Raw genomic sequence first — 507,076 nt, forward strand, 5'->3', positions numbered from 1 at the left:
AGGGCATGCAGCCTGAGCCACTGCCCGTCAGCTGAGTAGATGGCTGAGCCACGTGGCTTTCTGGAGCACACGGAAGCCCCAGAGGAGGAAGAAGGACATTCCCAAGCCCAGCGCTAAGCTGCTGAGGCCAGAAATGGGTCACTCTGGAACCTGTGTGGGATGGACAAGTACCGTGCCTCACTGCTTTAAACATAGACTTGCTAGGGCGCCTGGGTGGCTCAGTTGGTTAAGCGTCTGACTCTTGATTTCAGTTCAGGTCACGATCTCACGGTTTGTGAGTTAACGCTGACAGCACAGAGCCTGCTTGGGATTTTCTCTTTCTCTCTCTGCCCCTCTCCCCAGCTCATGCTCTGTCTCTGTCAACATAAATAAATAAACTTTAATAAACATAGCCTTGCTGATAACCATGGCTCTTCTGTCCAAACTAGGTGATCAACCCACAGGTCTACTGTGAAAAAGTGAAATAAAATATGCATATGAGCTCTTAGCCCTGTATCTAGAAGATTCCGCCAGTTGGGAGCAGTGAACGGTGCTGCCGTTGAAAGTTCCAGGGTGGTGATGGGGGACCGTCAGTGGTGAGAGGTGTATTCCGCTCTCTCGGTCCCCTCCGACCTCATTCCCACTGTGATGGGAGTGACTCAGCCACACGTGCCCTGAAGCGAGCAGTCACGTAGGAGACGTATGACCCCTCAGCTCCAGGGCTGAGAATCACAAGGTCAAGAGGGAAAGAGAAGGAAGTCCAGCATGAGGGAGGGCTCAGGGGACACGTAAGAACGAGGAGTGCACAGAACAAGGTTTGGCGGACGGAACAGAAGAGGGGTCCGGTCTCACAGGTCGTGTGGGCTGTTAGGGGGAAAGGGAGAAGCAGGCCTGGGATCACCAGAGGAGGCTGGAACCTGAGAAGGTGGGGGGAGGAGGGCTGAGCATGGGAATTAAAAGTGCTTGAGGAGAAGCAAACAAGCAAACCAACAACGATCATCTCTAAGCTGTTAAAAGAAAACATTTTCAGGCATAGTATTTCATGCATTCCTAAGCATATCCCCGTTAATTTAACATACTGTTCTCTCTGGGTGATGAAAGGCTCAGAGAGGGTAGGAGAGTCCCTGAAGTCACACAGCTCACTGAGGGCAGAGCCGGCCCGGGAAGTCTCGCATTTAGCTCTGAAATGCTGTACAGTTCTGCCCAAAAGCACAGTGATGATCACCACCCCCCCCACCCCCCCCCCACCCCCCCCCCCCCCCCCCCCCCGCCATCCCAGCACCAGGGCAGGTGACTTTATAAACTGTAACTTGCCCCACCTGGCCTGCTTCCTTTAATATGTAGCCACGTGCTGGACTCTGGTCAGTGCAGCAAGGGCAGCGAGCCCCCGGGCCAGGGGGCAGCCCAATCTGTCACGCTTCAGTAAGAGCTGCTCAAGTGACCACTTGGCAATGGCATTTTAACTATGAGCTGCTTTTCGGGCTCGGCCTCAGTCTGGATCCCACATGACTCTGCAACAGCAAGTTGTAGGAGACTCAAAACTGTCCTGTAGGCTGCATCTCTGTGAGCACTGGTGGGCTCCCAGGAGCTAACGGCCAAACCACCACGGACGAGCCGGCCCGCCCAGCTGGTCACCTGCAACACAGGCATCAGGCACTGAGGCAGGCTCTGAGAATGCAGAGGCGTTTACTACACAGGCCTTGGCCTTGAGGAGCCCAAGGCAGAGACGCTCGCAAACACCATGTAGCCGGGGAAGCTCAGAGGCGGGAGGTTCAGCCTGCGGGTGGGGAACTTGGGTGGACTCTCCGGCCGGGGTGGCTTGGGGGGTGTCAGCAGGCACTTGCAGAGCTGAGGGTGGCGGTTTTGGTTGGAGAACCATCTGGGGGCTCAGAGGTGAAAGCAGACCCCCCTCTGTCCAGCCCATGGAGCATCCCCTGCACTAGAGAGGGGGCAGCAGTGAGAGAGGAGCCTGGCCAGCAGCATTGACCAGGAGCTGCTGAGTTAGGGTCTTATTCTGCAGAGACGGCATTAGTCAGGACGCTCTAAGTTGCGAACATCCCAAACCGCCTCCAATGAACAGAGCTTAGGGGGGCAGAGGTGGGGTTGGCCTTCAGGGTGTTGGGGTGAAGCCTGGGCGGGCCCCCGGAGGTCCCCTCATTGCAGGTCAGCTTCTCCCCACAGCAGGGCTGTGGCTGCTGCTGTGCACACGCACCTTCTAAGAGTTGGCCGGGAAGATGGCTTCTGTCCCCAGGCACAGTGGGGGACACTGTGCCCCTCTGGGCAGAAACTCCTTCACAGGTGGCTGGCGGAGCCTTGTGCCTCAGGGTGGCGTGGCGGCTGGCTCTAAAACGCAAGACAAGGAACTTCTCTAGTTGGATACGTTTGACCCCTGAAACAAAGTCCCACAGGGTGGGTGGCTTCAACCATAGAAGTTCGTTGCCTCACTTTTCTGGAGGCTGGAAGGAAGTCCACGAGCAAGGTGTCCACAGGGTTACTTTCTTTCTGAGGCCTCTCTTCTCGGCTGGCAGATGGCCACTCGTCACTGTGTCCTCACATGGTCTTCCTCTGAGTTGTCTGTGTCCTATTCTTTTCTTATAAGGACACCAGTCATACTGGATTACGACCAACCCACATGAGCTCATCTTACCTTAATTCCCTTTTAAAGATCCAACCTCCCAATACAGTTACATTCTAAGGTACAGGGGGTTAGGACTTCCACGTATGAATTTCGGGGGGGACAGGAATAACAGGGCATTCGAGGTGAATTGTGACTAGGAGGTAAGAATGCACGTGATATCAATTTCTAATGCTCATTGGGTTCTGTCTTTGTGCCAGACACTGTTGTAAGACCTTTTCATGAAGTAACTAATTTTATCCTTGTAACAATCAGTGAATTACGATTTCCCAATAAACTTCTGACATCCATTAAAAAACAAAAAGCAAGGGGCGCCTGGGTGGCCCAGTCGGTTGGGCATCCGACTTCGGCTCAGGTCATGATCTAACGGTTCGTGAGTTCGAGCTCCACGTTGGGCTCTGTGCTGACAGCTCAGAGCCTGGAGCCTGCTTTGGATTCTGTGTCTTCCTCTCTCTCTCTGCCCCTCCCCCACTCATGCTCTGTCTATGTCTCTCAAAAGTAAATAAACGTTAAAGAAAAATAAAAAACAAAAAGCAAAACCAAACAAAGGCTCGGATGTAGGCAATGGTCTTGGAAGAGAGCAGGAAAGGTGCAGGCAGACTGTTCATTTTAATGGTGCATATTCAGCACGTACATTGATTGCCCTCCTTAAAGCACACTGCAAAGTCATATTCCTTCTTGCCCAATTTTTTGGTTAAAATACCTGTTAATCACTTTCATCAACAGATATCTATGGAAGATTTACTCAGTACTGGGCACAGAGCAAGATAGTTAGAAAACTTGCAGGTATAAGACATAATCCTGTGGGCGAAATAGTTCCATGTTTGCTTGTATATGGATAAAGAAACTCTGGAATGCTATAAAAGAAACAAATAGCAATGGTTAGCTGAGGGTGGGATTGGGCCCATGGTAACAGAGGCCTGGAGGATTGTCACTGTATCCCTTTTTGTAGGTTTTGATATTTTTTGAACCATATATCTGGATGGCCTATTCACAAAAATTAGGTTAAAAAAAGTTAGATGTGAACTCTGCACCCCCCCGCCTCCCTCCCCATCCCACCAAGGCACCTATAATTTGTCACATTTAGATCAGGCTTTAACTGGAGTGGCTTAGTCGGTTAAATGTCCAACTTGGGTCCAGGTCATGATCTCACAGCTCGTGGGTTCGAGCCCTGTGTCGGGCTCTGCACTGACAGTTCAGAGCCTGGAGCCTGCTTCTGATTCTGTGTCTCCCTCTCTCTCTCTGCCCCTCCCCTGCTCGTGCTCTGTCTCTCTGTATCTCTCTCTCTTTCTTAAAAATAAACATTAAAATATTTTTAAAAAGTAATAATAATAAAAGATCAAGCTTTAACTTTAACAGTGAGGTAAATCTAAAATTATCCCACCTTCTTCACCCAGTAGCTTCAGAACATGTGTGACTGGAACCATTATCCTTGCTTTGCAGGTAAAAAGCTGAGCCCAAGAGAGAGTGTGTGCACTGATCACTCAACACGGGGGTAACTGAGCCTAAACTGGGGGCCTGATTCTCCGATTTCTAGCTTGGGCCCCTCCTCACCACATACATAGTTGGTCCTTAGAGAAAGGAGATAATGAAAGATACCATCATCATTCATTCAACAAGTACATTTTGAGTCTCTGGCAAACAAAATGTACACGGTCCCTGACCTTTGGGGGTTTATGTTCTAGGGGGAAAAACAGGCAGAGACTCAAGTGAGCATATCATTACATATTGTGGTAAGTTCTACAAAGAAGAAAAGAGATGCATTGAGGAGGAGAGATGATGGTGGAATGTAGGAGGATCCGAAGGTCACCTCAACCCACAGGCACATCTAGAAAACACGCACATCAGTGCAACAAACTCAGGAAATGACCTGAATCCTGACAGAACAGACTTTCTATGGTTACTCGCAGAGAGGAGGTGAGAAGGGTAGGAGGGGCAGAAACATGGTCAGGAAGCAAACTTCTGAAAGGACTAACCACAAACAGGAGGGACGCCCCAAGCATGGAGAAAGATGAGGAGCCAACCCCACACCCAGCATCCCAGACACAGGGGACCTGCTCTGGGAAGACAAGTCCCCGTAACATCTGGCTTTGAAAACTGGTGGGGCTTAGCTTTGCGAGATTGTACAATCAGTGGGGCTTAACTGAGGGTACTTTAAAAGTCAGAGGGCTTACCTCTAGAAGAGCTGGAGAGTGATAGGAAACTGAGTCCCTGCTCTTAAAGAAAAAGCATAACAAACAGCTCTACCACGATCCAGCATTAGAAGCAGTTTGAAAAGCACTTGCGGTATATGTGAACACTGATTTATACTAATCTCAGAATGTGTGCTGGAAGGAAAGGGATCTTTTGGAGACTTCTCCAAGAACAAAAGAGCTGGTGGAGGTCATTTCTCCCCCATCCAACCCCCGCGTGGATAGACTGACACTTCCAGAAACCAGTGTGAACACCCGCCACCCATCTTGCCAACACCACAGCCCTGCCCCAGTGTTCTCCTCTGTGTCTGCTCTATCCAACTCACCTCACTCAGCAGGTGTCCGCCGAAGTGGCTCCTGCTACAACACATCCTGAAAACAGCTCCGGTGGGGCTCAGTGCCACTCCAAAGCGACAGCTGCCCTGGGGACAGGGGAAGATGACCTCACACAACACTATGACTGCAGCCCCAGCAGACAGGTTAGGGGCAGGCCTCTGGTCTGACTGCTGACATCACCCGACTACAAGCCCACAACAGCCCCAAGCTGGCCCCTTAACAGCACAGGCTCCAAACCCTGCCCAGTGTGCCTACGAAAGGCAAAGTGGGCCATGGCAGGCGACTAGCCTGAAGGCAAATGTGGCTCAGTCGCAACAGCAGGGCGCACTCAACCCACACAGGAGACACCCCTGAGCACGTGGTTCTGGTGAACAGGGGACATTGTGCTACAGGGCACCCCAGGACCTCTTCTTCATAAGGCCACTACTTTCAAGATCAGGAGACACAGCTGATTTTCCTAACACATAGAAGCAAATACAGAAAGTTAGACAAAATGAGGAGACCAAGGAATGTGCCCCAAATGAAAGAACATGACAAAACCATAGCAAAAGAGCTAAAGAAACAAAGATAGGCAACATTCCTGATAAAGAATTCAAAGTAATGGTCATAAAAATAGTCACTGGGAAAAAACAAAAAAGGTAATCACTGGACTTGAGTGGAGTGGACGATCCCAGTGAAACAAAGAGAAAGAAAATATAAAAAAGAATCAATCAGAGATGAAAATTTCAGAGATGAAATTAAATACATTAGAGGGAATCAAACAGATTAGAGGAGGTGGAAGAATGCATCAGTGAGCTGGAAGACAGTAATGGAAAGCAACCATGAACAGCAAAAAGAAAAAAGAATAACAAAAAATGAGAATAGGTTAAGAGAACTCAGAATCATGCATAATAACGTTTGTATTATAGGGATCCCAGGAGAAGAGAGAGAAAAGGGGGCAAGAAATTTATTTGAAGAAATAATGCTGACAAATTCCCACATCTGAGCAAGGAAATGGATATCCAGATCCAGGAGGCACAGAGAGCCCCCAACAAAATCAACCCAAGGGGATCCACACCAAGATAAACAGTAGTGATAAAGAGAGAATTTTTATTTATTTATTTATTTATTTAATATATGAAATTTATTGTCAAATTGGTTTCCATACAACACCCAGTGCTCATCCCAAAAGGTGCCCTCTCCTCAATACCCATCACCCACCCTCCCCATCAACCCTCAGTTTGTTCTCAGTTTTTAACAGTCTCTTATGTTTTGGCTCTCTCCCACTCTAACAAGAGAGAATTTTTAAAGTATCAAGAGAAAAGAAAACAGTTATGTACAAGGAAAATCCCGTAAGGCTATTAGTGGATTTTTCAGCAGAAACTTTGAGGCTAGAAGGGAGTGGCATGATATAGTCAAAGCGCTGAAAGGAAAGAAACCTGCAACCAAGAATACCTAGTAAGGCTATCATTTAGAATAGAAGGAGAAATAAAGAGTTTCCCAGACAAATGAAAGTTAAAGGAGTTTATGACCACTATAGCAGCCGTACAAGAAATGTTAAAGGGAATTCTTTGCGTGGAAAGAAAAGGTCATAATCAGGAGTAAGAAAATTAGGAAAAGAAAAAATATCACAGGTGTAGTAGATTAATCACTTACAATACCACTATGAAGGTTAAAGCACAAAAGCAGTAAAATCAATGATGTCTGTAAGAATCAGCCAAGGAATTCACAAAAAAAGCAGAATGTAAAGTACAGTATCATATACATAAAACGTAAGATGGTGAGTAAAAATGTAGTGTTTTTAGGTGACCACCAATTTAATATAGACTGCTGTATGCATAAGATGTTATATATGAACCCGATGGTAACCACAAGTCAAACACTGTAATAGATGTACAAAAAATAAAGATCCAAGCATATCACTAAACAAAAGCCATCAAATCACAAAGGAAAAGAACAAGGAATAAAGAACTAAAAATCAACCATAGAGCATGTTACAAAATAGCTATAAGAACACACCAATCAACAATCACTTTGAATGTAAGTGGACTAAATGATCCAGTCAAAAGGCAGGGTGACTGGATAGATAAAAAAGCAAGACCCATCTATATGTTGCCTACAGGAGACTCACTTCAGACCTAAGGACACATGCAGCTTGAAAGTGAAGGGATGGGAAAACATTTATCATGCAAATGGAAGCAAAAAGAAAGGTGGGGTAGCAATATTTATATTGGACGAAATAGACCTTAAAACAAAGACTGTAACAAGAGACAAAGAAGGCCACTACCTAATGATAAAGGGAACAATCCAATAAGAAGATACAACAATTACAAAAATTCACGCACCCAACATGGAAACACCTAAATACATAAAGCAACTATTAACAGACATAAAGGAAGAAATTGACAGTAATATATAATAGTAAGGGACTTCAACACCCTACTTACATCAATGGATAGATCATCTAGACTGAAAATGAACAAGACAACAGTGGCTTTGGACACATTGGAACAGATGGACCTAACAGATATATTCAGAATATTCCATCTGAAAACGGTGGAATACACATTCTTTTCAAGTGCACATGGAACATTCTCCAGAACAGACCACACATTAGGCCATAAAACAAATCTCAGTGAATTCAAAAACACTGAATAAAGAATTCATCATGCAACTTTTCCAAATACAACAGTATGAAACCAGGTATCAATTACAAGAAAAAATCTGGACAACACACAAATACATCAAGGCTAACTAACATGCTGCTAAACAATTTCTTTCTATGAGGAAATAAAAAAAAAAAACATACATAGAGCCAAATGAAAAAGAAAACACATCAGTCCAAAACCTCTGGGATGCAGCAAAGCTGTTCTAAGAGGGGAGGTTATGGCAATACAAGCCTACCTTAAGAAGCAAGAAGAATTTGGGGGCGCCTGGGTGGCGCAGTTGGTTAAGCGTCCGACTTCAGCCAGGTCACGATCTCGCGGTCCGTGAGTTCGAGCCCCGCGTCAGGCTCTGGGCTGATGGCTCAGAGCCTGGAGCCTGTTTCCGATTCTGTGTCTCCCTCTCTCTCTCCGCCCCTCGCCCGTTCATGCTCTGTCTCTCTCTGTCCCAAATAAATAAATAAACGTTGAAAAAAAAATTTAAAAAAAAAAAATAAAAAAAAAAGAAGCAAGAAGAATTTCAAACAACCTAACCTTATACCTAATGGAGCTAGAAAAAGAACAAACAAATCCCAAAACCAGTAGATGGAAAGAGACAGTAAAGATTAGAGCAAAAATAAATGAAATCAGGATTAAAAAAACAACACAACAGATCAATAAAACCAGGAGCTGGTTCTTTGAAAAATTAAACAAAATTGATAAAACTTGGACTACACCCATCAAGAAAAAGAAAGGAGTAAATTAAATAAAATCAGAAATAAAGGAGGAGAAATAAAAACTGACAACACAGAGATACAAAGTGTTACAAGAGAATACTATGAAAAATTATATGCCAACAAATTAAAGAATCTAGAAGAAATGGATAAATTCCTAGAAATGTGTAACTTTCCAAAATTGAATCAAGAAGAAATAAAAAATTTTAACATACCAATTACTAGCAATGAAATCAAATCAGTAATCAAAAAACTCTCAACAAGCCAAAGTCCAGGACCAGATGCCTTCACAGGTGAATTCTACCAAACATTTAAGGAAGAGTTAATACCTATTTTTCTCAAACTATTCCAAAAACATAGAAGAGGAAGAAAAGCTTCCTAATTCATTCTATGAGCATTACTCTGACAACAAAGCCAGATAAAGAGACTATGAAAAAAGAACTACAACCCAGTATCTCTGATGAACATAGATAAAAAACCCTCAACAAAATATCAACAAGCCAAATTCAGCAATACATTGAAAAACTCATTCAACACAACCAAGTAGGATTTATTCTAGGGATGCAATAGTGGTTCAATATTCACAAGTCAATCAACCACATTAACAAGAGAAAGGATAAAAACAATACGATTTATATAAATAGATGTAGAAAAAGCATTTGACAAAGTACGACATCCACTTATGAAAAAACTTTCAACAAAGTAGTTTCAGAGAGACCACACCTCAACATAATAAATGCCATATATGAAAAATCCACAGCTAACATGATATTCAATGATGAAAAACTGAGAGCTTTTCTTCTAAGATTAGGAACAAGACAAAGTCATCCACTCTCACCATTTATTCATCATAATACTGGAAGTCCTAGCCACTGCAATCAGACAAGAAAAAGAAATAAAAGGCATCCAAATTGGATAGTAAGCAAAACTTTCACTATTTGCTGATGACATACTACTATACACAGAAAACCCTGAAGACTCCATCAAGAAACTACTAGAATTGATAAATAAATTCAGCAAAGTTACAGGATATAAAATTAATGTACAGAAACCTGTTGCATTTCTATATACACTAATAATAAAGTTGCAGATAGAGAAATTAAAAAAAAAAGTCCCATTTACAATTGTACCAAGAATAATAAAATACCTAGGAATAAACTTAACCAAGGAGGTGAAAGGCCTATATTCCGAAAACTACAAAACACTGATTTAAAAAAAACTGAAGACAACACAAATAAATGGAAAGATATTCCAGGCTCATAGATTAGAATAATTAACAATGTTTAAAAGTCCATATTACCCAAAGCAATCTACAGATTTAATGCAATCTCTATCAGAATACCAATAGTATAAGGGCATCTGGCTGGCTCAGTCAGAAGAGCATGTGACTCTTGATCTCTGGGTTGTGAGTTCAAGCCCCACATTGGGTGTAGAGATTACTTAAATAAATAAACATTTTTAAAAATGTTAAAAAATACTGAGCACATACACCACAAAACTAAAATGAATGATACTAAAATCTGTATGGAACCACAAAAGACTGAATAGCCAAAGCAATTTTGGAAAAGAATGAAGCTGGAGGTATGACAATCCCAGACTATAAGATATACTACAAATGTGTAGTAATCCAAACAGTATGGTACCGGCACAAAAATAGACACATAGATCAACAGAACTGAGAACTCAGAAATAAATCCACAATTATATGGTCAATTAATCTATGATAAAGAGGCAAGACTACGCAATGAAGAAAAGACAGTCTCTTCAGCAAATGGTCTTGGGAAAACTGGATAGCTACATACAAAAGAATGAATCTAGACCACTTTCTTACACCATACACAAAAATAAACTCAAAATGGATTAAAGACCTAATGTGAGACCTGGAAATATAAAGTTCCTAGAAGAAAACATAGGCAGTAATTTCTTGGACATCAGCTGTAGAAACATTTTTCTAGGTATGTCTCCTTTGGCAAGGGAAAGTAAAGCAAAATTAAACTATAGACACTGCACCAAAATGAAAAACTTCTGCATAGTGAAGGAAACCACCAACAAAAGTGCACCCTACTGAGAGAAGATATTTGCAAATGATATATCTGGTAAGAGGTTAATATGCAAAATATCTAAAGAATTTATACAACTCCACACCAAAAAAACCAACAACTACAACAACAACTAAGCAATCTGATTAAAAAATGGGCAGAGGATGTGAATAGGAGACATTTTCCCAAGAAGACATAAAGATGTCCAACAGACACATGAAAAGATGCTCAACATCATTAATCATTAGGGAAATGCAAATTAAAACCACAATGAAAATCACTTTTTTTCTCTAGTCAGAATGGCTAGAATAAAAAATATAAGGAATAACAAGGTTGGTGAGGATGTGAGAAAAAGGAACCCTCACGCACTATTGGTGGGAATGCAAATAGGTGTAGCCCCTGTGGAAAACAGTCTAGAAGTTCCTCAAAAAATTAAAAATAGAATTACCATATGATCCACTACTGGTTATTTACCCAAAGAAAATGAAAACATTAATTAGAAAAGATATATGCCCCCCTATATTTATTGCAGTGTTATTTACAATAGTCAAGATAGGGAAGCAATCCAAGTGTCCATCGGTACATGAATGGATAAAGAAGTGGTGTAATACATACAATGGAATACTACTCGGCCATAGAAGAGAATAAAATCTTGCCATTTGCAACAACATGGATGGACCTAGAATCTTCTAGGAGTCTAATTCTTTTTTTTTTCAACGTTTTTTGTTTTTTTTTTTTTTTTTTTTTATTTTTGGAACAGAGAGAGACAAAGCATGAACGGGGGAGGGGCAGAGAGAGAGGGAGACACAGAATCGGAAACAGGCTCCAGGCTCCGAGCCATCAGCCCAGAGCCCGATGCGGGGCTCGAACTCACGGACCGCGAGATCGTGACCTGGCTGAAGTCGGACGCTTAACCGACTGCGCCACCCAGGCGCCCCTAGGAGTCTAATTCTAATGCTAAGTGAAATAAATCAGTAAGAGAAAGACAAATACCATATAATTTCACTCATGTGGAATTTAAAGAGACAAAACAAACAAAAAAAGAGAAATGACAAAAACCGGACTCTTAAATATGCAGAACAAACTTGTGATTGCCAGAGAGGAGGTAGGAGGAGTTACGAGTAAAATAGATAAAGGGAATTAAGAGTACGTTTATCTTGATGAGCACTAAGAACTCTATGGAATTGTTGAATCATTATATTGTACACCTGAACTAATATAGCACTGTGTTAATTATACTTGAATAAGAACATAATTTATTATGTTGAGATGCCTTGAGAAAATAGCAAAGCAAATCTATGTCCAATGCAGTAATCTAGATGCAGGTCATGGTCACAGGTGAGCGAAGCAATGGGGCTGGCATCCTGATCTGTGACAACTGGTTTTAAGGAAGAGACTTTTAGCATGTCAACAGACAGTGACACTTAATAGGCCTAAACACATTTCTTGGGAGATTTTTTTTTCCAAGCAGAAAATTCAAAGGTTTTTTTTGTACTTATTAGCAATACTGCAGTGGACCCCAGCACTCTACAGTTGAAACCTATCAACACTAGAAAGGGAGGCTGTTGTTACAGCAGAGGCCATTCGGGACAACCAGGAGCTTATCAAGTAAATACACAAAGGAAAAAAAAAACAATCGGGACACACAGTAGGGGAAGAATTTTCTTCTACTCATCATAGATTTCAGGTGACATTGTATAATAAAAGCAAGATTAACAAGGCAAAAACGAATAAAACTCCCCAAACCCAAGTTTATTAACATGTATATCTCACATCTCATATGTACATGGGACAGAATAATTCAAAGATGTGGCTTAGAACTCTGGGTTCTATAACATAAACAAAGAACAACACATTTATAGAGAAATTAAAGACAGAGAGAGAGAGACAGAGGGAGACCATGAAAGGGAATAACCAGGGTAAAACTTGAAATTCAGTGGTCAGGGAAGACTCCGGTGGAATGACATTTTGGTTGACATCCGAAGAGCTGCAGGAGGGTCTGTGAAACACAAACAAGACTGTGGGAGAGAAAAAAGTTGAGGACACAAAGGGAAGGGTCATTCCATGAGTCAAAAATCTGTGGTCTTTGAACATGTCATTTGTGGGTTCTGTGTTGTCCCATTGACCATCAAATGTGCCCAGCTTGCTATCTAGTGATTTGGGATGAAAAACGAAGTAGGAGCCATGCTCCTTGGCCTCAGGAAACTTACCAGGTGGTAAGTAACCCATGAAACAATCAGAGTCAGAGAGAATCATGAGATTGGGGAGACAGAAGGAGGGATGTAAGTGGCTGTATTCGTTTGGTAGATGGTGAAATGCAGAAAACCTAACAGGCAGGGAAAGGAAGCAGGTGGATCAGGCTATCAGAGAGGCAGAGTATGGTCTTAGGGTCAGGAATGGTTTTGAACCCCCAGTTGTGTAATGTTGGGTGAGTTCTTTTTTCTCTCTGACCCTCAGTTTCCTAATCTGGCGATTAAATCTTGTATTTTCTACCCCTTTTGTGGTTGTGAATATTAAGTAAAGTAAGATACATGTAGGACTTTGGACAATGAAATGCCTGAACCCCATGGCCGTCTAGGACATGGAGGTGGACCATCTCCCCCAGGGCAGCACTTGGTGAATTTCCAGTGTTTGCTGCAACCACGAGCTCAGCCTCCTGGTTAATAACCAGCTTGGGGGGTACAGACAGCAGTCCAAATCTGTGCCCCCTAATTAACAGTCTTGACTAAATGATAGGTGGGTTTTGTGGAAACTGCTCACAACCACTAAGGAAGCCATCTGGGTTTGTAAGAGGTAATCTCTCTGTCTCTCTCTGTTTTTCTCTCTCCTTTCCCTCTCAGCAGTGGCGCTGGCCAGATCTCTCATTCAGTACAGCCATCTTTCAAAGAACTCTGAGCAGGTTCTATATCACACAGATGAATCAATTATGTCATTTATCCCAACTCATAACACGTGAAAATAGTTAAAACCAAGAGTGCAGTGAAAGTCCTTTCTTCCCAAGAAGCACCTCAAATAAATTGGGCATTTACATAAGCAACAGTAATCAAGACTTGGGTCATAGTCATGGGCGAGTGGAGATAAGTCTGTGACTAGGATTCAGCCATTCCTTTGATAGTTTGGAAAATGTGAATCAGTTTAGCCTTAAAAGTACTGAACAATCTTTAACTGCCAATATTTTCCTCTTTCTGAATGTCAGAGTTGAAAGATCTCTAAATATCCCTTTGGTGTACATATGAAGAAGGCTCCTGGGCATTATGAGGTCATGCAGCCAGTTAGTGGCCGATCTAGAAAAGAAGACTAGAGGACCCCAATGTAGCTCTCTTTCAGCTATAGCACTCTGCCTTTCTGTCTTGTGTGAGCTCATATGCAGCCACAAGCTCTTGTAGGCTGTGATCGGGGACAAGCAGACCCCCTAGTCTGGGGGAGGACAGAGTGACATCCTCTGCTGAAGCACACTGCTGGCTCTTGTTCCAGAACATACAGCAGGAGGTGGGAGAGGGGCTCCCACCAGATGCTGGTCTTCTTCACTGTTGTGGTGTGGCTTTATAATACCAGCTATAATAAAACTCTTCAATTGGGGCTGTCTGTAAAATGATTTCTGGTAATAAGTCTTTCTACCCTAGTCTGGGGTTGCAGCACTTACTCTGTTTCCTTATTTTCCTAGGACCGTGCAGGAACTGCATCCATTTCCTCTCGGCATCTTGTCCCTGGACCAGGTCGCTCAGTACTAAGAATATTTATAGTGGAAGGGCGGGACTTTTGAAGACCTGGCTTTCAGTCCTAGCTGTACCCTTAAATGATTTTGAGATCTCCATCAAGACATCAATCTATTTTCTGGAGCTGCTTACATTTATTAACTTTTTGTCCAACTATAAGGTGTCATACTAAACACTGAGATATAAGAGGGCAAGCAAGATCCCTGCCCTCCAGGAGATTGCCCTGTGGTGGGAGACAGCCACACAAGCAATCATAACCTACATTCTAGAGTAGAGGGACTCCATGTATGCTGATGATGTATAAGCAGCCTAGTTCTCCAACACTGGAACTACAAATGGTTCTATGCTGCAGACTTTAAAGGGGTGCTACTCATGGACAGCCAGGTTAGAAGGAGCATTCTATATCTAACTAAGGAGCTTAGGTTTTATCCTGTCAACTCACGTCACATTTGTAGACTTGAGACAGGATCTGATTTCCCTCTAAGAAATATCACACTGGTTGGCAGGGCAGGCCTAGAGGCAGGGAAACCAGACAGGTTGTTCTGGGAGTGGAGGTGAGTTCCTGAGACAGGATGAGGAGAAGTCAGAAGAAAGATCCAAGAGGTAAGAGGAAACCTAGGAGAGAGGGTGTTAAAGAAATTTCAGAAGGAGAAAATTTCCAGGAGGGATTAGAAAACAGATTTTCCAATCCTGCAGACCAGAAGTAAGCAGCCCAGGACATTCTGCCACCAGGACATGCTGACAGCCCTGTGATGGGACCAGTTCCAGGGCAGCTGTGGGCAGAAGCCAGACTGCAAGTGTTGAAAAGAAAATGGGAAAGGCAAGGAGAGAACAGCTAGAAAATCTCGGTTTCTTTACCTGACCATTAGGACAGGAATAAAATGTGTTATGTGACTATCCATTCAGAACCCTTTACGATCCCTTGGCTGTGGACGAAAATGTCCTGGGGGTGGATGGAGGAGACAGCTGCATAATAGTGTGAATGCACTTAATGCCACTGAAATGTACACTTTAAAAAATGGTGAAAATGGTAAATTTTATGTTCTATTTTGATCTTTAACAGGTTAAAAAAAAACCCAGCTTACAGAAAACTGAAGCATTCCGTACAATTTTGTTTACTTATGTAGAAGGCTTAGAAGCAGCATGCACCGGCCTTCGGCTGCAGATTTGGACATGTCCCGTAGGACATGCTGGCTGGGCAACCGGCATGGGGAGGCAGCATCTTTTCAGAGCCACACGGTTGTTTTCACCTGTTCAGACTTCCTTTGAGGTCAAGTGAGAAGCTATACACGAAAACACTGGATAACACAATGCGTGTCAAACGATCATGAGGTACGTTATTATTAGTGTTCCCCTGATCTTACTATTTTGTATTGCAGTAACTGATACAGTTTAAGCTCATTTTTATTTTCACTGAGTATCTGAAAATATAAAAAGCCACCAAATAAGATAAAAATTAACCATTGCTTCACAACCTGAAAATACTGAATTTTATAACATGACTTTTAATAACTTCTCTTACAGTTGATATATTTATATCCATTGTTGAAAATCTGGGAAATACAGGAAATTCAGATCTCCCATAATCCCACTGTCTAGAGATCATTTGGCATATTAATGATAGTTTGTCTTTTCAATGCTCTTTAAACTATTGGGGCCGCTGGTGGTTCAGTCAGTTAAGCATCCAACTTGGGCTCAGGTCATGATCTCGCAGTTCTCGCGCTCTGCTTCTCTCTCTCTCTCTCTCTCAAAAATAAACATTGAAAAATTTTAATTAAGCTATATTATTTTGTAAGCTGTTTATTTTACTAAATATAACATGTTTTCTCATATCATGAAATATTCTTTTAAAAATTTATTATTATTATTATTTTTAACGTTCATATTTTGAGGGAGACAGAGACAGAGTGTGAATGGGGGAAGGGCAGAGAGAGAGGGAGACACAGAATCCAAAGCAGGCTCCAGCTCTGAGCTGTCATCATAGAGCCCGACGAGGGGCTTGAACTCACTGAGCCATGAGATCATGACCTGAGCCGAAGTCAGCTGCTTAACTGAGCCACCTAAACATTTTAAATGACAATATATCCCACTGTTGTGTGTAAAATTCTACTTTTAGACATTTAATTTTTAATTTTCAGAAAAAAATGAATTATTTTTGTTTTTTAAAATTAATTATGATGGTTCTGTGCATAAAACATAGAAAAACAGAGACAGAGAAAAAGCCACCTGGAATCCTACCACCTAGATAGTCACTGTTAGCAGTTAAAATTTTTTTCAGTCTCTTCCTCTGTATGTGTGTGCATGCATGTGTGTGTATATTCACTCGCCAATAACAATTCTCTCTTGTCGAATATTTCAATCATCTATCATTTTTCAATATTATAAGTTATATCCCATAGGATACTATGTAATCATTAAAATAATTTTCTAAAATAATATTTCATAACTTGACAAAATGCACATTCTACATTATAAAATAGTGGACAAAAATAAGTTACAAAATGTTATCATAATGATGAGTTTATTCATGTGCCAGGATTTATCAAACCGTATGCTTTAAATATGTACAGTTTACTTCATGTCAATTATAGCCCAATAAAGCTATTTTATTTAAAAGAAAGATAAAGTACACTTCCTAAAAAAGTTTTATATTGACATGGAAAACATCTTAATGAACATATCTTTATCCTCAGAGCAGGTCCCCAGACTGAAATTCCTGCCTCCAAGTTTCTCGATATCTCCTGACAAATTGCAGGGAAGGATTAGCAATGTATATTCTGAAAGCTAACTCACTTTTTTCATGCACCAGATAGCTAGAGAAGAGGGCATGATGGTTTTTTTTCAGCAAGTACAAAAATATTTTAAAATATATTCGACTCCATGTTGGGTGATATTAAAAAGAGTGAGAGGGGCGCCTGGGTGGCTCAGTCGGTTGAGTGTCCGACTTCGGCTCCGGTCATGATCTCGCGATTTGTGAGTTCGAGCCCCACGTCGGGCTCTGTGCTGACAGCTCGGAGCCTGGAACCTGCTTCAGATCCTGTGTCTCCCTCTCCCTCTGCCCCTCCCCTGGTCACGTTCTCTCTATGTCTTTCAAAAAAAATTAAAAAAAAAAAAAAGAGGGAGAGAAGGCAGAACTAAGTGTAAACAGGACACAGGAGAGGAAGAACAGGAGCCGCCATGTTCCTCCACCTGTGCGAGCCTCTGCACCCACACCTGGTAATGGGATGCGGGTGCACCCTTTGCAGCCGGCGCTACAAGCGAAGAATGCTAGATTGCCAGCCACCACCAGAAGCTGGAAGAGGCAGGGAAGGATTGTCCCCTAGAGCCTTCAGAGGGAGCATGGCTGCGGACGCCTTGATTTCAGACTTCCAGCCTCCAGAGCTGGGAGAAAATACCTTTCTGTTGTATCAAGCCACCCAGTTTGTGGTACTTTGTTACCACAGCCCTGGCAAACTACACTGAGCACGTTGCTTCACTTCTAACTAGAGCACAGTTCTCCCCTGAAACACTGGCCACAGCTGTACTTTACATACTGTTTGTATCATTTAACTAACCTCAGTCATGGGACAGGTATCCTGTACCTGGCTACATGCCAAGGTGCATGTGACACAGGAAGTGACTTGGGAAGTCCGTGTGCTGCCATCCACCCATGGTCCTAGATGCTTGGCTGTGTCACTGCTTTGGTAACAGTGACACCACCGGGCACGCTTGATTCAGCCTTGGCCAGGTACCAGCTACTCTGCTAAGCATTTGGCCACTACTGTTTCACTTAATCCTCACAACAGCTCTACCGGGTTAGTCCCTGTGTGGTTCCCGCTTTACAGATGTAGAAATTGAGTCTTGGCGGAGGTGGCGCAGCTAGAGAATAGCAAAGCCAGAACTTGAGTTTAGATTTGCCCGGCCCCAAACCCTGGCATGAACATCAAGCACCTCCCAGAGTTCTTGCTTCATTCTGTTGACCGGGCAGGTCCTAACCTCTGGGGGTCACCCCCTTTGTTTAGACTTGAAATTTAAATTTACAAAAGAAACGTACAAGTGAGATCATACCCAGGCAGGGTCCCTCGTTCACCCTCCACTCTGTGTCCAGGGTGTGGGGCCATGTAAGTCAAATCCCTTCTTATCAATCACATGCTTAAAACCCCATAGCCGTTGGGGGGTAAAATCCCTTGGTTCTGTACCCTTCACTGACTTCTTTGCTTTCAGCCCATGTATCTGCCACAGCACATGGAGGCCCTGTTCTAGCCACCTGGAGACATCCGCGGTCCCCAAAGAGCCACCCTTGACACCTTCCTGCAGCAGCTCTCTGAGGTGGCCTTTCCCTCAGCTCCGTCACCCTCAGCAGACTCAGTAGGTTTCAAGAAGCTGTTCCTGGCCCAGTCTGAGCTGGATGCCCTTTCTTAGTGTTTTCACACTGGCCTTGAGCAACCTTATCACACTTGGTTACTTGCTTGTCTCCCACCAGATATCCAGGACATCTGTGTGCTTGGAACACTGAGGGTGTGGGGCAGGGAAAACCTCTGCGCTCTGGCACTACAAAGACCTGGGTTTGTATCCTGCCTCCTCCAGTTGCTCGCTGGGGCACCTTTAGGTAGCCATCTAGACTGAGTTTCATTTTCCTCACTTGTAAAATAAGCATTCTCTACTCGTCTTATACGGTTGTTGGGAGTTTTGATTTATACACAAAAATAGCTGCATATATTCATAATGCCAGGTATGTAGTAAAACTTCATTCCCTGTATCCAATTCCACAGAGGGGACACCTTTAATAAGATTAAATCCACTTGGAAGTCCCATTTTATATTCTTCTCCATCTGATAAACCTTGGCAATTCATATAGATACACCTCCAAACTGTGTTCTCCAATGTGTAGCCACTAACCACATGTGCCTAATGAACACTTAAAATGTCCGAATTGAGAGGCACTCTCAATGTGGAATGAACACTAGATTTCAAAGACTTGGTAGGAACAAGAGAATGTAAACTATCTTGATTATATATTTTTTTACTATTCATTTCATGTGACAATGATAATATTTAGGATATACTGGGTTAAATAAAGTGTATTACTAAAATTACTGTCACATCTCATTTTCCTTTTTTTTTTAACAAGGCTGCTAAAAAAAAACTTGAAATTACATATGCAGGTTTACCTTTGTGGTTTGCATACATAGTATAGAAATAGAAATGTTAATTTAATATATGTTAATTATATAGATTCATTACACATTATATATATTAAATATATATAATATCTATAATATAAACACCTACATATTCTCTATATAACATATATATAGAATATACAGAAATATATTTGTACTTGACACTGTTACCCTTGACTCTCAGAGAAAACCTGAAAGCTTACATCAATTCATTTACTCTGTGTGTGTGTGTGTGTGTGTGTGTGTGTGTGTGTGTTTTAAGTCTCATGAATGGCCACAGAAAAGGGAGCAAAGTGTAGTCATAGATGGCCTGAGCAGGGTAAGTGGGTGTGGGACATCAGTCAGAGAAGAGGCTTTAGTTAATAAAAAAAAAAGTCGAATTCAAATTCACTTGCTCTGACCCTGGCTGTGGCCCTTTGGGCTTCCCCCATGTACAGTCCAAGCTTCCCCATCTTGAGAGGCAGCTCTGATTCTTTAGCTTCCATCACAACCCCTGGCCCAGATCCATTCACTCAGATGCAATCTAAGGAGTCAAGTGTCTGTCAGTTGAGGCTGGAGGGGCTTCAGATTTTCCAAGATGTTTTCAGTAAGAAATAGTCATCAAGTGAGTAGAGAAAATATCCACTTAGCAGATGGAAACTGAGGCCCAGAAGGCAAAAACCTTTGTATTAATAATACAAGAACTCTTACTTGAGCCTACATTAGCTAAAGAAAAAAATATTCTGATTCCAGGAATGATGGCTTTGAGGAATTATGATTCATCCTTGGAAATTTCTGAGAAAGTTAGTTGGTAGAGACCAAAGGACAAATGTGAGAAGATATAATTAAAGAGGCTACTGATTAGGATAAAATGCTTATTTACCTCAGGAGTCTTTCAAAGACAAAAGTCAAAGAAACCAAGCAGCCACTTGAACATTATTAAAAAAAAAAAAAAAGAAAAAAGAAAGAAAGAAAGAAAGAAAGAAGAAGGAAAGAGAGAAAGAGAGAAAGAGAGAAAGAAAGAAAGAAAGAAAGAAAGAAAGAAAGAAAGAAAGAAAGAAAGAAAGAAAGAAAGAAAGTCAAAGAAAAACTACCATACTAGGGTAAGGAGAGACATCAAAAAGTCAGGAAGATAATTAAAGATGAGAATCTAATTACAAAGTGCATAGATTCAGACTAATAATCAAGAGCTCTGCAAACACATTTGGAAAGAGGGGAGAGAAAATGTCCAATTTAGAGAAGGAAGTCCAACTAGTTCAGTTCTCATCTCCCTGGACCTCAGTTTCCTCATCTGTAAAGATCTCTAAGACTCCTTTCAAATCTAAATTTAATATTTTATAGAACAAATAGCTAAATGAAAATTTTTTATGTTTTTCTTCATCTTTAACTCAAAAATTACATGGGTAATTTTTGTAGAAAAAGTAAAATCACATCTAAGCAAGGAAGAAAAATCAAAATCATCAATCTCACCACCTAGAGAAAGCTACTGTGAATATTTTAATGTATATTCTCTTGGGTTCATATATACATGTAGAGATAATTTGGTACAAATTTTGTTATTACGTATTTCCAGTCAATGAAATATTTCAAGGATATTTTCTTGGCTCAGTTTTGTTTCCATACCATTGTTCTTGATGGCTGCCATGTGTTGTAGTTTAAATGAGGGCATCAGAATACAATGAGTTGCAGGATGTGTCATACGGCAAACTTGAGTGTATCCAGACTGGGAGACACGAAGAAAGCGGAGGAAAAAAAATCATGTATGACACCTTCTAGTTTATAAAGGATTTTGTACAAAAGCCTTATAATCTACAAAGTATTTTTTTTTTTTAATTTTTTTTTTTTCAACGTTTATTTATTTTTGGGACAGAGAGAGACAGAGCATGAATGGGGGAGGGACAGAGAGAGAGGGAGACACAGAATCGGAAACAGGCTCCAGGCTCTGAGCCATCAGCCCAGAGCCTGACGCGGGGCTCGAACTCACGGACCGCGAGATCGTGACCTGGCTGAAGTCGGACGCTTAACCGACTGCGCCACCCAGGCGCCCCCAAAGTATTTTTATGTTTTATGACTGCCCAGGTAGCACAATGTCTGGCATATAGGAAAAATCAATAAACATTATTGAATAATTGAAAAAATAAATATTCATTATCTTCTGTATTTCTCATAAAACTGGGATGAGACCTGCATCATTTCACAAATTTTACAAGGTTACCCCTGTCACCTTGGTAATGAGCATAGGATTTTAGTCCCAAAGACAGATAGAAACTGAGGCTAGGGTCAGACGGTCAACAAGTGGGAGAGCTTGACCTTGAATGCAAACCCACAACACTCTCCATTGCTTCCCAGCCTTGGCATGTCCCGCTCCCCCTTTATTTAAGCAGTTTGTGCTGTGGGACAAATAATCTGTGTGCTGGTAAATGGTTAACATTCAGCTCTGGGTGAGGGGGAGCCATGATTTGCGGTGTTTACTGATTTCCCTGGTGTAAATACTCCCACCACCGCTGATATGAAGCTACTGACGCAGTATTACTGAACACAGATGTCCACACTTAGCACACAGGTGCCAGCTAGCTTTAACATACTCCTGGATGGAATAATCTTTCCTTCCCCCTAATTATTAATTCCTGGAGGCCAGGGACTGCATCTCTTTTCCGTTTTCATAATGCCACGTACCTAGATAGCAATTAACAGATGCTTAGGCTTGGTGTCAATGTTTAGTTAGCCTGGCTTTGCAATTTCTCACTCTCTCTGGTTTCCTCACCTGCACAGCCCTTTTCCCCAGACTTGAGGGAATGCATAGGGACAATCCTGTGACTTGGATGGTTTCCCTTTCTTTCATCTCCATTTGTGTCCTTGCCGTGGCCTGGGGCAGAGTCATGTGCCTGAAGACAGCAGTGGCAGCCACTGGGGCTCAGGATCTCCTGTCTTACATTTATAGTCTCTTACTCTCAAATTTAGAGCCTTCTTCTGCCCTGGGGTCCCAGTACCTCACTGTTAAGCAAAACATCTGACCTCCCTGAGGTCGGTGGGAGGCAGAGGTGGCCGATGGGGAGGGAGGCTGACCTTCACCTGCTGGTACATTTCTTCAAACCTAAATTGGCACAAAATCCATCAACAATCGGGAAACCTGGAAGTTCTTAGCTGTGTCAACCACGGCTACACCTCTTGAGGCTATTTTTCCCCCCTCAACATCTTCTGCTGTGGATCTCTTACTAGAGCTGGGCTGTGCTGATACAGAGACTTCATTTTCTTGAGAGTGAAATGTGCAGACTGAAACTCTAGAGTGAGGAAGGGGGTGGAGAAAAGGCAGACTTTGGCACCACCTTCTGGAAGCTCCTGTTTTTACATGCCATGTATGAATTTACTAAAGTTGATATGATAGATATTTTGTATTCTGTTCTCTGATACATGGCCAATTTTGAAAATCTATAAGAAAAAATATGGGAGGGGCACCTGGGCGGCTCAGTCAGTTAAGCATCAGACTTCAGCTCAGGTCATGATCTCGAGGTTTGTGGGTTCCAGCCCTGCATCGGGCTCTGTGCTGACAACTCAGAGCCTGGAGCTGCTTCAGATTCTGTGTCTCCCTCTCTCCCCCTCCCCTGCTCATGGTCTGTCTCTCTCTCAAAATTAAACATTAAAAATAAGAGACTCTTAAAAATTGAGAACGGAGGGTTGATGGGGGGTGAGAGGGAGGGGAGGGGTGGGTGATGGGCACTGAGGAGGGCACCTGTTGGGATGAGCACTGGGTGTTGTATGGAAACCAATTTGACAATAAATTTCATTAAAAAAAATAGAAAAAAATTAAACATTAAAATTTTTTTTTAAAAAAAGGAAAGATATGGGTAACAAATTTAATAAAACAGTAGTTAAATACTAACTTCTCCCCTACTAAAACATTTATCAAATCCACTGCCAGATGGAATTTTTTTTTTTAACGTTTATTTATTTTTGAGACAGAGAGAGACAGCGCATGAACGGGGGAGGGGCAGAGAGAGAGGGAGACACAGAATCGGAAGCAGGCTCCAGGCTCTGAGCCATCAGCCCAGAGCCCGACACGGGGCTCGAACTCACAGACCATGAGATCATGACCTGAGCTGAAGTCGGAGGCTTAACCTACTGAGCCACCCAGGGGCCCCGCCAGATGGAATTTTAACTCAACTTATGTTCCCCTCCAATCTACCCTCCCTTCAAATACTAACATCTAGTAGAATAGCCAAAGACTAGAGAAAGAAAAATGGGAAAAGGAAAGGCCACTGGTCTGGAGAAACTGAGAAGTGATTCTACATGCAAAGCCAGCATAACCTTCTCTCTCAGGAGAGAGAGAAATGTACTTCCAGCAACTTCTAACATGAGATAACCACAGCAAAAAAAAAAAAAAAAAAATGACAACAAGAAAAGATATTCTAGCTGCGTGTACCAACAAGCCACACGCCCAGCAGCAGCTTTGCTGGAAAGTTTCTCCCCACGATAGTCCGGGCCTCCTGGGTCAGGGACAGACCTTCACCATTGGTCTGGGCAAGTCACACCTGGGGAGCCTGATCTGTTAATGCTAAGTCCCTTGGCTTCATTTCCACACCAAGGAGCAGCTTCAGAAAGGCTCGGGATTCTTTTCTCTTCTTCCTCTTTTGAGTTTTACTTCATTCAATTCATTTTCAATGGCTTATTTGTAGGACACTGATAACTACATTTTTCTCTCCCCAAAAAGACCAGACCAAAATTATTTTCATCGTAATATTACTTGGTATTAGTGCATCACTTGATGCTTTTTATTTTTACATTTTTTATAACATTTATTTATTTTTGAGAGAGAGAGAGAGAGTGCACACAGGAGAGGGGCAGAGAGAGAAGGAGACACAGAATCCGAAGCAGGCTCCAGGCTCCCAGCTGTCAGCACAGAACCCAGCCTGGAGCTCAAACCCATGAACCATGAGATCATGACCTGAGCCGAAGTTAGACGCTTAACCGACTGACCCACCCAGATGCCCCTCGCTTAATGCTTTTTAAAAGCTGCCATTGGGGCGCCTGGGTGGCGCAGTCGGTTGAGCGTCCGACTTCAGCCAGGTCACGATCTCGCGGTCCGTGAGTTCGAGCCCCGCGTCGGGCTCTGGGCTGATGGCTCAGAGCCTGGAGCCTGCTTCCGATTCTGTGTCTCCCTCTCTCTCTGCCCCTCCCCCGTTCATGCTCTGTCTCTCTCTGTCCCAAAAATAAATAAATGTTGAAAAAAAAAATTAAAAAAAAAAAATAAAAAAAATAAAATAAAAGCTGCCATTGCTGTCACCTCCCAATACCCTGTGAGGAAGGTAGAAAGGGGCTGATCCTCTAGCCACCAAAGAGAAACTAAGGCTCCAGGAGGGCTGATATGTTGTCCAGACCCCACAGACCAGCACCTCTGGCTCCCAGGCTGGGCCTTCAGTCACCCGGTGCCCTGTAAGCCCCCGGGCCAGGTGGGGCTTCCGTTGTGTGGAGTGGTAAGGACGAAGCCTGGGCCAGCTGCTGTTCCCATCCCCATGCTAGGCTGCCTGAGCAGGTGCTCTCTGGAGTTGAAGGGATGGATGTAGGGAGAGAAAACTCTCCAAGTCTGTACTGAAGAACACTGGCAGCTGAGCATGGGATTGATTCAAATGTCATGACATACTCGTCAAATACCTACTATGTGCTGGGAGCCCTAAGCCAGACTGGATCTCGTACGGTCTTCAGGGGTCTTTCAGTCAGGTCAGGCAGAGAAGTTAAATGACCACAACGCATAGCAGGAAATGGTCGCTATCCCAGGACAAAGTGTGCTAGGAGACACAGAGGAGAGACGTCCCTTTGGTTGGCAGGGGAGGGACAGAGGAGTGCTCAGGTGGCCTTTAATAGGGCCTCTAAGTGGAAGTGCAGATGTGAGGGATGATTTGGGATCAGAAAGTTATACCCACACACACACTTACCCTCAGTCACACACAAACATACACACTCACAGAGGAAGACCCTCAGACCCTCTCCATCCCTCAGTTTTCCTGGGGCTGCCCCAGAGGCCCGCCTCCACCTGAGACCTGAGGAGCAAGTCACATTGCTACTGACGATGCTGAGATTCATGAAGGTTTTCTCCAAAACTGAGGATGACAAAGGACCGTCTCTTCCTACTTTTCCATACTCTAGCCTCGTTTGAGCTTTGCTAGGACCAAGCCTGGGGCTATCCGGTGTCACTGGCTTGGACCAGTGTGGCAGCTCTGCCTAGTTTCTGGAACCAAGGGGCCTGATGAATTATAGTCCTGGGAGTTATTTCTATGTTTCCTGGGGTTTCCCAACCTTCTTGGAGATGGGACAGTGCACACTGAAATTCCTCCATGGTGATGGCAGAAACTCCTGGCTTAATCTATTTATTTATTTATTTTTTTTAAGAGAGAGAGAGCACGAGTAGGGGAGGGGCAGAGAAAGACAGGGAAACACAGAATCAGAAGCAGGCTCCAAGCTCTGAGCTGTCAGCACAGAGCCCGACGTGGGGCTCAAACTCACGAACTGTGAGATCATGACCTGAGCCAAAGTCGGGAGCTTAACCGACTGAGCCACCCAGGTGCCCCTCAACTGGCTTAATCTAGAGGACACTCTGCTTGTGACCCACACTGTCATCCTCATGTACCCTTCTTTTTCTTCCTCTGACAATGACTGTTTATCCTGATAATGACCACATAATGACTCCGATAATGACCCACAAATACCAATGAGTAATTCCTTTTGGGTTTTTAGAACATGAGAACCAAGGCAGTAATTTCAGGGATTGGAAGTAAACTGCAGGTCCATTTTTTTCAAAGTTTACTTGTTTATTGTGAGAGACAGAGAACAAGTCGGGGAGGGGCAGAGAGGGAGGGAGAGAGAGAATCCCAAGCAGACTCCATGCTGAGCATGGAGCCCAATGCAGGGCTGAAATTCACGAACCATGAGATCATGACCTGCGCTGAAATCAGAAGTCAGACACTTAACCACTGAGCCACCCAGGGGCCCCATGCAGGTCCCATTTTTATGTTAAAGGCTTCACTGAGGTTGGTATGTTCTAGACACAGGAGAAAACAAAATCCTACCCTTCCATGGTTTATGAAAGTCCTATCCATTAGCATCATGATCACAATAATTTTATCTGGGCCTCAAGCCAGGGGCCCCTAAATGGATCATGTGGGTGGGGTCCATGCTGCAAGTGCTGGTTCTGGAAGTGTGCTTTGGGTTTTTGGAATCCTCTGAGGATGTTCATTGGAAAGCAAGACGTCAGGCTCTGGAGAGAGATTTTATCCTTACTCCTCACTTCTGTTTTTAATTCATAAGTTGGAACAGAAGTAGAATTCAGGTTCATTCATTCATTTGACAAACATTTACTTAACACTTGACCTGAGCACACCTTATATTAGGCATTGGAAATACATGTATGATTAGAACCTGGTCCCTGCCCTAAGAGATAAGGTACATAATAATGAAAGTGTACTAACGAGCTAAGAGCTCTTTAATGCATGGTTCCCGGTCTTACTAATTTTCTACCCCCTGTACTTAGCACTGAGATTTAAGTGAAGGAGCTCAGTGTGACTTTATTGAATGAATAAATGGCCAATGATTAAGAATCCACTTGTAACGATGGCAATGCGTCCTCTTTAGACGGGACATGGCAACGGTATGTTCTCTGCAAGGACTCTGTGGTAACATGCAAATAAAGGAGTTATTGCCGCAGCTTATTAAAGAAATAAAAGGAACATAGCACAGAGGAAAGAACATTTCATTGTGCCTCGAGGGCTGTGATGTTGAAAGGGAGGAACTCATTGTTTCTCCTCTATTTACCATTCTACTGTCAATAATTCTGGCATCAAACGTGGGGGGGGGGGGCGGTTTGCATACCAAGCAATTCTCCAACACCAGCTAGGTGTCCTACAACTCACTCAGTCCTGACACTATCTACCTGAAGATAATGTCAGATCCCACAGGTTAAGGGTTCAGTCCCATAGGACTGTCCTCACTTCAGATACCAATTGCAAGCCCCGGTTGTCACCTGTGCTTCTGACCAGCTATAAAATCCGAGGTTCCCACCTCCCCCGTCTCAAGTTTGATAGTCTTCTAGAATAGCTTGAAGAACAGGAAAACAGGCTGCTTAATATATATGTGTGTGTCATATACATATATATATATATATACATATACATATATATACATATACATATATATATATACATATACATATGTATATGTATATGACACACACAGCACCAGGTATGGAGGAAGGGACATGGTGCTCCCACACCCTTCCAACACCTCCCTATGTCCACCAACCCAGAAGCTCTCCAAATGCCTAGTGTAAGACATGTTCAGAGCAAGTGTTAAATGTTTATCAGATGAATGAATGAACTCTAAATTAGGAATTTTTATGGAGGCTTCATTATGTTGACATGATGGATTATATCACTGGCCATTGGTGATTGATCCAACCTCCAGTCCCACTGGAGTCCCCAGAGGTCTGGAGGTGGGACTGAAAGTTCCAAATCTAGTTATATTTGGCATCCAGCCCCCATCCTCAGGGTCTTTCAAAAAGTCACCTTATTAACATAAACCCAGTGTGGTTGAAAAGAGCTTGTTATGAATAACAAAGAGATCTTTATGACTCTTATCACTTAGGAAATTCCAAGGGTTTAAGGAGCTCTGTGCCAGAAAAAGGACAAAGACTAAATAATATATTTCTTATTATAAAGCACAACATCACAGATGTCTTTATAGGGAAGTTACCATTTGAGCTAAATTTTAAGAGACAAGTAGAATTCACAGATGTGTAGGTAAAAAGGTCAGTCCACAAAAAAGAACAAAGGGGGCAAAGTCCTTAAGAAATGAAAGATCATGACCCATCATGGAGTAGATGGAAATACAGGACATGTGTGGGCAAGCAGAGAGATGATGGCAAAAATCTGGGTGAAGAGCTCTGTTTTCCTTTTGCCACTCTTAGGAGGTCAGGCTGTTTCCTACAGGCAATGCCAAACCACTGAAAAGTTTTAAAACTCTGCATTAGCCATATGGAAGTGCAGGCTGGAAGCTGCAGACATTAATAGAAGGTGGCATTAGTTCACATGAGAAATGATGCAAGTATCAAAAAGGCCAGCCCAGGGCAGGGGTTGGAGAGAGAGATGCAGATGTGAGAAGGGTTTAGGACATGTGATCAAAGGTAGTGCACAGTGGCAATGGTGAACTCAAGTTTTAGAATTAAACAGATCCAAGTTTCAGTTCAGCTATCTATTCACTCTGTGACCTTGAGCAAGCAATCTGTGCCTCAGTTTCCTCACCTATAAAATGATGCTAAGAGTACCTACCTCATATAGTTAGTGTACTAAATTAAAATATTAGGGATTAGTATAATGTCTGACACATAGGATGTGCTCAATCAATACTAGCTACAATTATGACTACTGATTAGGCATGGGGAGTGGAGATGGAAAAGGAGAAATCGAAGAAGCCTTAGGTTTCTAGACAAAGCATCTTTCCCTACTCCCTTTAAGTAGGGAAAGATGGTGTCATGGACCCAGATGAAGAATCAGGTGGAAGAACACACTTGAGGGAAAGAATTTTAATTTCCAGTTTTGGAAATGTTGAATTTAAGATGTCTATGGGACAGCAATGGAAATGTCCACTGGGCACTCAGTAGAGAGATCGGGGCTGGAGAGGAAGATTTAGAGGATTCACAGCACAAACAAGGACATTTAAATCAGTAGATGTAAAATCAGTTGAAAAGGGGTATTAGAGTAGTAAGAGGAGGAAACTCCGAGAACACCAACATGCAGAGGGGGTACAAAGAAGAGCGCTGGACAAGGATCCTGGGGATTGTCGCAGATGGAAGAGGGAGACTGTCCACTCGCAGTGCTTCCAAGGGAGAAGACAGTTCACCCAGAACCCACTGTGTGCCTGCTTTCTGCTGAGCAGCTCATAAAGAGAAGTAAGACACCAGCCTGGCCCTCACAGAACTTACAAGAAAGCTCCAGGAGCTTCAAAAACCACATTGTAATGGACTGCAATTCTGTTTTAGTTGCCTCTTTTCCGTCTTCTCTCTTCTTTATGAATAAATAATTTTCACTTGCAATTTCTCTGCTCATCTCTGTCTTTGCTTATAGGGTAGCTACACACGGGCTCAGCCCTCGTGTAGACAGCAGGTCTCCTGAAAGCATTATGTGGTGGGGCCAGGCCAGACCAGATGTCCTGTGTTGCCTTCCGGTTCTGTAGAGCTTCCTCCCAGTCTACTGTGGCACACTGCCCCACACAGCCAGTGCTTTGAGAAGTGAGTCAAATACTCTGGCCAGGAAGGAAGTGTTGCAGGTCTGTGGGAATGTAATGTAGCTACTTTAACAACAATCTTGTGCATTGAAAAAGATACATGGATTTCAAATTAATTTTAAAGCATGTCTAGTTTTGCAACAATGTGCTATACATGTCTAGGGTATGCACAAAGCTGTATTCATGTAATTTAATCAAAGAGAGCCACATGTTCTGAGATTGAGTGGGAACTAATGGATGGGAACACTTAATACTTGGTCACTAACTCAGCAGGTTAGTGTACAGCCATAACTCTCCTGAACCTTTGTCAAATCCCCCCCACCCCCCCACACACACTGTAATGAAAGGGCATATTAGTGCAAATCTGCAAAAAATGCTCCCAATAGCTCCCTCTATGGATTAGACAACTTTGTCCCAGAATCAAAGGCTGGGGTAGCTGCCTTATGATAGCCCTTGTCCCCCATTTTCCTGAGGCTGCCTCCTCTGTATAATCCAGACAGTTATATTTGGTACTGGGCAAGGAAATCTCAGAGTGCCAATGAAATCAAGTTTAGTCAACTTATAGGTACACAGTAACAAGTGATGAGGATGATCATGAAAGAAGAATACCAAACACATCCTTAATGCTTAAAGGACCAGGCATTGTTTTAAGTACTCTGTATGGAATAACTTAATCCTTGCAAACACCATAGGAGGTAGGCGCTATTATTAGCCAATTTAACAAAAGAGGAAACTGAGATGGAGAAGTGGCTGGGTGGAAGACAGGGACTGACTGTAAAACAAAAACAAAAACAAAAACCACAAAGGATCTTTTTGGCGTGATGGAAATGTTCCATAGCATAATTGTGATGGTGGTTACATGACTGTATCTGTTTGTTAAAATTTGCCACACTGCATATTTAAGGTTACTGAACTGTACTGCATGTAAGTAATACATCAATAAAGCCAATTTAAGAGAAGAAAACATAAAGAAAGCTTCCCAAAAAAAGGTAGCAGAGAGGGGAGCAAGGCCTTACTAGGTAGGTGAAGTAGGCAAGCTACATAACAGCTCTGTGTCTCTATTTCCATATATATAATAATAATACCTAGTCCTCAATAAATGTCAGGTTTCTTCCTCTTGTCTTTTGTCCCTTTTCTGTACCATAAGACTGAGCCAGCTATAAATCAGGACTATCATTTACGGGTGGGGTGGGGGTTCTTACCACAGTCCCTCCAGACAAGGCTGTCAGATAGAAATGGTTGTCTCTCCAAAGGGGGACTTCTCTCCTCTATAGATAAGAAGACTATCATATGTTATTGGGAAAGCTCAAATTGACACAATTTCAGAGTAGAATTTTATAGTATGTGACAACATTTTAAGCCCATATACACTTCTACAAACCTATGTTAAAGAAGTGCCAGCAAAAAACCTGCAAAAAATATCTATGTAGAAGGATGCACATGGAAACTCCATAAGAGTAAGAATTGAAAACAGTCTTAATGCCCATCAATAAGGCTTGGTTCAGTGAGTTAAGAGACCCCTGTTCCCGGAATACAATGAACTGACAGGCAACATAAATATTTACATACTGACACAGGGAGACCTGCCCAACATATTGCTAAGAGAAAAATCTATGCGTAGAGCAATATGTGTGAAATGATACCATTAAAAAAAGAAAGCTTGTGGGGTAGAGCTTGCTAATTGTTTTTCGGTATCCCTGCTTTATTTCGTTTAGTAATAGAATTCTGGTCTCCTGCCAATCCTGTACGTTTTAAATGGGCATCTAAAGACTACATTAGCTTGGGTGGGTATAGAGATCCCAGGGGGCAATGTAGCCCAATCCTACATGTACATGGATGACCAAAGCCTCCTTCTTTAGCCAGGTTTGGCAGAGGGTCTAAATTCTGGCCAAAGGGACGTGAGCAGAAATGATGCATGCAAGTAAAGGTCACATCCTTCAAAAGGAAGCTGGTTGTCTTTCACTTCCTTTGTTTCTTCCTGCAGCTGGACCCAGAGATAACCTTTTGATGCAGACAAGGACCCCTTCGTGGAACAGAGGCAACTACCTGCTCACTCCTCCAAATGCTCCTAGAAAGAGGAAGAAGCCTCTATAGTGTTTGAGCCACCGTAGTTGGAGTCTCTGTTACAGCAGCTAATCCTGTATCCTAAGTAACACAGAACATGTTGACAGTATTACCATTACTGAGAACTGTAACTCACACATCTAGTGCTTATTGTGTGCCAAGCACTGTTCCAGGTGCTTCACATGTAATAACGAATTTAACCCTCACAACAACCCTATGAGTTGAGTTCCGTAACTGTCCCTGTTCTACAGATGAGAAAACTAAGACACAAGAAGGCCAAGGAACTTGCCAAAGGTCTTCCAATAAGAGTGGCAGAGTTGGGACACGCACTCCAGAGGCTATGTTACTAATACAAATCCCAAATTACCTCTGGATGTGGAATATATGGAGGGAAAAGGAAAAAGTCTCCTTTTTACATTACGCTTTTCTGAATGTTTGAATTTTTTTTATAACAGCCTTGCATTATTTTTGTAATTTATAAAAGTTTTTTCTAAATCTAGATATTTTGGCAAAAAATAACCACAATGTAGTGGTATCATTAATTTAAAATAAAACTTATAAAAAGAAGAAAAAATTCACTTTTCAGGCCTAATTGCTCAGGCTCAAAGACAGCAGGAAAGCTGATCTGTGCTGAGCCCTAATATCACAAGACAGTGGTAAAGGATGGCTCTGATGCAAAGACAGCAGAATAAGTCTGAAAATGCTCCACAGATGGGCCAAACCAGCCAGCTGATGCTGCTGCTGTCCAAACAAGCAGTTGGACACATTTCTCATTTTTCATCATTTGTTTTGCTATGATGTATCTTCAACGTAAACCTAGAAAGGGAAAAAAAAAAGACCCTCTCAGTCAACCACTCCTCCCTTGAGAGGGTCTCAGACATAAAGTCTCTCTTTGCATTTGTAAATATTTAGCCCTCTAGTTCCTGGAAGAAGATGAGTCTTGACTTTTGTAAACCCTCCTGTGCTGCATGACAACTCTGTGGGGGGTGTGCCGAGACAAAATGTCGCGCCATATATGAACTGAAAAGAGTGGCTTGCTGATTGTTTTAGTTTCAGATCTTCTAACTGGAATGAAGGATATTAAGTCGACACTGTTACTGGATTTGCAAGACTAACAGGACTTAGGAGTTTCTGTCCAGTTATTTATCTGCAGAGCTTCCTAGCTGACAGGAAATGCGTGTGCATTACACAGAAGCCCATGTAAGCCCTAAGCCAGCAGGTTTTAAGTAAAAACTACAGTTTGCATCTAGGTTAGACTACTTATAGAAAATAATATTTTCTTTTTAGGTTTTCACGTTAGGTTAAAAAACTCTACCCATAACACATTATGTCCTTTAAAGATGATGTTAGCAACAGTTTCATGATCGCTGTTTTACTCATTTGCTTTCCCCTCCCCCAACAATATGACAATCAGCTGTGTTTTATTTCTTAGCATTATCTATAGAATATCATCTTACCAAATGATTCTATTTTGTGGGCAACAATTTAAAATTATATATTTTTTAAATTTTTTTTAAAAGTTTATTTATTTTGAGAGAGAGAAAGATACAGAGCCAGAGAGGGGCAGAGAGAGAGAGAGAATCCCAAGCGGATGCGGGGCTCAAACCCCACAAACCATGAGATGATGACCTGAGCCAAAATCAAGAGTTGGAGTTGACCAACTGAGCTACCAAGGCACCCTAAAACTGTATTTGCTTTTAACCTGTATGGACACCTATCATTTTTTCTCAGGACCCTTCTGGATGGAGAATAGTTACTTGGTCTCTCATGTAGGATTTGATGTTAATACCCCAGGGAGGTGGTTTTGTTATCTAATGGACTCGTGTCTGAGTCATTCTCATTAAGGAAACTTTGCTTTGAACAGGATAATTTTTGCTCAAAATCAGTTCAGTTTGGTATGAATTTCATGAGCACCTACTATGCTCCTTCTGTGACAGGACCTAGAAATAAACCTGGAATGTTGAGTCTAGTCAGGGAAAAGGACTCTCTTTTTCTATCAACATGATAACAAAGATATAAAAATGATACTATTCTAGGGCATGAATGAAAAAAAAATCTTTTTTTCCTATCTTTTAATTAATTTACTCATATAATTTAACATACATGCTGACGGTTTTCAAACTACCTTTAAATTTAGGTTTATCTCAATATTTTTCAAAGAGTGATATAACATTTTAAAATGCCAACATTTATGATACTCTGAATGTTACATACTTTGCTAATGTTTAGATTTTTTTAACGTTTATTTATCTTGAGTGGGGGGGACACTCACGAGCAAGGCAGGGGCAGGGAGAGGGAGGGAGAGAGAGAATCCCAAGCAGTCTCTGGCAAGGTCAGCACGGAGCCCCATGCAAAGCTCCATCTCAGAAACCACGAGGTTGTGGCCTGAGCCGAAATCAAGTTAACTGACTGAGCCACCCAGGCACCCCACTGTTTAGACATATTACCAAAGTTTTATGTTTTGGGTATGTTTTGTTTTTTGTGGGTTTTTTTTTTTTTTTTTTTTTTTTACAGAAAAGGTAAACTTGTATGTATTCTGTGCAAAGAGGGGGATAGAAATCACCTTAATATAACATTGCTTTTCCTTTGTTGCAGTCACAGTCCCATCAACAGGCCAGGAAAGCCATCCCATTCCTGTAGTAAGCACTTGTGAATGGGGAAAGGGAACCCACATTGTGGTTGTAGCATCCAACGGCCGCTCTGATGTGGCAGGGCTGGCTCGCATCGCTGTAAGCCTCAACACCACACGGGCTTGAAGCACTCTTTTTTCTTTTCGTTTGCTTGGTTTTAGTGGAGTCTTACCCAGCACTCTCATTCCCTTGGGATCCTGATGCAGTTTTCCTTGAGTGCTGTGATCCAGATGATGGAGCTGTTGATGTAGGATGAGGTGTGTTCTCAGGAGACTCTGGGTAGGACTTCACGCAAGACCCCTCAGCAGTTGTGATACTGGATGAAGATTGCAGAAGTGGTGTGGCTACAGGGGTCTCCCGCCTTAGTTACCATGTCCTGCCTCACAAGAAGAGCCAGGTCCACTAACTGTGGTTTCCACTAACCTGGGTCCACTAACCCGGTTTCTTAAGCTAAATATACAAAACAATGTGCAATGAGGCGTGCAGTCTTGTGTAATTGTTTATAGAAAAATACCCAGGGGTTCCTGGGTGGCTCAATCAGTTGAGCGTCCAACTCTTCATTTCGGCTCTGGTCTTGATCTCATGATTGTGGGACAGAGCCCCATCATGGGATCGAGCCCCACATCAGGCTCCTTGGTGATTGTGGAGCCTGCTTGGGATTCTCTCTCTCTCTCTCTCTCTCTCTGCTTCTCTCCCACTTGCACATGCACTTGTGCATGCTCTCTTAAAATCAATAAACATTAAAAAAAAAAAAAGAAACATGGGGGTGCCTGCGTGGCTCAGTCAGTTAAGCGTCCCACCAGCTCAGGTCACCATCTTGTAGTCTGTGGGTTCACGCGCCTGTGTCTGTACTGACAGCTCAGAGCCTGGATCCTCCTTCAGATTCTGTGTTTCCTTCTCCCTCTGCCCCTCCCCAGCTTGTGCTCTGTCTCTCTCAAAAATAAATAAACATTAAAAAAAATTTTGGGGGGGACGCCTGGGTGGCTCAGTCAGTTAAGCGTCTGACTTCAGCTCAGGTCATGACCTCACGGTCCGCGAGTTCGAGCCCTGCGTCGGGCTCTATGCTGACAGCTCAGAGCCTGGAGCCTGTTTCGGATTCTGTGTCTCCCTCTCTCTGACCTTCCCCCATTCATGCTCTCTCTCTGTCTCAAAAATAAACAAACATTAAAAAAAATTTTTTTTAAATATGCATGCATACCATTACTTCTAGGTTGTGATATACAATAGGTTCCAAATATGCATTTTTTAGGCAAAGAAATGATACTTCCAAAAGTAGTCATGTTGCAGAAAAGCACTTTTTTCCTAACATATTGGAATAATGTAATACTCCTATAACAGTCTTTCTGTGGAGTTGCCAGGCTTTCTAATTAATGCTCTCTGTTCAGTACAAAAGCGGGAATACATAGCTATTTTCCAAACACCTTTTAATCAGTGCTATAAAAGATATATCCTTAGGCTGTTATACAGAAGAAATATTCACACTTTTAGAACCAGAAAACAGAAGGCCTTTGGGATCACACCTGAGTTGGGTCCAGGTTCTACCCTTTAAATAGGCTCCCACCCCTGGTTGAACCTCCAGGGACTCAGAAGTAGGACCCAAGGTAGGAGGGGATAGCCTTGCCTTGTCTTCAACGACTTCCCTCAGTTGATTTAAGGGCGTCAGGCTATTTTCCTTCTTCCTGTGTATAAAAGATGCCAGTGCCCACTTCACAGAGTTCACTGCTACACAACACGAGGTCAACGAGTGCTACTCAGGATTGCCAGTGGACTTGGACTCCTATGGTCCAGTCAAGCAAGCCGGTGCCAGAAAGTTAAACACGAGTAGATCCTACTAGAAGTGTTTGGCTTGCATCACCCCACCACAGTCGTTCTCCGGGGAAGGGGCAATTGGTGACAGCTGGCAAAATTGGGGGCATTTGTGGTTGCCCGGCATCTAGCGGGTGGTGACCATGTTTGCTGCTAACCATTCTAGACCGCGCGGGGCAGCCCCTCACAGAACCTTGCCTGACAGCAACAGCACGTTGGCTAAGAGACCCTGGGTCTCTGAAGGGAAGCTGGTCCAAAGGGCCCTCGCTTTCCAAGGTCTGGCAGGCACCCTGCCCTCTCTCTGCCTCCTGAGCTGGTGATTAGAACTACACCTTACCTTGCGACGCGGCCTCTGGCGCGCACAGCTGGCCAGGGCTCCTCACGCGCAAGTGTAAGCAGGACAAGTCCCCCGCCGCCGCGCGGGGCCCGCCGGGAGCACGCGGCCGCCGCGCGGGGCCCGCCGGGAGCACGCGGCCGCCGCGCGGGGCCCGCCGGGAGCACGCGGCCGCCGCGCGGGGCCCGCCGGGAGCACGCGGCCGCCGCGCGGGGCCCGCCGGGAGCACGCGGCCGCCGCGCGGGGCCCGCCGGGAGCACGCGGCCGCCGCGCGGGGCCCGCCGGGAGCACGCGGCCGCCGCGCGGGGCCCGCCGGGAGCACGCCGAGCACCTCTCCAATCAAGTCTGTTTTCTAAGAGGCAGAAACAAAGAAAACCCAATAAGGTAAATGAGCAGGGTTTGAGAGACGAGCAGGAGCTTACCCAAAGGCTGGGAGGAGAAAGGGTGAAGCTCAGGAATCTGGCAGGCCGGGGTGCAGAATAGCTGGTGCGTCTAGCGTGACGGGTGGGTCGTGAGGGCTGGGGGAGGGCCTCGTGGGCTGTCACGGAGCTCACGCGCGGCTTAGTGCTCACAGGCACTGTTCTGGGGCCGGCCTTGTTCGGGTTTTGGTTGTTGGATTCCGCAGGAAAGGTTTATGTGATATCCACGCTCAAGTAAAGACACCCAGAAAGAAGGTGGCAAGCACAAAGCAGTTTATTAAGGACAGTTACATTCTCAAGGTGGGAGAGCGGGCAGGCCCAGAGGTGGCGTCCGCACCGGGTTATGTGTTTGCACAGGTTATGGGTCATAGCTAGGTTGTTTCTAATCATCTCAGGGACGCCTCCCCACCAGTTGGGAGGGGGAGCTTTAGGCCCTACAAGGTCCTTGTCCAAAGTGTCATGGCTAACTTCCCCTTCTGGGGGTGGGGGAAGATCGAAACCCCAAGTAAATATAATGAAGCTATAGGTTACCCTGGGACAAAGGTTGAAGAGGAGGGTACATGTTCTGCACCTGTGGCTCCTGGTCTTTTAGCCCTGAGGTCTTGGAAGCCTCAAAGTCAGGATGTTGTGTCCCCAGGCTTCTAATGTGTAACTTATCACCATCCTAGCCTCTAGCTCATGTCTAACTGCCTACTCTATCAGTAAGATTGTCTAAAATTACATGCATTATCATTGCATATTATATGTGTACAATCACAATATATAGTTATCCATATAAATAGGTGAATTTTATGTAAGTAAAGCAAGTTTATATAAAGCCAGTGGGTGGTAGCCGGCCCACTGGGGATAACTTAGGATCAAGACCAGAGTTAAGGAGGGTCCCAATTCCCAAAGTCCATTTCTGTTTGTATTTCAGCGTAAGAGTGCACCCTCTTAAGCCTGAATTCTGGCAACCCAAGTCACAGCTGGCCTGGATATGCCTAAGGATGCCCTAAACCAGAGCCACCTGCATTCCCTTCCTCATGATGCACATTGATTGGGGGGTGGAGGGGAGGTCTTTCCTTTCCTAGGAAGTGGTTTATTTTCTCTCCTCCAGTAAAGATCCTGTAAACAACCACCCAAAACACCCAGTCCTTTCCGACGTGGTCCTTTCAAAGCCAGAACCTTTCAACTCTAACAGGAAATCCTTTATTTTTTCCCTTCATTTCAAATCTGAGAGGTTACCTGAATGTTCTAGTGGAGTTTTCAGTTCTCCCTTAGAACCGAGGCCCTGTTCAGCAGCTTGTACTCCCACTGCTGGCCCGGGTTCAGCCATGACAGAGAATCAGGTGGAATGACTCTGGACAGGGGCTGATATCAGATCCTTTCTGATTTAATTGGGAGGAGCAAACTGGGATCAGGCTCAGGATGTAAGACAGAGTTCAGGGACCAGGAGGTACTACTCCTGAACATCCCTTTTTCAACAACTGCTCCTCGGCTCACATCCCAAACACCACACAAGCACATGCACACATACAACACATGACTATACACACTGACCTCACCTACCACTCTCCTCTCTCATTCTTTCTCTGGCTCCTCTGGCCACTTCCCATACCAGGCATACTCTAACCTCGGGACCTTTGTACTGACTGTTTCTCTGCCTGGTATACTCTTCCTCTGCACAGCCTCATGGATCATTCCTTGACTTTCTTTTAGTCTTTGCTCAATTGACACTTTTTTCATTGAAGCTTTTCCTCACCACCTTATTTAAAATTCATAGTTCCCTCCTGTCACATTCCCAGTGTTCCCACTTTTCTCTATTTTCCCCATAGCACTAAGCATTTCTTATATATTATTTAATTTATTATATTTATTTCCTGTCTCCCTCAACCATAAGGTAAGTTCCATGACAGAAGTCGTGTTCATCTATCCCATTCAATGTTGTATCGCCAGTGTCTAAAACCAGGGGTCAGCAAACAATAGCCCAGGGTCAAATCCAGCCCAACCCTAGTATTTATGTAGCCAGCAAGCTAAGAATGGTTTTTACATTTTAAAATCTGAACAAAACAAAACAAAACAAAAAACACAAAAAAACCACACATACACACAAAAACAAAACCACTATTGGCTTTTTGGTGAGAGAAGCTGCTTCAGGAATTGAGGACATTACTGGGGCACCTGGCTGGCTCAGTAGAGAATGCAACTCTTGATCTTGGGGTTGTAGATCAGAACCCCCCCCCCCCACATCATGTTGGGTGGAGAGATTACTTAAAAATAAAAATCTTGAAAAAAAAAAGAGTTGAGGACATTGCTTCTTGGCCTGCAAAGCCTAAAACATTTACTCTCTGGCCCTTTACAGATAGATTTTATCTACCCCTGCCTGAAACCATGTCCAGCACATAGTAGATGCTGAAAGAACAAACGAATGAATGAGTGAATGACTGAATGACTACGATTTTACTTTCAGTTGAACTCAAACAGGAACTATGTGGCTGTGTTTAGGAGGAATTTGATTTTCAGAATTGCCTGGATCAAAGGGGAAGTACATGGGTATGTCTCTTGTTTATTAGAGAATGTGAGAGGAAAGAGAAGGTACATGTCAAACAAAGTAAAAGTAAAAAGTTAATAGTGTAAAGGGAAATATGTAGACGGAGAATTGAAAGAGGGCAAGGAAAAGTGAGAAGAGATTATGAAACCAAGGCATCATGGATGTGCGACAAAAGCATCACTATTCCTCATGGAGGCTGGGGTGAACAGCTTGAGCAAAGAAAAGTGCCTTACTCCATCCAGCCTAAAGACATTCGTGGACCACTTGATATGTGTGCAAGGCCCTGCACCAGAGGAGAATTCTAGAGGATAATTCAGAGGTGGCCATGTAAATGCCAGCTGATGAGTCTTATGGACTTACATAGTGGGTCTCGGGCTTTAGCCAGCATCGGAATGCCCTGGAGGGTTTGTTAAAACACAGATATGGGGCTCACTCCTAGGGTGTCTGATTCGTTAGGTCTAGGTTAGGACCCTGAGAATGTGCATTTTAACAAGTTCCCAAATGCTGCTGATGCTGCTGGTCCCACATTTCGAAAATCACTGGGCTAGTGTCCCCTCATTAGGGGTTCTTTCCTCAATGCCCCTATCCAGCTAGCATGGTCTTCCTCATGCCCCTATCCAACTAGCATGCCTTCTTACCCACACCTCCCTCTCTCTGGCTTCTCACCCTGCTCCATTATTCTTCACAGCCTGGGTCACCACTGGACACTGTAGGTTTTCATTTGTTTATTATCTGTCTTCCCATCTGTAGGAAGCATCATGAGAGGAGGGACTTCGTTTTGTTCCCTACTATTTCCTCAGATCCATGCTTACACATAGTAGCTACTCAGCAAACATTTGTGCAATGAAGAGAGCACAAAAACATAGAGAACTAAGTATGATACAAATCAGAGTAATCACACTATAAAAGACAGGTAGGACAAGGTAGGACTATTCATTGCTGGGTTGGGGGAGATCAAGACTCATGGGATTCAGAGCATAAGATCTAGACCTAGAATGAGCAAGATTCTGACAACAGGTGAAAGGCGGCTGGACAAGCAGTCCAAGTGGTTATTATCAGATGGATGCAGAATGGGATGTAAAGAGTAAATGGGTCAAAATGGGTCAAATAAGTTATGTAATCGGCAGGGCCTCCAACTGGGGTTTGTGTCGGGTATACCCTCCAAGGGCTACACAAACTTGGGTGGTTTCAAAGGAATCCATTCTAGATCTCCAGTTCCATTGCATTCCTTTTTAAAAATGATCTACCTATTTGTGAGTTTTAAGCAGTTTCAAAATAAGTTATTTTTAAAGCAGAAAAAAGAATACAACTATGTCACATTTTTAAAAATAGAAGATATAAAAATAATTTGTGTACGTATATACATCCTAATGCATACATCGTTAGCATGTGGCTGATTTCTTTCCAGTCTTTTTTGTCTTGGTATATGTTCTTACATAGTCATAATGCACAGACTTAAAAAGAAAGATGTGACTGAGAAAACTCAGAAAGTTGAGGTGTCACACTGTGTTTTAGTTTGCTAGCACACTTGGGAGCTTAAACAGCGGACATTTATTTCTGGAAATGTTGGAGGAAATGTTCAAGGCGTTAGCAAGGTTAGTTTCCCACGAGGGCTCTCTCTTTGGCTTAAAGATGGCTGCCATCGTGATGCCTTTCCACACGGTCTTTCCTCTGTGCACTCCTGGTATTTCCTTGGGTGTCCGAATTTCCTCTTATAAGGACATTAGTCATTATTAGGGTCCATCCTAATGGCCACATGTTAACTTAATTATTTCTTTAAAGGCCCTATCTCCAAATATAGTCATATCTGATATACTGGGGCTTAGGCCTTCAACGTATGAAGTTTGGGGGAGATACAGTTCAGCCCATACACACTAGTTTTCCTTTTCTAGCAATCTTTTCAAAACTACTGTCCTCTCACTTTACAAAAGGAAGGCATTCTCTTCACCTTTGCCAAAGCCTGCTTTGGTGTATCGACTTGGGAGTGTGAACACCTTCTGGGCTTCAAGTAAATACTTAAAATACTAGTATGGTATTAAGAAAGCCTGCAGCTTAAAAACAATTTTTTTAATGTTTATTTATTTTTGAGGTGGGGGTGGGGGAGGGTATGCAAAGCATGAGCAGGGGAGGGGCAGAGAGAGAGGGAGGCACAGAATCTGAAACAGGCCTCAGGCTCTGAGCTATCAGTACAGAGCCCAACGTGGGGCTCGAACTCACAAACCACAAGATCATGACCTGAGCCGAAGTTGGACACCTAACTGACTGAGCTACCCAGGCATCCCAAGAAGGCCTGCAGCTTTAACTGTAGGTAACAAATCCATTTGCCCATCAGATGGTTTCCAATTCTTTGGTAGAGGACCTGCTTAAGTTGTCACCTGACATCTATTTTCCATCCCCCTTCCATCACCAAAAATCATCCTTTTTCCCTCCCCACACCCTTAAGGATGGCTTATATTTATGAATTATTTTTTCTTCAAACCTGCCCTTGAATTTCATAGTAATCTGATTTAATCTGTAGTCAGACATTGAAAAGAGGGTTAGCAGGTTTGATCTGAGGAGCTTTACAATTAAAATTACAACAAATTTGAAAATTGAGAATGAGAATAATATAGATGGGAGTGGAAGATCAAGATAGGAGAAATGCTAAAGGAGCTAATACGTAGGGTCTGCAGTTATTAAAGGTGCACCTTATATTTTGCCCTCATAGTTCCTTGAGCAGATGGAACAAAAAAGAAAATAGTTAAATTTCTGGAAGAAAACCCATATTAGTACCTTAGGGAAGATGAAGATTTTCCTGGCATTTGGATTTAATGGCAATCTAAGGCTCTGGGTAATATTGTAAGCAATATCCTCAACAAGATACAGGTGATAAATGTGAGTTTCCTACAGGTGTCTCTTCCAGAATCCCCTTTTGTGAGCCAGAAACAACTATATCTAAGCCAAGTCACAACACAGTGTGAACAACCATGTATGGGTCCAAACAACCTGATCAAAGTGTATAGCTTTCTGATGTTCCAGAATGTTCCAAGGTTATCAGAAGAATGAGTAGGAAAACCCAGCCTTAAAACCACAACTTTCAACCAGGCTCTTGACTATTAACCAGCAAACCTCTCTCTTTGAGAGAGACTATAAGCAGACCTTTAGTGTTACCGACTGAGGGCATGGCCACATTATTTAAGGATCAGCATATGGACTGAAGGTCAGCATCCAGAACTTGTAAGAAGTTTTTGCCTACGAGTAAATGAAACCCCTACTCAAAATGGCTTGAGCCAAAAGGTAATTTATATTATCTCACATAACCAGAAAGCTGGAGGCAGGGCGGGTGGATTCATTGGCCCAACAATGTGTTTAGCTATGGGAGTCTAAGACCTTTAGTGAATTGTCTTTCACTCACTTCACTGCCTCCAACAAGCTGGTGAAAACTAACCAGTGGTGACCTTGTCTGATTACTTACATTTATTATAGCATTGTTCAGTATAAAAATGATCTAACATAGGATTATTCACTCTATCTTGATGAGACATTTCAATTAATATACATCACACACACACACACACACACACACACACACACACACACACACACACGGTATTCCTTTTGGGTATAGGTTAAAAGGTCCATGCTATCCAAAGTGTGGTCTACAGACTAGAATTAGTCTGTGGATTGTGACCAGTACTCAGCGAGACAAGTACACAACCTGAGAGCATCTGTGATTAGAAAGTTTTATAGCAATTTGATAGAGTAATTTTATATCTGTTCAATCTAGTAATTAAAAGTATGAGTTTTAGCACATAAAAATTTTTTCATTTTAGTTGTTTTTTATAAAAGTATCAGTCCACTACAGATCGGGCATTTAAAAACTAATCCTTGGGGCACCTGGGTGTCTTAGTTTGTTGAGCGTCTGGCTTAAGCTCAGGTCATGATCTCATGGTTCGTGGGTTTGAACCCCACGTTGGGGTCTGTGCTGACAGCTAAGAGCCTAGAGCCTCCTTCTGAGTCTCTCTCTCTCTCTCTCTCTCTCTCTCTCTCTCTCTGTCTTTCCTCTGCTGGCATTCTGTGTCTCTCTCTCTCTAAAAATAAATAAATATTTTTAAAAAATAAAAAGAAAATAAAATAAAAGCTAATCCTTCCCCATGCGCAGATTGAAAAGCTCTCCTCCAGGCAGGCACCTGCACTAATACGTTAGTGACCATGTAGGTGTTGTTTCCTCTCTACCATACCCTCTACCACACCCTCATTCCAGACCGGATCCTGTACAAGGCCTCCTATCAGGCCAAAGTCCAGATCCAACCTGCAAGCATTGGAAAAGATGAGAATCAGGATGTACCCTGCAGAGGAAGCTTGCACCATCAGCTATGAGGAGTTGGGGTACACTCTGCAAGAGACTCTCTGTGATTGATCCCCTTTGTTGGACTTGGCCCTTCACTCTGATTCTTTTCTCACATAAGAGAAGTCCAGGGGTCACCAGTGCAGGCAGTGGGGCAGTCCATGCAGTCCTTGGGGTCCTTGCAGCTTGCAGCACTCTCCCTCATGGTTTCATACCTCATGGTTTCAATCAACTGCTGAGCTCTAGCTAACACATCTGCATCCCAGGCAGCAGATGAAGGAAGGAAGAGGAACTTCCCAGCAGGCTTTCACTAGGTAGATATAGAGAATACTTTTAACAACCCATTGGTTTTCGTGTTCATTGGCATTCATGATTTCTAGGCCAGCCCTTTGCCCCCTGGGCCACTCAGCCATTAGTAGGACACATTTCTTCCCAGGATTATAACGAAGAGGGGTTGAAATGCCCTTCCTTGATCTGCTCCCATTGTATTGGTTCAAATGTTCTTTATTCTTACACCTGTGTGTGTGTGTGTGTGTGTGTGTGTGTGTGTAGGAATAGTTTCTAATCAGAATTAAATGGTCCATAAGCAGGAAATCCCATTGTGATGGGAATGTCCCGAATGGAACCAGGTGAGAAACGATGATCCCGTGGACATTTGGCAGATCTTAAGTTTTGATTGACGATGGTCCATCTAGGCTGCTTACCAGATTCTCTTTGTAAGCTGCACTTGTCTCCCCACCCCCTTCCCAGATCCTGGCACACCCCCAGGTTATCAGAATCTGTGGAAGGTGATTCTCTTACCCTCCTTTCTGCCTCCCACCTCTCAGTCCACCCTGCCAGGAATCACTGTTCTGAAGACAGCTGGATGTGCTTTCTTGTCCCTGGTGGAGTTTCGAAAAACTGAGAGGCTGCCCAACCTCTTGGAGAGGCTGCATGGAGAAGTCAGCATTATTTCAAAAGCCAAAATGAAAAGTTCACCATTAATATGAGTTGTCCTTTCATATCTCTGTAAAGGAAAGGACCCTGTGTTTAAAGACCTGGCATTGCCTCTGGCTCATTAGGTGTCCTTGGGAAGGACATTTAATCTGAGTCTCAGTTTCCTTATCTATAAAATGAGGGTAAAAACTGCAGAAGAAATGAGATTGTAGACATACTATGTAAACTAAAGGGTTCTCAGCCGAGATGAGGTGGCATTAAAATCATTGATAAATAGGATGTAGGAAAGAGAGAGATTAATTCTTCTGGGGGGATATGGGAAGGATTTTTGCAGAAGATCCATTTGAACTGGATCTGCAGAAAGGTTTAAAGACACGCATCTTATTTCCCCAGTGATGGTTGTGATTTTTGTCCCTGTCCTACCTCTCAACTCCCTTTGCCCTCACTCCTGACAGTGACATACCAAGGACCATGAAAATGTTCACATGCTTATTACAGGTTAGTGTCTATAAATCATATTTTAATAAAGTTGTTTTTTTAAAAAAAAATGTTCACATCTTTTGACCCAGTAATCCTGCTTTGGGGAAGAGGATTTTAGGAAATAATCCCCAGAGAGAAAGAGCAATATTTACTGCAGATGTGATTCAATAATAGCCAAAAAAAATAGAAACAAATGCTAACAGTAGGGCAATGGTCAGATCACTTATGCTCTAATAAATGCAGTGTGTATGAAATAACTATGAAAGGTATGTCCCAACATGGAAAATCAGTATACTATAGTGTTGATTGGAAAAAAGTGAATACGAAATAATGTATACACGCTTTAGCAGCAACACTACATGAAATTCGCATATTATCTCAGTTTGATACATGCTCAGTGGTTGAGAAATGCATACATACTGAAGCACCTATGGCACCTTTCCCTTGAGAAACACCTGAAACTTTCTGTAGAATTATTTGCACGGCTCCCAAGCCCATGGTCAGGGTGCTGGAGGAAGGGAACAAAAAAGAGAGAAAAATGAGAGAAATGAAGTCAAGTGAGAAAAAGAACAGAGAGGAAAAATACGAAGTAGGCTGGGTAGGAATTAAAGAGAAGATCACTGGGCCCAGGGGGACAGGACGACCTTTGCAAAAGGAGCTGCTTGCAAGTTAGCATAAGGAGTGGAAGGAGGAATATCTGAAATCAGACAGAAAGTTGTAACCCCAGATGGGACTGGGCGTGGCTCATTGTCCTGGCCCGAGCTGTGCTGGCGTGCATTTTGCACATTCCTGCATGGCTCAGTTCAAGTGGGTGCAGTTTTCTGTGGTCATCTGGTGTTTCTCCAAGACAAAATTTTGCATAAGCAAATGCAAAATCGCATTATGCTAAAAGTGTACCCTAATATATCATTCGTGTTGGAACAGATCTGCAGTTTTGAAACAAGCATTATAGCAGAACTGAGTGTACCTAAAGTTCAGTGAGAAGACAATAGAATTTTGCTCTTTGTACTAATACCTTTCCAATGATAATGTCTCATTTTGTCTCACGCTGGAATCATTTTCCTTCTTGGTTCTCTGGTACTAGATCTGTACCATTTTCAGAGGCAGCCGTTGAATTCAGTCTTGGAAGTATTCTGGTAATTTGGTTGATTGCTTCCAGTTTTGATATTGCCTGTTGAACTACTTTCAGGTGCTTACTAACTGTCAAAAGCCCTTGCTGTGGCTAAAAAGGCCAAAGGGTCTACTCCTGCTCACCCATCTGACCTTGCTGGTCTTTGAGCAGAGGGGCCCATTCTTGCTGAGGAACTTTACATCTGCGGTTCCCACATCTGCTCCAAATGGGGCCCCATCCAGACATCTGCCTACACTGCTCTTTTATCCTGTCCACATATGGCTCCCTCACTTCTTCAGGCCTCTGTTCCAAGGGGAATAAGCACTTGAAGAGGACTTCCCTGATCTTCCCAAATAAATTATTCTCACACCCACCCACATCACTCTACTCTCAAGTCTTTTCCTAATTTGTTTTCATTCATTAGCACTTTTACCCATCAACACTTCACACAGTATCTAATTACTTGTTCATTCCTTTGTTGTTCATCTCCCCCAACTGGAATATTTTGTTCTTAGGTGTTCATCAGTGTCAGGTACATAGTAAGTGTTCAATAAATAGTAATTGATGAATGCATGATCAGCATAGGTTTATTGAAGGTATAAATATAAATGCTAGGTAAAATTATTCGGGGTCAATTAACCCATCAAAAAAGTCTAGCACCAAATGTGTGCCTTGTCTTCAATACTTGAATGGCTATACCTGGCTGACCCTGGGGGAATGTGGAACAGGCCAATTGTGCCTTAAGCACCCAGTTTTCCCAGTCTGTTATTTTCCCATCCTCAATTGTGTCCTTATATCTAGTCTCCTGAAATTCTCTCTGCTTTATGAAAAGATGCTTTTACATAACTTCCAAACTTAGATGGCCTCTGATTTTAATTGGAAGGAAAACCTTAAGTTAGGCAAACAAAATTAAATTAATTAAAATTAAAGCCGGTGGGTAAATCAGGACTTGAAGAAATCTTTTGTATCCTCTAAAATAATCCCCTGAAGCCAGATGTCTAATCTATTTTATAGAAAGATAAAATATCCAGAGAACGCATTATAATGCAACCTTGCCCCAGGAGGTCTGGATTCTAATCGCAGCATCTAAGTAGCCTATACCATTGGCGTGGATTGTCTACAGAAGTTCTAGTTAAACATAGTCACTTACTTTACCCTGCTAAGCACACTTGATCTCATAAGGATCTTATAAGGAAATGTGTTACAATTTTTTAAAATTTTGGCAGATCTGATGCCTACCCACCTTGCTAAGTCGTTATTGACTCTCAGCATTAAACATAGAGCCAGAAGCCAAATGGTGACTATTGATCAATCCCATTCCAACAAGGAGATTTTTACAAATATAGTTTTGTAAGTACTTGTCCTCTAATTAGCTAAGACAAAGTAATAAGCCATCATGGTCTAACAACCTTCTTGCTGTATGACTGAGTGCAGTCATATAGTGAAGTACATTACAATCAGTCAGTCATCACAATTTATGCTGAATTTATTTATTTATGCAAATTTGAATTCTTGCAAAATTTATGCAAAATTTCAAGTTTGGTTACATTGTTTACCACATGGGAACAGGACTGTTTTTTAAGTTTGTTTGTTTGTTTGTTTGTTTATTTAGAGAGAGAGAACAGGAGCCAGAGAGGGCCAGAGAGAGAAGGAGAGAGAAAATCCCAAGTAGGCTCTGTGCTGTCAGAATGGAGTCCCATGCAGGGCTTGATCTCAGAAACCATGAGATCATGGCCTGAGCCGAAGTCAAGTCAGACACTTAACTGACTGAGCCACTCAGGCACTCTAGGAATAGGACTTTATGAAGATTTATTAACAAAATTAAGAAATAATACCTTTTTTTGCACTTGACTCAGATTGAATGTTATTTGACAATCTTAGGCAAAGATAATATGATCTATCACAAATCACTATTGCTTTTTAGTTATTTATTGAGTATAGTTGGCACACAATGTTACATTTATTTCAACTTAGTGATTTGACAAGTTTATACATTCTGCTCTGTTCACCACGAGTATAGCTACCGTATGTCCCATGAAATCATTATTATAATAGCATTGACTACATTCCTTATGTCATGCCTTTTATTCTGATGATTGTTCATTGCGTAACTAGAAGCCAGCATGTCCCTCTTCCCTTCACCCATTTTGCCCAACTGCCACCCCTCTTCTCTCTGGCAACCATCAGTTTGTTCTCTGTATTTATAGGTCTGAATCTGCTTTTTCTTTGTTTATCCATTTTTTTTATATTCCACTTATATCTGAAATCACATGGTACTTGTCTTTCTCAGTCAGACCTATTTGAGTTAGCATAATACCTTGTATGCCCACCCATGTTGTCTCAAATGACAAGATCTCATCCCTTTTCATGACTGCATAATATTCCACTGCACACATGCATATTACATTTTCCTTATCCATTTGTCTATTGATGGATGCTTAGGTTGCTTCCATATCTTGGCTATTATCAATAATGCTGCAATAAACATAGGGGTACATATATCTTTTTAAATTAGTGATTTTGTTTTCTTTGGGCAAATACCTAATAGTGGATTTACTGGATCATATGGTAATTCTATTTTTAATTTTTTTGAGGAATATCCACACTTTTTCCACAGTGGCTGCACCAATTTACATTTCCAACAATGCATGAGAGTTCCTTTTTCTCCATGTCCTTAGCAACACTTGCTATTTCTTGTCATTTTGATATTAGCCTTTCTAACTGGTGTAAGGTGATATCTCATTGTGGTTTTATTTGCATTTCCCTTATGATTAGTGATGTTGAGCATCTTTTCACGTGTCTGTTGGCCATCTGTATGTCTTTGGAAAAATGTCTATTCAGGTTCTCTGCCCATGTTTAATCAGATTATTTGTCTTTTTAGTGTTAAGTTGTATAAGTTCTGTGTGTATTGTGGATATTAACCCCTTATTGGATATGTCATTTGCAAATATCTTTTCTCATTCAATAGGTTGCCTTTTTGTTTTGATGGTGGTTTCTTTTGCTGTACAAAAGCTTTTTATTTTGGTGTAGTCCTGATAGCTTAATTTTGCTTTTGTTTCCCTTGCCTTAGGAGACAGATCTAGAAAAATGTTGCCATGGCTGAAGTCAGAAATTACTGCCTGTGTTCTCTTCCAGGATTTTTATAGTTTCAGTTCTCACATTTAGGTAATTAATTTTGAGTGTGTGTGTGTGTGTGTGTGTGTGTGTGTGTGTGTGTGTGGTGTTTAGAAAGTGGTCCTGTTTCATTCTTTTACATATAATTGTCCAGTTTTCCCAGCCCTATTTATTGAAGAAATTACCTTTGCCCCGTTGTGTATTCTTGCCTCCCTTGTCATAGTTTAATTGACCATATAATCATGGGGTTTATTTCTGGGCTTCCTATAGTGTCCCATTGATCTACGTGTCTGTTTTTGTGCCAGCACCAAACTGTTTTGATTACTACAGCTTTTAGCATATCTTGAAACCCAGTATTGTGATACCTCCAGCTTTGTTCTTTCCCAGATTTCTCTGGCTACTCAGGGTCTTCTGTGGTTCCATACAAGTTTAGGAGTTTTTGTTCTAGTTCTGTGAAAAATGCTGTTAGTATTTTGATAGGAATTGGCATTGAATCTGTAGATTGCTTTGAGTCATATGGATATTTTAACATTATTCATTCTTCCAATCCATGAGCATGGGGATATTTTTCCATTTGTTTGTGTCATCTTCAGCTTCTTTCATCAGCATTTTATAGTTTTCAGAGTATAGGTCTTTTACCCTGGGTACACTTATTCCTAGGTTTTTTATTCTTTTTGGTGCAGTTGTAAATGGTATTGTTTTTAAATTCCCTTTCTGGGGGCGCCTGGGTGGCGCAGTCGGTTAAGCGTCCGACTTCAGCCAGGTCACGATCTCGCGGTCCGTGAGTTCGAGCCCCGCATCAGGCTCTGGGCTGATGGCTCGGAGCCTGGAGCCTGTTTCCGATTCTGTGTCTCCCTCTCTCTCTGCCCCTCCCCCGTTCATGCTCTGTCTCTCTCTGTCCCAAAAATAAAAAAACGTTGAAAAAAAAATTTAAAAAAAAATAAATAAATAAATAAATTCCCTTTCTGCTACTCCTTTATTCATGTATAAAAATGCAACAGATTTCTGTATATTTATGTTATATTCTGTGACTTTACTGAATTTATTTATCAGATCTAATAGGTTTTTTTGTGGAATCTTTAGGATTTTCTATATAAAATATCATGTCACGTGCAAGTAGTGACAGTTTAACTTCTTTACCAGTACGGATGCCTCCTATTTGTTTTCTTGTGGGACTCCTGCAGCTAAATCAGTATTATTTTCTTTTTTTAAAAAATTTTTAAACGTTTTATTTATTTTTGAGACAGGGAGAGACAAAGCATGAACAGGGGAGGGTCAGAGAGAGGGAGACACAGAATCTGAAACAGGCTCCAGGCTCCAAGCTGTCAGCACAGAGCCTGACGCGGGGCTCGAACTCACAGACTGCGAGATCACGACCTGAGCTGAAGTCGGCCGCTTAACCGACTCAGCCACCCAGGCGCCCCTAAATCAGTATTATTTTCAATGAAACATTCATGTAGGCCATCTAAAATGAATATGGGTCACAATATTCTTTCGCAGGAGCAGAGTAGAATGGCAGTTGCCAGGGGCTGGAGAGTGGAGAAAATAGGGAAGTGTTGGTCAAAGGGTATAAACTTTCAGTTATGCGATAAATTCTGGGGATATAATGTACAGCATGGTGACTATATGTGAGATGATAGATATGTTAATTACCTTTATTATGGTAATCATTTCACATATTCTATGCATATCAAATCATTACATTGTACACCTTAAATGTTTACAATTTTTATTTGTCATTTATACCTCAATAAAGATTGGAAAAAAGTGATTAACATGTGAAAGCTCATTGTTAGAATAAGATAATTAAAAGTAGGACCTGAGAAGCCATAAAGTTTTTGGATTGATCTCCTAATAGTTTCCTATAATATTATCTTGGGATGAACATTGTTTTGGAACATGACATAGTTACAAAAATACTCTCACAAATAGTTATCATCCTTTGTTAGGGGATGGTTATTTAATTTATGTTATCTTTATCTGAGATAATAATTGAGGTTAAGTTGTTTAAAATAGTGATCATCTTATTCACAAATCAGGTGAATTCCCCTGGAATTGAGACACTAACACATTTATTTCTACATAACATCTAGTAAATAAAGGAATCTTCCATAACCATATGTGGTCAGTGGCCAAACCTCACAGGAGAGTGAGATTAGAACAGATGTCTTTTTCAGTGAAATAGCCAGTTAAGCTATTTCTCTGCTCATTTGCCTGGACTTTTGTCTGAATAAACCATATAGAAAGTTTAACTTGGTTTCTTATAGATACAGCCTGCTTCCTGAATTTTATCTTCCTTTTGTCTCATCCAGATGACAGCAGTCAGTGAAAAAGTATGAGTCTCTAAAGTGGCAGGTTTAAAAAAAGATAATAAAAAAAAACTGGTGTATTATGTCATTGTGGGTTCATATGCTACTGCAGATATCAAATAGTTCTTAAAAGTACTACTGAGTTTTCAAACTGTTAGCTTTTATTAATGTGCACACAGTATTAGTGAGGCTCTGTGGACTCTGGAAAAGAATAGAACACATCAGCCTTTCCCCAAAGAGCTTATATCGGGGGAAAAGACACTCAAGACAACTAGAGAAAAATACCTAATTATTATATACACTTAGGAAATGACCAGGGCACTACATAAAATTAAGTATTCTATGATGAAGATTATGCATCTACATGTATTTAAAACTAGAAATCCTAAAGGAGTGGCTGGCTGGCAGCCAGCCCACATTGTCCTAGTCAGCAGCACAGCGTAGATGCCACATTCCCCAGCACCAGGCAGTGTTCACTGAGTGCAGGGCTATAAATAGGAAACGACAGACAGTTTACAGTACATATGAGACTTTAGCAAGAACCTACTGATGAAATAAGTGAACAGAAGCATATGTAAATACAGCATGAACATTATGTATAAACAACAGAGCAGATACACCTTGTGGATGGAAATTGAGGGAGAAACCTCTCCATTTATAGAAAGGCGGGAGGGTGTGGCAGAATCTGAGCTTTCGTTTCAGAGACACTGAAATTTGAAAACATTCAAATCCTGGCTTTCCCACTCTGGAACCGGGTGCATTATCTAACTTCTGTAAATCTCATTTCTCCACATCTACTTGAAGCTACTAACTTAGGCAACTGTTGCTAGTATTAATTCTGCTAAAACTAGTTAACATCCCACCATGTTGCTGGTATGTCTGTCTTCCATAGACCGTGAGCTGTGCACAAAAGGGATTGTGTCTTAATGGTCTTGGTACTTGGAACCAGTAAACTGGAGAAGTGCTCTTGCTCCTCTATTAGCCGAGGAAAATTCCGTGAACCAATAGGAGGTTCAGAAGCTGCCTGAGCACCAAAAACGGAGAGAATTCGTGAGAGGGGTGAGAGCATTCCAGGCACAGGCAATAGCTTCAGCGTAGCTCTGAAGCGAAACAGGAGGTGGGGTGGGGGTTTGAAGGAGGAGAGAGTCTGAGGCACAGGCAGGAAAAAGCCAGCTGGGTGTTTTCAGGCTTCATGCTGTGTGCAGGTAAGCACAGAGGAAGAAGAGGAGCCTCCAGACGGAGTTCTTGGCAATTCGAATGGGCAGTGCTGGGGCCTGGAAGCCCAGAGGTGCAGCAGCTGAAGCTAGGGGGGTGGCATGGAGTAGTCAGGAAGTACTTTTGGGGCAGGGGAACAGAGACAGAGAGCACTGCAATTCCCGGAGGGAGTTGAAGGAAAAGCCACTGCATTGCCATGGATTGCAAGCAGCCTTAGTCACTTTAACAACAAGACACACACACACATACACACACAGTAATACAATACAGAAGCTATGTATTGGTTGAGGTTAATATAGTGGTTAAGGTTGTCCTGGAGCTGATCCTGGACCAGCTTGGGTCACCTGAAGCCTTCCAGCCATGTGACCTTAGCAGAATGATTTAAACCTCTCTGAATCTCTGTGCCCCTCTTGAGTAAAATGCGGATGGGTCTCTGTTCCTGAGGGTTACTGCGGTTGCAAAGCCAATTAGTACCTGTAGAAACTTAGTATTTTCTCTGATGGCTAATGAATTTAAAGGAAAAAGATGTCGAGAGTAGAGCAAAGATTTTATGTTCAGAGGGTGGACTTCATTTGCTTTTTATGTTTTCTACTGGTTCGGGACTCACGCTCCTTATATTATGCTGAATTTGCTGTTTATTGGGAGAATTATTTCAAGTTGGGTCCTAGGTCCTTAATTTTAGTTGGCAACAGGCAAGAAAAATGTCCTGTTGACACCTCCAGGTTTTAACAGGTCTGCCAGCAAATACATACCCAACACCTGCTGTCCTGGGTCCTCCCCCCTGACTTCAAAAGGCAGCCTCCGGGCTCAAAACCTTACACCCAATTTTAAGTCCTCTCCCCAACCCCCATATCAAATTCAAAATCAGGTCTCATTCCTTCTTTCATTGTAATGCCTCGTAGATTCAATTCTTCTCAATTTCCACCTTTTCCTTTCTCATCCTCCCCCCACTCCCTTTTCCCTTTCAACAGTCTTGAATCTCCCATCTCTGTTTTCAACCCAGTGCCAAATTAATGATCAACCCATTCGTCAGGATACCACTTAATCTCCCTTTGTCAAGAACTCTCAATGGTTGTCCTGGGAGTGTTAGAGTGAGTTCACATTCCTAGGTTTGGTATTAAGCCTTCCTCCCAAATTCTCAACTTCCCTTTTCCAAATTCTCAACTGGGGGATGGCGCCTTGAATCCACTCGCGGCTCCACGTTCCAGAACGTCCCTTCCCCAGCCTCCTGATGAAATTTCATCCCTTCCAGAAGACCTGGTTTGTTCCCACCCCCCAATCCCCCCAGGAAGCTCTCCTTGGGCAATTATTCCGGCCCTACTGCCCTTTATCACTTGGGGACCCCACCCACCCGACCACTGAATTATTTTATACACTCGTGAGTTTGTCTCGCGGGTAGGACCCCATGTTTGGCCGAACGTCCACATCACCAGGCAAAGGATCCCGCCCGCACTCAATAACGCTGAAAATCTGGATGGATGTGTTCAGGAACATGCTCCTGGTCCAGTCCCTGCTTGCTAATTCCCAGCACCTACCCCCTCCTCTAACTGGGGCGTGACCCGGTGAGTCCGACCTCCGGACGCCCCCGAGCAGCCCTGGGTTGGGCTGTGTTCCTGAATCCAGAGCGTTTCCACGTAGCCCGCCCTCCCACTTAGCCCTGACCCGGGGACAGTGGTGCAAAGTCCCAAGCTCTGCTCTTCGGAGGCAACCGGGCTGGTTTCAGGAACCTCGGGCCACCAGCGCCCAAGACCTCGCAGGGGTCGAGGGTGAAGCTGCCGGAACCGCCGGGGGGTTTCGGTGTCGCCCCTCGCCCACGCCCTCCCCCTCGCGGCCATTGGGCAGCCTCTGCGGCGCGCCCTGTGGACGGGGCGGGGCCCTCTCCCTCTCCCCTGTTCCCCTCCCCTATTTCCAGGGGTGGGATCGCCGGGAGGCAGGCGGGAGGCGTGGAGGGGCTGCGGAGGGGCGTCCGGTTACGTCGCCGCCTTCCTCGGCCGTGTCCGCCGAGCCGCTAGGTTTGCGGGACCGCAGTTCGGGAACATGCTGGCCGCGATCCGCCGGAGCGGGGCTGCGTGGACGCGGGCGCTGCTGCTGCAGCTGCTCCTGGCGGGGCCCGGGGGCTGCCTGAGCCGCCAGGAACTCTTTCCGTTCGGCCCGGGACACGGGGACCTGGAGCTGGAGGCTGGGGATGACCAAGTCTCCCCAGCCCTGGAGCTGAGGCGGGCGCTCCGCTTCTTCGACAAATCCGACATCAACTCGGTCTACGTGAGTGCGACCCGGGGCAGGCGGTGGGGGCCGTCGGGGAGGAGGGCGTGGGGGCCGAGCCGGGGTCGGAAGGAAGGCCGAGGCTGGCAGGGTCGCCCGCGGGGCCGGACGGACGTGGGCGTCGTGGGCGGGGACCGGGACCCGCTGGGCGCGGGGGCGCGGGCGCGCGGGGCGCGGCGCTGGGTCTCCTGGCCTCCCGCCCCCGCCGGGCCCGCCGACGTCTCTGCGCCGCCTGGCCACTGTCGCCAGAGGAGCACGCGGGACTGGGGGGCTCGTCCCGTCTGCGCGGCCCCGCGCGCGCCCTCCCGACCCCGGGACCCCGGGACCCCGGGCGGAGTTTCCTCTCCGGCGGCTGTGGGCGGCATCGCCGCCGGGAAGTCGGTCCGCGTCTCGCTATTGTCCTGTTCCCTTGGGGACGGGACCCGGTCCGATGGGACTCGGGCAAAGGCGAGAGCTGGGTCGCAGGCGGCGCGCGGGCCCTGGGACTTCCGTAGGTGCCGGGTCAGGAAAAGACCGCCAAACCCGGCCTCTGCCCCGGGAATTTAGCCGACAGCCTGCATGTGTGAGTGTGGACTCCGGATACGTCTTGGCAATGTTTCTGCTCTCCAGTTGAGCTCGTTTCAGTCCAGAGTTTAGCGCTGGGAAAGCAGGGCGACCCGATGATCCAGTTTCCTGTGGCAGAGCACTGTCACCATGGGGGGCCCCAAAGGGGGAGCGGGCCCAGGTGGCCTTTAGTTCTCTGGAGCCTTCTCAGAACTGGCCGGGCCCGGGGACGCTGTCAACTTGGTAAAGTCCTTCCGTGCCGCCGCCTTCCCCAGCCGCGCACCATGTGGATTTCATATAAAGCTGTGCGCATTCCACAAGTGGGGGGAACAGCGCAAACAGCGGCGGGAGCCTGTCCTGCCCTTGAAATGGCTGTGCTCGTCGCCTGGCCGGGGCAGACCGTGCCTTGGACAACACCCACGTGGAGCTTGTCTGCTTTGCCTAAAAAGAAGGAGTCTTTCAAGTCCACCCACAGAGAGTGCTGCCCTTGTTGGCTGACCTCCGTGGGCCGTCTGGTGAGGCCTGTCGGACCCCTTCTTAGAATAAGATTTTTTAATTACATAGAGTAACATCCGCAGGATTGCCAAGGAAATCAGTTGTGTTCAAATACAGATACAAATATTAGAAATTGTATGAAGTAACGTGTGTATTTTTAGCCATTTTAAATATAAGGTATAAGAGTGGCGGGGGGAGGAGGGTCAGGTAATTACTGAACTTTCAAGATCATGAGGACTGTGAACAGTGTTTGAAGACACCTACAGTGACTAAAACGTGAAATGGGAATATCAGTGACTCCTATTGGTGGCAAGGTCATTAAGAGTTCCTACTACCATTTGTTGCCTGCATTCATAATGGAAGGAAATGCTAAAATATCGCTTAGGAGTTATTGAAAATAAAAATAAAATTTCTCTTTTTCCCTTCTTAACAGACACACCGAATTCTCTTCATGAGCCCCAAGTTCAGAACCCCTGTGTTAAATTTGAGACCTCCTGCCCTCCTTTACTTGTGGCATCAGACTAACCACATTACATTCTAAAGACCTAGAAAATCTATTGCTGAAAAAACGATTCCTGTCAAGCCATACCCTCCAGGTCTATTTGGGTTTACTCTGCACTTCAGGGAGAAAGAATCCCGGAGCTCTCTTGGTTGTATCTGCACCCCCCCCCGCCCCTCCCCCAAGGGTTCCCAGGAAGCTGTGAAATGGAGATTAGCCAGCAGGTTATTTCTTGGGGGAGGGCTCCTCACTTCCACACTTATGGAGGCAGGGAGGTGAAGAACTGAGCAGAGGCTGAGCCGCCAGCAAAGGTCTCAGCCAGCTCCCTGGGAGCTCTGGAGGTGGGGTGTCTCGAGCTGTCTCCAGTGTGCCTGAGAGGGCTCGGTCTCTGTGCCCTTGCAGCCATCAGTCACGGGTAAGGGCTGCCTTGGAAGGAAGCGTGATCCTGGGCCAAGCAGTTTTTCAATGGAGGCAATCCTCAAAGAGGGCCCACGTTGGAGGGCTGCGTTCCCAGGACTCGAGGGGCATCTACTGTGTGATGGCCCTGAATAAAAGGTGGACGGACAGGGATGTGTGTCTGAGCTAGAGGGTCTGCACGGTCCTGGGCACTTGGCTAGGAATATGAACATTCACTGAGAAGGAAAAGTATTGGGTGAGTATAACCACATGTGTCAGAGGACCTGCTAGTTTTATGTTATTTAATCCTCAAAACAGCTCCTCCTTCTTTTCAGATGAAGAAATAATAATAAACACTGGTCCCAGAATTCCAAAATCCTACCACATGTTTCCACCCAAATGCCCATCTGTCACTTCAGATTCCACGTGGCAAAGTGAAAATCACTCACCTCCCTCCTCCCCTCGGATACTTTTACTACTTGCGTTTCCTTGTTCATAGTACCTTATGCGGGTTCTTCACTGTTTTGAGGCTGCCTTACCCCTTCCTTTTATTCATTTATTCCACAGATACCTTCCAAGTGCCTACTATGTACCAGGCACTATTTAGGGCACTCAAAATACAAGTGAACAAAACAATCCTATCTTCAGGGAGTTTACATTCTAGCAGGGGAGTGGGACCAAGAAAACAAACAGCAAACATAGTAAGTAAATTATATATCAGGAGGTGATTTACTACCTAATGTAAAGGGTCTGGGATGGAGTAGGTATATGAATCAGGAATTTAGAAGAGAAGCCTAGGCTTTAGGTATAAATTGGGAATCATTGGCACATAGATGGTATTTAAAACAGAACTAAAGTGACCCCTGCAGGGGAGTATATGCAAATAGAGAAGAGGTCCAAGGGAGCCTCCATTGGTCAGGGAAAAGAGGAGGAGTCAGCCGTGGAGACTGACAGGATGTGGCCAGTGAGTTGAGAGGAAATGAAAAGGAAGTGGAGTCCTGGAAGCCAAATGAGGAGTGTCTCAAGGAGGAGGGAGTGAACCACCAAGGTTAAATGGGCACAAAAGGTGAGGACTGAAGAGTTGCCCATTGGCTTGAGTAACCCGGTGATCAGTTCCCCATTTCATCTTCACAGAAGGCCCTTGCTTCTGTATCTTTCTTGTCCTGTTGCAGTGACGCTTTCCAACAGTGTTGTTTCTTTCTTTTCTTTTTCTTTTTTTTTTTTTTTTGAGAGAGAGAAGGGGCTTGGGAGCACTTGTGCACTCAAGCGAGGGAGGGGCAGAGAGAGAGAGGGAGAGAATCCCAAGCAGGCTTCATGCTGTCAGCCAGAGCCCTACGAGGAGCTCAACCTCACCAGTTGTGAGATCAGGACCTGAGCTAAAGTCAAGAGTCGGAAACTCAACCGAGTGAGTCACCCAGGTGCCCTGATGTTCAATTTCTTTAGTGCCCTCCCTCCATCCTGACTTCAGAGGACCCTGGACTCCTTGGCCTGGATTCAGGGCCTCATCCTACCATTCTAGCTTCATTTCCAGCTTTGCCTTAACACTTCTAAGACAGTAGAATATGTCTCACTTTGGCCCTTTACTCATTCTTTCATTCTTCCACTTTCTCCATCTCTTAACCTCTCAGATTCTCTCTCATTCTCTAGGCCCTTCCTCCTTCCTAACTGACCGGTACTTGTGGACTGCATGCACCCCTCAGTCCTTAGAACTCTTCTGTAACTCCAATATTGTCTGGTTTGGAGCTTAGCATATTGATAAATGTTTACATAACTTAATCTGTTCAACGGGAGTATCAGTAGGTAATGCGGAAAGAGGGGGGTCTCTGGAGCCCAATACGTGTGGGCTTGAATCTCTGTTCTACCACTTACTTATTGTGGACCCTGGGTAAGTTATCCAACCTCTGAAAGCCTTATTTTGTTCATCTGCAAAATGGAAACATCATTGCCTTTCTCATGGAGTTGTGAACAATTCACTGAATTAATGTATTTAGACAGCTTATCATGTAGTAATGTGCTCTAAAACTGCGGGCTTTCTTCTTCATTGAGAGCAGAGATTGTGTCTTTTTTGAAAAAGCCCCAAACCTTTATTCTACACTTGATTCTGTAGTACTTTGGTGCTATACAGTTGATGTAACTTTTGAGAAAAGATGTCTCATCTGTAACAAGCTGATGCTAGCTTTATCAAAGGCATCTACAAAAATATGCCCCTGTGCTTTTACACATAACCAATCATCAAATCTGTCAAGGTGAAAACTCCCTGGTATTTCTTAATGCGTTGGGAAATACAGCAAGGCAGGAGAAAGCATTCCATCCAAATAGTATTTAAGCTTTCTGGCCATACACAGCTTTCTTAGAGTAATTGAAGTGCAACTTATCTATATAAACACACAACACATTTCAGAAGCAAGTGAAATTAACAGAAGCACCTGTTCTTTAAATTACTCTTGATCAGGAGCCAGGCTGTGATAGCGCATCCTGTTCCCTGGGAAGCAACCTACCTATCTGCAGAACCTACCTGACCTTGTGGTGGTTGCATGTGGGCATTAAGGCCAGCTTCATGGGTCATGTCTTGCAGCCGCATATGGACTTGGTTTTGCAGTATTGTTAGGGTAGTGGTGCTACTCCTGTGCCTACCATTTGCTGCATAGAAACATCCAGCATTGCACATTGGTGTTGGCGTTGGTCCATCAGGGCGGAAATCTTGTCAAGGTTCATACCCCTCGGTTAGCATCCACTTAACCAGATGGCCACGGCCTCTGTTCTCTTGCCCATTGTTCCTGCAGTTTGAACGCTTGCACCCACCGCATTAACCTTAGCACTCCTGCTCGAGAAATTAATTGCTTGGTTCTTTTGGCGGATTTCATTTTCAGTGTGTGTTCTCAAAACATTTGTGCTGCTCTTCTGAATGGGTTTTTTTTTTTTTTTTTTTTTTTTTACTCTCAGCTTTTTTAGCCTTTCCTTTTTTTTTTTTTTTTAGTTTATTTTGAGAGAGAGAGAGAGAGAGAGAGAGAGCGCGAGCGTGCAGGCACACGCAGGGAGAGGAGAAGGGGGAGGGGCAGAGAGAGAGAATCCCAAGGAAGCTCCACACTGTCAGTGCAGAGCCCAACGTAGGGCTCGGCCTCATGAAACTGGAGATCATGACCTGAGCCAAAACCAAGAGTCAGGTGCTTAACTGACTGAGCCACCCAGGCATCCCTCAGCCTCTCCTTCTTAATCGTGTTTGACATTTCTTTCAAGCTCTTTCACAGAAAACTTCAAGTTAAATAGGTGTTTCTCCATGTTCAACATAGTCCCATGGCTTTCCTTGGAGGTGGCAGCCCAGAGCTGTGGCCCCAGTTTGCTAGGAGGGCATTCAGGGTCCCATCCTAGTCGAGAGGTGGCCCGCCCCGCTCCCAGAGATCAGGTCCTATTCCCGTTGCTGTTACCCATAGAAGGGACACGCTTACTGGCACATGGGAAGTTTATGAATCTGTTGGTTGAGCCCAGGGCCAGCGCCTAGGGTCTACAGGTTGTTTGCTGCACAAGGGCCATGACCAAGGGGGCAGTGAGAGCTGGAGCCCATCCCACAGGCAACTGACCAAGCCCTAAACCTCAGCCTGGGACTGGGGCCACTGAGGAAAGGACACCTGCATTTGATTTGCCCGAAGGTGCCCCATGGTCTAGCAGAGGCCCTGGTTGAATAATAGAATACTTAAAAGATTATTAATTTCCAGTTGGGACTAAAATGAATCTGAGTCATTATGGTGATCAACTTTTTTTTTTTTTTTTTTAAGATTTTATTTTTAAGTAATCTCTACACCCAATTTGGGGCTTGAACCCATGACCCCGAGATCAAGTGTCACATGCTCTACCGACTGAGCCAGCCAGGTACCCCTGTTGATCAACTTATAGCTGAGGTCAAATCACTTCATTTCTCACCCTCATGTTTTTTCTGGTCTTGTTTTTTCTAAAATGAAGAGATTTGACAAGATTATCTCTGAGCTCCGTTTTATCTTAGATTTTTAATATTTTTTTTTTAAATTTTTTTTTTTCAACGTTTTTTTTTTTTTTTTTTTTTTTTTTGAGACAGAGAGAGACGGAGCATGAATGGGGGAGGGGCAGAGAGAGAGGGAGACACAGAATCGGAAACAGGCTCCAGGCTCCGAGCCATCAGCCCAGAGCCTGACGCGGGGCTCGAACTCACGGACCGCGAGATCGTGACCTGGCTGAAGTCGGACGCTTAACCGACTGCGCCACCCAGGCGCCCCAGATTTTTAATATTTTTTGAGTGACCAGGGGTTGAATATGTGCATTTCTATTTCAAGACAGTGGATATTTTTTCTCATAAAATTCAGTGCAATGTGAAGATATGCCATCCATTCACTCAGCAAACAGTTTATTGCCTAATATGCCAGGCATGGTGCTAGGCTTCAGAGATACAGATTGAAACAAGATCAGTTTCTGTTCTCAGCTTATAGTCTGCTGAATAGTCTGCCATGTCTGGGGAAGGCAGACATTGAACCAATGATTATACCCATAATTGACCAGTTGCCCCTGTGACAAGTGCTATGAAAGAGAAGCCCGGATACCGTGATGGCACCTGAGCTAGATGGAGGGGTCAGGAGAACCTTCCCAACCCCGCTGGAGCTACAGGATGAGTAGAGGCGAGGCCTGTGAAAATGGCAGGTGGGCAGGACTGTGCACGTTACTGTGCATGAGACCATGAGTGTAGAGAAAAGGAGTGTGTAATGTCACAGGAATGAAAGGCACTGTGAGCTAGGGCAGTGGCCGCAGACCCTTGAGAGCTATATCAGACCTTGTCACCCCCCAGGTCAGAAACCCTCGAAAGGTTTCCCTCGCTCTCCACGACATCCAGACTTCCCATCACGCTCCCAAAGCCTCCTGTGGCCCTGTCCAGCAGGTGTCTCCGCCCCCATCCCTCACCCTGTTCTCACCGGCCAGGCTCCAGCCACACCAGCTTGCTTTCTCTCCCCACCACAGCCAGCTTGTCATGCTTGGTGCTTGGTTTCCCTCTGCCTGGGACACAAGGCCCCGCTGTTCTGTGGCTACGCCTTCCTGTTGTGCAGCCTCTGCCCACACGCAGACCCCCATTTGTGATTTTTTTTTTGGCATGCTGTCTTATTTACATCATGGCATGCATCACCACCTAAAACCAGGTTGTTGGTTTATTAGTTTACCTGTTTGTTGGCTCTCTTTTCCACTAGAGTCTGAGCCCTGTGAAGGCAGGGTCTGGTTTGCCATATTCACCGCATTTCCCCCATTCACTAGTGGCCTGTGGCACATAGTGGGTGCTCTGTTATGATTTATTGAATAAATGAATGAATGAACCCTAGGCGTTTATCATCAGCGGGATGCCGTTAGACATTTCTAAGCAGATGAGTTACATGATTTATTTCTAAAAGATTCCCACTTTCTTTAAGGAATAGACAGCATGGGAAAAGAAGAAGCGTGAGGGGGAGAAGCCTATAGATTAAAAGATTAGGTTTAAGAGACATGTGAACCAAATGCCAGGGGGAGCACCTTGTCGTGTCCCGATTGAAACAAAGTGGCCATAAAAGGACATCTTTGAGACATACTGCTCTTCTAGAAGAGATACATATGGAAATATTGACAGGTGAAATAATTTGATGTCTGAGATTTCATTTAAAAGATTTCAAAAAAAAATATGCTCATGCATGGGAGGAATTGGTAAAACGGAAAGTGGAGCATGTTGGTAATTGTGGGAGCTGATTGATGAGTATATGGATGTTCGTTACGCTGTTCTGTGTGTGTTGACGTTTTCCCTTGTAAGTAGTCTGGTTTTTAAAAGTTTTTAAGGGGCCCCTGGGTGGCGCAGTCGGTTAAGCGTCCGACTTCAGCCAGGTCACGATTTCGCGGTCCGTGAGTTCGAGCCCCGCATCAGGCTCTGGGCTGACGGCTCAGAGCCTGGAGCCTGTTTCCGATTCTGTGTCTCCCTCTCTCTCTGCCCCTCCCCCGTTCATGCTCTGTCTCTCTCTGTCCCAAAAATAAATAAATGTTGAAAAAAAAAAATTTAAAAGTTTTTAAAAAAATTACGCTGCCTTCCAGCCAGAGGATTTTGGGGGGCAAGGTGGAGGAGAGAGAGTGAATTTCAGAGCCAGAGAGGCCTGCTGCCAGGAGCCAGAGGAGAGGCGGTGTGTGGATGAGGGCGGTGGGTTCCAGACCCATTTGGAAGGTGGGAACAAGGAGGCCTGCTCCTGTGTTAGCTCACTTGAGACATGCTGCTTTGCAGGGTGGCTCAGGTGCATCATGGGATGAGCTTTGTATCGTAGGGGAGGAAACTGCCACGTGCAGCTAAGGGACTTGTCATGGTTCATTCAGTTCATAAGTATGAGCTGGAACTTGAACTTGGATCTTCCGACTCTGAGTTCTGCGGTCTTTATACTATGCTATGTAAGACAGCACGTTCTTCCTTTCCTTTCTGCATTTATTCATTTTGATGAGGAAGTATTATGTGAGCCGAGGGAAAAATACAGGCTGGCCCCCTCCCTCCCCACGTGGAATATGTGTGATATTCCCCGGAGACTCCTGGCTACCCAAGAACAAAGGAAAGGGGTTTAAGGGCTTGCATGGTGATGTGAGAAACTAAGGCAAATGAAAAATTAAATTCTCTTACAGCCTACAGCCCATAGACAAGTGCTTGAAACAGGCAGGGTGACCTCCCTCTCTAGGAGCTCAGCTGCCCTGATGATGACACTTTGCTGGGGCAAAAGGGGATCTTGGCTTAACATTATCCTGACCCCTCAGGATCCTGTGAGTCTGCTTTAACATATAACGATTCGTTTGGAAACTTCCTTTATCCCAAATCCCCCAAGATGTATGCTGGCAATCATACTCCAAGCTTATGGCCCCTGGTATCCATCTGAAGGGTCTCATGACTGAGGTTTTACTAAATGGCGATAAATGGCGTTTTCCCAACAGCACCTAGCGCCTCAAGTTCCTGGAAACGTCGCTTCCAAAATACCTCAGAGACTTACCTAACCCCCTCCCAACCTGAAGGTATATAATCAGTTACCTGTCAGCTTTTTCTGCCCGTGGGTCCTGTCCCCATGCTTTAATACAATCGCCTTTTTGCACCAAAGATGTCTTCAAGAATTCCTTCTTGGGTGTCAGCTGCGAACCCTACCTTCATCCCAAACCCCTTCAATTTGACAGTATCTTATCAGTCCCTGTTCTGTATAGACTTTTGGGCTGGGTTTATGGGGCAGCTGTGATGAGTGGCATCACACATGGTCTCTGCTCTCATGAAGCTCACTAGGGCATGACACTACCCACCCCTACGTGACCCCACTCACCACTTATCAGATTACCCGCCACTGCACTACCCACCCCTGCGTGACCCCACTCACCACTCATCAGATTACCCGCCACTGCACTACCCGCCCCTGCGTGACCCCACTCACCACTCATCAGATTACCTGCCATTGCACTGCACTACCCACCCCTGCGTGACCCCACTCACCACTAATCAGATTACCCACCACTGCACTGCACTACCCACCCCTGTGTGACCTCACTCACCACTGATCAGATTATCCGCCACTGCACTGCCCACCCTTGCGTGACCCCACTCACCACTGATTAGATTACCCGCCACTGCACTACCCACCCTTGCATGACCCCACTCACCACTGATCAGATTACCCACCACTGCACTGCACTACTCACCCCTGCGTGACCCCACTCACCACTGATTAGATTACCCACCACTGCACTACCCACCCCTGCGTGACCCCACTCACCACTGATCAGATTACCCGCCACTGCCTGCACTACTCGCCCATGTGACCCCACTCACACTGATCAGATTACCCGCCAGTGCACTGCACTACCCACCCCTGCGTGACCCCACTCACCACTGCATTACTTGTGAGAAAAGTTGGTTCTTAGCCCCTAGGGAGCAAGTCTCTAAACTGCTTTTGTCCTCAGGTAAATTTTTTTCTTTAATTTTTAATTATAATGTTTCAAACACACACGTAAAAGGGAGAAAATATCATGAGCACCCATAGGCACATTACCTAAATGTAACAGTTGTGAGCCGTTTTCCCTATTTATTTCGTTAATTTCCCTTTGCCAATGTATCCAAAGTAAATTACAGTCCTTGTGACTTACATCACTATTTTAGTGTCCATTCCTAAAATGAAAAGAGCATTTCCCTATATAGCCAGCCTACTATTATCATACATAACAAAATCAATAATAATTCCCTATTATCCGTTTGTATCCAGTCCATATCACAGCTGTCCAATGTTCCCAAAGCTTTCCTTTATAGCTAGACTTACTCAGATGGGTTTAAAGAAAGACAAGCATTACATTTGACTGCATCTCTGTAGTCTGTTTTAATCTTATCCTCCCCCTTTTGAGTCATCAGCCTATTCAAGAATCACTGCCTGTTGTCCCGTAGAATGCCCCACCTTCTGCATTTGACCATTTCTTTATAATGTAATGTAATGACCATTTCTATGTATGTTATTCCATCCCTGTATTTTCTGAAAACTGGCAATCTTGAAAATAATTCAGGTTAAACATTTTTTTTTCTTTAGAAAGCATGTAGAATTTTATTTTAAAATTAATTCTGGAAATAGGAAGACAATGCGAATGGTTAAAAGAAAATTGTAAAAACAGAGAACAGGGAAATCTTCCCACCCTGGCCTCCAGCCTCATACTGCCCTCCCTAGAGACAATCACTATTCATGAGTTGTTGTTTTTTTTATCTCCTTGCAGAGAGATTCACAAATTACAAACATACGTGTATATACAACTACCCCCTGATTTTATATACCTCCTTGATTTTTTTAAATACCAGCTTTATTGAGATATAATTCACATACCATAAAATTCACCCCTTTAAAGTATACGATTCAGTGATTTTTAGTATATTCAGGAAATGTGCGACCATCACCGCTGTCTAACTATGGAATATTTTGATTCCCCTCAAAACAAACCTCATATCTTTTAGCAGTCACATCCCATCTCCTCCCTGCTCCCCTACATCCCTGATCCTTAGCAACCACTAATCTACTGTCTGTCTCTATGGATTTACCTGTTGTGGACATTTCACACAAGTGGAACCATACTATATGTGATCTTTTGTTACTGGCTTTTTTCACTTGGCATAACATTTTCAGGGTTCCTCCATGTCTCAACATAGATTGGTACTTTATTCTTCCACGACTGAGTAATATTGTTGTTTATTTGTCCACTCATAAGTTAATGGACATCCAGATTGTTTCTCTTTTTTTTTTTTTGACTGTTTATGAATAATACTACTGTAAATGTTTGTGTACAAGTTTGTGTGTGGACATCTGCTTTCAGTTCTCCTGAATCTGTTGTGAGATCTGGAATTGCAAGTGAAGGGGTTCAAAAGAAGTCTCCATAAAGTATGCCACTTGAGCATGTGGGTTATTTTGCGCTGAAAGTGATCAAGACCTAGTGGGCTGAAAACATTTGCACCTCCCTTAACTACCTAATGGATGTCAGTTGGGGGTCTTTCCCAGGATGAGAGTTTTTATCAGAGATAAGTTTTACCTGAGTGACCCATCAATGTGGCAGGGCAAACCTCTGATTATGAAAAATCTGCTCTTATCACCCCGTGAATTGCCCTGCTCTTCCATCTCATTCCCTAGCTCAGGATAAACATATATGCCTCATTTTACCTTCCTGTCTTGGAATGCCCCCATGCATGTGGTGTTCCTGTACATTTGAAACTAAATGTGGTTTTCTCCTGTTAATCTGTTTCGTGTCAATTTAATTCTTAGACCAGCCAGAAGAACCTTTAAGGGTGGAGTAAAACTTCTCCTCCCAGCACTAGGTCACGTGGTAACTGTTTAACATTTTGGGGGAACTATCAAACTGTTTTCCAACGTGGCTGCACCATTTTACGTGCCCACTAGCAATGTATGGAGGGTTCCAGTGTCTCATCTTTTGTCAACACTTCTTATTATCTGACTTTGTGATTCTACCCAACTTAGTGGGTGTCAAGTGGTATCTCACTATGGTTTTGATACGCATTTCCCTAATGGCTAATGATGTGGAGCACCTTTTCATGTGCTCATTGGCCATTTATATATATTCTTTGGAGAAACATTTATCCAAGTCCTTTACTCATTTTTTTATTTGGGATATTTGTATTTTTATTATAGAGTAGGCTAAAGATTATTGTATTTTTATTATAGAGTAGGCTAAAGACTTAACAAGAGTCCTTCATGAATGAAGTTGTGGCATACTGTATAACATCAGGAGGCAAGTGATAATCTGGTTATTGCTGTACTATCTGCTACTGATAAGGAGATGGCAGCGAAATCATGTCTGTCAAGTCATGTTTTTTTCCCTTGTGAACAGCAGGCAAGCTATGGGGTGATACTTCAGTCTTATGGAGGGGACCCCTTTCCCACCAACCTTTCAACTAATGCTTAGCATCCATTGATGGTCATTGCCTGACTCAGGTATTAAATGAAGGGTTGCCAAGTCGTATTTTAGTTTGTTTTCTGGTTTGCTTGTTTCTTTCTATCATTCTTTCTATATTTTATTATTTATTTATTTATGAAAATTTTTTTTTGATGTTTATTCATTTTTGAGAGAGAGAGACAGAGAGACAGAGCATGATTGGGGGAGGGGCAGAGAGAGAGAGAGAGAGGGAGACACAGAATCTGAAGCAGGCTCCAGGCTCTGAGCTGTCAGCACAGAGCCCGACGCGGGGCTTGAACTCATGAACTGCGAGATCATGACCTGAGCCGAAGTCAAGACACTTAACCGACTGAGCCACCCAGGCTCCCCTTTATTTATTTACTTTGAGAGAGAGAGAGAGAGAGAGAGAGAGACCTTAAGCAAGCTCTGCATTCAGTGCAGGCACAGGGCTAGATCTCACAACTCTGAGATCATGACCTGAGCCAAAATCAAGAGTCGGATGCTCAGCTGGCTGAGCCACCCAGGCGCCCCTCTATAATTCTTTGTATACTTACTAGCCGGCATACTTCTTTGTAAAGAGTAGCTTTCCCTCATCAACTGGGGCTTTGGGGTGATATTGACATATGGTCCATTCTGGAAAGGCAGATGGATACTTAATTCTTTCTTTATCATTTCTAATGTTCAAATGAAGGGATTGGTGTTCAAATTAAAGGGCTGGTGTAATCCAAATTAGGGGAGTTTCTGAGGCTCCAGTTGCCACAGGGAAACTTCTGATATTGATCTCTAGGGTGTCAAAGAAGAGCATGCTTCTCCCCAGTGACCGAGAGTTTAGACCAGCCCTTCTCCCTTCCCTGACTGGCTCCTATTCTGGACTGCTGAGGCACATTTCTACCTCTTTTTTGATAGACACACTAGAAGTGAACATTTAAAGACCCTGACCATTTTTAAATGTTGGAAGGTAATCTCAGGTAGAAATTCCCTGCAGAAGAGATGGGTAACTGATCCAAAGTCTCTCATTAGACATTAACTGGATTAAATTGAAACCACTGGCAAATCTCTTACCTAGGGGTAACTATTACCCCTAGGTTGTCCCTTATTTTTATGTGTGAAGACTTTTATTTTTCTTTCTAATTCAAGCCAGAGCCATTTCTCTGGCTCAGTGGGGTTAATGGAAAAGGTCTGCAGTTTGGACTCAAGAGTTTTGTTCTGGCACTTCTAGTGTGTGATCTTAGGCAAGACCTATAAACTGAAACTCATTTTTTCTCACGTGAAGAATGAAGATGATATTAATGCCTGCTTTACTAGATTTAATCAGATAATTGGAATAAAAATGTTTTGTAAAGTACCACAGAAGGGGGTAAGGCCATAGATCCCATATTTGCCCTCGACTTAAAATCAGTCAACCTCCTCCTTGATTGTATTACGGGCTTGGCTTTTTCCTGGACTTCGTTATCAAGTTTTCCTTTCCTTAGGCCCTTTTAGTTTCTTAGTTTTTTTCTAGCTATCCAGTCTTTATCCATGAAGCTATCCCATGAAGCTTTGCAACTTCCACTGTGGCTCACAAGTCTTCCCAAGTAGCCAGCAAATACAAGAGAAAGAGCAGAGGTTATGGATGCCAGCAAATGTGAGTTCAAATCTTGGTTCCATCACTTACTGGCTGTATGACATTAAACTAAATTATGTCCCATTTGCTTGTCTTTTTTATGTATGTGAAAAGAAATATGGTCGTATTAAATTTTTAAAACTGCAGACAGCTGTAGTAAAGGACTCCTGAGTTGGCAGTCTGTTTGTTGCCTTTCCATTCTTTACCCCAAATAATTTTACCTTAAATTCCTACTTTCTCCCACCCATGGAGTTTGCTTTTGCAACTGCATGCAATTTCATTGTCTTCTCAGTACAACTGAGTACAACAATTTGCATTTGGAAAACGACTGCATTTGTTTCTTATTTGTGCCTACCCTCTAGTATTCTTAACCACATCTGTTTTGGAGAGGGCTTTCCCCAACAATCGTAGGCTGCCTTCTGCCCTGGGGATCACTACTAGGCTCATTTAAGCCTCAAGAGATGGTTGTTTCAGCTTCTTCCCTGTGCATTTGAATGTAAGGAATTTAACATATTATTTATTGGGTGTCTGCATTTAGACTTTCTCCACTGATTCATACTGTCTGTCTTCAAAGAGGAACAAACATGAAACAGGAAGTGCTTTTTTAAAGGGGGAATAATCTCCGTTATGGGTTAGTTGCTCTACCTCTTCATAATGTCAGCTGAGTTGAAACAATTGTACGTTAAGTGGCTCCAGCTGTTAGCCATGTGGTGCTGGGCATTTCACCCTGGGGTGTTTTGTGATGTAAGCGACTTGTTCTGCGCTGTGCAAATGGATGAAGAGCCTATTGTTTGGTGTGTTCCTTGGAGTGGGTGAATAGATACATTCTTTATTTTTTAGATTTTTATTTATTTGTTTGTTTTTTAAAATAAGCTCTACACCCAACATGGGGATTGAACTCACGATCCTGAGATCAAGAGTCACACACTCCACTGACAGAGCCAGCCTGGCGCCCCTAGATAGTTCCTTCCTTCCTTCCTCCCTACCTTCTTCCCTCCCTCCCTCCACACGCCCAGCATGGAGCCCCGTTTGGGGCTCAGGATCCTTGAACTCAGGATCCTGAAATCAAGACCTGAGCTGAGATCAAAATCAAGAGTCAGACGCTTAACCGACTGAGCCACCTAGGCATTAGATACATTCTTTAAAGGGGGCATTAAGTTGTGCTAGTAATACACTGAGCTGAAGTTTAACTTTGCTAAAGGAACTTCTTTTTCCCAGTGTGAACTATAAGTAAGATTTCAGGGCAATATTTACATCGGTCAATGTACTGGAAGTAGCTGGTTTCAATAAAGAAGTGGTATAGACAATAATATTACATTATTTATTACAGTTATTATTATTATTATTATTATTATTATTACTCTGTCAATAATTCAGTCAGCCTTTCTCAGGAATACATTCAGTCCATAAGAGTTTTGTGGTGTAATCTGTGGAGGCCACTTTTAGGCAAACAGGCTTGAGCAATGGAATGCAGAAAGGGACACACTGACCACATGGCTGACTACAGACAGGCCCTCGGCTCTGATCAAGGGGCTACTAACAATTAGGCACAGTTACCAAAAGAGGGAGAATTCCATCCATCACCATACCGCCTCGCCTTCCCTCCTTAAAAGCAGCCCCCTCCCACTGCCTCCTTACAGACCACCTCTCCTCTGCTGTCCTGCCCACCACTCCCTTGTGTTGGATTCAGTAAACTTCTGTCTCCTTCATTCTGCCTCAGGGGGATGTTTTCAGGTGGGCTTCTACCTGATCATCACCCCACACGTGGGGCCCCCCATCTGATCAAGAGACACCCCCTTTAGACACCACATAATCTACAGCAAGGAATGTGCTGGTGCCATTGGGAGTCAGGGCACCTGAGTTGGGGCTCCAAGGTAAGAACTGTGTTTGAAGGTAAACTGAGGCATATTAAAAACTTTAAGAGTTTACTTGAACAAAAATCAATTGGCATTGGACCGCATCCATACCTAGCAGGTGGAAATGAGCTCTGAGGAGCTGTACAAAATGGAAGACTTTCCTAGCCAGAAGGGAGCAGGAACAAGGAACTTATACTAGGCGGAAAATGGATTGGTTATGGCCCAGTCCGTTTCCTTTTATTGGATGGTAGGGGTCTGTCTGGAGGGCAGATGACCTAGCTAGTGCTGATCAGGCAATTCCTGATTGACTGGTTTCTGATTCCATTTTGGGGAGAGCTGAAACTGTAATTAAGTCAAGTCTTGGTTTGGTGACGTGGAGCTCAGCATAAGCGACTCCACTGGGGCTTGTTGCCTTGTGGGTTTTTTTGTTTTGTTTTGTTTTGTTCTTAACAATTCTCCCCCTTTTTAAAAAGTTTGTTCGTCTATTTTGAGAGAGCATGCAAGTTGGGGGAGGGGCAGAGAGAGAGAAAGAGAGAGAGAAGTCCAAGCAGACTCTGTGCTGTCAGCTCTGCGGTATTTGCAGGTCATGACTTTGGGCTCACATTGCTTAAGTCAGTTATTCTCTTTGTTTCTTTTCTGATGATTTAGTCTTAGGAAGATCATCTGCTTGGTGGCTAGTGGCCGTAAACATGCATTTAAAGCTTCTGAGAAAACACAGTGTTTCAGGGAGACTACTATGATTATTATAAGGAGGATAATTCCCAATGTCTAGAGTGCTCTTTGGAGCCATGGCATCCAAGAACCAAAGCAGTCAGAATCAAATAAAGTCAAAGAAAGACCCCATTGAAGGAGTCACTTTTTTTCTTTAATATTTATTTATTTTTGAGAGAGAGAGAGAGAGAGAGAGAGAGACAAAGCGTGAGAGGAGGATGGGCAGAGAGAGAGGGAGACCCAGAATCCGAAGCAGGCTCCAGGCTCTGAGCTGTCAGCACAGAGCCCGACACGGGCTTGAACCCACAGATTGCGAGATCATGACCTGAGCCGAAGTCGGACGCTTGACTGACTGAGCCACCCAGGGTGCTTCAATGGCACCCTGAAGGAGTCACTTTCTTAAGCTAAGTGCAGCAAGTGATGCTGGCCATAGCACACACACCTCCTTGCTCAGCTAAAAGATAATCAAGGGCTGTCCTATTATCGAGAGCAATTTTGGGGAGGAAGGATTTGTGTTGGGCAGTTACTGCTTTAGCAGTAGATTCAGAGGTAGGTGCCACGGTTAGGGAGCATTGTCCTTGCATGCATTCATAAACAGAAAAAGCAAGTAGTGAAAAGGAAAAAGGAATAAAATCTTCATAGTGGAGGTGAAGATCTTGATCTGTGACCGTGGGAGGGGCCATCCACCTCGAGATGCTGTCTGCTTCTGGGGAGGAGCCTCCCTTGACGATGTTAATTTTATAACTCCACCTGGTGTGCAGTTCCAAACGTCTCGAGGAACCCTTTTTATTTGGGAGATGTGGACTTGAGGTTCAAGTACCTGAAGGTTGACTGCTCTCTGAGTAGTGAGGAGGACCTGGTATAGTTCCTTACATGGAGGTTCAAGGGCAGTCTTTGTTCTTAGTGATTCCAAATGAGAAGGGTAGGAGAAAATTGGAAATGTCAGTCTGGAGAGTTGTAGCCAGACATTTGAGGAAACTCGAAGAATTGATTTGAGGAATGTTGAAGAATCTGGTCCAATTTAGAGGTATATCACAAAAGCTCAAACACAAATGATCGGGAGTAGAATCTGATATCCACAACGTTACAGGGTGCCAGGGTGGCTCAGTCGGTTAAGCGTCCAACTTTGGTTCAGGTCATGATCTCAACGGTTCGTGAGTTCGAGCCCTGCATCGAGCTCACTGCTGTCAGTACAGAGCCTGCTTCGGATCCTAGGTCTTCCTCTCTCTCTGCCCCTCCCCTGTTCTCTCCCTCTTTCTCTCTAAATAAAAATTAAAAAAAAAATTATGATATCCACAAGGTTGTGTTATCAGTTTCTACTGAAATAATCACCCTTATTTCTATCAAAGATAATGATAGTCAGACTAATCTGTTTGTAAAATAAATTGAAAAATTACATTTGACCAGACTATTTGCGTTAAGTGCAGCAAGAATAGTGATTGACTGTATAGGCTCTAAAAATCCACTTTGCTGGAACTTTTCATAAGGAATCTTAGATTGGACTTTTAAAAGCCTCTCCAGACTAAGAAGCCAAGCAGGCCAAAGACTCACCATCAGACTTCACCTGAAATCCCTATAGGTTTGGGTGAATTTCTCTCTTCAAGAGGTCCCCAAGATATCCTGAGATTCCTATGGCTGCTGGGAAGTGACTGTCCTTACCTGGTTAGGCTGCCAGGAACCCTATAAGCAAGACACCAGGCTGGTTTTTCCAAGGTGCTGTTTTTGGCTCTGCAAAGTCAGTTTTAGTTTCTCAAAGCTGTTTGGTCCCATCTGATTCTGTGCACATTCTCAAATCTGACATACCAGTCGAAGCCTTGGTCATATAACCAATGTTTCCCGTTGTGTCCAAGGGAGAACAGATGCTTACTGAATTATGCAAATATCAATACAGATATGAAAATAACAATGCTAAGTTTCCACATTCTGGAGGAACCAGGTAGGGAGAAAAAGTAAATATTTAATGTATACTTACAAAGGTACGGGCACCTGGGTGGTCCAGTTGGTTGAGCATCCAACTTCCGCTCAGATCATGATCTCACAGCTTGTGAGTTCTGAGTTCTGAGCCCCGTGTTGGGCTCCCTGCTGTCAGCGAAGGCTGCTTTGGATCCTCTGTCTCCCTCCCTCTGCCCCTCCCTCAATTGCATGCGCGCGCATGTGCGCGCGCTCTCTCTCTCTCTCTCTCTCTCTCTCTCCCTCCCATCTCTCAAAAATAAATTAACATTAAAAAATTATACTTACAAAGGCAAACTTTACAAAATTAAAAAGTAAAAATGCTTTCCTTGAAGCTGAAAAAAACCAAAACATTAAGGAACCAGCAATGTCTCAAAGACAAATTTGTAAAAAAAAAAAATAATCCTCATTAGTTCATTCAGTCCCATGGTATTAATTCTTGTTCTGCTTTAATCCAGTTTGTCCATGAGTTCTGAAAATTCGTACCTGGTGCAGTTTTATAATCTTCAAGTTCCCAGAAACGTGTACTCTCGAGTATTTGTTGAGTCCTTTCCCCCAGTCTTTCTGATGATGAGGCACTTTTGCGAAAGCGTCAGAGTAAAATAAACATCCATAAGTGACAAAAGACATAAAATGACCATGTTTCAACATCTGATGACAGTTATTATAACAGAATTGTAATTATAATAGAAAATTTGGTTATTTCTGTGACCTACAACATTTTAAGAGATAACTGGAAATGGGACTGATAACATTACACCAGGAGGACATACCAGATTTTTAGCAATTTCACACAATTTCTACAGCACGTATATTAGTAACATGCATTTGTGCAATATAACCTAATAAAGTTTAGCATCTTGGCCCCTGGGTGGCTCAGTTGATTGAGCTGAGTGTTCGGCTCAGGTCATGATCTCATGTTCCTGAGTTTGAGCCCTGCTGTGCTGACAGCTTAGAGCCTGGAGCCTGATTTGGATTCTGTGTCTTCCTCTCTCTCTACCCCTCCCCTGCTTGTGCGCTCTCTCTCTCTCAAAAATAAACATTTAAAAAATTTTTAAAAAATAAATAAAACTCTTATTATTTCTAGTAGTTTTAATTACATATGTTAATTAGAATTCTTAAGTATTAAAATCCTTAATTCCTGGTGAAAACCAAGAAGTAAGCAATTGTAGACTGACAAATTTATAAATACATTTTATAATTTCTAGAAGTATATTCTTCCTAATCGTAAATTTTCCAATGTGGCACAGAACATGTTTACTAATACACCCTAAAAATCTTGACTTCCTCTAGAAAAGGAAGCCAAAGGATGATAAATAAGTCTGTGTTCAGTAATTACTGTTTCAGTGTTTTATCTTATTTGGAAATGATCTAGATATTCAGTGAATATGCATCATTTAACTTATCTTAGTATAACTTTAAGGTTTCAAGTTACGAAAAAGATTTTGGAAACTAGTTTTATGTAGACCTATCGTAAAGCATCATTGTTGAAAAGTTCATTTATAAACTTTTATCTTACTTGCATGCATTTAACTCACTTGTTCTGAACAGTTATGTTTAGGTAAACCATGAAAATTTCACAAGACATGAAACAGGTTAACCATTATCTGAAGTTATTTTTTCTTATTGACAAATTTCTGTAATAGAGAGATCAGTAGTTATTTGACTTTTAGTAAACCTATGTAGAATAAAAGTATTATATATTTAACGTTGATAACTCTAAATGAAACTCTAAAGACAAGCCTGTTTTAATTAAACCAACAAACTTAAACTAGCTTCTATGTACCAAATATTATCCTAGATCACTTGAAAAACCGTTGGGTTAGTTTCATATTTCTGAGAGCATACTTGATTTATAGAATGTGTTTTTGTCTTTAAGCCAATGAAAGAGAGCCCTTTACAACTTCATCGTGGCATTACTATGTGGAAGTAGAAGAAAAATCACACATTTATAATATCCATACGTAAACACATAGACAGATGCCAACAGAGATCTTCTGGCTTTTATTTTAAAATCTTTGCCGTGAGACAGGCAAAACTGTTTATAGACGAACAGTTGGATCCAAATTTTCTTTCTGGCGGATGGAAAGTTTATCTGCTCAGATGGCAGGTGGCTGAAGCTTTTTAGTAATATTTGTGGAAGAGACTTGAGATTTGTATTTGTCCTTGGCAAGTAACCTTATGGAGGCTGTGGACTAGATTTGGGCCCAGAGAGCTTTTTTAACTGTTTATATTTTTAAAAGCTTCCTCCTCCCCTCTTTTTCCCTTCTGTCTCAGGTGACTGTGAGCCTTGTTTGACTTACCTCCTTGGGGTATTTACATTTCAAAGAAACGTGGTAACATTTACATCTTCAAGGGACCTTGGGAGAAAGCTAGTTTTCTTCTAGGAGTTTTAGGGTCTATTTGTCTATTATCAGAAGGCTAGGGTAATTACTACTTAAATTGTTCCTTCATTTTCTGAAAAGCAGGAAGGTTCTGATTCCAAGTTCTGATCTTTTACAACATCTGTAGCCATTCTGAGATGAATAGGGGGGTTTTGGGAGATGGTCGAGATAGGTAGACTTTGAATTGTTTCTAGAGCTGCATTTCTGGTTTTGCAAAGATTTGTAAGATAGGGACAGTTGCTCTTAATTCTGAAAACTGGTTTATAGTCTTAAAGGTATCCAGGGGCCGACCGCCCATCTAACTACACTGGCTTCAATTTGCTTCTTTTTATCAGGGAGAAGATCTTCAACCAAGATGGAAATCACAAGATTCTTGTGTTCTAGATTTAGAGCTGTTGGTCTTTGGAATATTTTAGTAAATCCTTCCAGGAAAGACTTGAGAATGTGTTTCTTTCCCTCTGGGTTACATGGTTTCATTTTAGTTCAGGTGAGAAGGCCTAAAAAGTGTTCCTCTCATCTCTGAAGACCGGCTTCCAGGCTGGCCCACTTCTGACCATAGAGCTACTTAACAAGATCCTTTCAAATATCTTGTCAGGTTTCAACAGGCACAAACGGTAAATATTCCTGGCAGTATTGAACAATCCCTTGAATACAAGAGGCATCCCCAAAGAGGGTGTGGAGGATACTGCCTGCCCAAGATAACCACCAGCTGCCCCCAAACATAACGGAAAGAATGAAAGACTTAGTTCTCCTGAGAGCTGGCAATGGTTGATAGGACCCTAGCCGCAAATGGAGTGCAACGCACATCTCTGGCCAAATTTGGGGGGGCCCCCAACCTGACACAAAGCAAGATAAATAAGAAGGCAGTAGCTGTCCCCGGGAGAGAAAGGATCAACAACCAATGGGTACCCAAAAGTAAATTCTCGAGAGTCACAATTCAAAGACCTCATTGTTACAAATGTCTTTTTGCCTGCCAATCTGAATTTGGAAAGGAAGGGACAGCATGAAATTTTACCTTCCTCTCTCAACCAGGCGCTACAGATAGAGATCTGGGACAGCTGACTTTGGCGAGAATTCTCACCGTTTGCTGGCTTTTGCTAGTTTTCCCAGGATCCCATCTGTAGGCTCTGGAGGGAGTGGGGTGTCCCAGCAGGTCATATCCTGGTCACCAGAAACCATAGAGCAGGAAAAATAATTTTCCCTCTACCTTTTATGGTGAGTGCTTGGCTGAGACCCCTTTTTCTGTAGGATACCCCATAAATGGATAAGCTTATCTAGGTTAAAAGTTCTCCACTGTGGGCCACTGTATTTCAAGATTATCTTTGGTAAGGTCAACCTGTTTGTTCCTCCTTAAAACAAAATTTTATTCCCCCAAGGCTAATGCTGGACTCAGGCCAGCTTAGATTGGACCCAGATCTGGCAGATATGTTTCTTAGGACTTCTTAAATCTACAGGTTCCCCTCACAGCCTTTTTTCTTGAAATGTATTTATTAAAGAAACTGGGTATTTGCCCTTCACAGTGTCCCATACTCTGGATTTTGCTGATCATGTCCCTACAGTATCATTGAACATGTTCTTCTGGACCCTGTATTTCCTGTAAACTGGTGGTTAGATCTGGAGACTTGTTATCAGTTTGTATTTATGCAGACTCTTCTTTTTTTAAACCTCACTCCTTCTTGTTTTTTTTTTTTTTTAAGCTTATTTATTTATTTTGAGGTGGGGGAAGGGTAGAGAGAGAGGGAGAGAGAGAGAATCCCAAGCAGGCTCCACACTGCCAGTGCAGAGCCTGACATAGGGCTCGAACCCACGAACCGTGAGAGCATGACCTGAGCCAAAATCAAATGCTAGACGCTTAGCCTACTGAACCACCCAAGGCATCCCAACAGACTCTGTTTTCTATTTTTATTTTTATTTTTTTATTTTTAAAAGTGAAAATTTTTAAAAATGTTTATTTTTGAGACACAGAGAAACAGAGCATGAGTGGGGGAGGGGCAGAGAGAGAGGGAGACACAGAATCCGAAGCAGGCTCCAGGCTCCGAGCTGTTAGCCCAGAGCCCGAGGTGGGGCTCAAACCCGTAGACTGTGAGATCATGACCTGAGCCGAAGTCGGACACTTAACCGACCAAGCCACCCAGGTGCCCCCAGACTCCTTGTTTTAATCATTGGTGTGACGGACCAATGACCAGTGGGAAGGACCTCCGTTAACACATCATGCCGTGATCCTTCATGCGCTCACAGATGGAACTCACACACCTTCGGGCACTATTTCTAGAACAACCTTGGTATTCAGGGCTTATTCTGTATAAATCTCCTCACCCTATTTTCTAGAGGAAGTCAGGAAGGGACGGGGCTAACACATACCAGGCATTGTCGAAGCTTTGCAGCTACAGTAGTGACCAAAGTGGACACTGTCCCGGCTTTCGAGGGGACACACTGCCTCACGGGGAAAGCAGCCAGAGCTAGCACATGAGTCAAGAAGGTCATTACACAGCGTGTTCTGCAGTTGGAAGGACACAAACAGGAAGCGGGGACAGAAATGGGGGGCCAGGGAGTGAGGGAAGAGAGGAAAGAAGAGGAGGAGACTATGCTGGCTACCTCTCTTAGAGGCTGTACCTCCCTGAGCTCTGGAGGACGGGAGTGAGCCAGTTATGTGACTGTATGGGGCTGGGGAGACAGTGCTGCTGGTGGCAGGGTTGGAGAGCATGCCAGGGACCTTGGAGGTGGGACACATGGGACATGGGCTGGGAAAGGGAAAAGAATCACGGCCGACTCTACAGTTTCCTGGCTTAAGCAATGGGGCGAATGGCATGGATCGCTCAGTAGTTCCCACTCTGTTCCCTTTGGAGGTTGTAGGGCCCACGTCTGTCCTCCTGGCCTCTTAAGAACCTTCTAGGCGGGCGCCTGGGTGGCTCAGTCGGTTGGGCGGCCGACTTCGGCTCAGGTCATGATCTCGCGGTCCGTGAGTTCGAGCCCCACGTCGGCCTCTGTGCTGACAGCTCAGAGCCTGGAGCCTGTTTCAGATTCTGTGTCTCCCTCTCTCTGACCCTCCCCCGTTCATGGTCTGTCTCTCTCTGTCTCAAAAACAAATAAACGTTAAAAAAAAAAAAATTAAAAAAAAAAAAGAACCTTCTAGGCCCTTCCCTTTGTGTTCCCTGTGCTTCTGTTGCTTGCTTGACTTTAAGAAGGAGAAAAGGAACCAGACAATGGGAGCATCACACCCTTGAGAGGTTTGTACAGTGAGACTGGCATCCAAATGTAAGAGAATATTATTGTTCAAGTCAGCCATTAATCGGTATGTCTCAAACAAACAAAGAAATATTTACTGGGGAGTTTTTTCTTTTTAAAGCATATTTCTGTTTATTTATTTATAGTGAGAGAGAGAGAGGGGGAGAGAGAGAAGGAGAGAGAGAGAATCCCAAGCAGGCAGCACACTGTCAGCACAGAGCTGCCTGCGGAGCTCGAACTCACAAACTGTGAGATCATGACCTGAGTGGAAAGGACAAGTCGGATGCTTCACTGACTGAGCCACCCAGGCGCCCCCAGGAAGAAGTGTAAAGCTAAGAGTCAGACGATACTTCTGGATGTTCTGTCTATGACATTTATATTCTGTTGTCATCTTTCTTCGTTATCACCAGCAATTAAGCCACATGTACCATTAAAAAATGGCTGAAAAGTAATTGTGCAGGACAGATCCTAATGAGGGTTATGTGGTCTGTGTCCAAAGCATTTGCAGTGTTCTTGATACTTGTCTAAACACTCGATTCCCAAAGCAGTCCTTGTGATAATAGAAACAGCCCCGTGCCCAGATTCTAAATAAGAAAAGACACCGGGAATGTTTTCAAAATTGTGGGACTGACTTAAATGCCACCAGAAACAGCTTTTTTTTCAACATTTATTTATTTTTGGGACAGAGAGAGACAGAGCATGAACGGGGGAGGGGCAGAGAGAGAGGGAGACACAGAATCGGAAGCAGGCTCCAGGCTCTGAGCCATCAGCCCAGAGCCTGACGCGGGGCTCGAACTCACGGACCGCGAGATGGTGACCTGAGCCGAAGTCGGACGCTTAACCGACTGAGCCACCCAGGCGCCCCCAGAAACCGCTTTTTAAAACTAAGTTGTGTGCATGTGGCCTCCGTGTGATCGCTTCCCACTAGCGGCTGGTAACTGCCAGCTTCTGGAGGCTTTGGGAGAGTGAGCTGTTTCCCACGCCCCCACACACAAGTCCCGCTGGGATGTCCGTGCGGGGAGATGTGTGGATGGGCTGGCGGGACGAGAGGGTGAGAAATGAGCTGGCAGCGCTCCTTCCCTGACTCCCTTCTCCGCAGCCTGCCAGCAGCACGCTCTGGAAGATCATCACTGTGCCAGATGGTGCTGGAAATTGTGTCCTCTAAACAGTTAACAGCCCGTGAAGACGGGTGTAAAGGGAGGGCTTTGCAAAGTCCACGCGTAACTCCCAGAACTCTTGTGGCTTTCTCTTCCCGGAGCCCAGATCTGCTCCACCCCTTTGAACCTTTTCACCCAGTTCTCGTCCTGTTGCAGGGTTTGGTCTTTAGTTCTCTTCTTAAGTGTCTACCCCGCCCCCTTCTCTAGTAGTGAGGTCTGTAGCGAGTGGAGGAGAAGGCTGGAGGAGGGAAGGGGTGGGGGGAAATAAGTGACTTGGAAAACCCAACCTCCCTCCCGCCGAAAGCCTTCTAATTGAGTCCTTAACAATAAAGAGTGCCTTGTTTGCATTCATGTTCTTCTGATCCACAGACTCTTAAAGAGCACACTAAGGTGCCATTTGCAAAATCTCTCCCATTTGATTAGGGCAGTTTTTTAAAAGTTGACTTATTTTTGAGAGAGAGAGAGAGAGAGAGAGCGCACACACACACACACACACACACACACACACATGCACGCACGCATAAGCGGGGGAGGGGCAGAGAGAGGGATGCAGAAAATCCCAAGCAGGCTCTCCACTGTCAGCACAGAGCCTGATGCAGAACTCAGACTACGAACTGCCAGATCATGACCTGAGCCAAAATCAAGGGTTGGACCCTTCACCGACTGAGCCACCCAGGTGTCCCTAGGGCATTCTTATTCACAAATTCTTGGAGTAAAAAGAGCAACCGGAGGGGTGTCCTGTGTCATCACAGGATTGTGCACTAACAAGAAAGAGCAAAGGGGTCAAAGCCTCATTCTTAGCATGGCTTTGCAGGAGACCCAAGCACTCCCACCAAGTGCCTTCCATCAAGGGGCTCTTTGTCCCCCTCCCTTTTTTCCCCAAGGAGTGTGGGGGTTAGCTGGATGAGAACACTGAGCTCTTTTTGTAGGGCGTTAAAAACTGATTTCAAGGAGGCTGTACACAGTGATTAAAGAGGTCCAACTTTGGAGTCTGGCTCCCTGGGTTCGAATCCCAGTGCTGACACTGGGTACCTTTGGACAAATTGATTTAACTTACCTCATTTTCTCCACCAGAAAAACGTGGAAAATAACAGTATCTAGTCTTATGGGGTTCTTCTAAGGATTAAATGTTAATAAGATGTCTGGAACATGGGGGCACCTGGGTGGCTCAGTTGGTTAAGCATCTGACTGTTGCTTTCAGCTCAGGTCATGATTCCATGGTCACATCTTGTGAGATCGAGCCCTGCGTCGGGCTCTGCACTGACAGTGAGGAGACTGCTTGGGATTCTCTGTCTCTCTCGCTTTCGGCCCCTGCCCCGCTCATGCTTCTCTGTCTCTCTCTTAATAAATAAATAAACTTAAAAAAAAAAAAAAAGATGCCTGGAACATGATAAACACTCAAAGTGTTAGCTATTATTTTGACAGATTAAACGAGACATAATAATTAATGATACCATAATGTCCCATTTACATGTACTTCTTTTTTTTTTTTTTTTTAAGTTTATTTATTTACTTGGAGAGAAAGCCAGCACAAGCAGGGGAGGAGCAGAGAGGAGGAGAGACAGAATCCCAAGCAAGCTCTGTGCCATCAGCACACAGCCCGATGTGGGGCTCGAACTCACCAACTGTGAGATCATGACCTGAGCTGAAACCACGGTCAGACGCTCAACCGACTGTGCCACCCAGGCGCCCCGACGTGTGCTTCTTCTTTTTTTCTTTTTTTAAGAGATACGCTTCCAATTTATTTTATTTATTTATTATTACCTTTTTTTAAGTAAGCTCGACAAGTGGGGCTTGAATGCACAACCCTGAGATCAAGAGTCCCATGTTCTACTGACTGAGCCAGCCAGGTGCCCCCAAATTGACTCGTTACTTATTGTATCGTCATCTGTTTGTGTCAATCCTTCCCCATATCCTTCTGGATCATGGGATCCTTGAAGGCAGAGCCTGGGTACTACCCACAGCACCTGACACAATCCTGGTATATAACGACTGCTCAGTTTGTTGGGGAACGTGATGAAGGCTTTCACAATGGCTTATGTGTGAGGGGTGCTTTGCGAGAGGCAAAGCACGCGTGCATGGAAAGCCCAAGATTTGAAGTTCAAGACACGTGTCCGAGGTTGGGTGACTGGTCTCTGCCAGAGTCAGGTCCTGTGATTCTCGCCCCTGGAACCTTCCACTGGGTCATCCTGCTGAGGAGGGCAGTCCCGAGTCTTACAGTTTGGGACCCTGCCCTTCTCCAGTTCCGTTGTATTTGCCGGACGGGGGGTGCCTGTGGCAGTGTTCCGTGAGTGGCAGTTCAGAGTCCCTGAGGAAGACGGTTTTTTTTCCCTGCATGCCTCGTAACTATGCTTGGTTTTGTACAGGTCACCACAAATGGCATTATTGCCATGAGTGAACCCCCGGCCAAAGAATCCTCCCCTGGGCTCTTCCCACCGACCTTCGGAGTAGTTGCACCTTTCCTGGCGGACTTGGACACGACAGATGGCTTTGGGAAGGTTTATTACCGGGAAGACTTATCCCCCTCTGTCACTCGGCTGGCAGCGGAGTGTGTCCAGAGAGGGTTCCCAGAAATCTCTTTCCAGCCCAGTAGCGCGGTGGTTGTCACTTGGGAATCCGTGGCCCCTTACCAAGGGCCCAGCAAGGACCCTGCCCAAGAAGGCAAGGTAAGCGCTCACCCAGGTACAAGTGCGAATACTCCACAGGTTAGCTTTGCACACTTCAGTCTTCCTTGAAGGAGGGAAAATACTTGAGTGAGTCGAGAAGCCATCTCTAGATCTGAAGTCACTGTTCAGGACATGCCTCTGTTTCTCCGTAGAAAAATAATTTCACTCCGCCATTATTTAATGTTTACAGTATTACAGAGGAGAGAGAACCTTGAAAGGTCCCAAACCACTCCCTTTAAACACAGGAGGTTCCAGGTTGGTGGTTCCCAAAGTGTGTACCATAAAACACCCAGTCCTGCACGAGAGTCCTTGAGAAAAAAGCCCCCCCTGGGCAAGTAAATTTGGAGATGCAAAACTTTCTCTCTCCTGGTGACTCACTCTGAAAAGTCCTATGATAAAGAAGACCGTGTAATTTTCTTTTTAAGTTTATTTGTTTATTTTGAATGAGAGAGAGCATACGAGCATGCAAGCAGGGGAGGGGCAGAGAGAGAGAGAGAGGGAGAGAGAGAGAGAATCCCAAGCAGGCTCTGCACTGTCAGCACAGAGCCTAGTGTAGGGCTCATTCTCACCAACCGTGAGATTGTGACCTGAGCAGAAACCCAAGAGTCAGGTGCTTAACTGACTGAGCCACCTGGGAGCCCCGAAACTGGCTTAATTTTTAAAAAAATTTAGGAGTCCCCAAACCTTTTGGCCAGATTCTTTTTTCCCCTCCCGAATAAGACCCGTTACATCCCACAGAACACACTTGGGGAAAGTCTGTCATGGGCCTGTGTGACACAGTTTGCTTTTTGTATCTGTGTGAGTGCCGTCCTTGGAAACTGCTTAAAACCTGCCATTTCTGAAGTGTCTGTCTGTCCCTGTCACTTGAGTGATAAATGCCCAACCCCTTGTGTAGAGCCCTTGCCTGCCTCTTGGGCCTAATCTCCCCTTACTTCTCCACACACCCTTTGCAGCACAATTTACACGAAATTATTAGCAATTCTCTGATCATCCTGCTCCCCGCCCCCCCCCAATATCTTGCACTTGCTTTCCTCTCTGCTTGTGACAGCCTGTCCCCGACTCCCACGGCTGGTGTCGAACTTGTACTTGAGCCTCCCAACTTGCACAGCCTTGTCTGCTCCCTCCCTCCCAGCATCGGGCACTTCTTTCTGTGGCTGCAATAGCACTTGGATACAACTCCCTTAAAGAATCTGCCCCCCATTGTTTTTTAAGAGTTTATTTTTAAGTAATCTCTACACCCAACATGGGGTTCGAACTCCCAACCCCAAGATCATGAGTCACATGCTCTACTGACTCAGCCAGCCAGGCACCCCTGTACCCTAGTTTTGCAATGTTTTCTTCACATGTCAGTCTTCCCATCTGGACCAGAAATTTTCAAGCACAGGGACCATGGATTTATAGGAAAGATAACCAGTATTTAAGGAATATCGTCTCTGTGACTGGCCCTTCATATTTCACACAGATCTCCTATCATTTCTGCGAAGTAAATGGTTTTCTCTCCATCTGGCAGATTCAGAAATCCAGGCTTAGAGAATTTAAGTAACAGGCCCAAAGTCACACAACCCATGATGAGTCAAGCAAGGATTTGCACCCACATCTGTTTTCTCCCAGAGCTCACGATTCTTCTTACATTGTGTTGCTTGGGCTCAACAGGTGTATGCTAAATGCTGTTGAGCATGATGTTTGAATAAGTTTCATAGTAATGGAAACAAATTCTGTGGATAAGAATTTGCTAACTTACGTAAGATTTAGGTCTAGAGGTAACATCTCTGTAATTTTTGGCTAACCTTCATGCAGAAAGTATTCGTTCATTAATTGGAAAATTTCATGTTGACAAAGGCTCAGAAATATTTAAGTGGAGCCATCCTGGAATACTTGGTTTTTGCTACAAAAATACTTTTACAATAAGGTGAGGATACTGCCATCTCTGGATGTTCTCTGTGTAGTCTGGGAAATAGAACAATTTAAGATCCATCGATATTTTCCTGAGTAACTCAACCTCAACTCATCTTCACAGAGAAACACATTCCAGGCTGTTCTGGCCTCCTCCGATTCCAGCTCCTACGCCATATTCCTTTATCCTGAAGACGGTCTGCAGTTCGACACGACATTTTCAAAGAAGGATGAGACCCAAGTTCCCGCTGTGGTTGCATTCAGTCAAGGTGTACAAGGATTTATATGGAAGAGCGATGGAGCTTATAACATATTTGCCAACGACAGAGAATCAATTGGAAATTTGGCCAAGTACGCTTTCTTTGTTCTTCAGTCGATTATCCCCTTCGTGATCATTTCATTATTAAGATGATCATTTTATTATTTTACTAAGGATGATATATGATATAATGGGCACTATGGAACATTACCTAAAAGTGTACCCACAGATGTAAATTTTGTATGTAGTTTTTTTATATTATGTAGTGTTTTTTTCCTGATTAATTAAAAGTAATACACTCTTAGGATGAGCAGGTTTCCTATTTTTTAGATCTCATGCTCATATGAAACTGTTTCTACCATCTCTTCTGCAAGTATAAAGTTAGAAATAAAAGCTATTCAAACCCTATCTCCTGCTATGAACCCAGGGCTGAGAAAAACTTTCTACCGCCACACGGACTAGGGGAGAAATTCTCACAACAGAAATAGTGCTCTCTTGGGCTATTTCGTAGAATTTGGCGGAAGCGGGGAAAGCTCAGACTACTTTTTCTGAAACTAAAATCTTTCCTCTCCCAGTATGCTTTAAAAAATGAAGAAAGAACACCCTCCCTCAACATCATATTATCAAATTGACTCTAAAACTCCCCTGCCCTTGACTTAATGGCCTGCTTAGCAACTGGCTTTATATGGGTGAGGAAAGCCCTCATTTATACTTCTTGCCTATTTCCATGGTGTAAATTCTCCTTTATTGGCCGCTTTCTGGCTACCCACTTCGTGTTGCTCAACCATGGAGCTCAGAACAGAACCATTCTCAGCACGCAGATGCGATAGATTTCAATAACTTCCAGAACATGTAGGCGATCGTAAAATAAATCAACGTGATGAGTTTCAAGTATTTGTTGCCTTTGTTTTTTTAATGTAATTTATTTAATTATAAGCTTACGTAATTTAATTGCTTACAATGGCTGTGTTTAATAACTGGCTTGCAAAATTGCTAACATTTAACAACTGGTTCTCATGAGCTGGTGCTAGCAAGGTCCTGTATACCCTTGCCTTTCCTGGAAGTCCCCGGGAGACAGATTGAATACACATCTTATTTCTGCAGGGCTTTCTGGATCCTCATCCCCCCGTCCCACCCCAGCATCTTGCTCAGTGTTCCCCACCGAGGAACGTCTGTCCCCTCCTTCCGCTGCAGAAGCTGGTCATTTTGCATAGTTTCTGATAGGAGCACTTCCGATCACAGACACATAAGAACAGTAAACATGGTGCCGAGAGGGAGAGATTAGGGTTATTCTGCTGTGTTTTTTAATTATAAAAGGCCTTTAGATTCTGAATCTCATTTGCATCTCACTGTACCTTTGGAACATAAAAAGGTAAACTGAGGCCTGTTGAAGATTCCATGGCTGATAGGCTTGGGATTTCTGATCATCCAAGTCTGTACTGTTTTCACTCACAACACTTCTGACACCAAATAGGTGGGATTCCCCCCCTCCCCAATACCAAGCAATACTCTAACTCTCTGGACATCCACTTGGTGTCCTACAATTCAGTTCAGTTCTGACACTAACAGCCCAGGGTGAGCACGGACCCCACTGGTTAAGGGCTCAGTCCCGCAAGACCGGCCCCACTGCAGATGCCAGCCACACTTTCCAGGTTGCCACTTGTACTTCTGATCAACCAGCTCTATAAATTGGGGGTTTCTGTGACCCCCCCCAACCCCACCCCGCTCAGGTTGGATAATTTGCTAGAATGGCTCAGACTCAGAGAAGCACTTTTCTTACTATCACCAGTTCATTTTATGTTCTTTTTTAACGTTTATTTATTTATTTCAAGAGCGAGAGGGAGTGAGAGTGTGGTAGGGGCAGAGAGAGGGGGGAGAGAGAGAGAGAGAGAGAGAGAGAGAGAGAGAGAGAGAGAGAGAATCCCAAGCAGGCTCCGCACTGTCAGAGCAGAGCCCAATGCAGGGCTCGAACTCACAAACCCTTGAGATCATGACATGAGCTGAAACCGAGTTGGACACATAACCGACTGAGGCACCCAGGCACCCCACCAGTTTATTTTAAGGGATACAAGTCGGGAACAGCCCGGATAGAAGAAATGTATAGGGCAAGGTGTGGGAGGGAGAGGAGGCTTGAACCCTCCATGCTATCCCTGGGCACACCACCCACCAACGCAAAAGCTCTCCCAACCTCATCGTTTAGGGTTTTTTTTTTTTTTTTACATAAGCATGATGGATAAACTCATCGGCCTTGATGATTAACCCAGTCTCCAACCCCCTCCCCTCTCTGGAAGTCAGGGCGTGGGGCTGAAAGTTCCAACCTTCCAACCTTGCCCTGGTCTTTCTACTGCCCCGCCCCCATCCTGAAGCTCCCCAGGGTTGCAGCCACCACTCGTTCATTGGCAGAGAAAAGCCCATCTCATCACTCCAGAGACTACAAGGATTTTAGGAGCACCGTGGCAGAACCAGAGGTTTCAGGCTGATGCCAGACCCCCAGGGCTCCTTCTGCTTGGTTAGTGAGGGCGGTTTGTGGTTGCTGGCCTGTTTTTAAGAAGCCCGTCCTTCTCCTCTAGGAGCAGTAACTCCGGGCAGCAGGGCGTCTGGGTGTTTGAGATTGGGAGCCCGGCCACGGCCAGTGGTGTAGTGCCCTCCGACGTGAGCCTCGGACTGGACGACGGAGCAGAATATGATGATGAAGATTACGACTCGGTGACACATCTGGGCCTAGAGGACGTGGGCACGACATCCTTCCCCTATGAGGCTCCGAGAAGCGGAGACCCCAGCATGCACAGCGTGCCCTGGGTCCTCTCCCCCCGCCGCCTGCCCACCGAGAGGCCCCCTGGACCTCCCGGACCTCCTACGGAGAGGACCAGATCTTTCCAGCTGCCGGGGGAGAGGTTTCACCAGCAGCACCCACAGGTCATAGACGTGGATGAAGTTGAGGAAACAGGAGTGGGTAAGGCCTTTGAGGTTGCAGCTGGTATGTTCCTGGACACTTGGGCTTCCAGACAGGAGTCCTGCTGGGGGGATGTCAGTTGCGTGTCTCACATGGTGGTTTGTGAGGACGTGAGCTGGGGAAGTAGAGGCAGACCCCGTTCTCAGCCGTAGAGCTTCGGTGGATGGGCCTGATGGCTTCAAAGACTCCAAGCCATCTTTTGGGATTAGGGCTGCGGTTACGGGGGACTGCTGAGCGGGCGTTCTGTCGAGTTTCCTCTTACTCGTTTCTGTCGTTTTAAAGAGAAAAGTGCTTTGGAATTATTTTGCAAGTCTGATTTTCTTATTGGTGACCTCTGGGATCAGAAATGTATTCACCCACCTGAAAAAACATTTTCGAAGTTTCTTTGGCTATTTACGCAGTTTATCTTTGACGTTTATTTCCTCTTGGTTTTGGAAGGAGAATGGTTGATTATTTTTCCTCCCCGGTCCTGTCAGCTTCAGAGTTGGTTTGTGAAGATTTAAAAATGCAACACAAACAGAGCCCTCTTTTAAAGATAGTTTTAAAATACAGTCTCTTCTAGTCAACCACGTTCTATCAGATTTTTGCTGCATTCTGAGGGAAAACCATTTGGGCTCCAGCGTGCTTTGATTTGTCGTATAAAAGATGTTCAAATTAAACTGTATTTACTACGTTTCACTCTTCAGGCTGACGCATAATCCATTAACATTCATATAAATGAGATGGTCCAAGCCTTTAAATGTTGTTTACTGCGACTCTTTCCTGCTTCTACTACGAAGTTTTAAGGTCCCCAGGAAAATCTACTCCGTTGCACATGATTCACTCTGTTTTATTTCTCCTTCTGATTTGTTTCATCCAGGTCCTTATACGTGTTTGTTCTTTTCGAATATCCCAAAGCATGGACAAGATCTGGTGGGCAGGGGAAGAGTGCTTACTTTTTAGGCACAGAAATGGGGAAATTACCCCTTACTGGCATGATGAGGACATGGGCTCATGTCTCAGGGCTCCCCTATACACGCTGCGCCCTGGATTTCTTGGGGTGATGCTAACAGCTAGCATATGGCACTCTGTGCTTACAGCTGGTTCCAGACTGATTTCCCCGAGACATGTAGGGTGTGTTTACTCGTAGAACTTGTTCCAGACTGATCCCCCCAGACATGTGGGGTGTATTTACTTGTAGGTGTTTAGTCTGGAATCTTATTCTGCTTTTCCCTGTCTAGGTGTCTCTGACATAACATTTGTGAAGCTTTCATCATACCTAGCACCAACAACTTATGGTGGTTTATTACTTGGTACTGGTAAAAGCCTAGACTTGAACCCCAAATATGTCTAGAACAGATGTTTCCTGTCCCTCCAATCCCACTGTTTTTATTAGAAAGGTCAGTCTCCTGTAGCCAGCAGTACATTCCCGGTGTTCTTTGAAAAGTCACCCACAGATACACAGGCCATAAGGGACCCACTGGGAGCTGGGCCCACAGCTAGAGCTGAAGTAATTAGCCACGTCTTGTGTGTTCAGCTCAGGGCCCGAATGTTCCCAGCTCCAAACGCCACCCTTATACACACTGGAAATTCCCTTCGGAGGGTGTAGACTAATCAAATCCACCACTAAAGGTTAAACTTTAATCTTCCCTCGTAACAGTCACTTATAAATTGGATCGTTATCCCCTCTGAAAGTCCATCCCTCTTGTGCTTTTGAAGTTCATTGCAAATTAATTTGCTCTGGATTATTAAATTTAATGAGCTAGTTCATAGTTCTAATGAAATGGACCTGGGAAGTAGGAATTTGAAATAGAAATTCTTTTTGTTTCTTGGGTCAAAGGCCTTTAGACCAAGGATGACTAAAGAATTACTTCGAATCAGCTTTTGAGTATAAGGGCTTCTGAGTTTTCCCCTGGGGAGAAGAAAGAGGCAACAAAGTTTTAAAATATTTTAGGTCATTAAAATGACACATTTTATGAGATAGATCTATATGTGTAATTTTCTTTTACCACAATAAATAACAGTAAAAAAAAAAATTTAGGGGCACCTGAGTGGCTCAGTCGGTTCATCATCTGACTCTTGGTTTCAGATCAGGTCATCATCTCGAGTGTTGTGAGTTCAAGCCCCACATCAGGCTCCTAACTGACGGTGCAGGACTTGCTTGGGATTCTCTCTCTCTCTCTCTCTCTCTCTCTGCCCCTCCCCCACTCACCCTCTGTCTCTCTCGAAAATGAATAAATAAACTTAAAAAAATTTACGGTCTCAGGGGCACCTGAGTGGCTCAGTTGGTTAAGCGTTGGACTTCAGCTCAGGTCATGATCTCACAGCTCATGGGTTCGAGCCCCGCATTGGGCTCCGTGCTGACAGCTCAGAGCCTGGAGCCTGCTTCGGTCGGATTCTGTCTCAGTTTCTCTCTGCCTCTCCCCACTCACGCTCTTGTCTCTCCCTCAAATATAAATAAAAATTAAAAAAAAAAAAAAAAGTACGATCTGCCCCAAAATGTCAAGCCCATGTGGCTACATTACCTGGATCCCATATTAAGATTGTATTTGGTGGTAGTAGCCTAATATCGATACAGTGATAATATTGATTGCATGACCCAGTACGTAGGATTATAGCATTTTATAATAATTTACCCTTGCGATGTCTCAAACCCCGTTTAGACCCATTTGCCTTCGTGGTTTGCGTACTGCAGCCACCATACTACGTAAGAAGCTATAGGTGTGAGCACTGTCCTGGAATCCCCCCAGCAGACGGGAAGGGCTTGGGGGCGCACAGTGTCATTAACCCAGCCTGGTCCACCGCCATGCAAACGCTAACCGGTATGCCGTGTTTTCCCTAAACAGTATTCAGCTACAACACGGATTCCCGCCAGACGTGTGCCAACAACAGACACCAGTGCTCTGTGCACGCGGAATGCAGGGACTTCGCCACGGGCTTCTGCTGCAGCTGCGTTGCTGGCTACACTGGGAACGGCCGACAGTGTGTCGCAGAAGGTACTCGGCTTTTGTGTGTTCCATTTGTGCGGGAGGAAGGAGGGAGTGGAGTTTCTGTTTTGGTGCTTGTTTTGAAAGGTTGGCTTTTACCCAGATCTCTAAAGGTGGGTAGTCTTTTTAGTAGGGCAATCATATTTAATCTCTCGTTCCCATTCTTTGTCATCCTCTCCTAAAGGGTTTTTCTCGGGGAATGCCCGGTTTTCTAGCACGGTGAGGTCTCTTTCTTTCCTGCGCTGTTTTTCCCTCCATCTTTGAAATGAGCCCATCTTCACAACTGCCCCTAGTGTTGGACAAAGGCTGAAGTTTTGAAATAATGCGGCCTGGACCTGGCATCGTTAATGCCTCTTGTTTCCCTCACTTTCTTTCCAACCTCCCGTGTGGCGCTGCTCGAAGACCTGACTGGCCTAATGGTTGTTAAGCCCCAGCTGGGCCAACGGGGGCGGCTGTAGACCAGAGTTTGTAGTGGGGAAAAGTCTAGTCCAGTCACCCTTCCCCTTGGGTTGTCCTTCCCCCATGCCTCTAAAATCACAGCACGATGATGGCAGAGCATAAGGGGCACGCCAATTAATTCCGGGCTCCAGACCCATGGGGGGGCTGACTGCAAAATGGATTCAGCTGTGGGCGGACCTCGGCTCTGAGCTCTGCACCCAAGAGGACCAGCCAGTCTTGATGTTCTCAGGTGAGAAGAATCCTCTCGGTGAAGGTCTAGGGGGTCAGACAGTGAGGCCTCCAGGAGGTTAGGGCCATAAAATTAAAACCAGCAAAACCCTACCATACTGAACATTTGTCCCCTTCAGACACCAAGTCACCTCACTTGTCACCGGCCATTTTCCTTGTGTTTCACCGGGAACCTCAACTGCTTTGCAAATTTGACTAAATAAAACTCAGTTGCAGAAATGGTTTCTGTTTTTCGCATCCCCAGCCATAGCTGTGGTAAAATCAGTTAATTTGCTAAAAACATTTCTTTTTCTTCTGGGTCACAATGAGATAAAGTGAGTTTTGTTAAATACTATCTGAAGCAATGAAAGAAAATTATGTGTACTTTTCATGTTAATTTAGGGGGATGTTTTGAACTTCTGTAAATGTAAATCCCACCCCACCCCCCAGGTATGGTGTGCCTTTGCTTCTTTGTTTTAGGCTTGGCTTTTATGCTTCTCACCCTGAGACAAGCTTCTAGAATCGACACTGAAAACTTTTCTTAAAGAGCAGCCTCCTTAGCTCTTTCTGTGCCAAATATCAGAGCTGGAAATGCTGAGCAGTTTGTGCTTGTTTTGCAAGCTCAGATATAACAAACTGTTCAGCTACATATTTTGATATTCTATACACGCCCCGTAATAGTTCTGTGGTTTAAATATTTGTTGGATTCTTGCTACTTTGGAAACATTTTTCTGGCTCAAGGTTTGGTGGAAAAAATTTGTTTGGTTTCCTTAACTTGGCTTTCCTGCCTGTTTCTGTAATTGTTTAGGGGATGCATTTTTTTCATATTAGTCGTCCCAATTTAATAGCATTCCCCAGTGCAGTGACACAATTTGTGTGCGTAGTTATTGTGTGTGTATGCTTTGGCTTGTCAGTGACCCTTGGGCATCCCGAACATAGTGAAAGGTCTTCTGAACATGGGCGATGACGGTCAGGTACAAGCCGCTCTGTCTAGTGTGACTCAACAGACTTCATTAAGAACTTAAATATGAGCAGAAAACTCTGCAGAGACCAAGTGAAGGAGCTGGGTGGGAAAGTCCTGTCCCTAGTACTCTAGGAAGAGAAACAAGATATGTGCCGTCAATAACTGATAGAATTTAATTCTTTCTTTTTAAAATGTTTATTTATTTTGAGATTGGAAGAGAGAGAGAGAAAGCAAGCCGAGGGACAGAGAGAGAGAGAGAGAGAGAGAGAGATGGAGGGAGAGAATCCCAAGCAGGACCCGTGCTGTCAGCACAGAGCCTGACACGGGGCTCGAACTCACAAACTGTGAGATCATGACCTGAGCCGAAATCAAGAGTCAGACGCTCAACTGACTGAGCCACCCAGGCGCCCCAAGATGTTGGAATATCTAACTTGCTTTATAGGTACAGGTCCCATCAGCCATGTTACTCTTTGTTAAAAGGCTGGCTTCTTTGTTTCTTGCTCAGGTTCCCCGCAGCGAGTTAACGGCAAGGTGAAAGGAAGGATTTTGGTGGGGAACAGCCCGGTGCCCATTGTCTTCGAGAACACCGACCTCCACTCTTACGTGGTGATGAACCACGGGCGCTCGTACACAGCCATCAGCACCATTCCCGAGACCGTCGGCTATTCTCTGCTTCCTCTGGCCCCTGTTGGAGGCATCATTGGATGGATGTTTGCGGTGGAACAGGATGGGTTCAAGAATGGGTTCAGCATCACAGGTAATTTATCTCAGACGTTGAAATTAATGGACCACACGATGGTGCCTGGGGCCCTGGGCGGGGAGGCGGGGGGGGGGGGGGGGGTGCTGGGGGGTGAATGCAAAGGGAACTTCCTGTCTGCAAAAACTTACTGATGAACATTTTGTGGCTCCAGAAAAAAGATTTTGAGGCAAAATCATCAATTTTTTCATTACTATGTACTAACTAAAGCTATCTAGAATTGCATTGTGATCAGGGAGTGATTTCATGTGGGGCGGGATTTAGAAGTCTCCAGCAGAGCAAGTGATGTCATTTTATACATGCTCACACCCCAAAGTGTGGGGCTCACAGTTTCCCTCATTCTGGTTATCAAGCCTGCCTCCAGATTCCCAACCAATCTGAACTGATAGTTGACGTTTCTTCAGTATCTGCTTGGAGAAAAGGAACCTGTCATTTCTAGCTGGTAAATTAAGCCTGATAAACATAATCCTCCTGCGTCTTAGAAAACCTGACTTTCCTTGAAGCTTCTTAGAGGCTGTGCCAGGGAAAGTTCAGTCTTTATTGGACACAGGGGCATATGGTTGGGAGGAAGGTTTCCGTAGAGTAGTCGTGGTCTCTGCTGAGGCCAGCAGCCCTGTGCGTGCTAGAGGCCCTTTTCTGGAACAGCTTGGGTGCAGGAGACTCTGTTCTTCTTCTCCGGCCACTTCCGGGACCTGAAGCCTGTTGTTCTGGGTCACAGGTACCTAGCCGCTGCCTCCGTTTTTTCCACCACTGCCTCCCCTCGCTGGAGCCTCAGCCGTGGCTTTGTTGTGGAAACACCCCAAAAGCAGGGTCTCTGGGCTTTACAAGGGTAACCCTCCAAAAGTGATGGAGTGTAAATACATGCTGAAATGTGGCCATTTTCAGAAAGGAGAGGATATGTATTTGGAAAAGAGTGGACCTACCCATAAGATATCTAACGTTTGGCCTAATATTTCTTCTCTCTGCCCCTCAGGCATATATATCCTGAGTATTATAACCTCGTTCATGTTCTCATGCAGACATGCTCTTTCCTTGGCAGACAGAGTTGAGCTTTGCAGTCAGACCCGCACTCCTACCCTGCACAGCATTTCATGCTGGTGTTGCTTTATATGGGGGGCTAATTAAAATGGTGATATTTTGAATTTTTTTTTAATGCTTATTTATTTTTGAGAGAGAGACTGATATGGGTGGGGGAGGGGCAGAGCGCGAGGGAGACATAGAATTTGAGGCAGACTCCAGGCTCTGAGCTGTCGGCGCAGAGCCCGATGAGGGGCTCGAACCCACGAACTGGAAGATCATGACCTGAGCCGACGTCGGACACTTAACCGACTGAGCCACTCAGGCGTCCCATCATTCTTTTGACTTTTAAAAAAAAAAAAAAAATTTAAAAATGTAAGGAGCGTTCTTGGCCCAAGGGCTGCCTGCCAGAGTTAGCCCTGGGGTCATTGTTTGCCAGCACCCCTGCTGTAATGGGAGTGTGCAAATGTGGAAAAGGGAAGAAGCCGGGAGAGGGGGCAGGTATTTTTGTTGCCTGTCTGGGGCTACTGCCCTGCACAGACCAAGGAGGTTTCCTGAGCCAACACCTGTAATAAGTGCTCCTCAGGTGGTTTCCGGTAGTGGCCAGGGTTTGCCCTAAGCCACTCCCCCTTCCTGACCACCATTTAGCTGTTAGGCTAATCATCATTGTAACTGGCATCTGGGAACGCTTGATGTTTGGCAAAGCACTTTTTAAAAAAATTTTTTTAAATGTTTGTTTATTTAGAGAGAGAGAGAGAGAGTGTGTGTATGTGTGTGTGTGTGTGTGTGTGTGTGACAGAGAGAGAGAAAGAGCGAGAATGGGGGAGGGAGAGAGGGAGGACAAGAATCCCAAACAGGCTCTGTGCTGTCAGCGTGGAGCCCTAGGTGCGGCTGGAGGTGTGGCTCGATCCCTCAAGTCGTGAGATCGTGACCTGAGCCGAAATCCAGAGTTGGACGCTTGATCGACCGAGCCACCCAGGTGCCCTTGGCAAAGCAGTTTGTAACATCCTTTACCTCTTCTGGTGTCCACAAGGCAGAATGGATCACTCCTTTATCACCAAGAAATGGAGGCTCAGCGGGGTTAGGGGACATGTGCTGGTTTACCCAGTCGGTACCTAGCACTGCTGGTCCTCCGTTCTTCAGCACCATTCCTGAGCCAGCCCATCTCAGATGCAGGGGTGGGGCTGGGAAGGAGTGTCTCTCCAATGCGCATCGCTCAGTGGGGCCGCATGGACATCCCCGCTCTGTCCTCCGCGTCGCCAGCTCCGTTTCTAGCAATGAGACTAAAGCACCTGTAGAGGAGGTTCTGGCCTCCTTCCCGCGCAGCACTGTGAGCCTAGGGCTGACAGGAGGGGGCTTCCCAGACGGCAAGGTGACAGACTGCCCTTGCTTTCCAGGAGGCGAGTTCACCCGCCAGGCCGAGGTGACTTTCGTGGGGCACCCGGGCAAGCTGGTCATCAAGCAGCGGTTCAGCGGCATCGACGAGCACGGACACCTGACCATCACCACGGAGCTGGAGGGCCGCGTGCCGCAGATCCCCTTCGGGTCCTCGGTGCACATCGAGCCCTACACAGAGCTCTACCACTACTCCCCCGGGGGTGAGCAGCCAGCGCCGTGGGGGAGGGGAGTGGGGCTAGGGGGGTGGGGGGCAGTCCCGGCCTCCCGCCCGCCCACCGCTGCAGCCCCAGCACTGTCTCCTGGGCTTCGGAGCAGGAAATAGATGGGTGCTAGCTTATTAAAATCACCTTTTCCCCTAATTACAGGTATAGTACACACTTGTAGAAAATTCGTGCAAAAAAGAGAATAAGCATAATGGTAAAACAATGCCATTATTATTAGATTTAAATGCATTTATTTCCTTTCAGCCTTTTCCCCATATGTGTGTGTGTGTATATATATATATATATATACATACGTATATATTTATATATAAAATACCCCAACATATATATGTAATATCTCAACATAGATCTCATAAGTCTCCGGGGATATAACGTACAGCATGGATATTATATCTGTATGTACTGTATGTATATATGTACATATGTATGTCTCTATATTTTAACCTGTTTTAAATAATTTCAAATGTACAAAAAAAGTTGAAAACAACACAGTTTACATTTGCCATTTATGCACCTTCACCAATTGTTAACATTTTGCTACCTTTACTTTACCATTCCATTGCGCATATGTGTGTGTGTATATATATATATGTATATATATATACGCATGTATATATATACATATATATGAGTATATATATGTATATATATACGCATGTATATACACGTATATATATATACGCATGTATATATATACGTATATATATATACGCGTGTATATATATACACACGTATATATATATATATATATATACGTGTGTATATATATCACAAATTATACATATTTTTTGAGAATAAGTTGTAGTTGTTGTGATCTTCCGTCCCCTAAATAAGTCACCTACTTTTCCTAAGAACAAGAACATTCTCTTATGTGGCTACAGTACAATGATCACACAGTCAGGAAATTTAACATTGATGCATTTCTATTACACATTCTACAGTTGGGTATATAGTTGTTATTTAAGTAAAATTGCAATTATATCACATTATCATATCTTCATTTTCAGTGGGCTTTGAAAACATTGCTTAGTGAGTCTGTACTATTATACGGCTATTACTTTAAACCATTCTATTTTCTTTTTTTTTTAATGTTTATGAATTTTGAGAGCGACCGTGTGTGCACACACACACTAGCACAATGGGGGAGGAGCAGAGAGAGAGGGAGTGAGAGAGAAGCCCAAGCAGGCTCCATGCCGTCAGTGCAGAGCTCAATGCTGGGCTTGATCTCATGAACCGTGAGATCATGACCTGAGCTGAAATCAAGAGCTGAACGCCACCCAGGCGCCCCTAAACAATTGTATTTTCTGAAGTTTAAGCTATTTCCAATTTTCCCATCTTGTAACGAGTTGAAATGACCATCTCCATCGGAAATCTTGACCAAATATCTGATTCTTTTCTAAGATTCAATTCCTAGAAATAGAACTGCTGAGCCAAACAACAGGAACTTTTAGAAGGCTCTTATAAAATTGCCATCCACAAAGGTTGTGCTAATGACCAAGGCTTTGTGGCTTGATTGGGCTCTCCCGGGGATGACAAGAGCTGGGGAACAGGACCCCAGTCTGCGGTCAGCCTGCAACCAGATGGTGTTTCTGGCAGCATAAGCACATGGGAGCTGGACAGGAGGCAGCTTAGACTGATCTTTTATTTATCTTCTGGCTTTTGTTATGAACTACATCAGAGCACACAAATATAAAGAGCCTTTTATTCTTTTTTTTTCTTAAATAGGAAGTTGAGAGTTTCATCATATGGGGGAAAAGGAGGCTCTTCTGAGTGGGGAGGGCTGTCTCTCTTCTCTGTTGAGGTTGGCTCACAGCACTTTAGTAATTTTTCAAAAACTGGTTATTGAAACCCATTTAGTGTCTCATTTTTTATATGGGAGAACTGCTTAATCTAGGGTCACACATAGCAGCCCCTATTTATTGAATCCTAAGTAAGATAACTTGCATGAAGCAGTTAGCGCTCTGCTGGTCACATGGTCAATGCTCCGTAGATGGTAGTTTATCTTAATAGTGGTGGCCCGCTTGAGACCAGAAATTTTACGTGCATTATGTCATTCGCGCCCCAACCCATGTTGTAGAAGAAACCGAGGCTAGAGTTGTAACCGGCCTGTGATCACACACCTTGTGAGTGGTAGTGCAAGGTGTAAGTTCAGATGTATCTGCTTCCCCGCGTGTGCTCTTTCCACCAGACCTTACTCTCTGGGGCGGTTCTGGGTGACTTCAGAACTTCTAAAGAGCACGTGATGAGAAAAAGGAATACATATTGCTGATGCAGACAATCCCAATAATAGTATGGGAATCTAGGTAGCAGAGCGAGTCCCAACACGGAAATACATGGCCTTCTGCAACCTGCTGCATCTGATCTCTCATCTGGGCAGGCAATCTTGCCAATGGTTTTAAAGTCCTTGACTAAGCCTCTTGCCTCCTTTGTCTCCCTGCCTTGTCTCCCTTCTACCCACCGCACCGCACCGCATCCCAGTGATCACATCCTCCTCCACCCGGGAGTACACCGTGATGGAGCCTGAGCAAGATGGCGCTGCCCCTTCCACCATCTACACTTACCAGTGGCGCCAGACCATCACCTTCCAGGAGTGCGCCCACGACACCTCCCGGCCGGCCCTGCCCAACACCCAGCAGCTCTCAGTGGACAGTGTGTTCGTCCTGTACAACCAGGAGGAGAGCATCTTGCGCTATGCGCTAAGCAACTCCATCGGTCCCGTGAAGGGTAGGAATGGCAGCTCAGATTGGGCATCGCGTGTCTGCCCGCACATCTATCTCCGCTCTCTTGTGCATTACTTTTCACGTTTTACTCTCAGTGAGAAGATGAAAATATGCTAAAATATGGCCTGACGAAATAATCTCATCACCTGTGATTCTTAGCTCAGGCGTTTCTGTTCTGCTAACCTAAAGCCTCTTCATTGTTCTGTTTGGGGTGAAGAATGCTAACCCGTTGAGTTACCCCACAGAGCGGACCATCCAAAAGGCTACAGCTGGCTTCAGCAGGGCATTTAGAGCACTCTCATGCTCAGCCTTGAATGGAATGTGTGCTCAGAGCCTGAGGAAATCTGAATAAAGTCTGATGAAAGTCAGGCACAGCGCCTACAATGCCCTTTGCCTGTGACAGCACATTGCTGGGGCTGAGGTCGGGTCTGTGCATGCTTCTGGCTGCGTGGAAGGAGCTGGCATTTGGAGAGCGAGCATGACATCTCGGCGTCAGACTTCACATTATCCGAATCTCCAAGCCCCAGGGGTTCCATATCTTTGGGGTTGGGTGTTAAGGTCTTTCTGTTTGTCGGTTATTTTTGGTGGGGTCCCCCCACACCCGGGTCACTTCTCCAGCTGACCACGTTTGTCCTTCCGTAGCCCCACAAAGGACAAGGAGGGCTGGTGTCTTTCTCCATCCTTTGACAACTGCAGCTCTGGGCATCGGGGTTGGTGCCTTTTTTCTTAAAAATGTGAATATTTTAGGCTTTGCCAGCTATGCGGCATCTGTCACAGGATCTCAGTTCTGTCATTCGAGCGCAAAAGCAGCCATTGACCATTCACAAGTGAATGGATGCAGCTGGTTTCCAATAAAACTTTATTTACAAAAGCAGGCATGGATCTGGAGGGATGTAGTTTGCCGATGCTGCCCCCTGGTGACACAGGAGTCTGGTTTCTTGTTCCAGGACCCACTGCTGTTCTGCTGGTCATCACCTGTGCCTTCCTTTCTGTGGAAGGAGGAAAACCTGCAGGCGTTTCTGAATACTCACTTGGCTTTAATGTCTCTCCTTCACAGACGGCTCCCCCGATGCCCTTCAGAATCCTTGCTACATCGGCACTCATGGGTGCGACACCAACGCGGCCTGTCGCCCCGGCCCCGGGGTTCAGTTCGCCTGCGAGTGTTCCATCGGCTTCCGAGGGGACGGGAGGACCTGCTCTGGTACAGCCGTCCATTCTGACTTGTGGGGGGGCTGGGAAGCGAGCTGGGAGGGGGTATCCAGATCCTGCAAACTGGAGGGCTGGGTGTGGCGAGGGAGCGTGGGTGCGGGAGACGCCGGTGGGCCTGCTGAGCCTGGTTAAGCCCCACACCCTGGGTTTCCCGTGGTCACGTTAGGGGTACCGCCCCTTTCTTCCATCTGGTCCAGTGCACAGACTCCGAGCAGCAGAGTAGAATTTAGAAAGCCGCACCGCACACAGGTTTAAAGGGAAGCTGAAGTCAGCGCTGTTTCTAACATTAATAATGTAACGGTCCCTGTAAGGAACCCAGGCACTGCTGGTGTCCTGTGCCCCGCAAACCCCATCTCATTTCTTCCAGCAGGTCTAGAGATCCATTCTTTCGCTTCTGCCTTTTAAATTTTAAAAAATACTTATTTATTTTTGAGAGAGAGAGAGCATGAGGGGGGAGGGGCCGAGAGAGGGAGACACAGAATCTGAAACGGGCTCCAGTCTCTGAGCTGTCAGCACAGAGCCCAGTGCGGGGCTCGAACTTACGGACTGTGAGATCACGACCTGAGCGCAAGTCGGACGCTCAACTGACTGAGCCACCCGGGCGCCCCTCATTATAATTTAATTTAAAAAAAAAAAAAATTTTTTTTTTTAACATTTATTTATTTTTGAGACAGAGAGAGACAGAGCATGAACTGGGGAGGGTCAGAGAAAGAGGGAGACACAGAATCTGAAACAGGCTCCAGGCTCTGAGCTGTCAGCCCAGAGCCCGACGCGGGGCTTGAACTCACGGACCGCGAGATCATGACCTGAGCTGAAGTCGGCCGCTTAACCGACTGAGCCACCCGGGCGCCCCTCATTATAATTTAATTTTTAATACATGCATGTAGACAGCTGGATCCTGATACGTTCGTGACGTATCAAGTCCAGTAGCAAGGGCCAGTTGGTGGATTCCTGACTCAGTGAAGAGTCCATACAGCAGAGGCAGCTAGTGCCAGGAAGTCAGGTGCTTCAACCAGAGCTCCCAACATCTGTGACACAGGGCTCACTGGTGACCGTAAGGAATGCTAGAAGTAGATTCCCCTAGTGCAGGAGCAGCATACACAAGTGTGTTTGGCCAGAAAGATGAGCAGCCCCCTTGAATGACTCGGGCGTAAGAATCTGGTGAGCCCAGAAGCCCTGAAATTTGGGAACGATGCCTTAGGTCTGGAATCCAACCCTCTGATGAATGGCATGCTTCATGTGCTGATTTAACAGAAAGGGTGACAGAGTGAACTCTATGTGAGGTCCTCGTGGGGGCATCTGAAATCATGGAGAGCAGGACCTGTGCTTAAAAGAACAGACTGTATAGTCGTTTAGCCAGCCTGCTGATAGCTTTGTACATGGGATAGAATTCAATCGGAGGCTCACCTTCCTTGGAACATACCACTGGGAAGGGATCTGATCGCCTCAGATCATCAGTTTTCCAATATGTCCCCAGATAGCCCAACAGTTTTGAATGGCTGAATTGGCTCAGGCGAATTTGAAAAAGCATGGTCCTGTGTGTGTGTGTGTGTGTGTGTGTGTGTGTGTGTGTGTAAGAGAGAGAGGGTGAGAGAGAGCACGAGTGAGCAGAGATCCCCCAGGGCTGTGAAGATGGTGATGGACACCATGCAGGGGGTCCCTCATTTCTTTGGGGGAAGCATATACCTCCTTAGTCTTTACATGGCCCTGTGTCTACTTCATATGCCAACAGAATGTTAATAAAACATGGAGATACCCCAACCCGCTGCTGCTGGGCCATGACATCTGGCTAATTCTTCCACTCTTGGTACCTGAGCTTATTGTAGAAGGAGCACTTAATTCAGTTCACAAGGCACAACCAGCCATACGTTGCGTAATCTATTGCTATCATAGAAAAGTCTCTGATGCAGTCACTCAGGAAGACAGGTGGTCATGTGGGGACTTGCTTTTGTTCTGGGGTTAGCCCTTGCTCTGGCAGATTAGCACCATGGAATGTGGGTAGAATCCCAGTCAGGCTGCTTTTTGTTCTGGGTCACTAGAACATGCCTCACAGTGTTAATGCATGGAGACATGAGGCCGTTGATAGGAAATTGCATTAAGCAAATCACTTCATGCATTATTTTGACCTGCAAAATGACTTAGAAGAGAACGATCCTTTGTAATTCAGTTTGGGTGATGTGGATATAATGATAGTTGGCATCCTGAACAAGCCCGGTGTTGGCGAGACACTGCAGAGTGACCCTCGAAGGTAGTTTGGAGAAGGTCTCCAGATGAAAACACAAGAGCTCGGGTGCCTGGCAGAATGGCTTCCGTGTGTTTCTCGATTGGGAGTCTGTAGAAATGGTTGTGGATAACCTGTCATCTCTTGAGCACACACAAGACACTTAAATCAAAGTGAACAAGTCCCCTCCTCAAAGAGCCTGGCCTTTATAAAAGGGACACATTTAGAGTTGTTGAAAAGACATGAAAAGTAGCCATTCTGAAAAAAACTAAAAAAGGAAGCAGTGATTACAGGAATAGTCCAGCATTTTCCTTTCGGGTTAGAGAATGAGCTGTGTGCGAGGAAATGTCTTCCCAAAGAAGAGTTTGACCAGATAATACAATAAGAAAAATAAACTTTGAACAGATACTGTGAGATTTTAGGAGGGACAGTTATCACCAATGCACTGTTTCCAATAAAGTAAGAATTAAAGTCCTAGCCTCAATTTACAGAAGGGTTTAAATTAGACATTAGGAAGAGTTTCCACACTCTAAGGACTGTGCACTTCTAGTGGGGAAACTGCTAGAGTCTTGCTCTAAAGAAAAAGTGTTACCCTGCTTGGATTATATGTGCAGACTTTTATGGAGGTGTGGATTGTGCCAGGGGACTGTCCCCTCCATCATCCCGTGAGCCCCGCCCCCATCCTGTTGGCCAGTAGCACCTAGGACATGAGGGATTGAGCTCCCTCCTAATCACTTACGTAGCTTTTTTGAAACTCACAGCTGCCCTGCCATAAACCTTCTGGGGGCGAATGGAACTTGGAAAACTTCCCCTAGCGATTTTGTTCTGTCCCTTTGATTGAAAAGCTTTGCTTCTGTGCCGTTGTGCTTTGGCAATCGCGTTGAAGCCGTGGAGTCCTTCAGTCTGTACAGGGCGTCCAGACATCTGTGCTGGGAGTGTCCTCTGAGGGTTACGCATGGAGACTGTGGAAGCCGGAATGATTTTTTTTTTCTCCTGTGTTGTTGGAGCAGCAGCTGGTGGATAGAGTTGTGGAGGCCACGCTTGCTCAATATCCCCGCGCCCGCACCCCAGTCTCATGGAAGAGGCTGCTGGGGGAGGGGGCTTTGTTCCGTGACCTTCCAGCTGTGCCTGGAGCCATCCTCTTGTGTGAGACCTTGTATCTTAATCGTGTCGCAGGAACGTTCATTGCAGTATATTTTCAAAAAGCTGTTACTGTTTGTTTTGGGGTTTTGCGTGGGTACGGGAATGGTGTGGCAAAGATGCTTATCTTGTGCCACGTCCACTAGGCCAGCGGGGCATTTGTTTTACCAGTGAAGAGACTGACTAGGTGGTGGATGCATGAGGCTTTGTCTCCCAAGTGTGAAAGATTCACCTTAAGGCATTGGGGGGGTGGGGGGGGAGAGTGGTGGGGGAGGGGGTGGAGGAGACTTGTCTGTTCTCAGCCATCATGAAATCTGTCTATGTGTCTGAGTTCTAGAAATGCTGGAAGTAACCGTGTACCCTCTGAGAATGAGGTTGGCATGGGAAAGACCTTGTGTGATTGTGTTTATTTCAACCCATCAGTGGACAGGTAACCAGGGTCCTGACAGGTTAGCTCGGTTTCTTGTCCGGGCCAACCAGGCTTCCTGTGGGATTAGCTCTAGATTGGACCCCGATGCCTAGAGGTCATGCGAGGGCCATGTTCCTAGAATTGGCCAAATCCATCCCCATGGCTGGTTGTATAAGTTGAATCCTTAAAAATTAGAATAATAGCTACATTTCTTGAGAATCCTAGGTGGTGCTGCTCCGCCTTATATCCATTTTGTGTCATCCTCAGAAGGACCCCTCAAGGTCAATAGTACTTTGCTTATTTACTAATGGGGAAGCTAAGGCTGACTAGTCAGCCACTTGCCCAAGAGCACACAAGCTGGTAACTGAAGGAGGCAGGATTTGAACCCCAGTATGTCCAGCTCCAAAGCATATGCTTTTTTGGTTCTACTTTACCCCATGTGATGGCTTTGGTATCATCATGCAAGAGGACATCACCCGGCTAGTTCATTTACAACCTTGTGAGTTAACAGCTTTCCTTTTAGAGCATTAAGCTCTAGGTAACATTCAAAAATTGACAGTCAGGCTTTACATTGTTCGACTTTGCTTTGTAACCGTAACTGGAGAAAGGTAATATTTTTGAGGAGCATATATTTACATATGTTCAGTAACCTAGGAGGCTTACTCATGGTCTGGATACTTGTCCGCACAGCTTTCTGACATGTGTGTACCGTTCTGGTGTTGGTGAACTCCAGGCTCAGCAGCTAATCCCAGGACAGGCACGGGAAGCCCACGTTTACAGCAGGAGGACCTTGAGATCTCTCTCGAAAGTTATGCCCAGGAAAAAAAACCACTATTTACTAACGCTACTTTTGGAATATAGAACAGTTTGTTTCAAAATTGATCCCTTCAAGGGCCAAAATGCTTTCTATTTTATTATACCTGGTGATATTTGAAGAAGTGGTTTTTAAAAGTCTGCCTGTTGAAAAAATTTGTTGTAGATATCGATGAATGTTCAGAACAGCCCTCGGTGTGTGGGAGCCACGCGATCTGCAATAACCACCCCGGAACCTTCCGCTGCGAGTGTGTGGAAGGCTATCAGTTTTCAGAGGAGGGGACGTGTGTGGGTAAGTTCTGTAGATAACTTTCCAAAACGTTTGTTCATACGGCGAAGGTGTTGCCCCAGGTAATTGTCCTGGCTGGGTTGGCGAGTGTTGGCTTCTGTTGTTGACGGAAGCAGTTTTCAAAGATGAATCAGACTTCATTCCCTACCCCCAACTACCCAGAGGGTCGTACGTATAATGAATAAGCAGTGTTATTGTCTCCTTTGATAAGCTTTTTTGCACTACTTTCCTTCTTATAAATTTCCTTTTAATTCTTTTCATTGTTTTAATACCTGTTAAAACAATTACACTTGTTTCTTCATTTGTTTTTTGTGTATTAAGTTTAGTTATTTTTGAGAGAGAGACAGAGAGGCAGAGAGAGAATCCCAAGCAGGCTCCATACTGACAAGTGCCCAGTGCAGGGCTTGAACTCATGAACTGTGAGATAATGATCTGAGCTGCAACCAAGAGTTGGACGCTGAACCAGCTGAGCCACCCAGGCATCCCATAATCAGTGGTCTTGAAATTCATATGGAGGGAGCACCTGACAGATGCTTTAGATTGAATTTTTCATGATTTACCTCTGAAATTCAGGGGCACCTGGGTGGCTCAGTCAGTTCAGCGTCTGACTTCAGCTCAGGTCATGTTCTCGCAGTTTGTGGATTCGAGCCCTGTGTCGGGCTCTGTGCTGACAGCTCAGAGCCTGGAGCCCGCTTCGGATTCTGTGTCTCCCTCTCTCTCTGCCCCTCCCCCACTCATGCTCTGTCTCCCCCTCTCTCTCTCAAAATAAATAAACGTTAAAAAAAATTAATAAAAATAAAATAAAATTCCATTTGGGACCATTCTGTGCATGGCTTTCGAATTTATAAGCCACAAGTAGTAGCCTCGTCAAAGCGAGTGACTTAAAGCTATTAATTGGGCTAATAATGCTTTAGGTTGGTGATGATTTTAGTCGTGATGGAGACAGGCCAACCACAAAGACCCAGATTATTTAGATTTCTTCACTTTTTTTTTCCTACTGCCGCACTTTGACCTGTTGGTTCCAAGAATTTTAAGTTCAAAGATTTGTGGCGATTTCCAGGGCTGGAGGGCAGCATGCTGAATGGACCATCTGAACTCAACATTTCTTCCCACCTTAAAACAGATTCTTCTTTTACGGCATCAGTGAACCGTCTCATCGCCCCTTCCTTGCTGTTCACTAAACCCTAACGTGCTTTCTGTTTGCTCTGTCTTGAAGCTCAGATGAGACTCCAAGGTCCCAGGGCGAGGTGATGTCTCGAGGGCAGGAGGGAACAGGCAGTTCTCAAATTTTGAATGTGACCCAAACATCTGTGGATTTAGAAAAGCCGGTCCCCTTCGCACAGAGTGAAGGTTTCAGCTCCGCTGCTAGGTTACTTCTTTTTCTTGTTCGATAGAGAACAACCATTTCTGTGTATTTGGCTTGACTTTCATGCTTTTTGAGATGAAGGCGATTCAAAGGTTTATTTTCTTTTTTAAAAAAATGTTTGTTTATGAGAGAGAGAGAGAGGGAGAGAGAGAGAGAGAGAGAGAGAGAGAGAGAGAGAGAGAATCCAAACCAGGCTTCACGCTGTCCATGCAGACAATGCAGGGCTCAAACCCATGAACTGTGAGATCGTGACCTGAGCCGAAATCCAGTCGGACAGTTAACCGACTGAGCCACCCAGGCGCCCCTCCAAGGTTTACTTCTCACGACAGCACCGTTTACATTACATTTGGGCTCAGACTTGGGTGGTGGAGTGTGCAGTCATGGGGCCAATGGCTGTGAGGCGTGATGTCGTGGGTTTCTGTGCCAGACCATTCCTGCCATGCACACTCACTGGAGGATAGGGCAGGGTGCAAGGCAGGTGGGGTGCAAATGTCTACTCCTAAGGCATCAGATTTTGAGGAAGACACTTAATGTCTCTGGGCGTCCACTCCTCAGACTGGATGCTGGGTTCACTGGAGCCCTTGGAGCCCTTGAAGAAGCCTCAGGAGCTGCCAGTGAGGACACAGGGAAGCCTGGGCAGATTTGGCTTCCACCCCAACCTCCAGCCTTTGATTTCTCTACATATCAGAATCTGGGCGAGATTTTGTTTGAATGGTGGATCCCATTGCTTGGAAACAAATGTGAAAACCACCTGAAGATCACTGTGCTCCACGGGTCCCAGCATTGTGAGGTTTCCTGACTCTCCCACTGCCTGGAGGCCCCACACGATTCCATCCCACTTGGCTCTTAACCCCTCTTACTCAGCTCCTTTGAGACTCACTGCATGGAGGGATGGCTCAGGGGGTAAAACCAGGTCTGCCTAAACGCACTCAAACAAATCACTCCGGCTCATCACTGCATAATTTCATGGCCATTTCACCTTTCCCAGAATTCCTCATGAAAACTGTGTCCTGGGTTGGAAGCCTGGGTTGGGAATAAGGAATAAGCAGTGTTTTCTCCTGGTCACAGGAAGAGTTTTCTCCTGGTCACAGCAAGGAAGGAAGAGAAAAGAATTTGGACAGGTTAGGAGGCTGGTCCTGTGCCCTGCCAGCTGTGAGGGGTTGGGGCCCATGCCCGGTGGATATGAGCTGGCGGGAGGAAATGAACTTTTCATGAGGACTGGCATCCATTATGGGAGGGGCAGCTTCGTGGACTTCCGTGTTTGGCATTTTCTGTAAACCTTTGACTTTCTCTCGTCCACGGCATGCAGACTTTTGCAGTGAATTAGAATACGGGGCGCCTGGGTGGCTCATTCGGTTCAGCGTCCGACTTCGGCTCAGGTCACGACGTTGCAGTGTGTGGGTTCGAGCCCCACGTCAGGCTCTGTGCTGACAGCTCAGAGCCTGGAGCCTGCTTCCGATTCTGTGTCTCCCTCTCTCTCTGCCCCTCCCCCACTCACACTCTCTCTGTCTCTCAAAAATAAACGTTTAAAAAATTAAAAAAGAGAAAAAGAATGTGCAGAGTATGTTCACACGAAAGAAACAGCCCATAAATCACCTTGACATGAAGACACAGATGCCCCCTCTGAGTGGCCACGGTTCTAGGATAGGTGGCTTTGCGTGTGGAACGTGGGGACACTTGAGGTTCTGTTGACCCCTTGCGTGGGTTTCTTTGCCCAGTGCATGGCCCCGTGCACCTGCCCCTCCTTCAGGGCAGGAAGAGGGCCAGGCTGAGGCTTAGGCTTAACCTTCCCTCACCCATCGTTCTCCCTTGCCTTTCCCCTCTCTTCCTTTGCCCATCTCCTCTCTCCTTGCCTGTCATATTGCTAGGAAAAGTTATTATAAATCCTTCATTTTTGTGACCTTATTTTCAGAACTGGAAGTAACTGGAGGCTGTGTGAAGCCACCCCACTTGGAGCTCTTTTATACCCTGCCCTTTGTTCTCCTTTGAACACATGACTTCTTTCCCTTAGTTGTCCTTCCCTCCCTTGCTGGCATCTTCTTCCTTCTCTCTCGTTGCCTCATTTCCAGCCTGAGCCAGCCTGCAGGTGTCTCCAGGGGGGAGCGGGGGGGGGGGGGGCGGGGGTTGGTGGCAGCAGCTCAGTCCCAGCCAGCCTACTCTGCTCATTCCAGGTCAGGGCCCCTTCCTTTCCCAGGGTTGTCTTCCCAAATGGAGGAGCTGGTAAAGTACAACCCCATCGTACCATCTACTTGTAGCTATAGTTCATTTTTAATTCCCATTTGGGCCCAATTTTTCTCTCCTTCCCAAACTTGCCCCACCATCCCACCCTGTAGCTGCCCATCAGTTGAATGGGCAGGATCAGAGTTCTAGAGAGGTTACCAGCTCTGCGAGGTCAAGGCCTTTGCAGAAAGCAGAGCCAGGCACCCTGGTGTCTTTTTTTAAAAGTGTGTCATTTTTTAAAGTGGTGTCATTATTTTAAAATGAAAAAAGTAGAATGAAACCGTTTGGAATCGTGAAAGGAGCTTTTAAAACCTCTTTAAGAAGAAAATTGCTTTGGCATGGAAACATGGTCTTCCATAAAGAAAAAAACATGACTTAAGAAATTCAATTTTCTTAAATTTCTAGATTTAAGAAATTAAGGGGCACCTGGGTGGCTCAGTTGGTTAAATGTCTGACTTTGGCTCAGGTCATGACCTCATGGTCTGTAAGTTCAAGCCCTGCATCGGGCTCTGTGCGGACAGCTGGGAGCCTGGAGCCTGATTCGGATTCTGTCTCCCTCTCTCTCTCTCTGCCCCTCCCCCATTCACGCTCTGTCTCTGTCTCTCAAAAATAAACATTAAAAAAAATTTTTTTTAAAAAGGAAATTCAGTTATAAATTGCCTTTTTCTAGAAATGATTTGAAGATTATAGAAACACATACATATGTGAAGATGATGGTTGGGAGAGAACACCAAAACCCATACGTGCTTGCACCAAGGTTCCCCTCTGTTGAGAAGGGTGCAGCAAAACAAGGCCCCGGGCAAATGTAATTTATAAAAGGATCGCTTAAAAACTATAAATGACATAAATATTTGTTGGAAGAGCGAAAAGAAAGCAGAGTGAGGCTGATTTCTTGGTTGTTCTGTCGGCCAGTATTTTCCCTACCTTTTGGGGATCCTAATTTGTTGAAAGCATCCCCTTTCACACCAGGAGCTGAAGGATTTGTTGGGGTGGGGGAGGGGACACTAGAGAAAAGAATAGAATAGAAGAATAGACAGCAGGAGGGTCCAAGGAAGCAGAACGTGGTAGGACTTGTTAGGTATCATCTAGGTCACTGTTTTCCAGACATATCTGAGGACCACTAGCAGTAATTTAAAATCCAGCAACCCTTTGGCCCATAAGACTCAGTTTGATGGTGCCTGTCCCATGGGAGTTGATTTAGTCTTGACTTCAGGAGTCTAAGCTGCCAAGTGCACAGGCTAGACCTCCTCCATCCGCCACTGCTTTGCTAACCTCTCGTTTCCCACAGACCTTTGCAGAGTATCCTCTCCTTTCTGTATCCCCTGACAGTGCTCAGAGTTCTCGCTCTCAAAGCACATGAGACCAGGAAAACTGGAATCAGTCTTGGGAAGACTCAGGAGAAAGAGGAGAAGCCCTCCTGTAGGATAATCCGGACACCGAGGGCCCCCTCGAGGGAAGGAGAGGTTCTGTTCCGCCATTTCGAGGGATAGGATTCTGTCCTGGGTCTTAGAGCTTTAAAACCAGAAGTTAACTGGTACCTTGGGAACCCCCAGAGAACCTGAACCAGCCACTGAAAATGTGCCCTAGACCTCAGCCCTTGACTTCCAACTTGAGGGAAGAGAACAAGGTGGGGTGTTATTGGCTAGCCTCTGTGTCACTCACCCACTTCCTGAGCCCTTGTTCTACGAGTTCTATCATCAGGACCCTTTAGAAAACAGGAGTTCCATCTACTGGGCCTCCTTGTGCTTGGCCTGCGGGAAGTAATTCCTACAGAGGAGGAACTTGAGGCTCTGAGAAATTATGTGATCTCCCCAAAGCCATGTGGCGGACACACATGCACCTGGTAGAAACCCAGGGACGCCTACCCTCCCCCCGCAAAGCCCACCGTCTTTCTATAACACCTGTCTCACTGCGCGGGGAAAATTGATCTCTCCTTCCTTCGTGGGAAATGGGTGACTTTGACTTCAGCCACGCTCAACTGTGTTCTTCCTGCCCGGTGGGCCAAGGGGAAAGACGCCGTGGGGAAGCCTCAGATCCTTCTTCTCACATGCTCTGACAGAATGGCCACGGGAGGTGTGTACATACACCTGCAGGTGTTCCAACTCGCTTCCAGGTGAAAGGGAAGTTGGGTTTGGGGGAACCTGGTATGGAGCGTGGCCTGAGACAGAGAGGGTGAGTACCAGGTTGGATGAGCAGCCATGGTGTCCGTGTGCAAAGGACCATCAGAGGCAGGATCCAGGTGGGAGACAACAGGAAGTCCATGGGTATCACCCAGTGGAGAGCGGAGGATGACGCCCGGCAAGATGCCTAGAGGTCTGGGGTTCTTGCACATTCCCCTCAGTGGACTAAACCACTGATGCAGAGGGAACTTAGAAGGTCACTGGGACCACTCAGAGGCCTCGCTCCAAACACCGTGTCCACATTTTGTTTGTAGCTGTCGTGGACCAGCGCCCCATCAACTACTGCACGACGGGCCTCCATGACTGTGACATTCCACAGCGGGCGCAGTGTATCTACATGGGAGGGTCCTCCTATACCTGCTCCTGTTTGCCGGGCTTCTCTGGGGACGGCCGAGCCTGCCAAGGTATGTGGTTCCTCTGATTTTTCTCCCTGTGTAACCCGAAAAGATTCCATGTGCTAATTACCAACTCATCCTGAAATTAAGAGAGCTGTTGTTTTTTGTTTTAAGTTTGCTTATTTGTTTTGAGAGAGAGTGAGTGCAGGGGAGGAGCAGAGAGAGGGGGAGAGAGACAGTTCCAAGCAGGCTCCGCCCTGTCAGCATGGAGCCCAGGGCATGGTTCAATCTCATGAACTGTGAGATCATGACCTGAGCCGAAATCAAGAGTTGGACGCTCAACCCACTGAGCTACCCAGGCGCCCTGAGAATTACCCTTTCAACTCTGTTGGGTAAACGGGCTGCATTTTATCTGTCTCTGGTAGTGTGAACCATGCATTTTCCTTTGGAAGCTGTTCTCACTGGAGAAGACGTTCAGCCTCCCCCTACTATTTTGTTCTGTGACTTGCTCGCTTAAGCAACAATTAGACCCCTGCTGTCTGGTAGAAACTGAGGAGATTGTCTTTTCCAAAAAGGCAGATAATCCTTGTATACATGGGGACTTGAGGTCCAGCTTTTTCTTTAGTAACATAGCTATAGCCATTCTCCTGGTCTGCTCTCACCTTCTGCTCCAGAAAAAGCCAAGTCCCCTTATTAAATAAATGACTGCAGAGTCTGGGAGAGTAAATGTCTCCACAGAATTCTTTCAGACGTGAGGTGAGTCCATTGTTGGCTGCCAAGATGCTTTTTAAAGATGATTTTAGGTAAGATAGCTGTAAAAAAAAAGTACCCCGATCCCCTGATTTGCAAAGTTACTTAATAATACACCATGTAGTATTTCTGAAAAGTTCAAGCTTTTCTAAGATTATAATTTCTGAGATACAGTACTTTTTTTTTTTTAAGTTTATTTATTTAAGAGAGAGAGACAGAGACAGAGACAGAGGAAGAGAGAATCCCAAGTAGGTTCCACCCTCAGCACAGAGCTCGACACAGGGCTTGAACTCAAGAATCGTGAGATCATTACCTGAGCTGAAATCAAGAGTTGGACACTTAACCGACTGAGTCACCCAGGCATACCTGGGATATTTACTTTTTGTTACTGAAAGAAAAGTAAATGTGAATTTTTTCTTGTCTCCAAGGTTTTTCTGTCAGTGGTTAATAATGTCTCCAAACTCTCAGACATTTTTGAAGCTCCCATTTGTGGTGAGAAGGATCATTTTATATAATATGCAAAAGAATCTTCTCTTTTTTTTCCTTTTGCATGCTTAATTTTCCATGAAAATGTTAATCATCAAAGTGAAACACATTTTACAAATACACAAGATAGAAATTGGGGAGTTAGTGGTTTTTTAAAAAATGTTTGTTTATTTTTGAGAGAGAGAGAGACAGAGCATGAGCAGGGGAGGGCAGAGAGAGGGAGACACAGAATCTGAAGCAGGCTCCAGGATCCAAGCTGTCGGCACAGAGCCTGATGTGCGGCTCGAACTCACAGACCTCGAGATCATGACCTGAGCCAAAGTCAGACACTCAACAGACTGAGCCACCCAGGCGCCCCCAGGAGATTGTGTTTTGATGAGTAATGTTTAGTGAACTTTAAATCACTGTTCCCAGATCAGAAACAGAGTCCTTTAGAGCTGACGAAGTGGTTTAAATTATTGTATAAACTATGAATTCCAGAACAAGTGTCATTGTCCCTGGGTTTGGTGGCTCTTTTGCAGATGTGGATGAATGCCAGCCAAGCCAATGTCACCCCGATGCCTTCTGCTACAACACTCCCGGCTCCTTCACATGTCAGTGCAAACCCGGCTATCGCGGAGACGGCTTCCATTGTGTGCCTGGAGGTAAGGTGTCAGAGATGTTTGGAGTTGGTAAGCCATTGCCACATTTGTGAATCCTGAGTCCCTGAACCTGGGAGAGGAGGTGAGGTGGGGAAGTTGCAGTCTCTATGGAGGGTCCTCAGAGTTGTTAAGGTGGGATATCAGAGCACAGCTGTAGTGGACGGGCATGCAGATTGTGCACTGCACAACTCCAGAGGATGCTACACAGACCGTAACTGTACTGGCAACCTGAAGTCTGTCATCCTTGTAACTTGAGCAAGCAGTTCAGGTAAGAACTGCTCTAGATTAGGGTTCCCCAGAGAAACAGAACTAATAGAGTGTGTGTGTGTGTGTGTGTGTGTGTGTGTGTGTGTGTGTGTCTGTCTGTCTGCCTGTCTGTGTTTGTTTATAAAGGAATGTATTATAAGGGAGGTTCTTATGATTATAAAGACTTGCAAGTCCCAAGATTTACAGTTAGCAAACTGGAGACCCAGGACAGCTAATGTTTCCATTTGACACTGAAGGCAGAGAAAAGCCAGTGTCCCAGTTCATAGTCATTAGGAAGGAAGGATTCTCTCTTACTCAGGGAAGGGCCAGCCTTTTTGTTCTATCCTAGCCTCCCACTGTTTGGCTGAGGCCGTCTGCTTTACTCAGTCTGTGAAGGTAAAATCTCATCCAAAACATCCTCACAGAAGCACCTAGAATGTTTGACCAAATATCTGGCACCCACGTATCTGGCATATCCCCACCCTGTGGCCCAGTCAAGTTCACACGTAAAAGTGACCCATCCCAGCTTCCTAGGAGTCATGGGGAATAGAGCTAGGGTGGAGGTGGGGAGCACGCGTGAAGGGCCACCACTGGGGAAAGGTGGAGGCCACGGACTGTACAGAATTGTCCGTATTACCACCTATACCTGGACTGTGCACCTGCTGAAGTTACCTGCTGACCCAAGGCTTGGGTGGCATCTCATTAGACCATAAGAATAATGATAGTCCTGGGTCCAGATCTGGACTCAATTCTGGGAACGTGGGAGGCACTCAACAGATGCTGTCGCGTGAATACGTGTAATTGGCTGCTGTTTGTTAGAACCTGCTCTGTGCTAGAAGCTTCCCCCGTACTCTTTCATGTAATGTTCACCATTGTCCTTTTGGAGCAAACACTATTACGATCCCCATTGGCAGAGAATGCCGATGCTTACCAAGATAAAGGCGTAATCAAGGTCCCACCAGTAGTAAGTGCTAGAACTGAGACTCAAACCCAGGTCTGTCTGATGGGCTTAAGCCTGGATTCAGTCCTCTAAACCACATGGTATTCCGTCATGAGATTAAGATTGTATTTGACACAGTAGACTGGAGTCACGTAGTTACTTATTTTTAATGACTGCTACTGTTTGTAGCCAGATATAGTCATGCCACTGTCAATATGTTATATATATAAATACACAAATATATAATGTTTCAACAAAATACCCATTTCACCACCTTTAAAAAATATATATATTTTTGAGAGCGGGAGTGGGGGAGGGGCAGAGAGAGAGGGAGAGAGAGAGTCCCAATTAAGCTCTGCGCTGCTCGAACCACAAGACCACGACCTGAGCTGAAATCAAGAGCCAGAAGCTCAATCTGCTGAGCCACCCGGAGCCCCCATTTCACCACCTTTTTAAGCAATTAATAGCGATTTCGATGTCTGTCTCCTTCACTAGCCTGTGAGTGTAGGATGCGTATGCCTTTTATTTTTATGTCCAGCGGTATCCTGTGGAGCATGTGGCCCATGATGGTGCTCACAGATTTGTAACTGTTGAAGAACCAAGTGAATGTACCAGTTTCCACTCCTATCAGCAGTATATAAAAGTATTTATTTATCCCCGCTCTCAACAGGACTAGGTGTTTTCCAGTTTTTAGGATAGTTGTCCAACTAAAAGGGGAAAAATCATAGATTAAGTTAAAATTTGGGTATATAGTACGTATTTCTGATCTACATTGTTCCCTTCTGATTAGAACAAGTATCGCCATACTGCTACTTACACGCCAAATCTGGCCCACCTCTTGTTTTTATAAATAAAGTTTTATTGGAACACAGCCATGCTTGTTAGTTTATGTATAGTCTGTGGCTTCTTTAATCTTACAAAGGCTGAGTTCAGTAGTTGTGACAGAGATTATAAAGCATGCAAAGCCTGAAATATTTACTACCTGGCCCTTGAGAGAAAATGTTTGCCAACCCCAGCCAGAATGAACCGAGGCAGGGCCAACTTTTTGTTCCTGAAATTGTGGGTAAAAACTCTTAGTGCTGCCCATAGATTCTGACAGGCAGATTACATAGAGAAGAGTTCATGATGATCTTAGTCAAGACTCTCCAGCAACTACTAAAAATCACTGACATCCTGTTATTTCCTTAAGCTTGCTTCATATCACCAGTTCAAAAAGAAGCAGATGTCTTCATCTCTTGGTTTTGTTTTTTGTTTTTAACCTCACTCCTTGCCCCCTCTTTAAGGCTCTGTTAAGTAAACAGAAACAAATTCATCCCTGCAGGCTGGGATATGAAGCTGGGACAAAGATAAAACCAGTGAGCACAGTCTGCTAGGATTGTTTATGTATTCAATCCTGTTCTCCTAAGAAATTCAACATCTAGTTAAATAGTCAAGAGAGAATGTGCACTAGAAATACATACCAATGTTCACCGAGTATTGCTTGTAACAGAAAAGAAATCTAAATGACTGTTGGTAGGAGGAATGGACCAATGGAGTTTTGGAACAATTCATACAATGAAATAATATGCAGCAATTAAAATGAGTAAAATGTTAAAAACATAAACAATGTAAGAATGTTAAAAAGTTTGGGGCGCCTGGGTGGCTCAGTCAGTTGAACATCCAACTCTTGGTTTTGTCTCAGGTCATGATCCCACTATTCGTGAGCTCGAGCCCCGCGTGGGGCTCTGTGCTGACAGTGCGGAGCCTGCTTCAGATTCTGTCTCTCCCTCTTTCTCTGCCCCTCCCCTGCTCACACTGTCTCTGTCTCTCTCAAAAATAAATAAATCAACTTAAAAAATATATAACGCTAGGGGCGCCTGGGTGGCGCAGTCGGTTAAGCGTCCGACTTCAGCCAGGTCACGATCTCGCGGTCTGCGAGTTCGAGCCCCGCGTCAGGCTCTGGGCTGATGGCTCAGAGCCTGGAGCCTGTTTCCGATTCTGTGTCTCCCTCTCTCTCTGCCCCTCCCCTGTTCATGCTCTGTCTCTCTCTGTCCCAAAAATAAATAAACGTTGAAAAAAAAAATTAAAAAATATATATATATAACGCCGTATGAAAATAAACCTATGTGTGTATACATATGTAGGAAATCTACAAAATGCATACAGAGGAATGAAAAACGAAAACTGAGAGCACGGGGTTACCTGCATGTAGGAGAGAGGCTGTTGGGATTGTGGAGGTTACACAAGAGCAGACTTTGTATTTTTCAGCTGGAATATGAACACTGAGGTTTTCATCGTATATTTCTAAATTATGGCTGACTAAAATACTTTCTGAAATATTAGCAGGGAGAAAACTAATGTCATCCGGACGCCTATTGCCAAACACAATGAAGTGCAGGGCGTCGGACAGTCCACACTTAATTTGGTACCTACTGTATACAGAAGGGACTAGCTGAAAAAATTAAACTGGCTTCGAGGGTAAGTCAGTTGAGGCAACAGCTTCTGCATTGTCAACTGGTGACAGGCAAGACCAGAAATTCTGATTTGTTTCCCCCAAGCTTCTGCACTCTTGCTCACAACCTGTGTATGTTCCATGGATCGCTAGCGCCATTTGCTTTTAAATGAAATGGAATCGAAAACAAGAATCAAGAAGATATCAGAGTATACAGAGTATATATAGTAGGAAAAAGTACTGTTTCATGAAATGATGCTTATATCTGCACGGATGAGTATGTGTGTGTGCGTATACATGTGTATATCGAGTTGCTGAGCAGAATGTATTCCTGTGGGTCATGGCCAGAAAGTTTGAAAGCCACCATGGTCCCGTTGACTCTTGAACAACACGGGTGTTAGGGGCACTGACTCTCCCACGCAGTTGAAAATCCACATATAACTTTTGACTGCCCAAAAACTTAACTACTAAGAGCCTACTGTTGACCGATAACATAAACAGTCAATTAACACATAGTCTGTATGTGGTATGTATTAAATACTGTATTCTAACAATGCAGTAAGAGAGAAGAAAGAAAATTTCATGAAGAAAGTCATAAGGAAGAGAAAATACATTTACAGTTCTGTTCGGTAAAAAAAAATTCACAGTTCAGACCCGTATTGTTGAAGAGTCCTTTGTAGTTATCTATTGTGATGTAACAAATGATCTTCAAGGTCGACAGCTTAAAGCATTACGTCTTTATTATCTCACAGTTTCTGTAGGTCAGGAATTCAGGAGCCGCTTAGCTGGGTGGTCTTGGTTCAGGGTCTCTCATGAGGTCGTTGTCTGGGGATTAGCTGAGGTTGTGGTCTTTGAAGGTCATCTGAGGCTGAAGGATCCCTGTGGTTGCTGACAGGCCTCTGTTCCTCATGCATTGTTGTACTGAGGACTTCACATCCTCACAGCCTGGGTCTCTTCATAGGGCGCCTCAGTGACTTCAACACCTAGCAGCTGGCTCCCTCCAGACCAAGTAATGAGAGAGAGAACACCCAAGCTGGAAGCCATGGTCTTCTGTAACCTCATCTTGGAAGGGACACACTGTCCCTTCTGGTGATACTGTTAGTCACAGGCCAGCCCCCTAACAGTGTTGAAAGGGAATTACCTAAATGTGAAACTACCAGGAGGTGGGAGATGGGGGCCATCTTGGAGGTGGGCTACCAGAGCCAATGACCTTGCCTGAGGACTGTCTGGAGGAATGTAATTGGCTAGATTTTTGGAAAGTAGGAGACCGGATTCTTAGCGGATCAAGAGATATATAATACAAAGTCCTGGGCTAGAGTTGCAAAGCTTGATCCTTAAGGGCAAATGCCAAGCCTATGGATGTTTGATCACATCTCTTCACCTATGGATGTTTGATCACATCTCTTCACGTGTGGCACCCGTCACACTTACCAGCATCTCGCACCTAGACACACATCACACAACTGTAGACACAAAGGCAATTCAAGAGTTCAGAAAGCAGGGCTGCAAGAGAAGATGAAAACATCGAGGAGATAATACAGTTTAAGAGAAAGAAAGCTGACGAACAACTTAATGTACACTTTTTATTTCTTATATGTCTTGTTGTTTGTGTTTCAGTGTGCACTTCACTTCAATCAAACCCTATGATAGAAAACTTGCATTTCCCAGTCAGAGCTAGAAGCAGCTCTAGAATTCTATAATTCATCTCCTTTGTTTTATAAACAAAGAACATGAGGACTGAGTAATTTCTTGGTTTACAAAAAAGTTCCTTGAACTTTTTATATAAAAGAATTTTCTATAGCAATTTTTTTCAAAATTGAGTAAAACCCTTTTTATTTATTTTTAACGTTTATTTATTTTTGAGACAGAGAGAGACAGAGCATGAACGGGGGAGGGACAGAGAGAGAGGGAGACAGAATCCGAAGCAGGTTCCAGGCTCTGAGCTGTCAGCACAGAGCCCAACGCAGGGCTCGAACTCACAGACCGCGAGATTGTGACCTGAGCTGAAGTCGGACGCTTAACCGACTGAGCCACCCAGGCGCCCCGAGTAAAACCCTTTTTAAAAGAAATTCTTTTTTTTAGGTTTATTTATTTAGTTAGAGAGAGAGAGAGAGAGTGAGCATGCAAGTGGGGGAGGGGCAGAGAGAGAGAGAGAGAGAGAGAGAGAGAGAGAGAAAGAGAGAATCCCAAGCAGGATCTGCACCATCCGCACAGAGTTCAATGCGGGGCTCGAACGTACAAACCGTGAGATCATGACCTGAGCCGAAATCAAGAGTCAGATGCTCAACCAACTGAGCTACCCAGGCGCCCCAAAAGAAAGACATTCTTAAAGTCTCTGGTGTTGGGTTAGATTATTTTTATTATAAATAAGTCTCCGTGTGTGGAAGAGCCCCCAGGAGCAGCCAGCCCCTCTTGGGGGCAGATGGGGCTGGAAGAGGCTAAAAAAATGGCGCCTCCCCAAATGAGTTGCTCAGCCCCATGGAGTATATCAGAGGCTGCAATAGTTATCTATGTGAATTAGCACAGAGAAAGAAATGTAATCAGGCGAGAGAATGAAATGTAAGTCAAGAAAGTTAAAAAGGTATTTTTTTCTTATTTCTCCTTCTCTTTCATTTTTCTCTCATTTTCTTTGTCCCCAACCTTGAGAAAGTCACCCCAGACTTCCTGCTTTTCCCTGGATAAATAGCAGGTCTTGACTGCTTCCTCCCCCGCGCAGATCAGACTAGATGAGTGAAAGGAATCTTGCCTGAGTGGTCATTTTATCAGCCAGAAACAGGCCCAGGAAATGTATCGTTATTACCCCGTCCTCACCCTGCCCACAGTGGAAAATTCTCCATGGGGGGCTGGGGCCCCTGGAGCAGCTCCCACTGCCTGGTGGCCAGGCTGAGAAGCCATCCCAAGAAACCCAGCGACATCACAGCTTTCCATAAACATACTTGAAATTCCATCTCCTGAGTCACAACTGGGGTTTTCCCCTCCTTTGTATGAGTTCAGGATACAGCACTTAAAAGTTCCACCGTAAAAGTTGCCGATCGCTTGAGATGTTGTACGTTGGTCAAACACCACGTCCGTGCAGAACCGTCAGCCTCGTAGAATGGAGCTGCCTCTGCTTCCTCAGATGTTTGCTTTGGTTGATTGCACGCAGAGCACCAGGTGTGGTTTAAAGTTGGAAGGGCAACATCAAACACAGATGGTGATGGAAGGAAGAGGAGTCTGTGGGCCACAGATGATTTCATGAGCGTATTAAGCTCACTTGTGTATGTCACTGTTGACGCAACCCACCCATTGTGTACGTGCACTGGCCTTGTGGGTACAGAGGGGCAGGGGGCTAGGCTAGGAATCCAAAGACCCACGGTGTAGCTTGAGCTGAGCTGCTTACTCGTGCTGTGATCGGGGAGCCCTTCACCTGTCTGAGCCTTGGGTCTCATTTAGTGGAAAAAAATACAGTTAGTTGCGTGTTGCATAGGATCCTAGTAGAGAGTTAAATGAAACACGTGTAAACGGAGACTCCTTGTACGGGAACTCTAAAACCCTGTGCGCACGGGAGGTATTGAGGAAGTGAATAAGTTCTATGTCCAAGAGTGAACAGGACCCAACATTTTATTCCCAACCGCATGGCTTAGTTGCATCTTTGTTTGGCTCTTCCTACATCATTTTTTTTTTTTTAGTATTAGCCCCTAGGGCTAAAAGGGAAAGCAATACCCACTTTTCCCTTGCCAGGTTTAACACACACTTTCCAGGCACCTTCACTGCTTCCGATCAAGGGAAGAACCACATGAGGCAGGCTAACATGAGACCTGGCAACATAGACAAAGGTACTTTAAACGTTTATTGGCAGGATGCGTGCTGAATGTCACCGCGAAGGCCATGTATAGACATGGTCACAAATGAACATTTGAGGGGCACCTGGGTGGCTCAGTCAGTTAAGCTTCTGACTCTTGATTTTGGCCCAGGTCATGAGCTCTCGGTTCCTGAGATTGAGCCCCAGTGCAGAGCCTGCTTGGGATTCTCTCTTCCTCTCTCTCTGACCCTCCTCGCTCATGCTCTCGCTCTCTCTCAAAAATAAATAAACATTAAAAAAAAAAACCCCAGCACTTTGGAGGCACCCGGGTGGCTCAGTCAGTTGAGTGTTTGACTTCGGCTCAAGTCACGATCTCACGGTTTGTGGGTTCGAGCCCTGCATCAGGCTCTGTGCAGACAGCTTACTCAGAGTGTGGAGCCTGCTTCGGATTCTGTGTCTTCCTCTCTGTCTGCCCCTCACCCGCTCATGCTCTGTCTCTGTCTCTCAAAAATAAATAAATGTAAAAAAATTAAAAATAAATAAATATACATTTTAAAAAAACAGCACTTTGGGGGCGCCTGGACTCTTGATTTCAGCTCAGGTCATGATCCCAGGGCTGTGGGATTGAGCCCCGCATCCAGCTCTGTGCTGAGTGTGGAGCCTGCTTAAGATTCTTTCTCTCTCTTGCTCTGCCTTTAGCTCTCATTCTCTCTCTCTCTCTCTTTAAAAACAAAAACAAACCAAAACAGCACCTTGGTACCCCTTTGCCCTTGAGACCCATGGAGGAGATGTCTTCTGTGGATCTGGCCTGTCCTGGGCTCTTCTGTCAGGACAGAGTGTAACAGTGTGTTTTCTTGTCCCCTCACCTCTGGACCGTGAGCCCCTTGAGCTCTTCCCTTGTCAGGTGCTTCCTGAGTGGAGGTGAGGGATGATGCAGTAGAATCCGCTTGGGGAGACAAACGAGGAACAGAGTCAGTGTCATTGTTAGTGTGACACAGCTCCAGGGCAGGTGAGCCCAGGCCCCCCCGGGAGCTATGGAGGCACACAGGACCCAGCCCTGGAGGGCCTGGCGAGGCTTCCTGGGGGAAGTAACTGGGAGGAAGGGAAAGCAGGGTCAAGGAGGAAGTGTCCCACCATGCACAGCACATGGAAAGGCCTGGAAAACAGAGGCAGCCGACATAGTTGGGTTTGGCCGGAGGGTGGCTGTCAGCAGTCAGCGTTGCTGGTGGCTGGGCATCGCTCGTGTGGTGGAGACTGTAGGGCTGAGGGCGGTGCTGGCCTGGCCCTTGTGGTGGCCGGACTCCAGCTGCTTCGGAACGAGCTAGAACTCTGTGTATTGGGAAGTTGTTGATTCCAGGCCATAGCTTCTTATCGGCGATTCCCAAAGATCTAGAAGTATTTCCCTACGTGGGGATCTGAGTTGCAGGGCTAAGAGGCCATGTTTCATGCCAAACACGAGCTCATCATTAAAATGAAACACAGTTGTTGGAAAATGTGCCCTGTGGTGTTTGGTCTCCCCACATCTTTGACCTCGACTCAACGTGGATAATCAAGCAGCTTGACATGATAAAAAGGGCAAGTTTCAGAGAAGCAAAGTTTCCCAAAGCAAATTTCAGCGATGTCCATCCGGTGATGAATGGACAAGCCAATGTGGCGTAACCACCCTGTGGAATAGTATTCAGCCATCGAAAAGGATGGCATACTGACGGATGCTACAGGGTGAATGAGCCCCGAAGACATTGTGCCGAGGGAGAGCAGCCAGACACAACAGGCCATGTGTGATATGATCCCAGTTATAGGACGTGTCCAGGAGAGGCCATCCATGGAGACAGAAGGCAGGTTGCTGGCTGCCGGGGGCGGGGAGGAGGGGGAAACAGAGAGCAGTGCTCTGCTTCTAGGTGTACGGTTTCCTATGGAGCTGAGGACAGTGGATCAGAATTCGGTAGAGGTGGCGGTTGCCTCTCACCGTGACTACACGAAATGCCACGGAATCGCTCACTTTGAAATAATTTTATGGCGTGTTCGTTCTGCCTCAGTTGTTACAAACTGAAACCAAAAAGTGCTTAGCAGACAAAAGAAAACGCAAACGTAATCTTGACTGTCAAATCCCTCAACCAGGATGATAGTTTACGTTTTAGAAAACGAACAAAACAAAACCCAGTGATGAGCGGGCAGCCTCCGGGGGCCCGAGTCCAGCATGGGTGTCCCGCAGCCACGGCTGGTGAGCACCGACCGATGACACAGCTGACCGTCTCCCTCCGTTTGTCTCTGTCGTAGAAATGGAGAAAACGCGGTGCCAGCTGGAGCGAGAACACATCCTCGGGGCGGCGGGGGCAGCGGACCCACCGCGGCCAGGTCTGTTCGTCCCCGAGTGTGACGAGCATGGGCACTACGTGCCCACCCAGTGCCACGGCAGCACCGGCTACTGCTGGTGTGTGGATCGCGACGGCCGTGAGCTGGAGGGCACCAGGACCAGGCCCGGGATGAGGCCCCCCTGTAAGTCCGAGGGCAGCGCCGTGCTGGGCTTGTGTCTGAGAAGGGCCTGGGGGACCGTGAGCGTCACCGGGGGCCTTGCCCAGGACGCAGGTGGCACTTTGTGTCTGCCCTCTGCACCCCTCTTCTCCGTCTCCCTCGCATGAACCCCGCTCCCTCCGTCTCTCCGTCCTTCCTCCCTCCCTCCTCACACCCCTTCTCCTTTCCTGTGCAGACCTGTTCTGTACAGATGCCAGCGGGACAGGCCGCAGTGATTCTCGGCAGCAGAGGGTGCGTGTGCTGTGGGTCCCCCGGGGCACAGTCCCTGCAGTGGTGGCCTGGCCTTCCAGTGTCTGTGGTGTTGGGACATTGAAGGCCTGGGAGAGGCCGACCGAAGCCCTTCCCTGGGAGGCGCTGGGCGGGGAGTAGGGGCCTGTGTGCGGCCCAGCGGGGCTGTGCGGCTCGGGACCCAAATGGCCTCAGTCTCGGCTTCCTCAGCCTCCACCCAGCAGAGGAGCGGAACAGTCTCTTGGACGGATCCCGGCTCTAAAATCCTGCCTCTGTCTCAAACGTAGGAAATGGTAGCTGTCACAAGTTACCAAAATCAGATGCAGTCAGTCCTTGAATCTCCATTGTCCATACAGCTAATAATCAGGGATTGACCCCCTACCAGATATTTTCCGGAAGCTGCTAAGAGGCTGCTAAGTGAGCAGGAAGTGGTCATTAATCCATCCGGCCAACGTTCACTGAGCTTCAGATGCTGGGGTCAGTGCTGGGGGTCCAGAAGGGGGAGTCACAGTGTGGCACCCAGAAGGTCAGAGGACAGGTGAACAGGTGCAGGGCAGGGAGAGGAGCTCTGTGAGAGAGGAGGAGGCCGGGAGACCCAGAGGAAGGTGTCCCTGGCTTCTGTGGGCATGGGGGGCTAGTTGGGGAAGGCTTTCCAGAGCAGATGGTGTGAACCAAGTTATTGGGGGGGGAGGGGCTGGGGTTGAAAGGCCGATTCCAGGCAGCAGGAGCAGGCTGCGAGCTCACAGACATTGCAGGGGTATCTGTCCTGTGGGAGGGGAGTCGAGGTGAGGATCTGAGATGCCCAGCAGAGGGGCCTGGGGTTGATCACGAGGGCAGCTGGAAGTCCAGGGAAGGTCTTGAGCAGGCATTGATGCCACCAGATGTAGGTTTTACACGGATTGCTGGTTGGACTGTGGAAGCCGAGAGAAGAGTGGGGGAGGGGAGGGGCCGTCCAGGTGCTGAAAACTAATCCAGGTGAGAAGCTGCAAGGGAACGGACCTCAGGGGCTGGCAGTGAGTTTGGAGAGGAGGGATGAACTCCAGAGAGAGTAAAGACGTCAGCCAGATGGGTTTATGTCACTGACTGGGCACAAGGAGCAAGACGTGGAAATGGCCCCAGTAACGACCGGGTCCAGCCCTCTCTCTTCAGAGAGCAGGAGACAAAGCCCAGGAAGAGCCATGACTCATCCACACAGCAAGGGAATGGAGGGCTGGGTCTGGGACCCAGGCTTCCTGACCCCCACTCTGTGCCCCTCACCCTTCTCGGGACACTCTGTTGTCAGGGGAGCCGGGGCGTCGTGCTGAGCACTGGGGTCAGTATTTAGGAGGCGAAGCGGAACCTGGGGGCGAATTAGTCTCTGATCCTCGTTCTGTCCCTGAAAGCCCAGAAGGGGCGTGTTCCCGCACGGCAGTGGGTGTGACCCTCGCCCACCACGGGGACAGGGTGCATGGGGCTGCTTCCCTGCTAGTCCCCCCAGCATTGGGAAGCTTAGTGCCTGCCACTGGGAAGTGAGCTCCCTGTGGGCAGGGGCTGTTTTGGTTCACTGCCGCGGCCCGTGCCCAAAGCAGGACGTGAATGGTCGCATTATTTCTATTTCTATTTCGGGGAAGTCCAGGCCATTTTTTTTCAAGTGACCTTTAATGGCAGACTCATGCCCCACCTCCTCTTCCTCACAAATGCCCTTTGACTGAGGTCTTTCTGCAACTTGTGCTTTTAGATACAAATGGGCATTGAGTAGCTGTGCGCCTGTGGTGCCATGAAGCTGGCGTGACCCCGTGTGTGTGTTTGTGTGCACTCCTCCTGCACATAGGCCTTGCTCATTGACATCTCCTGCCACCTAGGTCTGAGTACAGTGGCCCCCCCGATTCACCACGGACCCTCTGTCCCCACTGCTGTGATCCCTCTGCCACCTGGGACCCACTTACTCTTTGCTCAGACCGGGAAGATAGAGCGCCTCCCCCTGGAAGGAAGCACCATGCAGAAGTCAGAAGCCAAGACGCTGCTTCATGCCCCGGTGAGTGCTGGCTTAGTGCACTTGGCGACAGCTTCTGCTTCAGCGACCCGGAAAAACAAGCAGGGTGTAGTTAGACCAGTACGGGGGCTTGACCCCTGGACGCAGGAGCCTCTTGATTCCACGTGACCGCAGGTGTCCGTCTCTAGACGGGGCCACTGTGTTCCCGAGCCGCCTGTGTAGCTGGGAGGGCAGGAGCAGAATCGGGAAGGCCATGGAGAGGCCACTGTGGTGTCTGACCCCTTGGGTGGGGCATCACACGAGTTGGCAGATCTGGTCTGTGTGCGTCTCCCAGGTCTGACCTTGCCCTTCCTGCTCAGTACAGTGGCTCGTGTTTGGCAGACCATCACCTCAGGATCCTCAAATCTGCCCCGAGGTGGTAACAGCTTCGGCTTAGAGCTTTTCAAAGCATCAAAGATGCATTCTGCGAGTTGGGGAATTTTTGTCTGTTAGGGGTTGGACGCTTCTGAAAAGCTGTTCTGTTTCATCTGTGATCCTGACCCCCTCTCGCCAAGAAACCAGACCTGAGTGAGACCTGGGGGCTTCCGGCGGGATTGGGTCAGTGTTGCCAGAGCAGTGGGGCGGAAGGGGGGGCGGCCCTCAGGTTCCGTAAGGAGTGAAGACGCTTTTCAAATCCCCTTCTAATTAGCCTCAGTTGGATTCGTGTTCTTCTCCTGCACAAAACCCTCTGAAGGGCTCTTCCTTCACACAGAATGAATCCAGTTCTTCCTTTGTCCTCTGGCCACCTCCTCCATCCCATTTCCTGCCACTATCCCCTCACTCTCCAGCTTCAGCTCTCTGACCCTCTGGCTGGTCCTCAACACACCACACACATTCCCACCTCAGGACCTTTGCACCTGCCTGGAGTCCTGTCCCTCCCAGACCCTTCTGCAGTGCACTGCCTCGCCTCACTCAGATTTCTGTTGGCACATCACCTCTCTGAGAGGCCTGACCTGGCCACCCTGGCCACACTGCTCTCTGCCCCCTTATCCTGCTTTGTGTTCACCATAGCACTCAGTACTGCTCAATACATTATGTGTCAGTGTATATGTTCCATATCTGATGTATCTATTCCCACTAGGAACATAAGCATGCCAGACCAGAAACCATCCACCTGTTTCATGGAGGTATTTGTTTCACAGTGGTGTTAGAGCCAAAACAGTGCTTGGCACTCAGAACATACCTGCCGAACGAATAAGTGATCTTTGTATTGTCCTGTTCCCTCACTGACACACAAATCCCTTTGAGGGTGAGCATCCTTCTCATTTTGTGTCCTCTCAAGCACACGCTCACGTAGCGGGAGTGGGCTGGGTTCCCTGTGAAAGTCATTGTCGCCCACGATGAAGGGAAGAGGTTAAATGTCAAGGGAGGCTGTGAAAAGCAGAAAATGGTGGGGCCGGTGGAGGGGAGGGCACTGATACAATAGGAGAGATACTCACTGTTCTTTTATTTTGTGTCTTGTGTATTGTTCCCATTTTTAAATTTTTTAAAAAAATCTTTATTTACTTTTGAGAGAGAGAGATAGAGTGTGAGCAGAGGAGAGGCAGAGACAGAGGGAGAGAAGCAGGCTCCAGGCTCCGAGCTGTCAGCACAGAGCCCGACACGGGGCTCAAACTCACAAAGTGCGAGATCATGACATGAGCCGAAGTTGGGCGCTTAACCGACTGAGCTGCCCAGGCGCCCTGTTTTTACCATTTCTAACCACTTCTCAGTGATGGTGTGACTGTCACCACCATCCATCTCCAGAACTGTTTTCATCATCCCAAACAGAAACTCGGTCCCCGTTAGATAATAACTCCCTCCTTCCCCAGCTCCTGGCAACCTCTAGTCTGCTTCCTGTCTCTATGGATTTGACTCCTCTGGGTGCCTCATATATTTGGAACCATCTGGTATTTATCCTTGTGGAAGGGGCTTACTTGACTTAGCATCATGGCCTCAAGGTTCATCCATGCTGTAGCCGTGCCAGACTTTTCCTTCCTTCTTAGGCTGGATAATCTTTCGTTGTATAGATTTACCACATTTTGTTTACCTGTTCATCCTTCAATGGACATTTGGGAATATTGCTGCTGCGGGGATGTATGCACCAACGTCTGTTCACGTCCTTGCTTTCACTTTTTTTAAGGATGAACCAGACCTGGAATTTCCTAATCATATGGTAATTCTGTGTATGTTTTCTTTATATTTTGAGAAACTTGCCATGCTGTTTTCCTTAGCTGCACCATTTTACATTCCCGTGAGCATGGTACAAAGATCCCAATTTCTCTAAATCCTTGTTGATACTTATGATTTTTAATTATTAATGCTAGTCATCCTAATATGTATGAAGTGCTACCTCGTCGTGGTTTTGATTTGTGTTTCTCCAACAAGCGATATCTGCATCTTCTCACGCACTTATGGACCATCCGTGTATCTTCTTTGGAAAAATGTCTACTCATATCCTTTGCCTATTTTGTAACTGAGTCATTTGTTGTTACTGAGTTGTAGGAGTTCTTCATATATTTGCTTTGCCTCACTTTGCATTTCCATAGACATTTTAGAGTAAGCTTGCAAGATTCTACCAAAGGGAAAAATAAAGCCTACTGGGATTTTGATACAGATGGCATTGAATCTTTAACTCTATTTAGGGGAAATTGATATCTTAGCAATATTAAATGTTACAATCTATTCAACTAATTTATCTCTTCATTTATTTGGGTCTTCTTTAATTTCACTTTGTGATGTGTTATGGCGTTTAGTGTAGAATCGTGCACATGTAAAAATATTTGTTCTTAAATACTTTGTTTTGAATGTTATTTTAAACATTACTCTCTTAAATTTTTTATTTTGTGCTAGTATGTAGAAATAGCATTTTATATTGCCATTGTACCTGCAACCTGGCTGGATTTAACTGATAGTTATACTAGTTCTATAGATTCCCTGGGGTTTTCTACAGAAACAATCAAGTTGTCTTAGAGTGGTTTTACCTCTTCCTTTCCAATATTTGTCTTTTTAAAAAATGATCTTTAGGTAGGCAAAGGTTGCTTAGATGATGTAGAAAAAGTATAAGAGAAGCAATCATGAATTGAACTTAATAAATACTTAAAACTTGTGCTTTGTTAAAAACACCATTAAGAAAAAAAAGAAAAGAAAAAACCCAAAACAACAACAACAAAAAGAAACTGAAAAAAACTACATAATGAGTGGAAATACACACACACACACACACACACACACACACACACGACAGAAGTTTTTAGCTGAACTATATAAAGAACTTCTACAGCTCAGTAATAAACGTTTTTAAATGGACTAAAGACTTGAAGACCTTTCATAAAATAAAGGTGTCTGGATGCCAGGAAGCACGCGGAAGATTCCCACCATCACTGGTCACTCAAATGCTAGTGAGTGGGCCACTCTTATGGCTGGTCTGCACTTCCAGGATAAAGTCATCATTGGCCTGGCCTTCGACTGTGTGGACAAGATGGTTTACTGGACCGACATCAGTGAGCCTTCCATTGGGAGAGCCAGTCTGCATGGCGGAGAGCCAACCACCATCATTCGGCAAGGTGGGCAAGCAAATACCATTCTTCTTTCTTGGTTTGGCTTCTGGAAGCCCAAAGGGTTCCTGGGAGAGAGCAGAGGAGTGGGTGTATGATTGCATACAGGATATGGTGATTTGAGGCTGACTGGGTCCTTGGCCTCAATGCCACCCTTTCCAGCCTTCTCTGGAAAGTCCTCCAAGGACTTATTGTTAAATCGTGAACACCTTAGCTGGGACTTGTGGCTGGCCTAAGATGAATAAAGTTAAAACAGGTAAGTGCCCACGCCTTTCTCTAAAAGCTTATGTACCCAGTTTTAATGAACAGTAAGGGCCAAACTCCACCATCCACTTTGGATATGCATTTCTCCTCTGCCTGTTGAGCCTAGACTTGATTCTCAGAATGCCTGCCCCATGGTATGTTCCACTGGGATTTCCCCAAAAGCAACAGGCAGATGATCATAAAGTTGGGAGGGTTACAAGCATATTGGCAAATATTGTCCCTGATAGTTGTCTATTCCCAAGACAGTTTTCAAGTCAAAAGTTGTCACTTCAACCTGTGACATCGTGGTGGTGGTGGGGAGATGTCTTTTCTACCTTAGCTCCACTGGCACCTGTCCTGATTGCCTGTGTCAGAGGAGTGCAGCAAATCAGGCTGGGCTTCCATAGACATTCCTCAAATTTCAGTTGCATTACTGGTAATGAGGTGCACGACGCTTTGGCACAGCCTACCCCTCAGCATTTAACCTCAACTCCTTAACTTACAGAGGTTGATTAAGGTCAAGAACTCTATGTGTTATTATAATGCCTACATTCAACAAGTCATGACTATTTTATGTGGATATGTTTTCTCAAGATTAAAGACCATTACAGCCAAAATCCAAGGGTCTGTACAAATTCACCTTTACTGAAAAGGTCAAATATTACATGTTGCTAAGTCAGTAACTCAGCAGCTGACTTGCAGGTATTTTCAATCGAAAGACATCGTGGGGGCGCTTGGGTGACTCAGTCGGTTGAACATCCAACTCTTGATTTTGGCTCAGGTCATGTTCCCAGGGTGGGGTCATGGGATTAAGCCTGGCATCAGGCTCTGTGCTGATCGTGAAGCCTGCTCGGAATTCTCTCTTTCTCTCCCTCTGCCCCTCTCCCCTGCTTGCGTTCTCTATCCCTAAAATAAGAAAGAAAGGAAGGAAGGAAGGAAGGAAGGAAGGAAGGAAGGAAGGAAGGAAGGAAGAAAGAAAGAAAGAAAGAAAGAAAGAAAGAAAGAAAGAAAGAAAGAAAGAAAGAAAAAGAAAGACATTGTTATGCCAATGATAGTTGTATAAAATCATCTTGTTTCCTCTGCAAAACACTGAAATCAAAGATACGGTTTCAAAATGTATGAGCCTCATTCGGTATTTCTTTTTACTTGGGGCTGCATGTCACTTTTCCCACTTCCAATTTAATGTTTCTCTAATAATTGATGTTCCGGAAGGGTGCCTATGGGGCAGTTTTTTTCCTTTCTTGGCTCCTTCACAAAAGATGATCAACAGGAACCAGGCTGAGGTTGAGTTAAATATGTCTAGCTTTGGACATAGACCCTGACTCCTTTTCTGGAAGCTGACATGCTATTTAAATAATGTCTGGTAGTTTTCATGGTTTCGTTTAATGAGCAGAATTTTGAAAATGCCTTTTTGCATCGTGTGTGTGTGTGTGTGTGTGTGTGTGTGTGTTAAAAATGTTGTTGCTATTGTCTGTGATTTGACTTCAAAACCCAGTGGAAAAGGGGAATAGGTCATCATTGCTATTTCCTGTTGCTTCTGGAACTGATAATTATCCAAGAAAGCTTTAAGCACAGTAAGAAACATTCCAGGCCAAAAGTCCACTGTGAAAACACAGAATTAAACTAGAATGAGATCTTTGTAGAAGAAAGATCACTGGGAATAAATTTTCTTTTATTTACAAATAAAAATAGTTACTGAAAAATAATTTTTAAAATATTTAAATAAAGGAGAAAGAAACTTCCACTTAAATCTTCATTGTGGTACAGGTTGGTGCATCCCTAGTGAGTGGAAGAGGGGGTATGTATCTCCTCTCTAGTTCATGCAGCCTGAATCCTAAGCTTCTCTTTCTCTCCTTGAGTTAAACTCCTAACCAAACATCTTTAATCAGGATCATCATCTGTTTCCTTTTGACATCAGCAGTGTGGAATATATTGCCTTGCTGTCTTCCCTAATTGCCCTGACTGCACAGTAAAGGGGGAGGCTTTCCAGATCTTTCCTTTGGCATGATAGTTCATAAAGTAGTGTTTTCCTGGTTGGAGGAGGTTTGATTGCTCTTGGGTTTGAGGTCAGGATCAGAGCTGTTGATAAGGAACCAGAGAGACATAGAGTTTCTGGGTTCCTCTGGATATCTTGCAAAGTACTGTCACTGAACAGCCTTTTCTCCCCCACTCTTCTGTCTGTGTGTCTGAGTGACTGGTGTCCTGGTAGAGAATGTGCTCATTCCAGATACACCCCCAGAATGATTTATTCTACCTTTGTCTGAAAGTCGGAAGGGGTCTTTGGAGGTCAGGCTCGCTGTCCCTTCACCTCTAGGGACGTGGGAAACAGTTTCATACTTTACAAATCTCTACTTTGGTTTGAATAACAAAAATCTTGTTTGAGTGCTTTTTCTAATTCTTAATAAACTGCCTCTGGCTGGGGTCCTTTCCGGGGGACGGGGCTGTGGTGTTTCCAGCATCCAGGGTCATGGTCATATTAGGAGTCTAGTGGAGGCTGATACGAGAGAGCGGACGTTCTGAACCATTTCCACGCTGATGAAAGAATGCATGTGGGCATGATTTCCTCATATCCAGGATCCCTCGGGTAGGATGGCTTCATCCTTGGCCTCTTCTGCCTCCTGCTTACACTTCCAGCCATACTAAGTGACCTTCAGTTCTCTGATCAATAGAGAAGAGGGAATCCTAAGTGACACTACTAAAACCCTGGTGGGGTTCTGATGTTTCGTTTGCTTTTATTTATAGTCCGGAAACCATTAGTTCTGTGGCTCTGAAGGTTCCTGTTGCGGCTGGCTTACTCTGTGGCAGCCCTGGCTTGGAAATCAGTTACTTAAAACCTAGTGAGGACTTTCTGGGAGTGCTATATGCGATCACTGACACCCCTTCTTTGTACTCCTGATACCTGTGCAAAAGTAGTAACAGCTGTGATTTCTTGCAGTTACTCCTCTGAGATGACCCTATTCCCCCAATAACTAATGAACAAGGTGTATGGATTTGTTGCATTTTTCTATGCTCCCCCCCCCACCCACCATGCTTGCGGGTTAAGCTCGAAGCTCTTTAACACGGGCATCCTAACTTCATCTCTGGGCACTCTCCCGTCCTCATGGACTCCAGCCATACAAAATTATGCTGTATCCAATCTTCTCCCACTCCGTGGAAGCCCGCATCCAGGATCTTTGCCTGACAAACTCCTGTGGGTCCTGGGGGAGCCAGCTTTACAAGGTGTTGTCTCCCTCAGAAATCCCTCCCAGGTCTCCCCAGGCTAAGTCTAGTGTCTCCCTCCACATTCCCATAAAACCAAAACTCAGTCTGAATTGAGATTGGTTGCAAGTTCCTGGAAACCAGGGCCACCACTTAGGCGTCATTATGGGCTTGGTACATAACGAGATGTCCGCCGAGTGAATGAGTGACATTGTCACTTTGACTGTGGCTCATCTGATCAGCAACATGCATTTCATGTTCCCATTTGTTTTTCCAAAGTGCAAGGATTGAACACCGAGGGGAATAACACTGAGTAATCCACAAAACCTAATCTTAAGTTGCTTTAAAAACCCAGAAGTATGCTGTGTTTGATTCTAGATCTTGGAAGCCCAGAAGGCATTGCCCTCGACCATCTTGGCCGCAACATTTTCTGGACTGATTCTCACTTGGATCGAATAGAAGTTGCAAAGCTGGATGGGACCCAGCGCCGGGTGCTGTTTGAGACTGACTTGGTGAATCCCAGAGGCATCGTAACGGATTCCGTGAGAGGGTATCTTTGTGTAAATCTGTGTAAATCTATTCGACTTGGAACTGCTCTTTCAGATACTCTCAAATGTCAGGCTCTAATGCCAGCATCAGTCTCCTGAAGTGAATGAGTTCCAGGATGAACAGGTCTACAGCTGGTGCCTTACAGATATGCACTGTGAAATGCCAGAACATTTATTACAGTTCCCTGTGACCATGGACTTGATCAACCATGTTCTACTTGTAAATCTCTTAGGAAGGGACTTTCTAAGTTCACAGCTCAGAAATTGGGTATTTCCATTCGAGTTGAATGTGGATAAACACTTGCCTTGTACCAGCCCCAGAATGGTGTCCAAGTGGCATAAATGTACCCCTGGGGCTGAGACCCACACAGCATGGACACCTTGGAGACCCCTTCCTGGGGGTTTTGTCATCACATCAATGCTTTTTTTTCTTTTCCCTACAGTTAGTTTTAAATCTTACCTGCGAGACCTTTTGCACCTCACGCTGTGATTCCTTCCCCGTGAGACCACACCCCCAGTTCTGTGGCCACTTGGCCACCTCCCCCCCTATGGCAGACACCTCAGCCACCAACTCTATCAACATCTGCTTCTGTGCCCAAGCCCCTGGGTCCACTATGCACCCCTGTGTAGTGACAGCATGTAGGAATCCCCAGATGTTTATCTCGGGTGTGTGTTGTTTTGTGTTGTTCTTTTAGCTTTATGGAGATACGCTGTATCAGTTACGTTTAAGGAAAGTGAGGTCATTAGTACCAGAATAACCAAACTCAAACCAAGAACCAAACCCAAGTATCTCCTGCAAAGGAAAAGGTGTCTTATCACCTCCAGACCCCTTTTAGCCATCCTGGGTTTTAATGTGTTCATTGTGGGTTCTCTTAAAGTTTTTTTTTTTTTTTTTAAATAAAATTTTTCTTATCCATCTTTAACATCTTTGTTGTTCCTCTTTCCCTTCCTTTTCCTCCTGCAGGAACCTTTATTGGACAGACTGGAACAGAGAAAGCCCCAAAATCGAAACTTCCTATATGGACGGCACAAACCGGAGGATTCTGGTGCAGGATGATCTGGGCCTGCCCAACGGGCTTACATTCGATGCCTACTCGGCTCAGCTCTGCTGGGTGGACGCAGGTGACAAAGAGCCCTGCGCCTGGCTGCTGGGGTTGCAACAGTGCTTTTTCCTTTTAACCTAAACAGTTATTCTCACCCACTGTAGGCTGGGATCTGTTATGGGGAAGAGAGTATAAGATACCTGTTTTATTTTCCTACACAAAAATCAGCTGCCTGTCTTTGCTCTGAAATGCATGGTTTCTATAGGCTTGATGGTGTCCAGGGCAAGTGTTCCATCTTTAAATCAGGGGTCAGCCAATCCTAGCCCGTGAGCCACATCCAGCCAGCCGCCTGTTTTGGTATGAGTCAGGTGCTATAAATGGTTTTGATTTATTCATTGTTTTGAGAGAGAGCAACAGAGAAAGAGAGAGAGACAGAATCCCAAGCAGGCTCCATGCTGTCAGCACAGAGCCTGACGTGGGGCTCGAACTCATGAACCGTGAGATCATGACCTGAGCCGAGATCATGACCTGAGCCGAGATCAAGAGTCAGACGCTTAACTGACTAAGCCACCCAGGCACCCCTGGGTTTTACATTTTTAAATGTTACATTTTAAAAGGTTCCATAAATAAATGCCTCCATAGTGTCCTCGATTGTGCCTCTTGGCCCACAAAAGCTAAATTAATTACTGTCTGGCCCTTTGAGAACAAGTTCGCTGACCTTAGAGTTGTTCTCATCCTATTATTATCTCTGCATTATGCAATTTGTGACTTCCATCCTGTCACTTGCATCTGTTCCCCAAGGGCTCGGGCAAGACTTGTGGAGCCAGGGAAGAGAGGCATGGGGTCCTGATGTGAGCCCCTGGCCTGGGGTGTCCCTCAGGGGAGGGATGTGGGCTCAGTCGGGGAGCAAGGTCAGTCATCCCTCGAGTGCCTGTGGAGTACCTGCCCTGTTCCCAATACTGTCAGGTGCTAATGGCCGGGGCGGGGGGCGGTGCAGGGACTGTACCACAGGAGGGAAGCACGCATAATTAAATCAAAATGCAAGCCGTGAGTTGGCCCCAGTGTAGGCACTGATAGGAGGCTGTGCAGGGCTGCAGCCGAGGTGCAGGTTAGCAGTTGTTAAGAGCTCTGACTGCAGGGAGGGAGGGCCTGGGAGGCTTCGGGGGGGGTAGGGACTTGAGCGAGAGCTGGAAGACGTCCTTGTTCCCACCGGGTCCCCAGCTGCTCTGGGAATGGGCGGGACAAGGAATGGTCCTCTGCCCAGACCACATGGGAACCAGGTATGGGTTCCCCAGCGGAGGTGGGTGTTGACCAGTGAGAGGGGCAAGGCAGGATGAGGAGACCGCTTTCTGCTGTTGAAGAGCAAGTCATGTGTGTTCTCTGGGATCTGTCATCGTAAGGCTGACTTTCTGTCACCCTTGCCTCCATTCCTCATTTTGACACCAAGGGGCCATTTCTTCTATGAACGGCTTGTCTTTGCTCCACACAGGCACCAGTCGGGTGGAATGTCTGAAGCCCGGGCAGCCGAGCAGACGGAAGGTTCTCGAAGGGCTCCAGTATCCCTTCGCTGTTACGAGCTATGGGAAGCATCTGTATTACACAGACTGGAAGATGTATGTGAGCTATTGCAGCGTGGGGGGCAGGGGGGAGGGTGGGGGCGGGGTATGTTGTGGCGGGGGAGCAGGAGCCTGCCACCCTGTCTCGGGGAGGCCAGGCCCTTCCCATGTGGCCTCTCGGCTTGACCTTCCAGGGTACCCGCCCTCTGCCTCGCCCTTCCGCCCGTCAGGAGGGTAGGGCGTAGGAGGGTGAGGGTCGGGCTCCTTGGGGGCCAGGAGGGGCCGTTTACCATCCCAGGGCTCCCGGATGGGCAGCTTCAAGTCTGTGAACTTGGACTTCATGAGCCTGTCTGTTCTTCCCCCAGGAGCTGGCCCAGGCTCACTTGGCTGGCGGGCTCCCCGCCTACCCCGTGCCCCCACTTCATTCTATTTAAACTGCGACATTCCCACAGCCCCTTCTTGACCACCCCTTCCTGCAAAAAGGAGGAAGCAGCTGTGGCCACGGGCATCTGGAGAGAAAGCCGATTTCCCAGCCTGGAATTTAGAGCTGAGGGGCAGAGCTAGCTCAACTTTGTCCTTTTTTTTTTTTTTTTTTTTTTTAAAGAGACCAGAGAAATGCAGGCTTGTTCCCACCACAGGAGGAGGGGAGGATGGCTAGGAAGTGAGCCCAGCGTGTCCCTTCACGGCCTCCAGTTTATCCCCAAAACCCCAGAAGACGCTGCCCAGTAGACAGAAGGTTGGAGCCACCAGATGTGTCTTTATTTGCTGCCCTTTGGTGTTTTGTAGGAGTTCTGTGGTTGCTGTAGATCTTGCCATTTCCAAAGAGACGGATACCTTCCACCCCCACAAGCAGACCCGGCTGTACGGTGTCACCACGGCCCTGTCTCAGTGTCCCCAAGGTAACGCCCCCGTGCTCTTGCCGTTCAGGGGCCAGGGATGCTCTGTGGCTCCACGCCTCCACCCTGCCTGCTGCCCGTGGGGCCTCCACCTGCCCTGGTCACATGGCAGGCGAGACGCACTCCCTTCCATCGAGGGCCTGCATTGTTTAATAAGTGAGCCAAGTCAATACCTAGGAAACATTAGGCAATGAACTGGAAATGGTGGACAAGGGGGAGGAAGAGTATTGAATCTTGGGCTGGGTCTAGAAGTATGTGGTCTCTGGGTTCCAAATAGGAACATCCGTGTTACGGTCTCTGTGGCTTTAAGGGTCCCTTCATTTGGCCTAACAGCCACAATAGTAATTACCTCTAATAATAATCACAGACACGGACAAGGTGCTTACCGTGAGCTGGGTCCTTTACATATGTGAACGCGGTGTGCTAAGTGCCTTGTGTTCGCTAGTTCGCTTAATCCTCATGGCGACCGCATGAGGTAGGTACTATTTGTGTGCCCATTTTATGCATAAGGACATGGAAGCCACTAGCCCGAAGTCACAGGGCTCACAGTGGTGCAGCAGGAGAGTCAGCCAGGCAGCCTGGCTCCAGGACCTGCTGTGTTGCCTCTTGGGAGACCTCTCCCCTCCCTCACCCCCCTTGGCTCCCCACCTCCCCGAGGCCAGTGCAAAGCCGAGTGGACAAGCTAGACAGAGAGCCCTCTGTGCTTGAAAACTCCAGCTGCGTGTTACAACCAGAGCCGGAAGACCCTCCCTGAGACCATCGATAACGTTCATGGTAAATCCGCACAGTCCCCAACTCAGAAATCAGTGTTTTTGCCCTCTGGCAAATCCATCACCGTGAGGATTCCCTTTCTGGAAGCACCCACACGCTTGGTCTCCTGGAAACCGAGAAGGAGACTGATGGGCGGGCTCTTCTCTTAGATGGCTGTTGGACTGACCTCTGCCTTTCCCAGGTCACAACTACTGCTCGGTGAACAATGGTGGCTGCACCCACCTCTGCTTGGCCACCCCTGGAAGCAGGACCTGCCGTTGCCCTGACAACACCCTGGGAGTTGACTGCATCGAGCGGAAATGAAGACAAGAAGGCCTCATTCCCTCGGCAGGTACTCAGCGTCACCCTACTTGAAAGGGTCCAGACTGAAAACTGTCTGACCTGGTGGCGATCAGGCCCAGGTCCTACCCAGCCTGAGCCCCGACAGTATTCCCCTCACTGTTCCCCCAAAACATATGCCCCCGGCTTCTGGAATGGGAAAGCCCCTTCCCCCTCCACAAAGACAGAAAACCCCGACTCCGGATTATGTGCCCATCCCAGTGTTCTGGAAACTGTCCCCAGTTTATCCCCCTGGTGATGAGCAGGGCCCGCCCAGGCCTGAGCTGCCCCCTCCCCCTGTGGCCTTATAAGCTCAGCCTCACTCTGACACACCCACCATCCTGTTAACTCCCCGACGCACCAGCCAGGGCCACCTGGGCAAGGCCGTGAATGAAGGAGGGAGTTAACGCTCCCCCTCTTTTTTTCTCTTGGTGCTCTGATTTCCCTCTTCATGCTCCTTGCTTTTTACTCCCAAGTTCTATACCACCTGCATCCTGCCCAAGGCCCCCATCATAGTGAGCGAGCCCTGCCGTTTTGTTCAAAACCCACCTGGTCTTAGGGCCATGTGGATATGTATGGTCGATCATCAGCATTCCCTCCCAGATAGGTTACTGGCATTTCGGCAGCAGCCCTTGGTAGGCCAAGCCCTTCAATCAAAGGAGTGTCCAGTGGTAGGAATTTCAACACGTAGAGTCAGGTTTTGAGGACGAGGATTCTTGGATGTGCCTTAAATTACAGCATTGGATACCAAACGATCCCACTTTGCCCAAAGCACCTGGATCCGAGCATCTGGTCTCTTGAGCAGCATGGCCCCACTGGGGGCTGGTGCCAGTGGTGACGGGTCTATAGGCCTTCATCTCCCACCTCCACTGGTGAGAGCCAACCTACAGTCAGTCAGCATGAGCCCGTGTCTCGTTTGTTTCCCCCTCTGTTCATGGCTCTTGCTGGCTGTGTTCCCACCTACGAGGGCCAGAGTGAGTATTTATACTCCTGACCCAGACCCGTTATTGCTCATTGGTGTAATTAAAGGGACTGTCGCCACATTTCATGTTTATGTTTCTACAGTTTGTTTAGAAACATCTCCTGGCCATACGAGCAGCTAGTGTTATCTTTTTATCAGCTGCCGTCCCGAGGTGCAAAACAGTAGGAATTTTGGATTGAAAGTGGGGCATCAGGAGATGGAGTCTGTAAAGATTGGGGTAAGGGCGCAGAGAAGGCTCAGCAGAAAGTGTCACAAAGAGGTTGGTCAGGAGCAGGAGTGGAAAACCCAAGAGGAAAGGGGAGAAGAAGGTATTTAGCAACGGCAAGAAGAAAAACTCTCCAAAGAGAAAATGGCACATTTTGCCAAAGGACACCTTCGCTTGAGGACGTGGAAGAATTCGTCTGTTTTTCTCCTTGGGGAAGAGGTCCTTCCCTTATCTGCAAACCTCAGTACATTCATCACCCCTCCAGCCCATATCCCCTCCTCACTTTGTCCTCATGTGCTGTGGCATCACAATGGAGCCTGGACCGGGAACGAGCCTTGCCCTGAATGATTAGAGTTCCTTCTGAGAGCCAAATACATTCCCAAGAATCACGCAGTTTGGGGAACGTGTGGGTCTTTTATCCAGCCCAGCCCCATGAATTAGTTTCACCTTTTTATATTTATCATTCCATATCAAGCCCTCTATATCAAATGTTCGTCATGATTTTGTATAATTTTTATAACTATTTTATTCATTCTACTAGATTCATTCTAAAAGTTTTCAGATGGTAAATTCTTAAACTGTGGAAACCACTGAAGGTGCTTATTAACTGTTCCCCCCAGATTTTTACAAGTATTGGATGATTCCTTGAGTTTACAGTTGTATAAATATCAGTGCAGAAAATAAAATTTTTTTCATAAAAAAGAGTATGCTTTTTGAATAAAGAGATTTAATGTTGGGGGGTGATTCACAATGAGAAGATAGCCATTTAATAATCTGCAAAATCTTGGGGTGTCTGGGTGGCTCAGTGGGTTAAGTGTCCCACTCTTGATTTTGACTCAGGTCATGATCTCACAGTTTGTGAGTTCGAGCCCTGCATTGGGCTCTGCACTGACAGTGTGGAGCCTGCTTGGGATTCTCTCTCTCTCTCTCTCTCTCTCTCTCTCTCTCTCTCTCTCTCTCAAATAAATAAAACTCTTTTAAAAAATCTGCAAAATCTGTGGCACCCCCAGTGTTACAAGGGGTGGTTTGTTTCCCACAAAAGACTTAGGGGCTTATTGAATTAAAAAATCGTTCTACCAGGGACCCCAAACCACCCTTTTGGACATTGTTTTCATGTTCTAGAAAACTGTTCTTCAACCGCAAGCAATGGAGTTTCCTAACTCAGTTCTGAAGATGAGCCGTGTTTTTTTTCTTTTCCCTCTCCTCACCTCCAGAAGGAACAAAGGCACTTTCCTGGCACTGACCATGGCCTGAGATCCCTGGACTGTTCCATGCTGGCCCTTGGGTGGGATGGGAATGGGGCTTTGACTTGGGTAGAGCGAAGGGGGGCTCAGAAGTTGCAGGGGTGATGATGCTCAGAGCTGTGTTGTAGGCAGAAGGGAACTGGTACCCGAGGGCCTGCGTGGGACATGACAGCATCCGTGGGACCAGTGACAGCCTGCCAACATGAACTTCCTAAAGGGGACAGCTTCTGTTTGGGCTAAAACTTACAGTGTTTTAAGTTCATAAAACCTAGTTACCTAAAGGGTACATCAGATGGTAGAGTGGGGTGGTCCAGAGATACATCTCTACCAAGACAAGGACTGCACTGGCAGAAGCTGTCTGCATGAACTACTTTGGACCTCTAGATGTAGGAAAACACAGCTGCACCCCAGGGAGAGCTTGATGAAGAGGCTGCTGAATTTCGGTCAATTTCAGCTTTTCCTGAGTCGTGGTGGCCATCCGCCATCATGCAGCCCCACTGTGGGGCAGAGGGGACAGCAGCCCAAGCTCCTAGTGTGGCATTGCTGGGGCCACGGTGGGCCATAAGGACCTTGTTCTCCAAAAATCAGGGTTGTGTGTTCTGATTGCTGACTGCTGCTTTTAATTGTTGGGGGGACAGCACATGGAAAAAGTCTTGAGGACCTTAGATTTGACAATAGTTTCTTGTAGATGACATCAAAAGCCCAAACCTCAAAAGAAAAACAAATAGATCGGTCTTCAAAATTAAAAACTTCTGTGCACCAAAGGACACAACTAAGACAGCAAAAAGACAACCAACCCATGGAAGGGGAGAAAGTATTTGCAAATCCTGGTTAGTATCCAGAGTATATAAAGAACTACAACTCAGCAGTGACCATAACAAAAAACCCAATTCAAAAGTGGACAAAAGATTTGAATAAACATTTTTTTTTCAAAAGAAATCTACACATGGCCAATAAGTGGACAAAAAGATGCCCAACACCATTCGTCATTAGGGAAATGCAAGTCAGAAGCACAATTAGATGTCACTTCACATCAGTTAGGATGGCTATCAGAAAATGAAAACCAAAACCAAGCAGGCAAACAAAAAAGACCAGAAAATAATAAGTGTTGAGGAGGATTTGGAAAATGGAAGCCTTGTGCATAGCCAGTGGAAATGTAGACTGGTGTAGCAGGAAGGAAGGCAGCTTTGTGGTTCCTCAAAAAGTTGAATAGAAAATTACAGTACTTCTGGGGCGCCTGGGTGGTTCAGTTGCGTAAGTGACTTCAGCTCAGATCATGATCTCGCGATTCGTAAGTTTGAGCCCTGCATCTGGCTCTCTGCTGTCAGCATGGAGCCCACATTGGATCCTCTTTCTCTCTCTCAAAAATAAACTTTTAAAAAAAGAAGAAGAAAATTATCATAACTTCCAGGTAGACACCCAGAGGAATTGAAAGCTGGGGCTCAAATGGATACTTGTCCATCAGTGTTCATGGACAAGTATCACCTGTTCACCTTAACCAAAGATGGAAACAACCCGGGTGCCCATCAACAGATGAAAGGATAAATAAAATGTACTCATACAATGAAATATTCAGCTATAAAGAGGAAAAAGTTTCCAAGAACATCGATGAAACTTGAAGTTGTTATGCTAAGTGAAGTAAGCCAGACACAAAGGAACCAATATTGCATGATTCCACACATGTGAGGTACTTCGAATAGGCAAATTCACAGAGACGGAAAGTAGATGAGAGATTACCAGAGAGATTACCGGGGCGGGTAGCAGGGGGAATAGAGAGTTATCACTTAACGGTTTCAGAGTTTTTATTTAGGGTAATGAAAGAGTTGGGGACGTAGATGGTGGTGATGCCCTGACAACACTGTGAATGTACTTACAGCCCCTGAATCACACACTTAAAAATAGTTAAAATGGCAAATTTTATGTCATATATATATTCTATCACAACTTCTAAAAATTAATGTAATATACCAAGAGCCATAAAACGTGTACTTTAAATAAGTGAAGTATATGGCATGTGAATTATATATCAATAAAGCTTTTTTTTTTTTAATTAGAGCGAGGGAGTGAGTGGGGAGAGAGGCAGAGGGAGGGAGAGAATGGACATGGGGCTCGACCCCACAACCCTGGGATCTGACCAGAGCCGAAATCAAGAGTCAGACGTTCAACCGACTGAGCCACCCAGGTGCCCCAAAACTTCGTTTTCAAAAAAAAAAAAATCACTGTAATTAAAAAAAAAAAAAAAACTTGTTACCAAAGGTTGGCAAAATGCTGATCACTGTTGTAGTTGGCTACGTTGTATAGATTCCAGGATTCTAGACTAGGTACTTCTGCGAAAGGATTTTGCAAATAGAACTAGGGTTATTGGGGGCCAGGGTGGCTCAGTCGGTTAAGCATCGGGCTTCGGCTCAGGGCATGATCTCACAGTTTGTGAGTTCAAGCCCCACATTAGGCTCTAGGCTGACAGCTCAGAGCCTGGAGCCTGCTTCAGATTCTGTGTCTCCCTCGCTCTCTGCCCCTCCCCCACTCACACTCTGCCTGCCTCTCTCAAAAAATTAATAAAGTGTAAAAAAAAAAAAATTTTAAAGAACTAAGGTTATTAACTACCTTAAAACAGGGGATTCTTTATCCTGGACAATGCAGGTGGGCCCTTAGAGGAATGGGGGCACTTGGGTGGCCCAGTTGGTTGAGCATCTGACTTCGGCTCAGGTCATGATCTCACAGCTCGTGAGTTTGAGCCCCACATCGGGCTCTGTGCTCACAGCTCAGTGCCTGGAGGCTGCTTCGGATTCTGTGTCTCCCTCTCTGTCTGCCCCTAACCCACTCGCATTCTGTCTCTGTCTCTCTCAAAAAATAAATATTTTTTAAAAAATTAAAAAAAAAAAAAAAAACGAGGAATGCGGAAGAATCAACTAAGGCAAAAACAGAAAGCAGGCAAGATGATGCTGAAGGGTAGGAAGGACCCGCCTGGACATTGGTGTCTTTTTTTTTTTTTTTTAATTTTTTTTATTTTTCAACGTTTATTTTATTTTTGGGACAGAGAGAGACAGAGCATGAACGGGGGAGGGGCAGAGAGAGAGGGAGACACAGAATTGGAAACAGGCTCCAGGCTCTGAGCCATCAGCCCAGAGCCTGACGCGGGGCTCGAACTCACAGACCGTGAGATCGTGACCTGGCTGAAGTTGGACGCTTAACCGACTGCGCCACCCAGGCGCCCCGACATTGGTGTCTTAATGGAGGAAGGCAGTTATGAGCGAGAAGCAAGGTTACCTCCACAAGCTGAAAACAATTCCTGGCTGGAGATCAGCAAATTGGGACCTCGGTCCTACGACTACAAGCGACTGAGTCCTGCTATAACCTGAATGGGCCTGGAGGTGGGTTCTAACCCCAGAGCCTCCAGAAAGGGGTGGAGTCCTGCAGATGCCACAGTCACAGCCAGATGAGACCCTCAGCAGAGGACCCACCTGAGCCACGCTGTGCTAATCATCTCATCTACTCAGCTGTGAGACTTTCCACGGTGGTGTTTTGAGTCACAAAACGTGGGGCAATTTGTTACGGCAGCAACAGAAACCTAATACGCTGTTGCCGCTTGGGGTTATGCCAGATACTTTCCATTTGTCCGTCTGCTCTCCCCGTCCTGATCCGAACCCCAAGAGGCCAAACCACATGGATGACATAATGACTCCCTTGCCCCCTGGCCTCCTAGGAGGCAGAGGAGGGAAAGAAGAGAGCGAGAACAGATCTGTACCGCCCAGTCCCTCCCTGCTGGGTCTCCCTCCCAGGACCGGGTGTATCTCTTGACCAGAGGTCACAGCCCCTCTCCAGGTGTCCTCTCCCCACACCCCGCCAGTGGTCCCAAGAACCCCTTTCCTCCCCTAGTCAATCTGGGCATCAGGGAGGTAACAGTTCAGGCTGGTTCCCCACACCCCACCCGTAACGTGAAACCTCGCTCAAATTATCCTAATGCGAGCGCACCTGCCTATCGAGACCCTACCTGATACAGGAGTTCATAACACTGTGATCTCTACTTGTATGTTTGTAGTTTCGTTCCAAAGGGGGAAAAAAAAAGTTAAAATCTGTCTCCTGATCACCTCACATACACTTGTGTCCAACTGGGACACATGTTACAGTGTAGCTAGTGGGTATGAATCATACAGATGTACCCAAAAAATGTACCCGAAAAGTCCAGTTTCTTTCATAGCTCGTTGTGATTTTCAGACTTGGAGCCCTGCGATGGCAGACCGCTCACTCGGGGAGAATTCCGGTTCTGTTCAGTGATTTCTCCGTCACGCTGGGTCCTTCCTTAGGGGTCTTCCCCCACCCAGACCCCAGTCTAAAGTCTCTGTGGCTCGTGGACCTGCTGCTGAGGACGCCCCCAGCCCAGCCCCCTCAGTCTTAGGCTGGCCTGGCACCCCCAGCGGAGGGGCCTGCGCTTGGCAGCTTGGCTTCGCGGGGTCTCTCTCTGTGGCTCTTGGAGTCTGGTCCCGTGGTCCTCCCGGTCCCTCACTCTGCAGCCTCGTCACCCCGCCGCTTGGCCTGCTTGGGCTGCTGCGACTCCCTTAGCCCTCTCTGCCGCAGGGGTGAGGTGCGCTCCGGGAGGGACAGGGCAGTGAGTGGGCCGGCCCTGCAGGGCTCCATGCCCCCACTTACCGGCTCAGTTCTCCCACCAGAGTGAGTGGGCCTGCCCGGTGGGCCTTCTTCCTTTTACCCCACGCCTCCCCCCTGCTCGGAACTTAAAGAAAATTCAACAACAACAACAACCAGAGTTAAGAGATGGAAGGGCCAAACGTCTTCAAGAACAGGCTCTGTGGTTGGTTTCTTGTTTGCTTGAAGGGTAGCTGGGAATAGCCCGGCCTAGGTGGCAGCCTGAGTGAGAAGGAAGGTTCCCCACCTGGGCAGGTCTTCTCAAAGGCAGTTCCAGAAGAGACCATTAGAGGGCAGGAAAAGCCTCTCCGTGCCTGCTTGGCTGGTGGGGGTGGGGTGGAGGTTGAGGCTCGCAGGGCTGAAGGCCCAGATAACTTCCCCAAAAGATGGTGCTCAAGCTTTCCCATGTTGTTGCTCTAGAACTTTCCCAATATTGGTTAGTTGCCTCATCTGCTGCCAAAGGAAATCTAAATGTCACAGTTTCTCCGTGTGCACAAGCCTGTGCAATTTAAATGCAGATCTCCACCCCCCCACCCCCCCACCCCACCCCCCCACACGTAGCCCTGGGGGGTTCCTCCCAAAGCCTTATCTGCCTCAAACATTTACAGATGACTGTGGGACCCAGTCAGGGCCATGCACTCAGCGTTGTGAAGTAGAATTGTACTTGTGAAGTAGAATTTATCTACCTGTTGCGCAAGTCAGGAAACTGAGGTCCAAAGTGAGGTAACTTGGCAAAGGTCAGTCAGCCACCAAATATCACAGCAGAACCCACGTCCGGATCTAGTTTGCTCTATAGGCCACACTGTACACATCCTTCCCACCAGCCTTTTTACATAATACTTTAAACAAACTTATTTTTACTGTATCTTACTTTTATGTCTTTGTGTTCAACACATTTTACATTTAGAAAATTAGAAAGTCAAGGTAAGGCACAAGAAAAAGAAATCACCAGAAAGCTCACCATTTAGCAATCACCCCATTCTTACATTGATCTCTTATCCCAGAAATGAAAACTCACTCACACACACAAAACCGGGTTGTATGTATTTTGTAAAATGTATGTAATAAAAAATGAGACCCTGCTAAATATACTTTTTGGGATTTTTGTTTTCTATTTAAATAAATGTGCATATGAACATCACTTTTAATGTCCGCATAGTATTATATTCTGTGAAAGGACCATCAACTCTCACAAACCCTCTTATTGAAAAACATTTAGGATGTTTCATTGTTTTTTTTTTTTAATTTTTTTTTCAATGTTTATTTATTTTTGGGACAGAGAGAGACAGAGCATGAACAGGGGAGGGGCAGAGAGAGAGGGAGACACAGAATCGGAAACAGGCTCCAGGTTCCGAGTCATCAGCCCAGAGCCTGACGCGGGGCTCGAACTCACAGACCGCGAGATCGTGACCTGGCTGAAGTCGGACGCTTAACCGACTGCGCCACCCAGGCGCTCCTCATTGTTTTTTTCTTTCTTTCTTCCTTCCTTTCTTCCTTCCTTCCTCCCTTCCTCCCTTCCTTCCATCCTTCCTTCCTGTGGTAAATAACAACACTCTTGTACTTAAAGTGACCTTACTTGGGGCGCCTGGGTGGCGCAGTCGGTTAAGCGTCCGACTTCAGCCAGGTCACGATCTCGCGGTCCGTGAGTTCGAGCCCCGCGTCAGGCTCTGGGCTGATGGCTCGGAGCCTGGAGCCTGTTTCTGATTCTGTGTCTCCCTCTCTCTCTCTGCCCCTTCCCCGTTCATGCTCTGTCTCTCTCTGTCCCAAAAATAAATAAACGTTGAAAAAAAAAAAAAAAGTGACCTTACTTATTTCTCTAGAATAAGACTTGCTATTATTAAAATGTTAAGGTGCACCTGGGAGGCTCAGTCCATTAAGCGTCTAACTTCAGCTCGGGTCATGATCTCATGGTCTGTGGGTTTGAGCCCCATGTCAGGCTCTGTGCTGATAGCTCAGAGCCTGGAGCCTGCTTCGGATTCTGTGTCTCCCTCTCTCTCCACCCCTCCCCAACTCACACTCTGAGTCTCTATCAAAAATAAATAAACATTAAAAAAAAAATAAAGCTAACTAGCCTTTTGTCATATATATGACAAATACTGTTAAAAGAAGATTTTAATCTATATGTAGTCAATTCCTGCCTGTTCTACTGCACCATGTGCATGTGAACTAGAATAAAAGCACTGGCCTACAAGTCACGAGCCGAATGTGTGCAAACTCCGCCCTGTGGCAGATGGTGTTTTTCAAGACGGCTGTGACACTGTCTCCCATCCCACGTATTCTTACGATTTTGTGTTGATGTGATGTTGGCGTTCCTCCCGAGAAGTAGGGCCTATGCTCCCTCTATTCGAATCAAAGGAAGCCCGTGACTATGAGGGCCTGCCGTGTGAAATCTGACGGTAATCTAGCAAAGTAAAACAGCTTCTCCTGGTCCCGTTGGACTCTGTCTCTAGGAGCCCAGCATCCGTGATGTGAGGAAGGCCAGGCCATATGGGAAGGTCATGTATACGTGTCTGGCCTGGTAGCCCCTGCTGAGGCCCCAGCCTACAGCAAGCATCAGCCACCAGATATTCAGGTGAGGAGACCTCCCAGGCGACTCCAGCCCGAGCCATTGTCTAACAGCAACCCCATGGCAGAGCCCAGTGGTCCTAGTCAACCCTCTGTTCGCAGTGTCAGCCCCGTTTTAAGTCAGAGCCTCTGAGTCTGGGATCAGGCAACAGTATTCTCTCTCTCTCTTTTTTTTAATGTTTGTTTACTTTTGAGAGACAGAGAGAGATAGAGCATGAATGGGGAGGAGCAGAGAAAGAGGGAGACACAGAATCCGAAGCAAGCTCCAGGCTCCGAGCTGTCAGCACAGAGCCCGGTGCGGGGCCCAAACCCACAAACCATGAGATCATGACCTGAGCTGAAGTCGGATGCTTAACTGAACAAGCCACCCAGGCGCCTAGGCATCAGTGTTCTCTTATGGCTCTTCATAACTGATTCCGATGTGCAGCAAGGTGAGAATCATTGAAGGAGTTTCTGGGGGAGAAAAAGAACCTGAGGAAATTCTGATAAAGATCTAGTTGCATCCATAGGTCAATTTGGAGAGAACGACCATCTAAATAACATCGAAGCTTCCAGTCCAGCAACATGGATTGTCTCTCCATTTGTTTAAGAAGAGCTACAATTCTGGAGCAACTTTTACACCCTGGTCCTTAGACTAAATCATGTATATAATCTGTATTTTACTGATATGTCATCTGGGCCCAGAGAGGTTAAGACACCTATCAAGGCCACACAGCCAGCATGCCAGAATTCTGAGCTTGATATGTCTCAGGCTATTTCCACTTCAATCTGTTGCCTTTTCCCTCTACTAAAGAGGCTGACAGGCCCCAGCCAGTTCTGGTTTAGGGCATTTCATTGGTATAATCAGCTGCCTTTAAAAAGAGATGAAGTATTGATGAAAACAAAAGGGAGATCAGGTGATCTGTAGTATCGTGGAAATATGTTGAAAATGCAGAGATTAAGTGAATAAGGAAGTCACAGAACACTGTGTCTCCTACCTACAACCTATTCTTCCGCAGTCAAGGATGTGTATTTACACTTGGGCAAGGCCTGGAAGGAGACACAAATTTTTCACCGTTGTAGATTATCCTCTACTGTGTTAAAATTTTTCTTAATGTTTATTTATTTTTGAGAGAGAACACATGAGTGAGTGAGCAGGGGAGGGGCAGAGAGAGAGAGAGAATCCAAAGCAGGCTCCAGACTCTCAGCTGTCAGCACAGAGGCCGACGCGGGGCTCGAACTCACAAACCGTGAGATCTATGACCTGAGCTGCAGTCAGACGCTTAACCGACTGAGCCACTCAGGCGGCCCATGTCTCTACTGTCTCTAGAATGCTTTACTGTATGGGGCTCCTGGGTGGCGTATTCGGTTAAGCGTCCAGCTCTTGGTTTCGGCTCAGGTCATGATCTCATGGTTTGTGGGTTCGAGCCCTGCATTGGGCTCTGTGCCGACAGCGAGAATCCTGCTTGGGATCTCTATCTCCCTCTCTCTCTGCCCCTCCCCTGTGCCCTCTCTCTTTGTCTCTCTCTCTCTCATAAATAAATAAACATTTTCCAAAAAGTGCTTTATTGTAAGCAAGCATTGTCTTTACAAGGAAAAGAATTTCTAGCTGAGAGAGATGGGGAAAGATTTTCCCCATGTTGCCAATTGCAGAACCTTGAAAATGGGAAGCTCCTTGGTTCTGCTTCACAGCTTAGTGCCCGTGAGTCCATCCTCCTGGGGTCACTGGTACGTGCTGTGCCCGGCGGGGGTGGGGGTGGGGGTGGAGGTGGGGAAGGTGCACACCCCAGGGAATGGGCCGTACCCTTTAGTCTGCGGGTGGCCTCTGAGGCACACACGAGCCACGTCCCCGATCTCCGGAGCCACTTCACCCATGGCTGATGTGGGTCTTGCAATAGTTCCTGTCTACAGTCGAAGGTAGCACGTGAAAGTGACAAAGAGGAAGAGGCGGCTGTGACAGCGAGAGAAGGGGTCTGGGCAGGGCCACCTGCTCTGCCCTCAGGGTCCCTGCAGACCTGGGGTAGGTGAGCCCGGCACTCTGCCTCTCCCTCTCCCTTCGGTCATCGCCCCCAGCCAACAGCCTTCCCCACCGCCACTGTCCCCAACTTTCCTTCATCGGGGCATTTCTGACCAGGCACTGAAATGACCCATTTCTGTGTCCACTTCCAAGACTGGCCTGTGAGTTTTGTGAAGACAAGAACTCTGTCTCTCTCTCTTTTTTTTAAGTTTATTTATTTATTTTGAGAGACAGAGAAAGTGAGCAGGGAAGGGGCAGAGACAGAGGGAGAGAGAATCCCAAGCAGGCTCCGCGCTGTCAGTGTAGAGCCCGATGTGGGACTCAAACCCATGACCCATGAGATCATGACCTGAGCTGAAACCAAGAGTTGGGCGCTTAACCGACGGAGCCACCCAGGCGTCCCTAGGAGGCAGCTTTAATAAGCAAAGGGAACTTGCATACGAGGCTCATCTTGGGTGGCTGCAAGACAAATGGATTCCCCACCCTTGCCGCCACATCTTAAGTTTATGTATAGAGAGCCCGTAACTGGGTTAAGTATACCTTGCAGGTGTTCTCAACGACACATCATTATCTCAAGGCTGTATCCTTGGAGGAGACTGTAGAAGCAGGAAAGGCGAGCTAGACCCACATTCCAAGGACAGGAGAGGGCGAGAAGCCTCTGATGGCCTGGGGCCAGCTCTTGGGTCAACTGGCGGTCACATCTTTTTGATGACTTTCGCCAGCAGGCAGGCACCATGGCCCTAAGTATAAGCAGATGGGCGTGCTCGTGGGCAGATGAGACTTCCTGCCCAGAGGTAAGCTGACATGTTATTTTAGGACAAATGATTCTATTTAATGAATATAAATATTTTATACGTCACCTCTTTCCAAAAAGAAATGGAGACAGCTGCCCATTTCTTAAGGGAAATTGGGTTTTGTATGTTAGGGAGCTCTGTGTTCCGGAAGTTTTGTAACCATTTGCATATTAGGTTCCCTTGACCCTGGCCTGAAAGGGAAAGTGGGAAATGAAACAGAATAGCCTTAGGCGAAGCAGACTGTCTCAGGAAAGCCTGAGGTGCCTGAGGGTTGGGGAAGAAAGGGCTGCGATGGGCTCTCCTCGGACCACCCACCCCCGTCCTGGGGGAAGGTCAGATCACTGAACTGTCCCCTTCAGAGCCCAGAAGCCGGCCACCCTGTGGAGAGTCCATCTTCTATGGCCACATTTTCACCTGGGTTTTATGATCATCCCAGCTAGGAGCTTAATTACTCCTTTCCTATTTTTATTTCCTTACCTCTTCCTGCCATTGACATACCCTGGCGATATAATTGAGGAATAATTCCTCTATTTCAAAAAGTTAGAATTTGTTGGTCACCCATTTGCTTTTTATAGTATTTACTTGCACATCTGGAGTTCAAGCAAAGATAAAACCTCCTTTCCCTGGGGCAGTGTGTCATAAGCTCAGTTTTTAGAGGTCTATTTTATTTTTCTTAAGGTTTATTTATATATTTTGAGAGAGTGTGTGCAAGCTGGGGAGAGGCAGAGAGAGAAAGAGAGAGAATCCCAAGCAGGCTCCGTGCTGTCAGAGCAGAGCCTGATGCCGGGCTGGAACCCATGAAACTGTGAGATCATGACCTGAGCCTAAACCAAGAGTCAGATGCTGAACTGACTGAGCCACCCAGTTGCCTCTCATTAGCTCATTATTCACAAGTTCTTTGAATATATAGAAGAATCAGGAATTTTAGCCTGGGTTTAGTTAGTGATTAGATTCCTTTGGCTGTATTATTTTCATATTATTCGTTTACTAGTCAAAGATCCACTCTGTGCCTAGAGATGGCTGACAAAACTTCACGGCTATTTTTAAGAATTCTTTTTATTGAGGGGCACCTGGGTGGTTCAGTCGGTTAAGTGTTCAACTTTGGCTCAGGTCATGATCTCACGGTTCATGGGTTCAAGCCCTGTGTTGGGCTCAGTGCTGACAGCCTGGAGCCTGGAGTCCGCTTCAGATTCTCTGTCTCACGCTCTCGTGGCCCCTCCCCTGCTTGCACTCTGTCTCTCCCTCAAAAATAAACACTAAAAATTTTTTTCAAATAAAAATTTAAAATTGCTTTATATTGAGATATAATTGACATACAGCATCATATTAGTTACAGGTGTACAACATAATGATTTGATATCTGTATGTATTGCAAAATGATCACCACAATAAAGTCTAGAAAACATCCATCACCACATGTAGACCACATACAGTTACACACTTTTTCCCTTGTGATGAGAACTTTTGAGATCTATTCTCTTAGCAACTTTCAAACATGCAATACAGTATTGTTAACTATGCAGTCACATTGCTGTGCATTACAAGGCCCACACTTATTTATTTTATAAGTGGAAGTTTGTGCCTTTGACCCCCTTCATCGCTTCACAGTTATTTTTGTCTGTTTATTGCAGGGGAGGTAGGGGCAGAGAGAGAGGGAGAGAAGGAATCCTAAGCAGGCTTCCCACTGGCTGTGGAGCCCTACACGGGGCTCAATCCCGCAAACTGTGAGATCATGACCTGAGCCGAAATCAAGAGCTGGACGGACCCTTAACTGACTGAGCCACCTAGCTCCCCTCCCCCACCCCTGCCGCCTTCAGTTATTAATTCCTAATAAAATGACTTTTACAGGAACATCAGAAGGCATCACACGCCTGGCTGCGCTGAGCAGGAGGAACGTAAGGCCTACAACTTTCCTCCCCATAGGTGTCCCCGGTGCACGTAGTGGAGAGCCTCAGTTGACATCGAACACACCCCCTAAGCGGGAGAACAACTGAATAGAAAGGCTGTTCACGAAGCTGGATCATCCTGGTCACGAGGCTTCGCCAGGACTGAGTAAATCCATCACTGGGATAATTCCACTCCTCCCTGATTGACTTCTGGTGAGGCAGTTTGTCTAGCAACCATGTGTCTTCACTTACAACCGACGGCCCTTCCCACGGGAAGGCAGCTGGCAGGGCGCGCCCGCAACGAGTGCGAACTTAACCTCACACACCAGGTTATCGCTGCAAAGGAGCGGACACATCGCTGCTGTTTTCCGCCGCCTCCCTTGCCTGGAGTTTTGTTCACCACACCCCTCGGTTCCGGAGCTGATCTCTGTAACCACTGCCTGCGCCTAGAGGGCAGTAGCGACAGCCCAGTTCCAGAAGGAGCGGGGCCCAGAAGCACACCGCGGGCGGCGGCGTAGAAACCGAAGGTGAGCCACGCCCTTCTGCTGATGTCTGGGGCCCGGGTCGCGGAATTACCGGGAATGACCAGAGGACCCATTAAAAGGGAGGGGCCGTGCCCCGGGGAAGAGGAGGAGCTTTAGGTGGGAGGACTCAATTTTAACCTGGTCACAGACGGCTTGGAGTCTCCAGCGTGGTCACGCTGCCATGAAATCTGGCGCAGGGCACCCTGTGTACCGCATTATGCACAGTGCTTCCCCCAAAGGACAAGTGGTGCAGGAATTCTCTGCAGACAGAAAACAGAACTAAACCTAGCATCACTTAGGGTGAAAGTCCAGACCACAAAAACCCCCGTGGTGCACCTCTGCATGTTACCAAATTAGCCCTGCCCACGAGGCATCCCGCGAGCTGGTCTGAACTCAGACTGACCTGGAGGTTCACAGGCTGGCGACCATCCTTACCCACATCAGTGACCGTTGTGCACTCGGCAAAACAAATAATAATTTGTCTGTGAGCAGACCTCCTCCATAATCTGAAAAACATCCTTATCAGGTCTTGGGACTGATTTCCGGTTTATGATACTTTTCCTTCACCCTCAGCTTGGCTTCATTTTCAGTCCCAACTGTGCAAAGACCCGTTCTCGGCTCCCCCTCGGCCCCTTGTGCTTTGCTCTTGCCCCATCATCACCCTCCCTCTGTTAGGGCTCTCGTGTCCTACCTCCTTGCCCTAACTTGGCCTCTCCTCCACCGGCCCTGAGGCATGTGCATGCATGTGTGTGAAGCTCTCCCGTGAGGTAGAAACCGGTAGACGGGACAGCAGTCATTCGTTCAATCAACAGATATTGATTAGACACTTCTATGTGTGTGGACTAGGGCTACAGCAGGGAAAAGACAAAATCCCTGTCTTCCCGGTAGGGGATGCACCGCTAAGCAGGCACTACTGAGAAGAGCAGGATGTTTGTTGCTGGGAGAGAACCAGGTGGGGCGGGGTGAGCCTCTCTGAAATGGGAAAGAAGCAGAGTATGCCTCAGGGTGGTCCAGCCACCCCCAAATACCTGTACTGGGAGAGGGCTCACGTCCTGCTCAATGCCCACATGCCTCAGGCTTCGTCCATGGGAACGTTACGCAAGCATCGTTTTCCCCCACAGGTATTGGGGTTTTGTGAGGATCAGATCTTTGATGGTCTCAACAGCCACCCGCGGGAGGAGGTTCTCTTCGTAAGGAGAGATGGTGAGGAGAGAGGGTGCATTTTTCCAGGCCATCACGGTCCGGAACTTAGGACAGTGGCTTTCCTCCAGTAGCCAAGCTGACTCCGAGGGTTGTGGGATCCGGGGAGTGCTGGGGTGCCTCGGCACTCGCCACTGTGAAAACCAAAGGAAGGCGGAACTGGGGGAGGGGATGGAGGGGACCTGGAAGGCACTTCACGTAGGCAGTGGTAGACACTAGAAATGCTGGTCAAGGTGTGAAGGGCAGGTACCTGAGGGTCATAGGACCACCAGAAGATGACATTCCCTGAGTGCTGATAGGGGGTCAGGCCCTCGTCACTGTGGCAGGAGAGAGTGTGGTGGGGCAGCCCCAGTTCAAATCCTCCTCCTGCTCATCTCCAGCTGTGTGTCCCCTCGTGAGTTACTTAGCCTCTCTGCGCCTCGTGTCACTCATCCGGAAAACACTTTTTAAAAATCGTTTTTTAAAGTTTATTTATTTATTTATTTTGAGAGAGAGAGAGAAAGAGAGCAAGAATGAGCTGGGAGGGGCAGAGAGAGAGAGAGAGAGCAGGACGGAGGATCAGAAGCAGGCTCTGTGCTGACCGCCGAGCGCCTGACGCAGGGCTCGAATTCACGAACTGTGAGATCATGACCTGAGCCGAAGTTGGATGCCACCAGGCAACTCCGGAAAACACTGTTTCGTGACACCTACTTTAGGGGATTGTAGAGATGATGTTTGGAAGGGAATGGGTGCATTGAAGGCATTTCATAAATAACCCAATGCACACAGCAAGTCTGGGAGGTTTATTACCGAACAGAAATTTTAGAGATATTCCAGTTCAGTGATTCTCAAACTTTAGCCTGGATCAGAACTTCCCAAGGGACATGTTAAAACACAGATTTCTGGGCTCTACCCCCTCAGAGGTTCTGATTCAGTATATGTGGGTGGAGCCTGAGAATGTGCACGTCTTTTTTTTTTACTTTTTGAGAGAGAGAGAGAGAGAGTGTGTGTGTGTGTGCGTGAGTGGGGGGAGAGAGAGAGAGAATCTTAAGCAGGTGCCATGCTAAATGCAGAGCCCAACACGGGGTCCGATCCCATGACCCTGGGATCACGACCTGACCCGAAATCAAGAGTCCGACGCTCAACCAACGGAGCGATCCAGGTGCCCTGAGAATGTGCATTTCTAATGAGTCCCAGGTGACCTTGATGCTATTGGTCTGGGGACCCACTTTGAGAACCACTGTGCTAGTTTAGATTACTGATTTTAGGGATAAGAATCTTGAGACTCAGAGTGTGTGCGGCCTGCCTGCGGTCAATAGCATCTCAGCCATTCTGCTCCCGTCCGGGCCAAAGTTGGAGACAGAAAAGCAAAGTGCCAGGCACGCAGGGAGTGCCGGAATGCCAGAAGTCAGACTCCAGGCAGAAGGCCCCCGATGGTTCTAGCAAGAGGAATGAGGTTGAGAGAGACCAAAGGAAGGAAACTGGCCTCGGTGCAGGCCCGAGCCGCAACAGCCCAAGTCTTGGGGCTCAGGAAGTGTATGTGAGGGTGAAGTGTGGTGTGTGTGGGTGTGTGAGAGTGGGTGAGTGTGCGTTTGAGTGCGAGTCTGTGCAAGAACGGGTACGAGTGTTTGTGTTTGAGATAAGTGTGAGCATGTCTGCATGGGTGAGTATGTGAGAGTGTGATTTGTGTGTGCGTGTGTCTATGTGTGTGGGGGGGTGTATAAGGATATATGTGTGAGTGAGCGTGTTTGATGTGTGTCTGTGTAGATGGTGCATGAGTATATGAGTCTGTGTGTGTGTGTGCGAGGCTGAGTGTGTGAAAGTGTTCCTACGTGAGCGTGAGAGTGTGTGAATGTGTGGGAGTGGGTGCGTTAGTCTGCCTGAGCTTCCGCAAAGTACCGCAGACTGGGCAGCTTACACAATACGAGTTAATTTTCTCACGGATCTGGAGGCTACAGGTCAGAGACCAAGGTGTTGGCCATGTAGGGGAGGAAATAGTTTCCTTCTACCCTTCTAGGTTCTTAGTTCCGATAATTAAATTGACATAAGATAGATCGACAGGGGGAAAATCTATTTTAATTTTGTACGTGCAGGAACCCCATAAAAACATGGGACCCAAAGGCAGTCGGGCAACTGAGGCTTACGTGCCATCCTATGGGGCTTCAAAGGGGAGGGGGCGATTCACAGCACAGGACCATGAGAAAGAGCAGATGTTTGGCAGTCAGACGTTTGTCCTGCCACACAGGTAAGTCTTTCAGATAAGAAAGTTATCTCCGGCCGTTGTTCTTGTTCTAGCTCAGGCCCCTTTTTCACTTCTTCCAGGCAGTTCAGGGAGAGAGAAAATTTTTTCTCCGAATGTGCTAGGTCTTCATTGCCTTCAGCTCAACATAATCAAAAAGTGGCACATCTGGGGTGGCATATTCTGGTCCCCTTCGGCAAGTTTGGCGTCTCCCGAGGCCAATCTCCGTGGCTTAACGGTGGCTGTGTTCCCGCTGTGTCTCCACGTGGTTGTCCCACTGTGTGTCTGTGTCCCAACCTCCCTTTATCATAAGGACGCCAGTCATAGGGATTAATGCCCACTCTGATGACCTCATTGAACCTTAAGTACCTCTCGAAAGGCCCCGTGTCCAACCACAGTCACATGCTGAGCTCCCGGGAGTTAAGACTTCAACGTATGAATATCAGGGGGATAAAGTTCAGCCCGTGACAACGTGTGAGTGCACACACACACACACACACACACACACACGTGCGCCTTACGGAAAGTTCCAGCTGCCTGTCCGGCAAGAGCGCCGGCGTGTCCGAAATCTGACTTTCTTTCCTGCCTCATCCTCGTGAGTTTACGGGGAGGCTGAAGAGTGCTGAGCCACCACGGGTGAGCGCGGTTCTTGTCGGGATGTGGGACGAGCTCCCCCCCCAAGCTCACGTGGTGTTTCGCCTGCGTGGAGGTGATGCCATCGTCCAAGCGCCGTCCTGTGACGGCGTCGCCCTTCGCAAGCCCACCCTTGCTGGTGCTCCCTGCACGAAAGAAAAGCAGTGCGGGCAGCAGCGTGGCAGCTCGGCCCACGCCAGCCGCCCCTGGCTCGCCTCTCTTCGCAGGAGCTCCCCTCATGCACTGTCATCCTCTGCTTGTCTCTGCGGCCAGATCCCATGACTTTTAGAGCTAGAAAAGACGTTTTCAAGACTCTAGTTAGTCAAGCTTGTTCTTTCGTAGTGAAAGAACTGTTTGTGGGCCTGAAGGGGGATGTGGCAATCGTTAATTTCAGGCCTTACGAAAGGCGTCTTTTCCATTTGGAACGGATTGTTACCTAATAGACAGTCCTTTATAGGAACTGAACAAAGACTCGCTGACACAATCCCAACTGTTGGCTGTTCTCAGGACAGCTGGACAATTATTTTGCTTCTGGATGCAGCACAGACAAAAGAAGGAACTTGAGTACACGTGGACTTTTGGTTTAACTGGATAAGCGCTGCGCGGTGAGCCACCAATAAAGGGTCTCGAGGAGGCTCTGGGCAGGATGGTCACGAGGGTGGAGGCACAGGCTTGCAGGTCAGCAAAGCCACAGGGCAGGAAGCATGGAGACTGTAGCCCAGGACCCACTCTACAACCGGCACTCGCTAAATGTTTGTTGCCCGAATGGCTGGTTGAGTAATGAAAAATACAACACGAAGGGAGGAAAGTTGTGTTCCAGGCAGGAAAGAGAAGGCTGGAGGTACTGGAGAGATGTTATCACAGGCTTCCTTCTGGAAGGGTTGCTAGGGTGGTGACATCACCTTTCACAAAAGCTTTTGGTCAGGATACAGGCCAGTCTGCCTAAAATTACCTATTGAGCGCCCATTGTATGCAGAACACTGGAAGGCATCTAAAAGACATGTTCTCAAGAATTTTGATTTCCTGCTTATCTGCTCTACTTAAAAACCATAATTGCAACTATAGACATGAGGTAGGGTTCTCCAGAGAAAGAGAGCCAGTAGGAGATTTATGGGTACATAGAAAGAGATTGTTGTTTTTTTTTTTTTTTTTTACAGCTTTGCTGATAGACAGTTTGATGTGGAGAACAAAGGCAAAAGAAATATAGAAAAAGATTTCATTTCCTTTGCAGCCATTGACAAGTACTTGAGAGAGGCAGAGTGACCTTCCTCCAGGAGCTCAACTGCCTTGATGTGAATACTTTGCTAGAGGCAAAAGGCAACCATAGCTTGACATTAGCCTGACCTCTCCAGGATCCTGTAGGTCCTCTTTAACATATAAAAATCCCTTTGGAAACTTCCTTTATGTCTACTTCCCCCGAAGATAAATGTTAGCAGTCATCTTCCAAACACGTGGCTCCACTGATATACATCTAAAGGGTCTCATGACTAATGGTTTACTAGACGGTAGTAAATAGCTCCTAAGGTCCTAGAAGCCTTGCTTCCAAATGCCTTGGAGACTCCACTATCGCTAACCCCCTCCCGACTTGAAAGTATAGAATCAGCCACCCCTCACAACCCCAAGGCAGCTTGTTCTGCCCACACGTCCTATCCCCATGCTTTAATAAAACCATCCTTTTTTGCACCGAAGACGTCTCAAGAATCCTTTCTTGAACGTTCACTCCCCGACCCCAACATTTCACATCCCAAAGGACATATAACACTGTAAGTTTAAGGTGTACAGCATGTTGATTTCAGAAGGAGATTCATTATGAGGGACTGGCTCGGAATTGTGGAGGCTGAGAAGCCCTACAGTCTGCTGTCTGCAAGCTGGAGAGGTCCAGAAAAGCCCATGGTGCCATCCCAGTCCAAACCCAAAGGCCTGAGAAACAGGGGAGCCAATGGTGTAAGTACCGGTCCAAGTGTGAAGACCTAAGAACCAGGAGAACTGATGGCCAAGGTCAGGAAAAGATGAGCACCCCAGCTCGAGAGGAGAGAGACCATTCATCCGTCCTCTGCCTTTGTGCTCTACATCAAGACTGAATGATGCCCACATGCCTTGGTGAGGCAATCTTTACTCAGTCTTCTGATTTACATGCTAATCTCTTTTGGAAACACCCTCAGAGGCACCCCAAGAACGATGTTTCACCAGCCCTCTGTTCATCCCTTAGCCTATAAGGCTAACACAAAATTAACCATCACAAGACCTAAGGAAAAAGACTGGACTGGACATCAAAAAACAATAGTAATTGATCGTATTGAGGTCATGGGATCATCGCTAACTTTCTTTTTTCGTCCTGACTTCCTGTGTTATTTTACCATCAAAATAGGTTTTTAAAAATGTGTGAAAGTTCTGCTGTTGTGACCTCTGCAGTCACTCTGCAGCCCTAATCTCAGTCTTGGAGGGTGGAGTGCTCAGTAACAGAGGGGGATGACTGCAGGAGGGGCAAACCCCAACCTTTCTTGGGGCAGAGTTGGCCTCTCCATGGGGCCACATCTGCACAGTGTCCTCTCCTGATTTTGCCCCAGTGACCTGAAAATCTGGCTTCGTTTTTTATTCCTATCATACTTTTCCACTCCTTCATTCACTCCTTCATTCAGCAGATCTTTATTAAGAACACTCTATGGGTGCACCTGGGTGGCTCAGTCGGTTGAGCGTCCAACTTCGGCTCAGGTCATGATCTCACGGTTCATGGGTGAGAGCCCTGCGTCCGGCTCTGTGCTGGCAGCTCAGAGCCTGGAGCCTGCTCCAGATTCTGTGTCTCCCTCTCTTTCTGGCCCTTCCCTGCTCGTGCTCTGTCTCTCAAAAATAAATAAACATTAAAAAATTAAAAAAAAAAAAAAAAGAACACTCTATGAACAATAAGCTATAGCAAGCCCTGGGCGTAACAGAATGAGAATCAGGCCCTGGGTTCCCAGCTTACAGAAGAGGTAGATATTTAAACAAATATGGGAACAGGAACAACAATGTGATATCAGAGCTCAGGGCCAGGAACCTGAGCAGCAAGAAAGGGAGGCTCCATGGAGGAGGTGATGCATTCGAGGTGAGCCTCAATAGAAAAGTCAGGAGGCAAATAGTCATAGAGACTTTCTTGGATGAAGGAACTCTGCCAGAAAGTCATGGAAGATTCAGCTCTCATTACCGTCATGGAGAGTAATGCATGTTGTTTGTAGGAAGGGGCTATGAGGACATGAGCCTGGGTCCAAGGATGCAGGGGCTGGGTGGGGGGAGAGGGGAGAGAAAGTAGGTGTGGTCAGCCTTTGAAGGGCCTGGTCTGCCCTGCAAAGGAGAAAGGACTTATCCTACAGGCAGTGGGTTGGTTGGATCTAAAAGCAGAGCGAGGACATAGCAACATTGGCTCTTTAGCAAGAGAATTCTGGTGGCCGTGAGAAGGGTAGGGAAGCCAGATCAAGGGCTAGAAGAGCAAGGAGAAGGCCGGTGGGGGAGGGGTAATGAAGGTCTGATCTAAGGACCCAGCAGTGGGTGTTGGTAAGCAACTGCATCACCGTGATTCTCCCATCAGTCAGGCGGGAGGGGAAGGGGGGCAGCCGGTAGGTCCAGGCGATCGGGAGCGGCCATCTCTCCTAGTGTGACCATACCCCCCCTGCCAGGAGACCCCCTTAGGTCCTCACAGACCCCTCTGTTTCTGCTGCTGACACTGTCCCTGCAGGGGCCTGGGCTGCCCTCCTGCCCTTGTGTCTGGAATGCATCCTCCAGGCTCAGCGCTGGGCTCACCTCTGCAAAGCCCACCAGGGAGGTTCCTTGAAGAGGGTTCTCCCTCCTCTCATTGCTGTGACATTGATCTCCACACTCCCCCGCCCTGGTTTTGCACTGTCTTTCACATGTTTTGAATATGTGTCACGTCTCAAAGTACAGATCAACCTCTTTGTGGGAAAGATGGCATGAGTTGAAGCCTTTCTGCACCTTCCAGGCACCATCTGGCGGCCTGATAAGACATCAATAGCTGATTGATGAGTGATGGATGGTCAATCAGCCATCAGGAGGTTTATCAGCAGCACCTGTCACTCTGCCGTCCTCAGTGTTATATTGGGGGTGGGAAGCGGGTCAGTAGTGAGAACAGGCCCTGGGCGGGAAGCCAGAAGTCTCGGCCACTTACCGTAAACTCACAACCTTGGGCCACTTAACCTCTCTGGATTTATTTCCTCATCAGTGAAAAAGCAAAAACAGATCTGAGATTGTTAACTCCTTTCCCCCTTTTATTGACAAGGGAACCGCCTTTCACATGTGTGCCTGTGATAGATGGGGGATAGATGGAAGTGAGTCTGCTTTGCACCAAGCCCTCGTTGCCCCTCCTCCTCTCTCCTCCCCTCACTCCTTCTCTTGGATCCGCAGCAGACTCAGAAAAACAACTGCAAACCCCCAGACTGGGTGGTTCCTTCAAAGGCAAACTCGCAAGACTCCAAGGCGTCCAGGCTCCAGGACGGAACAGACGACTGGTGGGACGGCTCCGAGGTCTGTGCGTGGCTAGTGTCTATCATCCGATGGCTGGGTCTAGGCTGAAGGCCGTGGTCAAGCCCATGCTAACTAATTATAGAGAAGCAGTTACTGCAAAATTTCCCGAGGAAACCAAAGCTAGGGTTTGGTTTCCACTTACATTGAGCAACTTCCTTCCAGGGCACTCAGCCTCCTCAACAAAGCATTCTCTTTCAACATAGGCGAGTCCGGTAACACACAAGGGTTGTGATTGTACGTTTGACATAAATATATACATGCACTTTCACAAGGAAGCTGGGCCCATGGTTATTCTCTCTCTCTCTGGTGGGGATGTTTACCTAAGTTTGATTGCTCACCTTAAAAATCTTAAGAACGTGGGCTAGGTTGAGGTCATAGTTCATGGGCAACGTGGAGGCAAGGGACGGTGAAAGATACAATGTTGGTTTAAACTAACGGGTGTTACATCGAGCCCCAGAGGACATTTCACATTTCACTGCGGCCACCTACAAATAATTTAAACCCACACTAAAGCGGTCCGAGGCTTTCATTACCTATAGGCTTCTTCTCAAAGTTGTGTCTCCTTTGCGGGATACCTGAGCCCCTGGTACCCCCCAGCCCAGCCCATCCACTAGCCCCCCACCCTGCCCCCAGCACACTGGGCTCGGCACTCAACCAGCCTAGCCTGGCCCTGAGAAGAACAGGAAACACTTAACTACAGTGGTTGCCTCAAAAAGGCCCGTATTCCTGGGTTCGCTTTCTTCTGACCTGTTCCTAGCTCTGTTTGGACTGGTTTTCGTTGATGGGCTACACGAATGATTTTCAGGTTTTCCAAGTCTTTTCTCTTTCTGTGGATACTTTGGTCTAAATTTCCCAACCACAGCTACCTGTTGGTTATCATTTTTGCCAAACCTTGACCTCCAGGTTGCTAATTCATTCTCCGTCTCTCTCTCTGTCTCCCTGTCTTTGTCTCTCTCTATATATACAGTCTCCACAAATAACTTCTAACTTTAACTTTTTCTATCCCTAAAGGAACAACTGTAGTCAAAAATAGCCCATTGAACGTAGCCGTCTTTACTTAAAAATTTTTTTTGAATGTTTATTTATTTTTGAGAGAGAGAGAGAGACAGAGTGCAAGAGGGGGAGAGGCAGAGACACAGAATCTGACACAGGCTCCAGGCTCTGAGCTGTGAACACAGAGACCCGATATGGGGCTTGAACTCATGAACCATGAGATCATGACCTGAACCAAAGTCGAACGCTTAACCGACCAAGCCACCCAGGCGCCCCAAACCTATCTGTCTTTAAACAGCAGAGTTCTCTGGGGTGATTGTCGTGGGGACTCCTGGGACCCGTATCATCCCCAACAGAAATGCTCTGCAGAGTAGTGGCCGTCAGTGTGGTCAGGCTGAGTGTTGGGCTACTAGACATGAATCCATGGGGATTCCAACCAAAAGTACCCTGGGTGGTGTGATGGTGCGTGTCAGGGGAGAGAGACCGAGTCAAGAACTCTTACCAAGGGGCTTCTGTCAGTATAGACAGGACCCAAAAGTGAATGAGCTGTTTGTTTTATCGCGTAGACAAAATATTCTCTCCCTTTGGGAGTCCGTGTAGATGACGGTTCTGGCCATGGATATTTACTTGCACAATCCAGGAAGGACCTAGGAAGTGACAGCGTCGAAATTCCAACCTCCACAGTTGTCTGCAGTGGTTTTCTAGTCGTCCCGTGGAACATCCACCCTGCTAAATGTGAATTTTGCACATAACAACTTCCCTGACTCAAACCTGCCTTCACCTCTGTGGTCACTCCTTTCGTGTCTAATTACTCCCCGTCACCCATACACTTGGTGGGATTTAGGAGCCACCGCTCTACGGGCCCCAGGTTCCAGAAGGTTACGCGTAATGATACATTTATTATGCACCGAGCACTTTTTTTTTTTTTTAATTTTTTTTTCAACGTTTATTTATTTTTGGGACAGAGAGAGACAGAGCATGAACGGGGGAGGAGCAGAGAGAGAGGGAGACACAGAATCGGAAACAGGCTCCAGGCTCTGAGCCATCAGCCCAGAGCCTGACGTGGGGCTCGAACTCACAGACCGCGAGATTGTGACCTGGCTGAAGTTGGACGCTCAACCGACTGCGCCACCCAGGCGCCCCTCCGAGCACTTTTTTTTGAGCCCTTAACAATGCTCTACCTCAGGTAACGCCAGAACAACCCTATAAGGTAAGTGCTTTTATAGCCCTCATTTTTTAAAGGAAAACTCTACACCCAGTGTGGGGCTTAAACTCATGACTCCAAGATCAGGAGTTGCACACTCTACCAACTGAGCCAGCCAGGCACCCTATATAACCCTCATTTAAAAAAAAAATATTTTAGGCAACTGAGGCTAGTAGCTTATTCGTGGACCCCCAGTCAGGAACATGATGAATGTGGGATTTGAAAGCCAGGTAGTCTGATTGGCATCTCAACTTTTTTTTTTTTTCCATCACGTTAGTTCACATACAGTGTAGTCTTGGCTTCAGGAGTAGAACCCAGTGATTCATCACTTACATTTAACACCCAGTGCTCATCCCGAAAGGTGCCCCCCTTAATGCCTGTCACCCATTTAGCCCATCCCCCCACCCAATGCCTCTCCAGCAACCCTCAGCTTGTTCTCTGCATTTAAGAGTCTCTTATGGTTTGTCTCCCATCTTTGTTTTTATCTTATTTTTCCTTGTCTTCCCTTATGTTTGAAACTGTGGAGTTTCTCAAATTCCACATATGAGTGAAATCGTAAGATATGTTTGTCTCTGATCTCAGGTTTTTTTCATGTTTATTTTTTTTGAGGAGGGGAGGGGCAGAGAGAGAGAGAAAAAAAAGAAAGGGAGACAGAGAATGCCAAGCAGGCTCCTCATTGTCAGCGCAGAGCCTGACATGGGGCTTGAACTCACAAAACCATGAGATTGTGAATTGAGTTGAAACCAAGAGTCAGAGGCTTAACTGACTGAGCCACCCAGGTGCCCCCATACCTCGGCTTTAATTCCGACACAGCAGCAGTAAAGAGCACATTCTTGGAGCCAACCTTCCCAGGCTCAGAACCCAGCTCTTCAACATACTATCTGTGAGATCTTGAGTGAGTGTCCCCACCTGTAAAATGGGGCAGTAATAATAACACCTCCTGCAGGTGGTTGAGATGATTAGATCACTGAGAGGGAAAACGTGCCCGGCACATCGCAAGGATCGTACGGGCTCATCTCTATTTTTCTTACGCTACACCTGCCTCCATGTTTCAACCCCTGCCTTTAACACTAGGACAGCTTTTTAAACGTTTCATTTTTTAAAAATATCAACTGAACGAAAAAATAAAAAAATAAAAATAAAAAATATCACCTTTACCGAAAATTTGCAAGAAACGTACAATGAAATGTTCAGGTCCACTGATTACTAATAAACTACCATACAGGGAGCCTGGGTGGCTCAGTCGATCAAGTGTCCGACTCCTGATTTGGGCTCAGGTCACGATCCCAGGGTGGTGGGATCGAGTCCTGCGTCAGGCTCTGTGCTGCGTGTGGAGCCTGCTGAAGATTCTCTCTCCTTCTCTCTCTCTTTCTCTCCTTTTCCCCCTCTCCCCTGCTCACACACTCTCTCTCTCTCTCTCTCTCTCTCTCCACTTTAAAAAAAAGAAACACGAAAACCGCTACACAATTGTCATCTTCAGGAAGTTTAGCACTGATACAATATATGATCTAACATGCAGCCCGTATTCAAATTTCACCAATCGACCCAATAACGTCCTTTAGAGAAACTGCTTTTCCCTGTTCCGGGAACCAACCCAGAATCACATGTTGCTTTCAGTTACCATGGCGCACTCGCCTCCTTTAATCTGGGATGGCTCGCTCTTCAGCCTTGTTCTGTCGCTCATGTGGAACCACACAGTTTTTAGAATGCCTCTCGTTTGGGCCTGTCTGATTTGTTCCTTGTGATTAGGTTCAGATTATGAACTTTTGGCAGAAATGCTACAAAAATGTTATCTTCTTACTGTATCGTGCCAAGAGGCACATGATGTTACTTTTAATTTGTGGGGGAGATACCAGGAGACTATAAATATCCTGTTCCTCTCAAACTTGTACCCCGTGGTTTCTAGAACAGACCAGAAGGCCCCACACTCTATGACACAGGCACTCAGTCTGCACCTGGTCGCCCACGCCCTCCCTCATGCTATGTGTTCCTCCCCGCATGCCCCCCTTCTCCCCTACTTTGGGGATCTGCTCCTCATGCCCCTCCCTGCCTGTCACAGAGGGTTTGCACAGAGGAGGGATTCCATATATACTTGTCAAATCCAAATAAAAATTTTAAAATATGTGATCTGAGGTCCTGTGTGTCTGCTCAGGAATAGCACCTCAATCTTTTAGAAAGATTTCATTTATAGCTAATTGAAGTGAGACCTCCAAGAACACAACACAAATATCCTTCTTTTCCTCTGCCTCCGGGGGACTCAGACAAAGAACTTTGAGTAATATATATATATATATATATATATATATATATATATATATATGAAAAAGAAAGGAGAGAAGGAGAGACGGGGCGGGGGGAGAGGGCATGAATGAGGGGGGAAGGGAGGGTTCAACATGAATACACCTCCTAACCCAGTGACTCTCCTCCATTCCGTGTTTGTGGTAAAAAAGAGTGAGAGACCCGCTAGGTATTCCTCACTGGGGAGAAAAGAAATTGTGGTGGAGTTGCATTCATTCATTTACTCAACAAATATTAACTGAGAATCTGTCGTGCCTGGCACTGTTCTATTTGCTGAGGATGTAGCTGTGATTAAAACCAAGTCCCTGGGGCACCTGGGTGGCTCAGTCGGTTGGGCGTCCGACTTCAGCTCAGGTCATGATCTCACAGCTGGTGAGTTCGAGCCCCTCGTCGGGCTCTGGGCTGACAGCTCGGAGCCTGGAGCCTGTTTCAGATTCTGTGTCTCCCTCTCTCTCTCTGCCCTCCTCCGTTCATGCTCTGTCTCTCTCTGTCTCAAAAACAAATAAGCATTGAAAAAACCAAACAAACAAGTCCCTGCTCTCAATGCTAACAAACAACGGACAGCCGTTACCCACATGCACGCGCGCACACACGTGCACACACTCACACGCTCGCAAATGCATATCAGGGCTACAGGGAGAAGGGCAGGGAGAGAATACTTTGCATCACCGGAAGTAATGAACTAGGTTTACAAACGCTAATGTAAATAAAACTTAAAAACGTGGTCACTGGGAAGAAGACATAGAATGAAATCGATGGCACAGAGCCATCTGTAGGGTTTAAGGACGTATACGCAAAGTGATGCTGTATGTGCATATGCATGTACACATATACGTGTATATCTGTGTACACACTTGGGTATACGCCTATATCTAAGGATGTGGACGTAGATGTGTGCATTCAGGTGTCCATGTATAGCTAGAGACATGTATTTACACGGGTTAGCGTGTAACCCAGATGGCAGTGAGAATGGATGTTGGCGAGGGAATAAAGGGGGGACAATGTAAAATGAAGCAGATAAGCTTCGCCTGAATGGATGAGAGGAGGCCAGGAGCCAAGGTGTCTCAATTGAATGTACCTGAGGTCCAAAAAGAGAGGGGAAGGGGGACTTTGCTGCCGAGGACAAAGAAATGAATGACTTTCCTTCCTCCCTACGTTCTGGGACTAGGGCCGTCTGGACTCTCTCCACTTCTCCCCTCTGTACCTTCCCCCCACAGCCCCCAGAGCCAAGCGGCAGGGGCGAGCCGGTAACAGGAGGAAGGTGGGGGACTACGAGGCAGGGAGCTCTCCCAGGCTGTGACTACTGTCACTTTGTCACATAGGCCCGGTTCACGTTCCAGCTCCATCACTTACTGGACACGCGATCTTTGGGCAGATTGCTTAACTTTTCCCATCTGTGAACTGAGAATGATAATAATCCTTTCAGGGGATGGTGGTGAGGACTCCGTGGGCCAATGCCCTTAAATCCCTCACCGCCAGACCTGGACCACAGCGCATTCTTGGAAATTCTTAGTTTTTAGCACTCTTATCTTTTGCTGTCATAAGAAGATTGCCAAACTAGCTCCAGAACAGCTCTCGGAATGCTTGGAACACGGCTGATAGGCTCTGGGCAGGGTACTGGTGACTTTTGCCAAATGACGCCTGCGGCTTTCACTTTCTAAACATGGCAGACTGGACCCTCCTCCAGCATCAGGGGCTGAAGATCATTCCAGTACACACACTCGGCCTGGGCGTGTTCCCATGACTGAACCGGAGGAAAGCCTGCACTGCCCTGCTGATATTCTTTCCGGGAAGCTACTGAACTGCTCGTGTTTCGTTTTCAACACACGGTGCTCAGGACAGATTCTTCTTTCTGGACATTTGGGATGGGGTCACATGAGTGATTGGGTCCAAGCAGCGGGAAGGAGGCACGTGTGGGCACCCGGGACCGCGAGCAGGCGTGTGTCCCCTCCTTCTAGGTGGTGGCTGCGTTCCCACCTCTGATTTTCCTTTTAACGGCAGGGCACTCAACCCTCAGCCCAGGCCAGTGTAGATGCCTGACGTCGGCACGATAGCTTTGGCAGGAATTATGAGCCCTCTTTTGAAATCTGTACTTCTCAGAGGCAGCATGGCAATAATGACAGGAGGGCCCAGAGTTTCACCGGGACGAAAGTGAAGCAGCTCTTTGTGGGTGGGACTACAGAACCCTCAGATCTTCTCCACCCTCTGTGTGGTGGACAGGAGGACAGGAGGGCCCCCTGGGAGGAGTGGGGACATGCATCTGTGAGCCCCCACCAGATGCGTTTCTGCCCTCAAAAGCATAAGTCAACAATCCCAAGCGCGGCCCTTGGGATTGACTTCTCAGAGGTCTGCAGAAGGTGCTAGACTTTGCACTCCTTGTGGTCGGGGGCTGTGCCTAATTGATCTTGTTCTCCCAGAGGCTGGCACAGGGCCGGGCTCAAAGCAGCTGCTCTGTAAGTGTTTGCAAAATAGAACCAAGCGTTGAGGGAAATTGATTAAAGCTTAAAACCAAAAGTGGCTGTCACATCTTTTTGCCGTGCGGCCAGCTGAAATGAACGCCAACTCTTACGGACAGAAGGGCACACACCCACCACCTATTGGCTTCTGAGATTTTTTTTTCCCTTTAGAAATGCAAACTGCAGGGTCTCCCAGGATGCTGTTCGCAAGAACATTCTCGCCAGCGTGATAGTACATTCCTGTTTGCATTGCTGTAGTAGAGTTCATGCACCTGCAAAATGCCTCTGATTCATCCTTTCCCTCACTCTCCAAAGCAAGGTCACTGGGGCATCTCCAGTCTACACTGCAGGCTCCCGCTGGGAGCAAAGCTGTGGGGAGCAAGCACAGTCAGTGAAGGAGGAGAGAGAGGGATTGGTCTCTTTCCTGCCACCTGGGGTCCAGTCTTTCCTTAAACCTGCTGAGTCAGAACCCTTACACTTGAAGAAACAAGAAACAAAGGTTCCTTTTGCTCTTTGGTGTTCTGAATCTGGCCTTCCAAATCGTCTCAAAGTATTTTGTTCTTCCAAGTAGCTGCTGACAAGCTGCAATCCATTTCGGGCAGAGAGGAGTCGCATGAACACGGAGTGCTGAGCTCATGTCCCTGGCATACTCTGAGTTCGTTGCTGACTCCCTTACGCCGTTTACTGTGAACACCTTTTTTTTTAGAACGAGCTACCTGAATCACAGATTATTACGAATATATTATTACACATGGAAAATTTCCCTCAGAGATTCCCCAGCCTCCCTAGCCAGTGTAGAGCCAAAAGAAGTTCTCTCTCTCTCTCTCTAGATCAACTAAATCTATCAGGAAAGAAGTTCGTCTTCTTAGTCATTGCCTTATATACAATGGTAGCTGAGTTGATATTCTCCTTTTTCTCCTCCAGCAAATCCATCTCAGTTCTGAAAAGAACGAGCCGAAAAGCCACTTTTCCAACTCGGATCCAGAAGGTCAGTTTCATCACAAAGAGGACAGCTTTTCACTTTACCGCCAATCAAATTCTTCTTAGAGAAGGAGACAAAGACAGCCTCGATGCTGGGTATCAGAAGACATTGAGAGATCTAGTGGTTTTTTGACTAATGGACATTTTCTGGTGGCCCATGTCCCAGAACCAGAGCCTACGAGGAAGATCAGGTAAGGAACAGTGTAGGGAACACACAAGTTGAAGTAGGGTAAGTTTGGTCTGAAATGCCGCTCTGCCATTACCACCTGTGTTTCCTTGAGCAAGATCCAGAACTTCTCTGCTGCTTGTGGTGGAAGACAGTCTAGCTGAGCACCTGGGTTCAAATCCTGGCTCTGTGTTTTGTTTTTGAGCAACTTACTGAATATACCTCGGCCTCAACGATCTCAATTGTAAAATGAGAGTAATAATTGTACCTACTTATAGAGTTGTCCTGAGGATTAAATGATTTAATGTGTGTAAAGGTTATGGAAGATGGCCAGGGACTATGGCAATCACTCAGAAAAAGAAAGGAAATGTAGCTAGTAACATTTATAAAATGGGGTTAATAATGCCTACCTTATGGGAGAGTTTTAGAGAAGAATCGAAGAGCCAACATTTAAATATCAGGCATCCATTAGGTCCTTCAGCAATGCTTCCATCCCTCTCCTTCTGTCTTTTTTTTAAGTTTGTTGAGAGAGAGAGAGAGAGAGAGAGCACAAGCAGGGTAGGGGCAGAGAGAGAGTGAGAGAGAGAATCCCAAGCAGGCTCCATGCGGTCAGCTCAGAGCCCGACGCGGAGCTCGATCCCAGGAACAGTGAGATCATGACCTTAGTCGGATGCTTAACCAACTGAGCCACCCAGGTGCCCCACCCCCATCCCTCCCCTACTAACATTGGTACACCTAAAATATTTACATATCATGAGCACACGCAGAAGCTTTGAAAGGAGAAAAAGCAGGACGCAGATTCTGGGGTGAGGGTGTGTTAAAGCACATGGAAGGTGGGAGTGTTGTTACCCACAGCAGCCTAGGTCCCAGGACATCCCCCGTGCTCTCTGGCATTGCTGTGCCTCCGGCCTTGCAGCTCAGCAGAGCGGGACCCTCTGAGGTGCTGGACTGGATTCTCTCTCTCTTTGATGAACCTCTCTGCACGCTGACTTTATCAAGGCTCCAGGACGGTCTCCCCTCATCTGAAAGTCCTGTCCATCCTCCAGAGCAAGGGTTGGCAACCTTCTTCTTAAAGAGCCACATAAGAAATATTTTCTGCCTTGTAGACCATATGATCTACATCACAGCTATTAGATTCTGCCATTATAGTTCTAAAGCACCAGGGACTATACCTAAACGAATGGACATCTTCCAGTAAAAGTTTATTTGGGAAAACTGAAATTTCAATTTCATTTCATTTCCACCAGTCACGAAATGGTTTTCTTCTCTTGGTTTTTTCTCAACTATTTGTAAATATGCAGACCATTCTTAGTTCACAGACCGCACAAAAACAGGCACGGGGCTGAACTTGACAAGAGGGCCCTAGTTTGCCGATCTCTGTGAACCCCTTTTCTGGTTTAGAGTATTTCCTTTGGATAATGTCTAGTCACCGTTATTTATTTTTTTCTTCTAATGTGACACTAGCCTTATAGGCTTGCCACAATGTATGTGGGATATGTTCTTGGGTGGACGTGCCTTTTAAGAAAATTTTTTTATTTACTTATTTGAGACAGAAAGATAGAGCTTGAGTGGAGGAGGGGCAGAGAGAGAGGGAGAGAGAATCCCAAGCAGGCCCTGAGCCATCAGCACAGAGCCCCAGTTCAGGGCTTGAACTCACAAACCATGAGATCATGACCTGAGCAGAAGCCAAGAGTTGGATGCTTAACTGACTGGGCCACCCAGGTGCCCCTTGAGTGGACGTGCTTTTGAGTATAACATTTGGGTATCTATGAACTATGGTATGGGGCTCCTATGAAAATGGACTTGGGAAGCCTCGAGCTTTTTTTTATTAATTTTTTTTAACGTTTATTTATTTTTGAGACAGAGAGAGACAGAGCATGATTGGGGGAGGGGCAGAGAGAGAGGGAGACACAGAATCTGAAACAGGCTCCAGGCTCTGAGCTGTCAGCACAGAGCCCAACGCGGGGCTCGAACTCACGGACCGCGAGATCGTGACCTGAGCTGAAGTCAGACGCTTCACCGACTGAACCACCCAGGCGCCCCCTTTTTTTTTTTTATTAATTTCTTTTTTAAGCCTCGAGCTTTTTATTCTCCATTTCCATTTCTGAATCAGTGCCTGGTAGGCACCCATTAATTAATTGTTTTATTATGATAAAATACATGAAAGATAAAAACTACCATTGTAACCATCGTAAAGTACGCACCTCGGTGGCATGACAGATGTTCGCAGTGTCGGGCGATCACCACTCTCCCCAGTCCCCAAGCTTTCTCTTCATGCCACTGTTAATTCGTTCTTCCACCCTCTGAACATTACCTGTGTCGGATGCAAGCTTGGAGACGTCAGGGTCCATCTTGGCAAGCAACAGCCTGTACTTCAGAAACATGGGAACAGCCCTGCCTTTGTTGAGTTCAGAGTCAGAGAGGGAAATTAAAACAGCCAGTCTGATTTTCAGGAAAAAACCAGCAGTTGCGTTTAATGGATCTTAATATTTTGTCTTGCTTTCTCTCTTATTCTATTTTCATGTTAGACATGCAGTGATACTGACCATGATTTTGTAGGTGTTGGTTTTCGAGGCTTCTCCAAAACATGAGTTATTTTCTCCTAAAATGGCCAGAACTTCAGTCTCTCTTTCTTGCTGAAGAGCTGGTACCCCTAGATGATTCTCCAAAAAATGAGTTATTTTCTCCTAAAATGGCCAGAACTTCAGCCTCTCTTTCTTGCTAAAGAGTTGGTACTCCTAGACGACACAAGGACCAAACCCAATGATGGCCGGTTGACGTGAAGTAAAATAAATGGGCATACGGTTTCCTCATACTTTTTCAGGATGCATCTTTGACATGTTGTTAAAGTAAAATAGTAAACAGCCTGAGATACTACTGACTCTATATCTGTGTGAGGCCTTGGTGTGGCTATATGTCAGGCAACCCTCTATTTAACACAAGGAAAGACCTACAAGTGTCTTTCACGCTCTTGAGCTATTTGTCTCAATATCTGGTTCCTCTGAATCGGGCATCATCAGCCTCATGCAGAAAGTAGACAGAGAACGAGCCGGAAAGGGGCAGAGACAGAAGGAGACACAGAATCCGAAGCAGGCTCCAGGTGCTGAGCTGTCAGCACAGACCCAGATGCAGGGCTCGAACTTGCTGACCGTGAAATCATAGCTGAGCCGAAGTCAGATGCTTAACCCACAGAGCCACCCAGACGCCCGTCCCTGTTTCTTTGCATGAGGGAGAAATATGCTTTACGAACCTTGTGACTTGGCAAATATGCAGGGGGGGGAGACAGGGGAGGGAAAGGGAGGTTGAGGTCCGTACAGACGTGATTTAAGTCCCGCATCATAAGCAGACATGGAGGAAACCAGTTTTCCCCATACAAGGTGATGGTTTTCTCCGAACTGAGTTGATAGCCTCTCTAATACATTATTTCCCCCCCAAATAAATATTGACTGACTAAAGTTGCCTTCATAGTCACCATAACTCTTGTTAGTTTTATGGATACAATGTACCTAAATACGTGTACACATATGCGTATATATTTATATATACACACATATACATATATTGCACATACACATATACCTACACACATGCACACACACGTATACATACATGCACATGCATTCATACACCTTTTCATACATACATACATTCATACATACATGCACATATGCACTCAACATTTATATCATCTTTTTTCCCCCCTCCGGAAGGAGAAGGGACAACAAATTGCTCAGTGGAAGAATGTGTTTTCCCCGTGACCTGTTCTCAGGCAGCAGTTGTTACAACATCAGAGTGTGAATCCAATGACCGAGTTGCCACTCTTGTGCTCACCTGTCAGCATTGCTGCACGTGACAGAAAGGAAATAGACCCTTCGGAATAGTCAGGGGCCTGTGATCTCTGGCACCAAGAATGTTGGAAACGTGACAAAAGTAATGAATGTGGTGAGCAGCACCCTGCCCGCTCGGGACTATTTGCACAATTGCTACTGTACTTGTGTGTCTGTCTGAATTATAGCAGAATGGAAACCCGTGGGACTGGCTGCAGAATTTGACATGGGGGAAGGCCCTGTAATTGGATCATTGGACATGAGCCTTGAGGGTCCTTGGCTTTGTCTTTTAGGCTGACTTGTCTGGACCATGCTACACCATCTCCAAAATCCCAAGGTGCTTTTAGCCAATAAAACGAAAGACTCCGCATCAGACTGGCTTTAGCGGGCATCCTCTGAGCTGTTTTTCCCCCAATGTGGGCATCACCACTGAGGCCTCCGGCAGCTTCTGCTCTAACTCAGCACAGGAACCGCACTCAGAAGAATCTGTGCTGAGTTGAATGCTCTGGTGTTGCTGTCTTACAGTCCTCAATTTTTGAGCAAGGAGCCCCTGAATTTTCATTTTTGCCCTGGGCCTGACAAAGTATGTGTCTGGTTGTGCCAGCACACGTGAGCTCCCTGAACCCACGACCCACAGCAGCACGTTTGTTCGGCAATTATCTAGAACCTTCTCCCTGGCAGCCCATGACAGTCCCTTGGAGAGTGTGTTTTCCCACGCCCTCCGTGGCAGCACCTCAGGCCACTGAATCAGAGGCTCTGGGAGAGGCAACCTGGAATCTGTAGATTTCAACAACTCACCAGACTGAACCAACTTTGGAAACCGCTACCTAAAGGCAAGCCACCCTTTCCCACATATAAACCGTATAAATGGACCATAAATGGGCGTCTGGTCCATTACCACGCTCTGGGGTTGGTAGGTTTACTATTTATTATCCCCATTTTACAGGAGTAACTAAGGACCTGGGAGACTATGTGAGTTGTCCAAGAGCTAGAATGGGGCTTGGACTCAGTGTATTTGCCTTTTGGGGCTTCTCTTTCCGCTGTCCATGGTACTGTTCATGTGTGTATTAGTGTGTGTGTGTGTGTGTGTGTGTGTGTGTGTGTGTGTGTGCGTGTGCGCATGCGCACGGGTGTGCGTATCTGTGTGTGTCTTGAGATCTATGCTTGCTGTACTGTGTTTAGACCATGACCTTGGAACCAACTTGAGCACACAGGCCACGTCCAGGCACCCTGCTTGAAACCACCTCTAACCATTCCCAGCCACTCCCTACTCTGTGCTCTAATGATCTTTGCGTAGAACTGTGTGGAACAGTCAGGTGCTCATCTGCTCACATCTTTCCCCCATTACACTCTGGGCTCTTTGAAGTGGTCGCAGTGCAGTGACGGGTGCACTTTAATTAGGTGTGGACAGGCCCAGGTTTGCCTCTCAGTTCAGCCAGTGTAGGGCTGCCGTGCTAAGTCCCACACTGTGTGGCTTTAAACCACAGAAATGTACTGTGTCACAGCTCTGAGGCTCCGAAGTCTGAAATCGATTGTTGGCAGGGTGGTCCCTTAGGAGGGCTGGCGGGAGAGAGTCTGTTCTATGTCTCTCCCGTAGCTTCTTCTTGTTTGCCAGCCATCTTTGGCAATCCTTGGCTTGTAGAAGCATCTTCCCAGTTTCTGCCTCCGTCTTCGCATGGTGGTTTTCCCGTGTGCATGTCTGGATCCAAATTTCTCTTTTTTATAAGGACCACCGGTCATGTTAGATTAGGGTCCACCCTAATGATTTCATTTCAACTCGACTGCTTCTGGAAAAAGCCTGTCTCCAAATAAGGTCACACTGTGTGGTACTGGGGGGTTAGGACACCATTATAATCTTTTGAGGGGGACACAGTTCAACCCATAACAGCCAGTGAGGGACTAGATTCATGACTTTGAGCAAGTATCTGAGATTCACAGAATCTCAGTTTCTTTATCTGTGAAATCAGGATTTTAAAAATATCTACTACAGAGTCTTTAAAATATTTTTTGATGTTTTATTTATTTTTGAGATACAGACTGAGTGCAAGTTGGAGAGGGGCAGAGAGAGAGGGAGGCTCCAGGCTCCGAGTTGTCAGCACAGAGCCCAATGTGGGGCTTGAACTCATTAGCTGTGAGATCATGACCTGAACCGAAGTTGGGTGCTTACCCGACGGAGCCACCCAGGCACCCCTACGGGCTTTTTTTTTTCTTAATTTTCATCAGATTAGACACCACACTTAATTTTTTTTTTTCTTTTGGGGCACCTGGGTGGCTCCGTCGGGTAAGCGTCCGACTTTGGCTCAGATCATGATCTCACGGTTCGCGACTTCAATTACCGCGTCGGGCCCTGTGCTGACAGCTCAGAGCCTGGAGCCTGCTTCACATTCTGTGTCTTCCTCTCTCTCTGCCCCTCCCTCACTTTCACTCTGTCCCTCTCTCAAAAAATAAACAAGAAAAGAAATCTTTAAAGAAAATATTTTTTTCTTTTCTATTTATCTGTTTAGTATTTATTTATTTTTGAGAGAGACAACGTGCACATGGGGGAGGGGCAGAAGTAGTCTCCAGGTTCTGAGCTGTCAGCACAGAGCCCAACACGGGGCTTGAAGTTGTGAACTGTAAGATCATGACCTGAGCCAAAGTCAGACACTTGACCAACTGAGCCACCCAGGCACCCTCTTTTTTTTTTCCTTTTTACAAGCGAGGTGCAGAACAGTGAAGTTAGTTGCTATAATCTGGCTTAAAGGAGATGGGCAACTCGCCATCCATTCTGTGCGTGCGTGTGCGTGCACGCAGGTGTGCGTCCCACAGGCTGGGACTATCTAAATCATGGGACCATCAGAACCTAAGGCAGACTAACAGAAACCACATAGCATGCAAACATGATGACTTCACATTTTCACTCCAATGCAAGGGGATATCAGCAATGAAATCAAGAACTAGGCAACTTTGCTGCTGCTAAATCAGCTTTATCATTTTCTTCACAATGAGTGGCATCTTCCCCAAGTTTCCTGATCAGACCCACTAAAAGCACAGCCTCTGTCCCCCGATAGTCGGGTCTGGTTGGCCTGGCCAGGGGATCTGCATTTTACCAGCTCCCCAGGTGAGCCTTATAGGACGAGCCTGGGAACACAGACGTAGCGGGACCCGATTTCTCGCCTCGGCTTCCCCGATCCAGAGTGACCTTCGTTTCTTCAACTTTGACTTCGTGCCTGACTTGGAGTTGAGATCACAAAGTCCTTTCCAGCTCTAAAATGCCACCCCTTTTCGTGCTGCTCCAGGCTTGTCCACATCGCAGCATGCTCCTTGAATTGCACCTGACCTCTTTCCTCTTCCACGCGTCTTCCCACCAGCTGGGGAGGTACACGGTCCATGCTCAGTGGGGGGCTGGCCAAGCTGACCTGCTGATGGACCCGTTCGAATGGGGGCAAAGAGCAGCTGACCATGGTGGGGGGTGGAGGGTGCACAGGAGCAGAACAACTTTAGTAGAGCCTCTTCCCCTGAAGCGGCGGACAGACCAGCTTCTTCGGCCTTTGCGGGCAGCTTGTGGACCAGCTGGGTGTGTTTGTTTTAGGCTCACCTTTTACCAGAGCTGCTTTGTGAATCATTGTTAGGAAACGCACTTGGTTCTGGAGAGGCCCTTGGCAGCCGCCGTGCTTTAGGATGAGCAGATTGTTTTGCTGGTTTGGTTTTGTTCCACTGGATAAAAGGCGAGGGACCCTCCGACTGTACTGGTGGACGTGCCCAATGATGCAGCAGCTTTGGGAAACAGTTTTGCAATCGATTAAAATGCTAAACACAGAGTTACCATATGGCCCTAGAGCAATGCGAGCATACATCTACCCAGAAACGTGTGCATGAATGTTTGTAGCAGCATTAATCACAGTAGCCAAAAGGTGGAAACGACCCAAATGCCCATCAACGGATGACTGCCTGAGTTCTGCTACACCCACAAAGTGGAATACTCTTTGGTCATAAAGAATGAAGTACTGGGGCTGTCTGGATGGCTCAGTGGGCTAAGCGTCCGACTCTTGATTTCAGCTCAGCTCACGACCTCACGGTTGTGGGATCAAGCCCCGCGTCGGGCTCCACGCTGAGCACGGAGCCTGTTTGAGATTCTCTCTCTCCCTCTGTCTCTGCCCCTCCCCCTCTCAAAATAAATAAATATTTTTTAAAAAGAATGAAGTACTATTATTTGCTACAACTTGGATGATCTTCAAAAGCATAACATGAAGTGACAGATATGAGACACAAGAAGTTACATATTGCACGTTTCCGTTTATATGAAATGTCCAGAGGAGGCACATCCCCAGAGACAGAAAGCAGATGAGTGGTTCCTGCCATGCCTGGACAGGGAGGGGAAGCCACAGAGGCCACTTCATGCCTTCAGGGATGTTCTGGGGTGATGAAAAAGTTTTGAAACTAGACGGAGGTGATGGTTGCACAACACTGTGTGGCACGAAATGCCACTGAGTCATATGCTTTAAAAACGGTTCATTGTTTGTTCTATAAATTTCACATCAATAAAAATAGAGCAAAGAGTAGGGGAGGGTGCGGTGAAGGGCAGGAAGGAAGAATGGGACAGAACGCGAGGGAAGCAGTATTATTACGCCCCAAGTGCATTTTCTTCGTTTTAAGGATAATGTGACCATTGTGTCACTAAAATAGAACAGAGCATTCCACTGAGTGCCTCTGAGCCGTGGAAGCTCCAGCCCTTCCTTTCAGCGGGAGAAATCTTTGATACCGGAAGTCACAAGATGCGCTGGCCAACATCAAGTCTACGGGTTGAGGCTGAGGCCCCTCTGGCTTTCCTCGCACTCAATACCTCCAGCTCCGAGGACTCGGCCCTGAGACAGGCACACAAGGTTCTCCCAGCCCTGGGAGCTGATTGAGCACCTCGGGACTCGGGGGGTATGGGGTCTCAGGGGGAGAGCGAGCACTTCTGGGCTACAGGATCACCAAGCCCCCATGTAGGGACCCCCTTTTTGTCAGCTCTTGGCTGCATAAGTCCTATGTGTCCTAGTGCTCAGCAAGGTAAAGACTCAGATTAAACACCACCACCAAAAGCCTGGGGGGGGATTCGAGCTGAACGACGGAGAAGACGTGCTGGTTGACCAGTCCAGAGAGAGCACGTGGGAGAGCTTCCGGACAGTCCTTCACCGCTGGCTTTGCCACTCTTCTGTCCCTGTCCCTTCCAGACAGGTCTGGATGAAGGTCACAGGCAGGCCTGACCAGTTCAGCATGCAGACAGAGTTCTGCAGAATTCACTCACCAGTCAGGCCCACGCGGGCTGTCTGAATGGTGGATCTTGGCTGCTTACCCGGACTCGCTCCTCCAGGACCACTCTGCTAAGGGTTTGGTGTCTACCGTCAGGCTTCACCGCCACCGCCAACATCACCCTAAACCGGGTCTCTGATTAAATCTCTGTCCTGTCATGCGTGCTCCGCACTATGAACATTCCCGGATTCAGGGTCTAGATTGACAGTCGCTGCAGCATCTCCAACTGAGAAGCTATTTGAAAAGAGTCAGGTGTAACCCCTAAACACAGGTCTTGCCACAGTCAGAGGGAGGGGCTTGGGGCGCGTGCCCAGATGCTCCCGTGTGCACGTTTTTCCCCAGAGCTGGGCGGTTGGCTGCCCCCAGTATACCGGGACCCTGCGATCTCCAGAACAGCCAGGCAGCCCCTTCTAGCAGTTCAAGAAGTGCTTTGGGGTTCAAGGTCAACCCTCCATAGATGACCTTCTTTGCTTTACAGCTACCTGGTGGATCCCTGCTGGAATCCCCTCATCAAAGGGAGAGAAGGGGGTGGTCCTGGAAGGAAGGAGTCTATCAAGCCCTCTTTGGAAGTCCTCACTGCACTGAGTCTGTTCTGATGCAAAACTCACCGTTCCCTTAGATTCCTGTTATGGTTGCTATTTTCTCCTTATTTGAGTATTTTGACACATGCCTTCGTTGTTCTCCAGCCTAAGACTTTCAGTAACGCACACGGTTTTTTAATCAAATAATTAAAACTAAATGACAAATTTTAATTTCCATTAAAAATTTAGATTTCATTTAAAGTTCACTGAAAACCGAATTATATTTGCTTTAAAAAAAAAAGATGCAGCATAGCTGTGAGACTGGAGGCCTGAAAGGCCCCATCCCTCCCTCCCACATCACCTCACCCTTCCCCAGCCCCACAAATGTAATCCTGCCTGAATGCCATCCTCCTACCCCAAAGGCAGAAATCTGTGCCCGATCTTGTCTCCGGGGCTGGAGCGCACAGATCACATCACAGATCACATGGGGTGGCCACTCATGCTTCTTAATCAGAGCATCAGATGATTTAGTTGATGTGGCTGTGCTTTTGTTTTGATAAAGCTTCTCTCTGGCGAGGCGATCTCTGAGCTTATGGGCCTTTCCTTGGCTCAACTTCAATAGCTCAATTAACTTCCTGTGCTGAGGGCCCTTGAGCCAAGACCTCTTCTCATGTGAGTCACCGTCAGAGCCTGAACCTACTTCAGAGCGTAGGTTCAGGAGGGAGGGCCGATCCATAGGTGGCTTGGGTGCTGTGAAAAAAGAGCCCTGGAATGGGAGACCGAAGTCTGGCTTGAATTCTGGCTTTGCCCCTTAGTAGCTGTGTGACTTTGTACAAGTTAGTTAACGTCTCTGGGCTTCCATTTCTGCATCCGTCCAAGAGGGCTTACAAACAGGAAGTGAAGAGAGAAAGGAGGTCAGGTCAGGCTGGGACTTTCTTGTTTGGCGATCTTGACTGTCCTCTGTCCTCCCAGAGCCTCAGGGGTGAGCTCTGGTGAAGGGGAGAGACTCAGCCTGTCTCTGGGAGCTCCTGCAGAAATTAGGAGAGCAAATGTATGTACTGTGCCTGGCACGTGAAGAAATGTTTTCATTGACTATAAAACAAAGATAAAATATACCATCTGTATCTACCTGCACAGACTTCTGAAAGGATCCAATTAACAATATATGTGAAAATACACCATAGACTATAAAGCCCAGTAGGATCATCATCATCATGATTAGAATCTGTGTTTTCTCTCAGACCTTTCAAACCTTCAAAAAGTTGAAACAAAGCATTACAACAAACATCTGACCGTCCTTTCCCCGGATTCACCAATTATTTTTTTTTCAACGTGTTTTTTTTTTATATATATTTATTTTTGGGACAGAGAGAGACAGAGCATGAACGGGGGAGGGGCAGAGAGAGAGGGAGACACAAAATCGGAAACAGGCTCCAGGCTCTGAGCTGTCAGCCCAGAGCCCGATGCGGGGCTCGAACCCACGGACCGCGAGATCGTGACCTGGCTGAAGTCGGACGCTTAACCGACTGCGCCACCCAGGCGCCCCTCGGATTCACCAATTATTAACACTTGCTCACTCTCTGTATCTCTATCTGCTTGCTCTCTGTCTATTTACGGTCTGTGATTTGTCAAGCCATTTGAAAGTAAGTTACAGACATCAGACCTTACACCCAAGCAATTTAGCATATACCTCCTAAGCATGACACTATTCTCCTACACAACTGAGTATAGTTATTACTCAAGGACTTTAATGTATATATACTAATATTAAAAATACACAGTCTATACCACATGCAGTCTATAAATGGCCCCGGTTACCCCCACAATCTCCCTTAGAGCTATTTTTGTTGTTGTTCCAAAACAGGTTCCCACGTTTCATCTGGTTATTACATCTCTTTAATCCTCTGTAATCTAGAATTGAGCCATCCAATATGGAAGCCCCTGGCCATGTGGCTATTGAGTGCTTGACATGTGGCTTGAAATGTACATTGTACTGAAAACTCAACACACACACAAACTAACGCAAGCTATCTCACTGGTAATCCCGTATACTGATTGCATACTGAAGTGTTAATACATTGAATATATTGGACTAAAAATATAAAATTAAAATTATTTATTGAACTTATTAATTAATAATTACCATTTTAAATGACTAAGATTAATTTTACCTGTTTCTTTTATTTGTAATGTGGCAATGTAAATTTTTTAAATTGCATATATGGCTCTCGTATTTCTATTGGACGGTGGTGTTCCAGAATATTCTTTCCTGCCTTATTTTTTTCTTTTGTGACAGAGTTTTTTCAGAATCAAAGCCCATTGTCTTGTAGAATGGCCTATAATCTGAACTTGCGTAGATTGACTAGATTCTGGTTAAATCTTTCTGACAAGAATATGACCTAAGTGGGGTCGGTACTTTACAGCACATCACATCATGGGGTCCGTTGTCTCTGTTGGGATTACAAAGTCTCATCACTTGGTTAAGTAGCATCTGCCAGATCTCTTCAATATAGTGGTGACTTCCTCCATTGTAATCAATAAATAACCTCAAGGGAGATCCTTGGAGACCAAGTGACAACCTCCTCCTACAACCTTTTACCCAATGGTTTTAGCATCTAGTGATGATCTTTGACTCTATCAATTATGCATCAGTGGTTGCGAAAAACACACACATATTAACTTTTCATTGAAACTCAATGGCTTGACTAATTTCCTGTTCATGTCTTTTATGCTGAGACAGGATGTGAACAATTCACTGCTTTCTAAATCCCATCATGTTGCTGATTGCATAGTGTTTTGTTGCATAGACTCTGGAATACAACATAGTTTATATATAATCTTTCTTGATGATTATTTAGGTCGTTTCTTTCTTTTTTACTCTTAAAAATATTGATTGCATGAACATCCTTTTACCCTGCCCATACAGCCATTTCCTTCTTTGAGATATATTCCTAGAAGTGATATTACTATGTTTAGTTGGATTTTGACACATATAGTCAGATTGCCCTCCAGAAGTATTGCACACTTTTAAAAGTTCACACTTGTAGTGAGTCACCCAGGAGCTTTCAGCTGTGAAGGAACAACAATCCCAACACAGATTAGCTTAAATAATAAAGATATTTCTTTTTCTCGCATAAACCAGTACTCCAGATGAAAAGTATAATAATATTTTTACTCGATTTCATGTTTTGGAACGACACGGGCTATGACTGGCCAAACAAAGTTCATGTTATAGTGTGAAAACAGTGGCTTTACATACTCAGATTCCATTCTAGAGCTGGAGACGGGTGGCTACCTGAACACCTCTGACTCCTGCTTGGAAAGGAAGAATGGATACCCAACACTTTGTCTACACGGGGTAGCCGAGCACACTTTTCCCCAAGCCCTCCTCACCTTGGACATCGTTCAGCCTCCCAGTCTTTGCCAATCTAATAAGTGAATAAACTATCTCTCTTTCTAAAATTTCATCCATACAACAGTGATATTTCATGGGCAAGTAATATTTTATAGTGCAAGCTCTTGTCAGAAATTTGCTGGGTTCACTCTGGAACCCTCACTTATCTGCTGTGCAACACTGAGCAAGTTACTTAACCTCTCTGTTGAGGGGTCTCTGGCTCCTCATATCTAAAATGGGGATAATCATAGCTATAATATATAAAATCTCAGTGTTATACAAATAACAGGTAACACCAGTTATTGTAGGATAATGGTGACATTGAAATTTCCATTAACCCTAAAAAAAAAATACTTGGGGTTTGAGGGAGCCATTTCTTCAACCTTCCCCGTGGGAAGTAATCAAATCTAAGTCATCTGCACTCTGTGACTAATAACCTTTCCAAGGGCTGTTGCATTATGCTACTGTCGCTTCTGTAATGACTAAGCCATCAAGATAGATTTTTTTTTCCTAATGACATATACAGCATAGGGCCAGATTCTATTAAGGCAGCCTTTGAGTCTGGACCTGGAGGAGTGATTGTGTCTCTATCTTTCAAAATTGGGCTAAAGGGGGTGGTATCTATTTACATAATGGGGCCTGGGTTCCCTTCTTTGGGGACGCCTGACCCCTCCCTCTCATTCCCAACTCTTGCCAAATGAAGCTGCTTTGGGTTCATTGTGGAGAGCTCACCATAGCCTCATTTCCCTGAGAAGGGGGGTGTCAGGCCGGGCCGGGCCTACAGGCCTCCTCAATGTCCCCCTCTAGGCATTATGCCTCCGCCTCGGGGTTAGCCACAGAGGCCAGGCAGAGCTAAATTAAGGCAGTCACCCGGAAAAAAAAAAAGAAGGATCCACCATTCTGTCCACCCGTGCTTTTGTTTTCAAGCAGGTCCTTTCTGACCCTGACAGCCCATAATTATGACCCTAATAAACATTTATTTAGACAACAGCACATAAATCAGTTGATGACTACTTTTGTTACTTATGAACCACAAGGGTCAGAGGTAAAGAACCGAGTCCAATGAAACGTCTTGAAATTGAAATCATTGCTGAAACAGAACCACTGAAATTAATCTGAAATTCTTTGAGTTCTAATTATTGATGTACGGAGCCTCTTCCCAACTAAACTCCTGGCTCTTTTCTCAGCTTCTGAGAATAAAGAAAATCTGATGAGACGCTTCCCTGATCAGAAGCTCCCCTGCACCGCCAGGATAAACTCCAACCCTTTTATGATGGTGAAGACAGTTCTTCCTAGTCCACCCCCTGCTTACCCCTTATCTCTCAACACCCCTTACCTCTGCCCCCAGCGAAGCCTCAGCCCTACAGCAGCAGGGTCTGTCTGTGTCTCGGTGGGCCCAGGGGATCCCCTCACCGTGAAACACCCCCTCCCCACCCTGCCGCTTTACCCTCACCTGGCTGACTGAGTCTTCATGCTTCTGTCTCAACTAAGATGTCATTTCCTCCTAAGACGGTTCCCCCACCCCGCCAACCCCCACATGCACGGGTGACATCCTTCTGTACTCCCACCAAAGAGCTCAGTGGGGTTCACACTGTGTTCCAATGGCCATCGACTTACCCGTCTGTCTCTCTGATCTTAAATCCTTGAGAGCAAAGACTGTATTACTTACGTTCACCACATCCCCAACACCCAGCCATAGGATCTGGCACTTTAGAAAATGCTTGATAAATTGTGATTGAATGTTATTCATGCCCGTGTGACTTTTGGTATTTTTTGCTATTTAGCACGGAGTTACCCATTCTCTTTATATACTCTCTGCTGCTTACTGAGAACAAGCAGGTGACTCACATTTTCTCCCACCCTGAGCTGACGCGTTATCATGCCATCCGGAGGGCCGCCCTCTCCCCACCCCCTCACACCGTCTGAGCCAAGCCTCAACCCTACCGTGTAGGAACCTGAATGTTACTTTGAGGAATTGCCTTGTGTTGAGCAAGAAGCGTGAGTCAGTGGAAGTTTGTTTGGGACCAGTGAAGTGTGTAATTACAGCTAGGTGCCAAGATGAACATTTTCACAGGTCTGGGATGGGTTGGCAGTAAGAAAAACACGAGAGCAAGAAAGATTGGTTAGGGAATAATCAATGCAAATCAGGCTATTAGGGATAGATATGGAGAGGAAGGGCCAGATTTGAACTGAGGGGTGGGGCTTGGTGATTCATTAGATATAGGGGCAAAAGAGAAAAGAGGCTCAAAGTTGACCTCAGAATCTGGAGTCTAGAACATGGGAAGGCAGGTGATCACTAAGAGAAATAGGAATCATTAGAGGGGTTGTGCTGTTGTTGCAAAAATAGGAGAAGTGTGCTAATAGAGTATGCAAGTTAAAACGCTCAATCATTCGAATAAAAGTTACAGAGAACACAGATCACGTGATTACCATGTGCCAATCACTTTGCAAAACCAACTTCTTTAATGCTTTTTACAACACCATGAGGTGCATTCAATTCTCCCCATTGTATAGATAAGGAAGCTGAAGCTCAAGTCACTAGTCCACATTCACGCAGCTGTTCTGCAGGGCAGGGGTGGGATTCATCCTGGTGTGAATCCAGTACGTGGCAACTGAGGTCTGAGAGAGGGCTGTGACCTCTCTGAGACCTCAGGGCGCTACACATCAGGATGCTGATCATACACTGGGATGGGACGAGGTTATCCAGGGAGATGACCTTCAGAGGGAAGGGTTGAGAACCGAGAATGGACATGGGAGACTGAGAGTGGACAGGCAGGAAGAAGGAAGAAGGAAGAAGAGGGGCCAGAGGTAGAGACTAAGCAGGAGCCACTGAGGAGAGGACTGGATAGAAGAAAGCACCACAGAATCAGGTGGAAACATGTTCTAGAAGAGAATGACGATGGTGCCAAGTGCTGGATAGGGAGGTCAAGAAAGGAAAGGACTTTAAGGCCACGAGATGGTTTATTAATTGTTGGTTGGTCGGGTTAATAATCGGTATGTTTTCCTGAGTGTTTCAGGGCATCCACAGTGCAGAAAGCAGAGAAATGTCAAGGAACAGCATGCACAGAATTGTACGTAGGACCAGCCCAGAAAGGTAGAGGGAAATTCGTGCGGTGGCTTCCATGCTTCGAAGATGCAAAGCTGTGACATGGCAGGTATTATCATTAGGTTGCTTGAAACCCACAGGGTATCTCTCCAGCATAGATAAAGCCTCAGGATCACTCTGTGTCAGCAAATTGGTGTTTAGGTTGAACACATAATCTGAGACGGCCTTGACTCCAGTGTTCCTGGGGCCTCTAAGATCATTTGCCAAAGATCCAGATCTTATTTCAAGCTCTTCTTTCAGGCTCCGTCACTGGATGGCATGGAATACGGCCATTTCCAGAATTAGCTACAACTATTGTTCATCTGGAACTATTCAAGTAATACTTTATACACGTTGACAGAACTTACACACTAAGATCATTCCCTTCAACTTTGCTAGCTGCTAAGTAATCTTTCAGCTTGCTCTGCAGAGTTTTGAAACTCAGGGAATTTAAGACGATCTCTGCTAACACTGGCCCCTTTGGAAGAGGAGAAGTTTCTTTCCTTTTCCTTGGTTAAATAATAAATGAACTGACATCCAAGTTACTATGACTGAACTCCCATTAGGGGCTTAATGGCTTCAGGGCGTGTGTGCAGGAGACGATGGATAGGGCATATCGGTGGTCTTGAGGCATTGTAGGAATGTTAAGACTAAAGGAACATCAAAAACCATTCTGCTCAAGCCCTTGTTTTGCATATGTGGCCCAGAAATGTGAAAGGTTTGTTCAAGCCTTGGAGCTAGTGATTAAGGGTACCAAGACTGGAGATTTAGTCTCTTAGCTTTAAATCCAGCTATCTTTCCACCACGCTCCTCAAGAAACAACTCAGTGGCCCATGGATGATCTAGCATTCTAGCATGCTAGCATCTGATAACTTTTGCTGTCTCTAGAAGTGTACGTTGTGCCTTAGGCAAGAGAGCAGGGAAGGAGCCTGGTAGACTAGCTCCTCAAAACATGTTGAGCAAATAGCCAAGGAATTTCTTAAAAGGTGACATAAGCTTTCTGGAAGGACTGCCCATGCTTTGGAGTATTCACTCTTCGTTTTGGGGGGTTCCTACCCCCCCCCCAGTTTTATTGAGATATAATGGATACCACTCTCGGTTTTAAAAATGGCTTTATCCTATCTAGTTTGTGACATTGGGCAAATTTCCTATTGCTGCTGTAATAAATTGCCACAAACCTAGCGGCTTAAAATAACACAGATTTATTCTATTACAGTTTTAGAAAAGTCCATTTCTTTCTTTTCCTTCCTTCCTTCCTTCCTTCCTTCCTTCCTTCCTTCCTTCCTTCCTTCCTTCCTTCCTTCCTTCCTTCCTTCCTTCCTTTTGAAAGAGACAGCACAAGTAGCAGGGAGGGGCAGAAGGGGAGGGAGAAAGAGAATCCTAAGCAAGCTCCATGCCCAGCTTGGAGGCCAACGTGGGACTCCATCTCACAACTGTGAGATCATGACCTGAGCGGGAATCAAGAATCAGAAGCTCAACTCACAAGTCACCCAGGAGCCCCAAGAACAAGTCCAAAATGAGTCTTGCAGATTAAAAACAAGTGTTGGCAGGTGGTTCCTTCAGGCGACTCTGGAGGGGAACCCATTTTATTGTTTGTTTGGTTTTTTTCCAGCTTCTAGAAGCTGCCCACATTCCATGGCCCCTTCCTGCCACCGCTCCAACCTCCGGCTTCTACATCTCCCACTATTGGCTTTGACCTTCTTGCTTCCTCTCAGAGGGGATTACATGTGGTTTCATTGGGCCCACCCAGATAGCTCAAGATAATCTCCCCATCTCAAGATTTTTTGCTTAATCACATCAGCAAAGGCTCTTCTGCAATATAAGGTAACATATTCACAGGTTCTGGGGATTAGGATGTGGGCATCTTTGGGGGCCAGTATTCTGTCTTCCCTAAACTCTATTAGGCTAAAAGATAATTATGGAAATAATAATTTTTCTTTTTTTATATATAATTTTTTGTTTTCTGTTCTTTTTTTTCTTGAGAGTGAAAGAGAGAGAACAGAAGCCGGGGAGGGGCAGAGAGAGAGGGAGAAAGAATCCCAAGGAGCCCCATGTCATCAGCACAGAGCCCAACACTGGGCTCGGACCCATGAACATTGAGATCATGATTGAGCCAAAACCAAGAATAGGACACTCCACGACTGACTCCAGGCATCCCTGGAGATAATAATTTCCATCCAGGCATCCCTGGAGATAATAATTTCCATCCAGGCATCCCTGGAGATAATAATTTCCATCAAATAGTGCTTAGAAATCACTTCCTCCAAGAAGACATCCAACACTGCTTTAGGGTCTCCTCCTATGTGTTCCCAGAGCAACCTAGGCTCACCACTTTGCTCTTATAATACTGTATTATAATATTGATCTTGATTATATCTTCCACCCTAGACTATACAATTCTGGAGAGCCGGACTGGGCCCAATTTATTTTTTGTATCTTTTGTCTTCAACGCAGTGTCTGGCACATGGGGGTTGCTCAATAAATATTTGTTGTCATGAGGATTAAATGAGACCATACAAAAGACCCAGTGGTATCTGCTTCAAGTTGATGTTCAGATTATGATGGATGCTTTTGTTAACACCCGTTATACCCAAGAAAGTGGGAGAATTTCTATGGCTGACAAGTAAAATGTCTCCATTCCTAGTAGGAAAATATAAGATTGCATACCTTGTAGCTTAGAGAAAAAGACCCTCGGGGGCAATTAGAGCCAATGTCATGGTTCACCTTTTCTGTTTTTATTATAATTTTCTTTTGCCCAGAACCCACCACACATTTGCTGTAGAACGAGTGCTGGCTGACTTCCAGAGGCCAACTGGGACATGAGCAGGCAAAAAGGAAGAGCCCCATTAACTGTAGTTCTTCACCCCCAATGGAGAGAACAGAAATGCAACTGGGGCCTATCTCTTCCCCCCTCAATGGGCCACCGTTGTTTTCCTCTGCTAATGTTTATGCCTGGTACAGTGTAGGGGCAAGAAGGCGGACAGAGGGCCCAGTAGTTCTGGGCAGTCTCGTGGCACAGGATTCACTGTATTCTTGGAGTTGCTCCTCTGCCTTATGTAAGTCATTCCTCCGTCAATTTCTGTATCTGTAAAAACACATGACTCACCTCACAGAGGCCAAGAAACTCAAAGACTTTGTGTTCTTGTCATTAAAGGGGAAAAGTTAAATCAAAAAGGCTGCCATAGACATACCTATCAGACCATTATTAGACCAAAGCTAAAGTCAAGACCAAAGCAAGCTTTGATTTCATTTCAAAGCACGGAGCGGGGAACTAGTGCCAGAACTTTAAAGGTGCATGCTTTAAAGTGAGGCTGCCCACCTCTATGACTTGGATTCAGATTCAAACATGTCCTGCCATAGGGACCCTGACTCCCCTACAAGTACATACAGTAGGACTTGAACCTGCAACCTTGCCTCTCAATCCCCACGATTGAGCCAAGCGGTAGCATACACCGATCGTGCTGACAGCCAGAGTGGGATTGGTACACCGACCATTTTGCTGACAAAATGGGGTCACGTGGTCTGGAGAAGAAACTTTTTGATGATTTGCGAATGTATTTCCATGAAAAGGATAACAAAGTATAACAAAGCAAATATATATATTTTTTCAAGTTTATTTACTTATTTTGAGAGAGAGAGAGAGGGAGAGAAAGAGAGAGAGAGAAAGCGGGGGAGGGGCAGAGAGAGAGAGAGAGAGAGAGAGAGAGAAGGAGAGAGAGAATCCCAAGCAGGCTCAATGCTGTCAGTGAAGAGTCCCACGTGGGGCTGGAACTCATGAACCGTGACATCATGACCTAAGCTGAAATCAAGAGTCGGATGCTTAACCAACTGAGCCACCCAAAACAAATATTAAACAGAACAAATATTAAACCAAACTTAGTTTTGCATTCAACAAGACTCTCTTTAAGAACAAATAATCAGGCTGCCATGAGCTTCTTGAAGACTGCTGTGTTTCATTTATTTTTAAATCTCTGCCTTTAAAGTATCCTTAAAATAGTTTGGACTTGAATACATGTTGACTGATTAATTAAGTATTCAAAATTGAGTATTCAATCAAACACTAGTTCTATTGTCTTTGCAGGGATGAAAGAGGACTAGAAGACATAGTCTTTGCCATCCGTGGAGGCAAGAGAGCAAACAAATTAAAAAAGCAAAGGGACATTGTACGAGTGAAAACAAATTTGCATCCACATAAAACTTATGCACTCTGGTAACATGAATCATTCATTTACTCTCTCATTTTTATCTCCCGACAAACATTTTGTAAGTACCTTCCTTCTATGAGACAACAAGGGAGCAGGCCATGTTAGCCTGAATTATGTTCAGAGTTCTTGAGTCTTCTCGGGCTTATGAAGCAATAAATGGACAATGATGTGGACATTGGGTATGGCAAGTGTTGCTTTAGGGAAGCAAAGGAGACCACAGAGACTGAGGAGGACACTCACGCAGCCTGGGGGTGACAAAGGGTCAATTTCAACCACCAAAGAACACCTGCGTTTAGTCACAATAGTTTCAAATATGAAGAGCAGAGGAGGGGAGTGGGGCAGCACAGTATTCTGGAAAAGGAACTTGCCCGAGGCCTTGAGGACCTCGACAGTCACCAGGCAGGAAGTTTGATGGAAGGTTCAGATTCAGAGATTTAGGACAAAATTAATAATCATAACAAAGGCATTTTGTTACTCTGGAGAAAGGCAGTCTTGCTGTCATCAGTATCACCATAGCCTCTGCACAGAGGAATAGAATTCTTCTTCAGTGCCTCCTTTACTCTTGTGAATTCCTGAAACCGTAGCCAACCAGCTCCCTCCCAATTGCCCAAGCGCTCCCGTGTCGCCCCTTCTATCACAGGTAGGGTTCCCAAGAAGCAGGGGGCTTCTTGAGCAAGTGATTCATCGCGGAAGTATTCTTAGGAGAAGGGCAGTGGGGGGAGAAAGATAGGACAAGCGGAAACCCAACCAGGGATGGGTCTTGACTGGAGGCTAGCTTCAAGCTCACCCCTCCAGGCAGCTCTGGAAACTGGAACTGCACCATAGAGTGAGTCCCCCTTGGTGCGATGGGGCTGAACCTTTGCATCTCAGGCCAGACAGCATGGTGAGGGTGACAGAGCCCCGGGGAAGCCTGGGCAGGGCATGGCTAGCATCTACTATGGGGGACACTACTAACCGCTGAGTTGAATCTTCAACAGAAGTATGTGATTCTGGAGTCGTGGTTCTGGAAACCAGCCTGCACCAGATGTTTCTGGAAAGCTTGTTAAAAACAGATTGCTGGGCCCCACCTCCCAGAATTTCTGATTCAACCGGTGAGGTGTGAGGCCTGAAAATATGCATTTTTAACATGTTCCCAGATGATGTTGATGCCCCTGGTTGGGGCCTACACTATGAGAAGAACGGGTTTGGAGTCCCAGGAGTGGGTTGGGGCAGATGTAGAATTGGGGGCATTCTTTGGGTATGTCCTACAACATTTTTAAGAGGGATTTTTGGTATTTTAGTTTACTACTAATGGGTGAAATGTTTTCTCTCTCTCTCTCTCTCTCTCTCTCTTTTTTTTGCCTTATTGTGAGACTTATTTGGAAAGAGTATCTAAGTTTCCATAGCTCTCCATTACTGTCAAAAGAGAGTAAGAAATTTTGTGTTTATTTTTCTTGAGAATATATACTTGACATGTAATATTATATTAGTTTCAGGTGTAGAACACAATGGTGCAATATTTGAATATATTACAAAATGATCACCACAATAGGTGTAGTCAGCATCTATTCTCACACAGTTACAAATTCTGTTTTCTTGTGATGAGAACTCCTCAGATCTGTTCTCTTAGCAACTTTCAAATGTACAATATGGTCTTATTAACTATAGCTACCATGCGATACATTATATCCCCATGACTTATTTATTTCATAACTGGACATTTGTACCTTTATTTTTTTAATGTTTTTAATTTTGAGAGAGAGAGAGAGCATGCACGGGAGGGTGCGAGCAGAGGAGGGGCAGAGAGAAGGGGGACAGAGGATCCCAAGCAGGCTCCGTGCTGACAGCACAGAGGTGGGTGTGGGGCTCAAACTCATGAACTGTGAGATCATGACCTGAGCCAAAGTCCCTCACTTAACCAACTGAGCCACCCAGGCGCCCCTGGGAATTTGTACCTTTAGACCACCTTCACCCACTTTATCTGTTCCCCACCCCTGGCCTTTGGCAACCACCGATCTGTTTCTATATCACAGAATTTGTTTTTTGTTTTGTCAGGTTTTTTATTTTTCAGATTCTACATGTAAGTAAGATCATATTGAATTTGCCTTTCTCCATCTGACTTGTTTCACTTAGCATGATGCCCTCAAGGATCACATATGCAGGAAATAGCAGGATTTCCTTCTTTTTAACGGCTGAATAATACTTCATTGTGTGTAATATATGTAACAATATATATTCCATTATGATATATATGATATATGATATGATAGATAGACATGTAGGTTGTTTACATGTCTTAGTTATTGTAAATAATGCTGCAGTAAACATAAGGGTGCAAATGTTGTTTTTGAGTTGGTGGTTTCATTTTATTGAGATAAGTATCCAGAAGTGGGATTGCTGGATCATATGGTAATTCTATTTTTAATTTTTGAAGGAGCCTCCATATTGTTTGCCATAGTGGCTGCACCAATTTATCTCCCACCAACAGGGCACAGGGGTTTGCTTTCTCCACATCCTTGCCAACCCTTGTGATTTCTTGTCTTCTTGATCACAGACATTCTAACAGGTGTGAGGTGATGTCTCGTTGTGGTTTTGACTTGCATTTCCCTGAAAATTAAACCTATTGGCCATCTGTATGTCTTCTTTGGGAAACTGTCTACTCAGTTCTTCTGCCCATTTTTAATCAGATTTTTTAAATTGAATTGTATGAGTTCTTTATATATATGAGATATTTAACCCCTTATCAGATATACGATTTGCAGATATCTTCTCCCATTCTGTAGGTTATGTCTTCATTTTGTTGACGGTCCCTTTGCTGTGTGGTTAGTTTGATGTGGTCCCCCTTGTTTACGTTTGGTTTTTTTGCCTTTGCTTTCAAAGTCATATCCAAAAACTCATCTCCAAACTGATGTCACGGAACTTACTGCCTATGTTTTTTTTCTACAAGTGTTATGGTTTCCGATCTTACAGTTAAGTCTTTACTCCATTTTAAGTTAATTTTGTGTGTGGGAGTAAGACAGTGGTTCAGTTTCATTCTTTTGCACGTGGCTGTGCAGTTTTCCCAGCACAATGTATTGAAGAGACCGTCCTTTCCACAGTGTATAATCTTGCCTCCTGTGTCATAAATTAATTGATCATATATGTGTGGGTTTATGTGTTGGGTCTATTCCATTCCATTGATCTGTGGGTCTGTTTGTATGTGTAATATTACACTGTTTGGATTACTGTAGCTTTATAATATAGTTTGAACTCATGACTGTGACGGCTCCAGCTTGGTTCTTCTTTCTCAAGATTGCTTTGACTGTTTGGGGTCATTTGTGGTTTTATGGAAGTTTTTTTGTTCTATTTCTATGAAAAAAATGCTATTGGAATTGTGATAGGGCTTGCTTTGGGTAGTATGGACATTTTAACGATATAAATTCTTCCAATCCTTGAGCATGAAACACCTTTTCATTTATTTGCGTCTTCTTCAATTTCTTTTGTCAGTGACTTGGTTTTCAGGGTACAGGTCTTTCGCCTCCTTGGTTAAATTTATTCCTAGGTGTTTTATTCTTTTTGGTGCAATTGTAAATGGGATTGTTTTCTTAATTCCTCTTTCTGATGCTTCATTATTAGTGTAAGAAACACAACTTATTTTTGTATATTGATTTTGTATCCTGCAACTTTACTGAATTTGTTTTTAGTTCTAACAGGTGTTGGGGGTTTTTTTTGGTGGCATCTTTAGCGTTTTTTAAAAATATATAATATGATGTCATCTGCAAATAGAGACAGTTTCACTTCTTCCTCTCTGCTTCAGATGCCTTTTTTTGTTTTTCTTGCTTAATTGCTCTGGCTAAGACTTCCAATACTATGTTGAATTAAAGGGTCAAGAGTGGTCATCCTTGTCCCATGCCTGATCTTAGAGTAAAATTTCAGATAAGTTATATTTTCATGCAATATTTTCAAAAACTCGAATCGACAAACTATGGCCAATAGGCAGCCACCTGTTTGTTTGTTTGTTTGTTTGTTTGTACATAAAGTTTTAACTTCCAATTTTAAGTGGAATTCTTGGTTACACTCTTATAACAGCAAGCCTATAAAAGAGTTCTAGAATATTTCCATTACTTCACTGCTACACCAATAAGATGTTCATGTTCCTAGGATTATATATTTTTTCTTTGAATGCCCCATTCAGGTCATCATTATCCAGCTTTGGAAAGAAATTCAGAAAATGTGACATTATACCAGATTTACAGAAAAAGCCTTCCCTAAGATGACTAACGGATAAAGTGAATCTTGGATCTATTCTCTAAAGTTACATAAGGAAGCGACATAAAATAAAGCTATATAATAACATTCTTTTAGCAGAGAAGTGTTTTATAATATATTATTCACCTTAGGAATTGCAAAGGGAAGTAAGACCCTCACGGCTTTCCTTGTCCCATAGATGCTGGATTCAATCATGGAGTGTTTACAACACGTGGGAGTGCCACTGTTATTCGCATGATTTGCACTCTCCTCCCTACTATGCTTATTCTAAAATAAGAGATATTTATGGAAATTGTGTGCACATCAAAATGGTGGCACCCTGCCGTACTCAGCAACATTTATTCGGTTTTGAACGTTATTTAACGTATTTAACAGAAAAAACAAATTTTCTTAAAAAAATCTTTTTAATGTTTATTTATTTTTGAGAGAGAGAGAGAGAGAGAGAGAGAGAGCAAGCGGGGGAGGGGCAGAGAGAGAGACACACACACAGAATCCGAAACAGGCTCCAGGCTCCGAGCTGTCAGCACAGAGCCCAATGCGGGGCTCGAACCCATGAACTGTGAGATCATGACCTCAGCTGAAGTCGGACGCGTAACCCCTGAGCCACCCAGGCGCCCCAAAACAGATTTTCTTTATAAAGCTAACTGGAGGGGCGCCTGGGTGGCTCAGTCAGTGCTTTTGTGAGGAGTAAAGCTATCAATACAAGCAGAGCGCTTGGAATATACAAAGCACAGAGCAAGGGCTCAGTAAGTCACAGCTATTATTAGCTATTAGAGATTGGCCACCCAAGCCTGGGGGACGCAATGGGAATGAGATTAACAAGCATGAAAGAGTTTTACTCTAACTCTAACTAGCGGGGGCGGGGGGGGGGGTGTTAACTGCATTTATTTTTCTCTCATTCCAGCTGAGAGCCAATGTGGGGGTTTCCCTGGGATCCACATTGGGCCCCGTTGCCCACTGCATTCCACACAGCCTCGGGGGTGGGGGTGATAACTCCCAAACCTAGAGCTCCAGCCCTGATCTCTGGGCCCATGCCTCCTGGGTTCCCGCAAGCACCTCGGATTCAGCGTATCCCAGACCTCACGTGTCACCTCACTCCCTCCCCACTCGCCAAACCTGCTTCCCAGGTGTTCTCTTGGTTGATGGAATTCTGTCATAACCGCATCTGCCAAGCTATGGACTCTCCTCTTTTCTCAGCAACCTCCCGGCCAAACTGTCCCACATTTAATCAGTAACCAAGTCTTACTGGTTCTGCGTCTGAAAGGTTCTCGAAACTGTCCCCGACTCTCTTTCTCTCTCACTGTTACCTCTGCCCCTGGTCAGGTCCTTATTGTATTTTATCTGGTCTCCCCGCCTCCAAATGTGTCCTTCTCAAAAAATCTGCCACCTCCCCACCCCCCGCCCGCCCCCATTAAAACTCCCAGTGATCTCTTCTGACTTAAAAATCCAAGCTTCTTGGGGCGCCTGGGTGGCTTGGTTGGTTGAGCGTCTGACTTCGGCTCAGGTCATGATCTCACGGTCCGTGAGTTCGAGCCCTGCGTCGGGCTCTGTGCTGACAGCTCAGAGCCTGGAACCTGTTTCAGATTCTGTGTCTCCCTCTCTCTCTGCCCCTCCCCTGTTCATGCTCTGTCTCTCTCTGTCTCAAAAATAAATAAACGTTAAAAAAAAAAAAAATCCAAGCTTCCAATGCCCTCCTTGGTCAGCCTCTGCCCATCTCTCGGACATATTTTGTCAGCATCTTCTGACTTGCACTTTATTTTCTAAACTGCTGACTGTTTCCCTGCCCGCAAAATGTTGCTTTTCAGTTCCATATCTGGGCTCAGGCGGTTCCTGTGCTTATAATGTTTTCCTCCGCTTTATGTGGCTCAGATCAGATGACATGTCCTCCAGGAAACCCTCTTGGATCTTCCTTTCTCCCAGAGGAGGTTAGACATCCTGTCCCTATGATACTGTCTTTGTCTTGGAAACAAGTCACTGCATTTGCTACACAGTACGATTATGTGCTTCCCTCCCTAGACTATGAGCTCCTTGAAGTTAGGAAATGCTGTATCTTATGCATCTTTGTATCCTGAGTGCTTACCACAATGCTTGGCACTTAATAAATACATGCTGAATGAATGACTGTCTCATTCACCCAGTGTTTATTGAGTATCTACCAGTGAGGCCAGCCCTCAGAACACACAGCAATGGAATAAAAAGGCCTTGTCTCTGTTCTCGCTGAGCTTACCGAGGGGTGGAGAGACAGAAAATACCGAGGTGAACAAAGAAATCTATAATTACATACAGTAGTAAGAACTGCGGAGGAAGAAACAGGATGCCGTGAGAGAAAATAGCAAGGAGGGAGGGAAGGGCTCTCTAAGGATGTGGTTTTCGAGCTGAAGTCAGCAAAGACAGGAAGGAGCAGGAGCACACAGGCCCTGGGGACTGACCTGTACAAGGCGCCGAAAGAGAACAGAACAGCCTCGAAAAGGTGGGCGAGGGAAAGCGAGGCCTGACGACGTTTGCTGAGGAGGCAGGCGGACACAGAAGAGGTGCTCAGCTGGGATGGATGAAGGAGTTGAGACTGGGTTCCATGTACGGTGCTCAAGGAAAAGTTGGAAGACAGGGGGTAATGCAGTGGTGGAATGGGGTTTACATTCACAGGAGAACATCCAGACTGCTGGGTGGAGATGAGACCAGACAGGAGTTTGGGGAAAAGAAGGGAGAACAGTCAGAGGTTAAGCCATTTAACGGTTCTCTTTAGGAAATGTTATCATTAACCCCATTTCAGAACTTGGGAAGAGCTTGGAGCTGGAAGACAGACCCAAGTCTGTTCTATCCCAGAGTCAGAGCTTAGACCCCCTACTGTGGACCCTTGTGCTTGGTTACACCTAACTTCCTGACTGGTGAAGATTAAAAAGAGTGATAGCGTCTGCTTTTAGCAAAGCGTCGGAGAAAAGGGGAGTTCACACCCACTGCAGATGGGAATGGAAACTGGTGCCGTCTTTCTAGAAGAAGATCTGTGCCTTAAAGATGTGTGTGCTCCTAGGGTCCCCCATTTCGGTTTCAGGAATCCTTAAAAGACAAACCAGCTACCGAACGGAGATGTCTGAACAAGTCGCGTTTATCAGTATTTGTGACAGCAAAACAGGGCATTGATAAAACAAACTCCGGTATGATGCAGTTAATAACCGATAATTTACTGACTCAGAAAGACTACAATATATTGCCCACTGAGAAAACTGGGTCACCAAAGGATGATTCTGTTTTTTGTAGCATATGTTAGTATATAGAGAAAAAAATTCCGGAAGGATCTACATCCAAATATTAAAAGTGGGTACTGTCAGGGAGGAAAAGTTTTTCCTTCTACTCTTTTAGGTTCTGTGGCTCGTCTAACTATAAAAATGATACAAAGCAGATAACTAGAGAAAAACACGTTTAATTATGTATTTACGAGAACCCCACCGAGGCAATAAAAATCATGGGCAAGTCAGGCAATTGAGGCTTAAATAACATCCTGAGCCAAGGAATGGGGTAGCGGCCTGGAACGCTGGGAGTGGGGAGGGTAGCTCACAGGACAATAAAGATAGATGTTCGAGGGGCACCTGGGTGGCTCAGTCCGTTGAGCGTCTGACTATAGCTCAGGTCATGATCTCATGGTTCGTGAGCTCGAGCCCCTGCATCGGGCTCTGTGCTGACAGCTCAGAGCCTGGAGCCTGCTTCGGATTCTCCCTCTCTCTCTGCCCCTCCCCCACTCACACTCTGTCTCTCTCTCAAAAATAAACATTAAAAAAAATTTTTTTTAAAGATAGATGTTTGGTAATCAGATGTTTGCCTTGCTCTATAGACAGGTCTTTCAGATAAAAAGTTGTCACTGATAACAGCTCTCTTTCTGGGCCAGACCACCTATCTAAATTCCTTTGGGTAGTTTAGAGAGAGGTAAGAGTTTTTCTTGAGTCCACTGGCTCTTCATTGCCATCAGTTCGAAATAATCCACATGCCAACGTGGTACATCTTGAAGCATTTTTTTTTCTGAACCCCTTCACTAACTCTGGAAGATAGAGAATCCGAAGATTTTTGTTAGTTGCTTTTTTTTTTTTAACCTGCAGTATCTAATTTTTCTAAATCAGAACTTTTAACTCTTTATTAACGTAGAGCATATGTACAGAACAGGGCACACATCCTATGCTCACAATGTGATGCAAAATTTCACAAACTGAACACACGCATGTAAACAACACACAGAACAAGAGAAAAACAGTCTCAGCTTCCTGGAAGCTGCTCTGTAAAATCATATACAACCTACCTTATTGTGTCTGGCTTCTTTCACTCAACATGATTTTGTGCAATTCTTCCATGTGGTTGTGCGGAGTTGTAGCAAATTAATGATATTAATTGTTTAAAAAGTTAGAATGTTAACACCTTGTCTGTTATAAATTTGAATCTTTAGAATGATCATCATTCCTGTGTTTGTCAGCTTATAAAGCACTTTCCACGGACACCAGCTGTACACATTAGTATCATCCTCACTTGATGGGCAAAAGGTGAGGGGGGCAGAGGGTAATTCAGCCCTGCTCAAGTTCACACACAAAGCTAGTAGGTGGCCAAACCAAGGCAGCTTCAGATCTAAATCCATGCCCTTTTGGCCCTACCTCATGAGATTGAGAGCCAAGGTCCCAGGGAATTCAACGAAAGGCCTATCTTGCTCACCATTAGGCTCTTTAAACATCAGACGGTTACCAGGCAAAGCTGTTTAAACTCCTTTTCTGAAAACCATTTAGAATAGAAGACGCAGACCCTTCTCATTCAGAAGACGAACGTCCCATAAATATTCAACCAGTTTCAACATTGGTCATCTTTGGCAAGAACTTTCTTTGGCTAAAAATCTGTGATGGCCACACTTCTCGATACGTAATGTGCCTCTGTAAACTTGTCCTGTGGGTTTCATATTTGTGTATGTCCACTTTTCTCTCTGACATTATGAATAATATCGATTGCAGCCTCTCAGTGATCATAGATAAGAGTTTTACTTCTCATTCACAGATGAGAAAACTGAGGCCCACCGTCAAATAGCTGGTTTAGCAGGACTGGGGCGGGCCTCAGGACTCTGGCTTGCGGTTCACAGCAATCTTGCCCACACGACACTGCATAAGACGTGAAACTTTTTTTTTCCTACCGGGAAACATAAGCAGTCACGGTCATGGTTATTAATATAACTGTGGGTGTTGTTACTTTTTGCCCCCCAACAGAGTAGAACCACATGACTTAGCTTTATGTATCACAAAATCCTATTTCACTATAAGATCTAGGGTGATTCCCCCATTCAACACTGTGCTTCTAGGTGTCCGTATTACATAACACATTTCACAATCCAGTACACTGCCCAGAGAGTTCAAAAGAAATTAGGTGAATTAGCAGAGAAAACAAGAACACATCACCTCAAATATTGACTTACGCACTCACACAGGTGTCCTTGCTTTATAGGTTAGCGCTGTCAGCTATTAAGAGCTGAAATGCACTAAAAGAAAGATTCAGTTCCCATCCCTACTTCCCTTCCCGTGGATATCATGTTGTTTTTGTGTTAATTTGATTTAAAAAAAAAAAAAAAAGCAAACATTTCACATCTGCAGCCTTTCTACCTCTGAGTCGAGCATTGGATACAATGCACATGGAAGAATTTAGGACACTATTTCCTTAGGAAGTGAATTCTTCATTCCCCTGGATGCCTTTTGGGAATCTAAAATCTGCAGGGACTGTTTTTCCTGACACAAGACCAGTATCTGCAGGTCAAAGAACAATTGATAAGCCTATTTATCTTCCCAGAGACTTCCCAGAGACTTTGGCTGGTGCTTGCCTTCTTAAATTTTCCCAGTCAGCCTTACACAGCCTTGCCAACCCCTGTCCTCCCTGGCGGGTTTTCTCTGCCTCCTCTTTGAGAGCCTCTGTGAATCTCTACCTTCACAGTTACCATTTTGTAAATAGACATGGGGCAGTGGGGGTATCTTTAAATAAACAGATGAATAAGGTCCCGGAGCTGTCACCCCTTCTAATGACCTTTAGACGTGAGGGAAATACCTCAGCCTCAGAAGCCAAGAGGCGGGCCCTCAGAGATCTGGGGCGGTCCCCGTCTCAGTGCAGGGACTGTGGGGTAGGGTGGTGGACTAGGGGCACAGCTCAGGTGCTGAATAAATACAGAGACTTCCGGGCACGTGGCATGAATACTGAGTCTACTACAGAAAATGGTGGAGCCCCAGAACTCTTGCCTGCTGACCTAGACTGTGGTGGAAAGTGGCTACTCATTTATCCTCAAGCCCGGGGAAATTCAGTGCACAGTGTTCAAACAAGGGTTGAGCGAAAGGGGCTACAGGGAGGCAGTGGCGGTGACCTACAGGTGACCTCCTTGACAAGGCCAATAGTAGGACCAATAGTGGGCTGGGTGGCTGGTTAGGGAGAAAGGGGGTTCATTAAGGACAGGGGTTCCTGGGAGTGCTGGTACCTGAAGGAGGGGCAGTCTAGGAAGAACCTCACTCCTGGCATCCCGCTGGAGTCCAAAGGCTTTAGAATTCTTCCTCTTTTTTTTTTTTTTTTAAGGTGTTGCTCTTTATACAGAGTGCAGAAATAAACCCTGCTTTTATGGTGAATGAATCTATAACAAACGAGGTGAGACTATGCGACTGGGAAAAGACAGTCTCTTCAACAAATACTGTGGGAAAACAAGACAACTACATGCAAAAGAATGAAATTGGACCACTTTCTTACACCATACACAAAAATGAAGTCAAAATGGATTGAAGACCTAAATGTGAGACCTGACACCACAAATACCTTAGAAGAAAACATAGGCTGTAATTTCTTTGACATTGGCCATAGGAACATTTTTTCTAGCTATATCTCTTCTGGAAAGGGAAATAAAAGCAAACTTAACTACTGGGACTTACACCAAAATAAAAAGCTTTTGTTCAATGAAGGAAACCATTAACAAAACAAAAAGGCAGCCTCCTGAATGGGAGAAGATATTTGCAAATGATGTATCTGATAAGGGGCTAATATCCAAAATATATAAAGAACTTACATAACTTAACACCAAACCCCCCCAAATAACCCAATTAAAAAACAGGCAAAGGATCTGAACGAACATTTTTTCCAAAGAAGACATCCAGATGGCCAACAGACACATGAAAAGATGCTCAACATCGTTAATCATCAGGGAAATGCAAATTAAAACCACAAGGAGATACCACTTTACACCTGTCAGAATTACTAAAATCAAAAGGACAAGACATAACAAGTGTTGGCAAGGATGAAGAGAGAAAGGAACCCTTATGCACTGTTGGCGGGAATGCAAATTGGTACAGCCACTGTGGAAACCAGTATGGAGGTGCCTCAAAAAACTAAAAATAGAACTACTCTATGATCCAACTATTCCACTACTGGGTATTTACCCAAAGAAAATGAAAACATTAATTTGAAAAGATGCATGCACTCCTATGTTTGTCACGGCATCATTTACAATAGACAAGATATGGAAGCAACCCAAATGTCCATTGATAGACGAATAGATAAAGATGTGATGCGTGCGCACACACACACACACACACACACACACACTGGAATGTTACTCAACCATAAAAAAAAAAAGAATGAAATCTTGCCATTTGCAACAACATAGATGAACCTAGAGGGTATAATGCTAGGTGAGATCAGTCGGTCATAAAAAGATAAATACCATATGATTCCATTCATATGTGGAATTTAAGAAACAAAACAAATGAACAAATAAAGAAAAAAGAAGAGACAGACTCTTAGATGCAGGGAACAAACTGGTGGTTACCAAAGGGAGGTGTTTGGGGTATGGGTGAAATAGATGAAGGGAATTATCTTGATGAGCCCTGAGAAATGCACAGAATTGTTGAATCATTGTTTTGTCCACCTGAAACCAACATAAACTGTATGGTAATTACACTTAAATAAACTAAAGTTAAAATGTTACATGAAAAAAAAAAAAGGTGTTTCTTCTGGCCAACCCATTAGTTATACCAACAGTTGCGTTAGGCTGTTTGAATGATACACACCATACTCCAGATAATGATTACCTCTGTGGAGGGGCCACAGGAGAAAGGTGTCATTGAGATTTCATGTCCAAAATGTGGTGGTTGTTTTAGTAAATGTTTTGTTTTGGAGTAGTTTTGAACTCACAGAAAAATCACAAAGATAGTCCAGAGAGTTCCCATCCATGCTTCACCCAGTTTCTCTTGATGTCAGCATCATATCTAACCAGGGTACGTTTATCAAAACTGAGAAATTAACATTGGTACAACCAAGCATTATGGTTTATTCATTCAGATTTCATCAGTTTTCCATTAATGTCTTTGTTGTTAGGTCCGATCTGGGATACCACATTGCATTTAGCACAGTCGTACATTTTGTATCTTTTAGACGTCTGCAGAAACTACGGCAAATAATTTTTTTAAATTTTTTAATGTTTATATATTTTTGAGTGTGAGTCGGGGAGGGGCAGAGAGTGAAGGAGACACAGAATCCAAAGCAGTCTCATCTGGGCTGTCAGCACAGAGGCTGACGCAGGGCTCGCAGTGCCCCAAGGGTTCGCAGTGATGGGACAACACTGTGACAGTGTGGAGGATCCCAGCACAAGACAGAGGAGAATGAACGCGTGGATCAAGATGCAGAGAAAGGGCACTCCGTACAATTCATTCTGGGAGTACCTATAGTGTAGAGACCTGAAGAACTTTGCTTCCCCGGGGCTGAACTGGAAATTCCAGTACACTAACTAACTGGAACACAGCTTGGGCCACGTCTGTGGTCAGCTTTCATTCTCCGACATTGAGGCTTCCTTTCTTTCTTTTTTTAATTTACTCATTTAAGTGTACTCAGTACATTCACGATGTTGTATGGCCACCACCACCATCCAACTCCAGAACTTCCTCATCTTCCCCAACAGGAACTCTGTACCCATTCAATTATAATGCCCCCATTCTCCCCAACCCCAGCTCCTAGAAACCACCATTTTCCTTTCTATCTGTATGAAATTGTCTTTTCTGGTACCTCATATAAGTGGAATCATACAGTATTTGTCCCTTTGTGCCTGGCTTACAGAAAACTCTTTAGGGATAAATGGCTTATTCCTCCTGGAATCTAATGCCAATTAATTTAATGCCAGTTTAATATCATTTATATCAGATAAAAGATAAAAAGCCATTGTGGGTTTTTTTCTTTCCTCTCTCTCTTTTTTTTTTTTTTTTTTTTGGTCTGACCTATTATATCCGTCCTATTTCCCTTTTTGCATTGGTTACCAGGAATCTGGGCCAAATTCAGAGCCTAAATATCACAATCAGCTCATCTCAAGTAACTGGCTATAGTCACCCACTTACAGAGCCTCTATTGTAGTTTCAATCTTAAATTACCCTATATTTTATTATGTTTATGTTTGAAAACTATCCGGTGCCCTTTCAGAATTAGGCAGGATAGAAATTCTAAATACATGAAATTAATACCACACCTTCAGGAAGTTAACTCTTTCATGCTACCGGAGTCCCACCAAGTGCAGTATCGTCATAGAACAGTAGAACTGCACAGGCTTTTCAAGGTGGAAGCATCTCGGGGTAAATCTAGCTTCTGTGTGTGTTGACTTAACTGACCTGTTTATCTGGCAAAATCAGGACTTCTAAAACAGGATCGCTGCTACTGAAAATGTGAATCAGGCATTTTGGCCCCTGCATCAACTTTTCCAAGCCATTGATATGACTCTGTGCGTCAGAAGAACATTTAGCTAAATGGTGGCAGCCCATAAAGGTACTCTGTCTTCCAAAGAAATCATTTGCATCCTTAAGGGTCTCTAAGTTCGTAACAGGGCCCAGATATGTTTTTCTCCAGAAAGCTTTCAGGAGGAAAACACTAATTCATCCATCCAGTTGTGGGAGGTGATCACACAGTGGTAGAATTAAATAAGGCTGCGGACATCACGATAAACACAGGTCACAGTTGGAGAGGGATATCTTTAAAGTATCAGAATACTTTGGGACTTTTTTTGTGTTTCACAATGTGAAACAAGCTAACAAACCTTTCAAAGTTAAGAAGAATTTTCCTGGAGCCTTGATTATCTGTAGCATTCAGACGGCTTTCATGTTGGAACGATAAAGAACTCTCTTTCAGGCCCTTTGGCCCTTAGAGCTCCATTGGGTGTGTGTCCCGGAGTTACACTAGACCTGATGCAAGGATGGAAACTACAGGCATCTACACTCATTTCACTCTGAGTGGCTGGGAGAGTCACATGACCCAACAGTAATAGACATTACAGGGTGGAAATGCAATCACTCTTCATTGAAAAGATGTTTATCAAGGGCTTAACACATACATGGCACATAACATATCACATCTTCTATGATGCACATCTTCTATGATGACTATATAAACACACATATATTGCACGCACGCACACACACACACACACACACACACACCATCAGCAGTCTAGCCTGTAGTTAAAAGCATGGAATTGGAAGTAAGACAGGCCTGAATTCAAGTGCTGGTGTCACCATTTAAAAGCAGTGCTACCCCAGGATCTGGCTTAAATGCTCAATAAAAGGGAGTGATTTATCATCTTTATAGATACATACACATGAGTTTGGTAATAACAGTATTAACTCAGAAATCCATAATACATATGAGATTTAAAAGATGACAGCATTTAACAATATTTGTTCTTCCTATCCAGGAGCATGGAATCTTTTTCCATTTGTTTGTGTCTTCTTCAATGTCTTTCATGAGCTTTCTATAGTTTTCAGTGTATAGATTTTTCATCTCTTTGGTTAGATTTATTCCTAGGTATTTTATGGTTTTTTGGTGTAATTGTAAATGGGATCAACTCCTTGATCTCTCTTTCTGTTGTTTCATTGTTGGTGAATAGGAATGCAACCGATTTCTGTGCATTGATTTTATATCCTGAAACTTAGCAATCTACATATTCAATGCAATCCCTATCAAAATAACACCAGCATTTTTCACAGAGCTAGAACAAATAATCCTAAAATTTGTATGGAACCAGAAAAGACCCTGAATGAGCCAAAGCAATCTTGAAAAAGAAAACCAAAGCAGGAGGCATCACAATCCCAGACTTCAAGCTATACTACAAAGCTGTCATCATCAAGACAGTTTGGTACGGGCACAAGAACAGACACTCAGATCAATGGAACAGAACAGAGAACCCAGAAATGGACCCACAAATGTATGGCCAACTAATCTTTGACAAAGCAGGAAAGAATATCCAATGGAATAAAGACAGTCTCTTCAGCAAGTGGTGCTGGGAAAACTGGACAGCGACATGCAGAAGAATGAACCTGGACCACTTTCTTACACCATACACAAAAATTAACTCAAATGGATGGAAGACCTAAATGTAAGACAGGAAGCCATCAAAATCCTAGAAGAGAAAGCAGGCAAAACCCCCTTTGATCTTGGCCACAGTACCTTCTTACTCAACACGTCTCCGGAGGCAAGGGAAACAAAAGCAAAAATGAACTACTGGGACCTCATCAAAATAAGAATCTTCTTCACAGCGAAGGAAACAATCAGCAAAACTAAAAGGCAGCCAACAGAATGGGAGAAGATATTTGCAAACGACATATCAGATAAAGGGTTAGTATCCAAAATCTATCAAGAACTTATCAAACTCAACACCCAAAAAACAAATAATCCAGTGAAGAAATGGGTAAAAGACATGAATAGACACTTCTCCTAAGAAGACATCCAGATGGCCAACCGGCACATGAAAAAATACTCAACATCACTCATCATCGGGGAAATACAAATCAAAATTGCAATGAGATACCACCTTACACCTGTCAGAATGGCCAACATGAACAACTCAGGCAACAACGGATGTTGGCGAGGATGCGGAGAAAGGGGATCTCTTTTGCATTGTTGGTGGGAATGCAAGCTGGTGGAGCCACTCTGGAAAACAGTATGGAGGTTCCTCGAAAAACTAAAAATAGAACTACCCTATGACCCAGCAATTGCACTACTAGGTATTTATCCAAGGGATACAGGTGTGCTGTTTCAAAGGGACACAGGCATCCCCATGTTTGTAGCAGCACTATCAGCAATAGCCAAAGTATGGAAAGAGCCCAAATGTCCTCTGATGGATGAATGGATATAGATGTGGTGTATATATATATATATATATATATATATATATATATACACACAAAGGAGTATTACTCGGCAATCAAAAAGAATGAAATCTTGCCATTTGCAACTACGTGGACGGAACTAGAGGGTATTATGCTAAGTGAAATTAGTCAGAGAAAGACAACTATCATATGACTTCACTCATATGAGGACTTTAAGATACTAAACAGATGAATTTAAGGGAAGGGAAGCAAAAATCATATAAAAACAGGGAAGGGGACAAAACATAAGAGACCTAAACATGGAGAACAAACAGAAGGTTACTGGAGGGGTTGTGGGAGGGGGGATGGGCTAAATGGACAAGGGGCATTAAGGACTCTACTCCTGAAATCATTGTTGCACTATATGCTAACTAATTTGGATGTAGATTTAAAAAAATACAAAAATACGAAAATAAAAGATGACAGCATTTAAAAAATGTTTATTTATTTATTTTGAGAGAGAGAGAGAGAGTATGGGAGCATGAGTAGGGGAGGGGCAGAGGGAGAGGGAGGGAGAGAATCCCAAGCAAGCTCCAAGATGTCAGCACAGTGCCCCATACAGTTGATCATGAATCATGAGACTGTGACCTGAGCCAAAATCAATGCTTCACTGGCTGAGCCATCCAGGCACCCGAAATGACAGCAGTTTTTAATAAAAACTTTAAACAAGAAATGATAGCAGATTTAAAAAGGAGAGAGACAGATGTCAGCACAAAGGAAGGGCAGAAGTCTACACCACCAATTTGGTGAAAGTTTGCAACCAGAGGGTTAGTGGCAGTGGCCGGACGCAGGACTCTCATTCTCAGGTTGAGCTCCAAAGACTGCAGAATTCTCGAACCAAGAGTAACGACAATCCTCACGGGGACAAACTTAGGCCCTCCCCCTCTGCAGGACAATCAGGGCGCTGTGACTCATTGGAGTCACCACGAAATCACTAACTGGAAATCCTTGCTGCAGCTATACTGCAAAGGAATTGGACTTGATTTGCCAGATTCCCCATGTGATGCAAGGGTGGCCACCTGCCAAAGAGCCAGAGGGAGAGAGGGCCACTCGCTTTCCTGGCAACACAGAGATTGCCCAGCTCCATCACCCAAGGCAAGAGCGGCGTGGGGCAAACAGGCAGCCATTCCCAATGACGATTCGGCTTTGATCAGAGTAGCTATAGTGCCAGAGTGTTCGGTGCATTGCCTGTTTCGGCAGCTCATCCATTCTTCCGTGGGAAGGTTGTGTTCTGAGGTTCTTGTGGTACATGAAGTTATTGCCTTCACCATCTGCTCCTGTATCTTCCTCCCGGTGACATCAGACAGTGCGGCAGGGTTTGCCTTCGCCGTCTATCAGGCTGTTTGACTCAACTGTGTGCATTCTTATAATGCCAGGAGAATGATCCTCCCCTAAGTCAGCTGAACGGAAGCCAGAAGTTCACAGCAAACAAGCGACTCAGCTCGCCTAACAGCATGGAGGAGACCAGTTTCACTGCAGCTAACAGAGTAGATGGTTGCTAATTAGCCTGCAGTGTGACTACCAAAGGGAAGAGTTCCCTGCTCACCCGAAGAAGGGAATCACTGCGCAGGTAGGTTAACACGTTTCTGAGGCTTCCCAGGGCCAGCTAAGAGTGTGAGCTGCTTTGGTGGGCCGGCTGGGGACAGGCGGAGAACTCTAGAGCCACTGGGGAAGGTGATTAGCAGATGGCTGCTGGCAGTGCTTGTGCTCTCAGGAGCTGGTTCCTAGGGGCTGCTTGCTCAGAGAGGCTGGAGACTGTGCGGAAAGGAAGGCCAATGAAGATACTCCTCTGCTGCGGTGGGGTGAGCCAAAGACCCTCACTAGAAAGACTGCAGCTCTGATTCTTGGAGGCCAGGAAACTGAGATTGTTTGGGGCATGGAGTAGTTACAAAGACTCCTTTAAGAAACGGGTGCTGGTGGATTTTCAGGTGCGTCAAATGCAGCATTCCCTGAGTGCATTCATTCTCCCCCTCACTGCTGTCCAACCTTCAGCCTCTATCGTATTCCTAATCTATGCTAGGGAGGTTTCAAGTCCCTCCCTGCCCCCCCCCCCACCCCATCTTGGAGGCCAGAGACTGGTCTGTGAGGAAGAAGGAGTGCGCACAGAGCTGAGGATCGGAGTGGGGTATCATGAAGGGACAAGTAAGAAATCCCACGGCTGGAGTGTGGGGGGAGGGGAAGGCTGGATGGGACTCGAAGGAAAGCCAAGAGGAGCCCCAGCACCCACCCAACTGGGAGGGGGCTGAGGACAGTGTGGAAGTCCGGATTTTAGAGATTGGGAGGTAAGAACAAGCCCCGGTTACCATCACGATTGGCAGGGTCTTGAGCAACTGTTCTGGGCCAGGGGACCTGGAGTGCGTGTGGGTGGGTCAGCCTGACTGGGGGTATGGATGAAGCCATGCGTGGAGCCTGGGAGCTACCCTCCACTCCATAAGCCTCCTCTCTCCCCACCTCTCTGTGGTTCCCATGTCCTCTCCCAATGCCCCTCCCCGCCCCCCCCCCCCACATCCTCCCAGCTGGGCCCTCCTGATCTCTCCCTTGGGCTCTCGGAAGTTTCCCCACCAGAGTCCCTGCTTCTAATCTCTTCCCCCTCCAATCCATTCCTCACACTACTGCCAAACATTATCTTTCTACAATGTAAGCTCGGTCATGTCTCCAAGCTTAAACAGAGGAGTCCAGTGGTTTCCCACTGCCTGCAGAATAAAGCCCAAACATCTTGCAGGGCACGCAAGAGTGTTTAAGATTCTGCCCCCACACTCTGCCTTCGAGGCTTCATCTGCTGTAATTTACCTGCAAGTACCCAGCACCTGGATTATTTGCTGTTCCTTGAATATGACCTTGTAATGGCTTTATTACTTCCTGGTGTTATTCCCTCAGCCCGGAGTACATTTTTCTTCTGTCCTACCTAGCGCACCTCTCCTCGTCTTTCAAGACAAAGCCATGGGCTCTGAGAAGCCGTTTCCATCCCTCTCCCTCCAGATCAGGGTTAATTGTTCTGTCTCCCGGTATGTGCGCATGTGTGCGAGTGTGAGATAAACTACATATAACACAAAATTTACCATTTTTTTTTTCAACGTTTATTTATTTTTGGGACAGAGAGAGACAGAGCATGAACGGGGGAGGGGCAGAGAGAGAGGGAGACACAGAATCGGAAACAGGCTCCAGGCTCTGAGCAGTCAGCACAGAGCCCGACGCGGGGCTCGAACTCACGGACCGCGAGATCGTGACCTGGCTGAAGTCGGACGCTTAACCGACTGCGCCACCCAGGCGCCCCAAAATTTACCATTTTTACCATTTTAAGGGTAGAGTTCTGTGGCACTAAGTACATTCACATGGTTGTGCAGCCGTCATCCCATCCATCTCCCGAGATTTTTGTCATCCCCAACTAAAACTCTGTCCCCATGAAACACTGACTCTCCGTTGTCCCCTCAGCCTCTGGCAGGGGGAGCTCTGCTTTCCGTCTCTATGAACTTAACTATGCTAGGTGTCTCATAGAAGTGGAATCATACAAAATATTTCCCTTTATGACTGGCTTATTTCACTTGGCAAGATGTCCTCAAGGTTCATCCATGTCGTAGCCTGGGTCAGAACTTCCTTTTTAAGGCTGCATACTATTCCATTGTGTGGATACACTACATTTTGCTTATCCCTTCATTCATCCAGGATACTTGGGTTGCTCTGCTTATCAATTACTATGACTATTGCTGGTATGAACATCAGTGTAACAAATATCTATTCGAGTCCCTGCTTTCGGTTCTCGGAATATACACCTAGAGGTGGAATTGCTGGAACATATGATGATTCTAACACGTATTCCTTCTTCCTCAAAGGTAATTGTGCATGGCAGGTGTTCACCTTCAATATGGCCGTGTAGCCACATATACATTCCCTTGGAGTAATGTCAGCTGATTAAAGCACAGCAAAGGCACCGAAAAGAATATTTGACTCTGCCCTGCAGTAAAATGTTTCCCACGTAGAGAAGTTACAAACCCCTTGAAATGTGAAAGTGCTAATAACATGTGAACTCTAAAATTAGACTCTGGCGAGCTGCTTCTTGAAAGAAAATGCTTTCAAGAAATCCAGTTAGTATGTTTTGTCGTTATTACTTGGTTGTGACCTGCTTGGGAATTTAGAGGCCAGAATCCTGTGTTCCAGCCCTGCCCCGCCCCCTTCGGTGAGTGACTAGCTCTTTAGGCTCTAATTTTACCATCAGTAGAATAGCAAATGTCCCTGCCCATTCATGAGAAAAGAGCAATTCAAATGAAAGCGTGCTGGTAACCTCAAAACCAACCAACAAACCAACAAAGATCATCTGAATTATCATAGCCATTGGCACCCCATGCATCCTGGGGCATTTTTAGCAGGCCTAAATGGTCAGTTGGATTCATATTCATCTCTCAAAGGAAGCTACGTGGAATCCTTTAAAGGGTAGAGCACAGCGAGACGTGATCATTCCTACTCAGATTAAAAAAAGAATCTTTGAGTAGAAAGCAGAATTACAGGGACGTTTGAGGGGTGTCTGATAGGAAAGTGGCTGGCGGGATTTTAAAATGTGGCAGTTGAAGAGAAAATTTTTTGTGTCATTACAGAATAGGCACCGATAAAGAAAGCCCTGAGCCAAGATTATAAAAAATTCTTTAAAAAATACTCCCGGTAAAATTAGATGGGAAGGCCTATATAGCGTGTGTGCGTTCCATCGGGGCAGAATTGGCAGGAGTATTCATGAAAACCGGCAGGTAGAATACTTTACCCTACTTTACATAGCTATTTCTGGCCTGTAATAGCAGTTGCCAAAGACATGTTTAGAGCCACTGTTAAGATGCGGGTGCCAAATTATGACACGTCGACTGCGTCATAAATCAACACAGTTCTTGCCTTCAAAGAGCTGGCCACTGAAGTTACTTTCAGATCTTACCAACTATATTCCTCTCTTCCGTGTTTTCAGAAAGACTTCTCCAGAAGGGAAGGGACCATAAGGCAAGACTCCTGATTTTTTTTTCCCACGTAGACGGATAAATGAACATTGAGTGGGATGTAGTCTCCTTCCTCCGTTCCTCCTACTTCATTCCCTGGAATTGAAGCCGTGGCCAGTTCAAAGATTACCTGTTTGGAACGATTACAGGATTCGGGTGATGCAATCAATCACTTGTGTATACAAGATAGAAGGCACACTGCTGTGTGATTTAACTCATAGCAGTTAAATCAAAGGGGAAAAGCTGAGACGGTAGTTCTTCTGAAGCATTTCTGCTGACAATTAAGATCCCTTTTCAGGGCTTTTAGGGTCTGTATTTCTCTATTCTAGAGAGCTCAGAAAGGGCCTGGAAAATAGAAAGGAATTTAGTATGAAATAAGGGTCACATTTCTAATTAGAGGGGAAAAGACGAGGGCAATGCCTGGTGTTGAAACAAGAAATCATAGGGGCGCCTGGGTGGCGCAGTCGGTTAGGCGTCCGACTTCAGCCAGGTCACGATCTCGCGGTCCGTGAGTTCGAGCCCCGCGTCGGGCTCTGGGCTGATGGCTCAGAGCCTGGAGCCTGTTTCCGATTCTGTGTCTCCCTCTCTCTCTGCCCCTCCCCCGTTCATGCTCTGTCTCTCTCTGTCCCAAAAATAAATAAACGTTGGAAAAAAAAAATTTAAATGGCATCTTTTGCACTAATTCTCAGGCACCTGGTTAGGGAGCCAGTAACCAGAGGCCACGCACATAGGGTGACTTTCAGCGGCACCTGAGGTGAATATCGCTGGCACACAAGTATTTCCCACCCCCTTGGCGAAACCAGTCCCCGGGGGCCAAGGATTCTTCTTATTGTCAAAGACAGCTCTATTGTACCTGACTGGAATTTATCAGATTTCAGGAAATCCCCCACATACCCGCAAGGGCATTCTCCCCAGTGGCGAATGTTCTCTTTGTCTTTGTGGAGAGACAGCCGAGGTGGGTGGGATAGCTGCTCACCCGGTGGCTGCATCCGTGTGTGAGGAACTCAGGCCACTAGATTGGCTAAGCTGGGCATGATAGATGGCAGGTGCAGGGCTCAAAACCAGGTTTCCAACCATGAGCGGAGGTACACCTGCCAGTAAGGACGCTGTGGTCTGTATCCCATCAGGAAACCCTTGCTCTGCATTAGACCCAATTATCAGTCAGCAGCGGAGTTCCAGAAATGGTACTACAAGCTGGGCAGGAAACCAGTCAGGAGAGGTTATCCTAAGGGGTGAGCGACCCTAAGATGATGCTTTATGCTACACTTCCTGGTCATCTGTTATTCTGATTTGGTTGACCTTGCATCCTTGGCCGCTGCTTTTAATGTCGGGAGAAGAAACCCGTACTGCATGAACAACAATAACAGAAGCAGGGCTGTGATCCCGATTTTTATTATTGGTTCCTGGTGTCTGGTTCTTTGAGAGAGTGTGTCTGATGTTGGGGGAGGGGGGGTAAGATGGAAAGGGGGGAATCTTTCAGAAATCACAGAATCCAGGAGAATCTGAGTCAAGTAGCAGCTTGCACGGTGGCCACACTGGGGCAGAGTCACTTGCCATAAAGTCACTTACCCCTCGCCCGGGGAGGCAATGCGTTTTGGTGAGACCCTCTGCTGACTAGGAATCCTCATCTAGCCGAAGGCTGAGTTTTCCTGCTCCTGGGGTGTTGCCTCGGGGGTTTTCCGACTAAACTGTTCTACCATGCCAACACATGTGAAGTGATGCAATGATATTTTTTAAATTATGGATAAAAATCCAGAAGATTGGGTCATTCAATGGGCCCAGATATTTTTAAGTACTTGCTTATTTAAGGTCTTTTGCAGTTCACAAAGATGCTTTCACATGTCTTACCTGACAAACGGTTTTCTCAGATTCCTAGACTCTAGAAATACCTTGCCTGCATTTTCTATTTCAGGGCTTGATTTTCCAACATAATGTCTGCAGTTTTCCCCCCAGTGTTATTGTGTGTTTTGGACCCCTCTTCCGTATCAGATGTTATACTTCCAAACAGATCATTCATTTTCTTTTTTTAAAAATTTTTTTAAAAATGCTTATTTATTTTTGAGAGAGAGAGAGAGAGAGAGAGCGCGCGCAAATGGGGGGAGGGGAGAGCAGGGAGAGAGGGAGACACAGAATCCGAAAAAGGCTCCAGGCTCTGAGCTGTCAGCATAGAGCCCAACGTGGGGCTGGAACCCACCAACCGTGAGATCATGACCGGAGCCGAAGTCGGACGCTCAATAGACTGAGCCACCCGGGCGCCCCCCATACGTTTCCTTTTCAATAATATGGCACACGTGGGCTGCATCTATACTGCTGAGTGAAACCGCTTTCTCAGAACTTTGCTTTTGGAATAGTTGCGTTAAAAACACAAGACCTGACTACAAGTTAAGGGTTTCTGAAATGGATTCTACGTTCCCACAGGGCCCTACGGTCCCCGCATGGCTCTGATGTCAGCCCAAGCTGGTCAGGGAGAAGGGTTTTTGCTTCCCTTCAAGACTCCAGGCAAACGTTTGATGAAGTGGTCTCACTATGCCCCCGCTGACACACAAAGATGCTTTAATGTGTCTTACCTGACAAACGGTTTGCAGGCCCCGGCAGGCCCCACCGCATGACGCAAATATTCATGGGGCCACTCTGTTTTCTCTGATGCAACTATGTGGTTGCATGGATATGAAAATAGTGCTGCCCGGGACCAGGGATTCTACGCAAACAGGCTCTTCCAGTTTTTTGTTTTTTTTAATTTTTTTTAAATTTTTTTTTCAACGTTTTTATTTATTTTTGGGACAGAGAGAGACAGAGCATGAACGGGGGAGGGGCAGAGAGAGAGGGAGACACAGAATCGGAAACAGGCTCCAGGCTCCGAGCCATCAGCCCAGAGCCCGACGCGGGGCTCGAACTCACGGACCGCGAGATCGTGACCTGGCTGAAGTCGGACGCTTAACCGACTGCGCCACCCAGGCGCCCCAGGCTCTTCCAGTTTTAATCACAGGTGCCTTTAAAACATCTTTGAAATTTCAGGACTATAGAAATGTCGAGGATGCCGGTGGGGAACAAATTCGAATATCAGACACTATGCTGTACCTACCATCATCCCTTCCCTTCTGCAACCCAGGTTTTGTTATTAGAGGAGCTTGTGTGCCAACTCACCCAGAATACCCTTCCCTCACTCAAGCAAATCTATTCCTGGAGGGTCCCACCGGGACCCCCACATCTGCCACTGTCTGAATCCCGTAGGTAAACATAGCTTAGGCTTAAGGTGAGTCCACACTACATTGACATTCAGTTCTGATTCCAAATATGTGACAGTGCTACACCTCTCAGGTTGGTTTACATGATGAACGGGGGAAATTAGCATGTAACTTTTACAAATGTGATTTCTCTTTGTGTAAAACAGAGCTCTACTGACAAGAGTCCACGTCAGAATGCACACAGATATAAAATACTCTGAGATTCCAGGCACGAAAATCAGGATTTGAATTCAATCTCTATAAAAGAAAATCAGGATTTGGCACGAAATCAGGATTTGAATTCAATCTCTATAAAAGACACATAACTGGGGCACCTGGGTGACTCAGTCGCTTAGGAGTCTGACTTCAGCTCAGGCCATGATCTCCCGGTTTGTGGGTTTAAGCCCCTCGTCAGGTTCTGTGCTGACATCTCAGAGCCTGGAGCTTGCTTTGGATTCTATGTCTCCCTCTCTCCCTGCCTTTCTCACTCTCTCTCTCAAAAATAAATATTAAAAAAATTTAAAAAAAAAGACACATAACTTCTCACAACTGTTGACCATGTGACTTGAGTATAGGTCACAGAAAATTTTCCCAGCTACTTGTATCCTTCTGTATCTTTCCCTTATTTATTCAAAAATTTTATTGAGCAGCTTCTATCTGCTCACAGTGAACACAAAAGATAGAATGCAGTCATCACAAAGTAATGTAATTCAAAGTATATTTGAAAAGACAAACAGATAACAAAAATAACAATAGTTAAGGGGAGGTAGAGAAGTTAAGGAAAACTATCTGAGATTGGTCTGGCTTGTCTGTCACACTCTCTTGCATTACACTTCCCTTTTCAGCAGATAAAAGAGAAAAAATATATACTTTAATTTATATCTTAATTTATAATTACCAAGTGCCTCTTGTACATTCAACGCAGCCTTATGTTAGCATAGGACGAAGACTCATTTAGATACCAAAGCAGTCGGGTGGGGCATGGCTCCTTCCATCTGCATGATGTAGCAACACCCTGGCGTAGGGTAAGGCTTTCTCCTTTGGTGTCTGGTCCTCATTAAAGCAGACTCTTCACCAGCCACCATGGAGAGTCGGCACGACCTGTTATTATCGTTATGATAACATCCCACTAACTGCCACACATTAGGCCCAAGATATTTATTTGCCCCACAAGAGTTGAACCTATGTTTTGAGGTTCTGCAAGAAGTGATTGAGCATTGTAGGCAATAGGGAACATGGCTTAGTTTAAAATGACCAGGATGAGGGGCGCCTGGGTGACTCAGTCGGTTAAGTGCCTGACTTTGGCTCAGGTCTCACAGTTCGTGGGTTCGAGCCCCACGTTGGGCTCTGTGCTGACAGCTCAGAGCCTGGAACCTGCTTCAGATTCTGTGTCTCTCTCTTTCTCTCTGCACCCTCCCTCCCCACTCCCCCATTCATGCTCTGTTTCTCTCTGTCTCTGAAAAACAAACATTTTTAAAAAGTAAATTAAAAAAAAAATAAAATGACCAGGATGAAATATAGAGCAGTTATCTATCTGGCTATAGTTGGTGCAGAGGGAAAATATTAATCACCACCCACCCTCCTGCCTGCCCTGCTAACATCACCCTCACCCTCTGTGAAATATGGTCTTTACCCTTTCTACTTTGGAAAGGATCTTCCAGCCACCGTGATCTCTCCCACCAGTTTTTATATAATGCTTTTCCCTCTCCTAGAATGGTGCTTCTTAAGCTTTAACGTGTGTATAGATCATCTGAGGATCTTGCTGAAATGCCAAGTATGACTCAGTAAGTCTGGGGTTGTGGCCTGAGATTCCGGATCTCTCACAGGTAACGCTGATGCTGCTGGACTGAGAAGGAACATGGCCTTAGAGCACCCTACCTAGCCTCACCTGGCCTAGCTGTCAGTGGTTTCTGGACACATGGATTCTGTAGACTGCTACAATAATAATAATAACAACGGCAACCACATCAATGAAAAGAACAAAGCAACAAACCCTTTCAGGGACTAGTTTGCCAACTTTTTATTGCCAATCAATTTGTCAAGAAAGGACATTGAACATATGCGTGGCTAATATTGCCATATCCTAAAGGAAGGCTATTTAAATTCTACTCTGTCTTTGTCTCTCTCTCAGATATAAAATAAAACACACACACACAAATTTTTTTAAAAGGGGCGCTTGAGTGGTTCAGTTGGTTAAGTGTCCAACTTCAGCTCAGGTTGTGATCTCACTGCTTGTGAGATGGAGCCTCACGGCGGGCTCTGTGCTGACAGCTCAGAGCCTGGAGCCTGCTTTCCATTTTGTCTCCGTCTCTCTCTGCCCCTCCCCTGCTTGTGCTCTGTCTCTCTCTGTCTCTCTCTGTCCCTTTCAAATCTAAAATAAAACACACACAAAACATTTAAATTCTATAAAAAGGAGGAAGGCCATAGCTTCAGAATAGAAGACAGTCTTCAGAATTGAAGAAGTTTAACTTTATGAAAAACTCGCTACCCTAGTCTCATTTTTAAAATTTGGTCCTAGACTGGGGGCACTAAAGGCATATATAGGAAAAATTAGCCTGCCTGAAATCCAAAAGGCTTTTCTGATCCCAGACATGAGGTTGGATGTCCCTCCACAGTGCCCGAGAAATCCCAGTGCATGACGCTGTCCTAACCCTCATCACCCTCTACTGTTATTGCTTGTCTACCTGCCTGGAGTCCCCAACAGTCTAGGCCTTCCTCTACCTTTGTATCCCAAAACCTTGAACATTGCAAGTACATGGAAAATACCCAGTGACTGAATGAAAGCCTGAAATAATGGATCACTCTAACAATATTACTAGTGGATTCTGTTGTCTGGTTTTAGGTGGAGTAAGAGACATTTTTTGAAGTGGTCCAAAATTGTGGTGTACATGAAGTTACAGAGAAAGTGTACATATTAAGAATCTTTTTTTGAGTTTTTTTTTTTTTTTTTTTTTTGAGTAGGTAGTGAAACACATATATATCTTTACCTGTTCCTTACCTTGAATCTGACCAGCCCTTTCCAACTCTTGCTTTGAACTGGTCAAGTGATATTCTGCTCTGTGAACCTGTGGATAACTTGAACTATCTCTGTTTTTCTGGTCTTCTAAATGAGATGCTGTGAGATTTAGAGGGTTCTTGTGATTTTAAATTTGCTACGATCCCTTGGTTTTATAAACAAGAATGGATAGCAAATACGCATTTCTTATTAACGTTTCTTAATAGCCTATTGTGTAGGACAGACTGGGTTGACTCTTCCAAAAGAAACAGCTCATGCAGGTTACAACTCAATGTTCATCATAAACTTGTTGAGCACAGGTACATATTGGGAATTAAGACAGACAAATATCAACTATTAAAATAAGAAATGGCAAGTAAATCACTTGGATAAGAATTATGCTCAATAGTGGACTCAAATTCCTCATTTTTCAATGATGGTGACAACTTTATGGCTGTGTGTGTGTGTGTGTGTGTGTGTGTGTGTGTGTATCTGTGTGTATCTGTGGACAAATACATCACTTACTAGTGAGTATTTCTGGGAGGAGATCACAGAAGACTTTCATTTTCTATATTGTATATTTGTCCTAACATTTGAATTTATTACTATACAAATGTTTTCTGTTTTAAGCAGAAAGACAATTCAGAATTTAAAAAGAAAAAAATGCTTTTATGAGAATTAATGACACTGCTGCCCACAAATACCTACACATGAAAGTGGGACATTAAGAAACTCAGCATGAAGTTTCCACAACAGAGAAGAGAGATTTGGGTTGTTTTAACACTTTTAACTGGCTGAAAAGAGCACCTCTTAGGATATTTTTGATGTTTACAAATCTTGTAATGACATGTTTTTAAAGTAAAACACACATACTTTGAGGGTTTTAAAATGTTATCAGTGACTTAGAGAAAATTACATTAAGAATGTTATTAAAACTTAATTTGATAATTTTTGCAAAAAGAAAGAGTGAATATTGTTAAACAACTTAATAGAGACATAAGTTAAGAATTGACTTCTTTGGGGCCCTGGCTGGCTCGGTCAGTAGACTGTGCAACTCTTGATCTCGGGGTTGTGGGTTTGAGCCCCACGTTGGGTGTAGAGATTATTTAAAAATAAAATCTTAAAAAAATTGAGTTCTTCAATAATGTTTTAGGGTGCCTACTAAAAAGAGCATTTTTTTAAAGATTCAAATACATCCTAATAACATAAAGCACTCCAAAACTACATTTATATATAATTTTTTAATATAGCCATTGTTCCATCTGTAGTCAAATGTGGAAATCTGCATGATTTTGACCATGTTACTCTTACAGAAATTAAAGTCCCACAATTGCTTTACAACTTCTTCAGAAATCTAGTTCTGCTCCAGTACAGTGCAGGGGGCATTAAAGTTTCAAACTTCCGCTAAAATTATAATGAGCTATTTGGACATTTATTTGAATGTCTTCATTACATTGTTCATTCAATAATATTTGCTGAATGCTTACTATGTGCCAGGTAGTGTTCTGGCACTCCACGTACATCATAAACAGAACAAAGGGTGCTGCCTTCATGAAGTCTGTATGCGGGAGACAATAAAGATAAGCGTAATAGATGTGTAAGTTATGTAGTATGCTCTTATTGAAATTATTTTGGGGGGTGTAGTATTCTGCTAGGGCTGCCGTAACAAAATACTACAGACCTGGTGGCTTAAACAACAGAAATATTCTCTCACATTCTGGAGGCTGGAAGTCCAGGATCAAAGTGCCAGCAGGGTTGATCTCTTCCCCTGGTTTGCAGATAGCTGCCTTCTTATCATATCCTCACATGGCCTTTCCTGTGTGTGTGTGTGTGTGTGTGTGTGTGTGTGTGTGTGTGTTTGCATGCGCATGCACACAAAGCTCTGGCGTTTCTTCCCCTTATTATAAGGATACCAGTCCTATTGGATGAGGGCCCCACCCTTGTGACCTTATTTAACCTTAACTACCTCTTTAAAGGCTCTTCCTCTAAACATCTAAACAGAGTCACATTGTGGCTTATGACTTTAACGTATGCATTGGGGAGGGGCGGGGGTGAGCCCGAACAATTTCAAACACTCAAGTGAGGGACCCAGGACAGAGACTCCTCTTGTCAAGGTTTCAGGACAATGTTGAGATAGACTTCACTGAGAAGGTGAAATCTGAGCAAAGATATAGGAGGTAAGAGAGTTATATCTGTGGCTGTCGGGAGAAAAAAGCATTTCAGTTTGAGGGAACAGCCAGTGCACAGACCTTAAGGCAGGAATGTGTCTGGAAGGTTCCATAAACAGTAGGTCTTCAGGGACGGAAGAGCAGGAAGAGAAGAAAATGTACGGATCTGGGTGGTGTAGAGCTCTGTGGGCCACTGTAAGGGATTTGGGGTTCGCACGGGTGAAATGGGTTTTTAGCACAGGTGTGACATGGTCTGATTTGTAGATATCCATGAAGCTGTCAGTTAAGTGTTCAGCTCTTGATTTCGGCTCAGGTCATGATCTCAAGGTTCGTGGGATCAAGTCCCGCATCAGGCTCTGCACTGACAGCGTGGAGCCTGCTCGGATTCTCTATCTCCCTCACTTTCTGCCGCTCCCCTGCTTGTGCACGTGTGCACACATGAACGCTCTCTCTGTCAAAATAAACATGTTTTAAAAAGAATACAGTATGTAATAAATTTACAAAATATGTGTTCCTTAACTGTTTATATTTTCAGTAAGGCTTTCGGTCAACAGTAAGCTATTAATAGTTAAGTTTTGGGGAAGCCAAAAGTTGTATGTGGATTTTCGTCTACGCAGGGGTCAACACCCCCAACCCCTGCGTTGTTCAAGGGTCAACTGTACGTTAACTGCATCTTTTAAAACCTTGAGTTTACAATCTAATTTTAGAGTCAAATTATCTAGACTTCCCACTTACAAAGTTTTTCAACATGTGATACACATACATAAGTAAGGCTTCCTTCTATATATTTATTAATTTTTCTTTTATCTTTCTTCTATGAATGTACTTGATTACACATTTTTTGTGTTCATTTGAAATCTTTTGAACTAAGTTTATCTAATTATGTATGCTTAATATCTAGATTCTAAGATACTCTTTATTTTTAATTTTTTTAAGTTTATTTTTGAGAGAGACAGAGACAGCGTGAATAGGGGAGGGTCAGAGTCAGAGAGAAAGGAGACAGAGAATCCCAATAACCTGGGGTTTGAACTCACAAAACCATAATATCATGACCAGAACTGAAACCACGAGTCAGATGCTTAACCCACTGAGCCATCCAGGCATCCTTAGGTTCTTAGATATTTTTGAACAAAGTTAGTACACAGATACACAGAGAAAAGAGTAGACACAAATGACATTACCTTGTGCCTTTTACAAATAAATAATACTTTGAGGGCCAACTGGGTACCGTTGTAACACAAAGTGTTTCGTTCTGTTTGGCTTTAATAAAATCATGATCGCCTATTATCTTACATTCAAGAGAAACAGAAACTGGATTGTTACTTATTATTTCTATGACTTCTTTGTCCATTAAAAAAAAAAGAGGTGTTTTTAAGATGAGCGGGTAAAAGTAGATGTGAAAATAAGAGTGGGTTCACTGTTAGGTAAAACTGTGAAACAGGTCAAGTTTGGCTTCCTCTTCCTCTTTTAGTTCAGGAAAACTCAACAAAGTATCTCCAGCACCTAGCACGGTACCTAGCACATAGTAGGTGCTCATTATTTGTTAAATGAGTGGTGATTTCGCTAAGACATATCTTTCACTAATTTGTTAGTGACTTCGTATGTTGTCCATCCTTGGAGTATTTGCAGTCTAAAAGATTGCCAGAGGAAGTGGGCAACCTCTGCCCAAAGGTACGAACTGTTAAAGGTTGAACTTCAGTGGGGAGATCTTTTAAAGTGCAGAATTTTCCCCAAGAGCTACTTCCAACCACATCACTGACCAACTAGTTACTTCCCTAAGACATAACATCCTGAATATTTCCAGTTCTTGATTCCTGTGCAAAAATCACAGGAGTTGTTGATTCTAAAGCAATCACTGCCAATTTGTAGACTATTTGCTTGTAATTTGTATTAGGTAAGACTTGAACCCGGTTCACCATCTTCCCCAGTACCTCTAACATTCCGCACAAAGGCTGTCACGGTGACTGGGTGGTGAGCAGGGATGTCCTCTAAAACGCCAAACTGCTGGCGGCAGCAGCCTACCAGCCATGTGCTGGCCCAGGCACTCAGTGATACAGCCAAAACATGCTGTGTTAACCCTACAGCTCCCACCTGCTGGAGGCACTGCTATTTTAAGGTATAGAATGTAGACAGTACGCACACACTACACAAATGTGTTTGAAGAGAGCTAAATTGAAAAATACACATTTGTGCTGAATTACTTCAACAGTGGCTTCGTTTTTTGAAAGAAGCGTACCGTTACCTTTGCAAAATGGCTTTTTCCAGGCCTTAAAGGAAGGCTAGGCTTCTTCTCGGGTAACCTTTCCTCCCTCTCTCAACCCCTTCCCATATTTCTTCTTGCAGCCCCCATCCTCTGAACCCACACAAGGAGGACAGAACGAGTGTCTCTGTTGAATGGAGGAAGCGGACGCTGCGCAAGTGCTAGACGCTTTTCAAACGATGGTCGCTCTCCCCTGGGTCTGACAAAGCCAGCCTCGCGACGCACCAGCAGGGTGAGAACGGAGGCAAACCTCCCCAGCACTGGGAGAAACCCCAAGCCCCACCCCGCCGTTCCTCCCGCCCTGAGGCTCGGCCCGCCCTCCTCCCTTCCCTATTGGCTCGGTGGCTCTACGCGTCACGCCTGCGACGCCGACGGTGCCCTACAAGCGAGGGGCGGGGCTCGGGGCGCGCCAGGAGGGGCAAGCGCGCACGCGCAGGAGAGCGGGTCTGGGTCCGGACAGGGGAAGGGAGGGGGTGGTGTTCCCGGTTTCCTGGGTTACCTGAGGGGGCGGGGGTGGAGAGTTCGCGGCGGCGGCAGTGGCAGCGGCGGCAGCGGCAGCGGCAGCGACAGCGACGACGACTCGGGATTCTCCCGGTGAGTGGAAGGGCGCCGCGGCGGCGGCTGCAGCCAGAGAGCAGGTAAAGGCGGCCGCTGGGCGCCGACGACGCCGGCAGAGGGCTTGGGGTCCCGGACACCATCCGTGGCCTGGAGGGAAGGCGGTTTGGGGTGGCGGCGGTCGCGGGGGCCTGGGGGTCGCCGCCACCCGACTGAGGGCGCTGGGGACCCGGCCCCAAGCCCGTCCTCAGGCGTCCTCTCTGGCTCCGGGTCTCCGAGATGTCTCCCCCCGCCCCCCGCGCCCGGGCAGCCTCTGACAGCAGCTGAGCGGCGGGCGGGAGCTCCTCCCGGCCCCCCTGGACCCTTGCAAGCGGCCACCCGCCACCAACTTTATTTCCCGGAGCACGGAGGGGCGGAGGTCGAGTAGGCTGGCGGCGATTTGCTGCTAGCTTGATTGTATTTATTGTCCTGTGCGGTGGCACTGCCTCCACCCCGACCGGGCCCAGACTGGCAGGTCGGGGACGGGAGTTGACAGTTTCCGCGCCACCACCCTTGCAGTCGCTCCTTGAGCTCCTGTCCCGCGGTCCTCACCCATCTGTCATCTCCCCCCGTGTGCCTTGGTCTGCTGCTTTTCTTATGCCTGTGACACCCTTTGCGGGGCGAGAGACTCTCCAGAGGATCCTCTGAGACATCTGCTGTCCGTCTCCGGCATCATTGGAGCCTTGGCTGAGATGCCTCTTGGTCTCTGGCAGGATTAAACTGTTCGGGAAATAACCCAGGAAGACCCCGGCACCACAGCGTGGAGGTCAACGAGTTGTTTAGTAGTGGCGGGGATAAGGCCAGAGGCTTTAAGAACCGTCCCTGTAGCCTTAATTCTTATCGTGCGAAACAAAACAAAACAAAACAAAACATTCCCTAGATGCTCAACGGACCATACACACCCAGTGACAGCACTTGGCAGTTGATGAGGTTTGTTTTAAGCAGATAGAAAATTTTAAGGGAGTTGCATCTTGTGTTGAGTACGTGAGTGTTAATAGGGACCAACGTTTCCTTGAACATTGAATTCAACCCGCATTTTTCCTAGGGTTTGTTTAACAAATTGATAGGACAAACTGAATTGGGCTTTCCTTCCTGATGATTCTTGGCTGATCTGCTGTTACTTTAAACTTCCACACCCAGAAACCTTATGCTAATAAAGATGTTGACAATGAGCTTTCATTTTATAGATGTAGTTATTAATATGGGGTATCTGTTTTAAAGAGCTTTACAAGTAGTCAGCAACTTTTTTTTTTAATAACTCTTTGCTGTCCTTCATATTGTTACTGCCTAAAGATTGAGAATTTGGAGACAAGAATTAGGAGAAAATGAGTTACTATATAATTTAATTTACATGAAAGCAGTGTGTAAGCCATAAAATGATCTATAAATTTAGTATATATTTATTGAGCATGGACTGTGTGTCGGAGTTTTCTGAACACATAAATATCCCCTCCTTCATGGAGCTTACATTCTAGTGGGGGATCTCAGATAATAAAATATGTGCTATGTCATTCGGTGTCAAGGACTAGAGAGAAAAAGCAGGGAAGAGGGAGAGATCAGGAACTGGAAAAGGGTTTTAACTAGGGGTAGTCAGGGAAGACTGCCTAGAGAACATGGCGTCTGAGCCCAAGACCAGAAAGGAGACGGTAATCCGTACCCCTCTCTAGGGGAAGCGTGTTCAAGTAGACGGAAAGGCACTTGCAAAAGCTTTGAGGCAGGCGTGTACTGGGCATGTTTGTGGACAGCTCAAAGTCAGATTTGGCTCTGGTGGAGTGAGCAAAGTAAGAGATCATCTCTAGTAAGAGATGAAATCAGGTGAGTGGGAATAGGAAATCAGATTGGGTGAGGTCTTGTAGGCCTTTGCACGGGCTTGGTCTTACACTCTTGAGTGAGAAAAGGACCCATCCCTCTGAATAAAGAAGAGATATAATGAGACTTTTACAAGGGTCACTCTGGTGGTTGGATGAAGAATAGACTTTGGATGAAGGAGAGGGTAGAAGCAGAGATATCAGCTCAGGGACTCCTGCCATAATTCAGGCCATGGATGGTTATCATTTGGACCAGAGTAGAATCAGTGGAGTGGTTGATTTCTGGCTGAATTGAGGATAGACTCAACAGGAGACTTAAAGACAACTACAGTTTTTGTCCTAAGCGAGTGGAAAGATGCAGTAGACATGTACTGAGATGAGGTTTATGAGATGGGCAGTGGGTTAGGAGTTGGTTAGAAGACCACAAAATGAGACATCCAAGTAGAGATTATTGGTAGTAGATTCTGGTAACTTTGTGTTGAAGAGACTTTTCACATTATCTTGACTTTAACAGGGGTTTAGTATTTCACCCATGAACTGCCAACCTTTTTCAGACTCCTTTTCTTTTTAGCTCTTTTGGACCAACTTATTCATTCTTTTCACGAAATGTAGCTTTGCTTTTATTTGCTTGCACTCAGAGCATCTGTTTGTTAGTGTCATTTGTAGAGAAAGCCGTATAATCTAGAATTTCAGAGTGCCTTTTTAGTTTGTTGCTGTGTTTAACTTGAACACCTCAAATGACTAAGCTTTTCCCAAATTATGTTTAGATGCCTGGCTTAAGTTCAAGAATTTTTTTAAGTCCCAGAAATCTTGTTATCAAACGTGGCTTCACTTGGCCATTTGTGAAATTACAATGGAAATGACCTGTATTTTTAATACTTTATTAATAAGTCAGTAATATACAGGGATTATCCTAATTGTTTTGTTTCATTAAAGATGGCTTGAAATAAATGGGCCATCACATGTTAAACGGAGATCTTTTCATCAAATTATGCAGTATTTGGAGCCATAGAATTTGGCCTGTAAAACTTGTATCAAAAATATATCAGGATTCTAGAGTTTAAGGTCTATACCTTCCCTTAAGAACCAGGCTACAAGTACATGACTGTTCGGGTTACTTTCCCTTTTCTCTAAGTTGTACCAAGATATCTACTTCTTTTATTCGCATTGTTCCTTCGAATAAAGTAATTTGGTACCCCCTCCTCCGAAAAAAGAACCCAGGCTATAAACTAATATATTTAAATGGATTTTCAACCTAAATATATTCTGAAAGTACATAAAAAGACGTCATATTAATAACTAATTATAAACAGTCCATGGGAACACCATATGTTCTTTGATACTGCTTTCTTTTGCTATTATTTCTCACCGGTATTTGTCTTTCTTTCTCTTAATTCTTCCGGCCTTGATTTATAGTAAGTGAGAGAGACCTGATACATTTTGAAACTTTGAATGGTGGGGCGCCTGGGTGGCGCAGTCGGTTGAGCGTCCGACTTCAGCCAGGTCACGATCTCGCGGTCCATGAGTTCGAGCCCCGCGTCGGGCTCTGGCCTGATGGCTCAGAGCCTGGAGCCTGTTTCCGATTCTGTGTCTCCCTCTCTCTCTGCCCCTCCCCCGTTCATGCTCTGTCTCTCTCTGTCCCAAAAATAAATAAACGTTGAAAAAAAAAAAAAAAGAAACTTTGAATGGTTTTCGGGTCTAATTGTGGGGAAGAAAAAAAAAAAAAGAAAAAGCTCTTTTAACAATATGAAAAAGTAGTGCTTAAAGTATGATCATCTTAATTAATCAAGAAAGGAATCAAACGGTTTTCCTAAAGGCTCGTCATTGTTCCATTCAAATGTGATTCCTTGAAATTGAAACTCAAAATGTGTGAGGAAATAAGAGAACTTCTAGCCACTTTAAATGAGTGGAAGAAATGGATGAATGATAAGACTACTGTGCATACTTAGAAATGTTGATACAATTCATCTTTAAAAGGTAAAGAGGATAGAAGATTTTTGCCAGAAACCTGAAGAATCACATATTTCAAATTGAAAAATGAGGTAGGGGAAAGTGAAGCTTAGAAACTATACATTGAACATTTTGACACTAAATGATTCCTAGAAAAATTATAGACCAGATTGCCAAGCAGATGCTTTGTAATCTGTGATTAGAAAACACAGCACTGATTATTAAGACCCAGAGTTAGTTTTTTAAGAACAAGTCATATTAACCTCTTGCTCACTTTATCAAAGATATGATAGTATTAAATAATCTTTTTAAGCACCTCACATCTTACAAATTGCGTTCCCATTTATTATTTTATTTAACTCTCACAACATCCTTGTCAAGTAGTGTCAGATGGGGAGTCCTCAATGGTAGGAGCCCTGGGAAGACACAAAGGGGACAGATGTGGGAGATGTTAGAAAGGACTTGCCTAGATACGGAGTAAAAGAAAGGGAGGAATCAAAGTGGGCTTTGGGGGTTCTAGACTGTCTGACTGGGTGGATGGTAATGCTGGTAATTGATCTTAATTTTGAAAATATAGGTGGTGGAACAGATTTGGAGATGTGAAATTCATCAGTTCACATCAGTTTGGTGAGACTAGTTGTTTTCTTTGTTGGAACAGAGTCAGGTATAATTAGAATTTTCAAAATATATAGGTCTGGAGCTCAGAAGAAAAGTCTAACCCAAATAAAAAAGGCTTCATTCATTCAGTAGACATATCCTTTCAAATACTTTTGGTAAGGAAGGGAGGACAGTGGGGAAGCTTGAGCTGGGAGATGGCATTGGGGAAGGTTTATTTTTCTTTAAAGATGAAAGAGCCAAGGAACTCTAGTGGACTGATAGAAAGAGTCCATTGAAGAGGAAAGAAAAATGAAGTCACAAAAAAATTGAAGTCACAAGAGAAAGAAGATAATCAGACATAACCTCAGCAGAAATGGAGGGGTTGGGAACAAGAGCACAGGTGAAAGGGCTACCCTGTAGAAGAGCAGTGATGTATCTTCCTAGTATTTAAAAAAAAAAAAAAAGGAAATAGAGACTAGATACATAATATAATATAGCATCTCTTGTCTCTGTGGGAATCAGGTTATGTGCTGAAATTGAGGAGGAAGAGCATGGATTGGGGTATATTTCATGGGAAGAGTTACTGTTGTGATGGGAAAAGGGACTTGGCCAAGGACCACTAACCTAATTACTGAATAGTGATAAACACCCTTGAAATCACAAATGAGTAGAGCAGCCAATCAGAATGGTTAAGCAGTTTTCTCCAGCAGTTCTCCATAACAGTGCAGAAAATGTTTGGTTAGACTAAATCTGGATGGGGAGTGGAAGGGGGGTTGTGATGTAGAACCTGGAAGGGGGTGGTACAGAGTCAAGGAACTGAGGGTGCTAATGAAGTTGCTAATTGAAGAGCTGAACCATAGGTAGGTATCCTGCTTGATTGAAGAAGACAGCCAAGCCAAGATGGAGCTGATAAATGCGGAGAACAAAGAGGGTGAAGAATTTCAACGAGTAAGCGGTGGGATTAATGGAAGCAAAGGAGTACTAGAGATGGAAAAATAGGCATGTGATGTGAGGTCCTAACTTTAAGATTCTAGAGTCAGAACAGTTGCGAGTGATGATAAGGGTCAAAGTACGGCCAGTGATGATGGGTAGCCAAGATTAATAGTGCTTATGCAGCAATCATAATATTAATAAAACTACAATTTATCAAGTACTGCTGTATACTCGTCACTATACTAAGTGCTTTGCATAGTTTATCATACTTATTTTTCACAACTATCCCTTGAGGCACATATTAGGGACTCTATTTTACAAATGAAGAAATGGGTGCTCGGTGAAGTAAAGTAACTTTCCCAAAGGTACACAACTAGGAAGTACCTGATTCTTTCTAGCCCCAAAGCCCTTATGCCCACTTAATACACTATGCTGTTCTTCTCCAAAGTAGGGGTCATTGAAGAAGAGGAAATCAAAGAGCTCTAAATCCTAGTATGTTGGGATTATTTTTTCTTATGGATAATGAAGCCCTCGGAAACAACAGATCTTGTGTGGAGAGGAAGACAGGACTTTTGTAACAAAGTTCTCAATAAATGGAGATGAAAGACTCAACGTCAGTAGTTGACAACTATAAATATAGCTATAATTTAGCCTTAGGAGTAGATAAAATGGGTAATAATGATGCACAAGTCACTTTGAGAACCAGATGATAACCAGAATAATACCGACTTGTCTTCCTGGCCTGGGATCTGGGTGTATATAGTGATTTATTAAGAGGAGAAGATTAAATGCTCCTCTTGTGTAAAGGTAGAGGATACAGGGACATTTCTTCACAACAGAACTAGGGTTCCTAAAGCTAGGGAGTGAAGTGTCCAGGGAGGAAGAAGCACTCATCTAGTTGCGTATGAAAAATCAGAAAGGATAGGTGGGCAGGTAGGGTCATCATATAATTTATTGACCAAATACGCATTATTTTGAAAATGAAAAGAGTGTCATTAATAGTTACCCTGGGACAGCAGGCATAAACTAGGGCTGTCCTAGGCAAATCAAGATGTGTAGTCATATCTGTGATATGTAACAAGAGGAGCTATCATCTTGGAAAAGGGCTGTGGATGTTGAGAATGAACAGATTGAGCCCTAAGTTAGAGGGACATGAATGGGGCTTACTAGCCTGAGATTATTCTCTCCAGCCCTATAATACTGCCTGGACATGTTCTGGGTATGTCTTGTTCTAGAAGAGTCAGGAGATGTGAAGGAAGTTCTGGGTTCATCTCTCTATGAAGGGTTGGAATCCATTAGCGCATAGGTGGTACTAGAAACCTTAGAAGTGGATGAGATCATCAAAAGAGAACACAAAGAATGGGAAGTGAGGAAGAGGACAGGATCCAGAGGCTCCCCAACATGAAGGAGCTGGCAAAGAAGAATCTCCTTAGCTCTGGCAAAGAGCTAAGGAGACTGAGGAGGAGTGGTCAGAAGGGTAGAAGGAAAACCAGAAGAGATTTGTCATCTCACAAATCCAGAAAGAAGAGAGATTTAAGAGTGGATGATTAATAGTCTCATTTGCTTTATGTTCCTCAGAGGTCAAAGAAGATAAGGACTGGAATGTGTCCATTGGGTTGGATTTGGCAATTAGAAGGTTATTGTTGATCTTGGCCTGAGTAGTTTTGGTAGAGAAGTGTGAGCACAAGTCAGACTGCAGTGCACAGAGAGGTGAGCTGAGGCGAGGCAGGAGGACTGCTTCAAGTATAGATTACCCTTGAGGAATCTTGAAAGACAAGGGTATCAACAGGATATATCCGGATATTTATATTTATATTTGTATTTGTATTTGTATTTGTATTTGTACTTATATTTATTTATTTTAGACAGTGAAGAAGTCAGTGGAGACGAGGGGTTGAAAACTAGGAGAGAGCTGGATTTCCAACCAATGCCTCCTAGTAAGGTCAGTAATTTTGTTGTAATGAGAAGAGTGAAAGTAAGAGGAAGCTACATTGTAAATCAAGTAAGACAAACTTTGTAATAACTACAATTTATCAGAACCTGGAATAGGTAGGAAGAAGAGAGAGAATTCCTAATTTGGTGAAATAGTGAAAAGTGGCATCTAGGTTGTGGACTAACTCTAGGATTCTGTTTTTTCTCTACAGTTTTTGGGGGGAGCGGGAAGCATGCGCATAAAGTTTATTCGTTCAGGATTCCTGATCCCATAACACTAATGATTTTTATAATTTTCATCGATTAATTTTTATCAAGTTCTTGGACCAAAGTTTCTTTTGCCAGATACAACATTAACCCATCTCGCAAACACCGTCAATGCAACATTTTAGAGCTTGAAAAGTAACAAGAGATAATCTCATTCCACCTTCTCATTTTATACACGGGGAATCAAAGATCTAGGGATGCTGGCACACAGATGGAGGCACCGAGCCTCAGTCTGACTCTTAGTCCAGAACTGTATCTCCTACAACCTGCTAGATTTTTATTCAGGCTACTTTCTTGTTGCTGAGGCATCTTCTCCTTTCATTCTTTGACTTGACAGATTGTAGAAGACTAACTTTTTAAATAAGTAAAATAGAGGTCTTAATATATGGATTTATTGTGATAGATGAACAAAATGCTCTTCGCATCTTACTGGAAAATCACAACATGTTTTTTTTATTACTTTATTATTTTTATTAAATTATTCCAAGCCCTTCTTGGAAAGTTGAACTTTCTTTTAAGATATCTCTTTTGATGGGGCGCCTGGGTGGCGCAGTCAGTTAAGCGTCCGACTTCAGCCAGGTCACGATCTCGCGGTCCGTGAGTTCGAGCCCCGCGTCGGGCTCTGGGCTGATGGCTCAGAGCCTGGAGCCTGTTTCCGATTCTGTGTCTCCCTCTCTCTCTGCCCCTCCCCCGTTCATGCTCTGTCTCTCTCTGTCCCAAAAATAAATAAACGTTGAAAAAAAAATTAAAAAAAAAAAGATATCTCTTTTGCAAAGTCTCTTTTTAAGAAGTCTCTTCTCTTTAAGAAGCCAAAAAGAATATAGACTTCCAGACCATAAAAATGTGGTTTCTAGGAATAGCTTATCCAATTTCCTGGCTATCATTCTTGACTATCTCTGGATGTTTCAACTGTCTAAAATCATAACAGTAATATTTCTCTTTTATGGTACTTGAGAATATTAAGGTATATAAAATTATATTTAACATAATATTATATATGTATATATATCATTTACATATACTGTACGTTATATATATTTGGGACAATTTTTGAAGTCATTTGATAAATACTGAGAAATATCAATGTTCTTTCCTCTTCCTTTTTGGTTTTTGTTTGTCTTTCTCTCTTTCCTTATTTTTGAAATATAATTAACATAGTGTTATATTAGTTTCAGGCGTACAATAAAATGATTCAACAATTCTATATGTTACTCTAGTGTTAATCATGAGAAGTGCATGCGTAATCCTCATTACCTATTCACCCAACCCCCCACCCACCCACCCACGTCTGGTAACCATCAGTTTGTTCTCTATAGTTCAGTCTGTTTCTTGAGCCGCCTGAGTGGCTCAGTCAGTTAAGTGTCCGACTCTTGATTTCAGTTCAGGTCATGATTTCACAGTTCATGAGTTTGAGACACACTCTGGGCTCTGCAGTGACAGTGAGGAGACTGGTTGGTGTTCTTTGTCTGTCTGTCTCTCTCTCTCTGCCCCTCCCCCACTCATATTCTCATTCTCTCTCTCTCTCTCTCTCTCTCTCTCTCAAAAATAAATAAATAAACATTTTTAAAAAAAGAGTCTGTTTCTTGGTTTGTCTCTTTCTCTTTTTCCCCCATTGCTCATTTGTTTTGTTTCTTAAATTCCACATATGAGTGAAATCATATGGTATTTGTTTTTCTCTGAGTGTTTTCACTTAGCATTATACTCTAGCTCCATCCTGTTGTTGCAAATGGCAAGATTCCGTTCTTTTTTATGGTTGAATAATATTCCATTGTATATGCATATCACATCTTGTTTATCCATTCATCTAATGATGAACCCCTGGGTTGTTTCCACATCTTGCCTCTTGTAAATAATACAGCAGTAAACATAGGGGTGCCTGTATCTTTTTGATTAGTGTTTTCATTTTCTTTGGGTAAATACCTAGTAAAGGAATTACTGGATAATATGGTAGTTCTGTTTTTAATATGTTGAGGAACCTCCTTACTCTTTTCCATAGCAGCCATACAAGTTTACATTCTCACCAGCAGTGCACAAGGATTCCTTTCTCTCTACATCCTCACCAACACTTGTTATTCCTTGCTATTTTGATTCTAGTCATTCTGACAGTTGTAAGATGATATTGTATCGTGGTTTTTTGATTTGCATCTTTTTTTTATTTATTTATTTTGAGAGAGAGAGAGAGAGAGAGAGAGAGAGAGAGAGAGGGAGGTGGGGGCGGGGGGTGGGGAGAGTCAGAGAGAGGGAGACAGAGAATCCCAAGCAGGCTCTGCACTGCCAATGCAGAGCCCCATCGCAGGACTCGAACTCATGGAAACGCAAGATTGTGATCTGGGCAGAAGCCAAGAGCTGGACACTTAACTACCTGAGCCACACAGGTGCCCCAGATTCGCATTTTTCTGATGATTAACAATGTTGAGCATCTTTTCATGTGTCTGTTGGCTGTTTGTATGTCTTTGGAAAAATGTGTATTCAGGCCCTCTAGCCATTTTTAATCAGATTATTTCTTTTTTGGTGTTGATTCATATAAGTTCTTTATTTTAACTGTTAACCCCTTTTCAGATATATCATTGCAAGTATCTCTGCCATTTATTTGGTTGCTTTTTTGTTTTTTGGATGGTTTCCCTCACTGGGCAGAAACTTTTTTTTTGGTGTTTTAATTTTGCCTTTTTTTTTTTTTTCCCTTAGGAGATATATATAGAAAAATGTTTCTGTGACCGGTGTCAGAGACATTCCTGCCTGAGCTCTTTTCTTGGATTTTTATGGTTTTAGGTATTATGGTTTCATTTAGGTCTTTAATCCATTTTGAACTTATTTCCACATATAGTATAAGAAACTCGTCTGGTAGGACTGTCTTTTTCCCATTGTATTTTCTTGCCTCTTTTGTCATAGATTAATTGACTGTGTAGGCATGGGTTTATTCTGGGCTCTCTATTCTCTTCTACTGATGTGTCTCTTTTTGTGCCAGTGCCATACTGTTTTGATTACTATAGCTTTGTAGTATATGCTGAAATGTGAGATTGTGATACCTCCAGCTATGTTCTTTCTCAAGATTGCTTTGCCTAACTAATTTAAAGGGATTCATGTACCCCTTTGTTGTACCCCCTATATTGGAATTAAAATTTTTAAAAACACTAAAAAAATAGATTGCTTTGGCTTTTCAGGGTATTTTGTGGTTCTATATAAATTTTAGTATTATTTGTTTTAGTTTTGTGAAAAATGTTGTTGGTTATTTTTTCTCTACTTTTTTTAAATGTTTATTTTTTAATTTTTTAAGTTTATTTATTTTGAGAGAGAGAGTGCAAACAGGGTAGAGGCAGAGAGAGAGGGGGGAGAGAGGATCCCAAGCAGGTTCTGCACCAGAGCCCGATGGTGGGGCTCAAACTCACGAACCGCGAGAACATGACCCAAGCCAAAGGCGGATGCTTAACCAACTGAGCCACCCAGGTGCCCCTATTTATTTATTTTTGAGAGAGAGGAAGAGCACAAGCTGGAGAGAGGGCAGAGAGAGAGAGACACACACACACACAGAATCTGAAGCAGGCTCCAGGCTCTGAGCTGTCAGCCCAGAGTCCGACGCAGGGTTCAAACCCATGAACTGTGAGATCATGACCTAAGCCGAAGTCAGATGCTTTACCAACTAAGCCACCCAGGCGCCCCTATTTTTTCTCTACTTAAAAAAATTTTTCTTTAATGTTTATTTTTGAGAGAGAGAGATGGAGTTTAAGTGGGAGAGGGGCAGAGAGAGAGGGAGATACAGAATCTGAAGCAGGCTCCAGGCTCTGAGCTGCCAGCACAGAGCACGACACGGGGCTCTAACCCATGAAACAGCAAGATCATGACCTGAGCCAAAGTCAGACACTTAACCGACTGAGCCACCCAGGTGCTTCTGTTTTTTCTCTATTTTTACGCCTGCTTTTTTTGGCATGGTTTAACCATGTCCAATCCCCAAGATAGTTGTTGGGATGGATTTGCTATTTTTTTAGGAATTTGTTCTTATGTTTAACTGTTTCAAAGTTAACTGTGTCTTTGCTTAGTGGAAATATATTTTAGTTAAATATATTTAAATTATCTGTGGTAGCATTTGGGTTTTGGCTGAGTGTGTTGTTTTTAGTAATTTATTTATCATAAGTGAAATCAATTCTATATGCTCATTTGAGTATTATGAACTTTTAAAGAGCAATAATAGTATATTAATTTTTTCCTTTCTTCTTTCTCTTCGATCTTTAAGATTGCTCTGATCAAAATGTGATTTGGTACAATAGCATTTTAATTAGTTCTGTAGATTCATTTGTCTGAGTTCCTTAGATGGAATAATAATAATTGTAATTGCATACGTATTATTTCAACAGTGTAATTATTATACTGAGTTTGGATGGGTGTGAAATTAAAACAATGGTAAGAATGATTTCCTCTTTTATTATATTAATGTGGCTTATTTGAAAGGGCAACAAAACATTTATCTGTTCATAAAATCACTCATTGTTACTGCTTCTGGGTATTGATTCATTGAAGTATACAGTTCAGTGCATCCTGGTCGATGGTAAAGGGAGGTTTTACTGGTGTAACTTGCAGAACAGCTGTGTCTTTCTATCAGCTTGCGTTTATACTACTTTTTAATACTTACTTGTCTAGACTTTACTGGATCTTAAATGCATTGTAACTTAGATTTATTAAAAATTAAAATCCTTTACTGTCTTCTGGATTTCCTCTTTAATAATGCTTCCAAAGATGGTAACTGTTCTTTAAGTTTTTTCTGTTAGCCTTATTTAAATATTTTGGAGAAAATTTCTTTTTTTCTTTTTTAAGTTTATTTATTTATTTTGAGAGACAGAGAGAACTTGGGGAGGGGCAGAGAGAGAATCTCAAGCAGGTTCCGTGTTTTTAGCACAGAGCCCAATGCAGGGCTCGACCTCATGAACTGCCAGATCATGACCTGAGCTGAAATCAAGAGTCAGGTGCTTAACTGACTGAGCCACCCAAGCACCCCCGGAGAATATTTCTGAAGTCATATGTTCCATACAACTGAAACATATTCATTTTCTCTACACTTTATTTTTAAAAATAGAATCCCAGTAATGTAGTTTTGATAAAACTTGATTATGCACAATTTAAGGAAACATTTAGAATGTGTAATTTTGAATTTTAAATTAACTTTGATGCTTACTGTTACTATATTCCTATTACTATATTTCTGTTTTCTGCATACTATACTGTCGTGGAAGTTCACAGCCCAAAAGATAATTAGAAATCATCTGTTTTGTTTTTGTTTTTATTTATTTTATTTTTATTTATTTTGAGAGAGCATGTATGCTCATGTGTGTGCACATGAGCGGGGGAGGGGCCGAGAGAAAGGGAGAGAGAGAATCCCAAGCAGGCTCTGTGCTGTCATTGCAGAGCCTGATGTGAGGGCAGATCTCATGAACTGTGAGGTCATGATCTGAGCCAAGATCAAGAGACAGACACTTAACCAACTGAGCCACCCAGGTGCCCCTGTTTTTGTTTTAATATGTATGAGAAAAATGGGGATCACAAGGGTTAAACATTTGCCTAAGATTCTAAAGAGTGTTTGAGGCAAAACCAGAAAACCTAAAGTCTCTTGGTTTTTAGTGTAGTATTCTTTAGACTATACTGCCAACCCCTTGAACATTTTAGTGCACTTTATGAAAGTAATCTCCTAACCAAAAGATGTCTGATATACTATAAAAAGTGATAGCATTTGGTTTTCAGTATGTAATTCATTTATCACTTTAACCCCTCTTCTTTACATGTGTCTACATGTTTACCACAGTGGGAGAAACTAAATTGTGATGATACTCAATGTAGTAGAAAAAAATATTAAGCATAGTTTGAAGTTGAAATGCATTTGCTTAATATATACTCCTTTTTTATTTCTGTTCTCTATCACTCTCAGTACCTTCTCTCGTCCTATCTGTCTGTCCATCTTCATGGATGGTTAGAGAGTGGCAGAGTAAGCAGCTGGGTCTCAACTTGATCTCACTGCTAATCTTTCTTGATGTGCCACGTTTTATAACAGTGAACACATTTGTCTGTAATTGACTGCCTCAACCAAATTGTTTTTAGAAGGGACGCTAATTTTCACTGTGTCTATAAGAATTATGAAGGAATAAGAGGAAACTATTGCCATGCACACTTACGTGGTGTCTTTACAGCCTCTGTATATCTGTGTTCAGTATTTCTGAAACAATTTGCAGAATCTTTTACCTTATACAAGACAAATATTAAAAACTGATGATTATGGTGCTGCTATATAAAATATTTTTATTATTTTCATTTCACATTTAGGATAAGATCCCAATCTGGGTTTTTATTGTTTCTTTAGGAGATATGGAAAACCGTTATTTCTAAAATTGATTTTAAAGAACTTTTAAACTGTGTCCTCTGCATTATAATCTTTAAAATAGGAAGAATAAACATCCAAGATTTTATTGCTAAAGTTTTTTGTTTTTAATCTAAAAAAATTTTGGTAACGTTTTTTACGTGTTTCTGTAGCACTTTCCTCAGTACCATAAATGCCTGCTATCGAACAGAAAAAGGCTTTTGTAAATGTGGCTATTTATTTCTCAGAGTTTAAGTTGTGGGAAAATTTCCTAAAGGAATTTGAATGTTAAAATGTTTTCTATCAAAGCTAGTATCAAATGAATTGGTGTTTGTTTGTTGAGCTCTTACTATCTGTGGCACTGTATTAGGCAAAAAAATTTTTTTTCTAAACAAATGAGACCTGATTTTCCTTCTTAAGGGGAGTATAATCTTGTTTGGAAAGAAACAATACAATACCGTTAACACAAGGCGGTGAGTCTTAAGAGGCATGTTGAAAGTAATGAACTGGGAATGAATAGGAATTTCTGCAGCAGCAACAACATGACAAGAAACATTAGTGAAATAGTCTTGAGACAGTGAGCACCCTTAGGAGGAGTTATGGGGTGCTGGAACATGTTCTGAGATGTGCCGAGAGATTAGAAAGGTTAGATGGTGGAGGGAATGACATAGCACGATAATAAGGAGTTGGGAAATTATTCCCTAGGAATTGGAGTGTCATTTATTATTTTAGGAAACGTGAATGACATTTTTAGCAGTTGTAGAATTTGGATTGGATGGAAAGTAGACCAGGCAGAGTAACCAATTAAGAGGTTGTCAGTATTACAAGTGAGAGAGGGGATGAGGGCCGGTGGATGCTCCGGCATCCAGGCATTCAAGGTAATGATCATAATCACTAATAATTATTGATCTTCCTACAGTCTGCCCCTCCCCATGCAACGCATCTTATGTGAGTTATCCCATGTAATTTAAATATTCACAACAGGATACTCCTGAAACCAATACTACACTGTGTGTCAGCGACCTTGAATTTAAATTAATAAAAAATATTCACAGCAGGGGTGGCTGGGTGGCTCAGTTAGTTGAACATCTGACTCTTTATTTCAGCTCAGGTCATGATCTCACAGTTGTGAACTCAAGCCCCGCCTTGGGCTCTGCGCTGAGTGTGGGGTCTGCTTGGGATTCTCCCTCTCCTTCTCCTCTACCCCTCTCCCATTTGCATGCACAAGCTTGAATGAATGAATGAATGAATGAATGAATGAGTGAATGAATATTCGCAACAATTTTACATGCTCTTCGATAAGACTGAGACTTAGAGGAAGCCAAGTAAGCCAGGGTCATAGAGTTAGCAAGTAGCAGATGCAGAGGTAAACCAGCAAAGCTGTCAAATGGAAAAACTGACTGGGCCCCAGATGAAATGCTATTCTGGTTTCTCCCTGAGTAACTGGGTAGAGCCCATCAACTGAAATAGGAGTGAGGAAGGAAGAGCTGGTTTGTTGGAGGGAGGAGTTGATGTTTGCTTGGGAGAACAGAAATTTGTATGCAGAATCCAGAGAGTGCCTGAGTCTGTATCCTGCCTCTGACGCTTAGTAGCTGTGTGGCCTGAAGCAGTTGCTTAACCTCACAGTGCTTCAGTTTGTGACATGTGACAAGTGGGGAGAGAATTGTACTTAAAACATCCTTATGAGGAATAAACCAGCTACTATAGTAGTGTGCTTACAGTAGTGCCTCATGTCTCGTAGTTGTTTTAGATGTTAGCTGTATCATCACCATCATTCTCATTCTTCTATAAAAATCCAGAGATGTGATTTCAAGATGTATGAGCCATTTGGTGTAAAACTTCTAGCACATTCCTCCTAGGAGGGTGTGAAGCGGCAGGAGATGATTTACCCTGATGAGTCTTTGTAGTTCTTCTTATTGCCACCTCACTATAACTACAGTGTCTCAATCTCCATTCTTTTATGGTGCTCAGGATCAAACCCAGGTTCTTCTGAGATATCTGGTTCCCCATTTGTTTGTTGTAGGGAAAATGAACTGCTTGTGGAAGGGCTTAACTTCGGTACATTTTGGTGTGGCTTCCTCTCAATTTACTTCAAACTTCTGCCTTGCTGTGTTGTACCCAGGCCAGCTTTGTCGAATGAGGGGCCATGATGACTTCTCTCTGGGCCAGTTATAGGTGTCCAGGCAGCCACGAGGGAGAGTGTTAACCAAGACTTCATGGGCTTAGAGAGGGGGAGGGGAATAGGTGGGTGTTTGTCGACTCCTGAAATGTGAAAAAAAAAAAAAATAGTATGTTCATTTTTCTGGGGTCACTGCTTAGATTTCCACCTGTTGCCCCCACACCACTGCCATTTTCATTTTATTGAGTTTTTTAAATCAGGCTAAGCAATTGTACATAAATTAAAATTATTTCAGCACATTTTTGCATTCTATAATACAAATACATAAATGCATAATACAGAATAAAAGTAGGAACAGTACAACTGTTCTTCCCCCTCCCCCCCCCCCCACACATTTACCGGTTAAGGATTAGTGTAGTCCTATGTTTTTAATATGGAACATCTACATCAGAGCTGACTTCTGTGACTAATGCGTCTCGTACTTTGTAACTCCAGTTAGAGCTGAAGGTGTTACTTCTTGTTAAAATGTGAATACTTCTTTCTAGGACGAGCAGAGTTTTGTGGGGTTTTTTTTCTCCAGTTCATTTACTTCTTGATGTAAAAGAGAAATGTGGAAACATATGCAAAAAGATAACATGAAGCTATAGAATACCTTGAGAAGTTTGGGGTGGCAGGATATTTGACTGGTGGAAGGAAACAGCATAGGACACAGAGGCAGGATTACTGTCTAGTTGCATTTGCACTTAGTGCAACAAACAGAAGTTTGTAGAGAGGTTCTTGAAGCATGTTTCCAGGTGTGTAGATTGAAACCTAGCAGACTTGAGTAAAAGTTCCGGATAACATTCAGAGATAGTATTTAGTGTTAAGGAAACTTCTTTGCCCATTGTCTAATTTTTAATTGACCTGACAGAAGGAGAAAGGTCACGTCTTGGTTAATAAACTTGGTTATTTTCGTTCTACTTAATTAGCTCTAAACATATCATGTAACTCCCAAGACAACTGTCATGGGACCTAACCATGGGAAGGTGGACCTGTGAGCCTCAGTTTTTGTTAACTGTGGAATGTGGTTGGATAATATGGTGTCTAAACTTCTCTGCCATTGTGAAAATGTATGATTCTAACATATTCATATTCATACCTTTATTTATGTCACTTATGAAATAGTATAGTGTTATCAAATTTTTCTCCTAAGGGTTTTTAGATTTAGTGATTTGTTACAAAGAATATGTGAGATCTTTGAGAAAGTCACTGATCAGTCTCTAGTCAATATATATTGAACTCTGGAGAGATGGGATTTAGCATGATTAATAGTCCATAACAACCAGCCTTTATTTTCAAAAGTTTGCTTCAAATAGTGGCAAGTTCTGATTCAAAAGAATTCACTGAATATTTATTATTCTGTATAGTATTGTAGTCAATCCTTACAATAATCCTGTGATTGATAGCAGTCTCCTCCTTCTTGGTACATAATACATTTCTAAAAGTATTCTTTCTGGGGCGCCTGGGTGGCTCAGTTGGTTAAGCATCCGACTTCAGCTCAGGTCATGATCTCGTGGTTTGTGGGTTCGAGCCCCACATCGGGCTCTGTGCTGACAGTTCAGAACCTGGAGCCTGCTTCAGACTCTGTGTCTCCCTCTCTCTCTGACCTCCTGTGCTCCTACTCTGTCTCTGTCTCTCTCTCTGAAAAATAAATAAACATTTTAAAAGAAATGTTTTAAGATATTCTTTCCAATGGCAATTTCCCTAATACTATTATAATTAGGAAATTTAGGCAAGCACTTAATATTATTTTAAAAATGAATTTACCAGGGGCACCTGGGTGGCTCAGTCAGTTGAGCGTCTGACTTCGGCTCAGGTCATGATCTCATGGTTCGTGAGTTCGAGCCCCACGTCGGGCTCTGTGCTGACAGCTCAGAGCCTGGAGCCTGCTTCAGATTCTGTGTCCTCCTCTCTCTCCACCCCACCCCTGCTTGTGCTCTCTCTCTCTCTGTCTTTCAAAAATGAATAAACATAAAAAAATTTTTTTAATAATAAAAAAAATAAAGATGAATTTACCAGGATTTTGGCATTTGGTTAAAGTTAGGAATTGAGTCCTTCAAATGTTACCATTTCCCGAGGAAAATGTGTGATTTCTAATGAGGCTATAAGAATAAAGTTCATTATTATAAACTTTTTTCTTGTCTTTTTCCTCTTTTCCTTTTCTATAAAAGTCACAAGACAGGTACTCCCTACTTTTATTTTCAGTGCTTCCTTGGAAACTATATGCTCATAGAGCAGAACATCAGCATTTCCATACACAGTTCTGAGGACAGGTGGCGATGATCTTTTTCTTCCTGCAGATGGCACTCTCTGCTGTTCACCTAGCACTGAGCATTTAAAGAGCTGTAGCGTTTACCAAGAACGTTTCCTGATGTTATATAATCTTTGAAGATCCACACAGTAATTCTGTGGGACAGACATTTTATGGAAAAGGAAGCCAAACTTGACACAGCTCTGTGTTGCGGCTAGTACTTGCTAGATTCCCAATGTCCTGCCTTTATTTTCACCACTGTCACAATGCTGACTGTTTGACTATTCAGAACAGATTTAGAACTAGGGAAATATAACGAGTAAGCAGATTAGTAAGTATTTATTGAATAAGAAATAAATTTTGGTTGAATTTATGAATGAATGAATGAATGAATGAATTAGTGATAGGTTTGATGGTTCTTAGGGAGGCAACTTGGTGACCTAGAGAGCCTTTCTTGTCCTATTGTTGAGCGTGAGATTTTATTTTCAGTGGTAAATGTAATGTTATTGGTAGCACTGACTAAAACAGAAATGACAAGGTATTAAAAAATGCCTAAAACTGAAGAATATCTGTGGTAATGACTTGGTGTAGGGGGGAGGTGTAGTAGTTTTATACTGTTTGTCAAGGAAATGACTATGTCAGAATCCACAAGACTGACGGTGATGGCTTAATTCTGTGATCTTTTGGATAATAGGTTGTGGAAATTAATCACAGAACCAGAACAGAGCTGAGATATCGTAGTCGGCTGTCCAAATGTCTGTGGGAAGTCTCACTCAGTAAAAGCAGGGCTGCTATTGACTTACTTTATTGACCGTTTCATTTCCAGAAGGTTAAGGAAATAGTCAGGGGAGCTGATAACTCCGAGCCTAATTCTGACCCACAATGAGGGCTCCTTAGGTGAAAATAATGGGAATCCTGGGAGAAATCCATGATGTTCATTTAAGAAATTCAACAAAAGGTTGTGCCACATACTGTGCTAGATGCTGTCGATTTTGCAGTAAATGCAGCAGACAAAATCCCTGTCTCCAAGGAACTTTTATTTAAGAGCTAACCATGATCCAGCCTCATGGTTACTTAACTGCAGTGACCTTAACTTGCATTTCAGACACCTATGTGCAGGGTCACACTCTGGCTGATGTTATGATCTGGAACTGCTTGTTTCAGAAATCTAAAAATTCCAAAATTCCTATATCCTTAATTCCCTCATTTTTTATTCTTTAATCTCATAGACGTGGGTTGCCTGTATTTCAGCTTGTATGTCAGCACCTACCTGGCCTCTTTCTCTTTCCTACCCGGTCTACAGCCCAGTTTTGACTGTGTGGATTGTTCTCTCACTTGTACCCTTGATTCCCTTTCCCTTTCACTTCTGCCGCCTCACCCACCCAAACTCCCATCTCTATGTCAGCGACACAATCTGTGTTATCTACTGTTAGATCCAAGCAGCTAAGCCCTGCGGGAGAATCACAAACATCTGAGAAAAGTGACACTACCCAGCGTTCATGGTTTTCAACTTCTGCTGAGCTCTGAGCCCACCAGGAGGTCCTTTTATTCATCCTTGGTCACTGCTCTCTCCATCCTTGTTTTCCTGCTTCTCATTTTGTATTTTATTACCACACTTAACCATAATTCTCTCAGGGACTTGACTTGAGCTGCTCTTTCTGTCTGTAATGCCTTTCTGCCCCCCTTTTCTTTCTCCCTTTACATGCTCAACTTTTACTGAAAGATTGTGTCCATCATGAAGCTTCCCTGACTACTCAAATTGGGCTCAGGGTCCCCTCATCAGTATATAGTACCTGTGTATTGGTTCGCCTTTGCCACCATAATGGGACCTTCTTAGGCGCAGAGACGGAATTACTTTCACATTTTGCATTCTTAGTGCCTAGCACAGAGTGGGTGTTTTAGTAAATGGTAGCTAAATGGATCAGTAAAAAAAAAAAACAGGAAGAGGAATATGGGTCAAAGCTGGAATTTAGAGAATTAGAAATACATATCTTTTTTCAAAGAAAAGATAGATAAGATGCCATGGATATAGTCTCCAGAAGGGAAGGTGGTTGTAAGGTGGCCATAGGCAGAGTTTTTACTGAACCACTGGAGATAATGTGAAGAAAAGAGAGGTAAAGTGGCCAGATGAACTCATATTTTAAAATAATACGTGTAGAAGAGGGAAAGAAGGATACGAAACAAAAATATGTAGATGTAGGTACAGATCTCACATATAACAAGAGAATACAGGGATGCCGGGGTGGCTCAGTCCGTTAAGTGTCTGACTCTTGATTTCAGCTCAGGTCATGATCTCAGGGTTGTGAGATTGAGCCCTGCATTGGGCTTCTTACTGAGCATGGAGCCTGCTTAGGATTCTCTCTCTCTGCCCCCCTGCACCTCCCACCCCTTTCCCCCCCGATCATGGACACGTGCACGCTTTCTCTCTCTCTCTCAGAAAAAGGGGCGGCGGTGGATGGAGTACAACACTAAGAGAATAATGAGCTGAGGTTTTGAAAGAGGTTAAGGGTGACCTTTTACATTTTATATGTAGAAGATGAAAACAGCAAGCAAATAATAGATTTTTTTTCTTTTAAACAGACTGACCCCCAGAGAGTAGCTACACTTGTGGTGAGCACAGCATAAAGTGTAGAGATGTTGAATCACTATGTTGTATACCTGAAACTAATGTAATATTGTGTGTCAGCTATACACACAATGTTTTAAAAAGATTAAAAAAAATACACAAAAACCCTGACCCTATAATTGGATACAGAGAGTAAATGAAAATTCTCAGCTTCTGTTGTGTTTCTGACTTCTTTGATGATGAAGAATGTTCTATACATAGACTAGTAAGACTGGATGTAAGAATAATAATAGGAGAAAGTTTAAGCCCAGGATTAGAGAGGAGATTGTACCAGAACCGTTGGCTGCTCTAAATGAGTTCACATCTCAGGTTCAGATTCTGAGAAAATGTGTTAATGTCATTGACAAACTGGTAATCTTTGAGTCATTGTGGTGAATTTGAAAACTGTTAGAAGACTGTGGAGGACTAAAGTTCCAAAATTATGTATGTATGTATTTGTATATATATATGTGTGTACATATACATATATGTATATATGTGTATATACATGCATATATATGTATATGTACATACGTATATATATGAACATAAATACATGTGTATATATATATATGAACATAAATTTCGATGAGCTTGATGCTACTTCCGCAGAAGATTCTAGAGATCGTTTTAAAAGATTCTCCAATATTTACAAAAGGTAAAGATGAGCAGTCAGGGTTACAGGGATTTTGTAAGAATAATTCATTCCAGGTAGCCCAGTTTCCGCTTTTGGCAGGGATGCCACATGCACAGGTTAGGAGATGCTGATGCTGTGATATATCTAGGCTCCCAAACGGTATTTGACATCATCCATTCTATCATTCCGTGCATGGGAACGTGTTGGGGAATTGCACCATAATACAGGGCCAGGGATTGAACACCTGAACTCAGTCTTAGTTACTAATGGCAGCCTAGGGGGAAGTCTCTTAGGGGTTGCTGTTTTGACCCTGTTCCACTCATTGGTTAACACCTCCTCCTCCTTCTCACTCTCAGCCGGGAACCTTGCAGTTTGTTTCACCAAGGAAACAAAAGCGCCCAAATCTTGGTCTGTTCCCTGCCAGAGCTGCTAGTCTTCCTGCGTGTACTCACGTACTGTCCTCCTTTTTGTTCCATTACGTGAACCGTCCCTGTTCCTATCACTTGTGTGCTAGATAGTCTTCATATTGCTTACTCACTGCTGCAGCAATTACCTCCTCTCGTTCTAGCTTTTCTTTTATTTTCCTTCTCCTGTTGGAGAAACATGCTATGCAAACATGCTATAGTAGTATCTCAGCTTACAAACGTGCCATAATGTCATTCATTAAAAAACAAATAAAAAGCACCACCTCCCCACCCCACGTTCCCTTCAAGCTACCACCCATTTCCTTGCCACCCAATGGCAGAACTTCCCAAAACAGCTGTCTTAACCCCCTTGCCTCCGTTTCCTCACCACCCTCTGCCACTCCACTGACACTGCTCTTTGACAGGTTTCGGTAACTTCCACGTTGCTAAATCCTGTGGCCATTACCCAGTCTTCATCTTACTCAACCCGTGAGCAATATTTGACACAGTTGATCAATCTTTCCTGTTTTGAGCTTTCTTTACCTGGTTTCTGGGAGGCACCGCTCTCCTTATTTTTCTCCTGCCCTACCTGCTGCTCCTTCTCCGTGTCCTGTGCTGGATCCTGCTCCGCTTCCCGACTTGGGGATGCTAACCCATGGGCTGAGCCTTAGAATCTCTTCTCTGCTTCATTTATACTCACTTTCTGTTCCCCACTGATCAATAGTGTGGCCACTAGCCACAGTCCTGTCATTGCAGAAAGTTCTGTTGGACGGCACTGCTCTGGGTTATTTCATCCTTCTCGTCCTGTTAAAATCCTTCTGTATGCTGATAACTCCCAAATTGATTCACCAGTTCCAGCCTCCCCACCTGGAGTCCAGTTTGGTGTATCCAAATATCTACTTGGTTTTCAAGCCACCTGTCAGGTTTAGCATAGCGAAAATAGAACTTTATGTTCCCTCCCACCGTCCTGTCCTGTTTGTCTTGTCGATCACTAAACAGTGCCGCTCTTCACACAGCCTTAAAAAGTCTTGTGGACTTTTTGGGGTGGGGGGCAGGCGGGAAGGAGACTTCCATTCTTAAGGAGAAACAGTTCTAGGGGAACACTTCTCTTTCACCTTTCCACACCTACTTCAGTCCCTGGCAAGTGGGAATGAGTAGCTTTTCTCCCTCTTTGTGATAATTTTTAAATTCTTCTCTTGCACTCAGTATCCAGTGCATCAAACAGAAACTGGTCTCGGAGTCCTGGACTGCTTTCCCCAGATGCTCACACGACCCATCGTCTTCCTTCATTCAGGCTTCAGCTCAGATACTACCTCTTTAGCCTTATCGCCATGGAGTCTCCATGACAGCAGCATTCCCGTTGCTCTGTACTCTTACTCCTTTACTTTTTTGTAACAGCACTGCCTGACATTACGATATGTTTGTTTTCCATCTGTCTGTATCTCACTGGAATGCATGAGGGCAGGGACTTTGTTTTTGCACTGTTCCTAGTGCCAAAAATAGGAGCCAGCAGGTTGTAAATGTTCCATAAATATCTGTTGAAGTAAATGCCATATTAATGAAATTTCTGATGAAATAAAACTAAGAGGTTTTTGCTTTTTGATTCGGCCATTCGTGTTTTACACTTTACCAGTCACTGTATTAGAAAAAGTGAAACTTACGGGCGTCTAGGTGGCTCAGTTGGTTAAGAGTCCGACTTCGGCTCAAGTCATGTTCTCATGGCTCGTGAGTTCAAGCCCCACATCGGGCTGTCTGCTCTCAGCTCAGAGCCCACTTTGGATCCTCTGTCTCCCTCTCTCTATGCCCCTCCCTCTCCCTTCGCCTCAAAAATAAACATTAAAAAAAGAAAAAAAAAAAGAAAAGAAGAAGTGAAACATTATTTTCCTGAGGTCATTTGCATGATTACAGGTATTTTGCTATGCTTTTCATTTATTTTAAGAATATAAACGTTCTTATAATATTGTTAGGAGAAAGTTTTATTTATTTAGGCATTATAAGAATTGTTGCATTAGAAGTTGAATATGATAGGGTGCCTGGGTGGCTAAGTCAGGTGAGCATCCAACTCTTAATTTCAGCTCAGGTTATGATCTCATGGCTCATGAGTTCAAGCCCGACATCAGGCTCTGTGCTGACAGCATGGAGCCTGCTTGGAATTCTCTCTCTCCTCTCTCTCTCTGCCCCACCCCTGCTCACTCACTCACTTGCTCTCTGTCTCTCAAAATAAATAAATGAACTTAAAGTTAAAAAAAGGTTGAATATGATACTAATAACGATTTTTAAATTTGATGTTTTAGTTATAAAGTACAAAAAGTAGTAAGACAGGGTTCCTGGCCTTAAGGAACTCATGACCTAGTGGGTAAGACAGTCATAAGTAACTACAGGGTGTTTATGTAGTTTGGAAACAGAGGCAAATACATATAATGCCCTAAGGCATCAATCTAGTTTCCAAGGCTGTATTTGCAGACTTTATGGCCCTCCAGTATAATACAGGATGATAAAGGTCGGAGTGCAGCTGTGTGTGTGATCGTGGGGGCAGAGGAAGGTGGGGGGCACAGCTGACTCTGCCCGCTGATAGAGTGACAACCTTGGATAGAATGAAACTCCATGGATATCCAAGCTGGGCTGTGTAAAATATAGACAAAGAAGCCATCCCAGTTTCAAGTATTAGAGAAGTCCCTCAGCATGGCCTAGAAGTGTTCCCTGATAACAGGGAAAAACAGACGGATCCAGTTGTCTGTCAGCTTCCGCTGTTTTTTTTTTTTTGTTTTTTTTTTAATTTTTAATGCTTATTTATTTTTGAGAGAGAGGGAGACAGAGCATGAGCAGGGGAGGGGCAGAGAGAGAGAGGGAGACACAGAATCCAAAGCAGGCTTCAGGCTCCGAGCTGTCAGCACAGAGCCCGATGTGGGGCTCGAACCCACGAACTGTGAGATCATGACCTGAGCCGAAGTCGGACACTTAACCGACGAGGCCACCCAGGTGCCCCTGTCAACTTCCACTTCTAATGGCCATGCTGAGTTACCTGGAATCACCATAGCATCACGCATAACATCTCTGATGGCTCCACCTTGTAAGAGTCAAAGCAATTAATAAAATACCATATTTAGGCTCACAGTTTGATCAGTAACTTCCCCTTCTGTAATTTTAGAGTTCAAAATATCAAGATGAATTTTAGTAGTTCAGGATGCAGCAGGAGCAGGTACGGACGGTGTAGTGAGGCTTCATTCCAGGACTGTTTCAGTTGGTCCGGCAGTTGATGGACTGATGTCTGGTGCTCAGAGTGGAGGAGTGGCACCGAAATCTAGCCTGTACTTTGCTAGCTGTGGGGCTGCCGCAGTCTGGGAAAGGGTGTCTTTTCCTACGTCACATAAAGCCCTGTGTAGTCGAACAGCCAATCCCATTGCTGCAGACTTTATCCTCAGGTGCCTAGAACAATGTGGTACAAGCACTGTTTGCCAAGCTGAAGGGAATTTAAGAAAGTTCTCTAGCTTTGAGCATCTTGAAAGAGTTAAAGATCATTCTGATTTTAAAACTTGTGATTCAAAATAAATGGTCATGGTTGCCTTGTACCTGTGTTAAGGAAATATTTGTTATGCCTCTGTCTAGTCAAAACTATAGAGCGAAAACTGGTAACCAAACAGAAGCATCTTGCGGCTACACCAGGAGTAGAAATTTATCCGTTAGTATTCTAGAAATAGCCTTCATGGTATTGTACACAAAAGATTAATTCATTTTTAAAAATTCAACATGGATATGAGGTTTAGTGGTAGTTTATTCATTATTTGGTTTTAGCATTTTTCTGAGTTTTCATAGATCCTCAGATGAGAGTAGCGACTTGGCTCCTCATGGCATGCAGGTGGTATGCCACTGCCTCCCTGATTCCAATCGAGATCGACCCTGGCCTGATTCTCCTTCCTCTGTAGTTAACTGATGATTCCTCTGGAGGTTGGAAGGAGCTGGGAGCAGAGGAGGAGTAAGGAGCTGTGGTCAAGTCACCTTGTTCAGATCACGTGCTAACACTCCCTGTCTCAAGATTCCATTCTTGGAGCTGCAGAAACTTTTTAGTGTGTTCTTGAGGTTCAAAAAGTTTGTTGGCTTCCTTTACATCAAATATGAAGACTGGCCATTGATTTTTGTGTCAGAGCTTTATTAAAATTATTTGTGTCTTACTATTACCATTAATATGGATGTCTTTTTTTTTAATAGGTGAAACTTTATTCTAGGAATATTTGTTTCATCTAGTTCATGAGCTCAAATTATAAGGACTCTAAATGTTACAGAAGTGTTGAGAGATTGGTAAGTATTTAATGTAATAGATATTAACAGTCAAAATATTTGTTTCAGTCTAACCCTTTGAAACTACATAGTTATGTGACATTAACTAAACCCCAAAGTACAAACAACTAAACTTTCTTTTCCTGTAGGAGAGACGGATATACAAATTGTGGTGTATTCATACAATGGCATTATTGCACAATGGTTTAAAGGAACAAACGTAACGTTAAGAGGGAAATGCAAAGTTATAAAGGATACATATAGCATACTATTTATATACATTTTAAAAATAGCTAAAACAATATTGAATATTTTATGACTATAAAAACATGTATAGAAATGATGAACACCAACTGAAGAGAGGAAGAAGTTGGGTGGGGTGTGGCTTTCCTGTACTGTAAGGTTTGATTTCTTTGAGCATGCGCACGCGTGCGCACACACACACGCACACACACACAAACTGATCTGAACATAGCATAATGTTTAATACTTGCTAAGTCTGAGTATTGGCTATAACCTCATGTTATGTATCCTTTATACTTTACTGGGTATTCAAAGCATTTAAAAAAATCTTTTGAAAATACCATGCAATCATCTTTTCAGTTGGCATTCAGAGTGGCTGAAAGGCATTCAATGAAATTCAACATTCCTAGTAGATGAGTCGGAAGAAATGAATATTTCTTAATGTGCAGAGCAAAAGTGTCCCCTGTCACCCCTACCAATGTTGTTGTGTTAGTGCTAACTAAAGCTGTTAGATAGAAGAGTGGAAAGCATGTGAATGTTGGATAGAAAGATTCAGAATTTTTGTTATTTGTAAATGAGAAAGTTTTTTATCTGGAAATTTCTAAAAAAAAAAAGTAAGAAGTTTGGGTATATGATTACTATATCAAAATAAATCTACTTCCTATTTGCCTCCTATAAACCAGTTTTCTATCCTACTTAGAATGTATAATGGAAACAAAATCCCATTTAGAATAGCAGCAAAAACTGCAAAACATCTAGGAGCAGACTATAAAACCTAATACATGTTTCCGACAAGTTTTCACCACAAGGACATAGAGAATAAATGTGCAAGTAGTGCAAGGATGTTCATTGCAGCTCTGTTTATGATAGTAAAAATGAGAAATAACCTAAATCTTCAATAAGAGATTGCTGCATAGTTAATAGTACATCTGTATAATGAAACACAGGTAATGTGCACCTGCAGCAGGATGCCGGGCCGTAAAGAAGAGTGAGAGAGCTCGCAGGTGAACAGATGTCCAAAGTGAACCAAAACAGATAGTAGATCATTTATGTATAAGATCCTGTGTCTGTAACTGTGTGTTTATTTTATGTACATTTAAAAATAAGGAATAACCTACATTTCCGCATGGATTATAATGCTTTTGGCTGACCTGGCATCTTGCGCTTTTAGGAAGTGGGGTTGAAATTATTTCTTCACTACTAAATATTCGTGTTATCTTAATTTCTGGAAAATAGACCCTAATTATTACCACAATTTTTAGATCTTTCACATTTTTAATATTGCTCAAGTTGCAGCGTGCCTTGCACTTCGTGGTGTCTAGGGAGCCCTGTCGGCAGGCTGCCCTCGCGAAGGGGTTGTTCGTGCCTGCTCACGAGTGAACTTGGTCACAGCTGTTCATAATCAGTACTGCAGCTGAGTTACATGCACCATCGGTACGATATCTGATGAGTTTTAAATGTTTCCGGGTTGTTTTTGGACACTTTTTGATGATCCCATCTGGTAAGATCAAGAAAACACCTGCATCAGAATGACGTCAGCATCTTTGGAAGAAAATCCCAGGAGCAGTGGGAGATGGTGCGTCTCATAGGAGATGGTGCATCTCATAGGGTGGTTGGTCTAGATGGCCGAGAAGGGGATATTGTATGGAAAATTCTAAGTGATAAGAAGGCAGTGTGGTACGCTTTAACTGGCAGTCTTATTTCTGTTATAGTGGAACACTAAAATTATTTCTCTTATGTAAGTAATTATGTACCTTAAAATCAGTGACAGATTAGGTAAAATAAGTTAATAAAATTGGATAACTATGGACTGAATATGAACTAGTTTATATTATTATATACATATATATAATTAGTATGTGTTATTATAAATTATTATAAACTATTTGATGTATGGAATAATTTTACCTTATGAAAGCTTATAGAGAACCAGCATTTATGTAAGAGAAATTATTGCTGCAATTTTGGATAAAGAGTAATGTACATTTTTTTTTATACTTTTCTTTTTCCTAGTGATCAATAATATTAAAAGCAATGATCTTTGTTACACTAAAGAAAGGATTGCTCTGTAATAATACCTAGGATCCTGATAGGAATCCGGGAATTAAATCCATCAGGCCCAAGACTGAACAGGAACCAAAGTAGTATTAGGAATTTCTTTGGTTTCTCTCTTTTGTGTTTATCTGCTTCTCTTTGCACCATGGTGGTTCATTTTCACCCAGTTGGCTTCTTCTGAGCCTCAACCACCTGCTGATAACCACCAGGGGCCCATATTTATGTGACTTTTCAGCACATCAGCTATGCCCTTTAATTCAAATTCCCATGAGAAAGAAAGAAAGAAAGCCTGACTAGCTCAATGCCTCTTTGCAAGCTGCATTGAACAAGTCACATCTTGCAGCCAGATGTTCATCGGCTGCCCCATGGATCAGGTGTGCTTCGGTTGATTAGTGCTCAGATGCCAGCCTTGTCCCTTGGCAGTAGGCATGGTCATATGGTCCACTGCCTTCTCAGCAGGGGCTCTGAGGCAGGTTCCTGCCAACGCCCATGGGTGAAGGAAGACTCCACAATATGCATCTTATTTAATTTAACCTCTTCAGGTTAAAAAGTTTTTAAAGGTTACTGGCTGTTTCAAAAGTACCTTTAGCCCTAAGATGAAACTGTTCTGAAGTTCTTTGGAGATTTTATTGTTCATGATTTTTCCTTTCTAAACAGTTGCACATTTTGGGGCGCCTGGGTGGCTCAGTTGGTTAAGCGACTGACATCAGCTCAGGTCACGATCTCATGGTTTGTGTGTTTGAGACCCACGTCGGGCTCTGGGCCGACAGCTCAGAGCCTGGAGCCTGCTTCGGAATCTGTGTCTTTGTTTCTCTCTGTCCCTCCCCCACTTGCTCTTTCTCTCTCAAAAATAAATACAGATTTAAAAAAATATTTTAAATAGTTATATGTTTTTCTTTATATTGGTGTTTCTCCTCTCTTTTGTCTGCTTTACCTTATTTTCCTTCATCTTAAAATGTCACGTTGCCCTTTATTTGATTTAAATGTGTAGTAGGAAGCAAAGTGGCATAACTTAAGCTGCCAGAATTGTTCAATTTTTATTTACCTGGTGGTAAATCCTTTTTCTTTCCATTAACTGAACTCTGGTGTTTGCAGCGGGGGGCATCACTGATTGTCAGCTCCATCACATGAAAAATAGTTCATAGTTTTTAAAAGGTCCATTCATATTTTTAAACCATGTAAAGCAAGCATGTTTTATGAGTGTATTTTTATTCTACGATGCGGCTCTTGAAGAAGGTGGGGATCTACCTTAACTGCCACCAGTCACTAGTGCATCTTCCGTGGTGGTGCTTTCACTTCCTGTTCTTGGTTGTGCTCAGCCATTTCCATACCTGGGACTAATTTCTGCCATGCAAGAATATTTAAGGAGCCCTGGCTAGATAAGATCTGTGTCTGAAAATACTACAGGGTTAAGTACCAATGCCCAATAATTTCAAGTCAGGCTTTAGTTAAAAACAGCCTTAAAAACACCTGGTTTTAAACGTAAATTTTTATTTCTCTAATCTTCTTTTTTGCAATATTTATCTTATAGCTCGGTCATGAGCACCGACAGTAACTCACTGGCACGTGAATTTCTGACGGATGTCAACCGGCTTTGCAATGCAGTGGTCCAGAGGGTGGAGACCAGGGAGGAAGAGGAAGAGGAGACACACATGGCAACCCTTGGACATTACCTTGTCCACGGCCGAGGATTTCTGTTACTCACCAAGCTAAACTCTATCATCGACCAGGTAACATTTCGTATCAAATAATTTTTTTCCTCAGCATATCATAGTTAATTACAGATACATGATTTCTGAGTTACATAGTTTGTGAGAGTCTCTTGGAGATAAAGTCCTATCTCTCACATCACTCCCAACAAAGAAAAGCAGCCTCATTTATGAACATACTATTTATTTGGATACTTTCCAAAATGTCAGAAATGTCTTAGGTTATAAATGGCCTTAGGATTCTAAGATGGCCTCATCCATATTATGCTTTTTGTCCTAATACCAGTGTGAGATAACTATGATTATTACTAAGGATATAAGAGTACGATTCAGAAACATTATGAATTCGCACTTTCAATAAATTCAGATATATGTTTTGAAAAATTTAGTGTAAATTCTATTTAGGGAGCTTAGTAATTCTGGGGTAAAAGTAGAGAATGCTTTGTGTACGTCTAGTTTTTTGTACCTTATTGTGTTTGCTTAAAGTATGGTCTGAACATATAGCATTTTATTGTTTCCTTATTATAGAATTAGTGGAACTTTAAAGCTAGTTGGGAGATGGAGATGTCATCCAATCTTTTTTTTTTTTTTTTTTAAGGTTTATTCATTTTTCAGAGACAGAGACAGAGCGTGAGGGGGGAGGGGCAGGAGAGAGGGAGACACAGAATCGGAAGCAGGCTCCAGGCTCTGAGCTGTCAGCACAGAGCCGGACGCGGGGCTCAAACCCACAAATCATGAGATCATGACCTGAGCTGAAGTCAGACACTTAGCCGACTGAGCCACCCAGACACCCCAATCTTCTTTTATAGATGAAAAACTCAGGTGCAGAAACATTAAGTAACTCAGACAGGGTTAACTTGAAGCCCAAATGTGATTTATATCTTTGCTTTGTTTTAGTAGAAAATAAATATGTATTTTATGAAAGAAAAATCTCACTATCTGCTTTCAGGAGACTAATTTATGTGGTTAAATAATATTTCAGTTAACTTGAAAAGGCCCCTATAGCACCAATATGACAGACATTTTTATTTTTTTTAATTTTTTTTAACATTTATTTATTTTTGAGACAGAGAGCATGAACAGGGGAGGGTCAGAGAAAGAGGGAGACACAGAATCCGAAACAGGCTCCAGGCTCTGAGCTGTCAGCACAGAGCCCGACGCGGGGCTCGAACCCATGGACCCTGAGATCATGACCTGAGCCGAAGTCGGACGCTTAACTGACTGAGCCACCCAGGCGCCCCATGACAGACATTTTTAAACACTGATATATGTTACTGGTTTCAGATATAAACTTAACCATTGTTAAAATTTCTTTGCTATGAAGGCATTTTGCTAATACATATATTGGGTAAAGACAGAGACTAAAATTAATGCCTCTGTTCTCACAATAAGCTAAGGAGCCTAACATATATATCAGGAAGTATTTAAATGTTCACTGTGGTGTCCACCTGTCATGAAATTTTCCAGAGTATTTTCAGGTTTATATATTTTTATTCCTTTTCATGAATTTTATTTATTAATTATGTAACTACATATAATTTAATTTTCGTATTTTGTATGATTTTTTTCAAAAATAAAACTTAAAGTTAGAAAAAATTATTTGTTAGATCATGTGTAATGATTTTTATTTCAAAATTTTGGTGATATAATAAGCATATCATGCTCTGTTCATTTTCTTACCCCACATTAGAACAATTCAGTGCTTTCTCTTTTTTTTTTAAAGATACATAAATAGCATCAGAAATATCAAATACTCAGGAATAAACCTAATAAAATATGCACAGATTTCTACACAGAATTCTATAAAACATTATTGAGGGAAACTAAAGAAGACCCAAATAAATGTAGGACTGTGTAATTTTCACGTATTGGAAAAGTCAATAGTGTAAGGATACTTTTTATTTCCAAACTGATGTATAGATTCCACAATGTAATCCCAATCAAAATTTCAGAAGGTTTTTAATGAAAGCTGTATTAAGATATAATCCATATATCCTAGAATTCACTCATTTCATGTGTACAACTCTGGTTTTTAGCATAATCACAGATACATGCAACCGTCACCATAGTCAATTTTAGAACATTTCATCACCTCGAACAGGGACCTAGTTCCTTTTAGCTGTCACTCCCTTAGCCTTCCCATCCCCCTCAGCCCTAAGCAAACACTAATCTACTTTCTTTTCTATAGTTATATGCTTTCTCTTTTAAGTCATGAAATACCTTTTAATGTATTATTATTAAATGACTGAAATCATTCAAGTCATAATTTCAACAATATTTTTTCCTAGGGTAATATCTTATGTTCCCTTTTCCCCAGTCATTCACTTTTGGAATTATTTAGAGCAATGGAAGTAGGAACAGTAGAAGTAGAAGTAGGGAGCAAATAAATAGCCATTTAAAAAATAGGGCTTTTGGGGCGCCTGGGTGGCGCAGTCGGTTAAGCGTCCGACTTCAGCCAGGTCACGATCTCGCGGTCTGTGAGTTCGAGCCCCGCGTCGGGCTCTGGGCTGATGGCTCAGAGCCTGGAGCCTGTTTCTGATTCTGTGTCTCCCTCTCTCTCTGCCCCTCCCCCGTTCATGCTCTGTCTCTCTCTGTCCCAAAAAAAAATAAATAAAAGTTGAAAAAAAAAAAAAAAATTAAAAAAAAATAAAATAAAATAAAAAATAGGGCTTTTTAGGGCACCTGAGTGGCCCAGTCGGTTAAGCATCCAACTTCGGCTCAGGTCATGATCTCACAGTTGGTGGATTCAAACCCCAAGTCAGGCTCCGTGCTGACAGCTCAGAGCCTGGAGCCTGCTTTGGATTCTGTGTCTCCGTCACTCTCTGACCATCCCCCACTCACACTCTGTCTCTCTGTCTCGCAAAAACAAATAAACATTAAAAAAAAAAAAATAATTAAAAAGGGCATCTGGGTGGCTCAGTTGGTTAAGAATCTGACTTCAGCTCAGGTCATGATCTCACAGTCCATGAGTTCAAGCCCCATGTCAGGCTCTGTGCTGACAGCTTAGAGCCTGGAGCCTGTTTCAGATTCTGTGTCTCCCTCTCTCTCCCTGTCCCCCGCTTGCACTCTGTCTCTTTCTCTCGAAAATAAACATTGGGGCACCTAGGTGGCTCAGTCGGTTAAGTGTCTGACATCAGCTCAGGTCATGATCGCACAGTTCATGGGTTCTAGCTCCACATCGGGCTCTGTGCTGACAGCTTGGAGCCTGGAGCTTGCTTTGGATTCTATGTCTTCCTCTCTCTCTGCTCCTCCCCCGTTCATGGCTCTGTCTCTGTCTCTTCAACAAAAATAAATAAAAACATTTAAAAATAAATAAATAATAAATAAACATTAAAAATTTTTTTAAATTTAAAAATAAAGATAAATAAAAAATAGGGCTTATTAACAATTATTTAAACCAGGAAATGGAGAATGATCATTTGAATCTTTAAGGGGAATTTAATTGTACAAGTTTAATCATTTCACATGGAATCAAAACACTAGATTCAAAGCTGTGCATTTCAAGAGGAACTTCAGCTTTTCTGTGTGTGCTTCTCACGAAGGAGCACTTCCTGGGTGCTCTGGGGAGAGACAATTTAAGCCCTTACCTTCCACCTTTGTGCCAGGACTTTATTAATAGATATTTAGTATAAAGAATTAAACCGACTTTTTATTACCGTATAATTTACATGTCAAGAACATACAGATGTAAAGTGTATACAGTTGGGTGATACCTATGTAACCACGGCCTGGGTCAAAGTCTAGAACGTTTCCACCACTCTAGAAAAAGCTTTTCATGCCCTTTTCAGGCAGCCCTTCCCCTTCTCCCACTCCAATGTAACCACAGTTGTAGTTTCTAACATCTCAGTGTAGTTTTGCTGTTCTAGAATTTCACATAAATGGAATCATGCAGCATGTACTCTCACGTCTCGGATCTTCACCTGTTGTGCGTGAATCAGTAATCCACTGTTTTGTTTCTCATTGGTGTTCTGTTGTGTGGATATACCACCATTCGACCATCTGCCTGTTGTTTAACCATTTGGCTTTCGTTTCCATTTGGCTAATACAAATAAAGCCGCTATGAACATCCTTAAAAAAGCCCTTGTGTGAATATATTTTCATTTTTCCAGGGTAAATATCTAGGCATACAATTGCTGTGTCGAAGGGTAGGTGTTTAACGTCATAAGAAAGTGTCAGACTGTTTTTTCAAAGTGTTTGTACCACTTTTCATTCTCACCAGCAAGGTATGCGAATTCCAGTTCCGTATCTTCTCTGATATTTGGCATTGCCAATCTGTTTAATACTAGTCATCCTATGTGAACATGAACTAGTATCTCACTGTGATTTTAATTTGCATTTCTGTGAAAACTAATGATGCTGAGTGCTATTTTATGTGTTCACTGGCTGTTTGTATGACTTCCGTCAAATGTCTGTTTAAGTTTTGTGCCCATTTTAAAAGTCAGGTTATTTGTTTGGTATCCAGTTGCAGGGGGTTTTGTTTGTTTGTTTGTTTTTAATGTATTCTGGATACAAGTCTTTGTTGGATTACAAATATGTTCTTTGTGGCTTGCCTTTTCATTTCTTAACAATGCCTTTAGAACAGCAGGGGTTTTTGTGTGAATAGCATGTTTTGTATTCTAAGAAATCCTTATCTTGCATCCCAAAGTCACAAAGATACTGGTTTTTTTTTTTTCCCTAGAATCTTTTTAATTAGTATTTTTATTTTGAGGTCTGTGATCCACGTTGAGTTAATGTTAGTTACCCAGTTATTCCAGCAACATTTCTTCTTAAGAGTCTGCTCTTTCCCCCAGTGGCCTTGGTACCTATGTGAAAAATCAGTTAACCATTTATGTGGAGTTTATTTTAGACTCTTCTGTTCCATTTATCTGTCATCTGTTCTTTCACTGATACTGTACTGTTTGGGTTACTGTGGCCATTACAGTATGTCTAGAAATTAGGTTGTACAAGTTCTTCAATGTGGTCTTCATTTTCAAGAATGTTTGACTCTTCTAGGTCCTTTGCATTTCCATATACATTTTAGAAGCAGCTTATTCTGCAGAAATGCTTGGTAGGATTTCAGCTGTGATTGCATTGAATCGAGAAACCAGTTTGGAGAGAATCGACAATGTTGAGTTTCTCAGTCTATCAGCATGGTGTAAATATCTGTGTATTTGAGTCTTTCTAATTGCCCTGCAATATTTTTTGGTTTTTGGTATGGAAGTCTTGCATATTTTTTTGGTAAATATTTCTGAATATTATTTTTTGATGTTATTGTAGTTTGCGTTTAATTTTTTTTATTTTCTGTCATTTGTTGCTCATAGAAATGTAATTGATTTTTGTACATTGACCTTGTGCCCTGTGCCTTTGCTAAATTCACTTATTTATGTTCATTTTGAAAGTTTCCTGTAGAGTCCCTAGGGTTTTCTATGTGCACAATCATATCATCTGTAAATGATAGTAATTTCACTTATTTTCCAATTTGTATACCTTTTATTTCATTTTCTTGTCTCTTGCACTGGCTTCTAGTACAAAGGTAGGTGGCAGTGATGAGAGTGGACATCCTGCCTTATGTCTGACCTTAGAGAGAAAACATTCAGTATTTCCACTAAACATGATATTAGCTCTAGGTTTTTCTTAGATGCCTTTTATCAGAAAGAGGGAGTTCTCGTCTATTCCCAGTCTGTTAGAGCTTTTATCCTGAATGGATATTGGGTTTTGTCAATGCCTTTTCTGAATCTGTTGAGACCATCATATTATTTTCTTTTAATTCCGTTAATGTGGGTGAATTACACTGATGGTTTCTAAATGTTGAAACCATCATTTGCATTCCTGGGATAAACCCCATTTGGTCGTGATCTGTTATACACAGACACGTTAATCTGTTTATTCTTTGGGGGAAAGCATAGTCTGCATACGTAGCAAAAATATATTCTTCTCAATGGTTAAAGATGGCATAGTTGAAGTTTATATGCAGATATATATAAGTTTTTTGAAAGAAAATTTGTCCAGCCCAAAAAGGAAGGGTTATCATAGATTTTTAACCTTGGCACGAGTGTTAATGAGATGGGTGGCCTCTTGGGGCGCCTGGGTGGCGCAGTCGGTTAAGCGTCCGACTTCAGCCAGGTCACGATCTCGCGGTCCGTGAGTTCGAGCCCCGCGTCGGGCTCTGGGCTGATGGCTCAGCGCCTGGAGCCTGTTTCCGATTCTGTGTCTCCCTCTCTCTCTGCCCCTCCCCCGTTCATGCTCTGTCTCTCTCTGTCCCAAAAATAAATAAACGTTGAAAAAAAAAAAAAATTAAAAAAAAAAAAAAAAAAAAAGAGATGGGTGGCCTCTTCAGATCTCCATACCCTTATCAGTAACATAAATACTTCAAGTTGGGTGACTTAAAAGATCCCTTCCAACAAAATTGCTACATGTTTTCATATAACATTGATAATAATGGTTCCTGATTTCTTCTATACCCTGGTTATAAATATAAGTAGCTTAATTCTGATGTAATGAATAGAAAGTTACAATGACTTATTACCAACACAAGTGTATAAATACTACTTTTTAAAACTCCAATATATAAATACATAATTTCCATATATGTTCACACTTTATGAATGTTCTATAAAGTTTTTACTTATTTTGCTGAGTAAGATATGAAGTTTTATTGGAGGAGGTTATACATTTATGAATAAAGCACTGTTTAAAAATTATAATAGGTTTGGAGTGCCTGGGTGGCTCAGTCGGTTAAGCGTCTGACTTTTGGTTTGGGCTCAGGTCATGAGCTCACAGTTCAAGAGATCAAGCCCCATGTGGGGCTCTGCACTGATGGAGCAGAGCCTTCTTGGGATTCTCTCTATCTCCTTCTCTTTCTTTCTCTCCCTCTCTTTCTGCCTCTCTTCCACTTGCACGTGTGTACTCTCTTTCTCAAAATAAATAAACCTATAAAAGGGGTGCCTCGGTGGTTTAGTTGGTTAAGTGACTGAGGTCATGATCTCACCGTTCGTGAGTTCGAGGCCTGTGTCGGGCTCTGTGCAGACAGCACATATTTGAATAAATATTTTAAAAAATATTAAAAAAAATAAACCCAAAAAGAATTGTAATAGGTTTCTTTAATCTTCAGCTGTTTTCTTTGTAAGAGAGTACTTTATTCTTCCTAATTTTTTTGTAGTATTATCACTTTAATACATAGTACTACATACATGGTTTATCATTGGAATATATAAAATAAGTATTATAAAGACACATCAGACCTTTAGAAATATGGCTACATAATTTGTTCACTGGTTTATTCAGCAGACCATTAAGTACCTAGCAAATGCCAGCACCTCTGCTACATGTAGAGATAAAAGAAGAGAGATGGTCTGTACCAGCACCTCTTAGCTTTTTTTTTTTTTTTTAACTGAAGAGGATGTTTTATTTTATTTTAGTTTTTATTTTTTTTACATTTATTTATTTTTGATAGAGAGACATAGAGCACAAGCGAGGGAGGGGCAGAGAATCCGAAGCAGGCTCCGGGCTCTGAGCCATCAGCACAGAGCCCAACGCGGGGCTCAAACTCACTGCAAGGTCATGACCTGACCTGAAGTCAGACACCCAACCGGCTGAGCCACCCAGGTGCCCCACCAGGACCTCTTAGCCTTTGAAGAGATGGACAAGTTGAAAAAAAAGCAGTGATGACAAAACAGTGTGGAAATATTTGGGGAGTGCAGAGGAGCGGGTCGCGAGGAAATGCTTCTTAGAAATTGGTACCTCAAAGTAGGGGTTGGCCATTTAAAGAGGGAGGAAGCATGAGGCCAGAGAAACTGCACATGTAGACCCTGGTGGCTAGAGGAGAAAGAACAAATTCAGTGACCTAGCAGTCATTTAGAGGAGTTAGAACAAAGGCTGTGTGTGTGGTGTTGGCTACTGAAGACACTGGAAGGCAGGGGCCACGTGATGGCAAGCCTTGTGTACCACATCAAGGAGACTTCAGTTTATTCTGAAAATACTGGGGAGGTTTTTCAACAAGAAAATAGGCAATGAAAATTATTCTTCAAGGTTGACAAGTAAGTCTTTGGTAATATTTATTAGCAAGAGGTATTTCAGTAGGAAAATAAGGCGAACTTTTAAAGTTAGTAAAGGTGATAATAGTAAGTCAACTTCAGTTTGCTGCATCTAGGTCTACAGATTCTGTTTACACACATGTCAAGATTTATCCATGCATGATTAGTCCAGCATTAATGAGGGCATGGTGGGGTGCTGATATGCCTGCTTCTTGGAGTAGTGAAAGTATCAGCTTAGCCACCAGACAGTGGTGCTAGCCACAGAGAGTAGGTAATCCATTGAGTTATCTCCCTTTACACCCAGGCTAATACATAGGAGCAATGACTGTGTCAATTGATTGCTGTGTAACAAACCACATTCCAAAGACTTAGTGGCATAAAACACCATTGATTTGCTTGTGTTTCTGTGAGTTGGAAGTTCAGGTAGGCTCAACTGGGACCACCGCCTTGGCTTCTTGCGGTGTTGTCTGGGCTCATCTCTGAATGTGCGGTCTGTCGGCAGAAGACTAAGGGTTTTTGGATGGGGCTGCTGGCCCGGCTGCCTCAGTTCTCATCCACACGGCTTCTCACGTTTCAGTAGGAGAGACTCAGCTTCTTGACATGGTTGTGCCAGCATTCCAAGAGGGTGAGAAGAGAAGCTGTGGGACGTCACATAACATCGCTTCTGCCACGTTCTCTTGGTCGAAGCAAGTCCCAGGGCCGGCCCAGAATTAAGGGATGGGAACATAGACTCCATCATTTCAGAAGATTGTCTGTGGCCACACTTTACCTACCATAGCCCCTTCTCTGGCCACATTTGTTAGCATTCCTCCCACATTCCATCTCTCGCAGGACTCTCAAAGTTTCGTCCCATCATGGCATCAGGCTTGAAGTTCATGATCTCATGATACAGGTCAGTTCTGGATGCAGATGAGGCTTCCAGGTGCAGCACTTTAGTTACCTGTGAACATAAGAGCCACGCTCAGCCATCCACAATGATGATGAGGGACAAGTTAACCACACTAGATGCTTGCATTCGAAAAGGAGAGTGACCAGAGGCACGTAGCGGTCACTGCCCCCCTGAACTCCTGTCAGGCGTGTGTTGTCAATGCCCCCTATTCTTGGGACAGGGAATGGTTCTGCCCTACTCCATGATTCTCCAGGACCCTTGGCTCCCTCCTCTGGGGTTTCTTCTCTTTCTCGTAAGACATAGCTTATCATGTGCAGCTTTCTTACCCTGCTTCATGCATGGAGAAAAGTGGCTGTTGGTATTTTTCAATAATACAGCTTTCTTGAAAAATATAACGGGTCTCCTCTGAATTTTAATGGTGTTCACTACATTCCCCAAAAGCCACATCTATAACTGTTTTTGAGACAGACCTCTCTACTTTGGGCACATAAAGCTTATATGGAATAATCCTCACAAGATTCCGAGTAGGACTTTTGTCTAGCCGATGACATTTACGAGGTACCACCCAAAGTCTTTCTGGAGTCTTAGCAAAGAGTAATACAGCCATTTTATCACGATTCTTTGCTGTCAGGGAAAGAGGAGCGACACCAGGCACTGGCTAGGCAGACTGTGGCCTGCAGTCCAAAATCCTGGCACCAGTGATCTGTTTTTGGACAGCCCACAAGCTAAGAATAGTTGTGAATTTTTAAAGAGTTATTAAAGGAAACAGAAGAATATGCAATAGAGACCATTTAGGACTCAAAAAGCCTAAGATGTTTACCATCTGGTCCTTTAAAAAAAAAAAAGAGTGTGGCACCCATTATAATTCAAGAAAAACTACCACCATAATGTTTGACATCCATGAGAAAAAGCAGCGTGTTTAGCTTCCTGAGACATCAAAAGCATTTGGCAAAATTAATCCATTTTTCTTAACAAAAACTCAAAAAATAGATTCAGAGGGTGCCATATGCAAAGGGTAGAAAAACCAGTAATATTTTTAGGAAAAAGCTCCACAATAGAATCAGTAGAAGAATAATTCTTTATGGTTATTTCTGTTTGATATCATGTTTTAAAAACATGCCGTACTGGGGCGCCTGGGTGGCTCAGTCGGTTAAGCGTCCAACTTCAGCTCAGGTCATGATCTCACGGTTTGTGGGTTTGAGCCCCGCCCTGGGCTCTGTGCTGACAGCTCGGAGCCTGGAGCCTGCTTCGGATTCTGTGTCTCCCTCTCTCTCTGCCCCTCCCCCACTTGTGCTCTGTCTCTCTCTGTCTCTCAAAAATAAATAAATGTAAAAAAAAAAAATTAAAAAACATGCAATGGTGAAGTGGAATATGAAAGTAATGACAACTCAATGTGAGAAAGATGGAGTAACAAAAATGCCATTCTTAAAAGCGATACGTACAGAAAACTCCGGAAGATCACTGTTTCCTTTAGCTATAGCTATACAGCTAGAAAATAAAAGAAAAAAGATGCTGTTTACAGTACTAATAGAGTCATGTTCTTATATATGTATGTGTACACATATATATTAGAAATAATTATAACACTCTGGCAGAAGGAATAAAGGACTTAACATATATTTCTGCTTATATCTGGAATATTCAATTTAATTAGCATGTCGAAGTGCCGATTTAAAGTAATACCATTAATACCAATTAAAATGACTCCGGTAGTCTTCCGTCACATTCTGAATGCAATCCAAGCTCTAAGCTTAGCCTGTCATCCTGGGGTCCTCGAACCCCATGATCTGGTACCCACCTGCCTTTGCGACTTGCTGGACATCCGTCTGGCTTGCCATCTCAGCCCTTCCCCTGGCTCATTTGCCCTTTCTCTCCCATCCTGCCACCATTACTTCTAGATGACTAGGGTAGGCAATTAATATTCCAGTCTAAACCCTTGAATTGTAAAAGGAACAGCCTGACACCTGGTAGGCACTTAAAATATATTTCTTGAATTGAACTAAAAATGTACCACCCGCATGAGAGTGGTTTTCCTGTTTATTATTGGTATACACTTTAAAAAGACATGTTGCAGTCATTTTCCCTGCAGAAGGAGAAACATAAAAATGTAAGTATTAAATGAGAAGGGGTGTGATTTCTATAGATCGGACAGTCCAGGAATAGCCAGGCAATGGATCTGTTTATAGCATGTATTGCCTAAATTGCCTAATAGGCCATGTTGAGAACTCTCCACTTGGTTGACGTGAGGTAACACCCCGTTCTTCTGGACACTGTGACTAATTAGGACCTTGGGAGAGGAAACCAGAGCTTGGTTTGCCCTAGTTTGCCAGGATGCCTGCAAAATAAGAGAAAACGATTTTATGACTTGCAAAAGGATGGAATTAGATGTGTGGTTTCTTTGGAATTCGAAAGGACAAGTAAATCTGGAAATATGCAATACCTAGGAAAGTAAGAGGTCCAGAGGATTACCAAGAGCTTCCCCAGTGATGAATTGTGTTAGAAATTATTGTGATTGAATGAAGTCAAGAATTGTTCTGTCACTGTTCTGTTTATTGGGCCACGGAGAGGCGAGGGGTGTTCTCCTCAGAATGCACCTCCAGCAGAGATGGCAAAAACCAAAAACCTGCACTTGCCGCAACCCCATTCTTTTGAAGGGCCCATGGTTTCCAAGAACTAATCCACTTGGTGAAATGGGGATACAGGCATGCAGTCCAGAGGGGGAACAGTAAACTTGGGTTGGTGCGGAACAAAAAGCATCACAAAAGAGGTTTGGCTGGGGCTGGGCCTTGAAGGTAGTGAGGGACCCCTTAGCTAAGTGGGAGGGAGTGACAGAAGTTCCAGACAATGTGTCATACCGAGGTCGGGAGGCAGGAATGCCTGTTCACGTAGCGATGAGGATTTGCCAGTGTCCTGTGCTGTCCTGGAGCAAGGGCTGTGGCAATTCACACACTCCTAAGGTTTCTGCAAGCTCTATTAGAATGTTACTAGTTCATCTGCTAAAGAGAAAGACTCAGATTAGGAGGACTCTACTCTAATCTACAGATTAGGAGGAACGATGTGCCCAAAATTGGTTTACATTTTTTTAAAGACCATATTACACATAGATAACTCCAAACTCCTTCACATGGCCCACAGGCCACATTGGATCTGGCACTCTCCACCTTGCCAACCTGTGCCCTCCAGCCATCCTGGCCCGCTTGCTGTGCTATGAAATAGCCAAGCTCATTCCCTACCCTTTGTATACTTCCAAGAGCCCTTTTCCTCCAAATCGTTGCGTGGATTCCTTCTTCTGTTCATTTAAGTATCTACTCAAGTGGCCCGTCACTCTGTAATCCCTGTCCTGTTAATTTTCTTCATAGCACTGCGTTCTGTCTGGAGTTTTCTTATTTGTGCCCATTATTTTCCATCTCCTCTGCACGAGCATCAGCTTCGTGAGAAAGTGAATATTGTCTTCTTTGTTCACCACTCCGTCCAAAGCGTCTGGCCCATGGTAGGGGCTCGGTAAATATTTCCTGATTGAATAATAGAGACATTTAGACATGAACAGTTCAGCAAGTTGACTGCTGTATGAGAAGTAAATGAGGAACCTGACATGTAGCTTTCCTGGGGAGGGGATTAGAGAACGCTTTCCACAGAGGGACTAAAGACCTGCCTGAAGAATGAGTTAGCGTTTGGCCGATGGGAGGACGGTAGTGGACAGCTGCAAAAAAAGCAGTGCGTGTGAGGCAGGCGTATTGGGGAGTACAGACCAGTAGTGTTCAGGAAACCCTTCGTAGCTGGACATGTGGGGTTGGGTCAGGTGGGGTGGCAGGAGCTGACACTGGACAAGTCGGTAGGAATCATGTCACGAAGGGTCTTCTAAGCCTGGAAAGAAATTCGGATTTTCCCTTTGAAGTATTTCTGAGCCTTTCCATAACCAGGGCACTAGAAGGAACAGTCTGAATGCTGCGCCTCTGCTCTTCTCATTCCTTTCAACCCTCAGCCTGTGGCATCTAACTTGCACCCTCATCACTGCATTAATGCCGCCTTTGCTGAGGTCCCTGGTGACCCTCTACTTGATAAATGCTTTTCTGCCATCATTTTATACAACTAAAGAACAACAGCTCTTGACCTGGTTTCCTCTCTTCTCTCCTGAACTGCTCTCTTCCCTCGATTTCTCTCGTTCTACATTTCTTTGGGGGTGCTACTTCTCCGTCTCCTTTACAGACTTCTTTCTCTCCAGCACCTTCTTCATCCTTGAAACGGTGAGTGTTCCAAAGCCATCCGTCCACTCTTGTCATTCTTCATGCTCTCCTAAGGAAATCTCCTGTGCCCTTGACTTCTGCTGCAGGGACTCCCAAAAGACTTGGGAGTTGTGTACTTCACATCTTTTTCTGAAGCTCCAGTTATCTATCCAGTCACCTTGTTGCCTAAACCAGAATTCTCCAAGTTCTTTCACATTTTTCTTTTCTCCCCCCTTCCACCTCATAGATAATCAACTGTAAGTTATTTCAGTTCTTCTTTGCAATTTCTCAGTTCTGTCTCCTTTTCAGATTTACTGTTAGCACTTCTGTTTATCAGTATCTCTTATCCAGATTATTGTTTTCCTTCTAAACACTGATCAATCAATCCCTCTCCCTCCCGCCCCAATTCTGTCCTCTATACAGTGGCTAGAGTGGTCTTTCTAAGAAGCAAATCCGATTATATTACTGTGACTCCCTGCCCACTGACTAAAGTGAGGAATCTGAACTTCATTTGTCAATTCCTTTACTGCCCATGACGTCAGTGTCCAGACTGGCTCTCTGCTTCCAGTCCCACTTCCATACTTCTGGCAATGACCGCTCCTTTTTCTGATCTCCGACATCGAGTATCCGTACCACACCCAGGTACTTACTTATACCACATGCCTTGTATTGTCCTTTAACTGTTTGTGTGTATGTATTTTATGGACCAAATGAAGGGACCTTCTCCAGGGCTTGGACCATATCCTCCAGAAAGGGTAAGACAGTCAGTGCTGTGGACATAGTGTGCAGTTGATACATACTCATTAGATTACCTTCACTAATAAGTCTTTCTTTATAGATGTTCTTCATTAATCATGTCAGTTTCTCCTTTTAAAATTGTGTTCTCTGAGTTTTACATTTAACCGCATGAAGACTTTTTGTTTAGTAGCTTTATATTATTGGTTTGCTAATTAATAGGGCTGAACTTTTCATTTTCACCTAGCACATTTTTTTTTCATAGATGAGGAATTCTTGCAATGTGCATGGTGGTAATAACAGCTATTTGGGGAAAAATCAGCAAGAGTGTGCTAAATACCGTCCAGTACTCCTACATTCTTCTGTCATTGGAAAGGTTTATAAATTGAAAAGTATCACAACTTTAATGGGATTTGAGATCAGTTAATTTGATTCTTGGCTTCTCAAATGCAACCTTTTAAGAAAAAAGGAACTTATGGTTCAATTTAAGACAAAGCACTAGGAATTACGTGTCTCATGACCTCAGAACATGAAGGATTGTTTTGTTTCTAACACAGGCATTGACGTGTAGAGAAGAACTCCTCACTCTACTCCTGTCACTCCTTCCACTGGTATGGAAGATACCTGTTCAAGAAGAGAAGGCAGCAGGTATGTTTCTTTTATCATATCACTTGCGTCACCAAAATTCCACTGGGGAAAAAAAGTTCCGTTGAAAAGCTCCTTCTGCCTTGATAGTTGATACAGTTCAAATTCAGAACAGTGTCTATTAGTGTGAGACTTGACATGAGAAGTTCTTTACGCAACACATTTTTATTCCTGCTAATACAAAAACCATGGTGCTTCTTAGGGGATTACTCAAATGTAATGACGATTAGAAAACATATGAGGAAGGAGATCACTCAGCAGAAGGAGTAAATGTAGGTATGCAACCCTGTCTGAGAAATGGATAGTGAAACGTTCAAAAAAAGAAATGAAATTTCCTTTGCTTATTTTAAAGACTGCTTTCTATGACCCGTGCTCTACCAGTGACTTTTGCTGTTTAGTTTAGGGTTTGGTTTTGTTTTGTTTTAACATTTCTTTGAAAGGGTTAATTGGAAGGAATACTTTGTTTCAAGGCTGGGTAGAATTCTTTCACTAAGGTCAATATCTGTTGTTTCTGATTTTGAAAAAACTTACACACACACATATATATCATATTAAGTGTATGAAACTTCGTTTAAATGTTTCAGTAGAGGACTTACAGTTTTCCTCTTGACCATTACGTGATACGTGGGATATGTGAATTGTGAGATGTTTAGTGATCTCTCAGGATAAAAATAAATCTTTATATATTGTATTTTAATGCCACGTATGCATTTTAATTTCTGATATGAAGCTCTCTTCAGGGGATTAAGGTCTTGTAAGATTGCCATCCTGCTTATTAGTTGATTCACTAACTCTCTGCTCTTACTTACTTCTGATTTTGTAGAATTCACAAATTGTCTGGCGCTTAAGATATCTGGTATTCTTTTGGGAAAGCTGTCTTCCTTGCCTGCATCTTTTGCATCGGTAGAATTTGTCCAACTCCTTTTAATTTCTCCCCTTCCTCTCTTAATTAAGGCCGATATCTTTTATTTAGAGATTGTTATTTATTTGTTCTAAATTGCAACTGTATTTTTCACATAGATCTTTCTACATAGCAGTGCAAAGGGAAAGACCGATTTTCTGAACTTTTTAATTAGTAAGGAAGATTTATGCATTTCCCCCAGAGGGAGGTATTGTGCGTGGGCCATGTGCTGGGGCCCTCAGTTCGAGGCACTGAGGACAAAACGGGGATGACTGTTCCTAGCTCACTGTGAGGCACATTCAGTAATATTTTGAAGAACTCTTTTAACCTCAATCTTTGTGAATAATCTATTATATGCTTTTAAAATAATTTTGGGAAATCTTAAAGTTCTTAAGTTGTATCAATAATATAGACTAAGTACTATTTTTGAGACTATAATATGCCTTTGTTTCTTAATTAATGGGACTGTTGAAGGAGATTTGTAATATAGTATGAAGAGTAGTGCCAAATCCTAGATAATCTAGAGTCTCGTCTGTTGATGTCAGAGTGTAAAGTATGGTTTTTAAATTAGATTTTCTTCCCTAATTTTGTTCTCCTTTGTTGTGTTCCAAATCAATTTGTATCCCCTGAACCAGTGCTACCTGGGACTGAGCATGAGAAAAATAATTATGGGGGGAAAGTGATCTGGAGACATAACACATTGCTAAGGGAAATCAGCCCCAGTAAAAATTAACAGAGGAAAAGCTCCTGAAGTGGAAGATAAATAAGAGAATAATCACCTACACAAATTGAGTTTGAAAACATATTAAGGTATTCTAAATTTTCTTTCTTCATTTTATTAGATTTTAATCTACCGTTCTCAGCTGATATAATCCTGGCCAAAGAAAAGAACTCTAGTTCACAAAGATCTACTCAGGAAAAATTATATTTAGAAGGAAGTGCCCCATCCGGTCAGGTTTCTGCAAAAGTAAATGTTTTTCGAAAAAGCAGACGACAGCGTAAAATCACCCACCGCTATTCTGTAAGAGATGCAAGAAAGACACAGCTCTCCACCTCAGATTCAGAAGCCAATTCAGATGACAAGAGCATGGCAATGAATAAGCACAGAAGGCCCCGTCTGCTACAGCATTTCACAACACAGTCTCCTAAAGAAGACCACCTTACAGCTAAACTTGACCACTTAGCAACCAAAGAATGGACTCCTCCCGACACCATGGCTTTGGAAAATTCCAGGGAGATCCTTCCAAGACAGGAGTCAAACACCGACATTTTGAGTGAGCCAGCTGCCTTGTCGATTCTCAGTCACATGAACAATTCCCCATTTGACTTATGTCATGTTTTGTTATCTTTATTAGAGAAAGTTTGTAAGTTCGACATTACCTTGAATCATAATTCTGCTCTAGCAGCCACTGTAGTGCCCACGCTGACTGAATTCCTAGCGGGCTTTGGGGACTGCTGTAATCTAAGGGACAGTTTGGAGAGTCAGATGGTTTCTGCAGGCTGGACTGAGGAACCGGTGGCTTTGGTTCAACGGATGCTCTTCCGAACAGTGTTGCATCTTATGTCAGTGGATATTAGTGCTGCAGAGGTGATGCCAGAAAATCTTAGAAAAAACTTAACTGAATTGCTTAGAGCAGCTTTAAAAATTAGAACTTGCCTAGAAAAGCAGCCTGACCCTTTTGCACCAAGACAAAAGAGAACACTACAGGAGGTTCGAGAAGCCTTTGTGTTTTCAAAGTACCGTCACAGGGCCCTTCTCTTACCTGAGCTTCTGGAAGGAGTTCTGCAGATCCTGATCTGTTGTCTTCAAAGCGCAGCTTCTAATCCCTTCTTCTTCAGTCAAGCCATGGATTTGGTTCAAGAATTCATCCAGCACCATGGATTCAACTTGTTTGAAACCACAGTTCTTCAAATGGAATGGCTGGTTTTAAGAGAGGGAGCTCCTACGGAGGCCGCAGAGCATCTGAAGGCCCTAATAAACAGCGTGATGAAAATAATGAGCACTGTCAAGAAAGTGAAATCGGAGCAACTTCATCACTCAATGTGCACAAGAAAAAGGCACAGACGGTGCGAATACTCGCACTTCATGCACCACCACAGGGATCTCTCAGGTCTCCTGGTGTCGGCTTTTAAAAACCAGGTTTCCAAAAACCCATTTGAGGAGACCGCAGACGGAGATGTTTATTATCCCGAGCGGTGCTGCTGTATCGCGGTGTGCGCCCACCAGTGCCTGCGCTTGCTGCAGCAGGCTTCCCTGAGCAGCACTTGTGTCCAGGTTCTGTCCGGTGTGCACAACGTCGGAATATGCTGTTGCGTGGATCCCAAATCCGTAATCATTCCTTTGCTCCACGCGTTCAAATCACCGGCGCTGAAACATTTTCAGCCGCACATACTGAATATCCTTAACAAACTTATTCTGGATCAGTTAGGAGGAGCCGAGGTCCCACAGAAAATGAAAAAAGCAGCTTGCAACATTTGTACCGTTGACCCTGACCAGCTAGCCAAATTAGAGGAAGCACTGCAGGGAAGCCCATGGGAGGCTGAACCTTCCCCAAGCCCGTCCAGTCCCTCTCACAGATCTCAAGGGATCCTGCCCAGCAGTGGGTCCGAAGACTTGTTGTGGAGATGGGGCGCCTTAGAGGCTTATCAGAATTTTGTTTTTGAAGAAGACAGGTTCCGTAGTGTGCAGATTGCAAATCACATTTGCACTTTAATCCAGAAGGGCAATGCAATTGTTCGGTGGAAGCTGTATAATTGCATATTTAATCCCGTGCTCCAAAGAGGCGTCGAGTTAGCACGTCACTGTCAACACCTTAGCATTACTTCAGCTCAGGCCCATGTGTGCAGCCATCATAACCAGTGTTTGCCTCCAGAAGTGCTTCAGATTTACTTAAAAACTCTGCCTGCTCTGCTTAAATCAAGGTTTGTATGTGCGCGTGGGTGCAGATATTTTTTTCTTGTATGCTTTTGAATGTCTTGACCTTTTATTCTTTCCTAGGATTTAAGTTTAGTTTAACAACAAAGAATGAATGTTCCCATCTCAGGTCAGATTTTTTTGTTTTTTTTACCTTGATTGATTGATTGATCTATTTATTTCATTTTACTGGAGGGGTTATAGGGCAGAGCATAGAGCCATTGATTTTAATTTCTCAGTGGGGAAAAAAAGTGAAGTTTAAATATATCGCTGAGGGGAAAAAAATGGACACAACATAGATACCCAACAGCAGGGGCAAGGTTAAATTAATTAATTTATATTTACTTGGTAGAATATTTATTAGTCATTAAAAAGAATGTTTACAAAGAGCTTATAATGTTTTATAAAACATACAAAATTAAAAATATCACCCACTTATTTACAACTTTGTAAACTATGTACATACCTAAAATGCTAATTATTTGTCAGGACAGTAGATTTAAGGGAATTGTTATTTCTCAAATACCATAGCCACCTTTATTATGTATACAGTGCATACAGAAAAATATAGAAAATACAGATAAGCAAAAAGAAGAAAAATAAAATTACTTAGAATTCTACCAATGAGTGTTTTAGATTTTGTGATTGTCAAGTACTTAAAAAATAATTTTATGAATAAAGCTAGCTTCTGATAGTCTGGCCTTTCAAATTAATGCATATATCATTTTAAAAACATAATAAAATATAACCTATCATTATCTTTACAGTTTTTTTTTTTTTAAATTTCTGACATTCTGACATTGTTTAAAAAGAACTGACTTTATTCAAAAGTTTTGTAACTCTTTGGTATATTTGTGGGCACCCTGGATCTTTGCTGAGCTGATTTATATTAGTTATTACTAGGATTCCAGTGATCCAGTCCCGAGAATCTCACCTGAGACAGGGCTGAAAATCTTCAGCTCGGTAGTTTGGTTCCTTCCCTTTGTGAGGGGCAGGTGTAAAACAAAAAGTCTTGATAGACCATTGGGCAGACAAACAAATGGACACACAAATGCCTCCCTGCTTGCAGCATTCGTCCATCTGAAGTGTGGAGGTGGTTGTGGCATTTAGAACTTGTATAGAATCTGCCGTTTGGGGAAAAGTATTTTTCCCTGAATTGTTTCATTTAACTTGGGATGCATGTGATCCAGTCTTTCTAAATGATGCTTGAGTCATTGCAGTGTTTAAAGAAGGATGTGAAAGCAAGTAGAAAGTAATTGGAGATCCTCATCTAATGATGAATGTTGGCAAAATAATTGATGAATTGGATGATAGTATACCACGTGCAACAATGACATATTTAAATGGTATATTTGCCTCTGTATAAATGACGTTTTGTTTGTAAAATCTCGTGTATTTTTTTTCCCTCACAGGGTAATAAGAGATTTGTTTTTAAGTCGTAATGGAGTAAGTCAAATAATTGAATTAAATTACTTAGATGATGTTCGAAGTCATTCCCTAAAAGCATTTGAAACTCTGATAATCAGCCTAGGGGAACAACAAAAAGATTCTTCAATTCCAGGTATTGATGGGCTAGACGGCGAACAGAAGGAATTGTCATCTTTAAATGCAGGTACTTCCTTTCGTAACCAGCAAGCTTATTCAGATTCTCCTCAGAGTCTTAGCAAATTTTATGCCAGCCTCAAAGACACTTATCCAAGGAAACGGAAGTTTGTTCATCAGGATGTTCATATCAACATGATAAACCTGTTCCTCTGTGTGGCATTCTTATGTGTAAGTAAAGAAGCAGAATCTGATAGAGAGTCGGCCAACGATTCCGAAGATACTTCGGGCTATGACAGTACAGCGAGCGAGCCTTTCCATCATATGCCGCCATGTTTATCTCCTGAGAGCCTTGTCTTGCCTTCTCCCAAACACATGCACCAAGCGGCAGACATTTGGTCCATGTGTCGTTGGATCTACATGTTGAGTCCAGTTTTCCAGAAACAGTTTTATAGGCTTGGTGGTTTCCAAGCGTGCCATAAATTAATATTTATGATCATACAGAAACTGTTCAGAAGTCATGAAGAAGAGCAAGGAAGAAAGGAAGGAGACCTACATGTACATGAAAACCAAGATTTAAATAGAACTTCTCAATCTGAGATCACTGTGAAGGAAGATCTATCATCTTTGACTATAAAAAGAGACTCCATGCCATCAGGAATGGGTAGTCCAAAACAGAGTGCTGACAGTTTAGGTAAATTAGAGTCACAGCATATCTCTTCCAAAAATACGGGCCATGTTTCAGCTACTGAAGCTGCTCCTGAGGAAGCAAAGGTATTTATGAGTCAAGAAAGTGAGACCTCACTTCAGAGCATACGACTTCTGGAAGCCCTTTTGGCCATTTGTCTTCATAGTACCAGAGCTAGTCAGCAAAAGATGGAATTAGAGTTACCTAATCAGGTAATAACTTGGTCCTTTGTTCAGTTATTATGTAATATATATGTATGTGTATAGAAATTTTTTTTTCTTTTTTTTGTTTTTTCTTATTTTTTAATGTTTATTTATTTTTGAGAGAGAGACAGAGTGCGAATGGGGGAAGGACAGAGAGAGAGGGAGACACAGAATCCAAAGCAGCCTTCATCCAGGCTCCAAGCTGTCAGCACAGAGCCCGACATGGGGCGCGAACTCACCAACTGTGAGATCATGACCCGAGCCAAAGTCGGACACTTAACCGACTGAGCCACCCAGGTGCCCTGTTTTTGGGTTTTTTTTCCTTTTTTTTTAAAGTTCTTTGTTTTTAAGTTTCTTTGTTTTAAAGGTCATTTTGTTTTTCCAAAGATTGTGTTTTGAGAAGCTCCTGTATGGTTAACACAGTACCAGGAATTGGGGAGGACAGAGGAGTACATGACCCAGTTCTTGCCCTCAGGAAGCTTACAGTTTAGTTTGGCATGCAAAATCCGCGTATGTCAAAGTTACCAACCCTGAAAGGCATTAGATATGCATTAAATGTCATGAGTGATCGTGGACTTTGTGTTTCAAAGTTCAAACTTTGCAGTCTCGGTGTCATGCTGTCTGGTGCCCTGCTCAGATCCCCTTTACCCCGCTGATGCACCCGTCTGCCATCTGCTACAAGGGCTCACATCTGCACTCATCTCCCAAGGACTGCCCTTGGCTCATGGAAATGCTCCTTCTATAGATGCCTGGGAAGGGTGCCCATAGCCAGTGATGGATGGATGTAGCTGTGCAGAGTGGGGACAATCTTTGTGGTGTAGTTCAGCCTCCAGAGCTTCCGATGGAATTGGGCTGGGGCTCTGCAGTTATTCTGAAATGACCTCTTGGCGTGGATTTTCCCCGCAACATAGCCTGCCTCCCTCATGACCTTACAGATTTCTCCTGGGAGCACCTCTCAACTAAAAAAGGAATCCTCAGTTTCAGGCCCTGCTTCTAAGGAAACTTCAAATATGGCAGATCGCCTGTTCATAACTCATCCCTAACTGTTCTGTCAGCCAACAGTCTCTCCCTACTACAGTCCCTGTCTCCCTATTTCCTCCTGTCTAAAAACTCGCGATGTTTCCACATTGCTCACAGTTAAAACCCAAACTCCTTAGGATAGCACACAAAGCCCTTCAGTGTCTTGTTTCCACTTCCTTGCCTGGCTTCATTGCCTGCCATCCTTCATCATGCTGCCGTCAGCCGTATGGAGCTAGCCAATAGCTTCTCAAGATGCCACTCTTTAGTAGTACTTCTGTACTTCTGTGCCTACTTTTCTGCCTAGTATACTCTCTCCCTCTGTATGTGTGCTGCCCACCTCCGTTCTTTATGGTCCATCTCACACAACCCCTCCCCTGGGTGTCCCCTGGGACACTTTTGACAGGTCTCTCAGGCAGCTTCTCCCTTTTTGTCTCTCAGAGAACTTTGTTTATAGCTCTAGTATGGTCATCATGATATCTTGCCAATGTGTATCTGTTTCTTTCGCTGGACGGAGGCAATTCCTTAAGGGAGAAGTCAGTTTCGTTTCCATCTTTATGGCTTCATTGCCTAATATAGGTACATAGATAAGCAGCAAGAGTTTCCTTCAAAGACAGAAGGGAGGGAGTAAAGAAGGGAGAGGGAGGGAGGGATTAGAATATAAGTGCTTCTTTGACTGTTATGGAATCTCTAAGAATAAGGCATTTGTAAAATGTAGAGGTGGTTAATCAAAACTCTGAAGTTTCAACTATTTTTTTTGTATGTGATATAGTCAATTTATGATACATTGAAATTCAGAATGAAATAAGATGAGTAAAGCATTTGATAAATAAGTGTTATTAATTATAACAGGATATTTGTATAGGGCTGGGTATTTATAGTCATTTTACTTTCGTATCTGCTGCAAATAAATGTACTAATAACTTTGTACATCTTAAGTAAATATTTATTTTGTCATTATTTAATGTTTTAAGCACGTTATTAATATTCTTAGTATCCTTTATTTTACCTTAGAATTTGTCTGTGGAAAACATACTGTTTGAAATGAGGGACCATCTCTCCCAGTCAAAGGTGATTGAAACAGAATTAGCAAAGCCTTTATTTGATGCCCTGCTTCGAGTCGCACTGGGGAATCACTCGGTAGATTTTGACCACCATGATGCCATGACTGAGAAGGTATGGATAACATTCAGTTGTGTTTTTTAGGTATGACTAGCAGAGGCAGACGGGCATGGGATGGGACCAGCCACTGATGAATGTGGTTAGAACACGGGCCAGGATCTGGTCATATCTCCTTCTGTGAGTCATATCTCCATCACGTGGGATGGACAGTATTCACTCAGTGCCCCATTTCATGAAAAGCAGGAGAGCAATGTGACGTGCTTGTTTTCATCTAATCTGGCAGTTTACTGACAAATTGCTCTCAGTGAGACAGAAATGTATTATTTGATTTGCTAAGTCTCGCGTATAACCGATAGTTTATTAAATGATCATTCAGGCGTGGTGATGACTCAGCTCTCTTTTCTGATCCTATATTGGCACAGTTAATATTTCTAGAACTCTCTATTCACTTTAATTTTAAATCACTCAACATAAAAATGACTAGTACTTGCATAGAAATTAGCACAGTTTTTCAGTCATTCATGTTGGCATTTTTTTTCTAAAAGAACTATTTTAATATTTTTCCTGAAACCGTGATGCATATTTAGTTTACTTCCCTCTCCTTTCCTGTTTCTTTTACCTTCAATTGTCACCTGTCCTTTATGTAACTTCTCTCTTAATTTCTCAGTCTAGCCATGTATATGACATTTTATAATCTTCTGCCGTAATATTTTATGTTGCTGTTTGTCAGAACTTTAAAAACTTACTGAAGTAGCTACTAATGCCTTCATCATGCTCCTGGATCAGTTGGTTAACTGGAAAATGTTACAATACCTCCTTTAATCTACCTTCTATTAATGTTGCAGTGATAAAGCACTATGAGATTCTGTAAGTGAAAATGTTTTCTAAAGTGAATATCTTAGTAGCATTTTTATGAGAAAAGCAAGATTTCAGGCTGCACGATACTACACAGGAAGTTAATGCTGGATTCTTGATTTCTGAGAATCAAGAATATATGTAGATAGTCTCATTCTGAAATCTTAAAATTAATCCCTTTGAACAATTTTCCTGTCTACTCTGGTTATCTAATTTATGAAACATTTCATTTATAAAAATCCTATGGAAAAATCTTTTTCCATGAACAAATGTGGAAAAATGGTATTTATTTACTAGCATTAAGTTGTAAGAAGTATAATTCCACCTCATTGTGGTTTTTGGTCATTTGCTATTGTACAACTAGTGTGAAATTTCACAGACCTCTTTTTCAGTAAAACTGAAATGACCTATAGCTTACTCTGTTACAGACCCCCATTTTGGAGGTGTTAATAAAGTCAAGAGATTCTGGAAAATCTTGCTGCATGAAATTCATAATTTATAGTGCTTAATATTGATTCCTGAGATTTTTTTCATAAAGAAAACACTGAAGCTATCCTCAAAATCATTTTTGAGTAATAAATATTCTATTATTAAAAATGAGCAAATATTACTACTTTTGCCTTCTAACTGCACCAATCTTATAGAGTCATCAGTCTGAAGAAGGATTGTCATCCCAACCTGGTGATTTTTCGGAAGAAGCTGAGGATTCTCAGTGTTGTAGTCTTAAACTTTTGGCTGAAGAAGAAGGTTATGAAGCAGATAGTGAAAGCAACCCTGAGGACAGTGAAACCCGAGATGATGGTAAAATATCACTGAAGTACTTGTGGTTGGATTTGCAAGTCAGATTATTACTTAGAAAAATGGTTATAATAATACCACCTCGGAATTTTGTATTGCCTTGCAATTTAAAAGAGGCATTGCTCCGTTTTATTTGATCTCAACAGTAAATTCTGGCACTTGTATATGGGACTTAAAACAGATATATTTTGGTATGACAAACATTAACTGAATGCCTGAGAATACAGGGTATAGCAAGTCCCTGCTTTCATATATATTCCAGTAGAAAAAACAAGCAATAGGTGTCAGAAGTGAAGAGTATCAAGAAATAAAAGGGCTTGATAGGCGCATCGCATAGCAAGTATTCTTTCATTCATTTGTGTACCATAAAGAGAGTGAAAACAAGAAAAGCACAGCCACTAATTGAAAGAATATGCATATGTGTATATGTATATACACACACACATACTCATATAGCTTACTTGATTTATTAAACTCTTCTTGTTTGTTTCCAGTTTTATTAAGAAATAATTGACATACATCACTGTGTAAGTTTAAGTTACACAGCATGATGGTTTCATTTACATCTATTGTGAAATGATTACCACCATAGTATCAGTTAACATCCGTCATCTTATATAGGTACAATCAAAAGGAAAGAAGAAGAAATTTCTCCTTGTGATGAGAACTCTTAGGTTCTGTTCTGCTGACAACTTTCTTCTATATCATACAGCAGTGTAGGGGCGCCTGGGTGGCTCAGTCAGTTAAGTGTCTGACTTCAGCTCAGGTCATGATCTCATGGTTTGTGGGTTCGAGCCCCACGTTGTACTCTGTTCTGTTCTGACAGCTTGGAGCCTGGAGCCCGCTTCAGATTCTGTGTCTCCCTCTCTCTCTGCCTCTCCCCCACTCACGCCCTGTCTCTCAAAAATAAATAAACATTAACAAAAAATGTTTATATCATATAGCAGTGTTAACTATGGCTATCATGTTGTCCATTACATCCCTAGTACTTATTTATCGTATAACTTCAAATTTATACCTTTTCAATTTTTTTTCCATTTCCCCCTCCCCCCACCTTCTGAGGCAGTGCTTTCGAAAAAATATTGCTTGGGGCGCGTGGGTGGCTCAGTCGGTTAAGCGTCCGACTTCGGCTCAGGTCATGATCTCACAGCTCGTGGTTTCGAGCCCCGCGTCAGGCTCTGTGCTGATAGCTCAGAGACTGGAGCCTGCTTCGGATTCTGTGTCTCCCTCTCACTCTGACCCTCCCCTATTCATGCTCTGTCTCTCTCTGTCTCAAAAATAAATAAACGTCAAAAAAAAAAAAACTTTAAAAAAAAAAAGAAAAGAAAAAAATAATGCTTTAATGGGGTTGGCTTTACCAGAGTACTAACGTTTTATGGCAGACTTCCCCCTTTTTATAGGTTTGTCAACTAGCTCTTTTAAAATATTTGTTTTAATGTTTATATTTGTTTTTGAGACAGAGCATGAGTGGGGCAGGGGCAGAGAGAGGGGGAGAGATAAAGAATCCAAAGCAGGCTCCAGGCTCCAAGCTGTCAGCACAGAACCTGACGCAGGGCTCGAACTTGTCAACCAGGAGATCATGACCTGAGCCAAAGTCTGATACTCAACCGACTGAGCCACCCAGGCGCCCCTCAACTAGATCTTAATTTAAAGAACTCCAGTCCACATAGACATTTATACATTTCTTGACTACATGAGCATTTTTTTAAAAGATCCCAAGCAGTCACTTTTAAGAGCACATCGGTTAAATTTTCCAAAATGTAATATTTGGTGACAGTGTCTATCTTTCTTACTTATGAAGAAGTCAAAGTAAAGGATTCACCCAACCACTAGCCAAGCCTATTATTTTCACAGAGATATGGGCAGGCAAATGAACCCCCCTGTGATTTAGGTATTTTGGCAGCAGAAAGTTTGGGATAGTGGTTTTTTCCACTTGTGCCAGAGGAATGTGTTAAATCTGTATCACTTGTCTATAAAATTTACTGTTGATATTTGTAATTCTGTTGAAGACCAGAACTACTTTTAAGCCACTCACTTATCTTCAAATATCCACAAGCCTTGAGTATTCAGGATACTTACTGTAATCAAAAGGCACCTTGTAGGAAAGGGCATCGTGAGAATCTTCTTATAAATAGCACTTTGCCACAAGATCTCCTAAATGTTAAATGAGATTTGAAATATTTATTCCGTGTTTAGGGAATAAAAACAATCTTTTCTTTTCCCCTGTCAGGTGTAGACGTAAAGCCTGAAGTAGAAGTTTTCAGCGCATCAGGCAATCCGAAGGACTTACTTGAAAACCTCACAGATGGGGAAATAATATATCCTGAGATTTTTATGCTGGAATTAAATTTGCTTTCTGCTGGTAAAGCCAAACTTGATGTACTTGTCCATGTATTTGAGAGTTTTTTGAAAATCATCAGACAGAAAGAAAAGAATATATTTCTCCTCATGCAACAGGTAAAAGATGCATTTAGTTAAATGTGATCAGTATTTATCATATTCATGCCCCAGTTACTCATCTCTTTATTTTGAACCCAACTTGCCTGAAAATTATTTGAGATGACTACTTAATCTTTTATAATGCCTCAGGTATGTTTTTACCTATGAGTGGTAAAATCTGAAAATATTTTAACTCCATGGTCCTCTAAAGGAGCATAAAAAAAATTAATGTCATTGGCTAACTAATCCTAGTATATTTCTGAGAATGGGTGATAGTTTTAAAATTACATTGAATTTTAATATGGTCATTGTTTTTGAAAAATCAGAAAACAAAAACAGTATAAAAAAATGTATACACCACCTAAAAAAAAAGATAATGAAAAGTATGTAATTATATACATAGCATTCTTTCCAGTTATTTTAAAGTATTTATATATGTATATACAGTAAACTATCAATTTATTGTGACATTACCATTGCTTCATGCTTTCATGAGGTAAGAAATTTAATTTCTTATGTTTTGTTTTTTTAATCTTCAGGGAACTGTGAAAAATCTTTTAGGAGGGTTCTTGAGTATTTTAACACAGGCTGATTCTGATTTTCAAGGTGCGTTGAAACCGTTAGTTTTACACAATAGCTTTAAAATTATTTTGTTGTTATGTGAAATGAAGAGTTGATAATAATGGCTTTCGCTGGCATAGTGCTCTGTGGTTCCAAAAGTAGCTTTATATGCATCATCTCTCTTGTTCCCCAGAAACACCCAATAGAATAGACGTGTTATAAGCATCTTGATTTTATAGAGAGCAAGCTCTGGATTCCAAGGGACTGAGTGAGTTGTTCAGGGTCATGTACGTAGAAGTGGCATTACAGCAACTGTAGTCTAAACACTGTGTTGCTGCTTCATCAGATACTGAGTGCCACTCTCCACTCAGTACTTTCACAGACGTTTGAGGAATTCGTAATGAGTATATAAATTGGCTATATTATATATAATAGATAGAAACCTAGCTTTTAGTTGGAGAAATCTAGATTTTAGTTGGAGAAGCATAACACGCATGAAACGTTAATTCAGGTTTGTCAGATGTTTCCTCATGATTAAATTCAAGTTACACGTTTTTGGCAAATAGACCTCATAAGTTATGTGCCTTTTGCGTGTGTCGTATTGTGGTTTGTGTATCTGTATCTTATTACTGTGATGTTGACTTTGATCGCTTGGTTAAAGTGGTGTCTTGTTGAGTTTCTCCATTGTAAAGTTGCTGTTTACTGTGGTATTTGCCAAATAGCTATTTTCTATTCCCATTATTACTTCTGTATTTATTAATTGGGATTGTACTGTAAAGAAAAGTTTTTCCTCTTCTTCCATTTACTTGTTTAGTGTATGGGTATGTTTATATTTGTTGTGGTAGACACTTTATTGTGGATCCTTTTGAGCTGAAGACTTATTTCTAGCTTAGCTCTGAGAAATTCTATTATATTACCTTTTAATAACAGCTTTATTGAGATATAATTCATATACTATGCAGTTCACCCATTTAAAATATGCAGTTTAGTGTCTTTTAGTATATTCACAGTTAGGCAACCATCACCACTTTTTTCCTATTCTGAATAATGCCATGAGCACTCATGTACTAGTTTTCACATGGACATATGTTTTCATTTCTTTTGGGTCCAGGGGTAACTCTATGTATAACTAGATGAGGAACAGCCAGACTGTTTTCCAAAGTGGCTGACTTATTTTACATTCCCACCAGTAGAATATGAGGATTCTTGTCTCTTCACATCCTTGCCAACACTTGTCATTACCTATGTTTTTGGTTACATCCATCCTAGTGGGTGTGACATGATATCTCATTGTGGTTTTGATTTGCATGTTTCTGATGGCCAATGTTGTTAGTCCTATTTTCTTGTGTTTATTGGCCATCTGTGTATCTTCCTTGGATATCTTTGGAGAGATTTCTATTCAGTCCTTTACCCATTTTTATTTTGGATAATTTGTGGTTTTAATCATCGAATTGTAAGAGATTTCATGTATTCTAGGTAAAAACCCCTTATCAGAAGTGCGATTTGCACATATTTTCTCCCAGTCTTTGGCTTTATCTTTCATGTTCTTGATGGTATACTTTGAAACACAAATTTTTTATTTTGACGAAGTCCAATTTATCTATTTTTGCATTTGTCACAATGCTTTTGGTGTCATATCTAGAAAGGTCTAACAGTCACAGAAATTTAGTATTTTTTTTAATTTAAAAAATTTTTAAATTTTTATTTGAGAGAGAGAGACTGAGTGCACAAGATGGGGAGCGAGGCAGAGGTGGGGGAGAGAGAGAGAGACAGACAGACAGACAGACGTCTAAGCAGACCCCATGCTCAGCGCAGAGCCCAATGTGGGGCTCGATCCCACAACCCTGGGATCATGACCTGAGCCAAAATCCAGGCACCCTGAGACTTAGTATTTTTAAAAATAATTTTCTCTTCTCTGTGTTTTATGCTCTCTTCTTTTTTACATCCTAATTGTAATCTTAGGCCTTCTTGGATTGACCTTGCATTGTCTTAGCTTTCCTCTCACATTATCTACTTCTCTCTTTTTGTGCTGTGTTTTGGGAGATTTCTTCAATTCTATTCCAACCTTTTGTCCAATTTTTAATTTTGGCAATTATCTTTTAATATTTAAGAGCTTCTTTTCATTTGATTTTTTGGTTATTCCATTTTCACATAAGGATAAAATGTCTTCTTAAATATATCTGGATGTAGGGGCACCTGGATGGCTCAGTTGGTTGAACACCCACATATCTGGATATATATGTGGATCTAGTAATTAACATCTTAGAAAGATATCTTTCCTACCCTAAATTATTTATGTTCTCTCTGGGGTCAGTTTATCAATTTGTCTTTTATATCTTGTTTTTTCTCTTTTATGTTGCTGATTCTCAAATATTTTTTGAACCTTTTATTGCCCATTTCTATTTAAGAAAGCCGTTGGAGCTAATGATGTAAAAGTAAATTTGCTTTCCTATTTGGCATCTTCCCTGAATGGGCAATCTGTTGACAATCCCTGATGACTGAAGTTCCCCAAATACCATAATAAGGAAATCTTTACTTTGGGGGGCCATTAGGGCCACTATTACCCCATAAGACATTCTGTGTACATTAGAAAAGTATTTCCTCGACACATATGGCTTGTGAATAGTGTCTTCGTGCTAAGAAAAAGTCATCCCTTCATCCAGGCCACACAGCCCAATGCCAGGATGCGTGGCTTGGTGAATAGCATTCGGGTTTTATTTTAGTCCCTGTTTTCTCCCTTGGTTAAGCTGCTTGACTTGTCTGCAGACTGTACTTGTATAACTGGTAGCCCTGGTGCTAATGTTCCACTCTCCAGCTCAGCTTTTGCCCTGCAATCCGTTGAGTTTCTTTCAAGAGTTATCAAGGTGTGGGCATAGAAGTCAAAGCTGAGCTACCTGTGCCCTATATTCAGGATCAAGGAGAGAGGTAGGTGCTTCCAGACAAACCTTGTATTAATCCCTGCATTTGTAGCCTCATTCTTCCTCTCCAGAATGTAGACAGACAGATTGGCTCCTCCTCCTCCTCCTCTGAGCCCCTTTGTAATTCAGAGAGATTCTAGGCTGCAGCTTCTCTTATCTCTCTGCTCTTCCATCTTCAAGAAATGTTTTTAAGTCTGATGTGCTCCCAATGCCCACTGACTCCCCCCTTTTATTGCTGTTATGGATCTCTTTTCTTCTTGTAATTCTGTACTTTTAGTTCAGCAAGTTTTCAGTAGTAGACAAAGAAATATAAATATATATCTCTATCCCCTCATTTTGAACTGGTACCTATCTGTGTTGAACTTAAAAAAAAGTCTAAGCACCTATATATACTTTATTTTGATCATATTACTTCTCCCCTTCCACCCCCCATGATTATCTAACACTTTATTTGATAGTGTTTTTTAAAATCAGAATCCTAGTTAGGTTCATACGTTACAGTAAGTAGATATGTCTCAACTCTTTTATTCTGTGGATGTCTACTCTCAGTCCTTGAATTTTGTTGCTGTTGTTGTTAAAGAAGCCAGGTCTTTTGTCATGAGGCGTCTCCTGCATTCTGAGTTTTGGTGATTATGTCCCCGGGAGGTTGTTTAACATGATCCTTTCTCCCTTATATTTCCTTTCACTGGTAGTAAGACCTAGAAACCTAATCAGATTTAGGTTCCATTTTTTTTTTTTAACAAAGTGTTTTAATGTTTATTTATTTTTGAAGAGACAGAGACAGAACATGAGCAGGGGAGGGGCAGAGAGAGAGGGAGGCACAGATCCAAGGCAGGCTCCCGGCTCTGAGCTGTCAGCACATAGCCCAACGCGGGGCTCAAACTCACAAACTGTGAGATCATGACCTGAGCTGAAGTCGGTCACTTAACCAAGTGAGTCACCCAGGTGACCCTACTAGGTTCCATTTTTTGACCAGAATATTTTACAGGCAGGAGTCCGTGCCTCCAACCTGAGGCACATAATGTCTGGTCGTCTCTTTTGGGGAGGTGCTAGGAGCCATGGATGCTCATAGCCTAGGGACTGCAAAATGGTAACATGCTGTTATTTCATCTTCTTTGATAAACGGGAATACTTAAAGAAAACTTGCTGTCATCAACTATTTGGTTACCCTGAGATAGAGTTCATAAAGGAAAGGCAGGAGAAATACTTAATTATTTTCCTTTATTGACTAGTTTTCATAGTTCTTACTCTACAACCTTTCATGGGTTTGTGTTACAGGGTAAAGTCAGTGCTATTTTAGTCTTGTTGCGTCAGTTCACTGCTTCTACAAAACATGATGCTTACACGTGGCTTCTGTTCTCAGGTTGCACATCAAGATTATTTTTGGCATGTCTAAAATGGAGATAATATTTCATTTGTAGGAATTTTTTTGCTGAGGATTAGCTGAGATAATGCATGTAAATGTACTTTGAATGCTAAAATGCGTGCTACAAAAATTAATCACTTTATTCTAAAAAGTTCTGTGAATTTATGTACTACCAATTATATTTTATTCTAAACCCCACAATGGAATAAAGAAAGCGTTCAAAATAGTTTGTGATATTTAATTATCTTCATAATCTTTAATATGTACACTTTTATCTATGTCATCTAATTAGAAAGTAATACTTATAATTTAAAGTTTCAAGATGAGAAGGTAGCAGACTATTTTATGGTATTTAACAGTGTCAACTTACTTGACAGATATTGTATTAATTTATGCTTCTTTAAATAATACCTTTACTGGGAACTAACCAATCTTTAAGAAAAGTTGGGGTGGGGGGGTTGTCACTGGGTTGGTTGGTTTGCATTTAATCATATTGCTATTTTTTCAGCACATTTTTGGATTATTAGATTGTTTATAATCCACTGAAGATGTGAAACTAGTATTTGATCCCTTTCAGTGAAATTGTTTGTTCTGTGTCTTTAATTTTGTATTGGCTTTAATTTTTCCCCCCCTATCTTTCTTTAATTTAGCATGCCAAAGAATATTGGTGGATCTTTTGGTATCTTTGATGAGCTCAAGAACGTGTTCGGAAGAGCTAACCCTTCTTTTGAGAATATTTCTGGAGAAATCTCCTTGTACAGTAAATATGCTATAATTTAATTTTTTTCACAGATACCTAATAGGATATTTTAAAACCTATTTGGAAATCACTAAGCTCTCTCTTTTGTTGTGGTAATTATTATACAGTCAACTCCATGTTATTATGTGTGAGATTCTCAATCATTTTATTATTTGCCCACATTTTAACTGTTTCACTTCAGTTTTGGCTAACCAGCCTATCGTTGGGATCATAGTCCCATTACCTCATCCCACCCCCAGTTGTTGTGCTTAAGAAATGCCAAGTAATTTTAATTACTAAAGAGAACTTAATTATGAGTAGTTGTTACCATTTTAAGGATTATCCTTTTTTTTTTTAGAAAATTAGTATCTACTCTTGAGGTATCTTGTATCACTTCTTTCCATTGGTGTAACTTAGTGACTTTTAGACTGTTCTTTGCTGAGAAACTCATTTTTATAATGAGACCTTGACTGGAAGCATATGCAAATCAAACAGAAAACCTGGGAGCTACTTTCTGTGACGCAAGATTAAATGTCACTGAGCCCTGCCCATTTCCCCACCTTACTCCCGCTTGTGGACCCTGAGAGGACTCTATGGAGCACAAGGTTAAAAACCACTGATGTAGACATTTGGTGACTGTAGTTTGGAGTGTTTCTTTTTTAAAACATTTTTAAATGTTTATTCATTTTTGAGAGAGAGAGAGAGAGAGACAGAGAGGCAGAGCATGTAAGTAGGGGAGTGGCAGAGAGAGAGGGAGACACAGAATCCGAAGCAGGCTCCAGGCTCTGAGCTGTCAGCACAGAGCCTGACATGGGGCTCGAGCCCACAAACCTTGAGATCATGACCTGAATCAAAATCGGACACTTAACCCACTGAGCCACCCAGGCACCCCGAAATGTTTCTATTAGTTTCCCTGAGTGCATTTCTCATCATCGTCGTCGTCGTCGTCGTCGTCGTCATCATCATCATCACCATCATCATCATCATCATCATCAATGTTAGCTGTTATTTTATGCATAGGGCATATAATTGGTAGGGCATTGTACTAGGTTACTCTTTTCTACTTTTTTACTTGTCTCCTTAGTCGTTACTTTTCTCTTTAATTAGATGCTCGTTTCCTCTCTTGTCTCTTCTACAGTTCTACACTTCAGTTTAACAAAAAATTTGTAATTTATAAAGAAAACCTAAAAACACTTATTTTGTTTTACCAAAAGCAGATGAAAGAAAATTAATTTGATTAGGGAAAACTCATGTAAAGTAAGTTGGAAAGTAATTGAGCCACTCAATTTTATGAAGTCAGTCATGTTAGAAATATCATCCAGAAATCTGGAGAATTTGTCAGGTGTCTGGTTCTGTGCTTCACTTAAAAATAATTGAGAGACGGGCACCCAGGTGGCTCAGTCAGTTGAGTGTCTGACTTTTGCTTTTGGCTTGGGTCACGATCCAAGAAATCATGACGTCAAGCCCCACATCGGGCTCTACGCTGAATGTGGAGCCTGCTTGGGATTCTCTCTGGCTCTTCCTCTGCCCCTCTCCCCTACCCATGCTCTCTCTCTCTCTAAAAAAATAAATAAATAAAATAAAGTAAAATAAACAGTAAAATTGAGAGAAACAACTATAGTCTACTTAGAAATAAACATCTTTCTTTGGTAGAAATGATTCCAGATATAATTACTGTAGTTAATTTCTTTTGTTTTTATTAAAAAGTTTTTTTAGTTTATTTTTTGAGAGAGAGAGAGAGAGCAAGGAAGGAGCAGAGGGAGAGGGAGACAGAGAATCTGGCAGCACAGACTGTCCTTTATAACCAGAATTTCAAAATTGTTATGTACCTTATTAACATAATCCTGACGTTTTGTTTTGCTTTTTCTCTAGGAAGTTCTTCTTTTGGGTATTCTGAAAATTATCGAAAGCGACATTGCTATGAGCCCTTCACAGTATCTAACCTTCCCTTTACTGCATACGCCAAATTTCAGCAATGGCGTTTCGTCACAAAGGAGTCCTGGGATTCTGAACAGTAAGGCCCTGGGATTATTACGGAGAGCACAGAGTTCGCAGAGCAGGAAAGAGGCCGACAGTGAAAGTTTCCCCCAGCGGCTGCTCTCCTCCTGGCACGTAGCCCCAGTGCACTTGCCGTTGCTGGGGCAGAACTGCTGGCCACACCTGTCAGAAGGGTTCAGCGTCTCTCTGTGGTTTAGCGTGGAGCGCATCCACGAAGCGGAGAGTGCCACGGAGAAAGGAAAGAAGATAAAGAAAAGAAACAAGTCCTTAATGTCGCGGGACAGTAGTTTGGATGGCGCAGGTATGATGTTCCCGCTGTTATCTGTTGTCTGTTTCACTGAGCTTTTTCACGTGGGCATTTGGGTTGAGCTGTAAGGACGTGGGGATTTCTCACTGGCTCTGGACATGTGCTTCGTGCTAGGTGCCTTAGTGATGGCAGGCCCTGCCTCCCCAAAGCCTGGCTGGTGAGATGGCTTCAAAAACCCTACTTTCTTTTGTACTTTGGCCTTGGGGCTGGAGGTAGGGGCTGCGGCGGAGGGACCCGCACGTGTACAACTGCCGTGGGGATCACCAGCCCCATTTCCTGCCTCTTTCCTGCTCCCATCACTGGATTAGGGTGATTCCTGGTGTGAGAGAAGTAAAGGAAGAAGCCCGAGAGCCACTCTTCTGTCCTTCTGTCCCCTTCTCCCCAGGCCCCAGGAGCCCCCAGGAGCCCCCATCTCATCTCCTTTCTCTCTCTTAGCTCAGCTCTCCTCCTCGCGCCACATCGTTCCGCAGCGCCCCTCTCCTAGTTCCTGTCACATTGCGTTTGAGTGAGTCAGCCTTTCTCCACGGTTAGAATCATTTCCATTCCAGTACTTTCTATAACCGATCCGATCTCTGTTCTGCCGCCACGAAACTGGGTCTGGTTCCTCATATGACGAGGGCAGGAAGGACCTGTTCGTTAAAAAGCAGTTTATGGTGGTGAGAAGCCAAGCAGGTCGGCTAATTGTTAGGGTCCATGGGATGGATGAAATGACTGGATGAGACAGCTGGTTAGGGGTCACATGGAGGTCCTGGCCGCAGGGGCTCTTCCCGGGGCAAAGCTGACGCATCCCACTGGCTCCCTGCTTCGGAACACTAGGCCTTCGGGCAAGGTCCTGCACCACTGACACTGATAGAAAAGAAATCCTTAATGACGTTGTCAGGATGGGAGAGTGAGAAGCGTCACCTGACGTCCGCAGCTGGAACTCGGAATCCACTTCTTCAGACACATTTCCGTGTTGTTAGCATAGTGTACTTCTGCACTTTTGCGGGTTAGCCTAGGAAGCCAAACTTAAAACAAAACAAAACAAAACAAAAACAAATAGTTCTAGCATTTTCTTTTGTGAGTTGAACTTTGCCACTAAGGATTGATAGCTCTGCCGCTGCCCCGTGTACTTTGAGTGCTTCCTGTATGTGCATTACTTTGCCCCACTCTTTCTACTTACGTTTTCAATCTAATCTTCACAACAGTTCGGTAAGGTGAGTGCTCGCACTGTCCATATTCACAGATGATATGAAACAGCATGACCAGTTTATATAGCTGGTAAGTGATGGGGAGGGATTTAGACTCACCTATATTTAATTCAGAGCTTGAGCGCCACCCCTGTACTGTAAACTGTGCAGATCTCCTTCTCAGATTTAAGTGGGGGCAATCACAATGCAGACAGTCTCTGATCAAATGAAATAAGTATACACAATGACCTGAGAAAAAGTGGAGCAGTGGGCAATTAAAAACATTTTTTTATTGTAGCAATATATTAGAAGACACATATTTTGACATATGACAATTCTGCATCAACATTAAAAAAGAACATTTAAAAATAGTATATATACCAAAATTTTGAAGGGAGAGTTGAAGAAGATATTATAGTGATGACACATCCTTTGCCCTAAACCAACTTTGTGACCTTGAGCAAGTTACTTAATCTCTCAGCACCTCAATTCTGTCATCCTCTAAATGGGGACAATAAAATTTACCTCAGAAGATTGTTGTATTAACTATTTGTTATATTTCTACTTTACAGTAGCTGGGTACACACTGGTTTCTGTTCTGGTCTTTTATTTATGCAACGTCAGATTTGATATGGAAACATTAGTAGCACATCAGATATGAATTCTCTATACATCTCCTATCTTGGGCAATAGTCCTCAAAATAATGAATTTAGGGGGAATATTCTTAAAAATTGGTGGTGTTTATACTTGTTGGAAAATGGCAACAAATATATAAGCAGTCTAATAGCTGGTAGTGTTCATCTTTTCTGAAAGTCTGAGCCCTTGGACATGCATTTTGTATTTTGGTGCATCTTCATTAACATAGCTCTATGTGAAGTCAGGCAGTGTAGTAACAGTGTAGATGGCTTGAGGATTCAGTGTGGTGAGAAACCACTTGAAGTCAAGATGAATAACCAGATAGCCCAAAGCATATGGCATTACCTTAGCTCGCCTTAGAATAACATTTTAGAGTTTCAGAATCACTTAGCAATTATATGCAAAGATGATTCATCAGGGAGTCTAAACAAAGAATATATTCAAACAGCACGATTTTTCAAAAATCAAATTTTTTTTAAATCATGCTATTGTAATAATCATAGGATGATTTTTGGTCGTGCATGTGACAGTGGTGTGTGCTCTGTGGGCCAGGGTCTGTAATGTCAGAGTGACCGAATCCAATCAATAAGAGAAATGTGGCACGGTTTGTAATAGGTCACCACAGTGACATCACAATGATCTGTTCATTCCCACAATTAGCCCTTAATTATCGTATATTTTGAAGACTTTAATAACTTCCAGTGTACCCAGTTACTGTCTTCACTCCTGGTGCTTTTTTGGAATTAACATCTCAAGTTTGGGAATATTGTTTGGAACATCCAGGTAAATAATTTACTGCAAATGAACAACCATGCTTTGTATTCTTTTAAATTCACGTTTCCCCTCATTTTATCAACTGCTTTACTGATTATTCTAACGTCTTTTTATCATAGAGAACAACAGACTGGAAGGTGCCGAGTACATAAATCCTGGTGAAAAGCTCATAGAAGAAGGATGTATTCATATGATTTCCTTGGGATCCAAAGCTCTGATGATGCAAGTGTGGGCTGATGCCCGCAATGGCACTTTTATCTTCCGGTATCGATTATCCTCAACCCCCTGCGAATAGATCGCATATTTAAATAATTTAGATGAGACATTGATGTGAAAGCTAATAAAGATAATTACAGCAAATCAGAAAACTGTTTTTAAAAAGATACATTCTAACAAGTATTAATACCACCTCTGTAACAATATATTATTCTATCCAAAAATCTATAACTAAACTCTGAAAGTAGATTATGTTAATTCTCAATTAGATTTTAGACCCATGCTCACTGAAGTCTTATCTATGGAAATATTCTATCAGATTGCAATCGCCTTAAGATGTTATTATCAGACAGCTGGTTTCCATGCAGATTATATGTTTAATAGCCATTACCTGATAAACTTCAATTCTTCTTGCAGTCTTGTCTTTTTTTCTTACCTCTTTTGTTAACTGGTATACAAATCTTTTAGTTGGATTGAATGAGTATGATACAATTTTTATAAAACATTAAACAAAAATTGGTATTTAGAGGATATATGCTTTTTGTTTTAAAGGTTACTTGGTATTTTGTATGCATTATATCCTAATTCTCTCAGCAATCCCTCCAAGTAGGATAGACCCCCTAGTACATCTTGGCATTTAGACATTTATGTACAACATGTATTAATTTTTGTATGAACCAAAAATTACACTTAATTTCTAAAAGGGCAATGACTGTATAAATAGTAACAATTCAGGGGCACCTGGGTGGCTCAGTCAGTTAAGTGTCCCACTCTTGGTTTCGGCTCAGGTCATGATCTCACGGTTTGTGAGTTCGAGCCCCACATCAGGCTCCGTGCTGACAGTGCGGAGCCTGCTTGGGATTCTCTCTCTCTCCCTCTCTCTTTGCCCCTCTCCCGCTTGCTCTATCTCTCTCAAAAATAAATAAAGTAAAACATTTAATAAATAGTAACAATACATTTTTTTTTCAAATTGAATTTTGAAAATTAATGCCTAAATTATTCACACCAGCAAATGAGCTTCATCTATTTTAGTTCGTGAATTGAGGTAATAATATAATAAAATAACTAAGCAGATTTTATGGTGTAAAACAAAGACCTACTGACTTTTCAAATTAGTTTAAAAATAGAACCGGGGCACCTCGGTGGCCTAGTCAGTTAAGCCTCCAGCTTCAACTCAGGTCATGAGCTCATGGTTCGTGGGTTCGAACCTTGGCATTGGGCTCTGTGCTGACAGCCCAGAGCCTGGAGCCTGCTTGGGATTCTGTGCCTCCCTCTCTGTCCCTCCCTGGCTCGTGCTCAGTCTCTCTCTGTCTCTCAAAAATAAACATTAAAGGGGCGCCTGGGTGGCGCAGTCGGTTAAGCATCCGATTTCAGCCAGGTCACGATCTCGCGGTCCGTGAGTTCGAGCCCCGCGTCGGGCTCTGGGCTGATGGCTCAGAGCCTGGAGCCTGTTTCCGATTCTGTGTCTCCCTCTCTCTCTGCCCCTCCCCCGTTCATGCTCTGTCTCTCTCTGTCCCAAAAATAAATAAAAAACGTTGAAAAAAAAAAATTAAAAAAAAAAAATAAACATAAAAAAAAATAGAACTGATTTTTGGGGCACCTGGGTGGCTCAGTCAGATGAGTGTCTGACTCTTGATGTCAGCCCAGGTCATGATCTCATGGTTTGTGAGACTAAGCTCACATTGGGCTCTGCAATGACAGTGCAGAGCCTGCTTGGGATTCTCTCTCTCCCTCTTTCTCTGCCTCTCCCCTGCTGTGCGCGCTCTCTCTCTCTCTCTCTCTCAGTCAAAATAAATAAACTTTAGAAAAAATAGAACTGATTTTTAGTCTAATTCAAATACCTGGAATTATAGCTATTAGACATTTATTAAATATTGAGATCAGAAATTTCATGTTTTCAGCCTATACTTTTTCTCTTTTTTGTAGTATGTGCATGGATTCAAACGATGACATGAAAGCTATTTTACTGGCACAGGTTGAATCACAGGAGAATATTTTCGTCCCCAGCAAATGGCAACACTTGGTCCTCACCTACCTACAGCAGCCCCAAGGGAAGAAGAATAACCATGGGAAAATCTCCATATGGATCTCTGGGCAGAGGTAGGAAACGTTTTTAGTAAATACTTACTAACTTCCATTAAAATTTTAAGTTTAGTTTGTCATAGCTTCTGAAGCAGATCACAGGAAACTATAGATACGATGTGCTGTATGTTAATGCAGGAGTCTGTGTCAGAGTCGGATACTTTTTCCTGTGTATCACTTTAATACAAAATTAATCTCTCATGCAAGTTAATACTTGGGTTTGAGGGAACATGCAGAAAACTGACATTTAGATGTTTATATAGAATATATGATAGATCAAGGAACAGAACCTATAGTTTGGTCTTTCATGCCTACAGATTTATAAAATGAATCCACAAGGAATTACTTCAATTAAGTGGATAATAATGCTAAGACCTAAATTAAGTCAGGGTTTCAAAAGAAATTAGAATGACCGGAGCAAAATTTAAGCTAGTGTGTATCACGTAATAGATTAAAATGGGGTCCTAGGGGCGCCTGGGTGGCGCAGTCGGTTAAGCGTCCGACTTCAGCCAGGTCACGATCTCGCGGTCTGTGAGTTCGAGCCCCGCGTCGGGCTCTGGGCTGATGGCTCAGAGCCTGGAGCCTGTTTCCGATTCTGTGTCTCCCTCTCTCTCTGCCCCTCGCCCGTTCATGCTCTGTCTCTCTCTGTCCCAAAAATAAATAAACGTTGAAAAAAAAAATTAAAAAATAAAATAAAATAAAATAAAATGGGGTCCTAGAACATGCCATGTGATAGATTCAGGTATACTGTGTGATTTTTACCGACCAGGAGAATTGTGGGTCAAGTTAATAAGAGTTGTGTTCTGGAATATCTTAATGTAAAATAAGCCAGAGAGAACTATAAAGTATCTTGGATTTGTAAGAGTTGCGAAGTATTTTATGAATGAAGTAACCATGAAAGGGGATACAGAATTGGATAGTGGCGCGGCATGGGACAGGATCAAGCTGGCTGGAAGGAAGAGTCTGAGTTCAGTAATGAGAAGGAAAAGCAATGGGTGTGGTCATGCTACCTGATAGGCAAGTTATGCATGTCAAGATGAGGAGGCTAGATTTAATCGCATGGACTATAAAATATTTCATACCTGTTATGTTGCACACCTTTTGCTAGGTGCCTTACATGCCTTATCTCCCAATTCTCTTAAAAATCCCTCGAAGTAGATAAGACCACAGAAATAACATATGCCCTTAGCATAAATGAGCCGATTCTTATTCATTCATTTGTTCATCCATTAAATATTTATTGAGGAATTGCCGTGTGCCCAGCGTGCTTGTATCAGGCCTGAGGGCAATGGTAAACAAGACTTGGCACTGAGAATAAACTGAGGGTTGATGGGGCGGGGGGGAGTGGGAAGGAGGGGACAGTGGGTGATGGGCATGGAGGAGGGCACCTGCTGGGATGAGCACTGGGTGTTGTATGGAAACCAATTTGACAATAAATTTCATATAAAAAAAAAAAAAGACTTGGGTTCCATGCCTTCTTGGAACTCACAGTCTAATGGGGAAGCAGACAAGGAGCAAACACAATGAAATGATTATATCCAAATCATGACAGATACTGTGGAGGTAACAAACAGGTCCCCAGAGAGAAAATATCAGGTTTGCTACTTAAAAGGTAGATCAGGGAAGGCGTCTTTGGGAAAGGATTATTTAAGCTGAGACCTCGAGGGGAGACGGGACGTGCTCTGAGCAGGGGAGAGGCAGAGCCTTCCAGGCAGAGGGGAAGGCCCGTGGAAGCCAAGGGAAAGCTGTGTGCTGGCTCATTGCTGGAAGGGAGGCTGTCAAGTTGACTGCTTAGAGCTGTCCAGCCTCAATGCCAGAGGAAGGCAGAGGACAGGGGGCTTGTGAGTGGCTTTAGGGGAGTCCCTCCCCAGGGTCCACCACAGGAAAGAACAGGCTTTGGGAACAAAACCAAGGCTTCAGTTTTTGTTTATTCATTTCAAAAAATCCATGAAAATATGTCATTGAAGCTTCCATATTCTAAATAAAATATTTTCTGAGGAGTTCTCAGACTTCAACCAATTAGTAAAATTTTTTTTCAGAACCTTGAGTTAGGTCAGTTGGAGTTGGGGACAGGGCTGTGCCTAGCGAGCCTCTTTCTCATGGACCCTCTCCTCATTTCACGAGCTCTCAACATGTGGCAGGAACTGTCTGAAACACTTCACACGGATGACCTCATTTGGTCCTCCTGACAACACTAGGAAGAAAGTATATTGTTTTCTCTATGTTACATATGAGGCAATTGAGAGAGACCCAGAGCGGGTAAAGTCATGCCACAAGTATGGGGTACAGCTGAAACCTGAACCCAGATACAGCCCATGCCTTAGAACCCTGTGTTTTGCCACCCCAACAGCCTTTTTGTGAATCAGACCACCTGACAGGTATAGGAGTCATAAACTAACTAGACATGTTCAGAATGAGGGTTTAGATGTTCATTGTGGATGGTTGGTGAGCATAGCAATTCATATATTTCTACATTACTTTGAAGGAATTTTTTTTTTGCCATTGGTACAAAGTGATGATTTCATCTGTTGAGAGCAACGAGCAAGTGACCAAGGACGAATATATTATTCTGTTGATTTAAACTTGGTACTTTCTGAATTAATAGAATAATTTCTATAAATAATATATTTCAGGAGAACATTTTCAATAGCATGTAACACTGAAAACAAATTATTAATAGTTTATATTCTTATTTAATGAACAGCACACAAATGTGGTAGGAATATATGGCACATAGTAGGTACTTAACATTTGTTGAATTCATCTTGCAGAGTGTTCTTTACCCTTAAAAACTGTATTAAGTCATACTGCCAATAGGTGGCAATAGTGTTTCGGTCACGGCCATGTATTTGGTTCAAGAAAGATGCATGCAATCTGGAAATGATCTCACTGTATTGCTGTATGTCTGTTATACCTCAATAAAAAAAAGTTATCTCACATTTTTATCAGAAAATATTTCTATTAAAATAGTTACATTTTTATGTTAAATATAAAACAGAAAGCCTTAGGGAAAAGTTTTTAAATTTAAATAAATTGACATACCAACATAGAATTTCTTGGTAAATTCTATGAACATTAGCATATTCTAAGTCTTTATCTTATTCACAAACTTTGCCTTTATAAGTTACCTTCATTATCTTTATATGCAGCTTAAAATATTCCCCCAAAAGGGGTAGAACTTGGCACTCCGGACTTCCAACTGGATGATGAAATCCTCTCGTCGTGTGTGTCTCTCTTTGAGGAAGTGTCAGTTTACTTTTTCCTACTCTGTCTTTTGTAAGGATTCCTGTAAATACAACAGACTAACCCAAACTCTATGACTGAGCATTGAAAAAAATAGAAAATGCAGAAAAGCATTGCATTTCAGTGGCTAGTCAGAACCAAACCTTGAGAAATGATACTCCTTTTCTGAGTAGTCTTTGATGGCTTCATAGAAGGTGATGTTTTAGGAATGGTTTACCAAGGTGGGAGACTTCTTGGTAAAATTAGGGGGAGGTGGTTGGTTTGTATTTGTAAACCAGGAAGGCGCATGTGCAGAGGTCGAATGGCAAAGAAAACTTGCCTCAGGTGTCCGGTCCCTCCTGCCATGGCCTGCTGCGGGGCCATCAGGCATGTCTGTTTTACTCCCCTCTTTCTGGAATTTGTGTACTGCTAGCACTGGGGACCAGGAGACAGCAGAATCCACTCTCTTTCTCCCCATCACCAACTGTTTGATACTGAACCGAGAACATTGTTCAAGAACTTCCCATTATTAAACATTTCTACTTTTAAACTATTCAAGTCCTCACTGAAGTAATGGATTTAACTTTGTTTTTAACACAGGAAACCTGATGTTACTTTGGACTTTATGCTTCCGAGAAGAACAAGCTTGTCATCTGATAGCAATAAAACATTTTGCATGATTGGCCACTGTTCATCATCCCAAGAAGAGTTTTTGCGATTGGCTGGGAAATGGGACCTGGGAAATTTACTCCTCTTCAACGGTATACTTTTTTCCTTCAAAGCGTTTCCAGTTTCTTCTTTCAGTTAACAAGTATTAAACTAGTAAATTATCCTGGATAATAATCCAGGATATTAATCCCTATTCCTTCACTTGTACTTAGTAAGTATTACATTTCCTAGATACCAAGATGCACTTCTAAAATATTTCAACATTTTTATAATATAGATGTTTCTTAGAATTGATATATATGTTTAATGCAAGGGTGTACGTCATACCTCCCACCAGCCCCCCCCTAAAGGGAAGCGCATATCAAATCAATTTTGTTTTATAATCTAGGAAAATACAGTATTGACAAGTAAACTTAGAATGATTATCTCTCTTACTCATAATTTTAGTATATTCTTTTTTTTAATTTTCTTAATGTTTATTTTTGCGAGAGAGAGAGAGAGAGACAGAGTACAAGTGGGGGAGGGGCAGAGAGCAAAGGAGACACAGAATCCAAAGCAGGCTCCAGGCTCTGAGTAGTCAGCACAGAGCCCGATACAGGGCTCGAACCCATGGACCATGAGATCATGACCCGAGCCAAAGGCAGATGCTTAACCAACTGAGCCACCCAGGCAGCCCAATTTTAGTATATTCTGTAAGAATATCAAATTTTAGGGAAAAAAAGAAATATATGATTTAAAAATATATAAAAAACTTAAAAATAAAAATAAAAAATGTATATCACTAAACCTGGCACATAATAGCATTCAGGGAGCGTTTATTGAATAGATAGAAGAATGGAGGAATGAGATATCAATTCATATTTATTTCAAAAAAGAATTTACTGAAGTATGGTTTCCATTTATTTAAAAAAGGCAAAACAAAACCAAAGTAACTGTTTTCTATCTGAAGGAAAAAATAGAAATTTTATTATTTTATTTTATCACAAGCTTCACAGTTAACTTTATGTGTATTAATTCATTTCCCGTCCATACTTGGCATAGGTTATTTGCTCATGACACCAATTTGGAATGTGAGACTTTATCAATTTTATAGAGATAAAAGAATCTGACAAAAATAACTAACTCTTGATTTCTTGCTTTTTATGAAAAATTCTGGTTGGAGTATGATAAATAAATAACTTTATTTTCTTGTTCAGGAGCTAAGATTGATTCACAAGAGGCCTTTTATCTATATGCTTGTGGACCCAACCATACATCTATAATGCCATGTAAATATGGCAAGCCTGCGAATGACTTCTCCAAATATATTAATAAGGACATTTTGCGATGTGAAAAAATCAGAGAACTTTTTATGACCAAGAAGGAAGTGGACATTGGTCTCTTAATTGTAAGTTTTCATTTCATAAGTTTAAACTTTTTAGTAACTGATAATTCATGGTTATAAAATGTGTAATTAGCTATGAATTAGATTTCTAAAGTTTCTCTTCTTTCTTACTCAACATTTTCTTTCCTTAAGAACATGTTTCTTTCTTAAAAAAAAAAAAAAAAAAGCAACCTGAAATACTCAGAATTTGTTTTCGGGTTTCAAATGTTTATTCCCTTTTCCTTAGAACTATATTTCCATACGAAGCATTAGTTTAGTTTATACGTACTAATCATTCAAGAAAAATGTTTATGATATGGTGAAAATATAACATCTGTTAGCGTAAAAAAAATTGCTCATTACATTTCATTTCCATACTTATAAATAAGTAGTAATTTTTATTTATAGTATTATTTTTATTTATAAATATTCCGATTTTAAAATATTTATTCTTTGATATCAGTAACAACCAGGAATTTTGCTTGCAAAATATTGCTGACTCTGGTTATATGAGACTCTCATGTTGTTTTTTTATACACTATTGTAATTTTTTGTCCAAGTGTATAGTTCAGGAGTTTGTGGTAGATATTTTTCATTATAGCAACTAGAAAGCTGAGCCTTCGTAGTCTTAGAAGATCTACTAAAAACTGGTAGATCTGGCCATGAAACTGGGTTCCTTCTCTTGCTTCTTATGAGAGGTACAGTTATAGGTCAGAGATTTTACTTGAAGGAGACTACTAGTTTGGAATGTATTTTGTTGTTGTTGTTGTTGCTGCTGTTGTTAATGAGATGTGTATTGCGCAATCAAAATAAATTGTATTTTAAAGCTGTAACATTTGACTAAAGGAACGGAGAAGTTCTAGCATAGATATTTTGTAAAATACATGTTAAGTCTTAAGTGGTGTTAAATATGTAACTGTGGTAAAGCGGATAGAGAGTAGATACGTATGGAATTTGACTTATGATCTGATATTGTGTATACAATAGTTTTCTCCCTAAGGAGTATCCAAAAAGGGGGGTTGGGAGCATTTGGGCTGTCCATTATGATTGGGTGATGACCAGGGATGCTACATGTTCTGCAATGCAAGGGCAGTATTATATAGAGCACAGAATTATCCTACCCCAAATGTGTCACCATTAAGAAAACATGCTTTATGGGGCGCCTGGGTGGCGCAGTCGGTTAAGCGTCCGACTTCAGCCAGGTCACGATCTCGCGGTCCGTGAGTTCGAGCACCGCGTCAGGCTCTGGGCTGATGGCTCAGAGCCTGGAGCCTGTTTCCGATTCTGTGTCTCCCTCTCTCTCTGCCCCTCCCCCGTTCATGCTCTGTCTCTCTCTGTCCCAAAAAAAATAAATAAACGTTGAAAAAAAAAAAAAAAGAAAAAGAAAACATGCTTTAGGGAAATGTTTCTCAAACCTAAGCGTACAGCAGAGTCACCCAGAGGATTTATTAAAACACAAGTTGTTGGGCCAGACTTTTGGATTCAGGGGTCTGAAGTGTAGCCCAAGCAATTTGCATTTTTAACAAATCCCAGACAATGCTGTTGGCTGCTGCTTGCTGGTTCAGGACCACACGTTGAGAATCTATGCTTTAGGCAGACCAAGGAGTTACACAACCAGTGTTTGTTCAAATAATAATTTTAACTCTCTAGTTTTTGGTTAATCCATTTGTTTTCACACACACACACACACACACACACACACACACATTTCCTTAATCCTTTTATTTTGCTTGAAAAGAATATATTGAAGTCATAAGATTTAGCATAAATTATCACAAATGAAAATTCTAAGGATTTGATGCGACAACTGTTTTTAGAAAGCAAATTTTTTTTAATTTTTTTTTTTTTTAACACTTATTTATTTCTGAGACAGAGAGAGAGACAGAGCATGAACGGGGGAGGGGCAGAGAGAGAGGGAGACACAGAATCGGAAGCAGGCTCCAGGCTCTGAGCCATCAGACCAGAGCCCGACGCGGGGCTCGAACTCACGGAGTGCAAGATCGTGACCTGGCTGAAGTCGGACGCTTAACCGACTGCGCCACCCAGGCGCCCCTAGAAAGCAAATTTTTAAGCCTGATTTAGTAATTTGGGGATTATGAGTTCATGAGCGAAAAGTCTGGCAAGCCGCTGGTGCCAGGTGGGAGTTGTTTCACGTAGATGAACGTTCGTCAGCTTTCTGTTGAAAACTACTGCAGGTTTAAGATTTTGTTTTACCTAGCATATCATATACAGTAAGACCGTGTTGTCACTTTAGTTGGTATGCAAATATGCTAGTTGATGTCTGGATGAAATTGTGTTTAAGTTTAAATCGCCATGGTTGAAAATGATCACAGCCTAAGGCCCCCACGGCTTCTGGGAGAAAACACTGAACCAGGGTACATGATTTCCCTAAGCCTGAGTGCCCCACCGGAGTCAGAACCTGATCGAAACTGCCCTCTGCGTGGGAGAAATATTGAAAATTCTATTCAGTTTTAGTAGGAATGCTGATAGTCTGGAATTTTATTCTGGTAGGAAGATCTGACGTAGGGTCACTTGTAAATGAGTAGCCAGCTTGTGAACAAACACATTCCCCAAAGCAAAAAATTTGAATACATTGATGCAGAGTTCCCATCTCAAAAGGTTGTCAAGATTGGTTAATATTTGTAAGTGCAAAGAACAGTGCCTGGTATGTAATGAGTGTGGTGTGTAAGACTCAGCTGTTCTTAGTAGTAACAGTGTAATTTCGTGTTTATTCTAAAATGGTTAAACCTGGAATCTTCTCAGCCTTGACAAGGTTTATACAATTGTTCGCTGCTATTGAAACTGATCTTCTCCTTTGTGAGGAGCCATCTTGCTTCCCACATTCATCTTTGTTTCGTGTACCGTCTATCAAAGAGAACAATTTGTTGGGTAACTTTTCACTTTGAAATGCTTGTTTGCTGGTTGATAACTTACTTTTGTCAATTTTGTTTAGTTGCTAAAGGAATATATTTGTGTTTCAGGAAAGTCTTTCCGTTGTTTACACAACTAACTGTCCTGCTCAGTATACCATCTATGAGCCAGTTATTAGACTTAAAGGCCAGATGAAAACCCAACTTTCTCAAAGGCCCTTCAGCTCAAAAGAAGTTCAGAGCATCTTGTTAGAACCTCATTATCTAAAGAATCTCCGGCCTACGGAATGTAAAACTATTCAAGGCGTCCTGCACGAGATCGGTGGAACTGGTATATTTGTTTTTCTCTTTGCTAGGGTAAGAATCACTAATTATGGTTTTATCTGAAACCAAACTACTTCTTTAATACTGTTAAATTTCAGTGTTGTTTTTTTTTTTTTTTAAATTTTTTTTTTCAACGTTTATTTATTTTTGGGACAGAGAGAGACAGAGCATGAACGGGGGAGGGGCAGAGAGAGAGGGAGACACAGAATCGGAAACAGGCTCCAGGCTCTGAGCCATCAGCCCAGAGCCTGACGCGGGGCTCAAACTCCCGGACCGCGAGATCGTGACCTGGCTGAAGTCGGACGCTTAACCGACTGCGCCACCCAGGCGCCCCTCAGTGTTTTTTTTTTAATTACAGAAACAGTTATACATCAACTGTATTAAACTTTTAAGATAAAGAAATCATGTTGTTTATGATGTCATCAAGCTTTCTGCCACACGTGGTGTGAAAATTTCTCTTAACTTATGGAGATTTTAGAAGTTTTCTATTATCCAGAAATGTAATTAAGACAATTAAATGTGATATATACAAGATTTAATGGGGCATCTGGTTGGCTCCGTCGGTAGAGCAGGCGACTCTTGATCTCTGTCGGGGTCATGAGTTCAAGCCCCACATCAGGCATAGAGATTACATTAATAAAACAAGTAAATAAATACATAAGATTTAAATTGTCAATGAGAGGAGGAATACATATTATAGTAACAAAAAGAAGAAAGATGTTCTTTGGACAAGATTGGGTGCATTCAAGGTGGCATGGCCGTAGACAAGGAATGTATTCTTTAAAATAAGGTTTGTGAAGCCTGTTTTTCCCAAGCTTCCAGCTGCTTGGGGAAAAAAAAAAAAAACCCAAGGGTCAGCAAGTAACTCCCCAAAAAATAATTTGAGTTTGTTCAGCTTTCTTAAAGACAAGGAGAAATATAAAAAGTTTGACTTGTGTCATGAGTACTATATTAGAATAAATTGTTTAAATTATCTGTTCTACTTAGTCGTCTCAGGGTGGGGACAATATCTTTCCTGACATAGAGTAGATAATCAATAAATATAGACTGACTATTTACAGGGATCGCTGAAATCCAAAATCAGGAGTACAAATGGTACTAATCATCTCCTTCCTCAAGGCCCATATCCTTGTTTAAATAAAGCAGGCTTGGGGCGCCTGGGTGGCGCAGTCGGTTAAGCGTCCGACTTCAGCCAGGTCATGATCTCGCAGTCCGTGAGTTCGAGCCCCGTGTCAGGCTCTGGGCTGATGGCTCAGAGCCTGGAGCCTGTTTCCGATTCTGTGTCTCCCTCTCTCTCTGCCCCTCCCCTGTTCATGCTCTGTCTCTCTCTGTCCCAAAAATAAATAAACGTTGAAAAAAAAAAAATTTAAGTAAAGCACGCTTGATCTTCTTTCCTCAGAATTTGACTCCTAAGTGTAACTTCTGCAACATTTGCAAATTTCCACAGCCTCCCCAACTGGATTTTTTTCCTTCAGTGGGACCACCTTTGATTAATTTTGCAATAATGGGCATATCAGTGTGTGTTATTATCATTACCATTCTTATAAATATTTTGTCAGCATTGACTCACCATACTCTAACCTGTTTTTTCTTCTTCCTTTTTCAAACTCTTTTTTTCATCCAGTATCTAGTTGAGTAGATTTTCCCTTCGTGTTTTAAAATGAAAAGCTCTTTAACTCATCAACATTCTGTGATCAAATTTTATAACTTATAGTTTCAAAATGTATATCCTTGGTTTTTGTTCTTTCATCAAGTTATTACACATAATTTTGTTATGATTACTCTCACACAATGACTAGATCCTAGAGAAAATGGCTCATCTTTTACACACATTCAGGATCTTGCCAATAAGACTTCTAAAGTACATTGTAACACTTAAAACTTAGAAACTTTCTTTAGTATTTTTCCTTCTCTGCTACAAAAAGAAAATTCAGTCTCCTTAAAAACCTTACATGTGTTGGGGCGCCTGGGTGGCTCAGCCAGTTAAGTGTCTGACTTCAGCTCAAGTCATGATCTCACACTTTGTGAGTTCTAGGCTCCCTGCTGTCAGCACAGAGCCTGCTTGGGATCCTCTGGCCCCGTCTCTCGCTGCCCCTCCCTCTCTCTTTCTCAAAAATAAATAAACATTAAAAAAAAAACCCAAAAAACAAAAAAACCTTCCATGCATAGCCTACCTTTTGAAACAGATCTCTGCCATCCAACCAAATAAGCAAACTGCAGCCTCCAAGCTGTACCAGGAACTTCGAGTTTTAGACCCTCACCTGTCTCTTGTCTCTCGCTCCCAGTCACCTGCTGTTCCTACTTTCTAGGATTTTACTGTCTTTCCAGGCCATCTTCTCTCCATTTAGACTTCCCTAACCCAAGCAGAGTAGAGTTAGGAGTAGTTTCTGTGCCCTTGTGACATTCATACTGTCTCATTCTTCTTTGCCTTTAATCGTGATAGTAAGATGTGTCTTTCTTATACATAGTAGTTGTAGAAATCACTGGTTTAATTGAAGTACAAGGCAAATCTCTGGTTTTCATACATACATCTTGTCTTTTGACTAGATAGTAGGCCCCACTGGGGGCACGTATCATGCCTTTACTTCTTTGTTATCTCCCACAGCATATAACGCACAGCCTATCTGTCGATTCACTGAAATGACATTTGCTGACATTTCAAATCACTAATAAAATGCTACTGACTTATACAGTTGTGTTATTTTAGTTCATTTATACTATATTCAAGAGACTAAAATTGTAGGATTTATGTCTTTCAGTTTTGTTTATAATTCTTAAATGATGACAAAGTGTGAGCAAAAAAAAAATAGCTTTCAAATGAAACTGATGGTTTGATGTTATATAATAATATATAATCCCACATGTTAAATTTTTCTCTCAATAAATTATTTTTTAGGTTGTGGAACTCAGCAACTGTGAAGAAACTCAAGCATTAGCACTGAGAGTTATACTCTCATTAATTAAATACAACCAACAGAGAATACATGAATTAGAAAATTGTAATGGACTTTCCATGATTCATCAGGTGTTGATTAAACAAAAATGCATTGTTGGTTTTCATGTTTTGAAGGTATGTCCTCATAAAATTTATTCTCATAGTTTCATATGCAATGAGACTTCTCTTCATTATAGTCTTCCGACAATAGAGTTTCATGTTTCGGTTATTCCTGAAGAAAATGAAGGAAACTCAACAGAGTATATTTAACCAAACTAAGATGCTCTTCTGGCTTTCTTCATCATTAACATAATTACATTTTTGTCTTCTTTCAAACATTTGAGAAGAGTGAGAGAAAAAAATTAACTCCTAGAATTTGAGATCTGGATGAAGTGTTGCTATCCCTTAGGGGCTGGCCCCTGCTTCTGTAGAACGCTGAAATTAAGACCCACAGAGACACTGTTGTTTGCTTCAGCTCCCAGTTACGGAAGAGAACCTAGTTCTCTGGACAACTAGTACTGTGCCATTTCCAGTAGGCAGTGCTGATAGTTAGTTTTCTAAGGTTATATTAGTTTTTATTTTGATCCAGCTATCATCAGATACTTAAATACCTTTCTAGCTAAAAGCACTTGGTAACATTGTGAAAATAGTTGTCTGAGGGTACTAGTACTAAGGCAAAAGACTGCTTTCACCCATGCCCTCAAGATCCATACATTTATGGCATGAATCCTTAGTACTTTTTGGAAAAGGTTTCAAAGCCTAACAGATTCATTGAATTTAAAAAAGAAAAATAGAAAAATAAATAAATAAAATGGAATGTTTGTTTTACCCATGTTTGAAACTGAATAATCATTTATAAATATTTCAAAGTTTGTGTTTTTCTAATTATTTGAACTGTTTTGCAAAACAAATTAAAGACACTCTGTGAAGGTTGAATTCTTCACTAGTCTTCCTGTGAATTTAATGTTATGACTGCAAAGATGGAAAGAATAATGTTTCTGTTGAATTTTTAGATTAATCAGTTATTAATGCATCTTGTATTAACGCTGATTTTCCACAGACTCTTTTTGAAGGTTGCTGTGGTGAAGATATCATTCATGTCAACGAGAGTGGAGAGTTTAAGTTGGATGTAGAGTCTAATGCTATAATCCAAGATGTTAAACTGCTAGAGGAGCTCCTGCTTGACTGGAAGATATGGAATAAAGCCAAGGCATGTGCTTTTATTTTTAATGGTAAAAAACATATGACATGAATTTACCCTCGTCACAATTTGTAAGCATACCATATGGTATTAACTACATACACTGTGTCGAACAGCAGGTATCTAAGACTTTTCCGTCTTGCTTGGCTGCAACTGCCCCCGTCGCACACCCCCCATCTCTCCTGCCCTCTGCCCCTCTCCCTGGCAGCCACCATACCGCTTTCTGTTTCTAAGGGCTTGATTACTTTAGATATGTCGTAGAAGCGGAACCATTCAGTATTTGTCTTTTTGTGATTGGCTGTTTCACTTAGGATATGTCTTTAAGGTTCATCTGTGCTGTAGCACGTGACCAGATTCCTTTCTTTTGTAAGACTGAATAATATCCCATTGTATGTATATGCCACATTTCCTTTATCCATTCTTTCTATTAATAGACATTTAGGTTGCTTCCATATAGTGGATTTTGTGAATGATGTTGCAATGGACTTGGGTGTGTGAATGTTTCTTTGAGATCCTATTTTCAATTCTTTTGGATATATACCCAGAAGTGGGATTGCTGAATCATATATTAATTCTATTTTTAATTTTTTTTTTTTAAAGAGAGAGAGAGAGAGGGAGGGAGAGAGCCCCAAGCAGGCTCTGTGCTGACGGCTCGATCAGGGCTTGATACAGGGCTCGATCCCACAAACTGTGAGATCATGACCTGAACCAAGATCAAGAGTCCCGTGCTTAACCAACTGAGCCACCCAGGTGCTCCTCTGTTTTTAATTTTTTAAGGATCCCCTGCACTGTTTTCCATAAGACCTGCACCATTTTACAATCCCATCACCAAGGTACAAGGATTGCAATTTCTCCACATCTTTGCCAACAATTGTTATCTTCTGGTTTTTTTGATAGTGCCAATCCTATTGGGTATGAGACGATGTTTTATTGTGGTTTTGGTTTGCATTTCCCTGATATTTAGTGACAAGCATCTTTTCATATGCTTGTTGGCCATTTGTATATTTTCTTTGGAGAAATGTCTTTTCAAGTTCTTTGCCCATTTTTCAAATAGACTATTTGATTTTTTGTTATTGAGTTTTAAGAGTCCTCTATGTACTCTAGATATTAATCCTTCATCTGATACATGGTTTGCAAATATTTTCGCCCATTCTGTAGGGTTTTTTTTCACTTTATTGATTGTTTCCTTTGTGCACAGAGAGATGTGTACTTTTTAAAAACTGTTTATTTATTTTGAGGGAGAGAGAGCATGCACACACAAGTGGGAGAGGGGCAGAGAGAGGGAGAGAGAATACCAAGCAGGCTCCACACTGTCAGCAAAGAGGCCGACAGAAAGCTCAATCCCATGACTCTGGGATCATGATCTGAGCTGAAATCAAGAGGCAGATACATAACCAACTGAGCCACCCAGGCACCCCTAGATGAATATTTAAAAGTACATGTCTCTTGGGGTATCTGGGTGGCTCAGTTGGTTAAGCGTCCAACTCTTGGTTTTGGCTCAGGTCACAATCCCAGGGTCATGGGATCAAGCCCCACATTGGGTTCCATGCTGAGTGGGGGGCCTGCTTGGGATTCTTTCTCTCCCTCTGCTCCTCTCCCACTCATGTGTACCCTCTCTCTAAAAAAAATAAATAAATAAAATTAAATACTCATCTAAATTAAATTAAATATTCATCTAATCATTCTTCTAAAGAACAGAACAGACTTACTACTTCAGTGTAATGTTAATTAATGGAAGTGTGGCGATTATTTCCTGTGCAAGGTTTTGAGCAGCCATGGGTAATGCTGAGCTGGAAGGTCAGCATGAGAGCTTGAGCTAACTGGGATTAGCTAAGAGCAGTATGCAGGCTGGAAAACATGGAGCTCATTTGAATCAACTGGGAACTTACATCTATCATAAACTCTGAAAGGGAATCATGCTAAGAGTCTAGAGAGTCAGGTCAAGGTGAGGGAAATGGACACGCTTCTAAGTAGGGGAGCCAAGTTGCCCAGGAGTCATAAAGCTGAATCAGAATATATAGGGAAAGGCTATAAAGTCTTGACTTCATTATAGGCATAAGTTAAGGAACATGGTGTGATCTTAGGTCTAGGCACAGCATCTCAACCACTGGATGATCTTCACAAGGATCCAGCCAGGGAATGAATATAGGACTATTTCCTTTCTGCCCTAGTTTTTAACGATCTTTTTGGTATAAGCTCTTATAAGCTCCTTAGTTGTAGTGTAGACTATAGATTTTCTAGAGTTATTTAGAGCATAACAACATTACCGTCAAACATGATTAAAGACCAATTTATTATACAGGTATTCAGCATACACCTTTAGATTTTTTTTAAAAATCAGGTATTCCTAAATTTGGCAGTAGTCTGCCCAAATTTATTCATTATCAGTAATCTGTTGGAAAGCTGAAAGAAACCTTTGTAATCTATTATTAATAAAGATAAATTTTGATCAAGCATCCTAGAGGACAGAATTATTTTTCTAAATATTCCTATAGAAAATTATATTACAAAAGTATTCTCATATGAAGATATAATCTTCCACTTATAAAATAAATAAGACATGGGGATGCCTATATACAATATAAGGATATAATATGATATATATATTGTGGGCCAAGCCATATCAATAATATGATAACAACTTTGTATAGTGACAGATGGTAACTGTATTTCTCATGGTAACCATTTCATAACATATATAAATATTGATTCACTGTGTTATATACCAGAAATGAATATGATATTGTATGTCAATTATTCTTCAAAAGAAAAAAAAAAAGACATCAAAGAATAGGCAGCCATACATGGGGAAATCTCATAGTGTTGTGTTAAGCAGCTAATTGAACCATTGCTTTTTCTAGATTTTATGGTACTTACAATTTTTAAAACTTTGTAATTTGTCGTGATTTCTTTTCTCATTCTGAATAAATTCTCACTTTCAGACTAAATAATAACCATATATATATATATATATATATATGCATGCATAAAAATATGTGTAACGTTGCATGGGGAAAAAGCAAATGTACAGTGATAGCAGATATAAACAAAGGCAGCATAAATACGAACGTATAGGAAAGAATCAGCTCAGTTGTAGACGGAAGATGGAACCTAACTAAATGGTAGACAGTTGTTTTGGTTAGTATTTCAAAAGAGGATGCTAATTTGAGGTTGTTGATCAAAACACAAAACATTTCTTATTGAATTCAAAAGTGATACAAATACTTCTGTGAATTTGAAATAAGATTTTCTGGGGCTCCTGGGTGGCACAGTCAGTTAAGCGTCCGACTTCGGCTCAGGTCATGATCTTGCGATTTGTGAGTTCTAGCCCCGTGTCGGGCTCCGTGCTGACAGCTCAGAGCCTGGAGCCTACTTCGGATTCTGTGTCTCCCTCTCTCTCTGCCCCTCCCCCGTTCATGCTCTGTCTCTCTCTGTCCCAAAAATAAATAAACGTTGAAATAAGATTTTCTGTCTAATTAATAATTTTTAACTGAGTTTGTCTTTTGTTTTTGGTTGGTTGTTTACTTTGCCACCATTCTGTTTGGTACTGTTTTTTCAGACCGGAGGCAAGTTTTCATACCTGGCCTGCCTTGTGTTCCAAGTTCTCATATGCCTTTTTCTTTTAGGGCCTCGTGGCCCTATCTTATGAGGAGAGAGGCCTGGGTTATAATAATATGATTAAGTCGTTCAATTCCTTGGCCTTTTCATTGTTTGTTACTATCAAATAACAGCAGGAGAAATAGCAAGACCTGTGGCCCAAGCCAGTTAATTTTGTCTTTTGTTAGCGGCTTTGTTAAAAGGTCATTTGGAATAACAAAATGAGGTGAAGATTATCTTTCAATATTGGTTGTCTGTATAAGATTCCTCTTTCTACATTATTGAGTGTAATTTAAGATTGATTCCACATGGGAGAATGATTTTTAAGGGACTTTACAAGGATGTTTGAAGATATACAGTAATTATGCAGAGAATTCTGTTATTTGGACTTAAATCAGCCTAAAATGCAGAATTTTCACATTATCGGTGAGTTTTCTCAACTTAGTACAATTTGTTCTAAAATTATTTACTTAAATGCTGTATACACAAAGAAGCATTGAAGTTTATGCATTTGCAATAATGCTCTTTGAGAACGCATTATTAGTAAACAATTATATTGATCATGTGTGTGTTTTCTCCGTATCGAATAAATCCCTCAAGATAATTCATCTTTTGAAAATACTATGTATTATATATCACAGAAAGGTTAATGTAGTGAAGCATCTAATGCCACATGGAATTCAACGTATTTAGAAATGACCTCCTGACAAAAAATAGTAACAATAATAATAGCCTGGAGTAAATGTTAAGATGTGCTTTTTCAGACACATTTAATCCTTGACCCTGAGTATGTACGCAACGGGTAGACTGAGCTGTTACATGTCTTCTTCTAAAACGCGTGTGGCACGGCTTTCAGTAATCACATGCTGACTGGTGTGTGTTTATTTTCTCAGCGCGGAGCCTGGGAAGCCCTGCTGGCGGCTCTGGAGGTCCTCATCAGAGCAGATCACCAGCAGCACGTCTTCAATATAAAGCAGTTACTGAAGGCTCGCGTGGTCCATCACTTTCTACTGACTTGTCAGGTTTTGCAGGTACTTTCGTAACTCTACTTCGGGGAGATTTTCTGTAATCACTTATTTACTCGCTCAAGGTTATGAACTCAAATTTTTGTGGGATTTCAGTGGAATTTCTTTCTCTTCTCCGCCTTCCCTGATCTCCTGGATCCCTTCTTTCAGCAAACGGCAGAGGACTTTCTCAACCCCCGGCCTCCTACTGCTCAGTCTTCACACTGTCGTCATTCCTAACTCAATCTCAGAAGAACAGCTCTATTTCTGCCTTGTTTCTTTATGCTGGGGCATTTGAGTATCAACCATAGCAAAATGGTTACTTGTCGCAAGCTTGGCACTGTGGCGGTCCGGTAGCCAGTGAGGCCCGTCTGAAGCTTGATTATTGCTGACTGAAACTTACTCCACGCTCCTTAAATAACAAGTGCAAGTGTGTTTTGTTTGACTAAGTGTGAGCTTGCCGAAGATCTCTAGAATTCGCATATTGAAAATGTATCCAAAATATTAAGTGAAAAAGTGGCACCGACCTCACCAGTAGTGTCTGTGCTGTGGCCTGGCTTCTGATTTGATGTTTTGGCTCTGCTTTCACAGCTGCTGTCCTTTTATCAGTTTGGTTGATGTATGAGAATATTTTTCAAGTTCATTTGTTTCTCCAGTGAGGCCTCGAGTAGAACTTGATCAGGTCAGATAAGTACAGATGTTCCCTGGGAGCAGTAATACTATGTTTTTAATGCCTTTGTTTTGGTGACACCAGTGGCTTTCCGTTGCACTTGGGATAAAATCCGGAACCTATGGCAATATTTAAAGAAAGCATGTATGCTCCAGCGACCACTCCAGCCTCATCTCATGCCAGGGCAGCCCCCCTGGTTTTTTTTTTCTCTTCCTTAAAACCTTCCTTAAAAGGTTCCTGAACCTTTTTCGCTCTCAGGGCACATAGTTTTTCTGGTTGAGAAGTTTTTGATCCCATTCTTTCCATCTGGCTGCCCAGCTAATCCTTCATGCCTCCACTTTAAATTTACTTCCTGAGAACCTGAGAAGGAGACGGTGGGTGATGGGTATTGAGGAGGGTACCTTTTGGGATGAGCACTGGGTGTTGTATGGAAACCAATTTGACAATAAATTTCATATATTAAAAATAAATAAATAAATAAATAAATAAATAAATAAATAAATAAATAAATTTACTTCCTGAGAGAAGCCCTCCCTTCTCTTTCCATCTAGTGTAACCCTTTCCCCTCCCTCCACTCGCTCTCTCTCTCTCCACACACATGCATTTGTTAGTGTCACATCGTCATTTATGAAACTATGGTTTATTTCCCTCTGTAAACCTGCTGAGGGCAGGGATAATGTTTTTTCTTGATCTCATTGTAACCCCAGTGCTTGGCACATAATAGGCATCCAATAAATATTCATTGAATGAATCAATTCTAAAAAACAAAAACATTTTATTGCCTTTCTTGGGCCCTGTGGTAAATTATTGTCTTCAGGAATATAATACAGTGATCTCTGAGGCCCCTTGCTTGCTGAATATTTTATGTAACACTTACACAGCAGTTTTTCTCTAAATCAGTTTCTTTGTATATCCACTTTGAAACTTGCTGACTAATTTTCAAAGAACACACAAGACAGTGTGAAGATCTTATTCAGTCTTTCCATGTCAGAAAAGTAACACTTGTAAACTTGGAGATTTCTATATATATATTCTCATTTTCATATATTTATAAAAATGCTAGAAAAATCTAGGTACCCGTTCCATTTCCTGAAAAATATACTTCTTCACCCTTCTTCATTCAGAGAGCCCATTATCCAATTAACAGTTACTAATTAAGAATAGTTTTATATTAGGTATTGTGGGAAGTATGTAAAGAAATGAACTTAATTGTTGCCTTTAATACATCTCAGAGTATTTAAGGAAGATAGGTAAATTGGTAGTTTATTGGATGTGGGGCGATTTCATTAGTTCATGAGTACAGTGCAAAGAACTTGAACTCAGGTGATGAAAACAGGAGTGTAAAAGTAGGGGGCAAATATGAAAGAGATTGTAAAGAGAACTAAGAGGGCTTGATTCTGTCTAAATAGCTGCAGGAGAAGTGAAATATATAATGCACAATTTCAAGCTGGGAATCTGGAAGGATGATAGCATCATCAAAGAAGGAATTGAACACACAAGTTGTGCAGCTTACGCATTCTGCATTTGAGATTATGGTCGGACGTTCGGTGGTCGTGACCACTGGGCACGTAGATGTGCAAGATTCGAACTGGGGAGGGGGATGAGGAGGACAGATGGGGAATTGTGCGCATGGATGTCACAGTGAAGCAATGGAGATGGACAGATGAGCTCTATAAGATAAACAGTGTAGTAAAAGGATCATAGAAAGGCCTGTGGCGGTCACCTCCAGAAATATCCATTTCCAGGTATGAAACAGGAAAAAGGAGCTGTCGAAAGATGTAGAAAGAGTAGTTGAAGAGCTCAGAGAAGAACCAGGAAACAACAAAGTGAAAGCCAAGGGTGGGCAGAGGGGGGAAGGAAAAGGTGGTCTCTCGAGCCAAATAATGTGGAAGGCTCAAAGAAAATGTGGACAGATAAAGGGCCACTGATAGAAATTCTTAATGACCAGGTTTCAGAGACTTTCAGCAGCATGTGTGGTAGACTCATTGGAGACAGTGAGAATAAATTATGATTAAAAAGTTCAGCAGGGAAAGAAAAGAGAAACAGAAAGTTAACAAAAGTTTCCCAAAGTTCAAGTTATGGGATTTTTTTTTTTTTTTTTTTTTAATGATGTAAGATAGCAGTGACTATTTGTAAGGAGTCAGTGGAGAGGACAAGATTGAAGAAACATGGGCCGGGATAGACTTGGGAACGAAGGGCTGAGGTGGTGACCAGGAGGTGGAAGGCACAAGGCAAATGCCACACTATTTGGCTGTGGCAGAGGTAGCCCTGAGTTGGAAGGCAAGAGACCTGTGTGCTTGGCTTGCCTTGGCTAGGCCACTTGGCACTTGTGAGATCTTGGCAGAGGAGTTTGGGCTTTCTTCTGTAGACTCCATGTTCTCTTCTCAAATCTGAGGTTTCAGAGTGAACATCTAGGTTTTAAGTTTTCTGATTCAGGAATACATAAGAGCAAATGAAGAAGAGTGAGTGTGGAGATGTTTCATATATTCGGATGTATCACATGTATAGGGAGAGGGAAGATGGGGAAGTTTAACTCCCTCGGCCTTGATCTAGAGGCCAACTGCTCCCTCCTGGTGGGGTTGGAGGATATAAGTTATTTATTTATGCCCGTCTTTATGTTTAGTAATTACTTGGCACCCTAGCAGGTCTCCCTCTACCAGGCAATCGATGACGCAGTAGAGACGGCTCAGAGGTCTGGGTGTGAGTTGTAGTGGCATTACTTACATGTTTTCTGTGTGGTCAAAGTTAGTCCTACAATCACTTTGAGCTTCACATTCTAGAAAGGAAGGATGCAACCTCTCAGAGCTGTTGTGAGAAAGAGCTTTGCAGACTGGCTCACGGTGCAGGAATGTAACCAGATTTGTCTATTGTGAATTTCCCCTTCTGATCCCATCGTGGGAGTACCGAGGGGTGCCAGTAGTTGTCATAATAGAACGAATAGTAGCTAACATTTATATATGGGGCTTACTGTATGTGAGGCACTCTTCAGAATTTTGTGTCACTTAGCCCTGATGACAACCCTGTGAAGTAACACAATCCTTCCCGTATTATAGAGAAAGAAACTGGGGCATGGAGATATTAAATATGCCCCAAATCACATAGCTAGTGAGTGGAGAAGCCAGAGTGCAAAGCGAGGCGGTTTGGCTCCTGAGCCATGCTCGTGAGTGCCCTGATGTAACTTTGTCTTGTTGGTTAAGATAAATGTGCTAGAATTAAGTTGCCGTCAATTTTAATGAATTTTTAACGACAGGATTGCTTGAATTGGGAAGTAGCAACTCAGTTTAATGGTAAATATGGTCAGATTAGAGTAGTAGACAACACAATTCTGTCTTAAAAGGAGTGTCTTGCTTAAATGAAAAATGTTAGTTAACAGTTCTCTTTAATCTAAAGACAGTTTGATTTTTATTTTTTCAGGAACACAAAGAGGGGCAGCTTACATCCATGCCCCGAGAGGTTTGTAGATCATTTGTGAAAATTATAGCAGAAGTCCTTGGATCTCCTCCAGATTTGGAATTATTGACAATTATCTTCAATTTCCTTTTAGCAGTTCACCCTCCTACTAATACTTACGTTTGTCACAACCCCACAAACTTCTACTTTTCTTTACACATAGGTAGGTATAATCATTTTTATTAGATTTTGGCTATCTTCGTTTTTGTTCTTTTAATTCCCACTCAATTCACATTTGTTTGATATTCATTAAATGGCTCCTATGTGCTAGAACTGCCCTAATTACACACTGGGATTGGGACAGGGCATAGGCCATGGAATGAACCAGACATGGTGTCTGCCTTCAGAGAGCTTCAATGCCAAGAAGAGAGAGGAGACAAATAACTCAAATAACTATAGTAAGAAACAATATATGGTAAGTACCTAATAGATACAAAAGAAGGACTAATTCAATTTTAAAGGAGTGAGGGTTTCATCAGGCAGCTGTGGAGAGAGAAGATTTAATAGATTCTATATCTGACATGGACACTGACAAATTTAGGTACAGTTTGACAGGTGTATTGGAGAATTAGCATTCCAGGTGAAGAGAATGACTTAAAGGGAGAAAAAATAGAGAAAATAAAGAATAATGAATTTTACCTAAATATGCAGGATCTATAAAGGATTAGTGAGAAATAATACCATAAATATAGCTTGGGGGAAAAAAAGGCAGGGGGCGCCTAGGTGCCTCAGTCGGTTAAGTGTCTGACTTCGGCTCATGTTATGATCTCATAGTTCGTGGGTTTGAGCCCCGTATCAGGCTCTGTGCTGACAGCTCAAAGCCTGGAGCTTGCTTCAGATTCTGTGTCTCCTTCTCTCTCCTCCTCCCCCACTCACACTCTTTCTCTTTCTCTCCCTCTCTCAAAAATAAATAAATATGTGTGTGTGTGTGTGTGTGTGTGTGTGTGTACGTATATATATATATATATATATATATATATATATATATATATATATATATAGTTTGGGACCACCATTTATTTATTTTGCCCTGTGAGGCCATATTAAAAGGGTCCTTGAATGAAATGCCAAAGAATTTGGACTTATATTCTATTTAGGGGTGACTGAAGGGTTTTGTTTTGTTGTGTTTATTTGTTTTGAACAAAGAAATATGTTGTAAGTAAATTACTACAATAAGATCCAGGAAAGATAAACTACCGACATAGAAGTGAGTTTGAAGCCCTGAGAACAGACGACACCACTGAATGAAAGTGTAGACACAGAGAAGGAAGAAGGAAGCTAAGGACAGAACGATAAAAAAGAGTAATTAGTAGAAGAGAAGGATGGAACAATCAGAGTTTTAAAAGAACCAGGAAAATGTAATGCAGCAAGAAAGCAAGCGAGAACGTACCTATGAGAAAACTAGATAGGACGTTTAGCATGGAAACTGGTGGTAAAACAGGCATTTAGGAATGTAATAAGTGAATAAAATGATTCAACAGCAGTAAAAATCCAAATGAAATTAAACGACGTGACTTTGTGTTAGGTTCAGCACACAATTTAGTGAATGAAGCACTGTCAAGATTCTGGAAACAGGGTAGTTGCAAAGATGAGTAAGATATGGTCCAGTCCCATAGGAAGCTTCCAGGCTAGTTGAGGGGAAAGAGCCATAAACAAGTAGTTAGTTACATTGTGTGGAAATTGATATAAATATTTCGTTTTCTCATAGTGTAGGGCATAGTGAGGAGATGGTTCCTGGAGGAGATGATGTCTTCTCTGAGTCTTAAAAGTTGAGTAGGAGTTGAAGGGAAGGGACTTCCAGATGAAGCAAATGGCTTGATTGGGAGCTGTGAGAAATCGGTGCTGCCGAAGTGTAATGGGAGAAACAAGCCTGGCAGGGGGTCTAGAGTAAGGGGTCTGGAGACAGATTGTGAAGATTCTCATAGACGAGAAGCTTGGACTTTATGTAGAGTGGTAAGGAGGCAACAGAGAGCCACTGGAAGGTTCTAGGCAGGAGTTGACATCTGACAGAATTCTGATTGCTATGAGGATTTGAGGGTGACCAGATGTCCATCATGAATACCAGTTAGAAGTCTACAACAGGACTCCAGGTGAGAGGCTTAAGTGCCTGAATTATAACATTATGATAGGGATGAGGAGAGTTCAAGAACAGAATCAAGTAGAACCTGGGGACTGAATTGCTGTGGATAAAGAAAAGGTAGTGGTCAAGGGGGGCTCCAGGCTTATACTTGAGAAATGGGTACTTCTGCCAAATGAACCAGAGAACAAAACAGGAGGACTGAATTTAGGACAGGAAGAGCATTCAGATTTAGATTTGTTGCATTTGTGGTGCATTCAATAAATCGAGCAGTTGAATTTATGCGTATGAAGCTCAGAAAGGAAGATTAAGCTGGAGGTATCAATTTTGACTCATATTGGACATTGAAGGGGATATTTAAAACTGCAGGACATAGCACTTTCCTCAAGGAGTAAAGTTAGCTATTAAAATATGAAAGTAACTGTAAGTGTAGTTGGAATTCAAAGAAAATAAAAGTTAATGTGGCAAATAATAGTCAAAAAATCTACACGTAGTAAGAACTATAGTGTGTACTTACATACCAAATGTGCGTTAGTATAAGCTTTGCCATATTTTTCACTTTGAACATCTTTTTGTAAAAATGTATATTGAGTGATTTGCTTTTAAAGTTGTATTTTTGTTTCATCCTTTAAAAAAATTTTACTGTTTTCAAAAATTTGTTTTGATTCCAGATGGCAAGATCTTTCAGGAGAAAGTACAGTCAATCATGTACCTGAGACATTCTAGCAGTGGAGGAAAGTCTGTTACTAGTCCTGGATTTATGGTAATAAGCCCATCTGGTTTTACTGCTTCGCCCCCTGAAGGTAACTATAACAATAATGAAAGCGTAACCCTTCCTGATTTAGCTCTGAGTATTTGTAGATAAATAAATTTTGCATGAGTAACAGTATGATATACTGACATTCAGACCAAATAAATGGAAGGTTAGACTTAAAAATTGTAGAATATATGTAAGGAATCCATTTCACTACTCTCTGGGATCAGGGCTCACACTCAGTATAACCAGAGATACTGCAGAAAACTTAGGAAACAGATGAGGCTCGTGCTGTCTTGTTCTGGAATTCTCTGTTTCCTTTTATCATAGTCATTTGTCTTTCATTAAGCTTCTGATTTATTTTCCCATTTTCTTCAAAAACTGTTTGCCTTACTCTCTCCCTTCTACCTAAACATCGTTTTAGACAATTTCACTCGCCACGTAATGGCCATCCGGTGCTCCAACCTCTCGCCCCTTGACCCTGGGTACCTTTCCTTCTCCTTTATCCACCAGTATGCATGCCTCTGTCTTGGACTTCATCAAGAACACTTCTCACCTCTGAAACTCCAGGATCCCACTCTCTGACAATAACCTCCTCTCTGGTTTCTTTATCACCATCCCGTGTTCCCTTCTGCCTAGTTTCCCTATCCAGCCTACATCTCATTAGCCAGTCATTTCCTGGACACAGTCGTCAACTCCCTCGTCCCCTTGGCCTTTTGGCATTCTTGACCTAAAAACCCCAACCTTGCTTCCATCTAACCATCCCCATACTGCTGAAAGCTGCTAGAGAGAATCCCTGTCTTTACAAGGGTCTCCAACTGTAGCTGGCCTTTTAATGCTGCCCTGTAGTTTTTCAGTAAGTTCAAAATCAATTCCCTCTTCTCTTTCCATAGCAAGTCTATTCAAGTCTTTAAGCTTAAATCTTTAAGACAGTACTTTTCTGTCTTCCTAATTCACTCTTAACAGACTACCTCATCTCTAATAGAGAAAACAGTAGGTAGGTACGTGTTTCCTAGTTGCCAACCGGCTGTATATCTTTTCCTTTTCTGACAGCTGGTCTCTTCTAGCCTGAGACATTGCCCTTATTGTCTGCCCAACCTGTCTTATCTTTGGCTCTAGCATAAATTAATCAGTAGTGCAAGTTAGGTAGAGATAAGAATAGATAGGACGGGATATATACATATATATATATAGAGAGAGAGAGAGAGAGCTATTAATTTCCAGTTTTGTTTCTCTCCCAAAGTGTTTCGGTTATTTGCTAGCACATTTTATGCCCTTTTATTATAGTATTTGAAGGCTGTGTTTTAATTAGTTTTATTTGGAATTTTATAGGAAATGTACATTTTCAAATACAATCATGCCCCCATTTTTTCCACATCCTTTGAACAGAATCTTTTAGCAGCCTTAGCCCTCCAGCCAAAATGTAGAAATAATTAGGAGAAACTTCTGAGCTATAGAACTATTACTGCCAAAAGGCCTGTGCTCTGAAACAGTTCACCCAGTGCCTGTTTACTCTATATCAGTGCTTCTCAAGTTTTAGCATGAAAAAAGAAAAAAAAATGACCAGAGAAGTTGTTCAAACACAGATCTTTGGGCCCTCCTTCATGCATTCTGATTCAGTAGATCTAGGGTGAGCCTAAAGAGTATGCATTTCTAACAGTCGCACAGGTAGTGCTGATCTCCGTGCTGCTAGCCCACAAACCACTCGCTTTACCACCGTGCACTGAGAATGGCAGTGATTTTTCTGGTCTCCCTGTACATGGAGTACTAGAAGCAGCAAACTGGACGGCTATCGCAGGAAGACAAAGCGCCATTGCTTCTCATGAAGAAGTGACTACGGAAGTGGATGAGAGACAAAACGGTCTAGGGCCATTTGGTCTAGTAGTAATAACAGCAAGAATGGGTATTACTCCCTTTATTGAGCACCTGCTATATGCCAGCCACTATGCTGCGAGCATCACAAATATGATCTCACTTAATCCTTAAAGCAGCCTTGCAAAGAAGATATTCTGAACCCTCCTTTTACATTTGTAAAAACTAATACCCAAATAATTAAATGATTTACTTAAAAGGCCACCTAACTCACAGAACCATCACTTGAATCCAGTTCTATCTTGTTGCAAAGCCCACACTTTCACACCATATCAAACTGCATCCTAGTGACTGCTAGCCTGAGGCAAATTAAGTTTCACTTAATTTCACGACAGTAGAGCCATTAATCCTAATGACTTTGAATCATTCAGTCAACACTGTATTTTGTTAAGGAGACAGGAAAAGACATACATTTTTGGGAGATTTTAATAAAAAGTAGTTAAAAGAAAAAATAGTTGGGGCACTTAAGAATTTTAAGCAGTAATGGGGCTCAGTTGGTTAAGCATCTGACTTCAGCTCAGGTCCTGATCTCACAGTTTGTGAGTTCAAGCCCCTCGTCAGACTTTCTGCTCTCTATGCAGAGCCCGCTTCGGATCCTCTATCTCCTGTCTTTCTGCCCCTCCCCTGCTCACATGCCCACGCTCTCTCTCTCTCTCAAAAATAAGTAAACATTTTTTTTTTAAAAAAATGTTAAGCAGTAGTTAACATTAACCTGTGTGGATTCTTTAGCATCGCTAGATAAATGGGTTACTGCTGTGGTTGTGACTGACAGTGCAGGACACAAGTGGTCCCACTTAGTAGATTTTTAACGAGTGTTTTTCTGTCTACTCTCTCCAGGAAACAGTTCCTCCAGGATTATCCCACAACGGACGATCACCAACATTCTGCGTTCTAGAAGCCTACCAGCGTTTCCTACCGCTTCACCTCAAATGCAACCACAAAAACTGACTGGAAGTTTGGGTTGTAGTATTGACGAGTTACAAAATATTGCAGATGATTACATTGCTTCCCAAGCAGAGAAACTGAATTCTCTGGTGAGTTCCGGGACACTGAAGAAAGACAAAGAGGATGCATTCATCAGTAGCTGTGAGTCCGCAAAAACCGTGTGTGAAACGGAACCTGCCCTTTCCACCCGCGCCTCTGTCAATGGTGTCCCAAAAGGAACCTTGGAATTTCTGGGGGTCAGAGTAGATCACAAAGAGTTGGGAGCAGAACCCAAATCAGAAGATGACGAGTCCTACCCACGCCGCCCTGATCACCTGAAGGGACTGGCCTCGTTCCAGCAGAGCCACAGCACTATCGCCAGCCTGGGGCTGGCTTTTCCTTCACACAACGGATCCGCAGCCGTTGGACGCTGGCCGAGTCTCCTTGACAGGAACCCGGATGACTGGGAAAACTTTGCCTTTTCCCTCAGTTACCAGCCGAACTCCAGCCGCACTGCAAGTACTCACAGGTACTCACTGCTTTCGCATGCTCTCCCCACCCCCACGTTTTCTTTCACTCTTCTTGGAAGGATGTCTACCCTTCTGGAAATGTCTTACATCACTTCTCATATACAACATATATATTCATAGCAAACAGAAAGGTACCTTTCTCTTTAGTCTAATACTAAATAATATTGAATTCCATGTTTTACCAAAGGCTAAACCATAAATGGCTCCTAAAGAAAAAGTGCCTTGTGGTTTACATTTAGAGAAAAACTCCTCAGGGAAACTATAAGATTTATAGTAGCCAGTGGCAGCACCCGGTAAGAGTTTCCCCGGTGGTGGGGATGTTTCTCCTGTGTTGTGCAGTACAGGGGCCACCAGCCACGTGTGCCTGTTGAGCCCTCGAAACGTGGCTAGTGTGACCAAAGGGCCAAATTGTTTATGTCATTCTAGATAGTTTCCCTTGCGCAAGCAGCTGCTGACCACCACCCTTTTGCACGTCATAGCTGTGGAATAGAATGGTGTTTAGTGGGCCCTGTGCCTAAAGTAGATCGGTGAGAAATAAAATGGTAACAAGTGATGGCAAGGTTGTTAGTCACAGGTCAACATTTTTTTTTACTTGTGTGACCTTTTGTTTCACATGTTGAAATTACTGCTGCTCCTCACAGTTCTTTTTTTTTTTTTTAATTTTTTTTTTTCAACGTTTATTTATTTTTGGGACACAGAGAGACAGAGCATGAACGGGGGAGGGGCAGAGAGAGAGGGAGACACAGAATCGGAAACAGGCTCCAGGCTCCGAGCCATCAGCCCAGAGCCTGACGCGGGGCTCGAACTCCCGGACCGCGAGATCGTGACCTGGCTGAAGTCGGACGCTTAACCGACTGCGCCACCCAGGCGCCCCAACTCCTCACAGTTCTTAAGGAAATCACCGTGCGCTTTTCTTCCTGATACTGTGTTCACAAGACTTCTGGGGTCTCTGTTTTAGCGTAACAGAAGACTGTCTGGTACCTATCTGCTATGGATTATACGAGCTCCTCAGTGGAGTCCTTCTCATCCTGCCTGATGTTATGCTTCCAGATGTGATGGACAAGCTCATCCAGGCAGACACGCTTTTAGTCCTCGTGAACCACCCATCACCTGCTATACAACAAGGAGTTATTAAAGTAAGGGCCAATTCTAGATGCGTTGTTTTAATTCAGAAAAATAAATGTACGTTTGATTTAAAACTTGAATGTATCTGTTAAAGTAGACCTAAAACTTTAGTCTAAGGAAGAATGAACTGATACACAGCTGACCCTTGAACAACACAGCTTTGAATTGCGTGGGTCCACTTATATGCGGACTTTTTTTTTTATAAGTACAATATGGTACTGTAAATATATTTTTTCTTCCTTATGATTTTCTTAATAACACTTTCTTTTCTTTAGCTTCGTTTATTGTAAGAATACAGTATAGAATACATATAACATACAGGATGTGTGTTACTCAACTGTCTCTGTTGTCAGGAAGGCTTCGGGTTACCAGTAAGCTACTCGTAGTTAAGTTTTGGGGGAATCAAGTAATATGCAGATTTCCAACTGTGGGGGTTGGGGCTGGCACCTCTAACCCTCATGTTGTTCAAGGGTCAACCGTAGTTGGTTCCTTCTTTCTCATATTTTTATACAAATTATCATGCAATTTTAAGCTCTCCTCCATATATTGATTCACATCAATAAGTTTTTTAAGTCTACCAATTATAAGGAACACATAGTTCATTGGAAACCTTCCCTGCAGTGTAGTATCAAATCTTAAATATCTACTTCAGGTTTTAGCTCAGGTGTCACCTTTACGGAGACCCAATCACCTTTCCAAACAGCTTCCCTCTAGCACCCTACTCCTCATTTATCCTATCATAGCATCCTCGTTTTGTCTTGTAATTATCTTTTTAGTTGACCTGTGTGCTTGATCTTTCAGTCTCCCACACTGGAGTCTCTGCTCCACGAGGGCGGGCAGCTTGTGTCTAGTATATACTAGGGACTAAGCGTAGTGTCAAATGAATAAGCGTTTCATATGAATGCTTTCCGTTAGAAAACAGCCCAATATTGTAAGGGTCTTGTAACGATTCTCATTTTCTTTAGTTCGTCTGATGTAGGATGTTTTTTAATCACTTGCAATTCAACCCAGTATTTTTTGAGCTTCCATCCCAGGTACAAAACACTGGGCTAGTTGCTATGTGGATACAAGGTGGAATGATAGAAGCCCCGCATTCAACGAGCTTCTAGTCCAGTGAGGGAGAGAGACATAGACCCCACTAAGTAAAACGTAAGGACTTCTGGTGATGAGTGCTTCAACGGAATATTAATACAGAAGAATGGGAGCGTGGGAAAAGCAGTTAATTGTGATGGGGGGAACCAGAGAAGGCTTCATACAAAAAGTGTATCTTGTATTGTGCTATAAACTCAGAAAGCTTTTTAAGTAGGGCAGCAAACAGATGTGTGTTTGGGGAAGAACAGTCAGTCTGTCACCGCTGTGAGGGAGTGATTGCAGGGGAGAGAGACGTGGAAGTATTCTGTTTAGCAGGCTTGCACCGTAGTCCAGGGGAGAATGATGAGTTCCTGATTCGGGCAAGTGGCAAGTCAGAGCACACTCAGGTTTGAGAGACATTCGCTGGAATGAGTAATCACACGTAAGGAATCAGGACTGGAGGAGCCACCGATAAAATTAGCCGTGAAGTCTAGGAGCGTGGCACTGCTGTGTGCTCTCAGATGGGAACCACGAAAGACATGAGTGTGGAAAGAAAATAAGTAATTGAGTTTTACACATGTTGCATTTAAGATGCTAGGGAAGGGTGGAGATAGGGCTCTGTACTCAGGATGGAATCCATCCGGAAGTCTGGAAGTAGAAGTCTAGGAGAGATACGTATGTGCACGCACACACACACGTGTGGAGAGAGAGGATAGTACAGTGCTCGCCGATTTTTTTCCTTCAGAATAAAGCACAGCTTTTTACTTATACTCGACTAAGGTTACCAATCTACCAGGTGTCAATGCTCAACTAAAAAGTTAGTTTCCCCATAACAAAAGTATTAAGGTCTCCAAGATAAAGTCAGCGTGAGCACTCCAAACTAGTCAGAAACAAAGATTATTTTTGGTTTGCTATGGAGGTGGCATTGTTTTTTAGCTTTCTGTGCTCTATACATATGAAATTAAATAACAACTTACAAGTATTGTCTGATTTGTGTACATTATATAAAATTTTAGTGCATTATGTAAATTGTCTTAATTTTTTTTTCTTAGCTATTAGATGCATATTTTAATAGAGCTTCTAAGGAACAAAAAGATAAATTCCTAAAGAACCGTGGCTTCTCCTTGCTAGCCAACCAGTTGTATCTTCACCGGGGAACTCAGGAATTGTTAGAATGCTTCATTGAAATGTTCTTTGGTCGACGTATTGGCCTTGATGAAGAGTAAGTGGCTTCTTCCCTCCACCGTCATTGGGGATCTTTTGTCTTAAAAATAAAATTTGTTAAGCGGACTCTTAACAAAATTATTTGGTCATTTTTAGAAAAAATCCTCTAAAAGTATTTCCAGGTGAATCAATTTATTATTTTCCATGTGGTATTGTTTCTAACTTCTGCCTTTGTATTTCATTCACTAGTTACAAACTAGAAACCAGTGCTTCATCAAAGGAAAGAAGGTGATCGTTTAGGATTTGACATGTAGTGTTAACACGAGGAGGGTAACTGAAAAGAAGGTGGCTCCCATTGTCCCAGCAGTAGATCACACGACTGATTGTCCCAGCAGTAGATCACACGACTGGTCCTTAGAGAGGCTTCCCCCATCCCTCAGCCTCCGGGTCATCTGGGAGAAGAGTCATCCCTCACCTGGAATTCCTGGTTGGGCCACGAAGTGCAACTGTTATCCCCGTCTGTGTTCAAGCAGTGAGAAATGTGTGTCTCCTCGTTATTAGGTGTCTTCTGCTTATTAAGTAGACTGACTCAGACCTTGAGGAATTTACTGGTTGCAGTAATGACAACAGTACTTTCATCTGCATACAGCTTTTAGCTCTGTCAAAGCAATTCTGCAGTATTTCATTTGATTGTCACAAGAGCTTTGAGAAGAAAGTAGGGCAGATGTCACCACACGTATTTGACAGTTAAGGAAAATAAGGTACAAAATGCTTACATTTCCTTCCATCACAGAGGCAAATAGTCTCGGGACAGGAACTCAGGATTCGTTCCTTTCACCAGAACTCTTTTTACTAGTTCACTGTCTCTCGGATACTATCATCATCATCATCATTATTGTATGTTAATGTAATAGTATATAATTATTATATAAATTATGTATGTTGTATGTTATGATTATGCTAGTAATTGTATGCTAGTTTATTGTTAATAGTTTTATTAATAATCAGTTAACAATAACTTCCTGTGCACTTGTTATATAGGCCCCTGAAGTAGGGTTCTTTTGGACACATAAGGGGCCTATGGACAAATTAAAGCAAGTCAATTAAAAACCATGAAATTGTGAGGCATCTAGCTCTTGATTTCGGCTCAGGTCACGATCTCACGGTTCGTGGGATCAAGCCCCACACCGGGCTCTGCGCTGACGGCTCGGAGCCTGCTTGGGATTTTCCCTCTCCCTATTTCTCTCCCCCTCCTCTACTTACACACGCACTCGCTCACTCTCGCTCTCTCTCTCAAAATAAATAAGCTTAAAAATTTTAAAAACCATGAAATTGTATCATATTTCATTTGAATGTTGTATATTTACAAACTTGGGACAGACTTCTAGCAATATTTGTATTTTATTGGAGAGGTCAGTGATCTTACAGGTTGAGATTCCTTTCTCTCCACGTTTATTTTTTATAGCTTCAAAATCAAGTTAACAAAATGACCCACACTGCAATCCTTTTTCCTTGTTTAGTGGTTAATTGCTTGTAACGTGCTCTTAATTGTGTGTTATTTATCGCAGATTTGATCTGGAAGATGTGAAAAACATGGGACTGTTTCAGAAGTGGTCCGTCATTCCTGTTCTGGGACTAATAGAGACCTTTCTATATGACAACATGCTCTTGCATAGTGCTCTCCTACTTCTTCTCCAAATATTAAATTCTTGTCCTAAGGTAGCAGATATGTTATTGGATAATGGTCTACTGTACGTGTTATGTAATACAGTAGCAGCCCTGAATGGATTAGAAGAAAAGTAAGTTTTAAATCATTATTTAAAACTTTATCATCTGAGGGGCGCCTGGGTGGCCCTGTCGATTAAGCATCCGACTCGTGATATGGGCTCGGGTCATAATCCCGGGGTCATGGAATCAAGCCCTGTGTTGACTCCCCACTGGGTGTGGAGCCTCTTAAGATTCTCTGTCTTCCTGCCACCCTGCCCTTCCCCCATTTGCGCTCAGTCTCTCTCTCAAAAAACTAAAACAAAAATAAAAACAAAACTGTGTCATCTGACAAATACTTTAGAAAGGAAAGGCTTTAGTAATAGGTTACATTAAAGCATCCGATTTTTCAAAACACTTTCAAAGAATATCCTTCCTACCAAACTAATTAGATTGGATTAATTAAATTGTATTTGGAGGGGGCATATTTTCTATCATTTTCAACAAGTTTACTGAAAAGGAAGATGTGTATATGGCCTACTTTTAGGTGTTTAGAACCTGAAGGCAAGTTGAATAAATTTAACTGTCTTTAAATAGATTTACCACGCTTCCACAGTGGTCTTATAAAAGTTATTATCCCCAGAAGGAATAGGAAATTGAGGACTGGAGAGAGAGAGAAAGAGAGAGAGCCTTGTTGAGCATCACGTAGCTAGTGGATAGCACAGGGTTTAAAACTGAACCTGTCTCCCTTCAAACACTTATGTTTTGAACTATGATGCTCCTACTTTGTACCACCATAAATGAATTTCTCATTTCCAGAAGTACATTGGCAAATGGCTGCCTACCAAATTGATTAACGGCCTTAAAAAATATGTGAGGAGATTATATTTCTACTTGGATGTTGTGCCTTTGGTTTCTGCATTTATGATGTACAGCATACCATTTTTATTAGCGTAATGTTAAAATATAAATCTCTAGAAGCACATTACTGTACATTAAGGCATTACATATTATCTATAATTTTTAAGAGAAGGCAGACAATAACCTTTAAGAGAAGGCAGAAGCCAGGGAGGCTCTCTGAGTACAAGAGAGACTCCTTGTACTGAGTTCCGTTCAATTTTGGGGGGGTACCTATTAAGTTCAGGATTTGTGTGCTGGGCATATAAGAAATACAAAGTATTTTATTTCCTCAAAATACGTAGTCTTGATTATAACACAATGCATGTGTTATAACACAACACTTGGGAAGAGTTGCCTACGGGCTTCTGAAAGTAGTGTATTGTTGTTTGTTGTTTTGTTTTAATAACTTGTATTTAATGTCGTTACATGCTACCCTATTAATTGACCCCAAACAGTTACCATTTCTAACTCTTGGCTTGATTTGGAAAAAATAAATGGTGAGAAGTATTCAGGCTTACTATCATATATTAAGGTTATCAAGGTTAAAAATTGAGGCACAGGGGCGCCTGGGTGGCTCAGTCGGTTAAGCCTCCAACTTCGGCTCAGGTCGTGATCTCACAGTTCGTGAGTTCGAGCCCCACATCTGGCTCTGTGCTGACAGCTCAGAGCCTGGAGCCTGCTTCGGATTCTGTGTCTCCCTCTCTCTGTGCCCCTCCCCCACTCACACTCTGTCTCTCCTTCAAAAATAAACATTAAAAAAAATTTTTTTTTAATTGAGGGACAGAAGTAACTAATTCATATTTATTATTTATAACTGATTAACATGTTCAAATCTATTATCTCCTTTAATCCTTAAAATAACTATAACTTGGTGTGAGATTCAGAGAGATTAAGTAATGCATTCAAATTCACCTTCTCTGAGGAGCCATCTCAGAACGTCCCTGTTCACACCTACTAAATCTTCACCTTTCCTGGGGTCTATGAGGGATCTATGTGTTCCTATGGTGTATAGTGTGTCAATCCCTGTTTTTACACTTACCACCATTTACTGTTCATAGTTCTCTCTTTCCTTGTCTGGTCTTCTTCAGGACAGTAGACTTTTTCCAGGGCACCTAGGTGGCTCAGTCGGTTGAGCATCCGACTTCGGCTCAGGTCACGATCTCACAGTTCGTGGGTTCGAGCCCCGCGTCGGGCTCTCTGCTGACGGCTCGGAGCCTGGAGTCTGCTTCGGATTCTGTGTCTCCCTCTCTCTCTCTCAGTGCCTGCCTCTCACTCACGCTCTCTCTCTCTCTGTCACACACAAAAATAAATAAATAAACAAACATTTAAAAAGAAAAGACAGTAGACTTTTTGACAGGAGTCAAAGCATGTTTTCTCATTTCTGTTTCTAGCGTGCAATTCAAACTCCCCACCATCCAGTAGGCACGAATAAATACTGAATGGGTGAGCAAATGCTGGAAGAACAAGAATTTAAACCAGTTCTCTTTGCCTTAAATTTTCTGTTCTTTTTCTTTAGCGTTCCTCTGAATGAATACAAATTGCTTGTTTGTGATATACAACAGCTTTTCGTAGCAGTGACCATTCATGCCTGCAGTTCCTCAGGCCCCCAGTATTTTAGAGTCATCGAAGACCTCATTGTACTGCTTGGCTATCTTCAAAATAGCAAAAACAAGAGGACACAAAGTAAGATTTTGTTTTTATGGATTTCCAGGGTTGGGATTATAGAGGAGCCAAAAATGTCATTTGAACCAAATCTCTTTCTTGTGGAAGCTATTTTACTGAAGGTTCATCCTTCATTTTATGATAGTATCTATCAGCTTTAAAAAGAAGTCTTTTAGGTGGCAAAAATTAAACAAACGATACGTTCATATGATCAGTAGCTGGCAATACATCATTAAAAAAAGTTTGATTTTTTTTTTTAACCAAGTAGAACTAAAAGGTTTATGTTGAATAAAAATCCTCTTTAGTTTTCTTTAATGGCAAATATTAAATGAGTATGAAATGTGACAATTTCTGGTTCAATTTTGCCTTATATATTTAAAAGCCTGTTTTTTAAGACAATGATATAAGAGGAAATAAATTTGTGAGCTAGTTTTTTTCCATTGAATTTTTTTTTATAGTGATCATTTGGAAATTTGCTTTAAAATTTCTTCTAAAGGCAGTTTAAAAATGTTTACTACTATCAGGAACCCATATTGATCAGAATTTTAAAATCTATGTCTAATAAAACATTACTGGCAGTTTAGATGTTGCATGAAAATAAAAAGCAACTCAGTGTAAAAAATTAACATCCACATAGCTTGAAAACATTCTAGTGTCTTCTGTTTTCAGGTATGGCTGTTGCTCTGCAGTTTAGAGTTCTCCAAGCTGCTATGGAATTTATAAGGACCACAGCAAATCATGACTCTGAAAACCTTGCAGATACATTCCGGTTACCCTCTCCTCCTCATCATGCAATATTTCAACCGCGGAAGAGCATCGCTGGTGAGTACTGAAATAATATTTTAATAATTATAAATTGAGGGTGGCATGACTTTCCTGTACTCTGTACTCCTGTACTCATGCCATTCACACTTTTAAAATATCTTTTAGTTTAAAAAGTTAAACTACAAAATTTGAGAAAGGTTTCCTCCCTGGGAAAACCATTCTACTGATTTCTTTCAGTGCTGTTCTTGTTCAGTTATCTCTTGAGCAACTACTGTGTGCCAAGCACTGTGTAAATGTTGAAGATACAGTGATGATTAGAAGCAGACACAGATTCTGCACTTGTAGAGATTACAAAATAGTAGAGAAATGTAGAGGATCAGAGTAGAGACTCTAATAGGCAACGTGGTTTACATCAGGAGTTAGGGAAGTATCTGAGGAAGTGAGATTTCAGTGTAGATGTAAAGGGTGAGAGAAAGGAGCTAGCAAGGTAGAGAGTCAGAGAAAGAGTTTTCCAGGCAGAAGGAATGTTGCACAACAGGAAAAGGCTAAGCTTCAGGGAATTGAAATAAAGTCATTTAGCCAGAGTGGAATACTCTGGAGAGATTTAGGAGAGCGATGCCAGATGGGGCATGGGCCAGTGCATAATCATATAGGCCGAGTTAACGATCTTACCCTAAGGGCGAGTTCTAACATAAGCAGGTTTCCATTTTGTAAAGACCGCTCTGGCTTGTGTGTAGAGAGTGGGTTAGCGGAGAGCAAGAAATGTAGGGGTCCCGGTAGGAGGCTACTGCAGCGGTCCAGACGGGAGAAGACGGTGGCTCGGGTGTGGGTAGAGTGCATGTGACATCAGGACTTGCTGTGATTTAGCACATATCGGCAAGTGCCAATATCGTTAGCCTTCCTTATTTTTCCCGCAAAATCTTCTGTGACATTTAGGCACACAATCCGGAAAGACAGTATAAACACCTCCCCATGCACACATAGGATCTATACACACATGCACGTATACACATACATATATATGGATGGATACGGATATACAGCATATATATACACACAAATGCACATGCGTATCCCCAAACAGAGTGGTTGGTAATTTGTTTGAAGTTTAATCACCCTTACAATCTTAAGGGCCTTTAAATTAAATCCAAATCAGGGGAGCCTGGGTGGCTCAGTAGGTTGAGTGTCTGACTTTGGTTCAGGTCATAATCTCACAGTTTGTGGGTTTGAGCCCCACGTCAGGCTCTGTGCTGACAGCTCAGAGTCTGGATACTGCTTCGGATTCTGTGTCTCCCTCTCTCTCTTCCCCTCCCCCACTCTCTCTCTCTCTCTCTCTCTCTCAAAAGTAAACATTAAAATTGTTTTAAATTAAATCCAAATCTTTCTTCTACCTGTATTAAACAACTTTGTTTTGTTCAGTGCTATGTGAAATTTTACAACCATGTGAAAAACTCATTTGTAGAGAAAAGCTATTAAATATACATTTTTTTGCAGTAGTATGTTTAGATTATGTTAAATATAAGCTATGTAAATAAAACTTCTAAGACAGCCACACAACTTTATTGCCCCTGTACATCCTTCTTTATTTTTTATTTTTTTTACGTTTATTTATTTTTGAGACAGAGACAGAGCATGAACAGGGGAGGGGCAGAGAGAGGGGGGGGAGACAGAATCTGAAACAGGCTCCAGGCTCTGAGCTGTTAGCACAGAGCCCGACGCGGGGCTCGAACTCACGAACTGTGAGATCATGACCTGAACTGAAGTCGGACGCTTGACTGACCGAGCCACCCACGCGCCCCTGTACATCCTTCTTTAATGTGACATCTGAACTCAGCCTCTCCTCTTGAACTGACCTCCTCTCTTGTCGAGGTAGCATTCTGCCTTTCACCAAGTCTAGCAGTCATGCTCAGCTGACCACATGCCAGAAGATGGCTTTCGAACCACCTTTCCGTTGCAGGGTTCCTTAGATAGTCAGTGACTGCTTAGATGGAATTCACCCCCCTTTGATACAGGAAAATGCTCTGTTGCCAGTATCGTGAGTCACAGGAGCCGTTGCTTTCCTGCCGACATTTCTCATTGCCATGTCCATTTCTTCTGCGCTTTTGTACCTAGATCTGTGGTTTCGTTTTTGATCCGCTCACGCCAGGGCTGCCACAGCAGCGCTCTTGCTGTTTTCTCTTTGTTCTGTGATTTCTCTAACAGCCTGTCATCTCTCTCTTTTGATACCAGAATTTTTATCACCTTGAGCCTCAGAGCCCTGCGGAACTCCAAGCCTGTCCTTGTTTATTTTTTGTTTGCGTGAGTCCTGTTAAAGCACATGACGGACTTGTAGTCCTTTCTTTAAACCTTACTCTCCTTTTTTTCCTGACTCCTCTGGTCTCTTATCCTGAGCTTAAATTTGTCACTGTATCTGAGTAAATGCAGTTGCTGTAAGCCGCATGAGGTTTGTAGAGCCCTACAGAGTTCAAGCTTGATTAAAAAGAAAAAAAAAAAAAAAAAAGTCCTTAAAAGTGCACCAGACCAGTTCCTGCATTTTATAGAAGCACTGGAGTAAGTTCCCGCTGGAACAGGAGCACCCACACTCCTCCCTCCGTGTCCCTACAGCGCATCTGCTCGTTCCAGCCCTGTCGTGTTTCTAGGACCATCTCTTGTGGGTTTCTCCCACCAATGCTTCCTGGTTTGACTACGGCCCTTATGTAAATCCTGTCTCTGAATCCGGTTGAGAAATACCACTTTATATGTGTTATGCTGTTGCTTTGTAATTCCTTCCGCACCATTCTACACAGATATCTGGGAAAGACTGTGTTTTATTTCTTCATTCTCAGTCAAAAGGGTATCGGCTTTGTACGCCGTAGGTGCAAAAGCTGCAAGATACCAGAGCTCATGTGCCTTGGAGCAGCATGGTTATAACAGCCCATTTAGGTCTATCCGCTCACGATGCTAAGTTACTAAGAAGGATTTATACTGCCGTCATGTCCATCATTGAGATATAATAAGCTGTTCCTTCCAAGATTTGAAGCAAGCTGTTCTCATTAGTGGTCAATGTTTTGGGGAGATGGTTTTTTCCTAAATAGACTCACTTAGCATTTACTGCACACTGCTGAGACATGTGACACCCCAGCCCCACGGCCACCCCCCACTTCCAGCAGGGCTCGCGGGGACAGCCGGCAGCTGCAGCTTGTTCTGGCCACACACCCCCTGCGCTGGTCATCGACAGGTCTCCTCAGACTGTCAGCGCCAGGATATCCACGGCTTGGGACCGAAGCTTCTTCCGCAGCATTTCATCATATGTAGATTTTAAGTTCTCATACTCTTAGATACTCTTTGATTGCCAGATTAATCTTTTTACAGCCTGGCTCGTGTGCCATTATCTTGCTCAACAGCCTCAATGGTTCCAACTACCCAGTTAACAGATCTCAAATTCCTTAGCCTTTGTATCTTTTTTTGGTATAGATGAGAGAGAGAGATGTCACTAAATGGTATCGGACTCTACCTTCTGTTTCTAATTAATGTGTTTATAGACATCTTCCCATATAATAAAAATACTCTTTATGTTTAATGAACACATAATAATCTATTATATTGATTTGCCATCAATTGTTTCCTAATCTTTATCAATAAACCAAAAGTTTCTCTTTTTTTTTTACTTGTCTTACAGTAATCCCTTTTATCCCTTTACTTTTTATTAAACAACTTTGTGTTTAAATAACTTTGTGTTTATTAAACAACTTTGTGTTACTTTACTGTTTAATCCCTTGATCCCTTTACTTTACTTTTTACTTGTTTTTGCTATTATAAACAGCGTAGCAATGTACGTTCTTTTATATGTTTTTTTCCCACTTGTCTGCTTATCACTATGAGAAACTTTACGCATCACCTTATTTCGTGAAGGTAGAAATAAGCATTAGGGTATTATTTAAAGTGCTATACATACAAATAAACTGTCAGAAATAAATATAAATATATACATTGTGTTATTATGATCCACATACAAATGAATTTCCTTTATATTTCAGCCATCAGTAACAATACCAACCATTAACAACTTTTGATGCTTTGTATGAGATCGGCATTGTGTTTTACATCCATTATTTTATTTACTATTTAATCCATAGAACAACCTTCTTTATCCATTCATTCAACCATCAAATATTTATTGGGCACCATCCACATGTCAGGTATTATTTTATCTGCTTTCATGGAACTTCCATTTTACTGTAGAAAATGGTCAATAAACCTGTAAACAAATACATTTAATAAAATATCAGATAGTGACAAATACCTACCTTTGAGATGAGCTCTATTTTACTTTCTAATCTACATCTTAACATATGAGGGAACTGAGGCTTTGAAAGAAGTGTATCTGAGGCTACCCCAGCTCGGTGCTGAAATGCCCTCCCTCTTTTTCAAATGTGTAGTTGTGAAGACCTCACATTTTCTTACTCAGTATATTGCTCTGCCTCTGAATTAGGATTATCTGCTGCTTAGACAGCATGAAAGCTGCCAGAGATGTAGACATCAGGAAGAATCTACTTAAACTGAAGACGTAGTCTGACAGTATTATTCTTGAATATATCCTGGATATAAATATTTTTTATTTGCTTTGTTTTTGTCTCAAACGCAACCCCACCCACCAACATGTATTAACTGAAAAATACTGAGTACCTGAGATACTGGACAATCTAAAGTGCTATTAAAATATTTAAATATCTTACAGGAGGAGTCGTTAAAACCTATCATAATTTAGTCATATGTAAGTAATGTGTATGGAAGCTATTTATGGAAATTGATACATGTTTTTATCATTTAAAACAAAGGTTCAATTCCAATGAAGGGTTCCATTATTCCTCACCGACCAAGACGTCATTTTGGTTCCTATGGTCAACTTCCGATGCCTTTCTCCTGCAGTCCATTAAATCAAGATTCGTTCTCCCCATATCCTCCTGGATCCACTACCTGTGTGGTACCTTTCGGAGCAGGTGCAGTGATGATGCAGGAATGACATTCCTAACTGCTCAATCTGAGGAGATATTGCTCAGAGAATGCTTTTGTAGGATTGAATTCCAAATGATGCATACGCACCACATCATTTCAATAGCAAAGCACTGGAATTACACTCACCTTTCCAATCTCTTCACTTTCATTGGACTGCTTTCCACTATCTCACTTATATATGCTTTTCAAAACTACTTTATAAAATTCAACAATGGGAATTATCTGGAAATAGTAATGTTCTTACTGAAACACGATGTGCTTTAAAAACCTATTGATTATTTTGGAACACAAGGAAGTGCAACAGTATTTGAAAATGTTTTGTCGGAACATTCTGAACTACCTACATATACCCTTCTAACTCTTTTGTGTTTTTCAGAAAACTCAAACTTTGCCAAACGATGTCCATCCCATTAAGCTATGTCCCTAGCTTCAATATTCTGATTTGGACTTTGAAATCAGAAGTACTGTTGCATTTCTTTAACGAGGGAGAAACGTCACTTTCTCTGAATCATGCTCTTTCCTTTGTATTAGTGAAGATTTATTTCATGGTCCACTAATCAAAACGTTGCAGCAAAAATAATTTCCTTGATCCCTGTTAACTCTGGCATTTGATGTTTTTAATTTATATACTTGAAGGTGCTCGAAAATTTCCCCTTGCTCAGACCGACTCTCTCCTGATGAAAATGCGCTCAGTGGCAAGCGATGAACTGCATGTGATGATGCAACGGAGAATGAGCCAGGAGAACCCCGTGCAGGCATCTGAGACAGAGCTTGCTCAGAGACTACAGAGGCTCACCATCTTAGCAGTTAACAGGATTATTTATCAAGGTGGGACTAGAGGATGAATATGTGCTTGCTCACATATGCACTTAAAAGGGAAATAATTTGGGGCGCCTGGGTGGCGCAGTTGGTTAAGCGTCTGACTTCAGCCAGGTCACGATCTCGCGGTCCGTGAGTTCGAGCCCCGCGTCAGGCTCTGGGCTGATGGCTCGGAGCCTGGAGCCTGTTTCCGATTCTGTGTCTCCCTCTCTCTCTGCCCCTCCCCCGTTCATGCTCTGTCTCTCTCTATCCCAAAAATAAATAAAAACGTTGAAAAAAAAATTAAAAAACAAAAAAAGGGAAATAATTTAAGAGAAAACTGATGAGGTCTCAAAATTCTCAACAGCATTCATTTTTTCATTCGTAACATTTACACTATTAAAAGAATGCATTTGCAGGGTGCCTGGGTGGCTCAGTTGGTTAAGCATCCGACTTCAGCTCAGGTCATGATCTTGCAGTTCATGGGTTCAAGACCTGCATCAGGCTCTGTGCTGACAGCTCAGAGCCTGGAGCCTGTTTTGGATTCAGTGTCTCCCTCTCTGCCCCTCCCCTACTCATGCTCAGTGTCTCTCTCTCTCTCTCTCTCTCTCTCTCTCTGATCTCTCTCTCTCTCTCTCAAAAATAAATAAACTTTAAACAAATTTTTTTAAAGAATTTATTTGGAACTAATAGTCTTGAATACAAGTCTACTTCTTAATGTGTTAAATGCAGGCCTAGAGTGACCATTGAGTTTAAAACAGGACAGCACCTCCAATATATTTTCGTAACTTTTCTTTGAGATAATGGTAGATTCACATACCATTATTAAAAATATTGCAGAGAGATCCCATATCCCCTTTATCCAGTTCCCCCAGTGGGTTCTGCCAAATTAGAGTTGAGGGTCATGACCAGGATATAGACATTGATACAGTCAAGAAGGTGAACATTTCTGTCACATGCAAGTGCTTCTGTTGCCTTTTGTTTTGTGGCGGTTTTTTGAAGTTTATTTATTTATTTAGAGAGGGAGGGAGGGAGAGCATGAGCAGGGGAGGGGCAGAGAGAGAGAGAGAAGAGAGAGAGAATCAAGCAGGCTCTGTGCTGCTAGCACAGAGCCCGATGTGGAGCTGAAACCCATGAGAAGAGCAAGAACCACAAGATCATGACCTGAGCAGAAACCAAGAAGTCAATGCTTAACCTACTGAGCCACCCAGCACCCCTGTCGCTTTTTTAATAGCCACACCCGCTTTGCTCCCACCTCTACCCCTTCCTTAGTCCCTGGCAACCTCTAATCTCTTCTCCATTTATTTTTTATCATTTCAAGAATTTTACATAAATAGAATCATCCAGTATGTGGCCTTTTAGGACTGGCTATTTTCACTTAGGGTGATTCTCTGGAGAGTCATCCCGGCTTCTGCACGTGTCAGCAGTTTGTTGCTTCTGTGTTTTGCTGAGTAGTTTTCCATAGTACAGACATACTGGAGTTTGCCTAGCCATTCACCTTTTGAAAGACCATCAGGGCTGCTTTCCAGTTTTTAGTTACCACAAATAAAGCCAGCTGCTAGAAACAGTTACATGCAGGTTCTTGTGTGAGTGTAAGTCTCCGTTCTCCTGCAATAAGGGAGGTTGTGTGCTGTGTTTTTGTTAAGAAGCTGCCAAATGTTTCAGAATGACTGTCAAATTTTATATTCCCACTGGCAATGTATGAGTGATGCATTTTTCTTCACACCGTTAACCAGTATTTGGAATTGTCACAATTTTTAATTTTCGCTATTCTGATAGATGTCTAGTGATACCACATTGTGGTTTCAATTTGCATTTTTCTCTAGGGGCTGCTGATTTTTGTATTTATTTATAAAACAGAATACCTACAGTAACCACTAAAAAGCCATGCAGAGAGATACCCTCAAAAGCACTATCGATACGTCAAAATGGAATTCAAAAAAAATGTTCAAGTAACCCCAAGAAAACAGGAAGAAGAACACAGTAATTGTTCATCACTAGAAAAGCATAATACATACAAATAAGGCTCTTCTTCTTAACTTTTCTAATTTGTACTTGGGGCAACCGGATCCCAGGCTAAACTCTGAAATTGTACCATTTTTATCACATGCTCAGATTTAATGGTACAGCACATGCACTGAAATGGCTCTGCACATCCAACTAATGTAAATATCACGTGGTCATTATGTTTGGTTTGTACAAGAACCTCGGAGCTTTAATAATTTCACAGTTTAAATCATCTTCATTAGTAAAGTAAATATTTAGTTCAGAATTGTATGACTTACGTAGGTTTAAATTTCTACATTGTTTTTGATGAATTTACTTTCTCTAGAATATTGTATCTTCTACGTCTAATACACTCGCTGCACATTTATATAGTGACAATGGAATTGGTGATTCCATAGAATATTTTTACCGTTTGTAATGGCTAGTTATCTAATTTTTTATTTTTCCTTTAATTCAAAGAGTTTAATCCAGACATTATTGACATTTTGAGTACTCCAGAAAATGCGACTCAAAGCAAGACCTCGGTTTCCCAGACTGAAATTTCTGAAGAAAATGTTCATCAGGAACAGCCTTCCATTTTCAATCCATTTCAGAAGGAGATATTCACATATCTGGTAGAAGGATTCAAAATATCTATTGTAAGTAAATTAATTGCATGGGACGTGTTCATTTACACAAAAGGAGTAGGTGTTTTATGTGTCTGCTTACTCTTGAATTATTATTATTATTATTATTATTATGAATTACTAGGAAGGTTATGTCTTGGCTTACACATATCTGACACCTTCACAATTGTATAGAGGATGCTAACAAGTATCAGGCTCCATTCATCACTGACACGCTTAGGTTTCTGTGGGCTACATACGCTCGACCCCAGGGGAAAAATCAGTCTGTACACTTTAGAGATACCGAAAGCCAATCTTATTCTAGCGGAACTCATAAATCGTGATTCTGCCAGTCTCTAAATCTAAACTAGATTGGGGTGTCTGCAGGTTTTATTTAGAGCCAAATGATTTACCCGGGGCCCTCAGGACTGGGGGTAATTGGAGAGCCAGCTCCAAAACTCAGAATAAATTCTGAAATGTACTGATTCCAGTTGTTTGTTTTTTGGTTTTTTTTTTGTTTTGTTTTGTTTTGTTTTTTTAGCGTTTATTTTTGAGACAGAGAGGGACAGAGCATGAACGGGGGAGGGTCAGAGAGAGAGGGAGACACAGAATCTGAAACAGGCTCCAGGCTCTGAGCTGTCAGCACAGGGCCCGACGCGGGGCTCGAACTCACAGGCTGTGAGATCATGACCCGAGCTGAAGTCAGATGCTCAACCGACTGAGCCACCCAGGCGCCCCCTGATTCCAGTTTTAAACCAGATAGAGGAGATTTGATCAGGATCAGGTTAGCCTCCAATGGGCCACAGTCGAAGCAGCTTGTCTGGTTATTTGTCAAGGAACATTGATGGTCATATTGATGGTCAGTTTATATGTAGTTGTCAGTTTGCGACCGTTTTACTCAGTATTTTAATATTCTTTATAATGAATCTTTCTCTTTCATATTGTAAAATCAGTCAATCTATTGTTCTTTTGATGGTTCTTTTTTTTTTTTTTTAACTTCTAAGCCCTAGGTAATTTAAATGACTTTAGCTTCTTAATCTATCTCTCTCTTTTTAAAAAAAATACAAGTGATATACAGTTTCCTATTTTAACCATTCTTAAAGGTACAATTCATTAGTGGTAAGTGCATTCACATTGTTGTGCAATTATTACCACTGTCCATCTCCGAAACTTTTATTATCCCAAACTGCTCTGTACCCATTAAACAACAGCTCCTCATAACCCCTCCCCCAGCCCCTGATAACGACTGTTAAACTTTCTGTTTCTATGAATTTAACTTTCTAGACACCTCATATAAGTTACAATATTTCAGACAATATTTGTCCTTTTGTGTGTGGCTATTTCATTTAGCGTGGTATTTTCAAGCTCATGTTGAAGCATGTGTCAGAATTTCATTCCTTTTTAAGGCTTAATAATATTCATTCTATGTCTATATTACGTTTTGTTTATCCATTCATCCATCGGTGGGCATTTGGATTGTTTCCACCTCTTGGCTGTTTTGAGCACTGCTGTTATAAATGTTAGTATAACCACCCGTTTGTAGGGATGTATGTGTCATTCTAATTTTGACTACTAAAAAAAAACATCTACAAAAAAACATGTCCCATGATCTTCTTTAGGGCTCTGAGAGGTCAGTATATTATTGCTTAGGAAGTCTGATCCTAATGCATTCTTGTTTTGCTTGAAGGGTTCAGGTAAAACCAGTGGTTCCAAGCAGCAGTGGACTAAAATCTTATGGTCTTGTAAGGAAACCTTCAGAATGCAGCTTGGCCGACTCCTGGTCCATATTGTGTCACCAGCCCACTCTTCTCAAGAGAGAAAGCAAATTTTCGAAATAGTTCGTGAACCAAATCATCAGGAAATACTGCGAGACTGTCTTAGTCCATCCCTGCAAGTAAGTTATCTCAGTACTTCGTAAGTAAAAACTAGCGGTGAAATAGGGGCGCCTGGGTGGCTCAGTCGGTTGAGCGTCCGACTTCTGCTCAGGTCATGATTTCATGGTTGGTGGGTTTGAGCCCCGCGTCGGGCTCTGTGCTGACAGCCCAGAGCCTGGAGCCTGCTTAGGATTCTGTGTCTCCCTCTCTCTTCCCCTCCCCTGCTCATGTTCTGTCTGTCTCTCTTTCTCTCTCTCTCTGTCTCTCAAAAAATAAATAAACATTAAAAAAAAACCATAGTAGTGAAATATAAAATTGTTCAAAACAAGAACTGACATTAAACTATTTTCATGCCTAAATATGGTTTTCTTACCAAACAAGTATCCCTGAGATCTTTCTTCAGCTACTCTATGCCAAACTTAGACTGACCTCCCTGTTTCTTTCCCATTCCTTATTTCAGTGCTTAAATTAAGAAATTCTGTATCTAAGCTCTTAAAAGATGCTTTGTGGTTTGTTACTAAATCTTCAAATGTTTTCTTTGTGTTCTCTTTTTAAAAGCATTATATTATCCATGAAACATCTAAATGGAGTAGCTCAAACAATAGTATATATGGTATATTTCCAAAAATACTTGCAGTAAGTTAAAATTTTTAAAAATGTGTTGATCATTTGGAATGATCAAAATTGACATACTTAAAAGAATTTCAGTCTATAAATTCTAACACTTAAAGAGTGATAGATGGAGAGTTTAAATGGTACAACCATTTTAAAGAGCTGTTCAGCAGTTTCTTATAAAATTAAACATACATTTAACCTGTGACCCTAAAATTTCATTTTTAGATATTTACCTAAGAGAAATGAAAACATATGTCCATAAAAAGACTTGTATAAGAATATTCATGTCAGCCTTTTTACTAAAAGCCGCAAACTTGTCAATCAACAAGAGAATGTATAACCAAATTGTGATATATTTATATAAAAGACTTTATACAGCAATAAGAAGAAACCAACTACGGATACACCTACCATTATGAGTGAAGCTCAAAGACATTGTATGGACTAAGAGGGCAACCAAATACAAAAAAGCCCACATTTCTGTGATTCTGTTCATATGAAGTCCAAGAACAGGCAAAATGAAGATAATGTGACAGAATTCAGGACAGTAGTTGTGTCTGTCAGGAAGGGGAAGGGAGAATGAGTTGATTGGAAAGAGGCATTAGGAGACTTTCTGGGGCAATAAAAATGTACTATATCTTATTTGGGGTGGTGGTTAAATGGATGTATGCAGTTGTCAAAACTCGGAAATGAACACTTAATGTCTGTATGCTTTACTGTATTAAATTGTACACCTATAAATACAGTAATCGATGCTACATACAGACAGGTATCCCTTTTACTACCTGGGAAACTCATATATCAAGAACCAAAAGGTTATAGTTTTGAAGTGGTGCTTTTACCTGTTCTTTCCAATGCTAAGATTCTCTCACATGCCCTCAGGGCATTGTCTTCCCTCTCCCAAGGCAAAAGCACATCCAGCCCACAGTCTCCTTCAGTGGAGAATTCGCAGTGATGTTCCTTCAAGCCTTTATACTCCACAGAGTTACCATCCGTCAAAACACAGCCCGGGAGTTGACAGTCCTCCTTCCCCCACCCCCGTTCCCCTTTTCTGTTGCATCATCTCTGTCAGTGGTGTCTTCATGAAGTTCAGCTTGGAACCACGGTTGAGTTTTTCCTCTCCCTTGAATCCATTTCATCACCAAGACCAGTCATTTATTTAGTTGTGTCTTTAACTATTTTCTTCCCGCTTCATCCTAATTCAAACTTCCACCTCTTGTGCTCAGATCCTTACAATAACCTCCTGTCCACCTCAAGACCACATTATTTTACCTGGTTTTTAAGATTATTATAGAAACTTTCAAACATACCTAAAAGTTGGGAGAAATCAGAGACCCACATGACCATTACCGAACTTTAATTTTTCATTGTAGTGCTTTGAAATAAATTTCAGGTATCAAATCATTTCACCTGTGAATACCTTTACCTTTACATCTCTGATTGATAAGGACTTTTAAAAAATTTGTCACAACTCAAGGGGCGACTGGGTGGGTCAGTTGGTTAAGTGTCCGACTTCTGCTCAGGCCATGATCTTGCGGTTCGTGCGTTCAAGTCCCACTTCGGGCTTGGTGCTGACAGCTCAGAGCCTGGAGCCTGCTTCGGATTCTGTGTGTCTCTTTCTCTGCCCCTACCCCCATCCCAAAATAAAAAAACATTAAAAAAAATTTTTTTTAATTTATCACATCCAATAATCCATTCTAACAGTAATCTAATTGAATAATCTAATACTCAATGATTAAATTTTCCCAATTTTCTTAGAATTTTTGTAATAGTTTGCTGGATTATGGATCCAGACAAGGCCAGCCCACATAAAGTATTTGTTTGAAGTATGTTAAATCTTTTTAATCCATGGTGGTTACCGTCCCCAACCATTTTTTAAAATGTCATTTATGTTAATGAAACTGGGTCATTTTTGTAGAATTTCCCATATTCTGGATTTAGCTGATTGTATCCTTTAGGATACCGGTTTGGATGCTTGACTAGATTCCTGCTCTTGATTTCATATTTGGTTTTGTGTTTGTTTTTTTAAAAGACTACTTTATTAAGAGTACTTTGCATTTTCCATTACAGCATAGCAGGAGACAGAGAATGTCTAGTTGCCCTGGTTTTCCAGACGTTGTCAGCCTGATCCATTCATTATAAAGTTCACCCTCAATCTTTAACCTAATAGTTTTAGCTGCCACTGATGATCGTTGCCAAGATCCACTTTTCTGTTAGGAGTTGTAAAATCGTGATCTCTCAGGGTTTCTCATTCCACCAGCATCTCTTAGCACTAATTCTTCTGTAGGGAGGGATATTCTCTTATCATCTATTTGGCGACCCCAAAATGTAGTCTGTCGGAAGGGCCAGGTAAAAGCTTGTTTCTTTTCCCTGTTTATTAATTTTTAGAATAATGAGTTGGTGCCCTAACAACCTCCAGTTTTTGTCTTTGTTTTTATTTTTGAGGTGTCATTATGAAATCAGGTATTTTTCATACATGTTATGAGTAGTTTCAAACCTTTCCAGTTATTATTCCATTTGATATTCAAATTAACACCTCTGTAGATTCAAGTTGTTGTGTTTTTTTTAACATAGCCTTTTCAATTTTTATCAAGTCAATGTGATTAACTTCTTTGCTTTCTGGAACACAAGAATGTCCTGACTCATCTTGCACATTCCTTCCCAGATCTGGAAGCAGACTTCTCCCCAAGAAGCCTCTGTTTCCTTTTCATGAGATAATGGTATTTAGAAATAACAAATCTAGGGGTACCTGGGTGGCTCAGTCAGTTAAGTATCTGGCTTCTGCTCAAGTCATGATCTCACTGTTCATGAGTTGGAGCCCCATGTCGTGCTCTGTGCTGACAGCTCAGAGCCTGGAGCCTGCTTCTGATTCTGTGTCTCCCTCTCTCTCTACCCCTTCCCCGCTCATGTTCTGTCTCTCTCTGTCTCAGAAATAAATAAACATTAAGGAAAAAAATTAAAAAAAAAAAAAGAATAGCATTAAAAATGTTTTAGAAATTACAAATCTGGGGACTAAGTACCTTCATTTCTGCTTGGTTGTCATTTCTTCTCAGCTAGGACAAAGCTAGGAAATACATATCTTTTTAGAAAGAAAAATGAATCATGAGTTCATACTGATATTTTCACATTTCCTTGAATTTTGTATTTGTATTTCCTTTTATTAATGTGGATACTCTTGATTCCTGAGGCCATCAGGATACTTACTTGCTCTATCTTTTTTGCTCTGTATATATAACGTTTTCAAAATAAGATGACCAACATTTTCACTAATAACAAGCCCAGTGAATGCAGATTAAGAATTCTTCATGATTCTCTTGTCCTTAGTGTACCATGAAAATACGGTATTGTAAAAGCACTTCAAATAATTTTCTCTATTCGATTATGCCACCAACTTCACCTAACTAGTGATGTTCTTTTTTTTTCCCATTGGTTTTCTATTTTTAGGGATTCCATTGGGTTTTATTTGTTCAGCTTCGTTTTTAATTATGTGAAATGTCTATCTGGTTCCAAAATCAAAGCTGAAACATGGCACATTCAGAGAGGGTGTACACACAGACACGGTGTATATATCATCCCCCCTTCTCAACACAAAGAAAGATAGCGAACTATGCACACTCTTCTGCCCTTTAAACAATACCTCACAGAGATCATTTCATAACAGTGTTTAGGGACCTTCTTGTGCCTTTTAGAGCTGCCTACAAGCTCCATTTGGAATTTGCTTGATTTTTAAAGCCCAACGCCTCTCTCCTGTCGTTATTACTTGAGTCTGATTAATTCCTCAGTCTGTAGCTCCTCCTCTTTTAATATCAGCTCATCTTTGTCTCTTGTAACCTCTGCCCATCCTATGTATCCTTACTGACATGCTGCTCTATTCGTGCTGTCCGCTCAGCACGAAGGACCTTCCCTCCTCTCCTTGTCCGTCTGTATACCCGTCTGTCAATTTCTCCATATGCCCGTCGCCCTTGCCCCACCTTCAAAACCTTCCCCCCTTTCTTCAGTCCATTCAGAGCTCTTCCTTCTTAGACACATCCCGGAAAATTTTATTTCACATATTTTAGTGTTTTATTATTTTCTAAGGATTTGTGTTTGATAGATTCATTTCCTTAAATCAGTATTTTGAGGGCTGAAAACAAGATTTTTCCTTTTTTGCATCCATCCCTAATAACACCTTTTCTAGACCCAGGAACTACAATCAATAAATTATTGATCAGGTGTTAGCATGAGATTCTAGAAACACCTTAAGTGTCTAAGAAAATTATGTGGTTTTTTTTGGATATTCAGGATGAATAAAAACATTTTTTATAGTTTTTCAAGGTGATTTGAGAATGTCACTGAATACTGAACTAAACTATTTTTATTAAAAAAAATTTTTTTTTAATGTTTATTTATTTTTGAGACAGGGAGAGACAGAGCATGAAAAGGGGAGGGGCAGAGAGAGAGGGAAACACAGAATCTGAAACAGGCTCCAGGCTCTGAGCTGTCAGCACAGAGCCCGACGCAGGGCTCAAACTCACGGACTGTGAGATCATGACCTGAGCCGAAGTCGGACGCTTAACCGACCGAGCCACCCGGGTGCCCCGAACTAAACTATTTTTAGATTACGTGAAGAGCATTACCTTTAAGACACACATATGAAAATAGTCTAGCCATTTACTATTTCTCTTTATTTGCCAACTCTTCTGGCCTTTTACTCGTAGAGTGTCTGTTCTTTTTTCTCTTTTGGTCAGGTAGCAGCTGTCTCCTGACTAAATTAAAATGTTGCATTAAAATGAGCGTTGCTATTTCCATCATCGCATATGTTCATCTTATGTTTTTTGGGAAATGACACGAGGCGATTCAGTGTGTTAATTTAAATATCACCCACAATGTAAGAGTTCTCAAGTTCATTTGTTGACATTTAATACTGTTCACAGTTTAAAATGTCATAAAGCCAAATGTAGTATTTGTATCAGTGTAAATTTGTAAAAAGTAAAATTCTGCATGTTTCACTTGTTGGCATAATTAATGTTGAAATAACACATAGTGTACACATAACAGTTAGGTGTAAGATCTATAGCATGGAAGGCCACTTAAAATAGGTGTAGGTTTACGAAAGACAGTTGTCATTACCTTGAGTAACATTCTCATTTCGGTTATAGGGCAGTTCATAAAAGACTGGCCTAGATCAACCCTTCTCTGGACATGCACAGACCACTGAGTGCTGAGGTCTCACTGGTTTTAGAGTTTTTCACCTTTGTGTCCCTTAGGGAGTAATGAGTACTTAGAAGCTAATCCAAAAACGGGTTTTGTTCTGGAAGTTTCACCAACTTCTTTTCTACCAACCAGAAATCAAAGCAGAAAGAATAAATAAGCATAATTCTCTTACCTGAAGGTTCAGAGGAGAGTTTCCCTTCCAGTTCATTTTTTTTCTCTGAAAACTAAGAAATATTTTCCTTTATCCCAAGATTATTTCCTATATTTCTTTAGCAAATCCCCTCCAAAAAATTTTCCCCCAAAGCTCATTTGCTTGTTTTTCTTTTCCTTCTTTTCTTACTTCTTTTCTTTTTCTTTCTTTTTTCTTTTACCTTTTACAATGAAAATTTTCAAATATCATAAGAAAAATGGAGAATAGGATAATGAGTATTAATATATAGCCATCACTTAGATTTAACAATTGGTAGTATTTTTATCATATTGACATCATTTCTGTTTTGAAGTATTTTAAAGTAAATTACAGAAATCTTTTTCAAGAGACATTTTCTTACATAACCATAACATCATCGTACCTAACAAAATTAGCTTACACCCTCATGTCATCATATTTTCAATGCATAACCAAATTTTTTCAATTGTCCCCAACATGTCTCTTGCAGCTTCTTTATTCAAACCCAATGCCACCAAATAAATCTAGTATATAATTTAACTTAACCACTATGAAACAATTTAAATGTAAGAAATAAAAATACTGTATGACTTAAAAAAGTGTTTCTTTTTCTTAAAGCATGGAGCCAAGTTAGTTTTGTATTTGTCAGAGTTGATACATAATCACCAAGATGAATTGACTGAAGAAGAACTAGGCTCAGCGGAATTGCTTATGAATGCTCTAAAACTGTGTGGTCATAAGTATCTCCCTCCCAGTGCAACAACAAAAGCAGACCTTATCAAAATGATCAAAGAGGTGAGTCAGTGAAATCATAAGACCCGGTTTTCTAAGGAGATCCCAATGAATGTAGTGAAAGAGTGAAAGATTTTTTTTATTGTGGAATATCATTTATGATGAATTTTATTGAAATGATGTTTTTTTATTATGAGAGAATAAATAGGCTATTGCAAGGAGTGTTTTATCCTCTGTTGTCATCCTCATCCCTTTTCGGTAGCTTTCGGTGAAGGAAAGATTTTTATAGTGACGAGCAAGTTGAAGCATCCGCCTCAAAACAAATAAGGAAGCAAGCACCTGGGCATTAGGTCTGGCAGCCCATTTAATTCTCCCACCCCAATATCTGTGCCCCAGATTGTGTAGAAGCAAAGGGAAATTATCAAATTATTTTTGTGGCTATTGTATTTTAATATTCTGGTCTCCTGGGGACATTATTTTTTTCCTTTATTAACTTGGTTTTAAAATTAGTTTGTTGGGGGGCACCTGGATGGCTCCGTCGGTTGGGCATCCGACTTCAGCTCAGGTCATAATCTCGCAGTTCGTGGGTTCGAGCCCCACGTCAGGCTCTGTGCTGACAGAGCCTGGAACCTACTTCGGATTCTGTGTCTCCCTCTCTCTCTCTCCGCCCCCCCTCCCGGCCCTCCCCTGCTCATGCTCTCTCAAAAATAAATAAACATTAAAAAAAATAAAAAATGAAATTAGTTTGTTGACCTTTGTGCCAGTGTTAAATGATAAACAATTAGTTTTATATTGCATATTATTATCCAAATCTTTTAGGAACAAAAGAAATATGAAACTGAAGAAGGTACGAATAAAGACACCTGGCAGAAAACAGTTAACAATAACCAACAAAGGTAGGATTTTATGTGTTCTAAAAGTCATGCCTTTCTGAATCCACTAGACTTCACACGTACTTTTAGTTTTCAAGTATCCTGCTTCCATAGCTCCTTAACGTCCCACTTAGGCTTCACTTACGAGCAGCCTCGCTTGTTTATTTAGTCTCTTTCAGCGTCTGGATTCAAAATCAAAGGATATATCTAAGATCGCTGCAGATATCACCCAGGCAGTATCTCTGTCCCAGGGAATTGAGAGGAAAAAGGTGATCCAGCATATCAGAGGCATGTACAAGGTAGATCTGAGTGCCAGCAGACACTGGCAGGAGCTTATCCAACAGCTGACGCATGATAGGTAAGCAGAGTGGGCCTTTGTTGTTTTCTGTGGTGATGGCAGACGCTATTTCCATTTCAGAATAAACGTTCACAGCATTATTTCATTAGTTGAAATATTTTCTGTTTAATCACTTGTGATTTCTTTCATCAAGAAATAATGAAATCTATATATAATCCTGTAAGAATATTTTTTTTTTTTTTAATTCTTAGGGACAAGGCGGGGGCGGGTGGGCAGGGATACTGAGAAAGCGAGGCATTAGCTCTTCCAGATAATAAAATCTACATGTTGACTTTAATTTTAAAATATAACCTTTGCAGGAGAATAGAGAAATCACTGAAACGGGATAGTTGGGAAATAGATCTTTTTCTAGGTAAGACTTTAATAATAAAACTTAGACGATGCATCACAGATCATGAAAAGAGGAAAATTAAGGTGTTCTCTAAATTTGGTTAAGATAACTGGTTAGCATGACTTGGGGTGCTAAAATGGACTAAACATTATACACTAAAGAAAATTCCAGGTGAGCAAAAGAATTCAATTCATTAAGTTTATAAAGTGGGAGAAAATAGGGCATTTATCAACTCCAATAGATGGAAACTTTTTAAGCTCAAACACAATAGAACAAACTACCAAGAAGAAACAAATAGATTTGAGGGGCACCTGGGTGGCTGAGTCAGTTAAATGACCAACTTCAGCTCAGGTCATGATCTCAAGGTCCGTGAGTTTGAGCCCCGCATCGGGCTGTGTGCTGACAGCTCAGAGCCTGGAGCCTACTTTGGATTCTGTGTCCCCCTTCTCTCTCTCTCCCCCTCCCCCGCTAATGCTCTATTTCACTCTGTCTCTCAAAAATAAATAAATGTTAAAAAAAAAAAATAGATTTGAGCTTTAATTTTTTCCAGTGTATTTAATAACTATAACAACAGCAACAAAATGAAAATTTATTTTCAGCAAATCAGAATTAACTTTTTTTTTACTTTTTTGTAAGTTTACTTATTTTAAGAGAGAGAGAGAGAGCACAGAAGGGGCAGAGAGAGAGGGAGAGAGAGAGAATCCCAAGCATGCTCCACACTGTTAGCGCAGAGCCTGATGTGGGGCTCGAAACACACGAGCCATGAGATCGTGACCTGAGCTGAAGTCAGATGTTTAACTTACAGAGCCATCCAGGTACCCCCACAGAGTTAATATTTTTATGGTTTTAAAAATTCATGCCAACTTAAAAGTAAATTGTAAGATCTGAAAAGTTTGAGCAAAAGATGTGATTACACTTTTCTACATGAGACAAATAGAATTAATAAACAGGAAAATATTCCATGTGGCCAGAGACTAATTTGATTTTTTAAAACCTTGAAATATTACCATCTTACCATAAAATATGGTACAAGCCATATTTTACCTTTTCTGTTATAAAGTTTTTTAGGTGCTAATACCCAGAGCAGGAAGAAATGTATATCGTAGCCCATGGTCAGAGGTCCGGTGGCTTTGCACACTTTGACAGCATGTATCAGGAATCCTGTAACCATTTTATTTCTAGCTCCAGTTATCCTATTTTGGTGATTCTGTCCTAAGGAAAATATTCAAAATATATAAAGGCAGTAAATGTAAAGGTTTTCATCTCTGCATTGTTTATGCTAGTGAATGAACTGGAAACAAGTATATAACAATGGTAAAATTGCTAAATACATTATGATGCACCCCCTCCATGCGTTAGTCAGCCATTTTCAATGGTGACAATAAAGATTAAAGTATGTCCAGTGAAAGAAGAAAGAGTATAGAAATGTATATATGTAATACTTATAACTGCAATTTTTAAAAATGAAAAAAAATAATTTCTACCAGAAAGTGGTATGTTTAGGGTAGTAGGATTAAGGGTGATTTTTTTTTCTCTTATCTATTTCTGAAAATATATTCAATACGGTTCTCTATCTTTTCATTTAAAATATTAACTTATTTTGAGGGCGACTGGGTAGCTCAGTTGGTTAAGTGTCCAACTCATGATTTGGGGTCAGGTCATGATCTCACAGTTTGCAAGCTCACGCCCCACATTGGGTCTGCACTGACAGTGCGAAGCCTGCTTAGGATTCCCTCTCTCTCTGTCTCTGTCTCTGTCTCTCTCTCTCTCTGCCCCTCCCCCACTCGCATATGCACCCAAGTGCACTCTCTCTCTCAAAATAATTAAATATTTTTTATTAAAAATTAAAATAAAATATTAACTTTTTTAAAACATCTTAAGAAATATGGCTTGTACTACAAAAATGAACCAATTTATTTGTTAGATAGTAGGAAAAATGGGAAATATAGAAACTTAACTTGGAAATGGATTTTTTTCTTTAGCCATATTAAGTCCAATGTATTGCTAAAGCATACATGTTGCTAAAGGAGAGTAGTCATGATATATCTTTTTAAAAATTTATGAGGAACAAGAAACTAGTGGCAGAGTGTGCCTCCAGGCAGGGACTAGAAGGCCGGGGTTCAGGAGCAGAAGGACATTTACTTTTTATATTATTCTATTGTCTATGCTTTCTATTTTATTCTATTGTCTATGTTTATGCACTTCCTAGTCTAATTACGTGACCAGTTGAGGGTTTTAACTGAATGGATCACTTTTGATTATTTAATTTCTGTAATGATTTTATTTACAGCTCCAAGTACTATAGATTGCCACTTAAAACATTTTTTTATTTCCCCTTGCAGAGTGGCCTGGTATGATCCCCTGTACTATCCAACTTCCTGGCAACTGGATCCAACAGAAGGACCAAATCGAGAGAGGAGACGTTTGCAGAGATGTTACTTAACTATTCCAAATAAGTATCTCCTTCGGGATAGACAGAAATCAGAAGGTAAAAATGACTTCTTGACTCAGCATCCAAATGTAGCAGATAACTATAGTTATCAGATAAAGATAATACCTACTTTTTTCCTTAGCAGATGTGGTCAAACCACCACTCTCTTTCCTGTTTGAAGATAAAACTCACTCTTCTTTCTCCTCGACGGTAAAAGACAAAGCTGCAAGTGAGTCTATAAGGTAAGTGTGAATCCATAAGATGTTCTCTCTTTTGTTGAAGGAGTCAGAAAGACTTTAATCGTTTATTGTAGGGGCGCCTGGGTGGCTCAGTCAGTTAAGCTCTGATTTCAGCTCAGGTCATGATCTCACGGTTCATGGGTTTGAGCCCCACATTGGGCTCTGTGCTGACAGCTCAGAGCCTGGAGCCTGCTTCGGATTCTGTGTCTCCCTCTCTCTCTGCCCCTCACCTGCTCACGCTCTGTCTCTCTTTCTCTCTCTCTCTCAAAAATAAATAAAACATTAAAAAAAATTTTTTTAAATAGTTTATTGTAGTGTTTGTGTAATATTTGTTTTAGATAATTGCTGGGGTTTTAGGAAAGGCCCTAAATATGGCTCAAGAGAGGACACAGTCGAATGGCTAAAATCCAAAAGGAAAAGACATCCTCGATGGCGAGGACTCACTGGGCTTCAGTCACCGTGCTCTGGCCCTTGTCTGCACGTGTGTATCTTGGCAGTTGACTGGTCCTAAGGTCTCTGTGAAATGGGTATGGTTTCCGCATGACGCCATCTAACGGTGACTGAAGGTCCAAATTTTAGTTCCTCGTCTTACTAGATGTCTGATCTTGGGCAAGTTACTTAGCCTTCCTGTGTCCATGTCCGTATCTGTTACATGAGGAAGGGAATAATGCCCAAAGTACCGGAGTATTGTTGAGTATTAAATGGGTCCTTGTATGTTAACGACAGGTTATCATTATGACACTAATGATAATTTGCCTGCCCGTTTATTAGATGAAAACCTGAGATTCGAAGGAGGTGAGTTCCTTGTCTAAAGAGGAGAAGAACTTTTCTGAGTCTAAATCCCGTTTTTCCTAGAATACTAGGATGCTTTCATGTGTTTGAAATACCAGAGGCATGACCCAATGTTTGCATAATTACTAGAAAATACAAAATATTAAAGTTTCTCCTAAAAAACTGAATGCCTATATCCTGTATACATGGCACAGGAATTCCGAGCCTTCTCTAAAAATTTCATTTTCTCCTCTACCAGAATGTTAAAATACAAGATAATATTTTCATGTGGGTTTAGGCAAGACGTCTCATGCTTTTGAAACTCTAGTGTGCTGGGCTGAAATCTTTAACTAGATAAATAAAGCTTATACTATATACTTTCTAAAATTGGTCAAAACATTTAATCATAGTAATTTTATATATGTTTTGACAGAGTGAATCGAAGATGTATCAGTGTTGCACCATCTAGAGAGACAGCTGGTGAGCTGTTACTAGGTAAGTCACATTTTGAAGAGTTTTACACATATTCACCCTGCCTTATTTTATTCTTAGACAATTTGAAGCATTGTTTGGCAGAATGCCATTGAATCAAATAAACTCTCTCTAACATCACATCAGTAATTTTGCCTTAACATTATATGACTTACAAATGTCAGGAAGTGGCAATCTTATTTTCTAAAAAGCACATGAATAGCCTTTTAATTTTTATAAAGTTGACTTTTTTCATAAGTACACATTTTTGTATTTAAACATTCCTTTTATTATATATAAATTTTGATTTTTAAAGTGAGGAATTATTGATATACTCACATGCCTGCTGTTTTAAAAGATACACCTGTGCATAAGAAATACATCCACCTTGAGATAGTTCATAATTTATACTCCCTATTTGCTTCTGAGAGAAAGGCCAAGGTTGTCAATCCTTGGATATCTGTATGATTACATTCAAAGAGAAATCTTTTCCTCAAGATATGAAGGAATAAAGTTGTACCACTAGATCTCTGTTCCCTTAAAGAACTAATTTGTATACTACAGGCCAGGAACATCAGCATCACATGGGAACTTCTTAGAAGTGCTCATTCTTGGGCCCCGGCCCACACCTATGGAGTCAGAAACTCTCTGGCACCCCCAGAAATCTGCATTTCATGAGCCCTCCAGCAATTCTGATGTACCCTCCAATTTGAGAGTCGTAGACTGAAGCTACAGCCTCCAAGGCTCAACATGCAGAGCTTCAGGCTGGCCAGGACTAAGCACTGTGGTCACAGGGATGCAAGTGATTCCCTTCTCTGAGCCAACAGTGCTCAGTGCTCACGGGTGACCGGCACACAGGGCGGAGCCCCAGAGAAATTCCCACCATTTGGATACGTGGTGTAGGGACATGTGCTAACACAGCCAGCCTGTAAAGCAGAGACAACTGGGGGCCGTCTTCTAAGGTCTGTTCTGCCCTATTGAGTGTTTAAATAAAAATTAAGTCTTCCTCTTAGACTAGAAAATTTGTTTACAAGTTGACTTCAGTTAATGTGTGAGAAAATAAAATGAATGTATTAGTCATATAAGAAGAGTAGCAATAATAAATGGCCAACATTTTTTTAACACTGAGTGCCAAACACCGTTATAAGCATTTTACATACATTCTAATTTAATTCCCACTTTAACCCTGTGAAATAAAGTCCTCTTCCTCCACCCCTCTTTTAAAAAATTATTTTAGGGGTTTTTGTTTTGTTTTGATTTGAGAGAGAGAACATACGTGTGTGTGTGAGTGCGGGCAGGGAAGGTGCAGAGCAAGAGGGAGAGAAAGAATCCCAAGTAGGCTCCACACCGTCAGCACAGAACCTGACACGGGGCTTGATCTCCCCACCATGAGATCATGTCCTGAGCCGAAATCAGGAGTCAGACGCTTAACTGAGCCACCCAAGCACCCCACACCCCCTTTTTTTTTATTAAGTAAAGACACAAAGAAGTTAAACAACTTGCCCAAAATCTCATGGATACCATTAAAAAATATTTATTGAAGGGCGCCTGGGTGGCTCAGTCAGTTAAGCATTTGACTTCAGCTCAGATCATGATCTCCCAGTTCATGAATTCGAGCCCCGCATCAGGCTCTGTGTGCTGACAGCGCAGAAACTAGAGCCTGCTTCAGATTCTGTGTCTCCCTCTCTCTCTGCCCCTCCCTCGCTCATGCTCTGTCTCTCTCTGTCTCTCAAAAATAAACATTAAAAAATATATATTTATTGAGTGACAGGAACTGTTTCTGGGTGTTGGGATTTTAATTCAGGCCGATTGACTCCAGAGGTCATATTTGTAATCAAAAATGATAATAGTGCACATATAGTTTTAAACTCATATCCCATTACTTTCTATAGGTAAATGTGGAATGTATTTTGTGGAAGATAATGCTTCTGATACAGTTGAAAGTTCGGTGAGTAGAGGCTTAAGTTTGCACCTATATAAACCTAGACAAATTCCCAAAATGTATAAATTTGTTATAACTGGCAAACAGGTAGAACTAGGAGAGTTCATATATTGTCACTCTGGTGTGCAGATTGGTCTTAATTCCAAACTTTTTTCTTTTAAAGATATTTTTAAAAAGACCATACCATCTCCTCTGGCTTACAGTCTGACCTCATAGCAGTTAGTATTATGATTTAGATTCTAATGTGCTCCTGTTAAAACAGCGAGCAAAGGGGAAAAAGAGAGAGAGAGAGAGACAAACCAAGAAACAGACTCTTAACTATGGAGAACAAACTGATGGCACCAGAGGGGAGGTGGGGGGTGGGGGGGGATGGGGGAAACAGGGGATGGGGATTAAGGAGGGCACCTGAGACGGGCACAGGGGCTGTAGGGGACAGTTGAATTAGTATATCGTACACCTGGACCTAATTGTAACATTGTATGGCAATGAACTGGAATTAAAAGAAAAACTTTAAAAACTATTTTAAAAAATAAAATGAAAATGAAAACAATAAAGTGCTCCTATTATTTTAATTAATTTATTTAATTTATTCCTTCTATCCCTGTTCTCAGCAGCAACAAAAAACTACTCCCTGCCACTCCCAATTCACTATCAAATGTATTTACCTTCACAAAGAAAGGAAAATGTTGTATAATTGAATAACTCAACTAATCCTGATAGTCACATGTCTTGGTATCATAATTTTCATTCTACTGGAAGTACTGATATTAATCAGAAAATTACAGAAATGACTCTTAGCTCACATATTTTGTGTGTGTGTATATATATATTTATATATATGTATACATATATATATGTGTATATATATATATATATACACATATTTTTATCCATCTGAATCAGTTTGTAGACCATTAAAATATTGTTTAGACCGATTCTGTGTCTCCCTCTCTCTCTGCCCCTCCCCCGTTCATGCTCTGTCTCTCTCTGTCCCAAAAATAAATAAAAACGTTGAAAAAAAAAAATTAAAAAAAAAAATAAAATAAAATATTGTTTAGAGATCCCCGTAGTAAGAGAAATAGGCTTTTTGTTTCAGAAAATTTCTAAGACCAGGAATTCCTAAAGATACACTAAATAAGAATACATGTGGTTTAATAGTGAATACATATTTTATTTCAAAAAATAATGAGCTAAAACATAAAATTTTGCTGTAAAATAAATAATATGAAAAAAGTCATGAAAATATTTAATATAGCCCCCAAAATTGAGTAGGCATTCTTTAGTGTGATTTATGTAGCAATTGCCACAGCATTTATCCCAGCTAGTAAAAGTATGGTCACATTATTTTTCAAGGTGTCTCTTTTTAGCAACCAGGGAACTTAATAGTTGATACACGAGCCAACACTTTTCTGGATCCAAAAGATGACCTTTCCCCCTTTTAAAACTCTCCTAAAAATACTCTTGTTTTTTAATAGTTTGAAAGATCCTTCTTTCCTCTGCTTTTATAATATTTGTTTCTACTTTCTATGTGACATTTGCTGTCTTGCATTTTATTTTATTTTTTTAATGTATATTTTTAATGTGTATTCAGTTTTGAGACAGAGAAAGAGCACAGGCAGGGGAGGGGCAGAGAGAGAGGGAGAACAGAATCCCAAGCAGGCTCCAGGCTCTGAGCTGTCCGCACAGAGTTCGACACGGGGCTCAAACTCAAGAACATTGAGATCATGACCTGAGCCAAAGTCGGACACTTAACCGACTGAGCCACCCAGGCGCCCCTGCTGTCTTGCCTTTTAAATGTTTGTACAAGTATCTTGTGCCCCCTTTTCATCTTACACAGATGTAGTTCGTGCAGAGCACTTAGCAGAGCACCTTGCTCGTAGACGCTTAATTAACATCTGCTGAACTGAATGAATGAACGGATATGGAAGCACAATAAGAAGGAATTCAGTTTTATATATGAGAATATTACATTTTCATTAAAGAGTTTAATTTCATTTGTAATTACCTACTACCCCTACTTCTAAAAGTCAGTTGGGATCTAGCACAATAGTATAGCACACATGCAACAGAGCAATTCAAATTTTAAAAATTTCAAATAAGATTTTAGAAGGATGAAGAGCCTGGGATAAGGTAGTCATTGCAATTGCTTTCTAAATTTAGCTCTGAGCCCCTGTTCCAACACAACAGAGAAAGTCAATGCAGTTTTCCAAAAGGGAAAATTGATGAAAACAAACCAACCTCGGATGCAGGTTAATTTGATGTGATAAATCCTAACTAGTTTTAAACTTTGGTAGGAGCTTTTACCATGATTTTTCTATTAAAAGCATTCAGTAACATAATTCACACATTCAACTGCAATTTACAAAAGATTCAGACAAATTGTTTTAAAAGTTTTCTTCATTTTGTACTTTGAGAAGGGCCCAGTGATGATAAAAAAAATATGGGACCTATGGAGGTGCCTAGGTGGCTCAGTTGGTTGGGTGGCCGACTTCAGCTCAGGTCATGATCTCACAGTTCCTGAGTTCCATTCCCACGTCGGCTCTGTGCTGACAGCTCAGAGCCTGGAGCCTGCTTCGGATTCTGTATCTCCCTATCTCTCTGCCCCTCCCCCACTCACATTCTGTCTTTCTCTCTCAAAAATAAATAAACATTAAAAAAAAAAAAAAAAAGTATGGGACCTATGGCCCCTAACCCCTCATTCTAAAATGTAGAGATCTGTTGAGGGAGGCTAGGATCAATGCTGTCAGGGAGATCCAGCCTTCTGGTGGCCACTTATCTTTTCCTTCCTTCTGCTGACCACATAGGAGAGGAACATAGCTACTTGGTGCGTGCTGATCTGTGAGCTTAGTCAATGGGGCTGAATTTGCAGGAGAGTGCTTTGCCTTTCCAGGAAGGTTCAGAGGCATGGGAACTATGTGTCATCGCTGGGGAGCTCCCAGGCCATGCCCTTAGGCTCATTTTAACCCAGACCCATGTGAGGGAGGGCAGACCCACATGTGAATTTTCAGGGAGAGGCTTGTTTTCTATTCTTCACCCGGTCCCCGGGCCAGAAGAGACAGGCTCCTGCTTATTCCTCTTTACTGATGGACACGTGTGTTTGTCTGTCATCAGGAAAATGTCCCTTAATGGTTTTAGATATTTGAATGAAGTACGTTCACTTCCATACTCTGATCCAGAGAACTCCCAGGCCTCATCTGCTTTCTTCAAGTGGATGTTAACCTAAGTCACTAAGTTTCTAAAGCTGGGGTGTGTGCATACCGTGCGTGTGCATGTGGACACACAGCCAGCCTACCCCAGTATCCCTTCTACCTCACTGCTGTTTTTCAAATTCCTTGTTATTTTTGGCTCCTGGGGATTTCACTTTCCCTTATGTCCCGCAAGCTCAGCTTTAAAAGAAGTCTGTCTGAAAAGATTACATGTTGTGTGATTCTAACCACGTGACATTCTGCGAAGGGAAAGCTATGAGATGGTAAAAAGATCAGTGACTGCCAGGAGCCTGAGGGGGAGGGGCAGGTGAGTAGGTGGGGCACAAGGGAACTCTGTACGATCCTGTAAGGGTGGACGCATTTCAGTAAACATTAGTCAAAACCCATGGGACCATAACACCAAGACTGAACCCTAGTGCAAACTGTGGACTTCGGTTAAGAATAACGTATTCAGTATTGGCTCTACAGTTATTACAAAGGCACCAGGCTAATCACACTAATGGGAGATGTTAATCACAGGGAAATTCTGAGTTTGGGCCAGTAATACATGGGGGCTCTCTACACTCTCTGCTCAGTTTTCTGCAAACCTAAAACTGCCCTACAAAATAAAGCCCATATTTCTTTAATTCCTTAACGTTTATCCAGTATTCTGAAGTGTTTCGTGGTTGGGGAGGGAGGGGTCGGGGGTGGCTCAGGGAATCTTATCTGCCGTCTTGCCACAAAAGGAAGACATTTTCATTTTCAGATTTTTAAAAATCTAAAATTGCAGTGATCATTTGTATTTCATGTAAAGCAAACAGTTTCATTTCTTTCCTTTGTCTCAGAGCCTTCAGGGAGAGTTGGAACCAGCATCATTTTCCTGGACATATGAAGAAATTAAAGAAGTTCACAAGCGTTGGTGGCAGTTGAGAGACAATGCTGTAGAAATCTTTTTAACAAATGGCAGGACACTCCTGTTAGCATTTGATAACACCAAGGTAAATTCAGCTTTATGAACAGATACATAGTTTTGAAATTATCATGGGACGGTGTAACTGGACTCATACTGATTTTATGAAGGTTTAATCTATTTAAACTTTGATTCCCTGTTTCTAACAGCAAATAAAAATTGCCTTATTTCTTAGTCCCAATGACAGTGACCCCTTGGCTATATTAGAATTATTTTTGTCCTTCAAAACTGTATTAAATTCAGATTCTCCAAAGTGACTGTCTGTAAAAAGTAAATGAATGCGTAATGACCTGAGAAGAGTAATTTAAACTTGAGAGTAGGTTCTGTTGTTTCCAAACCCTTTCTGAACCCCCACATCCTTTCAGCTGCCACTTAGAAAAGCTTTTGGAAAAAGTTGTGTGGACTCGTTGCTTCGAGTTCTCTTTTGAAATGCTCCAGTCAGATTTTCTTCTCACTACCTCACCTATAACTTCTCTGGTCGGGGTTACTAGTGACCTCCATGTCACTATACCCTACGGTCATATTTCTTAGTCTGCATTTTACTTGATCTATCAGCAGCATTTTTTAAAATTTTTATTTCAATATTTATTTTTGAGAGAGAGAGAGAGAGCGCGCGCGCACAAACGGGGGGAAGGGCAGAGAGAAGGAGACCCAGAATCCAAGGCAGGCTCCTGGCTCCCAGCTGTCAGCACAGAGCTTGACCAAGCATTTCACACCGATGATTGTTTTCTCTCTCTTAAAAAAAATAACCCTCCCCACTAGGTTTCTGGGCCATGACTTTGCCTCAGCTCTTCTTCTGGCTCAAGGCCATTCCTTCTCAGTCTTCTTTGCTGATGCTTCTCCGAGGGTCTCAGGGCTCGTGCCGTGGACCTCTTCCCATCCGCTCTTGTGACTTTAAATCCTACCTGTATTGTAACAACTTTCAAATTTGTATCACTACCCGAACATCTCCCAGGAATGCTCTGTACTTGGTATTTCCGTCTAGAGGTCAAACTGGCATCTCAAATTTAACATATACAGTCTACGGCCATACCACCCTGAACACACCCAAATTAAACGTATACAAAACCGAACTTCTAACCTCCGTGCCCCAAAATCTCTCTGCAGTTTTCCTCATTTCAATAGATGACAACTCTAATCTTTCTGATTGCCCAGGCCCAAACTTTTTGGATTATCCTAGACTCCTCTCATTCTTTCATGCCCCGTACCTACTCTGTCAGTCCTGCTGACTCTTCCCTCAAAATCCATCCAGAATCTGACCACTTAACACAGCTGCCTACCATCCTGGTCTGAGCCACCATCATCTTTTGCCTAAATCATTACCGTGGCCTCTAACTGTCCTCCCTGCTTCCACACTCCCCCTTCTTTCAAGCTATTCTCAGCACAATGGCTAAGGTATGCGGGCTCATGCCATCCTCCTGTCAAAACCCTCCGATCACTTCCTGTGCCACTTGGTTAATGCCAAGGTCCTTGTAATAGCTGAATGAGGCGCTGAGTATCTGGTATCTTGTTATCTAACTCACCTTTTCTATTATTCTATCCACAATAACTTTATTTTCCTTGACCAGGCACACTGATGCCTCAGGGCCTTTGCACTTACTGGTCCCTGGAATGTTTTTCCTTTTTGAAATCCACATGATTCAGTTGCTTGCTTTTTCAGGCTCCATGATCAAATGTCTCCTTATCAAAGAGACCTTCTCTGACTGCTCTGTTAATAAAATAGCAACCCCTCTGTCACTCTTACCCCCAAGTCTCCTTTTCTTTGCTCTGTTTTTCTCTGTTGGACTTAATAACATCCAACATTGTCTCCAAAAAAATGTAAGTGCTTTGTTAAGTGTTGTGACTGCAGCAGCTTGAACACAGTGCTATGTAGGTGCTTGATAAATATTTGCCGTATGAATGAATGCTTCCCTTTTCTTGCAGAGTTTGGTTTGCAATCTGTCCTAAATTCCCTTCTGTCAACCTTAGCTTTAGAAGTTGGCAGCCTTCGGATTTAAACCACAGGTTTTGGGGTTTTGTTTGTCTTCCCTTGAGCCTATTCTTTTTTTCTTTTTTCTTAATTGTGATAAAAAAAATATGTAAAATAAAATGACCATGTTAACCATTTGAAGTGTTCAGTACATTCACATTGTTGTGAAAGAGATTCAAGGTGTAGATTCTTCAACAGGCTGCAGTCTTGCCTGTCCCAGACCGTAGCTACATTTTCTCGTTCTCCTCGTTAACTTTCGGTCCTGTCTCTGGTTAGCCACATCTGTGGCTCTCATTCCTATGCCTGAAGCATATACACATTTAAGATGGATATTTCAAATTTGTTTTTAGTAAAGGCCTGGATTGTCTATTTTTTTCCATTTATTACCAATCATCATTTAATTGCCTTAGAAGAAAATCAGATTACCTTTTTCTGTGACAAGTTTTGTGAATTTCTAAAAAAAAGAAAAAAGTTTATTAGTTTTTAATCAGTAGTGAAAATCAAATATCTTGTTTCACATAGGATGTTTTATTTCGTTCTCATGAAATAAATATTATCATTCCCATATTATAGATGTGGTAACTGTAGCACAAAGGTTTTAGGCTAGGAATCGGGCCACGTCTGTCTAATTAAGAAGACCATGCTCTTTGGGGCACCTGGGTGGCTCAGTTGGTTAAGCGTCTGACTTCAGCCCAGGTCATGATCTCATAGTTTGTGGGTTTGCCCCGCATCAGGCTCTGTGCTCTGAGCCGGCTCAGAACCCGGAGCCTGCTTTGGATTCTGTGTCTCCCTCTCTCTGACCCTCTCTCCCCCCCCCCCTTTCAAAAATAAATAAACATTAAAAAAAGAAAAAGAAGACCGTGCCCTTTCTATGATATCATGTTGCATTTATTTAGATGAAGGTTCTTCTTCATCGTTTATTGATTTTTTTTTTAGGATCTGTATATGAGTGATTTTTCTATACAGACTTTTTCTTACCTTCTTATTAACTAATTTCTTCGGCAGCAAAACATAATGGTTAGGAGCCCAGCCTTTGGGGGAAGATCCAGAGATGAGTCTCAGTTCCCCGGCAGTTGGTGTTAATTGGGCAACGAGTACTTTCTTTGTGGACTTGGGATTAGTAACGTGCATAATCTTTGGAGAAAAGGTTCAATAGCCTAAAACAAAACCTGGCTTGTTTTCCCCTTCCTTTGCAGGTTCGTGATGACGTGTACCACAGTATACTAACAAATAACCTCCCTAATCTCCTGGAATATGGCAACATCAACGCTCTGACAAATTTATGGTATACTGGACAAATTACGAATTTTGAATATTTGACTCACTTAAACAAACATGCCGGCCGATCCTTCAACGATCTCATGCAGTATCCAGTGTTCCCGTTTATACTTGCTGACTATGTTAGTGAGACCCTTGACCTCAGTGATCCCTCAGTCTACAGGTAACTAAACACATCATCCATCACCTTTACCTTTCTTTATATGCTATCTTTGTTTCATTGAAGTCCTACTGGAATTTTCAACCATGCACCAATATAGAATGAATATACAATGAGCTCCATCTGTCCATCACAACTTGACAGTTATGAAGATTTTTGCCAAACTTGTATCATCTTTTTTTTCCCTTTTTAAGACAAATCACAGACATCTTGTCATGTTACTCCCGTGTTCTTCAGTACACATCTCCTTAAGAAAAAAGAGAATGTTCTGTTACTTGCTACGTTACAGTGCCATTACCATATCTAAGAAAATTTACAATCATTTCATGACGTCATCCAATACCCAGTCCATTTTCCTATGTCCCCCAGTATGTTAAACATGTCTTTTTATAGTTGATTTGTTTATATCAGGCTCAAAAACACCTTTCGTTGCTCTGTCTCTAAAGACATATGTCTAGAATAAGCCTTTGTTTTTTTTGTATGTGTTTTTCTCTTTTTTCCTAACATTGATTTGTTGAAAAAACCAAAACAAAACAGATCTTTTATCTTGTAGGATATCCCCCTTTCCCGCGTTAGTATTTAGCTTCTTCCTTTAGCCTCTGTATTTCCTAGAGACTGGAAGTTAGCTCTAAAGGCTTGCTTAGATTAAGGTTCAGCTTTTTTTGGCAAGAATCCTTTATAGGTGATGGTGTGAACTTCACATCGCCCTGTATCAGGAGACATATGATATCCCACTGGAGTGATGCTCAGATTGATCCAGAGGTTCAGGCTTCCACTGAACTTGTTTCTGTCATTGCTGATTATTTCTGGAGTCATTTATTTCACTAGGAGTTACAAAATGGTGATTTCCTATTCTCTCATTTCCTCCACATTTTTTAAAAGAAGACATATAAGATGAATGTGGGATATTTGTTGTGTCAGAAAGCAAGGAAACTAACGCAGTCTTGTCAGAAGGATTTGGGGGCCATATTTGCATACCCAAGTTCATTGCAACATAATTCACCACAACCATGTAGGGGAGGCAACCCAAGTGTCTGTCTGTGGATGGATGGATGGATAGATGGATGGATGGATGGATGGATGGATGGATGGATGGATGGCTGGGGGAAATGCGGTATACACGTGCAGTGGAATGCTGTTTTGCCTTAAGAAGGAGAGAGTGTCACCTGCTACAACATGGATAAGCCTTGTGGACATTGTGCTAAGTGACAAATACTGTGTGATTCCACTTCTGTGAATTGTCTAAGGTCGACAGACTGAGAAGCAGATAGTGGAATGGTGGTTGCTGGGGTCAGGGATGAACAGGGGATGGGGAGGGGGGTAGTTGCTCAGTGGGTATAGAGGTTTGCAAGATGAAAAAGTTTTAGACATCTGTTAAACAACAATGTAAATATGATCAACACTATTGAGCTGTATACTTGGGGAATGTTAGGATTGTAAATTTTGCATTGCGTGTTTTTTACCACAATCAAAAGAAGTAAAGGAATCAGGAGCCAACCATAAGTGGATCTCACTGCCAAAGATAGCACAATCTGAGCATCGGAAAGAATAATGACTACAATCGATTAAAACACATTTAAATAAAAAGAACACTTAAGTTAACAATGATACTTTTTTAAAGGGCCACCCCCCCCCCCCCAGACAAGTTTGCTGGTCACCGTTGGACCTAGTTATGGGCACCAATTCCTTACTTTTGAAATTTGTCAAACAAAGCAAAAGAATTAAGGAGCACCTGGCTGGCTTAGTCAGAGGAGCATGTGACTCTTGATCTCGGGGTCGTGAGTTCGAGCCTCACGTTGCAGGTAGAGATTACTAAGGAAATAAACTTCAAAAAAAATTTTTCAAATAAGTAAAGCAAAAGAATTAAGCATTTATCCTGCCTTTCCTGAATGATCTACATCTTAGAGTAACCAAATAGTCTTTGTTGATAAGGAAATATTCTGGTGATTTCGTTTAAAAAAGAAATTCTTGTATGTAATTTAAAGAGAAATTGACTCCAAATTATACTTGGTATATTAGAGTATTTTAATCATAACTATTGAAAAGTAGGCCTACTTCAGATAGTTTTCCAGAAATAAGATTCAGTTTTATATCTTTGTCAGTTTAAGCAACTGCGAGTGGCCTGTTACTTATCTTCCAGACATTTTTGTACATTCCTGACGGACATGTAGACATTTTATACACTGCTGGTATAAATAGATTCAATCTTTCTGGAAGGCAATTTGAGTGTGTAGCCAAAGAACTCTTCAAGTGTGCATACTCTGTTTTATCAATTTAACTTCTGGGGCTTTTTTCTTAGGAATACTTAAGAACGTGTACTTTACCAGAAAGGTTCCCACTGGGAATAAGTTTCACGAGGGCAAGAACTCTGTGCAGTTTGTTGCTGGTGATGCCTGGCCCTGCATGCATTTATCCATGTGGATAGTCCTTACATCATTTTTTTTAAGTAGCCAGAATTTAGAAACAACTTAAATGCTCCACACTAGGTTTGAGTAAACTGTTTCATGTTGCTGCCATTAAAAATGGTATTTTAGAAATATATGATACAGGTGGGGAAAAGTATTATTTTTATTCTAAATATGAGTATACATGTGCAGATAACCCAGAAAACTCCTGGAAAAGTATATACCAAAATGTTTTACCTGTGAGTAATAGTTTTATAGCCGATTTTGGGGTTACTCTGCTCATCAGTAATTTCTCATTTTTCAACCACAACAATAAGTGTTACATGTGTTCAAAAAAACCTATTTACACTACTTAGAAACAAACTGCATGCCTGGATCTTAAATATGATTTCTCCTATTTTGCGATGTGAATCTGCATCAATTCTATAAAACTTTTATTTTTTAACAATTTTTTTTTAGGATGAGAAAGTTCTCAAAAATAAAGTTAGTGTTTAGTATCACAAATTTCAATATCCCTGGGAAATAATTACCCCCCCCCCCCATAGATATATTAAGCTAAGCAGACCTGGTTTGACTTACTGAAACTTGGGCACATCCTGATGTTGATCTCGTTAGGGAGCCAGATGTTGAAACTCCAGGTGGCTGCACCCGCTGCCAGACCAGATGGCTCCTTGGCCAGCGAGGCCGCTCTTCGTTGGATGTTTTCCTCTTGCTCTTTCAAATGCCGCCCAGGGATGCTACTTGACTGTGTGGCTTGTTAGAGTGAGGATTCATCGTAGAGTTCTCTCGCCTCCCTGATGCTGCGTGAATACCAGCACAGACACGCCTACACGCGTGCAGACATGCTCTACGCTGTGAAACTTCGTGTCGGTCCCTAGCTATGAATTAGATAGCAAAATACTTACTTCACTACTCACACTCCAAATCTCCACTCGATCATTTTACACATGTGTCATTTTGGGGTGCCTGACTGGCTCAGTAGAGCATGTGACTCTTAATCTTGGGGTCATGAGTTCAAGCCCCACATTGGGCATGGAGCCTACTTAAAATAAAATTAAAAAAATTTTTTAAGTGTCATTTCTTCAATTTTCAGTAACTAGTCTAATAATCATAAAACATCTCCTCATGATCATATTTCCCGTCCAAACTTCCCTTTTGTCTTCACTGCCTAATAGGTGTAGGTCTGGGAAACGGGCACAGGAACTTCAGGGCTTGGCAGGAATCCGCTGCTCTGGGCAGCATCAGCTGTGATTCGGAAGGAAGTAGAGGAAGTGGGGAGAGGAGGAGGGACAGCTCTTCTTGTCTAGATTATTCATAAGTCAAGAATTCCTGGGGCGCCTGGGTGGCTCAGTCGGTTGAGCGTCCAACTTCGGCTCAGATCATGATCTCACAGCTCCTGAGTTCGAGCCCCGTGTCGGGCTCTGTGCTGACAGCTCAGAGCCTGGAGCCTGCTTCGGATTCTGTGTCTCCCTCTCTCTCTGCCCGTAACCCACTTGCATTCTGTCTCTGTCTCTCTCTCTCTCAAAAATAAGTAAACATTAAAAGAAAAATTTAAGAATTCCTAATATTGGTATGGATCTGTTTAGAAAAATTCTACCTCTTAAATCATGATTAAATCAACTGACTAAATCATGATTTTCAAAGATGGCTGTTAGTTGCAAAGCAATATGTGTGAGCACTAAATTAAGAGCTCAGTATTTGCTGGTCACTGATTTACTTACAGGATATGGATGTGTAGGCAGCTCAATCTTGCCAGTATCAAAACATTTCATGTTTTTCTATCGTCTCTTCATTTGTAGAAATCTCTCTAAGCCTATAGCTGTGCAATATAAAGAAAAAGAAGATCGTTATGTGGACACCTACAAGGTAGGTTTAGTTTTCCCTCATATTTTGGTAAATGAAAACTCAAGTTTTATCCTATAGACTGGTGTTTTACCTAATTTTAAATTTATAGTATTGATTTTTCTGTTTTCCCCTTCTTAAAGTGCTTTGATCGGCAGACAACTGGAAATCATTATATGATTTTAAACGTTAAATACATTCCTTTTAAAAGGAAATCAGAGAGGGGTGCCTGGGTGGCTCAGTAGGTTAAGCGTCTGACTTCAGCTTGGGTCATGATCTCACAGTTCGTGGGTTCAAGCCCCGCATCGGGCTCTGTGCTGACAGCCTGGAGCCTGCTTCAGATTCTGTGTCTCCCTTGCTCTCTGCCCCTCCCCCACTCACGCACGTGTGCTCACTCTCTCTCAAAAATAAACATTTTAAAAAAATTTTAATCACAGAGATTTTCAGGTGCCTGCTATTTGTATTCCCTAGTTTTATTTATATAATAATATCAGTCTATTTATAATGTACCATAATTCCTTATTATTCACATTCAGCAAATCATGCATTGGTTTATTAGCAGAAATTTACCAGACTTTAAAGGTTTAAAAGTATAAATTATCAGGGCACCTGGGTAGCTCAGTCAGCTAAATGTCTGACTCTTGATTGCAGCTCAGGTCCTGATCTCACTGTTCATGGGATCGAGCCCTGCATCAGGCTCTATGCTGGCAGCATGGAGCCCACTTGGGATTCTCTCTCTCCCTCTCTGCCCCTCCCCTGCTCGTGCTCTTTCTCAAAATAAATGTAAAAATTTTTCAAAGAGTATAAATTATCTAGTTCTGTAAAATTAACATTAATGGAATTCTGCTGGAAACCCTTTTAAAAACCTATTAGCCAACAGGCTGCTATCTTAAGCAGCATCAAGGTAGGAGCAGCTGGACCAGTTTTCTAATATTCACATTGCTTTATGTCACATTTCCAGAAAGATCTCTCCAGGCATCTTATAACTGCCACTCCTTGATTCTCCAGCAGTTGAAAAGGGGGCGGTGCTATGGAATCCAGGAGAAGTGACTCCAAATTTCACTATCGCCTGACTTGTTATCAGAGCCAGACAGAAGCTATGGGAGATGAGAATAGTGACAGATATTAAATATTTGGTTGAGCTTCCTACTTCATGATGGGAAGATAGGAGTAGTGAAAAATCACTGTATTCTTTATTATCTCAGTGTAACTACATTGCAGGACAGCCATAAAATGTTAAACATCAGTGCCTACGAATTTCAATAATGTGATACAGCTTTTCCATTGCCGTTGCTTTTCCACTGCTGGAGAATTTCTCTAAAGAATATAGCATTATGGCTTGAAACTCATCCATTAAAATGCAGAGTTTCTAGTGACAGTAGTTGGTCTCATTTATTGACAGCTTGGTCAACTGAGACATTAGAAGCCATTAGTTGGGAGGCAGGGTGCAGAACAGGTGAGTTTCCTGTGACAGAATGAGAGTGAAGGTGCAGACTGAGATCTGCTTCTCGAGTGGCCAGGCCTCTCAGCAGGGCACCGAGGGGGACACGGTCCGAACACAGGTGGGAGGGCAGCCATGGAGAATGGTGTCAAAGGGGTGCTAGCGGAGGATGGAAAAGAAAACCAGTGAGGCTTTTCCGGCGTTTCCTGGAGCGCTTTGCCACCAACGCTCTCTTGGTTCCCTGTTTCCTTCAGTACCTGGAGGAGGAGTACCGCAAAGGAGCCAGGGAGGACGACCCCATGCCTCCCGTGCAGCCCTACCACTACGGCTCCCACTACTCCAACAGTGGCACGGTGCTCCACTTCCTGGTCAGGATGCCTCCGTTCACAAAAATGTTTTTAGCCTATCAAGGTAAGGATTTTTGTAACGCATTTTTTTACTTTACATTCATGGTAGTTAACATACAGTGTGGTATTGGTTTCAGGAGTAGAATTTAGTGATTCATCACTTACATGTAGCACTTGGCACTCATCCCAACAAGTGCCCTCCTTAGTGCCCATCACCCATCTAGCCCATCCCCCATCCACCCTCCCCATCCTCTCTGTTTCTGTCTTATTTTTAAGGTAAGGATCATCTTATAACTACCTAAAATATCTTGTTGGGTCATTAGGGAAAAAAAAAAAAAACTGACATACTTGCTGAGAATGTATTGAGACTAATAAAACCACAGGAAAAAGAATTCTATTTATTCCTTCAGTAAAATTCTCTTCCAAAAATTTGTAGTAGGCCAAATTCTCTTGCTAATGTGTCAAATTTTAGCTGCAAATTAGACATGTCCAAGCTTATAAAAATGCCATTCATTTTCTAAAAATTAGGATATGATTCATATACCATAAAATCTACCCTGTCCATGGGTATGAAATTCACTTTTTAAAGATGTTCAATTTAATAGTTATTTCAGGTCACATAAGTTATCGCATTGGGAGAATATGTTACTGTAATTTCTTGCAAGTAACCAGTTAAGAGGAGAGCCACACCGCCACCTTCACCTTAGTAACTTTCTAGTTAATAATCTACCTCAGTGTTTTAAGTGGCAGCCTGCAGGCCGGAAGATCACCTAGAGACGCATTTACTGACTTGTGTGCAAATAGGGGACATACTCTCCTCTCAGTTTCTAATGAGAACTATGGTATGAGCTCTGTAGTTCCTCATGGCACCCACAATCCTTTGTGGAATCGTCATCCGCTCACTTACTCAACCCTTCTTGAACTTCTTTAGATATTTTTATTCATATGCAACCTCTTGGAGGAATGCATTTTTGTATTGTCTCTACCTGGCCTATAGAAGGGGCTTTCCTATATTTCTCCCTGTGTAAGGACACAGAACAAGTGTTCCACACGACAGCTGTTCAAATATTTGAAGATTATTACCCCGTCCCCTCTCTCCCTTTCAGTCCTGTTTATCCCGAGGCTAATTACCCTTAGTTAATTTGACATCAGGCTGAGAGCCTCCTGTATGCAGGGTCTTATCCCAGCTGCTGCAAGGAATACAAAAAATAAATAAGACTTGCTTACTTTCTGTACTTACGGAAGAGTTTTAAAAACTAACGTGTAAACCATCTTTTTCGCTCTAGTTTCCAAACCTGTTACTATTCTGACAATCCTTCTGGACATGTTCTGATTTGTGAATCCCATTATTAAAACGCGGCAGTCAGAACAAAAAAGAATGTTTCTGATGTAGTTTGGGACCACTGATGTGTGTAATAGAACTATTACTTCCCTCCATTTTTTTTTCATGTAGCCCAAGAATCTATTAATGTAAACACCCAATCAACTAAAATTTCTTGATTCTTAAAGATACACTGCTATTATGCTAAGTTTTCCTCATTGTATTTAAGGATGATTGGGAAAAGGAAAGGCTACTGCAGTCCCAATAAATTTCATCTCTTTAGCTTCAAATGATTTATGTTGGCATTTGAATTTATTTCTAGACTCTTGGTTTAGTCCAGGGTTTTTCACCGTGGTACTGTAGTCATTCTGAGCTGCATAATTCTTTGTTGTGAGGGCTGCCCTGTGTTACAGGATATTTTGTACCGTTCCTGGCCTCTACACCCTTGATGCCAGTGGCACTCTCCCAGCCAGTTGTGAGAACCAAAAATGTCTCTAGACGTTGCTAAAAGTCCCCTGGGGACAGAAGTGCTAGGTTAAGAACCACTAGGTTAGTACGTGCACATTCTAGATTATAGGGATTTGTAGTGTTGCTTTAAGTTAAGAAACAGCAGAGAAAGTGAACATCTGAACAGAACCCTCAGTGTGCTCCTCTTGTCCCACGGTTCCGTCTAGATGCTGTGTCTCGTCTGGATCCTGTGACTCCACCGCAGCCTTACGGGATTGCCTTTAGTTTTTCTAGATTCCATTTAGATTGCTTCTTTTTTCTCCTAAGCCAACTGACAACAGAATAGATGAGAAAGTAATAAAAGCAGTAGGAAATGTCTCAGGGCAGGGCAGCTCAGACTCGGGGAAGAAATTCCACATATCTTCTTAAAATTGTGCCTGCTTGATGCTGAGGTCAGTCTGTGACCTTCTCTCCACGAAAAGATCTGTTCCGAATTTCAGCAACTTCAAGAACATTTTAGATGGTACAACATGGTTCCTAAGAAGCACTACACAGCCGGTGTTTCTGATCAGGGGCTGGCCTTTGGCTGTCATTTAATGTTCTAGGCCTGCCCTGTGGCTACAAAGTCTGACAACTGTTGACAGTAAAGAGGCAAAATCAAACTCAGCTCTTGACTGTTAGTAGTCTGCACCAGGAAAGCTTAACAAAGGAGTGACTGTGCTTAGTTTCATTTGGATTTATAGGAAACTGTACTTCATTCTTTAGCTTAGAGCTGGAACATTACTAAAAAGCAATGCCGCCCTCCAAAAAAAAAGAAAAAAAGTAATACAGTAGTCCAGGGGCACCCGGGTGGCTCAGTCAGTTGAGTGTCCGACTTCAGCTCATGTCACGATCTCACAGTAGTTGAGTTCGAGCCCTGTGTCAGGTTCTGTGCTGACAGCTCAAGAGCCTGGAGCCTGCCTCAGATTCTGTGTCTCCCCCTCTCTGCCTCTCCCCTACTCCCATTCTGTCTCTCTCTCTCTCTGTCTCAAAAATAATTAAACATTAAAAAAATAATAAATAAATTTTTAAAAATTAAAAAAAAGTCCTCATGATTAAAGGTAGAGGAATAATTTTGTTTTCTGATGGGGAAAAAACTATTTTACCTACTTGAACTTTAATTTTCCTTGTTTATTCATTCATTCAATAATTAAATCATTTTCAGGCACCTATACGCGCTAGTTGTGGGTGATACCCCAGGCCCCTGCTGTTATGGGACTTTAATTCTGCTTGGGTAGACAGATAATAATCAGTTAAACAAATAAATGATATAAATTCATCCAGTTATATGTACTAAGAAAACATAATACAGATTTAAAATAATATGGTCTCATGTATAGAAATATTTCCTTTCAAGAACATGAATAACCTCTTTTAAACTGTGGAAAAACAAAACGACCATCACTTTCATCTTTTTGAAGTAGCAGAAGTAAATTAATTGTAACAAGCTTCAAATGGAAAAAGGTCTTTGTGTCTTAACTGCATCACTTGTATTTCTTTGCAGATCAAAGTTTTGACATTCCAGACAGAACTTTTCATTCTACAAATACAACTTGGCGCCTCTCATCTTTTGAGTCCATGACTGATGTCAAAGAACTTATCCCAGAGTTTTTTTATCTTCCAGAATTCTTAGTCAACCGTGAAGGTATGTAAATCATTTCTGATTTATATTTCTGTGCCTATTTTATAATTTTCTAAAAATAAAAATTGCTTTTTAAAGTCGTACAATTTGAATCCCCAAATAAGAGAAATACTTTTATTTATCAAGTATATGATTTTATTTCCAAGTGAGCTCAAAAATTTTAAGTATTTTAAAGGACTAAATATGTGTGGAAAATGGGTAACTTTTAACTGTTAAGGGTATTTGTAAACGTGTATTTTTATTTTGTTATAGAAATTGCTTTATTCTTTTTTCGGACTGCAAAGGCTATAATATGCTCATTATTTTTTAAAGTTATGAATTTATTGGGGCATATGGGTGGTTCAGTTGGTTGAGCATCCAACCTCGGCTCAGGCCATGATTTCACCGTCCAGGAGTTCGAGTTCCACATGTCTCTGTGCCGGCAGCTCAGAGCCTGGAGCCTGCTTGATACTCTGTCTCCCTCTCTCTCTGCCTCCTCCCTGCTCATGCTCTGTCTCTCTCTCTCTCAAAAATAAAAACATAAAAAAATGTTTTTTTTAAGTTATGAATTTATTGAAAGCACAGTGTAAGTTGCCTAAAATCTCAACAATTTTATGAGGAGTGACCAAGTTAGAAATAAAACACCCTAACCAAAATCATCTAATACCAAAAAGGGATAGTAGAGGATAAAATCAAATTTTCTGTGATGCCAGGGACCCAACAATCTTGCCCAACCATACCTGTTTTTTAATAGAAGATCAGGTAACCATTTAAGAGATGTTGGTGGGTCATTTTCGTGCATTACTTAATTCCATATTTTTGTGTGACCTTTAGGAATATATGAAATTGATGGTCATAGCTTTAGAGAAGTTCATGTTAGGAAAATTACTTGGGAATTTTATTCTATACTAACTAGCCTCTCTGGAGCTGTTTGGAGAATCATTAATAAACCCATGCTGCTAGGTATCTGGAGCACGTTTCATAATGTTGCCCAGATGAGAAGCCGCCAAGAATGGTCAGCACCTGCAGTTTGGGACTCCCTTAAATCCATGCTTGTTTCATCTGTCTGTGTATGTTTCAGTTATCTATGGCCCCATAACAAATAACTCCAACACCTAGTGCCTCAAAACAACAATAATTTTATTATCATTACAGGTTTTGGAGGTCAGAAATTCAGGAACAGCTCAGCCCAGTGCTTTTAGTGGTTTTGGCTGGGTGTCTGCCTTCAGATTACCTGGAGCTGGACCAGCCAGGGAATCAGAACAGCTGGGGGCTGGAGGACATCTCTCTTTATGTAATCCCCATGCCTTTCCATGTGGTCTCTCCACGTGCACTAGTTTGGGCTTCCTCACAGCATGGAGGGCTTGGACATTCTACCTGGCAACTCAGGGTTCCAAAGGCGAGTGTCCCAAGAGAGACGAGCGGGAGCTTCACGGCCTCTTCCAACCTCGAATTGGTGGTCACGTAGTGGCACTCCTACTGCAGTCACAAGTGCCCGCCCACATTCGGAGGGAAGGGGCTCAGACTGTGCCACTTGATGGGGGAGTAGCAAGATCCGGGAAAAGCATGCAACACAGCAAGTGCTGGTATAGCTATTTTTGGAAAATATGGTTTGCTGTAATGTACGTCATGTTATTTCCTATCAGCACTCCCATCAGCCTTTCATCGTACTTTCAGTCATCTGCTCCGTGTGATGTGTCCCCAGAGCATTTGACAGGTGGGAATGATTTGGGTTTATGCAGACCCCCTGCTGCTCAGCCCCTCCCCAGCTCAGCCCTCGGGTGCCTCTTTCACTACTGTGAAATCGGTAAATCCCTGCTACTTCTCCTGAAGCTGCTCACACAGATTCTGCAGTTTCTTGGCCAGTTGTCTTAAATCACTGCAGCTGTCTGTAGGATGAGCTGAGCTTTTGGAGAGGGCTCCCACCCGCACTCCATGTCAATTTATATAAGCCCTTGGTTTATATTGCACACCAGATCATTTCAAAATACTTCCAAACTTAGCGACTATCCTTCTATCTGGTTTCACAAGATCTAGAAGGAGGCAGACAGCAACTTAATTTTATATGGAGCGTAATCAGCTTTGAAGAGATCCTTTTTCATTTTTATTCTGTTATGGTGTCCACATTTTCTGTCCATAAAATGTAGCACAAGAACATTTCTTTAACATTTCTTTCAGGACAGTTTTTTAAAATAAACACTTCTAAGATTTTTGTTTACCCTTCCAAACAATTAGAAAACAGCTTATCTACATCATAGAAGAACGCTCTTATTCAGTGTGTAGGCATAATTTTGGTGTCCATAGGAATGCTTAGTAGAAATCATATCTGGACAGACCTCTAGTCTTACCATAAAGTTAATAGACAGTTCATTTAGGAATGTGCATACTTTGTATGAGTTGCATTTTTTTTAAATGACAGAATGCTAATATTTACTAAATAAAGTCTTAAATTTACTATGATGTTAACATCAATACTTAAGAAATGCTTATACAAAGCCTCAATTTGATTTTAATCAAGTTTATAATGGAATAGATATTTAAGCACGTAATACATTAGAAGTTTTGATAAGTGGAATATTGAAATTAGTGGGCAGTGATTTTCTGCTGTTTTTTTCAATATGATATAAAGTGGTAGAAGGATAAAGTTGGAAATCTGAAATTTAATTAGGATAGCATTCACCCACGTGGCTCTATCAGTAGGTAAGTAAGTAAATGAACAATGATGTTACTATTCTCTTTGCCTCTGCTTTTCCTGGTGATAGGACGTAATGTCTGTTTCTGGAAACTCTTAAGACCCTGCTCAGGCCAAACGAAGCATGCTTTAGGGAGATAAGCATTAATATTAATCTTCTCTTCTAGGTTTTGATTTTGGTGTGCGTCAGAACGGTGAACGGGTTAATCACGTCAACCTCCCTCCTTGGGCACGTAACGATCCCCGTCTTTTTATCCTCATTCATCGACAGGCTCTAGAGTCTGACTACGTGTCCCAGAACATCTGTCAATGGATTGACTTGGTATTCGGGTATAAGCAAAAAGGGAAGGCTTCCGTTCAAGCCATCAATGTTTTTCATCCTGCTGTAAGTGGCTTTTTTAAAAATATGCATTTATGTAAGGCAGAACCTGAATGAAGGGTTAGCTGTTAGGCTGTTTCTTTAAAATCAAAGAGAATTAGCAATAGCACTACACTTTTCAGGTTTTATATTTCGCCTCTTTAAAAATAATTAAGAAAAAAAAAGACGCTATCTATTGTGGGTTCCTCAGGACCGACCATCCCCAGGTTAAATGAGGACTTAAAGACTCAGTGTATGGTCATACTAACAGTTATTACAGTGATAGATACAAAACAAAATCAGCAAAAGGAAAAGATGTATAGGGCAAAGCTGGAGAAGACCAGGCACAGGTTCCCAAGAGTCTTCTCCCAGAAGATCACAAAGAACACACTGACCTCCTCCAGCAACACGTGTGCTGTTGTCTGCCGGGGAAGCTCATTAGCGACTCAGAGCCCAGTGTTTATATTGAGGGCTGGTCATGTAAGTACTCTCTCTCACACGTACTGAAATCGCAGACTCCCGGGAGGAAGGCAGGTGTTCAGTATAAGCACATCGTTTGTGCAAACAGTTGAGGCACAGTGAGCCCCTCCTATGAGTTAGGAAACGGCAGGAACTCTCCTGAAACCTGTGTTCCCTTTTAGCAGCCAAGGGCCAGCCTTACCACGGGTCTTTGCAAGGAGAGCAGCTCAGGCCTGCCACGTTAACTCTTTCCTGCACACTATCCTACATGTGCATTCTCTTTTGAAATGGCATCATTTTTCCTTAATACAGAAACAATATTTGTGCCTCATTAGAAAAATGTATAAAATACAGACTGCAAAAGGAAGATGTTTAAAAATCAACTTTGAAATCGCTATCCAGAGATAAATATCAAAACCACCTTCCAGACTTTTTTTATACATATATATCATTCCATTTATATTATACCACTGTTCCATAGGATGGCCATATAACAATAATTTATTTAACCATCCCCTATTGTTAGATATTTAATTAGTATCTGTTTGCTATTAGAAATAATAATCCTGAGAGGCCCCTGGGTGGCTCAGTCAGTTAAGCGTCCAACTTCAGCTCAGGTCATGATCTCACAGTTAGTGAATTCGAGCCCCACGTCAGGCTCTGTGCTGACAGCTCAGAGCCTGGAGCCTGCTTCAGATTCTGTGTCTCTCTCTCTCTCTCTCTCTCTCTCTCTCTCTCTCTCATAAACATTAAAAATAATAATAATAAAAAGAATGACCATGCTTAGATAGGCACTTATAACAAGTATTTAATCCCTTGTGGTGGCAGTGGTGGTGAGTGTTGAAGATTATTTAGTTTCTGAAGAATCTTTGAAATTTTATTTTGGCATTTATAGAAACGTTATGTCTAGATATGTAATGAAATTGGCTATGCATGATTAAATGCTAAAAGCTACACTTCACACGTGGGTCTGCACAAAACATGACAGGTCTGTACCCAACTACTGACAGCTAAGAAGGCAATGCATGTTGCTCCCCATCCGACTCTCAGAGACAACAGCAGGAAGGAGAAAAGTGTAGCATTCTTTACAGTAAAGAGCCTGGAATTTTCACCACACTTGAACTACCTGCCAACATCGTACTTAACTTCGTTTTTGCCTTTTCCTCGATATCACTTTAACGAATGATTTTTTTTCCATAATTTAACATTATACACAGTCTTTTTTTCCCCAACACTGAGGAAGAAAGAACAGGACTGTGACAAATCCTGAATTTTTACCCCACTTCCAGTCTGATTATTGCCCGAACCCCCCTTTCTCTCCAGCTTCATGTCCTAAAAAGGGTGACAGCATGGAGGACACCACCCTCTCTACCATGTTTTAGTCAAAATGGGATACTTTGGCTCTGTTTCTCATCCGGTCTTCTGCCTCCTGCAGAGGAGAGTGAGCGGTGCTCTGGCCTCCACTGACAGCCTCACCAAGATGGCCCAGGGAGGCCGAAGGGACATGGCGGCTCATCACAGCCCTCTCTCCGCCAACTTCTAGTCAGTTTCAGTGTGTGTGAAAACCTCCAAAGCAAACGCAGGGACAGGAAATCAGGATTAAATTGATCCTCTCCAAGGTTGCATAAGGCATAGATGTGTTGCTCTTGAACTTACAGGACGGAAATCAAAAAGACTTTGCTTGGGTTTCAATGATACTAGTGTTCAAAGTCCTGATTCTTCAGTCCAGGAAAACAGGAGGCATATAGACCTCAAAAATCCAGGCTCCTTACTAAGAGAAAATATGCCTCAATAGCTGAGATCCATAGACATCTCCAAGATGGCATATGTGAGTAAAGGGAATGAAAAATTCTTTCTCCACCCTTCAAGGTGCTTCCTGCTGGAGTAGGAACTAAATATACATGAGACAGCTTAACAGGAAAAAAAAAAAAATCCAAAGTTTACTTATGTGCACACAGAGGCTCAAAAATGAAATTAAGACCCAGGCAGGCAGTTTTTACACTTTTTAGACAAAGGGACAATAAATCTGTGAGGGATTAACAAAACAAAGAAAACCTAACTTTGGGAGCTTCAATTAGTAAGGATTTCTAAACAGAATTTGGGCTGGGGTAGTAGGTTAGTAAAAAGTAACAAGAGTTGTTTATGCAACCTTCTCCACTCTAAATTTCCCATCTCTGGTGATAAGGATGTCTCTTTACTTCCTGCTACTGGAGGAAGCTCTCAGGGGGACAGAGGAGGGTCTGGGTCTCCTTGCACAGCCGGTCTCTTAAGTAACTTTTATTTAAAATAATCAGTATGCCAAAGCAGCCCATCTTGGGGCAGCCTGCCCTTGGCCCCTACCTGAGTTAGCAACAGAAAACCATCCTGTGAAACCATCCATTGTGTCTTAGGAGAAGAGGAATCAAAACCTTTCTTTGAGCATATTAATGTCGAAGAACAAAAGAGTATTGGATATCACATAATTTCAGGCTGATACAAATGGCTTTGAACTTCTAGTCCTCATTTCTACAAATTGAGAAAATTGGGGCAGGGCAGGGTCCTCCACTTTTCTTCTGCCCCTGTGTTGCCATAAGCTGAAAGTTACGTTGTCTCCCTGAAATGATTTTGGCTGACCTCTTGACTCTAGTTTTCTGACCAATATCTGACAGGTGGTTACAGAAAAAATACGTCCACTTGCTAATCTGCCTGTAGAAGCTGTTATTTTGGATCAGCTTAATTGAACATCCTGGTTATATTTTCATGAGTCCTCACTGAGAGACAAGTCCAAAGAAAAACCTCATTTGGTTTTCTTTTTTTTTTTTTAATTGGGGCATAACTGACATGTAACATTATCTTAGTTTCTGATGTACAACATAATGATTCGATATTTATATAGATTGTGGAATGAGCACCACAGTCTCATGAACAACCATCGCCACGCATAGTTACAGAATTTTTTTTCTTGTGATGAAGACTTTTAAGATTTACTCTCTTAGCAGCTTTCAGATATGCAATACAGCGTTATTGACTATAGTCACCGTGCCGTGCATGACATCCCCAGGACTTATTTATTTCATAATTAGAAGTTTGTGTCTTTTGACCACCTTAACTCATTTCACCCCCACCTCCTCCCCTTCACCTCTGACAACCACCGATCAGTTCTGTGTATCTATGAGCTCAGTTTTTTTGTTTTTTGCTTGTTCATTTGCTTGTTTAGATTTCACATATAATCGGTATCCTATGTATTTGGCTTTCTCTGGCTTATTTCACTTAGCATAATGCCCTCAAGGTCTATCCATGTTGTCACAAGATTTCATTCTTTTGTATGGCTGAATAATATTCCTGTGTGTGTGTGTATGTGTTTGTGTGTGCATCACATTTTCTTCATCCACTTATCCATCAATGGACACAACTTGTTTCCATGGCTTGGCTGTTATAAATAATGCCACATTGAACATGGGGGTGCAGCTAGCTCTTCAAATTAGTGTTTTTGTTTTCTTCGGGTAAATACCCAGAAGTGGAATTTCTAGATCACATGGTACTTCTATTTTTAATTTTTTGAGGAACCTCCATACTGTTTTCCATAATGGCTACACCAATTTACATTCCCATCAGCAAAACACAAGGGCCCCTTTTCTGCACATCCTCACCCACATTTGTTTCCTATCTGTTTCATACTAGCGACAGGTGCGAGGTGATATATCATTGTGGTTTTGACTTGCATTTCCCTGACGATGAGTGACGTTGAGCACCTTTTCATGTGTCTGTTGGCCATCTGGACATCTTCTTTGGAAAAATATCTATTCAGATTTTCTGCCCATTTTTAAATCAGGTTGTTCTTCGTTTTGTGTTTTGCTGTTGAGTTGTAGGAGTTCTTTGTATATTTTGGATATCAATCCCTTCTTAGAGATATGATTTGCAAAAATTTGCTCCTATTCAGTAGGCTGCCTTTTCATTTTGTTGATGATATCCTCTGCTATGCATATAAATGAAGTCTTACATTCTTTGATCTTAAATTAAAAATCAATTTTATAAACATACACAATTAGAACCCATCAATCCAGATACGTAATTTTATTCACTCATTCAGGAACACTGATTACTTCTCTTCTTATCTCATCAAGACCATTAATAATTACTAACTGATCAAACACAATTAAAAGCCATTTCCATTGAAATAGAGAAGAGTAAACTACTACCTGGAGAATAAAACAAGTTGTTTCCCCATTGGTGTCATTGCCAATCTCACTCTGTATATACCACCTCTCGTTCCCTTTTACTCTTCAGACGTATTTCGGAATGGATGTGTCTGCAGTTGAAGACCCTGTTCAGAGGCGGGCCCTAGAAACCATGATAAAAACCTACGGCCAGACCCCTCGTCAGTTGTTCCAGTCGGCCCACGCGAGCAGACCCGGATCCAAGCTCAACATCGAAGGAGAGCTCCCTGCTGCCGTGGGGTTGTTAGTACAGTTTGCTTTCAGGGACACCCGAGAACAGGTCAAAGAAATTACCTACCCGGTATGTCATTTGAATTTTAATAGTATTTGGCAAAAACTGATCTGACTCCAGAGATATCAGGCCCTCTCCCCAACTCCACGGACACCCCAGTGAACAGGGCCTCAGCCTGTGAGCCAGCCAGCCAGTGAGCACAGGTGCACACCATTAACAGCGCCGCTGTGTTCGGAGTGAATGCTGTGTCAGTGACACGAGAGAGTGCTTTGGGGAGCTCCGCTCAGACGGCCGGCTCCCAGAGGGCTATTCCCAGGGAAAGCCTCACAAGGCAGGGGCCTCACAGGCACCCGCACACCAGAGGAGGGGAACCGTCCAGGACTGGAGAATAGTCTGAGCGTGGGCGTGGCAGGGTCTTGGTTATCATCTTCCACCAAAAGTACCGACCAGAAGCATGAACGTTTGGTTCACAATTAAAGCAGAACCTTACGTGTATCTTTGGCCCCACCAGACTGTGATGACGAAGTGTTGCCTCTTAAAGTGGAAAATAGGCATAATTTGTCCTCTGAAATACAGAAGTAGAGCAAACAAGCCTGAAGAGAAAAATGGATTCTAACCCTCAGCTAAATTCCTCATTATCACAGCAGCATAAGATGGGAGGCTGTGAACTGTCAAACGTTGTAAAGGTTTGCAGCAGAAAGCAAAGAGGCGAGGGAAGGAGGTTGTGAGGGTCCTGGACGTGACGTAAAGCGGCGTGTCTCCAGCTACAATAAACCGTGACCCAGTGTAAGGATGGTCTTCACAGACCTTGTTTTGACAGTCATGTCTTAAAATAAGGTTCCTTAAATCACTAAATGTAGAACACAAATAGAACGCATGGAAATTCTAGGGGCGCCTGGGCAGCTCAGTCGGTTAAGCGTCCAACTTTGGCTCAGGTCATGATCTCATGGTTCATGAGTTCAGACCCCACTTCGGGCTCTGTGCTGACAGCTCAGAGCCTGGAACCTGCTTCACATTCTGTGTCTCCCTCTCTCTCTGCCCCTCCCTGGCTTGCACGCACATGTGCACACGCTCTCTCTCTCTCAAATATAAACAAACATTAAAAAAAAAAGAACACCTGGAAATTCTTTATACGCATAGCTCACATATATCACATATGTGTGTTGAACACAAACAAAAGTGATACAACCAGTAAAATTCAAATTGAAAACATCAGTATGATGTTTTGCCAAAACCAGATCACCAAAGTTGTGTTTCATAGTTGAAAGCTGTGTTTTTTGTTTCATGTTTATTTGTCAACGTAACCCTTAAGACTTTGAAGCCTCACAAATCACTGTAATTATCATTACCAGGGTCTGTGTCTTTCAGTGGAATCCATTATTTTACCATGTCAAAATAATTTAATAGTACATCCCTGAAAAGTAATAAATGCGATTTCATCTACTAATACTTAGTGTTAATCAGCTGTTTGCAGTTGGTACATAGATCTGAGCCGTATATCCGCTTGCAGTGGGAACGTGGCACCCACCCGCCTCGTTCCCACTGAGGACCCACGTGTCCACCATTCTCTTCAGCTGGGACGGCCTGTCCCCGGACAACAGCCCCACTCTGCTCTCCCAGTTCTTTGAGGTGTTGCTCAGATGTCCCCTCCTCAGTTCCCTCATTCCGTATCTATGACAGTAACCCCCTCGTTCCCTGCTCTCTTCCCTTTCTCCGTTGTTCTTCCTAGAGCTTCACCACCTGCCATATTGTCTGTGCGTCTGTCTGTTTCTCGTCTGCCCCTCGGCCCAGCTAGAACCCAGCTGCATGCGGACTGGGGCCCCATCTGTACTTTCATCCCTGCATGTAGTAACAAGGAACACAGATTTCCATATGCTAAGCATAGAGCAGTAAAAAGTAGAATATAATTCTTGCCTACAAAGGGCTTATAATCAGGTTGCTTACTCTTTGTTTAGAATTTCAGTTAGAAGTCATTCTCTCTTTACTACCTTTGACTTTTTCCTTTCTTCTTAGAGCCCCCTGTCGTGGATAAAAGGCTTGAAGTGGGGGGAGTATGTAGGCTCTCCAAGTGCTCCGGTACCTGTGGTCTGCTTCAGCCAGCCCCACGGAGAAAGATTTGGTTCTCTCCAGGCTCTGCCCACCAGAGCCATCTGTGGATTGTCCCAAAATTTCTGTCTGCTGATGACATACAGCAAAGAACAAGGTAAAAGAAAACATTCTCGGTACCTCTCATGAGATTTGACTGTTTCCAGCTCATCTGTGCTATTTTATTTCTCAGTCTTGAGTCCATAGTGAAAATCTTTCAAATGTGTGGTTATTTAGTGCAAAGTAGGAATTAAACATACCACCTGGCGGGGGTGGGGGGGAGGGATTAAATGCAGTGCCATTTGAAATAAGAGGAGTCAAAGCCAAGAACAAGTATATTGTGGTTATGCTCACAAGATGAAAGCATCCATTATAGAAATATATCTTTTGAGGCCCTTGAATCCCAGAAGAGACTAGCAAATTAGTACCTCAGAAGGTATAGTCATGAGATTCAAACAAATAAACAAAACAAAACAAGGAAGTCATGATAGCCTTGAAAATAGGTCTTAAAAACAGGTATGCCTGGAAAGCAATTCTTGTCTCAGCCTCTGTGCTCTAACTCGCTAACAGCAACACATGGAAAAGGGCTGTAATTACGTCATGGTTAACGTAATTAACCATTTCGTTCACTATAAAAGAACTCTCCCTACTTACTAGGCATGAACTCTCCCTACTTACTAGGCACGGGCTTTGGGCACTAGAATGAATGCCTGGGGCGCTCATCTGTTCGTATCAGGCGTGTGCAGATTTACCTAAAAGCCAGCGTGTGGCCTAGATAGACGCCTGTTGACAGTCACAATGTTTGTGTTTAACATTATTTTTGATACACCGTGCTCCTGGGGGTCCGTGCAGCTGGCTTCCAGCACGTGCAGCACTGCGTTACGACCGAGGTCACTTAAGGAAATTAAGTCTGCTGGCTGGGCCACAGTTCTTTTAGACTTACTCTTGTCTGTATCAGGGAATCAGTGATTGCCTTTATGCTTGTTTGTAATAAGAGGCTGCATATCATTTTATCTCAGTTTAGTGAATTAGTAGGGTAAGGCAAATCTGTTTAATCATACCTACTGTAATATCAGCAGTTTATTTTCACGAGTATGTTACAATTAGTTGTGAGGTGTGTTACAAGTTAATTTGCTGCTAATAATACTTAAAGTACCAAAGTGTGTGAATAATTTCCCTTGAAGAATTAATTAGAGTGGATTGAAGTTTGTCTCCGTTGAGCAGAAGAGAAAGGGCTAGTGTTACCGCTTAGCACGGTGAAATAAAATATGTCAAATATGGTCGTCAGTCTACCTTATTTGTGCCATTTCAACCAGAGCCCTTAGTGAGTGTGCCCTTAATAGCTGTGTTCATTCAGATTACGCTTTGTTTCCTTGTGAAACACGTCTGGGATTTGCTGGCATCTAGGTGCGTGCGGGGAATGCCACAGACCTGGCCACAGCCTCAGGAGGCACAGCGCCTTGAGTTTGTGTCCCAGCTCTGCTACTTAGCAGCTGTCTGACCTTGGCAAAATTACCTAAACCTTCTGAATCCTGGCTTTTGAGCCATAAAATGGGAATGACAGAAAGATTTACCTCACAGGTAATTTGCTGTAAGATTAAATGAGATAATGCGGGTAATGATGAGCACAGTGCCTGACTCCTTCTAAGTGCTTAGTAAATGTCCATCAGGCTGTAAGCGCCCTGGGCCCAGGGACCGTGTGCACTCACCGCTGCACCCGGCACGCAACAGCCCAGTGCTCCACAGCGGCCTTGCGGGAGCGAGGGCTCAGCTTGCAGATGAGAGTTCGGTCATGTGCTAACAGCTGCGTGGTGTGGCGCACCCTTGCATCAAATAACTGTGTGGTTCTGCTAAGCTCTACATGCATAACACAATGTAACAACTAAACTGAGATCCTTTTGATGATCTTAAACCCAGGATAGGCCAATTACTTGTAAACTGTGCCTCAGAAGTGCCTGAGATGCTTTTTTTCAAAACATACTTGCCTGGGTCCCATTTGAGCCAACTGTTATCAGCCTCTGGGGCTTGAGTCCAAGCCTGTGCATGCTGAAAAAGCCATTTTCTTACAAACTGCGATTTAAATTTCACTATTCTAGGGGCGCCTGGGTGGCGCAGTCGGTTAAGCGTCCGACTTCAGCCAGGTCACGATCTCGCGGTCCGTGAGTTCGAGCCCCGCGTCGGTCTCTGGGCTGATGGCTCAGAGCCTGGAGCCTGTTTCCGATTCTGTGTCTCCCTCTTTCTCTGCCCCTCCCCCGTTCATGCTCTGTCTCTCTCTGTCCCAAAAATAAATAAACGTTGAAAAAATAAATAAATAAATTTCACTATGCTAATTGGTAAAGGAGAAGTTTATTTTTCTTAAAAAAAAAAAAAAGGTGGTGCCTCTTGTAAGTGCTGGAATGAGAAACTTGGGAACGGTCATATTACATATTTCATTCACTGAACACTTGGTTTACTGAGTACCCACTGCATGCCAGGCATTATGGTGGAATTTGAGAGGCCCTGAGACTCCCAAAATGTGGTTCCTTTCCCCAGCAGCTTATATTTAGAGCAGCTTATATTAAGTGAGTATATTCCAGTTCCTTTATTGCAAAACTGATGTCAACATTTGGTATTATAGTCAACAAAACAAAACCAATCTGTGAATTACATTTTCACTGTGCTATTGATTCTTTCAACAAATATTTATTTGTTTTATTCCTCTATATGTGGGCTCATTATATAGGTGCTGCAATAAATAAAGCACATTGTCTCTCCGAAAGGGACTTGAGCAATCCAAATTTCAGGCCAGTACCGGGTATGGCATTTATGCTGTATTACCTATATTCAGCCCACCAACAAGAATAGATTTTGAATAGTACTGAAAAGGGATGTCAGAATGTCCAAATCTTTATCCTCCAAAGACATAAAACTATGTTGTAAAAAAGAGAAAACAGAACCTTTTTAAACCAAAGTCTGCTATGCAAAGTCCTTGCACTTGACAGGAGAGAATGAACCCTTCCTAGGACAGGTATTGCTTCTAAGGTAGCCATGTTCTCTTTCTAATATTGATAGTTGTCTATACTGATTCTTCAGCAGGTGGTATCTACAAAGTTATTTAAGTAGTATCTAGTTTATATTTATTTATTTTTTAAGTTTTTTTTTTTAATGTTTATTTATTTTTGAGAGAGAGGGAGACACAGAATCCAAAGCAGGCTCCAGGCTCTGAGCTGTCAGCACAGAGCACGAGGCGGGGCTCAAACTCACCAACTGTGAAATCATGACCCGAGCCATGACCTTAACCAACTGAGCCACCCAGGCGTCCCTAGGTTTTTTTGTTTTTTTTTTTTTTTTTTTTAAGTCCAAGTGTCATAGAACATGAATAGAGTAAGCCTGACTATCATTGTCGTTTATAAAAATTCCTTAACAGATATTTTAGTACTAAATCAAATCCCAGCCAAAGCATCACAAGTGAAAAAAAAAATAGAGTTCTGCTCTTAGAATCCCATTAGCATTAAAGGAATAAAACTAATTTAAATCGGTCCATCTTATGAATATAAGGGTGATTTGCACTGGAAAGATACTATGTTCTGCTATGTAAACTTCAGCTTTTAACCCGCCATTCTGGGGGGCTGCCGGTAACAGTGGAGGGGTGGCAACCGGGTACTTTTCATTTCTCCTTCTCCAGGTGTGAGAAGCATGAACAGTACCGACATTCAGTGGTCAGCCATCCTGAGCTGGGGATATGCTGATAACATTTTAAGGTTGAAGAGCAAACAAAGTGAGCCTCCAATAAACTTTATACAAAGTTCTCAACAGTATCAGGTAAACTTTTTTATGAAGTACTTTATAATACTGATTAAACACAAAGCTTTAAAAAGGAGTCAGACCGGTAGCAGCTGGTCTTTAATATTCTGCAGTTAACCCAGCCCAGAAGCTGACGATGCTGGACTTTTCCTTGTTTCCAGCACTCCGGTTTCCCAACCATTGCTGTCCTGACTCTGTCCCCAGCTTCTGTCTTCTCCCCAGTACCTCACAGAGACAGTGTTATAATCACCGAGTCAGCGTCAGCTGTTGGAACAAAATCAGCATTGCTTCCTTCTCAGTGTTCGCTGTCTTTTGTCACTGTGTCATTTTCTGTAGCCAGAGTGCCATCTTCTCTCCCTGGTTTTTGCAAAATACACTGGGCGTTTAGGCATCGCGATGGGATAGAAGGAGCACTGGGCCCAGCGAAAGCCCTCTGATCCGTGTTAGTGTCCCAGCTTGGCTATTTCCTGTGTGGCCTTCGGCAAGTACCCTCACCTTTCCAAACTTGAGGTTCTTTCCTCCTCTTTGAAACTGGGGTAATGGGACTCCCCACTACTCTCTCATAAAGCTGTTGTAAAAATGTCTCCAATTGTATATATATAGTATATATACTGCATATGTACACACACATACGCACACACACAGACAGGCACACAATACTGCCACAACTTTTTCCCATAGAAAATTGTACGTTAAACCCTCTTTCTGTGACTTTCTTTCCGTGGGAAATTCTTTTGCCATTTTCTGACTTCCATTATCTACATAACACCTGGTGCCTATTCGTGTGTCCTAACATTTTCTCATTCCCTGGGCACGTGAGAATGGAGTAAGCTGTTTTGTGGGGATTTTTGGCAGTGAAAAAAAGGAGAGCAGTGACTCCTTTGCTTAACCCTCAGAATACCTGAAGAAAAGGTCATGACCTTTTGCTTCTGGTTACCAGTAAAGTAACAAAAGTAAGTGAAAGGACAATGAAAAACAACCTTATTAGAAATTTTAGTAAGCACTTGAGCGTCACAAAATTAATTTCTATCACGTAAAGTTTGGCACACAAGCATATCATTAAAGACAAAAGAGTACCGTTGTAAACCCTTTTAGCAAAACAGGATCGTCCAGATTCTTTTAGAAAAATACTGTGTGATGAAGAACTTCCGGTCAAATGGCTACCTGGATGAGAGCGCCATATTTTATCTTCAATCTTAGACATATATCGTTCCCTCAGCAGTTCCTTAGCTTGAGAAAATTCGTCCCGGCTGTTCCCGTCTGACGACTCACGCTCCGATCTCACCTCCACGATCAGCGATCAGCATCCTCATCATCAGAGATGGGAGTCCTGCCATCCCCTTGCCTTCACCTTCTGACTGATCTCAGAATCGTGAAACATAGTCCCCTGTCAGTTTTCTTCTCTTTTCTATTATCAGTAGAACATGAAAAATTCTGAATTCCCGACTGTGTTCAATGAAAGCTAAAAGCAGACTACAGAAATGGTGTCTCCGGCCTTCCTTTATGTTTTCTTGAAAGATGACAACACTCTTTGGACAATGCAGTGAGAAGACCAAAGGATGACAATTCATTTCACATCCTACATTATCCTTCCAGGAGATCCATCATTCTTCATTTTCTTGCTTGTTTTGTGTTAGCATCGTTGGGAATAATTGATGAAATAACTCCCACAGTGATGAAACAGCAAAGTGTTTTGAGCCAGAGGGAAGATGAAATTACTAAAACCCTGTAATTGTAACTTAGGTTTATAAAAGAGTTCAGCAGACCCATATGGTAATTGCAAGACAGTGAGTTTTATTCGATATATAAAAAATAAATACATTTTCTCTTTGTTCTTATGGAAGACTTCTAAGAAAGAAGTCATGAAATATTAACCCTTACAAATAGTTAGAACTATTTAAGAAAGAAATTAAAGAAATAAACTTGGATCCACTGGATGCTGATGTCTGGAAGGTTAAGGAGAGCCAGGGTGAAGAAAGTAGTGAACATTTGAGCACATGTACAGGTCCAGGGGAAGAAGCCAGCAAAAGACAGCTTGAAATTCAGAGAGAGTACAGACAAAGGTTCTGCAGAACACTGGGTGGGGGTGGGGCTGGCCTTAAAAGCGAGGGGCTTTCTCCTCTAAATCAGGAGAAGCCCCGAGACACTTGAGGCGTGAAGGAGGGGAGAGGATGAAATCTGTGGCTGATGACCTCTGTCTTCTTAGCACAGTGCAGTGTGAGGGGACGTGGGCTGTGGGGCAGGTGGGACTACAGAAGGGACGCAGGGGAGCAGAGCCACTGGGGACGGGGGGGTCAGCTGGTGCCCGGAGCCAGAGGAAGACTCAGTAGGCAGAGAGTTGAGTGGCCTTGAACAGGGTCTCCCTGGTTAGGACTGAAGGGTTTACAGCCCCAAAGGAATAATCCGAGATTTTCTTCTCCACCTCAATCTTTCCTTCTCCTCCTATTTAAGAGTCTTTAGAACTGTGAGAAGCAATACCTCTATCTGAATGTACCCCATTTCCCCACTAGAAGCAGAAAAAGGAAAAAAAAGTAAAAATCAGGTAAATGTGTAAAACTGCACACAGGCACACATCACACACACATTCAGCCTGGATCATTTTATTTAAACTTCTGAGGAACAGACGACTGTGTGCGTGTGTGTGTGTGCGCGCGCGCGCGCACGCACGCGCGTGCAGAAAAATGTAAAATCATAGATGATGATATACTGTAATACTCAGAAATAGCCTTTAGACATCTGGCTTAAAGTTACAGAATACTCTGTTATTATATCTTGCCCTTTTTTAATCACTTCAAGTAAAATGTTCATTAAATGTTGTGGTTATATATATTTTAAATAATTGTCAGAGAAGTAGAAACATTTCTCCTGCCTTTTAAACACGCTGATCCTTGGTTTGTCCCCTTTCAAAGGTGACTAGTTGTGCCTGGGTACCTGACAGCTGCCAGCTGTTTACTGGGAGCAAATGCGGTGTCATCACGGCCTACGCAAACAGGCTCACCAACAGCACGGTAGGCCTGGGGCTCACGTCGCGGCCCAGTTTGGGATTTTCCTGTTCGTGAGGGGAAAAAAATGCTTATGAAGTATAATTCGTTTGTAGAAGATTAACTGGAAATGTTTGCACTCTAATCTTTTGTTCTTTAGTCTTTTCTTCACACAAGCTCTTAAAATATAAAAGGTCATGTATCTGACTCTTCAGGTTTATTAGGATCACAAAAATTTCTGAAAATGATTATAAAGATCTTATTTTTAAGATGTCACAGACAGATGGCATTTTGAGTCATGATCTCTTTTGTAATGATACTTCTTCATGACATTGTGATGCTCCTTTGCGTGTATTCTCGGTGTCGACCTGAATGTCTAGGAGTATACCACAGGATTCTGTAAAATTTGGAAACCTAGAACGTCTAATATTTAACCTACCTACAGCCTCTGGACTGCAGCAAAATCCAAATAGCCCATTTTGATTTTTAACACTTTCTGAAAGAAATTTATTTTAGCCATTTGCTGAATTTCCGGGATTTGAAAATTAAATTATAAAGCAGTCAAGTGAAGAAAAGACATATTACGCAATACTTATTTTTAATTTACTGTTGTTCTTTCTTGAATCAACTCTCTGTGGTGCTGTTGAGGGTAAGTAGCAAGTTTAGGGTAATAATTCAGTAATTACTTTATTCTAGAACTTTCTTGTTTCTTGTGCTTTCTGCTTCACTCCCACCCCATTGCAGTTTTCTTTCTTAGATTATTAAATATGTTTTACTGGGTAAACTGGTCTTGCTAGCATGGGGTGATGCTAGGTTCCTCTTACTTCTCTGTCCAAGTTTATTCCCTTTTAAACTCTTGTTAAGGTTTTTTGCCATGATTCTTGGGGTATAAATATGACCATAATAGTGTTTCTGTCTTTTAGCCTAAGGGACCATTAAAATGCTTGAAGCAGGTATAATTTGATCTAACCAGTATTGTAGGAAGCCCACTGTGCACCTACCAGGAGCAACACTGGGGCGTATGAGCCTGAGGCGGGTGTGTCCAGCCCAGAGGCCGCTGTCGTGGTGCAGGTGGGCCATGGGGGTGGCTCTTCACAAGAGATGGGCATGTGCGGGTTCTCACAGGAGAGTGAGGTATGTGCCCCGAGAACAGTTTGCACCCAGGCTGGAAGGACACCAGAGAGGGGCCGGATGTCAGAAAACCTGACAAGTTACACTTGGGCTGGATCGGAAAGGATCAGTTTCCTAAGTAGAGAAAAGAGGAAAGAGTGTTTCAGGCACAGGAAACCAGCAACATGACAAGAAAAGAATGGTGACTTGGGGGGTGGAAAATACTTGTATGTGTAGTTTAGGGTCTGAAAGTGTGGGAGGAGAAGTCAGAGCCGGGGAGAAGGGGCCTGGGGTAAGTTCTTTTATACCAGAACAGCAAGAATGATGAGGAAGCAAGCAGAGAAGCATCTGAGCTCTGGGAATGTCTCCTGTTCGCTCCCAAAGGCCTACAGTGGATGTCAATTTATATCATCTCTAATATTGACTGCTGACAGCACGTGTGTCTTCAAAGCTCACCCTTCGGTTTCCTTCTCCTCCAAACATATTCGGAGCCCCGCCGCTACAGCAGTTGCGTGCTTGCACACTCAGATGACTTTGCACCATGACTCCTGTTTAGAAACTAGCTTCCTCTACTCTTTTTACTTTTCCTTTTGTTTTTGCCAACCCTTTGAACAGCCTGTGCTTGGTTCTTCCTTCCATTCTTACTATCCTTTAAGGTCTTTTTTTTTTTTTTTTTTTTTAATGTTTATTCTTGAGAGAGAAAGAGAGAGCACACACGCACGCATGAGCAGAGGAGGGGCAGAGAGAGAGGGAGACACAGAATCCGAAGCAGGCTCCAGGCTCTGAGCTGCCGGCACAGAGCCCGACGCGGGGCTCGAACTCACGAACTGGGAGATGGTGACCTGAGTTGAAGTTGGACGCTTAACCGACTGAGCCACCCAGGCGCCCCACTATCCTTTAAAATCTTAATTGTATACTAACACAACGTGTAGTGCAGATTAAAAGATGAAATTGTCAGTACAGGAGTAATTGTGCACAGCATAGCTTTGAATGTAGCAGATGGGAGTCCTCGCTGTCACAGTGTGAATACAGAAAGACGTGCTTCTTTTGCTTTTGAAGTCACTAGAAGCTTGGGAAATCTTATGTTGCTTACACTTCCATAGTTATATATTTACCTGTAAGTAGATTTTTCAGCTTTATTTATAAGGGTTTTCTTTTTCTCCCAAGGATACTAGTATTAAGTAATCAAGTCATGAGATTAACAGTTACAAAAATGCATGTTAGCTATGTGGTTTTAGCACTGTTTTTTTTTGAGGGGAGGTAACATGGGTTTTTGTCGATGTTGTTGCTGCTTTTCCTCAGGGACCCCCTCACCATTTTGGCACCCCCGAAAGCTGCATCGTGACCAGGTGCCTGTGTGGTTAGCAGGAGACGCCTCGTGTCTCCAGTTTCTGTTCTCCCAACCCGCTGACTGCCGGGGTTCTACAAGTATTTATGTTCTCATGGGAGGTAGCTTTAACACCGACAAAAGACAGGCTCCCCGAGGGCCATGCAGGGTGTGACCAAAATAGTTGTTAGGAAATATTTTCAAGAGGGTCTTATGAAATACATTCCTTTCCTAGTGAAGCATATCTAACCGAACCACATAAGCCTTGTAAGTTTCTGTTGATTCTCCCAAGATAGTCTTCTAAAATGTATTCCACGTAAGGGTGCATGAGTTGACTTGTTAGAAGGAATTATCTATAAGCTGTTTATAGATTAGAGAAGAATGCTAAAAGTGATAACTGATTTTAAAATAATTGCTCTTGAGTCCGTTTTTTCACTAATTAACTAGTATGGCCACATGATCATCATGTAAGCGAACACCTGTATTTCTGTTCTCTAAATCAGTGGTGGCAGGAGAATAAATATGAGGTTTATCCGAGATAGTTTTATGCCATTCAAGAGAAATTTTTAAATGAAGTAGGCCATGATTCCTGTTCTGCTCATGGAAATTATTTTCTGACCTGTTAGGGAATCATCTAGTAACACTAACTCTTACAGTCATTTTAAAGTGTAAAATCTGTAAAATTATCAAAAACCACTATAGGGGTCCTATGCTGTGTTTACCCCATAAATATTATTCATGATCATGGGGTACACACACACACACACACACACACACACACACACACACGCATGTGTGTGCAATGAAACCATCCAAGAGCTAACACATTATCATAAAACTCCCAAGTCAGAGATGTAAATAAGCAGGGGGGAGCTCTGGCCTTGAGGGCATTGTCAGTTCTGGAGTATTGACCCTGTTGTTGGACGCTTTTGTGAGAGGAATCAATAACAATACCCAGGGACTGAGCAAGCTGGGGAGTCCCACAGAGGCCCTTCTCCAAAGGCTGGTCCCTGAAGGGCTGCCCCCTAAGAGTGAGGATGAGTCCCATGGGACCACCTTTCGTGTGGCATTACAGCCTGGGTCACAATTCCCTGGGGTGTCCAGATCTCAAGACTTGACTTTGGCTACGGTGTCTGCAGACTGGTAGGATGGTCCAGGTCGTTCATTCTCTTCCACAGGTAGAGGAGCTCCTCCAAATGATTTTTTAAAATGTAGTCACAGATACATAAAACCAGGAACACGAATTTACAAGTAAGAACATGAATACGTGAAAAAGTTAAAGTTGTTATAATAAGAGAAATGCAATTCAAAGCAACCTTGACTGTTACAAAGGTTGGGAAATGTTCCGAGACCTGGAATGAGCAGTGAGTCACAGACTCGTGCTGCAGAGCCCAGGCAGAACAAGAAGGGGCCCGGGCCTTTCCGGACAGGGCATCCCTCGGGCCCAACTAGCCTGAAGCATGGTCTGAAAGGGCTCTGGGTACATCCCTTTGGCCCTGCAGACTCCTGGCCCTGTGGGAAGGGTCCCAGTTAGAGAGAGACGGGGGAGCTCAGACCCAGGACTTTGGCCCTTGTGGAAGTCACATCTCATCTCTGTGACTGTGTGTGATTGTGTTCGGTTGAAGGTCACGTGTCCCAGCTGAGCAGAAGCCCCTGCCACACAGTTGAAGTGGGTCATTCCAAGAAAGAATGTGGGCCTAGTATTGCCTGGGCACTTGATTCTTTAAGAGTAAAATATGTATTTTATGTGCATAAAACACTGGACTACATAGCACTTACAGTAGATGAGCAACAGCTAATATATCAACACAGATATGTTTCAAAAACAATGGTGAACAAAAAGGCAAGATGCAAAAGATACCTAAAGAATAATAACACATACTTAAAGTTTATCAACATGAAAACCAAACACCATGTTGTTTACGGTTATGGTAACATATGGTAGAACATATGGGCAATGTGGGAAACATAAATACAAAATTCAGGACGCTGGTAACTTCTGATGAGAGAGAAAATAAGACAGAACAGTATACAAACTATGCAATGTTTCATTTTTTTCCCTGTTTAAAAAATAAACTGATCAGATAAAATATTAAGATTAGTTTACCTGAGTGGCCAGTTAAATAGCTTTCTATTATACTTATCTACTTTTCTATATCCTTTGAAGTAAAATATTGAAATAATTTATGACAATAAACAGCTTAGTCTAATGAAAGCAAGAGTCAAACCTAGCAAAGACATCTGGCATCTGTGAGCCAACACAGACCTTGGAACATCAGTTTGCAGTCTTTCAAGTAGAAGACCAATCTGTAACTACGGACAAGTAATGGTATGGGAGCACATCACTGCTGGTGACCTCGTGAATTGGTACAATGCCTTTGGAAAGTACACTGTCAAAAACTAAAAATGCTCAAGTCAATTAAGACATTCTCACTGTATAAAATATTATAACACCATTAAAAGTCATTTCGAAGACAATAAAAAATGCAAAATGCTTACAGGAGAATTTAAACTACAAACTTTAAAATTATTTGTACGGCAATAATCGTACCTACAAAAATACATGAGTATTTGGACAAAGACCAGACAAGAAGACAAAAAATGAAAAGCATATTCATGAAATTATGGGCAATTAAAACTTTGATGATGTTTAATTAGTTTTACTCTTTAGGACAAAGTTGAACTGAAATGGATTGAAAAATGATATGCTTGAGGGGCGCCTGGGTGGCTCAGTCGGTTAAGCATCTGTCTCTTGATTTGAGCTCAGGTCATGATCTCACAGTTCAAGGAATCGAGCCCTGTGTCAGGCTCTGCACTGGCAGCATGGAGCCTACTTGGGATTCTCTCTCTGTCTCTCTGTCTCTCTCTCTCTCTCTCCCCCTTCCCTGTGCATTTTCTCTCTCTCTCTCTCAAAATAAATAAACATTAAAAAAAAAGAAAAATGATATGCTTGAAAGTTTGAGTCACTTCAGTTTTTTATTTTTGAGATACAGTACTAGGGAAACTTTTGTCATGGTTTTTATCTTATACTTTACTGAATTTCTTAAATTTCAGCCTTCAGAGATAGAAATGGAGTCCCAGATACATCTCTATGGGCACACAGAAGAGATAACCAGCTTATTTGTTTGCAAACCCTACAGTATAATGATAAGTGTGAGCAGAGATGGCACCTGCATCATATGGGATTTAAACAGGTACAGAAGGAAGGCTGTAACTCCAACGCAGCTGTTTTTAATGTTTCAGTTCTTACTGTGTGAAACAGATGCACTATAATAATGTCTTTACCAGAGTGCCTGGGTGGCTCAGTCGGTTAAGCCTCCAACTTTGGCTCAGGTCATGATCTCACAGTTTGTGGGCTTGAGCCCTGCATCGGGCTCTGTGCTGACAGCTGGGAGCCTGGAGCCTGCTTCAGATTCTGTCTCCCTCTCTCTCTGCCCCTCCCCCACTTGCTCTCTGTCTCTGTCTCTCAAAAATAAATAAACTTTAAAAAAAATTTAATAATATCTTTACATTATAATAATTTTTTTAATATATGAAATTTATTGTCAAATTGGTTTCCATACAATACCCAATGCTCATCCCAAAAGATGCCCTCCTCAATGCCCATCACCCACCTTCCCCTCCCTCCCACCCCCCATCAACCCTCAGTTTGTTCTCAGTTTTTAAGAGTCTCTTATGCTTTGGCTGTCTCCCACTCTAACCTCTTTTACATTATAATAATTTTAAACACGAAATACAACCTTTACTTTATAATCTAATTGAAATCAAACAATCAGTTAAGAACAAAGTTAGGAATGCCTTCTGAGTAAAAGGTCCTTATACTGAGGAAAGGAATTATACAAGTAAGAGAATATAATTATATTTAATGATCATATGCAAATTTACATCTTTGTCTTTCAGGTTGTGCTATGTACAAAGCCTGGCAGGACACAAAAGCCCTGTCACAGCCGTCTCTGCCAGTGAAACCACAGGTGACATTGCCACTGTATGTGACTCAGGTGAGTGAGCCCTGAAACCAGAGCCCAGAGGTCGTTGTGCTAACAGCATTCAGCTAGTTCCTTCCATCGTAGGTGAAACTGTTGGATTACATCTCTCAGGTCCCTTCCAGATCCAAATACTTTGGTAATAGCATATTTGTGTATTAAAATACAGTGAGGTCCAAGAGTGAGCTCATCAGTTTAGGCACCAATTTATGCAAAAGTTAGTATTATCATAGTTTAAGTCTGTTTCTGATATATGTAAGATTGCATTTGAGCACATGTGTTAAGCAAATTATTATTACGTAAATTAATCTGAATTTTCTTCGCTTTTGTTTTCCTATCCTTTTTTGGCTTCTGCTTTTTAACTACTAATAACTTCACTACCTTCCTCCTAAGTGCAAAGCATCAGCCAGTGATCAGTTTTGAATATATTTCTTCCAGTTCCTGAGAACAACATTATAGAATAACAAACGGAGGCATAATTTGCCTTAAAATTTGCATGACAAAGTTAGATCTCCTAATCAGAGGTCTTATTTTTAGTTTTGGTTTTTTTCAAGTATACATGTTGTAAAACTTGAGGAAAGAACAGTTGGAAAATTCATAAATTTTCTGTTTGCAGATCTTAACATTGAAAGGATCCTTTGACAAACTGTCTTTTTCTGCCCACTCAGTGTAGAGGATCTTTGACATATCTGTAGTGGGTGATCCTCTATCCTTTGCTTGCATGTTGTATATCGTTTGTTTCTTTCTCTTTTCTTTATTTTATTTATTTGGAGAGAAAGGGAGTGTCTGAGAGGAGGAGGGGCAGAGAGAGAGGGAGAGAATCCCAAGCAGGCTCTGCACTGTCAGCACAGAGCCTGACATGGGTCTCCATCCCATCAACCATGAGATCATGACCTGAGCCAAAATCAAGAGTCAGACACTTAACCGACTGAGCCACCCAGGCGCCCGTTTGTTTTTTTCCCGAAACCAAATGTATGCTGTCTTTGCAGACACCAAACAGCTCTCTAATCCTGTGCCATCACCTGGGTGCCCCAACAATGCAATTTAGTTCTGACACAAAGTACTTGAAGTTCTTTAGCAAATTTGGGAATTCCCAAGACCCCCCCACCAGGTTCAATAAATATCTAAAACAACTTACAGAACTTAGTAAAACACTATACCTAACTACTGTAGTTTATTATAAAGAATAGAAATGAACAGCCAGATGAAGGATATAGGGTGAGATCCAGAGGGTCTGTCCTTGTGGAGTCAGGGTGCACCCCCCCTGCTGGCACAGGAATGTGCTCCCCAACACGGGGAACTCTCCTAACCCTGCTGTTGAGGGGTTTCTCCGAGGTTTTGTTATGGAGGCACAGTTGATCAAATCATTGGCCATCAGTAGGTGATTGAGCCCAACCTTCAGCCTCTCTCCCTGCCCTGGAGGTGGAGAAGTACTGTTAATTCTAACCTCCCAACCCCTCCCCCCACCTTGGTTTTTTTGGCGACCAGCCCCCATCCGGAAGCTGTGTAGGGCCTGCACCCTAGGAGTCAGCTCATTAGCATACAAAAGATGGTAAACTACAAGGGTTTCAGGAGCTCTGTGCCAGGAACCTGGAACGATGACCAGATACTTATTTTTTTATTATGCTACAGATATCTCTTGGAGTTTTATTGTTGACTTTACAAAACATTCGTTAATTCTTGTATTCAAGAAAAGTAATATCTTCAGTCATGCTTTAAAGGTATCAGATGAAAGCATTTGCCAGTGTTAGCATCCAGTTATAAAATAATGTCATGGAAACATTTTTATTTCCTAATCATCATAACTGAGGGGAAAGATTTTAAACAGTTGACGTTGATAATCCAAGTGTGGGCAGATGATTGATGACTTTGATAATTGTTCTTCCTTGATTTGTACATTAGCAGCTTTTAGTATGTCATATCAAGAAGGAATCTGGGGGAATAATATAATGATTATTTATATAGAGTTCTCTACTTTCTTGTTTTGGCAACATTTGGAAGTTAGGACTGACCTTAGGGAGCTGAATTTTGTAAAGTTAATTACTTTCCGGCTGCCAGTAGTGATTTATGTCTGTGATATTATATCAGCTAGTCATATGGGAACAAGAAACAAAATTACTTTTGCTGCAATTACTAACTCACTGGAAGGCTATTCAGGTGTCCCTAGGTAGCACACAGCATAACAGAGTAATGGCTAGAACTTTTTTTTCCCCCCACTTTGAACAAAAAGGCCTTCTCTACTTTTTTTAAGTCTCTTGGTACATATATAAGAGAAGTCATAATAAGAATTTGGTATAAAGAGAACATGATGAAAATAATGATTTATAAAAGACAGGCCAAATTTATGTTTAGTAACCCAAACTGGGCTTCTATTCTTAATTCCAAGAAGGGAAAAAAGTCATCAGATGTAGCCTACCAAAGATCTTCACCCTTTAGTGAGTACCATCCAAGTAACTTTAAAAATCAAAATTTTAATAAATATATGTGTGTGTACGTATAGATGTTACATGTGTGTGTATGTACGTTTCTGTGTGTACACGTTACACATACATATATAAAATTTCTGTATCGGGGCTGAAGTTCCACATGCAAGCTCTTTACCCTTGATCATAATTCCCCAGTCCTTATTATGGGATGTGGTTTTTATAGTGATGAGAAGTGAAATTTATTAAACTATGTAAATGTTATAACAGATGGCTTCTGCATTTTTTAAAATCATTCTGCCACTGGATCAACATATGTGCCTTTTAACTGGGGTTCATAGCCTGGTCATGTGGTGCCAATGGCGTTAGAGAGTCAATATTATGAAATTCAGGGTATTCAGTGACTCTCCAATTTATTTTAATCTCGGGGAAGATGTATAGGAGGAATATTTTTTTTTTCAGGAATGCCCAACTTTCTCTTAGTTGATGTGCTGAATTCAATTCTATGTGAGAGCATCTGGTAGTGAGTAAAGGCCTCAGTTTGGCTGTGTACTGTCTTTGGCAGATGAGTAGTTACTTGGTTTTGTGGTAGCCCCACGTGCTGGGTAATCCTCTAGGGTAATTCTTTGCCTATTAAGTTCTGTACCATATTTCATAGAGTCCAGGACCACATTTAGATTTTTTGTTCTGAGGGACTAAGCTGTGCAGAAGCTATGGATTACATGGAACAATCAACGCCTACATCAGTACCTTCAATAAATCTTCTAACCTGACTAGTAGAAGTCTGGTTGTTTTATTTTTCAAATCTTTTATCAAACACTAAATTCAAAACAAAGAGTGAAATAAATGTCTACTCAAGGAAAAAATGAGTTTATCGTCTACAATTGTATTTCTTTCGTATACTGAATCTGTAATCTCCCCTAATCAATGGGAAGTCTTAAGTAAAACCCGGCCATTTGTTCATCTTTTTTCTCTACATATGTGATAAGTATATTTAACATGATAACTGCTATTTAAGCCATTTAAAAATATGTAATTTGGTGGCATTATCACATCCACAGTGTAGAGCAGCTGTCACCACTGTCTACTTCAAAAACCTTTTCGTCACCCCAAACAGAAACTCTGTAACCATAAGTGTTCCTCCTTGCCCCACAGCTTCTGGTGACCACCCTCCTTTCTATCGCTAGGAATTTGTCCATTCTAGATACTTTATGTAAGTGGAATCATACACCATTTGTCCTTCTTCGTCTTGTTTATGTCCTTTATTTCACTTAGCCTGATGTTGAGGCTCATCCATGTTGTAACATGTATCAGAACCTCATCACTTTCATGGCCAAGCAATGTTGCTGTGTGTGCACCTACCGCATTCGGTGTGTCCGTTCATCTGTGTGCGGGAGTTGGGCTGTGTCCACTGCTCGGCGGTCGGGAACAGTGCCGCGGCACGGAAGGCGTTGGGTTTGTGGTATTTGAAGGTCTTCAGCGTATCTTTACATAAAGAAGTATTTGCACAGTTTGTTTCTTTGCTATAAAATATGAAGTCTATGAAATCTTGTCATTGCCTTAATAAAGGAGAAAGTTAAATTCTGTACTTGTTTTGCTAGTTCTAATGGAGAGATAAAATCAAGTGTAGTAACCCTATGGCATCCAAACTTTATCAAGCCTCTTAACCTCTGTCTTGATCAGCTTGAGAATATTTCTCCCAAGAAGGCTGGGCTCATCATCCTGAGGCCCCAAACCTGCAGCCCCATTTTTATAGAGGATGGGGAGCACTGATCCCCTCTCGAAAACTATGGAAAGTTTTGTTACTCATGGTCTTTGAACAGGGAGAATTAGTTTAATAAGTCATTGATTTACAAGATTCATTGTGAGAATTAGATTTCTTTTTTTTTCTTTAAGAAGTAGTTTTTGACTCAGCTAAGTTTTATTGTAACTTTTTTTCTCTTCAAGTTCACATAAGTCACTTCTTATAGATGGTTCCACAGAATATTTTCATTTGTTTTTGGAGATTGTTTAACTCTCTAGGTACTTTCAAATTCAGACTTGGCAGTTCGTATACTAAAATATTACAATTACACACAGATACATGATTAACTTACCTGTTGCTCTCTATTATACATTAATATTTTTATTTCCCCACCGGTCATTGTCACTAGGTAAATACACAGAGCTCTGTGTGACTTATAATGTAGTAATTTTATTTATACAGACTTCAGTCATGACTTCCCTGTAAATTTTATCACTGACACAAACCAGCCTGGTGCACAGTGGGGGTGGGGGGGTCTGGGACCCAGGGCGCGGGGTCCTGGACACACCCACACTCTGGTGACCTGCCGAACGATTTTGGTGTTCTAGCTGGTGGAGGCAGTGACCTCAGACTCTGGACAGTGAATGGGGACCTCGTTGGACATGTCCACTGCAGAGAGATCATTTGTTCTGTGGCTTTCTCTAACCAGCCAGAGGGAGTATCTATCAATGTGATTGCCGGGGGATTAGAAAACGGAATTGTAAGGTAAGAGGAGTTTTCGTTCTCTTTGTTTGCTCTTGTTCATAAGGACACATCAGTTTCAAAAATTAGGTTTTTGGTTTTTTTTAATTTTTAATGTTTACTTTTAAGAGAGAGACAGAGACAGAGAGAGAGTGTGTGTGAGCAGGGGAGGGGCAGAGAGAAGGGGAGACACAGAATCCGAAGCAGGCTCCAGGCTCTGAGCTGTCAGCACAGAGCCCGACGCGGGGCTCGAACCCACGAACTGCGAGATCATATCTAGGCATGTTAATATTTAATATTTAGAGATTTAAAATCACCTTCAGACATAGGTTCTTTGCTTATTCCTATTTTATTTATTTATACATTTTCTTACTGTGTGTTTATTTTGGAGAGACAGAGCATGAGTGGGGGAGGGGCAGAGAGAGAGGGAGACACAGAATCCAAAGCAGGCTCCAGGCTCTGAGCTGTCAGCAGAGCCGAATGCAGGGCTCGAACTCACAAACCGTGAGATTATGACCTGAGCCAAAACCAAGAGTCGGACACTCAACCGACTGAGCCACCCAGGTGCCCCATATTCCTGTTTTATTTTTAAATAACAAACTTAGCTGTAATGTAGTTTTGAAATTGTGTATTATCTGTGAAAATTTACCAAGTTTTCTTACTCCCACATATACCCCCTGCAAACTTCCCAGAAGGAACTACAGTTAATTGTTTATTGTGTTTCCTTCCAGATGATTTTTAACAAATAAACAAATATTTAGGACTTTTTAGTGAAGGAAATTTTAGTTTGCATAATTAGATGATGACTTCTTCCCTCTCTAGGTTATGGAGTACATGGGACCTAAAGCCTGTGCGAGAAATCACATTTCCTAAATCAAATAAGCCGATTGTAAGGTAACCGCCCCCCCCCCCGCCATTCTTCATGATATACTTTGTGACTGTATTTTTGTTAGAGAGTTGTTAAAGCACACTGATGTGAAATATGTGATGACAGTCATAAACAGCTGACCATTTATCAAACACCAAGCTGACCAAGACCTTTTACAAGAGGAGACACAGTCCACATCTTCGTAGGGCTTCAAATCTGAGTTGGGAGCTCCAGTCTAACAGAAGACATGCTGGAAGAGTGCCCAGGGAAGCTTTTGAATTGTAGAAATGATGTCCTTTCCCTTTCTTATTGAAAATACCATAAGGATGACTGATAGCTGCAGGAGGATACTTGGTAATATTGATAAACAACCAGTTACCCTTTGTTGTACGAACACACTTGACCTTAAAAAATCAACTGGAAATCAGTCATTCAAATTCTACGTTATTACGTTAGTTTATTTTCAGTGCACTACATTTACCTTTTCCTTTTTCAGGGAAGTAAAATATCTCCCTAAAATAATCACCACTTGTTTCTATAAAGAGAACATGTGGCGTTGTTATCTTTTGTAAACTTTCCTGTACTCAAGTATTTGTTGTTTAAGTAATAAAGCATAAACAAGGCGATAAGAGAAAATATGCAAAGAAGGAACAGAATGCACTGCCCTCCTTGATCCTGATTTTCTTCCATATCACCTCGTCAGGATGAGCTTCACAAAGTTGTCAGCAGGGCAATTAAACTGTATTAGGATTACACTGGAAACCGGTGGGTTGTAAGCAGGCATTTCGTTGGGCTCTCTGCTCCGGTAAAGATATCTTAGCTTCTTTACACTGATTCCTGTGTGATCACCAGTCTGCAAATGCAATTTTAAGACATAACATACAGACGGGATTTCTTTCTGACAGCCTCACGTTTTCCTGTGACGGCCACCATCTGTACACCGCGAACAGTGACGGGACCGTGATCGCCTGGTGCCGGAAGGACCAGCAGCGCCTCAAACAGCCCATGTTCTATTCCTTCCTCAGCAGCTACGCAGCTGGATGAATGAGAGAGAACCTCGCTCCTCCAAAGCACTTTAGCTCCAAACTCGATTTGTAGACCTTCCCGGTTTTGGGGAGGTTGAACTTGAAGAAATGGATGACCAAACAAATCATCCAAATAACGATCAGCCCTCTTCACCTGCACAATATTCTGCAGCCTCCCAAGGTCCTAAGAGAACAGTTTTGTTCTAATTTAGTGATAATCCAGAGGGCTGTGTCAGTATGTCCCAAGCAACAAGATTCAAGTCTTACACGATAAATTAAAATCGTATCTTTAAAGTTTTTACCCATAAGCATAATCTAAAGAAAGGATTAGGGTCTCTGCTTTTTCTGTTATTCCAAAAGGGCCAGTAGAATGTCAACTGGTTAGCCTAATTATTTATATAAAATACTCTAAAAATTATATTTAAAAAGTTTTATGCCAAGATAATCCACCCTCCCCCTGAGAAGGAAGGAAGGAAGGAAGGAAGGAAGGAAGGAAGGAAGGAAGGAAGGAAGGAAGGAAGGAAGGAAGGAAGGAAGGAAGGAAGAAAGAAAAAATGAAAATTAATGAAAGGGATAAGAATCGTGAACTTGATAAGTGCTTTCTTTGAGAAGTAAATCACTCGGTCGGTGTCTGGGCACCGAACACTCTGTGGAACACGTGAATACTAAAACAGACCACTAATGAATCTCAATGTTAAGCAGTTTTTTTCCAGTTGCCTTCTTAGCTCAAAGTAGAACCAGAATTTTTTGATGGCCACAAACAAGAACACAAGTATCTTTGATTTCAGACACATTCTGTTTCTTCGTAAAACTCCTTAAAATCCAGAACACTAGATACTGGTGAGTCACTAAGATTTAAACACAATGATAATTATCTTAATATCTGCCATTTACCGAGCACTGAATACCTAACAATTTGCAATAGAAAGCCTCCACTATGCAAAAAGATGGCACAGATATCAATAATATATTCTAGGTAAGACATTTAATGTGCAGGGAGTGTCTTCTTCCACAAAACAATTTCAAAAGAAAAGGAGACTGCTTACTTTGTTTCCAACAGGACAGAGAGTAATTCTTACAGGAAACGATTTCCACTGTTTCTACTAACCAACGCTACCTGAGAATTCTAGAAGCAGTAGAAAAATCTAGGTATACACCTCAGAAAACTGGCACACCATAAACCAGAATTCCTACAAATCTCGGGATGGTCTAGCTCTACCAGATATTCCGGCTCTATTTTTACTTGGGGTGCTGCTTTATTGGCTTTGAAAACACTGTACAATAAGCTCAGTAATATGTCACCACGGGATAAAAATATGTATTCCTGCCTAAGAATAATTTGCGTGTTTGTTATGGAAATCTAATTCATATGGTGTTTACAGAACTACTTTTGTAACTTCCAGACTTTCTAAAACATTCTGCTTAAAAACTGTATAAAATACAATTCAAATGTCTCTGCTGTCGCCATAGATGCAGGAGACAAGCGGCCACGTATGCTTGTTATTCCCCGGACACGCTCACAGACTGCATTTAGATCACGGTTTGCACAGACCAGGTCTGCATTCTGAGGTCCAGAAGGTGCAGAGACAAGATTATTCCTATTCACGTTGAAGTGATCTTGCTTTGTTTAAAAAAAAAAAAAAAAAAAAAAAAAAATTGCAGCTATTGTCTGGCTTTCATTTTTTCTACCAAGAACTTTAAATTAGTCCCCTATTAGAATAGGGTTGCTACTCGGTCTTCTTCTTTTTTTTTTTTTTTTTTTAAGGCTGAATTTCATCATTTATTTAAAAAGAAAATATGCAAAATAACTGGTCTTGTTAAGAGTGCAATATTATATTTTTATGTAAAAATAAAAATTAATTTGGGGGGATTATTTATTCAGCATGAAACTTAATATGTGTATGTTTGAAACACTTCATAATGTGCATGTTGTAGTAAACATTTCTGTAAAACATCACAAGCTCTGTCATCTTTGTATACACTGCCACTTCAAACTGGGAATAAATTTCATAAAAATAGATGTAAAGACCTATTCTTTATACCATTTAAATATTACAGCCAGATCTCAGATTGGTGGCTTTTATTTTTTTGTAACCCATCTATGTTCTCTCTTTAGCTCTCCCATACACTGATGTCACTAAGAAATAATAACTTTCGTTTCTTAATTCCTTTCTTTATGAGAAATTTTACTTCAGCCTTTACTACCCTTAAATAGAGTTTAGGCAGACTTTTTAAAGAAAATATATCTGCCCCTCCCACCCCCAACAGCTGATCTATCACTAGAGCCTACTGCGTACATCCCTGTATCACTCGGCTAAGTGCTGAAGATACAGCTGTTCCCTGCATTCCTGGAGGTTACAGGCCGGTAGAGAAACGCGCTATCAGTAACATACGACGTCCGTAGATACAAAATACGGTAAGTGCCGTTAAGGTAGAGTGTAGGGTCCTCTGAGAGAATATAACAGGAAGAATTCAATTTAGATCAAGAGGATCTAGAAAAGCCTCTTGAGAAAGGGAAAGTTTTGTTGCAACCTAATGGACGAATCGGAATTTGACAGGTAAAGATGGGGGCAGATGTGTTCCAGACGGCACGTTTACCAGTGCCGGAGGCAGGAACATCAACGAACAAAGGCCCAGTGAAGGAAAGAGCGTCCTCTACGCTCCTCAGCCTCGCCGGTGGGCGTTGCAAAGTGGTGTGTGAATTCAAGGAACGGCAGCCCAAGAACCCAGAATCATTCTTCTAGTCTGCCTTGCCTCTGAAGTGTTTTCAGGGTTCTCGGGAGTAGAGCACCCTTGTTTCTAGATGTCCGTCTTCAGAAGAACTCAGGAGGAGCATCTGGCAGTGTAAGCCAGCCAGCCTCAGTGTCCCCTCCTTACCTGCAAGTCTCAGATCCCTCTTCCTTTCAACTGTGTTGGCTCAATGCCAGTTATGCACAAGGCCAAGGCCAGGTGATGGGGTCGGGTGGAAGAAGAGGAGGGAGATTCTAGCCCTTCTGAGCTCATACCTGGTGATCTGCTTCTCATGGAGGAATTGTTCCATGTTTTCAAAGAAAGAGCTACAGGGTTTTCCTGTTCTGGGTGCTGACATAGAAGGATCCTGAACTCACTTCTTTGCACAGATACACTGAATCTATAGCTACTTACAGAAAAATTCCCTCTGAAAGAAATGCAAAAACTAGCTGAGCAACTCTTACATCTTGGTGGGGGGCAGGGTGGAAAAACAACAACATCAAAACGGGGAGGAGAGGCGAAGACACAATGTCACCATAAACCACACTCTCGGAGAGGCGCCCACAGATAGCAGAGAACTCACAGCCCTAAGCTTCTCCTTGAGAGGCAAAGGGTTTGAACCCCACACCTGGCACCCCTAACTTTCAAGACCTGCACCTGAGAGATGAGTCCCCAAAACATCTAGCTCTGGAAGACAATGGGATTTGCATCCACAGGACCACAAGCTTATAGCAAATTTAAAGGGGTCTCCGGACTCACCACGGCTAAACCTCTAGGGCACAGTGCAGAGGCAGCAACTGAAATGCAACCAGTCTTTCTGTGAAATAGGCCTGTGGTTTATCTTAAAAGATTCATCCCGAGGGGCAGGCCTTTAACAACACACATCTCGAGGCCACCGGACTGCAGAAGCCGGCAAGGACCATCTCTATGCTCGCTCGCTCTGCCTTCAGGTTATCTCCCAGAAAGGAGGTTGTGCACATGACCGGGGCCCCAGTTTTTGCAGCCACCACCCAAGGGACAGCCCCTGATCACCAGGCTCTGGTGGTCAGTAGGGCTTATGTTCGTTGCTATCACAGGACTGTAACAAATGGAAAATAGTTCTTTTTTTTTTTAATGTTTTTATTTTTATTTTTGAGACAGAGAGCATGAGCAGGGGAGGGGCAGAGAGATAGGGAGACACAGAGTCTGAAGCAGGCTCCAGGCTCTGAGCTGTCAGCACAGAGCCCAACGTGGGGCTTGAATCACAAGCTGTGAGATCATGACCTGAGCCAGAGTAGGACGCTTAACCGACTGAGTCACCCAGGCGCCCTGAAAAATAGTTCTTAACCAAGGTACAGCACAGAGGCCGTGGTCATAAACCCTAGTCTTTCTCTGAGAGAGGAAAGAAGCACTATAAAGAGTGGGTTGGGGGCGGGGGACTTCTAGTTAAACACATCTAGGGGTAGATTGCAATCCTCTCCAGAGATCAGGGAGAGCAGCGGGCATCATCTTCTTGCTCTCCCTCTGCCCTGCCCCCTGGTGCTGGTGTCTCCCAGAAAGCTGCTTATGTACGTATCCGGCATCCTGGTCCTTATGGCTGCTGCCCAGAATACACATCCTTTGATAGACTGGTTCTGGTAGACAGTGAGGCTCATGTTCATAGGTTCAACAGGACAGGAGCAAAGAAACAGTCCTTAACTGCTTAACATCCAGGGCTCAGTGCAGAGGAAGGAGACAGAAATGTCCATCTCTCAGTCTTCGCATTAAAGAAGTATATTTGGGAACCTTAAAAGCTGCTGCCTGAAGGTCTGGCCTCCAATGAGCCTGAATCTAGATGCCGCCTGAGATCCTCCCTTGGTACACCGACTGGTCTTGGCACACCCTCAACTGTTGGAGGCCACTAAGAACAAGTAATTTGCTTAGATAATCACAAAGTTTTGAGAGGCAACCAAGAGGTGGGGGGGGGGGGGCGGTGAACAATAAGGTTCAGCTCCTACAGAAGAAGGCCACTCCTTCAAGACTCAGAGAGTTGGCTATTTTATTTAATGCATAGAAACCAATATAGAAAGTCCAAGAAAATGGGGCACCTGGGTGACTCAGTCAGTTAAGCATCTGACTTCAACTCAGGTCATGATCTCATGGTTCGTGAGTTCAAGCCCTGCATCGGCTCTGTGCTGACAGCTCAGCCTGGAGCCTGTTTCGGATTCTGTGTCTCCCTCTCTCTCTCTGCCCCTCCCTCGCTCATGCGCGCACTCTCTCTCTCTCTCTCTCTCTCAAAATAAACATTAAAAAAATTTTTTTCAAGTCCAAGAAAATGAAGAAACATAGGAATATGTTCCAAATGAAAGAACAAGAGAAAACCTTAGAAAAATACTTCAATGAAACAGAGATGAGTGGTTTACCTGCTAAAGAGTTCAAAAAGAAAAATGGCTATAAATATGCTCACCACGGTCGAGAGAACAAGGCATGAACAAAGTGAGAATTTTAACAAAGAGAAGGAAAATGTAAGAAAGCACCAAACAGAAATGACAAGAGCTGAAGAATACAATAACTGAACTGAAAAATAGAATAAAAGGGTTTAATAGCTGACTTGATGGAGAGCAAGAAAGGATCAGTGGATGAAAGGATTAGTGAACTCAAAGATAGGGCAGGGAAACTCAACCTGATGAGAGCAGAAAAATAAAAAGTAAAGATAGGTTAAGTGGCACATAGGACAACATCAAGCAGACCAACGTTCACATTATAGGGATCCCAGAAGAAGAGAGAGAGAACAGGGCAGAATACTTGTCTGAAGAAATAATGGCTGAAAACTTCCCTAACCTGGGGAAGGAAACAGACATTGAAACCCAGAAAGCCCAAAGACTTCCAAATAAGATGAATCCAAAGAGATCCACACCAAGACACGCTGTAATTAAAGTGTCAAAAATTAAAGAGTCATAAAGTCAATGTTTACAAAAGTGAGTAAGGAGGAAAGAAACTCAATTGCCTAACACTTGGAGACTGAAAGTATTATGGAGTTCTTGGATTATTCACATTACCCTTACTTTGCTGATTACCCTTCAGCTATCCCAAATTGGGGCCAACATGTCCCCATTTGTTCCCAATATGTCCTAATTCTTGGACAGCTGCATTATTTTTCAATATCTTCCCCTTCTCAGGATAACACTCCATATACTATGAAGCCAAAGCACTTCAAAACTTTACAGGCTTAAAACCTTTAACTAGGGAAACCAACCAAAAAGCATCAACAGCTGGACTGAGGGGAGTAGATGGCCATTTGAAGGAACAAATCAAGATTAAGGTCAGAGGCAAACAAAAGAGGTTTTAGGTTTGGCACAAACTGGCATTTTGAAGCATCACATGGAGTGTTGACAATATTTATCAGATACTTCCCCCAGGTTATGTCCAATTTAAGCTCCACGATAAAAAAAAAAAAAAAAAAAAAAAAAAGCAGCTATATTTGCCAATACGAAATATATACACTTGAATGTCCAATGAGCTGGGAAGGAAGTGCTATTAATTTTATTGTGTGTTATATGGCCTGAACAGAAAAATATATCCTGCCACTTTGGGGACACTGGCTTGCAACTCAGCTGTTTGAGAGAAATTAAATAATGCAACGTGTCCTTTGAGGTCAAAACGACTAGATGATTATTTGAGGCTGGGCTTTAATATTCTTGCTCAAATGCTAAGCTTGTTTCTCCTCTCATGAACAAAGTTAATGAGAGATGAGGTTGGAAAAGATTGCTTTGTGGCAACGTTGGGCTCCTTTCCAAAGTGAATTAAACTTGTCTTGCCAAAACTTTTGAGGGCTGATAACAATAAACCATTTTTTCATTCCCAGATTTTAATTTAGTTAAAAGAGCTTTAAAAATCCTTGGAATCCAGGTTCAAGCATCAAGAATTTAAAAAAAAAAAAATCTTGTGGTGCCTGGGTGGCTCAGTAGGTTAAACATCTGACTCTCGATTTTGGCTCAGGACATGATCTCACGGTTTGTCAGATCAAGCCCCATGTCAGGCTCTGCACTGTGCAGAGCCTGCTTGGGGTTCTCTCCCTCTCTCTCTGCCCTTCCTCTGGTCACGCTCTCTCTCTCTCTCGCTCAAAAGAAATAAATAATAAAAACTATCTGTTTTCTCTCTCTCTCAAAAGAAATAAATAATAAAAACTATCTTTTCTAAGATTTTAGGAAAAATCAAGCAATCATTTTCAGATTTGTTGATAGGACCTAAACACAAATGGTTAATTAGCTAATATCATTACAAGATTTCTTTAGATACTTTATTATAAATGAAAGTAAAACCTACTCATGTGTGCTCCTAGTTACGTAAGAATTAGACATCTATTTTATTTCCCAGGATGGTCTGGAGAACAGAGTTGTGAGGTCTCATGTTTCACAGCCTGTAGTGAGATGGAAAGAACAGGTGTCTTCCACAGCCCTTTCTACCAGGTGCGTATTTACACACGCCCATGCTCCTTGGCCCTCGGAGTCAGCATCATCTGCTACGGTTCTGCCTCACTGATCCTGGTGCTTATCGTGTGAGCCACCCTCTTCCCCACTGCTTTACTTCCTACCGGGAATGATTTCTTTCAGTTATTACAGTTGACTATTCGGAATATACTCAATGTTGAGAAATCTTTCTCCTACGAACATACATAAGTTTTGAAAATAACTAGGGGCACCTGGGTGGCTCAGTCGGTTGACATCTGACCCTTGATGTCAGCTCAGGTCATGATCTCAAGGTCGTGAGATCAAGCCCTGTGTAGGGCCTGCTTGGGATTCTCTGTCTCCCTCTTCTGCCCCTCCCCTGCTCATGCACATGTGCTCTCTTTCTCTCTCAAAATAAAATAAACATTTAAAAAACAACCAAAAGTCATCCAGAGCTGAATCAGATAAATTAAATATTGGATAACTGCCTTAGTTGAAAACAAAGCACAATCACAAGGTAACACACACACACACAAAATTGTGATTCTGCAGGTAATTCCAAAAGAGGAATTTTTAAATATTTTGGGCGATTTATAGTATCATTGAAATAGGGTAGAGTAGGTGCATGCTAGAAAAGGACGGATGGATGGATGGATGGATGGATGGAGTGGGAGGTGGGGGGGAGGTGGATGGCCAAGGGGATGGGTAGGTGGACAGACAGTATGTGTCACATTTGTTTGTTTCTATGCTTGTTTTTAAGAAAACTTCCCAACTCAACCTACCAAATCCTAGGTTGCCTTTCCTTATCTTTGGATAATGTCTTCCACAGAATATGAAGCCCACACTTGGATTATCTTCACTTTCACACTTTCCTCAAGTTTCTTCTTTGCTAAGGAGCTCCTTGCCTTGGAGTGAACTTACTTGACTTCCCCTAAAGAGTGTCTCACTTCCTTTCTTGCCCTCGGTTTTTGTAGATCGCAGTTCTATGTTTATCTCAGGATAATTCTTATACAAATAGGATAAGAATGACAAGGTTGTACACACATGGACATTCCAGGATTACAATAGGTCCTTATGGAGCCACCAAAAAAAGCTAACTTAGATGCCTATGAGAGACCAAAAATGTGGTTATCACTCAGGGATGAACTGTGCCAGAAGCAAGCCGGCTTTCAATCTGGTAATCCTTTTAATTTCTCCATATCAGACTAACATTGCAGTTTTTAATTATCACTCTATCAGTTAGTTGATGCTTACAAACTTTTTATTCAGGAATAATGTTCAAAAGCTAAGGCTTTTTGTAATTTTCCTCCTAAATTGCCTTTGCCTACACCAAATCGCCTTTGCCAGATCCTTAAAAATATTGAAAATTAAGCAAATGAATAAACACATGGATTTTCTTGACGTCCCATTAAACATGGGGTTTCATTTAACATTTTTTGAGCCTCTACAATATAGCAGACACAAAGATGTATAAGATCTGCTCTCAAAGAGTAAGTAGAGCAGTAGAGAGATTTAGAAAGGAAAGGAGGGGAAAGGAGATGAGGGTTGAGGGAAGGAAGGATTAGGATACAATAAAGTAAATTTTCCAGTAGAGGCTTCTACATATCAGAATGACAAGATTGGGATGTGAGGAGCAGTTAGATCAGGTTCCTCAAAGATAGCAATGATTTAGCCAAATCACGAAGAAAAGAGAAAACTTCTAGACTTGGCCCAGGGTGGAAGGAAGCCAAGGCTGAAGGAAAGCATCAGAGACAAAAGGCAAAAGTGAAGAGATGGGGGAATGGACTCAAACGACAGGCCAAGAACTCCTGCTTCCGTGCGCTTCGGGGAAAAATGGGATCAGACTCACCCTGCCCTCCTACACAACTGGAAACGATATAATACAAGAAACCATGGTTGTCAAAGCGTGAAATACAAGCAGCACAGGACTGTGATCCCTGGGACAGAGGCTGCCTCAGCCTCTTGCCAGAGGGCACTTAGCAGCCATGGGGGCAGGGTTCCTAAGAAGGGCCTAGAAAGAAGTCTTGCTGAGAAGAGACAGAGATTAGCACTTGCGAGGCTGAGATACTGGAGTCTGTGACACAGAGTGGCCCAAAGAAGGCGCCCAGACAAGAAGAACCAGGTTCCTGTGAGCTCCTGGAGGCTCTGGCTGAATACTTTTGCTCTAAGCAAAGGCTGTCCAGGGAGCTACAAGCTGATCAATTCCCAGAGCTCATAGTGGGCGGGGAGACATTTCAGTTCTGACCAATCAGAGGGGAAGAGTTCACTGAACATAAAGGTATGCAAAGAAGACCCCAGAAGAGTCATAGAATAAAGGTTAAAAGTCTTTAGAGAAAATATCAAAGGATCATGGGTAAGAAATTTAGCTGGCTACCAGAAAAAAAAAAATCCCTATTCTTTAAAGCAACAAAATCTAGGCATACAACAGCATACATTTACAATGTCTAGCATCCAATTCAAAAATTACTAAACATGCCAAGAAAGAGGGAGATGTGACATAAAACAGGAGAAAAGTCATTTGACAGGACTATATCAAGAAAGGAAGGAAATGATATAATTCCTCTAAGCATATTAAAATAGCTATTATAAACCCGTTCCAAATGCTCAAGGATTTGGAGAAAAACAAATCTAGGGCCACCTGGGTGGCTCAGTCGGTCGGGCGTCAGACTTCAGCTCAGGTCATGGTCTTGCGGTTCGCAAGTTCAAGCCCCACGTCAGGCTCTGTGCAGACAGCTCAGAGCCTGGAGCCTGCTTCGGATTCTGTGTCTGCCTCTCTCTCTCTCTCTCTCTGCCCCTCCCCTCACACTCTGTCTCTCTGTGTCAAAAATAAATAAATGTTAAAAACAATTTTTTTTAATAAAAAGAAAAGGCTCAGTTTGTCAGGCTGAATTACAAAACAGGATCCAACTCTGTGTTGTCTTCAAGAATAGAGATCCTACTTTACGAATAAAGACACAGGTTAAACGTAAAAGGATGGGGAAAGATCCACCATGTAAACACCAGTCAAAGAAATCTGCCGCCTCCATATTGGCATCAGACAACAGAGTTGAGAACAAGGACTATTAGCTGGGAGAAAGGAAGTCGGGGGTCCAGGGTCCTAGAACCAGATGGTAGGTGATTACAGTAGTCTCGGGTGATAAACAAAGAGGGCTAGAATCAGAATTCCCCAGAGGGCTTAAAACAGATTGCTGGGCCCCTTCCCCAGAGTTTGTAATTCAGGAGGGCTGGGGTGGGTCCTGACAATTTGCATTTCTAACAAGTTCCCAGGTGATGCCATTGATGCTGGTCTTGGGATCCACTCTGGAACCACTGACTCTCTTCCTTTTCTTTAAAATGGGCATACTCCAGCCTTAAGGGATGGTGTAATCAATCAGAAAGATAAACCAAGGAAGGGAGGTACCGGCAAGTGTCGATCTTGCTTTCCCTTACAACTGATGCCTTCGGATTGGTCGAGATGCGGGTTGGGAGGATAGGAAACCAGGATTCTGCCTTAGCCAACCACCTGGGCGGGGCGGGGGCAGGACGTGCTGTTGAGGCGAGAAATGCAGGAGAAATAAATTTGGGGGTGGAAATAGTACAGTTTTCGATTTGTTGAATTTTAAATGCAGTACCCATATACCTTTTCTCACTTAAGAAAAAAAAAAAAAAGGTCAGTGCTGTAGGTGCATTTACAGGCTTAGTCATTTTTACCATCGTTCGATTCTGTGCCTCATATGGGCACTTGCAAGCTGTGAAAAAAAAGCTGTGAGATGTTCGCGGGCCCCAGGTGGGCACCTCTGAACTCTGCATTCGCGTTCTGTCAGGCACTCGGAGTCAGCAAAGCCGCACATTTGTCTGGGGCAAATGTCAAGTCAGTGGGGATCAGAGATCTAAGAAACAAGTGATCTGGTGTCATTTACATCAAGGAGTGGCTGCTGTTTGGTGGGTGAGCGCGGCGAAGGCAGATGTGCAAGACTTATTTCCTAATTGTCAGCCATGATTTTATATAGTTTTTATAAAAGAACTAACATCGGCCTCCTCGTCCTACCAAGGAAATCTTTGTTGCTTCTCTATTCCAAACGTTTTGCGCAATTTCACCAGCAGTCGGAAAATGGACGGCAATTACTCTGTTTCCCCCCCCCCCCAGAGGTGGAGGGCTATAATAATTAAGAGGCTTAAAAAAGCTCTACCGCAAAACGCTTACAGTTCAAAAGGAACGAGGGGTCGCCCTGGATTTCCCCGCGGGAACCGCTTCTGCTCTCCACGAACACCGGGAAGTCGTTCCCGCGATGGGGGCTGCCCGCGGCTCGCCCTCAGTCCCCAAAGGGTGGGCTGCCTCGGCGGGCCCTTCGTTTCCCGTCACTTAGCGACGTCAGCGTTACCCTGCGCCCGGAAAGGGAGACAATGCCCTGTGAATTTTCGCAGGTATCAAGCGTTTCTCCACTCACTGCCCTCCTTTGGGGGACTGGGAGGCATATTACGGATTCTTTGGGGACGGATGGAAACTGGCCGCGCCCAGCGTGGCTGGTCCCCGGAACTAACCCTCCAGGCCGGGAGGCGGACGCGGGGGTTCAGGTGCCGGAACCCCGCGAGGACCGCGACCCCACGGCCACAGCCCCGCCCCCCCAGCCCCTCCCCCCGCCAGGCGACGCGCGCGCTCCGGGCGCAGTGCTGGGCCCGGCCGGGGGCGCGCGAGCGGGCGGGGGGCGAGCGCGGCGGGGCGGGGGGCGCGGGGAGTGCGCGGAGCCCTGGCGCGGGAGCCCCGGTGACGCACCAGTGACGTCGGCGGCGGCGGGCGGGATTTCCCGGCCCCTCCCGGGCGCCGGGCGAGACCCTGCCGCGGAGTGGGCGTGACCACCGTGCCGGGAGGGCGGCCGGGGTCCGGGGGTCTGGCGCTCCGCACCCCACCGCACCCGGACGCGCCCCGGGAGCCCCGCACGGCGGGTGTGAGCGGGCCGAAGTACTTTGGGTCTGGGTGACTTCCCTCGCGCGCGGGGCACGGCCTCGCCCCCCTGCACCCCCGCCCCCAGCCTCCCCCTGTCCGGGCGGGGCTGCTGACGCGGCCCGGAGACCCCGGGGGCGGTGCGGGGCGCGCCTTTCCACCGCGAGCCCGCGAGCGCCGAGGCGCGCGGGCGCCGGGGCGCGGAGCCGGAGCCGGAGCCCGCCCGCCCAGCCCCGCGCCCGGCCGAGGAGCGATGCCGCGCGCTCTGGCCGCCCCCCGCGAGCACCGCGCCGGAGACAAAGCCCGCGCGTGAGCGGCGCCCTCGGCCCGCGCGCCCGGCTCCGGGTAAGTGGGCGCCCCGCCGGCGGGCCGGGCCCGGTGCGTCTGTGGCGAAGGGACGGCACGGCCCCGGCTCCGGCGAGCCCGGGGCGAGCCAGAAGCCAGAAGGCAACTCGGGCGGGAAAGTCTCTGCAACTGGAGACGCGGCTCGGTGCGTGTGTGGTCCTGCCGTCCGTGGCAGCACGCGAAACGAATACCTTGTTTCTCCTGGCCGCCCGCAGCGAGCCGGCCTTCGCGCTGCCGCGCAGGTGGGCGTCGGCGGGGCGCCGGCAGGTGAGCGCGCCCCCTCGAACCCACGACCCTGGGCCGGGCCGTTGGCAAACCCGAGCGCAGGTTTGGACCGACCGCTCCGAACGCTTACGGGAGGTCTCCCGGTGCCCGGGGTCTCCCGATCTCTGGGGCTTGAGGCGGGGGGAGGCTCCCCGAGACCCCTTTTCCATATGTAGGTCACGGACGCTTGCCATTCCCTGCCGTTGAAGAGGACCGCAGTGGAAGGGCTGGAGCGGCTAGTTGGTCGTTTTATTTGTGGAAGTGTTTTATTTGTGGAGTGCCTAAAGAAGCCCTCACGATTTCGCACTACCCTGGGACACCTGTCCCCAGAGCAGTTCTGGTGGTGACAGTAGACCAGACGAGGGTTTGGTTTTCCCCTCCCTTATGGCGTCTGTCCCCCGAGGCTGGTGCTGAAACGGGCTGCGCCCGCAGCGCGCGCACACAGCGGCATTGGGGGAGCTTTGGTTTAATGTTTGAATTGCCTTAGAAATAATAACGGGAGAGTGAGGCGGGGGGGGGGGGGGGGGTTCGGGCAGAGGTGTGGCTGGAGAAGACTTCTTCATTTGGGAGGATTTGCTTGTTTCCGTGTATTTTGGGCTAGGGTGTTAGGAAATTCAAAAATGTTCAAGTTTGACCGAGTGATAAAGTGGATCATGGGCGCCGGGTCTCCCACCCTCTTCCCAGCTCCCCACCGCTGCCGATCCTCGTCTCTTTCCGTTAGCTCCTAGGACTGTACGGGCTGGCACAGCGCCCGCCCTTTCAGTCCCAGCAGAAGGCCTCCTGGGCTGCGCTGGTGTTGCCCATTAAACCGTGTCAGTCGTGTCATCTGCTCATGAGTCCTCACTGGGAGGCCTCCTTCCCACAGTGCGACAGGAGAATTCAGCGGTAAATGCCTCAGAGCAGCAGCGAGGGGCCCCGGGCTCTGTGGCCGGCGCCTTGGTGCTCTGGGGAAATCTTTTTCCTGATTTTCGCATGCTGCGGGGGAAGGGAGGCACACGGCCATCTGATCTGGCCCTGTTCCCTGCACAACGCTTACTGTGGGAACAACTGAGATGTTCAGTGGAAAGCCTTTTTCGGTCCTGAGACACACGACGTAAACTATGAATTAGTTTTGGAGCGCGGAGTTGACTAGGTTATCAGTCTGGGTAAAAGATGGATACGGCACTTAATATGTTGTAGGGGGTAATGTAAGTACAAAGTTTATTGTGATGCTCTGCTAGTTAACCGGGCGTCTCACCTCAGCGTTATTAAGCTGAAATAACTATTTCGGAGGATGGACTTCCTCTTGGCCCCTTTGCCGGCACAGGGCTCCAATCCTCAGCCTCCTTAAAATAAAATTGCCCAAAGGGAACCTGTGGATGAAGTCTGGCTGGCTGAGAACTAGCACAGCAAAAGGCTCATTCCCAGTAGTCCAGTGATTGGCTTGGCATTTGCCTGTGACATTTCTCGTGCAAGTAGACAGCAGAGAAACCAGGAAAAAGCTTTTCCCATACGCACTTTACAGCTTTTAAAGCTAAAGTGACAGTCTCCAAAGCTGCTCACATCTCAGCACATTCTTTGGAGCGGCAGAACGTTAGGTGGGCTCTCGGGCCCTGTCGTCCCCCTGGGCCCTGGGGTGGCAAGTGCCCCATAGTTGTTCCGGAGGTCGGGGTGGGGCTTCAGGACTGATCATGCATCATGCCACTTCTTCCCACCACTGTCACCACTACACAACTATTGCTTCGTGAGGAAGACAGCCACATGGCTAAGACAGAACTCTGCAAGACAAACCACTCTTCTGTATTTGTAGGCATGTCTCTCTATCACATTTTTCTTACCTTGACTCATTTTTGTTCTACGTGAAAAGGGGAGAATGCCTAATGATGCAACAACGCATGTCAGCAAATTGCCCTTTTTCTTCATGGGAGTTTGAAACAGTGTCTTTAAGATATTACCTGGTTTGTTCTGAGAATACCCTTAGGAGCATATTCTATTCTCTAATCGCCCAGATTTCCCCCTCCTTTATTCGGTATTTTCATTGGTAAATAAACATGATAGACATAAAGAGACTTATTATCACACAGCTAGAGAGATGATTTGTTGGGTTTTCTTAAACCAGGAACTGACATATAACTTTTTAAAAAGTTTGTTTGTTTGTTTGTTTGTTTATTATGAGAGAAAGAGAGTAGGGGAGGGGCAGAGGGAGAGGGAGAGAGAGGAGAGAGAGAATCCCAAACAGGCTGTCAGTGCAGGATGTCAAACTCGAGATCACGGCCTGAGCTGAAATGAAGCGTCAGAACGACCTCTTGAGCCACCCAGGCGCCCTGAAATTTAACTTCTTTGATACACCAGGAATACTACAAAAACATCCTCTTAACAGTGGCCAGCAAGGGTGTTTTAACTGAAAATCAGAGAAGCTAACTGAGTGTCAGAAAAGAGAAACAGGGAGGCCAATTGTGATATAGACACTAGCATAATACTCCTGTAAGATTTTAACCAGTTGGTTACAACCATATGAAGAATAAACCAGATAACTTAAATTATCATCAGTGAAAAATGCAAATGCAATTTCCATTTAGGGAAGGAAGTAGAGGCAAGAATTACTGCCGGAAGGAAAAAAAAAAAAAAAAACTCACTGCAGAGGAAACAATGGGTACTTGAGAGGGGATCTGTTCAGTAAGCTAGCTGGAGCTTTAATTGTCAAGGAGCTTTTGTTAGGTTAAATGGCAGGGGGTGTGCAACCAGTTTCCTAGTGGAAACCAGCGGACAAATGGCAGGTCTTGCGGGACGGGGGGAGTGCGGCTGTGTTGCCCACACGGGGCTTGTGGCGTGGGTTCTGCTACCCTGGGAGGAGGAAGGACATATACGTGGCTGTGGAGAAGCCACTGGTCCCCGAAGCCTTGAGGTTCCCGCGTGTCTGCAAGCAAGTCACCAATGGCCCAACCTCAGAGGGCGATCCCCGGGAGGGAGCCCAGGTTAGCGGGCCGTGGGGTGGAGCGAGGGAGGACCAGGCTTCGAGTCCGTGAGTCACATGGATGATCTCATGTAACCTTCGCGCCATACCCGCAAGGTTTCTCTTTAGCAGAACAAACAAAAACTGTCCAGGAGTGTCATGGCAGGGTGTTCGGTGGGTGGTGGTGACCAAGGAAAAGCTTATACAAATACGAAGGGGGAGCCGTTGAGACAACTGGAAGAGAAGAAACGGTGGCGTGCGTGGAGAGCCACGCCCAGGGACGACGCATGCGCTCTCTTGACAAAAGAGCGGATTTCTTCCTCTCTTGGATTTCTCTAACCACTTCACCCTGGGTGGCTGGGTTGGCTCGCCCTAGCGGGGTGTGTGCTGAGAGGCTGAGGAAGAAGAGGTAGAAGAAATGCTGTAAGCATCCCTCTGGGGCCAGGTGGGTTCCCCCGCCAGTGATCGCGTGCACAACACGAGCAACCACCCTGGGTCTACTAACCCACACCTGGTTTGTGCTTGTCTGCAGTTCTCCTTAGTGCCTGTGTTTCCTCCTGGCTTTCATGTCTAATTTGCTACTGTGGGGGCTTCTCTTCTACCCCTTTGCCTAGGGTCACCACCGAAGGAAGAGGGGCAGGGAGATCGCAGTAGGAAAAAGGGAAGCATTTATATTTTGCTCCCAAAATTCATATTAGAACATCTTTACAACCACAGCACAAGGTGTTGATATGAAAAATATATGTGTCGCCATAGGCCTGCCACCCAAATTGGACTGTATTTACTTACGGTTATCACACAAATATTAAAATTGAGAGATCTTTACCAAAAGCACTGTGTGAGAGTGAAGGTCCACGTAGGAGAAATGGAATTTGAAACAGAAAGGAAAAAGCAAGGGAATATTGAAAGAGGGTAGAAAGCAGAGCCGCGTATGGAAGTTGCTGAAGGCGGCCTCAGCAGTGGCCCAGCCGGCTCTGTGGCTCAGGTTCTGGAAACTGTTGGAGAGGCAGAGACAGGGATGGCAGACAGTGGGTGATAGTGCTTCATCCTTGGTCCCCGGGATGTTGGACGCAGGGGGGACAGAGATCCGGCAGCATATAGGCTGGGACAGCCTGCATTTGCTGACTACCCCACTGCACACTCCTCATACAGCAGGGTCTGCTTTCCAGGTCAAACAGCAGAACCCATTCTAATATGGCCAGAAGGAAAAAAAAGCTTTTCCTCCAGCCTTTTAGATTTAGTGACTGGGGCCTGTGAATTAAACTGACAACAGGAGAGATTAACAGGAGAAAAGAGCCAAATTAACGGGAGAAAAAGTTTGTTCTACATGCACACAGGAGCTTCACAGGAAAGAAGAAAAACCGGAAGAAGCAGTTAGGCCTGAGAGCTTATATACTGTTTTAACAAAGGGAGATGAGTTATGGGAAAGTGACAAGACAAAGGAAAAAAGGGGTTAGGGGTTCTAGGGGCAGTAAATTGTGGGAAGATAAATACATGGAAAAAAACTTATAGAAGATAAGAGGTACTTCAGCAAGATTTCCTTGTGCTGATACATCTTGGTGCCAACGTTCTCTCTCCAGTGATAATGGTGATTTTCTTCCTTCTAGTGTGGGAGATGGAAGGCAAGAACACCTTCACAAAAGGAAATGCATGTCTTGCTTTTAGGTGGAAAGGGCGAGGCTGGAGAATTCCTTCTGTGTCTGCTGTTTCTTAATTGCCTTCCGCTCCAAACAGCCCTTATGCCAAAGTGGCACATTTGGGGGTGTTATGATCTGAACCTCCTTCAAGATTGCCAGCGGGACCTTTCCTTGGTGGAGGCTGGAGTCCCAATCCTGTGTTATGCCGAACAAGCGTGAGAACCCCTATTTGGTTTTAGTTTCTGTTCATTAATTTGGGGAAAATTCTGTTTTCCCTGAACCCCGGTTAACTTCACTTACAACCATGGGGCTCCAGGGGTCTGGAGATGTTTGTTTACCCCTGACACCTGTGGGGCCACATGGATGAGGGAGGGCTCCGTCCTGGTTAAAGAGACAGATGATGTGAGAGTACAAGTGTATGTTTAATGGTACATAGAAGAGGAAGCAGGTGTCATGAGGATGGAAAGACACAAGCTCCTGAACTTAAGGGCAGTGGTGAGTATGGAGTGTGGCCAAGAGCGGACGATGACAGAGCCTGAGTGGAGAATCCGAAAGCTTTGAACCTTAAGGAAAGTAACAGAGGGACAGTGACAGTGATGTCAGCCGCCGAATTTTTTCTGGAACAAGGTGAGGTATAGATACGTAAATTGGCCTTCGTTAGCATCACGTAGTCTCTTCTTCAGCTGAATTTTACCTAGCAGAGATACGGTCACTGGAGCCTTCTGCTCACTCTGGGTACCCGGGTAGACCCCACTCTGGGTCCACCACCCTGTTACCCTGTCCCTGTCTTGAGTGGCTTCACCTCATTGCCCCTTCCAGTCAGAGCTTGGTGTGTCGGTGCTGTTCTCCCCCAGGTGGTTGACCTTGCAGAATTGGGGAGCTTGGGGCTCTTTCCTGCCGATCTTTCTGGGCTTGCTGTGTCCGCACTGCAGTGCAATCTTTCTGGGGCTCTGCATTCTCAGAACTGCTGCAAAGAGACTGGACACAAGCCCTGTGTGTCCTGCATCAGGAGTAGCAGCCCTCACACCCCAGGTCCGCTGTCCCTCCTGACGGGTCAGATTCCTCCCAGCTTCTCTCCAAACCCTCTCCTCGCGCTAGAACTTCGCCATAGTCAGCAGCAGCGGAACTAAGTCGTTGGCCTGGACCCAGGCACGCTTTTTTACTAGGCAGAAACTGTCTTTGTCACGGGATTTGTCATCGCAGAGGTCCGCCGATCCACGCCATGACCTGGCTTCCCGGGGTTGCCTGCCTGTCCCTGGTTTTCCTATGCGTTACTGCTGTAAGCCATCTTCATCGGGGGACACGGCGGAAGGACCCTTTCCGTGCATGTGTGTGACTCAGAGCCGTAGATACGTTCCTACGAGATTGTGCAGAAGCCATGTGTTTCTAAGACGTTCATTTAATGAACGTGTGAGCAGGTATTTCAGGCACTGACAATTTAAGGATGAATAAGGACCTGAGAGTACTCATAATCTAGGAGGGATAGAGGTGTGAAAACAACCCGTCTGCCCCTGGATTAATGCCGTGACAGCCGTGCTGGGCGAGCGGTGATAACAGGAACATTCATTCCTCCCGAGAGCAGCGCTTGCAGGAAGGGCCTGACAGCCGAGGCCCCGGAAAGCTGAGCGAGATTTTTTCCAACCCACACAAGTGAGCAAGGGCTTTCCAGGCAGAGGGACCAGCATGTGCAGAGGCTCAGAGTTGGGGGTGTGCAGGCGGAGAAGAGGAAAAGGTGTCCCGAGCCCAGTTAGGACTGTCAACTGAGCTGTGGGAGTCTGTTCTGGGACCAGTGGGGATCCTGGGCAGTTGTTCAGCAGAGGCGGGATTCAGCGGGGGGGCCCCCCTGTGTGGGGCAGGTCAGAGGAGGAAGGCTGGAGATGTGGGGCGTTAAGATTCGGCTGCAGTTGGCCCCAGGATGCCCAGGCCCTCGCATCAGTCGGCACTGCTGTCTGACCAGAGGTGGGGGGGCGGGGCAGGGAGAGGCCTGCGCCTGGGTGGCCCGGGGTGACAACATGACCTGGTTTAGTGAGTGGAAGGGGGGAGCGGGCTGGGCACGTGGGGAGAGAGAGTGAGACGTGGCAGGTGAGGAGGTCCCGCCCACGTGGAACAGAAGGCCGGCTTATGGCAGAGAGGGGCTGGGAGCCAGGTAGCCATGCGAGGGGCGGGGGAGGGCAAGGGAGACAGCCCAGGGTGGGGGTGGGGGGTCAGGTAGCCATGCAGGGGCCAGGGGAGACAGCCCCGGGGTGGGGTGGGGGGTTCTGAGTCATGGTAGACACAGTAGGGAGGCTTCAGAGAACAGATGTGAAGTTTGGGCCGACACAAAAACGATGCTGTGAAATGCAGGCTCTTTCTGCCGCAGGTTTACACGTGTTGGCCTCCCTCGGAAGGGACCGCCTGGCCGGCGGCCCCTGACGCTGCTCGGCTGCCAGTCTCTGGGAGGCCACAGCCAGCTGCCGCCACCACCACGCTCCCCTGGATGACTCATTCTTTCTGTGTCCAGGCACAGCTCTGTCTCTTGTTTATGATCTCTTTGTCCCCCTAACGCTCGCGAATTTGATCCGATGCCCACCGCACCGCCTCCCGCCGCATGTGGATGGCGGGGATTACAGTTTATTAGCCTTCGGTGAGAGCGTGCCTCTCCCAGGGTGAGTTTTTGTTTTATGCTTCTGCCAAACCTGGTCACCCTCTACCTACCCCCCAGCTCCGGCGGCCTGAGGCGGGAGGGCAGGGCCCAGGCCTTCCTTCACAGTAACCATGGCAACTGACGCGTTGCTCCAGGGCCCCCAGCCTCTCTCGGCTTTCCCCTGGTTCTTCCTGCTCTGCCTTCTCGTTGGACCTCTGTCCGCTGTGAAATGCGCCCCGTGGTGGGGTTTTCTGTCTTTTTTCCTCACAGTTCCTCACTCTGTCTGTCCGACTGGCTTTTCCTTGCTGTACTTTTGACGTGCTGGGGGAACCATCAGTGGGCAGCGGAGGGGAAGACAAAAAATATCCCTGCGCTCATAGAATTTACATTCTGGTAGAAGGATCAGGCCAGTAATAATAAGCCTGAAAATCAAAGGTAATTTCAATGCGTAAGTTAATAAGTAAGCATTTAAGATGTGAGTGAATGCTGGGGAGAAAACTAGAACAAGGAAGGGAGATAAAGAAAGAACTCCAGGGAAGGGCCATTGTAGATTTTAAATAAGCTGCTTATGGAAGGACTCAGTATGGATCCAAGATTAAGACCAAGATCAAGGCCATGAATTGAACTTGTGTCGTGCGTGTGGAGGCAAGGAAAGTTGAAGCAGGTGAACGTGTGATTGACCCACAGATTATTCACGCCCAGCTGCCTTCCTTGACAGGGCAGGGGTCTTCTCCCCTTGTCTCCTCCCCCACCCCCAGCCTGTGAGGAAGCTGCATTTTACAAAAAGGAGCGTTTGGTAGTATAACTCAAGGCGGAGGAAGAGACGCGTGGCAAAATAACGCACAGCACGAGGCTCTCCCTGTTTTGTGGATGCCCACCGCTCCGGCAACTGGCCTGGTGAGCCGAGTGGCTCCAGATGCACCAGGTGCCGAGTGCAAGCAGTAGAGAGTTTGAGCCCATGAGGAGTGGCGTCACCTTAGAGGGCGCCCCTCACAGGCCACATCAAAGACCCCCACTTCTTGAAGACCTGGGGGCTAACCAGAGGAAGGAGATCCAGGTAGGTTAGAAGACACAGCTGGGTATTCGTGCTGTGTGGCCCGGTGGGTAAAGAGCACGTTTGCGTAACGATGGGCCGCACTGGCCGTGCCTTCCGGTTTTATGCACTTGTTTTCGGAACCATGTATTTGTAGCACAGGCTTGTCTGGAAAATTCGGGGAAGATCCATCAGTGGCTCCCCAACCTGGCGGCATAGCAGAATGACTTTGGGTAGTTTGCAGAAATACCACCTCACCCCTGGACATTCTTACTCGGCAGTTCTGAGCCAGGGCCAGGGAATCTGTTTTAAGTCTTATAAACCACCAAAGCAGATGACTTCTCGGGTCGTCCTTCCATGTATCAGAAAACCCAAACTAGCTGAGCCTTTCCAGACCGTCTCCTGTGCCAGCCTGCCCCACCCCCACCCCCCTTGGGACTGTGTGACAGTGACTTTCCACAAACACCATGAGACCGAGACACCTGCAGGAGCCCAGCTTTCCTTTCCAGGCTGAGCGCATGGATCTTTCCCCGCTTTTCGCAAGAGTGCTTCACTGATGGGGAAACCAGCCGTTTGCCCTAAAGAACTGCGTCTGTGCAGAGCACGATGACCCCAAAATACAGACTCCCCCCGCCCCGCCCCTCCAATCCCCTTGGCTCCCCTGTGGCAGGATGCAGGAGCTCCACGGTTCTGAGCACCCCTGGGAGCTCGTGAACCAGCATCCACCCTCGCTTGCCAGGGAGTCAGGAAGGGCCCTTCGTCCTTGAGTAAGTGCTACTGTGCCAGCAGGCAGGAACACAGACATGAGTAAAACAGAGGTCTCAGGTCTTAAAGAATTTACAAGCTACTGGAAGAAATGGATGATTAAAACACAACACAAAATTAAGAACCTGAATCCAGCAGGACCCCCAACCCAGTCTAGGTCAGGAGAGGCTTCCAGAAGGAGGTCTCGGGAGTTGGCCAGATGAAAGGGTTGGGTCACAGCTATTGAACGGGGAAGACTTTCAAGGCTGAGAGGTTTTGCCCAGGCAAATAATAATAACAGCAACTAACACATATTGTGTGCTTACTAAAGCCAGGCTCTAAGTGTCTTATATTAAGTATTTATTCCTTGACAACTATTGTTGTAGGAAAAATAATGCCCCCCCCCCCGAAGATGGCCACACCAGAACCTGTGGATATGTTACCTTACAGAGCAAAAGAGACTTTGCAGATGTGATTAAGAATCTTGAGATGCAGGGGCGTCTGGGTGGCTCAGTCGGGTAAGCATCTCACTCTCCTTGGTTTTGGCTTAGGTCCTGATTTCAGGGTCGGGGGATGGAGCCCCACGTTGGGCTCCCCCCAGCCCGCTCAATGTCCTTATAAAAGGATGGGAGTGTCAGAGGGATTGGACCATGCTAGGCTGCTGGCTTTGAAGTTGGAGGAAGAGCTGTGAGCGAGGCGTGCAGGCAGCCACCAGAAGCCGGAAAATGCAAGGAAACAGACTCTCCCCGGAGCCTCCAGGAGCCCTCCTGCCACTGTGCACTTTCAAACACCCGCTGCTCTCAAATAACAAATTTGTGTTGTTTAAACTGTAAGTCTGTTGTAATTTGTTGCAGCAGCAAAAGGAAACTAGTACCAACCGTGGCTCTTCCCACTTTGCAACTGGAGAGAGCAAGAGGTTAAGTAATGTGCCCAAAGAGTTACGTAGCCAGCAAGGAGCAGACCCAGGATTCAAAGTTCAGCCTTTTGGCTTCAGGTCCTGCACTTGCCTGCTCTTGCCTGTGTCCTGCCTCACGGGTTGTCGGGGGACCGGAAGCATCAGAAGATGGCCCCGACAGGGTGGGCAGACAGGAGCTGGATCTTGGGCCCTTCTTGGCCGAGTGGAGGGGTGGCCTCCGTGGCCTCTCTGCCTCGTGTCCGTGCTGACGGCGAGTGCTCACTGGAAGTGAAGCCAGCTCCCTGTCCCTGCTTACCCAGCTCCCCTGGACGCAGGTACACACTGAGCTGTGTGCTGATGGAAACCCTGCCTTTCTCCATTATCACATAGTTTTAAGGCTCCTTTATGGCCGGGTAATTAAGGAGAGACTGTGGTTGAGCACAGCATCCTTATGCGTTTAAGGTCCTCCTCTCTCCAAACATCTCTTTCTATCTCAGACTTATTTGATTCATTCTCATTCTTCCATAGAAACAATTCTTTATCTCAAGAGTTCTTTCATATAACACATCCCTATCCCTCGGTCTTTGACTGAAATAAGTGGTCAGAAGAATTTTAAGACAGTGTTCCAAGTTTAAAAAAAAATATTAGGCACAATAAACCTTACCTGAAACCGCTACTCCAGATATGTCTGCTTAATATGTGGTCCAAGTATTTTACAGGCAGTGCTTAGATTTTCAAAGGAGCGGTGGCTAACAGTTGATTCGCATTTTATAGCTCCCTGAAAGCCTTCATGTCACCTGTCCACTTGATCTTTTCAGAAACAGCAGGAGGTGTGAAGTTTTCTCCCCATTCTTGAATGAGAAACTGAGTCTTGACACTTTGGCTGTGGAACACGGCAGAGCCAGATGCAAACTCGGGGCTTCCACGCTTTTTCTATTGCATTCTATTGCCTCTTAGGGGGCAAAAATGGCCCCAAATGCCCTTATCGGGAAATAGGGTACCATCCTCTGGATGGTCAGATGTGCCCCTCCCAAGTACAGGAACAAGATGCTGGGGCGTCCACCCTCTGGAGGGGAGTGCATGAGATTCCCTGGGTCTTCGACATGAGGATGTCCTATGGGATAGTCTGCCTCGGGGCACAGGCAGGCATCCTGCGGAGGACCCACGGCCATATGCAGGTCTGCTGGCGAGAGGCCCTCAGAGAACATGGCCTTAGCATGCATGACGTGCCCCTGAGTGGCCACAAGGTTCTAGCAAGCATGGGCTCCCAGTGTGATAAAGACAAGGCAGGTGCAGGCCTGCTTCTCAGTGTTCACTGCTCTCCCTACACACGGGTCCTCCAGCCTCCTGGGTTCTTCTGTACCGCTCGTCATGCCTCTCCCAACACAGGTGTCCTAGGGACAGGTCAATCCTGGCCTTTCTGAGGTGTTTTTCCCTAGGTATCTTTGGAGCCCTCCCTTTCTGCAAGCCTTCCTCTCTTATAAATCAAAAGCGTTGGCATCCAAAACTTGTTCCTGAAGCAAGGGCTTTCAGAACCTACTTTGAAGGAAAAAAGCATAATACTTCTTTGTCTTTCTAGCCCTACTTTAATAATCCAAGTTCCCCCCGAGGCAACATGGATGTGTCTGGCTGGCTGAGGAAGGGTTAGGTACAAGGGAGCACGGAGAGAAAGCACAGACCTGTCCATCAGAATATTCTGTCACTGCACACAGAGCTGGTTTCTCCCCACCCTAGTCTGGGCTTACCCACTTCATGCAAGGAAAGACCCCAGGGTCCCCCAGAGAGAGGACCCCTGGCAGTAGAGAAGGAAAGACCCCAAGGAAAGACCCCAAGGAAAGACCCCAGAGTCCCCCAGTAGAGAGGACCACTGGCTGGTTCAAGTGGGGTTACATTACCTTCCCTCTCCCAGCCTTCAGCTTCCTCCAAGTGGTACCCAGAACTACTACACGAGGTCCTTGAAGGCAGGTCCAGCCCAGGAACCCTGTGTAGACTCAATACAGAATGTCACGTGCTTGTCTACTGCTGATTTGCAAGTGTGCATAGATGTCCTTGAGGTCAGTAAGATAAAATGAATGTTAGTGTATTACTGAATTCTTTATATCACTGTATGTCTTCTGAGTCAATAGATATTAAAAGTACTGCCATAGGGACACTGCATTTTTTTTTTTTATTTTAGAAGGAACCTTTAGGGGTGCCTGGGTGGCTCAGTCAGTTAAGTAAGTGTCTGTCTTCAGCTCAGTTCATGATATCACAGTTGTGAGTTCAGGCCCCACATCTGGAGGGCTCCAAGCTCACGGTGTGGAGCCTGCTTGGAATTCTCGCTCTCTCCTCTCTCCCCGCCCCTCCCCTGCTCATACTTTTTCTCTCTCTCTCTCTTTCTCAAATTAAATAACTTAAAAAAAAAAAAAAAAGGACTTTTATGCTTTAAAACCTTTGGAGCCCTGGTCTGTGGAATCCTTTCTCTTTTCAGTACTCTGTGGTTTGTTAACAAATGTTACGGTAAATTTTCTAAATATACCATAAATGTATTTCTTCTCTGCCTTTGTCCACATTGCCTTCCTTTATCAGCTGCTGGGTTCAGAGCAGGAAGAATCACTAAGCAGCATTGCTCCTGCCACGGGGCACTGGGTGGAGAATTTCCAGAGGATGGGTCCTCCCTGTGTAGGTATAGAGGGCCGTTCTGAGACTGGCTGTTTGTCCCCCACCCTCCCTGGCAAAGTGGCGACCACTTAGTGATTGGTGGGACTGGTAGGAAGTCTCCTTCCTGCATTTGGACCAGAGCTTCATTTTATCCGCGTCTCAGATTTGGATACTTGTCTTTGCAGTCTTACAGAGACTTTGAGGTGAGCTGGACCACGGCTACATTTTTCCTGCTGGTTATAGCCTTATTATCTTGATTAGACTTTCCCCATCTCAAAGTGCCTCTTCCCAACAACTGGCTGACTTCTGGTTCAAAGGAGAAATAGCCAGAGCCAGTCCCCGCCTACCCCCCCCCCCCCCCCCCCGCCCCTGTAGACTCTCTTGCTCACACGTTGTTCAGGGATTTCCCACCACGGTCCACATCATTTCAGGTGCTTCATGTAGGGGTGGGGCGTGGCTGGCATAGGTCGGATCGGCTCCACCAATCAGTGGTCTGGGGCTTCCTGGGGCCCTGGAAAAAGCAGAACTTCTCTCTGCTCACCTCCAGCCTCCACCCTGCCACTCACCACCATCACCTGTACCACTTAGGGACAGTTCATCATGGACAACGACTCTGCAGAGGTCACCAGCAAGCCGCCAACACGTTAAAGAAAAACTCACGTCGGACTCTGCATCTTTTTTCCTGGAAAAAATCCAGGTCACTTGCATGCTTATTTCGTGTGTCCTGTTTTGTTCTGGTTTTTTTCACTACTGCTAAAAAATTCCCCTCCATGCATAGTTCACTTGAGCAACACAAATCGGTCTGTCTGCAAAGTGTGAATATACACCTTGGAGAAATCCTGTTAACGTTTGTAACCAGTGATCAGCAGTGTTCGTGGGTGACAGCCTTTGATGGCAGCCTTCCTTTGTCTTTTAGAAACAACTGTCTAAGTGTTCATTGGTCATAAGTTCTTCTAAACTAGAATGGTTTCCTTTGTTTGCTCATTTTTTCCTTCACGATCAAGCCATTAAGGTTTTAGCTCAGAAAGTCAGGTGACAATGTCCAATATATCTTTTTTAATGTGTATTTTTGAGGAGCGCCTGGGTGGCTCAGTCGGTTAAGCACCTGACTTTGGCTCAGGTCGTGATCTCACGGTCTGTGAGTTTGAGCCCCATATCAGGCTCTTTGCTGACAGCTCGGAGCCTGGCGTCTGCTTCAGGTTCTGTGTCTCTGTCCTTCTCTGCCCCTCCCCTGCTCATGCTCTGTCTCTTTCTGCCTCAAAAATAAACAAACATTAAAAAAATATTTTTAATATTATTTTTGAGAGAGACAGAGAGCGTGCGCACACATGAGCAGGGGAGGGGCTGAGATGGGGCGCGGGGACACAGGATCCAAAGCAGGCTTTGTGCTGACAGCAGTAAGCCTGACACGGGGCTCAAATTCACAAACCATGAGATCATGACCTGAGCCATCCAGGCGCCCCACAGTGTCTAATATTTGATGAATTGGTTAAGTTGTCTTACTGGTTTTGTTCCCACCTGAGGCATCATGCTTGGCTCCAATCTTTTTGGGACAAGAGGATCACATTGTTACAAAGGGAAACCCCCCCAAATGCAGAGATAGAAACTTGCTCAAAGTCAGACAAGTAAATCAAATACAGAAATAGGATTAGAAGCCAGTGTCCTGGCTTCTCATCCACACTTCCTATCTGGAAAAAAAAAAAAAAAAAAAAAAAAAACTTTTCCCCAGGAGTTCATCTCCCAAGGAGCCTCAGAACATTCTAGAGTTCATCTCACAAGGAGCATTGGAACATTCTGGCTGCTCCAGCTGGACTTGAAGGAGGATTCTCCAATTCAGCTCTGGCAGATTCCGTTCGCTCAGTCTTGGCACAAAGATGAAAAGTCCGTAAACGAAGCCCTGCCCTGTGCCGGGCGTCATCCAGCTGGGAAACCACATGCCTCACACACGGCTGCTGACCCTCTGCTCGTGGTCCTCGGGGTCGTCTCCAGGGTTGTTTTAAACTCTGATGTGATATCGTCCCAGAATGAAGTTTTCCTGTCAGTCTGTGCCATCGTTTGGTTAGCTGAGGATTAATTCCTGTATCACCACTTTTAGAAGAAGTAGAAGCAAGGAGTGATGCTGGACGTGTAAACAGGGTCAGGTCAGAAGTCACTTGAGAGTCCTGATGCTCACACCCCCGGACTGCCTCTTCCAGGATGTCGGTTGACAGAGGCTCCCGTCCACAGAGCGCCAGATGACTGGCCATGACAGCGGTTCTGAGCTCCTCCCCTGTAGGATGTGTCCCTCACGTCTGAGGGCCACGCTCCCTGAGAAGTGCCGAGCTGCGCCCACACCGCTCGGGGGGTGGCCCTTGTTTATGACAGACAGACCCACTGGGGCCTTGAACTGGCATGTCGGGCCACGCCGACCGGCACCTTCCAAACCCTGTCCTCGCACCAGAGTTCCCAGGATGAACCCAACACCTGCCCTGGGCTGCCCCGCCTCGACAGGGCTTCTGTGATGACACAGCCACGGCACCCATCTGCTGGTCGCCACTGACCACGGGCCGCTGTCCCCAACAGCACAGTCCAGTGCTTACCCTCTTCTGAAGGGGTGTGTCTGACAGCTTGCAGGTGCCGGTGATTTGAGGATCTTTTCGAAATTTTAAAATTTAAGTTTCTTGAATAAAGAGTGGCGATGTCTTCTACGAGCTTGTGCTTGATTTATGTGAAGCTAATGCCAAATGAATGGGGGCCTCAAACATCTTACTCTTGTCCTGTTTAATTGGAAAGGGGAGAGTAAAAGTGAAGAGTGCATGTAAGGTGATACCAATCACTTCTACTCCTAGTGTGCCCCCCACAGCAATCCTTGCTCGAGAGATCCATTCATCACGTTATCGTACAAGATAACAAACTACGGGAAATAACCAGTTCTGCATCAACAGGACAAAAGATAAATGGTGGGGGGGGGGGGGGAGAATAAATAACAGTGGAACAGTGTGTCAGTGAACTGCTCCGGAAAACAGTTCAGGAGGGTAAATATAGTATCCCATCTACAGATACTTTTTTTTTTTTTTTTTGGATGTTTATTTTGAGAAAGAGAGCCCGAGCGGGAGAGGGGAAGAGAGAGAGGGAGAAAGAATCCCAAGCAGTCTCCACACTGTCAGCACAGAGCCCAACTCAGGGCTCAAACACATGAACCAATAGATCATGACCTAGGCTGAAATCAAGAGTTCGACGCTCAACTGACTGAGCCACCCAGGCGCCCCTAACAATACTTTTAAATAGGAAATAATTCTCCGTATTGCTTAGAGATACGTACATATGTTTTAAAAAGTCTGAAGATGTGTAGGAATAATAAACTGACTTCAGAAGAGAGATTGCTGGGGAGAGGTCCCAGGGCACCTCACCCACATATTTTTGTTTTATTTGATAAGCTGGGTGGTAGAGAGACCAGGGTGTGTCATGTATTATTCTCTCAATTGCATTATATGTCTGAAATATTCCATAATACAAAACAATTTGGAAATTCCTCCACTGAATACTGACTTTTTTAAGGGAGTCATTAGTATTAGAACTACTTTGGGTTTTTTTCATGGAATGAAATTAAAGAAAACATAAACAAAAATCTTTATTGTCTTACTGAAACGATTTAACTTACAGGTGATTTTAACTTTATATTTTCCTGTAGAGTTTGGATATTTTATAATGAGCACATAATTAGGGAGGAAGAAAACTAGGTTGATTCCTTTTGGAAATAAACATCCTTCAAAAGAATTACTGAGACCTTGGGACGCCTGGGTGGCTCAGTTGGTTGAGCATCAGACCTCGGCTCGGGTCATGATCTCATGGTTCGTGGGTTCAAGCCCTACGTCGGGCTCTGTGCTGACAGTTCAGAGCCTGGAACCTGCTTTGGACCCTGTGTCTTCCTCTCTCTCTCTCAAAAATAAACATTAAAAAAATTATAATAAAGAAAGGATTACTGAGACCTGGAGTCCTTGCAGGTGAGGAAATTTGACTCTGGATAGGCCATCATCATTTCTGTTCCTGAGGTATTGATTCAGAGAAAGGAGTGATGCTGAGTTGTTTGTTTGTTTTTTGTTTTTTCATTCAATTCAATTCATTAAATATGTACTAAGTGGAAAACTCCCATCTTCCCTGAGGTTATAAAAATGAGCCTAAAAATTCCCTATTCTCAAAAGAGCTGGCAGTCTAGAAAGGAAGAAAATATACAAGCACCGTTGTTTGAATACCAGAGTACAAAGTCTAAGATGTTGAGGACGATAAAAAGTCTAGAAGCATCACAGTGATGGAGGGTGGGGCTCAGCTCCAGGGACCAAGGCGGCAAGCCAGGTCAAGACACTTTTGTTTGAGAGGGTAGTAGCATCTGAATGAGACCCTGAAAATGTGTAAAGCAGCTTTTATCAGGAAGAGTTGGGGTGGTGAATAAATAAAATAATGAAAGCAAATGATGAGTGTAGAAACATTCCAGGCACCAAAGAGTAAACTCAGGCAGCCAACTCTAGGTTTGGATCGGAATTACAATAAACCTTGGTTTGCAAGTATAATTCGTTCCAGAAACATGCTTGTAATCCAAAGCACTTGTATATCAAGGTGAATTTCCCCATAAGAAATGGAAACTCAGATGATTCATTCCACAGTCCAAAAATATTCACATAAAAATGATGACAATACTGTAACATAATTTAAAATGATAAAGAAAATACAGCATGTATAGAAAAAGAAATTAATTAATTCCACTTACCTTTGAAAACCTCCGTGGCTGGTGTGAGGGAGACAAGACGGAGGAGGGTGATTGTGTAGGACAAGTTTCACTATCGCTAACGGAATCATTGCTGTGGATTGACTCAATGGAATCTTTTTCTTTTCTGTGCGACTTTAATAAGGAAACTATCCAATGACACTTGCTTTTGCCTCCTTTTGAGGATTTTGAGGAAATGTGACATTGCATTGTCGTTAAACAAGTTCATTGCTTGCACTGCTACGGCCTTATTTGGGTGGTGCTTTTCTATACAATTTGCACTGTTTCCCACATTTTACACCTCTCCCTAATCTCGTTCGAAGTGAGGGATTCCTCTGCCTTCCCCCCCACCCCCCCCCCACCCCTGCAGACGAGATCTCCTCCGTAACCTCTTGGGGTTGCTTGCGATGCAGATCCGGCAGTGTGTCGGTGGTCAGCTCCAGGCCATGTGTCTCCACCAGCTCCCAAATGTCATCCTCATTCACCTCCAGTCCCCTGGTCTTCCCCAAGGACACAATCTCATCGACAACTGGTGGCTCCCGTTCATGAGCAAGCCCCTCTACGTCATGCCCAAGAGCATAATCAGGCCACAGTTTTCTCCAAGCAGAATTGAGGGTTCTCTTGGTGACCCCATCCCATGCTCTGTTGATGATCTTGAGGCAGTTCACGATGTGGAAATGACTTTTCCAAAACCCTCAGAGGGAAAGGTTTGTTCCTTCGGTCACCTCGAAGCATCGCTGAAACAATGCTCTGGCGTAAAGCTTTTTAAAGTACAAAATGACCAGCTGGTCCATGGCCTAGAGGATCGGAGTGGTGTTGGGAGGAAGGAACTTGACGATGAACTCGAGCTCCTCCAGTAAGTCATCCTCAAAGCCTGGAGGATGAGTAGGAGCATTATCCATGACCAGCAAGGCTTTGAGTGGCAGATTCTTTTCAAAAAGATATTTCTTCACTGCAGGACCCAAGACCACGTTGATCCACTAATCGAACAAGATACAAGTGACCCAAGCCTTGCTGTTGGACCCTCCACATAACGTTTAACTGGCTCTTCTGCACATTGCAGTTCTTTTTTTTTTTTTTTAATGTTTATTTATTTTGGGAAGACAGAGCATGAGAGAGAGAGAGAGAGAGAGAGAGAGAGAGAGCACAAGCAGGGGAGGGCCAGAGAGTGAGGGAGACAGAATCCTAAGTAGGCTCCATGCTCTGAGCTGTCAGCAGAGCCCGATGCAGGGCTTGAACTCATGAACTGTTGAGATCATGACCTGAGCCGAAGTCAGATGCTAAACTGACTGAGCCACCCATGCACCCCATGCACCTTCATTTCTTGAAGGCTCGTGGATTCTCTGAATGATACACGACCAGGGGCTTGACTTTGAACTCCTGGCTTGCGTTAGCACGAGAGGGTGAGACAGTCTTTCATGGGTTCGTGACTGGACATTTCATTCTCTTCTGTAATGTAGGTCCTTTTTGGCATCTTTCTCCCCCCAAAAAATGCCATCTCGTCACAGTTAAAAAACTTGCTCCTTCAGGTAGTGCTTGGAAACCATGAGCTTCTGGAACTCGGTGGTGAACACCTCAGCTGCCTTAGCATCTGAACTCACAGCCTCACCATGCCTCACAACACTTCTCCTCTTAGTTATCAAACCATCTTGCCTTGTAGCCTTTATTTTCTGTTGAAGTACCTGGCAGTTTACTTACAAGGTCAGTGTACAAGGCCTTTGCCTTCTCCCAGATAAAGTTCTCGGTCACAGTGTCCCCTGCTAGTTGCTTCTCATTTATATAAACCAGAAGCAACTTTTCTACATCTTCCAGAACACGTGGCCGTTGCTTTGATATTCTCATGACTCCTTTGGCTGCGCCTAGCCCCCTTCTTTCTTCTTTAATATTGTGCAAATGGTCAATCCAGACTTCTTATAAAGTCTTGCAATGCTGGCCACTTGCATACCTCATTCTTACTTGTCAATGATTTCCTTCTTAACTTCTCCTGTAATCGTCTTCTTACCTCCTTTCTTTTCAACCCTTTACCACATGGGGGCCATTATATACGCTCACATGGATGTTGACTACAGTGCAGTATTAATAAACTCTTGGCATACACTGTATTTCGTGTAACTGGCAATAGTGTGGCAGAGGAAAGGGTCTATATCTGCAGGCAGCCTGACCTAGAATGAAGCAAGCATTCGTAAGCTCACTCTTGTCTGGAAAAGCAAAGGACTGTCCACAGGTGCTTTGAGGTGACAACAAATACATTAGTGCCAGTCGTGGGCACCTTCCAACGTTCTGAAAAATCACTGATTTCTGCCAAACACCACAGCCTGAGACCGAGCATCCGAGCATGGGAGGTGATTACCCACAATCCCGCAGTGAGAGAGAGAGACAGAGAGACAGAGAACAACCACTGCCTCAGTTGTGATCACGTGACATTCGGCGTCACGTACTACGCGTATCACAAGACGTCGCTCATTTATCAAGTTACAATTTATTAGAAGTGTTTGCTCGTCTTGTGGAACACTCGCAGAACAACTTACTTGCAATCCAAGGTTTTACTGTATTTGATTTTGAATTTTTTTTTTTTTCAACGTTTATTTATTTTTGGGACAGAGAGAAACAGAGCATGAACGGGGGAGGGGCAGAGAGAGAGGGAGACACAGAATCGGAAACAGGCTCCAGGCTCCGAGCCATCAGCCCAGAGCCTGACGCGGGGCTCGAACTCGCGGACCGCGAGATCGTGACCTGGCTGAAGTCGGACGCTTAACCGACTGCGCCACCCAGGCGCCCCTGATTTTGAATATTATAGGGAGGAAGTTTGGTACCAATTCTTTAAAGCCTCTCATATTTGACGTTTCAGAAGAGTTCACGCACCATTACATTAAATATGGTTTCAGAAATAAAATCAAAACAGCTTGATCTGAGCCTCTGCTTTTTCTTGCCTTATATGAACATCAGCCTCACCTATTTTACTAATGAACTCCTGTGTGAAAAGTACCAAGCAGGTGTTAAACTTCATCACTTCCAAGTAGAGCAGATGCCATTTCAGCTCAGAGAGGGATTTCATGGCTGTTTCTGGTCCTGCTCAGTTCTGTGTGTGGGGGGGGGTGGGGGGGGCACTGGCATAATTAACATGAGGGCACTCTGGCTGCTGTGGGTTCAGTCACAAAGATTCCAAGGAAACAAGCCTTCAAAGAGGCAGCTGGTAATCAATGACTAGTGAGCTACAGAGGAGGCCAGATGAGATGGTGAGAGCAGGCGCCCTTGACCAGGGACTGGCATGAAGCCCCAGAATCAAAGGAGGCCGAGGACTCGGATCACAAAAGTGGAGGGAAGCCGCTGAATGAAGCACACGGGACAGGAAGCTGGGCCTGCAGCAGGGGAGCCGTCATTAACACGGGCCACCGTCCAGCGCCGTGAGTCAGAGTGAATAGGGCTGCTGTGAATCTCAATCCACAAACTCTGGTGCGGGGGAGAAAGGTGATTCTTCTGATTTTCCAATAACTTGACTTTCACTGAAGCATGCATCCTTTTGGCTGGCAAGGAACTTTAGTCTCAGTTTTTACCAGGTGTCCCCAGCCTCCCTGGGATTGCCTCAGGGTCTCCCCAGGACTTAGGAAAGGCCAGGGTGTGGGAGAGGTGCCCCCTTGGTCCTCGAGGCATCTGTCCACCAGGTGACCAATGAGACACCCACCAACTGGGCATCGGCCCGTGAGGCGAGTGCCTCTTGGTGGCCTCGGGTCCTGCCTGGGGGCACAACACTCTCCTCTGGGACCCTCTCTGCTTCAGAGCAGTAGGCGGCCAGTTTGTTTTTGGGTCTTGCCACCCCCCCCCCATGCCCCACCTAAGACTCCCACCCCCAGCCCCAGCCGTGCTGGCTGTTGGTGAGGGTTACCCTCTAGTCCTGGGACAACTCCACTCTTCGCCCTGCTCTGGTGAAGGCATTGCCCTCCTATCTCCTGAATTCTTTCCCACCTCTGAGGCTCAGGCTTTGGAAACAAAAGTCTAAGACTCTTGGGCGTGTCTGTTGTTTAACTACCACACCGGTCCCTCCATGGATTGGGAGGTGTAGGTCAACATCTGTAAGTGTGGTACGATCCCTGTGTTTGAGGTTACTTGATTCGGGTTTTCTTTCAGGCTTCACCCTACTCCAGGCGGCCTGGCTTTCCTCCCTGACAGGTTAACACACACAGAAGGCTTGCACTTCCTGACAGAGCCCTGGGGAGAGCAGATGTCCACATCACAAGCCCCCTGGCCCAGCCTGCTCCCATGTGCCTCCATCGTACTGATAACTGCCACTTACCGAGGCTCCCCCCCCACCCACACCCCCCCACTGTGCCAGGCAGTTTTCTAGAGCCCTCACTCACATTATCTCATTTAATCTTCAAAACTGTGCCATGAAGGCAGGTATAATTACACCTCATCCTCAGAGGATTTTTAGGGCAGTGAGACTTCTGTGTGACAGTCTAATGACGGCCATGTGTCATTATACATTTGTGCAAACCCATAGAAGGTATAACGCCAAGAATGAACAAAGACAGTGTGAACTGTGGCCTCTGGGTGCTAATCACGTGTCAGTGCAGGTTCATCAGTTGTAACCGATGCACCAGGCTGGTCAGCGGTGCTGGTGGTGGGGACGCTGTGCAGGTGTCGGGGTGGGGGGAACACAGGAGATCTCTGTACTTTCTGCTCAGTTTTGCTGTGAAACTAAAACTGCTCTGAAAATCAAAGTATTTTTGTTTAAAAGAGGTTGAGAGGGTGGCAAAAGAAGGTTTGGAAGGTGGGAAAGAGAAGTATAGTCCTAAGCAAGAGGAGAGAGACCAGGGAAGGGGCCGCATGCCTGGAGCTGTGTGTAGGTCACAGGATCATCCTGCGAAAGATACTTTCACCAAGATCCCTGAATACCTTTGTCATGCGGGGGCCTCACCTGCCTTCTGGTCGTTCTTTTCTGGGTCCTGCTGGGGGCTCCCTTCCGAGTCAGCTCTTCCCCAGGGTGAGAAGGTCAGCAATGTGTTACAGATTTTCCAAGAGCTGCAATTTACTAACAGTCTTCCTCTGAGGGTCAGGAGCCTGTTTGCAAACAGCAATCTTGACCAAGACAAGAACAGGTTTCTAGAGGTGAGAGGGAATCGTGATGGAGACAAGGAGGACAGAGAAACCTTATTTGATCTGTCTTCCCACGAAAAATCTTACCGGAAGCCAATGAGGTGGGAAATAAATTTGCAAACACACACACACACACACACACACACACACACACACACACGAAGTAAAGTTAAATCCTGATACTTTGGAACAAAATCATGTCCTTTCTTAAAAAGACGAATTGTCCAGGAATGTGCCAGTTAGTGGCTTGCTGAAGAATGTTTATAGGAAAATTCATTATTCTTGAATAATGCTCAGAGCTGAAATAGGACAGCGTTTGTCCTTTCCTCAATTAAAAGTCACATGGACAATTCAAATGTGTCATTTTTCTCTGACAGTCAGACACTTCCCACCTTGTGAAAATAGCTTTTCTGTTGAAATAGTGTCACAAAGATGGGATTTGACATAGTCTGAAGAACCACACTGCCTTTCAGAGCACTCGCTTGGGACCTATGACCACTTTCTTCTTTCTGCTTTCTCCCTTTCGGCCTGGAAAACTCTCCCCTAGGCCACCGTTGTGTTCTGGAAACAGATAACTTGTCTGATTTCACGGGTTCACAGCTGGAGTGGAGTTTTTGCCTCAGGATGAATCATAACTCACATCTCCTCCATACTTGATTTAGATGAGATTTTATTTTTTTTTAATTTTTTTTTAACGTTTTCTTTATTTATTTATTTATTTATTTTTTTCAACGTTTATTTATTTTTGGGACAGAGAGAGACGGAGCATGAACGGGGGAGGGGCAGAGAGAGAGGGAGACACAGAATCGGAAACAGGCTCCAGGCTCTGAGCCATCAGCCCAGAGCCTGACGCAGGGCTTGAACTCCCGGACCGCGAGATCGTGACCTGGCTGAAGTCGGACGCTCAACCGACTGCGCCACCCAGGCGCCCCACGTTTTATTTATTTTTGAGACAGAAAGAGACAGAGCATGAACAGGGGAGGGTCAGTGAGAGGGAGACACAGAATCCGAAACAGGCTCCAGGCTCTGAGCTGTCAGCACAGAGCCCGACGCGGGGCTCGAACTCACGGACCGCGAGATCATGACCTGAGCCGAAGTCGGCCGCTTAACCGACTGAGCCACCCAGGCGCCCCTAGATGAGATTTTGGAAGAAGATTAAGACTTTGGGGCTGTTGGGATGGGGGTGAATTTACTTTTCATGTAAGAAGGACATCAACTTTGGGGGTCCGGAGGGCGGAGTATTATGGACTGAGTTGCATCCCCCACCAAATTCAGAACGTTACAGAATGTGACCCTATTTGGAGAAGGCCTTAAAAGAGGTAATTAATGGGGTCATGTGGATGGGCCCTAATCCAATGTAACTGGTGTCCTTATATGAAGAGATTAGGAGATGGGGCGCCTGAATGGCTCAGTCACTTAAGCCTCTGACTCTTGATTTCAGCCCAGGTCATGCTCTCACAGTTCGTGAGTTCGAGCCCCACTTCAGGCTCTGTGCTGACAGTACGGAGCTTGCTTGGGATTCTCTCTCTCTGCCCTTCCTCTGCTCCCACACACACTCTCTCTCTCTCGCTCAAAATAAATTAATAAACTTTAAAGAAAAAAAAAGACTAGGACACAGACACACAAAGACAGAGGCCATATGAGGACACAGCAAGAAGATGACCATCTGTAAGCCAAGGAAAGACACTTCAGAAGAAACCAACCTGCCAGCACGTTGACGTTAGACTTGTGACCCCCTGAACTGTAAGAAAATAAGTTTCTGTTGCATAAGCCCCTTAGTCTGTGGTACTCTTTAATGGCATCCGGGGCAGACTAATACAGCGGAGAGTGCCGGAAGTGAGGCTGAAGGAGATAGGGAGGGGCCGGCTGTATATCGGGCGTGGGTGAAAGGGTCACACACCCTCTTCCCCTGCTGCATAAGAACCCAGCCTTGTTAACCACCTAGCTCTCTTTCCCTGCCTTGCAGCTGTAACAAACAACCACAAAATGAGTGGCTTAAAACAATCCATTCATCGTACTGCACTTCTAGAAGTCAGAAGTCTGAAAAGGGTCTCGCTGGGCTAAAATTAAGGTGTTGGCAGAATCGCATTTGTTTCTGCTCTGAAGGAAAGCCTGTTTTCTTGCCTTTTCCAGCCTCCAGAGGCTCCATACATTCCTTGAGGCGTGCCCTCTTCCATCTGTAGGGCCAGCAGTTAGCATCTTAAAATCTCAGATTTTGACACTGACTCTCCCACCTCCTTCTCTCTCTTATAAGGACCCTTGTGATTGTATTGGGCCCATCCACATAATCCAGGATAACCTCCTTATTTTATTTTTATTATTTTTTTTAATTTTTTTTTCAACGTTTATTTATTATTTTTTTGGGGGGGGGACAGAGAGAGACAGAGCATGAACGGGGGAGGGGCAGAGAGAGAGGGAGACACAGAATCGGAAACAGGCTCCAGGCTCTGAGCCATCAGCCCAGAGCCTGACGCGGGGCTTGAACTCATGGACCGCGAGATCGTGACCTGGCTGAAATCGGACGCTTAACCGACTGCGCCACCCAGGCGCCCCAATAACCTCCCTATTTTAAAGTCAACTGATTAGAGGCACCTGGGTGGCTCAGTTGGTTACGTCTCTGACTTCAGCTCAGGTCACGATCTCTCGGTTTGTGGGTTCAAGCCCCGCATCGGGCTCTGTGTTGACAGCTCGGAGCCTGCTTCGGATTCCGTGTCTCCCTCTCTCTCTGCGCCTCCCCCATTTGCACCCTGTCTCTCAAAAATAAATAAGTGTTAATTTTTTTTAAGTCAACTGATCAGCAACCTTAATTCCATCTGCTATCTTAATTCCTCCTTGTCATGTTACATAGTGTATACACAGGTTCTGGGAATCAGGACATGAGCCTCTTTGGGAAGCCACTCTTCTGGCTTACTCCAGATAAGACAGCATATGTCAACTGTATTGTCAGGCAGCATCATTCGGATTGCATAAGCATTACTTATGGACCGGAAGCAGCCGTGAAGGAGCTTCCAACACCTCACGTGGACGCGATACTTTGGGCTTTCCCAAGTGCTTGGTGACTTCTGTAAGTGGCATGTCCCTGTGGGGACCCGGAAGCTCTTTTGAAGAGATGCTGCTTCTGCGGGCAGGGGTCTGTGGCACCAAGGTGGACCCTGCCCCTCCACTGTAGATCTCATCCCTGAACGCCGTATAAACTGCAGTGAGAACTTCTGAAGGACTCCTCGTGCATGTGCCGATACTGTTGCGCTGGCCAGCTGGGGCTTCTGTCCTAGCTTTCGGAATAGATTGGTCTGTGTTGTGTTACAGTCATGTGAGTCTGAAAGTGTGGTCGGTCGTCAGCATCGTACTGGGCTAAAGTGGTTGGCTTTCCTCTTACGACCAATGAGGAGCTATAGTCGTCTTCCTTGGTCACCAACAGAGTACCACAGAGCAGGTGGCTCACACAGCAGGAATTTATGTTCTCACGGTTCTGGAGGCTGAAGTCCAAGACCAATGTGCTGGCAGGGTTGGTTTCATTTTGCTGTGAAGAATATTATTGGTATTTTTTGTTTGAACTTCGCATGAAGTCTGAGGCATAGATGAGAGCGATAGAGCAGTGCAAACTTCCTGCCTGGGGCGGTCATATTGTGGTTATGGGAGAGAATGTCCTTGTTTTTCGGAAATGCATAATATTTTTTTTAAGTTTCTTTATAAATTTTGAGAGACCGAGAGCATGAGGTGGGGGGAAGGGCAGACAGAGAGGGAGAGAGAGAATCCCAAGCAGGCTCAAGTCCCAGGTTAGCAGAACTTGAACTGAGGAAGCATGGGATCGTTGATCTGAGTCGAAATCAAGAGTCAGATGCTTAAGCGACTGAGCCCCCCAGGTGCCCCAAGAAACACATAGGATTGAGGAGTAATAGGGAGTCAGCTGGCAACTCACACTCAGGTGGTTCAGAGAAAAAAAATTCTCTGTGCTACGCTTGCAACCTTTCTGTGCACTTGAGAATGTTACAAAATGTTTAAAGTTTGACATTAAGGCCACTCTTCAAAAGTAAATGATGCCAACAAGCACATGAAAAGATGCTCGGCATCGTAGCCTGTAGGCAAATGCAAATGAAAACCACAGTGAGGTCCCACCTCACGCCTACTGGGATGATTATAGTCCCCCCAAAATGGGAAGTAACAAATGTTGGTGAGGATGTAGAAAAATTGGAACCCTTCTACATTGCCGGTCGGAATGTAAAATGGTCCAACACAGGTACTCCGACAAATATAGACATATGCCTGTTCAAAGCAGAAGTAAGAACAATAGTCAAAAGGTAGGGAGAGCTCAACTGTCCATCAAACAAAGTAAGGGCAAAAAATTGTGGTATATCCATACAGTGGAATATTACTCAGCCACAGAAAGGAACAAAGTACTGATACATGCTGCACCCTGGATATAACCTCAAAACGTTACATAGGTCAGACACAGAGGAGCACATCGTGAATTATTCCATTTATACGAAATATCCAAACAGAAAAATCCATAGAGACAGAGAGCAGGTTGGCTGTTGCCAGGGGCTGTGGGGAGAGCCACTTAATGAGTATGGAGTTTTATTCTGGAGTGATGGAAATGCACCGAAAGTAGCCGGAGGTGGTGTTGTGCAACATTGTGAATGTACTGAATGTTCACTTTGAAATAGTTACTTATGCCAGGTGAATTTCACCTCTGTAGAAATTCACTTCGAAATCCCAGCATTTCCCTGTAAATGGTGTCTTAAAAAATGGTTAGAGATAAAATGCAGTTGCCAGCAGCTGGAGTCTTTAGAAATAGTGTTTTCTGGAACTGGTCCCAGAGGTTGGAGCTGCCTCATCTTCATTGGGTAGCTTGGCCTGTCGCCAAGATTGCTGCTTCCTAACAGGACACAGGCTGTGGCATTTGAAGCCCATGTTAGAGTGAACCACCAGAGTGAGGCGAGAGGGCTGTGCTAGAAACCCTCCCAGGGAGGGAGGCAGTGCATCCAGGCTCACGATAGCCACTGGTTTTACTCGGATACTGGAAGCTTCGCCTGCACCCTAGAAAGATGGCCAAAAAAGCAAGGGGCGGAAAGGGTCTGGCTGGGAGAGGCCAACAGACAAATCGGCATGAGCTGCTTCTCTCCCATCAAAGAGCATGACCCACTGAATGTGTGCTGGCGTTTTTGATGGCATCGTGTGGGAGGCGCAGCATACAGCTGACCCGTGAACTACACGATTTGAACTGTGAGGGTCCACTTCTATGTGGATTCTTTTCGACAGGTACAGTACAGTACTGTAAATGTATTTTCCTTATGATCTCCTTAATAACATTTCCTCTTCTCTAGCTTACTTTACTGTAAGGATACAGGGCATAATGCATAGAAGATACAAAATAAGGGCTAATCGACTGTTTATGTTACTGTTAAGGCTTCCGGTCAACAGTAGGCTATTAGTAGTGAAGTTTGGGGGCAGTCAGAAGTTGTATGCAGATTTTTGGTTGCAGGGAGGGTTGGCGCCCCTACCTCCCACGATGTTCAAGGCTCAAACGCATATAGTTCAGATCGTTCCCAGAGCCAGCTGCCTGTATGGCTTACCTCTGTTTCTCCAAGAACAAGCTCCACGTTCTACCCAATGGCCATGGCCAACAGCCTCATTTAAGACTGCGCTCTCTGTACCAACTACATAATAGCTGGGGCCCTTCGTGACCCAGAAGCTCTGCTGTCACTTCTCCATTCTGCAAAATTGCACTTTACGGAGCCTCAGACACAGTCCTAGCAATTTTGTGCCCTTTGGTCCACGATGAGTAACTTATTGGGTTTTTTGGTATTTTTCGCTTTTTACATTTTCTTGGCCACAGGGGAGGGGGCCTCCTCCTGTCCCTTGAGGTATTCACAGTTTCTTCCACCACTGCAGCCTCCCCTGGGGGTCCAGGGGGCCGCTGGGCAGAGGGGGTGGGGTGTGTTCCCATGATCACAGACGGGCACTGGGTAGTTCTGGGCATGGCCTTGTTGATGATAGTGGAGTATTTGGTGAAGGGGCTGAGGAGGGGGTAGAATTACAGCGACCCCCCCGATGGCAAAGGACGCAACCAGCACCAGCTCCTTGGCCCAGGCATCCTCGGGGAAGGTGGTGCATCCCCCGGCCATCTTGGCCTGTCAGCCACAGCCAGTCATTTGTGGGTTCTTTTCAGTATTAAATCTTCTACAATTCTGAAAACACAGACTGAAGATCAAAGAAACAGAGCAGAGATGAGCAGAGGGGTCTCCTTCCTGTGCCCAGCCCTGCCACGCTGGTTTGAGCCAAGGCTCTCACCTGGCCCTGCCTTCTGACTCCTGCCCCCTCTTCCTCTGAGCCTTTCCATGAGCGGACTTCTGGTGGCCCTACAGGCACGACCGACAACTCTCCGTCCATCTTCAGCTCAAGCTCACTTCTAAGCTGCATCCCCGTCAGTCCACCTGTCTGCCGGGCATGGTCTCTTCGGGGTCCTAAAGTCGCTCCAAGTGCAGCCTGCCCCACGTGAGCTCACCGCACACCCCTGAGAACCCCGCTTTCTCTTTTTAAGCCTGGTGAGTTTCCCCGAAAGTCGGCCAGCCACCTTCCTTCCCCACCGTCCCCAGCGTTCAGATCCCGATGTCGTCCTCTCCGCACTTCCATCCCGGTACTAGCTCTCCATCACCCCCCGTCATCTCCCTGCCAGAGCTTCAGGTGCACGCAGCGGGTCTCTCGTCTAGACTCGTGGAGCTTCCGAAGTGGTCTGCTTGTGTGTCTCATTCACCTCTTGCACATTCTCCACACTAGGTTGAGGTGATCTTTCTAAAATGTAAAAGCCGCTCATTACCTCTCTGCTTCAATATCCTTCACTTGATTCTAACTGCCTACTTGATTCAGGTCTCACCTCCTTAGAGTGGCATTTGAGACCCTCCGTGATCTGACCCTGGGCTCCAGGAATAAAGAAGCATGCAGCTTTTAGAGCATGCCAGGCTTGTTTACACCTTGCCTGCCTGTACACATGCTGTTCCCTCTGCCTAGTGGCCTCCTAGTCGCCTTCCCAGGTTCAGAGTGAGTATGAAGCCCTCCCACTCTTCTTACCACCCTGTCCACCCCAAGAAGAATCCATCCTCTCCTTTTGGGCCCCACTCCCCTTCACAGATTCTGTGGTGGCTCCTTGGATCTATGATTGCACATGCTGCTGTTAGTTTGTCTCCCACACTAAATAGAGGGCAACAGCCATGTTTGAATCACCCCCTCATTTCTTGAGTGTTGTGCCTGACATAGTAAAGGCTGAATAAATGAATAATGGGGGATTGATTTGAGGTTCTCATATTTTCTCCACTAATTAGCTGTTTCCTGACTTTGGGGAAATAACTGGCTAGACCTCAGTCATGTCATTTGTGAAGTAAGGGAATTGTAGGTTGTTACTTTTGTTCTACAGACTGCTTCTCAGTCCGTGTTCCCGTCGCCCCAAGATGAGTTTCTTTCACACATCCATGAAACACCATGCTATTCTCAGAGAAGTGTTTCCTTATGGGTCTTACAAAGAACAAAACATAATGACTCTTTGTAAAAATGGTCATAAACCTACGGCCACAGTCTTGGGTTCGTGCTGATACTGGGTTGAGTTCCCCTCCCCATTCCTACCCACCTGGAACGTCACAGTGTGATATTATCCGGAAATAGGAGATGTAATTGGTGAAGATGAGGTCAATACTGGATTAGGGAAGGACTTATATCCAGTATATGGTTGGTGCCCTTGTAAGAAAAGCAGGGGACACAGAAACTTGGAGAATTGGGGGCCGTGTAGATGCGAGCAGAGATTGGAGTGATGTGTTTATAAGCAAGGAATGCCAGGGATCACTGGGAGGCTCCAGACCAGGAAAAAGAGAGGAAAGATCCTCCCCTCAAGCCTTCAAAGAAAACGTGGCTCCACGTGGTCTTAATGGTCTTAACATGGGCTTCGTTTCAAACTTCTAGCCTCCAGGACCATGGGAATAAATGACACCAGGTTTCAAGCCACCGAGTTTGTGATTTGTTATGATGGTCCTAGGACACTGGCACACTGGCCCAGCCACATCACCTCTCAACTGCCTCTTCCTCCTTGGTGCAGTGATCTCCCCACCAGTAGAGTCGCCATGAGACAAATGAAGAGTATCTCATTCTATACTGTAAGATACCACACACAGGACACGAGTCTTTGGGCATGGTCAAGGGCATGGTCCAGTTGGAGTAATGAGTTTGTAATCCGGCAGGCAGTAAAAGAATTAACTTCATACTCTATGAAGTCTGGTGGAAAAGCAACCCGACTCTTGGCCCTTTTAATGCTTGTTCCTGTCAAATAAGATTTTGGGACTCTATCTGCAAAGCCAGAGAAATGATTGGAGGGTGGCTGGGGTGGCCACGTGGATGAGAGAGTGGGAAGTATTAAGGGTCACACGGAAGACGGACGTGGTTTCTCTTTCTCTTGTTTATTCTGCACTGACTTGTCAAATGCCCTTAAATATAGCAGCTGGTCTGCCAACCTTTTCTAATTTTCTTGACCTTAATCAGGGCCAGATAAGGAGGGCGGTCACGTGGTGACTGGTGACCAGCAGGTTCCAGCCTCCCTCAGACTCCGAGTGCTCTCCGAAGAATCTCTTGCCCCTTGGGCCCATTACAGTACGTGCCAGGCTAAAGGCTCCTTAACTCTGTGCTTGTTTGGCATCGGTGTGATGAGATGTTATCAGATCAGGCAGATGCTGTCAGGGAATCAAGATGTAAATTGAGAAATTGAGACCCAGATTGTAAAGTGCCCCAAGCTCCACCATCACCGTATCTACTTTGCAGAGTGGAAGTTCAAGCAGGGGTGGGGCTGGCCATGGCCTTGTTCCCTACTGAGGGGACCGAGGGGACCATGCTCCCACTGAAGATGAGTGTGACAGCACCTGATTCTCTGCTCAGGGCCCAGGATATCCAGCTCTGTCCTGGAATGGCCGTGGGAAGAAGCAAAATTTCCCTTGAGAGGCTCAAATACCACTTTATGCTTCTGCGTGGTACATAAAGCCTCTGCCCTTTGCTACTACAGTGGTTATGACCTTTCAGGTGAAAGATCTCTCTCCCTTTTACATCCCTTGTTTTGAAGCTGATGTGACCTCCGTTATTGGGGGGCACACTCCAACACGTTGACTCAGTATATAAAATGGTTGTGGCGATCCGAAACCGATTTATCTTAAAGCTAGGGAAGAGGGATCTTAACTAAATGATTTTGCGAACGTCGGGAGAACCTCTCCTCAGCTTCTATGCCCAAAGCAGTGCCACCTGGCATCTAACAGGATTGTAGGGTGAAAACAGCAGCATCCTTACATTTCTATTTGTAGCCCCCCTAACCCGTGGGGACTGGACCCAAGAGCAAATCTGCATGACAGGTACCACGCAGTACTGGAAAGAGTGACTCAAGGCCAAGGTGTGGCTAGTGATCCAGGGCTGTGTGTTGGGCTCTGTCTCCAGTGAGCTGCTTCCTGGGGACGTGTGGGACCCGGCAGGCCCACGCCACCAGTCTATGCCCAGAAAGTGAACGTGGCTTCCCAAGGTCGAATCTTTGCTGTAATTTATGCCTCGCATTTGGTTTTCCAAGTAGAATTTCTTAAATTACTACTTTTGTGTCAAGATTTGAGAGTATTTTCAAGTTTTTCTCATGAACGGGCAGTGAATTTTGTCAAATGCTTTTTCTGCATCTGTTAAGATCATCCTCTGATTTTTATCCTTCCTTTTGGTAACGTGGTGCATCACGCTGATTTGCAAATATTGAACCATCCTTGCATCCCTGGAATAAATCACACTTGATCATGGCGAATGATCGTTTTAATTTATTGTTGAATTCAGTTTTCCAATATTTTGTCAAGGATATTGGCATCTGTTCATCAGGGATATTGGTTTATATTTCTTTTTTTGTAGTGTCTTTGTCTCGTTTTGATATTAGGTTAATGCTAGCCTCATAGAATGAATCTGGAGGTTTTCTTTCCTCTTCTATTTTTTGAAATTAAAAAAAAAATATTTTGAGGAGGGGCACCTGGGTGGCTCAGTCGGTGAGGCGGCCGACTTCGGCTCAGGTCATGATCTCGCGGTCCGTGAGTTCGAGCCCCGCGTCGGGCTCTGTGCTGACAGCTCGGAGCCTGGAGCCTGCTTCAGATTCTGTGTCTCCCTCCGTCTCTGACCCTCCCCCGTTCATGCTCTGTCTCAAAAATAAATAAACATTAAATAAATAAATAAATAAATAAATAAATAAATAAATAAATAAAAATATTTTGAGGAGAATAAGTCTTAACTCTTCTTTGAACGTTCAGTAGAATTCATCTGTGAAGCCATCGGGTCCTTCAGTTTTGTTAGGAGTGTTGATTTGATTACCGATTCAATTTCATTACTAGTAATTGGTCTGTTCGGATTTTCTTTCTTCCTGATTCGGTCCTGGAAGATTATATGTTTCTAAGAACTTATCTATTTCTTCTAGATTGTCCAGTTTGTTTGGACAACTATGTGTCCAATTATACGGTTGTTTGTATAATTTTTTGTAATAGTCTCTTAAAATCCTCTGTATTTCTGTGATGCTAGTTGTAACTTCTTCTGATTTTATTTATCAGAGTCCTCTCTTTGTTTTCTTGATGAATCTGGCTAAGGTTTTATCAATTGTGTTTATCTTTTCAAATAACCAACTCTTAGTTTCATTGACCTTTTTTATTGGTTTCTGTTTGTTTTAATTTTTTTTTTAATTTTTTTTTTCAACGTTTTATTTTATTTTTGGGACAGAGAGAGACAGAGCATGAACAGGGGAGGGGCAGAGAGAGGGAGACATAGAATCGGAAACAGGCTCCAGGCTCTGAGCCATCAGCCCAGAGCCTGACGCGGGGCTCGAACTCACGGACCGCGAGATCGTGACCTGGCTGAAGCCGGACGCTTAACCGACTGCGCCACCCAGGCGCCCCAGTTTTAATTTTTTTTTTTTTAACGTTTTATTTATTTTTGAGACAGAGAGAGACAGAGCATGGACGGGGGAGGGGCAGAGAGAGAGGGAGACACAGAATCGGAAGCAGGCTCCAGGCTCTGAGCCATCAACCCAGAGCCCGATGCGGGGCTCGAACTCACGGACCGCGAGATTGTGACCTGAGCTGAAGTCGGCCGCTTAACCGACTGAGCCACCCAGGCGCCCCAGTTTTTGTTTGTTTTAAACTTTTTTTTTTTTTTTAGAGAGAGAGAGAGTGCAAGTGGGAGAGAGGGGCAGAGAAAGACAGAGAGAGAGAGAGAATCTCAAGCAGGCTCCATGCTCAGCAAAGGGCCTGACATGGGGCTCGATCCCATGACCCTGGGATTATGACCTGAGCCAAAATCAAGAGTAGGATGCTCGGGGCGCCTGGGTGGCGCAGTCGGTTAAGCGTCCGACTTCAGCCAGGTCACGATCTTGCGGTCCGTGAGTTCGAGCCCCACGTCAGGCTCTGGGCTGATGGCTCGGAGCCTGGAGCCTGTTTCCGATTCTGTGTCTCCCTCTCTCTCTGCCCCTCCCCCGTTCATGCTCTGTCTCTCTCTGTCCCAAAAATAAATAAAAAACATTGAAAAAAAAAAAATTTTAAAAGAGTAGGATGCTCAACCAACTGAGCCACCATGGTGCCCCATTTGTTTGTTTGTTTTCGCCTCTTTTTCATATATTTCTTCTCTGATCTTTACTTCCTTTCTTCCTACTACCTTGAGCTTTGGGGATTTTTTCCCTAGTTCCTTGAGGTATAAGTTAGATTGTTTATTTCAGATTTTTCTTGGCTTTGTTTGAGGAGGGCCTATACCTGTAAAACCTCCTCTTTGGACAGCTTCTCTGCATCCCAAAGGTTGGGGAATGTTGTGTTTTCGTTTTCATTTGTCTCAAAGTATCTTTTTAATTTCCTATTGGTTGTTTAGTAGCATATTGTTCAGCCTCCCCGTGTTTGTGTTTTTCCAGGTTTATTTTCTCATGATGAAACTGGTCATTTCAGTTTCATAGCATTGTGGGCAGAAAAGATGCTTCAGATGATTTCGATCTTCTTAAATTTTTCTTTGAGACTTGTCTTGTGGCCTAACGTAATCTATCCTGGAGAATGGTCCGTGTGCACTGGAAAAGAACGTGTATTCTGCTTTTGGGGAATGGCACATTCCATATGTACCTGTTAAGTTCATATGGTCTAATGTGTCGTTCAAAGCCACTGGTCTATATTGATTTGCTGTCTGGATGATCTAGCCATTGATTTAAGTGGATGTTAAAGACCCCTACTTTTATTGTATTACTGTCAGTTTCTCCCTTTATGTCTGTTAATATTTGCTTTATGTACTTAGATGCTTCCGTGTTGGGTGCATAAACATTTACAATTATATCCTCTTGTTGGGTTGATCCCTTTATTGTTACCTAATGTCCTTCTTTGTCTCTTTTTACAGTATTTTTTTTTAGTTTTAATTTTATTTATTAATTTTGAGAGGAGAGAGAGGAAGAGGAGGAGGGACAAAAAGAGAGGGTGAGAGAATCCCAAGAAGTCCTCATATTGTCAGCACGGAGCCCAGTGTGGGGCTCGAACCCACAAACATGAGATCATGACCGGAGCCGAGATCAAGAATCAGACACTTAACCACATATGTGCACACCCTTACAGTCTTCGTTTTGAAGTCTATTTTGTTTGCCATAAGTATTGTTACTCCAGCTTTTTTTCATTTCCGATGCATGAAATATCTTTTTATATACCTTCACTTTCAGTCTGCATGTGTCTTTAGATACGAAGTGAGTCTCTTGTAGGCAGCATATAGATGAGACTTGGGTTTTTTATCATTCATTAACTCTCTTTCTTTTGATTGGAGCATTCGTTCCATTTAAAGTAGTTGTTGATTGCTATGTTTTTATTGCCATTTTGTTCATTATTTCAGGTTGCTTTTGTAGTTCTTCTCTGTTCCTTTCTTCTTCTCTTGCTCTCTTCCCTTGTGATGTGATGACTTTCTTTAGTCTTTGGCTAAGATTCCTTTCTCTTTATTTTTTGTAGATCTATTATAGGTTTGTGGCTTTTGGTTACCATGAGGTTCATATAAAACACCATATGGAGATATAGCAGTCTGTTTTAAGTTGATAGCTGCTTAAGTTTGTACACATTCTAAAAGCACTACATTTTTACTCCCTCTCCATGTTTTATATATTTGATATCATATTTTACATCTTTTTATTTTTTATTTTTTTCTTGATAATTTTTTTTTAACTTCTAGTTATGGCCTTTTCTGCTTCAACAAGTCACTTTAACACTTCTTATAAGACCAATTTAATGGTGATAAACTCTTTTAACTTTTGTTTATATGGGAAACTCTTTATCTCTCCTGCAGTTCTGAATGATAACCTTGCCAGGTAGAATATTTTTGGTTGCACGTTTTTTTCCTTTCGCACTTTGAAGATATCATGCCTGCAAAGTTCCTGCTGGAAAATCAGCTGATAGCCATATGAGATTTCCCTCGTATATAACTGTTGTCTTTCCTCTTGCTGTCATTTAGGCTGAAGGAGGGCAAGAAGAATGCCACCTGCCAGCACTTCCATTCCCAGAGAAAGTTCCTAAAGAACCCTGGCCCTGTGGCACATGCCCTAAAATTAATTAATAAATCTTCACAGGGCGCCCGAATGGCTTGGTCAGTTAAGCGTCTGACTCTTGATTTCGGTTTAGGTCATGATCCCAGGGTCGTGGGATCGAGCTCCACATCAGGCTCCATGCTGAGAGTGGAGCCTGCTTGGGATTCTGCCTCTTTCTCCTTCTGTCCCTCTCCCCTGTGCGCGTTCTCTCTCTCTCTCAAATAAACAACAACAACAACGACAATAATAATAATAAATCTCCTTCACACATTACCCAGGTACTTTTCAAAGTTCTGGTTCTCAGAGCATGAGAGATTTAACAGTAGAGGCTCGGTTTCCTGTAGCATGTCAGCTCCCAGAGTTAAGCCCTGCTGATTTTCAAGGCCAGGTGTATTGGGGGCTTGTCTTCTTGGAGGTGCAGATCCCCAGGGCAGAGGGATGCCTGGTATGGATCTTGAGCTCCTCACCCCCCAGGGAGGACTTCATGCCTTTGATATCCCTCCTGATGTCTTTAGCTGTGGAAGATCTGTTCCATCAGTCTTTAGGTCATCCTCAGAGAGGGTTGTTCTATATTTAGTTACAGCTTTGGTGTGTGCATGGGAGGAGGCAAGCTCAGAATCGTCCTGCTCCCCTCAGAATCAGCCACAATTATATTATTATGAGAAAAGGAGAGAATGGCTTCAGCCCCACATACACCTATCACACTATGACCATTACTTATTTACTTTCTCCCGCTCAGACACTGAACTCTGTGGGGCCGGCAAGTCTCATTCCTCCTTATGGCTTCAGAATCTCCCATAGAAACCAACATAGATCTTCAGGTCAGGTCAAGTTCTTTGGCTATACACCCCCTAAGAATTGCATGCCTCCGTGTATGAGAATGAATTCACCAGTACAGTTTTTTGAACAATGCATGATATGCCCCACCGGACTGTAAGCCTTGTGAGAACAGAGACTATGATTTTTGCTCCTCAAGACCCAGCACCACGCCATCAGCAAAGACGCGTGACTTTAGGTCATTACACTTCACAACTGGGAGCTGAATTAGCTCCGCTTTAAGAATCGAAACCACAGCAGTCATGGAGAATCAGCATCATTGCTGTGAAGCCTGAGCCTGTTCTTTCACATATACACGAGTCACGGTTATATGAACGTGGACAGTGGGCCTGTCCTGGGATGGTGCTGGGCACACAGACATTAGTAAAACCACCCTCTGCCTTTGAGGGCCTCCCAGCCAGCTGATGGCCACGCGGTAGAACTTTCGAGGCCTCCACAATGAGACCACCACAGCATTTTGTCTACAGATAAGTGTGTTTTTCCTATTTAAGGGGTGGGGAAAAAAGCCATGAAAACATCATGGCAGCATATTTAGTGCCATTAAAAAGCAGTGTTTTTCAGTGACAGATCAAGCAGACCAGTCAGGAGCCAATTCCTGTCAGCACCAATAATGTGTCTCGCTTTGAGAAGCAGTAGTGATACTGGGAGGTGTCCACAGCTCCTTCCTGGGGCCCAGGGCAACTTGGTGGGATGACATCTGAAGAAAGCCCCAAGCATTGGGTACAAAATGCTATGCAAGTGGCAAGTGGACAAGGAGAAATGGATCATCTTTCCTCGATACACAGTCTCTCAGAGAACTACCAGAGTCAACAAAATCATCTGTAAGAGCAGCCCAAAAGGCTGGATGGGACCGTGAATAATAACGGGAGGGTCAGGAGAACAGTGACTCTACCATCCCCCACCTACGGACTCCTGTGTCTTCAGTCAAGTCTCTTCACCTTGGGCTCAGACTCCCTGCATAAAGTGGCACTGCCCCCTACCCCCACCCCAGCCCTGGCACAGAACGTCTCCAACTCTATTTTGCACCTGAATCGCTCCGGTGAAAATGCGGCTGTAATTCCAAAGGTCTGGGTGGGCCCTGAGATTGTGTGTCTGTCCCCTTCCCGGACCCACCTGGCTCTGTCCATGAGAGTCTGAGATCTGCGTGCACCACGTGACAGGAGTAGGGCAAGCACCAGCTTAGATGCAGGCTAGCGCTGTGTCTTTTCGGATGCGGCTTGCACCCCGGAGTTACCTCGAAAGTCAGTGTGGCTTAGTGGTCTGGGGTGTGACCGCGGCATCTCATCTTTTAAGGCGCCAGGTGATTCACATGCACAGCAAAGCCTCGGAACCAATGGACTTGGGCAGTGGTTTGGGGGCTTGAGGTGTCAGGATCCCCTGGAGGGCCGGCGTCATGGGAGTGGAACAGAGCCGGGCCTCGGCGGTACTGAGTTCCCGGGTGCTTCTGATTCTTCCAGTGTCGGGACCGCCGAGAGAGGCAGACCTGCCCCGGTGGGTTGGAGAGCAGCAGGTGCACGGAGAATGGCGCTCAGGTGCGCTGCCGTTATCCGTCCCCTCAGCCCCCTGGGCAGCCGGTGCCAGTGCGGCCAGCTGGCTCACTGGGTCCCTTCACCCCCCGCGTGTGATGACAAAGTGTGAGATGCATCGTTCATTCCAAACAAAAACAAAACCCGGGTGTTCCCGAATCAGTCCTTCGGGGAATGGCAGGTTTCGGGCAACAGGTTTCTTCACCGCAGGACTCCTCGGAGTCTTTACGTGCCAGTGTGCAGCACGGCCCTCCACAGGCACGAGTGAAATAACGGCCATTTCTCAAACGTCTATGACCAGGGAACCCTTTTTCATGGAGCCAGTCCAGAGAATTTGCTGCACGGGGGAGCCTGGGTGGCTCAGTCTGTTAAGCGTCCGACGTTGGCTCTGGTCATGATCTTTGGATCCTCTGTCCCCATCTCTCCCTCCCCCCAGTCTCTCTCTTGCTCTCTCTCTTTCTCAAAAATAAACACTAAAAAAAATTGAGGGGTTGGGGCGCCTGGGTGGCTCAGCCCAGGGGTTTCCAGGACCCCTGGAGCCCAGCTTTAAAGTCACTTGCCGAGGGGCGCATGGATGGCTCATTCAGTTCAGCGCCCAACTCTTGATTTCAGCTCAGTCATGATCTCATGGTTCGTGAGTTCAAGCCCCACGTGGGGCTCTGTGCTGATGATGCAGAGCCTGTTTGGGATTCTCTCTCTCTCTCTGCCCCTTCCCGGCTCGCTCCCCGCCTTTCAAAATAAATAAACTTAAAAAAAATTGCAAAGCCACTTACCTAGGGAGCAGGCTTGATGCTCTGACCCTGCAGGACAGCAGGCCTCCTCTCTAGGGCTTTGTCTGTCTGTCTGTCTCCCTTTGGAAGATGGTGGGGGTGAGGGGAACACCGTGGGAACTGATCCACCCTCAGCCCTGGACTGGGGAAAATGCACCGGGCACGACTTCACCCATCCTTCCCCCAAGTCCAGCCCATTCCTGGCCAGCCTTTATTTTGCTGCAGGTTCGCGGGGATCCCAGGGACGTGGATGCTGTAGGGTGGGGTGGTCAAAAAACCCCTGGGGGACAAGCCCGTTGTCCCAGAGAAGGGAGGCAACAAGCCAGGCGCCTCTCCACAGAGAGTCCCTGGCATTGAAGAGACTTTTAAAGCCACCCGATTGAGTCATCTCTTCTGTGCTAGATGTCTTTTGGTTGGAACCAGGTTACTCTAATATGCGTAGGGATAATGTTAATGGGAAGAGGCACTATAATGGGTTTTTTTCTTTGCTGTAATTTTCTCTGTCTTCACATTTTCCTCCAATTGGCCTAGCTCTTTATAATAAGAAAAGGCATCTAAACTGTTTCCGTTGGGCAGAGGTTGGCTAGAAGCGGGTTGGCGCGTGGGGCTGGGGGTGACCAGCAGGCCGGGAAGGGAGAGCCGGGCCAGCCCGTGGCCCCGAGGTGTTCCCGCTCCGCTGTGTGCGATCAGGGCTTCCCTTCCTGCCCCGTAGCTCACCGTCTCCCGTGTGATCTGATAAGGAGACTCCGCAGGCTGCAGAGACAGCAGCAAAGCAGGAGCAGAGGGCCCTGGGGGCCGGGCGGTTGGGGGACAGCCGGCTTCTGCCACACCTGTCGACCCATCTCTGGTTGTGTCCCCAGGTGAGCCTCAAAGCAGGAGCCGCGCATCAGCCTCTCCTCTGACAACTGTCAGCCTCTGCTGCCACCTGCCCAGGCCTGTCACTGCGCCTCTCAGCAGGTAAGGAAATGGTGTGTCGTGTCCAGGAGCGGGTTCCCTCTGGAGAGCGGGTGTCTTTGCCTGCAGTGTGCGTGTGGGCCCGGGTGAGGCTGGGCTGTCAGGATTTCCGTGTGTGGCCTGGTCCTCACACATCACTTTCTCCCAGCAGCTGTCACCATCCTGTCCCCCTGCCCCCTTCCGTAGCAGATGTAGGGCCCTCATGAAGCCACGCCCTCACGTCCTCCCCCATGTGAGTGGATGGGCCCCCTGTTGGGGGAGAAGGGAGAACTGGATGACTAGATGACCACGGAAGAGGCCCCACGGCCATCGCAGTCCTAAGTTAGGCAAAGTTCAGGATCACTCGAGGGGTGAGTCTGTGCTGGGAGAGTAGGGGAGACCAGGTGGCAAGAGGGAAACCCCGTTCCTGCCCCAGATGCCATACTAGGCCCCAGAGAGGGGACGAGCTGGGAGCCACACTAGGGAGATGCTTCCTCCCACTTTCACTAGGAGTTCCACGCAATTAGGTTATCAAACCTTCCTGAACAGGTTTCCTCATTTGAGATGGTAGGGGATCGGACCTGGACCTCTACGTTCCAATGTTAACATTGAGCAATTCAAATGTTACTTGCTACTCAAGATGTGGTCCGCGGATCCGCCGCAACTGAAAGCTTGTTAGAAATGCAGATTGTTGGGGGCGCCTGGGCGGCTCAGTCTGTTGAGCATCTGACTCTTGATTTGGGCTCAGGTCATGATCCCATTGAGCATGAAGCCTGCTTGGGATTCTCTCTCTCTCCCTCTGGCCCTCCCCCACTCACGCTTTCTTTCTCTCTCTCTCCAAAAAAAAAGAAATGCAGACCATTGGACCATACCCCAACTCACTCCATCAAAATCTGTGTTTTACCAAGCTCCCCAGGGATTCATACATCCATTAAATTTTTTTATAAGATTATTTATTTCGAGTGAGAATGTGTGTGCCCATGAGTCTAGGAGAGGCAGAGAGAGAGAGACAGAGAGAGAGAGAGAGAGAGAGAATCCCAAGCAGACTCCACGCTGTCAGCACAGAACCTGACACGGGGCTCAGACTCACATACTGTGAGATCATGACCTGATGCTAAATCAAGAGTCAGATGCTTAACTGGCTGAGCCACCCAGACCCCTCTTAAATTTTTTAAAGGGCTGATTCAGAGAGTCCCGAAGGTGCATGGAACACCTCACAAGGTAATTTGGGGGACACCGAGGAGCAATGGAGCAGCTTTAAAGCCAGCCACGGTTCTCCCCCGGTGGCCCATGCCCAGAATCCCCTCGGGAGGTTGTGAAGTACAGCTGTCTAGATCGGGGGTCGGTCACAGTCCAGGTCCTGGGTACGTGTGCTGGGAGAAAGCTTACCGGCCACTCGGAGAGAGAGCATGAACAGACATGAAACAGTACGGGTCACTGATGGCAGTAAGAGCGACGTCCTATAAGGGGGTCCGACAGGGCCAGGGGGCAGCAGGGCAGAGGAGGTGAAGTGGAGCAGGCTTGTCATCCTGTGTCCCAGGAAGAGTGCCCTCTGCCCTTATTTTCTGCATCTCCACTCTTAGTTGTGGAGGGGGGCCCTGTTACGGGCAGCTGTAGTTATTCCTCCTCTTCTTTCTTGAGCGGGAGCGGAAATTGGGGAGAGCAAGGGATTTCCATTTCGTTGTTGGCTGTTTGTTTTCATGTGTTGTAAAAGACTATTTGTATATGCTGAGGAGAGGGCACCCAGAGACACCAACGTTACAGGAGAAAGAGGGCGAGTGACAGGGCAGAGCCTGAGGAGAGACGGGCCCACCACGCGTGCAGTGTCAGCCTTGGATGAGGCCGGGCTTCCAGCCACAGGTGCCAGATGACCCAGGAGACTCCTGCGAGTCTCCTGACTTTGCCCTGGGTCCGTCCCCAGTGGCCAGTATGGCAAGACCCAGTCAAGGCAGCCAGAGAGGGGGTATCTCCTCTCATGCCTCAACAAGGGAAGTAAACACGGGGTAACCGGGAATGGGAGTGAGATGGCGGGCAGCTTTGAGGACCCACTAAGGCTGACTGTGTGTGATGGCACCGGTCCCAGCACACGGGGGGCTTCCACGGAAGCACCTTGCAGCCCCTTAGTGTGAGTGGAGTGGGGAGGGTGTTGGGGATATGATGGGAAAGACAAAGGAAAGACGACAAGTCTTGGGAGAGAGGGACCATGAGTTGGGTTGTCCACTAGGCTGACTGTGGCTCTGGGTGACACTAGGGAAGGCTGTCACCGAGGAGACAGCCATGGAAGGACATAGCACTTTGAGGCTGAGAGGGAGGAAAAGGGTGAGCAAGGAAGGCTCAGAGGTGGTGGTGAGAAGGTGACACTGGGGCTGTGGACAGACATGGTCTGGAGGGGACACAGGAGAGGCCACCAAGGAGGTGGAGGACGAGGCAGGGTTAAGAGTCCATGTATCTCAGGTTCTGGAGCCCCCACCCCACCAGCCTATTTTATCTCCAGGACACAAGAAGCCAAACACAGCTCATTGGGATCTTTCTGAATATTAAGCATTCAGCCAGAGTTCTCCTCTGTGTTGCAGAGTGGAGTAGTTGAAAATGTGCCCCTCTTTGTAAACAGAGGAAGAATGAGAAAATAGTGGGGTGGGATTGGGGTGTTCTAAATGCAGCCAGTCAGGGGCCAGAGGGAGGGAGATGGCCACTCTGGGGTCTGACAAGGCTCTGATTCTGCTAGTAACAGTTCCTATACAGGGACACCTGCTCTCACTTAAACACACTCACACCCACCCACACACACCCAGTGCAGAGCCTCTCTCCTCCTCCTTGGTTGGCCCTTCCCCCGTGTCTTCCGTCTTCACTCCTGCTGACCCTGGCCTCGGCTTCCTTCTACTCAGCCATCCCTGTGCCCTACTTCGGTGCCTTCCCCTACTTCTAAAATCCCAAGATCAAATATGAGGAAAGAGAAGGATGAATTCTGGAATGGGAAGAGAGGATCAGGATCTGAGAGCAATGATTTGTGGGTCCTTTTTTCCTTGCATCAGGCCGGGGAAGGTTGAGAACCAGACTGTTCTTCCTTTTGTGTGGATACACAGGAACGCTGATATACATCAACACTCACACCCACAGAGGAACAGCTACACACACATGGACTGGCACAGGGCACGTACCACAGGCCTGTGGGCACACACAGGGACACACACAGACCTGAACACACATGCAGAACACATAAGCGCATCTCTACATAGCAGGGTTTAGGTGGCTGTCCCCCTGGGTTTCCAAGCCCCAACTATTCATTATTCTCCTTCTCTTCTTGTTGAGTAGAAGTTCCCAACCAAGACAGGAACACCTACCTGTTAAACTTAATTTAGGTGACTGATCTCTATCTTAGAATAAGAAACTTCTGGGGGGTACCTGAGTGGCTCAGTCGGCTAAGCATCTGACTCTTGATTCCAGCTCAGGTCATAATCTCACAGTTCATGAGATCGAGCCCCGAGCTGGGCTCTGTGCTTACATCATGGAGCCTGCTTGGAATTCTCTGTCTCCCCCACTCATTCTCTCTCTCTCTGTGTCTCTCTGTCTCTGTCTCTCTCTCTCTCTCAAAATAAACATAAAAAAACCAAGAAACCTTTATTTTTCAAAACACTGCCTATGGACAAATGAAGCTGCTGCCATGCCTCGCCTGAACCACAGAGTTAGCACGTATGTGGAAAACCCACAGGGCGTGGTCTATACACCAAGATACTGGCCGGGTCTCCTCAACCCTCACTATGTGCCTTTGGAAACCACTGTCACCTGTGCGACCCACCTGCAGCTCTGAGGTTGAATGATTAGGCCCCTTCCAAGTGGTCTCTCATTAGATGGGGCGACTGGAACCGTAGGCACCTGTGTAGAAGTCTGTGCTTTCTTGTGGAACAGTTCGCATTCCAGTGTTTTCTTAGTCATGTGGCATCCTTACATGTCAGATCAGGGAGAATTTCTTTCTTCTTCTACAAATACAGATCTCTGCTTGGGATACGGTGTGTGTGTGTGTGTGTGTGTGTGTGTGTGTGTGTGTGTGTGTGATTGTTTAAAAACAAACTCGGGCACCTGGGTGGCTCAGTCAGTTGAGCGTCCGACTTTGGTTCAGGTCATGATCTCGTGGTTCAGGAGTCTGAGCCCCGCATCGGGCTTTTAACTCTCAGGGTGGAGCCTGCTTCCCATCCTCTGTCCCCCTCTCTCACTGCCCCTCCCCCATCCCTCGCTTGCATGTGTGTGCTCTCTCTCTCAAAAATAAATAAACATTTTTAAAAATTAAAACAAATAAATAAAAACTCCCAGCATAAAGTCCAAAATTTTTCGAATGAGGGCAAATTAACATTAATAACAAAGCAATTGTATTCGGGGGAAACTTGTACTCAGAGCTGTAGAAAGACCCCTTACCTAGGCTTCAAAGCTTTGAGTTTGGGTCCTGGAGCCACAAAGTTTGGCTGTGAGACCTTTAGCTATTGGCTTAATTTCTCTGAGCTTTGCACTTCCCTGACTTAACAAAACCAAACTTAATATGTTTTGCCAGCCTTCGGGGCTGCTAGGGGAATGAACGGACAAATGTGTAGGGAAACGATTTACTGCTAACAAAGTACCACACAAAAGTCAGGGGATTAACGCTGGGACCATCTAGTATCTTCCACTCCCTCTACTCACGGCTGAGAAAGTCTCCCCAGGCAAAAGCAAAAGGTCTTGCTCCCATCCCCCTCGTGAAGCATTTCTTCCGCTCGTCCCCGGGAGGGTTTACTCACAGATGCTCCCTGCAGTGGACAGAGACGCTGTGGGTGGTGGGAGCGGGGAGAAGAGCGAGGGCTCCGCCCGACCTTGGGGAAAAGCCGCACTTCCAACCCTCTGACTTTGCTCGTTTCAGGGGCAGAGAATGAAAGAAGGCATGTCGAATAACAGCACCACTAGCATCTCCCAAGCGCGGAAGGCCGTCGAGCAGCTTAAGATGGAAGCCTGTATGGACAGGGTGAAGGTGAGCACGCCCGAGCCGGCCTCACCCCCTGCCCCAAACCCAGCTCGGAACGGTCCTCCCATTTCCTTGCGAGAGTTAACACGCTACCCGGCAGAGCGGCCAGCCGGCCTTGGCAGCTGTAACATTTACAAATGAGTGTTTGCCTCAGAGTTCCAAGTGTGCTCAAGGATCCAAATGATGCAGAATACACAGTGTGCATGAATTCCGTAAGGAATGGCCAAAAATAGACTCATATTCGTCTCAGCTCTATTTAGCCCTGTTGTCATGCCAATAAGCGAGAGAGTTTAACGGTGAGATCAATCAGAGTTCTCCTGCCTGATCCAGTGACTTCAAGGTTAGGCAGTGTCGGGTGTTTTGACAGGGGCGCTGTTGAGAGTGGAGCATTGAACCGTGCATCGTGTTTGTCAAATGTTCCTTTGGGGAAAGTGAGGGAAGGTGCCAGTCGCCTCCTACCATGTTCATTTCGCTGCTCAGCGTAGGTCTGTTCGTGCTGGGAGAGCTGGAGCAGGATGAAGACACCTATTCTCCGGATGTCACTTAGATTTGCAGGAGGCCGGGCAGAGCACGTCGCTCTGAAATAGCATTCGGGTCCACTGACTGTGATAGAGCTGGAACCCCGCCAGGAGTCTGACACTAGGAGGCTCAAGTCCAGCGGCCTTTGGGCACCTGGAATCAGGGGTCTCGCCCAGGCATCTGGGATTCAAAGAAGACAGGTTGCAAGGGGGCAACGGGTGACTCCTAAAGCCTTCCACTGGCAGAGCAGACAGTCCGTCCCCAAGGTTCCCATCACCAAGACCCCCTCCCCCCACCTCACGCTGCAGTTATGGCCAGCTAGCACCAGCTCCTGCCTCCATCGCGACAGTTATTCCCTCCCCTGGGGCCTTGGGGTTCGAGCTATCCAAGGAGGCAGCGGCTTGCACAGAAAGTGACGTAATGATAGAAGACACGGGGAGGGGGTCCAGCGTGATGCAAATTGGCATAAGTGGACCAGTATTACGGGCCACCTTGCACATTCTTTTTTTTTTAAACGTTTATTTATTTTTGAAAGACAGACAGAGTGCGAGTGGGGGAGAGGTGAGGGAGGGGCAGAGAGAGAGGGAGACACAGAATCGGAAGCAGGCTCCAGGCTCTGGGCTGTCAGCACAGAGCCTGACGCGGGGCTCGAGCTCGTGAAGCGTGAGATCGTGACCTGAGCCGAAGTCGGACGCTCAACCTACTGAGCCACCCAGGCGCCCCGCCTTGCACATTCAGCTACAGATGAGGCGTCGCCCCTTAAAGTCTAGGCTAGAGGAGGGAGCGAGAAAACAAACCGCCATAAAGGAGGGAGAGCCCCGCCAGTGTAGAGATGGATGTGACAATGAGCGGCCGCAGACAGTGAGTGCTCCGCAGGGACAGACATTTGCTGAGGGGGGGGGGAGGGGGTGTTGGTGAGCCTCGCTCTTCTGATAAACGTGCCTGAATACCTGCTCTGCACGAGGCGTGGTGCGGGGATACAAACACGAGCGGAATGATGCCCCCGTCCTATCGCTCAGAGAGGCCTTTGCGGGGCTGGGAGCTGGTTCTGAGGGGATACCCGAGAAGGGAGCTAACCGGCACTCATTTCCAGCAGCCGCACTTGGCAGAGAGCTGCGGGTTGTGCCGGGGAAGGCCGCTTTGGGCAGCTCGGGGGTGCCGGGTCCGCAGGCGCGGATCACACAGACGAGTGAGTGGGAGGCCTGGGCCGGGAGGTGAACTGACCTGTCAGCAGCAGAGGCGGTCGTCAGAGGCCAGGGAGCGGCCGGAGCTGCAGAAGCAGGTGCAGCGTGGAGCAAAGAGCAAAGGTGGAGGCAAAGGAGAAACAGACACCCAAGAATTGGGTGCGGAAGTCAGGCAGTCGAAATAGGAGACGCCAGGGAGCAAGACGTTATAACCCAACTGCAGAGCTCCGTGGCCAGAGACCGGAAAGACCACGGGCACCGGTTTGGGCCACGGGACGGTGGCCACGCCGGGGAGTCTGACCCCGGCAAGGAAGACAAATTCTGTAATAACAGATCCTCACTTGCAACAGTCACCAGATGTCCCCGCCACGAAGGGTCTCACCGAAGACCCATGTGCAGTCTCTGAAAGAATGAAGAGAAACCATAAGCCAACTCAAAGTCAAGTCTGTTAGATGGTGTTCAGGGGGGCAGGTCGTCCGGCTCCTGGGGTGACGACGCTGTGGAAATGTCCCGGATCCCAGGAGGGGGCTTCCTGGAGGGCATCTTCAGACTCTGTGGTAACTCCAGGCGGGTGGCCACCAAGAGCCGCGTCAGATTTGCTTCAGAGGTGGCAGAGTGGTGTCATTGAGGAGATGATGCAGGGCTTCCTGAGGGGAGAGGTGGCCCCGAAGAACCACATCCCTGCTGTGCAACCACGTGTGTTTTCTTGCTCATAAAACCTTCAACATTTATTATTTTTTTAACGTTTATTTATTTTTGAGACAGAGAGAGACAGAGCATGAACGGGGGAAGGGCAGAGAGAGAGGGAGACACAGAATCCGAAGCAGGCTCCAGGCTCCGAGCTGGCAGCACAGAGCCCGATGCGGGGCTTGAACCCATGGACCGTGAGATCATGACCTGAGCCGAAGTCGGATGCTCAACCGACTGAACCACCCAGGTGCCCCAACATTTATTTTTTTAATGTAGTAAGATACACATAACATGTACCCTTTTAACTGTTTTTTTTTTTAAGTTTATTTTTTGACAAAGAACAAGCAGGGGAGGGGCAGAGAGAGGGGGGGACAGAGGATCTAAAGTGGGCTCTGAGCTGTCAGCATAGAGCCCGATGCAGGGCTCGAACTCACAAACCAAGATCATGACCTGAGCTGAAGCTGTTCGCCTAACCGACTGAGCCACCCAGGCGCCCCATCACACGTGGTTTTAAGCACCAGACCCCCCCCCCCCCCTTGCTTCTGAACACAGCATGGCTTTGGGGAAAAATCTAGTTAACGCAAGTCCTGGCAAAATGAGGTGCGTGTTGTTATCAATTAGCCAGACAATAAAGACGGAATCTGGAGAGAAAGAGAAGCCATCAAGGACACTCCGAACTGACCTCGATAAGGGCTTTGAGGAGGGAGCAAAGAGGAAGAGAGTCACCAGGGAGAAGAAGTGGCCTTTCTAGAATGGACGAGAGGTCACTGCAGGAGGGGGGAAGGTAAAGGGGAGCCTGGAGGGTAAATGACAGAGGGAAGCCCCAGGGAAGCAGATGAGCAGGTCATAGAATTCGCTGAACAGAAAGGGACGGGAATTCCAGGTCCACGTGAAGGAGGAAAGGACAGGCTGAGCGTGTGCGGAGAACGCAGAAGAGGCGACTGGGCAGTGCCTTTCATGGGGCCCTGGAGAGAGGAAAGAACACGCTGGAGGGAAACCTCTGGAGGCTTCACGGACGAAATCATCGCGACTGCCATCCCACAGAGCTGGCCCCCAGGTGGAAGCCTCCGATGACGACCGGAGGACAGCGCGAGCTCGGGCAGGTGTCGGGCACGAAGCAGGAAAGGACACGGCTGCCAAGGCACATAGGCAGCCGTGGAGCCCACCTCTAGGCTGTGTGGTTTTACCGTGTTTGGGGGAGTGTCTCATGTGGAAGGAGAGGAAGGCGCGCTCGCAGTTCATGAGAATAAAGGAGAGGAGAGAACAGAAAGTAACTGCATTAAGCAGCTGTGTGGGTTGCAAAGGTAAGAAGAAGTAATAGCGTGAACTCAGGTCTGGGCAGTTCATGGCGGAAAAATGCAGCCAAAATACCCACTATGGTCTTGAAGTCCTGTTTGTCCCCTAAAAACATCACCTGCATAAGAGCACTTGTGCGGGTGTCGGCTTTGTCCTAAATGATGCAGGGGACATAGGAGGGACGCTTTATAAAGGCCACAGCCGGGCCTCAGGCCCTCACACAGTTGGGTTCAGAGACCCCCTCCCCACCACCTCAGCGCCCTGTCTACCTTCATTTAACGTTTGTTGAGTTCCTCCCCCAACTCAGCCCTGCTTCCCCGCATCCATGGGATTCTTCTCTGTCCGACCTAGGAGCTCATCAGGGCATCTCTCAACAAACATGGGTGCTGTCTTTGAGAACCTGTATCAGCTACTAATATTCCCCATGTATCACAAGAGCAAAGAAGATTCGACGCAGAAGATCCAGCATAGCTTTTTGCCTCCCCAAAAGCGAAAGTCTTGGAAAATAATACTCGGGATCCTACAAAAGAAGTAGAGAACACGTTCAGATGACATCCTGGAGACTGTTTTGGTCCTAAGGAAAAGAATACCCCATAGCCTTAGTCTTTCGCTCACCCGTTAGAGGCTTACGCTATACAAAATTCTACCAGGAAGGTACATAAATGACATTGGTCACCAAACAGTGAGAATTTGTCGAACAGTTGTGGCAGATACAAGCTGAGCAAAGCATAAAAGGTTTAAGTGGAGAAAGTGGTCTCTGGAGCTGGCCGGTCAGCCCGAGAGGAGAGCAGCTGGGGAGAAGGTGTTGTCCCATGGGGAAAATACAGAGGTCCTGAGCAGGCTGGGTCACAGGCTCCTAGGAAGGCTTGTGGAAGCTGTGTCTCCACTGGGCACTGCTGAGGGTGCTTTGATTTCCCTGGTCCCCGGGGGGAAAAGGAATTGCCAGGGGCTGTGACTTGGTGGGATCTGGAGGTCGACGACACCCTTTAGCAAACCTAACTCTCCAACGGGACCAGGAGGAAACAGCTGACAGACTTGCCAAGTGACGATGTGCTCAATTGGCTGTCTGTCTGTCTCTCCCTTATTTGTCCTAAGGCCTGTGGCAGATGATTTTAAGAGCGATGGGATGTACTCACCATCCCTAAGGGGGCTGTCATTAGACTGAGATTAATTTTGTCAACACAAGCTTGATGTGCAGATTGCTGACAGATCAACGGGTTTTATGTCAACTTGCGTTCCGTAGATGACTAAAAACAGGGCAGCGAGAACGTTGTCGGTTGATGAACGGTCCAAAAGACGACAGCAGGAGTAGATTAGTGTGGGAGGTTATTGACATGGAAGAAGAGAGAGTATATCATGACAGGTGATGACAGTCCTTCTCCATATCAGCGAGACTGTGAGAAAGTAGATGTAAGTGGCCTGTGTGGGAGGCCGTAGTTCCTATTTCGAAAAGAACAGCATTTTACTGTTCATGAAAATGGTATTCATTTACTTGCGAGAGTTTTGGAAGATAAAAGTATAAGGAAGAAAATGTGAATAATTTATAACCACTACATTTCCATATTCTTCCATCTACCTGTTGGCCTAGTTTTCTTTTTATAAAATTGCGTTGTTACCTTTTGCAACCTGGTTTATCACCAAACAGTATATTGTGATGATATGTCCAGGTCAGTAAGTACTCTCCTAAAATGTCATTTTTTACTGTCTCTTCTCTTCCTCACCTGATGTACAATCATTTATTTAACTGGTCTCCTATCCTTGGACATTTCCCTTATTTCCAATTTTGCAGTATTTCTTTTTATTTATTTATTTATTTTTAATTTTTTTTTCAACGTTTATTTATTTTTGGGACAGAGAGACAGAGCATGAACGGGGGAGGGGCAGAGAGAGAGGGAGACACAGAATCGGAAACAGGCTCCAGGCTCTGAGCCATCAGCCCAGAGCCTGACGCGGGGCTCGAACTCCCGGACCGCAAGATCGTGACCTGGCTGAAGTCGGACGCTTAACCGACTGCGCCACCCAGGCGCCCCGCAGTATTTCTTTTTAAACAACACTGCAGCAACCACACTGGTAGATAAAATTTGCACATGTTTCATTGTCTCTTTAGGATAAATTCCTATGGGCTGAAATTGCTCAGTCAAAGGACATGTTCTATTCTAAAGTGTTTGAATCCATATCAGATTTCCCCATGAAAAGTGGTACGAGTTTAGGAGCCCCTGAGTGGCCCAGTGGGTTGAGTTTCCAACCCTTGATTTCAGCTCAGGTCATGATCTCGTGGTTCATGGGATCGAGCCCCATGCCAGGCTCCAAGCTGACAGCTCAGAGCCTGCTTGGGTAGGATTCTCCCTCTCTCTCTCTCCCTCTCTCTCTCTCTCTCTCTCCTCTCTCCCTGCCCCTCCCCTGCTCCTTCTTTCTCTCTCTCTGCCCCACCCTGCATTCAAGTTCTCTCTCTGTCTCTCAAAATAAATAAATAAATAAATAAATAAATAAATAAATAAACATTAAAAAATAAAAAGAAAAGTGGTACCAGTTTAAAATCTTACCAGTTGGGGCGCCTGGGTGGCGCAGTCAGTTAAGCGTCCGACTTCAGCCAGGTCACGATCTCGCGGTTCATGAGTTCGAGCCCCGCGTCGGGCTCTGGGCTGATGGCTCAGAGCCTGGAGCCTGTTTCTGATTCTGTGTCTCCCTCTCTCTCTGCTCCTCACCCGTTCATGCTCTGTCTCTCTCTGTCCCAAAAAATAAATAAATGTTGAAAAAAAAATTTAAAAAAAAAAATAAAATCTTACCAGCAATGAAGTCTGTTCCCCAGACTCTCCTAGCACCAGGCCATTCTTTGAGCCAGACCATTTTTTTTTTTTTTTAATTTTTTTTTTTTCAACGTTTATTTATTTTTGGGACAGAGAGAGACAGAGCATGAACGGGGGAGGGGGAGAGAGAGAGGGAGACACAGAATCGGAAACAGGCTCCAGGCTCTGAGCCATCAGCCCAGAGCCCGACGCGGGGTTCGAACTCACGGACCGCGAGATCGTGACCTGGCTGAAGTCGGACGCTTAACCGACTGCGCCACCCAGGCGCCCCGAGCCAGACCATTTTGATTGTGGCTACATATTCCCTTCATCTGCATCCCGCACCCCCCCCCCGCCCCTGCCACATTCAGAGAGCTAGGGAGTCAGTGGAGGAGGGGAGGGAAGCCTCCAAGTAGCCTCAGTTTATGCTTTTGCACACTACTCTGGGAATACATTTCTGTTTCAAACAAAAGTTTTTGAAGATTTTATTTCCCTTTTTTTAAGTTATTTATTTTGAGAGAAAGAGAGAGTGAGTGAGAGAGGAAGGGACAGAGATAGAGGGAGAGAGAGAATCCCAAGTAGGCTCTGCACCCACGCGGGGTTCAATCTCACAAACCGCGAGATCTAAGTATTTCATTTCTAAGTAATCTCTACACCCAACGTGGGGTCGAATTTACAACCCCGAGATTAGGTGTCACACGCTCTACAGACTGAGCCAGCCAGGCGCCCCCAAAGAATTTTCTTTAAATCTCATATTCAAATCTTTACTCCATTTTGAGTTAATTTTTATGGATGTTATGAAATAACTGTCCAGTTTCATTTTTTTACATGTGGCTGTCCGCTCCACTTTAAGAGCACATTTTCTGTTGTGATGCTTACCTTCTTATTGATTATACCATCAAGGTCTTATTGATTATACCATCAATAAGGTCCATTGATGTTGTTGCAAATGGCAAAATTTCATTGTGTGTGTGGGGGGGGGGGAGCTGGGTAATATTCCATTGTACGTAAATACCGTATCTTCTTCATCCACTTATCAATGGAAACTTGGCTGCTTCCCTATCTTGACTATTATAAATAATGCTGCTGTAAGTATAACGGTGCATATATCTTTTCAAATTAGTGTTTTGTTTTCTTGGGGTAAATACCCAGTGATGAAATTGCTGGATCATATGGTATTTCTATTTTTAACTTTTTGAGGCGCCTCCGTACCGTTTTCCACAGTGGCTACGGCAATTTGCAGTCCCACCAACAGCGCGTGAGGGTTCTTTTTTCTCCACATCCTCACCAACACTTTGATTCTAGCCACTCTCACAGGTGTGAAGTGTGACATCTCACTGTGGTTTTAATTCCCATTTCCCTGATGATGAGTGATGTTAAGCATCTTTTCATGTGTCGGTTGGCCATCTGGATGTCTTCTTTGGAGAAATGTCTAGTTAGGTCCTCTGCCCGTTTTTTAATTGGGTTATTTGTTTTTTGGTGTTGAGTTGTACAAGTTCTTTATATATTTTGGATACTAATCCCTTATCAGATAAATCATTTGCAAATATCTTCTCCCATTTAGTAGAGTGCCTTTTAGTTTAATTTTGCTTTTTGTTTCTCTTGCCTTAGAAGACCTATCTCGAACAATGTTTCTATGGCTGATGCCAAAGAAATTACTGCCAATGTTTTCTTCCAGGAGTTTTATGGTTTCGTTTTCACATTTAGGGCTTTAATCCATTTTGAGTTTATTTTTATGTATGCTGTAACAAAGTGACCTGTTTCATTCTTTTGCGTGCAGCTGTCCAGATTTCCTGGCACCATTTGTTGAAGAAATTGTGTTTTCGCCATTGTATGTTCTTGCCTCCTTTGTCATAGATTAGCTGACTATATAAGCATGGGTTTGTGTTTTTAATTTTCTTAAGTTTATTTATTTATTATGAGAGAGAGAGAGTGAGAGCAGGTGGGGGATGGACAGAGAGAGAGAATCCCCAGCAGGATCTGCACTGTGAGTGTGGAGGCCAATGTGGGGCTCGGTCCCACAAACCATGATATCACCACATGAGCCGAAATCAGGAGTCGGATGTTTAATTGACTGAGTCCCCCAGGCGCCCCAAGTGTGGGTTTATGTCTGGGCTCTTTATTCTGTTCTACTGATCTATGTGTCTATCTTTGTGCCAGTACCATACTGTTTTAATTAGTACAGCTTTATAGTATATCCTGAACTCTGGGATTGTGATTCCTCCCTATATCAAAAAACCTCCAGCTTTGTTCTTCTTCTTCAAGATTGCCTTGGCTATTCGGGGTCTTTCAGGGACCTATATTTACATAGCTCCATACAAATTTTATGGACCTATGTAAATATACTGCCAGAAAACCTCAGACTAGGCTATGGCATATAAAGGACCAATAAAGTATTCACGTAAGAAAAAGCTTTCTTCCAGAAAACCAAAGAAAACTTTAGGTAACTGTGTTATAGTCAAAAAATGTAAAACAAATATAGAATCTATGAAACCCTAGCTCAAAGGAGAGAAAAAAGAATGAGTTGGAAAAGAAGGAGGTGGAAAAACTAAGGAGAAAAGTTGACAGGGGAGAGGGAACACCATTAAACGCAGCAAAGAGTGTAACACACACTATAGAAAACCAAATTATTGGGGCACCTGGGTGGCGCAGTCGGTTAAGCGTCCGACTTCAGCCAGGTCACGATCTCGCGGTCCATGAGTTCGAGCCCCGCGTCAGGCTCTGGGCTGATGGCTCAGAGCCTGGAGCTTGTTTCTGATTCTGTGTCTCCCTCTCTCTCTGCCCCTCCCCCATTCATGCTCTGTCTCTCTCTGTCCCAAAAATAAATAAACGTTGGAAAAAAAAAAAAAAGAAAACCAAATTATTGACACAGAGCACAGGCTTAGGAAACGCCTACATAATGCAAAAGAAAAAGATGAACAGTCAGATAAAAGCAGTTAGAGAGAGAGTGATACAAATAAAGACTGACAGGAACATTCCAAGATTTGAATGCTGGTGTTCCCGGCAGAGAGAACAAATGGCATAGAAAATACTCTTAAGGGTAGAATATAAAAAGGTTTCATTAGGGGCGCCTGGGTGGCTCAGTCAGTTGAGCGTCCAACTTCGGCTCAGGTAATGATCTCACGGTTCATAAGTTCAAGCCCCGCAATGGGCTCTGTGCTGTCAGCTCGGAGCCTGGAGCTGCTTCGGATTCTGTGTGTGTGTGTGTGTGTGTGTCTGCCCCTCCCTGCTCACACTCTGCCTCTCTCTCTCAAAATTAAACAATAAAACACTTAAAAAATAAATAAATAAATAAATAAAAAGCTTTCATTAAATAAAGGAAGACTTGAATCTGCAGATGCAAACAGCCCATTGTGTTCCGGGAAAGACGATAATAGGAGATAATAAGCCCATAGACACATATACTGCTGCGGTTACTTAATCTCAACAGTGAAGAAAAAGCCCATTAAGTGTACAGGCAGAGGAAGCGATCCTTTAGGACAAGTACCCCTAATTTCATATGTATTAAGTGCTTGAATCCTCACCCCACCCCTGAGATATTGGTGCTACCCCACCCTACTTCACAGACAAGAAAACTTTGGCTCACAGTTATATGATGAAGTGGGGATACCAACGCAGAACCTCAAGTCTTATTATTAAACTATAGGGCCCTACCTACCAAGGGCAGAAATATCAGTCTGGACAGCATTGCATCTCCGTTCATTGCAGCCTAAGATTATGTAAAAATTCTCAAATTCTGCAAAGAATTCTCCACGTAGCCAAGCGGTCATTGATGTCCTAGGCAACAGAAAATGAAACTCTCAGTTAGGCAGAAAGTTAAATATAATGCAAATTTGTTGCTTCTTTTTTTTAGCAGAATTATTTCATTTTATCCAATTGGGCTTCACTAAAGGAGATACAGATGTGCACAGTTTCTGTTAATTTATGCATAATAACATATATTAAGACTATAAGACATTTTCTAGGGAAATTCTCACCGGGTCAGAAATTTCATCCAAGCCGGGGCTGAGTATCTTGTCCTTGCAATCCACACACTACGTGGGTCATAGCAGGCATTGGTCACGCTGAAGGATGGATTTAGTCTATTTAGAACAGCTGTCAGTGCAGAGCCTGCTTCAGATCCTCTGTCCCTTTCTCCCTCTGTCCCTCCCTGGCTGCTCTCTCTCTCTCTCTCTCTCTCTCTCTCTCTCTCTCTCTCTCTCTCTCTCTCTCTGTCAAAGATAAATAAACATTAAAAAAGAAAAGAATCCATCACTGGTATACAAAGTCTTTACCAGGTTATGGTTTCTAGGTCAATATTCAGTCTTGGAATTCTGCTGGATATTAATGTGATAGGGTCACTCTTTTCAATTTTTACTCTTTATAGACTTCAGATTTGGGCATCAGAAAACATTTTTACTCCATTCATACCAAATGATTAAAGAGATCTCTGCCCACCTATGTCAGTTCATAGACTATATAAACATCAGCAGCAGCAGCCAAAAGAATACTAGATGTCTTATCGTGTGAACGTCACCAGTGAGGCAGAGGGTGAACTTCTTCCATAGGAATGACCTGAGAGTCTACTTACTTCAACACTACCTTTCATTCCAAAAGTTAGACCCTAACATAGGTCGATCATGAGAAAACATAATCTGATGAAGAACTTACACCCACCCATTGTGGTTGTTCTTTTCTCTACTCCCAACCTTCGAGGTTATTCTAGTCATGTTGTGTATTTTTCATTAGATGGTGCTTTGGGCATTCTAACGCTTAACAGAATCTTGCTGTTAGTTTGACCACACAGTTCTACCTAGAAAACAAACCATCTTCTCAAGCCCAGGTTACCAATAGGCTTTGGTTTACTAGATTGTATTACATTAATATCACTTGAGTTGAGTGTTATTGGAGACTAAGCTGCTTCAGCTGAATAGTCCACTTTCTCCAAATTTCTCCAGAGCTATTATGCTGTGCATTACTTGAAACTGTCACAACTCCAACTCTAATAGGAATAGGACCCACCCTCTTTCCTGTATCAGCAGCCACGTCGCTCACAACTTTTCTCCCAATCGACTTTGACGCAGTTGATTTCAGGGTCTACAGCTATCACTTCAGGTTTAATCCACTCCCCTTCACCATTTCAGGTCAATCGTTTGTAACCACTGGTTACAATATGTACAAGATATACATGAGGAAAAACTGCAAAACCTATGAAAGAGATCAAAGAAAATCTAAATAAATGAAGATATTCCATGTTCATAGATAGGAGGATCAATATTGTTAAGATGCTGGTTCTTCCCAACTTAATCTGTAGATCCCAGTCAAAATCCCAGCAAGTTGGCTTTTTGATACTGATAAGCTGATTCTAAAGTTTATATGGAGGGGCATCTGAGTGGCTCAGTTGGTTGAGCATCCAACTCTTGATTTTGGCTCAGGTCAGGATCTCAAGGTTCAGGAGTTCAAGCCCCATGTTGGGCTCTGCACTGACAGCATGGAGCCTACTTGGGATTATCTCTCTCCGTCTCTCTCTCTCTGTCCCTCCCCTGCTCCCATGCTCGCTCGCTCTCTCTCTCTCAAAAATAAGTAAATAAACTTTAAATTAAAAAATAATAATAATAAAACAGAATAGCCAACACGATATTGAAAGAGAAGAGGGGCACCTGGGTGGCTCAGTTGGCTGAGCATCTTACTCTTAATTACGGCTCAGGTCATGATCTCGTGGTTTGTGGGTCCAAGCCCCGCTGTCAGCACAGAGCCTGCTTGGGATTCTCTGTTTCCCTTTTTCTCTACCCCTCCCCCACTCTTGCTCTATCTGTCTTGCTCAAAATAAATAAATAAACATTAAAAAGAGACAGAGAGAAGAGAAAGATGGAAGGCTGACACTACCCAATTTCAAGACCTACTATAAAGCTGCAGCGATCAAGACAGTGTGATATCAACAGAAGAATAGACAAATAGATCAGTGAAATTGAATAGACAGGCCAGAAACAGGCTCACATAAATATAGTCAACTGATCTCTAAAAAGGCAAAAGCAATACAATGGAGAAAGGATAGTTTCTTCAACAAATGCTGCTGGAATAACTAGACAACCCCATGGAAAATACTAAATCAAGACACAGACCTTACACCTTTCACAAAAATGAGCTCAAAATCAATCATAGACCCAAACTGAAAGCAGAACTAGAAAACTTCTAAAGGACAGCACAGGAGAAAATCTAGATGACCTTGGGTCTGGCAATTCGTTTCTAGCTATAACACCAAAAGCAAAATCTACAAAAGAAAGAATTGCTGAGATGGACAGCATTCAAATTAAGAGCTTCTCTGTCAAAGACTCTGTGGAAAGGATGAGAAGACAAGCCACAGACTGGGAGAAAATCTTTGCAGAACACATATCTGATAAAGGACTGGTATTCAAAATATACAAAGACCTCTTAAAACTCAACAGTGAGAAAACAAACCACCCCGTTGAAAAAAAGAAAAAAGACCAAAGATCTGAACACACACCTCACCAAAGAAGATATACAGATGGCAAAGGCGCATCTGAAAAAATCCTCCATATCATGTGTCACTAGAGAACGACAAATTAAAATAACATTGGTATACCATTACACAACTATTAGAATGAGTAAAATTTAGAAAAATAACAGTAACAAATGCTGACAAGGATATGGATGGTAATGCAAAAGAGGACAGCCACTTTAGAAGGCAGTTTCTTACAAAGCTAAACATAGTCTTACCATACGATCCAATTATATCAAAAATATACAAAGCAAAATTTGAAGAAATGTCAAGAAAGATGAACAAGTTGTGTAAGAGTATAGTGTGTCTTTCCTAGTCCATGGCGGATCAATTAGACAAAAGAGAGGTAATCATATATTAATAATAAAATTAATTAGGTTGATCTGATAGATAGGTAGACAGATAGATGATAGGGTGTAGATCTTTATCCAGAAAACATTAAGAACACTTTTCTCTAAGCACCACTACATTCTAAAAAGTAAAAATGGTTATACCACATTCTTTGACCATAGGGCCATAAAGTGGTGGCCATAGTATGAAATAAATGTCAGCCTCAGGAACCTTTTCAGACTGTCTCTTGGGGCACCTGGGTGGCTCCGTAGGTTAAGTGTCCAATTTAAGCTCAGGTTGTGATCTTGTGGTTCATGAGTTTGAGCCCCACGTCAGGCTCTCTGTGGTCAGCATAGAGCCCTCTTCAGATCCTCTGTCCCTCTCTCCCTCTGCCCCTCCCCTGCTTGTTCTCTCTCTCAAAATAAATAAACTTTAAAAAATAAATAAATAAAAATAAACTATCTCTTAGCGAAATTGATTTTGAGAATGCCATATGTAAATCCGTAAGACATATATATATATATTTTTTTTCAACGTTTATTTATTTTTGGGACAGAGAGAGACAGAGCATGACGGGGGAGGGGCAGAGAGAGAGGGAGACACAGAATCGGAAACAGGCTCCAGGCCCTGAGCCATCAGCCCAGAGCCCGACGCGGGGCTCGAACTCACGGACCGTGAGATCGTGACCTGGCTGAAGTCGGACGCTTAACCGACTGCGCCACCCAGGCGCCCCAAGACATATATATTTTTAACAAACACTCAAAACATAAAAGGGCATAAGACTTGAAAACAGGAAGGTAAGACAATTTGATTAAAGGAAAGTGTTCTTGTTCTTGAACAGGCAGAGTCTATATTGTAGAAATGTCTGTTCTCTGTAAATTAACATAAATTCAACACAAATCTAATCAAAATTCTATTTCTGTTTTTGGAGGAAGCAAACTGAAAACTATTCTAAAGTTCAATTAGATGAATAAATGGTGAGAGCATCCAGGAATATTTTTTAAGTATATATGTGCAAGGAGGAACATACGTAGAATTTTTCCTGCCAGGTATTAGAATTTATTTTAAAATCAGAACACTTAGGGGCGCCTGGGTGGCACAGTCAGTTAAGCGTCCGACTTCAGCCAGGTCACGATCTCGCGGTCCGTGAGTTCGAGCCCCGCGTCGGGCTCTGGGCTGATGGCTCGGAGCCTGGAGCCTGTTTCCGATTCTGTGTCTCCCTCTCTCTCTGCCCCTCCCCCGTTCATGCTCTGTCTCTCTCTGTCCCAAAAATAAATAAACGTTGAAAAAAAAATTTTTTTTTAAATAAAATAAAATCAGAACACTTAAAGATTTATGATTAGATAGATCAACAGAACATAATAGGAAGTCCTAAATAGATCCAAGTGTACTGGGAATTTGGAAAAGGATCCAGATGGTATCTCAAATCAATACCACAGACTGTGTGGCTTAAACAACAGAAATTTATCTTCTCACAGTTCTGAAGGTTCAAAGTCCAAGATCAAGCTGCCAGTAGGGTTGATGTCAAGGCCTCTGTCCTTGACTTGCAGACAGCTGCCTTCGCATTGTGTCTTCACATGGCCTTCCCTCTGTGCTCAGGGGAAGAGAGAACTTTCTGGTGTCTGTTATTCTTTTAAACAGACGCAGTCCTATCAGATTAGGGACCCCCCCCCTTATGACCTCATATAACCTTAATTAGGTCCCTGAAGAACTTATCTCCAAATAGTCGTATTAGGGTTGATGGCTTCAAAATATGAATTTCACTAGACACAATTCATTCCTTAACTTTGATCAAACACTTAAATATAACAAATATAGGGGGGCCTGGGTGGCTCTGTTGGTTGAGCGTCCGACTTTGGCTCAGGTCATGATCTTGTAGTTCATGAGGTCGAGCCCCGCGTCCAGCTCTGTGCTGACAGCTCAGAGCCTGGAGCCTGCTTCAGATTCTGTGTCTTCCTCTCTCTGCCCCTCCCCTATTCATGCTCTGTCTCTGTCTCTTTCTCTCTCAAAAGTAAATAAGCATTTAAAAAAATTTTTTAAAAATATAACAAAGTACTAGGAAAATAGGAGCAAATGCTTTTATAAACATCTGAGAAGGCCAAACATACCACAAAAGTGGTTCCTAAAGTAAAAGTGGTTTCTTTTAAGTTTATTTATTTATTTTTGAGAGAGCGAACGTGAGTGGGTGAAGGGCAGAGAGAGGGAGAGGGAGAATTCCAAGCAGGCTCTGTGCTATCGACACAGAGCCCAATGTGGGGTGCGAACCCGTGAAGCCATGAGATCATGACCATAGCCAAAACCAAGAGTTGGATGTTTAACCAACTGAGCCACCCAGGCACCCCATAAATTAGAAACTTTGACCTTATTTTTTAAAATTTGAGATGGTAAAAACCCCCAATTCACAAAATAAGAAAAACATCTGCTACCTGAGTAATAAAGGGTTAATTTCTCTAAACCTCTCTGAAATTTCTCTGGAAAGTCAGTAAGAAAATAAAATATCCTCTGTTTCTTTAATTGTACGAACAACACCAATGGGTAGTTTAAAATAGAGAAATATAAACATGGTCAAATACAGGAAGAGACATTTACCTCCTTAAATAATATAAGAATCACGCTCGAAACAACACTGAGATCTACTCAAAAACAAACAAGCAACGCTGAGACCCAGACTGGTTTTGTTTTGTTTTGTTTTGTTTTTGGTATAGTTAACACACAATATTACATTACTTTCAGGTGTACAAAACGGTGACTCAGTTTCTCTATATGTGATGTCATTTCACACAAATGTAGCTACCATCTGTCACCACACAGTACTGTTACAGTATCATTAACTATGTTCCCTCCCCCATGCCTTTTATTCCCTGGACTTATTCATTCCATAACCGGAAGCCTATATTTCCCACTTCCCTTCACCCATTTTGCCCCCCTTCCCCTCTGGTAACCCATCAGTTTGTTCTTTATATTTATAGGTGTGATTGTTTTTGTTTGTTTATTCTTTTGTGTACTTAGGTTCCACATAGGAGTGAAATCTTGTGGTGTTCATCTTTTTTTAGACTGACTTAGTTCTCTTAGCATAATGCCCGCTAAGTCCATCCATGTTGTCACAAATGGCACGATCTCATCCTTTTATTTGGCTGAGCAATATGCCATTTGTATGTATCTATACTTATCTATACCACATCTTCCTTATCCCCTTGTCTATCGATGGACACTCGGGTTGCTTCCATATCTTGATTATTGTAAGACTGTCGATGTTTTTAATCTTTGATGAAATCCATTGTCATCCATCAGCTGTGAAGCAAAGAAGTCAGAGGCTTTCGATGGTCGAGGGGAAAGTGATAACACTCTTCCAGAAGGATAGTTTGGAATATGTATCAAAATGTTCGTTGTGTCTATCTTGACCCAGTATTCTCCCTTCTAGGAATTTACCCAGAGACAATCTCGCAAATAATGATGGGAAGTAAGAGTTTCATCAGAGCACTATGTACAGTGTCAACAAATTATAATTTTTGACTGTCCATCAGTAGGGACTGGTTAAGTAAGTTACATAGAGACAATGCTACACTATACTCTAATTATAAACAACGACAGACATCTGTGTGTACGGAGTGACAAATAGCATGTTACAGAACAGCATCTGAAATTGCATGTGAAGGCTGAACAGTAAGATACCTAAAAAGATGTTCACCAGAGCGCTGTCACCAAGTGGCGGTTGACTTTTGCTCCCAGCTTTGAACTTTTGGGGGTTATTTTACGAGCAAATAAGGATTATTATTGTAAAGATAATAAAGCGGTTTCAAAATTAAATTTCTTGGTAGGAATCACCCCTTCCACAGAGATGCTACCACACCCCCAGGACCCAGTTACACACTCCCTCCTCTGAATTTATTACCATTGGTTTGGTATGATGCTATGTGAAGGGGGCAGAGGGTGCCATGGGAGGTGACCACATCGTGACCGTAAGTGGAAAGGGAGACCCTTTCTGTTCTTTCTGCGTAGGTCCTCTCCACCACACCATCAACGTAAGCAACTTATGTGTTGACCCAGGAGGTTGCTTTTTACTCCTGTAAATTAAATTAAACAAATGTGATTGCATGCATGCTGTTCATTTTGTATACAATCTGTATCTTCCTCCTTATTCCCTTAGGCACCAATAGCCAAATGCAAAATAGGGCCATATTTTCATGTAAACACACTGCATAAAAATTATAAATGATATCCCAAATTGAAGTGTAAATTAGGCTGTGGTTATCTTTTCTACTGGTTTCTCCCATCAGTGTGGATAATCCAGAGCTATTTAGTAGAACCGAATAGTAAGTAAGTGTCCAGGCTTGGCTTGCTGAGACATTTCCGTTGGGCAATCAGCCTTTTTGGCTCTTGCTCCACATTTGTATTTGAGCCAGAGTTTTTCCTCATAGTCCTTCTAAGAGGTAAGTATTTCACATGTCTTTTTTTTTTTTTTTTTAAGCTTCTTTATTTTTGAGAGAGAGCGTGAGCTAGGGAGGGGCAGAAAGAGAGGGTGACACAGAATCCGAAGCAAGCTCCAGGCTCTGAGCTGTCAGCCCAGAGCCCGACGTGGGGGCTCGAACTCACTGACTGCGGGATCGTGATGAGTTGAAGCCAGACTCTTAACCGACTGAGCCACCCAGGCGCCCCACGTCTTTCACATGTCTTACCCTTATTTTTTTTTTTTTTCTAGAACTTCCTAGGAGTCATGACAGTGCTGCTGGTTTGTGAGTTCTTTTAAAAGAACAAAATATGTTCTTTATGGTTCCATTTTTTCCCCAAGATAAAACACATACGGCTGAGTTATCCACAGCCAAAAGAGAAAATTCTAAAGCGAAAGCCAGTCATTGTTAAAACAGAAGATGAGCGGGGCTCAAATATCACAGTGTTCCCTGTGGGAAATGGAAAAAGAGCAAAATCAGGGAGCCCATCGTGTTCTGATAGGTCACTGACAGCTGATTCACAGGGTCCAGAGAAAGTCCTGGGAAGGGATATGATTAAGATGATAAATGATGTGAAGTTTGAAAGAATGACATTTCTAAAAGAAAATAAATATAAATGATGCCCTTTGACCCAGCCAGAAGTCAAGGCAGTGCTTACCAATTTTGCCTTTCCCGTGTGCCTCGTCTGAACCCTGGTGGTGCCCCTCCGTTGCCCCACTTTCTGCTAGTTTAACAATTCAGCTGTGAGCCTTTCCTTTGCTGTCTCCTCCTCTCCCAGACACATCCACGGATCTCCCCCGGACCGCCTTACACGGTAACTTTCTACCGTCAGATTTAGAAATCAATTCAAAGAGGGGGGTGTGAATGAGCAACTCTAGAACAGCCATCAGATCAAGGGAGGAAAATCTTTGACTTAAAACAAAGAGAAGAACATTAAATAGTAGAACAAGAAGGCAAAAGGTGTCTTTTGAAAAAGACAAAAGACGCTTCCTGTTGGAGAGGATTCAGGGTCGGGGCACTGTGGGTATCAAATCGCCCCAACAATTTCGGAGAAACCTCCTCATGTCTGCTTCTCAGTGCCCTCCCAGAAAGTAGCCAGATGACCAATGAAGTAAGAGCCCACTGTGCGTATAACAGCATCCATTCTGTCACTGAGTCACAAGCCAGCAGGTAATGCTATCCCCATTTACAGGAGTGAAAACTGAGTGCCAGGGTGTTTGTCTTGCCCAGAATGACACAGCTCATTAGTGCAGAGCGCAGCTCCGTCAGAGAGGTCGTTTCTTGACTCACAACCCAGTCCTTTTTCTAGAAGAGATGCCACTGGCTTTCTAGAATCCCTAGAGCCTAGAATCTACTTGTTACATTCGTCTTTCACCTCTGAGTAAGTCACAGAAACCTCTTCAGTGACTCACTGGTTCCCATCACCAAATAAATTACTCTTGTGGTGAACTCACACAATGGTTGAATTATGGTTTCCTTTCTGGAAAATCGGGATATGTCAAAACTGAGAGGCAGTCGGAGTCATATAGGACGTGTACCAACCTCTTTCAAGGGGCGCCCGGGTGGCTCAGTCAGTTAGGCGTCCAACTTTGGCTCAGGTCATGATCTCACGGCTCGGGAGTTCGAGCCCCGCATCCGGCTCTGTGCTGACAGCTCAGAGCCTAGAGCCTGGAACCTTCTTCGGATACTGTGTCTCCCTTTCTCTCTGCCCTTCCCCTGCTCATGCTCTGTCTCTCTCTCTCTCCCTCTCAAAACTGAATAAACATTAAAGATTTTTAAAAATAAAATAAAACAAAACTCTCATCCAAGCATCTTGGATTTACCTCTCAATATACAGTCAACTTTTCATGTGGAGGAAAAAAAAAAACAGCTTTATGCTGATAATAGTAAACAGCAGCTAATCCAATATTATGAACACTGGACTTCAGAATTCAGGGAGGGCCTCTCTGTTATATTGTTCATGTGTTCACACATACATCTTCTACTCCCTCTGGTGTCCTCCAGGTATACCTTTACCCATCCCCAACTAGCTGCTATATCTGTGGCCTAGGACCCAGCGATAGTGTTGCCTGTAATGAAATGGATCAACACAAGCCACTGGAAGCCAAGTACGTTAGCCAGCTCATGCTGCTATAACAAAGCACCATGGACCCAGTGGCTTAAACAAAGAAATGCATTTCTCACTGCTCTGCAAGCTGGGAAGTCCGAGATCAGGCTGCCTGCATGGTCAGGTTCTGGTGGGAGTTCTGTCCCTGGTTTATAGATGGCCACCTCCATGCTGTGACTTTACATGGCAGATGGAGAGAGATCTCTCTCATGTCTCTTCTTATAAGGGTGCTAATTCCCCTTCACAAGGGTTCAACCCTCATGACCTAATTACCTCCCAGAGGCCCCACCTCTAAATACAATTACATTGAGATTGAGGCTTCCACGTTTGGACTGGGGTGGGGGAGGACACAGACATTCCATTCACAGCATCATAATATGGAAATTTCTTGAGTGTGTGCTTGGGAACCGGTGTGTTGATCCCAAATACTTCCCAACATTAGAAGAAAGACGAGATTCACAAGGATTCACCCTGCGGTGTTTGTTCAGACTTTAGAGGTGAGGTGTAGAATGTCCCAAGGGTTCCACTAGGGAAAACAGGCACATGATTTCTTCTATTGGGAGTGTGCACCAAGTTTGACCTTGTCAAAGATACTGTTGCTCCATGGGGGCTGCAACCTGGCTGTGCCCTCGACAATTAATCCTGCTTTGTTTCCTTGGGGTGGAGGGAGGAACAGGCAGAGCCAGTCAAAGAGGCTTGAAATTGATTCCAAGTAGTATTGTTAAATAGACCAGGACTGCTGAGAACTAGGTGTGAGTGCTCCGCTTTGGATGCAAAGGATAAATGCAGTGGGTGTCACAGGCAGAATAGTAATTATGTCATCTGTCTTGTCGAAGAATTTGACTATAGTAATTGCAACATTTTCTCCCATCATTGAAGCTTGTAATTATAGTGCAACTAACAGGATTATGTGCTAACTTGGGCTGTTTTAATCACCTCTTTTACTCTGAAATGCAATGGTAAAATTCCATTCTTTTCAACATCTGTTGTCTTATAACAGTTCGGTACGAAGGAGGCAGAGATGCTCTGGGCATTTTATAATAGAGGACTTTAGGTAAAGCAGACGTGAGGCTTGACGAGAAAGCATAAACAGCAAGGGAGTTTTCAATTTCCAACCCAAATAAAATTTTCTCTTTGAAAGCAAATCATTTGGGGTTTTTTTGTTTCAAAGATGGCAGATGTTTTATGCAATTTGGCAATGGCTGCAGCCCATACTTGATATGCGTTGAAGGAAACTTTCAGCTATAAAAATCAACCTAGGACTGATTAAGAAAACCCTTCCGCTCAACCTAATGAGCAGGTTGGGGTTAATTAATGCCTAGATATTAAGCTGTGTGTCAGGATGTCACCTTTCACGTGTAAGGCTCATTAAGATGCTCGTTACGTATGTTTATCTTTCCAGAGATCCCATAACAAACTCAAGGGTTATCCAAATACTTTGTTTATACAGGAATAAAGGAACATTGGACACTGTGTGAAATACGGGGGCTGATGGCTGAGGTAGAAACCTCCCTGGATTCTTCCCTTGTAACATTCTCTTAGAGTGTTGTTTCAACAAAACGAGGGCTTCTAGGATATTAATATTACATGGAACCGACCCAGATCCACACATCTGGTCTGAAAGTGGGCGCTTACTACTTAGCTCCAATACAGGCTACATTACATATTCATTCCTGTTGTACAGATGCCCAGAGAGGACTCTGCTGTCCGGAGGAGTGTAGTTATAACTCAGCAAGTGCATTTGTGATCCTAAAACAACAGCAGCAAAAGGAGGCAATCGAAGAACAGCCTGTTTTCCTGAAAGGAACATTGTGGAATAAGTGCAATATCACCTTTAGAGGTGATAGAAAAATCCCTAGATTAGATCTGCTTAAAACTAGCAAGGCCAGACATAAACAACTTAGTTGTCAGGGTGGTGTAGACAAGGAGCTGTGTGGCAGCAGATAAAATGATAGGAGACGGGAACACGGCCCAGCCCCATCTCTCCCTCACCCAGCTGTCCTACAAAGCCTCACTTTTTTAACTGAACTATAGCTGACGTACAATGTTAGATCAGTTTCAGGTATGGAACGGATTCGACAATTCTATACATTGCAAAATACCACAATAAGTGTTATTATCATCTGTCACCATACAGTGTTATTAAAATATTATTTGTATTCTCTGTGCTGTACTTTTCATCCCTGTGACTAGTTTATAACTGGAAGCTGGTACCTCCAAAGTTACATGTGTGGGGCCCCTTCCCCCAATGCCTTGGACAGATAGACTGGTTAACTATGCAGCAGCCCCCAGCGAGGCGCCCCCTTGCGGTCGCTTTCTGGAAATTCGACTATTCACATTTGCCCAGGAAGGATGTTGACAAACATCTGAACAAGTATGATCCAGGGGAAGGAGGCTGTGATTATAATTTAGCAGGCTAGCTTCAGGCCAGCTGGATCGTGTCGTTAAAAGGTAAATGGAGGCACGGTCAAGGTTTTCAAGCGTTTGTTTGAGCATACATCGATTCAAATGAGGCAGCACAAACCAAAGTGAGTAGGAGTGCTCAACCCACAGGAGCTGGGGCAAGGTTTCATAGAGAAGATGCTGAAGCAAAGCAAATAAATTGTTTGGTCATGTGGGTTCCCAGATAGCTGGTCTCCAGGGAGAGTGTGCTGGCCCAGTGGAACATTCCAGTCCACTTGGCAGTTACAGTTTGATTATCAATCAGGGGGCTGCTGTGGCATAAAAATTCTGTGGCCAGACAGCTTAGCTTCAAATTCTGGCTTTCTCGGGGCACCTGGCTGGCTCAGTCAGTCAGTTAAGTGTCTGACTTCGGCTCAGGTCGTGATCTCAAGGTTTGGGAGTTCAAGTCCTGCGTCAGAGCCTGGAGCCTGCTTCCAATTCTGTGTCTTCCTCGCTCTCTGCCCCTCCCCCACTCATGATCTGTGTGTGTGTGTCTCTCTCTCAAAAAATGAATAAATATTTAAAAAAATTCTGGCTTTCTCTCCAAGGGACCTTGGGCAAGTTTTTTAACTCTTGTGCCTCAGTTTTCTCATCTGTGAAGTGGCTTTAAGAATATTACTTAAGGGACACCAGGTTGGCTCTGTCGGTTAAGCATCTTACTCTCGATCTCAGCTCAGGTCATGATCTCACGTTCCATGAGTTCAAGCCCTGCACTGGGCTCTGTGCTGACATCGTGGAGCCTGCTTGGGATCCTCTCCCTCTCTCTCTGCCCCTCCCCTGCTTGCGCTGTCTCTCTCAAAATAGATAAACAGTTTTTTAAAAAGAAGAAGAATTTCTGGAAAAATTTGGAAGCTAGGTCAGTTTTAAAAATCCGTAGGGAATGTATGTGGCTTGTATACGCTGGAGGCTCTAAAACATTTTTTTCACTCATTTATGGAATGTTTTTAACATTCTACGGAAGATTAAGACCTTGAATGTACGGAAAGGACCTCATCTGCCTGCTGTATACTTACCCCGCCTGTAGCCCATAATAAGCACTTGCAGGCGGAACCACGTAATTGGCAGGAGGCATTAATGCACAGGCCGTTCATCTGCCCAGCACGTGACCCAGACCTTGGGTTAAATGAGCTGGGAACTTCATCTTCCTGTTAGCCAGTGTATCTCAGCCCTCTGCCGCCTCCCACTTGTCTCGTCCTCGAAAACCCCTGGGCTTGAACGAGGGGGATAGTTCAGTGCGCAACTGCCTCGTGTCAGCAGGGCTTCAGGTAAGAGTGGAAGGAACGGAGGACAGGGAGCATTCTGGTCAACAGCAACTCCCTGCACAGGGGAGTGGCCGCTGTGAGTTAAAATGTGTGCTTAGAACTGCTAGGAATTGACCCAAGGGACACAGGAGTGCTGATGCATAGGGGCATTTGTACCCCAATGTTTATAGCAGCACTTTCAACAATAGCCAAATGATGGAAAGAGCCTAAATGTCCATCAACTGACGAACGGATAAAGAAGATGTGGTTTATATACACAATGGAATACTACTTGGCAATGAGAAAGAATGAAATCTGGCCATTTGCAGCAACGTGGATGGAACTGGAGGGTATTACAGTAAGTGAAATAAGTCAGGCAGAGAAAGACATATGTTTTCACTCATATGTGGATCTTGAGAAACTTAACAGAAGACGGGGGGGGGGTGGTGGGTAGGGGGAAAGAAAAAGTTACAGAGAGGGAAGGAGGCAAACCATAACAGACTCTTAAATACTGAGAACAGTATTTCTCAGGGGTTGATGGGGGGTGGGGGAGAGGGGAAAGTGGGTGATGGGCATTGAGGAGGGCATCTGTGGGGATGAGCACTGGGTGTTGTATGGAAACCAATTTGACAACAAATTATATATAAAAAGATAATAAGATAAAATAAAATGTGTGCTTAGAGGGGCACCTGGGTGGCTCAGTCAGTTAAGCATCCTGCGTCTTGATTTTGGCTCAGGTCGTGATCTCACGGTTCATAAGTTCGAGCCCCGTGTCTGGCTCTGCACTGAATGCATGGGGCCTGCTTGGGATGCTCTCGCTCTCTGTCTGTCTCTGTGTCTCTCTCTCTACCTACCCCTCCCCCACTCGTGCTCTCCCTCTCTCTCTCTCAAAAATAAATAAACAAGAAAAGTGCACTTAGAGTACATAACTTATGTGTGTGATACAAAATATGCTAATAACATGTGTTCTGTTGAGGAATATGAACTGACTCACTACGTGGTCATGAGAGGGGAATTGCAATCAAACAATTCACAATAATAATACTGAATACAATCCCACTGGCCTGCCCAGGGCCAGCACTCGGCTTTACCCGCCTAGAAGTGGATTAGCAGAGTAATGAGAAGCTAGCGGCCTGGGGACTCCACTCATCACGCAGTGGAGAACAGAACAGGGATGTCTGGACCTTCCCTGCTGGCTCCTCCTTCCTCTCTGGAGGTTGACCCGCCATCCCTGGGCCACATCCCTTTCCCCAAAGGCACATTTGAAACCCGGTCTCCTCTGGGTTTGCACAGACCCCGTCTCTCCGGGTCGGGAACGGCCTGTCCTTGGCCTGGTCCACCCAGCCGCCTCTGCACCGGACCCACGGGAGCTGGCCACTAACCGACACCTGTGCTGTGTCCCCCGCAGGTCTCCCAGGCAGCTGCGGACCTCCTGGCCTACTGCGAAGCCCACGTACGCGAAGACCCTCTCATCATACCAGTGCCTGCGTCAGAAAACCCCTTCCGAGAGAAGAAGTTCTTTTGTACCATTCTCTGACTCCGTTCGTTATGAAGCGTCTCCTTGTGCATCAGGAAACTCCCGGGTAGAGCCCGCATGTTCTTAGCGTTGGGGGTTCCAGTCACCCCCGTCCCCGGCCTCTCTTCATCGGTTTTCTTCTCTGCGTTCGATTTCACTACTTCTTGCCCTTCTCGTGTTATTTGCGTCATCGGCAAAGAAAATCGACGTTTTTGTAACAAATAACAAATAAGTATGGGTTTAAGGGTTGCGTTTCTTTCTAAACAGCAACTCCCGTATTTGAATACATCGAGCTAATACATTGTACATTCAATACTACAGTATTTATTGAATAAGATAATTTATTGAAAAGAAAAACCGTACTTGGCAATCCCCCCTTCACAAATAATTCACTATCGAATGAGAGCAGTTTGACCAACGAGAACACATGGGTAAATGTTCCTCTCTTTTCATCCACCAGCTCTATGTTCCCTGCTTTTCCGTCCTCCTGTTAGGAAGGAAATGACCCACAGCATCAAAGGGTTTCCCTAATATGTGTCTCACTGGGACCGTGTGGCCCGAACCCCGATGGGGACGCAGGTCCCCATTTCCCCCTGATTATCATGGGCCACTTGGGAGGTGGGCCTCCTACGAATGTGGACACCGGGTGAATATTGCAGCAAGCTTAACTGTCAATGTGCCCCAGCTGGGCCAGCCAGGGGCACCGGCTCCCCTCTCCATGGGCCACCCCTTCCTGCTCCCCTTTTCTGGCTCCTCCTCAGTCGTTCTAACACGGGCTGCACGGGGCCCCGCGGAGTTTCACCAGGGTGGCCCAGCACAGTGATCCGCAGGGGCAGCAGCTCACTAACGCGCTGTCCGCTGATCTGAGCGTTGACACGTATTCACTTATTCCGTCCTCCGGCAATCCGTAAAACGCCACGAGGGCATGTCTGTTTTACAGAGAGGAAGACGGAGGCACGGAAAGATTCTGTGCTTTCCCCAAGGCGATCGTTAGTAAGCAGGAACACCGGGGCTTGAGCCTGGCCCCAGGGCTCCCTGAACCCCCGAGCCACGCTGCCTTTCGGCTCCACCCGTCTGCGGGTAAACAGGCCTGCAGAGCGCCTGTACCACAGGCTGTGCGGCACCTTCGCCGGGCCCACTCTGCAGCAACACCTGTCCCCCCATCTTTGCCAGGAGGAGGCATGTGGGTGCACGTAGCTTACGGACGATGATAGATATGCGGATGCTCCAGCGGCAGGCCGGACGGCTCTTGGTTTTTCTGAGTCAAACTTGCAGACCCTGCCTGAAACAAAAATGACAGAGGAGAATAAACCATGGGGATAGAGAGCTCCTTGTCCAAGTTTGTGAGGTTCCTCTTGTGTAGAAACTGCCTCACTCCCTGGCGCTGACAGCAGCTGGCTGTGTGATGCGGGGCAAGCCGCTGTGTGCCTGGAAGGTTCTGACCTGCTAATCGGGGATAACGGTCATTGCTCCTCCTGCCTTTCTGTCTGGGAGGGCACGGAGAGGTGCTCCATGGATGGACGCTCTGATGTATCATTTAAATAAATTACTAAATGCCGCAATGTAATAGTGGCAGGAAAGCAGGGCTTCAACGAGGCCCCGGTTCGGCCGGAGGAATACTGTCAAATTGCCCACAAAAAGCCAAATATAATTTCAGATCAGTTAATAACTTGCCACCTTGCAAATGGCTTTAGTGCATTTTTATTCTTCGCTTCTTTTCCTGAAAGCTGCTCTTTATTTCACTAAAGCTCACTCACACAACTAGTGAGGTCAGAAGCTGTGTGCTCAGACTGTGCGGAGTTGTATGCCGTGTGTGATAATAAGACTTCAAACCCTTCTGTATCTCGGTTTACGACCAGGATCTCTTTATTCTGTGGTCCATGTCAACATCATTAACCTGATAAAGCAAAGCACAATTCATAAAAGCGCATCAGAGAAACCGAGAAAGTGGGGCAGCACGGAGGCTGGCTAAATCGGGTCAGGAAGAAAACTGTGCTTCTAGGCTTCCTCTGAACTTTCTCTCCTTTGTGTTTAACTTTCACTGTCTCTCCTTTCTCCCCCTTTGTCCTTTTCCTCCTCTCTTCCTTACCTTCCTCCGCGAGATGCTTTTTTGCCTTTGTACTCATACCTTTTCCTCCCAAACTTGCGGCAGTGTGGGTGGTTTGTCCCTTGTCCCTTCTAAAGTGTCCCTGAACTCAGTGCCATCTTCCTAAAGGCAAGGTCATGCACGTGGGCTATGAGATACACAAACATGTGAATGAGCCCTTCGCCCCGCTAGCAGTCACCGGGGAGTGAACAAAAGGGGGTGCCTCTGCAGTGGACAGTTGTCACTTTGTGATCGCAGTCCGGCCAGCATCTGACCTCCTTTCCTATAGGGGGAGATCATCCCCTACACATAAACTTAGTGGGGTGCAGTAGAACTCCCGTTCACTGTGGATGCTGGAGGGGGGACGTCTTCCCTGTCTCTCAGGGGCACCCCCTTTCCAGCACCAGACTGGCCAGGGAGGGGCCAGTGACCTGACGCGAACTGCTAGGACTCCTTTGCCTGGGCCTATAAGCTCAGAGCAAATGGCACAGCAGTGAAAAGATGCTGAGATTCGTTTTATGGGATCTGCGGTGGTCCAGCAGGGAGGCATCCTGGACAGGCAGGGATTCTGTGCCCACTGCTAACAGTGTCCAGGGATGGCAGAGTCCTGAGTAGACCATTCCTGCTCCATTGCTTGGTCCCACAAGCTGTCTCGCGCCCCTCCCCCCACATCCTTCTAGGTCCCCTTTCTAGCTCCTTTCTAGCCTCCACGCTCCATCCAGTAAATTTCTTATTCCTCCATGAAATAGCCTGGGTTGGATGTACCGATCCTATGATCTAAAAACCCCGTATGTCAAGGGCAAAACCCAGCAAGCTGATCTATGCTGTTGCAAGTAGCGGACTATTAATTACTCTTTGGGGGATGGGAACCAGAAGGAGCACAAGGGGAACTTCTTGGGATGTTCTGTTCCTTGACCTGGTTGCTGGTGACCTGGGTGTGTCCGGTGTGTGAAAATTCTTCGAGCTGTACCCTTCTGATTGTGCGCTTTTCTGTATGTATGTTACACTTCAATAAAAACTTAGTTTTTGTGGCTAGCAATCAATCCTACTGGGTTCTTGTTTTGTCTCGTTTTTTTTTTTTATTTTTTTTTCAACGTTTATTTATTTTTGGGACAGAGAGAGACAGAGCATGAACAGGGGAGGGGCAGAGAGAGAGGGAGACACAGAATCGGAAACAGGCTCCAGGCTCCGAGCCATCAGCCCAGAGCCTGACGCGGGGCTCGAACTCACGGACCGCGAGATCGTGACCTGGTTGAAGTCGGACGCTTAACCGACTGCGCCACCCAGGCACCCCTTGTTTCGTTTTTTGACACTTCGCTCAACTTTTTACACCTCTTTAGGTACTCCATCATTAATGGAGCATTTACGAGTGTATTTGACAACATTTTGAAATTTGAAATACGTCTAATCCGCAGCTATCTGGCCAGAGAACCGGCTTTCAGCAGAAGGCAGATGGTTCCTTGGCAGTCAGATGTTCGAGTGCCATGCTGTGCCAGCCGTGTCTTTTGGGGAAACAGTGAGGAATCCCGCTGAGAATTCCCACTTGGATCAGCCTCTCTGTAAATGAGGCCGGTGACGTCCCTCCCGGCCCCTCCTGCCTCCTGACCATCAGGAGTGAATGCAGGGGGTGGCCGGCCACAAAACCCTATTCTCAAACACCACCTCTGAAGGAAGGAACGGCAGCAAAGGCACCAGCTGGCCCCACGACAATGGTGCATCTTCCAAACGCAGCCCCCGGCCGCCCACCCCGTAGACACACGGAGACAAACATGGACTTTTCAACTGGGCTCCCGCTTCAAGGTCCCCTTCCCAGCCTCTGATTGCTTCTGAGGGTCCCCCAGCGCTGTCTCCTTTGCTCCCAGCTACCACGTGGCCAGTGTCCTTGCAGAGAGTGAACGTTGAGTCCCAGGGTGATCACAGACTAGCTTCGCGCTGGGACTCCCGCTACACGAGTCAAGACATCTTCCCGTTGATTCTGAACTCCAGCCCCCACGGAACACAATGCTGAGTCCAGGAATTGTCAGCAGCCTCCTTCCGAGGAAGCCGCGGGAGGCGCACAAAGGTCGAAGGAATTTTGTTCTGGTGACTCTTTAAATTCAAGATGAAAATAATAATAATAATGGCAATAATTAACATTTTGACCTGGAAAGAATAGGGACCATGGAGATAGCTCAGACTATTTATTCACACTCCCATTTCCTTCAGCTCTTCAGGATGTTGAGAAGATGCCAGATCATGGGTATCTTTTATGGGGGACCAGAAGGAGGCTCCCTACCCTGGCCCGGGAGCTTCGTCCCCTGGGGGCCATGCCTCTCGGCCCTCCCCGGGTTGCACAGCCAGTAGTGGACCATAAACTAGGCGTGTACCCAGGTTCAGTGTTTCTGGAGATAAGTGTGGATGAGCCAGTGTCAACCCCCATGGGTCAGAACCGAACATCCCATCCGGGTTCTGATAAAACCCTTACACCTGATTCTGTTTTAGCTGTAAGTCACTAGTACTAACTTTTAAAATTTTCAAGCCCGTGTATGGTAATTAACCACACACTGATGTTACTGTAACCGCTTACCTTCAAGGATTCTCATTTGAAGGAGTGGCCTCTATCAGCCCAGCCTGCCCTGGCCTCCACTAACTCCCCAGAGTGGCTTTCACACCTCACTCCCCCTCCAAACCCTGTGCTCATCCACACTGGCCATTATTCAAGCCTACCTCACCAACCCTGATCCCTGCTGCCACAGAGCCTTTGCACCTGCTGCTAACTCTGCCTAGTACACCCTTCACTCCTCCCTTTGCCAGGTCTACTTACTTTTTAGATCTCAGCTTGAACGTCAGTGAGGGTTCAAGCTTTCCTGACCCCTCCGACCAAGTCAACGGTGTTTATAGGTTCTTACTGCGCTGTGGAGCTCTCCATACAGCGCTTTTTTTTTTTTTTTTTTTTACATTTGTATATGTGATCACTCTGCCCATCTGCTTCCCCAGCTACACTGTAAACTCCATGAGGGCAGAGCGTTTATTCACAGGTAGCCTCAGCACCTACCATATCCGCTGACACATGAGAGGCACTCCATAAGCATTATCTACATAAATGCATGCAAGTCCCTGCTAGTCGTTTCTCGACACCAAGTGCTTCTCTTTCAGGGTTCTCCAGAAGCTGCTAACTCCTGAAAGAACCCTCCGAAGACCCCGTGAAACAGAACCCAAGGGAGGGAGGGAGGAAAGCCGTTATTTGTTGAGTGTTTACATCTGCCAGGCACCAAGCCAAGGAGTTCACTTTTTAATCCTCTTAACCACGGTGTTGTGAGATTTACTGCCCTTATTCTGTACATGTCTATTCCTCATAGGTATTTGAGGAAGCTTAGTTCAAATGAAGGAACTTGCCCAAAGTCAGACAAGTTCTAAGGGGCTGAATTTGATCCCAGTCAGTGCCCCTGACTTAACGCCTCCATACTGCTGCCTGGAGTCAAACCAAAAGCCTCAGAGACAAGTCTCCAGCTCCTCCATCCCACATTAGAAAAGATACATAAAAGTTTGGGACACTTGGGTGGTTTAGTCGGTTAAGCATCCGACTCTCGGTTGCGGCTCAGGTCACGATCTCACAGTTTCATGAGTTTGAGCCCCCCATCGGGCTCCATGCTGACAATGCAGAGCCTGCTTGGGATTCCCTCTCTCTCCCTCTCTCTCTGTCTCTCTCTGCCTCTCCCGCACTTGCACTGTCTGTGTCTCTCTCAAAATAAAAAATAAAATAAAAGCTACTAGGAAACCATGAAGCATACTCTTGACTTTATGGAATGGTCACGCTTTCTGGCTGTTTAAAAACCATACAGCACCTGCATGCTGAAAAGGCACCCTCACCCTGCACAGCTAAAGCGGGTTCCATTGCGGTAATTAAGGTCAGGGTAGGGCTGCTGCTGGATCAGCAAAGAAAGAAGGTTTGAGGAGGAAGGAAACATTGTTTCGTGAACCATGAAGGTTAGTGAAGGTCACGTTGGTCAATTTAGTTCACTCCTAATACCCATTGTTTGGAGTAGGGGGTATTTAAGTGTTTCAGTGAGAAAAGCAACCTATTATTAACCATGGCCAGGTGCGTATACAAGTATTCATTGTCTGACTTTTCTTTCCAAGTTATTTGGTAAAATTCTTATCATTTACTTGGAGCTTTTACATTTTTTATTATACTTTCTTTTTCGCTTTTAAGTTAGACTTCATTCAACTCAAGAATAAGCCAATCCTTAGGGCAGAATAAAAGAAACCATTGTCCCTGATGACGTCAGTGCTTTGCAGCTGACGCTGCTCTTAACACTGCCTGTTTTCTGATCAAGTAACTTGCTTCATCTGAGCCCTTTCTGGTCTCTGACACTGGAAGTACGGATCCACAACGGCACATCTTGCTTTGGTGAAAATGACATAGGAACGAGACAATGCAAGAAGAAACGAGGGGCCCGCTTGGTAGACAAGTAATGATCAAGCCAGGAGTTATTTTAGGAGATTAAAAAAAAAAGAAAGCAAAACAAAACAAAAACAGAGTACTGAGGAACCTGACTCTGGAGTCAGAGGGACTCGGGTTCAAATCCTGGCTCTGTCACTTACTAGCCCTGCCGTTGCTCTGAGCTCTCATTCCCTCTAGTGAACTGAAGATAACACCACTCGTGAGCGTTCAGTGAGATAGCATGACTAGTTAGCATTGTCTGGAATGCAATACATGCTCAACAAATAGGGGACTAAACTATATTTACCCTGTTCACAATTATTGTGGAAACAAGACCAGACAGAGACTCGGAATTTACAATAAGACTGTCATTTACAATAATGCTTTGAAAGAAAGAGAAGGTAAAAACTTATCAGCCTGTAACTGGGCATCCATTACATTCCAAAACCTTAACACATCAAAATTATAAGTTTTTTTTTAAAGTTTATTTATTTATTTTGAGAGAGAGAGAGCATGAGACAGGAAGGGGCAGAGAGAGAATTCCAAGCAGGCTCCATGCTGTCAGCACAGAGCCCGATGTGGGGCTCAATCCCATGAATGGTGAGATCGTGACCTGAGCGAAAAAATCAAGACTCAGACGCTTCACCGACTGAGCCACCCAGGCACCCAGGCTGGTATGTATGTATGTATTTATTTATTTATAGAAAGAGAGAAAGCATGAGTGACCAGGGGAGGGTCAGAATCCCAAGCAGGCTCCATTCTGTCAGCACAGAGCCTGAGGTGGGGCTCAAACTCACGAACCATGAGATCATGACCTGAGCCAAGATTCAGAGTGAGACAACCAACTGAGCCACCTGAGTGCCCCTATAGGCTGCTTAATACATGAAAACAACCAAGGACTTGTACATTCCAGAAACTGCTTTATGGGGCAGAGACCTCGTGATATGCAGGGAAGGCAGGCCCTCAGCGTAACCGGCAGTGCGGAAGGTGGTCAGGTCTGTTGGTGTAAGTTTACAAACTTTCAGATTGCTGTTTGAAAGGGTGATGGTAACATTCATTTGAAGGAGGTCAAAGTATTTGTCTGGTAAAACACTCAGAGTCTCGGAAGGGATCCCAGTATTCACCCAAGGAAGTGAACCGTTAAGGGCTCTCTGGAACTTTACTTTGTAACTACTACTAAGAAGGGCTGTCTTTTTGTGGTGAGCTGTTTCCTCTCCATCTGTTATCTTCCTCTGGCAATTTTGAATGAATACACACTGGACTAAGATACCAAAGGCTGGGCCCATACTTCGTGATGCCAGGTCCCCATGGAGTTATAGCTCCAGCTAGGCTAGCCCGGAGTGCCCACCTGCCCCAGCCTGTCCACCTGCCCACCTGCCCCAGCCTGATGGTGGGGAAGGGATGGCTGTTAGGGAACTTGGCAGTGTCCAGGCACAAATTACTTAATTGATGTTGTGGACTGAATTGTGTCTCCTGGAAATTCATATGCTGAAGGGCTAACCCCCGGGACCTCAGAATGTGACTGTGGTGATGGGGTCTTTATAGAGGTAATCAAGATAAAATGAGGTCTTTAAAAGGGACCTAATCCAACATGATGGTGTCCTTCTATGAGGAGATTAGGACATAGACACACACACAGAGGGGATGACCCTGGGAAGACACAGGGAGAAGGTGGCCATCTGCAAATCAAAGAGAACAACCTCAGAAGGAACCAAACCCACCGACATCTTGATTTTGGATTTCTATCCCACAGAAGTGTGAGAAAATAAATGTCCGTTGTTTAAGCCACCCAGTCTGTGATGCTTTGCTATGGCAACCCACCTCCTAAGCACTTTGCAAGTCCTCTTAACCTGTGAGCAGGATTAAAACCATTTTAAAGGTGGCAGAATGAGGCACAAAGATATCAAGGGACCAAGCGACTTGCCAAAGTCACCTGACAGGAACAGGCAAGGCTGGGACCTGGGCAGTCTAATGCCAGAGTGCCTGCTCTTAACCACTCTGCCCTGACGCCCCTTGGGGCAGGTGGGAAGTAGTCGATACTTAGGGATCCGGTGAAAATAGTGGACAGCTGAACAGGGAACCAGAGGCGTGGGGGGGCGGGGGGGGGGGGGGGCGCTTGGCAGGTGATGCCGAAGAATCCCAGTGGGTGGTCAGTCATCATGGAGGACAGGAGACACGGGGATGGGGGACCCGCAAAACTTCGTAGCTGGAACAAAGCCACAGGACAGGGTCGCAGGGCCAAGCCCCAGTCGTGACGGGCCTGGCTAGAGCAAGATCCGAAACCATGGGATGTCTGGAGGACTAGAATGTGCCATAAAGAATTGGGGTGGAGACAATCGTAGACCCCTAATCCTGAAAACTGGGACATAGAATAGGCAGGAGAACTCAAGCCTGGAAACTCTGGGGCAGAAGCGTCGTGAGCAGAGCAGGTCGTGGGCAGTGTCCGGAACATCACCGTCTCAGCCAGGTTATGGGTACCACTTTCCGAGTCAGCCTTATCGGGAAGAGTGGGGACAAAACTCCTCAGGTGTGGCCAAGGGTACGTGAGCCCGGATTGCAACTGACCGTATGGGACTCAGGAAACCCACTCAGGAGGCTGGAAGAAGCAGGAGCAGGGAAGAGTGGGGGGAAATTCCATGGGGCAGCCCCAGTATCCTCTGGGGATGTCCCTTCCTGCCTGAGAAGGAGGCAGTATCCATTTTCCTGACACTTGTCGCTGACACTGAGCGCAACCCCACTGATGGAGAAAGGCTTGCAAAAGGTTCTCAGCTGCAAGGGGCAGATTTCCCAGGAGCAAAGTGTTCGTTGATATCGGAGCATCTTGAAAGAGAAGGAGCTTCAATGGCGTGGGGTTCCAACTCAATGTTCCTTGGAACAGCGTTGTCTTCCTACATGTTGGCATCAGCCATTTTTTAAAATATTTTTTTAATGTTTATTTTTGAAAGAGAGAGAGAGAGAGAGTGAGCAGAGGAGGGGCAGAGAGAGAAAGAGAGAGAGAAGCCCAAGCAGCCTCCCTACTTCAAACACAGAGCCCGACGCGGGGCTCGAACCCACAAACCATGAGATCCTGACCTGAGCCCAAGTCAAGAGTTGGATGCTTAACCGACTGAGTCACCCAGGCACCCCATCATCTGCCATTTTTTAAACATCATACAAGCAGACTATTTTTTTTTTTTTAATTTTTTTTTTCAACGTTTATTTATTTTTGGGACAGAGAGAGACAGAGCATGAACGGGGGAGGGGCAGAGAGAGAGGGAGACACAGAATCGGAAACAGGCTCCAGGCTCTGAGCCATCAGCCCAGAGCCCGATGCGGGGCTCGAACTCACGGACCGCGAGATCGTGACCTGGTTGAAGTCGGACACTCAACCGACTGCGCCACCCAGGCGCCCCACAAGCAGACTATTTTTGTTTTGTTGTGTTTTCTGAAGAGGACAGTTATTTGAAGGGATGAACTTCTAAATATCTTGGTTGAAGCGTTCTCCTGTACAGTGTGTCCTGGGTGCAGAATCTGTCCTGATTTTGTTATGAACAACTATGCATTAATAACACTTTTCTTAGTGGGGAAAATGGGTGATGGGCATTGAGGAGGGCACTTGTTGGGATGAGCACTGGGAGTTGTATGTAAACCAACTTGACTATAAATTATATTCACAAAGAAATCATGACAGAAAGAAAGAGAAAGAAAAAAGCATTAAAACATTTTTCTAAAATAACACTTTCCTTCCTACGACTGTTAATGCTGATAAAGCTAGATTGAGATATATATACATGTTCCATTAATCATGAAGACTAGTAGAAAATAAGGCCCCCAAACCTACTGGGGATAAATGAGGCACTCATTTAAGAAAACATTGAGTTTAGGATGTGAATCATGCATCGGTTTCAAGCTGTCAGCACAGAGCCTGGAGCCTGCTTTGGATTCTGTGTTTCCCTTTTTCCCTGTCCCTCCCCTGCTCTTGCTCTTTCTCTCTGTCTCTCAAAAATAAATAAACATTAAAAAGGGTTTATTTTAATTTAAAGTCAGGCACTTAAGGGGCGCCTGGGTGGCGCAGTCGGTTAAGCGTCCGACTTTAGCCAGGTCACGATCTCGCGGTCCGTGAGTTCGAGCCCCGCGTCAGGCTCTGGGCTGATGGCTCAGAGCCTGGAGCCTGTTTCCCATTCTGTGTCTCCCTCTCTCTCTGCCCCTCCCCCGTTCATGCTCTGTCTCTCTCTGTCCCAAAAAAAATAAATAAACGTTGAAAAAAAAAAAATTTAAAGTCAGGCACTAATTAAAAAAAAGAAAACAAAAACATTAAAAAAATTAAAAATTAAAAAAAAAAGAAAGAAAACATTGAGTTTAAGCTTTACCAGCATAACATTTATATTTAAATACACACAAAGAATAAATTCACAGATGATCAAGATAAATTCATTAACAATCAGATATATATATATATATATACATATTTTTTAAACTATCCAGCAAGTTTTTTGACAATTGATATAGTGTATTTTTAAATGAAAAATAAAACCTCGCCATTGAATATTATTATTATTTGTGTCTGCAGTGTCTAATTTCTCACATTGTTCCACTTACTCATACTATATAGCTAAAATACATTTTATACAATATAGGTTTTTTTAAAGTAATTAATTAAAGTAATTAATATAAAAAGTGTGAACGATTTTTCAATATGGCATTTATATCTTAGCTGGAGAGTGTTTGAGTATACTTTTCTACTTAAATAATATTTTTAAATTCCATTGTAGTTAACGTACAGGTGAACAATATGGTGATTCAGCGCGATGAATGTGCTCCGTAATCTCCTCACCTATTTCACCCATCCCCCCCCCACCTCCCCTCCAGTGACCATCTGTTTGTTTTCCATAGTTAAGAGTGTGTTTTTTGGTTTGTCTTTTCTTGTCTTTGTTTGTTTGTTTTGTTTCTTAAATTCCTCGTATGAGTGAAGTCATATGGTATCTGTCTCTCTCCGACTGACTTGTTTCACTTACATTATACTCTCTAGATCCATTCATGTTGTTATAAATGGCAAGATTTCATTATTTTTATGCCTAACATTCCTAACATTCCACTGGAATGCCTAACATTCCATATATATATATATATATATATATATATATATATATATATATTTATATCACATCTTCCTTATCATCTATCAATGGACCCATGGGCTCTTCCATAATTCGGCTATTGTAAATAATGCTGCAATAAACATAGGGGTGCATATATCTTCTCAAATGAGAGTTTTGTGTTCTTTGGGTAAATATCCAGTAGTGGGGCCTAATATGTGATCTATTCTGGAGATTGTTCTGTGGGCACTTGAAAAGAATGTATTCTGCTGTTTCAGGATGGAATGTTCTGAATATATCTGTCAGATCCATCTGGTCTAATGTGTCATTCAAAGCTACTGTTTCCTTGTTGATTTTCTGTTTAGATCATTGTTACAGTCCCCTATTGTTATTGTATTATGATCGATTAGTTTCTTCACGTTTGTTATTAACCGTTTTGTGTATGTTGCGTGCATATACTTACAATTATTGTATCTGCTTGTTGGATTGTCCCCTTTACAATTATGTGCTGTCTTTCTTTGTCTCTTGTTATGGTCTTTTATTTTGAAAGTGTATTTTGTCCTATATGAGTATGGTACCCTGGCTTTCGTTTCACTTCCATTGGCATGATAGATGCTTTTCCATCCTTTCACTTCCAGTCTGCATGTCTTTAGGTCTGAAATGTGTCTCTCAGAGGCGGCATGTAGGTGGGTGTTGCCTTTTTTTTTTTTTTTTTAATTTTTTTTTTTTCAACGTTTATTTATGTTTGGGACAGAGAGAGACAGAGCATGAACGGGGGAGGGGCAGAGAGAGAGGGAGACACAGAATCGGAAACAGGCTCCAGGCTCTGAGCCATCAGCCCAGAGCCTGACGCGGGGCTCGAACTCACGGACCGCGAGATCGTGACCTGGCTGAAGTCGGACGCTTAACCGACTGCGCCACCCAGGCGCCCCTGGTGTTGCCTTTAAAAAAAAAAAAAAAAAAATGTTTATTTATTTCGGGAGAGCGCGAGAGTGCACACACGTGTGTGGGGGGGATGCAAGCGGGGGATGGGCAGAGGAAGAGAGAGAGAGAATCCCAAGCAGGCTCCACTCGCAGCACAGAGCGTGATGTGGGGCTCGATCTCACGAACTGTGAGATCATGACCTGAGCGGAAATCAAGCGTCCAATGCTCAACTTGGGCTGAGCCACCCAAGTGCCCCTGGGTCTTGCTTTTTTATCCATTTCATCACTGCCATGTCTTTTGATGGGGGTGCTTAGTCTACTTACATTCAAAGTAATTATTAAGAGGTATGTGTTTATGGCCATTTTGGTTGCTTTCTGGTTGTTTTGGAATTCTTTTCTGTTCCTTTCTTCTTTTGCTTTCTTCTCTCATGATTTCCAAGTTTTCTTTAGTGGTAGACTTGGGTTCCTTTCTCTTTTTTGGCGTATATCTGTGACTGGTTTTTGATTTGTGCTTACCATTAGGTCTGTATATAACATCTTACACCTGAAGCAGTCCGTATGAAGTTGATCGTGGCTCAAGTTTGAACCCATTCTTTACTTCTCTCCCCCCACATTTTAGTTTTATGGTGTCATAGTGTACATAGACTGATGTGGATGTTATCTAGTTGTACCTGTGAGATGACGTAAGCTTAGGGTCTTCCTTCTCCCCAGAATCTCTATATGTTATATTTTTAGCACTCAGGTAACAGCAATATGTTACCAATTTATTTGCTCACCAAAGCCTTTATTTTTTTAAGAATTATCTAGGAGGGCGGAGCACCTGGGTGGCTCAGGCAGTTGAGTGTCAGACTTCAACTCAGGTCATGATCTCACAGTTCGTGGGTTCAAGCCCCACACCGGGCTCTGTGCTGACAGCTCAGAGCCTGGAGCTGCTTCAGATTCTATGTCTCCCTCTCTCTCTGTCCCTTCCCCATTCGTACTCTCTGTCTCTCTCTCTCAAATAAATAAAACATTTTTTAAAAACGAATTATCTAGGAGGGCATGAGTTTTTTTTTTTAATGTTTATTTATTTCAAGAGAGAGAGAGAGCCAGAGAGGGGCAGACACAGAGGGAGAGAGAGCATCCCAAGCAGGCTCTGTGCTGTCAGCACAGAGCCCGATGAGAGGCTCAGTCCCACAAACCATGAGATCATGACCTGAAATCAAGAGTTGGACACTTCCCCAGCTGAGCCACCCAGGCGCCCCTCACCAAAGTCTTTAAACTGCACATCATTTGTGTGAATTTTCAGCACATTTTACTTCAACATAGCTATTTAATTTTTTAGGACATGTTTGTTTACTGAGTTACCAAATGCTATAATAAACTATCTTTACAGTCTTTGCCTTAATTGGAAGACAAAGAATAGCTATTCCAGAAAAGAAACTCTTTCTAACATCTAGCCAAATGAAATGTGTATAGCAAAAGTAATCAGGGCTAAATTTAGAAGCATTCTAATTTTGTAATATATGCGTCATCACTGTCTGCCTCATAAACAACATCAGATCACACATTTCCTATCAATTATGAGCTAGTTGTTTTAAGGCCTTAATTAGTCTAAGTGATTTTTAAAAATGGCATTACCAATGTATCTGTTGGATCTGGCTGATCTGCTGTTTGAAGTCATGGCAGAAAGGGGCACACGAAGCAGAAAGACTTTGGACCATAAAAATGGGAGAAGCACCAAGAGCAGGTCACAATTACTGAGCATTCAGCATGTACAAGTAAGCATATTTAACTTAACTCCCCCAGAATTTTCCATGAGGTATGCACTATTATGACTCCTATTTTATAGATAGGGAAACAACTAGGTTAGGGAAGGGGGCAGGTACCAATCTGCAGCATTTGCCAATTTCCGTGTTGTAGCTATTTCTCTCAAGGCCAATTTCAAGTTCATCAATAGGCTTGCAAAATTCCTGAAAGTTTAAGGCCAATCAAGTCACTGACTCACACAATCCGTGTGATTTGAACCCAGGAGATCTGACTTTAGAGCTCATGTTCCCAACTGCTATGTCATCCAAGAATCCAAGAGGGTAGAAAGTACACAGAGAGGGGACCCACCCTCCCAGGGCTGCACCTGGGCAAGGGTCATCGTCAGGAGCAGACAAGTGTCCAAGTGCTCTAACATGAGACCTCAGTAAGAAAAGGGAAGAAAAAGTAACTTGCAGAATATAATGAACTCTCAGAGGAAGAAAAATTGACAAAATTTGACAGCTCTTAAGTTTGAGGGGATGCTCTCTCTCTCTCTTTTTTGATGAAAATGTCCTGTTTCAGAGAGATCCTCAGGTGGTAGAGCAGATAATAAAGCTGCATTTATTTAGTGAAGTTCCCACCAATTCCTTCAAGCTCCAAGAAACAGGACAGAATATGCAACAGCAGCACTCTGCAGACACATGCCTGGGCAGTGCTTTGGAAATTCCTTCTTTTTAAAATTTTTTTTTAACGTTTATTTATTTTTGAGAGACGGAGCACAAGGTGGGGGGGAGGGAGGGGCAGAGAGAGAGACACAGACACAGAATCCGAAGCAGGCTCCAGACTCTGAACTGTCAGCACAGAGCCTGATGTGGGGCTCGAACCCACAAATCGTGAGATCATGACCTGAGCCGAAGTCGGCCACTTAACCGACTGAGCCACCCAGGCACCCCTTGAAATTCCTTCTTGGGCAGTGCCCACTCCTCTTCATTCCTGTCAGAGGTTTATGCATAGAATATCTTGAGAAACCTAAAAAACAGCGTTTCCCCAAATCAAGTTATGCAGTGCATCATATATTCACATTTTTATTTACTACCTACTATGCATTTTGCACCTTGGCACTTGAAGGACAAAAATCAAATTCCTTTTCTCTATGAGTTTCAGGGCAAAGACTGTTGAGTCCATAGGTGCACAGGGGAGCATAGTCAGGGCTGTCCCAGGGGGTGTGGGATCAGTGGGCAACACATACAAGAGATCAAGATCCCCGTCTTAAGGAGTTAGGAAGACAAGATTGTCTACACTGAGACTCAGAAGTAGATTCAGATTTTGTGAGGCCCAAGACTTACACAACTTGGGGGCTCTGCTTAAAAAAAGGAATACCAGGTTACAAAATTAGGTATGAAGGCTTAGCACAGACCCTGAAGTTTAAGCTTTGTTAGTTTCGTGGTAAATGCTCCATTTCTGCTAAGACTTGAAAAGTACGTGGAATTGGCCATCTGAAAGAACTATAGGGACAGAGAGCAGGACTTGACAAAGGCAGGGGTAAAAACAGCTTGGGAGAGAAGGTCTGGGAGCCTTAGGCAGCTCTGGAGTCCTGGACAAGGAGTTACAAGTGGAGAGAAGTAGCAAAGGGCAGGCTGGAGAGGGTGATGATGATGAGGGTCCTGCTAAACTGACATAGGGAGTTTGAACTTTTTGGAAGGGCAATAGGGAGGCATAGAAGGTTTGGGGAAGGAGTGTGACATCATCTGATTTGCATTCAGTCCAGAGCGGTCCTGCTGTCTGCCTCCTCCCTCCCGTCTGTATAAAAAACTGCCCCCCCCCAAACATTGAGGATGTTGATTGCAGAGTCTGTGACCTGTTGAGCTTTGAAACCCACCAAGTGAGTACTGTTAAGGAAAGAAAATAGTCATGCCACTTGTTGAAGAGGTAAGGCAGATTTTATTCAAGGTAGAGGGAGAGGGGATAGGACCCGGGACAATGGGATCTTGCAGTGGCTCAGACACATCGGGCTCTACTCCCTACAGCACGCGCAAGTGGGGATGCACAGCCGAGGAGCAGGTTGGGGGACAGTGGATGGAAATTACTGAGAGCAAACAACAGGGGTAAGCAGATTCTTGCTGAGGGCCAGCGGGGTGAAGAGCCCTCATCTGGGGGTGGGGAGGAGGATCAGTTATGGAAGGCGATCAGATAATGAGGGTGGGGTGTCCTGGATAAACTGATTTAGTTGGATTCTTGCTGAAATGGGACAACGCAGACACAACGGGAGGTCCAAAAATCAGGCGTCGTCGAAAACCTGTCCAGGGGAGCCGGAGCAGAGTGGGATCACTGAGAGCGTCTTTGTCAGGGCAAAAAAGGGAGCAACCTCCGAGCAAGGAAGGACCCTGGCTGGCACACGTGGCCGTGCAGGTGACCCGAGGAGCCTCTTCCCAGGAGGCAATGGGCGGGTGGCAAGCGGAGAGAGAAAAAAATCAAAGCACCCACCACCTTCTTCCAGGGTTTCCACCTGTTGCGCAGGCGCGGCCAGGTGGGGCGGGCGGCGTGAGGCTGGTGGCATCGGCGCATGCGCGGGGCTCCCCGATGCCACTCCCACCTGCCTCGGTGAGGGGCAGCCTGCCCCGGTGGTCTTGCGGTCCCCGGGGCTCCAGGTGGAGCCCAGTGCGAGCAAGTCAGAGCAAGTGCGGCCCCCTGAGCAAGGTGGGCTCAGCCAAAGAGGGTTGTTTAAGGGGGCTCAGCGGAGATTCCAAAACAAGATCTGCAAGGCCTTGAAAGCAGCAGAGAAGCGGAAAGAACGGGAGGTAGGAGCGAGTACCCAACCTGGGGAACACTGAGCCGTGACTTCTTTGTGTGTGTGTGTGCGTGTGTGTGTGTGTGTGTGTGTGTGTGCGTGTTAGAAAACATAACATAAATCGACCCTCTTAATAATTTTTAAGTATACAATACAGTTTTGTTGATTACATGCATTGTTGTACAAAACCTCTCTAGAACTTTCTCATCCCACATGACTACAGTCCTATACTCCCATCTCCCCCACCCCAGCCCCTCGACCATCATTTTACTTTCTTTTTTTTTTTTTCTTTAATTGTTTTTAATGCTTGTGGTTCTTTTTTGAGAAAGAGAAAGAGACTGTGAGCAGGGAAGGGGCAGAGAGAGAGGGAGACAGGGAATCTGAAGCAGGCTCCAGGCTCTGAGCTGTCAGCACAGAGCCTGATGCAGGGCTGAAACTCAGAGACCGTGAGATCATGACCTGAGCCGAAGTCAGACGCTCAACTGGCTGAGCCACCCAGGCGCCCCACCGTTTTACTTTTTGTTTACAGGGCTCTGCTTACCTTATGTACCTCATCTAAATGGAATCATACACTATCTGTCCTTCTGTGACTGTCTCATGTCACTCATATCATTGTTCTCCGGGTTCATCTAGGTTGTGGCACATGATAGGATCCTTCTTTTTTAAGGTTGAATGATGTTCCATGTATGTATATACCAGAGATATATCCTGTGTGTATCCTGTGTATATCCATTCATCCCCGACGGACATTAGGTTGTTTCTACCTCTGGGCAGCTGTGAACAGTGCAGCAGGGAGCAGGCATCAAGATTCTTTTATGAGGACTCTAGGCACGTGTCAGAGCTGAGCGAGCTGTCAAGAGGTGTCATAAGTGTCAATGTCACTGTAATTGACGCATTATACTGTAGTGTGGAGTTCCTCGCTTTCTCTACCATGATCCACAAGGAGAAAAGCCTTTTATATCACAACTCAGGACCTATATAATGTAGCAGTCTAAAATTTTTGTATTCATAGTCATAATTAATATGCTGAAATTATAACCCCCCCAAAGATGATTATTAGGAGGTGGGGCCTTTGGGTGGTGCTTAAATCACGTGGAGCCATCATGAACGGGTTAGTGCCCTTATAAAAGAGGCTCCAGAGGGATCCCTAGCCCCTTCCGCTGCAGGAGGGCACAACAGAATTCACCGGCTATGAAGCAGGAAGAGGGCCCTCATCCAGCCGTGCCATGCCGGCACCCTCATCCTGGACTTCCCAGCCTCCAGAACTGTGAGAACATTTCTCTAGATTATCAGCTACCCAATCAACCTGTGGTATTTTGTTATAGCAGTCCACAGGCACTAACAAACGTACAAGATTTTCCAAAAACCACCTTACCTTTATCCTGTGCAAGTTGCCCTGATCTTTTCGATTCTGTCGTAGTTCATTTGTTAAATGCTGGGCATGAAACACTACGTTGCTTTCACACACGCACCAGCGGACCCTGGTCTGCAGTTTGGAAACCACTTTTGTGTTTATTATGTGTAATTGTGATGACTGGCTGCCTTTGAATGCTTCAAAAAGAACTCCATTCACACTAAGAGCGCCAGTGGCCAAGGTCAGTTTTGCTGGAGACTTCATAGGGGTGATGGAGGAGGGTTTTACATCCCCCACGATTTTACAGGTCCCCTTGGATATATCTCTACCGTCAACCGAGGGTGCTTCTCCCCCACTCCTGCCATGTGCCGGGCAGGGTCCCTTCCGTCCACCCTTCTCCCTCCCAGAACAGACGCATTCTTCCTCATGTTTCACTCAGGGTAGTGTTCTTGGCTTCTTTCCACCCAGTGCGCCAATTCACTTACAAGTCTCAGTCCTCCCTTCGGAAAGGGAACATCGAAGTATTCATGCAATAAAACTGTACGTCTTGCAGTAATGTGGCCCAGAGACGGCCCAGAGAGGGAGAAGGAGCAAGCATGGGCCTCACCATTTCCGAGGTGCACGTTGTGGTTTGTGTGTTTGCTATTTCAGACTCAGCCAGGGCAAAAAGGCCTTCAGAGAAGGCTGGCAGGAGCCCCCGATTCTGTCTGCACTCTGATGGTTAAAGTCACTGGGGACATCTCATCTGTAAGGTAACTGTATTTGTTGAATTTCACGAGCGCCCTGGATATTACGGCAACACGTACACTGGTCCTTCTCAGATGAGGGTGCTGTAGTTTGGACCCATATCAGAACGAGACAGTGGCAAGATAGAACTCACACAAACGTTCTCAGACTTAGACCGATCACACCAGAAGTTAACAAAACCAAAAGCTATTCTATTCTTCCTATAATAATATTACAAAAATGCATTCAAAATTATTGGCTTAGGCCAACATACAGAATCCCCTAAGTGGTTTAGCAGCCGAATTAATGAGTTAAGTTTATGGGCTGAAATCATACAGAGGAAATGTCCAGTTCCTGGGTAGATGGCGCAGCACATCATACAGCTGTGTTAAAGTGCACTTGTGATGAACGAGATAAGTGATTCAGAAAAGTCACTTATTTGACATGGGCCATTCTGTCTCCTGTCTTCTCTCAAAGTACTTTTATATTCTATTAACCTCCTCTCGGAGGATCTCAGTGACAGAAAGAAAGGCTGTAGTTAAGAGCCGGATAAAACATCGAAGTAACAATACATTTAACTGCTCTGAATTCCTTCAAAGCCTCAGGATTGTTCCTATGACATTTTAGTCCCCAGTCTAGTTAACACTGTAAAAACTCATCACAGTGAGAGAGCCCATCTGGATCCAACAATCCCAGTTCTCAGTAAAAACCAGAAAGAAATTCCACTTGTGTGCAGATGGCAGTAGGCATTAAGAGTGAGTGTTGCAAGGGGCTCCTGGGTGGCTCAGTCGGTTGAGCGTCCGACTTCAGCTCAGGTCATGGTCTCACGGTTTGTGAGTTCGAGCCCCACATCAGGCTCACTGCTGTCAGCGCAGAGCCCGCTTCAGATCCTGTCTCCCTCTCTCTCTGCTCATCCCCCGCCTCTCTCAAAAATAAACATAAAAAAAAAAACCGGATTATGTTAGTAAAATGTTTAAATAGTTTGTACATTAAAACGTTTATCGTCTTGTAATACAATGAAGTGGGAAGATGTGACCGCCCACACTACCGTGTGGGGACAGCTAGAAGTGAGCTGTGTGTCGTGGGTTAGTCACCCTGGGGTGGGTGAAATCGAAAGGTGTCTTAGCGTATCTTCAGTCCTTACAAAGGCATGGCATGAGTGCTAAGTACTGAAGTACAAAGTCAAGGGAGGTGCAGTGAAGTCAATTCTGAACCCAGATGTACAGTCACGTCAAGGTCGTATGACAAAGTTGATGCATAGGTGACCTGGATCCCTTCTGAAGTCACACATTCAAATATCTCCCTCCTGCCACAGCCCCCCATCCTTCTAGCTTGTGGCTCATGCCAGCCAGACTCATCCTTCTTCTTGGTCCTCCTTCCTCATCCTCCTGTCCCCCTTCCCCCACCCTGCACAAATCCCCGACTTCCTTTCTTGCCCCCACTTTGCTCCCTAATCAGGTTAAAGTCCATGGTCCGTCACGTCAGCCTCCTCTTGCTAATGCCCTCCATCCCCTACCCTGCTTTGTGTGAGCCCTTCAGTGGAACCCCAGCCCCACACAAACACAACTCTCAGCCTCCTTGGTGCCCTTGATCCTGTGGCTGCTGAGCTCCGCGGAAGAAACTCACGAAGCATGACCTGTAGGCAATCACTGATGCAGTGGCAGCCTCCAGCTCACCACCCGGCAGCCTGTCCCAGAGGTCACAGAACGGAAGGTCACATAGACCAAGTTAAGAAGCTTGGACCACGTGGGGTATCAGAGCAATCTGAAGGACACAAGAAGAAGCAGGGGGAGACGTGAGGTAGGGTAGCACACCTTGAGTAGGATACAGGGCAGCATTGCAGCACCTGAACTGTGCCTTCTACCGTGTTTGGTGGTCTTTCCTCTCTTGTCCCACCAGCCTTCTTAGGATGTGGTTATGAGGAGCAGGTTTGGGGTTGGTGGCGGGGGGCGGGGGTCAACAGAAGAAAGGTGCCTGGATCCAGTACCCTTCCCGTTCCAAAAGACTCGGGCAGCACATCCAGCCAGCTTGGCTCGCCAATGACCTGCTCAGCTTTCACCTGGATGTTGGGTGCAGAGCACACCCAGGGCAGAAGAGGTGACACCAAACACAGCCGGCGTAGGAATGGCATTGCCATCAGCCTGGCAGTGGCAGCCTGTGCCTTACTAATGTCTACGGTCGATCTTGGAGCTTCTGTCTCTTTCTGGGCATAACTGACGCTGTCCTTTGCTCCGTGCTTTTTACCCGCGTGAGCCCGCACGTGCTTCATTCATTCTGTTCAACATACCTCCCACGTTATTGACGTAAGCCATCTTATGATCTCTGCCTCGGCCTCACAGGCTGAGTGCCTGCTGTCTCTCCCATTTGCTTTTCTTGTTTTCTGTATGGCAGAATTGCACTTTGGTGTGTAATGCTTCACCCACACGCATGGGCCGTTCCGCCCTTGCCTCACCTAGCCGGTGCCTGCTTCCTCGGCCAGCCTTCCCTTGTGCTCCGGACAGGGTCACCCCCTTGCTAGATAGAGGCTCACGTGGTGGAGGCCTCCGCCGTGGTAGCATGTCAGACTCTCTTGTAATGACAGAGCTCTGGGAGGGTGGCAGCCACGTCCGTCCCCTGCAGTCCCATGCAGCGCTGGGTCCAGGCACGTGATGTTTGTTGAATGATTGAAAGGAGTTAAATCGGGGCGCCTGGGTGGCTCAGTCGGTTAAGCATCCGGCTTTAGCTCCGGTCCTGATCTATCTCACAGTCGTGAGTTCCAGCCCCGCATCGGGCTTTGTGCTGGTCTGCTTTGGATTTTGTGTCTCCCCGTCTCTCTGCCCCTCCCCTGCTTGTGTGCGCACTCTCTCACTCTCAAAAATAAACATAAAAAAAAAAAGATTTAAGGGGTGCCTGGGTGGCTCAGTCTGACTTTGGCTCAGGTCATGATCTCGCGGTTCGTGGGTTCGAGCCCCACGTCGGGCTGTGTGCTGACAGCTTGGAGCTGGAGCCTGTTTCAGATTCTGTGTCTCCCTCTCTCTCTCTCGAGCTCTCTCTCTGCCCCTTCCCCGCTCACACTCTATCTGTCTCTCTCAAAAATAAACATTTTAAGCAAATTTTTTTTAAAAAAAGAAAAAAAGATTTAAAAAATAATAAATACATTAAATAAATAAATAAATAAATAAATGGAGTTAAATCTGTGAGAAGTGGCCAGGAAACAGAGACCCTTTCCCGTGTCTACCACTGCTGAGTTTCTTCCCGAGAGGCATATAAACAGGGAGTATTATGAGTGAGTCCCTCTCCTTTTTTTTTTTCATTTTTTTTTTAATGTTTATTTATTTTTGAGACAGAGAGAGACAGAGCATGAACGGGGGAGGGTCAGAGAGAGGGAGACACAGAATCCGAAACAGGCTCCAGGCTCTGAGCCATCAGCACGGAGCCCGACGCGGGGCTCGAACCCACGGACCGCGAGATCATGACCTGAGCCGAAGTCGGCCGCTCAACCGACTGAGCCCCCCGGGTGCCCCGAGTCCCTCTCCTTTTTTGCCAGCCAGACCACTATAAAACATTTCACCTTTTTCTCTTATGATCTAGAACTTGTGTTTAACCCTCATTCCTACCTTAGGGGGTCACACCTCCTCTCCGAAGCCTTCCTTCCCCTTCCCAAGGCTTCCCAAAGGTTCCTAACCCCTCCTGTGTGTTCCAGCCACACCCGGTTTCCTTTTCCCATAGCGCTGATCACGCCGTTTGGTGATGGCTTATTAGTCCATCTCTCCACTAGTCTCTGCCTCACTAATTTTCCACCCAGTGCCTGCGACACAGCAGATGTTCCGGTCGACATTTGTGGATGACAAAATGGGCAGAGGCAGGATCTGTGTGTCGGTTAATTTGTAGTTCACGGGAAACAGATATTCACCACCCGTCTCCCCATAAGTGTCACTTGATAAATGCGTGTCAGAGCAGAGAAGTTATTTTCATCATCCTCACTTGTGTTTGGGGGTTTGGGGTTTTTTTTTTAGACCAGACTCATCTGACATTGCAGGGGATCCTGTGCTGTGTCAGCCTCACTGTCCCTCTGCTCCTAGGCTGTAGGGCGTTTTATTAGCCTGGCTTGCACTGTCCAGTCCCCATGCTAGAAGGTCTTGGGGCTGTTTCTGCTTCTCTGAGAGACTGTGTGTCTTCCCTCACTCTTATCCTTCCTGTGTCCATGCCGTCTGCATATGGCTTTGCAGTTCCTTCCACTGGACGTGGTAAATATTTCACCGCACCATGGACGTCAGGCTTGGCCAGTGGGTAAAAGTGACATCACAACAGGTCTGAGCCTCAATCAGAAGAGGCCGCGCGTGGGCTTGGTCAGCCCTCCTGCACTTCTGTCTCGACCGTAACGAGAACACGTAGCAGTTAGTGACTGTCCCACCGGCGTGGGCTCCAGGACAACACAACCAAGGTAGAGCCACCCTCACGACTCCCAGTCAACAGCCATGCCCCCAGCCAACTTGCGGCTGCGTGAGCCAGAATGAACCCTGAGTTTTGGTGTGGTTTCTTACACAGCGGCAGCTGACCAATACAGCTCTGTGCCTCTTCCTTCCTCTGGCTTGTAGAAGGAAGGAAACTGACATTTTCTGAGCACCTGCTACCGCCAAGTACTTTCACCTTAGTATTACATTCCGTGAGACAGTCATTATTTTTCACATTCTACGAGACAAGGAACCTGAGGCCCAGAGAAATGGAGTAGCTTACCAAAGTTATAATTTTAGCAAGGGACAGAGTTAAGACCCCAAACCGGGTCCTCTGACTTTGTGAGGAACACGACTTCTGCTGCCGAATGCTTTCCAGAGATCAGATGAGGTTGCTGGAATCTCCACCTGCCGTGTCCGTGGAGGGTAATTATAGGTTTTGTACCCCAACACCGGTTCATCAGGGGAAAGAGATATTCACCTCATATATAAACCAGAAGGAAAAACTGTCCAATAGTGGGTGTGAGTGGGACAGGATCTGAGACTAATCTCATAGAGGAAACTCACTTGAATGCTTCTACCAATATGGATGATGAACCCTGTGCATAATTCACTGTTTGCAGTTCCCATTCTGTCTTTTAAGATCAAAATACCATCCTGTCCTCTGACAAAGAATGGCTCTAAGATACTCTTGCTGGGGCGCCTGGGTGGCTCAGTTGGTTAAGCGTCCGATTTCAGCTCAGGTCATGATCTCGCGGTCCGTGAGTTCGAGCCCTGCGTCGGGCTCTGTGCTGACAGCTGAGAGTCTGGAGCTTGCTTCCTATTCTGTGTCTCCCTCTCTCTCTGCCCCTCCCCTGCTCATGCTCTGTCTCTCTCTGTCTCAAAAATAAATAAAAACATTAAAACAAAATTGTAAGATACTCTTGCTGAATTAATGTAACATCACTTTGGAAGCCTAATGCCACAATCTGCTGGCATTTCAAATTAATTTCTTATAAAATAGTTCTGTAGTTTGCCACAAGGCTTCTCTGTACACATTCTGGTTAAAAAGCTTTGAAGTGATTTTAATAGTGTGTCTTGGGCAAATATAAAAACAATGTTGATTTTTAACCTATAGAAAAGACAAAAGTATGAGGAAGCATGTTCTTTTTTTTTTCTTTTTCTTTTATCTCCAAAAAGCAAGAGTCCTAACGGAATGAGCAAGGAGCAACAAGATGAAAACATCAGTGGAGACAAGGGTAGAAATGAATCCCTTTCTATGTGTATAAAGCCAGATCACTCTCAGAGTGTTAATTTATGGAATTTTGCTAATTGGAAAATGTGTGGTTGTGAGGAGTGTTTAAGAGAAATTCATCATGTTTAACATGATATAGTTAAAAGGAATATTAAGAACAGATCTTAATATAAGCTTTAAGGTGAGCAAAGGTGGAAAGGCCCAGAAATTTTCATTAAAAGGGATTTAGTATGTAAAATCAATTAATGTGTCAATTAAAGACAATTAATTAATTAATTAATCAATTAATTAATGTGTCAATTAACGAAAACTGAGCACTAATGAGAAAGAGACCAAATTTTATTTAGATTTTTTAAACTTGCTCCTTAGGACAATCGATTTCACTTTTTAAAAGTTTTTTAGGGGCACCTGGGTGCCTCAGTCAGTTGAGTGTCCAACTTCAGCTCAGGTCTTGATGTCCCGGTTCGTGCCCCGCGTTGGGCTCTGTGCTGACAGCATGGAACCTGCTTCGGATCCTCTGTACCCCTCTCTCTCTCCCCCTCCCCCGCTCACACGCTCCCAAAAATAAACAAACATTTTAAAAAGTAAAACATAATAATTTTTTTTTCTAATTTGCTTTAGAACCCTACTGCTAGTTACAACATGGAAAGCCTCTTCCGTGTCACAGAGCAAATGATCTTGGATGTTCCACGTTGCTGGGCATCCCAGTGTGGTTTGCTTCCCAATGTCATGGCTACATTCTTCCTCACTTACT

General features: G+C 43.9%; 3 protein-coding genes and 4 long non-coding RNA genes across 21 annotated transcripts; 4 read left to right on the plus strand and 3 right to left on the minus strand.

Annotated features, from left to right (window-relative positions):
- Window positions 1-12,331: 12,331 nt before the first annotated feature.
- Window positions 12,332-21,118, minus strand: LOC147575776 (uncharacterized). Its single transcript, XR_015241963.1, has 3 exons — window positions 21,017-21,118; window positions 14,695-14,867; window positions 12,332-12,554 (listed from the first exon to the last, which is right to left on the minus strand). It is a non-coding gene; the product is annotated as an uncharacterized LOC147575776 (long non-coding RNA).
- A 33,509-nt stretch (window positions 21,119-54,627) lies between these two features.
- NID1 (nidogen 1) lies at window positions 54,628-139,154 on the plus strand. Its single transcript, XM_086679614.1, has 20 exons — window positions 54,628-55,199; window positions 82,810-83,109; window positions 85,127-85,353; window positions 87,832-88,214; window positions 91,040-91,189; window positions 93,316-93,567; window positions 95,982-96,182; window positions 98,685-98,930; window positions 99,984-100,127; window positions 104,885-105,010; window positions 111,028-111,177; window positions 112,866-112,988; window positions 122,661-122,879; window positions 124,985-125,157; window positions 128,573-128,699; window positions 132,510-132,681; window positions 133,644-133,801; window positions 135,212-135,335; window positions 136,065-136,177; window positions 137,127-139,154. Exons 1-20 carry the CDS (start codon window positions 54,975-54,977, stop codon window positions 137,246-137,248), a joined length of 3,735 nt encoding a protein of 1,244 aa, XP_086535740.1. The 5' UTR covers window positions 54,628-54,974; the 3' UTR covers window positions 137,249-139,154.
- Window positions 139,155-151,543: 12,389 nt separating this feature from the next.
- LOC147575777 (uncharacterized) lies at window positions 151,544-202,558 on the plus strand. The gene is made up of 3 exons (XR_015241545.1): window positions 151,544-152,103; window positions 168,539-168,786; window positions 199,865-202,558. It is a non-coding gene; the product is annotated as an uncharacterized LOC147575777 (long non-coding RNA).
- On the minus strand, window positions 176,844-183,588 carry LOC147575778 (uncharacterized). 2 transcript variants are annotated; one of them, XR_015241543.1, is made up of 3 exons: window positions 183,447-183,579; window positions 179,513-179,635; window positions 176,844-179,411 (listed from the first exon to the last, which is right to left on the minus strand). It is a non-coding gene; the product is annotated as an uncharacterized LOC147575778 (long non-coding RNA). The 2 variants fall into 2 exon arrangements; XR_015241544.1 differs by lacking the exon at window positions 179,513-179,635 and having other exon boundaries at window positions 183,447-183,588.
- Window positions 202,559-205,878: 3,320 nt separating the features above from the next.
- LOC147575779 (uncharacterized) lies at window positions 205,879-210,546 on the minus strand. Its single transcript, XR_015241546.1, has 2 exons — window positions 210,374-210,546; window positions 205,879-207,213 (listed from the first exon to the last, which is right to left on the minus strand). It is a non-coding gene; the product is annotated as an uncharacterized LOC147575779 (long non-coding RNA).
- Window positions 206,590-400,891, plus strand: LYST (lysosomal trafficking regulator). Of its 10 annotated transcripts, XM_086679617.1 has the most exons (55): window positions 206,590-207,028; window positions 221,162-221,310; window positions 247,758-247,847; window positions 251,656-251,854; window positions 266,250-266,340; window positions 268,081-270,160; window positions 271,565-272,594; window positions 274,617-274,778; window positions 276,224-276,380; window positions 278,608-278,834; window positions 279,356-279,422; window positions 284,312-284,421; window positions 286,273-286,699; window positions 289,405-289,549; window positions 291,428-291,601; window positions 295,406-295,566; window positions 296,671-296,861; window positions 299,819-300,064; window positions 302,928-303,101; window positions 304,027-304,176; window positions 308,658-308,795; window positions 312,853-313,051; window positions 315,637-315,768; window positions 318,429-319,044; window positions 320,004-320,181; window positions 322,294-322,463; window positions 323,974-324,204; window positions 326,526-326,692; window positions 327,341-327,493; window positions 332,254-332,415; window positions 333,068-333,259; window positions 335,696-335,874; window positions 337,529-337,735; window positions 344,311-344,487; window positions 345,244-345,320; window positions 345,466-345,654; window positions 348,328-348,473; window positions 348,559-348,658; window positions 349,860-349,921; window positions 351,790-351,845; window positions 355,870-356,022; window positions 359,160-359,404; window positions 363,606-363,672; window positions 365,344-365,500; window positions 368,748-368,888; window positions 371,724-371,941; window positions 376,640-376,870; window positions 378,815-379,004; window positions 382,551-382,687; window positions 385,579-385,677; window positions 391,142-391,281; window positions 391,988-392,085; window positions 396,846-397,002; window positions 397,801-397,872; window positions 398,752-400,891. In XM_086679617.1, exons 4-55 carry the CDS (start codon window positions 251,663-251,665, stop codon window positions 398,888-398,890), a joined length of 11,559 nt encoding a protein of 3,852 aa, XP_086535743.1. In that variant the 5' UTR covers window positions 206,590-207,028; window positions 221,162-221,310; window positions 247,758-247,847; window positions 251,656-251,662; the 3' UTR covers window positions 398,891-400,891. The 10 variants fall into 10 exon arrangements, with proteins under 10 accessions (XP_086535743.1, XP_086535745.1, XP_086535741.1 ...); XM_086679615.1 differs by lacking the exons at window positions 206,590-207,028; window positions 221,162-221,310 and adding an exon at window positions 221,561-221,672; XM_086679621.1 differs by lacking the exons at window positions 206,590-207,028; window positions 221,162-221,310 and adding an exon at window positions 221,561-221,672 and having other exon boundaries at window positions 348,562-348,658.
- Window positions 400,892-411,141: 10,250 nt separating this feature from the next.
- GNG4 (G protein subunit gamma 4) lies at window positions 411,142-481,857 on the plus strand. 5 transcript variants are annotated; one of them, XM_086679628.1, is made up of 5 exons: window positions 411,142-411,273; window positions 451,434-451,530; window positions 454,539-454,656; window positions 456,392-456,499; window positions 481,444-481,857. In XM_086679628.1, the coding sequence occupies exons 3-5, from the start codon at window positions 454,642-454,644 to the stop codon at window positions 481,570-481,572; spliced, it is 252 nt and encodes an 83-aa protein (XP_086535754.1). In that variant the 5' UTR covers window positions 411,142-411,273; window positions 451,434-451,530; window positions 454,539-454,641; the 3' UTR covers window positions 481,573-481,857. The 5 variants fall into 5 exon arrangements, with proteins under 5 accessions (XP_086535754.1, XP_086535751.1, XP_086535753.1 ...); XM_086679627.1 differs by lacking the exon at window positions 411,142-411,273 and adding an exon at window positions 411,435-411,540; XM_086679624.1 differs by lacking the exon at window positions 411,142-411,273 and adding an exon at window positions 431,992-432,186.
- The last annotated feature ends 25,219 nt before the right edge of the window (window positions 481,858-507,076 follow it).

The sequence above is a fragment of the Puma concolor genome, chromosome D2 (genome assembly GCF_028749965.1).
Source record: "Puma concolor isolate L17-30 chromosome D2, mPumCon1.1.hap2, whole genome shotgun sequence".
NCBI classification, from domain to species: Eukaryota; Metazoa; Chordata; class Mammalia; order Carnivora; family Felidae; genus Puma; species Puma concolor.

Bases quoted from the DNA above. Each gene is read 5' to 3' on its own strand.
- NID1 (XM_086679614.1), top strand. From the start codon at position 54,975: ATGCTGGCCGCGATCCGCCGGAGCGGGGCTGCGTGGACGCGGGCGCTG. The intron at 55,200-82,809 runs GTGAGTGCGACC...GGTTTTGTACAG, and splicing joins CCGACATCAACTCGGTCTAC to GTCACCACAAATGGCATTAT. The intron at 135,336-136,064 runs GTATGTGAGCTA...GGTGTTTTGTAG, and splicing joins TATTACACAGACTGGAAGAT to GAGTTCTGTGGTTGCTGTAG.
- LYST (XM_086679617.1), top strand. From the start codon at position 251,663: ATGAGCACCGACAGTAACTCACTGGCACGTGAATTTCTGACGGATGTC. The intron at 251,855-266,249 runs GTAACATTTCGT...TTTCTAACACAG, and splicing joins TAAACTCTATCATCGACCAG to GCATTGACGTGTAGAGAAGA. The intron at 345,655-348,327 runs GTAAGCAGAGTG...TTCCCCTTGCAG, and splicing joins CAACAGCTGACGCATGATAG to AGTGGCCTGGTATGATCCCC.
- GNG4 (XM_086679624.1), top strand. From the start codon at position 432,114: ATGAAGCACACGGGACAGGAAGCTGGGCCTGCAGCAGGGGAGCCGTCA. The intron at 454,657-456,391 runs GCACGTACCACA...TGCTCGTTTCAG, and splicing joins CACACATGGACTGGCACAGG to GGGCAGAGAATGAAAGAAGG. The intron at 456,500-481,443 runs GTGAGCACGCCC...TGTCCCCCGCAG, and splicing joins CCTGTATGGACAGGGTGAAG to GTCTCCCAGGCAGCTGCGGA.